Below are 530,558 nucleotides of genomic sequence, written 5' to 3' on the forward strand. Positions count from 1 at the left end.
ATTGTACAGAACATTATAAAATATATTGATTGTGATATCATGTTTCACATTATATGTTTAGTTACAATTTAGTAACTAATGTTAGTAGAATTAAAAATAAAAAGCAATGAAATACATAGTAATTGAATAATTGAAGACAAACTTAATTTTTTATTAATACAACATTTTAAAATTTCAATTTGAATAATATTGGTATTTATTAGTACTAAATTTTGAGTAGGATCTAAGGAGTTTATAATAACTAACTGTGGCCTATTTTACTTGAACTAGTGTAATGATAACCACTAAATTCCAAATACAGTATGTTTACATGCTCTTAGAAAAATTGTGCTTGAAGTTCTCAATGTAATATTTACTAATATCCCCTGTTGCGGCTTTGCCCACACTGTCAAATTTTGCTGAAAATCTCTAGCAAAGACCAAAGGTTATGCCTCCCATCAACTTATTACATGGCCTAAGGTAGAGTATGACCAATTGCTTCATTATGAGCTTGATGAAACATCGTCATTAATTCAATACAATAAGCTTTCTATCTTGGAAAATTTTACCAAGAGGACCATTACAGAGAAAACTGATGTCCACATGATACATTTAATGGCAATTTAAGTGCTGAATGAGCAGTCGCACCACCAGCAAGGAGCATTGCAGCAATACCTGACGATACCAAAATGAGAGCCAAGCTCTGATTGTTCGATTGATAACCCCTATCAATTGAACATATGTGAGAAGTAGATTAATCAAAAAGATTTTCCAGTGCCTCCGAGAGAACTAAAAAAAATTTTTTTTTCCGTCACTATGGATATTGTGAATGATGGAATCATATGCTTGGCACGATTTGGTACTAATTTAGAAAGGTTAATATTTACGTACTCTTGAAGTTGATTTTAAAAGAATTTTGGAACAGTTATATCGTAGAGGTTTCATTATGTTGTTCTCACAAATTGGTGTTGATAAACCGAAATTTATAAATACTTTGACCTCTACTGAAAAATATCTTGGAAGCAGCTCACCATAAGAAAGGAACATGAGAATTTAGTAGCTCACCATCTAGCAGTCCGAATGAGAAATGCAGCATCGTAACGGATTATTTATTATTTACAAGTTTTAATAAATAATTTTTCATTTTAATATAGCTTATGACTCTCTGGATTACATAATGAAGCTACTGTTAAAATTAGGTGGCAGTTAGTTTAGTGGTATTTAAGATTTGGCTAACATAAAACATTTCTTCTGTATAATAGAGATATCTGATTTGAAATCCAAAATTCTATTGTAATGTAATTGTTGGTTTATCGAACCGGTTAACCTATATTCAATTCTTTTCCATTATCCCCCCCCACCCCCCAGCCATCTAAACCTCATTTCCGTTTGTCGGGCTCCCCTCTCAATGTAACTTATTTATTTATTAAACTTGCACAAACATTTTTACATGATATATGATACATTGTAGATAGGCGTGGTTAGATTAAATCAAATTATTGGAAGTATGGATAGAAAATATACTGAATTAAATAAAATTGTAACTTATTATTCAAAAAGCAGCATAATCTTCCAGTATTGCTTGAAATTAGTTTTTATCGTCTATGTTAAATTCACAAAGGTAGCTTCCAAGTAAACTTTTTGCTGTACCACACCTACACTTCATTTTGTTCTTCACTAATCCCCACATTCTTTTGCCTGTTTGTGTTTGTGCTGCTATTAAGAGGATTGATGAAATTTTGAGCGATTGACTATACTAAGATCGTAACTTTTGTTAAAGTTACATATAATGTTGTCTTATCAGACATTATTATGGATTTTGGGGCTATATGTTCTACAGATATTGGCAATAGCGTATTGGCTTTTCTGTCATTCACAGCAAATAGAAAAAACTCATGTGCTTACCAGCAAATTCTTTCTTCTGTATGTATTTTTATTGACCTTTTATGTAAATTGTATCTTATTCTTTATTAATAATTAATTGTATATAAACAGTTTTACCATACGGATTGTTTTTTCTGTTAAGCCATTTTTGTATTTAGCCATCAACATATAAATGTATCTTGTAGGGCATGAAAATTATATTTCTGATAAAAGTAATATTCAAGTTTGATATTTTGGTAGAGAAGAGAGTTCTAATGTTTATTTTGTTCATTTTTTTACATTGTGCCTTGCTTTCTTTATTTTTATTAGGTGGTATACAGGCAAACTGTGCAAGAAATTCAATTTATATTGTAGTTAGACTTCCAGTCATGTCTCTTCTCAGGTAGGGAAATGACCTTCCTATTGTTCTTAAAACTCCATAAATATCCATTTATATCCAGCCACTTCCGTACCGAAATTTCTCTCTTTTTTTTTGTTAACCTCTGGGTTTGCAGTTAAGCATTTCTTTCCGCAGAGGATGAGATGAATTTTTTGTAGCATGTGTGAAAAATACCATGCCTGACCAGGATTTGAACCCAGGACCTCCAGGCGAAAGGCCGAGATGCTACCACTCGTGCCACGGAGGCCGGCTACTGAAATTTATCTTAAATCACAATCACAACGGCTAAGCATCCATCCCCCTAAATTTGTAACCACATCTTTTGTATCAGAAACCTTGCTGAATTTAACCCTTTTTGCAAATTGCTGCCACAAAGGAAATTTCTTTACCCTACCACCAGTGTGAATGCTGGTAAAGTGCATTTGCTTCCATAAATCATTTTTGGCCCATACTACATTAACCACAAAAATATTTAAGTTCAATTAATAAACCACCTAGTACAGAATATTGAGGTAAGACATATCTTACCTTAATTTTTCATGAAAGTACTTTTGCAGGATCCTGCACCCTCAGTCATGATCGAAATAATTACTTATTGTATAACAAAAATCTAAAAATAAGACTACTAAAATGATGAAAATTTCATATTAATTTAAATGAGTGCTGCTATTTGTTGTAGTTTTTATAACGTTTACCTCAAACACTGTCAATGGTTTATCAAATTGAAATTTTGTTTGTATTTCAGAGTGTTACACAAAGAAATGGAGAAGATTTCAGGACAATTTGTACATGTGAAAATAGTGAAAAATGTTTTTATAAATATCTGACCGGAAATGCTTTGTTTTAGAGTTTCAGTTAGTGAAAGATTTCGCCCAGATTTCAGCTCTTTAATAAAAAGAATCCCTACTGTAATTTTTGGAACCCAAATTAAGGAGTAAAGTTGGTATTTCTTATGTAATTTTAGCAGGGAAATAGGATAAAATAGATCTTGAAACTGTAACTCCAGTAGTTTTTAAGATATCTGACGTAAAACACAAAATTCGGTGTCAAAGCATAAGTTTTTTGTTTTAGTTTTGAGTACAATAGCTTTGTTAAATGACTATTAAATGAGGATGATTTAGTAACAAAACTTGTAGAAAATTTAATTCTGAGAAAATTAGTTTAAATAAGCTTTGTTAAATGACTATTAAATGAGGATGATTTAGTAACAAAACTTGTAGAGAATTTAATTCTGAGAAAATTAGTTTAAATAAACTTTGTTAAATAACTATTAAATGAGGATGATTTAGTAACAAAACTTGTAGAGAATTTAATTCTGAGAAAATTAGTTTAAATACAGCCAATAAAAAGAAAATAAAAATTTTAAAATCTGTTTAAATCTGTTGAAGCAAAACTGATGAAAAATGATGGGGGAAAAAAGACGACATATTATTTGTTTTTCCTATGTAAATACTATCACAATCGTTACATTTAATTTTATAAATTCCATAGATTGTTTATTTTATTATTGTTATTAGTTTTGTTTTTTAAATAGTTTATGTGATTTTTAGTTTTGTATGCTGGCTTAAATACTTCCTGATTGTAAGTTTATTAAAACTTATATTTATTAAAACATTATTAAATGTTTTCAATGACAGTGTATAATTACTTAATGTGTATTTTTTCACTCTTTTGTTTCTTATTATGTGTTGATTGTAAGGTAGTTATTTTGTTATTGTGTTTTTATAGTTTTTTTATTAATTAAAGTAATATATCTAATTTAAACTGCTGTACGTTTTATGTAGTTTATTTCATTATTTAACTTTTCTTTGTTTTTATATGTGTATTTGATTGCTCTACTAATATTTGTATATGTGTTAATCTATAAGACCAAGGGCGATTGTTTTTTTATGAGTTGTTATATTATTAGATGTAGGTTTTCTTTATACTGATGTTTTTAGGGTGAAAACACTTTAGTGTTATCATCATCCAGCAGTAAAACATGGTTATCATTTTAAAACACCGTGAATATATGAATAAAATTATTTTATTCATACCTAGTTTAGATCCTTGAAACCATGTATTTAGGTGCAACTGCACTTCCACATGACAATCATTTTTTTATATCACCATCTTTTTCACGATCTTCTGAAATATTTAATCTCATTTCTTGATTATTTTTACCTAATTTACATTTTAGTAGAATACTTACAATTTGCAAAAACTCAACATGTATGTTTTTCTCTTGTAAGTTCCTACCTTGAAATAATGTGGAAGGTAAATCCATATTAAAGCAAGTCAATGATAAGAATGACAACAGGAAAGTGCAGTGGAACAGATAAGATAAGAAACAAATAAACACTATTGGTTTTCAAACTACTATTCATCCTTATCATTTGGTTTCAGATATTAGGTCTTTGTATTTGATTAACCTAGCTTCAAAACCAGCCAAAAATCCATTTTATAAACTTTTCAAGCAAGCAAACAAACTTAAAATTTATGATCAAAAATGATTACTGGTATAAATTTATTTGCTTGCTTAAAAAATTTTTTCACTGGATATTAGTTAAGTCACTTTTAATTAAATAGTACAATTTTTATCTTTAAACTATTTACATAAAATAGAAACTCCATTTTTTTATTTCTGTTTATTATGTGAAGCATGTACCTATACCTCAGAAGTAAACTATTACAAGTAACATTTTTGTAATTTTCCAGGAGAGCCAAAATAAAAATTTAGAAATATTAATTTATTAAATCATAATTATTAATAATTGATGTTTATTTTTGTATTTCATTCATAAAATAGTCACACTTTATATAGATGTATATTTTTTAAGTATCAGCCCATTAATTTGTGGAGAGCACTTAACAACAGTTACCTCTGACTATTTTTTCATGTATACTTGATATACAATAAAATGGCATAACAGAAACAAGTGGTGAAGTTGCAATTTTCATTCGGAATGAGGTGTCAGCTACAAGGATACCACTCGCTACCTTTATTCCTGCCATCGCTGTTAAGGTCTCTCCAAACTCTTGAGTTCATTACTCTAGAACTGTCAAATCTCCTCACGCAAATCCCATCGCCATTATTAATAACAGATGATTTCAATGCTCACCATATTTCTCAGGGCTTAACTTTCTGCTTGTCTCGAGAAAATGTGGTAAACAGGGTGAGACAGGACTTGGACCTTTGTCTACTGAATGATGGGTTACACTCATTCATGTCCTTATCATCTGGTACATTGTCCAACATTGACGACCTCTCTGCCTGCTTGCCAAATTTATTCCCTTGTCTTAATTGTTCTGTTTGTGATGACTTTCATGGCTGTGATCACAGGCCAATTATTATTGCTTTTGGTGTCACCCGTGAAGTGAAAAAAATGCCACAGAGATTGTTGAAAAGGAGGATTGGAACGATTACCATAAAGCCTTCCCTTAATAGTATGGCGGTGGTGCAGTCGTTCTTGATCAACTTTCCTCTTTTGCGTCCATGATACTTAAGAATGCTAATAGTTGTATCCCTTGAACATCGGGAAAATGTAGACATTTTTCTGTACCTTGGTGGAATGTTGATTCCCAAGATGCTATTAGCAAACTTCAGCAGGCACTGCATAAATTTAACCGCAGGCCAACAATTGAACACCTACTCTTGTACCATAAGGTTAAGAATACCCGATGAATACATCACTCGTCATCGGGTATTCTTGGACGCTAGGAGGAAGTATGTGGAAATTGTCTTATGCACTACTCCCACGCCTGCTGTGTGAAAAAAGAAGATCTATGCAATTTGCGGATCACCAACACAATCTATTCGGGCTTATTCATGAGAGAGAACTGCTTTCATCGTCTTCTGTAGTGGCAAATACCTTAGCAACTTCTCTCTGCTTGGTTTCTCTCACTTCATCCTATAGTAACGTATTTCAGCGTTACAAGGTACAGATGGAAGTATTATCGTTAAACTTTGGTGATTCAGTTGGTGAATTAAATGCATCATTGACATTCAAGGAGTTGTTCTCACACACTTAGAAACTCACGTGACACCTCCCCTTGACAATGTTTGTCTCTGTATGCTGTCACACCTTCCTCATTTGGCATCGCAACATCTATTGGGCATTTACAATGATTTGTTCTCACACAAGTTACCACCCTGTCTCCTTGAACAGCATCTTATGCAAAGTAACGGAGAGAATGGTGAACCGCAGACTTACATGGTACTTGGAGAGACATGGCCTTCTATCTTCAGAACAGTGTGGTATCCAAAAAGGATGATCTTCCATTGACCATTTAGTGTCTTTGGAAATAGCTATTCAGAACACTCTCCTACTACTACAGCGCCTCTTTGCTGTCTTCTTTGTTATCAGTAAGGCTTTCAACAGCCTTATTCATCCTCAAAGAATGGGGAGTCAAGGGGAATATGCTTACTTTTATAAGAGGTTTCTTAAATGACTGAACTTTCTGTGCTCGTGCTGGAGATTCTCTCTTGGGTAGCGTCATCTTGAAGAATGGAGAACCTCAGGGAAGTGTGTTAAGTGCCACTTTATTTTCTATAGCCATCAACGGTATTACTACATGTGTGCAGACACCTGTCTCATGTTCTTTATTTGTTGATGATTTTGCTATATACCTTGGTATATATAAATTACCTATTTATAAATACATTGCATCCCATTCAACAACCACAGCTGAGAGACTACTACAGAACACTATATCTCAATTTGAAGCTTGGTCCAAGGTGACCGGCTTCACATTTTCATCTGAGAAATCAAAATCTGTAGTCTTTTCTCGTCTTCAGGACCCCTTTATTCCGCGAGTCTTGTTTGGTATAGGATTATTTTTCGATAGCCAGCTTACGTGGGTCAAACACATCTAAGAATTAAAACAAAGTGTTTCAGACTTTTAGATATGCTACGAGTTCTTAGCAATACCAATTGGGGTGCCGATCAGTTCACATGTGTGTTGCATTTTTACTGTTGCTTAGTTAATTTCAGTTTAGATTATGGATGTGTCACCTACTCTTCAGCGTGTAATACTGTGCTTAAAATGCTGGATTCTGTACATTATGCTTTCCTTCGGCTTGCTACAGGTGCCATTAGATCAAGCCCTGCTGTAAGCATCCTCGTTGACTGCAGTGAGCCATCACTTTGGGATAGATGTGACCAGGTTTTAGCATCTAATTTTGCCTGTCTTAAAGGAAAGCCAAATCACCCAGCTTTTGATACAGTCCTTGGAAATCCTTATCTTCAAAGATATGTAAACCATCCACGTTATACTGCACCTGTGGGTATTTGTACCCAGTGTTTCCTATTCCTTATAAATGTTGACGCACCTTCCATTTTTCTGATTTATCCGTGTTTGTATCCTCCATGGAGAACCAACCTTATTAATTTTATTTTTGACCTCACTATGTATAATAAAGAATCAACTTCACTAGTTTTCTTTCAGCAAATGATTTACCAAATTCTCTCCGAGACGAACCCAGATGTGGTGTTATACACAGATGGGTCGAAACAGCATGATACTGTTGGATGTGTGTTTATTGTTAATGACCAAACTTACATGTTTGGTTTACCCAGTCTTATGAGTGTGTTTACTACTGAACTGTACATTATACATAAGGCTTTAAATATCGTTAACCCCAAATATCATCTTATCCTTATTTGTAGTGACTCTTGTAGTACTCTCCAAGCCTTAGAAAATTTTAATTCCAGACATCCTACCATCACCAAAATCTACAATGCAATCACTGAGTTGAACCATCGTAACACACAAGTGACTTTCTGGTGGATTCTTAGCCATATGGGGATTCTGGGTAATGAATGTGCAGATTCCGCTCCTAAAGATGCATGTAGTCAACCACTCTTCACTACCCATGTTACTACATTTGACCTTATTAACTATGTCAAACAAGCACATCGCACAAGATGGCAAGACAACTGGAGTACCATAGCTGAAAACAAACTTCACTATATCAAAGATACTGTATTGCCATGGGATTCCTTCCACCGGAAAATTCATAGAGAGTTGCGGATAGGACATACAAGAGCTACACACAGATACCTAATGTCAGCAGGAAATGCACCGGTATGAATACGATGCAAGTGCCGCTTGACTGTGTACCACATCTTGTGGATTGCATACGTTATGCGGCTTGCGTTGTAATTTTAAATTGCTCAGCAGTTTTTGTCACATCCTGGGCAATAATAAAGACGTTTTGGACCGGATACTTTTATTTCTCCAATGTATTAATGTTTGACATTTTCTTTATTGTACGGTAGTTGTGTATTTCTGTATTTAACTTTTTAGTTCAAGTTTTTTTTGTGTTAGCTAGTGTTTTAAGTTTAACTTTGTTTTTAAATGTCTAATTTACGTATTTTTTTAAAATTTTTAATGTTGTTGTCTTATTAGATTTTGTATTTTCTTTTTATATTTCTCATTCCTCTTTTCCAGGCGATGATAACGCAAAACTGTTTTTCACCCCCCCCAAAAAAAAAAAAAAAAAATAGAAGTAAAGTAGAAACAAAGAAATGCACATTGGTTTTGTTTTTGTTTTCAGAGGCTATTTACTTTTATAAATATGTTTCTTTAAAAAAAAAGCTATTAAGTAGATTTTAATCATTATTAAAAAAATTTTTTTTTTTAAATCATTCTTAAAAATCAGCTTTTTACCCAAAATTCAACTTAAATTACTATTATTTATTCAAAAAATGTACAAAAAATAAAAAAAATATGCATGTTGTTAAAAAAAATTACTCTAGATAATTACTTGCATCTTTTGAATATGACGAATTTTTATAAAATTCTTGAAAACAAGAAGGTACCTGCTGTAAACTTGTTTGTAAATCACGGTACTTTTTGAAATTAATGAAAAAGGACACTGCTGACTAGATTCAAATGTTCAGGCCATAATCTGCTTCTTCTACATCTTTTAAGATCCACAGTTTTAACATTTTCATCAAATGACCTTTTGTAGTATGAAGTTTCCAGCTCTAAATATCGTTAAATATCGTAATTGGATATGTACTATATCATTTATTAAAAAAGTCTTCATGTTCTGTTATTTGTTTTTGATTTATTAGCAGTGAAGTCAAATTGTTGAAAAGTTGTTTGAGATTTTTTAAATCTTGCACTGTCATGTAAACTTCAACCAGTTCTTTGAATTCACATTGTCGTACAACAATCCCAAGGAATCATCATTGTGGAATTCCCCAATTTTGTTCATTCAGTCACTTAGTCCACGCCATGGCCTTTCAGCAAGAACTTAAGGTTAATAATTTTCAAAGTTGGTTTTGTATGTAAAAGCCATACGTAACATGCAATGATAATAAAATTAAGGCTTTGGCTGTCACAGTTGTCAGACTAAATGGTGAGCTTCTCTGTTTCATTATTTAAATTCTTTTGAGCCTCCTATAAAATGCAAGATGCACTTTCGCAACCCCTACGACTACAAACTGTCTCAAATCACATTGCACAATAACTCTTGCCAGAAGTTGCTTTAAAAATTGTTAAGTTTAATACCCGAAGTTTTCTTAAGTAAATTACTTCAGAGTTTGATAGTAGTGGTGTTAACAGGCATTTCTGTAAGTCCACCATAATACAGATTTTGAGTTACATTCTAGTGATTCAATCTTATCTTATCTTTTTATTTTTTCCAGCATTTAGCTTCCTCCAAGTGCAAAGCATATTTTCTTTGTAAGCTCTATTATTTATTTCGCATAAAATAGATAATTGCATGTGTGTATGTCACAAAGTGTCATTTGTGACAATCACATGTGTCAAATTAAATTCAGTACAGTATTCTGAATTGTACAGCCACTTTTTGCTATCATATTGCCATAAAGATTATTAAGCTTAACAATTGTCAATATGTAATTTGTACATTTTGGTAATTGGTAATTCATTTTCCAGGTACTGACTTACAGACGGATTCCCTATTATAATGACTCAACTATTGAAAAAGATGTATTATCGGCTCTGACTGATTCCCTTACCTTGTTATCTAATTTATTTGAAGGTTTTTTCTTTCCTCTTTGGTCAGTTGTCACTAGTCCAATGTCAGTTTTCTTCTCCACTGCTGTTTTAAGAAATATGTGAAAGATACTTAATGTATTTAGGAAAAAATGTTTGATACACGTGAATTCTATTTATTTTGGTTTCAAAAAAGTTCTTCAAAGTTGAATTTCTCTAAAATTCATCCAGTGTTGTAACAAGTCTTCATTTTACTACTTCTTTGAGAACATTGTTAGCAACAAATCATGTTTTGTAATCATTGTTTTCTTTATGCCAAAAATTCTGAAAAATAGAATTTCTGTCTACATCATACATTTTTTCTGTACACTTCTTTTTACATGAAGTCAAGCATGGTGATTAATTTATTTTGCAGCCACTGTTTTTGATATGTACACTTTTCCAGCATCTTTTCTCTTCTTTTGTATATTGTATTTCCATTGTTCTGATTTTCAGATGCATTTGTGGGTTTATCTTGATTGGTGTTGCCACTTAGAAGTTTCATCAGCCAGGGTTTTCACCCTAGTTGGCAAAACTTTCTTAAAAGCATCTTTTGCACTCTTTATTTCTTTATCCTCCTGTACCTTTTCCCATACATATCCTGCAATAACCTAAGTTTCATATAGATAATAAACTGTCTTATCTTCTTCGGGTAATATTCCTTGTGCCATGTTTTGGAGGGGATATCAATAATCATGCACTATTAGCTGAATCAGTATCAGACAGTGTCAAAATAATGGTATAACTCAAGTTTTACAGACACAAATACACTACACTCATGTTCTAATAAAGTAAAATAAATTGCATTATATTAAATTAAAATAAAATTAGAGTATATAAATAGTAACAGAAACATAAAAATTGAACTGAAGATAAAAGAGTGGTCACATGTTTAAAGATCAATGGTTTTATTAGAACTTGACTAATTATATGGTGACTAGAGTTGTATATAGATATGGCCACGTTGTAAATCGGCACTGATACATGGGATGGGGAATTCAGCAGAATCATGATGAACTTACACAAATACAACGTTTGTTTATTCTTCACTCTATAAGCTAACTGAACACAGTACAGAAACAGTTTACCGCTGAATTAGTTTGTTTCATGAGGAATCATTGTAAAGTCATTTGCAACAGTTTACTTTCTTGTTACATTGCTGTTTACAATACTTTCACAGAATTTATTTTGAGTAAATGAATAGTTAGAGATACAATAATTTACCACTAAAAAATTTGAATTTTATTTACCCAGACAAACTAATAACCTAAAATTTGCAGTTACAATAGTTTACCTCTGGGGTTCAGATATTTTATATTAAATTCAACTGGAAATTTAAAAAAATTATTGTTTGAAATATTTAGGAGTAATGCTGAACAGTTATGGGATATCACTTACTACTCTTTTAATATTACAAGTAATGCTTCACATTTAATACCAATAATTAAAAACAAAGAAATTTTTATATAACAAATTAAATGAGGCTAATTGTTAATGCAAAAGTCACAAATAAATTTTGTGCACTACAAGGCTAAATGCATCCAGTTGGAGCATTGACACCAAAGTTCTTCATCTTTGCCAAATTCTCCATACATGAGACAGAAATCTTTTGAACCAGATGCTTCCCTTTTAAAGTCACCTCCAAGAATGAAATTCATAAGGTTGATATTAAACACATCATCATTAAAGATTAATCCAGGTAAGTCATCTTCTTCAAATGATTTGAAAGAAATGTTCTTCTGGCATTTTTCTTTTGTAGTTGTGAAGGTGGTTTTGTTAGTTGCGAGGTTAAAACCATTTTATTAATCTAACATTTTTGTACTTCAGTTCTACAAGATTCTTCACCCTGCTGTTCCATGTAAGCAAACTTAGAATCAGGAAAACTGATTCCTCAAAGCAAATATTATATTTGCTTGTTTATTTATATTTATTTCTTACTCTTTATTCTCCATCCTTTGCCCTTTTTCTTTCTTTTCTTTTAATTTTTGCTTTTAGCTTTTATATCTTCTGTTTTAATTCTTTAATAGTAGCTGAATTTTCAAGATCTCTTTTACTTCACTAGACAAATGATTTTGAATATTACAACACATTCAGGTGATATAGTCCTAACATCTCCCACTCTGAGAAGAAGAAAGACCAAGTGATTCTAGGTGAGCATTTTCATGTAGACCCATGCCTACAACTAATGGACCATCTGCTGCAGTATCATCCTTTGCAGGCTTCTTTATCTTTTACAACAGGTAGCGATTGTTGTACCTCTGTACACCACTGCTAACTCTTCTTTAAACTTCTCAAGATCGTTGGGATAGATACCTGATGTTACAAATTCAGTTACTAGTGTAATTTTTTCACGTGGATGTGGCCTCGTAAGATTATCACTTTCTTTGTTAAAGGCAACTGTAAAAGGTGATATCAAGAGGTGGGAGAGTGACTAAATTTATGTGATTCTGTTTACAAAGTCTGTATGCAGCTAATGCTGTGTGTGTTTTGTGGTTATCCAAAATGAGAAGAATTGGTCTTTCTATAGTTGGCTTAACAGTGGCAAAAAAATGCTTTAACCATGTTATATATAAATCTTCTGTAATCCATTCATTAGAGCTGCAATGATATATTGAGTTTGGTAGTCCTCCCTTTGCTAAACCAAAGGCCACTTCTTTCTTGGATATATTAACATTGGTGGGATGTATTCACCATTTGCACTCACAGCACAACAAACTGTAATATTCTTTCCACCCACATGGTGGGAACCACTTGGGTGCCCAAGTTTCCAATATTTAACCTGGCTTTTCAAAGGTAGACGCCAGTTTCATAAAAATTGTAAATTTGGGATGTATTAACTTTGTATTTGTCTAGTACTGATGAAATATTGGAAAAAATAAATTTACTTCATCTTCATTGAATACTGATATTCTACTAACTCTTGTTGCTTCTGGTTTTCTGATGCTGATCTTTTTATTTCTTTTTAAATATCCACACAGCCAATCTTGTCTCACTGAGTTGGTAAAATCATTTGGAATTCTATTTTTTCAGCATATTCAAAAACTAGACAGTGAAGTTCAAGCGATGAAATCACATAAAAAAGCTTAGCCATAAATAGGACTTTTTCGGCAATTTCTTTCTCTTGCTCACGAGTAAGAATAGGTTTCTCCCTAGAGAAGGTTTCTTTTTATTACTATTGTTTATTCGATCACTTAGTGTAGCAATGGATTTACTGTAAGCTCTTGATGCCTCTCAGGATTTTTACATTATTCAAAACATCATTAATACAGACAGAGTCATTATTAAACACTGTATTTTGCTAGTTACATTAAAATAATAATTAAAAATAAGAAATTAAATGTTCTGACTATTAAAATTAGATTCCAATTAGGCCTAAGCTAAAAATATGTTTTATTTCAAATAAAAGTATACAAATAATTGAAAATAAAATTCATACGTTGAGAAATAATGGTGTAGAAATTTAAATATTTAACAAAATAAAGAAATTTAAAAAAATAAAATTGCAGTAATAACTGAAAATAAAATTATAAAATTCTGACTATTAAAAAGATCATTTATAAATACACAAAAAATAAGTTAAGTTCAAATAAAATGTATACAGATTTTGTGAAAATCAAACTTTCATGTTAGGAAATACAGTGCAAAAAATATTGTTCTTATCAGTAGCTGAAGAACTCTCGTTAACAGGATTGGCAGCACACTTGACAAGTGACTGTGCATTGTTCTTTGCAGATGAAGTAGGGACAAACCAAACCTATTCTTTTCAATTTTCTATCTTTCTTAGAGTCACAATGGATGCACTGACCTGGTCCTTCATCATTTTCCCTTGGGGTTTGCCTTTCTTCCTCTAGTCGTAACATTTGTCTAATATTTTGATTCAACAGATGAGTAAATTGCGATTGAACACTGTCATGCATCAAATAATTTTGATAAGCTCTCTTGTATGTTGTTTATGAAAAGATTTCAAACCTGTGATGTTTACTATATAAACGAACACACAGTTAGCAGTCGGTGGATGCTTGTTGATATAGAATATGTTGATTTATCCTGATTGACATGTATCTTTGTCAAATTCTAAAAAGTAAGACCGTATGGTTTTTGAACATTACCATAGTGGATTGATATCATCTAAATGATGTAATATTGATAACAGTGAGACCACTTTTGTATTTTTTGCACTTATGACACCAAATACAGTTCACCTGTAAAGGTGAAGAACATAGTTGAATTGATTAGGTGGAGCTTGGTGTTCAAGTGGAATCTCCTTTTTGTTCTTTCTTAGTGTTTCTACTAGTGTTAATCTGTTGACTCTGAGATGTTCAGCCAAAGGAATTGAAGTATACCAGTTATTGGTAGTTAAATTTCAGCAGGTGCCATTATTGGTTCAAGAAGTTTAGATACTACAGGCAATCCTGTATTTTTTACTTTGTACAGCCATTAGGTTGGGTGCCCGCAAAAACTTCCATGTTCATATTATAAACATAATATAAATCTTGAAATGATTCGAATATCCCACCTTTTGTCATATATCCACTCGCTGAAAAGTTGGTCTTGTACTTTTCAATGACATCTTTTCATGTCCCTAATTAGAGTAAGTTTATTATTCTGTGTTTTCTTGGCATACTGTCATCAAATCTAACATTTCTAATGAGAAATTTGAACCGTATTAGATTTTCTGTGTATGAAAAAAGTGACCGGTTCCATCATCCAACTACAAATATTGGTATAATGACTTCAGAAGTCATAATCTGCCGTAAAATAAGTCCAATTATTACTTAAATTTAATGTATTTAAATTTTGTGTAGCTTTTGTTAAAACTAACAAAAAACTGTTTTGATAGAAAATAGGTTAATTGAAATTGCTTGAATGAATGATTAATGTGGACATTTTATCATAAATAAATGTTTTCAATGTTGATAGATTAAAATTCAGTATATGCATTCTTTTTAGTTTATTGTATAATTTTTTTAAACCATTTTATCAGAAAAAAATTACTGATTAATGAGTGTTTCTCAACCTGTGGGGTGCACCTCCCTAGGGGCGTGATAACCCTAAATAGGGAACGTGAGCATATAAAAAAGAAAATATCATTAAAAAAATTTCTTAATTTACTGAAAGGAAAGCAAACCAAAATACATTCTGACATAATAAATAATAAAATACTTATTTACACTGATATAATACACTTATAAATAGGGATTGTATCAGTACTGCACAACGTATTTATAACTTAACTTAGTATTAACTTATCCATACTAAATTAAAAACAAGTTTAATAATTATTAGTGGCTCCTTTGTGTCTGTCTTGCATATTAGAAATATACAGTCTGGGTTTTGTTTCCATATTTAGCTGAGATCTATATTTTGTCTTCAAAGGAGCCACTGCAGAAAATCTGGTTTTGCAAAGGTTGGATATTGAAAATGGTAATAGTATACAAAATTCTCTTGTTTTCAGTTAAGAAAACTCATCATCCATCCCTGCTCAAAATTCAGAGTGATTTATTTCTAAATTGTCCTTTGATTTCACCACTTGCTGTGAAATCTATGAAGATTTCTTCTTCGGCAGTTGAGAGCCCTTCAGGAGTATTTTGAAATGGGTCCCTAACCCACTCGTAACTTCCTACCAAGTTATTGTCAGCAAGAAAATACTTTTTAAAATTCTTTGTCAACATAGCTAAATGATTTTCAATGGTTACAAAAATAGCTTTCACATGTTGTTCTTCAGCCTTGTAAGTTTTAACTTATTCATCCACATTTGCAAACATTTCTAGGTTTTTTGCTTTAAGTTTCTGCTCCATAATTACAATTTTCTACAAAAATCATTAACTCTATCACTCATATCCAACATATGTGTATTTACTCCTTGGGGTTAAAGATTCGAGGTATTTAATTCCTTGAATATGTCAACCAAGTAGCTCAATTCAATCATAATTAAGCCATCTCAAAACTTCTTGGCTTCTGGTCAGTTTTCCTCTTCTATAAAAATGTCAATTTCATCTCTTAATTCGTAAACATGTTGTAAAAATTTTGCATGTGATAACCATCTTGTCTCACAATAAAATAGTAACACTGAATGTACTGCACCCATGTCTTTACAAAGTGGAGAAAAAATTATTGTTTTTAGGGGCTCATTTTTATATAATTTACTACGATTACAACGTCTTTGGAAGCCAGAGCTTCTCTTGGATCATGCAATGTGTCCAGACATGCTGTGGAGATTTTTGTTTCACAAGTAATTATTTGTATACATTGGAATCTTCCAAACATTGAACAAGCACCATCAATGCATATTCTGATGCAATTTTTCCACTCTATGTTTGCCTCGTTTATAAAATCATTTAAGATAGAAAATAATGCGAGTGCTTTTGCTTTGAGTTCTATTGGTTTGCATAAAAGTAGTTCTACTGCTGACATACCATTACAAAATTGAACATAGGTAATGAAATGAGCATCTTTATTGCTATCTGTTGTCTAATCAAGCTGAATTGAAAATAATTTGTCACACAACTTCCTGAAAAGCTGATACTGTACATCTTCAGCAATATCACCAATTCAACAGGCAATAGTATCATTTGATAGAGGTATGGACTGCAGTTTGACAAAATTATCTCCAAACATAGTTTCTACAATATCAATTGCAGCTGGCAAAATAACCTCTTCACCAATGGTGTGAGGCATTTTACATCTGGCTATTTTATATGAAACTTTGTAAAAGGCAAGGAAAGCTTAGTCATTCACAAAGTTTTTAAAAAATTATTTTAGAATTCTCGGGGCTTGTTAACGTACTCACTTTGAAGCGTTTACAAATGTAAGTTTAATGCTGTCTGCTGCCAGACGTTTTGAGCAAATGACACACAGGAGCCTATCTTCTTCAACAAAAAATAGGTACTGGTAAACCCAAAATTTAAGTATTATTGATTTTATCTTCGGAACCACGCTCCTCTGACGTTGATGCTTGACTATCGTTTATTGCTTGCTTACGCCCACTAAAAAATTGATCTATGATTCTGTATAAATCTACCGCCGTGAATTGCAATTAACATGAAAATTACAACATACACATTCACGATAGATTCGATAGCGATAGAAGGATCGATTCGACTGAGTCCAATTGTACAAGGTACAGCATTTACACACGTTTGCGCAGATGTTCCAGAATGTTTGAGACAAATCGGAACTTCTCGCGAAGCCGCAAGAATATTAGATATGGTGGACGTAAGACAGAGAGCAATTGAGAGGTATCAATTCTGGTTTAATCAATGCAGTGGATCGGTGTTGCCAAATATCAATATATTTACTTATTCTTGTTGATTTGTAAGGTTTGTAATTAAGGTCGTAGTGTAGCTTTAGCGTCAAAATACATTATTATTGTATGAGAGGGTGATCGCGATGAAAATTATGATTGAAAATTGGGTCACAAATACTGAAAGGTTGAGAAACGCTGCCTTCCATGAAACTTGCGAAAGAGATTTATATTCGTACATTTTACTGAAAATGTTGTCGTTCATAGATTAATCTGTAACTATTGAATGTTACTTGCTTTTTACATTTATGTTTTATTACTAAATTACTGATTATTTTAACAGAATAAAATTAATTAATGGTAAAAAAAATTTACTATTGTTAGTACACATTTAATTGAAAATAAATGTTTTTAATTTTAAAAAAGATATATAATTATGTTTATAATTTTCCTCTTATTTTTGGAAATATATATTCAGTCGTTTCATTGTGTAAAATCTTCAAGTTTTCATGTTCTGACATTGAACTCATAAATCAACCATCTTCCCTCTCTGGTGAACGTTACCAATTAAACAGATAGGCCGTAGGTTTTGCGACTCGTAAAATGAACAGTAAATTTGCAAAATTTAATTGCAATTCCTAAAAACTAATTTCATATTTTCCCTAGTGCTAAGAATTTTGCTATAACTTTAAAGTACGTAAAAATTAAATAGCTAATACCTTAATTTATCGCCTACAAGAAACTATATTTCTTGTTTGCAGCTATTAAAAAGTACTAAATCCATAGAAATACATTGTTTCATACATTAAATTGAAATCATACAATATATGTATACAGTACATTACTGTACTATATATAATATAGTATATTATTCGCACTTGTGGTTGGTTATAAACATTCAGTATTTTGAGACATATCGGTCTGCAGGCTTTAACTACGGCTGCGTAGCTTATTCGTCCGCATGAGCTACCGCACTTAAGATGCTCTTGTAGTCCATCATTCATTTATCCGTTTGCTACAGATGTGTTTCATTCAAGCCTCGTAGTAAGTCTCCTAGTGGACAGTGGTGAGCCATCTTTGGTAGAGATAAAAGAAATTATCTGATATGTCAATCGCACTACCCCGACGAGGAGTTTTACTCTTTAAGACTTTGGGGGATGGCGTCACCACGGCCCTAGCCTATGCAGCTTTTTTTCCCACTACATACTGAGCTGCTGAACCTTTTACACCATACACATACCCTATGCCACAAACATTACATAGATTACAACATACACACCAACACCTTACACTGTTTCTTCTTACACAAATTCTCAGTGGCGTTGCGACACCTTACGAAATGCAACCGTAATCCAGTGTGAAAACTTATCGTGCCAATGGGTGGATGACTGTACGTAGTGAGTGATCTGTTATAACGCTGGTACTCGTGGAAACTGAATGTCAATTCTAGTTAAAAATTCTTCGGTGGTTGTTTGTCCACTTTGGCTGACAGCCAAAGTCTCTTGTTACCACTGGCTATGTTGTTTTTTTTTTCTTAGGTAGTGATGAAGAAACGAGAAACGTTACAGAGGGGGTGAAATTTTCCTGTGTATGGTTTCTTGTAGTGAGATACAGCAAGGAAGGTAAATCGTTTGGTAAATTTTCTCCCTTTGTGTATTGTAACATCCTGACCCCGTAGGGGAAGACACCCACCATGTGACAATTGCGGTCGTCCCCCGGTCGTCACGCTACCCTTTCCATACCTATCCCTTATGGGCTTTATCGGAGGTCATCCTCAAACCTCGGCAAAACGCTTCTCTCAGCCTTGTTCTTGCCTCAGTCAGAATGCCACCGAAGCGAATGTCACGTGTGACATTCCCATTGGTGTACTACTACCTCTAAAAAAAAAGGACGTTAGTCTCAAACAAGACTGAGTAAACAAAATATGGAAAGGAACTGAAATCGACTACCTACCCGAAGGAAAAAAACCGAGTTCAACACGCAATTACAACAAAACAAACGAAGAACAAAAATTTACAAATGGCGGCATCCTAAATGTCCTCCAGACCTTTCTTTTGCCAAATAGTAATGTATAAAATTGTCAACTATTATCCATTCAGCTTGGTTTCTCCAATTGACACGGAGACCCAGCGCCCACCCGATAACATCGAGCTGACAGATAGTCTCCGTGCGTATCAACTCGTACTTTGAACAAACATACAGAACATGATGTACATCGTACAATTGCCCTCATTGCGGACACTCCTGAGTCCACCAGGCCAAACCTCTGCAGCCTGTCCCGGAAAGCGCCATGCCGAGAAAGATATTGCGTCACGTACTTATTCGGGTGTACCCTAGAGGCGCCCTGTAAACTAATAACATAGGAAACAGATCATGACATGGGATGGGACCTCTTGTCACATCCAATTGGCCTGCCACAAAGCATTACTATATTGTAAATTTCCCAAACTTTGTCAGAAGTTAACTCACCTAACTTATTGGCGACATAACGCAGTTGCCACTCTGACACAATCAAGTCTATCGGTTTCACGCCCACAATCACCAAGATCGCCTTTCATGAAATCGTACGGTTTCTCGTGAAATTGTACGTCAACTGTTAAAAGTATAAGGCGTTGAGCCCTCAACAATATGTCCCGATAACTTTTAAACTTCAGCCTATCCACCCACACAGGAACCGCATATAGCATAATTGCCTCGCAGACGCCCTTATACACTCGTGTAGTGCACTCCAAGCTTTAGAAGATATATCCTGTCATCCTTGATATCTATAACACAATTGCTGAATTAAACAATCGCAACACACGAGTGAGTTTCTGCTGGATCCCTAGCCACGTGGGAATTCCAGGAAATGAATGTGCAGATTCCGCTGCTAAAGGCGCATGGTCAACCATCCTTGGTAGTCAACCTTTCTTCATCACTCGTGTTACGATTTTATTAATTATGTAAAACTCACTCTTCGGACAAATTGTGGCAAGGTGACCGGACTGCTGTAGTGGATAATAAACTCCGGCACATCAAAGATATTGTGTTGCCATGGTATTCCTAGTGTAAAAAGGTTCGTTGAGAGGAAGTGGACCCCTGCCAATTTCAATTAGAACATACTAGAGTCATTCACAGGTATTTCATGTCAACATAAAATGCACCATTGTGGGTAAGACGCAATTACCGCTTAACTGCGCACTATATCCTTGTGGACTGGATATGTTATGCGGCCTTGCGTCGCAATTTGCCCAGAAACATCTGTCCAATCCTGGTCAATGACAAAAAAGAGTTAGATCAAGTGTTGTTATTTCTACAGAGTATAAATATGTTTCATAAAATCTAATATTTACTAAGTTCTAGAATTTGTGTTCTGTGTTTTATTCTTGAGATAAAGTTTTTTTAATTATTTTATTTTATTCATTGTAGTTTAAAACTTGGAACTTTAATTTCTGTTATCGGTGAAGGGGCCCTTTACACCCCTCACGAACTTTGTTAAATTTTATTTGTATTTTAAATTTTATATACGAGGGTTATTTTTTTTTCAAAGGCCGATCGGTCACGAAATTAAAACCACAGTGAGAATAAAAAAAAAAATTATTTGTAACAAGTACTTACATAGTTACGCTATTTCTCTACATAGTTTCACAAAGTGAAACACTGGCTAGGAGACAACTTTGTGAAAAAGCCACAATTCAGAATAAGCGGTGAGGAATGTTGTCATCAGGCATTGTCTTTCTCCATGACAATGCTCAGCCGCACACTGCAGCTGTAACAAAGAAGCTCCTGCAGCGTTTTCGTTGGGAAGTGTTTGATCATCCACCATATAGCCCGGACTTGGCTCCATCCGATTTTCACCTCTTTGCTCACATGTAACGCTGGTTAGGAGGACAACATTTTGGCACTGACATCGAGCTGCAGACCAGCGTAGAAACAAGGCTGAAAATACAGGCGGCTCCGTTCTATGACGAGGGTATTGGAAAGTTGGTACCACGCTACGACAAATGTCTAAATCGAAGTGGCGACTATGTAGAGAAGTAGCGTAACTATGTAAGTACTTGTTACAAAGAAAACATTTTTTATTTTCACTGTGGTTTTAATTTCGTGACCGATCGGACCTTGAAAAAAAATAACCCTCGTATTTTTTTGCTGTTTTTTTTTTTTTTTTTAATTATTTTATTGTTTTCTGACTGATATTTATTAGTTGCAAGTTTTTTGTGATGTTACTCATAGTTTTAAGTTTTTAGTGATATCTGTGTTATTAGGTTTATGTTTTAATTGTTTTTTTTTAATATTTTAATTTTACTCTAGCATTAGCTTTTATTTTTTTCTCTTTATAATATGTTAGTTCTGGGCATGAAAATGTGAAAGCGTTTTTCGCCCTTAAAAAAAAAAGAACAAGTGTGACTATAACACAGTTATTAATATTAATAATATTAATAGATTTATATACTTCATATGAAACTTGAGTAAGTGTCACACTTTTACAAATTTTCGTACTTGCTCTAATATCATCTCTTAATAGCTTAGCATTATGATCATTAGTGAGGTCATAAAACATGAAGCAGTTTCAAAGTATTTTTTATTGTTAGCTTTAAAATATTATAAAATTTGTTTGTGTAATAATTTTTAACTATTCAACTTTTAATATTTTTCTGTAGACTTGAAGTTTATATTCTTAAACCTTGACTTTTCCTTCTTGCATTGTTTTAAATGTATTTATATGCCGGGATATGAACTACCCATGTATGCATTTCCATTACTGTTGAACATATATGTCTTTATGTATACTGTATTTCCTGCAAGGCTAAAATAGCAACGGTCATTAGCACGAGCCAAAAAACAAACAGTGTAAAGGGCGAGTTCAAATTCTGGAGTCGTTCCAACAAACATTGTACTAACTGGTTTATTGTGGCCCAACCAGACATAATGCAGTTTTAACAACGAACCCTAAAACAGTTACAGTGTTTATATTAAAATAAAATGCCATGAAAACAATATGTGTTATGAGGTTACAAAAACTTAAATTTGATCAATAAGAAACAAAGGCATAAAAAATAGTTTTGATTTATAAAAATCACTTTTTGTTTCTATTATTTACTTGCTGCACCATAAATTTGGTTTACTCTCTGATTTTTTTGATAAGCTATTTATTTTTATCAACCAAAAATATTTCTCTTTGCTTTTTTCTAATGATTTAACATGATTATAAAGTGTCATTAATTATACACATAAAGTTGAGAATAAACAATAGCAGAGATTAACAGAGAAACTAGATATATATAAAAACACAAGAAGCAATTTTTTTAAGATCATATTCTTACATAACAGACTGCAAAACCAGTTATAGCTCAGCTGTATACTCTCTGACTATCTTTTTATTATACAGTGTCACTGACAAATTCAGACAATGATGTATACCAGTGAGGGTGATCATTCAAATGTTAATTTGACCCTGGATCAAATTCAGTGATTTATAGATTAGGTTTAATGATTTTTACTTATCTATCCATAAAACTTAATAAACTCTGGTTATTAATTATATACTAAAGGTTATACAAATGAGTGAAGACTTTTTGTAAGTTGGAAATCAATGGTTGATTAATTAGTTAGTTAATTTAGGAAATCAATTAAGTTGATTAATTTTTTCCTAAAAAGTCCTTCATTTCTTATCCAGATTAACAAAAGAAGAATGATAATATAGTAGTTGACATTTTGAATGCATTATTAATATTTTAAAAATACTGTATTGAGTTGAAGAAACTAGAGAGGAAATAAACATATTAATAAAGATGGTATTGAACTTTGTCCCAAAACTTTACAAGGGGTTAATTGAAGATTGATGATGATGATTTCAATGAAATGGTTCTTTTTTTTTCTTCTTAATGTGCTTAATGAGATCTTAATGTGCTCTTTTACAAAGCTTGGCAGTCATCAAGGTTATACACTTTTTTTACTGTTGCTTTTTTACTTTGCTTGAATAGCTAGTCTGATCTAAAGTTCTATACCCAACGTACATGGAACTGACATTCCATATATTTTGTTCATTTGATCTTGTTTTGGATGAAATATAGCAACTGACACATTTGTCCTCACACATTATTTAAAAATATTGCAGTTTTGTAATCTTATATGGTTTCTTATTCCTTTGTATACATTTTATTAGTACCATTCTGTTTTTCCAGAACATTTCAAATATCCTTCGGTAAACAGTCTGGTTAGTGTTTGTAATCACAGTTCTCTTTTTTCTTAGTCGTGGCCATAATAATAATGATAAATTTTAAATATGCTTTTCCCATTTATGATTACAACTATAGCTGTGGGGAGCTCTCTTTACTATGAATAGATAAATTCAAAGTTAAGTGAACATAAAATTACCACAATAAAATAAAAATAGCCTGGTATGTAAATATGAGGATAGCTGTAGAAGTACATTTATTAATTTTTTTTATATCAGACTGCTGATCAAGAACAAACATTAAATTATAATTATTATTCAGTTTTTTGTTGTTGTAGCAGGAATTACTTTTGTGATAGTGAGATCTGTTACCTGGATTACTGCTTTGTAAGGGACTTCCAGATTGAAGATGACTGTTCTTTTATTTTCATTATACACAAATATGATCCAAAGAACTACTTTTATAATAACTATGAACATCTTTCTGAATAAAACTTCAAATCTTCTAATATGCCTTATAATGATTAGAATTTAGTTTTTTCTATTGTAGGGTTTAATATTCAAAAAGTGAATTTTATGCCACATAGCTTAATATTTGGAACATCAGGGCAAACTCTGCTCATCTTTATTTGTTCATTTTTCTTTTAGACAATGAATAAATCTTTAGATGTGTTTAGAGTTGTTCATTAAAAAAAGCATCTGAGAAGGTTTTTAGACATGATTTTATATTCAGTGTTAGAAAGAGATCACATAAATCTTTGTATGTTTAAATATTTATCTGTTGTGATTAACAAACTGTTATCGTGAACATAACAAATTATCTTCCCTTTCTATTGTGAACACATTATATATACTACTTTATTTCACCAGAGAATATTAAATATATATTTTGTATATTAAGTGAGATTAAAAAAAAAGTTATACTTTTCCAAAGTATATTTTTTGTATCCATCCAAGGTAATTTAGATTGTGCAATGCTTCTTCACGGTAGAAAAATAACCAGTTGTGGAGGCCAAGAACTGACCCATCTTTATTTATTTCACCTAGGAAAACATGCTCAAATGCTGATGAAATTTGTTTTGCTGTATCTCTTCTGTAATATGTAAACCATATCCGTTTAAGGAGTTTCTTAAATTTGTTTTTGCTGCCTATGAAAATTCCTAAAAAAAATATGAGAAATTTATTGTATAAAGTACAGTAATATTATTATTTTAAAACTTTCTAGAATACATAAACATAAAATTAAAAATGTGTGTGTGTATATATATATAAATATATATATACACACATATGTATAAATTATAACAAAAAGTTTCACTTCCCTGCACTCATGCACACAAGTAGCAAAGAATATGTAGGCAGCTAATTCAAAATTACTTTCTTATCTCATCCATAACTCTCTTAATCATGCAAATTTTTTCTTTGACTGCATTTTGTATTCTTAAACCACTACTTTAAATAATTAATTGTTTTACTTCAGTGTTCTGCTCTGAAAATGTAGTCCACCAGTTATATGAGAGGTGGATCAAAAAATAAGTTACACTCTTGCCATGTTCTTGAACTGAAAGGGATATTTTAATGTCTTGTGGTGGTAGCACTAGTAGTGTTATTGTTTTCATGCTCCCCCAGCAACAATTCTGCACGACATTCAATACGTGTATAGTGTCATCAATATGGCATGTCCTCTAGAGGTTTCATCCAGCGTAGAAGTGCGTTCAGTAATCCGATTTTTGAGCAAAAAATTACAATTGTTGTGAAATCGCCAAATTGTTGAGGCATACTTTGAGAATGCAATTCTCACAGTATTCTCACAGTATATTCACATCCCATGGTCACAAATGTTCAGAAACGGAAGAACAAATGTGAGTGATGAACTGCGTGCTGGGCTTTCTTCTACTGCAAACATGACGGGTAATGTGGAACACGTGAATGAAATGATCTTGAGTAACCGGCTAAAATTAGAGAGATTGCAAGTGAACTTAACTTCAGTTGTCGTAGTGTGTTTGCGATTATTCACGATCAGCTTGGTAAGATGTGTGCACGATGGGTGTCACATCTGTTGACCAACAATCACAAACATCAACATTTTGCGTCTGCTCTTTCTTTTCTTCAACATTATTCCAGGACTGGTTCACAGTTTTGAAGCAAATCATCACAGGGGATGAGAGCTGGGTGCTTCATTACACTCCTGAGAATAAACGAGCATCACATGAATGAAGACACAAAAATTCACTGCAGCCAAAAAAAGTGAAAACATTGGCCAAATGTTCGAAAGGTTATGCTGACGTTGTTTTTTGATTCTGATGGAGTTGTTTACTGTGCATTTATGCCTCGAGGAGCAACAGTCAATGTTGAATCTTATTGTGAGACTTAAAAAAAATTGCGTAAAGTCATTAAAGATCAAAGACCAGGAAGATTGAGCGATGGGGTCGTTTTTCTTCACAACGCTAATGATGATGAACTGGAGGAAGCGGTTCTTAAATGGTTGAAGGAAATAGAACAACATTTTTATGAGAGTGGTATTGAAAAACTTGTCGCAAGGTATGAAAAGTGTTTAGAAAAACTTGGTGATTATGCCAAAAAATAGATAATATTATGTAGGTTTTTGTTCAATAACAAAAAAATTGTCTTATAAATATGTATTTGTTTCATAGAGGGGGTGTAACTTACTTTCTATTAGTCTCTTGTACTTAGTTTACATTTTATGTGAAAATTTATTGTTTTTTTGACATTTTTATTCAAATTTTAGATATTTAATACAAATATTTAACAAGTTGTTTCCTATGTTGAAACATTTTATTTCAAATTGTAACCTTTTAAAATTAAAAGTCAAACTAAATTTAGCACCTACATAGTTTTTACAAACTTACTTATAGTGAATTTTTGTGAACTCTTTATGTTTTATTAAATCTGGTTCAATTTGTCATTTAAAAATAAGTGAGTATTTTATCTACTACAAAATGACAGAAAGTAGTTTGATGTGTTGTAATTTAATTACTTCTGTACGCATAACTATTTAATAAAAATAAATCATGATGAAATAAAATACTGAATGTCATAGGGTCATTTTTATTTCTTACCTAGTCACAAGAACAATAACTGCATCTGCATTACCTATACTGATTCTTTACTGTCAGAAGATTTCAACAACAATATACCTCAGTCAATGTGAAGGAGAGTATCAGCTTTCCTTAAAACTTTGCAATATTCAAAATGTCTCTGTTTCTAAGAATTTGTTTTTACCAAATAAAAAAACTTGTATAAAAAGTTGCAAAACAAAAGTTTTTGTTAAAAAAAAATTAAGAGTTCTTGATCAAAAGAATTGTCAAATTTAAACAAAAATCCATAATTTTAAGCTCTATATATATATATATATATATATATATATATATATATAATTGTGTACAGTTTATTATAAATTATATTTAATACAACATTGGCATTACTGTTGATATTAAAAAGAAAATTAAGAAAAACAAACATTAAACAGATCTAAGTTTAAATTTTAAACCAACAATTATTAGAGACAGTAAGCAAAAAATACTTAAAACTGTCTAGGGTTTTTATTTCTGCCAGCCTCCGTGGTGCGAGTGGTAGCATCTTGGCATTTCATCCGGAGGTGTCAGATTATATATATATATAAAAAGAAACTCATTTTGCAATTCAGAGTTACAATTATTGTTTTAAGTATGTAATTTTGAAATTTCATTTACTTGATAACTTTTAAATATGTACTTATTTGACAAATATCAGATTCCTTTGGTGGCAATCGCTATAAGGAAAAATATGATGATAAAATTTTGGGTGTGAGAATTTAAACATTTATGATCCCATCTAACTGAAAAGCACAAAAACCTATGGAAAATTCTGAAAGGATGTATCTATGAATATAAGCCTTATTTTGATAAATATATCTTAAATGTACAAGTATGGAAAGTCTGTACATTGTACATTAAAATTTGAATTTTACACAAACATTCCTGTATGTGGGTCATTGATGCCGTTAAATTTTTAACTTAACCAGTCTACGGAATGAAGTATTTATTGCCATTTTAAAATTAAAACTTTTTATAGGGCATGACAGGGACATGAAATTTGATACTACAGTAATATTATATTAGTCAGATTTTTGCGGTCAGTATTGACATTTTAATCATTTGAACTTAACTGTTTTAAAGTCTTATGGTTTGTATTTACAAAATGGATTGCTAAAAACTCATGAAACATAGAAAAAATGTTCATCTCCATAAATTCTATTTATATAAACTTCTATTTAATTTTGGCCTTATTCCAACAGAGGGGTACATTGTTTTTTTTTTTTTTAGATTCTGCTTAATATTTTTAAACCAATTCAGCCATTAAATACCAAATTAGCCCAAAATATTTTTACATATAAGATCTTAACTGTAAGTTTTGGTACCTACAAATAAGTGAGTAAGGGAGTAAGTACCCTATTTCACATTTTATTCGTTTTCTAATGCCTTGTAAACATCAGTTTCTAGAATCATTTACTAAAATTATTATTTAAAATTGATTTCCAATTTTGTTTTCTATTTTATGCTTTATAATTGATTAGATCAATTGTAAGTAATAATAACAGTCATTAATATTTAAAAATTCTATCATTTTTGAAATAAAGTCTGCTGAGAGCAAAGCAGAGAAAAGTAAATGATCATAACTCTTCGGTGAATTGTTTTTCAGTTTAACACAATTTTTCTCAACCAGATGGCATTTTTGTTTGTTTTGCAAATATGCTTAAAGTTTATTTGCAGGAGTTATATTTTTAGACAAAATTACAAGACATTATTGAAAATGTTCTGACCAATGGAGCCAGCATTCAGAGTCTGCCATCATAAAAGAGATAAAGAACACTGGGAAAGTAATTTATTATGTATGAAAGACTGAATGTTTGGCAGATTTTACAGGGGAATATGAAGCAACATTAATTCATAATTTGTTCAACTATCTTTTATTAAAAGTATTCACTACAAATCTTTTAGCGCTGTCTTTTTTTTTAAAGAATCAATTGATAGTAACCACAGTATTGGTTATCAGTGCTACAAAATTCGTCTACCTGGTCCTTGGAGCATCTTGTGATTAGTGAAGTTTTACAGCATTGTGATTCTAGGGTTAAGTATGTAATTTTGAAAGATCATTTACTTGTTAAATGAACGTTAAAGAAAGTAAAGCAAGAATAAATATAATTGTAAAATCTGAGCGTAACATAAAAATAATCAAAGTGAATTTCCATTCTTATGTCATAAATTTAACATTGTGTCAGTCAAATACAAAGAACTGCACATATGATTGTTTGGCAGGCATTGAGGCAAGATTTGATTATGAAGTCATACCGTTATGTGAGTAATTGTTGCAAGCTATAAAACTAACTGAAAAAAATTTTAATTTTCCTGTCACAAGACTATATAACCTGGAGGTTAAGGGAAACTATGACTTTGTTCTATGCCTAGAGGTTAGTGATGAAGGAATATCTCATTTAATTATTAAGGTTAAATTAGAGGACATAGAAAACTTTCATGAAACAATCGAGTGTGAATACCACTCACTCACTGAAATAAAGATCTTTTGTGCTTTCTCTTGTTAAAGTTTTCCTTTTTATGGAAAGCACAGTGATCAGTTGTTCTTATCTGGATATCCTGCAAAAGTTGCTACTTTCTATCTAAATGAAGATTTCAGCAAATACATTTTTAATCAAAGGGGGATGTCACCTCATTGACATGGGAATGTTTCTGCTGCTCCAATCAATTAGCCCCCTTGAGATTTAATGATTTGTAATATTAATTCATGCCTTGATGCTTTATAATTGGTCTTAAAGAAAGTTATGCAACTTCTTTAAAAAGATGTAGTTTATGTGTCAAAACTACACACATAATAGTCTTAAGTCTGGCAAAATAAACAGTCTCGTTATTGCCATGGTCACAATATGCTGGAACAAGTAAAGCAGAAATTTAATTTAGTGTTCATAAAACTAACTGGAAGTTACATAGAGTGCTTTTACATGAGATTCACAAATGTTAAAAGTCATTTTCTTTTTACTAATATTGCATTGTAACACGTTCTGTTAATTATTTTGTAATCATTCTGTATTCAAAAGGTTACTGAGTATAAATCTTGTAATCTCTGGCAGCTGAAATGTTAAATAAAAAGGAATCAATGAAATTCTTCTGAAAAGAGTACATGAAAATTTTAACAGATAGGAGAGTGATAAATTTATTAAGTATAAGAATGAATGAAAGAAGATTATAATTTTATACTTCCAAATATACTTTTAAAAACTTACTTTTATCTATCAAAAATGATTGCGTAAAATTCATAATGTTTGTTTCAAGAACTGAATCCAAAAAGTTAGATTCTTCTTCTTCATCATCATCTTCATCTTCATGAAAGTACGGTCTCTCATGATGTGAATCATCTGGGTAGTATTTATCATATAGTTTGACAAGACTTGTAATAGTTGGATAATCACTGAAAACTTTCTTATCAAGCCAAAGTAATCTACAACAAATAAAAGAATAGGATGAATTAATTATTTGTTAAGATTCCAGGACTGTAAAGGTTGAAAGTTAACTATACTCCTGAAAACAGTATATCCATTCTCAAGAATAACAAGATCCCCCACCAGAATTACAACTGAAAGCAAGGCTAAAATTATTTCTGTACCTTCTTCTCTGAAGAAGACATATTGTAGCAAACCACCATGCTGAGCTCATCAGTTGTTAGTATATGTTTCAACTTTACTTATCACTAGGTTTATTAACCATTTTTTGGCTTGATTAATTTTTTTAAATTATATTTTATCTAAAATAACTATTCATAGGTTGTGATGATAAACTCACTAAATTCTGGATTGAAGAGGATTACAAACTAAAGGTTGTATAAAGTTATATTTTTAACTGAAATAGTTCTCTGGTAGCTGGAAAGTCAAAAATACTGCTTACAGATTGTTTACCATACACGCTTCATGAACAAGGTATTTAACAACTTCCTAATGAGTCATATGGCTTCTTACAAAATAAATCCTTATCAAATATCCTGTAGATTTCCAAATTGCCATATGAATCACTCTCTTAACCCAAAATATTGGCAGTTGTAAGAAAAAACTCTATTTTATGAAAAGAAAAGTTAATGAAATAAGAAGGATGTCTCTTACTTTTTGCAGTTTGCTTTCTATTTAATCATATTTGATTTTCTGACTAATTTCACTAGTAAACCCCAAACCAAAAATATGTTTTCAATCTTTAGATGAAAACAGTTTGAATAAAAGAGTTACTTGGTACCCTTTAATTGAGAGTGTAAACTTTTAAAAAGAGTACTTGATGGTTTATGTTTAAAATGCTTTATTTTCTTCCAAAAGAGCATTTAGTGATGATGGGTGAATTTACTCCATTTTTCAAAAGTTAATTAATTTACCCCACTATAAATCTATAAAATCTCAATTTTTTATGTTTATTGATTTAAAAGTTATTTAACCATTGTAGAACTTTTTGAATATGCATTTTCCAAAATTTACTGATATGAAAACCTAATTTTTAATAAATAATGTTATTCTTTTAATCTTATTTTTTTTAAATATGTTTAATGAAATTTGCAACTCTAAGAAAGACCCATGTAAATTTTTAGATTCATTGTTATATGTAAATGTCTGTCATTGATGATTTTCATCCACATACTTTCCTTTTCCATACATCTCTTACCTTAAACACACGTGGTTTAATTAACCTTAGTGAGATATAAGTATAATGTGGTACTGTTTAGATTGTTCTTTTTTAAAAAATAATACTAATGAACAAGTAAAACTAATGGCTATTTTACTGAGTTATTAATCAAGTACGGCTGTGGAGCGTGGTCTGCTAAGCAACTTGGAGCTGTCTTGCCTTGTTCCCATGTTATCACATGATTACTTAAATCACTTGGTTCCTGTTGAAGAAGATTTTCTGTGAATGACATTAATTCTGTGTCTGAAAGCCAGTTACCTGCAATTCAACCAAAAATATTTTTAATTTAATTTAATTTTTTCAGAAATAGCAATATTAAAACATTGCATGGATCAGAATTTGACATCTATCCATATAATAAATATTTACTCTAATGCCATTTTTTAATATAACATCAAACAGATATGCAATTTTAATTTATCTTTGGTAAAATTGAGATGGAGTATAAATTGAGATTTTTTTGATCTTCGGTACTTAAGAAAAAAAATTTGAAGGATGAGTACTTAGTTGAAGCTAAGTCAGTATTTTGTTATAACAGTGTATTAGTTATAGTATAATAGTAATAGTTAATACTAAATTTCTTTTGATCAGTTTAAAAGTACAATGATCACAGCTCCCTAACTGGATGGTTGAACATCAAATTTTTGTTTTTTAATAAGGAACTTTTAATAGTTCAGATTGAGCTTTAAATGCTGTGACATGAGGAGAGTGACCTTGATATAAAATATTTATATATATTGTAATATACAATACACTGCATATGAAATAATATTATGAATGCCAGCAAAATTCGTTTTTTAAAATGTTGCTTATAGAACCAAATAAACTGTCCAACAAATAAATTTTTCTGTTGATAATATGTTGTATTGACATCTTATTCTATGTGGGGAATTCAGCAGAAATAATGGCTAATATTTAGTTCTAGAAATTTATTTTACTTCCTGCAGATAAAAGTTAACATTATCCAGATTACTAAATCTTAAGAAGGTTTTCTGGAGGAAGATTAGGAGGTCCAGCTTTAATCAGTAGGTGCTTTAGTCATTAGGGTTATTGTGCAATTAACAGACATGAAAACTATGGGTCCCTGAGCCAGACCATAGGCAGAGATTAAGGATGAGGAAAGCAGAGGGTTTGTGAGAAAGGATGATTTGATTTAGAGATGATCAGGATAGTAGCTTAAGTAGATGGAGGTGGTTTTATCTTTAATTACAATCTGTTTATTGTCTGAAAATGACTTAATTAATCTAATTATACCAATAATATATTTTACCGTTATATTTTTTAAACCAAGGTTTTTAATTCATCTAAGGAAATATCATCAATCAAAGATAGCGTCATCACTTCTGTGATTATATTTTCACCAGCACAAAATAAAAATGTATTTATCTATCTTTTTTAATAAAATATGTAACATCCTTTCAATAACATTTAAATACTTAACAACCTTTGGTATTACTTTACTCTAATATTAATGAAACAAAATTCTTTTGTATCACTATCAGAAGTCTAATTTATTCACGATATAAGTTAGATTACTAGCTGCAATTACCATCATTACTAGAAATGCAATACCATCATGTTTTATAATTACGGCAAGAAACATACTAGTATCCTAGAACAAATTGTCTAGGATTGCAAAAAGAAATCTGTAGCTGAGAAAGCCAGATCTCAGTAATTATTAATAACGTACATTTATATTAATGTGTTCAGAAAAGTGAATAGTACTTCAAGTAAACTTAATAATCAAATAATGATTCTTTTAAAATTCTAATTTTTTATAATCTAATTTCTAAGTATTTGCTTCTCCAACTCCTTTATTGTCTGCCTCTGGTTTAAGATAGAAAACAGTTTATTGCAACATCTTTAAACTCAGTATTGATATTTTAGATTATATTAAACTTTTCCATTATGCTAGAGTATTTTTTATAAAATTATAGTACTTTATAAATGATATTATCTTCACTTTGTGAATAATTTTAAGCAAATTGTAACGTTTTATCACCAGTATATAAGTTTAATTTTATCATTGATAAAATATAATTTTATTTATAATTCCATACCAGATCAGACCCATTAATGTTAGGACAAGCCCTAACATTACCAACCTCTTCTGCAAATGAACCTTTATTAATGAATGGTACTTAACAAATTAAATTTTAAACTTACTTATATATACTATGCAAATTTTATATCTTACCAGCTGGAATAATGTAGCTAGGTAATATAATAGTTAAAATAAGTAAACCATACGAACATATAGAGTATAACATGCACAATTATTTAATAATTTTTAAACTATTCTTTTTAAACTCTTTCATTTATAACTGACATATTTTCTTATCATTTATTGATACTTTTTATATTATCAAAAAATAAATCAGTTCATTTATTACTAGTATGTTATTTTATCTTATTATAAATTTGAAATATTTAAATAGTTTTTATTATGTCCATACTGAGTATCTATGTTTCTTTTTCAAAGAATGTATATTTTACATTTTAATCTATTAAACATCACTTAATTTTCTTTCTTAACTCTTGCTTGAGTGGTTTAATAAAGTTCTCTAATTTCTCTGTTCTGTCCTTGTATGTATTTTATCCCGATTTGTTATACCCATTGTTATCTAGCATTATGTTGTTAAATCTTTCCTTTCCTTTAATTTTTGCACCTATACCTACTTCCATTACCATCTGATTTGTAAGATCTTTTGACTCTTTTCTGATAACCATCAAGAAAGTAATATATATTATTACCAGGAATCATATTATATTTAATGCATCATATTATTTTATTATATGTAATCATATTACTAAGATTTTCAAGTTTACAATACTTTATTGAATAGTACATATCTTTATGATGGAGGGCTGTGTCTCATGGAATCTGTTTCAACAAATCAAGACCTTTGTGACATTAGCACCAAATAAACTCTACTGAGAAACCATCCTAGTGTTTTTTTATTGCTTCACTTAATTTTGTAGTTTGGCTAATCTCCATGAGCAAACATGAAGATTACCATTGAGTCTGCTGTAAATTAATTACATTTGACCAGCCATTTTGGAGTCCACAAAATTGTTTATGAACAATGATGATTCACTGTCTGGTAATGTATTTTCCCGGCAGTTATATTTTTAATACTCCTGTAGCCAAGTCATTCATCACTGAAGATCCAAATCTTATTCTTTGAGAAATAATAAAGAAAATCCCCTCACAACCATCTTATGCCTTGGATACGGAAGCATTCCTTTGTCTCCTGCAATAACACCAGAACACCCATTGTTGCATTTGGACCTGGTCAACATGGATATTTTTGATGAGAAAATAAATTCTCTGTCCAAAAAAATTTGTATCATTTTTATTAATGATATTCTTTGTAAAGATTGAAATTAAATACTATTTAGTGTAAATGAATGCTTATAATACATAGAAAAACAAACAATATGAAAGATGTAAAGAAAAATAGTTTCTTGACACCTAGCAGAAAAAATCAGTGGTTTATTTTCTCATTTAACATTATAACCTTCTACCTCTATTGAACCAACTAATTTTAACATTTAACTTTAATTAAAACATCCCTTTTATTGTTTTGCAGCATTTCTGTTGCTTATGATTCATTGACCTCAGTACAGGAATGTTCTATTTTTTTTTTGCCTAATTAAAAATTATTTCTATCTGAATAGAAAATATCTTTAATAGTTCAAATCTTTAATATCTATTTTATCATTTATCTTTATTAAAGACCTTTATCTAAAAACATTAAACTTTAAATGTGAAATTGTTGTCTTTTAATTGCTTTTAGATTGGGATGAATAATTATAAGCTATAAATGATTATTAACAATGAAAAAATTTATCAAATTGAAGTACAATGTCAATAATTAAAATTTCACTTGTAAACAATTTGTCATATGTCTGTAGATAGTAAGCTGATTGTATCTTCTATTTTATAAATAGTGTAGTTTGTATATTGTTTTTTCAATAAAATTAAGATTATTGATTTCAGAGGAATCAGGAAGTACTGGAAAAAATACTACCATTCACATAAAAGTAATTGTAAAACAGCAATTTCTATATTGGACCAGTTGTTTTTCATTTATCAGTTTTCTTGCCCTCTGACAAGAAATGAGGTGTTGAATTTAGTCTTCAAACTCATATTATTATGATAAACATCGATATTGAATAGCATGTCTATTCTGAGTAGCAATTACACACAAATAAAATTGAAATATGTGTTTATATTATGTGACCAGGTGTGTGTATACAAGGGAAAACGGGAGTTATATTCTTTGTAATTCAGCACAATCTAACACCAATTCTTAAAATTTATAACAATTAGATGGGAACTTATATAACTTGAACAGATACTTCTTTGAAATATGGATGAACCTATAACCAACTATCAAATTCCTTTGCTATTTTATGTGATTTGAAAAAATAGTTCATTATTTTGAGATTATTAAAGTAATGGCTTTAATAATAATTGTACAATATATAATTGACAATTTTTGCTTCTTCTGAATATTCTTTTTTTATTTCTAGTTATTTGAAAATGAGAGGGAAGTTTATATTGATCCCAATTTTAAGATCTGTTTAAAAATGCTTCCAAATGCATGCTTTGTGGTACATTAGTTACAATAATTTTCATATAAATAAATATTCATGTTTTTTCTAAAACTCCAGTATTATAGCCTACATAAATACTTCAAAATATCTATCTTAAGTCCTCAAATAACAAGAATATAGTTAACCAATATTTACACGGAGTGTAGAATATGAGAAGTGAATAGTGTGACAGCTGATACACTATCATTGATGTAACAGGGACAGAGGAGTTTTTTCTAATCATAACATAATTAAAATTCTAAAGAACAAAAAATTTCAAACGTGCATCAAATATTTATATACTACCATTCCTGTCATTGCTTCACCTGCGCAATTTGGTTTCCTGTTGTGGTGAGGGAATGTTCAGCCGGTCATGGCTCACTTCACTTAGTCTTCCAATCTAGCCAGGGGGTTCTGTACCAGAACCCTCTGTATTCATTAAACTCATGCTTGTGAGAATAATATTGATAAGTAAAAATTAAACCCTGTTCAACTTATAAAAATTATTAGTGTATAATTCCTTTAGAGCAACAGTATGGTTAGTAAAGGCTCTGAAACTTTGAGTGATCTGAAGATTAGAGGTTTCAAAATGGTTGGCCTCCATCTTAAAAATATAGTAGTAATAGCTGGTTACCCATCCTTTGTACAGGTAAAAGTATAATTTACCTGGTTCTTGGCGTTACCTGACAAAACACCACTAGGAGGTGACCATACTTTGTTTCACATTTTTATATTTAATTACTTTTAGTTTATGTTTTTTAGTCAACAGTAATCAGAAGCATGTGCAGCCAGTCACATTGCACATACAGTAACAATGGCTATATTGGTTGAGCCACAGTGCTGTACACCGTCGCAACCCTTAAAAAAAAAAAAATGGTTAAATACCCTTAAATACTCAAAAATGGTTTTTAGATATTTATCTGAAAATATTTGCAAGCCCAAATCTAGTGAATATTTCATTTAGTATAGTTGGAAACAGGGAACCCACCGGATTAGTCTTCCCAAATCAGCTGATTTGGAAGTCGAGAGTTACAGCGTTCAAGTCCTAGTAAAGCCAGTTATTTTTACATGGATTTGAATACTAGATTGTGGATACCGGTGTTCTTTGGTGATTGGGTTTCAATTAACCACACATCTCAGGAATGGTTGAACTGAGAATGTACAAGACTACACTTCATTTATACTCATACATATCATCCTCTGAAGAATTATCTAAACGGTAGTTACCGGAGGCTAAACAGGAAAAAGAAAAAAAAAGTTGGAAACAGGGAAAATTTGCAATTATTGTTCAAATATTTTTACCTTTCTTCATCCCTTTGAAGGTCAAATTTTGAAAAATCTAGAAATTGGTTTTTAGATATTTACATGAAAATTACACACACTAAAAATCAAATTGATATCTTCATTGTTATTACCCATTGTTACCATTGCTACTATTGTTCATTGTCATTGTTGTTATCTTCATTGTTATTGTGAAAAAAATAGTAAATTTCATTATTTCTCCATTTTAACCCTTTAAACTAAGAATTTCAAAAAATTCTTTCTTAGTGTGCACTTACACCATAAGAAGAACATGTATACAGATTTCATCAATTTATTTTCAGTAGTTTTTGCTAGGTATTGATAAACCAGTCAGCCAGGACAAGTTGCTTTGTACCTACAAAGCAACTTGTCCTGGTAGATAATAATTTGTACCTACAAATTATTTTACTGAAATTAGTCTTTTTAAGATTCATATTATTCCTCTGTACTGTTAAATTATATTAATATAATTTACATAACTTACCTTAATATAAGGTAAGTTATGTCTTATCTCAATATTCTCTGCTAGGTGGTCTATTTAATAGAATTTAAATGTATATATATATATATATATATGTGTGTGTGTATGTATGTGTAAGACGTACTTGTATACTGAAGTACTTGATACGTTTGTGCAATTTTATTGTATTTTTGTTCAAAAAGATGTATTATTTGTCTGCTAGGTAATCATTTATTAATTAAATATATGGATAAATTAAAGGATGTTGGAAAAATGTTTGCTGTAAAAGGAGGATCAGAAAGATTTTGAGGGTCTGCTGTATTTTACCTATATTATTGTACAATCAATGATCTAAATAAAATAAACTTGTTTGGGTAGAAAAAAGTGAATAAATATACTGTATACTTTTGTAATTAAAATATATTATAGTTCAGTAACATTACAGTAGATTATAAAACAAAAAATTATATATTCATAAAAATAATAGTTGTTTATTTCTGTATACAAACACCAGTAATATAGAAAATCCCTTTCTTTGATTCGTTGTAATCAATCCTTCTTCTATTTGATTCATTGTTTTATTATCATAGAAAAAGTTGTTTAAACAAAGTAGAAATAATTCACAACTTGCTATTGGCATTAAGAGGAAAGAATGCAGCTGCCCAAATAACAAAGCAAATCATAAATGCAAAAAAAATTTGACTTTTTGTGTTGTTCCATCTTATAATTTGAATTTTGCATTTTGGCTGATGTTCCATATGATTTGTCTGTAAAATATAAGGAAAATGTTAACATATTTTAAAAAAATACTTGGAATACTGTTACGGAAACTTGTAAGATGAGTTTATTTAGTTTTATATTCAATAATAATATCAGTTATACGCGTATGTAATAACTATATCAGTTATTATATATATTTTTTATTCATTTAAATATTTTTAATTTAATTGAACAAGAAGACAGTCTGTCAACCTTCACCAAATGGCCTGCCAAATATTAATCTGTAATTGGTTGAGTGGAGCTTACATTATATACTTATGAATTACCTCAAAAGTACCCAGGATCTACAAAACATATAACTGAATATTTTGAAATATACTTAAAATAAAATAAAACATTTTTCTTAAGACTGAGGACAAATATTCTACCAAATCTATTTGCTATTTATTAAAAAGAAAACTAGCCACAAAATAAAATCTTACTGTTATCTCTGAAGCCTTGGTCTGAATCATTCACAGTTAACCCATTTATACACCAAATTTTGTTGTTACTTCACTGCAAAGTGTGTTAATTTTACACTTTAATTTTCCCTCTTTTATTTTTTAGTCTAATTTTATATTTTACTACAATGAACATATTTTTGTTATTTAAACATGTAAAGTGTTTGTAATTTTTTAATGTGTTTATTTGAATTATTTTTAATTACTGTTTACTCTTTTACTGAAACTTTTAAAATGTAGCAATAAAGTTATGAGGAGTAATATATGAACCACATAGGGTGGTATAATAATTTCAATTTAGGTAGAATGACAACTGAGAATAGTAAAATCTGAACATCAACTGACAGTCACTATGTTGATAAAGCATATGTTAATATCAAGAAAAAATTTCCATAACAGGGAAAATTTTCAGGTCGACCTGGGACTGTATAAAGCTACACTTCATTTACATTCATACATATCATCCTCATTCATCCTCTGAAGTAATACCTTATGGTGGTTCTGGAGGCTAAACAGAAAAAAATAGATAAAAATCTGATGTGCACCATATGATTTCCTTGTATGCCTATTAAATTTCATATACATATTTTTTGCTGCACTTCATTTAAACTTTTTTCATTTGAAAGTGAGATACAATCCTCCAATTCTTTAATAAAGTGGACAGTAACACAATTGCTGAAATATTAGTTTTTATTAACAGCAAATACAAATATTAATTCAACAATCTTACATGAAATATTAAGATAGAATAAAAGTTCATTTATTACTTGTGTTACTAGATCAGTATTATTCATATCTTCGTGAGTTGCTGATTAACAAAAGTTTTAGATTTCTGCGTGCTGAATAAATAAAAGTTAATAATAATTAAACTATTCAGTTTAGTGAACTTCTGTATACTGGTTACAAATTTCAATTTCAACCTTGGAGTGTAAAATATTCACTTCTTATTATTGGATTATTTGGTGAATAATCAAAAATGAAAAAGAAACAATCATACAGGAAAAAGAAAGATAACATGAAGAAATATATCTCAAAAAAAAGACAAGAAGATGAATATGATGGGAAGAATGTTAAGAACAAGGAGAGAATAAAAATATTAAGACAAGATGATAAATATAAAGAGGAACAAAACATTAAAACCAAAGAAAGAATAAAAAAATTAGAAGAAGATGATAAATATAAAGAGGAAAATTGTTAAAATCAAAGAAAGAATAAAAAGATTAAGAGATGATAGATATAAAGAGGAAGAAAATGTTAAGACCAAGTAAAGAATAAAAAGATTAAGAGAGGATGATGAATATAAAGAGAGAAAATTTGAAAACTAGAGAACATGTACACAAAATAAGATCAGAAGGATTATATCAAAACAAGAAGCGATGATTAAATGAATGGCAACATAAACAAATAAATGAAATGATGATCAACTCCGACTTAGGGAGAATATTGTCCGACAATATCAGAGGAGTAATGAACTAAAAGATAAGAATTTTTTGCAACTTATTAAAGATTGGGCATATATGCCTCAGTGTATATGGTGTTCTTGTGAGGGTCTATTTTTCAGTCACTCTGTAGTTAACGTTAATGTAGATAAAATTAAACAGAAATTCTAGACATTTGAGTTGAAGTTCACTTTTGATTTGTTACTTTCAATTTATTTAAATGAATTTTTATTTAATTTATTTTCCATTCATTTAATTAATTTCTTTTGGATTAATTAATTTTGTTTCAGTATTGTTATTACTCTTATGGCAACCCACATCAGTCAGAGGGAGTGCCTCCACCAGATGAAAAGGGTTTCTCTCCTGTGGTGAGGCAATGATCCACTAGGAAGGAGTCTTCTGGGGTTCAGGTGAGAGAAGTCCTATCAGACAGTAGTAGCAGTGATAGCGGTGATGGAAGAACTTCGGCGCACAGGTTGGTTGTTACCGAAGAGCAAAGGTAGGAAGACGAATGAGAAGATGACTTAAAGGCAGCAGAGGGCTATCGGTCTGATTGTGTTGACAAGCAGGATGTCGAGGAGGACTTTCTGGCTCTTCGGTCTGGTCAGACGATGTCATGGATGATGGGAAGCATCCTTTGAAACCTTTGGGGAAGCGACGGCTCCATGGTAAGAGAGGTCTGCATCTCTTATGGACATCTCATGTATAGAAGAGGTACCAGAAGGAGGGAAGCATACAGGTTGCATGGAAAAGAGCCTTCAATCAAGGAAGAGATGTTTTGTACATAATATGACTCTTTTGCTGCATGAAGTTAGGAAGTTGACTGCACACGACCACTAAAGTTGAGATCAAAGAGTGCTCCGAGCGTATTAACAGTCATGTTCATGTGTTGGAGCAGTTCGCAGATGTTTTGGATGATATATCTGTGGAGCCTCAGGAGAGGTCACCTACTCGGCTGAGCACAGAGGATGAGGCTATGCAAACATATTTTATCATCACTGATATGGCGTCATAGACTCCGAATGGGGGTCTACAACAGGCTCCAACTTGGTCATCAATTGACGAGCTCCGGCATGCGATTGTTGTGGAGTTGTGGAGGCAGACATTGAGCGGTTAGTTCTTAGAGGCTGGTCTCAGGAGGTCTTCCTATCTTCAACTTTAGTGGAGGACACCGCTGAGTTGCCAGAGGATGTCGGGTCTGCTTGGATAATGGACATGGCATTGGAATCGAATACCTGCAACATGCACTGGTGTTCCATAAGGCTTATGGATTCGAGACCTGGTCAGAGCAGGCAAATTGGAGCCGGGTCAGGCCCTTGTGGAGCAGTCCACTTCATGTGATCTATCCAGAGAGGACAATGGATGTAAAATTGATGTGGGCTGAACTGACTATGCTTTACTAGTTGATTCGGGAGTTGGGGACTGACTGCAAAGTGGCCTCCATCATTTGCAGATCTGTACCGCAAATGATGCAAGATAGACAAGATCGACTAGTCTGCTTTTGAGAGAGGCAGGGCGTTAAAACAGGATTCCTGGCAGGGGAACCCTTAGGGTACTCTTGCTAGAGGTATGGCATGTAACACAAAGACTGAGTCCTGGCTACCTGGGTGGGTCCTATTACCCTACCAAGGTAGTTTGAAGCGAAGGCACCCCTCGGAGCTGAGTTTATGTGTAATTGCAGATCCGGCTCCGAGGGACGGGGAGATTACAGGGGAAAACACAAAAAACACAAAATTCTAGAATAATTAAATAAAATTAAACAGAAATTAATCTAGAAAAAAAATAATATGATTCTAAATTATCATTTCAATTAATATTAAATAATCAGATGTTTCACCAAATCTATTACATATACACGTATGTAATAATGCCTGTTAAATTATATATACACATTTTTTAAAAGTACATACAGTTTTACTTCATTAATAACTTATGATTTTTTGATATTTTTTTTATTATTATTATTATTGAATTATTATTTATTGTAAAACTTTTTTTACAACCACGGGAGACTTCATCTCCCTTTTTTAACTTTTTTTTTTTAATTTAAATATATTGATTTATTAATAATTATTAAGCTCTGTAAAAAAAAAATTATGATAAACATTAAATCAATAATAAGAATAAAAATAAAAAAAATGAAAAAATATCAGAAGTTTTTAATGAAATAAAATTTTACGTAGTTTTCATTTTAAAATAAAATTTTATATGTAATTTAATAGGCGTACAAGGAAGTCATGTGTTGTCCACATCAGATTTTTATTTACCATTTCTTATCAATGAATTTTTGAAAAAAAATGTTACAACTTGATGTTGTTGCTAAAACAAACAACTTTATGTTGTTGCTAAAACAGTAGTACATAACATGAAAGTTAAAGATTAGTACAGAGCTAAGAGAGCATAATATGATTTACCTGTCTTCAATGACAGACAGATGAGTAAAATAAAATGTTTAACGTAGCTTACAATAACTCAGACAAAATAGACAAATTAAAAATTAAATCTGAAGTATTAATTATTTTCATAATTGCAGTTTGCTTGGTGAGATATATATCAATATTATATTGTGTTCCTTGATTGGAAGAAATCCATATTCTGTACAATGTTGGCTTTCTTATTCTATAAGAACTAACGAAAAATTGAACAAATAAACAAAATAAAATTCTACTTTATCAATGTTTAATTAGTAACTCAGCAACTGTCATGCTATTTACTTCAGTTGAAATTTCCTGTACTTAAAATGTTTTAAATTTGTCTTGTGGATTACATGTTTAGAAGAAGAAAATAAAACTTTATTAAAAAATAAAGTAAAGAGTTAAGATGTAGTCCTTTTTTAAATGTACAGAATTTCAAACTGTTGTATGAATGAGGTCCTTATCAAATATTGACTCATTGTTGCTGTTAAAGCTTCATTGTATCTTAGTTTAAAACTGTCCCACTTAACCAATGTGTTATTTTCTGAAATTACTTATTCTTCAGTTCTAGATGAAATATTGATGTGTAAAGAGATTCATCATGTTTATTTTAACTTAAAAGAATATCTATTATTTTACAACGTTTATCTTTTGTAGTACATTTTACAGGTTTTTACTTGTTTCAGTTAGTTTTTTTAAACAACAGTTCTTCTTTTTAACTGTTTAGTTGCATATCGCTCTTGGTCATTGAACGATCATGATCCTTCACTTACTCCAATCCCTGATAGCTTCCTTTAGTTCTACCACATTCCTGCTGGTTGTTTCTTCATGGTATCCAGCCAACAGGTTCTTGGTCGGCCTAGTCATCTTCTTCCACTTGTCTTGCCTAATTGTCCATTTCCAAGGTGTTATTTTTCCTCGTGATGTGACCAAACTATGATAGTTGCAGCTTCAGCATCTGGCTTTCTAAGGAAAGAAAGATTAGGTTTTATCTAATTAGATTTTATCTAAAACTTCTTTGTTAGTTATTCTGGCCATCCATGAGATTCTTACCATTTGGCGCCAACTCCTTCAAAGCTCAAAAGTGTTTTTCCTGCAACTGTCAGCCTTCTTGACGGTACATGTTTTATAGCTGTGGGATGCAATAGGAAGATAATTGCAGTGGTTAGCCTTAATTTTGTTTCTATGCTCATGTCCTTGCTTTTCCATATTTTGTTCTTCTCATTCAGGCAGTCCTACCAATTACTAGATGCCTATTAATTTCAGGTGTGTAGTTTCCATTCCAGCAAATGTTTGAGCCAAGAAACTCAAAATCTTCAACCACTTCAATTTTTTCATTCCCAATCCTCATGCTGATGTTATCACTGCAGTCATCATGATCGTCATTTTGTTAAAGTTAGATGAAGCTCTGCCTTTTCATTTTCTTCTTCCATAATCCTGATCAGAGTTTCAAGATCTTACATGCTTTCTTCTGGAAGGGTTATATCATATGTGTATCTCAGGTTGTTAAAAATTCTGCCACCAACAATATTATTGTCAAGATCAGCATTTCTCATATCAAGTTCTTCATTAAAAATTAAAGAGGATAAGATGCAGCCTTTTCTAGTACCTTTTTAATGTTAAACTACTCAGTGTTCCCATATGGAGTGCGGACAGTAACTTCCTGTTTAAGGTCTCTATACCTTAACCAGTACTTAACTTCAAGTCTCTATAGAATTTAATTAGCATAAAAGATGTTAAGATGTTCTAGTATACAATGTTCTTGGAGGCAGTACCATAATGTCTTGATTGGTGACTTCAAATGCCTTGGAATAGTCAATAAAGCATATAAATTTTTTTTTTGTTCGAATTCTCTGGATTTCCCCATAACTCATTGAATCTTTGTGATGGTGGTCTTTTGTGTACATCCCCTTCTGAAAGTGGCCAGGTAGTTCTCTGTTAATGGTCACTGTGAGACACTGTATATTTCCAGTAAAATTTTACTAGTGTGTGGTATTAATGCTTTGTTATGGTAATTTGAGCAATCTTTGGAGTTGCCTTTTTTGAGGAATGGGGATGAAAACTGATTTTTCCCATTCATGCGGCCATATACATACATGTATTCCATATTTTCAGGCAAAGATGGATCATTGATGTAACGGATATTGGTGAGAGTAGCTCTGCTGGTATATCATCAATACCTGGTGCTTTCTGTTTGTGAAGTTGTTTCATTACCCATGCAAATTCTTCTTCTGTAATATCTGGCTCTAGTTTTGTTAGCTCATTTTCTACTACCAGTCAATCTCTCTCTTTTTCTGTTTAGCCTCTGGAACCACCTTCAGAGGATGAATGAGGATGAAGTGTTTAAATGTAAATAAAGTGTAGTCTTGTTCAGTCTCAAGTAGACTATTCCTGAGATGTGTGGTTAATTCCATGATCTAGAATTCAAATCTGTAAAAAATAACTGCCTTTACTAGGATTTGAACCTAAGAACTCTCAACTTCAAATTCAGCTTATTTGCAATGATGAGTTCACCACTAGACCAGCCTGATGGGTACTACAATTCAATCTGTTTTTTTGCTATTATGTAGCTGTTCTGTATATTCCTTCCAGCAGTTATGAACTGCTTGTTGATCAAGTAGTATTTCCTCATTTTTTCCAAGGATTGTCGAAAAGAAAAGCAATGAGGATGAGAGATTTTACTAGCAACAAAATTCATTACTGTCCTTCATTGTATTCTGGGTAGACATGAACTTGTCAGATTGACTTAATAGTTTCTTTAACCTTCTTTAACCCTCTTCTTATTCACAATTGTAATTTTTTTCAGAGAAATTCTTGCTTTGTAGTAAATGAATTAAGTATAACAGAATGGAAACATACAAATTCATAACTTACAAAAAATTACTTCTACCTAGAATATTGAAATTTCTATTGAATCTAACATGAGAATTTGGGGAACAGAGATCAAGGAGGAAGATGGATGTATTTTTTGTTTGTGAAAACAGTAACTTCAGAATCTCTCCTTAATCACTAATGAATTTTAACTATTGTTATTACTAAGTATTCCATTCATTATAAAGTGTGATCATTTCATCATGCACATCATGATACTATAAACTATAATTCCACTATGGACTATAATCCAGAAATACTCACATTTGATTTGATTCATGGCATGTAGTTAAGCACAATTGGTAATGTCTTACAGCAAGTGTTGGAAGTGTTCACCATTTTCAGGAAGGCAAGTGTGAACCCTTTCTATCATATATTTTGACACCCTTAGTAGGAAGTATCACCTAACATTTCTTCCAACAATTTTGTGGTGTTTTTGGATGTATGGCATGTTGCCCTTTCTTGTTGCAGGTAGCATTAGTATTCATCAGGCTTGAGAAGAGCTACAGATTGCATAATTATATCCTGGTATGCTGGACTGTCGAGGATTTTGTAAAAAAAATCAGTTCCCTATTTGTTGCTGAGAAATTGCACACCAATACCTTACCTTCTGTGAGTGGTGCATTGATTTATGTAAGTAAGATGTGGTTTTTGTGTTGACCAATATTTATTCTGACTATTAATGAAATTGTTAAGGTGAAAATAGGCCTCATCACTAAAACACGCATTATTCAGTATGGCCATCCCATCCAATTACTTTCCTTGTGGTTGATAAACCACTGGCAGTACCTTGTTCTTTTAACAGTGTTTGGGAGTTACAGTTCCTGTATGCAATGTACTCGGTAATGCATGTAAAGTTAATTTCTTTGTGACCTTTTGTACACTCCTGTACAATATTCTTGTCTGCAATAATAATTTACACAAACGTTTCCTTGGAGACTGTTCAAATAATGCACAAGGTGTGTGATAAAGTAATTGTACTGTACAAAAGATAATTTTTTTATTTGAAAGTTTACTTTTCAAGTTATTTGTTTTATATTTATTTATTTAAAATTTTAATTGATTTATTTTCTAAAATTATCAAAAAATGATTTAATGTTGCTGTAAATATTTTTTTATCTAATTGGATCACCTCATTTATCCTTTATATTTGGGTTACATGAGATCAAATTGTAATCACTTTTCTAATAGGGTGTGTAATTAAATAATTTTTAGATATATGAATATTTTATTAACATGACAAGCCTAATTAATTACGTCACTTGATGTAGCAATACTTTTTAATTTAATCAAAATATTTTGGTAATCATTTATATTTGCTATAGATTTGAAGTTATATAATCCTTTGTTTTTGAAAAAAAAATACAGTTAAAATAATAAATCATAAAATTTAATGAAGTATAATGGATATATGGTGTAACGTACTGATTATCAATAGTTTAATTGATTTATTATTTTAATAACAAAGCAAAAAAGGATATAATTGGTTTATATTTATTAATTATATTCTTAATTATTGATATTTATTAATTTATTTTCTAATTATATCATTCATATATAACATGTCATTAAAAAATAAACTTTTTTCATTCTTTACTTGATAAACATTTGTCAAAGGTCAATTATTAGAAATTCAATTAATTGTAACAATTTTGTTCATTTTATTTTTTTCAAAAATGTATGTAATTAATTTATTTGAGAAATTTTGTAGATATTATTTTCTTAAACAAGATACAAGTATTGTAAATCAGTTAGTGAAAAATATACATATTATTATTTTTCCTTTTTTCAGATTTCTTTTGTTATTTTAAATTTCTCATTAATTTTTTTTCATTTGTTTATACAATCTGCACAAAAGTGATGAGGAATCCTTTAGATAAGTCCTTCAGTTGATATGTTATTGTGAGTGCAATTGCATGTACGGATACCTGTTCTTTGTTACTACATCATGATTTGCAAAGACTGATTAATTTATTGTTACGTGTAGTACTTATATGTGCTCATTTGTATGTATCTGAATGCAAATTAGATTTACCCAATGCAGTATGTTTGGTTATATTTTTTAGAGTTGTATTAAACTTTATTGAATATTCTTTTATTATAATTTTACTATTCAGTTCATATTAAACATTTTGGTTCTGTCATGCACCACGCTTTTGAGAACAGGGAATGGAATTTCTATGATTGTAATAAAAACTTGACTCTGTGTAATTATGATATGAGAAGACTTTTAAATTACTGAACTTGCTATTAATTTTATATCTTAACAGCTTTACACTTATATTCTACTCCTTATTGACAAATTATTGATGTTTGTAATAGCATCTTTTTTTCTATGCCAGTAAATATGTGTAAAGATGAACATACCTCAACTGTTCTTGCATTAATTAAAAAATATTTCATTAACTTTTGAAAAATATGCTTACTTATACAGAATATTTTTTGGTATTCTCTAGTGCAGCAAGCTTATTTGAGCTGAATTTTGGCCCAAGATCATTTCTTTACTGTTCTCATATCTCCTCGGTGAGTGCTTTATTTTTAATTCTTGGAATGTTGCACTTATAAATCTTAGTAATATTTAGCATTCTGAACAAGAAGTCTCAAGAAGAAGGCAAGATCCTTTTTTTAATCATTTCAAGCTCATTTTTTTTCATCTTTTCTGGAATTAGGCTGGAGCAATTTGATAGGATAGTTACAAAAGATGCTCTTTTTATTACCAACCTATTAGAAGTAATGTGGAATGAAAATTTTGCAGCATGTGAAAAAATGAGATTCAAACTAGAATCTCTGGAAGAAAGTCAGAACTATTACCATTCCACCCTTGGACTTGAAAAAGAAAGACTGTGATGTCAAAATCAAAGTCACTTAATGTGATACTGGCTGCAATACACGAGTGCTAAAACATAGAGTTAAAGAGTTCAACATCCAATGTGTGAGTAGTAATATAACTATTAACATGAGATAAGAACAGTTAGTACCTATATAAAATCCTAGCTCTACCCGCCACGCTTCGCTGTGGCACATTGTGATTGCATGGATGAGAAATGAGAAACAAAACAAAGCATACGTTTCATAGAAGTTTAATTTTGCAATACTTGTGGATATACAATATTTTTTGTTTTTCCACTGTCTGCGTAGATATAAAGGCTATCTGGTTTGCCGACTCGGGAACACGGAACATACAGTTACCCATGTGAGAAGCAATCCGCATCTAAATCTAAACCACACAATTCTAAAGATTGACCTTGAGCTTTATTGATTGTGATTGCAAATACCAATCGAATTGGGAATTGCAATCTTTTAAATTAAAATGGTGTATCGGTCGGGATTATGGTTATTCGAGGAATGAGGACATCTTTACCTTTGAAAGGCCCCGTTAAAATCATTGCTTCCACTACGTTATTCATCAATTTCTTAACTGTAAGTCGCGTGCCGTTGCAGAGTTTTGGCTGATTAATATTCCACAACAGGATAATTGTCATTTTTTGATCGAACCGTTGCTGGAATCAATCTAATGAGGAATGTTTTCCCAGTTCATCCTGGCGCATCCAAGAAGAAGGTCCCCCCCAACTCCGTCATTTATCATTTGCATTATGCGATCATAAATGCCTTTCTGTTCACGCGTTAATTTGGGAATGTTTGATTGGACATATGACTGAAGATCACCAATGTTGTAACTCTGTTCACGGCGTAAATCCACATCAAATGAAGCAATCGCAGCTCGGGTGGGTGCTGGCATTCCCAATTGACTAAGAACTTTATTTGCAATAGCTAAGCACTTGTCTTAAATATTTATCAATGCTTCGTTGTAAATGCCTTCTGTATTCCATGGTCATATTGGTATTTTCTAGGCGTACTCTATGCAAAATATCCTCAGCCATATGCGATCGATATCTTTCCCATAACTCTGTGGGAGATGAAGGGAAGCAAGCGGTCAATATAATTGCGAATAATGCACGAATTTGGTTTGGATGTGCAGTGCTGCACGCGTCATTAATACATATATTCCACTGTTGGTCGTTTTCTAATAAATTCAGAGCTTAGTGAAAGGCGCAGCTCAATTACGATACGATCACATAAAAGTACCCAGATTAAAGTGAATATTTAATTCAGATTGTATAATAATCTGAATCAGATGTAAGTGGATACGGTTTTTTTTTTTTTTTTTGTTAATAAACAATGTAATTGGGAACAGGTATTGTTTCACATGTGACTGCGGTTGTCGTTAGCTAGTATGGCGAGTGTTCCCCTCGCTTCGGGCAGATGGCGCGGTCACTGGTACACAGCTGACCGTTAAAAAAACTGTTTTCTCGCGGTCACGGGTATGTGACTGATGCGAAAAATAGATAAAAACAATCTTTGATGCGGGTTATATATCGTGCTAAAATTTGAGCTCAATCGGTGCAGAAAATTTTGAGTTTTTGAAGCGTACACAAACGAACTTAACATTTTTATATATAAAAGAAGATTTGTTGGCTGCGAAAAAAAGCCCTTAAGTCGTGCGAAAAAACACATTATTTTAAATGCTTACAAAAGCAGAGTAATGCTTACAAATTACAGAATAATCAAACGGCGTTGATTTCAGATGTTAATAAACTGCTAACGTAAGTAGAAGTTGTGCTGCTTCAGTGAACAACGTGATTCTCGAGTATGAATCTACTAATGAATTACGGTCTCCAAAGAAAACAAAACCCCGCAGGTCAATTGAGAAAAAGGTGAGATTTTGATAAAAACGCGATTTGTAAAAAAATTACACGAATTTGAATTATTTAGAAATAGTTTAGTGGTGTATTATGTCCTTTGGAAGAGAATTCGGTTATTGTCTTCGACAACGCTTCTTATCATTAAACGAAAAGAATTCCAGCCGTGGTATAGAAAAACAATGATATCAAAATGTGGCTTAGTTCAAAAGGAATAATTTTTGAAGAGGTTTAAGTTAATGTTCAATTATTGCATAGGGTTTCGCGTATTAAAAGTAATTATAGTCCGTATATAATTGGTTTGACACACAATGCCATATTGGTAAGTCGTGTTTTTATAACGAATATGTTTGCCGGCATCCGTGGCGCGAGTGGTAACGTCTCGGACTTTAATCCGGTGGTTCCGAGTTGGAATCCCGGTCAGGCATGCCATTTTCATACGCTGTAAATCATTCATATCATCGTCTGAAGCAATGCATAACGGTGGTTTCGGAGGTTAGAAAAAACAAAAAAAAACGAATACTTAGTTGTGTGGTTTCAGTGTTACTATTTGTGAATTTTGTTCTTTGCCTTTACATAGCAAAGAACGCTAAATGACCAAAAAACGATTGTTTGGTCATATATATGTAAAAAAATAACCTAACAAAGGATTTTTTGGTCATTATGTAGGGATATTATTTTCTGTATATTTGGTTATTTCGACTTTTTTTGTTTGCATAGTCTTAAGTCTATCTGGGCTATAAAAAAGTTGGGTGTTTTAATTTATTTACTGTAAGTCATCCTTTTTGGTGGCTTTTCTTTTTGTTTTGGTGTTTTTTTTTAATAAAATACAGATATTTTAGCTGTGAAATATAATTCAAAGAAATTTGGTCGTTGTATTTGACAGCGGCCATCTTGCATTGATCTGATTGGTTTTCCCTTGTTTACATTTCCAAATTAAAAATGTACAAATTAAAAATAGATAGATAGATTTATTAAAAATAGATGAAAACAATCTTTGATGCGGGTTATATATCGTGCTAAAATTTGAGCTCAATCGGTGCAGAACATTTTGAGTTTTTGAAGCTGTACACAAACGAACTTCACATTTTTATATATATAGATGATTAGATTAAACAATGGAAATATTTAACTCCTACTACCAAATACCTACTGATTACAAATTAAATGCTTTTAATGTGATATTTCTGTGTATTTAGAATGCTGTGCAATTGTCGTTAAATGAAAACCGATATTACACTGAGTTAAAGAGAGCTCTTCTTTTGGAAATGTAGAGCCATGTTTATATAATGGTTTAACCATTTAATTGTAAGAAAACACTTAGCCTCATTATCCATTATTAATCAAAAGCATTTACCTGATCTGCTAGTTTAGAATAGGGTGTATTTAATATTTAATTCTTTGATCTTAAAAAGACCCAGTCTTTGCTATGAACAAAGAGAAAACTGGCACGGGCTGAATAATCTCTGTATTGTATGTGGTTTTATATGCTGATGTGGATATGTTATATTCTGTTTAATGAAAGGCCACAGAAAATCACTTCCCTCTTTTCTTTTCTCAGTAGAAATGTATGTTGCTCTAGAGAATGGCTGTGCTATTTTGAGAGTGATATATCTCTCATATCAGGTTGTCTATAACTGTTTGGTTTTGTGACCTAACAGAAAGACTGCAGTTAATAAGTTATAATTCCAAGAATCAGGAGACGTTTCTTACATTTACAGTTTAATCTACAGGATTTATCTGATATATTGATCAGTAGAATTTCATAATTTTATTAGTATTATATTTAGGTATTCCATTAATATTTTTTTCTGTGATAAACAATATTGCTTTACATAAACTGTTTTTAAACATTTATTATTATTTTTAATTAAATTGTGTAATTTTCAATTTTTCTGAATTTTGATTGATAATGGGATTATACGTGTTCTAATTGAAGTGAAAGTTAAATTATGATTACATAAAAATTATGTCATAAATAATTTGATTTTTTTTTCTATATGTTATCATAAAGATAAAATATAAATGTTTTAATCATGGAATATTTATTAAAACAAAAAAATAAAAAAATGGATCATTTTTATAATGTAAAACAATATTCTTGTGCATATTGAGGTAAAATTAATTTTAGCATATGCACAGAGATTATTTTAAAGAGTCCACTAATTCTATATTCTATATGTTCCAAAGAATACATAATTTTCAGATTTTTTTAATTTCCTTTTTGAGGAGGCTTTCATAAGTGACTACTAAAATGTTTTTGCTTACATATTACAGACCAATTTGCAAAAGTAAAAATTATGGTAAAGAAATGACAATTATTTGAGTTGCACACAATGGTATCTGAAATAATTAATTGTATTAGTTGAATTAATCACTTATATGTTGCTGAATCTCTTTAAATCTGAAAGCATCTTGTTGCCTTGTAGTCAGCAATTAAAATTTCTGGCAAAAGTTAGGTCCTTTAGTTACATTGTAGTTACTTGTATTTCCCATTGCAACAGTGTTTTTATTTTCTGCTTTTTAGTCACGTAACTATAGGCAAGTGCTGCCAGTCACATCACATATACATTAACAGTGGTAGTGGCTGTGTTGTTTGATCCATTGGGCTGTATGTAGTTGCACCCCTTAAAAAATCAAAATTAAAAATGGTATTTATATATTTATCTGAAGAATATTTGCAAGCACAGATCTACTGAATATCTTGTTTATTACAGCCAGAAATGAGAAAAATTTGTATTTATTACAAATGAATCAATATATGAATGAATATATGAATCAATATATGAATATATGAATGAATGAATATATCAATATATGAACAAATGAATCAATATAGTACAGTTTGACTTATCTTATTACCACTAATTATAGCTATTTCAGCTATGATTTCAATTTCTTTGTTCCCATCACAGTTCATTTTGTATCTGTCTGCTATATCTGGTATTATTACCAGTTACGTTTTTAATGACATCTTTGTTCAACTTTTTTTTATGTTTCACCACTTTCAAGGTCAAATTTCAGGAAATCTATAATACTACAATTTATTTAATTTATTTATATATATATATATATATATATATATATATATATATATATATAAATTTCATTTTAAGTGAATGATATTTCCTATTCTTCATACCTCAAAATGTACAAAAAAAAATTAATTTACCACCCCAATCCCACTGTGTGACTAAAAGTAATACCATATTCTTCAAAAAGTTGGTAAAAATGGACATTTTTTACTTATTTGACAAATGATTATTATCACTTATATAAGGCAGCTCTGGGATTAGGAAAAATCTTCAGACTTTTAATGTACTCATGTACTTATTTGTTTTGTCTTTTTTATTCTTGTAATTTTTTAACAACATTCTTTGGACGTTCATGTTTTGAGACTTTCATATGATTTATTAATCATATCAATTTGAAAAACAATGGAAACCTGCTTTTTGTACTTTGCCAGAAGAATCTTTTTAAAACTACCAACCAAAAAGGTTGGTTTTTTTACTTCTTAACTAAGTTGTAATTGATGTGGGTTGTACTAGTAATTATATCAGCTACAATGACATCATGTGAGAGAAACAAGAGAAACTACACCATATTACATGATTGCTATACACTGCACGGTTTAAGAAAAAAAGCAAGGAATTATTTTTCATTCATAAAGTATAAAAAAATGAATTACATATAATTACTTTTTTAATTTTAATTTTTCACAAATAAAAAGGGGAAAAAGAACTTTCTCTTATGCATTTAATACAAATAGAGAAGGAGTGAGAGGGACTGAGAGTGAGGGGGGAGGAGCATGTTTGTGTTTCAGTGCGAATTTAATGTGTGAATGTATAATATAAAATCTCCATAAAAATGTGTTTATTATAAATAAATCAGTATATGAAAGTAATACTTACAATTTGATTTATCTCATTACCATTGATTATAGCTACTTGAGTTATGGTTTCAATGCCTCTGTTCTCACCACAGTTCATTTTATATCTGTCTGCTACACCTAGTATTATTACCACCTACCTTATTAATGACATCATGATTCAATTGTACAATCTTATCACTTTAATTTTAACATTTTAATTAATTTTCTGATAGACTGCTTAGAAACAAAATAAAATGTTTAATTACTTATTAAAAAGTAAAATAATCTTCTATTCAGTTGAATACATACTTGATTCAAGATAAGTTACTTAATTTAAAAATATATTTTTTACTCTTAGATAAAATTCAAAGTTCCTGATTAGCTTATATGTATAAATACAAATGGCACTAAAAATATTTTGCAAAAAAACTTAATTTTTTATAATTTTTCAAAATAATCTCCACCACACATACACTTCTATATTCTTCGAAACCAATTTTCAAAGAAACCCTGTCATATTTTATTGGAGATCTGGGTACACTCATCATTCCAAGCCCTTAGGAAGTCATCGCAGCTCATAAAATTCCTCCCTTTCAGTCTGTTATTCACTTGGGAGAACAGTGTGAAGTCATATGTTGTGAGGTCAGGACTGTAGGGAGGGTGTTTTATTCCAGCACTGGCCAAATACACAGCGCGGTGATCTGAAGTGTTATCATGGTGAAGAAACCATGTGTCCATCCTTGAGTTTGGTCACAACTTGAGAGCTTCATCAACTTTAGGCTTTACCATTCCTTAGTACACCACTTCCCGGTAACATCTTCTTAGTTTCCAGCACAACTTACTCTAAAACTCGTGTCACCCTAAAAAATACGATTATTCTGTTCTTCACTGATCTGGTTTTTTGAATTGCCATAGGAGGTCTCCTCATCTTTGAACACCCACACTTTGTTCTGAGCTTTAGTCTAGACGTCATAATAGTACAGCAAAGTTTCATCACCTGTCACAGTTCTGTTCACATGGAGAGATTTCCCATTTTCAAATGTTTTCAGTATTTCAGGACACCATAAACATGACTTGCAATCTGATTATTGGTCAAGTTATGTGGCACCCAAAGGGTACAAAGGTTACTAACTTGAAAGTGATCTTGGAAAATAGCATGAACTGCTGATGCATTAATAATGCCTCTTATTTGGTGGTAGGTCGTGCACCTGTTTGCCTCGAGTATCTTTTATATTGCAGCAATTTTTCTCTTAGTTACAGATGAAGACAGTCAACCTGACCTTGAAGTGTCCACAAGGCCAACATTTTTTCTTTCAAACTCTCATTACCATCTAAATGTTGTTATTTGATGAGAACAATCCTCTCCAAGCATAAGGAGTAATTTCCTTTAAATACTGATCAACGTTTAACCCATGTGCAAAATTTAGCACAAAATTCCCAGTATTCAGTTTTCAACCACAAGGACATCACTTCCTCTTTTCACTAGCATAACTAAAAGGCAAATGACACTGACACAGTGACTAGTGTGGCTACAGTGCAAGTTAGGACTAAATACATGCAAACTTGTAACCTGTGATGAGCCTGATGATAAGCCTGTGATGATCTTTCTGCCACATTGCAAAACTTTCCTAGTGTCCTTTGTATTTACTAATTCAGATTTAGTAAAAATATTTTTTACAAATATTTATAAATATATTTTACCATTTATATAGAAAAGATGTCTATTATTGTTCTATTACCAGTAATGGTTTATATTTTGATACAACATTGTTTTGTCTATGTACTTATATCATGTAACATATAGTTTCAGTGAGCCCTGGATTTTGAGATTTGGAGAAGAAAGTTTAAGACCCGTTCTCGAAAAAAATTTTATCTTATTAGCTCATTTTTTTATTGATATCTAGATCTAGATTATTACCTAAGACCTAGATTAAAGGATGTATGTCTTGATCTCATGAGCCCTGCCGTGGTAGCCAGTTCTGCTAATCAAAACAGTAAAATAATCCTTTTTAATTATCTTGTAGGTTTTACCAAATTCTGTTTAAGAAAATAATAATTATACTTCTTTTTGACTATAAAACTGAATACCATCAAATAATAACTATGGATATTCATATTATTGCATTTAAAGGTATCAAAGTTAGTAAATTTTGTTTTCTTCTTCTTTGTATTTCTTTACGTTTTATTACATATTGAAATAATCGAAATGTCCATATATATACGAGAGGTTATCTCTAAAGTTAAGACCGTTTCATTGTAAAGAAATTTATTCTGAAAACTTTATAAATATTCTTAATTTCTCTTAAACTGCATACCTTATACTACTTCTCCATATAATCGCCGCATGAATTAAGACATTTACCGTAGCGATATACCAGCTTCAATACATCCTCGTCATATTCTGCCGCCAGACCATTTAGCTACTGATTAACAGCATTTTTAAGTTCGTTGTCACCCCCGAATTGCGTACCAGTCAAAAATTCTTTCAATCTCCCAAACAAATGGTAATCGGAAGGAGCTAAGTCCGGACTATATGGTGGGTGATCGTAAATTCCCATCCAAATGTTTTCAAAAAATCACTTGTCGGACCCGCAACATGTGAACGTGCATTATCGTGTGTGCAGCAGGACAACGCCGTCGGTCAGTCGCCCACGTCGCCGATTTTGAATGGCGTGCCGTAACTTTCATAGAGTTTCGCAGTAGGCTTCTGCATTTATAGTCGTTCTACGTAGCATGAAATCAATCAGCAGTATGCCAAACCTATCCCAAAAGACTGTGGCGATCAGTTTGCGTCTAAATGCCTGTGGCTTGACCTTTGTTGGTCTGGCTGGTGATTGAGGATGATGCCATTCACTTGACTGCCGTTTTCTCTCTGGCGTGTAATATGAAATCCACGTTTCGTCGCCGGTAACAATCGAACTAAGGAACTAATCACCTTTTTCTGTGTAGCGCGTCAAAAATTCCAGAGCAGATTGATCTCATTCGGATTTTTTTGTGACGTTCCGTTAAGACGTGCGGAAACCTTTCTGAAGCCTAAATGGTCATGAACAATGTGACCAATAACAGCTCTTGAAACATCAGGAAAATGAAGGGCCTGGTCGGAAATCGTTGAGCGACGATCTTTTCTGATTTCATCACCGACGCGTTTCAAGTCCTCGGTGATTATCGAGGGCCTCTCCAAACGTTCTTCATCATGCACATTAATCCTGTTATTTCTAAACCTTTCACACCATTTTCGGACGTTTCTTTCAGTCATTACATTATTACCGTACACAACAACCAACTGCCTATGAATTTCAGCGGACTTAAATTTTTGATAGTTTAAAAAACGTATGACTCCACGTATTTTACATTCGGCTGCAATATCGATTTTCTATTCATTTTATAACGTAATAACTCACACGTAATTGAAGATACTGCAACGCGACAACCTACAGGCAACAATGCAATGTGTACATTACTGGCGTAGCCATGAACGACACAGGTTCGCCAACCTTCAGGAGAGAAATTTCCCAGCGGTCTTTACTTTAGAGGTATCCCTCGTGTATATATCATATATATATTAAAGTAAAATATATACAAAATCATGAATGAATATTTCTCGGTATTCATGAAGCACAAATAGTGATACAGTACATTAAACAATTTTCTTCAGAATATAAATCTTGAAACTCTCCCCTGATGATTGTGAAAGAAACACACTTTAGTGTCATTATGAAGAAGATACCATCCCTGCAGCCTAATTCCCAAAAGACCAGCAGTGTCTTTCACCAGTTCAAATCTCGACTTGTCATGTCAAACTTCAGTGACTACTTATATTCCAATTCACCTTTTTAAGTTAGATGTGTCGGAGGAAGTGGTACATGTAAGCCCTCACCATGAAGCACTGGCCTTATTAATTGGGAAATTCAGATACTGTGTGTGTGGATTTACTACCTACTCCTTTTATCTTTGAAATACAGAAATAACATTTTGACAAATGATCTTGTGGTTCACGCCACACCATTGGCATGGCAAAACTAATGTGCCGATTACCACTAGCCCAGTCTGCAAAGATATTTTACACAGGTCAAACAGCAGATGTGAGAGGCCCCACAGTTTTTATCTTGATCCCCAACTTTTCAACCAAAATATAGTTCTTAACATTTTTTAACTAGTAGAGTTGAAATTTGCCATTGTTCTTTAAATGTCAAATCTCCACACACTTAGCAAAAATAAATTTGGATAAATTATGAAATTCCTTAGGATATTTATCTACTAACACAAACATTTGAAAAAGTAACTGTAAATTACAAAAAAGAATCAAACTACAGTTTGTGTATACACAGCAAACCTTTAAAAAATTACTGGCATGTTAATTTTATGAATCAGAAGACTGTGCTCTATGCTCACATCTCTGAACTATTTTTTTTCATTGCACATTAACATTCCTTAACACAAACAAATGTATCGTTCTTGCTCAAGTATAAAAAATGACAATTTTTGTTTTATTGAGATCTTAAGGATATTTACTGATTAGAAATATAATATTGAAAAAAAAAATAAGTAAATTATTCTTTGAATACATTTTTAATAACTTGTGACAATTGAGTCACTTACAGTACATATGTAAAATTATTTATTATTATTATTATTGTCGCTATTGTTATCATTATTATTATCACTATCATTATTGTCATTATCTTTACATTTTATTACTAAAAAACAAATCTGCCGCTACAGAACAACATGTAGCATTGTATTAAATGCTGTGTTGCAATGCTTGTTGTTTACTTTGTGTTGTCAAGTGTAACACACATGCAAACATAATACCTGGTTAAATCTATAAATTCAGCAACAGAGTATTATTTAACATTGCAACTATAAATAACAAAGCAGAGAAATAACTGTTAGGTAATTGCAGCATACTTCATTTGCATTCAAAAGAAAAACTTGATAAAAAAATAACTTTAGTTCTATAAAGGTTGCTCTTAGTTTCTTTTTTTTATTTTATATTAATAGTTAAAAAAAAAAATGGGCATATGAAGTGTTAATTTTTTGTACAGCTAAACCATATTTCTATTATTGTTATTTTTTATGCTTGTGGACTAGAGTCAGTACTAATGAAATTATATCACTGAACATGATTTATGTTAAATGCCTTCTCTCCTGATTGTCCTGTCAATGTTTAAAGGATTACCTAAGCTCTAATAATGTTGAGAAGAATGACTGACAATATCCATATATTACTGGGGAAAGTAACTAATTTATTTTTAACATAACAGAATGCATATTGAATAGTTTTAAAAAACAATTTAAAAAATTTTTTTAATGTATTTCTCTTTTACCTGTTACAATTTTTTCCAACGTTTTTCGACTAGTACAAGCTGCTGTAAAATAAAATCAGGAGTCTCTTGTAAAAAAAAACAACAAATGTGAATCTAAGGTAAATTATACCATGCCATCACATTCATTCTTTTCATTAAGTTTCTGCTACTCTTAAATTAACAGGTAGTGAATTTCTTATATGTCTGCATGTTATTTTTGTTGTTTTATTAATATTTTTTTTTTTTAATGTTAGCACATAAAAACTTTTTAAAGCTAGTTAATTTTGCTATGCTATGTCATCCATAAGTCAAGTCTATTTTTTATTTAGCATAAACTGAAAGCCCTAACTGGTTATCTCCCTCTTCACCATACTTCACATTCTCCTAGATTTGCAATTTGGTTGGTTATTATATTTTTCTCTTAGGTTCTTTTTATCATCATAAATAATTGGTTGATTTGGGCATTTACCTAAATCTGTTATATAATAATTTTATTATTTTATAATTATTACATATCAAGTGTAAATATTTTTGAATATTTTATCTATACTCCATTAGAAATCTACATTTTGCATTTAAAAAAATTAAATTAAAAATAATCTGATGATCTCAGGTCTTGGCAAACTAATGTAGTTAATAAAAATGGTGAAAGAATTAGAATAGAAATGACTGTAGGAGGCTGATAACTAACAAAGATATTTAGGATGGTAGAATGATCATAAAATATTTGACAAATTTTTTGGGCTTTTTTATATTGTAAAATTTTACACCTTCCATTCAACAATTCTAAGAACAGTCTGATAAACCAGATTAGAAAAAATGATACTATATTAGAGAACAGCAGATAATACTTTAATGAACAGGCCCAAAGGACTGATTGAAAAAGTGATTAGTATTATCATAGTTTGGTAAACTACATAGAAATATAGAATATCTATTAAATATATAGTTTACAATATCTGTAATACTACTTGATAATTCAGTCAGCAAGCTCTTGAATGCTAGTTCAACATCTAAACTATGATGCTTGATGAAGAATGTTTGTAATTTATTTTTATTTATTGTTTTTTTTTTTGCATCAAATTCATTAAATGAATACAACTTATATTTATTTATAAGTGGGTTCTTCCTGAATAATTAACTTTTTTTGAGCAAAATTTGACCTAATACAGTTGTTAAGCTTTGCTTATGGTTTTTAGGGAATTTGATTTGACTTATTATTATTATGTTACTTGAAAAAAAAACTTGAGAAAAAACTAACTTAAAATTATTTCATTAATAATAATTATAACAAAAGCAGATCATGGTCATACCCCCCCCCCCTGCTGAAAACTGTTTGCAGCAGATTACATAACTGTAATCTGTTTATGCCAGCACTGGGCAGAGTGGTCATCCCTTTTCCTGGTTGTGGGTGAGCTGATGTAAGAATTGCTCTGTCGAAGTCTTGCGCTGCTCAGTGTGAGTTAGTCACTTTGGCCCTCAGCAGGGTTGTACCATGGGTACAATCCAAATTTAAACCTATGTGTGAACCTTGGGATGTCAGTATAATGGGTCAAGCAGATCCTGACTCCCCAGTCCTGGTTAAATCTGTGGAAGGCAGCTGGCTGGGGGAACCCAGGCAGAATCAATGATCCGGGGTATGCCCAACCATCTCTCCAACCACACCTTGTGACATCTTGACTGACAAAATTCCATACATGGAAATTTCTACTTCCACATGTACTGTGGCAGAAGGTCGACTTAAAAACCCTCGTCCTGACGAGTCTTTGTCTTTACAAACGAAGTGAAGGAAGAGTGATGAGTTTACTGATACAATAAAAACAGATCGAACTAAGTTTCATCTGAAGAGCAGCATATTTCTGATTGATTCCAAAATATTTAGTGGTCAAGAGGAAAGAAGGGAATTTCTCAAAGATTAGCCATCTCATGATAGCTCGAGCCATCACGGAAGTTGTAGGAGGTCCTATAAAGTTGACAAGAAAGACTGGTATTGGACTATTTGTAGAAACAGTTAATAATTTACAGACATTACGGCGACTGAAAGTGAAGAAGGTGGGAGTCATGGGTACTGAGGTTTTCATTACATGGAACGCTAAATACTCCAAAAGGAGTGGTCGTGTATAGGGACTTACTGAACTACATGGTGGAGGCAATTGTCAAAGAACTTCATGATGAAAGAGTTGTGTCGATGAACACACGACGCAAGAGAAGAAGTTACACTCTTTGCATCGCGTGTATTGACTTTCAGCAAACCAAGTGTCCACAGAGAATGGAATCTACAGATTTCATGGATTGACTGTACATTCGTTTATCCTGACTTTTTTGCAGTGCTTTGGTTGTTTAGTCATAAGGTGAAGGAAAGTGTGGCAAGAATGCTGAAGAAGTCTGAATCTTGTGTGATGTAAGTTAAAGTTAAGATAGAGAAGGCTCTGGAAAGAGAGATTGTTGAACATGTTACTATGGAGCCTCTGAAGGCACAGAGAACTCCAAAAGAGAGGGCAAGCATTTCAGCTGCCCCAAAAATTTCAGCAGGGAGTACATTCAATCTAGACTTGGATGCAATATGCCCTGCTTCATTTGAGCCGCAGTCATCTGAAACATACAATTCCACTCATAAAAATTTCATCTAATTTCCTTCAACCATTTAAGAACCACTCCCTTCCCCTCCCAGGTCTCGCTTAAGAGGGCCAAACAGGTAGTAGTCGCAGCGTGCTAGGTCAGGTCTGTAACTTGGATGAGACCACATTTCCCACTTGAATTTTTGCAGTAACTCCTTTGTCACATGAGCTGAATGAGGAGTAGTGTTGTCGTGAAGAAAAATGAACACATGCAATTTTTTAAAGTCTCACAGTAAGATTCAGCGCTGATTGTTCCTCAGAACATAAATTCACTCTAAACAACTCCCTCAAAATCAAAAAAGATTGTCAGCATAACCTTTTGAAGATGATGATGATGATGATGGTAGTGTAGTGTTGATGGTGACCATCACCACGCTCACACTGGGGATATTTTCACTTTTTTTATCTGCAGCTAATTTTTGTGCCTCCATTCATATGATGCTCGTTCAGTCTCAGGAGTGTAATGAAGCAATCAGCTCTCAATCCCTGTGATGATTTGTTTCAAAAACTGTGGACCAGCCCTGGAATAATGGTGAAGAAAAGAAAGAACAGATGCAAACCGTTGATGTTTGTGGTTGTCGGTCAACAGATGTGGCACCCATCGTGCACACATCTTACGGTAACCAAGCTGATCGTGAATAATCGCAAACACATTACCATAACTGATGATAAGTTCACTTGCAATCTCTGTAATTTTAATGCGCAGATTACTCAAGATCATTTCATTCATGCGTTCAGCATTACCCGTCGTATTTGCAGTTGAAGAACGCCCAGCACGCATACTAGAGGACACGGTATACTGAGAACCCACTACACACATACTGAACTGTCGTACAGAACTGCTGCTGGGGAAGCGTGAAGATAACAACACAACCAGTACTGCCACCACAAGACATTAATATATCCCTTTCAGTTCAAGAACACGATAAGGGTGTAATTTAATTTTTGACCCACCTCCCGTATGTACTCAGTTAAATCATGTTTACAAAAATAAAATATTCTCTGTAACTTTTACTTATACATTTATCAATCTAATTGTTTTATTACAGACTATAAAAACAATTTCTGTTTTGTAGTAGGTTTAAACTTGTTCTTAGTTGATCATGATAATTCAGTATTCTTTTACTACTAAAACTGAATTCTAATGGTCAAAGGTTAGGATTGGTACTCAAACCTTTTTCAAAATAACTGTAATTATAACCTGAAAATTTTAAATTCTAAGTTACTGAATAAAAGAGATGGAAAAAGTTTCATAAACATTTTTACATATATATGAATTTCTTAATTAAGATAGTACTATTTTAAGAGCCACAACATAGGGCAATGACTTCCTGTATTGCACAAACAGACAAGATTTTAACCGTATTACCTTCACAGAAGCCCATATAAAGAAAATATAAATAAATATCTTTTAGCACAGATGTTAAAATGTTGGGGGCAAAATATTTTAAAACATCGCTCAAAATTAATAAAAGTAAAAAAAATTGAATGAACTAATCCATCCAAAGAGATCTATTACAAAACTTTATTATTTTTTAATACCATATTAATTTTAATCATAATTTTCTACAGCTTCTCTTTTTCTACTAAAATAATTTGACCAGGGCATGGATTCTTAAGCATTTTGGAATCCACAAGTTGTATTTTGGATAAGTATATAAACTCAGTGACAAATAGTGTATATCACATGCAAGCTTATGCATAAACCTGTAGTAGTTTAGAAAATAGAATTCTTCTTCTTTCTTTCTAAATTCTAGAATAAATTCTAGAATACTTCTTTCTAAATTTTTTAAGTGATAAAAGACTTTCCTGTCACTTTAGAAAGAATATATTTATAGCTAATTTTAAAACATACAATTAGTGAGAAATAGTGTAAAAAAAGAACTTTGTATATGCTAATGTTTTACACAGTTAAATATAACACAATTTATTTAACAAATAATTATATTTAATATTCTAAAGTATCACAATAATACATATCTATACAAAAACATTTTAACATTATGTACAAAATTAATAATAAAAATAATATAGATTGGTAAACATTAATTCTTAATAGCTACAGTAATCTTTAATGTGAATCCTAATTTAATAAGTATTTATATTATGTATGTATAACAAGACAGTAGTGTATGGTATTTAGTATTAAAACTTTAAAAACAAATGTTAAAATCAGTTTACAGAAGTCATGATAAAATTTTGACAATACTTTACAAAATATTCATATTTATAACGTATATATATATATATATATATATAAATATTATTTTAAGACATTTCTTTTAATACCTTCATTAATTCCTTTAATCTAGTTATAACTATGAGCTGAAGAAATTTATATTAACAGTAAATATAATTGTTATTATCTGGTAAATTGTAAATGTTCAGTTACAGTAGTACATCTAATTCTGATGCTGTTTAATATGTTATATTCTAGGCTGAAAACTGTAAATACTAGATGCATTTTATTCAGATCATCTTTACACAAATTCTTTGATGTAAGATTTGGTTATTTATGCTTTATTTACGCTTCTAGAGTACATTTAATTATGCAAGTATTTTAACTCATGTTCTGCTGTCCTAAATGCTTATTACAATAACACATGATATAAATTAATAGAATTAAAAAAGGTCAAACTTTGACAAAGTTGAATAAAGAACTAACCAAATAACAAATAATCCAAGAGTTCCAATAAAAAATAATGTTTTAACACGATCTGTAGGATTTTGGACTTCTTGTCTCGTTCTTTCTAAATATTCCATATGCATTTTTTGGCAGAGATCTGCCTTGCAACATTGTTGTTCTTTTGTTGTCATATTTACAGTTTGTACTGGAACTTGTGGTACCTGTACTTCTTGCAATTCCACACCACCAATTGTTGATGTTTTATTTTTTTCATCTCCAACAAAGGCTTCATTGTCCATCTTAATACATAAAAACAAACACTAAAATATTATATTTATTAAAACAAGATTGAATTCAACAATTAATTTTACTTTGTATTATTTTTGTGTAGTAATGTGATAAATGTGTATGGTTTTATCTTATCAGATAGTCATTAATAATATGAATTATGAGTATTAATTTCGAGATAACATTGATGTACATTTAAAAATATTTGTTTTTGAAATTTATTACTAGTATTGTTAGCTATTTACAAAACACACACACATACACACACACACACACACACACACACTCACTCTCTCAGGCAAGCATATACATAAAAACTTATGTTTATATGTAATAAAATGTACCATTTATTATGAAAATTCCTTATACTAAGTCTTTTCCACTAAATTATATATTACTAGATTTACTTTATACAGCTTTACAGATGTATATGATTTTGCATAATTTTTATCATTTCTTTATTTATTCGGAACTCATTTTACTGTAATTGTAATGCTTCTGTATATTTAATAGAATTACTGGATGGTAATTTTAAAACACAGTATCATTGTGTTATTCATGCTATGATTAAATCATATTTCTTTACTCATAATTATAAATAAATAACCAATTAAAATTAACGAACAATCCCACACTGCAGCTAATTTTTAATCAATTTTATGAACAAATTTTTTAAAGAATAAAGAAAAACATTCATATTTGAAATGTTATTGGTGAAATCATAGTAATCACATTAGAGAAATCTTTGAGAAGTTTTATGAACATGATACTAAGTTGCATTTTTCATTTATAGACAGACTTTCCACAAGATTCAGGGAGGATAGTAAAATAAATCACTGGAAGTAGATATTAAATTTATGATAATGATGAGAACCACTAGAACCAAAGTATGGGTCGGTGTTAGTCTCAGCCATGAATCTGAATTTAGAATAGGATGGAGCAAAATGACAGCCTTTCTATTACACTGTTTAACTTTATATTGCATTTTGTACTAGTCAAAATAAATTTGAATGGAAATAAATTTTATAAAATTATCCAGACATGTAACTTTGTAAATGACATTATAGTCATTGGTCAGGATATGCTAACGTTATAAGAATTTCACAGGAAAATTGAAGAGGAAAAGTAAAAAGTAGATCTGAAACAAAGTTTACAAAAAAACTTCATAAAAAAAATATATTTATATATTTATCTATCCAAGGTTTACTTTAACTGGGGAGAATAGAATGAGTGAGGAAATAAAACAAAGAATTCAAAAAATGAGTCTATTTTTAGCAACAAAACTTTTAAGAGTAAATTAGTATGCAGACAAATAAAAATGAGAATGATATAAAACTGGCCTGAGGCCAGATGTTTGATATAGTTCAGACACCTGATCAATGGCATGTATTGATAAATCTGTATTTAAGGATTTTTTAAGAAAAGTTTTAATTGAATTTATGCCTTGTAAAGGTGGATAGAAAATGAAGGTTAAGCTTAAATAAGAAGCTGGAGGAACTGCTGAAATATAGTAAAATATATTAATTACAAAGAATAAGCCAGTTACCTTGCTGAAAGGATGGATGATACAATAATGGCCAAAGAAATAATAAAGTAATTTAATAGGAGGATGAAGGATCAAGTTAAAATGGATGATTGAGTGATGCTTTGGGAAACTTGCTAAGGATGGAAATAAGATGATGCAGGAATTTGAAAGTAGATGAGATCACTTAGAGGATTAGCACTGAGGAAGCCAAGATCTAACAAGGATTGTAGAACTAACAGAAAATAAAAATCATGATCTGCACATTTAATGTATTGTTACTGTGTTTAATAATATATTTATTTTTTAGGTAATCTTTCAAGTGATCTTTAATTGTACTCTTAATAAGTTTCAAAGAACTTTATAATTATTTGATTTAGGAAAAATGAAACTATTTGGTGGGTGCAACTGTCCGTTAAATTGTTTTTTTTTTCAAATCATGATACACTCAATTTCACATATGACTTAGCAATTGTAATTCAGTTTTTTACTAATTTCATGAAAATTAGTAAAGTTGTTCAAGAGTTTCAGTATAAACAAATTACCAAATACATCACCCTCTTCTTACTGTTTAGGGAAAAATCTTATTAGATCTAATGGATCTACCTCCTTGTTTTTCATATTTTAAATCTTTGTTATGACATTTTTGTTAGTATCTCTACCAAGAGATGGTGATTTGAAATTTATTTTAGGAAAACAACTGCAATTTATATCCTTATTTAACCACTAGTTTTGCATATATAAAACAAATGGAAAATTTCCAATTTGACCACTCACAAATTGATTATCAAACTAAATTTTTTACCTAATGCTGAAAATTATAAATGTTTGTATACACAAAAAATGTACATGATGTACAATGTTTGTACATCACTTAAACAAAACTAGTATCTTTTACTATTTAAGAAATTATTACAATGTTTTTTGCTTATTTCTGTTTGTTAGTTTTTATTGTAACTTGCTCTTATGGTCATTAGTCACAGAAGGCACTGTGTATGCAGTTACCAATCCAACAGGAAATTTGAGCCCAGTATTATTTGAATTTAATGATCTGTGGTAACTAAGCACTCAGTTATTAGATAAGTGGATTTTGAATTTGATCTTGCCACAGCCTTTTTGTAGTATTACTATAATTTTGTTATGTATGTACATATGTTGGTATCTATTTGACTTCAAATTCAGGAATGATTAAACATATAATTATAAATATGAAGTAATTGTTTTTGTGGTACAGCAATTGATTTTTTGTAATTTTATAAAAAAGTGGATGAAGTATCTGGAGAGATACTGAAGGGACTTGAAGAGCTCTTCTCATTGTTGAGATTTTGAAGAGGGTTGTGAAAATTTTACTTGAATGTACATTTTTCTATCTTGACTGGTTCAACAGATTCACTGTTGGGAATATAGTGTGGAAATTATGTAGCATATGAAAAATACCAAGCCTGACTGGAATTAAACCCAAGATCTTTAGGATGAAAGGCTGAGGTGCTACCACTTTGCTAGGGAGATCATCAATATTAATTTTATTTCTTTATTACTTCAATGAAATTTGTTATATCAAATTCTTTTTAAATAAATCATTATAACAATTGTATTTTTTCAACTTCATCATGGAAGAAAGGTTAAGTCTTAAGCACTGAATAAATGAGAGTAAATTTTTACATTTCTCTCAGTTCTTTCAATATTGGAAATTAAAGAAAAATTCATTTTTTTAAATTATTATAATTTACATCTTCCTAGACCCTTTCAACTGTTTATAAGAGAAAATAATGTATTATTCTATAATTAAATTATATTACAATATTGTAATATATAGAAACCTACATTAGGTTATTTATTTCTTGAATTTAACTGAAATTTGTTTGATTTTTCTGTTGTCTAATTTTAGATTATTCAGATGCTAATTAATTCATATTTCTGGTCTGAACCATGTAGTTAGTCATTTTTTCATATGAAATAAATTTTTATATAAAAGTTTGTTTTATAAAGTTAATTCTAAACCTATTTTATTTATGTGTGTGTTTTGTTTGCAAAACAGGTAAAAAGAAATAACATCAATTTCCTGGATATTAATCATTTGGTCATATTTAAAAATAGCATTCTGCAGTTTTTCTGAACACTCAGAATATTTTTTTTATAAGGATTGTTTCTATCACTGAACTGAAGGCAGGTGTAGTTGAATTTTACAAATAAACTTGTTTTATACTGAGACTTGCTTTTATTCTTTGTTTACTTTATGGTAGTTTGAAATTAAGATTTCATTTATGGAAAAGTTTATTCTTATTTATATAGTTACAGTATATAAAGTTTTAAATTTTAAAGTGTACAGGAAAATTTTTTCAGTTAATAACTTATCACACTTGTTAATTCCACATATATTTTATTTACCAATTAATTTTAACAAACTTAGTTTAATATTGATGTATAAAAATGATCGTTATCAATTTGAATGTTAATAATAGTATGAAAATCCTTTTTAGTAATAGTTTTCTCTTTTTTTTTTAGAAATTCTTATCAACATAACTTAAGTTAATAAGGACAGTGTTTTAACTGTTTTCAACTCTTAATGATTGTGATTTTAAGATTGTTACTGTAATTTCATATCTGTACTCCGACCTTCAACTTAATGAAGTAATTGTTATTTTTATCCACATACCGACATGGTAGCAATTACATTTGGGTAAAACAATAACCTGCATTCTCTGTACAAATGTGTGCGCTTCTGCTTTATGCTATTATATATATTGTTTTATCTGATTGTCATTGTCTTCCTGTTAATGTGATGATTTGATATATACTTGTTTAGGAATTTACTTATATGAACATCACTTTTTATAATACTCAACAACCTATTTAATTAATTTCTGGTAAGTAAAAACTTAACAAACATTAATATTATTTCTTCTGCTTCACATTACCTCACCTAATATCTTATACTAATTAATCATCTATTAACCCATAAAAATCTATTTATAAATTATTTATGATCAATTGAATATATGTATGCATGATTATATATAATTATGTATAAATATATTATAATTTAGGTATGCTTTTCAATACAGAACTAATGGTGCAAGGAAGAAGATCTACCTAAAGAAAAATGTAATAAAAGAAGTACATCACCACAAGGGGTTTAGTTTCTACATTTATTTAAGAAATATTTTTAATGTTTCTCACATATTAAGTATCTAAAGATCAGGCATATTTTTGACAACTCTTCAATAAAATTCCCTCTACCAACTACTCTTAGACTTAGATATGCTAAGCACCTAAAAATTTCTTAATAATTTTCAACTACAGTTCAGTTGAAACGATGAAGCAACTAATCAATAGTGGTTGTAGAACTGGTTTGTGGATGAAAAGTTTTAATCACATAATAAAAAATATCAATAAAGAGTGGACAATGTAATACAGGTATCAAACACAGATCAGCTTTAGAGAAGCAGATCAACAAGCAAGGAAAGTTTTCATTGAGAAAATAAATTTATATCAAATACAAAAAACATCAATGAAATTTAATATTTATATAAAGTATAGCCCCTTGTGATAGTGAAATATAGATAATAGAAAAACACAGAGAGTAAATAAATAAAGAGGTTTGAAATGTGTCATTAGAGAAGGATGTTGAAAATTAAGTGGGTTGAAAAAATTTGAAATAAAGAGATCTTAAGACAAATAGGAGTAGTAGGTAAATAGGTATTTGTAGTAGAATCTTGTAAAGAAACAAATTAGGTTGGTGGACCATGTATTAAAACAACTAATTAATTAATAAATTAGATGATGGAGGGACATGTAGAAGGTAAAAACTGTACAGGAAGACAATTGTACTGATGATTGTACAATTGACAACTGATGCTGAAGGTTGTAATAAATATGCTAATGTTAAATGTTTAGCACTGAATACAAAGGGATGGAGAATAACATCAAACTAATCAACTGAAATATGGTTAAAAAACTTATAAATTCTCTGATGATGAAATATGTTAAAATACCAAAGTATAGAAAATCAACAAAAATGAATTAAACTTATCAGCAAATAATATAAATATTGTAATGGGTACCTTCCAATTAAGAAAAAAGAGGGAGAAAATAAAGAAGAATCTAGAAGGAACTAAATGGTATTCTTTACTTAGAATAAAAGGTGCATTAAATAATTTGCTCTTTGTTATACAGACAAAGGACCTCTTCTTTGTAATACAGACCAAAGCTCCTGTTTGACCAGAAGGATTACTGAATCTGAATAACAACTTATAGAAAAACGTAAGGGCATGGACAATAAAAATTATTACACTTTTACAATTAAAAGGAGGGGTCAGCTACTGGAGGCCAGGAGGTATAATTACTGCCAGGGACCAGCGGGCAGAGTTAGTAAGTTTTGCAAGGCCATGTTCAGCACAGTTGTGATAATAGAGTAATAACAACAAGTTTGTGGTGACCGACATTTGTGTTACGAGTACAAAGACCAAAGAGTGCGTCACTGTCTTGGACAGTGGCTAAATACAATAAGTTTTTCATTGAGTTATTGGTAAACATTAGTGAAAGTGACAGTATTCTATTCATACATAAAGTATAGGGTAGTTCTTTCATAAACAGTAAAACTAATAATATTTGCAGAAAGTGAATTGTGTGAACTTTAGATTTTTTTTATTTTTACCTTATTGTTAATTAATGTTAGTTTCTATCAGTCATTATAACATGTTTAGTAAATTGGACTGTATTTTCATATTTATAATTTATCATTAAATCAATTTTGTCGTTTTATGTGAATTACTATTGTGTATGTTAAATATATTTTTATTCTTTTTTTTAAGTTTTAGAGGCATCAACTACTATGGTAATTAGTCCCTTTCCATATCAAAAAGAAAAAAAGAAGAATTCCGTTTCCCTCCCTGTTAAAAACATAAGCGACGTAGTCAGTAGACTTTCTTGTCATAACAGATCATCCAGAAATAGACCTGTCAAGGGGTATTAAAAAAACACACAAAAGAAACACAACATTACAAGAGTGTAAAGGGCCCTTACCACTTTAAAATCATTTAAAACTAATACTTCAATAAAACATTAAACACTTCAAAAAATCTCAAACCATTTTTAACAAAATGCTGTCAATATGAAAATATATTCACTGTCAAACAAAAGAAATTAAGTACACTAATTTAATTAAGATTTTTCAAAAGTTAAAACAACTTATCTTCATCATTAATTCTATTGCCTAGATTTCCCCTTAGGCCATCCTTTGTTTTTCTGTTTTTTTCTACCCTCCTTTAGGCCTTGATGTCAAATTCCAAAGTACCTGAGGTGTTGGAGATGGAGTCTTCCAATATTCCACAGTAAATTACGGAGGATCTCCTGTTGCCAGCATTAGATGTCACTGGCTCAGATGGTGCGGTCAGCAGTGCATGAGAGTCAAGACTTAATGCACTTCCCTCTAAGCTTGTGGGGTGGCCGAAATGCTCACCCTCTTGTATAAAGGTCTCTGTGCTTTCAGAGGCTCCATTATTGTTTTTCAAAATCTTCCTTTTCCAAAATCTTTACTTCTGGTTTTGTAGGTCCCTGAGTGGGAATTTTTTCAATCTGTACTTTAGCTTCAGTCTTCTTCATTTTGGTTTTGCTTACCTTTGCCTTTTGACTGGTCAAATGTTCATCCTCGTTTGTGTAACAGTTTTTTGTGTAGAGACATCCGCTTCTTTCTCCATCAGCTTTGAATTACTTTCTCTAATTGATTGACTCTTCAATTTGTGATTTATGATACATTTGACCATGCTTGCCAGTGTTGGTGCCAGCTCAGAAATTACATCCTATAGCTTAAAAGGAGCTTCTGAGCATAAGACGGTAAGCTTCGGTGATCTGCTGAGCACAATTTTTCTGGCTTCGAAGTAGCTGACCTTTTGAATGGTCTTTACTTCCTGTATTGCTCCTTCCTCCTTACAGATTGGACAGTTTTGCGATCTAGCAGAATGATGTCCATGTCAGTTACCACAAACCAGCGGATCCTTGCAGGAGTCATCTAGATGTAATGGATCACCACAAGCACAGATCTGTTTCCTAGCACATCTCGCTGCAGTATGTCCAAATTTCTGACATTCGAAACACCCACTGGAGTCAGGATGAAAGGACGAACATCCAGTTTATGAAAGGCAGTCTTAATTTTCTCAGGACACTTAGGTATGATAAATGTTAAAACATGCGATGCAGAGGCTGCAACTTTTTGGCTACGTCGGGTGTTCAAACATTGACATGCTGCAATTCCTTGTTTCCTCAACAGTCTCTTCTTCTGTGCAGTTTAGAAGACCTCTGCACACAAAAACTCCCTTGAAGGTATTTTGTGTACCATGGGGTACAAATTCAATGTCGATGAGTCCTATCTTTGTAGCTTTCAAAAGGATGACAGCAGGTCATTGTCGGTCTCCACAAACAAACCCATAGCTGTCTTCCTGGTCTCTTTTACAGGTCCTTTTGTAACTTCCGTGATCCCATTAGCAACCACAAAAGAACTAACTTTAGAAAAATCCCCTTCTTTTTTCTTTATCATCAAATACTTTAGAATTGGTCCACAGCTCTTAGGTCGAAACTTATTTCGGATGTTCTCCTCTGTCTCACTGAACTTACGCTCTTCCTTATCTTCGCTTACGAAGACAAAAGTTCTCCTAGACGAAAGATGTAGTTGTAGATGCTTGCATAACCTATAATCTCGTCAGTCAATATATCATAAGGTGTAGGCGGAGAGACGATTGGGCGTATCCTGAATCATAGATCCTGCCTGGGTTTCACAGTCAGCCGCCTCCCACAAATTTAACCCGGGCCGAGGAGTCAGGTACTGTCTGAGCCACGATACCGAGATCCCAGGGCTCGCACGTGACAGTAAGGGTTCCGATAACTTTACTCTGAGAACAATCCCTGCCAAGGGCCGAAGTGACTGACTCACACTGAGCGGCGTAAGATTTCAGCAGAGCTAAGCTCACAGCAGCTCAGCTTCAACCCAGCTCCACAACCGAGAAGAGGGATGAACACTCCTCGTTCGTTCTCCGCCCAGCGTCGGCAAAACCAGACCACGGTCATGCCTTCCGCCATCGCTGCAAACAGCGAAATAGAGAAACCAGCTCGAGACCGCCAATCCCGTACTCCATAGGGAAACTCCTGAACAAGATCATTGCTCCGTTGACCGACATAAGTGAAGGAACCGAAGTACCATGTCGTTGCCCGTCTGGGACGTGTGCGTAGATGTATATTGCACGGACATGGGGTTGGCTTTGTCCGGGGCATTATTATTAGTTTTAAGAATAATAAACTGTATTAATAAGAAATTCTTACGTTGTTAGTCTCTAATATCCTAGTCGAACCGCGAATACGCGACAATATTTTGTTAATATCAAAGTTTAGATAATGAATGCAAATGAATTAAATTTATCAACAAAATGTATTTATTATTTCTAGATATGTATTTCAAATAGAAAAAAAATAATTTGATGGTATGGATGGTTTAGTTTTGCCTGGTAGCTTGTAAAATAAGGACAGACAGTTATGAAAAAAAATTGTTCGTAATTTTTTTAAATAACTTTTGTTTCAAATTCTGAAAAAGTAAAATACATTTTAACTAGTTTATTAAACAACAGATTCCTTACAGTTGTTTTTTGGCCTTTAAAAACAGTTTCATTTTGTATACTCCATACTTAAATTCTTATATTTAAGCATTTATATTAACCTTTCTGTGCTTATGATTGCAATGTTACTGTTAGAATTATATGTTAATGAAATCAGTTGCATACACTTACTTTTAACAACATTATTATCTACAGATAAGGACATACTAATAAAGTAGTACAAATCAGCTCTTTTCATGAAAAATAATCAATAAATTCTGTACTGGCAAGTTTTCTTTTTCCAACATAATTACAATCTATGTCTTGTCTTCCTTTAAAATTACTTAACTTTTACTGTCAAACTATATCCTTCAATAATTTAACAATACTCTGGATCTAATTATTTATTCTGTACACTAATATGTCTTTCAACCAAAATGGAGTGCATACACAGTCCTTGTGAAAGTTGATTTGTACCCTATGAAAAATAACTTATTAAAATCAATCCCTGGAAATAAGGTACAATTAATACTTACCATAAAAAAAGGTTATATGGTTATTATGAAAATATTTTTAATTAAAAGGTATTAAAAAATCGATAACCGTATATCGGGATCGACCAGTCAGTATTAATTAATAGTTGCTTGAGAAAACGAGCAGAGTTTGTCTTTTTTAATGAAGACTTATGAAGTACAATTTTTTTCTAAACTTTTTCAGTGACATCCAAGTTAGATTATTGCTAATGACACACTGTCTTTATGAAAAGGATTGCAGTTGCCCTATTCCAGCCTAATTTTATATTCTGTAATTAAGTTTAAAAAAATTGCTCTTGTACAAATTGTGAATTGTTTGTTATTGTACCGGTAGTACTATGATTTCTATTTGCAGTGCCTAAAAACTCTTAAGACTTAAATTCAGAGCTCTCAAATCGGCTTATTTATCCATTATTAGCCTTGATTTATCTACGGTAATGTTCACTCAAAAATTCGTAAGTCGGAGTGCGTAACTACAAAAAAATTTAACTAAAAGAACAACAAATTTTTTTTAGATTTTCGAGGAATCCATATGAAGACACTCGGTCATTCTGGAAAAAGTTTTAACCAAAACGTTCAGTATAAAAAAAATAAAATTATCATGCTAGTAACTATAATTTTTCCGCACATACCGAAAAAATCTTTCGATTTTAAAAGTTAATATTCAGTAGAAATTATGCAAATGTACGAGCAGTATGTAATTTTTTTAAATTTTATTTTCTGTAAGTTTTTATTATGAAGTCAAATAAAATTTAAATTTATCATTCACATTACAAATATGTAACTTATCAAAATTACGTATATATATATATATATATATATACGTGTATATATATATATATATATATATATATATATATATATATATATATATACACACACGAGTATCTATCTACATTCTCTATATTTTACATCCATCAGCCCTAAAATCTGAAAAAAATTCAGATTTTTCTGTTTTACTATTATAAATATTATTACATAATTAGCTACTTTACTAATCTACGGAACTCAATTTTTACTAGTTATTCAGTCAGCCATGTCATTGCTGCCTTTATAATTGTAAGAATTAGGATTTCCTAATAAAAAAGTCAAAACAATATTTAGTTTTATCTTTATTTACAAAAACATTTCTTCGTTGTGTGATTTTCCTTGCAATGAGAGGATTCATATACGTTGTAAATAGTTTTTGTTTTTTTCAAGATATGTATCATAAAATAGTTCTCTCATCATCTAATGTAGCTTTTACTTTATTAATAGCCAAATTTTGTTAAACATATTAATCCTGATTACCTTGTTGCCCCATGACCTCGCTATAAATTCATTATGATGGTTTTAAAATACATACAAGTATATGAGTGCTCTTTTCTAGATCTGCCATGAACACTGTTACACTGTTCTTTTTTTGTCTAACCTATTAAAATGTCTCATTTTCTATGAAAAATATATTATATAAGTGAGTATACTCATTAAAAATACTTATACGGAATGAATAATAAATTTTGTAACATTCCACAGATAGGCTTAATCTCTTTCACTTTGTATATACTGAAATTACAACATAATTTATTTACACGGTAACTTATTCTACTTTCTACTTGTTACTGGAGCGTTATATAATCGAGCAACCGTTTCGTATTATGACGAATAGGACTATTAAACGATTTTCATTTATAAATATAACTACACCTTATTTTAATAAACATCTTGCGATATTTGGTGGTAGTAATCTTAAGCTAAAAATTTACATTTTTAGTTAAATTAAAATACCTGCGTTATTTTAATATTATCTTTATTAGAAGTTGTAATAAATTAAAATAATATCAAAGTAATCTATGAGCAATTTTTTCGTAAATAAAGCATTAGTACTTCAAGCGATTTGGTTATTAAAACATACGAATATATATATATACTTAGGTGAAAACACAAGAAACACAAGTGATTTATAAAAATGGCATTAGTTTTGTTAATAATATAAAGCATACTGGGGTTGGTGAGAAACCCCCAATAACTTACTATTGCGTTAGCAGATTCAAAACATGTATACCAGAAACAAAAATCTTACTTATTCTCAGAATAATTTATTCTAATGAACATGAGTTTCTTCAAACTCATTAAACCTATTAATGTTACACTTTATAGATATACAGGTTTTACTTCAACTTTTTTTTTAATAATATTTTGCCAAGCATTTTGTGTAGTAGAAAGATTTTTTTTGAAGATATAATACAACTAACCGATTCTAATCTGCTTTACGTATACTCTCTTTCAGACAAAGATTGCACTCTGTAAATTCCTAATGAAAACAAAACCCATGTTTAAACTCATACTGTAACTGGAAATAAGTTCATTATTACGGTATTTTTTTTTTTAGTTAAAAGAAATCCTAGTTTAAGATCTCATTAGAAAATTTTGAAAAATATTTCTTCGTAGATCCTTACAACAAAAGAACATAACGTCCTTTTTTCAAGATTTAGATTCATTGGTTTGGCGGATATGTCAGGTGATGGGATTGAGGTTTATATGAATCTACGATCAAGTATTCTACAAAAATGCCATTAAATATATTTAACTAATTTATTTTTAAATTGTTATAAATAATCTCTCTTTAATTTGTTAGTAATATCTGTTGATAATATTATAGGATTAAATTGGAAATGCATTATTTGAATTTATGTGAATAAAACGTTTGTATCTTAGAAATAATTAAAACACTATTTACTTCATGAAAAATAAATCGTATCGTTATTTAGTTGACTTTCAGTTAACGACACGTCTCAGGAGTGGTCGACCGGAATATGTTCCAGACTACATGTTTACCGGTACATTTACGCTTACATTGCAGCTACAACAGGCCTGGCAAGCCAGAAGCAGCAATTGCACTTGCCTGTACACACACTCAGACCCAGCAGTAACAGGAAAACTGGTTGGAGAAATATGTATATATTATTATTTTATTTAAATATAATCTTTTTTTCTTAACAAAACATTTTACATTCATTTTTTCTTATGAAATAAAAAAAATATTGTAATAGTAAAAAACCTGCATTGTTTACGTTTCATGAAACTTAATATTTTTTGTTACCAATCAAATCCTACTTCAGCCAGTTGTATAATCTCACCTTATAGTTATTGGCAACTACTGGGAAATTAGTCTATCTTATCTAATCAATTAGAATGTAATTTCAAACTAATCTTCCGAAAATTACTTATGTATTTTGGTAAAAGAGTAAAATTAAGTTTTCGGGATTACGAAATACAGCTTCCCACCAAAAGAAAAAAATAATAAACACCATAATTATAAATTTTTTCAGCTTTTTTCTCTAAAAATTAGTTACGTTACTATTTCCTGTATAACTCTTTTGCCACTGAAAAAGGCAAAAGAGTTCGCCATGAAACTTTTTATTTTTAGGGAAGCAAAAAGGTTATTGTAATTAAAAATTGAGATTTTAACTTTATTTTGTAGGCAAGGTGAACTCATTTATTTATTTTTTTTATACTTGTAAAAATCTGGAAAACAAAAAATAAAGATAAAATATTCTACATTTACTTTCAGTAGAATTGTGCAATTCCTGACATCTGAAATTTTGTTCACCAGTCATCTGATTCTTCTCATTCCCGTTATTAAAACACAGGCCCGAGATTTAATAGCTAAAATAAATAAACAATCGCAATAAAAGTTATTATTTTCAAGTTACAAACTAACTTTAGTAAATGGTAAAAACGTAAATACTTATTCAAATTGTCATGCTAAATACTCGGACTAGCAAAGGTATATTTTTCATTGAAGATACGTTGAATTCGTTAATAATATTAATAGTAAGAAAAATTAGCGGGAAAGCTAATTCTGACTGTTTTCGTTTAGTTTTTTTTATGCCGAATTAGTCATATGTTGATTACGTTAAATTTTCTTTTAAAGTAAATTTTTATTTCGAGAAAAAATGTAGTTACTGAATTAATCTATTACGAGGAATTTCTTAAAATGCTATAAATTTATTTATACATTAAAAAAAATATGCTGCTTTTAATTACAGTCATAAATATAATGAAATAATTATTTATTTTTTAATGTATAGAAAAAGTTACGTAAAATATAATCTTTAAAACTTATTAAATTTTATGTCTGAACAAAATAATCAATTTAAAAAAAATTACTTAGTACGTTTTAACACTCATATTTACAGTTACAACTAAACGTAATTAATTGATAAATCATTAAATTAAACATACACGATCGCAGCAGGCAGGGTTAGCGTCAACGGGCATGGAAGTATTGTTGTGGCTTCAACAGAACTGATAACAATTAAAAAGCTTGCTCTTTCTTAAAATACAACCGCTAGGGTAAGATAATCAAACATTCCAACCGGATACCGTAGAAAAAAGCTCTCGGTCGTTCGCTCGCTTGTCCAGCCACTAGTTCACTAACAATAATAATGCTAGTATAAAAATAAACGGACCGGTTTGTTACTTGATTCAAGTACAAATGTTGAAGAGACGGAGCTTTCACTTTGCGTAGTTATTATCGGTGCGGTGACGCTGCTTACACAATACACTCGGTGAGCGGCTAGGATACCACTCTTCAACTGTTAGTTGCATTATCCACCGTAGAGGCTACGCAAATCATAAACGCCAGGCGGCCTTTGACCTGGTTTTTTTAATCCTTCACTAATCAAACACATTATATTTATTTTAAACATTGTTTAACGGTTTAATATAGTATAAACCTTGGAAAAATGTTTAGTCTTTCCTATAAATAATAATGCGATTATTCCTGGCAGTATTATGTAAAATTTATTCATAAAATCTTAAACTGCGTTACACGTAATTGTATTATACTCGATCTGATTGATTCGATTAAATCTTCAGACTAAAAATATGTGATAGATAACACAGAATTAAACCCGGGTTCTATTTCATTGATTTTATTTAGTTCCCTTTTCTTAAAAAATAATTAATTTATAATTGATAAACCACTGCTGGATCCAGTAAAACAGTTGTTTGTGGCTGATAAACGTAAAGATAATAAATCGGAATTTCTATACTGTTCAAATTAAATCTCATATGGTATGTAAGAATATGGTTGAGTTGATACAATGCTTACCTTGTTTTGTTACTGTAAAACCTCGCTTTGTATCGTTATTGTGCGTGTATGTAGAGAAAGAATCAGCCGTTGCTGTAAGCTGTCTTCTGCCTGTCCTCAACTGAGTGGAAGTCGGTACACCCAACTTATTAGCAGTCAGTAATGTAAGCAAACTAGCCTGTCCCTCCACGTAATACACACATAATAAATTACTCTCGCGTACAAACAAAAAGTATTAAACGTAAAATAGTTGTTAAATTGTTTCTAAGAATTCGTAATTCTTTATAGGAATTCTCCAACAGGACCTGAATTTTTGTTTACGGCTGAGATTCATAGACTGACCGTGGTCCTGAAATCTTGAGATCAGGTCACTTTGCTCAAGTGAAGCCGAAAGTTCCGGATTATGAATTTAATTTTAATTAATACGTTCCCGTACGTACCTGCTAAATTTCTATGCGAAATTATCACTTTTTATTCATACGTAAAATAACAACGAATTCTGCTTTTGACAATTTATCAATGAACTGACACGTTACACGAGTAATAATATTATCATATGCTGTGACAGCTTCGTGTTTCAACTTTAAAAACTCTTTCATAACATCTGAATTTAAAAAAAGTATTTTTTCGATGAGTTAGGTAAGTAAGCTCTTAATAAATCTAAATTTAAATAAATTTTAACGTATCCATTACAAGTTTCATCGGATTTTATCGAATCAGTTTTCATAATTAACATTAAAGATAGAATTAAAAATCTAATAAATCAGTCATAAGTTAAATTTTTCTAAGATTAATTCTAAAGATAAAAAAAAGTAGTATTATATACTTATCTATATACCTTCGAAGGTCTGTAAGCCTAGTAGATTATCAGATAACCCTACTTCACAGATTAAGTTACGTACTCTGAAAAGATGATAAGCGTAACCTTTTCTTAAACGATTAAAAAATATATACAAATTACTACCTATCCAGCTGTAATATTTATATCTTTAAAAAAATGCTAAATGTTACAGCACTTAATGAGTCTGATTTGTGCCAGTTTAATGCATTACTAATCATGCTTATTATTCATTATAATACAATATTAAAAATGCTCACAATGAATTACTTGATAGTTCTCTCACCTTATAAATTTTTTTATTCGCTGCAAAATATGTCAGGCGGTTAGCTTGGAAATGTTCGCATTTTTTTAGCACCACATTCATAAATGTAAAAAAATTTATTACATTACGCGAGAAACCTTTTAATGATATAATGATTAACTGTATTTATATTTAAACAAAAAAATCGTGATGAAAACTTCAATCCTACCGATATTTGCATTTACTACTACAGTAAATAACTACTACATGTACTGTAGATATAACGATGTATAACTAACAACTAGTCTTATAGTATGACGTGACTGAGATGACAAACTGGAATCATTATTGAAGCTAATATAAGCTGCGACACAGCATATTTGATGTTACTATTAGTAAAAATAATACAATTTGTAAACGTTTCCAAATGTAAAACTATTCAGCATTTTTTTTCCTTATAATAAGTAAAATAGTTTGGTCCTGTTCGATTTATTGTGTAATACAATTAAATGTGGAATGTTTATTTATCTAGAAACAAATGTATATGTATGTATTAAATGTACATGCGTGCGAGTTTGTTAAGTAAAAATCTGAACAACTTGTCTATCTATATATTTATTATCTACGTGAAAAATTATCCATTTTCAATTTTAAGAGTTGGATTAATTTTTACAAATTTTCGGAACGATTTTTCTCTTGAAGGAAGTAATACAATATGGGAATAAAATTTGCAGATCATTTTTTACTGCGGGCGTAAAGGTTACACTTAAAACGGCTTGTATGTTTTTTGTTTCCAGTAATGTTCGCATTATTTAGTTGTAAAAAACCTATGTATTGAATTGAGGGATATATTCTGTACAAAATGGTTTTAAGGTTTTTTTTTAAATGTTTGATCTGGAGATAATGAAAAAATAAAATAACCTGCGTGTGATATAATAATTATGTTGTAGATTTGGTCATTTTTAATTATTGTAAGGTGAAATTTTTTCTTATTACTTATTTAATTTTTCTTTTAAACCGTAGTAGAGCAGGTTGCTTTATATGCTATAAACCTTTATTTTTATTTTTTATGCTTACTTAGTCTTTTATTTGTTAGATGAATGAATGAATTGTTCTGATAACCTGTAGGAGAGAATTTATGCACTTATTTTATTTATTTATGGTTTTTGTGCATTTTCACCTCAATAATAATACGTAATCTCTTAACTGTAAAGTAGCAGAAAGCTTTTTAAGTATCGGTTATTAATTATATCTTCTGTAAAAAGCTGTTAATTTTCTCTCCATATTTCGAAGATAATGGAAGTCATTAGATTCATCTTAACGTGCTTGAGACTTAGAGTACTCCGTTTTTTCTTTCGATCCTGAGAGCATCTTTCATAATTTGTATATTATTTCCTCTTTCTTTTAGCGTTTCAGTCCTACTTTTCTTCTTCTTCTTTTCTTTTATTTTCTCTTTCCGTTCGGACCAAACGGAAAGGGTCTACATCTTCTTTATCAAGGTTTTTCCTTTTTCAAGATTTCTTCTTTAACATTTCCTTGCCCATTAATCTATCTGTTCATTTCATTTACTCATTGTGAACATGACATATGGAACAAATGCCATATTTCTTTTTTTTATTCAATCGGTATTCTTCTGACTGTCAACATTACTTTAAAATTTTTTAAAGTTCCTTTTCCTGATGAATACATTATGACATCCACTTAATTTGTTAGGATCTTAAATAAGGTTAGGTAAAAAGTAATTTTCTACGCTTAAAACGGTGTAAAAATTTGTTTTAGCTTTGTATTCATTAACATTTTTTTTTTTTTTGTAACCTAAATTGTGGATGAAATTACTGTATATATTTCTCTTTTGAACTCCTTCCATTTTGTTGAGCCCACTGAAAAGAATAGTCATAATTAATTTGTAAATAGTACTACAAGTTTAAAAATTCGATGAATCAAGAGGCAGTGCGTAAACTTATTCAGGTTATTTAGGCATGCTCTCCACTCAAATAGAATAAAAAGCCTAAGATTTTCCAACGGGGACAAAAAAGTAATTTTCAAATTAATTCTTTAAAATCGAGTAACGTTTACAAAAGATTCAATTTTTATTAGTGAGCATGATTTTACTTCGTTTTTATGTGATTCACAATTTTATTTTTGGGAGCACATATTATAATGAGATGTAATGAATCAAACGGTGAACAAAATCAGAAGAAAGATTTTATTTGAAAAATGCTGACAACAAAGTTGTTTTACTTTCCTGTCATTGGTTATTTATTCTTACATATTGAAAAAGTAATGACATGAACAAATTCAAAAAATTGATATTTTAATCGATAATTCAGAATATCCTGTTAAATATACGCAATAAATAAAAAGTTAGCTTTTTTCGATTTCTGAGGAAGGGGAAGAACTGAAGGCAAATTATTTTCAAATGGTAAGATAAGATATGCGCGTGTACTGGGCTTAATATAAAATGGGGTTAAGTTTGAAAAATTTTGAGAAAATTGATCCCAAAGAAACTATTTACCTCACCTCCTGGAAATATTGATCCCAGACTTATCAATAATTTGCCTCATATACACGAGTCTCTGAACCAAATTTAATCAAAATCGGTTTATCCAGTCAAAATTTATTAAACTTCAAACACGCCAACACACGCACGTACATCCCCACATTTTTTGTTTTTTGGGGTCCCTGGGTTATGAAACGTCGAGAAATGCAAAATCCCATAATCCATTTTAGGTCTAATATATTCTCCTTCTTGCATCGTACCTCTACAGATATTATGCCAGGAAAGTAAAAATGTTATGTTAATGATACGTTAGGTTAGTTTAGTAGTAGAAAATTCACCCACCGGCTTGGTCTAGTGGTGAGCGCGTCTTCCCAAATCAGCTGATTTGGAAGTTGAGAGTTCCAGCGTTCAGTCCTAGTAAAGTCAGTTATTTTTACACGGATTTGAATAGTAGATGGTAGATACCGATATTCTTTGGTGGTTGGGTTTCAATTAACCACACATCTCAGGAATGGTCGAGACTACTACACTTCAGGAATGGTCGGTACAAGACTACACTTCATTTACACTCGTACACTCATCCTCATTCATTCTCTGAAGTATTATCTGAAAGGTAATTACCGGAGGCTAAACAGAAAAAAGGAAGGATAGTAATAGAAAAGTTATATTGCCGAGAAAATTAATAACATCTGTCATGGCATCATGTTGTTTTTTTTATTATAATTAAGTGTTGCATTTTGAAACTTAGTTAAATTATACATCTCGTTTTATTAACCATTTAGCTTTAAATTTATATATTTTTCTAATTTTGCACTTGAATTTCACAGAATTTCAACCCCCATATGATTCAGGCCTATTCTGAATTTACTTCTTTTTTTAATGTTTTTAATCCAATGGGTTTGAAGTAAAAACTGGTAAAATGATAAATAAAACTTATTGGAAATTGTTTTAAATTAAAGATTAAATTTTTCTGGAAATCAATACTTATTTTGTTACAGACACACTCACATATTCTCAAACTCATATATATATATACTCATTTCGATGTTGAGGAAACATTTTCAAATTAAATACTGTTATTATTACATATTTTTTCCTCAACTATTGCTCCTCAATTAATTTAATATTATAGAAAAATATTATAATAGTATTCTATTATGTAATTTTCTATGAATGTCGTGTCTATAACTATGGCAAATTAGAAGTATTATTTTAATTTCGCAACAGTTTTTGCTTTTGTAATAAGGAGTACTATTTTCTGATATTTTTATATTTATATGATCTAATAATGTTTGTAAGTTATGAAAAAAAATAGTCGGAACTAAATCTTTATTTTAATGTAAAATGTTCTAATAGTTGAACTGATTAAAAGGTGTTAATGAGATTATAATAAAATTATCTACTTCACGTATTAATAAACTGTAGAAAATTTTTTTTTAAGTACCTATTGCATTTAAGTTATCTGGTACTGTTTGGGCCAGCTCAAAAATAATTATAATTTTTATTTCAGCAATTGACAGCTGTAAGTGGTTGTTATGAAGAGACAATATTCAAATTATAAAGGATTACCCTGTTATGTTTATATATGCTCCTTGAATAACCTTAAGACCTTGAATAAATAATTCTAAAAATTAGTTATTCAAGGTCTGTTAATCAGAAAATTTAGATAATAAAAACAGGGTTTTCAATGTCCATAGATTAAAACATGCTCCTCTTTATTTTAAGTTCGTCCAACAATAACTTATTTAATTAAGTTATTGTTGGACGAACTTAAACTGTTACTCTATTCGTTAGTGAACGAAATAAAAACCCAAGAATCACTTTTCGTTCAGATAGAGTAACATGGCGGTAATTCCTCGGAGATAGGCAATTTTTGTGCGCTAATTTAGAATTACCCTCTTGATTAAGCTGTAAACTTTCTTTGTGACACGTTGGGTGGCTTTCAGGATTTTGCTTTTTTCTTCTTTCATTAGTCATTCGTATTTTTGGGATATATGTTTTACATCTACAACGGATGTGCAAAATCACTGATAGGCTAAATAATCATCATTAAGATCTTTTTAATCGACTTAAAAAAAGAGCAGGTTCGACCAGTTATATGTATATAACGTCAAGCTATACTCGTGACGAAAAGAATCTACTTTTTTAATGATTTTAATCTTTGAGGATTTTTTAATTTTGATTTTTTAAATTTTTTAGAGGAAGTTACTCAGATCACACAAGATCTAGCGATCAGGTAAATGATTTCAATGTATTTTCCATTTGTATGTCTCAGTGGCGGCTCGTCGCTAAAATTAGTGGGGTGTTGTTCCAGAAAAGTTTTTTCTGGGTCTTTTCAAGGCCGTGGTTAAAGTTTTCTGTAAAATAAAAGAACCGAAAAAAATGAATCAAATGCTCAAAAACCGTAATCGGTTTAATTGAATAAATAATAAAATGTCAATACAGATAATATTTTTTAGTATTATTAGATAATAGCTTAATAAAATGTCCCCTTAAAAACACTACAGTCCAATGGTGCTTAATTTAAATTTCTATGCACAAATATATAATTAGTTTTTACTAATTACCTTCTCTATCACCCTTCCAACGTGTTTTTGGACAGATTTGGCAATAAAGGAGCCGTTGCTTTCCGCCATCTGATCGCTACTGAATAAACAACTAAGCCTCTTCCATATTCCTTCCACTGACTAAAGTAGTAAAGCGAACGAACAAGGAACGTTCCATACACACGCGGAGTAAAAAAAATTACCTTCCACAGCACGCCAGGATCGGCACTGTGGGAGCGACAGTGTTCTCTCTCCTCGCAGCCTAGTGTGCAGCTTCCTATGTGCGCATGCGCACAACAGACAAACACCACGCCGCTGGAACTGTGATCTTCACAGTTCCATACAATTTTTTATAAATTGGGGGATGGCTACTGACATTAAGCTTAATGATTATATATTGCACAAGTATAAAGAAAAAATGACTTTTATTAAATGTTATCGGTAATATAAAGTGGAAATAGGGGATTCTGCAGTTCCACAGAGCCTGTACGTCATTGGTATATCTTCATCTTTTGAAATTGAAGTAATTTATCATTAATGATAAATAGTCTGAAGTGATTATTTTATACAAAGAATTCTCACGTAAAACTTCAACAAAATTATAAAAAAAATTTATGTAAAAAAATCTTATGTGGACATTACATGACTTCCTTGTACGCCTATTAAATCATACACACAAATTTTTTGCTGCACTCCATTTAAACCTATTTCATTTGAAAGTGAGTCCCCTCCAATTCATTAATAGAGTAAACAATTACACAGTTTTACACAATTGTGTAAAAAAAATTACAAAAAAAAGGAGATGAAGTCGGATTCGAACCGATGTGACTTTCCCTTGTAAAATCTAAATATTTCATTATTAAAATTTTATTTGGCTATAATTCTGGAACCAATGAAAATAAGTATCACTTATTATGATACATCGTTGAAAAAATCCAAATATTTTGAATTTTGGGCTTTTTTGGACACTTTTGATTCAGTCGATTGCAATTAAAAGGGGAGGTGCACAACTAGATGTTACAACAGTTCTAAATCCAAACTTTCAACATATTATGGCTAATAGTTTTTGAGTTATGCGAGATACATACGCACATACGTACGTACAGACGTCACGCCGAAACTAGTCAAAATGGATTCAGGGATGGTCAAAATGAATATTTCAGTTGAAATCTGAAAACCGAAATTTTTCACGATTACAATACTTTACTTCGTACAAGTAAAAATAATAATACATTTTCATGCATTCCACATAGTTATACTCAAGCTCAGTTCTGAATACTTGACATGTTTCTTTATATCTTGTTATTACCAACGAGACTCAAGGTTTACTGGATTTGATTTTTTTTTAAACGGCAAAGCTTTCTTTTTCTGATCAGCCTCCGAAATCACCCTAAGCTATTATTTCAGAGAGTGAATGAGGATGATATGTATAAAAGTAAATGAAGTGTAGTATTGTACAGTCTCAGGTCGACAATTCCTGAGATGTGTGGTTAATAAGCTAACTCACTCACTTTATAAACTAATTGAATACAGTATAGTGAGTCAACATAACCTGCTTCAGCTGACATTTTGTTATCCTTTTAGCTATCCTTTTAGCATACTATATAGTTTTCTAATTTTTTCTTGTACTATACATTTTTATTGTGATTTTGTTAATCTATAGTAGAATAAATTGATGCAGCAGTATTAAATAAATGCATATAGTAATATTATGAGTAAAGTAGTATTTTCTTTTAATTTAATTAATTAGATTTCAACAATTCAAGATTAAACGATTCATAATGCACTCGATACTACAATTGTAATTGCACATATTTATTACTTTATCATAGAAAAATGTTGTAAAAGAATAATACGGCAAATCTTAAGTTATCTCATCAGAAGTCTTATTTTTTTATTTTTAATTAGATATTTTGCCGATCCATTTATGAATCACAATAAATTTAATTAACTGAGCTCATAATAGGCTAAAAAAAATGAAACACTATGCGTTTTATAAAAATAAACAAAATCATTTCGAATCTATTTTTATTTTTTTATTTATACAACGGTAAAACGTCATCATCCAAGTCGCTAAATTCTGAATTTCTCTTGTCGTCGCTTTCACTTTATCATCTTTTAAAGAAATTACAAAAGATTCCTTGTGTTATCAATTATGTACTCCTGACTAATGTATTAATTTACTTTCTTCACTTATTCACATTAGGCTTGCAATGCTATGCGTCCATTTCAGCAAATTTATTTTCTCATGTCTGTTCAATATTGTCAATCCCAAAAGTGAAATTGTGGTTGCCAACATAACCTTTTACTTCAGACCACATCATTGTAATAAGGCTTAAGACTGGGTGGTGTGGGGATAATCATATCACTTCATGTACGTTTCTCTTTGCGAGTTCATCAAACAAATAAAAGTTATATTTTTCTTTGTTTTCTTAATTAAATAGTACAGATGAGATTTTAGCATAGAAGACGAGAATAGTGTCGCGTGTTCGCGGCTTGATCAGGATACTGAGAGACTAACAATTAATAACGTTTATATAAATACGATTTTTTTAATTTAAGAGTATAGAGAATAAGGCAAATCAATAATAATAGAAATAATAATAACTACAACAATAATAATAATAAACGTCAATAATAATAATAATTAATAAATTACATACAAAATAGAATTTCCAACAAAGGTAGGATCTGTTTAAATGTAGTTAAGTCATAAAAACCAGAATTCACTCCCATTGATGAGACACCATAATGACCGCTAATATTAACACCTTTCACAACTAGTATTGTATTAACTACGAGATAAGACAAGTGTAAAGTTCATTTACTGCAAATACCTTTCCTGTTTAAAACAGAACTACTCTAACAATCTATGAATGATTATCCCTTTCTCGGAACAACTTCTATTGTATTTATATCCTCTTGATCTGCAGAACCGGCCACATTCCTTAACTGTTGAAATGTGAGAATTATCGTCCGCGCCCTTACATTTTCCCCTGAATTCCTACTCTGGTCCGCTAACTCCTCATCGAACAACAGCTGTTAGAGATGTGCTATTGATAGTATTACAAAGAAAGATTGTTAAACGGACCTGTTAGTCTGTTAAAAAGGATCCCTTCTGGATTCCTTTCATTGTTATTTTCTCATACTTTCTTAATTGGAAGATATCCGTTACCCAGGTCCGTTACGGTGGTCTTGGTACCAAGACCAGAGAGTGTTGTAACCAAACTCTCATTTATTGTTTTCTTGAATTGTATATAGGTAATGTTATTTTAATGTATTGTGATATGATGGGTTTTCTATAATTATTACAGAATTTTTGGGAAGATTATAACAAATTTTGCTTCAGCCCATTTTAAGGAATTTTCTGAAATCGTAGAGTTGTGTTAGTCACCACCTTTTGCATTTGCTTTACAGATTAGTACAGTGGTCAGAATAAATCCCATTTCTTCTTCACAATTTATTATAATTTATCTATACCATTTAGAAACTGGACTCTATAATCCGTTTAGTTTTTTTTATTTTAGGCACGAATTGAATTTTTGGTAACTAATTTGAGCCCAGATGAATTCATTTATACCTATAACCGTAAAGAGTCGGCGGCTTATCGAAATTAATAAGTCGTAAAATAATTTATTAACTATAATAATATTAAGAATTATTAATGATAAAATAAGTATAGTTAATAAGCTGAAACAGATGCTGAATAGAAATGAATGTAATTTTTTACGGCTTAATCTTAGTGTTAAATGAATGATTTCATTAGTAATAGCATTTCCATTAAAGACGCTAGTAATGTGCAAACATTTTTTTGTTATCGGTGTCATGAACTCATTATCAAACTATTGTACATGTTTATCACAAACGATTTTTGCTTTAATTAGATTCGATTATTTATTATTATACAGAAATTGTTGTTTTTAAAATAAATTTTAAAAGTATATTGTAGTGAATGAAAGATTTTCAATAAATAAATAAAACTAATTCAAATCGATAAATCATAATACACTACATACTAAAATGTCTCGGTATGCTACTCCCCGATTAAAAAAAGAAACTATGCTAACAATTGCTTGGACAGATCAAGGGAAAATTGGTAAAATATTGATCAAAGTAGTTATAGAATCCAGAATTAGTAAATAAAGAAAATAAGTTCAAAAAGAAACCAACAATTTCGACAGTGTTAATGAAAATAATTTGAGCACATATTGGTAACGTTGAATGAAGATGCAGAAAATTCAGTTTTTTTTATAATTAGTAGTCCTATTATTTATTTAAAAACTCATTGAAAGAGTAATAAAAGAAAAATTCTTTTAAAGTTAAAAGAATTTTTCGCCCGCCACGAAAATATTATTTGGTTTACTTTTCATTACACAGAATTTCGTTAAATGTTTTTCCCATTGTAGCTAAATAACGTTAATGAATTTAGCGTACTAACAACAACAAAAACTTTTACAACGAAAAGCTTCAAAATTCTGAATATTTTTAGTTGTTTCTTCAGTTGTGATTTTTAACACAGCTCTAATTCCAATGTTTTCTCTCTTTATTCTCAAAACACAGATAGAATTTTAGATAAATCGTTCGTATCAAGAAGTATAAATCGTTTGAACGAATGAATTGTTCGTGTGCTGCGCGCAGCCGTCCGGCGCACCACCATTGGTCCGCTCGGCGCCAATAGCAGCTAAAATAAAAACGTGTACACATACAACAAACAAAAAAATCGACGCACCATCCTTTTTTATAGACAGTGATGATTTTATTGTAATTCTTTATGTTTAATGTATTTATCTTAACATTGCTTCATGTATTTGTATTAATTAGAGACTTTAGTCATATATATTTTTTGTTATAATTTGTTTTTATATTTATGCTCTGTCCCATAAAGATGTGAATTATGATACTAATCAGAATAAAAGATTTATTTATCTACACATTTATATTTTGTCTGGTTTTACAGGTTGGGTTGCATTAATCAAGGAATAATCATTCAAAAAATATGCCTAAATGTCATTTGTGACTGAATGGATCTACTCTGGGTATTTAATAAATGGATCAACTATTAAGTACTGTATTTTAATTTGGAAAAAAATATGATGTGGACACCGTGTGACTTCCTTGTACGCCTATTAATTACATACACATTTTCTTTAAATGATAAATAGATAACATTTTATTTCATTAAAAATTTCTGATATTTTTTCATAAATTTATTTTTTGTTATTAAATTATTTATTCATCGTAAAGAATTTTTTTACAGTGAGAGATTAATAATTATTAATAAATCAATATATTTAAATTAAAAAAAAGGAGATGAAGTCTGAGTCGAACCGATGTGCCTTCCCCTAAGATCCAAATATTTCATTAATTAAAATTTTATTTGGTTATAACTCTGGAACCAATGAAAATAAGTAACAATTATTGAATATTAAGTAATATATAAGTAAGGAATATATAAGTAACAATTATTTCAACAATATTGTTGAAATGTTCTCAATGAGGGTTTATTACTGCAGTTAAGAAAAAGTCCAAAATCCAATTTGTTTTTGGATTTTGGGCACTTTTGATTCAGTCGATTGCAATCAAAAAGAGAAGTGCGTAAAATCTAACATCTAGTTAGATGTTACAACAGTTCTGAATCCAAAATTTCAACATCCTACGGCTAATCGTTTTTGAGTTATGCGAGATACATACGCACGTACGTACAGACGTCACGCCGAAAATAATCAAAACGAAATCAGAGATGGTCAAAATGGATGTTTCCGTTGAAATCTGGAAACCGACATTTTTCGCGATCACAATACTTCCTTTACTTCGTACAAGGAAGTAAAAATGTCAAAATTATTCTATAAAATAATTTATATTTTAGAAATAAATAAATTAATGAACAAATCCTAAATTTAGATTAAAAATATTTAAAATTATAGATAGTTTCAACAATATTTTGCGCAACTAAATATGCAGTACAGTAGATAAAGAAAAAATATTTTTATTATAAGTAAATAATTTAAGAGAAAGTTTGGAAAGTTTACGTATACAGTCCTACTCACAGGTCCAATAACTGTTGTAACAATTCAGGAAGTAGTGAAACAATATGATTATAGTTTATTACAAGAAAAAACAGATCAATACTCAGATGACAACTTTATTCTAATTGCCGTTTTCTGATTTAGAGTTAAATTCTTTATTTTCTTATACAAAAATTCCCATGGTTTAATTTTTACGTCAGAATTTAAACCCCGATTTCAGCGGGTCGTACAATGGCAAAAAACCTGTCCTAATTTAATAATCCTTGCCCTCAAGAAATAGGAAAAATATCAATTTTTCCTCACCACTATTTCAATTTTTTTTAAATGTTCTTAAAATTAATTTGTTCCTAAATATACCACTCCGATATCTTGTCATCTACTAACTCTTCTTGGAGTAAATCTGCAAATATTTATTTCGTCATCTTTTTCAATCACTGTTTTTTGAAAATCGATTTTTCAAAACTTCATTCAGTTCCTTTAGGTTTCGTGAAATATTTAAGTAGAAGCAGTGTATATAACGTCAGTATTTTAACTCTTTCTGTAGTGAAACAATTTTTATTAAAGGAGGAGTTATACACCTGTTGATAAACACTACTGTCCCAGAAATTTTTATGGCTGCGGCCCATTTAAAGTACCTTTGGTATATGAGGCTAAGATAACGTTGCTTTCTCTGTGAGTAATGATCTTCACTATAAGCCAATCCTTGTAGTAAACAGGATAAAAGTGCCGTCAGTAGAAGTGAATACTACCAACATTTTCGTGGGCTTGGCGTGTGTTGATTTGCAACCGCATATTTGGCTCTGTGAAAAACTCAACAAGAGATCACCACTTTCTCTAGTAAGCCCGGCATCCCGTGCCAGCGAATAACCCATGTCAGGTCTGTAATATAGCTCGTATCAAGTACTTTGCAACCGTTACAGTTCTCAAATTAAATCTACACATAAAAATTAAATTTTGAAATTTGGTTTTGTAGATGTCTTGTATCGGTGAATTTGTTTTTCAGAAATAAAAGAAAATTTTATTTTCTGTTCCAATTCATAAAAATCGATCATTCAATTTTCGAGGAATGAAAAAATACATTTTTTCATTCCTCGAAAACTGAATGAAAAAATATATATTTTTTCATATTATTTTTTATCTTTGGGTAAGTAAATTATTGTTTATTGTCAGTGTACACCAGTATCATCAATATATATAAGTACACTTGTATACACTCCCTATTATTTCTCTTTATATATTTTATCTCTTGATTTTTGAATTTACCTTTTCTTTTGTTATTTATTTTTAACTTTAATTTTCTCTTCGTTCGAAATAGTTATTGATTATTTAAATAATTTTTTTGAAAATCTTATTACGTATTTTGTTTATTTAATTGTTAGTGTTTTTTATGATAGATTTTCATAAAAAAACGGCTTCATCTATCGAAAACTTCCTAAAGTCATGTCTTAGAAATACACAATATTATGAAATTTTATTAATCCCTTTTACATTAATATAAGCGGATGGATAGTCATCTTGAACGTCGAGCTAAATGTGCAGTTATGTCTATTCCTTACTATTCTTTAAAATACGTTTGTAGTATCAATAATTAAATTACGGGGAAAAATAATAAAGTAACAATTTTTAAATTATTTATTATCGTTAACGTCTAATTTAAAATAAACGTGATGACATGGAAAATTGCAGGTGATTTGCTGCTGTTTCTTCAAAGCTAAGTTCAATTTCGCTAAAATGTAGAAAGTGTATAAAATAAAATCCTGTAGAAATACGTAAAGATAGTTCAAATTTTGTTAAGATACTGAGGAAAATGTATGTATCCTTCAACCCTAACGTGAGATAATTGATTCCAGTCAATTGCCAGTTTGTCAGTCAGCTACCTCCTAAATTTAATGAATATTTAATTAATGGTTGAAATTATATAAAATAAATGATGTTATATAGTAACCATTAGAATGCGACAAAAATGGTTATTTAATAATATTATTATTTCATGATTTTAGTCTAATTTTAAAATATTTTCTGAAAATGTAAAATCGAACACTATCTGCTACTTTTCGGTATTTCATGATTCAATTTAATTATATTAATATTGTTATTATTTAATATATTATAAAGAAATACCTTATATAACGAAAATCATTCCGTATAGTATTTAGAAATTTTATTACTTTTATATAATTTATGAGATAAATCATTTCAACCAATTGCTACCGAAATACGATCTGGCACTCTAGTTTTTTACTTTGGCTAACTTATTCCTTAAGATAATGCACATACTACAATTTAGCAAAATATCCATAACTGTATCCTTTCAATGTAATGCAAAAATAGAAGAATAATTTTCATCATTACGTTTTGTCATGGTTAGGCCAGATAAGGAAGGTGAGAAATGAAATAGTTTCACATTGCCTTTTTCACTGAATACATTGGTGTACAAAAAAAAAATTCGGGATTTTAATCTGTTGTAGTATCTTTTTGATGAGAAGTACAACATTGATTTAAGGCTACAATCAAAGAGCAAAACGTGCAGTTTTAGCTGCACGATGGCCGTAGATTGATTCCCTATCTTTCCGATTGACAACGCCAATAGCAAAGATGGCGACTCCTGAATAGAAAGTCTTTTGTGTTTTACAATTTACTAAATGTGAATCTTCAGTTACAATTCAACGTGTATCCCGTAGAAAGTTTAATTATGATCTTCCAGTTGACAATAAGAATCGTCGACGGCATAATCAGTTAGAAACGATCGGATGTCTATCTAAGGGAAAGAGTACGGGACGACAATGGTGTCTCTTTTTTTCTGTTTAACCTCCGGAAACACCGTAAGGTATTACTTCAGAGGATGAATGAGGATGATGTATGAATGTAAATGAAGTGGTCTTGTACAGTCTCAGTCGACCATTCCTGAAATGGGTGATTAATTAAAACCCAACCACCAAAGAACACCGGTATCCATGATCTAGTATTCAAATCCGTATAAAGGTATCTGCGATGACGATTTCACCACTAGACTAACCCGGTAGGTTACGACCAACGGTGTCTGAAGAAAATGTTGAACGTATCAGGCAGTCTTTCTTGGAAGTCCTAAAAAATCTATTAGGAAGGCGAAACGCGAACTAGCAGTACCGGTAATGACAGTGTGGAATATTTCAAGGAAACGCTTACTATGCGTTTTTCTCAATTTCTGGACTGGACAGCATAACCCATTGACAGAGTTTCTTTGCGGAAGCCTCCAAGGTCAAGCCTATCTGACTCCATATGATTTTTTTCCATTGGAGTTTTATAAAGAATTCTCAGTATGTACCACTGCTACTTACTGATCTACCCGATTTCAGGCATGGGATTGAAGCAGCTGTCGCATAAATTCTCCAGACATACTGGTTAAAGTATGGATATAACTCTATTACCTGTTGGATGTGTGCCGCGTAACAAAAATTGATCATTGAACACTTGAAGAGAAACTTCATTTTATTTGTGAATTCATTACTATAAGTTAAAGTTAACAGATATTAAATAGCTTTAAAACCTCAATAGTCTTTTTTAAACAGTCGTACAATTTCATATGCTTAGCAAAAGAAATATAGGCACTAAACAACCCGAAAAATGATACTGTCACTGTCTGTACATGAGTTCAACACATGGACTAGTTTTTCAGTGAACATTATTATTGTTAGAGAAACCGACTCTTACTGGTGTCTCTTATACTTTCGATGCTGTACATGATAGATAGAGCATCACAGATTCGATGCATTCGATGCATCACAGATAGATCAAAGGCTTGGATAGGTAGAGGGTAAAGCAAAAAATGATGTACTGTTTCTTCTGTGACGTAATACCTCTCTTCAATATTTAATAAACGTTTTACTAGTAAACAGACAATGAAATATAGTCAACTAATGCAGTCTTTAGAAAATTTATTCGTCAACTTATATTAGTACTACGAGTACATTGATGCACCGGGCAGCCGCCTATCTATTTGTTAAAAAAATATAATATATAAAGAAATTCAAAAATAAATTTAAAAAAATTAAATTACTAGTAATAAAAAAAAATATTAGTTTTTAAATAAATAATTCTTCCGAAAATTATAAAACGAGTAGTTTATGACATAATAAAAATAAAAACTTCTATTATTATTTCTTCTTTTTTTAAATATATTTACGTTTTTTTTTTTTTAATATATTTTTTCCGCAGTGTCTACTTGTTACGATATGGTTAATTAATTGAAATGGATATTTGAGTTTCAATTTTAAACAAAATTTGTGTAAACAATCTTTGATCGTAATTTTTTTTCCAAAGTTTATTTCAATAACTTTTAAATAGCTGTTTATTTGTATTTTAGGTAATATAAGTAAAATTTGGTTTATATAAATACAGATATAATGTACTTATAAAGGTGTTATTTCTTATGTTTTTGAATAAATAAAAACCTGTTAAAATTGAATTTATTTTACAAAAGAATTTATAAATACTTGTACTTCTTGTAATTATAATAAACTTAAAAATATATCATAAATAGAACTGAATATTTCTTGTTATTTAAATAAATTTGTTTCTTAATTATGTTTAATTTATATATATATATATATATATACATATATACACACACACACACACACATTATATTCATTACTCACTCATCAATATTATTTTATTTACCTCTTTTTTTAAGGTATTTTTTTTTTTACTAATTTGATTTTTAATGGTTAAAATATTACAACTTATTTATAAAATATTATAGTTTTTGTATTAAGAAAATGTAATCCATATTTTCTAATAAACACATGCTTTAATTGACAAGCTATTTTGTAATATTATTATCAATAAATCAATCAGTCATCAATAACAGATTATTAATCAAATTTATTTTCAATTTTTTTTGTACATCACTGTAATTACTTGACCTATTTGTTTTTTATAAGACCACAAAATATCTCCATAACTTGCTGGTAAAACATCTTCCAGTTCTCAAATTCTTTCATGCCTACAAGAATTTCAACTTATGGTTTATTCATTGGGAAGAAGGTTGTATAACAAATCGCGGATATTTTCAACAAAAAATTTTTTAAAATTAAAAACACTTCACCATTTTAAGATTTTGTTATAAATTTGAGTCTGATACAAAAGATTTGATGTGGACACCACATGACTTCCTTGTACGCCTATTATGTTACATATACACATTTTTTTAAAATGAAAAGTACTTAAAATTTTATTTCATTAATACTTCTGATATTTTTTAAAATTTTTTATTGTTATTGTTGAATTATTTTTTATTGTAAAACTTTTTACAAACAGAGGCTAATTATTAACAAATAAATATATTTAAATATAAAAAAAAGTTAAAAAGAAAAAATAGGAAATGAAGTCGGATTCGAACCGGCGTGCCTTCCCCTTGTAACATCAAATATTTTATTAATTAAAATTTTATTTGGCTATAACTCTGGAACCAATGAAAATAAGTACCATTTATTTTACATATCATTTAAAAGCTCTCAATAAGGGCTTATTACTGCAGCTAAGAAAAAACCAAAATCTAATATTTTTTTTGGATTTTGGGCTTCTTTGAACACTTTTGGTCCAGTCGATTGCAATCAAAAGAGGAGGTGCACAACTAGATGTTATAACAGACCTACATCCAAAATTTCAACATCCTACAGCTAATCGTCTTTGAGTTGTGTGAGATACATACGTACGTACAGATGTCACGCCGAAACTAGTCAAAACGGGTTCAGGAATGGTCAAAATGGATATTACCGTTGAAATTTGAAAACCGAAATTTTTCGCGATCACAGTACTTCCTTTACTTCGTAAAAGGAAATAAAAAGAATACTTGTATACATTACAGTTCAGGCTTTACATAAAAAACTAATCCTCAAAAACTGCTCAGAATCACTTAACATTGAAAAATATTCTTCTTATAAACGAAACAAGATATCTCAAATTTCACCGATAAAGAATTATGTTAACGTTTTCAAAAAATAATTTTAATTATATTATTGTTGTTAAGTGCATGAACAGTATTAGTATTATTACTTGAACAATTTCCGCGGCGGAGTGGTAGCGTCACGGCGTTTCATCCGGAGGTCCCGAGTTTGAATCCGTCAGGTGAAGCATTTTTCATACGCTACAAATTCTCCATTATCACATTCATACGCACAAACTTCTTTATAAGCTTCTGTGTGATTAAATCATCAGTAAAAAAATTTAAAAAGATACTAATTAGTTACCTCCTCTATGAATCATGAGACCTTGCCGTTGGTGAGGGGGCTTGAGTGCTCAGGGATACAGAGTAGCTGGACCGAAGGTGCAACCATATCGGAGAGGTATCTGTTGAGAGCCAGACTAAGGAATGATTCCTGAAAGAGGGCAGCAGCTCTTTCAGTAGTTGTTAGGGGCGTGAGTCACAATGACTTAAACGGCCGTATCAACATCACTCAGTCCTCTGAGTACTGCGCAGCTGAAAGCAATGGAAAACTACAGCTGCTTTTTTTCCAAGAAAATGTGGCTCTCTGCATTTTCACATAGCAACAATGGAGGCGCCTTCCTTGGTAAAATATTCCGGAGGTAAAATAGTCCCCCGTTCGGATCTCCGGGTGGGGACTACTAAGGAAGGGGTCACCAGAAAATTAAAAAATAACATTCTACGAGTCGGAGCGTGGAATGTTAGAAGCTTAAAAAAGGTTGGTAGGCTAGAAAATTTAAAAAGGGAAATGGATAGGGTGAATGTGGATATAGTAGGAATTAGTGAGGTTCGGTGGGAAGAGGAAGGCGACTTTTGGTCAGGTGATTTTAGAGTAATTAACTCAGCGTCAAATAATGGGCAGGCAGGAGTAGGTTTCGTGATGAACAAGAAGATAGGGAGGAGAGTGGAGTATTTCAAAACGCATAGCGATAGAATCATTGTAATAAGGATAAAATCAAAACCTAAACCGACAACGATTGTTAACATTTATATGCCTACAAGCGCCCATGATGATGATGAGGTAGAGTGTGTATACGAAGAGATTGATGAAGCAATTAAACACGTAAAGGGAGATGAAAATTTAATAATAGTTGGAGATTGGAATGCAAGCATTGGAAAAGGCAAGGAAGGAAATATAGTGGGTGAATATGGGCTGGGCAAAAGGAATGAAAGAGGGGACCGACTTATAGAATTTTGCACGAAGTATAATTTAGTAATTGCCAACACCCAATTTAAAAATCATAATAGAAGAATATACACTTGGAAAAAGCCAGGCGATACTGGAAGGTATCAGATAGATTATATCATGGTTAAGCAAAGATTTAGAAATCAACTCGTTGACTGCAAAACTTACCCTGGAGCAGACATTGATAGCGACCATAATTTGGTGATAATGAAATGTAGATTGGGGTTTAAAAACCTGAAGAAAAGTTGTCAGATGAATCGGTGGAATTTAGAGAAGCTTGAGGAAGAGGAGGTAAAGAAGATTTTTGAGGAGGACATCGCAAGAGGTCTGAGTAAAAAAGATATGGTAGAAAATGTAGAAGAAGAATGGGAGAATGTTAAAAAGGAAATTCTTAAATCAGCTGAAGCAAACTTAGGCGGAATAAAGAGAACTGGTAGAAAACCTTGGGTTTCAGACGATATATTGCAGCTGATGGATGAACGTAGAAAATATAAGAATGCTAATGATGAAGAAAGTAAAAGGAACTATCGGCAATTAAGAAATGCTATAAATAGGAAATGCAAACTGGCGAAAGAAGAGTGGATTAAAGAAAAGTGTTCAGAAGTGGAAAGAGAAATGAACATTGGTAAAATTGACGGAGCATACAGGAAAGTTAAGGAAAATTTTGGGGTACATAAATTAAAATCTAATAATGTGTTAAACAAAGATGGTACACCAATATATAATACGAAAGGTAAAGTCGATAGATGGGTGGAATATATTGAAGAGTTATACGGAGGAAATGAATTAGAAAATGGTGTTCTACAGGAAGAAGAGGATGAAATGGGAGAAACAATACTGAAATCTGAATTTATGAGAGCATTAAAAGATTTGAATGGCAGAAACGCTCCTGGAATAGACGGAATACCTGTAGAATTACTGCGCAGTGCAGGTGAGGAAGCATAGATTATACAAACTGGTCTGTAATATTTATGAAAAAGGGGAATTTCCGTCAGACTTCAAAAAAAGTGTTATAGTAATGATACCAAAGAAAGCAGGGGCAGATAAATGTGAAGAATACAGAACAATTAGTTTAACTAGTCATGCATCAAAAATCTTAACTAGAATTCTATACAGTAGAATTGAGAGGAGAGTGGAGAAAGTGTTAGGAGAAGACCAATTTGGTTTCAGGAAAAGTATAGGGACAAGGGAAGCAATTTTAGGCCTCAGATCAATAGTAGAAGGAAGATTAAAGAAAAACAAACCAACATACTTGGCGTTTATAGACCTAGAAAAGGCATTCGATAACGTAGACTGGAATAAAATGTTCAGCATTTAAAAAAAATTAGGGTTCAAATACAGAGATAGAAGAACAATTGCTAACATGTACAGGAACCAAACAGCAACAGTAACAATTGAAGAACATAAGAAAGAAGCCGTAATAAGAAAGGGAATCCGACAAGGATGTTCCCTATCTCCGTTACTTTTTAATCTTTACATGGAACTAGCAGTTAATGATGTTAAAGAACAATTTAGATTCGGAGTAACAGTACAAGGTGAAAAGATAAAGATGCTACGATTTGCTGATGATATAGTAATTCTAGCCGAGAGTAAAAAGGATTTAGAAGAAACAATGAACGGCATAGATGAAGTCCTACGCAAGAACTATCGCATGAAAATAAACAAGAACAAAACAAAAGTAATGAAATGTAGTAGAAATAACAAAGATGGACCCCTAAATGTGAAAATAGGAGGAGAAAAGATTATGGAGGTAGAAGAATTTTGTTATTTGGGAAGTAAAATTACTAAAGATGGACGAAGCAGGAGCGATATAAAATGCCGAATAGCACAAGCTAAACGAGCCTTCAGTAAGAAATATAATTTGTTTACATCAAAAATGAATTTAAATGTCAGGAAAAGATTTTTGAAAGTGTATGTTTGGAGTGTCGCTTTATATGGAAGTGAAACTTGGACAATCGGAGTATCTGAGAAGAAAAGATTAGAAGCTTATGAAATGTGGTGCTATAGGAGAATGTTAAAAATCAGATGGGTGGATAAAGTGACAAATGAAGAGGTATTGCGGCAAATAGATGAAGAAAGAAGCATTTGGAAGAATATAGTTAAAAGAAGAGACAGACTTATAGGCCACATACTAAGGCATCCTGGAATAGTCGCTTTAATATTGGAAGGACAGGTAGAAGGGAAAAATTGTGTAGGCAGGCCACGTTTGGAGTATGTAAAACAAATTGTTGGGGATGTAGGATGTAGAGGGTATACTGAAATGAAACGACTAGCACTAGATAGGGAATCTTGGAGAGCTGCATCAAACCAGTCAAATGACTGAAGACAAAAAAAAAAAAAAAAAAAAAAAAACTAATTAGTTGAATTACTCTTATTTGTCTGTTTGAGATGGAAATACTTAAAAATTACTTTATGTTTAAACCTTACGTAAATATTATTTACAGAATTTTATTATAAAGTTAATAGCAGAATGGTAGATTCTATGTCTTTCATTCAGAATATTCTTGCTACCCAGATATATTTTTTAGTAGTTTTGAGCAGATTTACTTCTTGTTTTTTTTTCTTTTTTAGAAAAATAATTTTTACAAAAAAAAGAAATTCGTGATATTAAAAATAATAGCTCTTGTTTAATGTAAATTTTTAAACTCAACAAAGGGAACAGCGATAACAAAAAAGTAATAAAAAAATAAATCGGTGAAGAAAAGTAAATTAACAAACGATAATGTTAGACGTAATCAAGATTCTGAAAATTACTGATGGAATTTATTATCTTTTCTATTTATTACAATAATTTCCGTAAACTAATTTTCCTTGTTCGCTTAAAGCTGTAACTAATCTTCGTTGCAATCATTGTTTATTCATTAAATGACAATATATTTATATTGTCAATTAAAAGAAAATTGCATTAAAAATGTATTGACTGTCCAATTAAACTTGAATATAAATATTTATTTACCCTTAAGGTTAATAAATATCTTTAATTAATAATTTTACTAGTCGTTACTAAATAAATGTATTATTTAATTGCTGCTATTATTTAAAATAGAGTAATTAGTTTTTTTTTTTGTTTTTTTTTCACCTGTTAATATACAGAATATATAAATTATGCATTATATAATAATAATATCGGTGCCTGTCCGATATTTAAAATTGTGACTACTAGCCAAATTGATGTGAAAAACAAATCGTTTTCAACTATAAAAACAGGCACTCAGATATAATTGCTTTTATTTTATTTTATATATATTGTCTAATATTAACTCACTGTAACTCGATTTTTTATTTATTTTTGTTTGTATTGCACTATTTTAATTATCACTATAATCATTGTTATATCTTGTCTTTTTGTCAAAATTACTTTTATTTCAATAGAATAATAGTTATGATGCGTGTTAAATAGTTGTTAAAAGGATATAAAATAAATATATTAACAATGTATAATAGACAAAAAAACAATAAAAATTTAATAGATAATTTATAAATGTAATCTGAAACTGAATTATTAAGTAACTCTTTAATGACATGATTCTTTTATATCTTTTGCTATTGAAATATTTAAAATTTGATTACGATAAGTTAATACGACTACACTCTGTGTAGTCAATGGAATGTGACTTCACAATTTAAGTCTCTTTAATCAGCTAATTAATTTTTTTTGTGGTCTGTAACATCAAGTATAGCTAGCTGATCGATGATGAGGTTAATTCTCACCTGACTGTAGGGTATATTCCTGAATTTGGTCTTCCTCAATACTCTTGGTCTAATGAATAATAAATTTGATTGACCTTTACCAGTCAAATAAATTTTTTATTTTCAAATCCCAGAAACTTATTTAAACTTTTCAACAAGACTCCCAACTTCATCTCATTTTAGACAAAAACTTCTCTCCTCTTCCATCTGCCACCTCGAATACTATGAAATTGTCATTTTACTAATTAATTCTTTTAACTGTTATTCTCTATACTGTTTCCCCCCTTACCGAGTCCATTTGTTACAAGCTAAAATGTTTACCTTGTTATAAAACTTTCTTGTGTGATAATCTTAAAAATACTTATCTTAAAAGAAGTAAAAGAGAAATTATAAGAGATAATGTATTTATAATTTAGAAAATTATAATCCTGATATTGCCATATTAGGCTGTGTATGGTGAATATGTTGGTGACAAGGTTTTTGTAGAACTATTGTTTCAAACATATTGAAAGAATTCAATCTCAATGGAAAAAAAGTTAACCTAATAAAGATGAGGAAAATTCAGTAAAAACTTGTGGACAAAATTAGTAGTTCCAATAAAAATGCTATTCAAAATTCCATATTTTAATTTTTTTAAGTGTATTGTGTGTATAAATATACTCAATGACATCTTAAAAGTTGCAAATGATAGAAAGTTGCCTTAATTTTGTTGGACCATTTATCTTGTTTTAAAAACCCCTAAATATCTGCTTTGTATCTAGAAAGAAGAATAACAACATTAATGAGTTTTTTGTAATGTATTTCTTATGCTGAAACAGAAATGTAATAAAAAATGCTCTTTCACATTATGGTTTTTAGTTATCTTGGTTTAAATATTCCCATTATGTCATTTGTTTCATAATATAAACGATTTATTTTCTTTTGCATTATGTTATAAACATGTCTGATATGATTAAGCTCCATTAAAAGTATAATATCATCCCAACAGCAATTTAACTGAGTCATTCTGGAATAATATCTCTTTCTTTGAAAACATTCAGTCTCTCAGTGCAACTAAAGTCATTGGTTGGTTTAATTTGTGTGCAGTAGTACGTGTTAAATTGTATATTTTATAAACAGAAATAGACTTCATGAAATATTTCACTATGAAAGACCTGTTTTGTTCCTAATATGATATAGAAGGTTAGATTTTAATCTGGGTATTGATTATAATATAATGCTTATGACTGGTGGTTATTCGCTGATTCCGTCAAAAAAAAAACTTAAAAGCAGTACTTCTGCATAATTAAAAAAAGAATCCTTCTATACCAATAACGTGTGCTGTTGGAATGAAACAAGCATATCTTCATATGTCATTAATTTTGAAAGCAGCCAATTACAACGATCACAATGGCGTATTTGCTGTGACCTCAAAGTTATTGGGCTTCTTTTCAGTCTCCAACGTATCTTTACAAAATTAAGCCTGTTCTTATGTTTGTGGGATAAATGTGCAATAAGTGAAGCTTATAAGGTTAAAAAGTGGCCAAAAAGAGACATTTTCACTCCTGGATAGAAAAATTAATAAGTGTGTGTTATTTCAGTCAATCCTCAATGTGTTATTTTGCACCTTTACATATAAAATTGGGGTTGATGAAGAATGTTTTTAAAGTACTGAATAAAGAAGAAGAAGGATTTAAATAAGATAAGTGTTTCCTAAGTTAAGTGAAACCAAATTAAAGGAAGTATTCTTGGATGTCAAATTATTGAAAATTTTTACATAAAGTTGAATAATAGATCTAGCAGCATGAAATCATTTAAAGATATAGTTTTTGATTTTCTTGGAAATAACAAAGTAGGTAATAGAGATCTTTTAACACAAAACCTTTTTTTGAATTAAAAATATTTAGGCTGCTGGATGTCATTAAAAATTCATTTTTTGCATTCCTATGTGGACCGTTTTCCATCAAATTTGAGTACTGTGAGTGATGAGCAAGGAAAACACTTCCACTAGGGAGTATTGTAAATGAAACACCATTACCATAATAGATGGGATAAGTTGAACATGAGTGACTACTGCTGGTTTTTACAAAGACAGATTTCATTAGTAATTCAGATTTCAGATTAATTTCAGTAGTTTCTTTGAAAATTTCTACTATCAAACTGGTTTTACTTTCAAGATCCTTCTAGAATTAGATCAAGTATAATTTAACAGTAAGATTACTGACATATTTTTCATAATTGTGATTTTTTCTTGTTAATGCAAGATAATAATTTAAAGCAGGAAAAAAATTAATGTAATTAACTTTTTTACCTTGGTGAAAAAGTTTTGTTTTGAAGGAAATGGATAACATTTAAAAATATACAGATAATATTGTGTATTATTGGATTAAAATTTGTTGTGAATAATTAGAATTGTTAATCAATTAAATTAAAAGCCTTTATTTTAACAAATATGCGTAAATGAAACCAATCGATATACTTTATTTTTAAAAAATAATAATAACTTATTATACTTTTTAGGAATTATTGTATTAATTTAATTTATCTTTATTTATAATCGATTTATGTATTATTATTATTATTATTGTTGTTGTTGATGTTATTATTATTACTATTATTATATTAATGATTAAAATTTAAGTTGAGTATTAAAATTAATGAGGTATATCAACATTAATAGATGTGGCACTCATCGACTTATCTATTACTGGCTTGGAACTATACAAACTATTCCAAGAAAAAGTTTTAAGAAGATTTTGTCATAAGAGAAGAAAATTTACTAATTTTAGCTGCTAAATCAGAAAGTAAGTTTACATTTTTTAGCTTTTGAATGGATATTGTCAATGTTACAGTGTAGCTGCTAATTTAGTTCTTGAAAAATGTATCATGATCGATTACAGGCTAATACTAAAAGATATTTATTGTTGATCTATGTTTAGTTTTAAATTTTTTTAGGCTTTAGCCTATAATATTAAATTTAAAAAAATCACCTTGAGCAACATTAGTATATGGTTCTGACATTATAGCGACGAAAAACCGTTATTATTTATTTCATTACTAAGTTAACAACATCCAGCAGAATCCAGGCACATTCCGAGCAAGGATTCATTTTTAAATAAAAATTTACAAAAATAAATAAATAAAATAGTTAAGTTATTATAAAAAATCTGCTGTGGTCATCACATGACTTCCTTGTACCCCCATTAAAATTGCAATACACATTTTTATATAAAATTTTATTTCATTAATAACTTCTGATATTTTTTCATATTCTTTTTTTTATTGTTATTATTAGATATTATTTATTGTAATTTTTGAGAGGTTAATAATTATTAATAAATCAATATATTTACATTTAAAAAAAAAAGGAGATGAAATCGGATTTGAACCGATGTCCCTTCCCCTTGTAAGATCCAAATATTTCATTAATTAAAATTTTATTTGGCTATAACTCTAGAACCAATGAAAATAAGTACCACTTATGATAATCGTTGAAAAGCTCTCAATGAGGACTGCACTTAAGAAAAAGTCCAAATCCAATTTTTTTTTAATTTTGGGCTTTTTTGGACACTTTTGGTCAGGTCGATTGCAATCAAAAAAGGAGGTGCACAACTAGATGTTACAACAGTTCTAAATCCAAAATTTTAACATCCTACGGCTAATCGTTTTTGAGTTATGCGTATGCACTTACGTACATACGTACAGACGTCACGCCGAAACTAGTCAAAATGGATTCAGGAATAGTTAAAATGGATATTTCCGTTGAAATCTGAAAACCGAAATTTTTCGCCATCACAATACTTCCTTTATTTCGTACAAGGAAGTAAAAATGTAATTAATATCTGATCAGTTACTTTCGAGTTTTATGTCTTTACTCTGCCAGTAGTTCCATTTATTTTTTTTTTGTTTTTCACTGTTACAAATTACTTTTTCCCTGTTCTGACAAAAAAATTCTCTCAAAATTATACATATTACGGTTTAGTTTTAATACTTGATTAAAAATTATTGTCTAATTTTAGTGTATCTGTGCATACTTCCAGTCAGTTAACTGGCAAAAGTATTTTTTTAACTCTTAAAAATGTACATTTCCCCTGAAAAATGTTCTTATCCATGTCTGTAGGCGATGGTATTAATTTAAATTCGTAATTTTTATAACGATAAGCCATACAAAAGATTTTTAAATAAAAACTTACTTCGAACCGTTTCCAGTTCGCCTTTAAGCCCACCCTTCGATAGTGGATGATCGCAAAGACGACTAAAACATTTTGGGAAATAAGTTTTTTAAAAACATTTCAACTAAACTTTGTAGTTTTGTCAACACAAAAGTTTAAAATTTAAATTAATATCTAAAGTTAGAATTTACCTAAAATTAATAAAGTAGTGTATAAATTTTTCAGAGAATAATACCATTTACTTACAAATTTTTTGTTAAAATTGTTAATTATTTGTTAACTAAATAATACAATTTAATTAATTAATAGTAATTTGACTATTAAAATAAATATTAAATAAAATAAAAACATAAATTAAAATCTGTTGCTACATAATTTTATTACTTATCACAAAAAAAGCTTTAAAATTTAAGTAATATTAAACGTTACAATTGTTGATTTACCCCTCTGAGATCACAGGACTAGAAAAAATGAACAGGTTGTTTTTGTCGTATACTAAAGTACATGACGCTCTCTGTATGCACTAACAACTATAACTAAAATAAGGTACTATCTGCATTAATAAATGAAGGCCATGTGGAGTTAATAGACATGACGTCAGAATTAAACAGGTACACAGCGATATTTTGTATGTGTTTATATCAGCGATGTACGCATTTGAAATAATGTTAAGAATCGTTGTTATTCTTATAGGCCTTTAATACTACCAGATTATTACACATGAGATTCATTATGCAAAAGTCTCTCTGTTTTTCTTCTCTCCTTTCTCACTATAACTTACATGATTTCCGGCTTTAATTCTTTTTATTTATTGCCCAAGGTCACCTACCTAGTCATCTCAATAATAATAAATAAATACCGTAAGATAAAAATAATAATAATTATTATTAATATCTTATTTAACATATAAACTGTAAATAGTACAATAATGTCAAAAAAATTACGTTTTAGTGAATTAGTAGGCACGCGCCAACATCACGTAACACATGGATACTTATGGAATTAGAATGAAGTTTTTTAAAAAAGCATATTATTTTCCATAAAATGACATTTCCTACAACCTATGCATTTCAGTCAGTGATCAGTATTACTGAAAAAAATAATTACTGAATATTTTTTGTGTAAGGCGAAGTAATAACATACCGTTGGGATGTTTAGATAGTGGCATATTATTGGTAGAAGGCAAACAGTAAAAAAAATAACCACAAACATTTTAATCTTAGTTTTTTTATATAAAATAGGTTATGTAGGTCCATAAAGTTACAAAGTAATTGCATTTAACATTTGTAAACAAATAATAGTTGCCGATCTCCATGGCGGAGCAGTACCGTCTCGGTCTTTCATCCGGGGGTCCCGGGTTCGAATCCCAGTCAGGCATAACATTTATCATACGCTACAAAATGTAATTTCCATATTCCTAGGTATAAGCTGCTGTGGTGAATTAATTAAAACAAAAAAAAAATTGATTATCCGTTTAATTTTCGTTAAATTAATGATTAAATAGGATGCAAAATAATCATCCCTTGGGTTTTCTTAGGATATAATAAACACTTACATAATCTAACCTAAAAACTCTTATTAAACTTATTACACTGTAGTTAAAAAAAGGCAGTTAGGTATATTCAGTGTCATAACTAGCGATGTTATAACTAATCAGCATTTAGTTATTCGATAAGAGCTGGGACTCAATTTATAACAACTTTAATTGAAGAAGATTAAAAAAAAGTGACTGGGTTTCAATAATCAATGATGAAGGTAAATGAAGCTGTTTTCGAAGAGATCTTAAAAGTAAAACCTCAAAAATGTGGCAGGGAAGCAGACAGATATAAGCTCTTCAATAAAATAAATAACAAAAGAGATGTGCAGCCGAAACTTGCTAAAACAATTATCATTTGTTCAAAAACGTTTGAAGTATTTTTATGGCAAGTTTTTATAGCTCAGCGTTACGACAAATTTATTGTAATAAAATAAAAATTACTCAATCTAAATAAATATGTATGTTTTTGTTAAATAATTCAGCTGCGTTGTATGATTATATATATATATCGTATGGTTTTACAAGTACCAAAAGTAATTAAACGAAAGTATCCAAAATCAGATGGAAATGTCCAAATTTGACAACCAGTCCAGAAACTCGGAGTCACTTGATGTAAAATTCCCAGATCACCATCAAAAGCTCGAAGTGGGCACTCCGTAACAATATGTTCTATTGTCTGCTCCTCCGCTCCACAGTCATGGTCAGCAGACGGGTGGAAACCTCACCTCTTCAAGGTATAACCACACCTCCCTTGACCCGTCCTAATGCGGTTCAGCCTCGACCAGGTTTGGCACAGTAGTTGGAATCCCTCGATCTTCTTTGTTGGATCTTGAACCAGGTGAGCATTGTTGGGTGGTCGTTCATTCCAGTGTTGTCGCCACTTGGAGGCCACGTCAACAGAATTGATACCTTCTAAATCAGTACAGGGCGGTTTGAGTGACTTTAGCCGAGTTGCTGGTAGATCTTCTAGGGCATCGTACATGGGAGAGTTCTTATGAGAAGTGATCCTCTTGAAGATGTCTACCTTAGCTGCTTTCCTCCTCAGATCTTGCAGAGCAATGTTAGCCAGAACAGGCAACCATTGTACGGGAGTAGATCTAACAGAACCAGTGATAACCCTCATGGCTTCATTGAGCTGCACATCAATCTTTGTTATGTGGGCGCTGTTTTCCCACACAGGAGTGCAATATTCACCAGCCAAATACATAAGAGCGAGTACAACAGAGCATAGAGTATTGGTGTCCACCCCAACTACTTCCGGCAATCTTGCGAAGTAGATTCAGTTTTCAGTGAATTTTCTTAGATAACCTGATGCACTGTTGTTTGAATGTCAAGGACCGATTCAGAATGATTCCCAGATATATTGGATTGTAATTATGGAGCACTTCTTTCGAATGCAGTAACCTCAGTCTAATTTGGGTTAGGCTGAGTCTTCATTTATGGAAGTAATCACTCAATTTCGTCAGATCACATGTCAGTACACTCCCACAGTGCTTAGATCCTTACGTTTGAAGACCAATGCTAGATCGTCCGCATACTGGATTTTCATGGAGATCGTATCTGGCATGTCATGGATACACAGGTTAAACAGAATGAGGGACAGAACTGATCCCTGATCAGTATGATCTATGTGATTAAAAATGTCTAATAAAATAAAAGGTTTTTCTTTTATTAATTTTTATTATGATTATTTAAAAAAAATATATTTTATTACATTATCGAATCATATTAAAGATCTGTTTTTTCTTTTGCTGAACAATGCTATTTTAGCGTAGTCTTATATCTGGATAAAAATTAACCCTCCCTTGGATTGATCGTAAGCCTTCCAACATCTTGGGCTCCCTAGGGTTAATATTCTCCTTTTTAATTCAACAATATTAAAAAGAATAATCAGTTACAGTTATAGAATACCTATACTTCAACATAAATGTTTTGAAATGAAAGCTAAAAAACTGGCTTTTAAGTTCAACGGAAGTATCCTACATCCAAAAATATGTTATGTAAGGTTCGTTCTACGTAATTAAACTGATAGTACTTTCAAGGCATATTATGATATATACACTTAAATTTCTTTTTACACGAAATAAATGCTTGTTTTTCTCGAAGAAGCACATCTGAATAGTCAGGTTTATATGGGTCTCATTTAGAACAGGCAATATAAAACGGCTACAGGAGAGATGATCTTTCTTTAGTTCGAAATTTAGGTCATTTTGAAAAACTACTCTCATTTCCCCTACTCCAAATATACCTGCCAAATTTCGGGTTTTGATTTTGGAATACAAACAGAAATTCATCCTTAATTTCTTTATTCCCTTTTAGAAACCTTGTTGTTTATAAGAAAACCCGGAAATATTTTACAAAGAATGTTGTAAAAGTTTGAAATTCAGCACGACATTCGTGCTGAATTTCAAACTTCACAGCTAGTGTGAAAGACATATGGGAATTTCGGTAACATTTGTTTGCATTTCACTCAATTCTTACTAATGGTTTATAGAGAAATTCTTATTGTTGCTTTTAAATAACTCCAATCATTAAATTTATTAACAATGCTGACATGAAAATTACTGAAACAATCGTATTTTAAAGTGGGTATATACGGTTTAGGTGGTGTTTTAATGGTAATAAAGTTAGACGCGCGGGGTCTTTGATCTTCCGCGGGTAGGCAGTTAGTTTTAGCAGTTCCTGAGGGCCACGTGGTAGAGTTGGGTGTCTGATGTCTTCTTAGAAGACAAATCTTGATTAGGGCGCAATTTACTGATGTGATTGTCTTTCGAGGCATTTACATCAGTGGCATCTCACCGAAGTCGACTGATGACTGTGGAATGTGATCAGTTTGAGGGCATTAAGCCACTAATGGCTATGAACTGAGGGGGTGGTGTGGCAACCAGACATGTCACAAGGCGGGTGTTCTTCTCCCTTGGGGGGAATTGAGATGTTGCTTTTAAATAATAACTGCGTTAATATTCATGTAAAATGTAACAGTTGTATTGCAGAAGATATGAGAGAAACTATGGTTCTCGAAAAATCACTTTTCACCATCATCGGGATAATTAAGAAAAGCTTTTTCTCTTAATTGATAGTTACCTCCTAAGAATAACCTCCCTGTGAAGTTTTGGTTCCATATACATACGGTTTGTACTTGATGTTTGACCTCATCATTGCCAGTTGGAATACTAGATCGTGGATACCGGTTTTCTTTGGTGGTTGGTTTTCAATTAACCACACATCTCAGGAATGGTCGAACTGAGAATGTACAAGACTACACTTCATTTACAGTATTATCTGAATGGTAATTACGGGAGGCTAAACAGGAAAAAGAAAGGGAAGATCGTAATAATTGGAAAATTAGTTAATTTCTGAATGTTAATCGTAAAAAAAGTGCATATTTATTTATTCGTATAAGTTTTACAACGCCGTATGCAGTGGCGGCTCGTAGCTGTAATTAGTGTGGGTGCTCTTCCAGAAAATTTTTTTCTGGGCCTTTTCAAGGCCATGGTTAAAGTTTTCTGTAAAATAAAAGAACCGAGGAAAATGAATCAAATAGAATAGCTGGAAACAGGATAACAATTTAATTCTACACTTTATCACATTCAAGAATATGGTACACGGTTTAACCGAATAAATAATAAAATGTCAATACATATAATATTTTTTAGTATTATTAGATTAGTTAATAAAATATCCGCTTAAAAACACTGTAGTTCAATGGTGCTTAATTTAAATTTCTATGTACACAGAAACAAATACATAATTAGTTTTTACTAAATACCTTCTCTTTCGCCCTTACAGCGTGTTTTTGGACAGATTTGGCAATGACAGAGCCCTTGCCTTCCGCCATCTTCTGATCATTATTGAAAAAAACAACTAAACCACTTTCATATTCCTTCCACCGACTAAACTAGAAAAGGGAACGAACAAGGAACATTCCATACACACGCGGAGTAAGAAAAAAAATTACCTTCCACCAGCACGCCAGGGTCAACACTGAGGGAGCGACAGTGTTCTCTCTCCCTCGAAGCTTTGCGTGCAGCTTCCTATGTGCGCATGCGCGTAACAGCCAAACACCACGCCGCTAGAACTGTGGTGCGCACAGTTTCATACAAAACGTTTTGTATTTTTTCATAAACTGTGGGATGGCTGCTGACATTAAGCTTAAGGATTATATATTGCACAAGTATAAAGAAATATTTAAAGAAAAAAGAACTCGTTATATTACATGTTATTGATAATATCAAGTGGAAATAGGGGTGCTGCAGTTTCACAGTACCTATACGCGAGCCGCCACTGCCCGTATGAAAAAGACGATCCTTACTGGCGAATTAACATAGCTTACGGATAAAAATAAAAAATTATACGTAAATACATTATATCGTTATGGTAGAAATTGAAATAAATATTATTTCCCCTTTTTTTAATATCAATTTCAATTAAACAGACCTCTTTTACTTTCTTGTTTTAAGCTCAGCTAAAGTTGGCAGTTCAGACATTGTCATCTTTCAGGATTTTATATTGTATGTAAGATATTTTTTATACTTATTTACAAAATAGACGCAGTTAATCAATTAGATGATTATGAATCGCTAAAATATATTCACAATACTTGCCTCAATAAGTTTCAAGATTTGTCATAGAGACACCATCCAGTATAACTTGTATATAAAAATCCAGCATAAAAAAAAGGAGTACTATTCTTGAAATAATTAAATAACCTTCTGTCAATATGAATCTCATTTATAGTAAATGTAGATAAATTTTTTTTTTTTTTTTTAATTAGAAAAGTGGACCTCCTCTATGAATCATGAGACCTTGCCGTTGGTGAGGGGGCTTGAGTGCTCAGGGATACAGAGTAGCTGGACCGAAGGTTCAACCATATCGGAGAGGTATCTGTTGAGAGCCAGACTAAGGAATGATTCCTGAAAGAGGGCAGCAGCTCTTTCAGTAGTTGTTAGGGGCGTGAGTCACAATGACTTAAACGGCCATATCAACATCACTTAGTCCTCTGAGTACTGCGCAGCTGAAAGCAATGGAAAACTACAGCTGCTTTTTTTCCAAGAAAATGTGGCTCTCTGCATTTTCATATAGCAAGGATTCCTTGGTAAAATATTCCGAAGGTAAACTAGTCCCCCGTTCGGATCTCTGGGTGGGGACTACTAAGGAAGGGGTCACCAGAAAATTAAAAAATAACATTCTACGAGTCAGAGCGTGGAATGTTAGAAGCTTAAAAAAGGTTGGTAGGCTAGAAAATTTAAAAAGGGAAATGGATAGGATAAATGTGCATGTAGTAGGAATTAGTGAGGTTCGGTGGGAAGAGGAAGGCGACTTTTGGTCAGGTGATTTTAGAGTAATTAACTCAGCTTCAAATAATGGGCAGGCAGGAGTAGGTTTCATAATGAACAAGAAGATAGGGAAGAGAGTAGAGTATTTCAAAATGCATAGCGATAGAATCATTGTAATTAGGATAAAATCAAAACCTAAACCGACAACGATTGTTAATGTCTATATGCCTACAAGCGCTCATGATGATGATGAGGTAGAGTGTGTATACGAAGAGATTGATGAAGCAATTAAACACGTAAAAGTAGATGAAAATTTAATAATAGTTGGAGATTGGAATGCAAGCATTGGAAAAGGCAAGGAAGGAAATATAGTGGGTGAATTCCGGGCTGGACAAAAGGAATGAAAGAGGGGACCAACTTATAAGAGTTTTGCACGAAGTATAATTTAGTAATTGCCAACACCCAATTTAAAAATCATAATAGAAGAATATACACTTGGAAAAAGCCAGGCGATACTGGAAGGTATCAGATAGATTATATCATGGTTAAGCAAAGATTTAGAAATCAACTCGTTGACTGCAAAACTTACCCTGGAGCAGACATTGATAGCGACCATAATTTGGTGATAATGAAATGTAGATTGGGGTTTAAAAACCTGAAGAAAAGGTGTCAGATGAATCGGTGGAATTTAGAGAAGCTGAGGAAGAGGAGGTAAAGAAGATTTTTGAGGAGGACATCGCAAGAGGTCTGAGTAAAAAAGATAAGGTAGAAAATATAGAAGAAGAATGGGAGAATGTTAAAAAGGAAATTCTTAAATCAGCAAAAGCAAACTTAGGCGGAATAAAGAGAACTGCTAGAAAACCTTGGGTTTCAGACGATATATTGCAGCTGATGGATGAACGTAGAAAATATAAGAATGGTAGTGATGAAGAAAGTAAAAGGAACTATCGGCAATTAAGAAATACTATAAACAGGAAGTGCAAACTGGCGAAAGAAGAGTGGATTAAAGAAAAGTGTTCAGAAGTGGAAAGAGAAATGAACATTGGTAAAATAGACGGAGCATACAGGAAAGTTAAGGAAAATTTTGGGGTACATAAATTAAAATCTAATAATGTGTTAAACAAAGACGGTACACCAATATATAATACGAAAGGTAAAGTCGATAGATGGGTGGAATATATTGAAGAGTTATACGGAGGAAATGAATTAGAAAATGGTGTTCTACAGGAAGAAGAGGATGAAATGGGAGAAACAATACTGAAATCTGAATTTATGAGAGCATTAAAAGATTTGAATGGCAGAAACGCTCCTGGAATAGACGGAATACCTGTAGAATTACTGCGCAGTGCAGGTGAGGAAGCATAGATTATACAAACTGGTCTGTAATATTTATGAAAAAGGGGAATTTCCGTCAGACTTCAAAAAAAGTGTTATAGTAATGATACCAAAGAAAGCAGGGGCAGATAAATGTGAAGAATACAGAACAATTAGTTTAACTAGTCATGCATCAAAAATCTTAACTAGAATTCTATACAGTAGAATTGAGAGGAGAGTGGAGAAAGTGTTAGGAGAAGACCAATTTGGTTTCAGGAAAAGTATAGGGACAAGGGAAGCAATTTTAGGCCTCAGATCAATAGTAGAAGGAAGATTAAAGAAAAACAAACCAACATACTTGGCGTTTATAGACCTAGAAAAGGCATTCGATAACGTAGACTGGAATAAAATGTTCAGCATTTAAAAAAAATTAGGGTTCAAATACAGAGATAGAAGAACAATTGCTAACATGTACAGGAACCAAACAGCAACAGTAACAATTGAAGAACATAAGAAAGAAGCCGTAATAAGAAAGGGAATCCGACAAGGATGTTCCCTATCTCCGTTACTTTTTAATCTTTACATGGAACTAGCAGTTAATGATGTTAAAGAACAATTTAGATTCGGAGTAACAGTACAAGGTGAAAAGATAAAGATGCTACGATTTGCTGATGATATAGTAATTCTAGCCGAGAGTAAAAAGGATTTAGAAGAAACAATGAACGGCATAGATGAAGTCCTACGCAAGAACTATCGCATGAAAATAAACAAGAAGAAAACAAAAGTAATGAAATGTAGTAGAAATAACAAAGATGGACCACTGAATGTGAAAATAGGAGGAGAAAAGATTATGGAGGTAGAAGAATTTTGTTATTTGGGAGGTAGAATTACTAAAGATGGACGAAGCAGGAGCGATATAAAATGCCGAATAGCACTAGCTAAACGAGCCTTCAGTAAGAAATATAATTTGTTTACATCAAAAATTAATTTAAATGTCAGGAAAAGATTTTTGAAAGTGTATGTTTGGAGTGTCGCTTTATATGGAAGTGAAACTTGGACGATCGTAGTATCTGAAAAGAAAAGATTAGAAGCTTTTGAAATGTGGTGCTATAGGAGAATGTTAAAAATCAGATGGTTGGATAAAGTGACAAACGAAGAGGTATTGCGGCAAATAGATGAAGAAAGAAGCATTTGGAAAAATATAGTTAAAAGAAGAGACAGACTTATAGGCCACATACTAAGGCATCCTGAAATAGTCGCTTTAATATTGGAAGGACAGGTAGAAGGGAAAAATTGTGTAGGCAGGCCACGTTTGGAATATGTGAAACAAATTGTTAGGGATGTAGGATGTAGAGGGTATACTGAAATGAAACGACTAGCACTACATAGGGAATCTTGGAGAGCTGCATCAAACCAGTCAAATGACTGAAGACAAAAAAAAAAGAAATGTGGAAATTCTGAGAGTATAGATAACATTACTTTTCGGAAAAAAAATGGTTACAAAAAAATTAAATTTCCTCTTCTTAACATAATTCCGCCACAATTTTTTTGTTTTTAACTTAATCATAACTGGAAAGACAAATTCATAAAATTGGTTTTGTCGATATTCAAGAATTATAACTAGCTGATAAATCGATCATCAAGTTCTCGTTGCATCGTTAAGAGTCCTAATTCTTATCGAAGAATAATACAATCCTGTTATTTCCATACATGCACAATATGTATGTATTTACTTTTCCCGGGAGGCCAATAATGCATATAAAAAAAATAAAAGGCTCCAATAGATTCCCACAGGTTATTTGGTTATACATAGCAAAGTATTAGATCTCTTGATCTAATGGAGCACGACTATTTATTTCATCGTGTTCCGATTATGCATCGTAAACACGATTATTTATAACAATTACTATTTGTTTCGTCGACATGTAGGAAAGTCGACCCATTAATAATTTTAAACTGGATGTTCTCGTAAACAGGTAGCAACTTATATAAAGGAAACTATAAATTCCAGTATCACTGAATTAAATGCCTGCAGTGATAAGTTATCTACTTTCTATCGTAAAGACAAACAAAAAGATTTTAATATAAACTTTTAATATAATATAATATCGAGTTCCTTCACATTAATTTTCAATATGCAGTCGAGTACAATACTAGACTAGTGGACTTAAATACCATAAAAAAAGAAAAAGAAAGAACTGTCAACGAAACAGCAGCAGCTAAAATATTCGTCACTATAAGAATTCTGGTCACTCTTGGATTAAAAACGAGAATTACTCGGTACTTCCCCGTCTATCTCTGTAACTCCCCGTTAACGATAATCTGTATTCTCCCGTCAATGATACGAAAGTTAAACATACATCAATATCTAGAGATGATAATTACATACAACATTTCTGCTGACAAATGATTTGCAATTCAATTTATTAATAAAAATCAATCGCTAAAAAAATTAGGAGAAAACGTAATGTAACCTGGTGGTAAGAAAACAAAAAACAAATAACTGTTTTTCACCAAGAAGTGACCTAAAAAAAACAAATAAGATTTTTTTTTCTTTAACTAAAAAATAAAAGTCAGCCTTTTTTATATAAGGTTATACGTTTATAAAAAGCCCATTTATACAAAATATATACAGAACTGAAAGAAAAATCTGAAACGGGAACGCTCCTAGTTAATAAAAGAAAAATGTTAGATTTACTGATGGCATTAATTTTTCAGCTAAAAATTAATTAAACGGAAACATTAAAACGGCATGGATATATTGCTCAGAGAGAAGTTCAGTTAGGAAATATTAAGCAAAAAAAGGTAATGAAATATGATAAAAATGGGATAATGAAGAATTAAATTTATAAACTCTGTTAAAATGAATTAAAAATACCACCTAATAAAAGTATTTCAATTAAAAAATTTTATTGCTTCTCACCCATACTAAATGGTCAACCTGTTCCTCCATACAGTAATACAGATGATTGATGAAAGCTTCTTTCACACTGTGAAAAGCTTTTGTGAAATCTTCCAACATTCTATCTTATACGTTTCCTTAATTGAACCGGTATAGTTGGAAGAAGGGAACAAATTCCATTTTTTTCACTTTTAAGGTTAAGTTGAATTTGAATTCTACCTACATAGATACATGTTTTGATGAAAAAAGGAAACTAATGCTGGGTTCTGGTATGGCAGTAAAACAAACAACAAATAATCGTGAGTTGAAAGAAAGGAACAAATCCAGGAATTCTTTCTTTTAACGGTCACGTTGGCAACTCTGACTGCTAACCCAACAAACAGATCTTCAAACATTTTCTACTTCAAAGTACAAGCAATTTCAAATGTCCAGTAAGGAATCTGGTTATATAGTTGCTTCGCAAACTATTGGCGGTCTTTTAAAGTATTCATTCCGTCTTGTGAAGCCTAAACTTGTAATCATAAATTTAAACTTACCAAACGAACAGGCATATGCAGGTAAAGTTGCTTATTAAAAACCAAAAATGATTGACCTTATGAAAATAGTTCAGTATATCCAAGTAACAACAACAGTTTCACGATTCTTTGACTACTTGACCTGCAATTTCTCATGATGCGGGCTGAAAACAAAGTTTATTTTGATGAACACTCAAAAGTGATAGGCCTAATCTTGGTTTTGGTAATAAACTTGTTATATTAAATCTTATTATGCACTCATTCATACTCATTTATCATAATCTTAGATAAAAAGTGAACTTCTTAAAAAATGTTAAAAACTGAACAAACCGTTTAGGACAATTTTATGTAACAAATTCTTGGTACCAAAGTTGTTAAAGTAAAATTATATAAAACTACACTCCAAATCTGTTTTTCTTTTCAACACCTTTTCTTTGGTGAGTTATAAATAACATAACCAAATAAATTGCATAGCTATTAAGTAGTTTTATGGCTAAACAAACTCAAAATATTTTAAACTGGAAGAAGGGAATAACTCCAACAGATTTAATATTTTATAAAAATAATAGTTATTTGATGTTTGTATAATATTTGTTGTACTAATTACAGATATAATGGTCAAAATAAAGATACATAGTTTGTGCTAGAAAAGAATTTACTCAATAGTACAGTTTTTTGTTTTCCAAAAGTAAAGCTCAATGGAGTTGTTCCCTTGTTCAAATTACCGGTTCAATTCTTCGAGAGAAATTGGCTGTGAGCTATAGATGGTTGATTTTAAATCCCCCCACAGAAAGAAATCAAGGGGATTCAGGTCAGTTAACCTAGTTGGCAATTCAATACTATCATATCTATAGGCCGAGGAACCAATATTGTTGCTTGGTGCCACGGCAGCGACAGCGACAGCAGCATTCGAATCATTCTACTATCCTTTTAGCATAACATTTGCTTCAATACGTAACAGTGAATGGGCCTTCGTAAGATTATAAAACACAATTATATATATATATATATTAATAATGTTCAAAATATTAGCTCACTGAAAGTGAGCATTGAGGATATATATATATATATATATCCTCAATGCTCTTTGAACATTATTAATATATATATATATATATATAAGTTATGTCAAATTTAATTGGCTCACTGAAAAAATGTTAATTAATACCCGACCATTTTCTGCGAAAAAATTATGTTATGCATTTTTCAGAATGGTAAACGTGACAAGAATTACAGAAGCGCTTTTGTGAAGCTGGAAACTGAACAATAGTAGGCCTACACATAAAACGATGTAACACGCAAATCAAGGTGTATTACCTTCATTGAGAACTGCTGTTCTATTTTATTTTCACAGATATTCAAAAGTTAATGCAAGATAACGATTAACTACACTAAATAATGGAATCGGAGATTACAGCAGAAACTAATTATTTTCAAAAGTTAGAACAGAATAAAACTATTTTTATTAAAGAAGGTGAATGCTATCCACTTCGCAAGAAATGTTAGAATTTCCGAATTCAAGAAATGTTAACATTTTTTTTTTCAAAGTCATCAACGTAATAATCAATGTCACTATCCTTTTGTAAAGAAATAATTAATGATTCTATAGTACTGCCAATAAAGTGTTCTTGTTGCATACATTCACTCAGCTTCTGTTTCCTTAATTTTATCACAATACACCTTCCAGTTTTTTTTTTCATTCATGTCGGCCACTTTATTTTCACATAACCTTTTTGATATCAAAAGCTACGTTATGACTTGCTACGTATTCTTTAACCTCTACAGGATTTAAATCCGGGTAGTATAAAGGTAGGCCTCCCGCGATCGGACCCAGAAATGGGTTTGAGAACGCTGGTTCAAACAGATATGGAACGCTATTCACAAATCCGTCCATAAAATTAAAACAAAACTTTAAACTTAGACCCGACATTAAAATAAACACGCCCGATTAACAGAATCATATAGCAGCAAGGGACACTGTCCAAGCTCTGCGATTCGACGGGAGAAATTTGTGAAACTCCCGCCACTTTTGCGTTCCTTAATGGTAGTCGGAGTACAACATCCCCTTTTTTTTCTAAAAGTTTGTCAAACACATAGACAGTAAACGTTTCCCTGTTTGCTTTTACCAGTTCGTACAACTGTCGTTTTAGTAAAGAGGAAGAGTGAGGAACAGAATGCTTCTGTATCATTTCTTCTTTTCTGAATTGAAAAACAGTATTGTGATAGGGTACGATGTGAGAGATTACCACGGAATTATCGGGAAGGTTTAGAATTAACGTCTCTTCTGTCCATTTTAAGTAACTTTTCGCTATCATTTGACGTCTGTAATCGCCACAATTTTAAACTTCCTTGCCAAGTTTGGTATAAAACCTATTTCTCCGTCATGCATTATAATAATTCTGCTGCCTTTTGAATTGTAGTTGAAGATACATTATTCCATACTCTGTTGATTAATATGATTGCATCCAAAACATCTGGATATTTTTTTTTCTTCGAAGCACTGGATAAATAGAGGATAACGCCTTGATCCACAGGTTGTAGTTTTCCTAGTACTGTTTGGACGCGAAAAAAATGTTTGTTTGTGAGGTTTTCCACTCCTAGGTATGCTCGACAGTTATCAACAGCAGTAAACTTTCTTTTCTTTTTTCTCAATTCGCAGTCCCAGTAACAAGTTTCTGCTTCAAAAATTGTGGAAATTATTCACGCCTCTGTATTGGCTAAGTACTTGACCGTTAGTTTTTTGCGTTCTTAAAAAAATAGAGGGTTTCTTGATTTTCCAGTGACCAATATTTTTCTTTTTCAGTTCCAGTCATATTTGAACAGAGAAAAACAATAAGCCTTAATTTTGAATGCGTTCCCCAGACACATTTTCTCATTTAAATGTTTTATCCGGAATTAATTTATAAATTAAGGCCGTTCATCAGCATTAAAAGTCTTCCCATTCATAATCCGATTTTATTAGGGACCATTTTTCACCCAGCACACTGTTAACATCAGAATTATCTACGCTGCTTTCTTCAACGCTAATCTTTGCAATAATAATCGGTTCAGCCAACCGTCGCTACAAACAAACCCTCTGTATCCTTGTTGGTCAGAAAATTTTTCTGCCTGAATTTGTGGGAACGCTTACACTCCTCTTCACTTTCAATGTGAATATATACAGCTATTTATAATTAACAATTGATATTGTGGGGGGAAAACCACTACTGATGGAAGTAAGGAACAATTGTGCCCCTCTACTAACAACTGATTAAAAAAGATACAACTGTCATATATTAGGCGAGTTGATAGAGCTCAAAACAAATAGCTCTTAAGACAAATAATTAAGAAGAATTTTGTAAAGAGATGAACCAGTTCGGTAGGCCAACCAAGCAATAAGACATACAGACTTATTAATTTAGTAACAGAGCTACATTTAAAGGACAACATTATACAGAAAAATAATATTAGAGTACATAAAAAAGATAACCGAGGGTATAGTAAATACGGTGAAATTAAAATAAAAGATAACTAAGACAGAAAATAATGGAGAATGGAATCAAATGATCATTCAAAATAATTTTTTAGTCACGACAGTATTAGTATGTTTTGCACATGGAAAATAATGGAAGCATGAATTTTAATTAATTTGAGCAGACTGACCAAGATTTGCCTACGTCAGAAAAAATATTCATTCAGGTGACGATGTAATGTAAAATAACAACAAAACTGCATATGTTGAAAACAGGCAGCTTCCTGTGTTTTTTCTTCTGGAGGAGACTATGAAAAAGGTCTCAGCTAAAGGTAATATAGTTTGCATGGGAAAGGAAATAAGCTCATTAGTCTGCGCTGATATTATTGAGAGAATACAAGAATGTTGTCTTTTATCAAGTGATAGTCCAAATTAATGAGACACTACTGGTGAATTTAAATGAGAAAGTAAAAGAACAGAAGGAAGGTAGTTGAAAAAGAAACATATAATGAAGAATGTGAATTTTTAATATGAGATAAAAGGTGTTTTTTTGTTTAATATCCAATTAATACAAGAGAATGAAAGTAATGTACAGGAAAAGATATTAATTAATTAAAGATGTAGAAGAGAGAACTTCTGCTCGAGGCATCATCCTGTTTAGGATATACAAAGTCATCTATACCAAACACTTAGTATCAATCTTCTAAATAGCTACAACCTCAGATAGTTAGCCTTACAAAATTTTGACAGTCAGGCTTTTTCAATATTATCAACTGTTATAGGACATCAAGCACTTTCTTATGTTTTAGGGTTTGGCTATATAGCCTCAATCACGATTAGAAAATAGGAACCATTTCCAATTATGCAGGTATATCTTTCTTAATGGTCACAGATTATTCAGTGGAATCTATGATCATAATGGATGTGATTAAATAATATAACAGTTACAATGCAGATACCTTATAAACGTAATTGTTCATCACGTTAACAAGTCTGTGATTTTTAAAAAGAAACTATGCCACAACCTCTTTAGTATGGTCATTTAAGAAAATAAAAGGAAAGGAAAAAATAAAAAAACACAAAGATCATATTTTATAATTTAATTTATCCATAAAACTAATCTGACAAAAAAATATATATATATATGTACTATAATCAGCACACATAAAATGCTGATTAAATAAAAATTACTATAATAATAAAACAGTATAATAAAAATAAAACATGACTGGGCAAATAGATCACTGTTCCTTAATAATTAAAGCGTTAAGTAGTAAACACAATAGGAGGTACTGCACTTATTAATTACTAAAAAGACAAAACATAATAATAAACAAAAAAAGAAAATATACATCACCATATTTATATCATATCTTTCTACTAAGACCAATGCAAATACAATAAATGTATATCTAAAATACTTAAAATACAATTATTATAAATATATTATAATGACTAAATAAAGTTGGAACTGCCAATTACATTAATAAACAAACAAAAAACATAAGAAAAAAATTCAGAAAACCTACCCTGATTAAAATTTAAGAAAAGAAAATTGTATTAAGCCAAGTTTACACATACACAGTTTGTTATTGCCACCATAATGCAATGCTGTCCATTACATACACATAAAATATAATAAGTTACCTTTATATTACTTTTTAATATGATAAGACCATTGGCACAAAAGGCAAAGAAATGGCACAAGTTGGTAGAATTACCATCGTACTGAAATTAAAAAAAAATTTTAATCCAGGAAACTAGTTATGACAAAATAAGGAAGGATCTGAATGTCATATTTTCTATTCATTATCAATAACTTTGAGAATAAGTATTAAAGCAAGCTGTTGAAGATTGCCATGAACTTATAAAATTGTCATGGGTAGGGGAAAATGTAAAATTACATACACAACTGATATATTTATTATTAACTGGAAGAATTAAAAAAGAATTATAGATAATGATGAACTAACTAAATTAAAGAGAAAGGAGGCGAGTTTGAAATAAGAATGTATAATGCGAAGAAAATCATGTAAATTTTAAAACAGTTGGATATATATATAAAAATAGGTACACATATGGGGAAATTTTAAGAGTTGCAGAAATTTATGAAATATGTACACAGAAAATAAAGAGCAAGATAACATGAGAAATTTACATTTTGGAAAAAAAGAAATATAGCGACATACATTCTAGAAAAAAAATTCTTAGTGACAAACAATAACATCACAATATAGAAATGAAAAAAATATTTGCTAAATGTTAGAATTCAGTATGTGGTTGTTACAGAAAGATTTGGAAAATTTTAAGATGTAGCTGTATAGGTACATAAGCAATAAAATGGGCTGACTAAATTATTTATATAGAGGAGTAATAAGTCAAAGGAAATTAAGTGCAATAAGGAAAAGTCAATTTAATAAGACTTATAAAAGGCAATAGAAAAGATGACTGCCAAAAGCACAGAAAGAAAACTTATATTAAGTGATTTTAAAAAAGAAGGGAATTATTACTAAGAAATGATAAGAGAGCTTAGGTCAGAAACATTTTGCTAACAGGAGAAAGCTTAAATAGATCTTTCTTAAACAATTGAAAGTTATAAGTGTATATAAATATATATAATATATATATACAAACAAAAATCACTAATTTAACAAAAACTTATTTTAAACCTTTCAATTTTTTATTTACAAATACTATAATAACCGCATCACTGAATCGCTATTAGCTCACACAAATAATGAGTTGTATTTCCACCTAATCTATAATTTATTTCTTTTATTTTTTTTTTTAATATCTGGAATAGACAAAAAAGTTTTTTTTCTAATTAAAAGAAATAAAATGCCCTCAGAGCACAAAGATAATTAAATAAAAGATATTTAAAACTTACTGATTAAAAGGGTAATGCTGGATTTATTAGTATAATCATAAACATTAAACAATTTCACTGCTCACCCCATTATTTATCAATATAAGAACACAAAAACATGGTGTATGAAATGGTAATTAATTATTAATTACTCTAAATAAAATGGGCAAAACAACTTGATAAACACCTTCAGTTTTTTAGTAGACAAGTGATAATATTCCAAGCTATGTAATTTCATATTTCCAAGGAAATGACTACCAATTTATACAGCAAATAGGAGCCTGAGAAATACCTTTTCAATAAAAATGAAAAAGGAGATTGTAAGAAACTTGATGCAGATCTTCAGACACATAATATTAGATCACTTATTTACAGACTAAAATTGCCCCTTTATTCAGACTCACCTAATGACCCATTTATTTATAATGTTTAATTATTCTCTAAATAACAGGCTAGTGCCCAATTATAATCACTTTATAACAGATGAGTTATGTACCATGAGAAAAATGGCAAGTCTAATTAGGACTGAAATCCAGAACCTTCCAAACAGAGGTAGAATCACTACCAACCTCCGTGTCGTAATATATTATATTTACCACCATGGAAAAGTATAATTTTACTAATGCTGAACATCATGGAATGATGAAAAGAAAATCTATAATGCACTTCACAACACTGGTAATACCTCCATCAATACATGTAACCCTTTATTTGCCTGGAAATTATATAACAGCATTATTTTGGTGCCAAAACAAACTATGTTCATGTAAATGCAGCTTCAAGAAAAAAGAAAGAAAACATATTACACAAATATAACAAGTATATAAATCTTTTAAAATTATTACTATACACAGCAAATATATATAATATATACACACATATTATTATATTAATTTTGTTTTCATTAATAATAAAAACACAGCAAAAACTGTTAAAAACATTAAATAAATACATTAAAATTCCATATATAAGCCACTGGTGCTATTTTTGTACTTTGATATGACAAATAACTGAATACATTTCCACTGGTTTGAAATAAATAATCTATAAAAAAAATAATTAGAAATTATAAAATAAGAAAATTATAACTTTACATACACACAGTAAAACCTATTAAAAAAAATTTATAGCATGCTTTTCAACTGTGTAACTAACTACATGAGCAAAATTCATACAGCAATCCTCTATTTTTAAAAAACTGGACAAATGGTCCAGCTCTCTTTAAAATTATAATTTCATTATTACTCTTTTAAATCCTTATATATGATATAAAAGAATGAAATTCAAATTGTTACAGTATAACTTTTAAGTCTAGTTGGATCTAAAAGTATTTTTGCCCACTGAGAGGGCTGGTTAAGATTATATACACTGTTATATGAAAAGTATTCTACTTAATGTGAATAGAGTGACTACAACTAAAAAAATACATTTTTGAAGGCTATTTATGGTGAAACAAATAAAAATACAAGAAATCAACCTTTTTATAAATATAAATGATTATTCTTAATGTTGAGAAATAAACTTAAAAGTAGTGTCTTGACAACAAAGAAGTATTTAGTTAAGTTTTGAATATAACTACATAATACCAAATTTAAAAAAAATTGTTTTCTGTTAAATTTAATTAGCAGGTGATTTTCCATTAATTAAAACATAGTAACAAATATGAATTTCCAACTTTGTAGAGATTTAAATTAATGCTAACAAGGAAATTAATTTTACATAAAATTTACAATAGGCACAAGAACATTCCTTTTACTTCATTAGCTTTAGCCTTCCTATTACATGCTTAAAGAAAATTATTTAACATCTATCAGTACTAATTTCAGACCTACAAGTCTTCAACATAGTTTAACTGTGCATATGTAAACGTATAAAGATATTTTAAAATTCAGATAGACTAAAGTACAGAATCTTCCAGAAAAACACATTTATTTCAATTTTTCACCAGCTACTTTTGTAAAGTGCAATACAAATACTCTACATAAAACATAAGTATCTACAATGTAATATTCAAATTAATAATTATGCCAACTTGAATAACTAAAATTAAAAAAAAAAAAAATACAACTTTAATTGACTAGGAGTCAGTAAAAAACATTACCAAACAGTAACCAACCCATTTCATCATTCTTATTATAACAGAAAATAAAAAATATGCTGGCATAAATTGTTATATCATCATCTTAGTTTAATAGATTCAAGTGAGGTTATTAAATAAAGTTCAAAATTTTTTGTTAATAAAACATTTCTAAAAGCTTGTACAAAATTATGTGAAATACAAACACCAAAGAAATGAGATTTCTTGAGAAAAAGCAATACTGCATCATAATAGTACATACTCTGGGCAGACTAAATCACTTGTTTTAAAACTGTTACTATTAGATAACTTGACTACAACAAAATAATCTTGACCATTAAAAGATAATTTACTTTGCAATATAAATTGAAAGAACTGAGTCAATTAAAATCATCCCATAAGATAATGAATGTTTTTTTTAATTTATATAGTTTCCAGGTTGTATAGTTGACTTTTTATATGCTCTGTTGAATAAATGCAGCTCAGCTGATTCAATATAAGGGTTAATGGGCACAAAACTATGATACATCTATAGTCTATACCACAATAAACTCATTAAACCTATATTGCAATTTTGCTACCACATTACATGTTTACAAGTGATTCATTTAGTGCTGGGAGCAAATGCTAGCCTACACATTCCAATACTTAAGGTTCTCCATTTTCTCTTCATAGTATAAGTGTTTCTGCCTCTTTGAGAGATTGTATGTGTATTCTACTGAATATAACTGGGATATTCAATTAACCCCACAACTTTTTATAACTTTTTGGTGGGTGTTTAATTTTTTAATACTTTTTCTCTATCAAGTATATAAAACCATATAACTACACATTGGAGTGTATTTAGTAATTCTTTTTTTTCATAGATAAAATAGATATTGTCACTTTTAATCCAGTTCAGTTCCTTAGATGGTTTGATGAGGTAGAACATGAAAATCATGATTTTACTCCTAAATCTAATATTGAAGACTAAGAAATGGACAACATTAAAGTTTATGAGCGGGATACAAATACGGAACTGCAAGATGAAAATATAGATGCTTACACATGAAAGAATTAGCAAACAATATGTGTTATAGAAAGTCAGATAAGAAAACAAAATGCAATAAAAAAAAAATCATCTACTATTTCAACAAGAACCCAAAATATACTGTTAGCTCCAGGTCTTGTTAAGAATGTCATCTATCATAATGAAAAAACCAAATATTGATTTAGAGAAAGTAGGTTCTTTAGACCTTTGTACCTTACAGGAGTACTCAAATCTGAAACTAGAATGTAATGGATATTTGGAAAACAGATGGAATAGAATTGGGTTATATACGCATTTTCCAAGTGCATACAATGCTAGTGAAGAGTTAATAATTGCATTTAGATGTGATTTCAGGCAATATTTACCACTAAAAATCTGCAAAGCATGGGATCAAGGTTTTTGCTCATCAATACTAAAACTACTAATTTGAAAATACATACTGGAAAAGAGCCCAATAGCCTTTAAAAGCTTAGTAACTCTCCATTAGATACTGTGAAGACTTGTGGAATCAGTGAAAAACACCAAAAGAAATATTACAATGGAACAAAGATCTACAAGTATTCCTTTATCATGGATTTACAGAATGAAAGGAGATGGATTGCAGTTCAGATGGATGAAGTAACAGACAATTGTCTAAATACATGAAGGATAACAAGACCACTGCCTGCATAAAATGCAATAAAAAGATATGAACCAAAATATCATATGCACTGTTTGTGTTTGAATAGCAATGATACTAGCGAAAATTTATCTGCTAAGTTTCTTTAAAATAATTGTTAACAATTAAGTGAAATTTGTGTTAATTTTTTGTTCCAGTACAGGACTTTGATCTATATCTTCTATATAATTTTTTGGTCTACATAATACATGCTCTTCCTTTGAAATTATTTTCTTATTAAATTCTTATGTATTGCATCATAATTAAAAAAATAAATGTTTATCATAAATTAATGTAAAGAAAGAATCAACAACATAAAGTACAGAAATATAAGAAGTTATTACATGATATAAGATGTTCAAAATAAGTGTAGCGTAAAAAACCAGTAATAACTCAGTGCCACAAGCTTCCGTACTACCTCACATCACTGAACAAATTTAGATAGTTCTTGAGAGTATTCACAAAGATGAGTTTGAAACTTGCAGGAAGTACTAAAGTGAATAACAGCAAAAATGAAATTATACAGTTGTTATTAGATGGTCTTTGATATAGTTGAAAAGTCAAGCCAAAGGTTTAACTGTGTGTGCCTTCTTTTAAGGCTAAGAAAAGATTAGGTTATGTCAAAAAATGTAAATAATTTATAAATGATAATACCATAAAGATAATAACATTAACATTAAGTAAAAATTAATTTAATTGTCTTATTTCCTGAATTTTTTATTATAAAATTTCACTGTTTTCAGAAAATATCATTGTTTCTGGAAAAAAGAATTTTGTCATAATTTCGTATGTTAAAATTAATACATCTAATAAATCCCATCAAAACCAATCAGAAATAATGTTCAAACTTGTAGATGTTCTGAAATTTTACAGCAATTTCATGAACAAATTAATGGCATCACAAATTATTAAATTTACATTATTTTGATTATATAAAGAAGATAAAAAATTAACTTTTAATATTTATTACTTAGATTGTATAAATGAAGTTTCTGGACAGTAATTTAAAAAACATAAATTTATTACTCAATAAAATATTATGTACTCATCTAAATGTATTTTTTTTCTCAAGTAATTCTGTTAACAGTAACTATTACTAACTAGCAGCTATTTCAGTATAGCTACATAAAATTTAAAAATTTACACAATAGAACTAAAACTCTATATGATGTAGATCAGATTTTTTAAAATGCATAAATAAAATAGGTATGAAACAGAAAAACAGTATAAAATAGATTTCGGTATATATATGCTCTTCTCTTTTTTAATAAAATAATAAAAATTTACAATAACAAAACCTATTCATTTAAGTTTAAATTTAAACTGTAAGAGTATAATGTCATAATGCATAAACTTGAATTTAATTTGGATATAAAAATGTTTGTCATGTTATTTAATTTTCTACATAGCAGATTATGTTTAAGCAGAAAGATTAAGGAGACTACCAAAAATAAAATTGAATGTTAATACTAAAAGACCATATTTTATAAAATATGGGACTACCACTACCACTCAAATCTACCAGAAGGAAGAATTTGAATGTTAATCTAAATACAATCAATTCAAACTAATATGATGCAAATTTTAAAGCACACTGACAAAAACTCAGTGTCATTGAAAAAAGCTATTTTTTTTAAATATTAGACATTATAAACCACCTACAGATATTACAGCAAATTAAACAAATTTAATACTTTCAATAACATGACAAGTGATACTCCAGTTTTTTCCCATTGTCGGAAAATTTTTAATGTTTTTAAGACTATTTGTAAATAATTCAAAATCAGGTCAAGTGACCTCTAATACTGAGTAAACCCATCCAACTCTGTAGACTAAAACAGATTTTTAGAGCAAGTATAAGTCATGCAAGATGCTTCTTTTCAAACACTAATTTTTAATTAATTTTATTAATTGTAATTAGATCAGTAATTGTTCGAGTTTTCATAATATTTAAATTAAGTAATATCTGGACTAAATAAAAGAGATTCTTAGATTTTTAAGTTCTTATAACATTTGATTGATTCGGATCAAAGTATGAATCTGTCATCACTAATATAAAGATCCAAGCTACAAAATTAGTTAAGGAAACTTTATTCTCATTAGTTCTAGCAAATAAATATATTTAAGAGTATATCTAGGTAAAGTAGAAAAAAATGGTCACATTGATGTGTTATTAAAGAATAAGTCGTCAACTGATGAATCTTCTTAAAATTTATTTGAAAACTGGATGGACTCTTTGTAATTGTAAGAATAAAATAACTTCATGATATAAATGACAAAAATTAATGTTATCAAAGATATGAAGGTCATTCAAATATAAACTGGAATTTGGCAGCATGGACTGAGAGAAAGCAGTGAATGTGGTGGGGCACTACAAGTAGTTAACTGGATGTGTGGAAAGGAGCAACTGGCCAGCCGTGTCCTTAGGTCACAGTCCCACATCAGCAGCAGAATATCTGAGCAGAAGGTACCATAGTCCATTGCGCAACAAATTATAATACAATTTCTAGCCAATGAAGGTTTATTGGTGAGAAATTGGATAATTTATTGCGCAATCCCCTGAAACTTTGACTTGACTCCAGGTGCAGTTTGGAGATGCTACTCTGTCAAAAACTCAAGCGTTTGATTGGGCCAAAAAAATTTCAAAGTGACCGTGATGTAGTGGAGAACCAAAGTCATGAACATCATCTGCAGACCAGCATCAATGATGACAACATTCAGGCCATTTGTGACCTTGTGGAAGGTGACCACCACATAACTGAGAAATTGCATCTGAGGTGGGTATAAGTGGTGAGAGTGTGCATACAATGTTATCAGATACATCAATATATAAGCATACATCAATATATAAGCGTACATCAGATACACTGATATACACATTGACTCAGCGAGTTGCGTTCTATATCTTCTCACAGAGGAATGTCCAGAAAGATATCCGTCAGTGGCTTCTTAATTGCTTTGAGAAAGGAGAGGCATTTCTGGACTGTACTGTGACCTGAGATGAAATTGTGTCCATCACTACACTCTGGAAAGCAAGAGAACAAGATTAGAATGGTGGAAAAGTGAAGAGGGGGACACCAATCAAGGCAAAGAAATGCTAGTCAGCAGGAAAAGTTCTGGAAACTGTATTCTGGAACTCAAAAGGTATGCAGCTGATTGATTTCCTGCATAAACAAAGGACAATAAATGCAGCATACTACTGCCAGTTATTGGATGACATCAGTGCTGCTTACTGCAACATGCAGCATCCTCCTTCTCCATGAAAACACATGGCCACATACAGCAGCTCAGACTTGCAATTAATTCCCTAAAATTCACTGGACAACTCTTGAACAGCCACTGTATAGTTCAGACTTGTCACCATGTGATTTCCGCATGTTTGGTTTGCTTAAACATTTATGATGAAATAGGTGCAAAGACAATGGCGCAGTCAAGCATTATGTGTGCAATTGGTTATTGAGGCATCCATCTTGTTTTTTTGATGAGGAGATCAGGAAGCTATCTATCTGGTGCAGAAATTACATTCCTGTTGAAGGAAACTATGCAAAAAATAAGAAATTTATTGGTAATTTTATTTAATATCAAGAAAGTTGAATAGACAAATTCTGGTTTATGTCTGAATAACCCTTGTAATAAGTAGTACTTTACAGATTTTGTTTGCAACTTTTAAAGCCTAAATAAATTTCAGTACAGGTATCCAATGACTTGAACACAAATTTTATGTAGCACGATACATTTTTTCAATACCCTTTTAAAACATATTCAGTCAAGTATTCTGTTAACATATTACATGTATTCATAAACATTTAATATGGCTACAGTGGTCTTGAGTCTTTAGAGTTAGTCTCAGCTTACACAGATTAACAGGAAAAGAATTAATTATAGGCTGAATTGCTGGCTATTCAGCAGTATAACATCATTAACTACTTTTAAAAATTTGAGCTGTGTCCAAAAACAAGTTTCAATCTATATCTGTTGTTTATATAAATAAATTATCGCACTTTGTTCCACCTTTAACACACAGTCTACAAATTAGATCAGTGGTAAAGAATAAATCATTGTTAACTTAATGAAAGATTCAAATTTGAATAAAATCACAAATTACATGTAATTTTAATTTTTTGTAAATGTTAATTTTTTTCTTTTTAAATGTTATTAATGTTAATCAATAAAAATTAAATTATTATAATTCAATTATCCTTGTCAATTTAAAAATTTACTGTAGTTAATTGTGCTTGATTTCCAAGGCCTTAGTTATCAAATGTTTTTTCAATAAATCATGGGATACTTTTATTTAAAGTTAAATATTTTCTGATATTTACAAACAAGCAAAGACAGATTCAGGAAAAAACAATTAAGTTTATTTAAAAATCTGAAACAAAGGTTTAGGAAAATATTTGATTTTTATGCTAACAGCAACACTGTAATTACATTACAGATTATTTTTACCCACACTTTCATACTTGAAATATTTCCAAATATAATCAGTAAATAAACAATATAAATAACCTATTAAGTCTAAATAATTATATATTTTATAATTAATGATATGAATGATGATTATTAGAATACAACATAAAAAGAAGAGGTATACAAATGTTATAATTATATTATAAACATAACTCTACCACAACCTGTAATAAAAGTTTTAATAGTAAGTAATCTTTAAAAATATATAAAAATTCCTTTCTAAATAATTTACACCAAAAACTTACACTTTCGTGCCAGAGATCATTACTGGGCCAAATAACATGCAGAACACAAAACAAAATAAAATAATAAAATAAATGTGAGTATTACAATAAAAAGTTAATACTAATAGTTTGTACTATAAAAACTTAGTGCAAAATAGGGCAGTGCTAATTTAGTTTACATAATCAAAAAAATTTAATGATTTATTACATTATTCACTGCATAAAATATATTTAAAAAAAAGGCTAAATCATAAAAGAATTAAAATTATTAGATAAAATGCATCAAAGGGGATTAAAAATAAGAGCCCACAAGATATTAAACAGATAAAAACAAACAAAAAGCAATCCCAGTGGGCCACCCACAGATCTACAGAAGACTTATTCACAGAGATGTTTAGCTCAAATATCAGACATCTTGACTACTAGACTTCTAATTAAAATTATTAAAATCCAAAATATAATGTTATAAACTGAATAGTTTATTCAACTATTAAAAGTTCATTGAATCCTTTTTAAACTGTATGTTCTTAAAGAGAAACACAGGTTGTTTTACAAATGCACCATTTAAAAAAATAATTTTATATAATTTATTAAAGTTACAACAGTTTTACTTTGATAAATTTTCACCAGCATTATTTATTTTTTAAACAAATTTTTTATTTTTTTTTGTAAAACAATAAAAAAATAACAGGTATATAAAAGAAAAAGAAAAATACAACACAATAGGTTTATAAGATCTAACACAATATGACTGAATCAGCTTTGTAGTTACTACATTGTAGAAATTAACAAAAACCCTTACTGTCAACTTTTGTATGTAATAATGCTGAGTGGCTTTTAACAGCAAACTAATTTCACAGTACTGCATCTAAAAGAAAAAATATTACTAAAGAATAAGGTACTGGACCAAGAAGGGTTATTAAAAGAGGGTTTACAGTTTTAATTTTATTTAATATTGTAAAAGGCTTAGGTGTATGTCAATCGATATAGAATCTATTGCATATTAATATTTTACATCATAGTTCCAGTCATCTCAGTATATGCTACATCACATCAGTATTACAGCAAAAATTTTAATATTTTTTTTATTTTTAGTGGCATCAACAATTAAAGTCATTAGCGACTTATAAGTGTAATGTAAGTGTACCAGTAAAAGTGTAACCTTGAACAAAATTAGGCTAACCATTCCTGAGATGTAAGGTTAATTAAAACCCAACATCAAGACCAGTATCAATGACCTAGTATTGAAATATAAATAAAAGCACCTACCTTTATAAGGTTTTGAACCTAAGAAAACTCTCATTTCAAAATCAGCTGATTTATGACAAGTTAAATTAAAATTCAAGTATTATATATGTCAATTTATTCCACAAATAATCAACAAAGAATTAGATGAAGATTACTTTTAATCTGTTAAAATAATAAAATACAATTATAAATTCCACCAATTAGCCACACCTTAATTTGTTAGTGGTAATTAGCTGTCAGTGGTAGTAAACAATGGCACAAACAATGTATCACAACTGAACAAATACAGAATATTTTACTAATTTTTTACAAATGTATATATAAGTTAATAATTAATTTGCAAGGAATTTAGAGTTGTAGTGATAATTTTTTGTCAACATATGGTTTTCCTAAAACTGTGTATTGATAACAATAATCACCTTTTAGGACATGTATTTTATGACCTCAAAGAACAATATCTTAATTTTACAGTTGTATTGTGAAATAAATTAACTCTAAGGGCACCAGTTAGTGTAAAACTGAGAGAAAGACAATATGACAACCAGGTAAAGATCAAATCAGGAAAAATTTTTTTTGCTTGTTAATAAATGTCTATTGAATGGTATGAGAACTAGGTAATCCATTTAATTTACTATTTATTCCTGCTTATTTATAAACTAAGTTCATAAACACACAATCTCTTTAAAGATTAGTACAATAGCCAATATAGTAAGGATCATGTAAGTAACATATTGAATAATAAAAAGTTGCATGGGAGAGAAAATGAGAAGTACATAATTTTGACATTTCTAAAAGCATGTGTTGGACAGCAGCCTACCCACACTGCCCTCACCAGTACTGATGTATACATGTCAGGACCAGCTACTGGAATATCCAATATCCTTGCAGTAGAGTAAATGTGTATCATTTTTTTAAATAATTTCTTTGAAGTAAAAAATGAAATATCCCTTTGGCATGCATTATATAATGGGGTAGGCAAGGTAGTATTTTTCTTTATATATATAACCTAATAATGTTAACACCAATTCTAATAATTCATTAACATATTGACCAAGGTGATAAAACTTAATATTATATGAAATATAAACCATCAAAACAAAGAAAGTAATTAAACTTACCATATTAACTTCCAATAATTAATTTTCATAGGATCCTGCATCTTCTGTTTGTATTGAATTCTATAAATACATTAATTGCATTCTATAATTAACATTTCAGTTACAGGACAGTAGAATTTGCATATACACTTGTAATAAATTAAAAAATTTTTAATAGAAAACAATTTTAACAAATTATAATATAATATGTTTTAATTAATTTAATATGTTACATAATTCAAGACAAACTGAAGATGAGGTAAGTTTAACTTATCTAATTACTGTGTTTTGGTGGTTTATATTTCATATAGTATAAATATATATGTATATAAAATCTGGATTTGTTGGCTTTTTCTTAGTTCGCTCGCTAAGCATGAAATAAATTAAACAAAATTAATTTTAATGATAAGATGCTGGACCAAATTTTATTATTATAGTTTGAAATACTAGAGATGAGGCCCAGATTCAGAACCATTTACCACATACATCATTTCTTAAAAAACTGAAACATTTTTTTTTTAAAAGATAGTTTTCCAAAACTTTTATCCTACACACTTCATAAAAATTATTTGGAAATTTTACAGCTACTAATTAAAGTGCCAAAAAAATATTCTTCTTAATTAAAGGAGAAAAGCACCCAACTTCATGTCAACTTTTAATTGGTCACCATGCGGTATAAGTACAACTTTTAATACAAAAAATTGCCCTTTTAATTTCATTAACAAGCAAATTTCTTTTGATATTAAATAGTTTCAACCTTTTAATTTCAGGGGTTCAGCAGTATAATAACACTACAGTAGGAAAATGACAATCTGAAACTTTTAGCAAAAACATAAACAGCTTTCAAGATATATTTACTAATACTAATCACATAACACCAGCCAACAATTTCCAATTCCAGAAAACAGCAAGGATGTTAATAAATATTACTAAAAGTATGTAAACCAATAAAAAATAGTAGAACCTCAAGCTGCAGCTAATGCATCTGGATAAATGAAAGATTAGCCAAATGTGATAATTTTCCTTCACAAAAGGCATGACTTTTTTTAACAAATGATATTAACTAAAAGGATAAATTAAATATGAAAAAAACTACAAAGGTGTAGTTTAAACAAACATTAAAGGAGTAAACTGGAAAGAATACTCTACAACAAGAGCTAAGTTTTATACCTTTGTTTCCTGCGTTTTTTAACATTACTCAACTTCACAACAGACTGTACACTCAATTACAGTTGTTCTTTATCAGCATCGGTCACATAATGTTCCTAGTATGGTTTGTTCTTCTCTAATAAGTAATTTATACATGCTCCTATAAGTGTGTGGTTTTTCTTTTTTTTCTATCTTCACCTACAGGTATCTTTTTATGAGTAATCCTTTTAGATTTAGCCTTGATATTTAATTAAATTCATGCAAACAAAAATTACAAATATTTGTAACTTTATATCTTACAAGGAATCACTTTACATTTATAAACAATTTCTTCAACAAAACAAAAAAAAACTTCAAAAGTTTTTGTACAATTTATGAACTTTTATATCAAAGTGTTTTCATAATTCCTTGTATACAAATTGTGATGTAAATAAAAAAATATTCACGGTTTTTATTTTATTACAGTGATGCAATAAAATTGATTAAATTAGGTTTATTTTATGTCTACCTGGACGGTTTATTTTAATAATATGCATATGTAAGTACTTAATATATTTTGTAGTAGTACGTATTTCATCATGGAAAATGTACAAATAAATAATAACAAATATGTATATAAAAAAGAACAACAATAATAAATAAAGAAAACAATAATCTCTTTGCCGTATTTCTTAAGATGTACACAAAACTTACACTTTGATTTTATCCAACTACTTTCTACATATATCATAGTATTATAATGCACCATGTAGAAATTCTTCATTTTCATGGTTTTTATTCTCTCTTACTTTTTCCCTACATAAAATCAAATACAGAACAACTACACACTAATAACAACACACTGTACAAATGTTCTTGCTACCTACATTTGTAACCTTCAATATAACTTTTTTTTTAAATGGGTAACAATTTACTGCAATGCATTTTGTTTTCTTTTTTTAAAATAACAATCCAACTTTATAATAATACAAGAAGTCTAACAATAAAATCATTTACAATAGTTTTTTTTTTTATTTTTATTATTATATTATTTGATCACCACAACCTCAGTCTTGTTTGCAGTACTGCACCCATAAATAAAGTATCAAATATACAATCAAAAAATTACAAGTAAAGTAAATAGGATACTTAAAGCAATAATAAAAAGATATTTACTAATTTAATTAAATAGGTGAATAATAACATAACTAATATTACTATTTTTATTATTATTATCATAGTTCAACCTTATCAAATATTTAATTATATCACCTGCACTGTGGTAGTTGATGTGTGAGCATCATATTACAACACGTTTACTTATTTAAAAAACACTTCACAGCCTCTACATACATACATACAGTAAAAAAAGTAATCAAAATAAGTTGTAGTCGTCATGGTGCGTGTGAAGTATGAGATTATGAAACTGTGATGGCTGATACAGTTACCATTTTAAGTCGCCTTTTCAACCAATGCTACAGATATGGCCAATCTCTGCTGGGGAATAAATTCAGCAGCATTTGGGTTCAACGTACTCTGTAAATATAAAATTTGTTGCAAATAAATAATTGTATACATGAGAATTCAATTCCACAATCTGAACAATATTTAGGAAGTTATGATGTACATTTCCAAAGCTCTGAGATTGTTCTACTATGAAAAAGCACAATTACTAATGGGTCCATGCACATATAAGTAATAGCACATTTATCCAATGGATTCCTTTGTACAGGTAAGTATGTGTTTTTACAACATACTACAATATGATGAAAAAAAGTACAAAAATGCACACAAAAATTATAGAATAGCTTGTAGAATTGTGCTGTATATAAGTGTTTCTACAGAATAAATCTCTGTTTTTTGTAGAATCAATATTGTCTAGCATTAATAAAAACTATTTTTTTGGCAATTCTAACTAAACTGAGTCAGATCATTACCTATAAAAATTTTCCTTCAACAATTATGAGCAATTATAATAATCTATTTACAAATAATACTTTTTAAATTTTGAAAAGTTATTTTTTTACGTAAGCAAATTAAATGAAATACTCAAACAAATATTTTAATTCATCACAAGTAAAAGAATTTGTTTTACTTGTGTATATTTATTCTACACAAATAAAAAATATTTAATTTTATTATCAATGATATCAAGAAACACAGTTTTGATCACTGCTGTAAAATTGTTGCTAAATAGTAGTATAAAGAAAGTAAAGCATTTATACAGTTGAAATCATTGACAATAGAGAAAAAATTATTTGACCATAGATAAATTTTATTTCCTAACAAAACAATTAACATGAGAGCTAGAGTGACACTTGTAAATTAAGCACATTCTCAAACCTACAAGGCTCAGTATAACTATCGTTTATATTTCTCACTCAAACTTTTAGGCTTAAGTCAACTGTAAAAATTACCAAGAGTTGAATTCTTTATCATTTCAAAGCAAGGAAGGTACCAGAGAGAGAGAGAGAGAGAGAGAGAGAGAGAGAGAGAGAGAGAGAGAGAGAGAAAACATTCATCTACCTAACTTCTGTCCAGTTCAAGGCCATCTAACTACCTCAAATATTTATAAAAATATTTATGAAAAAGGAATTACAAGAAAAAGTCAAAGCATAAATGATATGCAAGGAAAGATTTATGGAAAAACTAAAAAGTAAGAATTGGATGGTATCGATTCACTATTAGGAAAAAAATAAAATTTGAAAACATCAGTAAAAGAAAAATAAGTGATGAATGACAAAAATTCATACAAAAATGTGATTTAACAGAAAGAAAAAATTGTATTACAAAAACAGAAAGAAAGAAAAACTAAATTATTTAAAAAATTGGGTGAAAAAGGTAGATGCAGAATATCATTTACAATAAACTTTAAATAACTCAATTCTAAAAATTAAAGTAATTTTTTTTTTTATTTGGAGTCCAGTATTTAAGAAGTACATTATTTTAATAACTGATAAATTATATCTTGTTTTTAGTGAAGAAGAATGTACATGTGTAGCAAAAGGAGTTTTAAATTCAATTAAAGATATATATCATAACTATATGATCACTGTAATATCATCACTAATATATCAGCACAATCTGATCGAATATGTTTCTGAGGGAAAGGGAATTTGTTAATTTATCCTAAAATTCTTTTAGTAAATCTTTCCAATGTCATTTAAGGTTCGTATTAATTAAGTCTTAGTCTTAGTAGAGGCCAAAAACCACCCTTCATGGCAATTGCTACAGACACACCTCCTTACATCTATTCTAAATGCCACTAAGCTTCTTCCATTATCTCTTTATAAAAAAATAATTCAAACTTATACAGAAAACAAAATGTAGATTTACAGACTACAGTAGTACCAATTTTAAAACCAATCAAAAATATCATTCAGGAGATGGAACACAAGAAACTAATTCAATCCAAAACTACCAAACAAATCACTGAACACCAAAATGTTAAAAGAGAGCACTGAAAATTAAAATACAATTGAATTAGAGATCATTTATCATGCAATGAATCTAAACACACAGCTTATTCTCCTGGCTCATAGATTTGTTTTATTATGTGATTATACAGACTGACGGCACGCAATAATCAAAAATTTAATAAAAACTACTTTCTCACTACCATCTGTGAAACATACAAAATTAAAGTTTCCCAATACAACATAAAATGTAATCATAAAAAGTTAGAATGTCAAAAGTATAAGTTTTAAAAAATAAAGAGGTAAAACACAAACTAAAAGATATCAGAAGGTATGTGAAAAAGGAAATCTTTACAAGCATTACTTAGTACTCATAGTTTAAATGTAACGTATTAATACTATTTAAAAATGGAAGAAACAAAAAGAGTAAACACAGTGGTAAAAAATTAAAATAAAGAGGTATAAAAACAAGTAACTTACAATGTAAGATGCAATAAATAAGATCATATTAATGTAAAATGGAAAACAACCAGAGGTGCATCTTAACCAGTTAACAAAAATGAGAGGCAGTTAGGTTAATAGTTTAACGTTTTCCTCAAGATAAAAAATAATAACTAGTAAGAAATAAAATAAGTGTACAATAAAAAAAATATTAAATTACTTTATTTCTCTACATATTTATACATTTTCTCATCAGTCAAATGGTTTTTATGTTTATTATTTTTTTTGTTTAACTTATTATTTTGAATTACCAATATCACAGAAGGGACATTACAATCACAGACAGTTTCAGTAGTACATAAGACGTTCTCAAAAACAAAACAACTCAACTATTATGATTTACATAACATGACTTCACCTGTTTTGCAAGTTCATCATGGTCCTGGACACGAAGACTTTCCATTTCATTGCACAGATCTGCAGGGTTCCTGTAACATGAAATTGCATAGAAGTATTAGATTAGTTTTAGTTGGAAATGACAAGAGCACTGATTAAGTATTAAAATAAATATTAAAAGCATTGAATAAGTTTTTAAATAATTATAATTTTAATAGAATGCAATTCAAATGTTACCGTTAAATGTTGATAAATTTAAAAAATGAAATTAATTTCAGTATGTATATAATTTTCAGTCATTAATGCACTTTCCTTATCATTTCTTTGTAAACCATTAATCATTTGGTTCTTTCTGTATGTTATAGTGCGTTTGCCCTTAAAAAAGAATTCCACCTTTCCACTCAAGTTTTTTAAAGATTTCTCTGCTTTGGTTCAAACCTGTTGTCATTATTTCCATCTTCTGTGGCTTAGCTTCTAGGCTTAATGTGATCGCAGCCAATTTATCTGCCACTTCGTTGCCTGCTACACTAGTGTCCTGGAATCTACTGGAAGTTTATGTTTTTGTTTTGTGAAGCAGGTCATATATTTTCTTAATATAGCAGAAAAAATATTTAGGTCTGGAATGTAGACCCCGAAACCTGAGAGACCTAAATCAGAGAGAGATCAGTCCTAAATGAGCTATCTGTGTAAATAAAGAAAATTTTAAATTTTTATATTTTCTATAGAGCTCTGTCTTAATAATTCAGTGTTCTCTAGCTTTGTTAGTTGGTCTGGAAGCTCAGTGTTGGCATTAGGTCTGGTCCAGGATCCTGGAGGGATAGTATGTGCTGGTGGAATATTCTAAAGATCTGTACTAATTAGTTCCTTCATAAGTGCATCCAAGGAGAAACAAAACAACTGTCTAGTTAACATGTCCTTCTATTAGGTCAAAGTTGTCTCATGGGGTGAGTGTATGGGTATGTGTTTCAGGAATTTTGTCCAAGTTTTACTTTTAATGAACGTCAATGGCTCAATATAGAGTTCGATCTGCATTGCTTCGATGGAAGTAGTCTTGGAGCATTGAAGGCAAGCTTTCATGGCTGCATTTTGCACTGTCTCTACTCTAGTTTATTCAAGTGGGTATCTGCTGCACTCCCACACACCTTGCTGCAGCCATAAGTGATTTTGGGTCTTATATACTGTATGTCCAGTTGTTTCATACTTTCTATGTCACCACCCCCATGATTTACTGTTCACCATTTTCAGATACGTCTACCACGTATCTGTTCCAGCACAGTTTCCACATGTCTCTTCTAGATAAGATTTCATCCATAGTTATACCTAAAATTTTTGAATTGCTATTATAACTCATTTTTATATCGTTTAGTGTTAAGAGTTGGATGGAAATTTTTTAGCTTATATTTTCTTGTAAACACTGTATACTCTGTCTTTGATATCTTGAGTTGCCCCCTGCCAGCCTTTGAACAAACCTTGTCCATGATTCCAGGTCATGCAACATTATGTTGAAAAGAGTTGGACTAAACACTGAACCCTGTGGTACGCCATTATTGATGATGCAGCTTTCAGATGTGTATTGGTTTACTTTTACCTTAGAGCATCTGTTATTCAGAAATGTGTGTAGGAACTGCAATAGTTTGCCTCATATGCCAATTTTTGTTCACTATACTATTAAAGAGGTCGGAGAGACTGTATCAAAGGCAGCTTCATAGTCGATCATTGCACAAATTGTCACTCTTTGTTTGGTAAAACCTGCATAGATTTCTTGTCATTAGTAGAAGGGCAACAATGGTGTCACGTTGTGGTCAAAAACCGAATTGTTTATTGCTAAGAAGTCCATATATCTCCAATTTTCAATTCAGTCTGTTATTTATAACTCTTTCCATCAACTTTCCCAGGTAGGAAGTTAAGGAAATGGGTCTGTAAGCATTTGTATCTATCAAAACTCAAACAACATACGTAAATTCATACTACACATACAACACACATAAATAAAATAAGCTACTACACTATTTTATCCACGGAACATCATTTATTTTAAAAATGAATACAATATAATATACTAGAACTTTACAATACTTTTCTTAACAAATTCATAAAACTTTAGGTAATCATCTTTAAAAATCCCTTTTAACTTTTTTACAATAAATTATCTGTATTTGGTTCAAGTGCATCATTATGATGAGATATAATCAAAAAATGAGATTTTTTTTAATTTACATGCTATGTCCTTTTTGATTAAATTCCCCTTTTTCTCATGGGATGGCAGCAGTGAATAATGTATATCAATATTTTCAGCCTTATTAGACTTAAATTTGATAGTCCAGTAATTAGGATACATTTTATATTCTATTAATACTCACTTTTGGCAAGGTTGTTGATATTAAGGATTTAACCATGATGCAAACTGTTTTAAGAAAGAAGCTATAAATAAGACAAATGGGTTGTATGTTCTAACACATCAACAACCAATGAAAATATTGACAAAATAAAGGAGATTATCATCTAATCACTATCAGAAATTGAAAAATGTGTTAACTTTTATAGGTTATATGAAACAATTTTGACTGAAGTTTTGGGTACGAGATGAAAAGCAGCAAAATTAGTAATAAAACTGCTGAATTTTCAACAAAAGCAACACCACATAAACATCCCAGAAAAATTGTTAGCCAACAATACTGAAAACTCAGAATTACTCTAAAGTATTATAACAGGTAATGAAACATGGGTATATAATTACGATATTGAAACAAAGGTCCAATCAAGCATCTTAATAGAAACTTCCTAAAGAACCACACCTGAAAATATGCCAAGTTCAATCGAATGTTATGGTTAATCTTATTATTTCTTGATTACAATGACATTGTCCATAATGAATTCTTACCACAAGGTTGCACAATCCACAAATAGTATTACTTAGCAGTTTTTTACCATTCACATAAGGCAACCTAAGAAACAACCACAAATCTAGGCAACAACTTTTGAGTTTTGCACCACAATAATGCTTCAGCTCAAACTTCATTTATAATTCATGATTATTTAGGCAAAAGTAACACCATACTGATACTGAAATCTCTGTAATCTACAGCCATATTCATTGCACCCTGTAACTTTTTCTTGTTCCCACTGATAAAGAAAACATTAAACTGACAATCTACTATGATAGAGGAAATAATAAAAAATCTAGTAAAAATAAAAATAAAGTGATCTTACTGCTACATCAAAAAATACTTTCTATAAATGTTTGGAGGATTGGAAGAAATGCTGACATTATGTGTGATGCATCTCTGAGGGGACTACTCGGAAGGAGAAATTATAAATATAGAAGAATAAGTAAATAAATTCTTTTTTGATGTTAATATAAAAACTCGTTACTTTCTAATCAGACCTTGCATAATTCAGTGGTCCAAAATGAAGTTATTTGAAATTTAGTTTTTGATATGTATTTTATTTTTGTATTTTTTTTTGCTCTGTAACAGTGGAAAAAATAAAATACTAGTTTTTTTTTCTATACTACTAGCTCCTACAATTGTTTTGTAAAAAATGTAATGTGACAGAGGTAAAAACATTAACTACTTATTCACAAATCCAAGTCTTGAAAAAGCAGTTCATACTATTTCTTAAGAATTTTATTATGAAAATAAGTTCAGGATTTATCAATCTGCAGTTGAACCAAGAACTAACATATTACATTCTTAGTATACATCATCCTGAACTTCTCACATCACCAGGACTTGATTTTTTTTTTTTAAATTAATCCTATTTGACATTAATTAAATCAAGCAAGATCTAAAATTTTTGACTCTCCGCTGACAATATAAGTCTTAAAACCAATATATATCATGGTCCCCCAAAATTTGTAAGCTATTTTCACCAACTTTCACTGACTATTTTCAGAATTTTCCTTGGAATAACCAGGTACATAGATAGATGAAGTACAACAATATTTTTCCAAACAATGTTCAAAATAGTTTATAAATTATGATTTTTCAACTTGGAAATTCAAAAAAACTGGTGATTGTTTTCTAACATCGTAATACAAAATTAATCTCAATGTAATATGAAAATTTATTTCACAGTAGTATTTTAATATTATTCACAAAAATAATTTGGGATGGGGAATACACCAACCAGCCTTAAAATATTCCTTGGTAAAAATGTTTTTAATTCTCATATCTACTTGATTCTAAAATATTCAACTCGATTCAAAAATTACTTGAAATTTTGAATACTTGTGCACTCCCATAATATACACCTATCACCAGCATGAATACTTACCTATTCATTATGCAAATTAAGATTTTTTATTATAAACATATAATTTTAATTAATGTCTTACCATACATTTACCATAGGAATTTCCTACTAAATAATCTATATTTGTTTTTGAAATTTGTAGCCATGCTTAAAAAAATCCATTGAATCAAACTGATTTCACTTCATTAAGATCTGGCTAGACCTTTACCTAATTCGGTTAAGATATGTTATTGAAAAATAACTGAATAGGATTTGGCTAGAACATTGTCAAATTCAATGAGATTTTAATATGATTAGATTGGATTCAATGGATTTTTTTAACCAGCAAGTGGAACTCTTAAATTTGTAGCATTTATATTAGTAATATAGTGTTCAAAAAGTGACACAACCTTATGGAAGAATGTTTCCTTCTTTTGTTGGAGGTTTAATTGAGGAAAAATGGGTTACACAATGTTGCAGAGAACATTAATTGTCTCCATTACATTATACCAGTTATGCCCAGATCCAAAATGCCTTCACAGAAAATTATGGTATTAATGCACCAAACAAGTTCTCCATCAAGTGGCTGTATAACAAGTTCCAAAAGACAGGGAATGTGGCAGATGCAGCCAAAAGTGGCAGATTGAAAGTGCTAACACCAGAAAAGTTGATCGACGTGCAAGCTGCATATTCCGTTAGTCCCAAGAAGTCTGTGCAATGCCTATCTAGCCAGTCTGGTCTCTTGGTTGGTAGTGCCCACACGGCATTGGGCAAGTGTTTAAAGAAGCATCCTAACAGAATTCATGTTATTCATGAGTTGTTACCCGCTGACAATGGATAGCCTGTGGCTTTCTGTCAGTAGTTCATGTCATCTGTAATGCCAGATGGGGAAGAACTTGACGATTGGTTTTGGTCTGACAAGGCATGGTTCTACTTGATAGATATGTTATGCACAAAAAATTCACCCTTTTGGTATACAGAAAATCTACATCAGCTGCACGAGTCTTCTCTGCTTGGACAAAAAGTGGGCGTTAGGTGTACAATGTCATATAGGTGAATCTTCATGACGTTCTTTCATGGCACAGTGAACTGTGAGCACTACTAATAGATGATGCAACAATCTGTAAACACTATACCTGCATACCAGCTAGAGTACACGTACTTTCAGCAGGACAATGCTACAACTCACATAGCTAACACTATTACTTTCTTGGATAAGTGTTTTCATGGACAACTGATTTTGAAGGAGTTGTGGCTCCCTCGGTCTCCTGATTAATCAATCGCCTCCTGACTTTATCTTGAGGAGATATCTTATGCTGCTTATAAAACTCATCTTCACACCATTCCCAAATTGCAGAGCAAAACTTGATAATATGTCGCTGTAAAAATTCCTTAACATTACTTCATGTTTAAGAGCATGCAATGTTGTATTCAATTATGTGATCATATAATGAAGGCCACTTTCAACAACTATTATAACTTACTTGTTTTCCCATGCGTCACTTTTTGAACACCTGTATACAATAAGGTTACAAATTGAAAAATTGGTTTTTGATGATCAAAAATCACTGAAGAATCCAAATTCGAGCACAAAGCTCAATCACAAATATATACTTTACTACTATACATTTCAAACTTGTAACAAACGTATAATTTACGAAACCAGTTTTTACAAAATTTTGTTTTTTCCAATGATTGAATCCTCTTTAGTGGGGATTATACATAAGTAGTTGTTATTTTTTAGTAATTTTTCTGCCCACATAAATTTTTTTTCAAATTCTCCCTGACATTTTACTAATTTCAACAGATTTCCCTGACTTAAGGTGATTTTTCAAAACTTTCCTTGACTAAATTGAACTTCCCAGACTTTCAAGGCCTGGGGGAACTATGTATGTATGTATGTATGTGTGTGTGTGTGTGCATGCATGGGTAGGTGCGAGTGCATTTTTGCACGCGCACATGTGTAATATTATTAAAAATATATATAAATATTATATTAATCTTTAATAAAATAATCAAATATTTCAAAATTATTCCACAACTTTGGAGTACTAAACTTTGTTATTCTGTCAACTAATGATCTAATAAAAATTAAGTTGTTTACAATAAGCAAACTACAACAGAATCTTGATCTCAATTTTAGGAAATAAAACAAATCAATAAAGAAATCAGTTAAAACAATTTAATCAATAAATCTGTATATAAATGCCTTTAAAGAATAATAGTGTAGACATACATGCACGTACACATATATACACAATAAAATTCTATTTTTAATTACGTTAACTAAATCAAAATAAATGTCTGAATAACAACATATCAAATATATATAGAGTAATAATTATGAGTATCAATTTTTTTTTTTTTTATTAATTATACTGTTTCATTCTTCTATGGATGTGCTTCTGAGTAGTGCCCTCTGCTCACAAACATGTTTATTTGCCCAAATCATTAAGCAAGTGTTTCTTTCATTTGTTTTACTTTACTGCAACTGTTTGAAAGTGCACACACTGTATTTCAATTAAGTTTGATATTTCACTTTCTACGGATGTTTTTAGTGTTAAAAGTTCTATTATCATCTTGTAAGTGTTTTTAATTTAACAACTTTCATTATCAAATTGAATGATCTAAAGTATAAATAATGGGGATGAGCACCATAAACTTAAAATGGAACAGAAAAAGAAAGCTTTAGTCTTATTGATAAAGTTGAATCAACAAATTATATTGTGAATTTTATATATATATATATATATAAAATAGTGAATTATATTTGTAATAATTTAGGCACAAGTAAAAAACATAGAAAACAATTGACGAGACAAAAAAATTAAATTTAAAACTATTCCCCTCAAGTTGAATAAAATAAAAATTTCCTCTTTGCATTTTTAAAAATCACTGTCAATGCTTTATAGATGTAGTTCTCACTGGAGGGTTGAAAACTAACTACAATTAGTATGTCAAGAAGGAGGTGTTAATTCAACATTCAAAAATTACAATATGGGTTCTTTTAGCTAATGATGAATAATTTTCACACTGGAAAATCTGACATCTGATTCATTATCTCAAAGTATATGGTAAAATATCAGCTAATACAGCAGTGGCAAGTGAATCTTCAAAAATTTTTAGAATTACACAAAAAAAGGCCTTTACCTAAATAAGTTATAATATCTATGAATAGAGAGCAAATTTTAAACAATTCTCTAACAAAGTTTAGTCACTACTAGAGAAACTTCAATTTCAAGATTTAAATTAAAGAAAGAATAGCCACTGATATCTGTTCAAAAGCCTAAACACCCTCTTTTCATAATAGCCAAGCCTAAAAAACCAAGTGACCATTCAAGCATTTAAATATCTCTGTTTACTGTGTGATCCAACAGTCTGCTTGGATAGACTCATTCTTCTTTACTAAATGGTTTAACTTTGAATTTGTCCCAAAAGTTGCCACTTGATTAGTCTTAAAATGCCTATAAATGCTATTTTACTTCTTGATAATATTCCAACTCACCTTGAAAATCTATCAAATGAAGAAGAAGTATAAGAATTTTCCTATCACCAAATGTTACTAGTCTGTTCCAACCCACAACCAGGAAGTTATTGAAAGCTTAAATACAAAAGAAAGCTACTATCTGAAAATTAGAATACATCACGTAATGATCCTTAAAAAATATAAACATCAAGGATATCATCTACATACAAGTGAGGGCTAATGAAAAAATGCCTCCCTCTATGTTCACGATGGAGAAAGGTTTGATAAAATGTTATAACATGAGTGAAAGTATACTCAAGATGACTATCCTTTAGAAGCAAATGAGCTCAATTTATAGGTTAATGTGCCCAAATAAGGCAACCAAAAACTACTTAAGGATCTTCAAGAGCTACTATCACAATGCAAGAACCTTGAAGAAAAAGATCTGTAAGAGTGGGTAAACTGAAATATGTGCTTACAAAGAAATCATTAGTGCTATGTCTCAAGAAGGCAATGGCAAAAACAAAGTTAAAAAGTAGATGAAGAAGATGGAAAAGGAAGGAATAGCCAACTTTAAAGGAAAGGGAGCATTGGGGATAGCCTGAAGATACTTGCAGAAAGTAGGAATCATCTGCAACCAATGTAATGTTTATTAAAAACTGGTGTAACTTCACTTTAAAAAAAAATATGGACAGCAAGACAGAAAAACACTCCAGCCTTTTCTCTTAACATTTTAGATTTTTTTTTTTACTGTATTTTATTGTGTCAATACTTTCATAATTTTATATTCAATGAAAAATGTAGTTTTATGTTGTGTCATAAGTAATTTTTTTCATTTACATCAGATCTCTTCTCTTAACAATAACAATTATAAATTACAGAAAAAATTCTATTTTATTGGTCTTTTGTTAAAAAAATAATTAAATAGATATATAGTACTGTCCTCTAATTTCTTTAAGTCTCCTTTTAACAACCTACTATATATTTTCTAATTAACTGGTCGTTTCAATAACACTGAGGATCCAGTACAGGCTGAGCTGGTTATGAGCTAGTCCACTGTAAATATTTTTTAATCATTTAAGCAACATGCATAATTATTAAACTTTGCTATTTAGATAGGAGTCAAGTATTTTCTTAAAACACTGCATATTAAAAATATGCTTCTCCAAATATTTTTTATTATAGTGTTCAGAATCTTAATCTTGAACGGTAGTCTTTTAGGCAAGTTCAAAAAAGAAAGAAGGTACAAAAAGATATTTATTAAAATCTGAAATATTAAAAATTCTAAAGTTATACTACCAGTTGCTTGTTTTGAAAAAATTCATCTGAGATAACTTGTTCATATAATACCTAAAAAGGAAAAATCATGTTTAGATTACTCATGTATTGAAGAGAATCACAGTTTGGCCAAATTTTAACGGTAATTTTACTAACAAGGTTTAAATATAATCAACCTCCGTAATAATATTTTAATACATCAAAGAATAATCTTACATTACCTGATTTACATTCTCCTACAGGTTTTTAATCAACACAAAACAAGAAAGCATGAACTATTATCTTACTTTTCAATTATGTATTTATTACTAATTAATTAATTATCAGTATAATTAATTAAGAAGATAATGCACATCATTTACACACTGTGCCAATTAGATGTGAAGAAATATGTTTCTTACTATGTTGACAAGGATTCTTATAGTCAAACCTCCCTTAACAAGCACCTCTCAGAACAAGTGATTTGCCTAACAACCAAAACAAAATATAAAAAATGAATCCCTTAACAAGTGATGAGGAAACATCATGACATTATATATCCTACCTGCGTCTCGGCTATCAGTCTGGTTTTAGCGCTTGTTCAGCTAGCATCTTATTGTCGCTTGTATTTATACACAATATTATAAATTTTTTTTAGTGCAAAGTTTAAGCATGCTTAAACATTTGTCCCTAAAGAAAATGCTGCAAGAAAAGAGGGGTAAGAGAAGAAAAACACTGCAGAAATCAAATTCCAAATTATTGAGAAGCGAGAATGAGGTGTGAGCGTGGCTGAAGTAGCACACACATAAATTGGTCTAAGTTAATGATTGCACTATCCTCAAAAACAAGGATAAGATTAAGAAGATTGATGCTTTGAAGGGTGTCAAGAATTTCTATGTAATGACCATGTATGTTCAACAATGTTGAAAAATTGCTTCTCAAACGGATCAAAGAGAAGCAAATGCAAGGCGACATTATTAATGAAAACATAATTTGTGAGAAGGTGAACTAATTTTTACTAACACAGCACGGGTGACACATTATCTTTTAACAGATTGGATCAATGAAGTGTTTGATCTGTCTGTAAAAAAAATATCTACTTGAGATGACTCAGCCACTCCATGCTTTACTTGTTACACGTAATGCTCCTGCACATCCTCCAGGCCTAGAAGATAACCGCCTTAAAGAATTTAAATTCATCTAGATCCAGTTCCTACCTCCCAACACTACTTCTTTACTGCAATCCATGGACCAGCAGATCATTTCAAATTTTAAAAAGCTCTACACAAAAGAGTTCAAGTGTTGTTTTGAGGTAACTGAAGGAACCAATCTCACTCTCAGAATTTTGGAGACCAATTTCACATCGTTGCCTGCCTCAAGATGATCGACAAGGCATCAAGAAAATCAATCCTAATTACTGCATGGAGTATAAAAAACCAAAGGAAAAAAAGAACAATAGATAGAACTACCAGAAAAAGCTATACTTACAATGAGCTGTCACTCCATGGTTGAGGAATTATCAGTGCTGGTTGTTGTGATACATTATTGTGATGATTATTTTGGTTATTATAATATGCATAACGTATTTCACGTTCATCTTCTAGCATTGCTTCTATACACTGCTCCATTAATGCTTCTTCTTCTAGCTGTTGCATCACCTTAAAAACAATAAAAATAATTTTGAAAATGAAAGAAAAATGTACAATTTTGGTTACTATTGTCAGATATGATTTAAAATATAGAAATTTCACCTAAATTTAAAAGGCTACTGATAGTCATATGTATCTGTTATTCAGAAAAAAAAAAATTAATTTTTTTTTCTTAACAATAAACTTCAAACAACACACCAAAATAGCAGCAACATCCTAATAAAGTCACTACTTTATATAACCTTTTAAATATGGATTTATCAGTCCATATTTCACTACAAATTGGGTAAAACAATAACAAAACACATCAACTAACAATCCATTATTGATTTCATAATATTTTATTACCATGATGAATCAATCCATGGATCCAAAAAATAGGTTATATTAAGCTTGTTGTTTTTGTACGTTCATGGGTGGCTTTGATTTCCCAAACTTTTCCAAATCGCAGTGCCATTTTTCAATTAAAATTTTTCCATGGTGCCCTATCCTAAGTAAAAACATAACTCAAGTAAGAGATAAAAATAAATAAAACTAGTGTCTTCGTTATTTAACATTTTTTTTTACTTTATTAACATTAAATTAATTATTAATGTGATAGATGAGCATGAAAATCACTGCACATTTTTTCAAATCGTGGAATTAAACTGGACACGACCACCCTCAATTCCTTTTCTACATTGATTTTAGCTCTACACTTGCTTTTTATTACAGCAAACGCTGAAAACCCAGCTTCACACAAATGTTGACTATTAAAATAGAATTAAAATCTGCTGAGGCTTATCAGTTAGAAGGAGATATTCATCTTTTATTGAAATCCAAAATTCTGTCAATTCCATGCTGCCAAATTTTGCTTTCAAATTGTTGCGGCAAGATAACTCTATAAGATTCTCTTCTTCCGCAGAAGTAAATTCAGACGACGCACTAGTGTTAAATGGACCTTAAATTCATGCAAACCTATCAAAATTTTCATTTTGAAAGTATTTCTCAAACTAGATAATTAACTGTGATAAGTGCCCTTCAAACATGGTTTTCATGTCTACAGAAAGTTAAAAATTGCTGCCTGCATTTTCATTCAATTTTCTTTTCCATAGAGTTTTTTAATAAAAGCTGATATTTTTTCTGTTGACTTCACAACGTGCATGTTTTTTCCCTGCAAAGATTCAGGGAATTCAATTTTTAAAAATGTTGCATAAATATGCATTTTATTTTTTTAAAAAGGCAACAAAATCTTCTCCATCTTTGTGTCCTTCCTCTTTAAGGAAATAAAAATTTCTTGCTGCAATTCAAAGGTACGTGATAAAATATTACTACAAGAGAACCACCGTGCACTGTTATAATACAACAAAGATGAGTGTTCAGCTCCCATATCCTCACAGTGTTTTTAAAAAACTTACTTTCAATGGACAAGATTTAATCAAATTTACCACATTCTAACACCTGATTCAGTGCAGGACTCAGATGCTTTTCTATGAATAATGGCAATGGGTCTACAGTGTATTTGATGATTGCTTTGAATAAGTGCCTGTAATTATTCATAGCAGCCAGACATGGAACGAGCTCTATCAGTACAGACACCACACACACTTAGGCCAATTCAAATTATTTTCAGATATGAATGTATCACAAATCTCGAAGAGGTCCTGAGCCTTCACTCATGCAATCATATTTTTATAAAACAGAAAGTTTTCTTTAACTACCCTCTATAAACCATACATAGCATAATATCAAATAAGCATCCTTACTATTACCATCTAGCTGTGTAACATTGTAAATTCTGGCCTAAATTTAAATTAAATTGAATTCGCTTATTTAAATTGGTGAATTTATTTGTATTTTATTTTATTATAAATTATTTTGTTATATGGATTTCTTAATACGTCAACGGACAATATTTTTTTTTTTAAATGTAAAAGTTAAATTAATAGCGGGATGATTCATTAGTAAAATAGAATTAAGAATTTTAAAAATTGAATTTTAAGAAATACGACATCATGTTTGAAAAATGAACAAACGTTGTCTATACAAAGAGTGCTACGTTTGTTTGACAAACTTAACGAACAAAGAGTGTTTGTTATGTTTGATTTGATAATTTGGAGAAATAGTGGTGGGGTTAGACCAGTGAGACCATCGGAAAGCGTCAGTTTTGTGTTTCGATGTGGTTAGTTTAGTGCAGTGAGTATGTTAAAAAAACTTATCAGGAAATTCATAAACTATGATTTGTATAGAATTCAGGTATGAGAATTTAATGTCAAAGGCATTTCCATAAAAACATTTCATGGATTTATCAGGAGATTGCTAATCAGTTGACTTTTTTTTAAAAGAACATTAAAAAATATTATTATTGAAAATGTAACATGTTATAATGACAAATTATGTTTAAAATTATAATTAAAATTAATTTTGGATTGGCCATTTCCTTATTATTATAGTTATTAGTAAGATATTTTGTAAAATTTTGATGTGTACAAGTAGTTACATAATAATGGTTCTACGAACTCAAGTAGACTAGTTATGGGAGTACTGAGTAAAATATGTTTATTGTCATTTTCCTTTATTTTTATAAGTAATGTGTATTATTCATCACTGTTAGTAATATTTTTTTGATTTGTTAAGTAACTGTAATTTTTTTGTTGTAAAACTTGAAAGAGAAGCATAAGCAACATAGTCATAGTGCATTGTTTCACAAATCCCAACAAAAGTATGTTTATTGTTTGTTTATTAAAAGTTTATTCTTTAAAAATCATAAAATTTTGTTTTTTGTGTTATTTAAATTTGATGATTTATACGAAGTTCTGCAATCCAAATTCCACTCCTTTAGTTTTTTTTTCAATTAATTGATTGTTGATATCCTCTGCCATACGTTGTATTCTCAAACTAATTGTGTTACTGGACAAAGGCACTTTTAAAAGCAGCTTTCCAGCACTCACCAATCATGATGTTCACCATACCTACAGCAGCTGGTAGAATAAATTCTTCTGTGATGATATGAGACTTCTTGCATTTTGCGATTCTGTAAGCCATCTTGTACGATGCTAGCAAAGCATTATTTGGTATTGATGCAGTATTAAAAAACCTATATTTTTCTTGTTTCAGTTCTTTTAATTTCCTGGCAAAAAAATCACGAGGTTTGCCAACCATGCTGTGGTGATTAGCTGCTTCTAAATTGTGTTTCAAGTTACTTGGAAGCATTCACTCCACTGTCAAAACTTTCATACACAATACACATTGTGGTCTCTTTTTACCATTAATTTCTGTTGACATAAAACCAAACTCTACATAACAGTCATCGTATTTACGATATTTTCGTTTCTTCATAGTCATGCCACTGGTTGAAGAAATACTTTCTTTATCTGCACTATTACTTTTATTACTGTTCAAAAATCAGTCCATCATTAAAGATACAAAAGCAAAAAATCATGAAACTATTTATCGAAGACAACAAACTATTCTACACAAGATAATTTATATACTGTTTATTGTGAGTTTAATTTCACAAGACTCAGATTATAAACCAACTGACTGAATCGAGCTGACAACGCTTGCTTAAATGCTTTCCACAAAATCTTCCTGAACAGTCCAAATCTGTCATGAACGGTCTACGCACCTCGACTTGTCTAATTGAGAAGGCACAGTGCATTGCCAGCTCATGTTCGCTAGAATATTATGCGCTGGTGATTTTACTTTTATACAGGGTCAAGTAAAATAAAAAACCACACAAAAATATCTAGATATTTTTAGCTTCTGCTTTCTTTTTCATTTAGTTAAGCCATATGTAAATGTCTTGGTTCAATTAATTATAAAACTTTTACAATATTTCATGGCGCCACTGTGAAGAGGCTGCGACATACAGTTTTGGAATCACTGAATTACATTATTAAACAAGCTGGATACGTTAAAAAAAATTATAAACCAATGGGACAGCTTTCAGTCATCCTTAAATCATCTTCAGTGTTGAATTTTAAAATATTATTATTAATGAAGCGATATTTAATGTAAAAAATAATAAAAGAGTAATTTTTGCTTCTGAACAATTCTGCACCTTATCAGACAGTGCAATGAAATTCTGTTTTCTAAGTATTAAAAATATTAAATTAATATAAATTCTACCAACATAACAGTTAAAACGTTTCTATTATGGGTCAATCCATGACAAGTTACCCAATCTAAAATTAAATGGTTGCAGCATGACCATTTTTGATTTTTGTATATTTTATGCATTCATTTGTAAATTTTAACATTTTAATAATTTCATATATGAAGCGTTTAAAACCATCTTTTTTTTTTATTTAAAAAAAAATTGTTTGTATGTGCAAGATTTAATTTTACTATGCCCACATGCCAAGTTTTGCATTTTTCTGGAATTTGCAATATCTCAATTATCTCAGAAACTAATCGATTTAAAAAATTGAAACAAAAACCATTGTAATCTAGCCAAAAATTACTACATATTATGTCATGTATAACATTTTCCTGTCTTGTATATCAGTGCCCTAAAATCAACTCTGAATCAGAACATTTAGAACGCAAAATAATTCAATTTTTGCTTAAGTATTTCATTATGAAGGTAAGGGACATCAATTCTAATATTTATACCCCCTTCTTAATATAGTACTAGAGAACCTATTTATGATTTTTTGAATTCTGACATCTTCTTCCTTTATTTTTGTAAAAGATCAATTGCAGGATTTTTAGAAATGTATAATTTTTGACACTTTATATCTCAGATGGGAAAGATAATAAAAATTCAGAAACTGTTTGGTTTGGGCCTCATATGACTGAAATAAGCTGTAAAAATAACAACATTCATATCCAACTGAGAAGTATGCATAAAAATCATAAAACTGTAAAGTATTTAAGAACTAGATGTTATAATTACAAACAACTAAAATTCTAAGAATTATATTTTTGTTTGGCTAAAGAGTTAATTTGATAAAAGTTCTCATAATGTTAAAAAATAAATCCAAATAAGTCAAGTTAATTCATAAGAAAATATTTGAAAATATACTGTTACAAAGCAATGAAAATGTAAACTTCAAATAACCTTGACATACATTTAATGTTACATAATAAAGTCTATGTATCACAAAAAGTGAATGTAAGACATTCTTTGATGTGACCAGTACAATTTATTCTAACATCAGCGTGAAATCTTATGGACAAACTTTCAGAGATGCAATGATACTGTCCAGTTGCTCTCATCAACTCCAGAGAAATAAGTTAGTGATAGCTCATTGGCTTGATATTAAAAAAACTTAACATTTGAAATTGCATAAATGACTTTGTAGTTGGAACAAAATGGAATTTTATGGCGTCACCTCATGGCAAAAATGCTGTTGATGGCACTGATGTACAATTAAAAGCGAAGTCACCAAGGCCAGTCTATATCACTCATACTCAGATCAAATTTTATCTCAGTACAACTCTGTATCTAAAATATCCATGAGAATAATTTTTTTTTGTAAATACAAAAGAAGTTGAAGAAAATTATGAAAGCATTCTTAAAAAAGATTTGAAAAGACAAAAAAACTGACAAGGCAAGTGCCAGCCAGAGAGCTGGTTCCTATTGAAAGTTTCAATATAAATTATTATCATGCTTGCATTTATGATAACTAGTAATGGTTGAATGTTGTTGATCAGGATGTAGATACTGAGAATATCTTTGTTAAGTTTTTTCCATCCAGCACAACTAAGAACATTTTCTAAATTATCAAATAATGTACAGTGTGGGTAGCTCTAAATAACATTTTAACCCCTTAATGGCTTTTGTTGAACGTCGACAGCCAAGATATTTATCAAATATTCTTCTGTCAACTTACTCATTTCTGGCCTATTTTGAATCGGTTATGGGCAAATCAAGTCACCAAGCGATTGAGCACTCTACTGGCCAATTCTTCTACTAATAACATACAAGTTTCAATTTTGATTTTTCATCATTTGAAATTTCAACAACAAAATCATATATCCCATGTCAAGTAGTTATGAGATTATGACTTCATCGAATGATTTAGTTACTTGTGTTCTGATTGTACCTATGTTTATTGTTGATACTACTATTGATCTATTAAAAATTGTTCAAATGCCATACGATTGTGATTTCAATTTATTAATTAAATCTAGTGATAGTGATTTTGCTAATGACACACTTGATCTTGATGCTGAATCAGAAAACTGAAACTTCATCAAATCACAATGAAATGGACTTTGTACCAACTCATTTCATTGTTTCTATATATAAGAAACAAGTTGAACATTTGATAAATATGTGTATATTTCATTTTTACTGTTTACATAACAAAAAAGGAGGTAAACTTGGCTCATTTGAGTTTCAAGAAGCCTTAGTTGAGGAAATCATAAGATAACATCACAATAAAGACAACCAGCCAAAAAGAAACTGTACACCCAACAAAGAAAATCTTCTGAGACTCATTCAAAAACATTTTCTGGATACTATACCATATAGTAAGTTATGTTTATTTTAAACTTAACTTATGTTATTTCGTAGCTGTAGTAATAAACTAATACTGGTCACATCAAAAAGTGCCTTACTACTTTCACCTTTAGTAATACATAAATTCAATCAGTACAGTTAAATATGTCAAGATCATTTAGAATTTACCTTTTCATTGTCTCGTATCAGCATTTTCAAACATTTTATTATTTAACTTGGGCCTAAATTTATTTTTTAAATTATGACAAGTTTTACCAAATTAATTCTATGGCTAAACAAAAAAGTAATTCTTGGAATTTTAATTGTTTGTAAGTACAAGATCTAATTGTTAAAGGAAGAAATACTTTCCTGTTTTACAATTTTTCAACCATATTTAAACTACAGTACCTCGCTTATCCACTGAATATGAATATTGTAATTTTTACTGTTTATTCCACTAGTTTAGGGCTCAAAGGCTCAAACCAAACAATTTCTGAATTTTGATTCCCTTCCCATCTAAGGGTTCAAAAATCGTACATTTTAAAAAATCCTGCACTTTTTAACTTGTTATAAAAAATAATGGAAGAGGACATTAGACTTCAAAATTCATAAATAGGCTCTCAAGAACTATGTTAAGGAGTATAAATATTAGAATTGATGTCCCTTTCCTTCATAGTGAAATACTTACAATCTCTGACTGGGAGTTGATTTTAGGGTATAAATATACAAGATAGGAAACTGATATGCATAACATGATGATGATGACGATTGAATGTGTAAACGAAGAAATTGACGAAGCAATTAAACGCATAAAAGGAGATGAAAATCTAATAATAGGGAGATTGGAATGCAAGCATTGGAAAAGGCAAGGAAGGAAATATAGTGGGTGAATACGGGGGACCGACTTATAAAGTTTTGCATGAAGTATAATTTAGTAATTGCCAACACCCAGTTTAAAAAACATAATAGAAGAATATACACTTTGAAAAAGTCAGGCGATACTGCGAGGTATCAGATAGATTATATCATAGTTAAAGAAAGATTTAGAAATCATAGACTGCAAAACTTACCCTGGAGCAGACATTGATAGCGACCATAATTTGGTGATAATGAAATGTAGATTGGGGTTTAAAAACCTGAAGAAAAGGTGTCAGATGAATCTGTGGAATTTAGAGAAGCTTGAGGAAGAGGAGGTAAAGAAGATTTTTGAAGAGGACATTGCAAGAGGTCTGAGTAAAAAAGATAAGGTAGAAAATGTAGAAGAATGGGAGAATGTTAAAAAGGAAATTCTTAAATCAGCAGAAGCAAACTTAGGCGGAATAAAGAGAACTGCTAGAAAACCTTGGGTTTCAGACGATATATTGCAGCTGATGGATGAACGTAGAAAATATAAGAATGCTAGTGATGAAGAAAGTAAAAGGAACTATCGACAATTAAGAAATACCATAAACAGGAAGTGCAAACTAGCAAAAGAAGAGTGGATTAAAGAAAAGTGTTCAGAAGAGGAAAGAGAAATGAACATTGGTAAAATAGACGGAGCATACAGGAACGTTAAGGAAAGTTTTGGGGTACATAAATTAAAATCCAACAATGGGTTTAAACAAAGATGGTACACCGATTTATAATACGAAAGATAAAGTTGATAGGCGGGTGGAATATATTGAAGAGTTATACGGAGGAAATGAATTAGAAAATGGTGTTCTACAGGAAGAAGAGGATGAAATGGGAGAAACAATACTGAAATCTGAATTTATGAGAGCATTAAAAGATTTGAATCGCAGAAACGCTCCTGGAATAGACGGCATACCTGTAGAATTACTGCGCAGTGCAGGCGAGGAAGCAATTGATAGATTATACACACTGGTGTGTAATATTTATGGAAAAGGGGAAGTTCCGTCAGACTTCAAAACTTTTTTAGTCATAATACCAAAGAAAGCAAGAGCAGATAAATGAGAAGAATACAGAACAATTAGCTCAACTAGTCATGCATCAAATATCTTAACTAGAATTCTGTACAGAAGAATTGAGAGGAGAGTGGAAGAAGTGTTAAGAGAATACCAATTTGGTTTCAGGAAAGGTGAAGCAATTTCAGGCCTCCAATTAATAGTAGAAAGAAGATTAAAGAAAAAAAACCAACATACTTTGCATTTATAGACCTAGAATAGGCATTCGATAACGTAGACTGGAAATGTTCAGCATTTTAACAAAATTAGGGTTAAAATACAGAGACAGAAGAACAATTGCTAACATTTACAGGAACCAAACAGCAATAGTAATAATTGAAGAACATAAGAAAGAAGCCATAATAAGAAAGGAGTCTGACAAGGATGTTCCCTATCTCAGTTACTTTTTATTCTTTAGCAGTTAATGATGTTAAAGAACAATTTAGATTCGGAGTAACAGTACAAGGTGAAACGATAAAGATGCTACAATTTGCTGATGATTCTCAACTAATTCTAGTTGAGGGTAAAAATGATTTACAAGAAACAATGAATGGCATAGATGAAGTCCTACGCAAGAACTACCGCATGAAAATAAACAAGAACAAAACGAAAGTAATGAAATAATGAAGATGGACCACTGAATGTGAAAATAGGAGAAGAAAAGATTATGAAGGTAGAAGAATTTTGTTATTTGGGAAGTAGAATTACTAAAGATGGACGAAGCAGGAGAGACATAAAATGCCAAATAGCACAGACGAAACGAGCCTTCAGTCAGAAATATAATTTGTTTACATAAAAAATTAATTTAAATGTCAGGAAAAGATTTTTGAAAGTATACGTTTGGAGCATTGCTTTATATGAAAGTTTCACTTCCATATAAAGCACGATGGATGATCGGAGTATCTGAGAAAAGATTAGAATCTTTTGAAATGTGGTGCTATAGGAGAATGTTAGAAATCAAAGGGTGACAAGTGAAGAGGTGTTGCGGTAAATAGATGAAGAAAGAAGCATTTGGAAAAATATAGCTAAAAGAAGAGACTGACTTATAGGCCACACATTAAGGCATCCTGGAATAGTCACTTTAATATTGGAGGGACAGGTAGAAGGAAAAAATTGTGTAGGCAGGCAACGTTTGGAATATGTAAAACAAATTGTTAGGGATGTAGGATTATACTGAAATGAAATGACTAGCACTAGATAGGGAATCTTGGAGAGCTGCATCAAACCAGTCAAATGACTAAAGATAAAAAAAAAAAATACATAACACATTATGAAGTAATTTTTGTGAAGATTGTAATAATGGTTTTTCTTCCTAGTCTCTAAGTCAATTATTTTCAGAGACATTGGAAAAATTACAAATGAAAAAAAAAGAAAAACTTGGCATGCAGGTATTGTAAAATTTAATCTAATTCATACACAAACAATTTTTTTTAAATAACAAAAATGGTTTTGGACTCCTGAAATATGAGAATGAATAATATAAAACAAAAAATTACAAAAATCATCCTATCATTTCATTTTAGATGGGTGATTTGATATGAAATGAAGCTAATGCAGTACAACTAAAATGAACTATTTTGTTCAAGAACTCTTTGGTTCAGTGTATTTGAATTTTCTGTAAATATATGACTTTTTTTTAAATTTTTCTTATATTATCATTTGGTAATTGTTTACAATTAAGGGTCACATTCAATTTCAATGAAATTTGGAACACACCTTATTTAGGACCTGAAGTTATTCATTACAATTGTTATTTTTTGTCAGAAACAACTTTCACCAGGGCTACGTCCTTCTAAAGTTACGTAGTAACCTCACAAAAAATTTTGTAATTCAATACTGCACAAAGGTAAAATACATTATTTTTGAACTAAATAATTTGGCTAGGTTTGTTAATTCAGTTAAAAATGAAATTTGATTCACTTAAGACTAAATTAAGTTAGATTTAAGCTTAAGTGCAAGCTAAGTAAGTTAAGAGCAATATGCATTATTTATGTTGTAAATAATTGTAAGTACAATTTGGTTAGGTTAGTGTAAAATACATTATTTTCAAACTAAATAATTAGTTATGGTTTACAATTATGGACTCAGCTTAAGAAATCCACCAATTTAATACTTAAGGTTAATTAGAAGAGGTTAGCATCAAGCGTTAGGTTATGTTGATATCGTACTGAATTTATAGTTAACTAATTTCTCTTTCTTTTTCTGTTTAGCCTCCACGAATCAAGTAAGGTATTACTTCCGAAGATGAAATAAATTAAGTGTAGTCTTGTACAGTCTCAGGTTGACCATTCCTGAGATGTGTGGTTAATTGAAACTCAACCACCAAAGAACACCAGTATCTACAATCTAGTATCCAAATCCATATAAAAATAACTGCATTTACTAGGCTTTGAACCTTAGAACTCTCGACTTCAAACATTATCTGATTTTGCAATGATGAGTTTAATCACTACACTAACTCGGCGGGTTGCCTAATGTAACGTTAATCTAACTATAGACAACTGAATTTTCACTTAAACAAAGATATTTACTCAGTAAATAATGCATTTTACACTCGTGCAGTGTTGAATTACTAAACCTTTGGTGAGGGTACTATATAGCTTACGGGGGATGAAACTGGACAAGGATTTCTATTGTAACAAATAACTTAGGTCCTAAATAAGGTACGTTCTAAATTTCATCAAAATCAGAGATGAATTCCTAATTTTAAACAATTACCTGACGTAACACTGGATGAAAAATTTCAATTATAATGAATAACTTGGATCTTAAGTAAAGTATATTCCAAATTTCATCAAAATGGGTGGTGAGTACTGAATTGTAACCATTACAAATTGTTAACTATTGTTAATTCTAATTGATATTTTGTAATTTTTAAAAATGAGCTGTTCTACCACATTAATGATTATCTCAATTGTTATTATTTTTTTTTTTTAGTCTATAATGTGTATAGAAAACATTTAAAAATTTTTTACTAGTGTACTTACTAATTGCTAACGATTAAAATGAACTGATATCATTATTTATTACTCCTGTACTATCTGTATAATACAAATGCTCACAAATTGGAGGATTCAACCAATGTGAAATAGTTACTAGAACATTAATGGTCTGAATTTATATTATATATAAGATTATCCCTCATAGCAGTCAATAAATTATTAGCTCCCATCTAAGAGGTTGTATTCTCAAAATTAGTATCCACTATAAAGTACACAAAAATAATTGAATGACTCCAAAAATATTTTTCCCAAACCTAAAAATAAATTTACCTGTTTATCAAATTCCTCTTCATTTTCCATCCACATATACTCAGAGAAATCACCATCAATTGTAGGTGAATCTAAATCATCTTGATGGCCATTATCAGAACCATCTGGAATATATGCACTAATACTTGACTCATGGCTGTAATAGCCATTAGATGAAGTATTTGTTGGGAGCTTCATTTTCATAACAACTTGTAAATTTGACTTCAACTTTATAATATTACGACCTACAAAATAAAATTATTATTAGTTATTTTGTTACTTGACATACTAAAATTCAAATCATTACTTATATAAGTTATCAGAGTTCTTTTTCAAATCTTTGTCAATACATTATGGGAATGCAACTATGCTAATTTTATAGTATATTAAACTATGTTATATCTTATATTAACTCTAAGCTTTAAATTCTTACTTTTTTAGTATGTACCAAATTAAAAAATAAACATTTCAATCAACCAACTACTTTGAGTATGTGTAACATACACTCAAAATTAGTTACCTTCAATTATTTTTAAAATCATATATAAAGCAGTCCATTCTACTCTACAATTGTTCTGTCCATAAAATTCTATAGGACTTATTCCACAGATAAATGCAAGTAGGATTTTCAAACTATTACATGGATGATTATAAACAGAAAACCATGCAGTTACTGTTTATATATTTTAAAGTTATCTGGAATTTTTTCACAAAGTTTTTCAAACTACATTCTTTTTAAAAGATGCTTAAAAAAAACTTAAGGAGGGGCAAAAATAATATGGAAAATTTAAAGGATGAAAAATCTATGTGTGAATATCTTGAGTATTACTTACACATGCACGCACCCGCACGTATATATATATATATATATATAATTATTAAAAAAGCATTAAAATAGTATTAAATTCTCATTATTTCCTCCTTAGGATCTACAGGCTAAATCCCTGAAACTATTATTTATTAAAACCTACCCTAACTTAATATGAATGTAGATGATGACAAACTCAAAATTATTAACAAAACATTAATTATTTCAATTTAGTACAAATAACTAGCTACAAAACGTAGAAACTCCTTAAAATTAAAACATCACAATGCACAAAGATCTAATTCTATAAGTACAATAACTACAAACCAAATAATACTCTCATCTTTAAATTAATTTGATAACCATATTATATAAAATGAATGCACATACATCAGACTAAAATAGTGGATTCACAAACAAGGACTGAAAAGAATTCGTTTTAGCATAGGTAGCAATAAGTTAAAAATTGTAAACTGATTAGCATACACAAATCTCCTTCGGCTGCTTACCATATGCTAATTTAACACAATGAAAATTTTTACTTGTTAACATATAAAATACCCCCGAGTATATGTAGTAAACACTAAATCTAAGTTTTATTGAGTTCATTAAGTTCTTTAACAAAAAAATAATAATCCGGAACAATTTTTTTTATACTGGTTACCTTTACACGACTATGGACTACAGCAAATTCACTCACAGTTACTGCGACGTCATAATTACTTTTTTCAAATGCAAACGCTTAATATTATAAACAAATCGAAATTAAGCAAATAATCTAAATATATATATGTACAAATAAAAAATAAAAGTAAGTAAAAATACGGTATGAAAAAATGTGTTATTCTTCTTTCTTCTAAGGAACCATTTTGTACCAAATTCTGTTCAGTTGGGAAAGGTATGCTAGTCCAAGATATAAAAATAAATATAATCGAAATTACAAACCTTGGGTGTAAATACCACACAATGAAAATTAATATCATACGCACACTTTTATTTAGGTCATGTAAACAAACCCCCAACAAACCTAAATTAACCAGACGCCCTGATGAAGTTCACTAATCACGTATAGTTGCTCTTTAATCAGGGTAGGCAACTTGTTTCGTTGGGCATTTGTAAACAAACAGTGTTGATTTATTGTGTGACTTGCAAATCAGAAAAATATGAAAAAAATTTGTAGTTCATATCCTGATTTTTTTTTAGATGAATCAATATTAAAAGTAGTTATTACCAAAAGTAAGATGATATCGTTAAAAAAATTAATTATCAGAGATAAAGCATATACGTAATGAAGAATCTGTGCGGCGAAATGAAATAAAACCCAAAATGGCAATACGATGAAATTTGTTAATTTAACAGTTATTTAAAGGTAATGAGTATTTTGTCATTTTACGGGATTCAAATTACATATAAAAGTATAAATATTAAAAAGATGTTTGCTGAACAGTTCCAATAAGTTACTGATCAAACAGTTGGTAGTGCATATATACGAAGATTTTTCTTGCAACTACGGTAATATACTGCCGAAGGGAGTAGAAGTGCTGTCAACCACAAAGAAATAAGATTCATTTGCATTTAACCTGCCAGGGGGGAGACCTGTTACCTAACAGTGAACTAGATTAATATAATGAATAAAACATAAGTGTTTTGACTGCCTTCCTCTCTACTTTTTTCGATTTATTTGAACTCTTGCACACGTCAATGTAAGAACCGTTGGATTGCTCTATGCATAACTGTAGAATGACTACATATTTTTTAAAAATATTATGACCTGTGGAGTTACCTATGATCACAAATGAAAAACTATAAACGAAAGGATTCCATTCAGAAAAAGATACAGAAATACATATTAACAAAAATATATATATACATTTACCAAGAATTCAATTTAAGAGTGCAATATAAATGGGAAAATTAAGCGCATGATGGTTATCATTAACTGCCAAAAAAAACACCTAAGAAAAGAGCAGTTAAATGATAAAAATGCAGGAATTGAACAAATTTAGGATTTAAATAATTAGTAGCGTTGCAATTTGTAACTCAGACGTGCTAACTAGTAATAAATTTCATCTCTCAGCATAAAGAAATGGGGTTTAAACATTTTTCCAATACGTGAAGCAGTTCAAAATGTTTTGCAAAAGTCAGGAACCATAGTTGTTCCATGTATTTAGAAAAGGGATATCTAATTAAAATATTTATTTTTGACTATTGCAAGTTAAGTGAATGTAATTAATTATTTCACAGTGTTAGGTTAAATTGGTAGATTAACTTAAGATTTTTGGTACAATCAGAGTATAAAATTAATATAAATGCCCTGTAGAATCTGGAAAACTACTGTGAAGGGGAACTGCATCATCGTAACGAAAATATATTTTATGTATTTCTATATTTAGGAACTGAACCTTTGCTTTTGGCTTTGTTGTAGCCTTTTAAAATAAAAATCTTTTATAAAATATTATAAGATAACATTCACCGCTGGTTGCAGTGTTGAAAACAGCCTAGAATTTAAGCTAGCAAGATCAAATATAGACTAAAAACGCTGCAAGAGTGATTGACGAAGCTTTTAAAAAAAGGAAGTAGATTGAGTTTGGTTTTTTAATAAAGGTTACTATTTCTTTATAATCTTTGTACTTAAATGTAAAGACTACACATATATCATTGCGTATTCTTAATTCGGTAGATCCCGTTAGTGAGGATATTGTACCGGTATCAATAATTAAAGTAAAATTACTTAGTAATAATTACAAGGTATATAGAAAAGTCTCAAAAGAGTTTTTTTAGTCAATTACTAGCTGTTCTATCGAAATATTTTAATTTACGTTAAGAAAAATATTGTTCCTCTTGTAAATACTTCTTAGGTGACGTTTTTAGTGTATTGGTTACCCTGATCGTAGTAGTCATCAGCTGAGTATATTAATTCAGCTGTTTATACCTAGGTCATGAATTTTATAATACGAAATCCGATTGGTTTAAGTTCTGTGACTTGCATGAAGATAACGAATCAAAATTTTACGTCCAAAATTTGTGAACGCTACTTGTTATTTATCACTATAAAATGGCTTCATGACTATTAATTTTAAATGTGCAATTTTGCAAGCTGTTATAGTTTTAATTTAAATGGTTCAGTCACTCCAGTAGTATAGTCATTCATTAGAAGAGCTCATTGTATTTAACATGGAGACGGAAAGTGATGATTGGTCAAATAAACGTTTCGAGAAGTTAGGTTTTAAACCTCAAAAAGAAGACGTGTACAACAAACTTTTGCCATACTCTGAAAGGTTAGATGATGACTCCGTAAATATGCTTAAAGAAGTAAAGGGACATTTAGGGAAATTAATTATATTAAGAGAAATGAGACCTGGCTGTGGTATGTGGGTTGTGAAATTACAAAGGTAAGAAAGCAGTTGAAACTAAGTAGGTTATAGTTTTTAAGTTTGTGTACTGAAGTAAAAATACTTGAATTTTTCAAAACATTGTTATAATTTTTTAATGTATTAGTAAGTATAACTTTGAAACAATAATATTTATAATTTCTAGGCTATGTTGTATTTTGTCATCGACATATACATTCTCAACTGAAACATGTTTGTGTTGAGATTTTTTATAAATTTTATTGGTTTTCAGTTGTAGCTTTTTAAAATATTGTTTAATTTTGTCGTATATTTCCTCAAGTTGTAATATTCCTCTTTTTTGTATGCACTGAGTAATCAAATACACATATTAAATCTATCACTGATGTTTGTTACACTTTTTTTGTTTATCTAAGTTGTCCTTATGATTTAGAAATGTAATGTGTACTATGATAATTTACATTTTTTTTTGTCTTCAGTCATTTGACTGGTTTGATTCAGCTCTCCAAGATTCCCTATCTAGTGCTAGTCGTTTCATTTCAGTATACCCTCTACATCCTACATCCCTAACAATTTGTTTTACATATTCCAAACGTGGCCTGCCTACACAATTTTTTCCTTCTACCTGCCCTTCCAATATTAAAGCGACTATTCCAGGATGCCTTAGTATGTGGCCTATACGTCTGTCTCTTCCTTTAACTATATTTTTCCAAATGCTTCTTTCTTTCTTTTAATTTACATATTTTATTGTAATAACCTAATGTAAATAGTATGTACATCCTACTTTAATATCTGTTTATTTTATAATTTACTATACTCTACTGGTATAGTATTCTATTAGCCACAAGAAAAAAATCTGACTTAAAATTTATTTTAATAAAAAATGTATGAATTAATGAACAGTTTGCATAAAAAGTATTGTACGCAAAGTTAAAGATTTCAACTGTCTGTAAAGACAAAAAGATTATGCAGTACCTGATGCTTTTAAGGAAAGTGAAAGTCTTTTTACAATACCATTGAATACAGTAAATTTAACAACAGAAGTCTTGATTAAACTTCATAAAAGTTTTAATATTAGCCATTAAAGTTATGAAATATTGAAATTTCATTCTGAAGATCAGGGTACTTAGTTTTTGTATAACTTATGTCCTTTGCTGGTCTGGAGTATTATTACAGAATAATGTTGCTATACATTTTAAAAAACTGGCTAAAACACAGTGGATTCATAGCTGGTCTATAGCATCATTATTACGAATTAATGTTATATAATTAAAAAGTCTACTATAAACCTATTACAGCATATTAACTAGTACATTCATTCTACTATAAAACCATTTACAGCACATCTCACCCCTAGTCCTTTTTTTTTTCCTTTTCCTTTCTTACCACAGGAAAAATTTGTGCTCAAAGCTTATTTCAGACCGATTTTTTTTTTTTTATTCTGCTCAGAATGGCTTGCAGATATCCTGGTTTTTCACTTGCATGATTTGACATTGCACTTCCAAAACTATAATTCACCAAAGTACAATTTCACTTCATGATGATTTTTGCAAACCAAATTCCTGGGTAGAATTCTGCAGACTTGTAAAAAAAGTAATGGTTTGTAAAAGTCAGTAGATCACACAGCCTCATTGCATAAATAGATGGAAAGAGGAAGTATATACTGATAGGATTATGTGTACCTTCAATAAAAGTATGTAACTTAAAACTGAAACATCAATATAAGATTGCAGTTAAATGCTTCGTAGCAAGTCGATTACATTACTGGAATTTATAACATTGGAGATAACTAAAGGACAGATTGTGTATTGTCTTGAGTAATTTGTATTTTATCTTCTCATAAGTGATCTACAAATATAAACTGCTTTCTTAAGGGAGGCAAAATAATAGATATCAGTATATCCAAGGGGAGATAATAATGTAATTTACTTGCAGAATCATGTTTGTTATCTTGTATAAAATAAACAATAAAATTGAATTTACTAAATGTCTTTATTTACATAATTCATTTGGACATTTTCTGTTTGTTAATGTAATCTAGTTAAAAAATGTCCAGTTTACTGTAAATATTGAAATCAAAAGATGAAAACTACTTATTTTTGTGAAAAGGGGGTCAAAATAGAAATGTACCGTTTAATTTATGAGTATAACTTTTAAAGAAAGGTTAAAAAAAAATATTAAATATAAATATCTATTAAATTAATTGCAAATTATTATAAAACTGTAAAGAATTTTCAACTTTGTTGTGAAGTCAGAAAGTTGTAATTATCCAGTTTCTATTATAGGATTTAACTTAATGTAATTTTGTTATGCTTGTTTCATGTTATTTCATTAAAAAGGTCTATTTAATCTAATTATTCAGTAAAACTTTTAAATTGTAATTAGGTGTCATGAACATGTATTAATCTAATATCGATCGTACTACTGTTTATTACACAGGCAGCTTTGTACTAAATTGGCTATCTTTTTGCTAAATAATTTTAAAGAATTCTCTCATGTGATATCCATACCAAAAATATGAACACTAGTCCACCCTTGGATTGTGTATTTCTAGTTGACTGCTACATGAATTATTGTTTCTATTCTTGTGAACTAGAAATGTAGCAGCAAGATGTTTGCATATTGAGAAAAGATCATTAGATGATTGCAATCTGTGAGTGAGGAGCAGTCCATTAAGTAATCCAGATAGGCAGCAGTAGTGTCAGAGGAAAACATATCCCTCACATTAGATAAGGAGATAATGACCAAATGTTTCATGCCATTGAGAAGCAGGTAGCTGCATCATAGGTATTACTATATTTTTTGTGTGTACGAGGTGTGTTCAAAAAGTAACTAGAATTTTTGTTTTTTGGAAGAAATTTTATTTATTTGTCTACATTAATATTATCCCCTTCAAAATAGTCCCCAGTAGATATTTTACATTTATGCCAGCGCTTTTTCCACTCCCTGAAACATTTCTGGAACTGGATCTTTGTAGTAGTGTTTAGCTCTTTCAGCTATTCACTTTTTAATCTCATCTATGCTTGTAAAATTATGGCCCTTTAAAGTTCTCTTTATTTTTGGGAATAGGAAAAGTCACATGGGGCCATGTCTGGTGAATATAGTGGCTGGGGTATCATTACAATGTTTGTTTTTGGCTAAACATTAATGAACAAGCAATAAAGTGTGAGCAGGTGCATTATCGTGGTGCAAAAGTCGTGAATTGTTTTGCCACAAATCTGTGGTTTTTTTCGGGTTGCTTCATGCAAATGGCGTTGAACTTGTAGGTAATACTCCTTGTTGATCATTTGAGCTTGTGGAAAGAACTCATGATGCACTATGCTGTTAAAATTGAAGAACACTGTGAGCATAACCTTCACATTCGACCGTACTTGTCAAGCTTTTTTCAGTCTTTGTGATCCAGAATGCCTCCACTGGGACAATTGATCCTTAGCTTCGACCTCATATCTGTAAACCCATATTTCATCATCTGTTACGACACGTTTCAGTAGTTCTGCTTTGTTGTTTACTTCATTTAGCGACTCTTGAGCAGTTTCCATTGGCTGCTGTTTTTGTTCGAAATTCAACAGTTTTGGAACAATTTTGCTATCACACGTTTTGTATCCAAAAACATCTGAAAAAATTTCATGGCATGAGCAAATTGATATCCCAACATCATCAGTGACTTCTCTGATTGTGATTCAGTGATCATTCATAATCATTTCTTTTTTTTCCCAAGTTTTCATTGGTAATTGATGTGCTTGAGCATTCAGGGTATTTGTCATCTTCAACGTCTTCACGATCTTCTTGGAAACACTTATAAAACTCGTAAACCTTTGCTTTACTCATAGCAGATTCACCAAAAGCAACATTTAACATCTTTAAAACATTGCTACACTTTATTTCATTCAAAATTTTAATACAAATTCTGTGATCCATTTATACAAATAAAAAATTGCCGATCGTATCAAAACACATGTTATCCTTTTGACAGCTGAGAACAGACTAAACATCCAATATGGCTAAAAATGTACACATACTTTTCAGACATGTTTACCAATACAAGAATGAAAAAATCCTGAGAATCAGACTAATACAACGTGAAAAATTTCAAAATTCTTGTTACTTTTTGAACACACCTCATATATGTGGAGAGGCAAAAAAAATTATTCCTGATGAGACTGCAGCCCTTTCAATATTTGCTGAAGGCATCAACTTATTAATGCCTAATGACATGAACAGCAAAATTTAAGCTAACCTATTTTAGGCTTGTGAGTTATGCAGCTGAAAGCAATGAAAACCTATAGCTATATTTCCCAAGGAATTGTTTTTCTTCATTCTTCTTTTTTAAATCTCAGTGATTCTTTTCATTTTGTTAAACTATTTTGGTCTGCCAATCAAATTTCTGGATGAGCTGTACTCAAGAGATTGTAAAAAAAAAAAAAAATATGTAAAAACTATGATATTTTTGGATTGGAGCAGGGGATGTTAGAAGTCTGTAATGTTGGCAAGCTTGAAAAATGAAAAGAAAAAGGCGATAATAATAAATAACAATTTAAGATGAAGAGTATGTTATTAAACGACTCAGTGAGAGAATTATTTTAGGTAGTGTACTATATATTCAAATTAACAGCAATGTGTAGAAGACTTGCTAGAACACCGTATGATGATGAGGTTCAAAGCTCAAGACTACAAGTATGCATTTTTTAATGTTAATTTTTCAGTAGAAAATGAAGAGCTGTTAAAAATATATAAAGTTGTATAGGATATAATCAACTTTGTAAAAGGAGAGGTCAGTTTCTTGGCAATAGGAGAATGGAATGTGTAGTAGGAGAGTAATAGGTAGGTTAAAGAAATGAAAGAGGACTAATCTTCCAGACATTTTTACTCACCCCAAACTGGTGACTATAAACACCCTTTTGTAACGTAGTAAAGAAGATGCACATAAGTGAAATTAAGATGTGTGAGAGGACATCATTATAAACAAACAAAACGGATAAAAGGTAGACATCTGAAATAAAATTGTTGACCGTAAAATGTATTCAAGATATTTATTCTAGCCATAATTTAATAATGGCATTGAAATTCAAGAGATTTACTGAAACAAATAGTTACAAACTGACTAAAAGAGGATGATGTGAAGTTAAAATTTGAATAAACTATAGACACAAACCCAGAAGTAATTACAAATATAGATTCATTTGAAAAATAATGGGGAAAGTTAATGCAAGAAATAATGAATCAAAACAAAAGAGATAAAAAAAATTAATAAATAGTGGGTAGGAAATTTAATAATGGATTAACACTGAACGTTAAAAATCACTAAAGTTGGTAAATACAGAAAATTTAATCACTTTGTAAGAAATTAAGTGATAAAATGTATAGCAGCATAAAAAACTGAGAGATTTGAGAGAGGTAGAGAAAAATGTGATTACAGAAAGGTGGAAAATAACAGCGAACCGTTTGATAATGAAGCTAAAGTAAATTAGTATTGGAGGTACAGATGAAAAACTATTGTCAGGGATTGAACAAAAGGGTGTACATGATAGAGGAAAAAGATTATCTGATGAACTGTTAGTGGGAGAGAAAGAGATTGAGAAAGATTTCAGAAGAGACTATATGACTATCTGAATTTGATAGAGAACAAGAATAATGCATTAAAAATTGATTATATACCATCTGTAGTAAAATTTGTCATATTGGAGAAGTATCAAGATTTTATTTTTAAAAAATTCAACATCATAAAAAAGAAAACAGGAGCAGATAAACTATTGAACTTTAAAATTATGAACTGTACTTAAAAATATCTTTTTGTAAAAAAAAAATGCTTTGATAGTTTTTAGTAAGTAGAATGTATGGTAATAGGTGAATTTTATGTAGACAAATTTGGTTTGGCATGGGTATATACAAGGCTACCAATCTAGCACTCGCACTAAGAAGGGTTAAGAAAATTAAGGTCACCTCAACAATTTGGTGAAAGCATTTGATAAGCTAAACTGGAATAAATGTTCAAAATTTTAAGAAAAGTAAAGAGGTGGCAATTATAAAAGAAAGATGAAAAAAAGACAAGACATTCAGAAAGGAGTGAGACAAATATGTGTAGCCTGCTTGCTTTTTTGCTTTCACATAGAAGCAGTACAGGAATTACAGGAAAGATTTGATAGTGGAACCCTTTCCAAGAAGAGGAAATATGATTTATTCATGACAAAAAATGAGAAAAGAAATAATGTATGACACAGATATATTCTTTGAAAATAAACGTATAAAATTTGGGTATAAAAATAGTGTTTAGAGTGTTTTTCTGAAATTAGCTTAAAATTTATTGTTGGTTAATGGATTGTTAATAATTTAGAAACTACAGGCTCTAATATGGTGTATAATATAATTTTTATAGTCTGTACAAAATAATATCGGCTCAAATTCAGATTTTTCCTTTCATTAGAAAAGTTTTAGTGTACAATTTTTTTTTTTTTTTTTGTCTTCAGTCATTTGACTGGTTTGATGCAGCTCTCCAAGATTCCCTATCTAGTGCTAGTCGTTTCATTTCAGTATACCCTCTACATCCTACATCCCTAACAATTTGTTTTACATATTCCAAACGTGGCCTGCCTACACAATTTTTTCCTTCTACCTGTCCTTCCAATATTAAAGCGACTATTCCAGGATGCCTTAGTATGTGGCCTATAAGTCTGTCTCTTCTTTTACTATATTTTTCCAAATGCTTCTTTCTTCATCTGTTTGCCGCAATACCTCTTCATTTGTCACTTTATCCACCCATCTGATTTTTAACATTCTCCTATAGCACCACATTTCATAAGCTTCTAATCTTTTCTTCTCAGATACTCCGATTGTCCAAGTTTTACTTCCATATAAAGCGACACTCCAAACATATACTTTCAAAAATCTTTTCCTAATTAATTTCTTTTTAAATTAATTTTTGATGTAAAGAAATTATATTTCCTACTGAAGGCTCGTTTTGCTTGTGTATTAAATATAAAATATAATATATAATATTAAATATAGTGTACTATATTTAATATTTAAGCATTGGATGAACCATTTTAATATGTCACCTCTTGTTATTTTTTTTAGCAAATATTTATTACACTTGCATATTTTTTGCCTTTTTCACTACTGAATGTTCTGTGAATTCCATAAGTCATAAGAAAAAACTATGCCATTCTCTGTGGTAGAGTGGTAGCATCTCAGCCTTTTATCTGGAGTTTCTGGGTTCAAATCCTGGTCAGGCATGGTATTTTTCATATACATTTTTTCATTCTCAGGGCAAAATGACCAAAACAGTCAGTGCCTGTCATCTCAAAAATAAAGTAATAACTTTGTTTTTATCATGGAAGTACTGCAGAGTGCTTGTCCTTTAAGTAATGTACCCCAGACTTATGCAGAGTAAAATGCTTACCTTCTATGTCAAAAACAGATAATTTGTAGCCTGGATTATCATTTATACTTGCCAATGACTCAGTATGACTAACGCCAATGACTCAGTATTATATCCTGCACCATTCTGTTGTAATTTAATTAACTACTTATTGTTGTTGATGAATTAGAGGTATAACAATGTACAGTTGCTGCCAAGTAACTGCAAGCTTGGAGTGGCGACAATTACTGTCCAACATATCATGCATCATATTTATGCTACTAAGAGAAGACTAATTGTGGTGTGCCAGTGTAATAGTTTAGTAATATAATAGTATAGTAGTGCCAATATAATAGAATAACAGTGACATGTGGGCTGATCATCCAAGCTTGCCGTTTTGAGGTGGCTACTGTACAGACAGGTATACGAATACTAGATATCTGTTGATTTACTGATTATCATTACTTCAGATCCTAAAATAACTTAATAATTGTTTGGTAATGATAATTTGATAATTTGTTTGGTTATGCAGTGTAAGTTTATGTGTTGGAAGTTTGTTTATTTCAGTAATTTATGTCTGACTTTTTTTTGTATTTTTCAAGCTTTATGCCATGCTTACATCTTAATTTATTATTGATTTATGCAGTCAAGTAATAAGTTCTATATCTGTGACTTAGTGAAGTATCTGTTGCAATGAGTTTAAAAATATGCTTATAAGTTATGTATAATTAAACTAATAAACTTTGTTTAAATCTAAACTTAAATTGTTATTTTAACAGGTATATAAGACTCTATGGATTAAAATTCTCTAAAGAAGATCATCTACTTTTCATAAACTTAACATTTGAAGCTCTTACTATACCTTCATTAGAGCCTTATTTGGTGAACAAATTTGCGAGTTTACTTATCCTTTTGTTGAAGTAAGTTAATTTGCATTTGTATAGAAACTTATATGATTATTTTTCATTTCTTTTCATCTTGATGATTTTACTGCGTTTAAAGTATTGACAAATTGTCTCCACTTCTGTCCTTTATAAACCTTTTCTTAAAAATGTTTGTTGTATATTTTTTGTCTATGAACTAAATTTTTTTTTTTACCTTTGGCAAGATATTAGATATATATATTAGTGAAGAAAGTGAAATAGATGAAAAATATATTACTCTTGTGTGGAATTTGAAATAGAAGTTTCTTTTTTCTTAATAGAATTAATGTTACAGAATGAATTACTGTATAAAAAATTCTTTGATCTGTATTAGTTGTAATAGGAACTAAGAATTAGAAGTAGTTATAAATTATCAACAAGTGCTAGGAATTATTATAAATTTTTATAGTGTACTTTTAGTTTCTTCTGTTTTTGGATTGTTTCCTAAAGTGTGTTTTTGATACAAATCTGTTTTAATGTATTCTCCTTATTTCATTTATGGTTTGAAAACGACCTAATTTCAAGGTTACCTTCATTTTGGGCCAACAGTAAGTGAGGCACAACAGTTGACTTGTCTTTCGCCAGATAATATCGGACAAACCCACTGGGTTGGTCTAATAGTGAACGTATCTTCCCAAATCAGCTGATTTGGAAGTCGAGAGTTCCAGCGTTCAAGTCCTAGTAAAGTCAGTTATTTTTACATGGATTTGAATACTAGATTGTGGATGCCGGTGTTCTTTGGTGGTTGGGTTTCAATTAACCACACATCTCAGGAATGGTTGAACTGAGACTGTACAAGTCTACACGTCATTTACATTCATACATATCATCCTCTGAAGTATTATCTGTAAGGTAATTACCAGAGGCTAAACATGAAAAAGAAAGAAAGATAATATCAGACAAGACGTAATGCATATGTTGGTGCATTGTTATGGAGCAACTTCCAGCTCAGGTCTCTTTCTGAATTTAGCATCCCTCAAACCTTGTTAAAACTAAACTTAATGGACCAAGCTTTTTCTTTTCCCCTCAAAAAACCACCATCACCTTCTTGTTTCACCAACTCTTGGAGGCGTTTTTTTGGGGGGCATTCCTTTTCTGATTCACCAGACAATGTCTTGGGTATCAAAACTTTTGTGCCATTAACCCAAATCTCATATTTTGTTATATTTTCAAAAAAATCTTGATTGGCATTGGCACAGTCGAGAAGGTTTTTATTGATATTAACACATCTGTTAATTCTGCTTCTGATCTTCAGTCAGTAAACATGGCATAAATTTGTGGATATGTGGTGCATATTAAGTTTTTTCTATTATAATTATGTGGCATGATCCCATGCCAATGCCTGTTGACATCTCTGTAAATGTCTTGGCAATCTCTGTCAGTTAAATGATCTTAGTTAATCACAGCACAAACTGCATCAAATTATCAAATCATGCCCAAGAAGTTGTTGTCCTATTTCCTTGATCAGTACCCTGTGCAAGGTGATGGAATGAATAATAAATCTTGAGAGTGTGGTACCTTGAGAGAAACTCCCTGATTGCCCCAGAGCAATGTGGTTTCCGCCACAGCAGATCATCTATTGATCACTTAGTTGCCCTGGAAGCTGCTATTCAAAACACCTTCCTACTTCGCCAACACTTGGTGGTATTTTTCGACTTGCAAAAGATATACAACACTGCATGGAGCAGAGGAATCCTAAATACACTTAATGAATGGGTTGTACAAGATAATCTTGCATTTATCAGGGGTTTCCTCAGTAGTAGGTCCTTCCTAGTTCAAGTAGGAATGATGGTATCTGAAAGTTTCACGCTAGAAAATAGAGTTTCTCAGGGAAGTATCCTAAGTGTTACTTTGTTCGCTGTGGCCATAAATAGTATAAAAAACTGTTCAAAAACTGGTTATTTTTTTTATATGTAGATGATTTTTCGGTTTATGTAGCGTGTAAAACGTTAGCTACAGAAAACGCTGCTACAAAACACAATAACATGCTTAGAATCATGGTGTAAATCTACTGCATTCATCTTTTCCCCAGAAAAAACAAAGTGCATTTGCTTTCCTGGGTACGTGTTGACCCTCAACTATATTTACATGGTGAACCAGTTGAAGCATGCACGTGGATTAGATTTTTAGGTATGTCATTTGACCAACAACTAATATAGGTAAAACATTTGAAGAAGCTGAAGGTAAAATGTTTAAAAATGTTACACATGCTGAGAGTTCTGTCTAATTGCCATTGGGGAGCTGATCGTGTATGCATGTTATGGTTCTATCGAGCTCTGGTCCATTCCTGCTTGGACTATGGCTACATAGCTTATTCATTGACGCATGCCACTGTACTAAAGATGCTTAATACTGTCCATCCTGTCACGGGTGCTTTTCACTCAAGCACCATGGTAAGTCCGCTGGTGGACAGTGGTGAGCCATCTCTTTGTAATAGATGGAAACAAATGACATGCTCCTACGTGACTCTCATTGAAGTTCAACCAATTCACCCAACCTTTGATGTGGTATTCTTGAACCAGCATGTTAATTAGTACCAGGAACAGCAGAGATCTACTGCTTTGTTAGGCACATGAGCTCAGTGCCTTTTCTCAGTTCAAAGTATACAATTGCCTCCAGTCCTTACTGTGCCCCTTGTTATTACCTTCCTTGGCAGCCCTCTCATGTTAATTACTACATTAATCTTTGCCAATATAATAAAATGTTGTAAATGCAGTTTGTGCATTTATCTATTTATCATCAAAGACAAATAGAGATATTGTGTATATTCATTTGGGTGATTCCAAATGTTTGATACTAGTTAGTATAGATTTTTTGAGAATTTTCATATTTTTATCATAGAATAAATCTGTGTAAGTGGAATTCAGAAATGTCTTCTCTTTTTTTAATTGGCCACCACATTTAGGAAAAAATAAAATGGCTGCTTTCAAAAGTTACTTTCATCATGTTTTCTTTTTACTACTTTTCAAGTAATGTAGATATAAGTTTCAAATTATTACCATTAACACGTAATTACTATCCAATAAGAAAAAAGGTAATGAAATTGTGTCATGGTCAAGTTGTGTCATGGTGGTAGCATGTGGGCAAAGATTATGAATCAACTCAACATCCCGGGTAAGCAAGCCACATCAGTTGGTCTTGATTTCATATCCAATTTTTCCAGTGTTTCACAATATGTATCACTATGGTTTGTACAGTCTTGAGGCAAGAAGTTCATAAACAAAACTGCTTTTTTGTCCCAGAATACTGTGCATATGATTTTCTGAATGTAAAACATTATCTTGCATTTTGTCTTTCTGGGGAATGAAGTGTGTTGCCATCTCATAGATTGTCATTTCATTTCAAGATTATGTCTGGCACCCATGTCTCATCACCAGTGACTGTTGTTGCCTTGTTCTTTGTAATGAATAAATATTCCAATGTGCTGATTAACCATTTTATTTTGTGATATTCAATAAGCATTGTAGACACCCAGATTGCACATAATTTCTGATAATTTAATATCTTAGAAACAATTTCGTATAGATGTGAATATGAAATGTCTAAAGAAAAGATGGAAAGAGGTGAATAATCCTCCTTAGTTTTGTCACCAAGAGCACACACAAAATCGCTGATAATCAAAGATTATCACCTTCTTACGCATAAACAAACACCTCACAGGCAATTGAACACTACAGCATACTTACCTCACAGGTCACCATTGGACACAGGAGCGGAGTGCCCATGACCTTCTATGCCATGGTGACCCCCACATGTATTGGGAACCTCCTAGGCTCTCAGCCGCATGCCTGTCCGCCCCCGCACCCTCTGACAACCCCATCTTGGTTTACAATCTTCCTCAATAATGCGTAATTTCATCATTACCGCTCTTTCATGTCCAGAAACAGCAGACCAGAATTTTTCACCATACATCATATTCCCTATTAAGTTCCTCTAGTTCGAACATTATGTCTCTTCCAATGGCATCAATCATCTATTCTGTTTCTTTGTTAAAACTGGAATGCCGACTCCTTAATCTCACAGTCAGGGCATCCATCCAAGTAATCCAATTCAAAATGGAATAGATATTCTCTGAATCCCCCACAGCCCATCAGCAACTGAGTTAAATTAAAATCCAGCGAGCCATAGGTTCTTCTGGACCATCTTCCAATATACTTTTTTACTGTATAGGTCCACCTGCCTTTCTCATATCCATCCCATCTTTCTTGCCATGCCCTCATCAACTCCTCTGTGATCGCTGAACTTGCAGAGTCTCTCTTCTCAGTCGGATTCAAGGTACCAAGTTCTTGTAGCCTTCTCCTGTGTGCGATCGCTAAGTTCATGGAAAGCATCCCTGCCGAGACCTCTGCAGTGTCCAGAGAAACAGTTCTGTAGGCTGTTGCAATCTGGAGGTAGCACCTCCTATGTAAAGCCTCAATCCTCCCTCTGTACTTTCTGTACCACACCACATTTGCCAAGATTTCTGCACCACATAGCAGCGTGCTGTATGCGTCTCCTGTAAATAACCACCTCCTCTGCAGTTGCCCCAAGCCCCCCACAGTTAGGTAGAGTTCCTGCTATATAGCCCATGACTCTGCCTTTTCAGCAGCCTCAATGGTGTGCCTTTGAAATCTCAGCCGGGAGTCAATCCATACGCTTAGGTATTTTATTGAATTCCTTGACTCTGTTCTTCCCCCATCCACCTTGACTGTCAAGGTGGTGTATGCTTGGCAGAGAATATAACCATAAACTCTCATTTCTTTGCTGCCAAGCTGAGTCCTGCCTCAGTCATTCAAGTTCCAACAGCAGTGTAGGAGTCCCTGATTTTGCTGGCGGCCTCTCTCCAAGTATCAGCCTCTATGACAAGTGCTATATCATCTGCAAATCCAATTATCATTACATTACGGGGCAGTGGGATGCTAAAAACCTCATAATAAGTAATATTCCAGAGGGCCAGTCCGAGGACTGACCCGTGAGGAACACCTCTGTTGACCGCCCACTCCATAACACCGCCATCCACCTCACACTCGTACCTAAATATTGCGGTATGCGAAATCTCTGCAGTACACACCTGATCATAACATGGGTTACACTATTAAAAATACATTACACACGTCAAGTATTTCCAGGATGCACAGCCGCCCTTTGCAGTATTGGCAACTTGCAATGGTGCTCTCAGCTAACCTTTGTAGTTTTGCCACATCATCTAAAGCAGATCTGCTGGTTTGGAAGCTGCATTGATTGCTATGGAGTCCCCCAGCCTCCTCCATGGCGCAGGCAAGTCATTGTTGAATTATTCTCTCAAATATTTTTGCCAATGTATCAGTCAGTAGGACAGTGGGACTGCCAAATTCCTCCCCAGCTTTGGTATTAAGATGAGGTACTGCTGTCTCCACCTAGCAGGAAAAATGCCCTCACTCAAACATGAATTATATACCCCCTAAGAATATCTCAGTCTCAGCTACAATCACCGTTTTGACAACTGCGTTTGGTAGGCGATCAGTATCAGGTATCTTCTCCAAGAGAAGTCGCTGCATGGCTACCTTAAGTTCCTCCCCTGCGAACATTGGCATTACCCCCACATCCATCTTTTCATGCTCCAGTGCAACATCCCCTACGGAAAAAAGCTCCTCGATTATTCTTGCAACCATTGAGGCATCGCAGGTAACTGGGGACCTTGCTTTCAGTACCTTCTTGACTGGGGGAAACTATATGGTTTCCCCCAGGGTCCTCTATCTCTTGAAGTAAGCACTTCCAAAATTCTTTCTTCCTAACTTTAATCATCCTGGACAGTTCCTTCTTCTTTGCTTTGTATACTGCCATGTATATTAACCTAGCTGAGCTGCAATGCGTTCTCATAGATGCCTGCCTAGCTGATAAGCACTCTCTATGCGCGATTTCAACCATCCACCAGGTAACTGACAGGTGGCCTCTCCTAATATATTTTCTAGGGAGCTGCCTCTCACACGCATCTCACCAATGAGTCAGCTAAACAGTCGGCTTTGTTTTCAGTATTATGTGCCTCGTGTATCATCTGAAAATTCACGCTCTAGACAAAGGCAGTCAAGTTCCTGCCTTTTAACACTCCAGCCTAACAAAGCAGATGTATCACCTTCACTGTATCCTATTTTGGTTATCGCCAAGTGGTTGCTAACGGTATACCCATCCGTCCTGTATTCTAGCTGCCAATGATTAAGTTGCAAAGGCCACATCTATAACTGAGCTAGATGTTCCCCTTCTGTATGTAAATTAACATCCAACGTTCAAGCACACCATATCAAGTTGAGCACTGATCTCCATCAGGAGCCTGCCTCTATTGTCTGTCCTGGCAGACCCAAACTCCCAGGACATCCACCAAGTATTAAAATCACCTGCCAACAAATCCCTTGAAAGAATGGTCAGGATGTCCCTATAACACTCAAAGCTGATGTTGGGTGAGGTAGTAAGAGAAATATGCTCCACCGATCCTCACTCTTGCATAGCACCTCCCTTGGAACACGTCCCGGACGTGTTCATATGTTGGCGACACTGCATTTTCATACAAATTCCTAGTCACATATGCGTCATTCTAGGTGTGCCCGTCAGTTTGTTTACACATGCATTTGTATCTTTGTCTTAGTTCTTGTGTTACAAAAGGTTTTGTAAAACTACTTCGTTGGTGAGACTAACATTAATGTAGAGGTAAGTTTTTCTCCATCTATCAGATGGATATTACTTTTAATGTCGTTTTTACTTAAATATTTTACAGTCTATTTTCTTATTGCATAATATACTGTTTTATTTAGACACATCATACTTGCATTTAGTGTTTAAAAAATCTAATCCAGTTTATTTACTTTATGATTAATTATGTCTATTTTTTTATTACAACTGTTTGTTACAAAAACAGCTTCTCTCAGTGTATTTTTTTTTTCTACATCAAATTTGCCTGGACACGAAAAATATTTGAGATGGTGCAACATGAATCAGATTTTAGTGATGATGATTATGGGTGAGATGACTTTTACATACCTTCTGGTAATCTCTTACTGCACTCTGATTATGATAGTGAATTAGAGATTAACATAGATGTTGCTACGGAATTTGAAGAAGGTCAAGATATAAATGATGGCAATGATGATGATGGCGATAGTGCTACTGATGAGAGGCAGTATGCAAGAATTTTTTATGGAAAGAACAAATGCATGGGTTGATGTTCTGAACTATCAACCTTTTATACAAAAACCCTCCAAAGAAATATTATAAAAATTTTTATTAGGGGAGGCTAATCAACTGGGATCCAATACCAAACCTGAAGAAGTTTGGCGATTGTTTTTACCGATTTGATGCTGAATGAAATAGTTACAAACACAAACAAAAAGCTAGGAGTGATTAGGGGCAAGTTGAAGAATCCAGAATTGGCAAATTATAAAAATACAATTAAAGGTGAAATTGAAGCTCTTCTAGGACTATTAGTTTTATGTTGCATATTTAAGTCTTCTAGAGAAAAGCTGGCATCCCTATTTGCAAGTGGAGGACTTGCACAGGACGTCCAATTTTTCGTTCTACAATGTCAATGAAGAAATATAATACTTTGCTTCTAGCATGTGGTTTGATGATTCAGAAACTTGTGACGAAAGGAAAAAAATTGGTACAGCTGCAGCGATTTCAAAGCTTTTACAAACTTTTATAACAAATTGTCAAGAATTATATTTTGTCAGCGCAATTGCGTGCATTGATGAAAGTTTAATACCATTTAGAGGATGTTGTCAATTTAGAATATATTTGCCAAAAACACCAGTTCGGTACGGAATAAAAGTTGTTTGCTAAACAGATGCCTGTTCATCATACCTTTACAATGCATATGTTTACATGAGAAAGATAGTGACTTTAACAGTTAAAGAAAAGAAATCGTTCCAAAAGCCAATTCAGGCAATTCTATTATGTCTTTTAAAGTGCATATATGTGGGACCAACAGAATTATTATTTGTGATAATTGTTTCTCATCCGTTGAATTATCTCATTAGCTACTAAAGAATAAACTCACATTTTTAGGAATGATGAAAGCCAATAAGAAGGAAATACCAAGGGAGTTCCTGCCAGACAAAAATATGGTATAGGATATCCAGTGTTTATGGATCCTTAAAAAATCTAACTTTATTATCATATCATCTGAAGAAATTGAAAGCTGTAATTGTTATTTCATCATAGCATAAATCACAGTACATGGATGAAAAAAATAACGAGCCAGAGATAATATGTTTTATAATGGGACAAAATCCAGTGTGAACACTTGCTATGAAATGCAGCAACTACTCAGCAAATTGATGGGACTCGCAGATGACCACTGACTGTATTTTATTATCGTATATTTGTAAGCTATGCAGATGTATATGTACTGTTTCTTCATAAATGACAATTGAACTGGTTTGACTTCATGAAAAAGTTAGGAAGAAATCTATTAAAAAAATATTTGAGGAGAAGACTGGCTATTCCTAATTTACCCGACAAAATAAGACAATTGATTTCAAAAATTCTGAAAGATATTCAAGCTGAAGAACCTGCTTATAGTGAACCAAGTGCTTCTAAAATAAGAAGTAATAGACTGGAGAAAAGAAAAAATTGCAGGTACAGTCTGTATATGAAAAATCGTATGACGCAGTGTAAATGTTTAAAGTGCGAACTCCAAACTGTTTGGAATGTTCTAAAAAAAAAATGTAATAAGTGTGTAAATAGTACGTAAGATTTTATAAATATTTAATTTCATTTTGTACATAATTTCGCTACTTATATCCAAGTCAATTACGCCATGTTATTGCAGTTTTAAATGTAGAAGTATTTTTTTAATTTTTTAAATGTTTCTTATTTTTAAGGTATAATTTATCATGTATATTTTAAATGTAAAGAAATGTTTCTTCCCTGAAAATATAATAAAATGGTAAAAACTAAAACTGAAACAGATTTATATTTAGAAAATAATAAAATAATGGTAATTTACAGAAAATTAGTGTTTATCCTTCTGCAAGACATATTACTGTTCACGTGCGTAAACCTGATGTTACCAAGTAAGAGTTAAAATTAATTTTTTTACAAAATTCTTTTTAGTTACCTTATAATAGAAACCAGTTGAAATTAATTAATTTTGTCCAAAAGTTCTTAATGCATGCTGAAGATGACAGCATGGATGTTAAGATTACAGATAATCTCAAAGCTAAATGTTGTATGGGTCAGCTGTCTCAGTTTTATGATAAAATAATAATGGGTTTAATAATTTTTCATAAAAGCAATTCTAAAATGTTTTAGTGTAGATCATTTGGTAGTCAGTGTGTGTCACTGTTTAGTTCAAACAAATGTATGATTTTGGGATCAGAACCAGTGAAAATATACAGTATTGAATCTGTTAAAAAAAAAAATCATTTTTTTTGTTATAATGAGGGAACTTAAGTGTATCAGTAGGTGGAATGACAACACAGTTGTGCATGATTAAATGTAACTGATTGCTTTTGCATTAAATTTTATGTGACTGATATGTTCTTTCTTTTATTTTCATCTTATTTCTTATTTTACATCTTTATTTTCATATGTTTCTGGGCCTTATTATTAATTTCTTATATTTGTATTCAAGTGGAGCGTGCTCTGTATCTCTAATGCAGCTGAAATAATAAAATAGACGGAGATGGTATAGAGCGCCTCTGTACTTCCTTTGAAAGGATTGAAAGTTTGAGGGCAGGCTAGGCAGAAATGCTTTAATGTGCGCAACTTTAATTATGTAATACTTAAGTTCCGCACATTAAAGCAATGGTGTTCTAATTAACTGTCCTTGCCTGATGATCCAGGTACACAGATAGAAAATTAAAGAATCAAATAAAAGTTAATAGATAGAAATAAAAGTTTCAGCTTATTCATTTGAGGACGGTTGCATTAGACCTTAATAAAAATAATTTTATCAGTCGTTTAACGGAAAAGTTAATTTTATTAATATAAAGTTCATACAGATGTAAACATTGATTAAAAAAAACAAATATGTTAAAAGATGAAAATACATAATATAATTATAAAAAACTGAAAAAAAAAAATCCTTCATGGGATACTGTAGACATACATATTCTCTAACGCCTGCGCCTGCAGGGCAATCTGGCCTATTTTAGCCAGTCAATCAGATAACGAAACTGGTATGGTTTTAATTACTTTTCTAACACAGAATCTACAGTTGCGTTTCCACACCACCCATGAGTTAGCAACTTCGGTGCTTTGAGATTTTTTTATTATCGAATGAAACTCTCCCCATTAGGCCTACTATAAAACACACGCCCCTTGTTGTTGTTTACATGCAGCTGCATTAGATCCATATTCAATAAAGCTACAACATCAGAAAACAAGAAATATTCTAATCCATCAATCAGCATCTGGTGTAGCATGTATGTACTGTCTTATGTGCTTTAAAATGGGAGTAACAAAGAATTTTTCTTATATCCTCTTATATTCTGTCTCTATGAATAAGATTAATTCCTCAATTTATTATGTTATTTACTTATGATGTCTGATGTTATATGTTTTACTTAAAATATTTGTTTTAGAATAATCTTATTAAACTATAAATAAGACATTTATAATATTACAAGTTTGTTTCATAATATTTAAATTGTGGGTTTTTTCAGCACAGATTAAAAATAAAGTCTACATTATGTAGCTTTATAATTTCTGGTGTTGTTTCATGTGAAGTATTCCAGAGTGAAAATTTAAAAAAATATTTACTTTTTTGTCTTGTGTTATAATTAGAGGTTTTTATTGTGAAATTTTATTTCTGTAAAAATTCAGTTGTGTTGCATTATTATCAGTAAAGAATTACAATGGTTTATTTTTTTGTACAGAAAAAAAGAACTTATTTCACCAGAAGAATTAACTTTACCATGGCGTCCATTATATGAATTGCGTAAAAAAATTACTACTTATAATCAAACAAGTCTTGGAATGTACAGATACATTTCGTAAGTAAAGTAAATAAGTTTTAAAATCTAAAAATTTATGTATATAATAGTATGCATCAATGTAATTGAGTATTACATTAGATATATGTTGCGTCATTTGTGGGATATCCTACATTTGTCAAACTGTGTATGATTGTTAATTTCATATTGTTTGAGAGTGTTGAATATGTGGCTTTTATATCGTATGCATCAAATTTATTATTTGGGTTGATATCCTTGTGTCATGTTTGTATTTTCTTTAACATGATCATAAAGGTTAATTCTGTTTTATTTAGTGCTTCTATATGTTCTATATTGTTGAATGAATATGTTTCTGGTCAATGTTGTACTTAGTTCAATCATCAGATTTTAATTTGTATGTTTGGGCTTTTGTGTGTATCAATGTGAGTTTCTTTAGTCTAAAATCTTATTTTTATTTTGAAAGCAATGCAATAACCATTTTCTTTCCTGAAAATATTGCCGATTGTGTGAGTTTTGGTTGATGTTTGTTAGCATTACATATTCATTGTTAGTTGGTGTGTTTTTTTATATTGTTACATAATATTAGGTTTTTATATAATATTTTATCTATGATTGTGGGCGCCATTGATATATGGAGATCTTTTTTGTGGTCAGTCAAGATTAGTTGTGTATATTAGGTGTTGTATCACTTTTTTTTTTGAAGCTTTATGTTTATGCTTTATACATTATATGAGGGTCATTTAATAATTAAAGAGACAAATAATAAATAAAAAAATATTGTTTATCAATGAAAATGAAATTAATGCTATTTTTCAACATAATTGTTTGCTACATTTAGGTTCTTGTCCCATCATTTTGTGAGCTTTTTTTTCCAGTAGTAAAAAATTGTTCATCTGATGTCTGAGCCCTTCTTGCACCACATACTTGACCTGTTTATTGTTACTACATAAAAAGTTTTTTGAGAGAACTAAACAAAAAAATTTGATGGTGTGAGATTAAGACTGTAAGGTGTATGTGGCAATATCTCCTGACATTTGAATAACTTCCTGTGACTTTGGAGTGATACATGGGTGGGCGTTATTGTGTAGAATTAATCTTTTGAGAGAGAACTGTATGTTCTTCATTATTTTGGATTTTACAATATTTTCTATCATATCACAATTTGAGTTCTATTGTGATATGATAGAAAATATGTTGATTGATGTTGATTGTTTATTGATTAATATTTATTATTATTCAGTTTATAATAATAATCTGAATAAATTGTTCCCTATAGTCCCAAAACACTTAGCATCACTTTAAATACTGACACGGTTTTGAATTTCTCCTGATTGGTAAACTCAGATGATTCCATTCCATACTCTGATATTTGGATTCTGGCTCAAAATGATGAATCCAAGTTTCATCATAAATTGCTCATATTAAAAAAGCATTAAAAAGAGCATTATCTTCAGTTGGAAAACTGTCTTTTAAGTTCTGTAAATGTGAACGTGAGTTTTGTTATTATTTTTAGTCTACTGCTTCAGAAACTATCTTGAATGTGTTTTGCAGTAATTCTGTTTATCATGGATTATAGAACAGACTCACACAGCAATTTTTAAAATTTTTATTTGTCTGCCTTATGATTAAGATCATCTCATTAATGCAATTTTGCAAAGCATTAGTCAAAACTTCCAATTGGCTTCCATTATGGTGAAAATCAGCTACACTTGATGTTTGATTTACCTATAATAATTTATACGGTTACACGTTTTTCTAAAATACTTTCTAACTTTATTCAGAATATAAAAGTCTCATCAGAGCACACGTTCTTCCACAGTACATGTTTCAAACAGAGCCAAGATTTTGAAATGAACAATTAGGTTATAATAACTGAAATCCTTTTGAAGAGCCGACATTTCCTATGTCAAAGATATCAACTTGAATGACAGACAATTTAAGTTTTTCTATTAAATTGGTTTTCTGCTATTGCCATTTGTCTCATTTTTATTAAACAACTCTCATATGTATGTAATGTGAATAAGGGTGTCAGTGTCGATTAAGTTGGATTTGTATATATTTTGAAGAGTGCGTTTCTATTTTAGATTAGAAAGTTTGAGAAATTATTTTTGTTTTCACAATCTTCAGTTAACTCAGATAGTAATGATGGGAATGTGGGTTATATGACATCACCTTGTGTTGCCTTTGTCCTGCAGTTCGTTATTATCAGCAACAGTGTGATTATAGCGTTTGTTATGCATGTTTATTATTGTGAAGTTTCAAAGTGTAGAAAAATATTTTTGCTAGATGTGGTACAAATGAGTGAATTCAATGGCAAGTTTGGTAGTATTTACTGTACGTGAAACAGTGTTGGATTGTTATTGCTTGTGTTATGATTATTTCAATTATGTTTCTACTAATGTTTTGTTGATTCCTGTTTATGTAATATACTGATACTTTCTTATCATGTTATATTAGTGGAGAGAGAGATTTTGTGATAAGATGCAAGTATAGAATTTTATATATATATTATATATATGTACTCATAATCATTACATTTTACATTTTATTTTATAAATTTCACATCAATTATATATAATGCAGTGTCAGTATGATTGTTAATTTTGAAATATTATATTATATGATTGTTTGTGTTGTATGCCGGTTTAAATTTACTTTTATCATAAATATTAGTTATATTTTCAATAACAATATCAGTGAATAAATATATGTTGTCACTTTTTTGTGTATCATTTCTAGGTATAAGAGTTGTAGTATTATTAATTTTTGAAATTTGTTATTTGTATATATTATCAATTAAGTAAACATTATAACCATTATGTTTAGGAATTTGTTTTATAATATCTATTTCTTAGTTTAATTTACTTTTACTTTTGTTATATTGTATGTAATTAATTGCTCTATTAATAATGTTCAAAAACCTATGTACTAATATGTTTGGATATGTACTAATTTTGTGTGACCACATATGATTTGAATTTTTATGTATTGTAGTTTTATTGGTTGTGGGTTTCTCATATAAAGATTGTATGTATACAATACATAGAAATTCAAATCATGCAGATTTAAATTTTGATCAGGTGAAAAATTTTGGTTTTATAGTTATTATTATAAACGTCTGATATTATATGCAATATATGATGTGATATACAATATTATCTGCTGATGTACTTACTGTAAAGTTCATTTTTGTATTTGTATTGAGATAAATGGTATTTAAATATACAAAATGCTTCAATATTGATAAAATAAATAATGAGGATATTGCACCAATCCATGAAGAACTTCATGCAAGATTTCCTAATTCTTCACTACTGACCTGTCAACATTTGTATAAGCTGAACATAAGATTTGAAAATTCTGGTTTGGTTAGAGATCCCTATCATCAGGCAAGCCTAGAACTTGTTGCACTAGAAAACAAACAACGTGTTGGCAGAGATGTTAGTAAAGAGTTCCCAATTATCAACAAGAAAAACTGTTTTCTTTTGAAAGGGTGAACATATCTAGAATTAGTTTATGAAAAATGTTATGAAGATGTTTTTAATAGAAGGGTGAATGTATGAGAAATTTATTATTCTTTGTAGAGCAGATTTTCTTTTCTGTAGCTCAGTAATATGGTCTGATCAAACTCCTCATATAGTCATTGAAAAGGAATTTGAGGTTCCTAAAGTTTGTATTGGTGGTAGGATCACAAAAGAGGAGTACAGGACCAGACCTTATTTTGTTGACTGGAGTGAAATGTGATCATATATTGTGTATATGTTGTTATTCCTGAGCTATTAAACTATCATGAAATTGTTAATTAATCTTTTGGCAGTGAGATGGAAAGCATCTCCTCACTTTGCTCTTCAAATTAATTATCAAACTAATCATCAATACTAATTCATCAAACTTTTTATAAATGAGTCTGAGGAAGCTAAGGAACATATGAATTGCTAGCATGTTTGTATGATTTGACACCTTGTAGTTTTTCATTCTGGAGAATGATCTAATGGGATTTTCTTCAGACCCAAATGCTCAAATCATGTCTAGTTGTCAATTGAATTGATTTCATAAATTGGGAAAAATGTGTATTTCAATGTTTAAAACTGCCTCAAATGTGTAAGGGGAAAAAGACTACTCCTTGAACCCTTTTTCTGATATCTATTAAACATGTAATAATATTTTTTTTTTAAATTTAACCTAAAAGTTAAATAATAAATTAATTAATAATTAATAATAAAAAAAATAATTTTTTTATTAATTGTTTTCTTATTAAAAATTTGAGGAACTTGATTTTTTGCCCACGCAGTTATGTAGGCATAGTTATATGAGTGACTAAATTTGTGTCCGAGTTATCAGTTTTTTGAATTATTTTGTTTTTGCTTGCTTATACTTTACTATTAAATTTGTACTTGTTAACCTTGTAAAACATTTTTTTTTTGTTTATAGAACTATTTATATTATGGAATTTTTTTTTTTTTAGAATTGAGTAAACTTGCTTACCCTTTGTATGTTTTTCAGTACACATAGGATATGCTTGAATTAGTAATCTTGTTTATTGAAATAAGCTTATGGTTTTATACTTTTTTCAGTAGAAGTTACTCTGGAAAAATGCAATTAAGTTTTAAAATGGATGAAGGATTAAATTTCATTTTTAAAGAGTAATTTTTATTAACAAAAAGAATTTTTGTTCATTAAGCTGACATTAAAAATAGTGTTACAGTTCTTAACTGTTTAAAATAGTTTACTAAATTAGTGTTTTCATTTATTTCTTTCAGGAGTTTAGAGACTACTCTCGATCGACTAGTTCATGAAGCACGCTAGTAAGTTGTAGCATCTAAAAAAAATCATTTTTATATTAATTCTAGTATAGACAGTTACTTTTATATTGATTTGAATACTAGATCGTGGATACTAGTGTTCTTTGGTGGTACATCTCAGGAATGGTCGACCTGAGACTGTACAAGACTACACTTCATTTACATTCATACATATCCTCTGAAATAATACCTTACATTGGTTCCAGAGACTAAAGAGAAAAATATAGGTAATGGGAGACGTTACAGTTACACTGAAAAAAAAAACAAACTAGAAACACTGTGCTAATATATTAATTGAAATTATTTTGAAGGACAGATCAGTTGTAAATTGTTTTGTGAATATGGCTACGTTTTCTTACAGTTTTTTTTTAAATTTTTATACATAATCCGTAGAATTCAATTAGTATAGGAAGTCAAAATGAAAACTTCACCTGAGATACAACTTAATGATTTTATTTCACCATACAACTGTGAAGTTTCTGTACTATTATAAAATAAAATTATCTGCTGAATAAAATCCCTTATTTGTGAAAACCTACTGTTTTTTTAAAATGATATTCATTTTTATGTATTGCTAGCAGCAGTACCTACTTCATAGAATTGTACACATACCCCAACCAACCAACCAACCACCCACACACACACACACACACACACACACACACACACACACACACACACACACACAAATGCGTGCGTGTGGCCAGTTAGACACAAATACAAATTTTAAGTAAGCTTTATTATCTAAAAACCAAGAATTGTGATTCCTTAGTCAAAAATGTTTCCCCAGAGTTGTTTGAAATGTTATTCTTTAATTACTTTCATTAAACATTCGTGTTAGAATGACCTCTGATCATGAAAAACTTGTGTTTATGTTTTCATGGGAGAACATTTTTCCAATTTAAATATCTTAAAAATGTTTTCACCAAAGGAACTACAAACATATAATTTGTTTTTCATAAAATTTCTGTGTGGGAAGCTAATATTTAAAGCCTGCTCTACCAGTTGGTTGGGGTGGGTCTCTACTATCAACCTAAAATTAAATCTGAAATATAATAAGTATGTTTGAACATCAATAATTCTTTTATCAGCCATCATTATGCAGTAGCGTTTGATTAATAACACAGTTTGGCTTGGTGATTCATATGATATTTGGTGCTCTTATGCGTGGAAAACATGTTAAAATCTTTTTAACAATGCTGTTAATGGAATAAACATGGTGATCCCCATTGCAAAATTTCAATGAAAAAGAGACAAATTTCAGTGTTAGAAGAATAATTTAAAGGATATTTGGTAGGGTTTTTTGTGACAACCATCCCATCTCTATACTGGTTTTCTCATGGGTGTGGTTTAATTGCAACATCTACGTACTATCTTGTGACAACTTCATTTATTTAACTTACAATGTTTTTAGTATTTACAATAACCTTTTTGTGTATATAAGAAACTATATTTATATTTTATAAGTTTCTATTAAATTAAAAAGAGATCAAAAAGCTGTGTCAATGCACCTGGATTTTTTTCTATATTTGTGAAAACTTTACTGTCAAAAAACAATAAAGAATCATTACAGAATTCCTAAAAAAAAAGTTTTTTTTTCTTTGTTGCAAATTCTTGTGTGAGTCCAAGACAAATCTTGGGTCAGAAGACATTAGACATTAAAGAAGACAGAAGACATTAGTTACCCAAACCTTCAGTCAGTGATAGCAAATTCTTGTGCGAGACCAAGACAAATCTTGGGTTAGAAGACATTAGACATTAAAGACGTTATTAGACATTAAAGAAGACAGTAGACATTAGTTACCCAAACCTTCAGTCAGTGATAAGTCCTGTACCTCATGAACAAAAAATATCTATTCCTTCATCACCAGATAAATTAGATGATATATGTAATAAATAAATTGTTTGACTGGTTTGTACTAATGAACTGGATGCTGAAAATGATGATTATGATCCTGGAAGTGATTATCATAAGTTTTGGAGCAATCAGAATTAAATTATTTGGACCTTTCTAAAACTTCTGCTGAATCTTCAGGCTCAAGGTTGATGGAAAAACTTTGTTAGCTCCTGGCACTACTTTTTACCGGTTTAGGAACAGAGAAAAAGATATTCAATGCTTTTTTCAAGACAATTCATTAATTTACTGTAATGATATACTTGGACTCAATGTCCAATTGTAGTCAATGAGGAACAATGAGGTCAATGAGGTTTCTGATTGGAGTCTGTTCATTGATTCATCTAAAAGGAATCTTAAGGCAGTTCTGCACAATAGAAGTTAGTACACTTACCAGGGGGGCATTCCATTTATTTGAAAGATTATTATGAAACTCTTGAGTTACTTTCATATAAACTTCAGTTTAAGGATCAAGGTTAGACAATTTATGGAGATTTAATGGTACTTTTTTTGTTACTTTGACAACAGAGCGGATATACTAAATACTCATGTTTTTTGTACGATTGGGATAGTTGTGATAGAAAGCAGTACTATAATAAAAAAGAATGGCTATCAAGGCAAACCTAAAAGTTGGTATGAAAAATATGGAAAGAAAAGTTTAGTTCAGCCAAGGAAAGTTTTCTTCCTCCTTTACTTATAAAAAAGTAAGGTTAATGAAGCAATTTGTGAAGTCATTAAAAAAACACTGAGAGAGTTTCAGGTATCTTTGCAGTCAGTTTGCAGGTTTATCAGAAACAAAGAGGAGGAAGGTCTTTTTGTTGGGCCGGACATAAGGAAGCTTATGAAAGATGAAATCTAAAATGGAGGCAGCAGAAAAACACACTTGCAAAAAGTTTTCAAGGATACAGTTACAAAGTTTTTAGCAAAAAAAGATGAATATTATAAAAATATTGTACAAAACATGTTAGAAAAAAAAATTAGGCTGTAAAATGAAGCTGAAGGTACATTTTCTATTCACGCCTTGATTACTTTCCTGAAAATCTTCGTGCAGTAAGTGAGGAGCAGTGAGAAAGATTCCACTAAGATATGAAAAAGATGGAGAGAAGATACTAAGAAAGATGGAATGTGAGCATAATAGCTGACTGCTGCTGGATGTTAAAAAGGGACAACTCACTGTGAGACCACAGAAGATAAACTACCACTAAGAAAAACTAATAAGACATAGATGGTATTTTACTGAGTGTTTTCATTAGTTTTAATGGTATTTTAAAGTAATTTTATTTTTCATCACTTTTAAATAAAATGTAAATTTAATTTAAAATTTGTTTTTATATATATATATATATATATATTTGTTATTTTGAAGCCTTTTTGCGAAAAACCCTTACATGATGGAAAAAATTGAGGTTAATTTGGAGTGCCCAAAAATACATAAGAATCAGCTGTCAATTTGAAAACAATTTTTCGATAGTTAAAAAATGAAGGCCTATGAATCACTCATATTTTATTAAAGTAGTAACAAAATAGCCTAAAACTTTTAGAAATTCCAACGAAAATGAAAAATGTTTGAAAATAAAATTAATTAAAAACATTTATTGAAACAAGTGGGAAAAAACAAAATGAAAAGCAAATTAATTGGCAAATAAGATACAAAATAGGTATGCGTATTCTAAAAAAGAGAAATATGATTGACAGTAATGGCAAACATAAAATTTATTACTGTCTGTACTCAAATTGTGTGACCACATTTTATACAAAATGCACTGCAACCAAATTTCACTTTGCTGTTAGAATAAGACTTACTATTGTAGTCGTCATCATCTTCTTTGTTGGTAGGCCTCTAGGATTTCTTAGCCTTTTGTCACTAGCTTTTTTAGCTTCACTTATTTGGATTATCAAAAGAAATCTTTTATCGTATCATATTGTTTTTACTACTTTTGTTTCTTGATTGCCTCTGTTCTTTCGTCTGTTTCTTTTGATTCCTTTTTTCTTCAAGCTACTGTTTAATCTCTGAGTCTGTTAAAATAGCAATTCTTCTTTTTCTACAATTCCCAGTGTTTTCTTTGGCTGGAGGAGAAACTGTTGGTTAGGAATACTTTGCATCAACTGATATTCTAACAAGAATTTGGAAACTATAAAACATGGGTACATCGATGGACCTGATACAGCTATACCACTGTCATTTGTTTTGTCTCCAATATCTATTTACATTGGCATTTTTGGTGAATATTGCTTTTCTGTTCTGTTTTTCTGCCAGAACTTGTCAAGTGTTGTGACAAAGGTAGCATTAAATTTATATTCACAAAAATGTCTGTTGAATAAGCAAATCCCAATCCCCATAAATTCTGCTAGAATATTATTACGAGTGAATACAAGAGGGTATGCAACTGAAATAATTGATGGATAAATATCCATGGTCTTTCCAGGATTGTCATCCATGAATCCATTGCTGATTAATGTATTTTTTAAAAGGATCGTAGACTGTCTTGTTGAAGGTTGCAGGACAAACAAAAACACTGCTTTGTTTTGTTTTATCTATTTGGATTATCAAAAGAAATATTTTTGTGTTTTGTATTGTTTTTACTATTATTGTTTCTTTTTATTCTTCTTTCGTCTGTTTTGTTTGATTTCTTGGAGTGGGAGCAGTATGGTGAAAAAGAAAGCATCACTAATCTGTTATTCTGTGCATAAATTAAGGAATTTATTGATTACTTTTTTCACTAAAACAATTTTTTCTGTATTTTACAATAGAAATAAAATGTTTGAGAAATTTTGACAAAATTTTGTCCCATCCACCCACATGGGTTGACATCTTCACAGCAATCATCTAGAAAAGTAGTCTTTAAAATGGATATTCAGGAAAACAAAGATAGGTGGAATTCTGTTACCAGTGCCTGAAATAGTATAGATGACAAAATATCATTACTCTGTTCATACTTTTCGGGTATCTTTTTACACTATCTAGCTAAAGTTAATGTAAAAATTGTTGGCTCGCTCTCTCTCTCTCTCTCTCTCTCTCTCTCTCTCTCTCTATATATATATATATATATATATATATATATATATATATATATATATATTGCAAATAGATGATTTCTGTTTGGTAAGAAGACACATGGAAGTGTGTGTAAAAGTTGCCTACAGAAATACTCATTTAACCTGTGTGAAAATAACACATTTGAATTCACAATTAAGGTATGGTGATGGTTGTCATGAAATTTTTTCATGTGATAACTTAATCCAAGATAAGAGTGACAACTATAACTGGATCACTATTTGTGAAGAAACATTTGATCCCATAAAATGAGAGGACATTATGAATTTTTATGTATATATGTTACCTGGATTGGTATAAATTTGAAGATATAGCTGAATAATTGCTGACTTATACTATAGCTTGTTGATCACCACAAAATCATGAGTACAAAACAATACTTTTTTAAGCCAAAAACACAAAATGTACAATTTGTCAAACATGCTGACATGTACAGTGTCGAGAAGCTGAGCTTCATAGACACACATTGAATCAAGAAATATATCCTAGGTATGTGGTGGCTTCTGGATTGTCAATTGAATGACAATTCTATAATTTGAACGCTTGAAAAAAGAGTGGTTCAAATACCACAATATTTTTATTTTTGTTAGCTGTAAGAACCCAAGAGTGTTATAATTCCTGGGAGGGTACAAATTGTATACAACTGTACCAATTTTTACTGGATTGTGGAAATTGAATATTTTTCTAAAAGGAATAGTTGAATTTTGTAATATTTTTTTTTTTTTCATAATTTGAAGACGTAATACATAAGACGTAAGACATAATTTCAAAACTTGAATCTCTTCAACAGCATTATATTTTTGTTACTTGACCATAAGAATAGAACTCATTTTATAAAATGATTAGGACAATTTAATTTTTATTAATTAGGTTTAGGGCTGAAGTCATGGCAGGCAAGCGGTTTTCATCTTGACCTTATTAATTAGGTTTTGCTTGACTGCAAATACATTCAGCAAAAAAAATTCAGATAACTTAGTATTTCAGTTTTTCTTAATGAAGGATTTTTGATGTTTCTGGGAAAAGGGAATGTGAATCTCTGATACAATGCTATCTTAGTTTTACTGGTATCTGGTAGCATACTCCTTGGAAAAAAAAAACGGTTTGAATATGCTCATATTTATTTTTTTTTTTAGTTCTGAAACTATTCTTGAAAATGAATAGTTTGAATATTATAAAACTGCAATTACCATTTATTGCTAATTGATTGGAGTACATAAGAACACTGTTATCTATTATTTCTGGTATTCCAGCTATAGTTGAGTATTATTTGTTTTTTGTCTTCAGTCATTTGACTGGTTTGATGCAGGTCTCCAAGATTCCCTATCTAGTGCCAGTTTTTTCATTTCGGTTTACCCCCTACATTCAACATCCTACATCCTACATCCTGCATCCCTAACAATTAGTTTTACATACTCCAAATGTTGCCTGCCTGCACAAATTTTTCCTTCAACCTGTCCCTCCAATATTAAAGCGACTATTATCCAGGATGCTCAATATGTGGCCTATAAGTCTGACCCTTCTTTTAACAATATTTTTCCAAATGCTTCTTCATCAATTTGCTGCAACACATCATTTGTTTATCTATCCACCCATCTAATTTTTAACATTCTCCTACAGAAGCACCAAATTTCAAGAGCTTCTAATCTTTACTTTTCAGGCACTCTGATTGTCCAAGTTTCACTTCTACATAAAGCTAAACTCCAAACATATACTTTCAAAAATGTTTTCGTGATGTTTAAATTAATTTTTGATGTAAACAAATTATATTTTTGACTGAAGGCTTGTTTCGCTTGTGCTGTTCAGCATTTTATATCGCTCCTGCTTGTCCATCTTTAGTAATTTTACTTCCCAAATAACCAAATACTTCTACCTCCTTAATTTTTTCTGTTCCTATTTTTATATTCAGTGGTCCATCTCCTCATTACTTACTTTCATTACTTTCATTTTGTTCTTGTTTATTTTCATGCAGTAGTTTTTGCATAGGACTTAATCCATGCCAATCATTGTTTCTTCTAAATCTTTTTTACTTTCAGATAGAATTACTGTATCATCAGCAAATCTTTATCTGTATCGTAGCATCTATATCTTTTTACCTTGTACTCTGTTACTCCAGATCTAAATTGTTGTTTAACATCATTCACTGCTAGTTCTATGTAAAGATTAAAAAGTAACAGGGATAGGAAACATCTTTGTCAGACTCCCTTTTTTTATTATGGCTTCTTTCTTATGTTCTTTAATTATTACTGTTGCTGTTTGGTTCCTGTAAATGTTAATAAATGTTCTTCTATCTCTGTACTTTAACCCTAATTTTTTTAAAATGCTGAAAATTTTATTCCAGTCTATGTTATCGATTGCCTTTTCTAGATTTATAAATGCCAAGTATGTTGGCTTGTTTTTCTTTAATCTTCCTTTTACTATTAATCTGAGCACTATTTAATTGTTTCTCTTGTCCCAGTTCTTTACCTGAAACCAAATTGGTCTTCTCCTAACATTTCTTCCACTCTCTCAATTCTTCTGTTACAGAATTCTAGTTAAGATTTTTGATGCATAATTAGTTAAACTAATTGTTTTGTATTCTTTACATTTATCTGCTCCTGCTTTCTTTGCTATCATGACTATAACACTCTTTTTGAAGTCTGACGGAACTTCCTCTTTTTCGTAAATATTACATACCAGTTTGTATAATCAATCTCTTCCTTACCAGTACTGCGCAGTAATTCTGCAGGTATTCCATCAATTCCAAGAGCCTTTTTGCCTTTCAAATCTTTTTATGCTTTCTTAAATTCATATCTCAGTATTGTTTCTTCCCTTTCATCCTTTTCGACCTCCTCTTCTTCCTTTATAACACCATTTTCTAATTAATTTCCTCCTTATAACTCTTCAGTATATTCCAACGAGCTATTCACCTTTCCTTTTGTGTTATAAATCGGTGTACCTCAGTGTTTGGTTTTAATTTATGTACCAGAAAAATTTTCCTTAACTTTCCTGTATGCCTCATGTATTTTACCAATGATCATTTCTCTTTCCACTTCTGAACACTTTTCTTTAATCCACTCTTCTGTCGCTATTTTGTGCTTTCTGTTTATTGTATTTCTTAATTATTGATACTTCCTTTTACTTTTTCATCACTAGCATATTTATATTTTCTATGTTTATCCATCAGTTGCAATATATCTTCTGATATCCAAGGTTTTCTACCAGTTCTCTTTGTTCCGCCTAAGTTTGCATCTGCTTATTTAAGAATTTCCTTTTTAACATTCTCCCATTCTTCTTCTACATTTTCTACCTTATCATTTTTATTTAGACCTCTTGTGATGTCCTCAAAAATCTTCTTTATTTCCGCTTCCTCAAGCTTCTCTAAATTCCATCAATTCATCTGACATCTTTTCTTCAGGTTTTTAAATCACAATCTACATTTCATTATCACTAAATTATGGCTGATATCAATGTCTGCTCCCGGGTAAGCTTTGCAGTTGACGAGTTGATTTCTAAATCTTTGCTTAACCGTGATGTAGTCTATCTGTTACCTTGCAGTATCACCGGGCTTTTTCTATGTGTATGTTCTATTATGATTTTAAACTGGTGTTGGCAATTACTAAATTATACTTCATGTAAAACTCTTTAAGTTGGTCTCCTCCTTCATTCCTTTTGCCCAGCCCATATTCACCCACAATTTCCTTCCTTGCCTATTCCAGTACTTGCATTCCAATCTCCAACTATTATTAGATTTTCATCCCCTTTTATGTGTTTAATTGGTTCATCAATTTCTTGATATACACACTCTCTACCTCATCATAATCATCATGGGCACTTGTAGGCATAATAGATATTAACAGTCGTTGGCTTAGGTTTTGATTTTATCTTTATTACAATGATTCTGTCGCTATGCATTTTGAAGTTGAGTATTAGACATTTCATTGGATTTTACTAAAGGTTTTAATTAGAAAAATTTTGTTTTTGTATCAGAATCTTTAATTGATTTATATATATTAAATTTATTATTAGATTGTGAATTGTAACTGAAAAGATTGTGAATGTTCCTTTTTATGCTTAGTACAAAAAAGTATTTCATTGATAAACTAAATAGTCCATTTGGTTTATCTCTGAAACACTCCATGTGTTTTTTTACTCTTGTTTATTTAACTATTATAAACTGTGAAGCTGTAGTAAGGTCTTATGAAACTAAATTTTAATGATTAATTATCAGTGAATGCATTTTACTAAACTTTGCTGTTTTTTTTAATTTTTAGTTACTTTAGCCCAACTTCAACACAAGAAATACTGGATGAATTCCGTCCAATGTTGTGCCCATTTGATAATTCAATGATGTGTAACGGTATTGCTTGTCTTGAATGGTTTCTTCCACTAGCTATACCACCTGATCAAACTCATATTGGCTATAAGTTGTGGTTTGATGAGCTGATGAATTTATGGAAGATATGTCATAATGCACCAAGTTGGGAGAAGGTAAATACTTTTTATTCTTTTATATTTTATTTACATATTATCAGTATATATATATATATATATATATTTTTTTTTTTTTGCTTTATGATATCACCACATAAGCTTGAAGCTTATATGTGAGAGTGGAATATGAAAATGGAATATTTATAGTAAGTAGTTAGTAGTTTATTATATGTTCTCTTAGATTTTTTTTTTTGGCAGCTGTACTTTGTTACAAACTTGATAAAATTTTTGGAAACTTTCCTAGAACTTGTTTTTGAAACCTTAAACTCCTTGATTACACTGCGGCTACATCATCAGTATTTTTGTAACTCTTCTTTTAGAGCCAGTGTGAACAGAAGAAATAAGTAAAAGTTAATTTGTCTCAAGTTAGGACATTATAGTTGATACATCTAGACACACTTCTTCGTGTGTTTTTTAATGTAATGTTTAAGAAAATCAAGTCACGTACAACCATAACCAGAACTTGTGAAATTTGGTTTGTGATCTGTTTCTTGAATGCAAAAAAACATTAAACTGGTTGAAATTCACAATCAAATTTCCAATATTTAAGAAGAGAATAAAATGAGTGATTGATTTCATGGTACAAAAATAGGTGCGATTGTTCAAGGAAGCATGCAATAACTTGTACAATGATAAACGAAGCAGGTAAATCACCTTTGATTACCAATGATTTGGTGTGTGCAATTGATTATAATATTAAAGAGAACAGATGATTCACAACATCTCTTTCTTTGCATTTTCTAGAAATTTTACATTTGCTTCCATACAAAATTGTGTCTGAGAAATTGAATGATTGGAAATGTGAATATTTTGAGTGCGTAAGATGCTTATGGAAAATCACAAAATTAGGCGGTTGGGCAGTGCATTGGATTTTTTGACTTTGTACAGAGAACAAAGTGGCAACTTCTTGAGCAGTATAGTCACTGGGGCAAGACATGGCTGTTGCACATAATGCCTGAAACAAAATTTTAATATATGGAATAGCAAGTCATGTCAGAATACATTACCCAAAAAGACAAAATACAAGCCATTGTTTTCATGCAGAATGATGATCCTGTACTCAGTTTTTTGAGACAAAAAAGGAATTTTGCTTGTCAACTTCTTGCCTGGAGGCTGCTCAATCCATAGTGATTCTTATTGTAAAATTTTTAAAAAAGTTTATTCTGTGATCAAGAACTGGCTGGCACCACAGCTTGAATGTTTTTATTTTGTAACTTATTTTCTGGATGACCTATTGCATTTATTTTAAATAAACTGTTTTGTCTGCTTTACATCAGTAACTGACACTGTACACATTCCTCTATTAAGAATACATTTTTCATGAAGTTAAGTTATTTATATATGTTTTTCTTTGAGAAAGAACCTATAAATCTCTAGTTAGAATTGATGATAAATAGCTTATGTAATCACAATTGTATCTTCCATCATATAATTACTGATAAACAAAGATTAAATATATCCTGGGTTTGCTCAGTAAATAATTCATTTAAATGTATAATATCTTCTCTGCTTATGACAGCTTAATTTCTACAGCTGATCATATAAGAATGTGGCTTCAATTCCAAATTGTGATGCAATTAGTGTGAAGTAGAAATGTACACTTTTATGTAACTTGATAATAATAAATAATTTGAAAGCGATACTATTAAAAGTTTTGTAAGAAGTAGGTAATTACTTCCTTGTATGAAGTAAAGGAAGTATTGTGATCGTGAAAAATTTCGGTTTTCAGATTTCAATGGAAATATCCATTTTGACCATCCCTGTATCCATTTTGACTAGTTTCGGCGTGAAGTCTGTACGGTTGTATGTATCTCGCATAACTCAAAAACAATTAGCCGTTGGATGTTGAAATTTTGGATTAGAATCATCCAATTCAAAGCTGAACAATCCCTCCCCTTTTATTGTGCACATCTAGTTGTACACCTCCCTCCCCTTTTGATTGCAATCAACTGAACCAGAAGTGTCCAAAAAAACTCTAAATCCAAAAAATTTGGATTTTGGACTTTTCCTTAACTGCAGTAATATACCCTGATTGAGAGCTTTTCAACGCTATTTCATTAGTGGTATTTATTTTCATTAGTTTCAGAATTATAGCCAAATAAAATTTTAATTAATGAAATATTTGGATCTTACAAGGGGAAGGCACATCAGATCAGACTTTGTCTCCTTTTCCTTTTTTTTAACTTTTTTTTTAATTTAAAAATATTGATTTACGAATAATTATTAACCCGTCTGATTGTAAAAACATTTTTATGATAAATAATAATTCAATAATAACAATAAAAAAAATGAAAAAATATCAGGAGTTATTAATGAAGTAAAATTTTATGTACCGTTCATTTAAAAAAAAGTATTTATGTAATTTAATAGGCATACAAGGAAGTCATATGGTGTCCACATCAGATTTTGTTTTAAATTCTAGTAATGTTTATTGTACATATGAGTTCCTGAAGTAGAATATTGCGTGGTTTTTGTTTTATCTGCTGTGGAGTATTATGTTCATCGACTGGTCTGCATACAGATTTATAATTGTAGTCATATGTTTATAACTTAAAATTTAAGTTTTTTATATGTTGAAAAAAATATCTGTTTTTTCTTCTTTTTTAATATGATTTTAGGAAATTATGTGGTTGATGACTCGTTTAGCTCATTGTAACATTGGTTATATTGACTGGGAGCCTCACATGTCACTAATGTTTACAAGGTTTTTAAGAAGTATGAATTTACCTGTTACATATAAGCAAGTGAATATAATGAAATTATCAAAAATAGAGACTACATCAATTGCAATGTGGATTGTGGCTACTTTGGTATGTATAGTGAACAATTTTTAATCTTTTTTTTTGTATTTTGTTTATGTTCGAAGAACCTTGCAGTATTATTTATTATTGTGTAGTTATATGGTAAATTATAAATTACAATTCTTATAATCCAATCAAAGCAAGATGAGTCCGTTGAAAAGTGCAGCCAAAACAATACATTCATTACATTATATTGTTGTCAACTTCTGCAGCCTTTATCTGTTTAAATCCTTTATCTGTTTAAATCTCTTCACTTGTTGAGTACATTTTCTCTTAAAGAAGAATAATAAAGTTATTAGAGGAGAATTTCATAGTATGAAATAAAAAAAATCTTATAATAATTTGTACTTTCAGATAGTACAATATGAAAATAAAATTATCCAAATTTCTTCTTAATTCTTATAAATTTCATTTTTAATCGTTTTTTCATCAAGGAATGAGGTTAGTTAGACTTGTCCAAGTGAATGCTTCTGATGGACTAAGGTTGTTAATTAAATATCTATGAGTTGTTCTTACTGGAAGACGTGAATCCTATTTTAAGTAAACAATGAATAATTTTACAACTCAGACTGTGTAATCAGTGTTTCTTAATGAATAAATGCTCATTTATTTGTAAGTGTTTCTGTGAGTAATTAATCTGTTTGTAGCTTCATGCCTCCATCACCTCGTTCTTTTAGATGTGTATTATAGGAAAAGTCTAATTGAGAAAAAAAATGGTTAATTATAATCATTTATATCAAGTAATGTATATTTTTTTTAGAATAGAAATACACAATTACATCTATGTATCTAAAAACAAATTATGGAGAAAATTGTTTAAAGTATTTAAACAGTAATTTTATATGTAATCTCAAATAAATTATAGAATATAATTTGTATGATTATCTGCACTTCTCACAGATTTTCTTTAAATTAATTATAACCCACAACAATACCATGGACAAGTAGTCTTAGTACAGAATAAAACTCTTGTCATACATGTGAAGTGTTAATAAGATGTAAATATTTAAAGACAGTCCTTTTTTTTTTATTGACACTATAGTCATACTTTCACAAAGTAAGCTCAGCCGTTGTAGCTATGCTTATTTGTAATGTAGAATCAGAAGACTGCAATGCTTAACAAAATATTATTCGTTAAGAAGTAATCTAAAAGTTACCTTTTCTGATGCATTGAATCAGTAAAACACTAATATTATGAGAAAAATTTAAAACGGGTAGATTTGTTGCACTTACGTGGGTTTTTTTTACTTGTTAGGTGATTGATGGGAAATAGTGTGTTTAGGTTAAAGGTTACATTAGATAAAAAATTTCAGTCTATTAAAGTGAGATCTGAGGCAAAGTGATATCCCAGGCTTCAGTTTAAATAAAAGTTTAATTATATATATAGTTAAATTTTGTAGTTATTTTTCATTTATATATATATATTGCAGATATCAATGTCATGGTAAAAAAATAATGGAAATATTCACATTAAACAAAATAATATGTTGTGGGTATGTTTATTAATTAAGTAAATTAATAAGAATCTTCCAAATGGTTAAAAAGTTTTAGAACTGGAAATTCATTAAAAAAATAAATAAAAAAAGTTTTTTTAATTGATAGTAAGAAAAAACAGCATTCAAATGAACTTAGATATGTAAAATATAGGTCTGCTATATCTACTAGGAGGCTTTATTTCTTTGTATTTGTTGTTTGAAGTCAAAGGATTGATAATTTATCAAACTGTAACCACTTTTGATTGAAGGTGTTGCTTCAGATCTATGAAATCTTCCATATCACTCAAAAAAGTTGAAAGATAACCTGATTAAGCATCTGTTAAAAATTATATTGTTTTTTAAAAATTATTACTCATTTTTTAATTTTAATGAAATTTTTGTTTATTTTTAGGGTGGGGGAAGCAGTACACAAGATCATTTGGATAAATTTATGAAAACTGTTGAATCATACTTTTATCCTGCCAATTTTGGGCGTTGGTTAGGTCGTTTAAAAGATCTTCTTCGTAAACTACCCTACTATTTTATAAACCGTTTACACAGGTATATACTGGTTTTATTTTGTAGTGTTTAGCCAATTTAAATAATAACCTTCATTTATAATTTTTTTTTGAGAAGTTTTTAAGGACATATTTTGTTGTATTGTTAGGGATTAATTTCCATTTCATATTCATGATATCTACTTTTCTCCTTTTCAAAGTATGTGTGATTTCTTAATATTTTTCCTTTCTTTCTGTTTCTGGTTTCTGGAACTTAATGAAGCAAGTAATTTATCAATCCATTCATTCATTAACCTTAAGATAAACTTAACAGTGAAACTAGTTGAGGTGATAAGAGTGCAGTAACCAATTGGAATTTAAAAAAATAAAAATGTATTACAACTATAGAAGTTTACAGTATAACTGACCGAAAAGTTTTTGTGCTATCACTGTTTAAAAGTAGCAATACCAATACCAAACAATAATTTAACAAAAAATAAGTTAAATATTAGCCTTTTTTTTAATTAAGATGTTGCTCATTTAAAGTTTTTCTTAGTAAATAAAAATGTTTTTTAATCATTTCCAAAGTTTGTAAATAGATTTTCTCTTAAAAAGTTTCATTAGAAGGAAAATGTTATATGTATTTTTCATTTATTATTCCACCAATAAAATAGTGTTGGGGAAAATTTCTTCATAATTTTATGCAAATATTAAACAAAGTTTTTATTTTTCAAATAAAATTTTTTAAACCATGTATATGCTGTTTTGATGACTTTTATCATGTTTTTTTTTTGGGGGGGGATTTTTGAGGTAAAACTATAATCCCACGATGTAGGACCAATGCATCCGTTTGTATTCACTGCTACTGCCAACTAATGGTACAGCAAATCCTTGTGGACTGTGTCTGCTGTGTGAAATTGCATCAGAAATTAAATTATGTGCTAACATCTGAAATATTTTAAGGAACAAATGACGATGTTATCTAACGTCGTACTATTTTTTAAGACCATGCATTTGTATTCAGATATTTAATTACTACTTACATTACATGTATTTATGCCATTTGACATGGTAATTTTGTTGTTTTAAGTTAGATTTATAATATTGTATTTAATTTTGGTTTATTTTGCCTGTAGCATACGGCATAGGCACTTTACATCTGCAGTATAATGTTCAAAGAATATTTTTCATTATGATATTGCGTGTTTTAATTGTTAATTTTATTTGTTTTATATTACTGTTATTTAATTTTTAAGTTTGGTTAACTTAATTTAACCAAACTCCTAATTTAATTTCTAATTTAAATTTTCTGTTATAATAGACAATTTAAATTAAATTTAATATAATTTTTTTTTTTGTCTTCAGTCATTTGACTGGTTTGATGCAGCTCTCCAAGATTCCCTTTCTAGTGCTAGTCGTTTCATTTCAGTATACCCTGTACATCCTACATCCCTAACAATTTTACATATTCCAAACGTGGCCTGCCTACACAATTTTTTCCTTCTACCTGTCCTTCCAATATTAAAGCGACTATTTCAGGATGCCTTAGTATGTGGCCTATAAGTCTGTCTCTTCTTTTAACTATATTTTTCCAAATGCTTCTTTCTTCATCTATTTGCCGCCGCAATACCTCTTTGTTTGTCACTTTATCCAACCATCTGATTTTTAACATTCTCCTATAGAACTACATTTCAAAAGCTTCTAATCTTTTCTTCTCAGATACTCCGATTGTCCAAGTTTCTCTTCCATATAAAGCGACACTCCAAACATACACTTTCAAAAATCTTTTCCTGACATTTAAATTAATTTTTGATGTAAACAAATTATATTTCTTACTGAAGGCTCGTTTAGCTAGTGCTATTCGGCATTTTATATCGCTCCTGCTTCGTCCATCTTTAGTAATTCTACCTCCCAAATAACAAAATTCTTCTACCTCCATAATCTTTTCTCCTCCTATTTTCACATTCAGTGGTCCATCTTTGTTATTTCTACTACATTTCATTACTTTTCTTCTTGTTTATTTTCATGCGATAGTTCTTGCGTAGGACTTCATCTATGCCATTCATTGTTTCTTCTAAATCCTTTTTACTCTCGGCTAGAATTACTATATCATCAGCAAATAGTAGCATCTTTATCTTTTCACCTTGTACTGTTACTCCGAATCTAAATTGTTCTTTAACATCATTAACTGCTAGTTCCATGTAAAGATTAAAAAGTAACTGGGATAGGGAACATCCTTGTCGGATTCCCTTTCTTATTACGGTTTCTTTCTTATGTTCTTCAATTGTTACTGTTGCTGTTTGGTTCCTGTACATGTTAGCAATTGTTCTTCTATCTCTGTATTTGAACCCTAATTTTTTTTAAATGCTGAACGTTTTATTCCAGTCTACGTTATCGAATGCCTTTTCTAGGTCTATAAACGCCAAGTATGTTGGTTTGTTTTTCTTTAATCTTCCTTCTACTATTGATCTGAGGCCTAAAATTGCTTCCCTTGTCCCTATACTTTTCCTGAAACCAAATTGGTCTTCTCCTAACACTTTCTCCACTCTCCTCTCAATTCTACTGTATAGAATTCTAGTTAAGATTTTTGATGCATGACTAGTTAAACTAATTGTTCTGTATTCTTCGCATTTATCTGCCCCTGCTTTCTTTGGTATCATTACTATAACACTTTTTTTGAAGTCTGACGGAAATTCCCCTTTTTCATAAATATTACACACCAGTTTGTATAATCTATGCTTCCTCACCTGCACTGCGGAGTAATTCTACAGGTATTCCGTCTATTCCAGGAGCGTTTCTGCCATTCAAATCTTTTAATGCTCTCATAAATTCAGATTTCAGTATTGTTTCTCCCATTTCATCCTCTTCTTCCTGTAGAACACCATTTTCTAATTCATTTCCTCCGTATAACTCTTCAATATATTCCACCCATCTATCGACTTTACCTTTCGTATTATATATTGGTGTACCATCTTTGTTTAACACATTATTAGATTTTAATTTATGTACCCCAAAATTTTCCTTAACTTTCCTGTATGCTCCGTCTATTTTACCAATGTTCATTTCTCATTCCACTTCTGAACACTTTTCTTTAATCCACTCTTCTTTCGCCAGTTTGCACTTCCTGTTTATAGCATTTTTTAATTGCCGATAGTTCCTTTTATTTTCTTCATCACTAGCATTCTTATATTTTCTACGTTCATCCATCAGCTGCAATATATCGTCTGAAAACCAAGGTTTTCTACCAGTTCTCTTTGTTCTGTATAAGTTTGCTTCTGCTGATTTAAGAATTTCCTTTTTAACATTCTCCCATTCTTCTTCTACATTTTCTACCTTATCTTTTTTACTCAGACCTCTTGCGATGTCCTCCTCAAAAATCTTCTTTACCTCCTCTTCCTCAAGCTTCTCTAAATTCCACCGATTCATCTGACACCTTTTCTTCAGGTTTTTAAACCCCAATCTACATTTCATTATCAGCAAATTATGGTCGCTATCAATGTCTGCTCCAGGGTAAGTTTTGCAGTCAACGAGTTGATTTCTAAATCTTTGCTTAACCATGATATAATCTATCTGATACCTTACAGTATCGCCTGGCTTTTTCCAAGTGTATATTCTTCTATTATGATTTTTAAATTGGGTGTTGGCAATTACTAAATTATACTTCATGCAAAACTCTATAAGTCGGTCCCCTTTTCATTCCTTTTGCCCAGACCGTATTCACCCACTATATTTCCTTCCTTGCATTTTCCAATGATTGCATTCCAATCTCCAACTATTATTAAATTTTCATCTCCTTTTACGTGTTTAATTGCTTCATCAATCTCTTCGTATACACACTCTACCTCATCATCATCATGGGCGCTTGTAGGCATATAGACGTTAACAATGGTTGTCGGTTTAGGTTTTGATTTTATCCTTATTACAATGATTTTATCGCTATGCATCTTGAAATACTCCACTCTCCTCCCTATCTTCTTGTTCATAAATTCCTGCTCAAACCTACTCCTGCCTGCCCATCAATTCAAAAACATATCCTGAAATACTGACAGCCATCATCCTAAAAGAAGAAAGCATAAGCAGACACATGCAAAATCTTTTTTTGTAAAACCAGGTAAAATGATCTTCGTTATTATTGTCAGTACATAAGAATTTCATGACAAATTGTATTCTGAACAGCTAAAATTAAAAAAATATTTTACAGATAAATGTAAAAAAATAAAAAAGCAGTAAAACAGCTCTTCAGTAAATCCAAACATATAATCACTGTAAAATATAAACCACAACCAAATCTAGTCACTGTTCCAAAATTCATAAAAAAGATGTAACAATCCATTCAGTAATAAACTATGGAAGTACTCCAGCACCAAAACCTGCGTACATCTCAATTACATTTCATTAACAAGATTTTAAAAAAAATTCATCTATTAAGAAAATCAAAAAATATATTTGTATTTATCATATCATATTTGCCTCTTTTTACAAAAATACTTCTGTATAAATATGTCCCATTTCTGAAACTATCACAATCTTATTACACTTGGAGAAAAAGAACTGAATGAAAACTGAATCAGTAAAAAGACAAACACACTCAACAAGTTTAAAAACTATTAATAACAAAACAAACTTATTTCACTTTCAACAGTAGGACTATTGTCAGTCCTATGGTTTACTTATCCCAGGCTTATTATCATCTTAAATATTCTCCAACACATTGAAATCATAAAAATCATTAATAAAGATAGATGCTCACACAAAATCAACTATTAGCATAGGTAATAGTCACCTAATGTAATAATAATAAGGTAATAAGGTCACCTATATAGGTGACCTTATTCAGGTTACACATATATCACCTATATAGGTGACCTTATTCTCCTACATTTCAGGAGAACTAGATTTTGGAAACAGATTTACAAAAATTTATTAGATTTTGCAAAAAAATTAGGTAGATTTTACAAAAATATAACTTGCCATCAAATTGGAAAAAAAACACAAAAATGTTTTAGGCGCATTCAAAATTTCCAGAAAACATAGCACAACCGATACTCATTCATGATTCATTAGTCTACACAATATAAATTTTAAACATTGAGAATTGTGCTGCAAGACTACTTAACATTTCCTTTTTACGAAAAAGACTTAAAAAAAACTATTATAATAAACACTTTGCTCAACCCATTGCATATAACAGAGGCTAATTTGAATTATAAAAATTTCTTGATGAAAGGCTTAAGTTTTAATATTTTAGAATAAAAACAATGAGAAAAATTACAATGGCAAATTTTTCACTTTCTTACATTAACAACCATACTGAAAAAATATTCCTGAAATTCAAATAAGGTTACAGTATCTTATACAGATACTGACATTATTATCTTATGATATTAAAACATTTTGATAGAAGAAAATGTTCATCATCAAACACAAAATCACATTAACAATCAAGCAAATATAGTTACCTGAGTTCTGCACACCTGACTGCTTGAGCTTAAATAAAATGAAACTTAACTAGAGCTAACTGAAACTTAATTTTTCACAATTGTACAAGGAACATATAAAAGTGCTTCATTCCACCATTCAGTCAACATTTACAAACCACCTCATTGATATGTCATGCATATACAACTATTAAGAGCAAATAATATGAAAATCACATAAATAATAAAAACTAGCCATGCTTAAAAATTAAAACCATACAAACAAAAACTATGTTCTAAAATGATGATGCAGTCTCCTTGAATATGAAAGTATCCTTCCAGATCTAATTCAGAACCTGTGTCACATCTACTAGTACAGTACTTTAACCACTACCAGCAGCAGTCTGAAGAAGTTAGATTGGAAGCGAAAGCTGGCCCAGACTAAGATAATGTTTATATAACTTTTACTTTAAAATATGGTTTACTATATTCGACTTAAAAACTATTTGTGTTTGTTATAATGTTATTACACATTTGTTTTTTTTTTAAGTCAGTAGATAAGCTTGTAACTCGGTACAATTTCATTGGTTGGCACTTTTTCTGTTCTTTTATAAAATCTGTTCGATTTAAATTAAATAACTATAATTAAAAATTTTTTTAATTATTAAAAAAATACTGAGATTGGCTGTGAACATAAAGTTATTCAAACATATGTTGTTACTTTTCTATTACAATACTGCCAATCCAAATTTTGTACTCATATTCGAGCTCAGTATTATAAGTAGCACTTAGGTATTTAGTATCCCATTGTTTTATTATGTAATTCCTTGGCTTTTGATTTCGTAAAATAAAAAATTGGAAAAGTTGAAAATATGAGACTTACATTTTTCAGTTAAGGCAGTGAGTGCTATTTAACAGTGCAAACAGTAGATAATATATGCAGTATTCGTGTTAATTCAGTATGGTTGTTTTGAGGAGAATTGAGAGGAAGGATAAATCACAATATTGAACTGTTAAGGTGCATATATAACAAATGAGATGGGGAAGCTGGATTTATGCACTTCAAAGTGGATCACAATTACAATTTAGTAGATCCTGATACAGCTGCTCACACCCATACAATGAAAGGATGTAGGGGGGTTGCAATAAAAGACGTGGCAGAACAGTGCAACATTTCACAGAAAGTTACTTTGCTGAATTCACATAACATTGTCAAATTGAAAAAATATTCTATGGAATATTGACTGCTATGAAAGGCATCTGTCCACCAGAAGTGAATATCTGATTACTTTGTATAAGTAGTGAAATTTATTTGCCCTCTTATCACATTTTTCATTTTTCTTTATTTGTAGGAATAGAAATGTGTGTGTGCGTGCACATATTATTGATTTATTGAGATATATAGGTATGTGTGTGTGTATATTATTAAATGTAATATATTTAGTTATATAATTTTATATTAAACTAGCTAATACCTGGCATGCATTGCAGTGCTACTCGAAGAAAGAAAGTGTTAGTGTTTCAATTCTGTTTATTGAAGTGCTTTTGGATACATAAAATTTTTGTTTTTCCATCTGGTGCGTACATGAATAAATCAGAAGGTTTTCAGATGTGTGAGCAGGCCACATACAGCTGTCCATGTGAGAAGCATGGATTTTCCAAATTTAGTTCACACACTTGTAGTGATTGTCCCTGTGCTTTGTTGATGGTCATTGCAACTGCAGGTTGCACCAGAAACTGCAAACATTTAAATTTGAATGGCATATCTGTCGGAATCAGTGGGATGCGTGGCAGTAGTACATCTTCTCCTTTAAATATTCCATTTAAAATTGTAGCTTCGATGACATTGTTCATCATCTTTTTCACTGAAAGACTGGTACCGTTGCAAAGTCATGGTGGATTGATGTTTCGGAGAAGAATGATAGGCACACCAATTTTCAATGCTAAAACATGCAGCAGAATGCCTGGCAGATCAAGTGAATTCAAGAATTCAGTTGGGTAATTGACAACTCCGTCTTGGATTAATTACAGTATTGATAAACTTATACATTGTCACTTCACCTGGTAATTCATTTTGAATGCTGCAATTGATGGCATTGACATCATTGTTTTTTGGGTGCTAATACAACACGTGCACTGAGCCACTGATGATTTTTGTAATTCTATGTGATATCTGGGAAAATTTTATGAATCAATTCGTCTGTGGTTGCTGTGATTTTATAAAAGTTTGTTAGCAATGTGATACATTTTGTCAGTTCATCAATTGTCATTTTCCCATTCCCAATAGTCAACAATTGTTTTGCGATATGTTCAGCAGATGAATCATGTTGTAGTTGTACACACATATTGGTCTTCAAAGTCAATTTTTGTACATGTTGCCGTAAAACTGATGATTTGAGATATGCAGTAAGTTCATCAGCGGATGTTGACCGTTGTATAACTGGTAGTTTGTTAAAGATCAGCAGACAATAGAATGAGTGCACCACCAAAGAGCTGTTCATTTCCTCTTAAATCTTTTAGTATTCAATATGCTTCTAATCCTTTTTTGTGCGCCATAGTACATTCATCCCATATGAGTTATAACATGATTTGAGTAATTTACCCATTCCAGAATTTTTGTTGATATTGCATGTTGGTGTCTCAGTGATTTGCATATTCAATGTCAATTTCAGTGCTGAATGTGCTCTTCAGCCACCACCCAATATTTTTTTGGGATTGTATGGTTGCCAAAATAAGTGAAATAAGAAGAGTTTTACCTGTGCCTCCAGGTGCATCTATGAAATACAATCCACCACTTTGGCTTGTAATTACATGCATAATTCTGTCATATGCTGTGCATTTTTCTGGAACCAATTTCAGAAGATTCGTTTGAACAAATGTACCCAGATCGTTGACTTCGAAGTTTGTTTCTTGTTGTAAATCATGATAGAAAAGATAGTTTGCAGATCAATTCGGTGCAGCCATTCCCAATTGTGCCAGTGCTTTGTTAGTAATTGCCAAACATTTGTCTTGAATCAAAACCAATGCTCATTATGTACATTTGATGTGAATTGAATGTCCGGAGTTTGAGTCATTGCACGCAAACGATGTAGGATGTTTTCACTCATGTAGTCTTTGTATTTTTTCCAAAGATATTTAGGATTGGATGGGAAACACATGTCAATATGATAACGCAAATAATGTGCATATTATCTGTGGCTGAATTGTTATTGATGAATCATCAATTGAATTTTCCCAATGTGCAGAGTGTACATGGCTTAATGCGTTGGTCAAATATACGTTGAAACTTTTTTGCTGATGCATTCCATGTGTAGTATGTTGGCACTTCAGAGTAAAGTAGCATCTTTGCAAACATAGCCCCACACAATGAGAAAATACAGTCAATGTTTTTGGCGGTGTTGACAATGCTCTTGCACATGCATTTTTTGTTGTGAAGTACACGCTCAGTCCATTTTCAAGGTGCACTGCTAAATGAACTGTTGGATGTCATTCATGGATTGGAAATGATAAAATACGCCATATTGCTTCATTGCTACTAATGCAGCATCCCAGTTGATGTTGGTCGATTTCATCGATAGATCCAGTTGCATTTCCCACTCCAAAAACTGCCATATCGCTTCCTTTGTTGACATATTTGCAAATGTACTTGATAGATTTCATCGAATTACAATACTCAACATTGATGTGTGCTTTGCATATTTTTGAGACTAACGGTGAATACAGTACAACCCAACGATTATCAACTTCAACATCATTATTTTGTACTTTTAAAGTGATTGATATGCTGCCATCTTCAGTTGATCGTTGATGATAGAGTGGATATTCGTCAAGTAAGTCTGTTGGGTATTGTTTCGTGCATTTCCCATCAGACATGCATGGTGAATTGTTGTTCAGTAAGCCACATGGACTATAAATCATGTTTTTGGTGACAATTTCAAATAAGTCTCAATGTCAACATCTGGTATTTCTGCTGAGATGACTTCATCAATTTGATCTGGTGTGATTTTTTTTAATCAATGAAATCAAAATGTGTGCATGTGGCAATCGTCTTTTTTTCCATTCAGTGGAATACATCCAACAGTGGTCTCTCCAATAACATAATGGTTGACAATTAAATCCATTAAAGACTTCAATTTTGTTTGAACACACGCATGGAAATATCATGACGATCTGATGATGATTGTCCAGTTAACAGAAGTTCTTTTATTTCATCCCACGTAGGATTGCATGTGAATATAATAAACAAATTTGGGTGGCTGTGTACGCGAATATACATTTTTGCATCTTGTGAATATTCATGCAAGTGCTGTGGACTACCTGTAAATGTGGCCTATAGTATGACCAGTTTTCTCAATTTATTGGATTCACATTGCCATCATTAACAACTGTGTCACGTATATTAATGTACTCTTCGGAATACAACTTCGTTGATTTAATTGAATGTAGAGTCGTTCAGTTTCGAGTTTCGCATACATATCGACAATGTATTGATGGAACAGTTGTCAACATTTTAAGCAGTGATTTTCTGCGTTATTACGAATCATCAATCAATATGAATAGTAATTCATGGCACTGACTTTCTTATTCGTTTCCTCATCTGTTTGTGAACTTCTCAATTTGATGTTGAAATGATATCAGTCTTCTCCTTGCCAAAATAAATTTGGATATTGCAATCTGTTGTATGAGTGATGAGTTTCTTAGCCTTGCTGAACATCACCATTTCTGCAATGAAGAATTATATCATGCGAGTTAAATTCTTTGCCAACTGTAACGATTGCCACTTCATCAATTGTTGGTGCATTGTACTATCTTTCATGATGGCTGACAGTTGTTTTGTCTGCTCTAACTACAACTTTGTAGTTAGTAGTTATCAGCTGGCATTTGTTCAAGGGACAGTTCTGAACAATCAAATTAATTCATTGTGTTGATCAAATAGTTTGTAATGCAGCGACAATTTTTCGTTTAGTGCACATATTGAATCAACAACTTTGATCGATTTGTTCATCTGTGTTTCCCATGAAATAAATTTGAAAAAATTTGTAATCTGCATATTGCAGTGGTAGTAGTGATCCTGCAGTATAATGATGTGCTTTGAATGTTATCATGTAATTCTCGTGCATGATATTTGTTGCACCAAACAACGTCATTTGGAAACATGAATTGTAACTTGCAAATGATTGCCAAAAAATGTTTTGATTAGCTTGTGACACCTGATACCAATGTCACTTGATAATGGCTCAGTTGGTGAATGTAATTCTGGCAATTTCACCTTTCCACCTGTGCACATTCCTGGTGTTTCATGACCACTTTTTTTCCTGTTGTTTCTGACCACTTAATATACTAATTTGTTAATTTTTAAATTTTTTACACTTTATTCACTAATGCACTTTCACGGTCCATTTTCTGACCACTTAAAGAAATGTGTCAGAGCTTAGTTACTTTTTTCTGCGAGATCTTCAGGTTGTTTTCTTTTTGCTTAGGTACTTTATTGCTTGCGAGATCTTCCGAACTAAAATAAAAAATTTTGTTATATGTATCTTGTCCACATGAGTAATCTTTTATTTTCTGTATATAGAAGATAAAGAAGAAAGTCTGTTTGTATATTTGTTTGTTTGTAAATACAGTTTTTCAAAATATCATCTCAACCCCAGTGCCACCTAGTGGGTCCAAAATAATTCAGAAACCTTCATGGGCGTGCGTACAACTCACCAAAGTTTCATCGCAATCAGATGAGTGGTATAGGAAGGCATATGGGACAAACAGACAAACAAGCATCCATTTTTATATATATATATCTATACATATATAAATGTAATAGTTTATTTATTACACATGGCTTTTTTTGCATTCTAATCAGAGAACGTTTTAAGAAAAGATCTTGGGAAACACCTGTTCCTGAAGATAAGAAGTTAACAGAAGAAGATATAACTAGGTTTGTGGAGTGTTTAAAACCATCAGTGATGACTGCAATCTTTTCAAAATTGGGAGGTGCTGATGTTGCTCAAGCAATGAATCAGTTAGCTACTTTACGACCAAAATTAATGATACCTCCAGCAATTGAAACGTAAGTTATTAGTGGTTTATGTGATTACCTTAAGTCTCTAAAAATTTTTTTTTTTAAATGCTTTTGGAAACTTTTTAATAGGCTTTATGAAGTTAACCTATTTATTTATTATTTTTATTTATGATATGTTTTCATTGATCTCCTGAATAGCTGTACTAAATTTGTTAACTCAGGAAGTTTCCTGTAGTAATTTCATTTATGTTGTGTAGTTGGATTGGTGTCCTATTATAGTGTTGTTAATACTGTAATCCTGTAAATGAGATACATAAAATTTGTAGTTGTTTTATTTTCTATAAAAAATCATAAATATGTGTAAACAATACTAAAAAATATAAAATTATAATACTTTCATTTTTTTTCAGAGTAATGTAAAGAAAATTCATTGGCAATGAATTATTACTGTTAATGATAATTTCTTTTTAACAATTTTGTGCTAGTATATTACTTCCCCGTCTAGTTAGTGCTACAGCTCTAGAAGGGAAAGTATGCTAATCGGTCTAATTTTGGCATATGCAGTTTTCACCGGATCTTGATGTTTTGACACCTAAGGAACCCAAAAAATTGGATGGAAGTTTTCTGTATGGTAGGGTTTGTATGTACACGTGTTTGATGTTTATCTCTAAATCACCTTATACCTCCAGAACTACTGGATTGGTTTTGACCAGAATTGGTCAGATTACTTCTCTATATGGGGCATTAATGCCATTAAATTTTGAACTTTAAATATCAAGGGGGTGAGGCTGCAGAGCAAGATCACCCTCAGTATCTTGAGATTTTGCCTAATTATGGTCATATTTTTTTTAGGCACATTTGTTAACAATTAAAAAATAACAATATTTGCCAAAAACATATTTGTAACAATCTAAAAATGTTGTAGTCATCTGCTATGTTGTGATATCACAGATGAGCGGTAAAATTAAATAAATGAATAAGTATAGAAAAGTAACTTGGTCTGGCTGGGTCTCAAACTTGATTGCTTGGTTGACTCTGTACCTGGTATTTTAGGCCTCACGGCTTCACCAGTCTGCTGACCATACAAGCAAAATTTGTTCTATGTAAGTTGTGAAATTACATTAGCTAGTGCTGACTGTCACTGGTGGTACTGCCACACCTGTATGAATTAAATATGGTATGCATTCACGCTTTAGTGTTAGAACCATTGAATTAAATAAAAAAATATTTTTACATGAAATAATAAATATTTTAAACTAAGTTTTGTGTGTAAGCCGTGCTTCAGAAACACTCCACAGCTGTAGATTTTCCCAGAATGCAGCTTTAGCCTCGTGACGGAAAAGTCCTAGAACTGTGTCGCTAGCTTTTCTTTTAAATGTTGTTTATTTATGCATCTGTTCACTTAATATATCTGAGAAATTGCTGAACTGATCTGTATGAACGTTTTATTACTACATCTGAGAGATTGCTGAACTGATATGTATGGAAGTTTTTTGTGAATTTTATTTTAAGAATTCTTTTGTAGTGATTTCCATCCTGTGTTTATTAATTTTGGTTTTTTCTTCAGTTAAAATAATCATTGTTTTTGAAAATATTTGTGAAATTTTTCACTCATTTTTATTAATTTGCTAAATGATTTCAAATTACTTTTTAAAGATAATTATTACTTCCTGGTATGAAGTAAAAAAGTATTGTAATTGCAAAAAATTTCAGTTTTCAGATTTCAACAGAAATATCCATTTTGACCATCCCTGAACTCATTTTAACTAGTTTCGGCATGACGTCTGTACATACGTATGTACGTATATATCTCACATAACTCAAAAACGATTAGCTGTATAATGTTGAAATTTTGGATTTAGGACTGTTGTAACATCTAATTGTGCACCTCCCCTTTTGATTGCAATTAACTGGACCAAAAGTGTCCAAAAAAGTTCAAAACCCAAAAAAATCTGGATTTTGGACTTTTTCTTAACTGCAGTAATAAGCCCTCATGAGAGCTTTTCAACAGTATATAAGTGGTATTTATTTTCATTGGTTCCAGAATTATAGCCAAATAAATTTTAATTAATGAAATATTTGGATATTGCAAGGGGAAGGTGCATCGGTTGGAATTCGACTTCATATATATAGATATTTTTCTTAACTTATTTTTTTTAATTTAAATATATTGATTTATTAATAATTATTAACTTCTTTTGTAAAAAAAAATTACAATAAATGATAATTCAATTATAACAATAAAAAAGTATGAAAAAAAATTAGAAGTCATTAGTGGAATAAAATTTTCTGTACTTTTCATTTTAATTCAAAAAAATGTACAGAGGTTAATAATCATATTAATATAATATGATGTGATATATTAATAATATATATTTTTAAATCAATATATTTAAATTAAGAAAAATATATATGTATATGAAGTCAGATTTGAACTATGTCCATGATTACTGATTCGGCATGTTTTTACTTACATATATATATTAACTGATATACAATATGTTGACACAGACACCACAAAAAAATGTCATGCAATGTGGTGTCCACCACAATGCAATTGTGTAACTAACTGTTTCTTTATTAAAGAATTGGAGGATCATATCTCACTTTCAAATGAAATAATTTTAAATGAAGTGCAGCAGAAAATGTGTTTATGTAATTTAATAGGCATACAAGGAAGTTATGTGGTGTTTACATCAGGTTTTTTTTAATGTTATTGAAATTTATGTAAACATTATACCTCGGTGAATGCTTGTCACAGCTTCTACTTGCTGACCTTATTTTAACAAGATGTTTTCTCATATGACGACCACTGGCTTTGGCTGATGGATCCATTCAAATTACTACAAAAGTAAAAATAAAAAAAGTATACTTTTCTTTGTAAACTTCCCACAAAAGAATTAAAATACATTCATATTATTTGATGTTTAAATTTTGTTGAATTTGTAATTTAAAAAAATAGTCATTAAATTCTGGGTAATTTTTTAGTCTATACTGTAGTGAGTGAGTGGGTGTGTGTGTATATATATATATTTTTTTTACTATTTTTTTATCAGTATAGATTTCAAGCTATATATTTATTGTATAAGTAGCTGGAAGTAGTAAAAGCAGTTACTTACTTTTATACGGATTTGAATACTAGATTGTGGATACTGGTGTTCTTTGGTGGTTGGGTTTCAGTTAACCACACATCTCAGGAATGATCAACCTGAAACTGTACAAGACTACAACATCATTTACACCTGTACATATCATCCTCATTCATCCTCTGAAGTAATACCTTATGGTGGTTTCGGAGGTAAACAGGAAAAGAAAAGTAGCTGGAACATAGTGAATTATTACTTTCACAACATTTAGCTCAAAAAGCTGAAGGGATATAATAAGGCATTATGAAGGCATATATTATTATTGTTTGTTTTAATGATAAGATGTAGATTTTTGGGAGGGTAAATCAAATATAAACAGATTTTATTTTTTTTTTTAAATATACTTATTGATAATAAAAGGCAAGTATAATTTATTTTTCTACATAGCTTCCAGCTTTAAAAATACATTTTTCCCAGCAAGAAGGAAGGTTTTTATCGCAGCATCGTAGAGTGAAGCTGGTTGCATTAGGAGGCAATTGCGTACGAATCCCTCCACGAATATCCCTCTCTTCACCTTCAAACTGTTGTCCTCCTACAGCTTCTTTAAGCGGCTCAAACAAATGAAAATCACAGGGCGATAGATTCAGGGTGTAGGAAGGATGATCAAGTTGAGTCCAGTGCATTTCTTCTAGTTTTGAGACTGTTAGAGCTGCAGTATGGGGCCTGGCGTCATGGAGGAGGATGGCCTCTCGAATCAGTTGGTCATGTCTTTAGCGGCGATATGCAGCCCTCACCTCATTTAACACCTCGAGGTAGTAAGCAGCATTGATTGTGCAACTCTCATGCAAAAAATCAATCAGCAAAATGCCTCGCTGGTTGAAAAAGCGGTTGAAAGAACATTGCCAGCTGACAATTGAGTATTGGCTTTCAGTGGGGCTGCCTCTCCTTTTCTCCACCACTCCATACAGGCTTGTTTTGACTGGGAAGTGAGTGTAATAGTGGATCCACATTTCATCGCAGGTGACGACCCAACTGAAAAATGCATCACCTTCTTTCACAGACCTTGCTGTAAGCCTCTGACAGACCTCTAAACGTCTCAACTTCTAATCTGCAGTCAAAAGGCAAAGAACTTATCTGCAACACACTTTATGGAACTGTAGGTCGTTTGTGATGATCACTTGACAGCTCCCATAACTTACTACAACCTGTTCTGCAATTTCAGATACTCTCACCCGTCAATCATCTTCAAGAATGTCTCAAACTGCGTAAATGTTTCCATTTGTAATGGTGGTCCAGGGACGGCGATCATGTTCCTGATTTTCCACTCATTCTTTTCCTTCCTTGAACACATTATGCCAGGCAAACAAATGAGTTCTTGACAATGTTTGGTGGCCAAATTGTGCAGTCAATCTCCAGAAAATTTCCATCGCTTGAACTCATTCACGAGCAAGAAATTTTATAATTATGCATTGTGCAGTGTAGGGGTGCACCTGTTGCTCCGACATCGTAAGCGTTATTGGTTGGGAGTGTGAAATGGCCAGCTCTCCCCACTACTAATGAACCCCCAAGCATACTAGAAGTGCAGGCCCAGTTCTACCAACAGTAGACGCTTGGGAACAAAAATCCCATTTATATTTGATTTACCCTTGTAATTTTATAATTAATTTTTATATTTGTAATCTATGATTTTTGCTTATTCTTAAAGTTTTAGCAATAAAATGAAGAAACTTAAAAATGAGGCCTAAAAACTGACTTAGGTCTGATGATTGGCTATAAAAGTTAGAGATATATTAATTGATTAGAATAGTGATAGGAGGGTTTTGTTTCTGTGGAAAAAATCTTTTCTTACTGAAAAATTAATCTCTCTTGAAGAAAATTCATTTTATTATAAACTAATAACAAACTGAGTTCTTTAGTTCTATAAGCTGGAGGTTTATTTTTTAATAAGATATTTTAATATTTTCTTTATAAGTGACACTTTTTTCTTTGATTTTAGCATGTATACTGCGTTAGACACATTGACTGAGCCTCATAGATATACAGCCGCTATGCATTGTGTTGCTGCAGTTTCAAGGCCTATGGTTGAAGGTAACGATTATCCAGAAGGTCCAAATCATGTTATTCCTCTTTTGTTTGCTATACTGCCAGGAATTGATCCAAATGATTTTCATAAATGTTTTGTTACATTCCAGTTTATCACATCATTTTCAGTAATGATCTCATTTGTTGATTGCTCAAAAGCATCTGAACACTGGAATGATCTTACTCCAGTAAGTTTATATTACTCTTTTATATTATATTTGTTTATTTTTTTTAATATAATTAATATTGTTTTTTTTTGTAATTAATTTATAAATTGCAGAAGCTGTTAGGACATCATCATTATAGTATTATGCATTGTAACTGTTTGTGAAAGTTACAAGAAACATTTTTAGTGTATCATTAAGATTAAGTCAGTACGTGCTTACTCACTCAACTGCAATGAATTAGTGTTAATTTTATATTAATTCAATATTGAATTTTATTGATTCATTGCTAACATTGTGAGCTCAATTGTTTGGTAAGAAATGGAACCAGTTAACAAAAAACAGAAACAAATAGAATTGTGTCAGGTGCTGTTTTTTTCATTTTGTTAAAATTCTGAAAAGGAATCATGTGTATCTTGAAATTATAAAAAAAGTGATGGTATGAAAGAGATAGAAAAGTTAGGTTGCACAGATTTCAATTTTTTGGCTCATGTGACTAGTTTGCAATAAGGTCACTTATTTTAATATGATAAAAGGAATTATATTTTTGTTCAAGAGTAAACCATTTACAACTTGAAGAAAGGGCCATACCGTAAAACCTATTCAAAGAGAAGGAATTATGGATAAGAAAATGCTCCTTCAATCTTAGAGAGGTGGGATAATCAAATTGGAGACAAACTGAAAATGATAGCCCTTGATAATCAGGGCTGATATATTCTTCTGTCCATTGTAATAACATTTATTGTATTTATTTATTTTTAAATCCTTTTTTAAAAAATAACATAAATAGTAAAAGGAACATTTGCTGCAATTTATTTTTTATTTGTTTATATAAAATTATTTTCTGTTATTTACCAGTATTGCTATAATTGACCTGATAGAATAGAGAAACTAAGTATCTTTAACAGTGTGAGGATTCTAATTATCTCTCTAACATCTTTTACTTGCCAAATTGTGTATGCTTGCTTGCAGTGATAGGTATTTTATTAAAAGTGGTATGAATATTTCAAATAAAAGTTTGCAATTTTTATGTCTGAACTTTTTACATTAAATTTTTTAATTTTTACTTCCTTGTATAAAGTAAGAAAGTATTGTAATGGTGAAAATTTTCGGTTTTCAGATTTCAATGGAAATATCCATTTTGACCATTCCTGAATCCATTTTGACTAGTTTCAAAATGGATGTTATGGTATGTACATACGTATGTATCTCACATAACTGAAAAACTATAGCTACAGGATGTTGAAATTTTGGATTTAGGACTGTTGTAACATCTAGTTGTGCACCACCTTCCCTTTTGATTGCAGTCGACTAAACCAAAAGTGTCAAAAAAAGCCCAAAATCCAAAAAAAATGGATTTTGGAGTTTTTCTCAACAGCAGTAATGAGCCGTCATTGAGAGCTTTTTAATGATAAGTGATATTTATTTTCATTGATTCAGAATTATAGCCAAATAAAATTTTTATTAATGAAATATTTTAATCTTACAAGGGAAAGTTTGGATTTTGGAGTTTTTCTTAACAACAGTAATGAGCCGTCATTGAGAGCTTTTCAATGATATACCATAAGTGATACTTATTTTCATTGATTCAGAATTATAGCCAAATAAAATTTTAATTAATGAAATATTTGAATCTTACAAGGGAAATGCACATCGATTGGAATCCAACTTCATACATATATATTTTTTTAACTTTTTTTTTAATTTAAATTTATTGATTTATTAATAATTATTAACCTCCGATTGTAAAAAAAATTTATGATAAATAATACTTAAAAGCAATAAACAAAAACAGTTAAACAGTAAAAAATAAGATTGAAAAAAATCAGAAGGTATTAATGAAATAAAACTTTATGTACTTTTCATTATAAAAAAAATGTGTATATGTAATTTATTAGGTGTATAAGGAATTATGTAGTGTCCACATCAGATTTTTTATAAAAACTTACATCTTTGTAGTAGCTTTTTCGTTACAGTTTTATTTAATTAGATTATAAATATATTTATGTTATAGGAAGAAGAGGTAACATGCAGTGCTACAGCTCAAATGGAAGACTTCTTATTGCAGTTCCTTGATCGATGCTTTCTGCTGATTGAAAGTAGTTCACTGGAAAATACAAGATTAGAGCAGGATTCTGATAAGCGTAGTAAATTAGAAAACATTGCTGAAGGAGCTATTGCTTCTACATGTTTTTCAATTCTTAATCAGACTTCGTTAGCAATTTTTAATGTTAGTATATAAACATTTTTATTATTTTTTTATACTTACTTATTTAGTAATGTTATTGATATAACAAAGTGTGTTGCTGATGTTGTTGTAGCTTTGATTGAAGTAATTAAGATATGATGAAAGGTGTTGAAAATATTTAAAAATGAATATGTTATAATTAAATTAATATTAATATTTCAAGTCTAGTTTTAATTTGATTCAATTAACTATAAATTTAGTTTCTGTAAGTAAACAATTTATGTTTTTCTATGTAATGATACTTTGTTTCTGATTAGTTTTCATAAGTGAAAATTAGATAGGTATTTTACTTACTTTTCTGCATTAAGTGCTATCTATGTACTATATGTATATATTTGATATTATATGAAATAAACCATCAAAACACAGTAATTAGATAAGTTGAACATATTTATTTTCAATAATTGATTGTCCCAGAATACCCCACATCTTCAGTTGGTATTGAATTCTATTTCTACATAAAACATTTATTTTATAATTTGTCAGTTTATGGAAATTGATTTCTGTTTTAAAAGATTTTGAAGTTATTATCAACATATATACAAATTCTGCTGTCCAGTACTGTAATGTAAGTTTAGTTAAACTGCAGTTTAAATTATTATCTCAATATTCTATACTAGGTGGTTTATATTAATAGAATTTAAAACATAATTTAACAGTACAGTGGAATAATATAAATCTTAAATATATATATATATATATATATTTGTTTTTTTTTAGGTTTTCCGGTTACTATATTTGGTGGTTTAGTTGTTTTTGAATATATATGTGTGTGTGTATTTTATATATTATGCATATAGTATACATAGCCATATGTAACCACATATGTGCCGGCTTCTGTGGCACAAGTGGTAGCATCTTGGTCTTTCATCCGGAGGTCCCAGGTTCAAATCCCGGCCAGGCATGACATTTTTCATGCACTACAAAACATTCATCTCATCCTCTGAAGCAATACCTAAAGGTGGCCCTGGAGGTTAAAAAACAACATTAATGTATATAGTATTCCTATTCTGTGTTATATTACATAAGTATTTTATATATATATATATATATTATTTTACTGAAATTAATGCTTTTAAGATTCTCTTATTCCTCTGTATTGTTAAATTGTATTTAAATTCTATTAAATCATAGTACATCTTATTGCGATAAAGATATATCTTATCTTAATTTTTCATGAAAGTACTTTCATGGGATCCTGCATTTTCATTCAAGATTGAAATAATTCTGTTATTTCATGATAAAAATATCAAAATAATGAAAATCATGTGTTAATTTATATGATTGCTGCTATTTGTTTTTATAAGATTTATTTATTTTTTATAAGACTCTCCCTTGACCACTGTCTAATGGTTTATGAAATTGAAATTTTGTTTGTGTTTATATAAAAAATACAAACATAAAATAATTTTATACAAATAAATAATCTGTATAAAATTCAAAAATAATTTTAAAAAAAGCTGGGTAGAAGTTACAAAATTAAATTTAATGATTGATAATGTATTTATGTAAGAAACAAATAGATCCTTTAAAACTAAATTTCTTGAAAATTAAAGAGATTACAAAAATATTAAATTAGATTTATCTAATATGGAAGACCATCTAATAAATAATAAACATTCTATTTCTGATATTAACACAAATTTAAGTGTACCTAAAATTAATTATATTAGAAAAATATTACATATATGTAAAGTATTATTTATATATTCTTGGATTTAATATGGTAAGTTTGGCTTAGCTGTTTATTGTGTTTAATGGTTTAAGTTTCATTTAATATTAAATTTCATTTTATATATATATATAGGGTGTCCCATACAAAACGCAACCCAACCTTATATTGGTAGGTATTGAAATAATAAAAAGGCATGTGTAAATGTAATTTTTATTATTACCATCCATTACCTTACATTTAGAGTAAATGTTGGAAGTGGCCGCCATTTCTTGAATACAAGCTTCAATTCTTTTTACAACGTTTATTGCAACTTTTTTCAAGGTTTGTGGCTGGATATTTAATATAGCTTGTTCAATATTGACTTTCAATTGTTCAAGTGTTCGTGGTTTGTTGCTGTGCTTTGTTTGCTGAAAATCTAAATATTTGGTTTGTTGCTGTAGGCTTTTTCTGTGAGGTAACCCCATAGAAAAAAAACCGCCGCAGTCAAATCTGGAGATCTTGGTGGCCACAAGCCTCGACCAATAACACGATTACCAAAGAATTCCTCAACGAAATCAGAAGTTGAACCTCATAGTGCTATGTCGCACCGTCATGTTGTAGCCAGCAGTGTCTGTCTTCCTCTTCCAAGAGGGCAATGAACTGAAATAAATATCCTGATATCGTTCTGCATTAATGGTGTACTCGAAAAAAATAGGACTGATTATTTTCCTCCGCGATATCGCTCACCACGCGCCCAACTTCTGTGGGTGTAATTGTTTTTAGTGATAAACGTGGGGATTTTCAGCACTCCAAATTCTACTGTTTTGGCTGTTTACGTAGCCATCCAAATGAAACCGTGCTTCATCTGTGAAAAATAACAAATCCATAACATTAATTCCCTCACGCAGAAATCGACGGAACCGTTGATAATATTGTAGCCGTTTTTCTTTGTCGGGCTCAAGAAGTTGATGAACAGTGTGAATACGATAAGGTCGTAATTGTAATTGTTTGGTCACCCGATGAACAGTTGATTTAGACAAATTAATTTCAGCAGACAAACGTCCGATCGATTTATTTGGCGAGGCGAGTAATCGGTCTTTGATTTCAGTGACTGTATCTGTATTCAACACTGACGCAGATCTTTTGTGTTCCTTGTTATTAACAGAACCAGTCTCTCTAAATTTTGAAACCAACCTTAATACTGATGTTTTGTTAGGAGCTGGTTTATCTGGGTACTTATGGCAAAAACAAATCTCGCACTGCAACCACTGATTTCGTACTGAAGTACGACTCAACAATGAAAACACGTTCATCTAGCGAAATTCTCTTGTCTCTAGCAATACACTGAACGTTATGATTGTATTGTTGTTACAATCGGTAATGTTCTACTGCGTCGCCGTGATGTTCAGATGTTCGACGAGTCCATTTCAGTAACGTGTAAGGGAGTAAGTTTGACTTTTGAAATTTGATGGATGAGTGATTGATGGGTTTGCGTTTTATATGGGACATCCTGTATATATATATAGTTTTTGGAGAATTCAAATAATATATTGACTGACTACCGTCAGACGTGCTAAATTAAATTTAATATTTATATATTTATTTGGTACAGTGTAAGATAAGAACAAACACAACATACATGATTGAAGGTGTTTTTAGATTATTGCTATGGTGTATTTTTATTTTTATAAAAGCAAAAGTTTCAGTTGGTGCCCATTATCTTAATTTGTGTCTGCTCCACTGTTATTATAGGATTATAGTCCACTGAGTTTAAAGCATGAACTTATTTTAACTAGACTTAACAATTGAAATCTTAGATGTCTCTAGTTTCATAACTTGAAATATTTACCATAAGAGGAGGATTGTCCTCTTGACCGAAAGTAAATTTATATCTTTAAGGTACATTTTCTATATTAATATTAAGACAAATTAAACAGACTAACAAAAAAAAATTTCTGAAATTACAATTGAATGATTCAAAAAAGGATTCCTTTCTCCATCTTACAGTTTTTTGTGATTTACAAACGGTGGATGAATTTGCAATAAAAGATTTCAGGGAAGATGAAACAAATAAAACTGAATCAATTTTCATATGAATCGTATTTTTTAAATTTGGATTAAGGGTTATGTTCAGAGTGATCTTGTATCTAGAAAAACATAAAAAAGTCAGCTTATTTATAATAAACAGTTCTTTTAAAAATGTTTTTGTAACCTAGAGAAACTAAATTAATTGAAGAATGAATTTTAGCTATGTAACACATTCAAGTGTTATTTCAAGATCTAAAAATCTTCTTTTATCTAATTCTTTTTGAAATTGTGTGTGTGCATGTGTGTGTACACACAGCATTTCATATATATGATAAATATTTTATATTTATATATTATGTGTATGTGTTTTATTACTTATATGTATATATTCAATCACATTTGATTTTTTAATTTCTAGACTGCGGTTCAGAAATTATACTCATTTGTCACCAACAGAATATTAGAAACTAAAGTTGCTGGGCGTTTTATTGCTACTATGTGTGGAGCTTTTTGTCGGGTAAGTATTGAATTACGTTTATCTTTGTTTATATTTATATTTTCCATAGAACAAAGTAAAATATAGATTTTTCCCTTAATTATTTTAACATTTCAATTTCCTCTTAAAGTTGGACCAGCATGTTCAATAGAAAAACACTAGGTTCACGTTTACATTTTATGTATTTACTTCTGCTCATCTTGCTGCAAATTTGATCTTCCATAATTGATGAGAAGCTGATTGAATAACTGGGATTATTTATTATAATGTAACTCCGTTCATGAAAAATGGTGACTTATTTCATCCTTGTCCATTCATAAAATCATTACTGTGCGTCAAGTAATGGCTTAAATAGCTTTGATTAAAAGTAAGAAGTTGAGAATCAACAACTACCAATACACATCATCACCACCACCACCAACTTAAAATTTGTGTCTCGATTTTATAACATTTTATAAAATTGAGAATCTATGTTAAATTTGGGTTTCATCAGAGTAAAAAAACTATATTTACTGTTTCAATATCTAAAGCTGGAGCTCAGTTACAGTTCCTTTTTATGATAAAAATTAGAAATGGATTTTGAAGTATATGAAAAAATGCCAAGCCTGATTATGACTTAAATCTATAACCTTCCAGATAAAAAAAAATGCTTTGTTTTGCTGATTTATGTGGCAAATATGTAAGTTTTTATTTATTAATATCTTATTAATGTTTGAACTGCCTAATAGAATAATAAAACAGAAATCACCACTATGTCTAAACGCTAATAATGAATCTTCATTGTGCACCCAAAAAAACATTTAAAAAAACCTTCAAAAACAATTAATTAAAAGTTTTATACCTAATGGTATTTTGACCCAGAATAGCCATTTCACCATTTATTAAAACTATTTTCACAAGAAACAATATGCAGACAATGCAGCCCTTTTCTGCATTGTCTGTTTGTGATTCTGTGCATTGAATGCAATTTCTGCGTAAGAGTCGATTCTACCAACGTTTTACAATTAAAGAAAGTTTTTTTAATTCTGGCTGTCTGCCTTGTGTATTACTAATTCTGGTTTTTCATAAAACTGTAGTATTGCATCCAGGGTGTCCCGCAAAGAAATGGAGAAACTTTCAGGACATGTTCTCCAGGTGAAAATAATGAAAAAATTTATATAAACTTGCATCTGGAGACTGTTTTCGGGTTGTGGTTAGCGAAAGATTTTGCCTGGAGTTCAGCTCTTCTAACAATAAGAAGCCCTACTGTAATTTTTGGGACCAAAATTAAAGAGTAAATTTGCTCATGTCTATGTAATTTGACCTGGGAAATTTTTAAGATATCAGACTAAAAACACCAAATTTGGTATTGAAAAACAAATTTTGTGTTAGGTTTGTAATATAGCTTTGTTAAATCACTGGTAAATCTGGATGATAAATGTATAACAAAACTTGTAGAAAATTAATATAAATACTACTAATAAAAATGTTTAAAATCAGTTTTTTATTTTTGAAAACAAAGTGTGGCACAGGGCTATGGAAAGAAAATCCTTATCTTATCCGCCTGCAGAAGGTTCAAAATTTGCGGCCAACAGATTACTCCCCACCAGTTAAATTTCTGTTATTGGCATCTAGACCAAGCTGATTAAGCCAGTTTTACAAGAAACTGAGTCTTCAATTCATTAGTAATCATTTATGGAGCAAAGACATGTACTGTGAAAACTAGTTTCCAACATAGATTCCACATTAATGTTTTGTGTGGCATTATTTAAGACAAAATTCTGGAACAATCTATTTTCAATGAAATCCTTGTGGGGATTCATACGCACATTTCTTAAAAAATAATGTGCTGATTTTTTTGGAGGATATACCTTTACAAACTAGATAGCAAATGATTTGCCAGAACAATAGTGCAATGTCACATTTTTCTTTAGTTGCTAGAAATCACTTGATTGTTAGTTTCTTAAACTAGTTTGGTTGTGGTGGACCAATCATTTGGCCATCATGATCACCTGAAAATGCCACTTGATTACTTCATTTGGGGCTATATGAAAACAGTAGTATTCCAACAGAAGTTTAATATTAAAGAAGAGTTACTTATTAAAATACATAATGCTGTTGAATTCAAAAGAAGCTAGTCTGAGATGATATGGAAAGCCAGTGGAGGAAATATTTTATTCGAGCAGGGTGCTATGTACATTGTGAAGGAGGAAATTTTGAACAATTAATGTAAGTGAGGTTTGTTATTCTGTTACCATTTATCATTTCATGTATATCTTTTTCTTTTGCTATTTTAAGAATAATGTGATTTTCTGTCTATTTTTCATCTGTTTTGCTTCAATAAAAAAACAATTTTTAAAAGGTTTTATTGGCGTTATTTACATTAATTTTCTAGAATTAAATTGTCTACAAGTTTTGTTACTAAATCGTCTGCATTTATTAGTCATTCAACAAAGTTATTTTACTACAGCCTAAAAAAACTTGTTTTTCGACACTGAATTTTTTTTTATGTCGGATTTCTTCAAAATTACTGGAGTTCCAGTTCTAGGATCTCTTTTATCCTATTTCCCAACTCAAATTTACATAAGAAACCACCAATTTTACTCCTTAATTTGTGTCCCAAAAATTAGGGCTTCTTTTTGTTAGCTGAAATCTGGGTGAAAGTTTTTACTAGTCATAACACGAAAAAAAGAGTTTCCAGACTTATCTTTATATGAACCTTTATCATTATTTTCACCAATAGAAAATGTACTGAAAGTTTCTCTCTTTCTTTTTGAGACTAGAATATATATATTTTATTTTTATATATATATATATATATATATATATTTTATTTTTATATATATATATATATATATATATATTTTTTATTTTTATATATATATATTCCAAAAGCATAATCAAAATCCAGCAAAATCCAATATACAGAATCAATAAGAGCTCTTACCTTATCTTATTATTTTTCTTTTTTATATATCAAAAGCGCTGTAGAGGAAATTTCTCATCATCAGTTGATTAAAATTAAAATTAATTACACATTATTAAACATTAATAAAACACGGCATAATATTATTACATATTTGATGTAATATATTCAGTCAAATAATTAATTAAAATAATTAAAAAACGTTAAAAGATATGAAATTTTGTTTGTGGCCAGCCACTAAATATAACACTGTACTGTAATACAATATAAACTTTACCTAGTATTAAAAAAAGTTCTGCTACCTATAGCAGCTTTGATAAGCGTATCGTTATCAAATTCTGTCTGCAGATTGATTAAGCTAAATTTCTGTGTATATATATGATATTTTTCTAAAATGTCCAATTTTTTATTTTCTTTTGTGATTTCAATTATTTCCAAATTAGTTTCTAAGTCAGTAATGGAGTGTTTATTCACTATTAGATGGTTCAATCTAGTATGGTATCTTAAATTAGAAGATTGGTATCCTCTTTGAACCAGTTGCACCAAAATTAACAGGACTTCCAAAGATATATAAACCCAGCATCCCAATGTGACCTTTGATTGTTTTTACTTCTGCTCCATATTATATATTTCCAAAATTTTACATAAAATCTTTAGGATAAAAATAAATTTACATTATAGTTATAACATAAACAATTTGTATGAATTTGTAAATAAATTAAAAAAACGTCAGTGAAAACACTAGGATGATAAGTTATGATAAAAGTAACATGTATTCTAGCTTAAAAACAATTCATATAATAAAAAATAAATTAATAAATAATAATGAAGACCTTAAATTTATTGATAACATCATTACTATTGTAAGGAACAGATGTCAACAAAATAACTTTGAATTTTGTAACAAATATTACACACAGGAAAATACCTTGCCTATGGGATTTCCTTTATCAGCTATTATATCAAAAATATATTTACAAGATTTTGAGAGTTAAATTGTTTATGACATCATTCACATACAAGGTTTTATTGTGGATTCATTATTTTGATGATGTTTTTGTCATTTATGATCTGGTCATAAATAAGGAACACCTCATAATGTTGAATAAACTCAGTTCATATCCTAACAATTTAAAATTTACTTTTAAAATAGATATAAATAAAACAATAAATTTTCTAGATGTTAGTATTGAAATTAACAAAAATAATCAAATTATAACTTTGATATGCAGGAAACCTATAGCCAATAAAATAAAAATTCATAAAAAATCAAATCATCTTTGGTCTCATAAAATTAACATATATCCAAATATGATTAATAGAGCCATCCATTATACACAGAATAACAAAGAAAAATTAAACAAACAAATACTACAAAGCAAATTGTAATTAAAAATGGGTATAGTTCTTTGTTAATTGATAACATATTTAAAAAACAAGTATCAAAACTTAATAGTATAACTTTAAAACCAGTACACAATACACAAAAAGTTGATAACATTATATTCATATACTTAAAATATTCATAAACCAATAGTATTGTTGAAAATATAACCAAAGTTTATGAGAAGAATAAATTTAAACCTGCATACAAAACTAACAACCACATAATAAAATATTTAAAAAACAGTAACACTGATTTATATAATTTATGTGGTGTTTATAAAATAAAATGTAATGATTGTGAGAATATTTGTAATAGATAAAACCAGTAGATAGTTCAAAGCCAGATTTTAAACATTTTAGGCATTATAAAAACAAAAAAATTGGGCTTTTCTAATGTTGCGGATCATCTTATAAACAATAAACATTCTATCTCTGATGTTAATACAGTTTGGAAATATTGTAAATGAAAAAAGGCAATATAAATAAAAATTTAGATATTTTAGAAAAATATTATATATATAAATTGTAGACAAAGATTCAATTTGATCAACCTACAGATGGATTATGAGGGAGATCTGCTTATAAAAGATGTAAGGAGGTAGCAGCACTTTTTTAGATATTATTTGGAATACTTATATTAAATAGTATCAGTATTGTATTTGTCTGGCCACATGCATGTTCCCCAATTGACTCCATATGCCTTGTATATGTGTTTGTATTTTAAATCTTTTATTTTTTAACTTTTTAATCTTTTAAATTTTAATCTTTTAATCTTTTTTATGTTTAATATGCAATTATACAAAAAGATTTTTACATACAACTGATGATACGGGATCCTGTGAAAGTACTCTTGTAGAAAAACAACAAAATAAGGTAAGATATTTCTTAATTCTGTACTTGGGTAGATCAAGCTGGTATATATGTATATGTGTATACATTTTAATAACTAATAACGTTTATTAAAATATTGGTAATTTATTTTATGTCCCTATTTTAAGGAAATTGTTCTATGTACAGTTAAATGAATCTGTCTTTACTAATATTGTTTTATATGAAGATTTCTTTGTTTCACTTTATCTATAAGTAATCTATAAAGTATACAAGAGATTCATCAAAATTGATTCATATTTACCCAACTTATTTCAAATAATTAAGTATTGATTTAAGTCAATCAGTAGAATATATACAGTGAAATTATGTGATGAAGTTATAAACTTTAACAAATGATATGAAGTTATAAAATTCACCGTATTATTTTTTACAGTGGGCATTTTTTATGCTGTAAAAAAACAGATGTACTTTAACAGTGACATTCCTGAAATTCAGTTAGCCAGTACCTTTTAATTATTTTACTTCATTATGAACATTGTAGAAAATTGTCATATATTTTTTAGTATTTATTTGCTTAAGCCACTTTGCTTATTTATTTGCTTTATTTGAATTTCCCATGTATATTTTAACAAGGAAGGTAAGATGAATGAAATTGTACTTGAAAAGATATCTGACCCATCCTGAAATTAAATTCTTAGACTACAATATTAGAATTTTTCTGATCATTTATAAATAACAAAAACAATATTGGGCTAAGGACAGAAGTTTATGGGAGGCCATATAACATGGCTTTTCTTTTTCATTTTTTTATTTAATTAGTGTTGTAATTGGCAGTATGAAAGGTAGAATTTCAACCATTGCTATGTTGAACCTTGCTAGCCAAAAGAATGTAATTTTTTAGAGAAGAATCTTTTGACCGAGTCAAATTCTGCAAAAATCTTTGAGTAACTGTAAAGACTATTTCAGAAAAGTAATCTTGTAAGTTTAAATCCTGTAAAAATATTTTGTGCTTCAGTAGTACATAAAAATGTACCAAGAAAGTAAGATATATGGGAATAAGATCTCTGTTGAGTTTTTCTGCTCCTGTGCTAGTTATTTTTTGTATATTTATTGTTTTAAATTTAGTTTTATTTGTTTTGTTTAAAAGAAGAAGCTTTTCATTTCAAATAGTTTTATCTCCTTTTTCTGTTAAAAAAAAAATTGTTTATTCTTTATAGGTGCGTCCTGATGTTACATTGAAATTATTCCTTCCTCACATGTGTGAAAACGTTTTTTCACTAACAGATTCTATTGATATTCTAAAAGAAGAAATATTGGATAATGAGCTCCTTTATAATTTGCTTATTCTCACTGAGGTTTGGTAATACATATTAATTTTTTAATTATAGCTTGAAATATATTTGTATTTCTGTATCTAAGTTGCATTTTAGATTAATTAAAAGTAGGTAATGATTAAAACGTACTTGCATATGATTTATTACAGTTGTGTGATTTGGAAACACAATCTTTGTAGATGTTTTTTGTGCTAACTAGGAAAATTTATGGATTTTAATTTTTTTTTGTTTTCAATCATTTGAATGTATTGATGCAGTTGTCCAAGATTCCTTGTCTAGTGCCAGTCATTTCATTTCAGTATACTCCCTTCATCTTATATCCCTAACAATTTTTTGTAAACATTCCAAACATTGCCTGCCTGCACAATTTTTCCTATCTACATGTCCCCCAAATATCAAAGCAACTATTCCAGGATACCTTAATATGTGGCCTATAAGTCTGTCTCTTCTTTTAACTACTATACTTTTCCAAATGCTCCTTTTTTCATCAATTTTCCACACACCTCTCCATTTGTCACTTTATCCACCCATCTGATTTTTAACATTCTCCTATAGCACCACATTTCAAAAGTTTCTAATCTTTTCTTCTCGGGTAGTCTGATCGTCCAAGTTTCATTTCCATATAAAGCTATGCTCCAAACATATACTTTCAAAAATGTTTTCCTGATGGTTAAATTAATTTTTAATGTAAGAAAATTATATTTTTGACTGAAGGCTCGTTTCGCTTATGCTATTCGGCATCTTATATCGCTTCTGCCTGTCCATCTTTTGTAATTCTACTTCCCAAATAACAAAATTCTTCTACCTCTGTAATCTTTTCTCTTCCTATTTTTATATTCAGTGGTCCATCTCCTCATTACTTACTTTCATTACTTTCATTTTGTTCTTGTTTATTTTCATGCGGTAGTTTTTGCATAGGACTTAATCCATGCTATTCATTGTTTCTTCTAAATCTTTTTTACTCTGTGCTAGAATTACTATATCATCAGCAGATTGTAGCATCTTTATCTTTTCACCTTGCATTATTACTCTGGATGTAAATTATTCTTTAACATCATTAACTGTTAGTTCTATGTAAAGATTAAAAAGTAATTGGCATAGGGAACATCCTTGTCAGACTTTCTTTTTTATTACTGCTTCTTTCTTCGATTATTACTGTTGCAGTTTGGTTCCTGTAAATGTTAGCAATTGTTCTGTCTTTATACTTGAACCCTAAATGTTTTAAAATGCTGAACATTTTATTCCAGTCTACATTATCAAATGCATTTACTAAGTATAAATGACATGTATATGTCAGTTTGTTTTTCTTTAATCTTTTTTTTTACTATTAATCTGAGCGCTAAAATTGCTTCCCTTGTCCCTATGCTTTTCCTGAAACCAAATTGGTCTTCTCCTAATACTTTTTCCACTCTCCTCTTAATTATTCTGTACAGAATTCTAGTTAAGATTTTTGTTGCATGAGTAGTTAAGCTAATTGTTGTGTATTCTTCACATTTATCTGCTCTTGCTTTCTTTGGTATAATGACAATAACACTCTTTTGAAGTTTGATGGAACTTCCCCTTATTCGTAAGTATTACATATCCGTTTGTATAATCTATCTATTGTTTCCTCACCTGCACTGCGTAGTAATTCTGCAGGTATCCCATCAGGAGTCTTTCTGCCATTCAGATCTTTTAATGCTCTATTAAATTCAGATCTCAGAATTTTATCTCTCTTTCATCCTGTTCGACTTCCTCTTCTTCCTCTATTACACCAGTTCTAATTCATTTCCTCTGTATAACTCTTCAATACATTTCATCCACCTATCGATCTTTTCTTTCATATTATAAATCAGTGTATCATTTTTATTTAACACATTAAATTTTAATTTATGAACCACAAAATTCTTGAATTCTCCCTGTACGCTCCATTTATTTTACTAATGATCATTTCTCTTTCCACTTCTGAACACTTTTCTTTAATCCACTCTTTTGCTGATTTGCACTTCCTGGTTATAGTATTTCTTAATTGTCAGTAATTCCTTTTACCTTCTTCATCTCTAGCATTCTTATAATTTCTATGTTCATTCATCAGCTGCAATATATTCTCTGATATCCAAGGTTTTCTACCAGTTCTCTTTGTTTTGCCTAAGTTTACTTCTGTTGATTTAAGATTTTCCTTTGTAACATTCTCCCTTTCTTCTATATTTTTTCCTACCTTAACATTTTTATTCAGACCTCTTGCAATGTCCTCCTCAAAAATCTTCTTTACCTCCTCTTTCTCAAGCTTCTCTAAATTTCACAGATTCATCTGACACTTATTCTTCAGGTTTTTAACTACAATCTATATTTCATTATTACTAAATTATTGTCGCTATCAATGTCTACTCCTGGATATATATGCTTTACAGCCTACGAGTTGGTTTCTAAATCTTTGTTTAACCATGATATAATATATTTGATACCTTTCGTACCACTTTATTAGTGTTAAGAGATTTTAAAATAGATGCAGAAGAAATTGTATAGGCAAAATTTTCGTATTTATGTTAATTTAAATTTTATAATTTAAGTCTTAAATAAAGGATTAACCTATCTACAAAATATATTTTAAAAATTCAAATTAATGATTATTTTTTTCAGCTCTGAGTAAATCTGCATAAGTAAAAAAAAGTGTTAAATGTAATTTTTATTGTTTTGGAATTTCTTAAGTTTTCTTTTGAAATTAAATGTTGAAAAATTGTATGTTTATCTGATTTTATTTTTGAAAAAAAAATGAAAATTTATGCAGTTGACACTTTAAACATCTCATGTCTATACATAAAAATATGTCTTATGTCAAAGCTGAAATTAAATTTAATTAAATTTAAATTAATTTTAAATAATTTCATTTTTTTTTTAATTTTTGTACCATTATTCCTGGTTTGGAATGATTGATTTAATTAGAGAATTATTAAGTCAAGATGATGACAAATATGTGAAAAATTAGTATTATTTTTCTCTCTTGACTTAATGCTTTTTTTGTTCTGGATTTATTTACACACACACACACACACACACACACACACACACACACACACACACACACACACACACACACACACACACACACACACACACACACACACAAACACAAAGAAACACACACAAACACAAAGAAACACACAAACACAAAGAAACACAAACACAAAGAAACACACAAACACAAAGCAACACACACACAAACACAAAGAAACACACACACAAACACAAAGAAACACACACAAACACAAAGAAACACAAACACAAAGAAACACACACACAAACACAAAGCAACACACACACACAAACACAAAGAAACACACACACAAACACAAAGAAACACACACACAAACACAAAGAAACAAACACAAAGAAACAAACACAAAGAAGCACACACACAAACACAAAGAAACACACACACAAACACAAAGAAACACACACACAAGCACAAAGAAACACACACACAAACACAAAGAAACACACACACAAGCACAAAGAAACACACACACAAGCACAAAGAAACACACACACAAACACAAAGAAAAACAAACACAAAGAAACACACACACAAACACACACACACAAACAAACACAACACACACACAAACACAAAGAAACACACACACAAACACAAAGAAACACACACAAACACAAAGAAACACACATACAAACACAAAGAAACACACATACAAACACAAAGAAACACACACAAACACAAAGAAACACACACAAACACAAAGAAACACACATACAAACACAAAGAAACACACATACAAACACAAAGAAACACACACACACACATGCACAAAGAAACACACACACACAAACACAAAGAAACACACACACACAAACACAAAGAAACACACACACACACAAACACAAAGAAACACACACACACAAACACAAAGAAACAAATAAACAAAAACACAGTTTTAAAGAATGTATGAAAAGATTACCCAATATTTGAAAAGATTGTCAAATTTCAGCTCAAGTCATTCTGGAAATATAAATTTTTTTAAATGTGCAGAATGGCAGTTAGACTGGTAAAAAGGCATTTTTGGAACACATTTTAGAAATTTTCATTCTTTTATTGATATTAAGAACTCTCTTATCAAAATATTAGACGACGTTCTTTGTACATTCTGTATGTATTTAAAGGAGATGATTACTGCTCAGTAAATATGCCAGTCTAGATTTCACACTTGCTAAATTGGTGACATACTTCAGTTATATATATTTTTTTAAGTAAATGTTTAATAAACATTTAGAATTAAAATACATAGAATTTATTACCTTTTTACATTATTTGAAGTTGTTTTTAACTTTTGAAATGATGTGATACTCTGTACTTTGAAAATTTTTATTTGTTATTTTGCTTTTTATAGTTATTAAATTGTCATGGAGCTAAAGTTACACCTTACTTACCTTATCTTGAAAAGGTTCTTGATCGGACTTTACATGCTAAGTGCAAGGAGTGTAATTTATACACAAGTAATATTCTGGCATATATTTTTTTATCAATATGTGCAATTTCTCCCACTGAATACTGTATTTCTAGTGCTGGTACAGATGCTCCTATCTCAGAACATTTACCAATCAGGGTAAGTACATTAGTTGTTTATCAAAATGTTTGTTTTTTCTTATTATTTCTAGAACAAAGGTTTTCTTCTGTCATAGATTATTGTAAAAATCATTAACTTTTTTTTTTGTAAAGAATTTAGAAAAATATGTAACAAGAAAATGCTGTTTGTAAATTATAAAAAAATGGAAACTTTTTCTTATCTAGTAAGTGCTGCAGAATTTCGTTGTGACCAATTAATTTCAAAATGGTTATGAAAACATTTCCATTTAACCTCTTTGCCAAAACAAATATACCACATTCCCCAATAAGTTAAATTGAAAACTGTTATTTAAATCATTCATTTACAAAGTGCCTGTAAAGACAATAAAAACTTCATGTTTCAAAGAGATTTCAAACTTTGCTACCTTAGGTCCCTCTCTACTTCTCAGTTATATAATTGAGAAGGTTTGTGTTATATAAACCTCAAATTTATAAATTGTGTAACCATTCTTTTTCAAAAGATTATTCTACTTTCAGAGTTAAGATTTTTTTTTTGTAAATAGTATGATTGTTTTTATCGTTCACACTCTACCTCAACAACAATTTAGTATGTTTTTATTTTCTGTATTGAATAATTAATTTTAAATGAAGAGGAAAAAAATAAATATTTACTGATTTCTATGAAAAATTAAACATTGTGTTTATGTTGTAAAATTCATATTTTCATATTAATATTTTGAACAAAACATAAGCAAACAAGCCTATTGATTCTATTAGTATCAGTCTTTTCTGAATAAATTTCTGCAAGAAGGGAATGATTTTTTGAGGCTCATCGTCATATGTGGTGAGACTTAGCTCCATCATTACACTCCGTAGTCAAGAATGGCAAATAAGGAATGGCGAAGGAAGGATGAGGGCTGCTCATTGAAGGCCAAAACCCGTTTGTCAGACAGAAAAGTTCTTATGATTTTTTTGACTCAAGGGGACTTTTACCCATTGATTTTCTCCACAATCAACGAATGGTAAATGCAACTTACTATTGCTAGCTGCTACAGACAACAAAAGCCACCTACTAAAACAAAAGACAAGGAAGGTATGCTCATCAGAGATGTCATCCTTCTCCATGACACTGCCATACATACTGCCAATGATAGGCTAGTGGCCGCATACTGTGATTTTGAGAAAAATTGGAAAAAATTCACTGGGAAACTTTTGATCACCCTCCCTACAGTCCGGATTTGTCCCCTTATGACTATTTTTTGTTTGTGCTCTTGAAAGAATTGCTTGGAGGGAAACAATGGAAGACATCAATGAGGGCTTGTGCAATTGTTTGACTTGTCCCCGAACTTTTTATAAACAAGGAATATTCAAGCTTCCAAATCGTTGACAAAATTATGTAGATCGTGCAGGAGATTACATCAAGAAGTGAATGAAGGTATGAATTATATATATTATCCAATAAATTTATAAAAAAAAAAAAATACCATTTATATTTGATTCACCATCTTATCTTTAATATAAAAAATTTATTGAAAAATTTCTCCATTTTTGCATTTGTTGTTTTTAATTTAAAATAAGAGAATAAAATTTGTAGAAGCTTGTTGGAAATGTTTTGTTGTTCTCCTGTTGAGTTTAATTTTTTTATGATTTACTCTTGAAATTCATTTTACCAGAAAGAAATTCCAAGTGAAAAAATGAAAGGATATAAAATTTAAAACAAGTATTGCAGGAGCAAGCATAAAAAAATTAACCAAAATTAAAAAAAAAATTAACCTTTTTGTGTTTAGTATTCTCAGATGCATTTATGAGATTAATGTTTATCACTTCTTTGAGTAAGTCCTGGTAGCAGCAATGATAACCATTCTGATGTTGGTACAATAGTGATGCTAGTTGTGTCACTGATATCTAACAGAATGTATTGATGCAAGTATTTCACTATATCACAATATACTATAATTGTAGCATTCCATTTTGTGAGGAGAGTTGATTACAGACATGTACTTATTGTATTAGTTCAATTCATTATGTTTCATATAAAATGCCTATAACCAGTAGAATTATTTTAATATTTTTTCGTTAAGTTAGATAGTTTTAACATGGTGAAAATAATTTTTTGTAGAAATATTTAATTGATCAATACATAAAAATTGTTGTCTTATTTTTCAATGTTATTTATATTTTACAGGCTTGGGGTAAATCTGGAGATATTCATAATTTAAATATATCATGGCATTTTCCTGATGAATATGACCTAAATGAAGTACAAAGACTTATTTCAAAATATCTTCCACCAGAATTAGAAAGATTAGAAAAATATGTTAAGAATGAGATAACACTTACCAGGTACTAATTTTAGATGTTTTTATGATGTAATTTTAATGATTTATTTGCATACTTAACTCTTTTTTTTATAGCAAAGCTGTGTAATTTCCTAGTGGTCATATTGTTTAATGCTATTGATTACAGCATAAGGTATTTTTAATGAAGAATTTAAAATTTAAAAAAAGCAGAATTGAAATTGTTTTTTATATATTGGCGAAAGATCAAACATCCACGCCATAAAATCATTGATTCATCAATGCACAATTCATTTTTAAGATAATACAGTTCACTCATTTTGTTATTAAATAACTCCAATAAGGCCCGTATAAACAGTCAGTTATCTCATGTTTTAGGATTCTGACAGAAATGAAGGTACCCGAAAATTGTCATGTGTTTCTCCCCATGTAATTATGAAAACAAGCTATCTTATACAGCCAATGAGTATGCCAATAATTTTTCAAATAATTCAGTCTAATATTTCCCATATGAAGTAGAAGACCCAAGAAATATATTTGCAACTCTTCCCTCTTAGTTCTTTCCAAGATAATTTAGGTGAATTTGGGGATTTTGAGATTTAGTTTTTTAAATTATTAGCATATAAGTTTGTCTTAAAGTAAGATCAAAAAAATCATCTGCAAATATATTTAAAAAAATCTATAGGCTTAACTTCGTTTGGTTTGTTTTGAAGTACATCAGATTTTCTTTAAGAAATAGTCATCATCCACATAAAAATCATCTTCACTACTATCACACTGTAAAATTGCTTTTAGTTCGTCATTTGTCATAACTTTATGTGCCAAAAAAGTGTTCTCTTTGGTTGTGAAGGACTGCAATTTGATCATCAGCCATTCGTAAAGAATAAGAAACAAAACTCAGATCAAGTACAAATACACGTTCTGTAAAAAAACACAATTAACATGCCATGAAAAGAAACAAAGTTTAACTGTATAACCAAATGACTACAACTGCTATAAACGAAACTTTGCACTGAGCACCTGTACAGCACTATCAGGCTGCAAGATAATAGCCCGTTGGCCACCTTAGAGGTGCCCTTGGCACTGAACATGTTAAGCTATTTATACCATTTGCTTTGCTTTTAGAATACAGAATAGGCGTTTTTCTTCAGTCTAATTTGTGAGTTAATTTTTAATTGCTTATGATGGTAATATTGTAATCAGGTCTGATAACACTTCATTGTGCCCCCAGGAAAAAAATTGGTAGAAGTTATTCATCCTTTCTACTATCTGCTATTTACCCCATTTTCTATCTTCCCATTTGCTATCAGACCTAGAACCTTTTGTTCTAGTCTAGACTATTTGCCAGATATTTCCTCAGTTTTCGTCGTAGAAGTAATGAAGAAAATAAAAGTAATAAAATAAAAAGGTAATAAGGATATTGCAGAATTAAATATATACAAAATATAATGTACTAGAAATTGTAGAATTTTTTTTATTAATAGTAATGAACTATTCCAGTTATTACAGTCAAATAATCATTGTTATTTACTTACACAGCATTTATAAAAATTGTCTAAAATCTCTATAACAAGAAACAGCTGTGTAGTGTTTCATAGTATTCTTCAAAGGAGAAAATGTAAAACAAATCAAAATTACTAATTACAACAGAACTAACTAAATAGAAATAAATTAAATCTCAAGGAAAATCACAGCATACACAATGATATTAACAAATAAATTATGTGCCATATTATAAACAGTTAATTAACTGCAAGGTGACATGTCCCATATTTGCATAATAGTATATTCATTTTGGGGACAGGATACATTACTGTAAACATTGTATGCAGATTTAAAATTCTTCAGGAACTAATCATTTCAGTTATTAATATCATTCCAATTTTAAAATAAGTTTTTGATTAAAATGATAAAGAATCGACAAAATAATGAAGACATCAAAAGCTGACTGGCAGAAGTAGAAAGAGCTTCTGCCAGTCTGCATGCTAGCTGTTTAAGCTAGAACCAGATTGGGGGCTGTATATTAATATTCAAGATTTAATTTATTTGGCTTAGTTGTAGATGGTTGTGTAGAGAATGAAAAACTTTTTGAAGACACACATTAAAATATGGTGAATGAGGCAATTGAGGATATAGCAAATATATTAAATCATTCAATTAATACAAAACAGAATTGACCAGGGAAGGATCAAACTATTCAAATGACTGATGATAAAAAAAGGTGGCTAAATCTACCTTATCCTCATATCTGTTCTCAAAGGATCTGTAGTTTAGTAAGATACTATAATGAAATATTTTAATACATTGGTCATTAAAATTTTTTCTTTCATTAATTAAAAAAATAATAATTTTGAATACATTAGCTTTAATCTGTGTGAATACAGTGTGTTGCTAACTGAATTTAGTGTAGTTAGTAAGGAGCTGTGTTTTTTCAAAAACTTTTAATAAGAATAAATTGTTAATTTTCTATGACATGTTCTTATGCACTTATAATAGCATATTATTTATTAATGATGTAACTAGATAATTGAATGAATTCAATATGCTTGGCTTATTAAGAGTACCAGAGAGTACTCTTTATAAAGTAATTATTATTTAGTAAAAGTAATTATTATTTTTTAAATTGTAATTTATGTAATAATATTAATTTTAAAAAATGTTTGTTTTTATAGGGAAGAATTGCAATGCTCTCTCAGTATTGTGATGGCAGTGTTGAACTGTGGACATCTTTTACCAGATTGGGATGAACCTCCTATTTCTTTGTATGTACAGTAGGTGTTTTAGTGTTATGTTCTTTAACTTTTTTAATTTTATTTTAGTGCATCTTGATTACTCTGTTTTTTGCCTCTTACTGTTTAACACTAAACCATATGTGTTCGCAGAGTAAAGATAAGATGGGACACCAACATTCAGAACACGTCCTTCATTGTTAGTTTTTTTAATTCATAACTAACAATCTTATTTAATAATATTCTGGAAATGTATTTTGACATTGCTCAAAAATACTGTTTGCCTGTAGTTATAAATATTTTTCTTACTTCAGATGATTCTGTTATAAGTTAGTATACATCTGTTGACATAGTATTTTTTCATAGATTGTTAAAAGAGTAGAAGCTCCAGTTTTACTTGACAGGCATTGCAGCAGCCATTAATTCCCTTTTGGTATAAGTTTTGTATAGGTAGAAAACAATGTTCTTGAACATTCCCATAGATCCCACCAAGTCCAATCTTATCTGGTATCAGCATGATGCTGTAGATGGAGGCAGAGTGGCAGCTGATTCAGTTCCCTTGTTACCTCTTCAAAGAAGAAGAGGTTCAGGAACCTCTTCCTACAAGAAGATAGGTTGAAGTAAAAATCAACTGATAGAGAAACTGACTCTGATCGGGCAGTTTACTACTTTGCTCACAATCAGAATTAAATATTAATGAATTTAAATAAAAATTACTATCGTAAAAGAAAACTAGTTAATGAAAACACTTACTTAAAATTTGATAAACCATAATACTGTTACAAATTATATATCATCATTTGTCAGTGGTTCCCAAACTTTTCTGAGTCATGGTGCCTTTTTACAATTAAACCTTTTCCATGGCACCCTACCCTAAGTAAAAGTATGACTACTCATAAGAGGTAAAGATAAGTAAAACTCATGTATCTTCATTATTTAACATCTTTTTTCTTTTTTTTTTACTTTTAACATTAACTTAATAATTATAAATGTCTTGGTTCAATTAATTATGAAGCTTTTACAGTATTTTGCGGCTCCCCAGGGTGCTGTGGTGCACAGTTTGGGAATCACTGTCATACGTTATTAAATTCTAAATGAAAAAAAATACATAAATTCAAAGTCTAAATATAAAAAAAAAAAACAATATAAGTACTGAGAATATAAGTACTTGAGTAACTGTTTAAGTCTATAGTAAAATAAATTAAATTAATATAAACCAAAGTTTGTGTTGGAACAACGTCTTTTTTTTAAGTAGTATTTCAGAAATGTGAATAAACTGCTTTTTCATTTTTAAATAAAACTATCATAATAATAAAAACTGTATTAATATTTTTGCTACGTTTGTAATAGCGTTTCTTTTTATTGTAGCTGTATATTCTAAAATTGTTTTATATTTACTTCATTAGCTACAGTTTCCATTAAACTTGCAAGTCCCCCATAAAGTAAAAAACTTAGCTATGAGGTATGTGTTTAATATCTCTTTAAGTAAATGCAGCGCAGTTGTTGCTGTTTTGCACATGTGGATTAAATAACTACATCTATTGGCTTTTACTATAGACACCATTATGTGATTGTTAGTCTTTGTTAACAGTTTCCTATACTTATGACTATAGTCAGTGTCACTGATTGTGAAATATGTGCTGTAATTTGTTTTTTAAATGCAAGAAATATGAAAGGCCAAAATTCATTGTCACATTAGAAAAGTGTGAAGGGATAATGCTACGTTTGGTGAAATGGTGAGAAAATGGATTAGGGCATTTAAACAGGGCCTTTTAAATGTACATGATGTCGCATGGAGTGGGTGACTCTGTCATTACTGATGACCTGAGCCAAGTTAATGGAAAAGTCTGTGAAAATAGAAGGTTTACAATATCATTACTATATAATGAATTTCCTATAATTTCACACTCTTTGAAACTGTCAGTGTGCTTAAATTATTTGAAGTTGTGCTCATGCTGGGCACCAAACTTACTGACTGAGTTGCATAAAAACAAACGTATTGCCAATGCTTTGAATTTTCTCATGAGATACAGCAATGAAGGTGATCCATTTTTAACTCGAATTGTTACTGGTATTACATGGGTGTCTCACATTACACCGGACAGTTTATGGAATGGAAACATTCATCATCTCCCAAGAAAGTGAAATTCAAGCAAGCATTGCCAAAACGGAAAATCATGTGTACTTTGTTTTTGGATAAGTTTGGTCACTGCTTGTTGATTTTGGGATGAAACGATAAATACCTTTATCTCAGCATTTATTGACTAGCTTAGTCAAGGTCTAACAATAACAGACCTTGACTAAACTGCATTAGGCTATCCAAAACAGAAGATCACACACTCATTGCATCCAAGATCTTATCGTGTCATTTGGCTAGGAACAAATTGATCACCTGTCATATAGTCCATTACTTGCCACTGACTACCACTTGTTCCTGCATTTAAAGCAGTATCTTAACAGTCAGTGCAATGACAACGATGAAAAACAGTCATTCAGCATGGTTATCTTCTCAGGCAGCAGTTTTCTATGAAGCTGGAATGCAGAAACTCACACATCGATCACACAATAAGACAAGTGCGGTAGTGTAGTGTACTTATTAAAAAACATGCCTCTTATTATAAATTTAACAAAAGTAATGACTAAGGAATGTTATTTCTATACTTGCAACAAAGTTTTTTTTTAGTTTCAATTTTATACCACTAGCTCTTTTATTATTGCTTCATATAAATCACTTACTTTTCTATTTTTTTATCAGTTATTTAGATTAGCTTCTCTACTTCATCATCATTTCCAAATTGACTACCACCTTTTTTTTTTGTCTTCAGTTATTTTACTGGTTTAATGCAACTTTCCAAAAGTCCTATTTAGTGCCAGCCGTTTAATGTTAGTACACCCCCTATATCCTACATCCCTAACAATATTTTTTACATATTCCAAATGTTGCCTGCCTGCACAATTTTTCCCATTTACCTGTCCCTCCAGTATCAAGGTGATTATTCCAGGATGCTCTAAGATGTGGCCTGTAAGTCTGTTTCTTCGTTTAGCTATATTTTTCCAAATTCTTTCTTCATCAATTTGCCACAATACCTCTTCATTTGTCAATTTATTCACTCACCTGATTTTTAACATTCTCCTATAGCACTATATTACAAAAGTTTCTAATATTCTTCTCAGGTACTCTGATCATCCAAGTTTCACTTCCATATAAAGCTATGCTCCAAACATATATTTTCAAAAATGCTTTCCTGATGTTTAAATTAATATTTGATGTAAGCAAATTCCTCCTCTATGAATCATGAGACCTTACCGTTGGTGAGGGGGCTTGAGTGCTCAGTGATACAGAGTAGCTGGACCGAAGGTGCAACCATATTGGAGAAGTATCTGTTGAGAGCCAGACTAAGGAATGATTCCTGAAAGAGGGCAGCAGCTCTTTCAGTAGTTGTTAGGGGCATGAGTCAGGAAGACTTAAACGCCATATCAACATCACTCAGTCCTCTGAGTACTGCACAGCTGAAAGCAATGGAAAACTACAACTGCTTTTTTCCAAGAACATGTGGCTCTGCATTTTCATATAGCAATGATAGAGGCGCCTTCCTTAGTAAAATATTCCGGAGGTAAACTAGTCCCCCATTCGGATCTCCGGGGGGGGGGGACTACTAAGGAAGGGGTCACCAGAAAATTAAAAAATAACATTCTACGAGTCGGAGCGTGGAATGTTAGAAGTTTAAAAAATGTTGGTAGGCTAGAAAATTTAAAAAGGGAAATGGATAGGATAAATGTGGATGTAGTAGGAATTAGTGAGGTTCAGTGGGGAGAGGAAAGGTGATTTCGGTCAGGTGATTTTAGCATAATTAACTCAGCTTCAAATAATGGGCAGGCAGGAGTAGGTTTCATAATGAACAAGAAGATAGGGAAGAGAGTAGAGTATTTCAAAACGCATAGCTATAGAATCATTGTAATAAGGATAAAATCAAAACCTAAACAGACAACCATTGTTAACGTTTATATGCCTACAAGCGCCCATGATGATGATGAGGTAGAGTGTGTATACGAAGAGATTAATGAAGCAATTAAACACGTAAAAGGAGATGAAAATTTATTAATAGTTGGAGATTGGAATGCAAGCATTGGAAAAGGCAAGGAAGGAAATATAGTGGGTGAATACAGGCTGGGCAAAAGGAATGAAAGAAGGGACCGACTTATAGAGTTTTGCACGAAGTATAATTTAGTAATTCCCAACACCCAATTTAAAAATCATAATAGAAGAATATACACTTGGAAAAAGCCAGGTGATACTGCAAGGTATCAGATAGATTACATTATGGTTAAGCAAAGATTTAGAAATCAACTCGTTGACTGCAAAACTCACCCTGGAGCAGACATTGATAGCTACCATAATTTGGTGATAATGAAATGTAGATTGGGGTTTAAAAACTTGAAGAAAAGGTGTCACATGAATCGGTGGAATTTAGAGAAGCTTGAGGAAGAGGAGATAAAGAAGGTTTTTGAGAAGGACATCACAAGAGGTCTGAGTAAAAAAGATAAGGTAGAAAATGTAGAAGAAGAATGGGAGAATGTTAAAAAGGAAATTCTTAAATCAGCAGAAGCAAACTTAGGCAGAATAAAGAGAACTGGTAGATAACCTTAGGTTTCAGACGATACATTGCAGCTGATGGATGAACGTAGAAAATATAAGAATGCTAGTGATGAAGAAAGTAAAAGGAACTATGACAATTAAGAAATGCTATAGACAGGAACTGCAAACTAGCGAAAGAAGGGTGGATTAAAGAAAAGTGTTCAGAAGTGGAAAGAGAAATGAAAATTGGTAAAATAGACGGAGCATACAGGAAAGTTAAGGAAAATTTTGGAGTACATAAATTATAATCTAATAATGTGTTAAAGAAAAGTGTTCAGAAGTGGAAAGAGAAATGAAAATTGGTAAAATAGACGGAGCATACAGGAAAGTTAAGGAAAATTTTGGAGTACATAAATTATAATCTAATAATGTGTTAAACAAAGATGGTACACCAATATATAATACGGAAGGTAAAGTCGATAGATGGGTGGAATATAATGAAGAGTTATACGGAGGAAATGAATTAGAAAATGGTGTTATAGAGGAAGAGGAGGATGAAATGGGATCTGAATTTAAGAGAGCATTAAAAGATTTAAATGGCAGAAAGGCTCCAAGGAATAGACGGAATACCTGTAGAATTACTCCGCAGTGCAGGTGAGGAAGCGATTGATAGATTATACAAGCTGGTGTGTAATATTTATGAAAAAGAGAATTTCCGTCAGACTTCAAAAAAAGTGTTATAGTCATGATACTAAAGAAAGAAGGAGCAGATAAATGTGAAGAATACAGGACAATTAGTTTAACTAGTCATGCATCAAAAATCTTAACTAGAATTCTATACAGAAGAATTGAGAGGAGAGTGGAGAAAGTGTTAGAAGACCAATTTGGTTTCAGGAAAAGTATAGGGACAAGGGAAGCAATTTTAGGCCTCAGATTAATAGTAGAAGGAAGATTAAAGAAAAACAAACAAACATACTTGGCGTTTATAGACCTAGAAAAGGCATTTGATAACGTAGACTGGAATAAAATGTTCAGCATTTAAAAAAAATTAGGGTTCAAATACAGAGATAGAAGAACAATTGCTAACATATACAGGAACCAAACAGCAACAGTAATAATTGAAGAACATATGAGAGAAGCCGTAATAAGAAAGGAGTCCGACAAGGATGTTCCCTATCTCAGTTACTTTTTAATCTTTACATGGAACTAGCAGTTAATGATGTTAAAGAACAACTTAGATTCGGAGTAACAGTACAAGGTGAAAAGATAAAGATGCTACTATTTGCTGATGATATAGTAATTCTAGCCGAGAGTAAAAAGGATTTAGAAGAAACAATGAATGGCATAGATGAAGTCCTACGCAAGAACTATCGCATGAAAATAAACAAGAACAAAACAAAAGTAATGAAATGTAGTAGAAATAACAAAGATGGACCAGTGAATGTGAAAATAGGAGGAGAAAAGATTATGAAGGTAGAAGAATTTTGTTATTTGGGAAGTAGAATTACTAAAGATGGACGAAGCAGGAGCGATATAAAATGCCGAATAGCACAAGCGAAACGAGCCTTCAGTCAGAAAAATAATTTGTTTACATCAAAAACTAATTTAAATGTCAGGAAAAAATTTTTGAAAGTATATGTTTGGAGTGTCGCTTTATATGGAAGTGAAGCTTGGACAATTGGAGTATCTGAGAAGAAAAGATTAGAAGCTTTTGAAATGTGGTGCTATAGGAGAATGTTAAAAATCAGATGGGTGGATAAAGTGACAAATGAAGAGGTATTGCGGTAAATAGATGAAGAAAGAAGCATTTGGAAAAATATAGTTAAAAGAAGAGACAGACTTATAGGCCACATACTAAGGCATCCTGTAGTAATAGAATTACTATATCATCAGCAAATTGTAGCATCTTTATCTTTTCACCTTGCACTGTTATTCTGGATCTAAATTATTCTTTAACATTATTAACTGTTAGTTCTATGTAAAGATTAAAAAGTAATGGGCATAGGGAACATCCTTGTCAGACTTTCTTTTTTATTAGTGCTTCTGTCTTATGCTCTTCGATTATTACTGTTGCAGTTTGGTTCCTGTAAATGTTAGCAATTGTTTTGTCTTTATACTTGAACCCTAAATGTTTTAAAATGTTGAAAATTTTATTCCAGTCTACATTATCAAATGCATTTTCAGTATTAAAGTATAAATGCCATGTATGTCAGTTTGTTTTTCTGTAATCTTCCTTCTTCTATTAATCTGAGTACTAAAATTGCTCCCTTGTTCCTATATTTTTCCAGAAACCAAATTGGTCTTCTCCTAACACTTATTCCACCGTCTGTCTTCTCAATTCTGCACAGAATTCTAGTTAAGATTTTCGATGCTTGAATAATTGTTCTCTATTCTTTACATTTTTCTGTTCCTGCTTTCTTTGGTATCATGACAATAACACTATTTTTGAAGTCTGATGGAACTTCCCGTTTTTCATAAATATTACATATTAGTTTGTTCGTATAATCTATCTATTGCTTCCTCACCTGCACTGCGCAGTAATTCTACAGATATCCCGCATATCCCAGGAGCCTTTCTGCCATCCATATCCTTTAAGCTCTATTAAATTCAGATCTCAATATTGCATCTCCCTTTTTATCCTCTTCAATTTGCTCTTCTTCCTCTATAACACCAGTTTCTTATTCATTTCCTCCATATAACTCTTCAATATATTTCACCCACCTATCAATCTTTTCTTTTGTATTATAAATCGCTTTACCATGTTTATTTAACACATTATTAGATTTTAACTTATGTACCACAACATTCTCCTTAATTTTCCTGTATGTTTTGTCTGTTTTATCAGTGATCATTTCTCTTTCCACTTCTGAATACTTTTCTTACACTAATTTGCACTTCGTGTTTATAGTATTTCTTTATTACCGAAAGCCTTCTACCATCTTCATCACTAGCATTCTTATACTTTCTACATTCATCCATCAGCTGCAATATATCCTCTGATGTCCAGGGTTTTGAGTACCACCTAAAATTCTTTTAGCGTAGGTAGTGAGTGAAAAGCACTAGGGGCTAGATCAGGGTTGCTTGGTAGATTCTTGAATATTTGCCTGCCCATATCTAAGTACAGGCAAGTGTTATTATGAAACAAAACATTGATACTAGGTAGTTTGTGTTTTATACAAAGCCAGTTAATGTTTACAGTTAATTAGTGAATTTATTGTTATTCTGCTTTACATGAAATCAGTGGGTAAGAGGCTCCTTTGATCCGAGAGAACATCACCAAACTCTTTCTGTGTGTTCTAGTTTTTTTGACTTTCCTCCATTCTGATAAAATTTCTGAATGATACCTCTGTATTAACTAGAACATTTAATATTTTTATGATCTACAGTAGCTTTCTTATCCATTTTTCATCATCTGCAATTATTTTTAAAAACACATCCCTATAATTTATACAATTCTTTTTGAACATCTTTAAGTCAAAATCAATTCTGAATATTTTTGCAAACAATTTCTTGTAGAAGACAGTTAAAATCTGAAAAGTAAACTGTGTAATATATCTATAGTAAATCATCTATCTTAAGAAATTTCTTCTTTATTTGCTTGTTTCATTTCTTTAATAGAAGGAAAGGGTGTCATGTGAATTATCTTTGTTATGAACGTCTGAGCTTCCGTCATTTAACATATGCATGAATTTTTAGTTTTTATTCATTAATAACCTCATCACTACAGATTTCCCAGTATTTAGCTATAAATTTCTTTTCATGTATTTAAAGTTAGATCACGCTTTGAAAGCCGTATTTGGTAGGTTTTTGTATTTTTTGACATATTTAATTTTTAGGCAGATTGTAATTTATATGTTTAGTCATGAATATCTAGATTGATATAACATAACAAGCAATTTGCATTATTGATGGAAAGTTACCTGGATGAGCATTATGCACTGAGGTTCTCTCCCTTTTGAATGGCCCTTGTACTTCATTAGAGTGAATGGTTTTAATTTTTATATTGTTTTATTTATAATTATATTATTTTTTCTAAATATTAAATTAAAACGAAATAAATAAATAAATATTCATTCATTCCATTTGAATAAACAGGAAATATTACAACTTAGGAAGTACATTACTTGTAACTACATTAAAAAAAAAAAGTACTAATAAATATAGTTAGTTAATGTCTACAATAGTGAAAATTATACTGTATCCTTTAAACCAATATAACAACATATTAACATAAAATTAAAGAATTTGTAATTAAGCATCATAGCCATATATGATACTTATTGATTATTGTCAGTGAAAATAAAATGAAAAGTATTCACTTACTAAAAGCGTAAGTATTTCACTTACGCTTTTAGAGCTGTAATAGTTATTAATAATAATTAATAACATAAAATTACATCACAAGATAAATTTAAGGTAGTGTAAAAACAATTGAAAATCAATTATAGAAAATCAATTGCAGTCGTTTTAAACTGATAAACATAAAACAGAAAAACTAACAGTTTCTTTAAACAAAGATTTTTGTTATATTTATTAAGAGCTTACAAAAATAAAAGAAAGAATTTTTCAAATGTTACTGGTCCCCTTATTACATTTGGAATATAATAAATATAGAAAATAGTCTAGAAATAGGTAATTGTAGTAAACTTGAATATTTATAAAAAATATTTACAAACATAAACAGTCATTTATGAATGAACAGGTAAATTTTAAATATGATAAATTATTTTTATTGGCACAACTGTTTTAAATGTGATTATAACCAACATTTAATTCAATTGATTATAACAACTGTCAGTTTTGCACATAATGATGATGGTAATGTGTTACCTGATGATTTTATGACTGATAATGAATCCATGGATTCAAAAAACTATATAGATTGTTATTTATATTAAGCGTCTTATTTTAGTGTGTTCATTGGTGATTTTTTTTATAGAACATAGACTACATGTCTTAATTTATGTATATGTGTGTGTATACATATATATATTTACTTTTTTTTGTTGAAAAATTCAAATAATTCATTAATATATTGAGCATATACAGATATAATATATTGAACATAATATATATATATATATATATATATATATATATAGTTTAGTTTAATTTAATATTAAATGAAATATAAACTACAAAAATAAAGTAAATTGACAAGTTAAATTTACCATATTAATTCCAATAATCTATTTTTGTGACATCCACATCTTCACTCTCAGTCAGCAATTCGAGAAATTTATAATTCATAAATAAATATGTTTTAATATAATTATAAAATTTAATAACGACTGAAGATGCGGGATCCCATGAAAATTGATTCTTAGAATTAATGTGGTAAGTTTAATTTATCTATTTATTTAGTTTTTTTGTAGTCTATTTCATATATATACAGTGGATTCCAGTTATTAGGACCACCGGTTACTCAAGGCAGCCATTAATTGGGGCATTTTTGTTAAAACAGAAACATATTGGTATAATTCATGTAAAATTACACCGGTTTAACGGTCCAAAATGCCACTTATAAGGCCCACAAGCTCGTTTGTTTTTCTTTTACTTCTAAAATATCACAATTTTATTAGTAATTTAAGTTGCTTGACTGTTACTGATTGTTGTATTGAGGGAGGTAACTCCTTTTTATCACTGGTCTGCACAGAACATAGTGCATGGCGACACAGATGACATGCATGCAGTTATAACAAAGCAAATGTTTTTATTTTCTTCACTATGAGTCCTTTGTTCATTGTGTATGGTGCTGTTGTTATTTTTCCATAATTATTTTTAATCACTTTTGCTTATCATTTTACTTTCATTAATAATTTAATTTTTTTACTCACTTTTATCTTTTTACTTTGAAGTGTTAGTTTAGTTAAAAGTCTGAGTTCATAATTTATCCAATTTGTCACCATGCTGTATAAAGACCTGACATTGACAGAAAGAATTGCTTTGCTGAACAAAATAAAAAATTATCCACCAAACATTAGTCAACATAAACTTGCAGAGCTTCTGGCAGCATCAAAAACTGTAATAGCTCGGATTTTACAGCAAGAAGACTCTTCACAGTGAATGGTGTAACAAATATGAAGGGGAAGGAACTTCTCAAAAAAGAAAACGTGAAGGAAAGGATCCACACGTTGAGAAAACTTTAAATGAATAGTTTTCTATAGTTACTAGTCGAGGAGTAAGTGTCAGTGATCCTATGCTAAAACAAAAAGCAGAAGAACTTGCAAAATAATTAGGACACCATGATTTCAAAGTAACATATGGTTGGTTGTTGTGTTGGAAATGGAGACGTGAAATAAAATTTAAAAAAGCTCATGGTGAAAAGGCAAGCATCGATACTGACTGCCAAATCATGGAAGAGTTCTTAAGTTACTGAAATAAGAAATAAGTTAAATAAGAAATATTCACCCAATGGCATCTAAAACGCAGACGAAGTGGCTCTGTTATATTGCGCTATGCCAGATGCGTCTCTCTGTTAGAAACACATTGCATTGTGTGACTCAAAAAATCAATGGATTGAGTTATTGTTCTTTGTTGCACGAATATTTCTGGCAGAGAAAAATTAAAACTTCTTGTCATTGGTAAAGCAACTAATCCATGATGTTTTAAGTGGTTTGGAATGGAGAGTTCACCTGTACACTACTATTTTAATAAAAAAGCCTGGTTGGCAAGTCTAATTTTTCGTGATTGGTGAGTACTTGGGACGAGTTACAGAAAAGCCTGTTTATTGATAACTGTGCTGCCCATCCTAATGTAGATTTACAAAACATTCAAATTGAGTTTCTGCCACCGAATATAAGTTTAATTCAACCGCTTGACATGAGAATAATAAAAAATTTAAAATTTATTTACCAAAGTAAGCTAATAAGTCACATTTTACAAGAAATTGAGGGAAGTATATTGACTTCCTCAGCTACGGCTAAAGATATAGCTAAAAGATGACTTCCTCGGCTATGGCTAAAGTAAATGTGTAAATTCGATGCAGGCAATTCAGTTTGCAGCTGATAGTTGGAATGAAGTGAAAAGTAGCACTATCAGAAATTGCTTTGCCAAAAGTGGTTTAAAAGTCAATGTTGATGATGATACTGAAACAATCAATGCTGATGACAATGATTACATTTTTTTAAGACTTTTCAAATAGACGAAAAAATACAATGCTATGATGAGAATGAAACAGTTTCATTCTCATCAATGCAATGTTTTTAATTACCTCAAAAAAACATTACTGGTACTCAACAACTGGACGAGATTGAAGAAGATGAAGACAAACCCAATGACAAATGCGTATCTACTCAAGATGCAAAAAAATTCATCGGCGGACCTCAGCAATATTTTATACAAGAAGGCAGTGAAGGAAGCTTGCTAGAAGAATGAGTCTGTGCGAAATTAGGAGAACACCAAGTATTAAAAGGGAGGTGACAAAGCAAAATAAAAATCTTTTTTCAAAACATTTAAACAAATAAGAGACATTAAAGTATTTTTTTTATTTTACTGATCATAAATAGCAATCATTACTGTACTTTGTACATCAATCATTTTGTTTTATTTATGTTGTTTTTTTTTTTTTTAATTATGCAAGATTACAAAAACTATTCAGTAATGCATTGTACCAGAACAGCAGTTCTTTTTAAATGTAATAGGCCTGTTTTTATTTGTAGCTATGTAATGTAAAAGGATAGTAAATAATTTACTGTATTTTATTAGACACGTTTTGTACGGTAGAGTATTTAAATTTTTATTGTGTTGTAATATATAATATTGTTCTTGTAATCTTAATATTAGAAATACAATTCAGAATAGTAAATTGCTAATTCAAGTTTAATAATTAGATTACACCCGTATACCCTATTTGTGCATAGCTCCTCATTTTTCGCTAGTGTCTTTTAGCCACATCTCGAAGTGGTCCGATTATCTAAAATCTACTGTATATACTTATTTTATTTTATTAGATCACCCAAAGTATATAATAAATAAAGTAGGATGACTTACCTTATTCCACTTTAAAATTTAATTGAATAAAAGTTAAAATTCTTAAAATAAAAATATTAAAGGTTTTAAATTTGAAATAAAATGAATAAATGCATGATAAGTTATTATATTTTATGAAGTTTATAATGTGATTTGAGATGAATTATATGCAGCTGATGCAAGTAAATCGTGAATGCGCTCCTAAATATATAGTGGAATAAGGTAAGTCATCCTACTTTATTTATTCTCTACTAATGCAGAGGATTATGATATTTAAAAGAATTGGTTTTAAAAAAGTAAGTATATGATTATAACTTAGTAAAATCAATTTTTTTCATTTTTGTTGCCCTATTCCCTCGGTAATAATTTATTAAAGAAAAGTTAAAGTAAAATTCAGCTATATACCACATTACAGAATCCAATAATGTTTCTTACCTTATCTCATTTCTTCTCATTTGTAATCAAAAGCACTTTCGAGGGTTACCCTCATCATCAGTTGATCATAAAATTAAAAACTTCAAATTACACATTAAAAAATATGTCAAGAAGTTAAAATTATCACGTATAAAGTATAATATATGTAGTCAACAATTAAAATAAAAATTAAACATTCTTAATAATATAAACCATTTTTTAAGAATTTCTAAATCTCTTGTATATGCTTGTGGCTAACCACCACCTACAGTACTGTACTAATATTTTATGAAATTTACTTAAAATTTACAAAAGTGCTGCTATCTACAGAAGTTTTGATAAGAAAATCATCATCAAACTCTTGTCTACAGGTTAATCAAGGTGTGAACTTTTTTCTATATTTGTATATATAATATTTTTCCAAAATGTCCAATCTTTTATCATTATTATATTCTTTTATAATTTCAACTATTCCCAGATTTGTTTCTAAATCAGTAATGGAATGCTTGATTATTTCTGTTTTGATTTTAATTTTTTATTGTTTTTATAATTTCTTGAGATATTTTTTAATGTGTAATTTGAAGGTTTTTAATTTTATGATCAACTGACGATGAGGGTAACCCCCTCAAAAGTGCTTATGATTGCAAATAAGAAGTAATGAGATAAAGTAACAAACATTGGATTACTATGGTGGATAGCTGGATTTTACTTTTATTTTTATTTAATAAAAATTATGTGTATATATATATAATATGTATTTTATTTTTATTTAATAAAAATTATGTGTATATATATATATATATAATATGTTTTATAAGATGTAGATATGTTAATAAGATATTTCATATACATTGAGAAGAGTAATTTTTATATATATATACATATATTTTTTTTTTTCTCTTTTAAACAGGATAGAAAGTTATCAACCACCACTGCATTCTTCTGTAACACTTGGTATAATAGGGAAATTAACGATGCCAGATGGATCAAATGTTAGAAAAACAGTTGTGTTTGCTATTTCATCCCTTCAAGAAAAATTGATGAGCTGTGCAGAAGATGATACAAAATCATTTTTCAGCATTATTAATGTATGGATTTCAATTTATAATTGTTTTTTTAAATGATTGAATATTTCAAAATTTAATGAGTGATAAATATTTATTGTACTATAAGCAAAATAAAAATATTTTGCTAATCTTTACGACTGCCCTACATTGTAGTGAACTCAAAAAATTATTAAATCTAAAAGTCTAAAATCTTATACTATTCTGCAAACATTAAATAATTTTTAAAAAAATATTTAAATCTATTATTTCATGTGAAATGTGTTATTCAGTTAGTCAAAACAGGTTTCATATTATTATAAGCATGTTTTCTGCTTTGAACTTCTCTAATAGGAAAAACCTGTTTTAAATATTGTATTCTTGTTTCAGTACAGCTTGGTGAGAGCTAAATTTTTATTAGTGAACCATAAAAGTTTTGTGAATCAAAGTACATTTTTTCCCTTTTTTTTATTTTTAGTGCATTTTTATTAATTACAAAAAAAACTGGCTATACTTGCACTGAAACTTTGTATTTGGTATGTCATAGTTGCATTGTATTTTTAGTATGAATTGTTCTGATTTATTAGACATTATTTGAAAATATTAAGAAGGATAAATAAAAGAAATTGTATCAATAACTTACTTATTCACATCTGTCATTCAATATTGAATTTTTCCCCTCCAGAGTCCTTGGCTCTGTCATCTTTCTCCTTAACCATTTCCCTCAGACTGCCTGTTTCCTTCCTTTGGTCTCCTTTATTCAGAGTTCCAGTTGTTATAATCTGATGTTGATGTCTGTCAATTGCCGTGAAAGCCTTTCTTGATTTCTTTTTGATAGGGGTTTGGCCTGCAACACCATAGTTAATTAGTGGGACTGCAACTTAAATAATGTGACCTACTTTATAAGTTTCCTCCCATTCATGATCCTTTCATTTATTCACTCACTACTTGAGACACATCAGATAGCCTGATTCCATTAGATAGTATGAAAACTGTGAATGGCATTAAAAGTATGTCAGTTCAGTGGGCTAGTTTCCCATTTGGATTAGGTAGCATATCTTCCACTGAGTTACTTTATTTAGAGCAGGCCACCTCATGTATGTAAATATTTAAATTAAGAGTGGCAAAGCTAAGAATTCTTTTGCTAGATGATTATATTACTGATGTACTACATCTGTGCTTGTCAGTACTGTTTTGCCACAGCCAGAACTCCCCCCTCCTTTAAGTTAGTTCCAGGGTCCCACACCAATAACAACAAGCTTCTTAATTATACATCTCATTGTAATTATGATTTTGAATTAATCGTCAATTGTTTTTTTAAATTGTAAAATTCTTTTTTCAGATTTGGGAATTACTTTTACTTTATACATGTAAATCAAGAGATGAATATGATTTATATTGGAAGAATTTTTTAATCACAAAAAAATTCTTGGAAAATAGATTAGTAAAAGGAAAGAAGCATTTACGTGCTCTGTTAATTGAACGTGCTAAACTTCAGCATTCAAAACGAAAAGCTTATGGCAGTAATTTAGTGACAGAAACTCATCGTCTTATATTTGATAATCTTCTTACTCTTGCTACAAGTCATTACAGTGAGGTAAATTTTCACTTGCTATTGCACGCTTAGATTTCTTTCAAAATTAAAACTAGTATTTTTACAGTTTAGAAGGTAATGTGGTTATTTATAATAATGATATTTTTAGTCCTTTATAAAATATTTCTTTGTTGCAGAAAAAGATATAATTTTTTTTATTAGTAAGTTCTAATAAGTTATTATTATTGCTTATTATTACTTATTCTAATAAGTATTTTATTAGTAATTAAAACTTTCTTAGTAACTATAATCTAAATTGAAGTGATTAGTTTTTTCAACTGTTACATACTAGATTTGCATATAGTTGCTCATATTTATCAGATTATATCAGGAACCCTCTAATGTGAATTTATTCTTTAAATTTTCTTTGTTTGATTAAAGCTTTAGATTTTTTTTGAAAGATATTTGAACAAAATGTCTGAGATAGAACTGTGATATAAGTTTTTATAGCAATAGAATAATGTTAGTGAGTCTTTTTATTTGAGAAAAATCATCTTTGGCTTGTTTCAGGTTCGTGCCAGAGCACAATCCAAACTGTTTGTTGCTGTTGATCATTACCCTTATTCGTACAAGTTATTGGTGCCTAAGTTGGTTGAAAATCTTCAGAAAGATTCAAATAAGCATCATGAATTATTTAAAGTAAGATAGTTATTCATTGATTAAGATAGTTATCCTTGTTCATAATAATATATGAAATTATTTTTTTATGGCTGTTTACTTTGTAAAATAGTCATGTATACATACGTACATGTTTTGATTTTTAGTGATCTATTTTTTCGCGTTTAAAAGATGTTAAAACATAATCTTATGATTAAGGATTAATTTTGGACAGCAATTTTTTATGATAACTGGAAAGCATAGTGGCCAGTGATATAATCCACAGGGGTGGTTAAGTGAGACAATTTTCTGTGTAAAAAGTAGGTTATGCGTATTTACTGAAAGAGTAGTGAAACATGTGTACGACCTCCAAACTGTGAAAAACAACTCGTTAGATTGTTTGAGGTGATTATCGCACAATGTTAGATTATGTGAGCTAATTATCACACAGTGTTAGATTGTGTGAACTAAACACCACACAGAAACCAGTTCCATTAAATAAATATACACATCTGACAGCTTAATGATCATTTAACATTATGAAGATATATTTGATATATTATGAGAGATCCTGAACTCTTGTCACTTTTACATTATAACATTAATAGTATTCATTATCATCATATGATGTTCTGCCTGTTGACAGGACCCTGGCACCACTGCTGTTTCCATCTGGCCTGTTTCTGTCCCACGTCATCCTTTTCATCTCATGATAATCTTTACTGCCCATAATGTCATTTATTAATTTACAACCTCTTCCTTCCTCTTTTTTTTCACCTTCAATGGAAACTTCTACTATATTTATTATTCCTTTTCCCCTAATTATATGCCCAGTTCAGTTTTTCCTTTCCTTTCTTTTTCCAATTTCCCCTTTCCCTTTTCCCTTTCACCTTTTCCCTTTCAAATCTTTTTCCCAGTGTTCATGTTTCACTACTATACAAAAGTATACTCCAAACGTAGCTTTTTATCAATCTGTTCCTCAGGTTCAGATGCTTGTTGCCGCAGAATAGGTTTTTCTTTCTGAAAAAGGGCTCTTCTTTGCTCCTCCAGTTCATTTATTACCATCCCAAGATATGTATCTTTTTACTTGTTCCTTTTGTTTTTACAATATTTTTCCTTTTGCTGTTACAATATTCCATATCTTCCCTCTCATTCAGCTTCATAACTTTTGTTTTCCTCACATTTATTTTCATCCCATATTCCTTCATTCATACTTCCAAAGCTTTTATCATTCCTTGTAATGTCTGACTGTCTTTAGTTACAATCAGCCAGTCGTCAGCAAATCTGACACAATTTATATTTCTTCCACCTATGCTTATTCCTTTTCAGTCATCTAATATTTCTTTCAACATTTCCTTGATATAAAGGTGAACAGTGTTTGTGACAAACAGCAGCTTTGCTGCATCACTCCGCTGCCTAATTTGAACCTATTTCTGAGATTCTCATTTATTTTCACAACTGCTTTTTACTTCATGCACAATTATCTGATCAATCTCCTATCCTGCCAATCAACTCTTCTTTTCTTTCAGAATCTCAAATAACTTTTCTTTTCCACTGTACTCTGTCGAATGCCTTTTTTATTCCTAAAAGAAGCTCAATCCTCTTCCTCTTTCAAAACATCTCCAGTCATTCTTATCAGTCTTACAGTTTTTCTTATTCCTTTTCCTTTCCTGACTCCCAACTGTTCTTCCCCAGCATTCTCCTCAATATTTGTAATCAACCTTCTGTTTATAACTCTGCATTATTTTTGCAACATGTCATATTAATCAGACAGTTCTATATTCAACCTTTTTAGGTATTTGTATCATTGTTATTTTAACAAAATTTTCTGGCCATATTCCAGTGTCATAAATTGTATTGCACATTGAAAGTATTTCATTTACTTTTCTTCATCTTCTACAAAGTGTGTTCAAAAGTAACAAGAATTTTGAAATTTCACAGGTTATATTAGTCCGATTTTCGGGATTTTTTCATTGTTGTATTGGTAAACATGTCTGAAAAGTATGAGGTCTGTTCAAAAAATACATAAACTGTTTGAATTGCTCAGGTCCAGTTGGTTCCAGTCAAATCCTCTTGGCATCGCCATGTTCATACAGATCAGCTGATTACAACGCAGTATTTTTATTGCAAATATCATTATTGGTTGCTTAGCTACGTGGTTGTTTGTGAAGTGTGTTTTTTCATTTGGTGGATTTTAGAATGAGTGACTTGAACGAGCAAAGAGTTGCTGTGAAATTTTGTGTTGAACTCTGAAAATCTGTGAGTGAAACTTTTGATATGCTCAAGATGGCTTACGGCGACATTGCTATAAAGCGTGCGACATGTTTTAAGTGGCATGGACATTTTAAAGATGGTCATCAGTCAATTGAAGACGATGAGCATCCTGGACGTCCTTCCACGTCAACTGATGACACACGTAGACAAAATCAACACCCTGGTTCAGGCAAATCAACATCTGATCTGATCTGATCTGATCTGATCTGATCTGTCAATCATGTTACGAGATTTTGACCAAAAAACTGAAGATGCACCACGTTGCTGCAAAAATTGTTCCACGCTTGATGATAGACAACCAAAAAGCGTATCGCGTCCAGGCTTGTCAAGAATTGCTTGAACGTTCAGAAGAAGATGGAAAGTTCTTGTTGAGGATCATAACAGGTGATGAATCTTGGGTGATTGAAACAAAGGTTCAGTCCCAATGGGTGGGTGAAACATCTCCCAGACCAAAAAATGCTCGCCAAGTTCGTTCCTATGTAAGGTGATGTTGACAGTTTTTTTTGATGCTCAGGGTGTAGTCCACCACGAGTACCTCCCCCAAGGCTCCACAGTGAACCAGACTTACTACACTGAAGTTTTCAAACGTCTGCAGGACGCTATCCGGTGGAAAAGACCAGAAATGTGGAAGAGCTTTTCATCACAACGCTCCAGCCTATTCAGCCCTCAGAACTTGTGAGTTTTTGGCCAAACACTCGATCAATGTTCTTCCCCACCCACCCTACTCACCTGACCCCGGTCTTTGTCACTTCTTGTTCCCCAAACTCTTTGAAAGGAAGAAGATTTGAGACGATTCCCACGATTGAGGCAAATGCGACGAGGGAATTGAAGAACATCACAAAAGAAGCATTCCAGGACTGTTTCCAAAAGTGGAAACACCATAGGGATGCCGTGTGTGTCAGGGAAGAGAGTACTTTGAAGGGACCCAGACAAGTAATTCTAAATAAAGTATATTTTGTTTTATGACGTTAGTCTACATTTTTTTTTAACAGACCTGGTATCTGTACATTTTTGGTCATATTGGAATATTTAATCTGTTGTCAGCTATCAAAAAGATAACCTGTGTGTTGGTATGATCGGCGATTTTTTATTTGTATAAATAATGGATCAGAGAATTTGTATTAAATTTTGCTATAAGAATGGAATAAAGTGTAACAATGTTTTAAAAATGTTAAATGTTGCTTTTGGTGAGTCTGCCATAAGTAAAGAAAGGGTTTATGAGTGGTATAAATGTTTCCAAGAAGGTCATGAAGACGTTGAAGATGACGAGTACCCCGAATGCCCCAGCACGTCAACAACCAATGAAAACATGAAATATGGAAAAAGTGAAAGAAATGATTATGAATGATCACCGAATCACAATCAGAGAAGTCACAGATAAAGTTGGGATATCAATTGGCTTTCGGATGTTTTGGGTATGAAACGTGTGATAGCAAAATTGTTCCAAAATTATTGAATTTCAAACAAAAACAGCGGTGAATGGAAATTGCTCAAGAGTTGCTAAATGAAGTCAATGATGCAGAATTACTAAAACATGTCATAACAGGTGATGAAACATGGGTTTACAGATTTGAGATCGAAACTGAGGCTCAATCTTCCCAGTGGAGGCATTCTGGATCACCAAGACCGAAAAAAACTCAAGTATGGTTGAATGTGAAGGTTATGCTCACAGTGTTCTTCGATTTTAACAGCATAGTGCATCATGAGCTCTTGCCACAAGGTCAAATGATCAATAAGGAGTGTTACCTACAAGTTCAACGCCGTTTGCATGAAGCAATAAAAAAAAAAACCCGGATTTGTGGCTAAACAATTCATGGCTTTTGCACCATGATAATGCGCCTGCTCACACTTCATTGCTTGTTGTTCAATTTTTAGCCAAAAACAACACTGTAATGATACCCCAGCCGCCATATTCGCCACATGGCCCTGTGTGACTTTTTCTATTCCCAAAAATAAAGAGAACCTTAAAGGGCCGTCGTTTTACAATCATAGATGAAAAGTGAATAGCTGAAAGAGCTAAACACTATTCCAAAGATAGAGTTCCAGAAGTGTTTTGGGGATTGGAAAAAGCACTGGCATAAAAAAAAATAAAGCACTGGAAGCCCATTTGTCTTCTTAACAGCATTTCCTGTATGTATTTTCAGCCAAAAAATGATCTAGCTGAAAGCAAGATCCATCTGTTGGTCTTGTCCTAGTACATCTTCTACATTTATAATTCTTAAAAAATGTATTCATAATGAACAAATTCTTCTCTTGGTAAAATTCAACCAAATGCCTCGTCTTTGACTTCATGTTTCCAATCTGAACTGGTCCACTGTTTCCATCTTTGCCTTCTCTCACCCATAAGAAATTCAAAACGCAACCATAAGGTCATGTTAACCATCTTTTGGAGTTCCCGTGGTCCAATTTTGTGTGATTATTTGGAGGAGCAACACACTATTAACAGCCTACATTACTCAGTCATAATTGAGAACAAATTCAATCCTGCATTGAAGAAGAAATTTCCAGGATGTCAGAGGAAAGGTGTGCTTCTTCAAGACAACGCTCAACCTCATATGGCACAACTGATTCTATTGGCAAAGTGGGTCAGGTGTTCCCATCTCATCCTTCTTACAGCCCTGACCTTGCCCCTTTGGATTTTTATCTGTTTGATGCAATGAAAGAAGCTTTGCATGGCAAATTCAGTGACAACAGAGGTAAAGAAAAAAGTACAAAATGGCTTCAAGATCAAGGTAAAGAATTCTTCACTGACGGCTCGTAAAAAAAAGATGATACAAGTGCAGAGAAGTTGGTGGAAAAGTAGAGAAAAGCATTGTATTTATTTAATAAACCATTTTTTTCTGTACAGCTATTTGTTTAATTATTGAATGACCCTCGTGCACCTGAACTGTTACTAGATCTTTTGGTAGCATTCCAATCCTTAACGCCATTACTTTATCATCCAGATAAATTAATTTTTGTACTCTTCTTGCTGTACTATTTTTTACAGCTATTCTACTAATTTTTTTCTCTTTGAATTTCCAAGTAATATAACTTCATCACTTTTCAACTCTCCTTTTCCCTCCCATGTAAGTTCACTTATCCCTACTATATCCATTTTGTTTATTTTTATCTCTTTTCGTTTTTCTCAGATTCTATGTACCTATTCTCACTGCTTTGTCTTTTCTATAACACTCTTGCTACTTTCCACAGAGATCCAAATGGGAAATCATTTTACCTCTGGAATATTTAACAAAAGAACATGTCATCATGCTGCCCGACTAGGAAAAGTAATACAGGGGTATTCCATTGCCTTCTGTATCCTAATGCCATTGACTTCCTAAAGAATTTCTTCCGCCTTTCAGGTTGATTCTCATCCCTGGGGCAATAGAATGCTTCAAACCCCTATCACTCATATGCCCTCCAAAAAGGCTGTTGATACTTATAGAGGCAGAGCTCCTTATCCTGGGAACTGTTTGGTCCCTCATTAACTGCTTGTGTACCAACAAACTTTAATACAATCGTTGCCCCTCTCTTCCACGGTGAGGTGAATTTCAGGATTTTCCCTTCATGAAATCTAAGACCTAATTGGCATTTCTTAGATTCTCTAGTACTTTTAGAGAAGCTTAATAGAATTGTAACACTTAACTTTTGAAATATATTGAATGAAGGTTAAGTAATGACTAATATGAACCTTTTGTTAGCACAAAATAAAGGTAACATTAATAAACAATATTATTTAAAAAATATTATCTAATAGTTATTTTTCAAAAGTACAATTCATTTACACATTACACGATGTCCTTAGCATGAAACTTGGGATCGTCGTGTGATAGACATTTGGCACTGAAAAGATTAAATAATTTCAGTTATACAAACAGTTCATAATATCTATTTGATAATATCTGTTAATCTGTTTGATGTCCCGCTAGTGTGCATCAAACAGATTTAAGATGAAAAAGAAAGTGAAAAAGTTTTAAAAGAACAAAAGTTAGTTAAAATTCAAATTTGTTTCACTGGTCCATTGATGCATCCAATCATCACTGTCGCTAGCTGCTATATGTATATTTCATTCACTGTACAGCTGTGTTTTCCATATTGCAAAATGTTTGCATGGGGCCGCATGTTAATTAAAAATTATTTTAAATATAATTAGTTTATTGTAAATGATTTAATGTTAAAAGTGGCCAGTTAAAACAATAATGGAAAATGCATATTTTGGTTATATTCATTAAAATAGTGTATAAAATTAAATTGTAATTAATTTACTCTGTCTCATACCAATGAAGTTGTTATATTTCTTCATTGAGGTTTTATTTCTTAACATTTCAGTTGTTTGTAGGAGAAGACTTCACTGGTTAGCATAGTTTTCTACTTAATCTACTCATTAGTACTGAATGAATGGTTAAGAAAGAGTCAGTCTGTTGTGTATATTCAGGTTAAAAATATCTTCTTAGTAAAGGCAGTTACTTTTATGCAGATTTGAATACTAGATTGTGGATACTGATGTTCCTTGGTGATTGGGTTTCAATTAACCACACATCTCGGAAATGGTCAACCTAAGACTGTAAGACTCTAAGATTCTACTTCATTTACACTCCTATATATCATCCTCATTCATCCTCTGAAGTATTGAATGGTAATTACTGGTGGCTAAACAGGAAAAAAGGTTAAAAATATCATTGACAGTTATTTACAGAGATTTTTATTTAAAATTATTTTGCAGCTATTTTTTCTGAAAACTTAACTATAAATTTCTGTTATAGGGATCACTGTATGTTTTGTTGGGTCCTAAAAGTAATCCAATAATTTCTCGTCATGATTGGAAGATGTTATTATCATTGTGGCCTGTAATTGTAAAAGCTACACCTTCTGAAAAATTGTCTGTTATTAAATTGCTTGATGCCATTACAGAAGCTGTACATAAACATTTTCCTACAATTACCATCTCTTTAACAGTAAGTTTCTTAATTAATTGAATTGTGTTTGGTTGTTATATATGCTTAAGTTCAGTATGAAAGAATATTTTGTATATGCTTCTTAGGTAAAAGTTTATAAATTTGTACTTTATAAGCTAGAGGTAGAGGTTGTGTAAAAAATGTGAATTTTGCAATATTAATTCATCAAGCAAATATTTTAACTCATTCTAAAACAAAAAAAAAAAAAAAAAACCCTAGGATTGGTTAATATATTGTTCCTGAATTGTAATATTTTTCCATCACAAAATTCATCCTCTGATATAATAAAAGTTTCAGTAACTGTAATTTGGAGTCAGCCTACAGTTACTTAAGAGGATGTATAATTTGTTGATCAGCATAATTAGCTTCGAAAAGATCTAGAAGCACAATTTCCATGTAATTTTAAATTACTTAACTTTTTATGAATTAACAAATAAAATATTACTTTCATTGAAGGAGATATTATTAATTAGCTCAGAAATGGCTTTTCAAAGAAAAATATGGTTTGAAAGTAAGCCTTTTGCATTGTTTAATTATTGTAAGCATTATCAGATTTCTTCATACAGTTTACAAACCTAATATAGTTTTTTTTCCTTAATTTAATTTGTACATCTTATCACTTACCAGATTTAACTATAATTAAAATTATTATAATTTTTATTATGAATATATTAAGATTTATACTGTTGTAATACTTTAATTGTAGATACCTCAACCATTTGTTGATATGGCTAAACACCTTTGGACAACAGTTCCTGCTCCTTCTTTGGAATTACCTTCAGAAGAAGAGGAAAAGAGTGGACTTATTAAGCATAATGTTAAAAGTGAAGAAAATCTTAATTGTTACCTCGACTTGCTTAGTAGAATCAATGATGCTATTGAACAGAAAAATTTGTAAGCATGAATTTTTTTAAATTATTTTACAGAAAGTACATTTAAATATAGAAAATGACTCATGTACTTATGTTTAATGTTAGATCCATACTTGCTAATCTTAAAAGCTAGGAAATGTAGTTTCTATGTTCAATATTTTGTTACCTAAGCATGAAAAAACTTTTAATACAATTTGCTATTTTGTATATATATATATATATATATTATAATCTATTGTGTTTTTCTCTTCATCCAGTATTTTACAAATAATAATTAAATTTATTTCTCCTAGACTGTTCCCATTTGTTCTATATGCTTCTTTCACATTGTCCCTAATAATTTTCTCTAGCTTTATGTTGTTTTATGTACTTATTGTACTTCTTTCTAATTAAGCTTTATGCCTTACTCTTATTCTCAATTCTTATATGGTTGATAATGTTTTTCGATATAACAAAAAAAAATCATTGTTTTTTGTTCTGCCCACTTGATTTTTTTTCTTAGTTTTTGTTCATTATCTTGATTTTTGCATTTTTAGAATAGGTCAATCATACCTAATGAAGTGAAGGGATATTTTTTTTAAAAATATGTATGATTACATATTTGTTGTTATATTGATATTTAATAATTATATCTTTAATGAATGTAATTCAGTGTAGTTATAAAGACAATCGTAAGCTAAATTTGAGACAACCTTTCTAGGCTAAAGCTTCCAGTAAAGTTAAAAATAATTTCTGAAGAATTAATAATTGACCAGTTGAAATAAAGCACTGTTCTGTTAATCTAATTTACTAATTAAGATTCTGTGATTTATTTTTTATAAGTATAAATAATTATAAAGTTTTTATGTTTTAACTAATGTGGGGATTGATAAGCTAGGTAGGTTGTTTAATCTTTAATTATAAACTAACTGGTATATCTTGGATAACTAACTAACTTAGGCGGGTAAACTTATCTTGAAATTACTTATAACAGCTTAAGATTTAACTGTAAATCTCATTGAAGATTATTTATCCAGTTTGGCTGTAAAATTTGATATTAAGAAAAAAATATGTTAAAATAGTAATAAAATTAAGTGAAATTAAAAAATCTTAAATTTAAAATCTGACTATGGCTATAAAATAATCTGAAAAATTAAGTTTCTTTAAAGAAAAGTAAATACCTGATAAACAAAAAGTGAAAACATATATATTAACGTAATAAAAATTACAAAAAAGAATATTAAAAAAAAAGATTCTTGTTTTGGAAAATGATAAAGTTTTGAGTAACATTAAGTCAAATCCTTAATTATTTCACCAGATTAATTTTCATTGCTACTGAATAAACATTTTATAAAAAATGTTTAGTAGTATGTGTGATCCAATGTATAGTAGTAAGTAATACATTATGCAAAAGCCTATAATGATAGCATTGATGCTTGAATGTGAAGTAAGTTAATCTTGCAATCAGCAAGGCTTGTTTATGACAAGCCTTGGTGATTGTTATAAACTTCACTAGAGTGCATTAATGTGGCCATTATAGAGAGTTGCATACTGTATTTCTTCTACAGCTGTGAAAATATTGGGAGTATTAATTTAAATCTGTGATAGAATACATTGTTTACAGAGCATTTTTTAAAAATTTTTCAAAAAGATATTTAATATAATTTCTCCTCTTATTTATTTATTTTTTATATAAAATACTTTAACATACACAGCTCTAGCACATCAGGATTGGTCTTTTGACCCACGTAAATACTATGTATTCTACAATTGTTAAAATTAAATTCATTAAATTATGTTATTGTATGATTGTGTCAATAATCTGCCTTTTATATTGGTTGAAGTAGACCGTGAATTAATTCAAATTACTATTTGTTTTTTCGACAGAGTTCAGTATTTTGATACTAAAATTTTATTTTTTGATTGACTCATCTACGTACCCTTCAGCCACTATTGTAGATTTCCACCTCCTGTGTCCTTGACTCGCTTAAGAGTCAAGATATCCCAGTATTAACTAACCAGAGTTGCAGAGCTTCTTTAAAATAATGTCTTGTGTATGAGTTTGCATCTGGAAGATTCAGATATGTAGCTATTTGCTTACGCATATTTCCAATTTTGTTAATGTCAATATTATGCCCAGTGCATTTTCCTTCTGTGTAATTTAAAAAGAAAACAGAATTGTTACATCCTTAGCATGTAAATTTAAATGTTTGCATTTATTGTAATAATTCCTGGTTGTAGTGAATGATCGTAACATTGTATTGAGTTCAGTAAATAGAAGTGCTGATCCAAGATCCTTTACATCATTAAATTTTATATTGTGCAATTCTTGTCTTCAATAAGATTCCAGTATTCCAAAAATCAGTATTACCTGGAAAAAAATAAATTGTATTGAAATTTTTTATGAAGTTCCCAGATTAAAAAAAATATATGAAATAAATGTAATGAATTAACTAAGTCTCTATTAAGTTAAAAAACGGAAATACAAGGTCTGTAAATAAAGTAATGAGACTAGATTTTTTTTTTTGGCAGCCAAAGTGGCAAACAGTAAAACTACTAGTAAACATATGGTTATATGAACAGTTGATTTATATTAGGTATAATTGTATTAATGTTTTTAGTCTATTATTGCCACATGAGATGTAAATGTAAACAAACTTTTTGTGAAATAAGTTTTTGTTGTGCGTTATAAAAATCAGGTGATAACTATGAGCAACATTATGCAATCAAGTTTTGTGTTAAACTTGGTGAGAATGCTACTGAAACTTTTTCAAAATTGAAAAGGGTGTATGGACATGATACTCTGCCACGAGCCCAAGTTTTTAGGTAGTTTAAAGCATTTTCAGATGGCTGGGAATCAGTTCTGGACGATCCATGCTCTGGAAAACCATAACATCAAAAAGTGTCGACAGTGTTAAGCGAATCAGATACTTGATATGGTACAACCAGCGATTAACTTCAGAATGAATTTTGCAGAACACTTGAATATGAACCATACCACAGTCCATCAAATTTTGACAAATGGATTGGACATGAAAATATTTGTGCAAAATTGGTTCCAAGAAACCTCACTGTTGAGCAAAAAAACAACAGGGTGGAAGTGTGCTGAGATCTTCTAGGGCAAATTGAAACTGATCCTGATTTTCTAAAAAGAAATGTTATTACTGGTGATGAATCTTATGAATCTTACGACCTAGAAATAAAACAGAACAAGAAGTGGCACACTTCAAACTCACCAAGTCCCAAAAAAAGCAAAAATTAGCAAATCAAAACCATTCTAGTTTGTTACTTCGATAGTAATGGCATTGTCCATAAGGAGTTTTTGCCTACAAGACAGACTGTAAATCAATATGTTTACCGAGAAATTGTTTAAAGACTGCAGAAAAGAGTTGCCCGCATGACCACCTCAAACACTTCAAAGGACACCATTTTGGAGCAGTAGAAAACATTTTTAAAAAATGTAACCAACCATCTGAAGGATATTCCAATTTCTGAGTTCAACACTGCTATGAAGAGTGGGAAAATTGTTTGAAGCGTTGCATGGGTTCCAAAGGGAACTATTTCGACGGTGAGTCCATGTATAATTAATTGTAAATAAAAAGTTTCTCTGAACCAGTCTCATTACTTTATAAACCTCATATTACAAAAAAAAGTTCATCAGATTGATTCAAACTTCCATGTCCAATCTTAGTCAACATTGCAAACGAAGTGGTAGTGGTGGTCTGGCACCTTAACCATTCAGATAACTCGACCACTGCCATCTGCTCCATAAAACAAACTTTATATTTTAAAACAATGATAGCAGCCTGCTTAGAAAAATTAAAATTACTAAGTAAATAAGTAAACCATTTATTTACAAGCAGCATGAAATTAAAATATTCCTGTAAAAAATATATTGCACTGAAAATAAGAGACGTATCAAATGTATTAAACCTATTTCAGCTTCATTTAAAATATTACTCATGAAATTTACTTACTATTGTCAAAAGGAACTGGTCATTAGGCACTTCATTTAGAAATTTTTTTTATTTCTTTTGATGAAAATGTTTTGGATTTTTCCTCTTGTGGTCTTCTGATTTTTTTATTTAAAAGCTGTCCGTCAGCTTAGCTTTCTTTTATGTTTGTTGCACATTTCAAATTTAGAGTAGATTTTATCAACTAATGTGTTGATCTCATTTTTTTTAGATATTTCTTCAAAGTTACATTTTCCAAGAATGAGTTTACATTGTTTTCTAATTTATAGTCTATGAACTGACCATATAATTTTTCATAAACTTTTTTTATATCTGTGGCTATAGGTTATTAGTCATAAGTTCTGCCTTTTCTTTAATACCAATCAGTGTTATAGACATTTCTTCCTCAGAATCCAACATAATTTAACAAAGTGTACACAGTGTTATATAGAAATTTAGTTACTTATTTATATACTTTTAAATTAATCTGCTTGCTAACTACTAAATCAGATTAACATCAAAGTAAAAGCTGATACTTTAAACAATGCTTGCTTCTGATTAGTCAGTGGTTAAAAAGAGTAGGATTTTGATTGGTTGAACACCTGAATCGTAATGAAAATCTGTTTCATAATGACCCTCATTGTAATACTGGTTCCAGCCACATAATTCAAATGTTATAATTTTTTCTTTAACTAACTATACCTTGATTTGTTTTTAATTTTATTTTATGCTTATTCTCTAGTCATAATCAGCTTTTGTTTTTGTTAAAACTAAAGTATTAAAATTAAGTAGCCTTCCATATTTGAATTACCGAAGATTTGTTGTCCAAGACCTTTTTACTTTGCATTATTACATAAGTTAAACATTGATTTTTGTATATATTTTCCTGGTTTTGTACTTTTTTTTAATAAAAATGATGTAAAATTGAATTGTGTGTTTTATGCAGTGCAACACATGTGTATACTATAGAGTGGGCATTCAAACAACATATTTTAACAAAGCTTGTATAGTGGGGGCATCTGTGGTGGGGGAAGTAGGCAGTAACCTAGATGTTCTACATATTTGGAAGTTAGTAACCATGCAGCGTTGGACTGGTGAACAGAGAGGTTTTGATGTTACAGTGTATTTAGAAAATGGCTGAAGTTCCATACATGCACAATGCAAATTCCGCCTACATTTTCATCTTCTGCCTTGCGCTCTTGTTCCAAACATAACAGCCATTTTTGTTTGGGCTAACAACTTAAAAACACTGGTCAAGCAAAACAAGAAGAGGTGATAGTGTAAGAACTGTTCGAACACCCAAGAATGTGGAGGCTTTATGAGTAGCTATTATAAGAAGCCCTCGAAGATCTCCCAACCACCACAGCATTGCTCACAGACTTTCAGCTCGAACAATAAGAAGAATTTTGCATGATGACTTACACTTCAGATAGTGCAAGCTTTGAACCCTGGAGATTATCCTATTTACATTTGCTTTTGTGAACACATGTTACAGCTGCTTGAAGATGACCTACAACTCATCCATAATCTATGGATGAGAGGTGAGGCTCATTTCCACCTCAGTGGATGTGTAAATAAACACATCAGCTGCTGCCAACTCTCAAGAAATTCATGAATACCTCTCTGTTTGGCCAAAGTGACAGTCTGGTGTGCGACCTATTCAAATGGATTAATTGGCCTGGATTTTTTTGAGAATAGAATAGCTGCGCAGTTACAATAACATCAGCTTGCTATGTTCAAATACTGGAAACCTCTTCCTCATTCCAGAACTTTCGACAATTTCTGGTAAATGAGAACACTACTCCTAACAAGATGGAACAACTAGTCATACAGCCAGGGTGTCAATGGACCTTCTGAAAGACCTTTACTGAACTGCCTCATCAGTAGGAATGGGGATATTCAGCGGCTTCCATGATCAGCAGACCTGAGCTCTTGTGGTTACTTTTTATGAGAATATTTCAAGTTGAAGATTTTTGAGACTCGTCTAGCAACAACAGAGGACTTAAAAGTTCAGATTGAAGAAGATGCTCGTGCAATAACACCGGTGGTACTACAACGAGTCAATGAGAATTTCAGTATGAGATTCAGGCAATGTGTACAAAATGATGGTTGCCACCTTACTGGAGTGATATTCAAAAAATGAATCTTTTCTGCTTGTATATTAATTTCCATTTGTGTTCTTAAGATTTGTTGCAGTATATGACCAAAAAATATTTCTAAATGTTTTTTAATACCAATAAAAAGTGCAGTTTGATTGCCCCACCAGGTACTTTCCATTTACTGGTTCAGAAACAAGATCTTCAAAAACTTGAACCTATAAAGATTCAGTTATTTTATTAAAAATGTTTAGTTAGTCTAACAGAAGAGTGGGATATACAAAAACACACACATACTCATTACTTACTTTACCCCCTCACCTTTTTCAGAAAAAAAAGAGTATTTAGGTAGACGAGCCTATGAAAAGTAAAATTAGTATGAATGAATCTGCTTATTTTTTGAACAATTTTAGAGTTGTCAGATCCATTTAATTTGTATTGTCACCATCTCATTTTGAGTATTTTGACTGTATATAAACTTTTCATTAAAAAACTTTTTAACAAGTAAAATGTATCTATCATGCCTTTTAACTGACTGGTTAGTTATTTCATGCAGTATAAAATTCAGGTAGGTTTACTGAGTCTGTTTCTTTAGTTTTCAGTAAAAATATTTCATGATTTTTGCTCAGAAAAGCACAATATTTTATATTAATGGATTCAGTCTTGCCTGCTGGTTTTAACATAGATAAACTATATATTTTTATACATGACGTTTTCTAGAGAAACATTTCCTTTCTTAGAAACTATTAAATTCACCATTTATACACTTTATTGTAAAAAAACCATTAAGGCTGAAATTTTACACTTATACTTGGATAAAAAGTTTTTTCCTTTTATCATCACATAACTTTTTTTAATTCAGAGATAAATTTATAAAACTTGTACATGAAATTATTTACCAAAATTTATTTTTTAATGATAATAAATTAGTAAAAAAAGCAGATTATCATGCTGTTACTAATTTTTATAATTTCTAAAATTTGAATATCTTTTTATTACAACAAAACAAAACTCAATTGAGATTCATTTTTTTAAATTACATTATTATGTAACCCTTATAAATATATTCCTTTTTTGTTGAGAACTCGATAACAGACATAATTAGATGTAGAATTTTTTTCCACCTAACAGTAATTTAACTAAAAAAAATTATTCAATTTAATGATACCAGTAAAACATTAATGAACATCTAAATTATTACAATGCTTTTCTTTGATAAACTGCAGTAGACTATACAAGTAATATTAACATAAGTGTTATGCAGCCTAATAATTGTTCGTTTTTCCTAGGATGGCTGATCTGTGCTATAAAAACTTAGGTAAGTAATTCCTACCCAATGAGTGTTTGCCATTTCTTTATGTGTAATCTAATCTTCCAAGGGTCTGCTTTAGTTTTAATTATGCTTATTTTTGTAAAATAACACTGTAACTGCATTATAGTTAATTATCCAATATTTAGATGATTAATGGAACTTGTGATACTGCATTTTATTAAACCTTATTAGGCCTATGAAATTTTGTGCTCATCAGTGGTTATAAAACTTGAAAGCTGAGTAGGTAATTACATTGCTTGTAGGTTAAATTATTGATATTTGCAGTTGTATTATTACACATCTCATCTTGCAAAAATCTTGTAACTCACTAAAATATTGATTTTTTTAGAAACAAAGAATTGGAAAATGTAGGATTTTGCCTCTCATCGCTGAGTTTTAGTTTAGGTCATTTGGAAGTTCATATAATAAAAATTTATGGAGTTTCTTATTAATTGTATTGTTTTCATCCTTTAAGTACTCAGAACTACTAAGAATATTTAACTGAGGTTAATTATCAAATTCTAAGCTGTCTTTTTCTGTTTCCCTTATATTTTCTGAAATAATTTTTATTTACATCAGGTTTAATTCTATGTTTTTACAGTTATAACAGTATTTTATTCAATTATAATTTTTAATTTTTCATTTTAAAAATCACTGATCTATTATTATATATTCAGGCATTGGCGGTACCACACGATGGCATTATGCTTCTTAAGAGATTTGGTTCATCCTGATGTGGCATATCCACCACCTGTTGTCAACAATTTCCTTTATACTTTGATTCACGATTCATTAGATCTTAGAAAGGTTGGTTTTTACATTTATATTTTTATTTTATTTATTTATTTATTTTTTAAAACATTTTATTGTTTTACTTTTTGCTTATATTCTTGTATTTCTTAACATTATTTTGTAATTTTTCCCCTTGACTTCTAAGTAATGTTCAAATTTGAAGCATATTTTTTCTTTCTAATGAAATGTTCTACAACTGCCTGTATTCTGCTGACAGGGAAAATAAATAGCACAAAGGATTACCTTTGATTAATTCTAAACATGTTTTCATGTTGAAATTTGAATTACAATGAATATCTGAACTTGTATACATGATATTCTCAAACTCCTTAGTTCAGTAACAATATATGCTTTTATAGATATACTTTGTTTAATGTATTCTGTAGTTTTGTAGAGGTACAGTAATTTCATTAAAGTTGGAAACTGAAGTAGAGACATTTCACTGATGAATAAACTTCTAAAAAGTAGATTCAAATCATTGTGTTTTTGCAATTGGACATATAAAACAAAACTGCAGATTTGAATTAATTAGTTAAAAATATATGTGGTTGTTTAAAAACTAGTTAAGGTACATAAGTTGATAAAATTGATTTACTACCAAAATTAAATTTGAAAGCCTTTGTCATTAATAGTCGGTTGTTATTATAAGGTTGATTTAAGAAAATAAATAATTTTATCGTTATACATTTATAATTGACTACATTTCATAATATGTATCTTAAACTGACAAGGTAATAAGCATTTTAATTTTAGATGGTCTGAGAATTTTGTATTTTATGTCTTAAAAAAATCAAAAATATACTGAGAATCTGATCTTTTTAATGATATCCAAAACTGTTTTGTCTTTTTCATGGTAGTATTTTTCTGCCTAATGAAAGATGTGGTACTTTTGAATTACTGATATCAACTTCAAATGTGTTGACATTTGTTCCAGTAATCTGAAAGTTTTCTTAATGGTTAAAGTCAGTTGTTCATAGTACCCTTTAAAAGCAGAATTCTGGACCAAATTTCCATGTATTACATATGTAAGTAATCAAGTTTATCATGTTCTTATATATATAATTTATTTATTTACAATATTTCAACTTACCTACCTAACTGGACTTGAATATTTAAATCTGAAAATTTCCACAAAAACCCATTATTGGGATAAAATCTGCCAACATTGTTTTCCTTTTGAATAGAAGAATTCATCTCTTTTAATCGTCAAATATTCATCATCTACTCAAAAATATCCCTTTAAGGGCTCGTGATTTCAACCAGCCTGTTAAGGCCTGGTTGTAGTTTTTCTTCAAGCAGACTGCAGCTACACCTATTCTACATTCATAACATCGTACACTTTACAATATAACCATATTCACTTCATTAACTGTCCATTTTTTGTCCTCAAGTAGATTTTGTGGTGATAATGAACAAGTTCTATGTAATGAGTCTAGAATGAATCCTTTAAGTGAACCTAGTTGTTGGTACCAACCCTAGCTCCAGTAGACGTATGCTCTGCTGGAGCGGTCCTTTATTTTACCATTTTTTTGTGAAAGTACAATTTCAATTAAAATGAATAATATTGCATTGGTTGACAATCTCTTAAAAATATTAAAAGTTATTAAAAAATCCTACTCAAACTTTTCTGAAAACAAAATTTAGAAATTAGATGACGCTTTTTTTTGATGACTAAACTAGTCCATGATTATTGGGCAAGTGATGCACAGAATGAAAATGGTTCAAAAAGATGGCAACATATTAAGAAAATTAAAAGAGAACTTGTCAACATTGATTTGTCATTATCAGAGCCACTTAAGGCTTCTGTGAATCTTCTAAATTAATCAATAAACTGAATTTTGGGGTTACCTTTTTAAAGGTAGAATGTGAAAAAAAGATTTGTCAACTCTTAAAACCAGATTTCTTAAGAATTTACTTAAATGCAGAAGCAGTTTGATAACAAATATTTACTTTGGAGGAGTTATTTTCAATTTCTCTGCAGATCTACATGTAATTCCATTGCGTGGAAGAAACTTAAGATCCATTCGTAGGCCATTAACAGCATCTTATCCAGTACCAATTACAACTGTACAGTATCAGTTACTGCTAGAACGATTGCATCATGTACATGTCACCTGATGATAGTTACCAATATTTTGGAAATTGCTCAGTTTCAGTTCTAGGCTACTACAGTGAATTTCAGAAATACAAATTTTACAATAAATTAATGTTTCACTTTGAATGTTCTATTCACATTTCAAGAATTATATTAAAATTCCTATATGTTTACTGTTAAACTCGCATATGTCATTGCCTAGAAATTACAGTATTTAACTATGCATGATGTGCTATCCTAAATTCTGCATGTAAAAATTTGTTAGACAACAGAATTTTATGTCAAGTTTCTTAATCATATATGAGGTTTTTGTAATTTGTTTATTGAATCTGGGTGAGAAGCTATGCACCTTAAATCTCATTAACAAGTGTTGTATCCAAGCTAATGGAAAGTATAGTGAATTGTAAATTAGTTCGGTATTTTGAGAAAAACTCTTTTATAATACATTGACAATGGAAGATTCTAATGAGTCAAATCTATTAATCATCTTATTGCCTTTGAAGTAGCTGAGTAAAATGCATTTACAGTATGTCAGTGCCTTCTTAATATCTCATTCTTCTTCATAGGCAAATGACTCAGCTTGGTGAAGATGGACATTAAAAGATTGGGATGTAGATAGCAGTATGCTGGATTTCATAGCAGGATTCCTACAAAATTAAAATTTCTATATTTGAATGGGGTACAGCAGTTCTAGATTAGTTACACATGTAGATTAGATATTTAAGAAAACTCAAAATTTAATGTTTAAAAATTGTTTACATTTCCATGTGGTAAGAAAGAGCTGTTTGGGGTTCATATCAAACCTATTTCTAATTTTTATGGATCCTTACTGAAGTCACAATTGGATTATAGTTGAATAGTTTACTTCTGTGGCAGAACAATTGCTGATCGGATGTTGTACCTTGTACGTACATACAGATTTCTTTGATTTGCTTGCTGCTGATGTATCGCAGTCTAGTACTGCAGTAAACATTTTAGTGATAGTAGGGTGAGCCTTCTCTCTGGCAAAGACAAGATCAAGTAATAATTTTTATGCCCCATATAAATGGACAGCTCGGCTTGCATAATATTGTTTATAGGAGTGAGCTTAATTACCGTTTTAGAGGCAAGTGAATAAGATAAAGATTCCCAAGTGAATAGAGTTAAAGCTCATCATGTATTTTCTGGAATGGTTATTAAACTATCTTGTTATATTTTTTTCCCATCAGTGTACTTTTCCATTGTGGATACTTTCACCACTTCATTGTCATTTTCAGCTAACTGGCTATAAGAAAGGTAATAATAAAACTGAACACTTACAGATTTTACACATTAGTCTGCCTCACCAATGCAGTACTGCAGTAATTTAGTAATGCTACTCAGCAATACCTGAAGATAATGGTTAGTGCTTAAAGAAGCACTATCAGATAATTGCAATTATTCACACATCTGTTGCTATCTTTTTTAAGCATTCACAATGCATGTGTTCATTTCTGCTGGGTTTCTAGCCTTGCAATGATTCCAGCCAATGAAAGAGACAATTTCTTAGCCACCACTAAGAAAGCTAACACTTAGCTAACTTTTGAAAATCATTTTATCTGATCTGATTATGTTTGTTTTCTGAAACATCGGTTGAAGGCTGCTTGCAGAATGAGTGATGAGATATTGTTAATACTAAACTTGACTACATTAATTTAAATACATTGGCGCCATGGAGGTGGTCAGCACAATCCAGGCTGAAAACAGGCCAAACAGGGCTTTGAAGTACTGATTCTTTGTCATTTAAATTGGACCATACCAGGTGTGATAATACATGGATTTCTTTTCATCTGATGATGCTTCAATATAAAGTTTGGATAATTGCTGCATAATTGTTCATTTCATTCTCCTTGATTGTGTATCGTATTAGATGGCATTGCATTTAGAGAGCACTAGTTCGTACAGAATTGGCAGTAGTTTGATGAACATTTAAATTCATCATTCTAAATTAAATAAATTTAAATTCTTAAAATCTGTCCTGTCAGAACTTTCTCTTTTCTTTCCAGCCGCTGTTTTCATTTATGGCAGGAGCTGTATTCACTCCTACCTCAATTAATTTTCACACACGTGTGTGTATGTGCATGTGTTTTTTACATATTTGCTATAAGTATTTTGATGTTGGCACCAAATCATGACACTAACTAGGCTTATAGTTTTAGCTGCCTTTTCCTACAGTGTATCATTGAAATAAGTAAGTTAAAAATTATTAAAAAAATATTATTTTGGCAAAATCTCACTTTGTTCTTAATTATGAAAAATTAAATCAGAACACTCATTATAAATTTAAACTAAAGACAGAAGATTAAGTGATAGGTTTTCAAAAAATAATCAGGTTTTTGCTTCTTGAAATAAAATGTTCAAGATCAATTGAAGATGACAGTTAGAAGTAGCAGCAAGCATCATTTGGTGTTGTGTGGCTAATTGAAAAGTTTGCTCTTTTTCCTTTTATGTACTCTATTAATATAATCTCTACAGTTTTTGCAGTTGTAAAAAATTATGTTTGCTGAACAATATGAAATTTGTGAATTTGGAACTATACACAATAGATGAATACAGAATTTATACAAAATTTTATACAATACTTACCTCCTTTGAGAATGGTTGTAAATTGTAAGTTTTGTCATGGTTATCCACATCCATTAGATTTCTTGTGTTTTTCTCTGGGATTTATTTTCTATTGCTTTTCGTATACTGATGCTTGCCAGTCATGATGTTGATTGATGTACTACAAGCCTCTGATGAACAGAAAAATGTGGTACTCCCTCATAAGTTTCATGAAGCAGTTGCTGCTACTATATTTTACAAATGTTGAATGTTCTGTAATTTTTTCATAGAGAAATTAATGAAAACCAGTAAAGAGAAATTTAGTAATCCTTTGATTTGGTTGTTGCATAATTTTCCAAAATTTAATGACTAATGGTAGATGTTCCCTATTAATCAAGATTTTTCTAATATTCATGTAATTACACAAGTAAAAATTGAACAGAGGATTTAGAATCACATATAATTAGGATGAATATGAGATTGTTTACTAATTTTATTAAAATTTTGATTGAAGCTACACTAATGTATTATTTTTTTTTAGATTGCTATAAGATGTACAGTTTATGCTTTAAAACAGCAAAAAAGACCACACAAAAAATATGAAATAGCTGTTGATAAGATGGTAGAAATGAAAAATAATGAAATAAATATATCTGCTGCGCAATGTGTTGGTGATGGATATTTGTGTGATGAGCATGGTAGTGTTATTAATAATAAAGGGTTTGGAGACCGATCAGATAATAAATGGTTACATTATAATTATGCCACTAGACCTCTATCTAAAGAACAATGGGATAAACCTTATTTTCAACACAAACGATATATTGGTTACTACACATGGCCAAAGTAAGTAAAAGAAAGTAAATTTTACCAAATATGTAATTTAGTGTTTTCTGTTCCTTTGTGTATAAAGTATTAAATGATGTAGCTGAAATTGTTGACTGCTGTTCTTAAACCTGAAAAAAGTGAATGCTCTCATGCTTTGTTGTTAATGAGGCAACAAAAAGTTCAGGAACAATGATGTGAAAGTTTGGCAGACTAATTAGGACTTATTTTCCTGCAGTTATTTATCTTGGAAATTACTGTTAAAATATGAATTTAATATAGAAAATCTTGTGACACAATCTATTAGGCCTTTTATGATTGTCAAAATGAGCAATTTATGCACATAAGTTTTTTGTACAGCTTGAATAATTGTCATCTGAGATAATTATATACTTTATATAATTCATCAAACTTATCATAGAAGAAGGTAAAGCTTTAGGCTACATTGAGCTTTTATGTTTTACATGTATTTAATTCTTATTGGTTGGTAAATGACATGCATGTGGAGGACCATACATTAGTATAATCCTTGAGAAACAAAGAATTTTAAATGTTTCTGCATACGACTTTAGTTTGAATTGTTTATCAGTCTGCTATTGAATCCTTAGTACAGTTAAGACAACCAGATCACTAGGAGTTTCTTCCTACGCTTCTGACATATAAGATTTTTTCAAGTGAAGGGATATTCCTTAGGAATTTGTTGCTTTTGGTCAATTAGTTGATTCAAAATAACCCACCGGATTGGTCTATTTGTGAACTCTTCATTGCAAATGAAGAGTTATTGTATTGATTTTAAAGTCGAGAGTTCCAATGTTCAAATCCTAGTAAAGGCAGATACTTTTATACGGATTTGAATGCTAAATCGTGGATGCTGGAGTTCTTTGGTGGTTGGATTTTAATTAACCACACATCTCAGGAATGGTAAACCTGAAACTGGTTTAAGACTACTCTTCATTTACATTCATACATATCATCCTCTGAAGTAATACCTTATGGTGGTTTCGGTGGCTAAACAGAAAAATAGAGTTGATTCAAAATATTTCAGTGGCATTTTCAGATACCTAAGGATTTGAAAGATGGTAAGGATGAAAGCAATTGAGAAGTTGTAGGCAGGGAGGCAAATGAACTTACTCAGTCATAGCTCAGAATGTTACTAAAAAAAGAAATGTGTAGCGAAGGAGGTGATGTTTTAATGCAATTGAAGACATTTCATTCTGTCATAGCTAAGAATATTTTTTTAAAAAATAAACTGCTTGATCGATTTCACTTACGGGGGACATTTAAGGCCCAATAGGATCACTGTAAAATTGCATAATAGATTCATTCTAAAATCACATTGGAAACTTTTTGAATGGGATGGAGACAAAGTTTATGCAAAATTTTGTGAGGTTGCTCAGTTGACTCTAAACCTCTGTGAAAAAAATTATACTTACATTTGCTAACATATTGAAGATTGCTGAATGTAATCATCTGTGTTGGGGAATTTTTTTTCTTTTCCAGGAAAGACTAGTAAGTATGATTATTTTGGATTACATCACCAAAAATTAAAAACACTTCTAATGAAAATGTCTTATATAAAGATTTAACTGAATTTTATAAAGCAGAAGAAAAACTTCTAAAAGAACTCTGAAACCTCAAAGGAAAATAAAAGACATCTGATTGCTTCGAAAGAATTCTTAAGAACTGAATTCAAAAATTCATATTCTGTAAGAATGGGAATGATGTGTCAATTTTCCTTCTGTGTTGAGATTATGCTTATCTTTAGACTTCTGGTGTAATTTATAAAAGGCACTAAGTTTTATGTGCAGATGAGTTTTATGTTATTTAACATAAAAAATAAAATTCATTACATGGCTGAAATGGATTGAGTTTACCAATCCTTAACTAATCTATATCCAAATATTGATTATAGTTTTAAATACTATATTTAGTATAGTTTTACTCTTTCTACATTGCTTTATGAATTCAACTCTTGTTTTTGATTACAATTTACAATTTGGGTAATATATACATTAAATTAGTAAATGAACAGCTCACTTTCAAAATACTGGAACTTTTCTCCCAATTAACTTTTGAACTAATTAGCAGTACCTTCTACTTTTGAAGAAATAAAATTACTTTCTGAAAACATCTACAATTTGTAATAGTAACAAACATGGAAAAATGATGAAATTAAGTTACTTTAAAAAGTTAAGGATATAAATATTGTATTGAAAGTGATTTGTTTATACATAATTTTAAGCATGACTTTTTATCATGATGTGATGTTTGATGAATCTAAAACTTTGTTATCTTTAGTTATGTATGTAAAATTTTATGTATATGTAGTATATACTGAATATTTTTTAGGGTTATGCAAACATATGCAGCATCTAGTGAACAGCCTCCTCTTGATAGGAGACGTATTGAATTAACTGATGAAGAGAAACAAGTGTATGACTTTTTTGTTCAACATAGTAATGTTGAGAAGTTTATAAAATTCCTTTCCCTTGAAGAAAAAAAAGGAAGAGATAAATTTAATGGGTTCCGTTTCATTTTATTTAAGGTAAATTTTTTCCATCCTTATTGTCATTAAAATACTGAAAAAAATGGATTTTTATTTTAATATTTAGAGGAATTACTGAGAAAACAGGAATATTTTCAAGGAAAACAGTAAGAGATAAGAGTTTATGATTACAAAATTTGTGTGAACTGTTGCAGATAAAACATGTTTTCTGTATACAAACTTATACTTTATTATATGTATTAAATATATTCAGTATTCCTGTTATCATATGCATTCAGTACACATGAATATATGGAATAAATGTCTTAATTGCAAAGATAAAGTTCAGAAAGTCTTAATCATTATTTGTGTCTAAATGCTGAAAACAAATATATATCCTTTTGCAAAAATGTTCTTTTATAAAGAAATTTTATTTTTTCAACTCTACTCCTGTCAACTTCTTCGTATCTTGTACAGTTATTTTGCAGCATTTTAAGTGAAGTATTGGTAGTTTTCATTATTCATTAGCTAAGTATCTCTTGTTATTCATGGTTCATAGATTTAAATTATGACAATTTTTTAACACTTAGCCATTCTGAGGATTACTTTTATACAGAGTATCCCATGAAGAAGCTTTCAGGACTTCTACTGCTGAAAATAATGAAAAATGTTCATATAAATGTAGGTCTGGAAATGCTCTGTTTTTGAGTTAAGGCTAGTGAAAGATCTCAACCGGATTTCATTTCTTCTAATAAAAAGAAGCCCTACTGTAATTTTTGGGACCCAAATTAAGGAGTAAAATTGGTTTGGTGGTTTCTTATGTAGTTTAAGCTGGGAAATAGGATAAAACAGGTCCCAGAACTGTAACTCCAATAGTTTTTAAGATATCCTATGTGAAACACTAAATTAAGTGTCAAAAATCAAGTTTTTTTCAGGTTGTAGTACATTAACTTTGTAAATTAACTAATAAATGAGGAAGATTTAGTAACAAAACTTGTAGAGAATTTAATTTGAGATAATTAATGTTAATAAAGCCAATAAAAAGTAAATAAAAACTTTTAAAAATTGCTTTTTACTGAAACAAAACAGAAGAAAGATAGACAGAAGATTGTATTATTTTTTCTGTACCTAACAAATATTATTCTTAAAATAGCAAAACAAAATACATGAAATGATAAATGGTAACAGAATAACAAACCTCATTTACATTAATTGTTTAAAGTTCCATCCTTCACATGTACATAGCATTCTGCCCAAGGTAAAAAATTTCCAGTAGCTTTCCGTATCATCAGAGGATTGTTTCGTATAAATTTAATAGCATTTTATGTTTTAATGAGTAACTCTTCTTTAGTATTAACTTTTTGTTGGTATACTAGTGTTTTCATACGACCCCAATTGAAGTATTATAGTGGTGTTAAGTGAGGCGATCCAGTTTAAGAAGTTACCATTAAAGTGATTTCTAGCTACTAAAAAAAATGCACTTCATCATCGCAGTGGCAAATCATTTGTAATCTAGTTTGTAAAGGTACATCCTCCAAAAAAACCGGCAAATTATTTTTCAAGAAATGCGTGTGCATCACCCGTAAGGTTTTCATTGAAAACAGATGGTCCCAGAATTTTGTCATAAATAATGCCACACCAAGCATTAATGTGAAATCTATATTTGAAATTAGTTTCCACAGTACCATGTAGAATGTCTTTGCTCCAAAAATGACTGTTAATGAATTGAAAACTCCATTTCTCATAAAAGTGGCTTCACCAGTCAATAAAAGTGGCTTCACCAGTGAATAAAAGTGGCTAAACCTTAACAATGTTGTCTAGAAGCCAATGACAGAAGTTTAACACTGGGGGTAATCGTTGGCCACAAATTTTGAATCTTCTGCAGGCAGAAGGGATAAATAAAGATTTTCTTTCTTTAGGATAAATGTAGCATATGAAAAATGCCGTGCCTAACTGGGATTTGAACCCAGAACCTCCAGATGAAAGACCAAGATGCTACCACTCACCACAAAGAGGCCGGCACCTCTGTGGCATGAGTCGTTTAATAAAGCTATTTTACTACAAACAAAAAAAACTTCTTTTTTAACTCTGAATTTTGTGTTTTATGTCAGATATGTTAAAAATTACTGGAGTTACAGTTTTTGAACTTGTTTTATCCCATTTCCCAGCTCAAATTATGTAAGAAACCACTACCAACTTTACTACTTAATTTGTATCCCAAAAATTATATTATAGCTTTGTTTTATTTTGAGAGCTGAAATTCGGGGGAAATCTTTTACTAACCTTAACTGAAACAAAACGTTTCCAGACCTATGTTTATATTAATTTTTTTCATTGTTTTCATCACTAAAATATGTCCTAAAAGTTTGTTCGTGAGACACCTGTATTTCCCTAGTTCTTGAATTTATTTATATACAATGAATTTGAATCAGCTGCATGTATACCAACAAGTAAAACTCATTTTTCTTCATAAAAAATAGTGCTTGGGTTACTGTAATTGGGTGTAAGTTGCAAGGGGGACATAGTTATTTGTCATTTAGTCCCTGAGGTGTGTGTGGTTTTTAGTTTCATCTGAAGATAATAAATTTCACCAGTTTTGTAATGTCTGACATAAAAGTAATTTTATATTGATAGTGTTAAATTTTTTCTACATTCAGGTGCTCTTTAATGAGTTAGTAAAATAAAATAATCGCTACAGCTTATATTTTAAGACTGACATCTAACTGTTAGTATTAGGTGCTAATGTACTCTAGAAGTTTAGTTAGTTACGCTTTTTCCATTTCTACTTTATTTTTATCAGAAATATATGAAAAAATACTTTTTTCAAGAAGCTATATGTAATAATGTTATTTGTGGTTTTACTGATGAATGTGATATAATTATACTTATAATATGAATATACTTATACACATTCTTATATATATTCTTTATATTCTTATATACTTCTAATATAAAAGAAGTTTGATTTTCAACTTTCTAATTATTACCATTAATAAATCAATCCTAATTAACCATATTTACATAATTGTCAGGAAACAACTGAAAACTTTCTGTTACGCTGTTTTGTTCTACATCAGATAGTTATAATCTTATGCCTATTTGACATAAAATGAATCTTTTGTTTGCTAATCGATAAAGCAATAATATAAAATAATAATTGGCTAAAAAACTTAAAACTTAAACTTGCTAATTCTTTGGTTTATTTTTATATTTTTTAATATGATTCATTTAAATCTTTTAATGATGCAAGTAAGGAAACATTTATATTAAAGATATTTTTTCTGAAATTCTTATTTTGCTGTGTATCTTCAATAAAGCTAGAAGTATATGAATTTTCTGGGGAGAATTAGTGAAGAAAATAGTGTTCATAATATATCAAGAATAGATGTAATTTTAGCTTTTTCAGACTAAACCAAAAAAGGAATAAAAAAATTAAATACAGATCTATCAGGGTTTTTCCAGAATTGATAAGATGGTTAAAACTTAACTTAAAACCATACCATCATGACGCAATTGGAAAGTAATTTCATTTTAAGCAATTATGTAAATGTTCTTATTTTTATCATTAGAAACTTAAAATTTGATGAACGTTTCCATTAAAAAAACAAATTTTTCATACACTGTTTTCAAGCAGTTATGCAAACTTATAAAAAAAAATGAGCCATTTCTATTTATTAGAAAAATTATCAGAGATATTGACTCTACCATCAATATATCTATGCTTGTTGCTATAGAGTGAGACTAGCTGCAGCCCTTATTCTGCTAACCTTTTAGCATATTGGTAGGTTGGTTTGGCAATATTGCATAAAACTTGATTGTTTTTGTCTTTTTTTTTTTCAAAACTTATATTATTTAGTGATACGCGTTTATCTGAAATTTTAATTAATTTTTTTTAACTTTTTAAATTTTATAATATATCTTTAATACAGGGTGATTCAGGAGGATAGGGCAATACTTTGACAACTCATTCTAGAGGCTAAAAATAAGAAAGAAGTACATATAAACATAGGTCCGAAAACGCTTTGTTAGTGAGTTATACAGGGTGAAAGATATCGCCTGAGTTTCAGTTCCTCCAGGTAAATTAAGGCTTTCCGAAATTCTGAGAAGGTCGATTAAGGGGCAAATTCAATTGTTTCTTATGGTTTTTGAGCTGGGAAATCAAAAAAATAGGTCCCAGAACTGTATCTCTCTTAGTTTCTGTCCCATGTAAAATGCCAAAAATAGAGTCAAAAAACACATTTTTTTACATTTGACGTACAATGAAGTTGTTAAATTGGCAATAAATCATACATTTTTTAAACATAAATTGTAGAGAATCTAATTATAAGGAGATTGATGTAAATAATGTCAACAGAAGACAAATAAAATTTTAAACATGTCGACTTTTATTAACAACAAAACCGACGAAAACTTAGAAGAAAATGTTACAAAAAAAGAAAACAGATATGTCTAGTACAATAATTTTAGACCTACGAAAAACAAGTTGGCAACACTGATTTTTTCATCACAATTTGTTTAAGCACTACTCATTGTTGTCAGTTAATTGTGGTAATGTGTTAAATAAACCTTTTGCTGATCAATCGTGTTTGCAGTATTACATCGAATTCTTATCATAAAAATTTCAAAATCATTATGAAATTTTCTCTCCCCTGTGTTTTTGTTTCTTGTAATAATCTTTTCTTTTTTTTAACTTTTTCACATTAAGACTTCCATTTGGATTCATTCATTATTGCTATTTTATTTTTGTATAACATTTGAACTTCCTTAATATCAAAAGTTAACATTGTCAAATGTGTCCTTTTTCTATAGACGATATTCTTTCAATAAGATTTAAATTTGTTGATGCAGTAGTAGTCACTGGATGTCATGCCCTTCTTTTAAAATTTTACCTTGCTATGTTTTTACTTACTTTAATTTTATAACTGCAGTTCTACCACATCTGAAAAAAATAGAATAGAATGCTCGTTAACTAGTTTTTCATCTCTTTTCTTGAGAAGGATGTCTGTTTTTTCCCTGCTGCTGCGTTGAAATAAGATTGTTGTTGGTTACAACCACATTTCTTTTGTGTTGATTTGGTGTTAGTTTTTCTTTAGCTCATTTTAAGTAATTTGTTGTTTTCATTTGATCATAATAATCACCACTTTTTGCATTTGATTGGCATATTAATAATTTACAGGATTGATATATCAATAATTAACAGGCTTTCATTTTATATAAAAACTCATATTTCCCTAGTATTAGGCTAATATGTAATTTAGTTTCTCAAACATGGTACTGCTGATATGTTAAATAACATTAACAATAATGAAATCCACCTTAGTAGTGGATTCTGGTTGTATAAATGGATATGACCACTGAAGTATCGTCTGAATTTTTTTCTCAGCTTACATAGGACATGAAAGTAAAGGTGGAATTTACTCTCTCTAGATGAAACTGAAACCCTCTTTTTCAGGTTTTGGCTCAAGGATTGCATTATAGCCACTTTACAATAGATGTTCAAATGGTGTAAAAATTATCTTATGAAGAATGTCTGGTGAGTATTAGGTTTAACTTCATTTTCCTAACCTTATTCATGCTCATCACTCTGCACTTGCCTTATGTAGGTAACTAGGCCTGCTACTACTGCCTTGTGATTGGTCACAAAGTTAAAATTTTTGGTCTGCCTCACCAGTTAATTATATTTACTGCCAAACCATTTGGCATATTCAAGACTTTTCATGTTGTAGTTGGATTCCACTGTACTCTGTGTTCCATGATTCAGTAAGTGCTTTTCAATCATAACAAATTGTGAATATATCACACGTATTCACACAAATCCAATATCCAGACATTTATACCTGTTTCTATTTTAATAACTATAATACGAGTGTCAGTTTCTTTTGGGTTTCTGGTCACATAGGAATTCAAGGTGAAAGGTTTGATGTGATATCAAAAAAGCTTGTACACTTCAGTCCCCCTTCATCAAGCATGTTACCTGTTGTTGTTATGCATGGTTCCTGAAACCTCAGTCAAGGTAGGCTTGGCAGAATGAGTGGTTGAATGCAGTTGACAATACACAATACCACATTAAAGTTATGCATGTCATGAAAGTTATCAGTGCAAGACAGTTATTGTGAAGTGCTCCTTTGTCATTTCTATTCAGGGTAAGGCACCTATTTGGATTAGTGAAACAAACCCAAGGGAATGGTTTTACTCTGGATAATATGCACTGTAACAGTTTTCTGACAGCAAGCAAATGACACGGAGTTCATGTCGTTTGGTTATATTCCAGCATGCTCATTGGATAACTGCTATATAACAGTAACAGCTCATCATGATCTTCTTGACTGTGTACACTATTCGGCAATATGTCATAGATTTAAACTAGCATGTATTGGCAGTATTTTAAGTAATGGTATGATCAAAATTGGTCAACTTCATAGACCCTTAAATCTGCAGGAACTTTTATACTAATTTAATTGGTTAATCAGTGTTTGTAGGAACACCTTACACTCCTACATGGTCATTTGTAATAATAATAAGTGTGTGTATAATTTATTTTATATCTGTAATTATTATTGAATAAAATATTTCTGTATATACTTCTTATTTATATGTATTTTATGTGTATATATCTATTTATATATGTGTGTAATGTTTGTTTCTGTTATGTATTATATACAAATATATATTCTTCTTTATTCTAGTTACTATTTTTAGTTTTTTAGAAAAATAAAAAATAATATATTTTTCTGGTAAGTGGATTTGCAGAGCCGTCTTGATTTGTTATTCTTTGATTGTTGAATTTGCAACTATCCAGTATTGTTTGTTCCATCAAGTCTCTGGTATACTTACAAAATTGATTCTTTGTTATGTCAGACTCTATACACATTTTCTGAAATTTTGTATATAGCTCCATCAGCAGTTTGTTTATACTGCAGCATTTTACTGTTTATAACTTATAGACAGTGATAATCCATCCCATCACCTTAAAAAACTAGCTTGTGGATAAATACTTTGTTGATTTCTTTGAGTTTCTGAATTTATGTTCTGTATATTACTTATACAGTGTTACAAAACTGCAAATTTAGAGTGTAATTTGTAAGGTTTTAGCTGTTTTCTTCCATGCAAGTTCACACACTCCTGCAATAATATGCAGTCTGAGAAGAGTCCATGTATAACAAAGGAATACTTGTAAAGTTCATTATGAACATTAAACCATGTAAGTATTTTCATTAGCCAACATGAATGCTTACATAACATTATCCATAATTTTCCTTTTACTTTTGGACTGATTTATTCTATGACATAATAATATCAGGCAGTGACTTATAATTCCTGGTATAAGTGCTTAATTTATTTATCTTTGATATTTGTCTGCTCATGGAAAGGTTAGAATAATCTCACTGTAATTCAAAAGTAAGGACACTTATAAGTGCAGAAATTGATGATGACTCTTTCATCTTTGTTGGGTATCATGAATGCATTCTAGATTTTTATTTAGAGTAGAAATACCATCATGTGAATTGTACTAAATCTTTCTTTACAGCCTATACTAAAATGTGGGTAATAGGAAGAAAATTTTGGCCTGTAAAATGACTTCTTATGGTCCGTACATCAAGTTTGATGCTGCTATTGGAACTCAACTGTAGATAGGCAGTTGTGTTGCTCATGTAGGGCTAAGTAGTTGATATGTGAATATTCTTTTAGGGACTATAGGTGCATGTTGAAAGTTATGTGCTTTACATGTATGCCTACATGTACAAAAAAAATATTTTATACAAAATCTGAAAGTTATTAACAAAATAAAAAAATTCTTCATCCATTATTTTAATTTCCTTGTTTTATGTTAATTAAATTATTATATGTAATCTTTTATCCAGTTTATTCAAAAAAAAGTTTATAAAGACCTTCTACAGTAAGTTTTTTAATTAATTTTTTTCATAAACGTGTTAATCATTCTGTATCGTAGTGTTTCTCAACCTCAGGGTATTGAGCCAGAAATCATAAATCAACATGTACAAACATTTTAATAACATATCTGGAAAGCTTATATGACAATACTGTTAAAATTAGAACCTCTACCAGAATGCATTTTTGGAATGAAAAATTCAATAAAAAAAACACTTAATCATTTCAGAACCCTAATAAATTCTGTCAATCCCTGCTTTAAAATTCTCCAGATATTGGAGTTTTGAACACAATGTACCATTCAAACATAACTAAAAGATTTTTTTCAAGAACATTGATTTTTCCAGTTTTATTCTCTAGATCAGCATTTCTCAACCTGGGGTCGCAAGGCTAGCCCCTACACCTTTACATGTAAACAATAATGAAATCATTTTGAGAGAAAGCAATCATTTATTATAAACATTTTACTTACATTTATATGTGCACATGTAAAGAAAATAAATTAATGAGATGGTTGCGTTTATTTTTCATTTAAATCTTTCTCCATACATTGATCTATGCTTTCAAGGGATAAAGATGATTTATATTACTTTATAACTGTACTTATGATTATTTATTACTTTATCTATATTTAGTTGTTAACACAACCATAGACAAAAAAAAATTTTCACAGTGGTAAGATGTAGTGAAAAGGATTAATATTTTCAATGCCTCTGTGACTAAATTTCCATATTCACTTTGATGAGCAAACCAAAACGTATCTAAATCTTAAAATGTGAATTGTAGTTGTAACATTTTATCATCATACATTTCAATGAGCTGGTCTTGAATCTCGCCTGGTAATTTAGCAGCTACAACAACATTTTCACAAAATGGATTCAGTACCCATCTCTTTTAGAAATCATTTTTATCTCCTGGGAAATACTCTGCCTACTGAATTTTTAGCTCATGCAAATGCATATTCATGCTATCCAAACTGTGGTGAATAATAGTGTCTTTTTCATTTAAATTTTTCACAATATTATAATAGTAAGTGGGTGGAAACATATTGAAATCTTTGCTTTGAAGTCAAATAACCAGATATCATGCTTCTTAATGAAAGCATGAACTTTGTCTGTCATTAATAGAATGTTTATCATGTCCTTGTAAATTTACAGTCACTTAAATGCAAAAATACATCAGCTAAGTAAACCATCAGCAACATATACTTATTATTTTGAAAAAACATTGAAAATGGCATTTGTTTTGGCATTGATTTGCAAAACATAATATTTTCTTTGATTGATCTGTCCCCATTGCATTCATATCTCACAAATCTTTAGAACTGAGAAATTTTTGCCACATCTGTTGATTCATCAAATTGAATACTAAAGAATTCACTTGCTGAATTATCTAATTCAAACATATCATATGCGTGTTCGAACATGACATTACAACGAATATTATGCAGGCAGACCAAATTACAAGGAGCATTTACACAAGTTAGAACCTGTAAATTGCTCATGTTTGTACACTTCATACATGCACACATACCCATCACTATCAACATAGCTAATTAGTTTTAACTAGATTTCATTGGTTTTGATTTTGGTTGCAAAATATTCACTATGTATTTTTATTTACTTTTTGAGGGGTCGTGGAGCTAAACACGTTGAGGATCTCTGCTGTATCATTTGAGAAAGTTACATGATAGGCCAAATATAATTTTTTTTAATAGATGTTTAGTGATAAAAAATTATTTCAATTACTTTTTATTTACAAACTTTTTTTTTCTAAATGTATCAGATTAAAAGATAAAGAAAGATTTTTTAAATGGTTGGTGAAAAGCATTTAGATATTGAGAAAAATTTATAAACTTTTCATCATCAAAAACGTAAATGAAACCAGAAATATTAATCACACAAAACCAAAAAATTACTGAAAAGCTAATTAATTATTGAAACAAGCTTGTTATCAATTCAACAACAATCACCACAACTAAAATACTTATGACTGTAGATATTTCTGGTGCTAACATTTTTTGCCTTTACATTTAAAGTTATGTACAACATTGGAGTATAAGTGAAAGTTTGTATACTAGTGTATCTCCTATATCATTTGTTCCATACAATTTTCACAGATTTAAATATCATATTAAGTAAAGAGTTTAATGTACTATAACACTTGATTGTTTTATGTGAATTTAGTGTAGTTTATCGGTATGCAATATCATTTAGTATATTTTTCATTTGCAGTACTAAGAAATCCATATCTCTTTAATTAGAGCTTAAAAGCTCTTTTAAAATGTAATTTTCTCTAGTTGTAGGAAGATATTTTTCTTTTTATATGTTGCTCTGTTAGCTTAAAAAATATACTAAGTTTTTTTAATAACATATCTATTAAATATGTATACTATGGTAGGATAGTTGGTGTTTTATTATCTTGAAATTAATCTATCATTAAAGAAAGTTTTTGATCTTTTGGTTTTCATCAGTTTTTTGCATTCGTTTGATTATTACAGAGTATTTTTAGAAATCATGGAGATACATTTCTGGAGCTTTTTAAACCTCATATAAAGAGATTAGTTGAAGATAAACAAGAAAGTAGTCAACGATGTGTTGCAGAAATAATATCTGGTATATATTATTAGCACAATTATTATTCAGAACAATATTATATATTAAGAGATAGTTTAAAGTATTCTGTAATATTTTATTAAAGATTAGTTGTAATTTTATTTCTATAATGTTTTATTAAAGAATGTGAAAAATCCAGATCCTCAACTTTAGTATAACATAACTACTCCGTACATTTTTAATGGAATATGTATTTTTTTAAATTATAGTCATTTTATTGAATTTGTTTTAAGTTCACAATTTCAAATGACTATGGTATTTTTTAATTCATAATAATATACCAACGCTTAGAGTTCTAGAAAAAAATTTCTAATATTGGTTTTTACTAGGATTAAAATAAGATTAGCAATTCATGAGGAGAGCCAAGTTATGTATTAATTGGACACAAGTCAAGAACTAAATATTAGATAGTTAAACAATGGTATTTTTCAATTCATAATAATATACCAACGCCTTAGAGTTCTAGAAAAAAATTTCTAATATTGGTTTTTACTAGGATTAAAATAAGATTAGCAATTCATGAGGAGAGCCAAGTTATGTATTAATTGGACACAAGTCAAGAACTAAATATTAGATAGTTAAACAGAATTTACTTCTACAAAGGTATGTCAGGCGATAAAGTAAACTGACAGAACATAAGGTAATATCATACAAACAGAAATATCTTGTTAATAAATTGCATGGTAAACATTTTTGAAGTGCAGCTTCTAAGAAGTAAAGAAATGAAAACAGAAATAGTTTTATTTTTTATAAAATTGTGGATTTTATTTATGTCCAGGAAGGATGCTGCTTGATGTATGTTATGTTATTAAAAATATTTTTTTAAAAAGCAGACAATGAATATTTTTTACCTTGATTTTTTTACCCTACCAATCTATTTTTACTAGATTTCATCTTCTGAGACTCCCTTTTTAGGTATACATTTTCATTTAACTAATTTTTTACAAAAAGTAAATGAATTTTACTACATATTAATAAGTAACATTATTTTATTTAAGTCAGATCACATTTTGTGTAGGACAGCACAACATAATTTTTAATCTAATATCAGTTTTATATTAACTATTATATTTTGCTGTTACAATTACACACCATTGTACTAATATTTATGTATTTTTACAATAGTGTTGTAATTTTAGATAAGGGTACAATTAGTTATTTTATTTTAATGGTGTAAAACATACACTGATTTTCATATATTTTTTATAAATTGTGCAATGTTACTAATTTACATTTAGTTTATTTTTAAAATGTAATCTAAATTCAGAATTGTTAGATTATCTTTTTTAATAATGATAAAAGATAATTTAAATAATGTTTAAAAAGATTTTATCTCCCTCTTACAATCATGAGACCTTGTCATTGATGAATGAACTTAAGTTTTTCTCAAAAGCACATTTGTGTATGGTAGGTGCTGATGTAAAAGATGACCATTTATAGAAAAAACAGATGAAGGAATGGTTGCTAAAATGAAAAATCACGCTTAAGTTAGTTGGTGATGGTGCAAGATAATAGGTTTATATGACCTGAACGGCAGAGTTATTTAGGTCTTTTAAAAAGTTCTTTGAAATTAGCATTTTCACAGTGTGCATCTGCTTCATCAGATGTATTAAAAACTGTTTAAAAAAATGTTAAATGAGAAAAGAGGAGTTTTACTCCTTAGTCAGATTTAAAATCTGAGAAGAATAAGGATCTATTTCTAGATTCCCAAAGCGTTAATATGGAAGAATCCTTAAAAGAACAAGCAGTAAGTGATAGTTCTGTTTTATTTATTATTGATAATTTAAGTTTTGCTTGTTGTAGGCTTTGAGTACTGCACAGTTCATACCCTAACAATTTCTCTTATTAAATACATCCCTTACTGACATTTAAAGAATGTCGTATTTGTTTGATGGTGACCTCAGAAAATGTAAATAATTTGTTGCAGTTATTCTGTACTTAAGACTTTAGGTTCTTATTATTCAGACCATATAAATTTCTAATCAGTTGTTGCCTTTAACAACTACTGATAGGTGTTTTACTACCTTTCAGATGCTACTCATTTACCTAACCTCAAAATGAATACTCATCTGTTATGGTATCACCTACAGTATAGTTATCGGCTTCACAGATACTCACAAACTCCCTCACTAATAACAAGGTCATAGTTATAATAACAAGGTCAAGGTTATGATTTTTAGAGATGCTCTTGTTAATTAATAACTAGATATTATGTATTTTAACATTTGATCTATAAATCACTTAAATTTGTCTGTCATAACATTTATTTAGAAGAATATTGGCCTGTCCTTTTTTTTTAATTTTACCAAATATAACTAGTTTAAAAAGTATTTATTTTGAATATTCTCAATTAAAATAATGTTTATTTATATAAAGATTATAATTACCAACATTTTACATACTGTTGAAAAATAACAAGTATGTTTATTATTTTTTTCATTGTTTTTTTCCATTTCTGAATAAAAAATGATGAAGTAACAAACTCTAATGTATATTACAATAATTCAAGTATTACTAGATACCTTGCAGATTAGAATTATTTTATTTATCCTTCAAACTTGTGATGTTTCTGTTATTTTTGAATAGGTTGTATAACATCTTAATTTTTCCTTTGAAGAGATCAGAATCTAACATTTTATTTTTCCCTATAAATTTTTTTTTATTTTCTGTATGTAGACATGAATTTTTGATTAATTAAGCTTAGATTTATAATAATTTTTGTTATTATTGATCAATAGGATTGGTGAGAGGATCAAAGCATTGGCCATTTGATAAAGTGGAAAAGTTATGGGACTTTTTAATACCAATAATTCAGAAGGCATTGAGTAATATGACAGAAGAAACTGTTGTGGATTGGGGAATCTGTTTTGCCACCAGCGCTGTAAGATATTAATTTTTTTTTTTTATTAATGCTAAAATGTGATGTTAAACTAACTGCTGGGTTGGTCTAGTGATAAAACTTGTCATAAATCAGTTGATTTCAAAGTCGAGAGTTCTTAGGTTCAAATCCTGATAAAGATAGATGTCTTTATTCAGACTTGAATAATAGATAGTGGGTACCAGTTTCTTTGGTGGTTGGTTTTCAGTTAACCACATGACTCAGGTGTGGTCGGCCTGAGTCTGTACAAGACTACACCTCATTCACATATCATGAATGAGGGATACGGCTGCCTAAGGGAACTGAATTCAGAAAGCTGCATGGGATATCAAGAGACTTCCAGAATTTTCATACAAAAAACAAGTATTAAATTTATTAATAATTTTTTTCAGTGCAATTTTTTGTTATGTAACAGCACAGGTAAAATAATATAAAGGGTATCATGAATTCTTCTTCTGATAAATTTTCTTATATGACCTTATTATTATTTCTTACATTATGATCTTATTATTTATTAAGGCTGTTAACTATAACTGCTTCAAACATTGCTTATGTTGAAGCATAATGCAGACTTAATAGCATAATGTCACACTAGCACTTCTACTCATACAGGTCATCTACCTGAATATGCTAGTATTTTCTATTTGTTACAAAATCATTTAAGCATTACAATAAATCAATTATTTTAAATAAAACCTCCGACAGTGATAAAAAGACTGAACAATTTTCTAATTGGTTTTTAGGTTACATTCTAATTTCTCATTAGGAATTATTTTTCTGATGAATTGTTAGTCATGTGGAGCAAGCCTTGGCAATCCTTTTTAGGAAGTTTTAAAAGTATAAGCTATTAATGAACGTGATTTAATAATACTAATATCTAAAGATGTTTCTTTGATTGTTTATATCCTCAGAATAATGTAAAACACCATTGCTAAAATTTGATTTTACTTTGTTTTATTTACATCAGATTCATGTTTACTTAGTTTTTGTGGATTCCTGTGTCCATGGTTCCATTTTTTTTTTAGATCCACCAAATGTTTATTGCAATGCAGTATCTCTACGTATACTTATTATTATACAAATTTCTTTTAGTAAGGTAATTCTGTATTTAGTTTTTATTATATTGAAATCGTAGAGCCTCTGTATGTTACACTGTTCATTTTTGTTATACAATATGTCTGAGAAATCCCCATTACGTGCAATTTAATGGAATTATATGTTACTACTGTTTTAAAAGTAATGCAGTATTCAGTTCCTAAGAAATAATTTACTACGGTTAGTTTTCCCGCTCTTAAGGATATACAGGACACTTACTTGCTCTTTTATTTCAGTTGCATAGTAATGGTTGATGTGAGCAGATGCAGTTAAAGTGTCAAGTTGGTGACGTGTTTGGGTACAGAAACAACAACACATGGGCCAAGCAATGCCACAAATAATGAATGCTTTAAATAGGATTCGCCTCATAAGGCAACAATGCTTGACGGGAGAAATGTGCATTTGCTTTCAGCGCTGTTAAAAACAAGCTGCTTAATGAATAAAAACATGTATTGCTGTCCACAATTTTAATTTGGCAGTCTCCATTTGAATATATTTGTAAACAAGCAGCCGAACTTAATATTGTTGACCACATACAACAATGCATAATCATATTTAAAACCAGTTGAATATTATCACATTCATTTAATATGAAATGATTTTGGCCAATGTTTGTTAGTGAACTATTGAATGGAAACATTGAACAGTGAGCTGCAGTCTACCATGCTTTGCTAACTCAGTTTCCAAACATATTGTTCTACACAAGTGTTGTTTTCTGATGAATATGCAATTTATCATAGTCATGAGCTAGGAATGAGGTTTTCTGAGCCAAGAAAAATCTTAATTTTGTGCATGAGTTGGAAAACAATCCATAACATGATATGGTTTGGGGTGACATTGTCATAATTGTTTGGATCATAATTTTTTGAAGATAGATGAATGGTAGTGATCTTATTTGCAAACATTAAAAAGATAGTTAAAACTTCAACGGAAAGTATTATGGAACATATCGGGATACAGCAAGATGGGATAGCTTATTTTGATTTTGAGTGCACAATTGCCAGTCCACTAGATTGGCCCTGATTCATAAGTGTCGCCAGCCCTATTGCAACGGCTGCCAGGAACCCCTCTTAACTTACTACACCCAAAAACTCATTGTGGGGAATAATCAAAATTTGTGTATCTCAACGTTGATATTTAACAAAGAAAAATTAAATAACAGTGTGGAGGAAGCCTTTCTAACCATAACTCCAGAGATGCCTTGCAATATGCCAAGGAAGATATGGAAAAACACAGGTATGTGTGTTCATCATGGTGTGTGAACACAGATCCACTGGATTAATAATTTGGAAGTACAAATGTATATACATTTTCAAACAGTGTAAGTGTACAGCAAATATTTAATTATCCAAGGGTACTGTGACTTCTCAAGACATTCTGAATATTCATTTTTTTATTTTATGGACTTCTGTTTTAAGAAAGGGTTTATAAAAGAACAATTGATAAGATGCTAGATAACAAAAAAAGTAGCTGGTTTCAGCATAGAAACTACTCAACAATTTGAGACTGGTTCAGCGAGTGATACTTCAAAAGAGTTTTACTTGTCTTCCTCATAGGTAATAGGTAATAGGTAATATTATAAAGAGAATACAAAACATGAACCAAAATAAAAACTTCAATGATTTTTAGATTATTTCAAGTAGTGGAATTAATTTTTTAAAGAAAAATTACTGTTTTATTTCAAATTAATATAGTGTCAGTATTTTTGATTTAAAATCATATTTACCAGCAGTTTTCATAACAAATGAATATTATTCAATCTTATGAAAACCATTACAAATTTTTATTAAAACTGAAACTTAGTGTTAATGTTTTCAGATTTTCAGAATGGTCTTCATTGCCGTGATAGTAAATATCAAAGAACCTATGCAGTGTTTTTAATCTCCAAGTGTCAGTTACTACAGTGTATGTAATATCTGAAGGTGGGTCAATAGTGCGCTGTGGCATCCCCTCCACTGCTCTTAACATCACTCAGTGACTTCTCCTTACACAAGCAGCCAAAGTAGTGTATTCAAAAAGTCACATCCATTAATTTGCAATGACTTGCTGCACCCTACCCAATTATGATGTTACAATTATAGTAACAAGATGTATTCTGGTAATTTGTTATTACAAATAAAATTATTTATTCCTAATATTTTGTTCAAGATGTATATGAAGTAATTCATTTATTTATTTCTTAAGAGTATGTTTTTTTTTTCAAGTATGTTAAACTAAAGTTTTGCTATAAATAAACAAACAATGACATACAACAGAAGTATGTGAAATGAGTTGTTTATTTTACGCTGTAATGTTACTATTTTCTTTGACATATTGTAGTTATATACCAAAATTATTTCTAAATAGGACATATGCACCAATAAACTAATATTCTTTTGAGTTTTGTAGGCCTACAAAACTACAAAATAAAAACATTAAATTGTACATAAAAATACATAAATAAATAAAGTGTTAACGAAACATGAGGAAAAGTAATATCACAATAGTCATTATTAAATTTATTATAAAAAAAATTTTGAATACTACAGAGATATTAAGTTTTTACTATAATAGAAATAAAATTAATTTATTTAATTAAAACGTTAATTCATACCGTATTTTATAAACTTAAAACATAAAATGATTTCATACAAAATAATTTATATGAAATAGCTCAAATAAACGAATATGGTAGAATAAACTAATAGAAAATAATAATAAATACAAGTTATATTGTTTGGAGGTCTTAGTTTTGTCACAACCAATAGCAAGTGTTCTTCATTCCGGGTTATAGGAGTGGGGTAGAGGAGGCAAGTAGAGGCAGCTTGTAGTGAGGACCCGCGTTTAGATTTTACATACACTGTAACTTCTTTTACTGGTCTATAACTAGTTATCAATTTGCTACATTTACCAAGGCTGGAGCAATTTAAAGTCATGACTCTGTTAATGTTAGGGATGAATGTTAGTGTTTAAATGAAATGTAGTTATTTATTAGGTATTACTCATTTCTAATTTATTACCTTTCAGGAAGGAAGAGATCCTAACAGACATCATTGGATGTTAGAAGTGCTTATGGAAGAACCATTGCGTGATGAATCGTCTTTTCGTGATAGTGGGTAAGCATGTAATTTTTTAATTAAAATAAAAACTTTCCCTTAATATTTAAAAGTACATTGAAAAAAAATTATGAATAAGCACCTATATAATATTTGTAAAATCTTAAGAAAAGGTTTGATAATGTAAAGGAAAATGAATTATTTAAAATTTTAAAGGAAAATTTGTTTAAAATATTGGTTGAAATAATAAAATTCTGTAAAATAATAAATTGAGCAGAAAATTAAAAAATCTCCAATATTGGTTGTGAATAACCTAGAGCAACAAAAGTCTGCTCCATCTTTGTTGCTTTTCAACTAGTGTACAGAAGAAAAAGTAAAGGAATCAGAAGAAAAAAATCTGATGTGCAGTAATAATTCAAGCAGCAGAAAAAAAATGCAATTAAGATTTGCTGTTGACTTCATTCTTTTAATAGAAATTAAAATACCAAAATGTGTCTACTATTCTTGCCTAGATTTTTCTTTGATCCTTGCCAGTAAGAAAAAACCTCTTGACAAAGTCATGCGACATATTATGCAAGCTACCAAACTGTAAGACGTCTGGTTCTAAATCTGGCTGGTCTTTACTTCAGAGTTTATACACCTATTTTCCAGTGCTCCCTTTACCATTGAGGATTCCCCTCTTTCATTGTTCCCTCTTTCAATTGTTTTCTATCAGAAATTCTTATTTTGTGCTGATGTCATTTCCTCTTTTACTTTTTGCAGCACTTCTTCACATTTTCTCTGTGATGTAAGTGGGATGTAAACAAAGTTGCCCCACCACCTCTTACTCTTACATTATCCTGATAATGTCATTTTGTTAGCCTAGAACAGTTTATTTGGTGAAACCTAATTAATAATCCCAATATCTGACAACCACTATCTGCCTACTTCCCTTAAGGCACCTAGTAGCTGAGGAAAGCTTCAAAATATGGATTAGAAGAAGTAGTGAAAAAGAGAATTCTTAATATAAAATGAGAGGAATTAATTTTGAAAATAGAGAATTAAACAGGAGTATTAAAATGCCGTAGAAAAGGTAAGTTGAGTGATAAGAAAATGGTAGTTTTTATTTATTGGGTAGGATAAAGTTATGATATTCCAGTTATCTTATACAGCCTAATTGATTCAGGGTCTGTAGGCTGCTGCATCATTGCTCATACAGCAAATGTAGCTCCATTTGTTACATCCCTATTAGTCATATCCCTGGCTATGTTAATTTGAATCCATCAATGGAATGGTGCCTGGCTCTTGAAATGTTTATCTACCGCCAAATAAAGGAAGAACTAACCACCTTTACCATCCCAACAGTCATTAGAGAGCACAAATAATTTAATTGAAGTAAGAAATAATTTATATTGAAACTGAAACATTATATTTAATGAGGGAGAAAAATTGCATAATTTGAAATGAAGTAAGAAAGACCTTACTGTACAAGAGTACTTGTTTGGTAGATCCTGCAAATGTAAATTTGGAAATTAAAAAGAAATTCTGAAATTTATGGGTTAGAATAACAGTTACTGATATTTATTATTGATAATGGTATAAATTACACCTACTTCATTTTTTTTTTTTTTTTGTATTTGGCAGAAGGTTGTATGCATTGCAAGGTGCTCTTAATCAACAAGAGTGGAGAGTTGCTGAGCTTTTCCATCGTTTACTTAATTATTTAGAACCGCATATCAACCATCCATTCCAGAATGTCAGAGATAGACTAGGAAGGTAAAGAATGATAATTGTATTTATTTACTCTTTTAGTTTATTTACACGTATATGTCTTGTAGAACTTTTTATAAATAAATATTAGTAATTATTACCAAACTTATTATACTGTGCTATTTTATTTTGTGTTAAATTTTCTGAGAACCATACTTTGTTAGAAACTTATTTATTATGCACCTTATAACTACGAAAAAAATATGTTGAACTGTTAGTCCAGATTGATTATTGAGCTTATTAGAGTGTTGATAAAAAAGCGTAAGAAGATTAATGAAAGGAGCCATGTAAAATGCACATACCTTGTAGCCATTTTTTAGAAGCTATAATGCTAAATGAAGTAGATTTGCATTAACCTGAGTTATGGTATGTAGTTTTTTTTTTTTAATTTCATCATAAGTAAAATGAAATTAGCTTTTATCAAAAACAATAAAGTTGAGAATGTAAAAAATTGTAGATAGCCTGAATTCTGCAAAACAAAGGAAATGTATACTGACAGATTCGAAATATAATAATTATACTGTGAGGAAGTGTAATAATTTTACTTTATGCTGTAGTTGTAATTAATAAAGTGTAGGATAAATGTGGCAGGTGCTGTCTTATGTATTGAATTTAATTAATTCAGTTCTAATAATTTGAACTGATATTTTCTCCCTTGAATTTCATAGTAATTAATTTCTTTTAAATTCATGATAATGCAATTTTTTTTTATTTTGAAACAAATTTTTTGCCAAAATATTTAGAATAGCCTGCAAAATATGTTCAAGAAAAAATATTTCTGTAAAGGAATTTCCTGAATATTTTTGTGTGTAATATATAGATAAATACTTCTTATTCAAAAGCTATCATAAATATGTCAGGTAGAATTCTCCAAATGTATATTTGGGAATTAAAAGGAAATTCTTAAATTTATGGCTTAGAATAAGAGTTGTTGATTTATTATTGATGTTGATATAAATTACATTTATTTTCATTGTTTTTTTTTGTGTTTGGCAGAAGGTTGTATTCATTGCAGTGTGCTGCTCTTAATCAAAAAGAGTAGAGAGGTACAAAAGCCATATACTTGCCACCATTTTTACACTTTTGCAGCGTGTTTTTATAATCTTGATAGAAGTGAAAAAAATTAATTGTGAGCTTCTTCACTCAAGACAGTTAACTAATTTTAGATTGATTAATTCATGTAGTTAGTGTAGCAAAAGTTCTTGACAGGGCATGTTTATTTTTCACCTCAGAAAATAAGCATTAATCATCTGTCACCCAGTGTACATAAAATTTCATTATCTAACTTAATTTAATGAAGAACATGATATAAATAGCTTGATGATGTTCTCACTGGCCAATTTGTGGTTTTCAATTGCAGAACCTATAAGCAAGCAGAAATGATATATGCAAAATTGAAGAATTTTTTAATGTGTTGTTAGATAATGACACACACACTATTTCATTCACATATTTAAATGTTTATTAATTTCAAACAAAAGTAAATAAAATTAATTTTTATTAGCTTTAAGATGTCTAATAAATTGTTTTATTGATGTGTTTTATTTCATTTTTCATCTTTTTTTGATGGTTTATTTTTCTGAAATATTTAATTCTTTTATTTTGCATTATTGAAAATATTATTGTTTCATTTAAAACCTAGTTAAAATATGCCACATTTTGATTATTTTCTTTTTAATAAACTTCAATACTCTTACATTTGTATTTATAGTTTATAGTTTAGCTTTTGTCATTTCATTTTATTCACTTCTAAATGAATACCATTTTAACAAAATTTGCAGGTTTATTTGGTCTTCAATGTAATTTAATCTGAAACTGTGTTGAATTTCAAAAAATATGCCCAGAATTAATCCTCTGCACTCCAAAACAGTTTTCTAAAGTGTTCCCACATCTCTTATGACCTACAGTGTATCCACTCGTCATACCAACAATACCACACACCCTCAAACAAATCAGAGCCTACTGACAGAACACCGTGGCTTGCAATGCTGGACCTGGAAGTGCAATAGGTTAATTCTTCCTTCTTGGTCAGAAACTTGTATTTTTCTACCTTTTGTGAATATAATTAGTAAAAATTAGTAAGATTCTTTATAAAATTTTGAAAAAATGGTATCTACTACACCCGACCATTTTGACTTTTTAAGTTGTTTTATAGCCAATATAACTTGCACAGTAAGATGATTGTTTGATAATTCTTTTTTAACTGCGGTTGCTGTTTTGGGATTACAGTATCACAAAGTTTTACATAAACATAAATACTAGATAGTCAACTTTGTTGCACTACTTTTGTAATCTGTTGGTAACAATATATCCTTCCTAACAAATTAGGCAAATGCTACAGCTACAAACAAGTAACTTTTGTTTAATGTTTGGAATGAATGTTTACTTGCCCAATGATTACTCTTCTCTTGTCTTTCTGTGCTTCTCTAGGATGAATGGTATATATTATTTGAAACTTGTTTTCAAATCGTATAATGTTTTCTAAAGCAAATGATTCAGTAAGAGATTCAAAAGTGGGCTAACAGACTGTTATCTGCATCCATAAGTATGAATCATGTAGACTGATATTTAGAAAATTAACTATATTAATTTATCTGTGGGTTTATATTTTTGAATGTGCATTCTTTACTGAAAAAAATATCAATTATTTAAAAAAAAAACAATATCCACCTCTACCAGACCAAAATCCAGACAACAGAACTGTTTTTGTATAACTCAACACAATTCTTTGCCTTACAAAAAAGGCCTTATTATGCTTTGTCACCATTTTTAATAAATTACCAAACCATTTGAAAAATCTTCCCAACAATCTTTTTAAATTACAATTAGAGGATTTTCTTTTACAGAAACTGTTATGGCAATGAATTTATAGATAATACTAATTAAATAATAATTTAAAAAACTGGTTTTTCTCCATAAATTTAGTTTAAATGTATATGTATGTGCTCAAAATAATTTTCAGTAGCTCCTTTTGAATTGTCATTTATTTTGTTGTAATTATTTTATGTTTAATTTATTTACCTTAACATTATTTCATGTGTTTGTGTTTAAATACTTAATTAATATGGACTATAAACTCATATATTTTTTATAACTATAATTTTTTTTATAAAGAAGCATGATCTGTAATTAGTATTAATATGTACTGATTTGAATAAAAGTTTTATTCATTTAGTTTATTTGCTTATTTCTTATTTTTCTGAAAAAAAGTTTTTTTTTGTTAAAGATTTGGAGGAACCCCATTTAACCCTGTTGTCCATAAATGGGGTAGGTTAGATACAGGTTCTGCAAGATGATATATTAGGTACATATATTCCTGCGCACTACCGACTAAACCCCACCCCTAGCTACTCCCTTCCTGATACAGCTGGTGTGCATTTCATCAGGAAGGAGGTAAAATGGCCACACACAATCAAACATCACTCAGAAAGTCTCACACACAAGAACAAGATCACATAAGGCAAAAGTGCACCACACGCAACACAACTTAACAGCAATCACAAACTGCACACACCGCTCGCTACACATTACAAGTCACATCCATCCCCTTAACAACAACACATTCATCAAAACTTACTCAGCATACAACAGCAACACACCAATCACACCATGCACAATCGCATCATAGACATATCCCACAACAACACACATACACACACTCATAAACAGCCACTGACATACAATGTACTTACCACAGGCCACCATTGGACCCATAAGGGGAGTGCCCCCGACCTTATCACACCCAGGCGACCCCCACATGTATGGGGGACCCCCTAGGCATTCCTGTCCTCCCAAACACCCTTTGGCGACACCTTCTTTGCCTGTCCCAGTGGGATTCCTCCTAGGTATAAGCTCCTGCATTACCTTCCTGGCTAACATTGATATGGCCATCCAATTACTTGCACTCTGAAGCATGATTCGTTGCACTTCCTCAGGTGAAAACATATCCTTCTGTCTATAGCATGCAATGCTTCACTCCTATGATCCTTGAATTTGGGACAGCTGAAAAAAAACATGATATGCTGTCTCATCCATACTCTCACAAACCAGACAACATGGGGTGTAGTCAAGTCCAAACCTATAAAGGTACTCTCTAAATCCCTCATGGCCCACCAGAAATTGTGTAAGATAGTAATCCAGTCAGCCATGGGTACACCTGCACCACCCCTCCAGGTCCCTGATCATGCGGTATGTCCATCAACCCCTCTCATTGTTATCCCACCGCCTCTGCCATTCCCTTCTCAAGTCATCCATGATGGAACTATTCAGTTTCCTTTTTTCAGTGGGTGTTAAAGCACCTAGTTCTTTCATCCTCTTCCTACAAAGAATCTCAAGGTCTACTGATAATATTCCTACTAAGACATTCACAGCCTCGTGGGAAACTGTGCGGTACGCTGCTGTGATTCGGACACAGCTCTTTCTTTGTATCGCTTTGAGAGCATTCCTGTATTTACCATATTTGGTGACTCCTCTGCTGGCTGGGTCCCCCATTATTCAGTAGCAAACAGGCTATTAGCCACCTTTTCTGCCTTTTGCCATGTCTTTGTAACATGAGTGCCAAAGCGTAACCTCATATCCACCCATACACCTATCTAGTTTATGCACCCTTTGAAACTACCATCTGACCCTCGAGGACCATTTTCAAAGTTGGTATTCTCTTGGTAGTTATTATAACAACGACCTTAGTCTTGTCTGGGGTCATGGTTAGCCCTGCTTCTGTCATCTAATCTCTAATCGCAGCATAGGACTCCTGTAATCAGGCAACAGACTTCCTCATTGTGCTCGCCTCAACCATGAGGGCAAGGTCATCCGTATACTCTATGACCATGACTCCTGGTGGTAATGGAACTTAGAATACACTGTCATAGGCAATACTCCAAAGGTTCAGTCCAAGGACCGACCCTTGTGGTACTCCCCTATCTATATGCCGTTCAATCAGTCCATCCATTACCTTGCAGATGAGTTTGCAGCCATTGAGATGAGAAAGGATTATCCTTCAAAGGTATAGGGGAGCTCTCCTATTCACCAGCGCAGTCCCGATGGCGCCGTGGGTCATACAATTAAAAGCATTGCGGGCATCCAACGCCACAAGCACACAACTTCTTCTCGTGAGTTATTCTTCTCGCCATCCTCACAACCTCCACCACTGCATCTAAGGCCAACATCCCTCTACGGAATCCAAATTGTTTGTTAGAAAGCCTGCCTGTGTCATCTGTAACTCAATAATATTTGAATGTTATCCAATAATTTGAATATTTATCGGATCCTTGATTCTGAATTAACAAACTTTCACCTTATCTGTGTAACTAGAATTATTCTTTTATTAATTCCTGCCTTATTTCCATAATTTTTTTTTCATGTAATAGATTTTTTTTATCTCCTGTGTATGAGTATAATTTTGGAAACTATTAAGGTTCCTGTTCAATTTTGGAATGTCATAAATCTTAATTGTGTAATTGTTTTTTTATTTATTTTTTTATCTCGTACTATGATTTTATTTAAATTTATAATTGGATATAAGGATCTCTAGTAAGATAATAAACTACATCCCTTATGATTTCATGTTTCCAATTTACCAAAAACATCTCAGGCAGTTTGTAGGAAAAAATAAAAATAAAAACTACAATAAGTAAGGATGAAATTCCACAGACCAAATTTGGTTTAACAAATTATTTTAGAACATCAGGGTTAAATAATATTTTCTTCAATTATTATTATTTTTTTTTAATGGATAACTCATTGCCCAGTGACTCCTTAATCTAACAGTTAAATATTTTCCAGATTGTCAGTATTACTTGCAAGCTGTTGGAACACTTTAAATTGATATATTTGTTCTTAAAAGTTAAATTGATTGGTATTAATCTATATATGGTACTTCCTTTGTCACATTATTAACTTTTTCTTTGTATTTTATAACCAGTTGTGGAATTATCACTTTTCCTCTGTTTTCAATGTGTTGCACTGTGTCCTATACTTCTACACTCTTGTTAGAATAATTTTTCATTCATGCTTGTCTAAAGAGCTGAAATGACATTTCATTAATTTCAGAATTGTCATATCCCAATTATCTTTCATTTTTGTGTTTTTAAGTTTACCCTGAAGAAATTCATTCATAAATTTAATGGCGTTTTCAATGCAGCATTTACTTTAAGAAACCTGACGTTCCTCAGCTCTTAACATTAAATGCTACTTTGTTTCTTCTTAATTTATTATCTTTTTCAGTAATTTTTATTTAAATATTATTATTATATTATTGATTCAGTATTACTGATATGTACTATTTTTTTTTTTCTACAGTATGTTAACAAATATATTTGAAATGGACTTGTGTGTTAATGGTGAAGGAGGTAAAACTAGGTCACCAAAAATAAAAGATTTTGTAGAATCAATTCTGCCTCGTCTAAATATTCTTTATACGGTTTCATTAGAAAGTACTAGTAATTCTCCAGAAAATAGTGAGTACTTTTTATCAGTGGTCTATTATATTTGAGTGTGTTGATAGAATTTTTATGCAACCTTATTTATTTAGGCTTTTGTGTCGCATCATTTATGTATGTATTATTTGTGTATATTTTTACTTTGTAAATATTTTTTTCATAAATGTTTAATCTAGTCCATTTTATAATTTAGTATTTGTGATGATTTTCAATAATGAAATTTAACTTAAGAATGGGTGAATGATTTCAATATTAATTGTAAGAAAAATATTTAATAACAGTATGAGATATCCTGTTGTTGAAATCTCAGATTAATTATATGAAGTAAGAGTTTTTATTGATAATTAGATCTGGAATCCAGCAATTTATCTGTAAACATACGAGGTCTGTTCAGAAAATGACAATTTTTTTTTAATATGTATTATTAATTTTGCAGATTGTTGGTCCTTGTCCCCTTCAAAGTACTGGTAATATGTCTAAAAATGTAAGACATGCTGAGGGTTCTATCTAATAGCTGTTGGGGAGCTGATGTGCATATTGCACATCTACTGAGCTCTAGTCCATTCCCGATTAGACTACAGCTGCATAGCTTTTTCATTAGCGCGGGCCACTGCACTAAAGATGCTCAATGTAGACCATCATTCATTCATCCATCTTCCACAGGTGCTTTTCACTCAAGCCCCGTGGTAAGTCTGCTGGTGGACAATGGTGAGTCATCTCTTTGTTATGAGAGCAAATGACATGCTTCTTTGTGGCTCACATTAAAGTGCAACCATCTTATCCAACCTTTGTTATGGTATTCTCAAACCAGCATGTTAATCAACACCTGGAACAGCCAAGCTCTACTGCTTCTCTAGGCATCAGAGCTTCAGTACCTTTTCTTAGTTCTGAATATACAATTACCTCCAGTCTTTACTGTTGCTTCATGTTATTATCCCCCATAGCAGCCTTCTCTCATTAATTATTGCTTTGATTTTTGTCAGTATAATAAAAATAACACGAATTCCATAATATTATAAATAGCATAAATCCTGATGTTACAGTTAATATGGATGGCTCTAGAAACATTAATTCTGTTCTAGCAGAACATACATGTTTGGTCTTCCCAACATCACCACTATTTTCATTACAGAACTGCATGCCATTAATAAGGCCTTACAAATAATTAGCCCAAAATATCAACATGTTCTTGTTTGCTCAGATTCCATGAGTGCCCTACAGGTGATTAATGACATGTATTCTATGCACCCTGTTCTCTCTGAGATTCATTGTATCATTTTGCAAATGACTAGATACAATACAACAGAGCTTCTTCTGAATTCCCAGCCATATAGAAATAGGCATGCAGATAGTACGTCAAAGGAGAGGCTTGTTTTCAGCCTCCTTTCACCAGTCATGTCGCCTCTTAATGGTCTTGTCTGTTTCCTGAAGAGGATGGTAGGTGCATGATGATTGGCAAAGTGATTGAATGAGTTGCTACCTTGAACAACAAACTTCACGCAATCAAGAACACTATTTCACCATGTTGCTTCTTGTGCAGAAATAACCATCGAGAGGAGGTTATTTTCTGCAGTTTGCGAATAGGGCACATTAAGCCTACTCATGGATATCTGATGACTCAAACAGATGCACCAGTTTGTGCTCGCTGTGACTGTCGACTGACAGTGCACCACATCCTTGTGGATTGTATCCGTTATGTGGCATTGCGTTGCAAGTTTAAACTGCGGGCTAACATTCAAACTATTCGAGGGGATGATGAAATGTTTTTATCTGACGTGGTATGGTTTCTTAGGACCATCCATTTATACTCAATAATTTAAATTACTGCAGTGTGGATCAGTTATTCATGCCAGTTGTCATATAGCAGTTGGAAATTTTAGTATTTTAATTGAGACATAAAATGTTATATATGTTTGTTTACTACAACAAACATGTCTTGGCTAGGCTATGATAATGCTGAAGCATTTTTCGCCCAGAAAAAAAAACAAAAAAATTAAAAGTACTTCCCTTCCCTATTCATGCACTTTTTCCAGCGATGTTTCCACTTGGTGAAGCAATCCTGGAGAGCTTCATTTGAAGTGGTCATTAAGGTCCTTGATGAATTTGCTTTAATATCATCAATAGTCTCTAAACGGCATCCTTTCATCATTGATTCTAATTTAAGAAATAAGAAAAAATCGCAAGGAGCCAGGTCTGGGAGGCTGAGGGAGGACACTCTTCTGATTTTTGGCACAAAACTGACGAATTGATAAAGCTGAGTGTGCAGATGCATTGTTGTGGTGAAGGAACCACATGAGTTTTTGTGCCACTACTCTGGTCTCTTTTTGCAGATGTTTTTCATGTAACCTCTATAAAACACCTTGATAGTATGCATGGTTCACTGTTTCACCTTGAGACAAGAATTCAAAATGCACAATTCCAGTAAAATTGAAAAAAATAGAAAGCATCACTGTAACATTGGATTGAGACTGACGTGCTTTGTTGGGGTGTGAAAATCCTTTGCCAATTCATTTTGATGATTGAATTTTTGTCTAGATGTAGCCATAAACCCAGCTTTTATCTCTCATTGTGATCCTTTGCATGAATGTTTCATCATTATCATCGGCTTGTTCAAGAAGTTGCTGCAACTCAATGCATGTTCAGTTTTTCAGTCAAAATATAATGATATGATCCAATTGAGATTCTAACCTCTTCTGCAAGTTCTCTGACATTCAATCGGTGATTTGCATGCATCAGTTTGTTGATTTTCTAAACTTGGGTGTCAGTTGAAGTTGAAGGCCTTCCTGGTCGAGGGTCATCTTCAATTGACTTTACAATAACTTTTAAATTGTGACAACCATTCACAGCATTCAGTCATGACAATCCAGAGCATCATTTCCAAAAGCTTATTTAAAAGTTGAAACGTTTCTTTGAAATTTTTCCCATTTTATACAAAATTTTACATTATATCGTTGCTCCTGAAAATTGCTACTAACACTTAAACATGTTGTACTCAAATAACAATAACACGATAAGTAAATGAAATATCAACAATCTAACATGTGGTTACAGATGAGGTTATGTAGAACACAATGCTGCCAACTGCATGTCACTAAATATCTCCGTTAACATGTAATTAAAAATGTTCGGTTATTTTCTGAACAGACCTAATTAATTGGTACCTCCATTTCGTAAACATATTATTTTCTTTAAAAAATATTTGGTTCTTCATATACAGAATAAGTGAAGTAATCTATTGTACTTTTGTTATTTATTTAATTAACTTATTTTATTTACCTTTTTTTATATTAGGTAAAATCTTTTGCAGCGGTTATTAAGAAGCACCAACTTACATATTCTGAAAGCAGACTGCTTCCCTGTGTTATTTACTTGTAATTTATTATATACAAATCATCTAAAAACACATCTTTATGGGCTTCCCTATGTAATGATAGTATAGACATGAAACAAATGATCCTTACATATTCCTGGAGGATTTGTGAAGTCATGTGTCATCCATTAACTCCTCACTGCCATACTGCAATCATCAGTCTTTTATTGACTGTCATTACTTGCACCTCTTCATAGTACCTAATTTAATGTATACAGTATCTGCTTTTCCCTTTATAAACCACAGACTACCCAGCTGCTACTTGCTTAAAACTGTAAACTTGTTAAAACTGTAGATATAAGCTTACATATACACTTCATTAGATACTCAATTTTATTATTTGTCTGTAAAAATACTGACAAAATAAATTATTTGTCTAGACAAATTAATAAATACCGATAATAGAAATTATCCGTTTAAAGTTTCTATTTGTTGGGCGTTCAATATTGAAGTCAATTTTGAAGGGCCTGGTTTTGATTCACTGGAAGATGCTTGCTTATTTATAATTTTATCCTACTATTTGAGGGGAAAATGTCATTTTTAAAACTGCTTGCCAGGTTTAAGTGGTTTTTGCTTGTAGCTTGTAAATTATTAATTATAAACCTTTTTATGTTCTTGTCTTTATAGGTTTAGGTTCTGCTTCAAACAAAAATAACATTGTGATAAATGAAAATGTTGAAGGTGTGGAAAGAGAGGCTGCCATCCGTTTACTTAAAACTGGTATGTATTATGCATAGTATGTATATATGTGTGGTAGCGCGCATAGATTACTATAAAAAATTTAAAGTGGTTTTATATAATTATTAGAATTTGTTATGAAGAACATCTTGTAAGCAGTGAACGTTTGACTATAATAAATTAAAAACAGATAATACTTTTAAAATGTTTATTTGGTATTATAGTAAAACTTTATTTTGCTATTTGGTTCCATTTGAACTTTTCCTTATGGTATCATATAAGTTTTTTTCATTATGAAAAATTCTTAATTTTCTGTTTTGTAAAAAAAAAAAATTTTTTTAGTAGGCAGTAATTTTGGAAGCAATGAAGAAGTAAAAAGCGTGTAACAGAGTGGCTGATAAACCTACAGCAGATTTTTGTGAGAGCCTGAGGGTTATGTGGTTGGTGCGTGAATACCTCCCAACCAAATTTTTTAAGTAGTGTTTGAATCGCTAAAGGTGAGTGCAATCATGTATATGAAGAAAAATTATACCACCTGACTATAAACCATGTCTTTTTTTTACAATAGAGTTGGTTGAGTCAAACAGACATGTGAATTTATTGTTGTTCCACTTAGCATAAGTAAGAGGACTTTTGAGAATTTTTTATGGGCAATCAATCAAATAGATTGTTTGTTATTAATTAAAAAACATTGAAGAGAAGCTACAAGAGGACATAACAAGAAACCATAAAGTTTTGTTTATGTACTGTGTAAAACAGATAGAAACAACAATGATTTAAAACAGGACATTAGCACATAAAAATTAGCAGTTAACCAAAATAATGATAAAACTTATATATTAATGTAAACAAATTGTTCTGTTTACGTAACAATTTGACAGTAAAATAAGTATGGTCATACTAATGACCAGAAGTCATTTTAGTCAATGAGTTCTGTTTTGTTGCATTAAAGTGATCATTATTTACATTGATAATCTGTGAAATATGTAATAGATAATGTTCTTAAATTATTTTTTAGATGTTAATATTTTGCTTTTGTACCCTAAGAAGTTTGTATAAATTTAAAGGGTACTTAAATGATTGTATATAAATAATCAAAATAATTTTTTATTTATAATTGTGATTAGATTATAATTTAATTAATGACAGTGATTTTTAAATGCGTAATTTGTTTAATAATTTACCTTTCTCATTTTACAGTGATAAAATGGATAGTTGCTAGTCTGTGTAGGGCTCAGTACAGTTCAATACCTGAATTCCTTTCATTTCTGCCGCTAGTTTGCTTAATGGAAAGGTATGAAAATGACATTGAGGTATCTGCTGTTTGTTCATCATTTTTATCAGCAATGTCCCAGTCTCTTGCATTGGAAGAATGTATGCCTTATGCCCTTGATGCTGTCTTCAAGGTTTGTTACAGTTATATAGTAGCTTAAAAAAGTATTAACTGCATCATTTTCACTATCACTTTAATCAGTTACTTTTTTCTAGTTTAGCATTTTGGTTTATTGTGCTGACATTTATGACCATAACACTTTCATGTGAAATGAATTTTCAAGCTTTCACTTACATGTCATAGAAGTAATATTTATAAAGAAAAGTGTTTCTTTATAAGTTCATAAGTACATTTAAACCAACTTTAAAAAGTTAAATAACTGGGTACGTAACCTTTTGTTTGTTAGTATTGATATAAATTGTTTGTTGTTTTTCAGTTCTACTCTTAAATAGATATAATTACAATTAATACCTGAAGTATGTTCAAAGTAGCTCACAGTCAAAAATGAGATTACAAATGAGACAAACCATACATTTGACACAGCGGTACAGTGATACAAACTTTCACTACAAACTCAAACTTTCACTAACTTTTTTTGCAAGTTAAAGTTTTATTCATGGAAAAATGTCAAAATTGTTGTTTTCTTTAAAACTGAAAATAATAATGGTAAACAGACCGTTAAAAAAATGTTGTGAATAATATTTACAATAAATAAATGTAGTGGACAAACAGTTGAATTATACTGATAACATTAGCAAAAATGAACAAATATTTTCAATTGTAGAAGACATACAAATATTAGAAACCACCAAAAACAAAATTAAATCCACTGCACTTAAAAACGTTTTTATAGAATTAAAAAATATCAATGAAAATACAATTAATGAACCAATAAGATATGACCACCACAATTATTGAACCAGTAAAATAAGTAATTCATTTAAGTTATTGAAATTCATTATATGCAAGTGTCTTGAGTCGATGTTAGCCCAATTTAAGGAACTAATTCAGGACATCAAAATGAACAAAAAAGTTCATAAAGATAGATAAATAAATCTTGCTTCATTTTCCCAATGCCCAATTTTTTTTCATTAAAAATTTATACCTTGAAAATGGATTAAGGTATTTTAATGAAATTTGGTGTGCATGTAACTAACAACATTTTTTATGAAATAAATAAGTTTTAAAATTCCAAAATCCCAGCAATTAACATCTTAATCATTAATAGTTCCATAGTTTTTAACAGACTTTAAAAATAGAAGAGGTTATCAATTTGATAATTTTTTTTAATCAAACTATTATACTTTCAGAGTGCTCCCATATAAATTTTGACTAAATCCAATGATATCTTAGGAAACATACCAAAAAAAACCAAACGGTTTGACACTCTTAGCCACTGACCACTCGCACCAGTACTGTGGCGTTCTGTAGTCTGTTGTTTATATTATCATTGTTAGTCTCTGTTGAAATATATATATATTATAGGTACTAGACACCACTAAAAATTGTGAAATAAAATAATTTATAAAAAATAAAGAATGCATTTAACAAATAATTATATATTTATTTTATTAAAGTAAAAGTATTTACAACAAATAACTTATTTTTAAAGCTGTGTCAGCCAACATAAGTTAAACAAAAAAAAAAAAAAAAAAAAAGTTCTGTCAAAAAAACAAAAAGTATCCAACCACAGACTATGAATAAAGCTTCCACAGTGGGTTTCAATTAGTCTTAGGTAGTCTTCTTGGGACTGCACACTTAACCCAGCAGTCTCTTACAATTATCCTCCCATCAGTCATATACCTATCCAGTCTTGATAGTGCTTACTGTTTTCTATCATTTCGCACAGCTAAACATTTCAAAACCTGAATCTATTGTTTGTTTGGATTATCTATGTAGATATTTCAAGCAGTTTCTTTTCTCTCTCACTCACTCCTGTCTCTTCTTCTCTTCTTGTATTTTAGACAGTAATCCAATATTAGTTTTCCTGTCTGTGACATGAGATTTAATTTTAATATTTTTCTCTTTTTTATTAAATAGTTATGTTTGAATAAAAAAGTAACAAAGTTAATCAGCAATGCAGATGATTGCTGATGACCTTTTCTTTGTTTTTTAGTGTGTGATTTGATCTTACATGAAATATTGTTTATGTTTATAAAGATAATTGTATTTATTCATTAAACTAATTTCATATCAAAAGCTATATTTAAAGTAATCAAAATTCTTTTTACAATCTGTTGTTATTCTTCATAAAAAAAAATTTATTATCCTGGGTGGATATCAGTCAAGTGCTTAATCCACCCAACACCATAAGAGGACTAGCTTTAGGTTGTCTGTGCCTACCTTATCAATTAGTGCTTAACCAACCTAGATAAAGGCTTTTGTTTTTGTTTTTTTTTGTGGTGTATGTAGAAAGAATTTTTATTTGATTCAACTACTAAGTGAAGCTTAACTCTGCTCTAAATCTAGTTTTAATGTTTTTAACATTTTCAAGTCTCTTCACCAATTTTGATGAGATCACCTAAAATGAATTTTTTTAAAATTATTCTTAATTTTTCTTACATGAGTTAATAATAAATTTTTTTCATTTGGTAATTTTTTTCAGTCATTAATATCTTGTGAAAACCACTTTTTTCTATATGCTGATGTTTTACTGATTTATGGCATGTAACATGATTTTTGTTCATTTAAATATTGTTATTAAAATATATAACATTTTTTGCAAACATAGTTTTACTTCTTTGTTTTCTTACTATTTTTTTCTGTACTTAAGTATTATTTTTGCTTAAGTAAAAGAAATATTTTAATAATTATGTTTCAGCAATTGGTGTTTGATAGTTTCATTCTATATTTCTTATTTCTGGATAAAAGTATGTAGCAGATTGTAAAATTTATTGTACTCTTTTATGTAGAACTATTTCATTATTATAATTAAGTTACTTTTGCTATTATCAAAATTTTATTGTTTAAAACTTCTTTCAGACTTCAGAGTACAGTTCATGGTGGGCTCGTGAAACATGCCTTGAATTTCTTCAGGTTTTCATCTTTCATAATATGGCAATACTTGTTAGCAAATCTGTGTGGGTTTCAAAGGTAATATATATTTATTTATTTCTCTACTATTAATAGTTGTTTTCATATATGTATTTATTTTTGTAAAAACTAGATTATAATGCAGTAGATTGTCTTTGTCTCAGACTAAAGCAACAAAATTGGATTTGAAGGCGTGAAGTAGTTTTTAGTGCAGGGATTTGAGAAAAACTGTCATTTAAAATTGACTGCTTCATTAATCTAAGAAAAGAGAACTGGTTGAAAGGCATTTAGTGATAAGAAAATGATTTTCAATTATCTTTTATGCATGAGTTCTGCAAGATATTCATGGTTTGTCTAACTCTTTAGTTTCTACTTATCTATTCAAGTTTCTACTCTTTAGAGTGAATTTTGCTTTACAATAATTCTAAAAATTTAAAGAGCATGTACATATACAAGTGAAACATTGGAATGTCCTAATTTTTATAACATTTTTAAAATTTACCAAAAAGAAATTAAATATTTTTTAATTTGAAAAGAAAGTAAATAAAAAAGTAATTTTAAAGGGCTAGGAATTTGTTCTCTGGGACTTTATTTTTTTTCTTTTTAAATTAGATTATGACATTTAATGTTCTTTTAAAATATATTATTATTTACTTAATATAAAAATAAGTAAACTTATTGTATTAATTCCTAGTCCGATCCTTTTATATGTATTTAAAAAATACATTGAAAAAATTCTCAAAATATTTATTTTACACAAATCAGACCAGAGAAGTCTTCATAAATACCTGATGTTAAACTACTGAATTTCGTTAAACATTAACTGGGGTTCAACTTTATTTCATGGCATTACAGTAGAAGATTGACTAACTGGATAAAGGCTCAGACAGCTGAAGGGTCTTTGAAAATTTTACATATAAAATGATTTTTGTAAAATAAAGACTTAATCATTTAATTGGATCATTTAAATGGAAAACAGGAAGAAAGAAAGTTATTGAACTTATAAAAAAATTACTTTTTTGGATGATATACTAATGGTTGACCAAGATAAAGTATAGTATGTGTTATGTTTTCACCCCCTCTTGCCATCGGGTGCTAAAACCTAGTAGTGGCTAGGGTGCCCATGGCAAACTTTGGTCGCCAGACCAACACACCACTCTACATCACAAGCTGCTCCCTCAAGCACTGTACATAGCTACTTCTAACCATTCTGCACTCATACCTGACCCAAGGCGGTCGCGTCCAGATGGACTCTCTCAATTCTTGTTCAGATGATCATTATTTTAAGTTTTATTTAGTTTATGTTTGCTGTCTTTAATGTTAAGTATAAGTTACAAGTGTTATGTTACAAAATTATTTTAAACTGCCAAGATGGCATACAATTAAACAATCCTTCAGTAATCAACAAGGTGTTGTCTTCATTCATCACTTATGAACACATACAGTCCACCCTCACTCTAAAATCTACCGTAACACTGTTAACAAAGGGCGTCCTGTCGAAGTCACAACAGTACGTTATCATTGATTCTGAAAGTCAAGACTATTGCTGACACATAGTAATATCCTAAACATTGATGTGAAAATAAAATTGTACTTAATGGAGGCTATTCGGAAAGTAACTTCTGATTCATTATTAAAAAATCACCAATTGATTAAGTAGCAGTTTATTATACATCTTATAGATACAACTTTTAACTACTTTTCTATATAATTGCCACCCAAATTAAGACACTTGTCATATCTGTAAACAAGTTTTTGAATATCCTCATCATAAAACTCTGCCAACTGTAAATTAAGCCAAGTAGTAACACAGTTTTTCAGCTCCTTCTCATTTTCAAAATGCTGCATCACTAACCATTTTTACATTTTTGGGAAAACATGATAATTACTAGGAGCCAAATCAAGACTGTATAAAGGATGGTTAAACAATTCCCATTTGAAACTGTTGGTGTTAAGTGCATCCTGCAGTGCATACTGCATGACAATACTCATTTGCACGGATGAGTATTGTCATGAGGAAAATCTATGCCTGAACTCAGCATATCACATCATTTGTTTTGTGTATCCTGTACCAATTTCTTCAATGTCTTGCACTAAGTTTCAGCATTAATTGTTGTGCCTCTTTCTATAAAATCAACCAAGATCACACCTTTACGGTTCCAAAAATACCAATGTCATCAGCTTTTTTGAAGAAAGTGTTTGATAGCTCTTTACAAATTTTCGAGGAGAATTGGTATGCCCTCACTGCATTGATTGAGCTTTTGTTTCCACATTAACAAATATAATCCATGTTTCATCGTGTGTTACTACATGCTAAGGAATTCATACTTCATGGTAACAGTGAAGAAAGGTTAGTGCTGACCACATCCTCTTTTTTGTATGTTCATCAGAAAGAAGCTTAGGTACTCATTGAGACAAGATTTGTGGAAGTCTTAACCTATTGGTTACGATTTTATACAGCACTATTCACATTATATGAGGAAAAAATTTGGATAATTCTGTTATAATGAATTGACAGCTTTCTCAGATTTTCATATCGACACTTGCAACAAGTTGATCTGTGACAATTGAGGCCCAACCACTTCTTTCATTATTGTGAATGTTTGTTTGACCTTCCCGTAACATACGGCACCATTGTCTTACCGCACTGTCACTTATGATATTTGATCCATATACTGCATAAAGTTCACGATGAATTTCAGGAGCTGACAAGTTTTTTGCATGAAGGAAACAGATGGCAGCATGCATTTCAGTCAGCAGGATTTTCTATGTCAGCAGCCATTTTGAACGAGAATCTTACAGAAAAAAACAAGCAAGCGATATTTCCTATAACACTACTAGAACCGCACCCAATTGGGCTATTAATCAAGTGTGCAAAGATAGAATTACTATCCCCACTCCTTTGTGCATTACCAAGGACCAGAAGTTAGTTTCCAAATAGCCCTCACATATATCTTGTTATTTAATTTAGATAATTTTCCTTAACATATTATAAAATTTGATAAGGTTTAAAATGAAGGTAGAGAAAAATGAAGAATATTAAATTAATCTATAAAAATTCAAAAGACAATAAACTTCGAATGATGAAAATTGTTAAAATATTTGTTGAGATTTTTAAGTAGAAAGTTTTAAAAATTAAATAACGTTTTAATTATAATTAATACCATTTGAAGAGAGAAAGCCTAATGTTTAATTTTTTTCTTTTCTCAAGTACAAAAATGTAAAAATTCTAAAAATTTATATATTTGGAAAACTAACTAACATGTGCAAGTGCACAACTTTGTAAAATTTGAAATTTGATCCATGGGTTTAAGAGAGTTAAAAATTTCTAATAGAAACAAAGTATTGTTTGGCTTAATTTTTATTGAAGAAAACATTTACCCTAATATTTCTTGATTGAAGGTTAAAATATTGAAATGAAATCAGAATAGTAGTAAAATTATAAAAAATTAATAACTTTTTATGAAGGATAGAAGCCTGCCAAAATGTTACTTATCCTTTTTTATCATTATTATTTAAAATTAGTTTCAGAATATTGCATAAGTATATAATATTTTACTTAGCTAATACGTCAAACAATATCTGATTGTATTTGCTTCTCAGTGAAGAATGGAATGAATTACTGTCTAGCTTTTTTCTTTGTTTTATTTTGAAATAGTGGTTTGTATGTTTATATGTACCAATAAAAATAATTTAAAATTTTCTTACTAGATGGTAGTATTTTCTCACCATAATAAAATATTACATTATTTTGAAATATCGGTTTGTGTGTTTATATCTATCATTAAAAATAATTTAAAATTCTCTTACCAGTAGCTAGTATTTTCTCCCCATAATAAAACATTACAATTTTATTTTCAGATAACAGATCTTGTGTTACAACTTATGATTGATGAGAAACCTGAAGTTAGAGAAAAAGCAAGTCAAGTTCTAGCTGGACTTATCCATTGTGAAATTATTTCAACTGTAAAGCAGGAACAAATGTTGGTATGGTAACTTGAAATAAAATTGGCATAGCTGTTTTTATCATTCTTTTTTTTTCTTTCAGCAAAACTTTTTAACTTATTCTTTTTTTAATTTTTATTAAATATCTTGAGAGTTCACAGTTAAGATGATTTTATTAAATTTTTTTTAATAAAACCATTTATTGTTAATGAAATTAGCTAGTGATTGTTGCTTGAACATTAAAAAAAGTTTTGTCCATTTGATTTCCCATAAGTGTTAGATCTGCGAGATATAAAAAAGTTAATTAACCTTTTTTTTTTTATCTTGCCTACTCACCATTATCCAATAAAATTAGCATTTTTATAAAACTGATAACTCCTTCAATATTTATAATAGTTATAAAAAAGAGTTTAATTAATCTATATTTAATTTTATTATCATTTTATAGCTTTGATTAAAAGAATATGCAAAAATTTTGCCTCAAAATTAAGTTTTTTATTTTATTAGTCAAGCGTTTGTTATCTGTGAAAGAAGAATTGTGTCTCATATTTGATTCTTATTACAACTAAAGACATGATACATTTGAAGAAAACTAAATAGATTGAAATGTCTTCTTTTTTTCATTGTAGATATTTATTAACCATATGGTTTAACCCTATATTGACGTATAGGGTTTAAACATGTATATGTATATATATATACCCAAAGAATAAATTTTGAGTTGGAAAATAACATTTTTTAAGAGAAATTCATATTTGTAATATGGAAAATAAATGCTTTACAAAAAAATCATTCAGCGACTTAACCACTAATAAAAAGTTGATTATTAGTCATATTTTACTATTAAAAGTAAAATTTTGACCAGAAATATTTTATGTGAGTTTTCTAGTACTAATGAATGTAAGAGTTTAGTTCATTAATATGTTAAGATAAATATATTGAGAATAGTTTGTTTTAATAAATAAATTTAATACCAGTCATTCATTAAATATAATTCATCTCAGAACGTTAGATAGGTCTTGTTTTTCCTCCTATTATGACTACATATCATGAAAGAAAAGCAGTTTTAACTTTTTTTTATTTAATTGTCTTGTTAGTTTACTGAACTCTGCATGCTATAGGATTTTTTTTTACATAATTTTTTTTTTTAATCGTGTGATATTAACTACAAGAGCTAGTTGAGAGAAAGCTTAACTAACTAGAAAATGGGATAGAATTGTACAATTAATTTATTAAGGGTTTTTTGTGATGGTTGTTCATTTGGAATTCACATTATTTGATAGTATTTGGATGTTGTTGTTAATAGCAGATTTTAAAATAAAACTTCCACCAATGTAACTGAAACTTGTTTCAATATTGCCTTCTACAAAATATTTGCTCATAGATAGGTAATTTTCAACTTATGCTGATTTTTAACTATCAATAAAAATAATTTCAAATTTGTATGAGTTTGTTTTTTTAAATGAAAGTAATGAATTTCTACTTTTAACTGCAGTTGTAAAATAGTATTAAAAAAAAGTGTAGAACCAAGTGCTCAGGAATATTTTAATCAATTTTATTAAGTTAAAGTTATTAATAAATTTATATTAATGTTTGTGTCATTTTCCTTTATACAAAAGGAAAATTATTCTTCCCTATTGTGTAGTTGAGTTATGGTATTTTTTTTGTTGCAGAAAGTTTTTAAAAAACAGTGTAAAACTAAGGTGAAATTAGAGAAAAAACAAGTGGTGAATGGTCTTGCTGTAAGGCATGCTGGTGTTTTAGGACTGTGTGCATTTATTAATGCTAGTCCTTATGATGTACCAGACACTGTGCCTCAAATATTTCTATATTTAGGTTTGCACCTTAATGATCCACAACCAATTCCTGTAAGACTGCATGTTTTTTGTATTAATATTATTCATACTATAAAGTAGCATTTATCTTAGTTAATTGATTTATTGACTGTATTGTTATATTATATATGTGTATTTTTAAGATTTAAAAAAAATATATATTTATTGTCTTAGGACTATGGATTTCATTTTTTGTTGCCTTTGAAGCACAACTTGTATGATATGATAAAACACATGAAGTGTGATCAAAAAGTATCTGACTGGCTCATAAAAGTGAAAACACTGGTTTAGTTCAGTGACTTGTCTCCTTCAAAGTAGGTCCCTTCTGATGTAACACACTTACCCCAGCAATTTTCCATTGAAAGCATTTTTCGAAGTCATTTTTAATGAGCACCATGTGTCCATTGTTGCATCTCTTTTCTGTCTTCAAATCTTTAAGTGAAATTATAAGCCAAAAATTGCAGGGAGTCATGTCTGATGTAAGGAAGCTGCTGAAGTTATTTGATCCTGTTCTTTGCCATGAATCTCTGGATAAGTTGCAACGCATGGGCTGGAGTGTTATGATGGATTGTCCAGTTGCTATTTTCCCAAAACTGTGGTCTTTTATGTCAAGCAGCATCTCTTAGCCAATGAAGAGCAGTTTGTAATAATTCTCTTTATTGACAATTTGTCCTTCGGAGCATACTTGTGATGAAATATTCCTTGATAATCTAAAAAGACTGTCAGCATAAGCGAAGGTTATATGTCATGAAAATTCATCGTGAAAATGCTCCAACCTATAATAACAACTTAGGGGATTCTTTGCAAAACACAGAATCAAACAACTTCAGCAGGCTCCTTACACACTAGACATGGCTATCTGTAATTTTTGGCTCTTTCCGAAACTTAAAATTCTGCTTAAAGGAAAGAAATTTGAAGACAGATAAGAGGTCAAAAGATATGCAACCAGAGGGCACTAATAATGACTTGAAAATATACTTCCAACAATAGAAAAAGTATTATATCAGAAGGTGCCTACTTTGAAAGGGACAACTCATTGAACTAAATAGGGTAAGTATTTTTGTTTTTATGAGCCAAAGTCAAATACTTATTGATCACACACTTGATTCACCATTTTAAAAGAAATGTCAGGAAAAAGAAATTAAAATTAATATAAGCTAAATTAATTTTTTTTTTTTTTTAAGTTAATTTTTTTTAGATTAATTTAAGTTAAGCTATATTTTAAATTAAAACTACTTTATCAGAGGTTTAACTCTGGAAAATATATTTATAGCATTTTCACAAATAAGGAAAGTGTGGTTTAAAGCTTCAAGGATAATATATTCCAAAAAAAACATTAAATTTAGTCATGCCCAGGATATTTATAAAATTTCATTAAGATGAAGTTACTGCTTTATAGATTTATTTACAAGTTAGTAATGGTTCTCTAACTTCTCCTTAAAACAATTTATACTTTGACTTTTATTTGGCTAGTTTTGGATTCATTTCCCAGATTGTATTTGGCATTTTTCACCTATGATTTTTATTTTCCCACGTTTTTTAAATATGTATATTTTTTATTTTGGTGATATTGTTTACATATAGTCAGAAATTACTATAATGTAACTCGTTTTAAAAATAAATAAAGGAAATACCAAAATCTTATTGGCAAGCAGACAAAGAATTCACACAAACTTCATCTTGGGTAGTGGGCAATTTCAGAGCATACTATTCTTTACATATATGGGCAGTAAGGTAACCCTAGTTGAAAGATCAAAGATGAAAGTTGAGATCTGCTTCATCCAAGCAAAGGCGGTATTCAACAAAACATGCAAACTTTTCACTGCAAAGAATGTCAGAATGACATTCATAAAAAACTAATAAAGATTTTTCATAGAATGTGTTCTATGGTTGTGAAACTTGGACATTTGGGGAAGCAGAAAAAAGAGTATTAAAACCCTTTGAATTATGGTGCTGCTATAGAATGTTGAAAGCTAGTTGATTGACAAATGTTCAAGTTTTTTAGCGAATGGGATTAGAGAAGCCATGCTTTTTGGAAATAATTAGTAAAGAAAAAGCTGTTTAGATTGTACATATTCTAAGACATATTAGCTTAGTTTTTATTCTAAGCTAAAAAATGCTACAGAATTTGTATTTGCAACAGATAAAAATTGCATGGGCTGCAGGCCCTCCTGAGCTCAAAGCAGACTTAAATTTTAAAAAGTAAAAATAAAAATTTCTTTATTGCTACAAGTAAATATTATCTTAATTTAATCTTTTTGCTTACTAAATACGTCTTTAAATTAAAAAAAATTAATTCTTAAAAAAGCAACTGTTCTAAGCAAAAATTTATATAATATTATGCCAATTTAATATGATAGTTATTGTTTTCTAATTGGTAGTTTCTAATAATTTGCTTAAATTAAATATTCTTGTTGAAAATATTTATAGAACTTAACACTAAAATGTTTATAAAACACTTCAATCAGTAGGAATTACTTTCAATGTATAAAGTTAGTACCTGTGAATAACAAGGTACTCACAGGTATTGTGAGTACCTTGTTGTTACTCACAATTTTAAAAGTGTAACAGTTTTAAAATGATATCTATTTTAATAAACAAACTTCACTTTATTTATGTACTCCAAAAATGTTATTTTGATTTATTAATTAAACAAATTTATTATTGAAATTTTATAAGATAGCAAATTTTCTGCATATTTAAAAATATGTATAATTGTTTTCTACAATTGGAAAAGAAGTATGGCTATGTTTGGCATGGAAATTATTGTTTGAAGCGTCTGCTATCAAAAATGTAATTACATTATTTAAGAAAAAATGTACATACCCCCCTCTCACCTTTTTTTATGTAATATTTATTGATAACTACATAAAAGTTATTATCAGGACTGTTCTATAGCTATAAATTAATTTTATAGCCTGACCTGATTGTAGAAAAACCACAACCTATGAAGAAGTATTTAAAAATGCAATTAAGCTATAAATTAATTTTATAGCCTGACCTGATTGTAGAAAAACCACAACCTGTGAAGAAGTATTTAAAAATGCAATTACAATAATGATAAAAAAGATTTTTTGTAATATAGTCATGAACAATAAGCAGTTTTATTAGGTGATCATCCTACCACACATATTTAGTTTCAATAATTCAAAAATAACAACACTGATACAGTCTGAAATCAGAAATGCAGGATTTTCAACAATCCAAACTATTTTCAATAATGAAATATTCAGTAAAAATTTTAATTCTGCCATAACTGTTTGTGCTGTACAGAGCATGCTCATACTATATTCTTGAGTAGTCTTTTTGAAATTTTATTTAAAAGTTACTGCAAAAAGGTTTGTTTGTAAAAGGTTTATGTCAAGTTTCCAATAACAGTTTTACATTAAATTATTGAACAATTTTTTTTCAGAATACAATATGGAAAACTCTTGGGGATTTTAAACGTACCCATCAAGATAATTGGGTGCAACATAAGTTAAAGTTCACAGAAGAACAGTTATCAGTATTATCGGACCTTATTGTGCCTCCATCATATTATGCATGACAGGTTTGTAATTATTAATTTACTAGCTGTTTTAGTTAATTAATAACATTAAATGACGTTTAATAACTTTCCTTTTTTTATGGTACAATTATTACATTTTTAAATTTGTACTTTTTATGAAATGATGTCTGTCAGTATGAAAACAGGAAATGTCTTGTACATATTTAAAGCAGAATTCCTTAATAAATGTGGTGAAACACTGCATCTTTAAAATTTTTAGTTAATATACTAAGTGTTTATTATTTCTGTAGTGTATAGCATGGCATTTATCTCCCCCCCCCTTCCCAAAATTGACAGACTTTGTACCTAATTGATCACCCCCTTCTTCTTCTTCCTCCCATTTCCTTATCCTCTACTTCTTTGTCTTTAGATGACTGTAATAAGAATTGGGATCAGTCATTGGTGCCCTGTTCCATCTGTAGTTCATGCTAGCCCCTGACAGTAGTTGCCCAGAGCAGCCACTTCTTTATTAATCCTTTCAGTACTATAATATTTTATGTAACTATTCAAAAAATGCTACGAAATTACCCCCAGTGCATGTATAAAGTGCTAGACTAACATTTGACAATTTTGAGTATTTTAGAAAAAAATTCATTAAATTTTTAATTTTCAACTAAATCTCATGATCTTTTTTGTTTTGTTTAAAACTAAGTGTTCTTTAATGTTAGACACTCAAAAATATTATACTACAAATATGTAAAAAAAAATTTATTACCTGAATTTTGTTTAGAAATTTTTTAGTTTGAAGGGATTTTTTTTATATCTGCACATAAGGTTAAAATTTGTGAATGGAGTTGGAAATAAAATTTTGTAGCGTATGAAAAATGCCATGCCTGACTGGGATTCAGAAATTCTAGGTGAAAGACATTACTAGTTTTTAAATCAGTATGTTGAGAAAAAAGATTTCACAAAGATTTTTTTGAAATAAGTCATTTCATATTAACATGTAACTTGTAACATGTAACTTGTTAAATAAAACTGATTTAAAATAATTAGTATCACTCAATAAAGTTAATAACAAAAAAGAGGATAGCACTTTGTATTCATACCTCTTTTGCACTTTGTACATATGTACAAAGTGCTTGCAATTTTTCTTTGTGGTCAATTTTTTTTGTAGTCATTCTTTTGACTACAACAGATACAATCTAAACATAGTTTGACATCATTAGTTTTTTTTTTTTTTATTGTTGTATTTATAAATAGTATCCCCCATCATGGCTTTGCACATACTGAAAACTTTTGCCTAAAATCTCCAGGAAAGACAAAAGTTATTCCTCCCATTAACTTATCACATGATGTAAGAGGCTTCTGAGAGTATGGTCAATCACTTCAACATGAGCTTGATGAGTTATGGTGATTCATCCCATATAATAAGTCTTTTATCTTTGAAAATTTTACCAAGAGGACCATTTTGATGCATAGAGAAAACTGTGTCATAGGGGTTTTCAATATCTTTTTCATCACAAATTGGTGTTGGTAAACTGAAATCACATAAATACTTTTCCCCAAACTTATAACCTTGTCTTCAATTTCAATAAGAATCTCGATTGAAAAATATCTTGGGAGCGGCTCACCATAAGAAAGAAGTGCAGCACCATAATGAATTATTTATTATTTACACGTTTAAATGAATAGTTTTTCATCTTAATATAGCCTCTGACACTTTGGATTACGTAATGAAGCTACTTTTAATATTTGGTACCGATTAGTGTAGCAGTTCCTAAAATTTTTGCTAATGTACTAACAAACGTTTCCTCTTTATATAATAAGATTTAGATGCTGTTCAATAATTTGAAAAAAATATGAACAAATGAACAATAAAATATTTATTGCCTATTGCAGAACCAGTATACCACATTACCTAAGTAATTGAATACAACTGCATTAACATAACTACTATACATAGGTCAAAGAAACAAATTAAAATTGTCTGATATTCAACATTAATTAACAGCTACTGACAGTATATGCTCTTTTTATTAAGTAGACTGAACTATGAAAAAATTATTGTGTGAAATGCACCATAATGTGTCTGCCGCCTAGTGGAGAACCAACATCCTGTTTGAATTTCAATGCCAATATCCCTGCAAATTATCCCATTTGAATTTTTAAAATTGAAAATTGTTTGCGAAGATGTAACACCATTTCTGAATAACCATGATCTGTTAGATTGAGAGTCTACCTGATGTAGCTCTCATCAGGTAGGTAGGTTGAAGGCAAAAGTTAGCCTTCAACCTACTAACAAATACCCTGTTTGAATTTTGAAAATCAGATGATTGTTTGCAGAGATATTATAGGGAGGTGCTCAACCTGGTTTTTTTAGCAGTTGATATTGATGATTGGTCTAGCCTCACACACAGTCCCCAAGGGAAGCCCATTCCTGTTAAACAGTTTTTTTTTTAATTTATGTAATATTATTTTAATTAATGTAAATTTAATTCTACGATGGGGTATTGTAAAGTTTTAATTATTACTAAAAAATAATAGAGATAGAAACTTAATTTTTATTTGTTATTCTTAAGACTTCTCTTCATAGTCACCATCCAGAGTTTTACATTTCTTCCTGCATTTTGTGACCTTGTAGGTCATTGTAGAACTCAGCAGATTGCATCAAAAACCATTGTTCCATTTCTTGAATGACATCATTTGTGTTGTAAAATCTCTGATGTCGCAATGATTTTTTGAGTTCTGGGAATAAGAAAAAGTTTTTTGGGACAGAATAGGGAGAATAAGGCAAGGCAGGTGTGGCAAAATTTCTAAGCGGCATCGCTTTGATTCATTGTTGGCAAGAAGGATGCCTTTGATGATCATAACATTCTGTTCTTCACTTTCTTCACTGTGGCAGTATCATTTGTGAGTGATGACCTTCCACTTCTTGGATCGTCTGTAAGGGACATGTGGCCAGTTTGAAAATTCATTTTCCACCTCCCAACCTCACAATAGTGTCATATAACGGACTACCATTTCTATAAACAGTCATAATTTCATTGTGGATTTGCTGGGCACTGTAACCGCTCAAATGAAGGAACTTAATCTTACTGCAAGCCTCTATCTTCTCCATACTGTGGGTTTACTTCAATGTATGGCTTCCTGAAACCAAACAAATCAACATTAGTAGCTGTAATTTACAAAATTATATACATAAGGATCAATTAATATCCAGATATCTTGGTTATTTCTTAGTAGTAATTAAAATTTTACCCCCCTCATATTTTTTTTTTTTTTTTTTTTGTAATATTATTCATTCATTTCAAATCCAGCTCACATAGTGATAGAGACTCACAGTTTCTCAGTTCATTAATTCAGTTCACTAAAGTTTGTGCTTCAACCCTCAAATCTCCACTACTACATATATATATATATATATATATATAATATAATGTATATATATATAATTTTTTTTTTTGAAATGAAATATAAAATACATTTAAAAACCTTCTCAGTTATGCCAGATATGGGTAAAAAAGTTTGTTGCGATTGATGGAGTAGTTTTTTTTTTGTTTATCCTGAACAAACAAAAATCATCCTCTACCTCTTTATATATCAGTATAGATATAGAGTATATTGAGTTTAACATCAAAAATACTAAACATAACCTTCTTCCAGTACTTGATTATTTTCCTGTCATTTAAATATGTATACAGGATCTGGTCAGATACATCCACTTCCCTCCATATGATTGTTGTAGTCACTTATCATTTTTGGCTTGTCTGTGACTCCCAATTTGTTTTGGAGTGTAATGAAATCTAGACATTCGATTATGTTCAATCAATAATTGAAACCATGCACAAAGATATTAACTGATTTCTTGTGGTTTAGGCAAGTTTTTTGAATCTACCATATGAGAAAAATTTTAAAATAGCTTGGAGTCTTATCATGTTTAAACATCAATCCAAATCAAGGTATATACTGACTGTATGTACTCTGTATACGGAGGTGTATTCAAAAATTACTTGAATTTTGTGTTTGTAATAGTCCGATTCTCAGGATTTTTTCATTGTTGTAGTGATAAACATGTCTGAAAAGTATCTGTTCATCTTTAGCCATATTGGATGTTTAGTCTGTTGTCAGCTGTCAAAACAATAACACATGTTTTGGTATGATTGGCGATTTTTTTATTTATATAAATAATGGATCAGAGAATTTGTATTAAATTTTGCTATAAAAATGGAATAAAGTGTAGCAATGTTTTAAATATTATTTTTGGTGAGTCTTCTATGAGTAAAGCTAGGGTTTACAGTTGGTATAAGCGTTGCATAAAATGGAAGTTGCTCATGAGTCACTAAATGAAATCGGCAACGATGCAGAACTATTGAAACGTGTCATAACAGGTGATGAAACATGGGTTATGGATATGATGTCAACTAAGGCTCAATCATCCCAGTGGAGGCATTCTGGATCACCAAGACCGAAAAAAGCTCAGGTACGGTCGATTTTAACAGCATAGTGCATCATGAGTTCTTGCCACCAGGTCAAGTGATCAATAAGGAGTGACCTACAAGTTCAACACCGTATGCATGAAGCAATCTGAAAAAACACCCGGATTTGTGGCGAAACAATTCATGGCTTTTGCACCACAATAATGCGCCTGCTCACACTTCATTGCTTGTTCTTCAATTTTTAACCAAAAACAACACTGTAATGATATCCCAGCCACCATATTTGCCAGACATGGCCCCGGGTGACTTTTTTCTATTCCCAAAAATAAAGAGAACCTTAAAGGGCCATCGCTTTACAAGCATAGATGAGATTAAAAGTGAATAGCTGACAGAGCTAAACACTTCAAAGACTATGTTCTAGAAGTGTTTCAGGGATTGGAAAAAGCACTGGCATAAGTATATCTAATGGAGACTATTTTGAAGGGGTTAACATTAATGTAGACGAATAAATTTAATTCTTTCCAAAAAACAAAAATTCTTGTTACTTTTTGAACACACCTCGTATATCTTTATACTGACTGTACATACCTTTATTCTGTTTTTAACAGAATATTGCAGGCTTTCTGTTGATCCCCATCTTTATCAAGACAGGTTTTGAGTTCGGGGAGGTAATATTTAACTCGTGGGATTTCATTAAATTGAAAATTATATTTATTTCCTGGATCATTATCTTTGTTTACTTCTGTCCATCCAGTTTATCTTTTGATTCACTGAGATGAATTGCTACTGATTAGTTGCTGTTTATGTGGCTGACTCTTGAGTCTAGGTGGTACTGGAGGGCTTTATGAAATATTTTCATCATATTCAGGATCATCATTTATAAATGTTCTTTGACTAAAATTACCTGATGTTGATGATTGTTGTCTGCTTCAGGATGATAATCAGGATCGTTGTCAGTGTCATCTACATAATCACTTGAATTATCACTACTACTATCAACACTGACAAAACATTACTAATATATTACCTATATATGCTAATGAAGCTCATAACTCACTCTCTCTCTCTCTCCCTCTCTATATATATATATATATATATATATATATATATATGTGTGTGTGTGTGTGTGTGTGTGTGTGTGTGTTTTAAATGAAAAGTAAATGCTTAAACTGCCATAACACAGTAAATAAATAAGTTAAACTTGCCAAATTAATTCCAAGAATCAATTTTCATGGAATCTAGCATCTTCAGTTGGTTTTTAATCTATAAATAACATTTAAAAAACTATTAAATAACATTTTAATTACTATTTATAGGTTAAATACCAATTGAAGATGCCAGCATCCTGCGAAAATCAATTCTTAGAATTAATATGGTAAGTTTAACTATATATTTACTATATTTTAGTGGTATAAATTTCATTTAATATTAAATTTTGTTAGCACAATTGTTAATATGTTAATCAATTATTTGAATTTTCAAGAAAAGAAAAATATATATATATATACACTCACTTATAATTTATATTATTATACCATCTGTCCACAAACAAAGTTTTTAGTAGCCACTTGATTGGGTGCTCAGTCTCCCTAATCCCCACAATATTAAATTTAATTAAAGTATGTTTATATTGCAGGCAGATTAAAAAGTACCCTTATTTATAATTCATATTATATATTGAATCTGCATTAAGTAACTTTTGATTGAATTTTCATGTAATCAAATCATCCATACTTGAAAAAAATATATTCTTATTTGAGGCCATAGTAAAGTAGAAGTTTAGTGTAGCAAAATGCAGCTTATAACAAGACAGTTTTTCTATCCATCATTGATTTTTGATCAAATTTTGGTTGTCACGACTGATATAATTATACTTTCTAATTGATTAATTTAATTTATAGTGTTAATAAAGTAATTAAACAGTTCGTACAGTTCTTAACAATGTGTCCAGAACAATTTATTAAGTACACTTGCAGAAAGGTCTGGAGCAGACATGTAAGAATAATTCAGTCTCAAAGTCATGAAACGACACCTTAACACAATTGGATGCTACATAAGGTAAAGTTGTGGCAACGTAAAAGTAGTGGCAGCTTTGTGCTTTGTCATGATGAAATTGTCCTTTAAAAGAATGAAACAGTTTTCAACATACGGTCATTTTGCAACAGATTTAAAAACACATTTAGTTTAAAACTATAACTATTATAAAAGGCTTTTGGTTAAAACACAGTCATGAACAGTTCCACATTTGATGATGGCTAATTCAAAAACGGGAAAATGTCTTTGTTTGATCATGTATTGAAAATGAATCTATAATCAGGAAGAATTTTAGCATTATGTCTCATCTGTTTTATAATTTACTACAAAACATATTTTTAGATTTTGATGGTGTTTTCATTTAAACTTTTGATTACAAAATTGACTACAAAACAATTTTTGTGATAAAATAGTAGTCATTCCTCTCTTGTAAAATAATTAATGGTAATTAATTATGAATAAATTACTGGTATCTGAACCAATTTCAGTAAGCACTGAACTTTATGTTGTATTTTCTTTCACTCTATGGTATTAAAAAAATATTGTTTAGTTTTAATATTTTTCTGTTTCAGATGGTTACATTTACATTAACATCTGTAAATCAAGAGTTGCTGTTTTTTTAATGTTATTTTAAATTATATGTAAATTAAATTGAATTTCATATTAAAAATTATTCGTTAATTTATTTTTATTTTTTTTATGAAAATAATGTTTACATGTCCTTTAACTTTTACAATGTCAAGAAAACTAATTATAAACATTTTCTTAAAATGTACATTTAACCTACTATGACAACTATTTTTGGACACAAACATTTATATCATATTACATAGTGTAAAATAGCAGCTTATTATAGAATTTTATTAACCCCTTCTTACCAGGTAAATTAATTACTTAGAGTGCTGTATATTGGATAACCCCATGAAAATTGAATAATTAGATTTTTAAGACACAACCACTCATTAAGTTTTCACCCAAAAATGCAGTATGTTCATGAATTTATGATAGTTTTAAGGCAAAAACAAGGACAATTGTTTGACTTGGCTTGAAAAAAAATGACAAGACTTCAAAACTCACTGAACAACAAATTTTTTTTGTTTGTTTATAAGAATTAACCTTATAGTATTTTTTTTTTTTTTTTAACTGATTTTAAGTATGTAAATGGTTTCTTTCTTTTAGGAATAGTTTTTGTAATTATCATTTTTTGTCGTAAAAAAAAAACATTGTGATTGTAGTATAATAATATTACATGCAATTTCAACATGTCTAAAATCTGCTTCTTTTGGATTTTCTGGTGTAGTTTATTATAGTTACATCAGTTTTGAGATTCCAGCAGTAATCTGCCAAATTCTTTAGTTATATATTCTCTGGCAACATGTTTCCATAATGGATACTTCTTGGTGAAATTGTTCTCCATGTTCATCACTCACAGCTTCAAGGTTGAAGGGGAAAATTCAGATGAGAGTCTAAGAAGTGGATCTTTAGTGACATATTATGTCCAAGTGCTTTATAGTTTATTTGAAGTTTTTTATACTTTTTTATGAATCTCAGTTATAAGTTCTTTAGTTATCTGCCTTATGATTTCCAATTAAATTGTATATAACATAAAATTGTCCATGCAGCAATTTCACAGTCATTCAAACTATCTTCAAATTCAGTCTTGATTAGTTTTTTTACTTGCAGTCTCACAAATCTTCCTTTATCTTAGCATCACTTGTAGTACGGAACTTTTTAGTTACAAAGTGAAATCCAGTCTCATCATAATCCATTCCTTTAACAAAATTTTTCATTAAACCTAGCTTCCTCCTCTATGAATCATGAGACCTTGCCGTTGGTGAGGGGGCTTGAGTGCTCAGGGATACAGAGTAGCTGGACCGAAGGTGCAACCATATCGGAGAGGTATCTGTTGAGAGCCAGACTAAGGAATGATTCCTGAAAGAGGGCAGCAGCTCTTTCAGTAGTTGTTAGGGGCGTGAGTCACAATGACTTAAACGGCCATATCAACATCACTCAGTCCTCTGAGTACTGCGCAGCTGAAAGCAATGGAAAACTACAGCTGTTTTTTTTTTCCAAGAAAATGTGGCTCTCTGCATTTTCAAAAGCAATAATGGAGGCGCCTTCCTTGGTAAAATATTCCGGAGGTAAAATAGTCCCCCGTTCGGATCTCCGGGTGGGGACTACTAAGGAAGGGGTCACCAGAAAAGTAAAAAATAACATTCTACGAGTCGGAGCGTGGAATGTTAGAAGCTTAAAAAAGGTTGGTAGGCTAGAGAATTTAAAAAGGGAAATGGATAGAGTAAACGTGGATATAGTAGGAATTAGTGAGGTTCGGTGGGAAGAGGAAGGCGACTTTTGGTCGGGTGACTTTAGAGTAATTAACTCAGCGTCAAATAATGGGCAGGCAGGAGTAGGTTTCGTGATGAACAAGAAAATAGGGAGGAGAGTGGAGTATTTCAAGACGCATAGCGATAGAGTCATTGTAATAAGGATAAATTCAAAACCTAAACCGACAACGATTGTTAACGTCTATATGCCTACAAGCGCCCATGATGATGATGAGATAGAATGTGTATACGAAGAGATTGATGAAGCAATTAAACACGTAAAAGGAGATGAAAATTTAATAATAGTTGGAGATTGGAATGCAAGCATTGGAAAAGGCAAGGAAGGAAATATAGTGGGTGAATACGGGCTGGGCAAAAGGAATGAAAGAGGGGACCGACTTATAGAGTTTTGCACGAAGTATAATTTAGTAATTGCCAACACCCAATTTAAAAATCATAATAGAAGAATATACACTAGGAAAAAGCCAGGCGATACTGCAAGGTATCAGATAGATTATGTCATGGTTAAGCAAAGATTTAGAAATCAACTCGTGGACTGCAAAACTTACCCTGGAGCAGACATTGATAGCGACCATAATTTGGTGATAATGAAATGTAGATTGGGGTTTAAAAACCTGAAGAAAACGTGTCAGATGAATCGGTGGAATTTAGAGAAGCTCGAGGAAGAGGAGGTAAAGAAGATTTTTGAGGAGGACATCGCAAGAGGTCTGAGTAAAAAAGATAAGGTAGAAAATGTAGAAGAAGAATGGGAGAATGTTAAAAAGGAAATTCTTAAATCAGCAGAAGCAAACTTAGGCGGAATAAAGAGAACTGGTAGAAAACCTTGGGTTTCAGACGATATATTGCAGCTGATGGATGAACTTAGAAAATATAAGAATGCTAGTGATGAAGAAAGTAAAAGGAACTATCGGCAATTAAGAAATGCTATAAACAGGAAGTGCAAACTGGCGAAAGAAGAGTGGATTAAAGAAAAGTGTTCAGAAGTGGAAAGAGAAATGAACATTGGTAAAATAGACGGAGCATACAGGAAAGTTAAGGAAAATTTTGGGGTACATAAATTAAAATCTAATAATGTGTTAAACAAAGATGGTACACCTATATATAATACGAAAGGTAAAGTCGATAGATGGGTGGAATATATTGAAGAGTTATACGGAGGAAATGAATTAGAAAATGGTTTTATAGAGGAAGAAGAGGAAGTTGAGGAGGATGAAATGGGAGAAACAATACTGAGATCTGAATTTAAGAGAGCATTAAAAGATTTAAATGGCAGAAAGGCTCCTGGAATAGACGGAATACCTGTAGAATTACTGCGCAGTGCAGGGGAGGAGGCGATTGATAGATTATACAAACTGGTGTGTAATATTTATGAAAAAGGGGAATTTCCGTCAGACTTCAAAAAAAGTGTTATAGTAATGATACCAAAGAAATCAGGGGCAGATAAATGTGAAGAATACAGAACAATTAGTTTAACTAGTCATGCATCAAAAATCTTAACTAGAATTCTATACAGAAGAATTGAGAGGAGAGTGGAGGAAGTGTTAGGAGAAGACCAATTTGGTTTCAGGAAAAGTATAGGGACAAGGGAAGCAATTTTAGGCCTCAGATTAATAGTAGAAGGAAGATTAAAGAAAAACAAACCAACATACTTGGCGTTTATAGACCTAGAAAAGGCATTCGATAACGTAGACTGGAATAAAATGTTCAGCATTTTAAAAAAATTAGGGTTCAAATACAGAGATAGAAGAACAATTGCTAACATGTACAGGAACCAAACAGCAACAGTAGCAATTGAAGAACATAAGAAAGAAGCCATAATAAGAAAGGGAGTCCGACAAGGATGTTCCCTATCTCCGTTACTTTTTAATCTTTACATGGAACTAGCAGTTAATGATGTTAAAGAACAATTTAGATTCGGAGTAACAGTACAAGGTGAAAAGATAAAGATGCTACGATTTGCTGATGATATAGTAATTCTAGCCGAGAATAAAAAGGATTTAGAAGAAACAATGAACGGCATAGATGAAGTCCTACGCAAGAACTATCGCATGAAAATAAACAAGAACAAAACAAAAGTAATGAAATGTAGTAGAAATAACAAAGATGGACCACTGAATGTGAAAATAGGAGGAGAAAAGATTATGGAGGTAGAAGAATTTTGTTATTTGGGAAGTAGAATTACTAAAGATGGACGAAGCAGGAGCGATATAAAATGCCGAATAGCACAAGCTAAACGAGCCTTCAGTAAGAAATATAAGTTGTTTACATCAAAAATTAATTTAAATGTCAGGAAAAGATTTTTGAAAGTGTATGTTTGGAGTGTCGCTTTATATGGAAGTGAAACTTGGACAATCGGAGTATCTGAGAAGAAAAGGTTAGAAGCTTTTGAAATGTGGTGCTATAGGAGAATGTTAAAAATCAGATGGGTGGATAAAGTGACAAATGAGGAGGTATTGCGGCAAATAGATGAAGAAAGAAGCATTTGGAAAAATATACTTAAAAGAAGAGACAGACTTATAGGCCACATACTAAGGCATCCTGGAATAGTCGCTTTAATTTTGGAAGGACAGGTAGAAGGGAAAAATTGTGTAGGCAGGCCACGTTTGGAATATGTAAAACAAATTGTTAGGGATGTAGGATGTAGAGGGTATACTGAAATGAAACGACTAGCACTAGATAGGGAATATTGGAGAGCTGCATCAAACCAGTCAAATGACTGAAGACAAAAAAAAAAAAAAACCTAGCTTAATGTGTAGTGGCAGAAGGTAAATGTTTATCAGTTTTTACTATTGCTGGACTCACAGTGTTCCTGCAGACAGTGTTTCTCTTTTTGACCACTCTTTTTTAACATAATGATTCTCTTATCTCTGCTGTCTCACTCGCACAAGAAATAACAAAATTTAGTATACTAAATTTGTTATATTATTTCCAAACTTGAGAAGGGCTTTCAAACTACACCTTGAGGAATTTATTACAAATTCCATTCATCAGGATGGTGCATATGTCTCAAAGTTTCTAGTAAAGTTTGCAAATCATACAGTAAACTAAGTCCTTGTACTGGAAGAAAAAACATTTAAATTCATACTGTCATGAAAAGCACTTGTTTTAATATTGTGTGGTAAGAGAGTTGATCCTTTCAGATGTAATAAGAGAATTTCTGCTTGATTCTTAAATAAATTTAGATCACAACAAGATCTTTTAATTCTAACTGGTTAATTAAGTATCATTCAATGTTTGTATTTTCTGAAAAGTCTGGATCTCTCCTTTGTTCATTATATGATAAAATTCCCATGTTTTTGGTGGTACTAGAATTTAAAACTGTGGACTGTGAGCCACTGTTCTGATAGCAGAAGGAATATCAGGATATTTAACAGTATGTCTAGTCTTAGCTGTTATCCCTGATATTTCCATTAGATGAAAATAACAATCTGTGAAGTGATCCTTCAGTTCTTTCCAAACCATTAGAATTGCAAATATCATGTGACGAGAATCATTCAACCAACCAGTCAAGAGCGTTAACATTAATTGTAGCAAATATTAGGAGCCCAGGACCTTTTCTGATAACCTATTTTACATCTAAAATATAGTTCATGTGATTTTTTTATCATTGGAATATATTACTATTGTGATGTTTTAATATTACCTCACCACAAATGTTGCAGAAACTGTCTGAATGGTTAATGGAACATTTTTAAAGTTTGCTGCATACACTCGAAGCTCATATTACAAAACTTTAAAGACTTTATTTACACATTAATGCAGTATATGCACTAGCTTTACAGAAAGAATAAAATCACAAATTGGTAGGAAGGAGTAATTACACCACTAATTGTTAAACATATGAAAGCTCACACTTTACTGATGTAGTTGAGATTTTTCTTAGCCATATAATACATTGTTTACAGTATTACATTTCAACACTGAGTCATCAAAACAAAATTCTTATATGCTGCGCAATGAGTGACAATTACATTTAGAAAAAAATATGACATGAAACATGTGTATCACTTTTTGATCGTTTGTAATTACTATATAAATAATATTAATATTTATTTTCATGGCTATTAACAACTTAAATGCTGTAATAAATAAATAAAATATTATACTTGCATTGTTCATGGAAATATACTTGCTGGAAAATAGGAAGAGAATTACAAAAAATATGAGATCGATAGGGAAATTTTGACTTCATATTCGGAATCAGCACCCAGAAATTCATGTCAGTAATTATTGACTATGTAACAAAATCATTGTGGACTAGTGTATTCAGCCCATCATGTAATACCCTCACTACTTTACAGAGACTGATGAATAGTGCTTGGAGAAAGAAATTCACTAGATCTTTAGGTTCATTATACACATAATCATAAGAAACTGGACTGGACAAGTATTGTAAAGCAAAAAATTATCTTTCATTATGAGGAGAAAGATACATTGCTTCTATTATGTAGAGGTTATAAATAACTTTATAAATTAAAAAAAAACCTTTACGCCTGATTATGATCTGATTTCCCCTAAATGTAGAGATTTATTTTTACTTCAGTAATATTTTATAAAGAATATTCAGTCAGAAAATGTACATAATTCAGAAATGCATTTTATGGGTCAAAAAAATTTCATATGAATAAAGTTCAAAAACAAAGTGTTTTCTAGTCACAGTTAGTGAAAATATTGATAAAATATGCTTCATTAGCATGTATAATTAAAGGTTCTGAACACGCTTATATTCTTTTATCAACTTTGATATGGTAAGATTGTATGTTTTATCATAAAAATATTTACACTAACAATTTTACTTTATTTGAATTTATATCATATGTTTAGAAACTGTGATCACATCTTTAAGATAAAAACGTATCATAACTACATTTATTTTAATATAATTTTGAAAACCTAATAATAGTAAATGTTTTAACATTAAATATAATGTTAATGTGGCATCCATACTGTATAAATTTAATTTATATTTTCAGAAACTTTGTATTCTGAATAGAATGATTTCTTACTCATGTTCCATATTGAATTTTGATAGTTTATTTACATGTTTGATTTTAAAATTATGTTGGGTACAATACAATTCTTTACTTTTTTTTCTCTCACTTGTGGTGATGGTACAGATTACAGAACTGTTCCTTCATCCTTAGAAGGTTACTATTTTAGTATTTGCATCTCTGAACTACTAATTTTAAGTGAAGATAAAGGCTTTCTATTGTAGCACCAATTTTTTCTTTAAAGAAAATATCTGATTTGTACTGGTGTTTAGCTTTTTTAACTACTTGCTGAAAAATATGATCTCGCTAGACCATATATACTCTGGAACATGGACTTTTCTTTTTCTGTTTACCATAAGGTATTTCTTCAAAGAATGATATATAATCTCAACATTTGTAATAGTAACATTTATTGTATCAAAGTAAAATTGGTTTTTCCAAACACTTATCCTTAGTAATATGATTGTGCCAGCAAGTTAAATTTGATGGATAATTTAACTTTTTTTGACGGGATAAAATTTTAGTATTGATAAACTAACTGAATTTTATGCACTTTATCTTTGAACTGTTTAGAACAGCCATTCATTGAATAATCAATGAAGTAATTATATCAGTTTCCTGAGAATTAAGTTTTCTATAAATCTGATGCAACTTTTGTTTGTTTATTGGCAATTAAACAAATTTAATTTGTACCAAATCTAAAATGTGTGATTTAGTCTAAATCTTGCAACAGTTTTCTCATAATTACTGGAGGTACAGTTGTGAGACCTAATTTTTTTTTTTAAATCACTATTGGAATTATTTATGTGAAATTATTCTTGTACCGGGTGTCTGAGAATTGTCTAAACAGCTTTTATATTGAGTAAATAATTTACCTACTAAGATACAAGAACGATTGTATGAATTTAGAAACATTAAAACTGAAATTTTTTTTACCTGTAAATCAAAGATATTCAGTGTGTGCACCATTAATAATTCGCAAAATATCCAACTGGTAAATCCATTTAATGTCATATTCGTTATAACATATCCATCGAATGTGTTAAATCCTCTCCTTAAGGTCATCAATATTTACTACACAAGTTTTGTATACATTACCCTTGATGAAATCCCATTGGAAAAATATCCTGTGGTCAAGTTGGTCCATCATATCCAATCCAGCAATTTGGGAATGTGTAGTTGAGGGATTTACACACTAATAAACCCTTGTGTATTGTATCTTGTTGGAATATGATTTTGAGGTGTAACTCTTCAAGCTGAGGGTAAACAAATCCTTCTAATAAGTTCAGATAGATATTCATGTTAACTGCTGTTTCCGCAAAGGAAAAAGGTCCAAAATACCATAATCGTGAAGCAGTCTGCTCCAAATTTAATTTTTGGGCTATCTAATACAGTCAAGTGTAACATGTGGGTCCTCTGAACTCCATATTCGAACTTCTGAATGTTCACTTTTCCAGACAGGAAATGTAGCCTCGTCTGAGAACATAACTTTTTTAAGGTAATAATCGTCATTCTCATAGTAAATTCCTTTCTAGCATGTAATCTTGTGTAAAATTCTGCAGTATTTGTAATTTATAAGGATGTAATTTTAATTGCTTTTTCAAAACATTGTGAATGGTAGATTGCAGAAGATTAAAATCATGCACTGCACTTCGAGTGGACTTCCCAGGCCTGCGAACAAAAGACTGATGAATGATCTCCAGTGTTTCATTCTGATGTTCTAGGCCTGCCTTCACCCTTCTTACGTTCAACGCTGCCAGTTTTCTTTAAATTTTTCACACCTGAACGAATACGTTCTAGAGGGTGGCTCTAAGTTATGTAGAGTTCTAAAATTGCATGAACTTGTGTATCTGATTTTGTTTCAATAAACCATTCTACGCATTGTGGATTCATGCGAATTAAATATGCAATCACAGTGCTTTCTAGTATTGCCGAGGGAAACTTATAGTTGTTTACTGTCGCTTCTATAAAATGTCTTAGTTGAATTTAACCCATCTTTGTGCTTGTAGTTGAATTGACTTTAAAAAGTACAGTGAATTGCTTATCCAGTGAAGAAACAGAAATCTCTGTAAAAGTACGCAAAACAAAAAAGTTCTTACTATTGATAATCTATGAAACTAATTCATTGAAGGTGATTCTTTTAATTGGTCATTGGCAGTTACTCTTTTAATTTCCAGGAGTTAGTCTGAGACAGGAACAATCAGATTGTAAGGGTGAAAATCATTTCCCCATCCTGGACCAAACGTTTGGATACAAACAGCTTAAACTTTGAAAGTGATGTTTTAAAAAATGTATCAAGTTGTGTATGAATACTTAAGTATAAAAATCTTTGCTTCTTTGGAACGGTTTTTCTTTAAATTTTAATAAATTAAAACATAAATTTTAAAATAGCACAGATGGATCTTTGCTGATATAGTCAATCATTGAAAACATTTTGTTATGAAGAAACAGAGATCTCTGTAAATGTACTCAAAACAAAAAAGCAGTTAATGAAAAAAAAATGTAATTGATTAATTAGTTTAAAAACAAACTAGATCTAATTTCTTGTAATGATGAAGCAACAATATGAGTATCCTACATATTTTTTGTATTCTAGATTTTCTATAACCTGAATGTGATTTGCTATCGATTTTCATTGGTTAGTGGTTTCAAATGAATGTTATTGTGATTTTCAAAGTATTTTTAGAAAAATATCTGGAAAAATCTACATTAAAAGACTCCAAATGTAAAAATTAAATTTGTGGATTTAAAAATTTGTTTGAAAAACGTTTTTAATATGCGTATATTTCATATGAATGTATGAAGCCGTAGGAAAAAATAATACATATTTAAAAATATAAAAAACTTCTCATGCTCGATGGTAGTGTCTCTATAGCTTTTACTATACGATTTTATTGGGAAACAGGAATAAAACTAAAAAATAATAGCCAAGATAAAAATAATAAAATCTGCAAAATTTATAAAAATTATAAATTATATTTTATAAATATTATATTTTAAACTTTTAAAAATTAAAATATAATTTATTTAAATAATGAAGTTATGAAAATTTTACCAAATTAAAGGTTATAAAGCAGTTTGATTTTAATTTGTTATCGACTTAAAAAATGTCAAAATTATAATAATGATTAAAAAGTCCATCTTTCCTGCATTTTTATGTGCTGCTTATTTAATTAATTTTTAAATATTAACATTCATTTTTAAGTTTATTAACAACTGTACAAGGCAGACAGTCTCTGTGCAGGACAATATATTTATATCTTTTTTCATACCATTAGATTCATTCAGAAACTATTTTCATAAATAGCAAAAATTCTTTCCACAATTAAAATTTATTCTCATTTTGTTTAATTTCAGATAATAATTTCTTTAAAAATATTTAGGATACTATTCTTTACAATAAAAAATAATGGTGCGTGGGTTTGTTTTTTTGTTTGAAGTGTGTGTTCACATTTGAGTTCATTTGAACTCTGATTAATTGGTTATAAAAGAACAATTTTCCGTTTAATAGAATTCTGTTAAAACCACAATTGTATGATTTGATTAAATCACATAGAAATTAGAAATTAAAGTACAATTTTGATGAACTACTAAAAAAATACAGGCATCAGGTTCTGCGACTTCCTTCTTATCATCCCGATTTAAATCCGATCGGGATGGCATGTCTCTGAAGAGATATATGTTGGTAGTAATAGCAATATTTTTAATGTCAGATATTAAAAGATTAGCAGAAAAAATGAATGAATTGAATAAGAATGATTAGAAACTATATTTCCAACGTGTAAAAAAAGCTGGAACTGATTATAAAAAGATAGAACCGCTAATCGACGAAATAACGGTTAAATTTATCATATATCTAGGCCATTGATTCTCAAATGTTTTCGCCCACCGCCCAGATTAAGAATCAAAAAATTATCTAATGTCCCCAAAATTTTTAAACTTATCATCTGTTAAAAATAATGATTGCAACTGCTGTATTTAAGATGAGCTTTTAAAAACAGCAATTGCAATTGTTGTTTTTAAACGTCTGGTATCCAATTTCTGAGTTGAAACACTCATTTTAAATGATAGCAGTTAAAACATATATTTAATCTCATATTTGGAAGTACTTTTATTAAAATTGCTTTCAAAAAAATTGTAATTTTTTTGTTGACGAATGGCTTTGACGGCACGTGGCGCTTTATGACCTTGTAGTAGCCCTGAGAAGGGCTGTTGTGGATTGGCTTCGACGGTTCGTTGTAATTTATAACCTTATGGTAGCTCTGAGTAGGCTGTTGTCGAATGGCTTCGACGGTTCGTAATTTATAACCTTGTGGTAGCCCTGAAAAGGACAATTTTTTGCGTTAGCTCTGAGAAGAGCTGTTGGGTCCAGAAGGTGGTCTCCGGCGAAGTCGAGTGTTGCGGCCAGTCCATTGAAATGACCGGGCTTCCTCTCAGCTGCAGTTGAGTCCCAACTACAGCGTGGCAGTGGTGGCCCCCAGAGCCCCACAGTTTTGAGTCGGCGTCGGTCATCTTTCGCCGGTGCGGACGAGGCGGTTCTCCCTGAGCGATCCAACGCTGAGTCCGCCGGCCAGGGCGATTGAAGCCTGGGGAGCTGGTGCGGGAAGGTAGCGTCCGCGTCCCGACTCCCTCGGTGGGGATGTTGATCTCTGCCGAGATGTCTCACGTTGAGGCGGCCAGGGAACTTCTTCTATCTTCTTCCATCTTCTTCTTGGTCTTCTCCAGTGGTGGTCGACGATGAATTAAAAATTCACTCTCGTGCATGCTTTTTAATTGGAGCCTGAGAGTGGTGGGTCCGCAGCGCCGCTATGGTGGAGAACTGTGAGGTCATCTGCGCGACGGGAGTGACGCTGTACCAGCGCGTAAGTATACTGTGCTCCCGCTGACATCTGAGCTGCCGATATTAAATTAGACACATGTGGTAAAAAATTATATAATTATATAGATATAATTGTAATTTTTTAAATACTCTTTATTTTCCATATTTATTTGTATTAATACGTTATATCGGGAGGTATTCAGCATTAAAGACAAAGGTGGTCTTTTCTCTTTAAAGTTGAATATTTTGGTTCAGAAAAATCGTAGACATGCAAAAAAAAGATTAAGCTGAAGTCTTAAGCTTTTACACAATTTTAATGCAGTTTACTGAAAAAATTCTTTCCTCCATGTGCTCGATTAAACACGAAGAAAAACTTTAAAATTTTTAAAACTTTTCTTCGCACCGTTTTTTTTTAATTTGATAATTTTTGAAAACTGAAGTATACTTCAAGTCGTGCGAGTCACGAGGGGTACGCTAGATGTTGTACTGGTGTCGGAATACTTACAGCTTGGATGGAGTATCGATGACTTTTTGGTGAAGTTGAGGCGCATTCTGGACGGTCTCCCGGGCATCAGAGTGCTGGTTAGCGTCTCTGGACGCTAACGCTAAGTCTTCCGCCTGGGGTTCACCACTCACTAACCCCAGAGGCGCTGGTCTCGCACACTTCGTTGAAGCAAGGAACCTCTACTTGCTTAACGAGACAGAATAACCGCCGATTTTCTCTTCCGAACTGGGGGAAAATTACATCGATGTCACTTTGGTGACGGGCGATCTGCTAGGTGTACAAGTAGTTGGACTTTCTGACCCGAGGCCAATGTGAGTGTTTATAGGCTTATAACCTATGAGATCGCTTACGATGGCGGTCCAAGAGCAAGAGATTCGGAATGCTATAACCTAGGGAGTCTCAATCAGGACAGGCTGCGGCACGAGTGTGCGGCTGCCTTACACGGGTTGGAATGGCGCATGGAGCTCAGAGAGGAGGTGGAATTGATAGCTGAACAATTCGGCCGGGCCATCAAGACTGGCTGCAAAAGGATCCTACGGCGGCCTCGGCCAATGGACGTGGTAATAGGTAGTAGCCAGTCCGCTGATCGGAGAGTACCTGGAGGCCTGGAGACGGAGAGTACCCATCATGACTGTTGCTTCCGGGGAACAGCCTGTTAAACGCAGGCGGAGACCTGGGAAAAAGTGGTGGTTCTCTGACCTTAGCGTGTTGCGCGTAAGAGTTAGGTCCGCTAAGAGAAGATATCAGTGTCGCCCCGTAACGGGGATTATGGTTGATGACATGCGCGCTGAGGGTCTGCGAATCTACCGGCGCGCTCGTAATGAGTATATTCATGCCATCAAGGAAGCCAAACTCAAATTTTGGCAAGACTTCCTTGCGCGAGTTGCAGCGCAACACCTGGCAGCTCGCAAAGTTATGTTATCGGCCAAAGTCATTGCACGTGCTGTGCAGTGTTCGATGCGGGTTTGGTGGTCGTGATCACACTTTAACATCTGTGGGGACTTACCAGGCGTTCCTGGATACTCTGTTTCCAGATGCTCTGGAGAGTGAAGCAGAAGTCGGCGTTAGGGTGGGTGAGACACCATACCCTGGCGCACGGGATATGGAACCCGTAGATATAGACCGAGGTGGTTTCTCGAATGGCACTGAGAAAGACACGCGGGCTTGACCAACTTGACCCGGATATTTTCTATCATCTGATGTTTGTCATAAGAGAGCCGCTTGGCAGGCTGTTCTCGGATGCCTAAGCTGGGGTTGCTTTCCGACTTGTTGGAAGGTGCTCTTAAAATCAGGAAAGGATCCGAGTGAGGTCAGCAGTTATCCACCCATCAGTCCCTTGCCGGTAATGGGCAAATTGCTTGAAAGGCTGATTGTGGAACAGCTCTGGGAAAATATCGGTATGAACTCACTTCTAAATCGAGATCAGTATGGCTTCATGAAAGGTTGGTACCGAGGATTGCACCTTAAATGCTGTTGCCGAGGTGAAAGGCGCCGACTGTAAATATGATTTGGCAGTTTTTATTGACATAGAGGCAGCGTTTCCTTCCTTGTGTTAGAGTTCTGTCCTCTATGAGTTGAAACGCCGCAATGTTCCCGTAGCCCTGCAGGTCGTAGTACGTAACTACTTATCAGATCGCACGGCTGTATTTAAGGATGCGCACCTAGTTGTAGAGACATCTGTCACCAGGGGAAGCCCACAGGGCTCCGTTCTCGGTCCCTTGCTGTGGAACTTGGAATTCGACGGATTTTTGGGCCTGACATTCCTGCAAGGGGTCACGGTCCAGGCTTTTGCCGATGACTGTCTCCTGTTAGTTCGTGGTAACTCACGACCGCGGCTAGAAGACCGAGCGCAGGCGGCTTAGTCAACCGCAGAGAGCTGGATAGACATTCAAAATTTAACGATTTCTGTGCCCAAGACAAAGTTAATGTCTCAAGTGTGCAAACAAATTATCATACAGTTGTAACCCCCGTATTAAGTGTAAAGGCTGTGTAATCAGCCGAATTCGAGTTCATAAGTACCTAAGTGTTTTGTTTGACGAGAAGTTGCTGCTTAGCAACCACATTAGGCAAGTAGTAGCGGACGCCGTCTCTATGATGCACAAACTTAGGAGGATTGCTTGAAAGGAGTACGGGCTTTCGTGCTATCATTTGTACATGGTGTATCAAGGTGTCTTCGAAAGTATGACCTCTTACGCGGCATCCGTTTGGGCGCATCGGTTGGAAAGAAAGCAAGCACTTATTCTAAATGTAAGGAGTGCCAAGAGCAGAGCCTTAATTGTATGCACTGGTGTTTTAAAAAAACCTCCTACAAAGCTGTCACTGTATTGTGAAAGGCTCTCCCAATCGTTTTAGTGGTGAAAGTTCGGGCAGCCATGTGGAAATTGCGAAAAGGCTGGGAGGCTGAGGTATTTGGGATGCATTTTCGAGCCGGGCCTATTCTGGAGCGGAACGGTGATCTTAATGCACCGTTTCTTAATTTCGAACAGTTGCTCATCTTCCACCTGCGGAGAAGGCTTTACAGCCTCGTGATGGAAGAATGGCAGCAACAATGGCACGCCACGACAAACGGAAGATCCTTGAATAAATTTACACAAAAATTAGGGGAATGGTATGCCTCTCCTTCGTTTTTAAGAGCAACTCCTTCGTTGGAGAGCACGAGTGCTCTCCAACCATGTAAATTTAAAATATTTGTTTTGTATATTTCAAATATTTGTTTTGGTTCCGCCTGGCAGCTGATGAGCTGTGCGTCTGCGGGGAGGTCCAGTCGAACGTACACATGATGTTTGACTGCCCAGCTCTTGGGGGGGAGCTAGAACACAGGCCATCCTGGAAAGTCAAGGGGAAAATTGGCCACTCACAAGCGGCGAGTCAATATGGCGAGAGCCGCATTGTCGGACCGTGTGGGAGTTCCTAGATGCGGTTGCTTTGTTCAATCAACATCAGTAGTTTGCCTAAGGGAAAAGACTCCTACCGCGCTGGTGTAGGAAGCTAACGGAGAGATATAGCTGGCTACCAGCCAGATTAAGGCTCCAAGCGCTTTAATGGTGGACAGGTAATTGCTGGCGTTCAGGTAATTTGCCGGACCACCGTTAGGGATTTCCTTCAGAGGATGAGATGAATGATTTGTAGCGTGTGTGAAAATGCCATACCTGACTGGGATTTGAACCCGGAACCTGCAGATTAAAAATATGCCAAAATTAATTCTTGTTTTTGCAATCTTTATTTATTGAATTATTGACATTATTAGTGCTCTTTTATCTTTCGTATGGACCATCTAAGGATCACGAAGAATAGCATTCAATTTCCTGTCGTTCCAATATTTAATCATACATTCACGGTGATTCTTTGTTCTTTGTAATTCCGAGAAACTTATCAGTAGAAAGATATCTGTTAGTGCCCTTTTATTATTTACGTAATAATGAATTATAACTAATAAAATATGAAAAAGGTAATAGATTAAACGTGCATAAATAAAATTACAATGATTATTTTTGTTGTCCTATTAGATGGATGTAAATGTTTTCAGGTTTGGTAGTAATGCAATCTCGATCTTCTTCAACACAAGCTTTTATTTTCATTATACGCACTATATTTTAATAACTTAAAATAACTAAAGTGTGAGCATCGTGTCACGTCGATTTTTGTCTAGAGTCGAAATAAATCAGCCTTACGAATTATTATTCGATGTTTCGTCAAGAAAATAATCGATATGTTGACATTAGTTGTGGCAGAATGGTTGTAGGTTATGGTCTGTGTTTCTTTTATTTACTAAGAAAGTAAGCGTGTTTACTTCGATAACGTATAATACAAAATGTGGTCATTTTTTTCCAAAGATTCTTCTAAAGACTTTCCGTATGAAGTAGGTGAACCTCTTAAAGATTTTTCTTTTGAAAGTGTGTGGACATTGCACAAAGGGAAGAAAAAAGTAAGTTTTTTGAGTATTTGTTAATTTTCTACCTTACTCATAAGAAGATATTTCCTGTTTAATATATACACTATTTTTAGTGTTTTCATTTTAAACATATACAAACTATTACCTGTAGTGAGAATTTTATTTTTAACAGTATATTTAAAACATATATTTAGAACACTGAAAAATATATTACTAATAATCACAAATTATTGTTAAATTGTCATAAAACTTGAGAAAAACTTTTTTGGCTAGTACTCAGTATTAATCCTACAAACTATGCCTCTGATCTAATTTTTTTCCTTAAATAAAAATCTACTCTATTGTGATATAAAATTAAAAACCATTTGGTAAACAACCGTACATACTTAAGTAGGTAATTCTGTATGGTATTGAAGATTGAACTTGTTGTGAATTGACCTATAGCTTTTGAAATGGCATTGTATTAGAATTTTGATAATTTTATTCTTTGACTTGTTCCTTTATGGAGAGAGTTTAGAAAAATTGAATGATGAAAACAAGAAAGATAAGTTATTATAAGGAGGAAGCCATGTTAGAGATATATTATGAAAAATAACTACAATATGAATGAATGTGATTGTTAGACTGTGCCACACTGACAAATTTTTTGTGTGCTTAACAGAAATGAAATTGTTACGTCAAGATAATTGAGCGTTTTTCTATTTTCATTTTGCAGTTGTATGAGAATGTATTATTCATCATCTAGTGAATGGACTTTTAATATAATAGATGTGTTACTGGGAAGGGAAGTAGCTGGTTCTTACATCATAAAATTTGACCAAGTACAGCTGTCCAGTGTTAATCAGGTTTTATGTAATAATATGCAGTGCTGCTGTACATTATAGTAAACAATAAGATTATGCAAACCTTATTAATGATAAAAGAACCAAATCAGTTTTATTAAAATGCTTTTTCAAATTTGCCAAACACAATCTTCTGAAATAAATGAATTACTCTCCAACATTGCATTGTTCTAAATTAGGTAAATGTTTCCCACCTTCAAAGTTACTGTGATTACTCCTTAAACTCTGATGCCATTATAGCACTCTAACAACATAATTAACAACTACTGACCATCTCTTAGATGCGCATCACAAATCCACGGGGATTTACAAATCTTTTATATTTTACATATACAGAAAACAAAAACTCCCCTTAGTGCTTCAGAAAAAATGCAATGCACTTGAACTTACTGAAAAAGAAAAAAGGCTCAACAGCAGTTTACTGAATGAATAAATACATTTCAAATCCTACTCTATTTGACCAAATCCTAAATACGGGTCTCCTTAACTCCACAAAATGTATTGGCAATATGAACCAGTCAGTGAAGATGGTCACAAAAGTAACTGAAGATTAAAAAAAAACAACATTTAATTGTAAACTGGATCAGTTTTTAAGGTGTAAACTGAATTTGTTTTGTGCTTGTGTTAAAACTATCATCTATTTATTTTATTATATATCTGCTAGTTTCATATGTTTGTAATATCTCCTTTTCTTAATTTTTAGGGAAGTGGTGAAGAAGTTGCTGTATTTGTATTTGATGTAAAAAATGGAAGTGATACTCAGTTTGAAGTTGCAAAAGCTGCTGTAAAGCGACTAAAAACTTTAAGACATCCTAGTATTCTTACTTATTTAGATAGTTTGGAGGTTAGTGAATGTTTTGGCAATTACTTATTTATAAAAACATTATTATTTTCTTTACATTTTATAGATTTAAGCAAGTATCATTACATTTTAACAAAAAAATGATTTTGTTGAGATTAAATTATTGCAGCATTAATTTAAAAGTACACCCTGATCTGCTGCTGGAAAATCACACTTATTATACTTGATTCACTTTAAGAGCTATCCTGTTGTAAACAAAACACGTAGCATTGTAGTCTAGAAAGTTGCACATACGAATTAGATGTTGTGTTGTTTTATGTTTTTATTTGACACTGATTGAATTGAGTTATTTACAAATTAATTATATGGCCAATATGTTTAAAGTTATATCATTGTTGGAAAAAATATGATAGATAATAAAATATATTAGAAATATTGGTGAGGACCAACAAATTGAGTTACCTGGTGCAGTACTGCACTAACACAATTGAACATGGTGCAGTAAAATCTTACTGCAAAAAATAACAGCTAGGGTAGCTCTTAAGCTGAATACGGTATAACTGTTCGACAGTTTATTAGAACCGTTGTCCATTTATTGTCATTTATTATAGAATTAAGACAAAATTGATTATTATTTTATAAAAATTTACTCATATGTAATCATTTTGTTTATATGATTTCAACATTATATGTTTTAATTATTGTGCTATGGAAATAAGTTTGGAATTGAGATATACTTATATATGCACATCCCTGGCCATAAAGTCTCTTTCTATAATATGAAATAAAATTGAATTGTGTGTTAGTATATTTAATATTTTTATACATATACTTTAAATTATATCTGTATGTAGTCCAACATTGTCTGCATACAATTTTATTTATCTTGAAATGTGTTAAGATATTCTCTTCTATACTGAAGGATCAAAGTCGTAAAAATAGTCTCTCACAGGAGTTTTCAGATTATCAACATATCTTAGTTGCTAATGGGAGATTTTTTCTTTGATTATGCCCCAAACGAAGTTGTTAAATGTTGAACAACGAAGTTAAAGTCTGAACATCTGGGTGGCCACTGAATTTCTAGAGCCCCTAGCAACCCATTACTTTTTAAGATATTCACTTAAAAAGTCCCTTACTGACTGACTGAGCATATTGAGCTGAAGCTCCATCATGTAAAATGGCAGTTAATTCCAAATTAGTCAGTCAAAGCTGAGTTATAAAAATAATTATCAAGCATGTAAAGGTGTAAAATTCTGTTAACACTTTCTTCAAAAAAGTATGTTCCTATCAGATGTGTTTCAGATATTGCTGGATATCATTAAATGATATTGCCCATATCATTAAGTATGCTGGGTGGTCTGTGATTTCATAAAAGTGAGCATTTTCTTTATATCAAAAATACAAATTCTGAGACCTATTACTCAGATAAATGGCAAGCTTTTTGATGAAGAAAATGATTTGTGTGATTAAACATTAGTAAAATGTCTTAGAAGAGCTTTGACACAAGTTTCCTTAAAGCCATGACCTGGTCAAAAAAAACATGAGCAGGCTTAAAGGTTTTTAATCCAAGATCTTTTTTCGTCATTTTTGGAAGTGACTTGAATGAGGAGTATTTAGCTGTGAAGACCTCTTTCTGATTGACTTATATCAGAACTATTCAATTGATTTTAAGGATATCAGATCATTTTAAATAGAGGACTGACCTGGTGGAAAAGGCTTCTCACCTTTAGATTGTTATTATTGATGGAACTTCCTTATCAAAACACTGAATGAATATGTCTTTTTATGTCTTCATGGTTTTCATTTACATTTGTATATGCATTCATCCAAGCAGTTACAGCAAGTCTTTCTTCTTTCTTTAACTGAATATTCACTTGTGCCCGTTTTATTAACTTAACAGTTTGTAAATCAAACTACAATATACTTCTAAAAACTATATTTTTAACACATATTAAATATATAAAATTACTTTCTGAAAATCAAATAATTCATCAACATACTGACCACTATGCCAATTAAACTAAAAAAACAACTTAATCACCAAACACCAATTTTTTCTTACTAACACCAATTATCAACTTCTGCAGTATTCCATGAAAGTTGACTATGTGTGGTGTTAGTGTTTTCAAACACTTTCTTACTTGCTTGTTGTAAATTTTGACAGTAAGTCCCATCTTTTAATACTATCACCAAAAAATGTGTAAATATTTTCTACAGTTTTAAAAAAATTCAGAAACTTCAATTCTACTTTTTTTCAGCATCATTTATATATATATATGAGATACACAATGAATGTGCATTAGGTTGATCTTTTTTAAGAAGACCCTGGACTCCGTTATATGCTCCACCATATCCTTGTCCCCTATATTTGCTTAGTTTTATGTTATAGTTTACCATAAAATTTATTGTTTCTTTATATAAACCCGACGCTGATTGATCGTGGATTTCAAAAACCCAACAGATTTTCTCTTATTTCTATTCCAATTGGTTCGTCTCTTTCATATCTAATTATTTGACTGTGTTAGCCTTTTTTTTAGTTATACCTTGTGTTACATTCATTACAATAGTAAAAAAAGGTGCATTTTTGATATCAGATATTTGAATTGTTTTCAAATGTGTTGCAAGGCTATGAATAATTTCATCTTGAATTTGATGACTTAAGTAGTTCCATGTGGTTTTTCTATAACTAACTTCATAACATTATCATATTTTGATAAAAGTTGTACTGGGTCACAAAATTACCATTATATACTTCTTTGAATGTTTCATGATGACCATGAAATGCCAAAGAGTTTTTAGAAAGGGTTAATGTTATGTTAACAAGTCATTCTAAAACTTGGATACAGCAATTGGATTCATATCATATTTGCTATTGTGAATTTTTATCAATTGTTTCATTATTTTTCCATTTTATATATATATATATATATATATATATATATATATATATATATATATATATATATATATAAATAACAACAGTGCATTTGCTGTTTACTTCTTTCATGTAGTGTTATCTTTTTGGAAAGACCTTTCCAATCTCTAATGCCATGTGTTTGACAATTATCATTCCTTTCTTTTAAAAACAACCAACAAGGTTTGCAATATACTACATCCAGTTTAGGAGAATAATACAGCTACATCCTTTTAATTAGTCATATTTCGTTGAAGTTTTATGAAAATTCTTTGAAAAACTGATTGTTTTGCTAGATCTCGTTTAAATGGTCCTTGAGGTCTATTGAATTAGATAATCTAATCATTTTTTTCATATCGTCTGTCAATATTTTATTTTGAAAATTCACAATATCACTTGAAAATGACACATTACTCTCAATTTCAGTAACTAAAATGTGTCTTCCTTCACATTTGAACATCCTGGAATTCCATTTTTGTCTTTATTGTCATTATTATTATTATTGTTCAATCTGTCTTAGTTTGTAGATATGTTTTGGTTTTCTGGCTTTGTTGTAACAGATTTTAGGATTTTTTTTAATTTTGCTACTTTGGATAAGCACTCCTGCTCTCTTAATTTTCTTCTTTTAGTTGCATAGCTAGTATTACTTAATTTCTTTTCTATCTTCACCCCTTAAGATTTATAATTGATCATAACAATGCATATTCATAATAACTACACTGTTGTTGAAATGGAATAAAATGATGCACTAGATACATAAATTTTTTGTTGTAATATTTCATTTCACAATAATTATAATACATATAATTATAAATATTATAATTAATGTAGGTAATAATAATTTTCATATTTTATAAACTTACTTGACACTTTCATAAGAAATAGCTGTTTGCCTATCTCATTCTTACATATAGCCTATAACTATAGAAATCAATAACTATAGCCATTGGCATTGCCAGGGGGACATCTTATAGATTATCTTATCTAAAAGTAACAAAAGAAAATTAAGATGTCGTTACTACAGGGCCGTTTGTAATTCTTCTAGAAGAAAATGAATAGCAAAATTTGTATGAACTTCAACTATTTCACTTTGTGACTAATGGGGGCTCAGTCTGTGCAAAACATGAGCAATAAACTATTTTTTATCAGGCTATTTTTAATTTAATTTAAAATAGGGATAATTTTAACAAAATTTTGGGCCCCTTTAGATGACCCCTTTCAATATGGGTTCCCCACTATGTTGCGAGGTCGTGCAGTATTATAGTTCCACCACTGGGTTAGGCATTTTTACCTTTATGTAGTTTATTTTTTAATAAAAGGTTCAGTTAGTATCTGTTATAATTTTGAATGAATAAATTAATAATCATCAAAGAAATTTTCTGCAATTTTTTTTAGAGTTTTCATTCATTTTTCTGAAACTTCTTACAAATATTCAAAATTGTGATTCTTGTTCTTGACTGCCTTGCAGTTTTTTCATACTAGCTGTAAATGAATTGATATGCATGTATTCATAATTAAGACGTTATAATTATGTAGTTGGTGGTTATCTGCATGCATTGCCATCACGTGCTTCAGTAATTAAAGCTAAAGAATATTTTTCTTGTTAACCAGTTCAAAAGAATTATAATTCATGTTGTCCACAAGTTTATGTTCTCAAGCAGTATAGAATGTACTTTCAAATTTGTGTCAGAGGAGATTTTTCGACATTATTAGCCAAAGCAAGCAATGGCTTACACAAAGTAGCTGACAGACTTAAAGGTTATTCTCCCGTTATGAAATTGTGATGCAGTAATTATGAGTACATTCATTTGTGATTAAGTTTTGTAGACAAATTTGAGAAATAATATGTTAGTATATGTGTAAAAAATGTTGTTAAAAATTGTTTTACATTTTGTGGAGCAGTAATGGTCTTAGGTTTCCCGTGTTAGTATCCTTAATTAGAATTATGTAAAAATTATAGGGTATTTATATATATATATATATATATATATCCATGATTATGTTTACACTCATGAAAAATGTTTCATATTTAGCTTTGCTTACCTTTCTTCAATCTATGTTCTGAAATTAATCTGAGGGATAAAATTGCTTCTGTTCTGATGCTTTTTTGAAACTGAATTGACGTTAATCAGTCATACCTTCTATTTTTCCATAAATTAATTATTAGTAATTTGGAGACATGAGATGTTAATTTTACAGTAGTTCTCTTTTTTAACTGCTTCTGCTCTCTGTCTATGGTAGAAATAATGGCTTTATTGAAATCTGAGAATAATTCTTCAGTTTTACAAGTTTTGCATATGAGTATGCTTTGTCAAATTCAAATATAGTATATAGTCTTCCATGATATCAATTTGTTTTCCTACTCTAGGATCTTATGATAAAAATTTCTCCACTGTATACAGTTGTCATATATTTCAACTACTCATTAGCTATCTTTCTAATAGGTTATTTATCTGAACCTTAGATATTACATTTTGGGTTCTGTATTTCCCCTTCAACTATTTTCCATGTGCTATTTAATTTTACATATGCCAGTACATTTATCTGCAATAATATTTTTATTTTTATACTTTCACTTCATCCTTCAGTTATGGATTTGTTAACAAGTTATGTTTTTTCAGATTTGAACTTCATATCGTTCTTCTTTAGTCTACTCAGTCTCTTTTCATATGAACTTAAATCAACATTTTATTGTTGCTAATTGTAATCAAACAAAATTAGTATTCCTGGGTACATCTCACAGTTCATATTGCAGCTTCAAATTTCTGCCCAAATATTATAAAATCTGTCTTATAAACCTTTGACCATTTGTAGCTTCTTCTTTTATGATTTTTTAAAACAGTGATGGCATTCACTACTTATATGATATAAAAAAATCTGTAATCTATTTCCTCATTAATTTTGTTTTTTACATAGCCATCTACTAACTATTTTCCTTTTTGCCCATCTACTATGAAATCCAATTTTTCATTGCTATTAAATATTGATCTTCTTTTTCATATTTAATTAATCAATTGTCAACTATTTCATATATACTTTCTTTCATCTTTGTTGAAGAGGTTTGGTACATAAAACTTCACAATTATAGATTTAGGTTATGAATCTGTTTTGACTAAACTGGCTGTAATCTGTGGCTTCTTTATTCTTCTTACCATAATTAAGCCAATTGTTTTGTCTTACTACTGTTTTTACCATATCTAGAATTGTCATGTCATCTAGAATATGTTTTTATTGTTGGGGGGTTTGTCAATTTTCCCTTCTCTTTTATTTCCCCTTTTACAGTTGATATTTTTCCCAGAATTCATATATTTTCATTGGTTTTTTTATTATTTTCTTCAATATTTCTCAGTCAAAAGCATGATTTCTAATCATGTTAGCTGTTGGTGATCCATGCGTCTTTTTATTTGGATTACAAACAGTTATCAGTTATGTAATCAGTTTGAGATTCATCTTGTTATGAACATGTTATTTTTCTTTGCAGAACCCTATAAAACCTTTTTCTTTTTCCTTTCTTGTGTGCAATCCATACTTTCTCCCTCCTTTGATTTTCTCCCTGCCATAGCATTCCAGTCTCCTATTATTACTTCATTACAATCTTTATCTTTCTTTTCTATTATCTTATCTATCTGTTTGTATACTATTTCAGTTGTTTCACCTTTATACTGACTAGTTTGCATGTACATTTACACTTGGGTTCATTTTTAACCTGATAGCAATTAACCTGTCAATAGTAAAAATCTTACTTTGGCTTTTCTTTGTTTAGAATGATTCTTACATTATTTCTTTCCTTTTTTCTTTCTTATGTAATATTCTGTGACATCATTGTTACTAACTTAATCTTTTTCTTCCCATCTAACTTTTCTTAATCCAATTATAATCACTCTATTTACGTCCTTCTCTTTTTTTTTAATTTTCCATCATTTAATTGCTGAAGTGTTTTGACATTCCATTTACTTGTTAGTATATATTGCCATTCATTGATATATCCTATGTACACTTCTCATGTGCTTTCTCTAGAGATCAAAATTAGAAGTGATTTTATCCCTTGAAAATGTAACCACCAGCATAGCGCTCAGGATCACTTTTGCATCCTAGTTATACCACCAAGTTCTGAGTTTCATAGATGAGGAAAAAAACATGCACTTGCATTTTACAGTTTTATATGATAATGGATTTTCATGGTTTTCATATTTTTGTGAAGTAACTCTGCAGGCCTGTAGTAGTGTTTTCCTCTTGTAAAATTGTAAAGCTACATATTCCTGAATAAAGTAACTGTATCATTCTTTTATGTAAAAAAAATACATTATTAAAACTCTAATGAGGTTTTTAGAATAAGAACCTTATAAGGTATTTACTATTTATGTATCTTAGGTATTTATGTTATCTTTTCAGTATAATGAAATCTGGAGTACATTGGTAAATTCTAATGTGATAGTATTCACATAAACCCCATTTCCTGTAGAATTATTGGATTTTTTTTTTATACAACTACCTTTATCTCAATGCAATGCAATTTAACTGTAATAGTTACCATTTCAAATATATTAGCCACCTCCTTCTCCCTAAGCAGAGCTACTGTCTAATTTATAATAGTGTAAAAATATGCATCCCATAATTATTTTGGTATGTCAGAATTTCTACAAAGTCCTTGACCATTAAAGTTTATTTGAAATTATTAAGAAACGTATGTTTGTGTTTATTTAATTTTGGAGCTTCAGATGTACTAAATTATGTATGTATCTTCAAAAACAGTTTTGTGATCATTTTAAGTAAACTTCTAATGATGCATCCATGATGAACTTCCAAGGATCACCTGGTTAAAAAGTATTGAATCTTTTGAAATAAAAATAATTTAAATTTTATGAATATGAACGAGATTTTAATGTATAAATCAAATAACATGTACTTAAAGATATTTAATAAGATATAGTTTCACTGTTTGTCATTTCCCTGAACATTCAAATAAATATACTTACACAATTCATTTTTTTTCAGACTGAAAAAATGTTATATCTTGCTACTGAATATGTGGAACCACTTAGTGCTCACTTAGAGACTTGTGCAAATGAAGGCCAACCTAAAGATTTGTATTTGGCATGGGGAATATTTCAAATAACTGTAAGTTTGTAAATTAAGTTTTCTATCTTGTTACAATTGCTTTTTTAAACATTTAATTCTTTCATTAAAAAAAGTTTGTCAGCTTATACTTGTTATTTACGAATGGAGTGATTTGCAACGTATAATTTAAAATACCAAGCAGCTTAATCTGAAAACACTAATTAATGCTTAGTGTTGTAGCAGATTGATTTTTTCAGGCATAAAAAGCAAAACTTTTAATAAAAAGTTAAATAAAAAGATTATATTAGCATTTTACTAGTTCTTTTTCTTTATATACCTAAATTTTAGCCCTTGATCTGACCCTTGTTTCAGTTATGGTTGTAAAAGTAATTAAACAGCTGTCAGTATATATCAACAATTGGTTCAGGTTTAAGATTCTAGCAATGAACTAAATATTGTCTTTATTCTTTTGTGCAAAATTTATCACCATTCTGTTCTGTTAGAAATTCTTTAAATATAAATAGAAGAAAAATAAATACAATTTATTTTTATTTATAAATAAATTTATTTAATATATTACATTTTTATTACAAAATCTATTTCTAATTTTCCATGATTGAATTCTAGTATTAGTAGATTCACGAATGACATTGATAATTATTTCAATTTTGCTCTTTGCACCACAATTATTTTTAGTTTATTTATTTATTTATTTTTTTTAAATTATTCATTATTATATTTAACATAATTCGGATTTTTACTATGATTTACTTGGGACTGTTTAAATGTGCATTTGTTTTTAAGGCATTTTTTTCCCTTTTCTCTTTTTTGCAATATATAAGGCTCTCCTTAATTGCAGTATTGTATTTTCAATAACATGTAACTGCTTGCGTATTTGGCGTTTTTCTAATAACACAGGAAGTTTGTGATGTTCACATATTAGTAGATATAAATTCCAGCATGCATTTTTAACGCTACTGATTTCTAATGTTTGTTTAGCAGCCATGTCTTCAACCTTATTGACAAGTGACTCCCAGTAAAATGAATCACGTTTAGCAGCATCATAACGACGATATAATTCTGTAACTTTGTTTCTTAAATTCATCAATTCTTCTGTCCTGTTCTTAGTTATTTTATATATTTTATCACTTAATTCCTGCATCCTTTCAATTGCTCGTGCTTGCTCATTTGCTAATTCCTCACGTACCATCATCAGTAACTAAATAAGTAATAAAAGAAATTTTTTTTAAATAGTTAATATAAAAAAATATCTTACAAAAACTGTACATTGTTAAAACATGAATAAAGATTTTTTTAATAATACCCATTTATTCCTGCATATATCATGGAGCACACAGCATGAAAGTCAATTCATATTAACTTGACTTTATACGATTGAATCATAAAAAGAATGATAGAATTATTATTTTCCGGCAAGTGGTCTTGCCTTTTATTTGATAGTATTTTGTGATTGATAATGCACTGTGTTCTTGTAAAAAGTATATGTATAAATTTATGATGTGTCAATATTTCAGTTATGTACTCAAACCATCAAATGTAACGATAAGCATCTGTAGCTCTCTTAAGCTTATGTTATGCCATAAAAAAATTAATTTGATACATCATGTACTTTTGTTAATGTGAAGGCAGTGGTCTAATTACATGTATAATTTAATTTGGTTCTCATTAAGATAGATGGTTTTCAGTTTTTTATTGATTCTTATGACATTCTAGAAACTTACTAATATCTAAGTACTGTTTTTTTGATTCAAGGTCTTTGTTTATGTAATAAATGTACATGAAGTTTGTTACACCCATTGATAAACAGGCCATTCCTTGTATCATGTCAGTAAATGTTTTTACTGTAAAGTTAACATAAAAGTCTTATGAGCTAAATTACATTTCTAAACCTATTATTAAGCGCAAGTGTGTAGTTATAAGTGTTAATAAAATATTTTTATAATCTCAGCCCTTTTAGCTGCTAGAAAACAGTTTTATATAATGAATTAAAAGTATAATGTGGCTATGAAAGTATATTGACTTTTATCATTTTTATATATATTTGAAAAGTTTATTTTTACTTACAGCTCACTAAATAGTCGTACTGTAAATTATCCTATGTTTAGTTTGTATTTTTATTAAGATTTAATATGTAGATGGTTAAGTTTTAATCATTTTAAAAAAAGTTACATCATTTAAAAAATTTATTTTTCATGTTGTATAATTATATTATCTTTTAAAGAGAATGAGAAAAAAGTTGATTTTGATCATCTTAAGTATTTTTGTTTCAATAGTTTTGGTTATTTGTTTAAATAGGCTGCTTATTATTCTTTATTCTTTTAAATTTTAAATAAAGTATTACATTTAAGGTATTTAGAAACCACAATTGTATTATTTGCCTATTTAACAGTGCTTATTTAATAAAAAATATTATAAATGATTAATTACACTGATCATAGTTTTGTTTCTTAACATGCGATACATGATTTTAATCTCTTTTTGATGCTGAAAACAAATATGAACTCATTAAAGGATTTTTTTTCCATTTTTCAACAAATAGTTAGCATTTTAAGCTCTTATATTGTATTTTTTTAGCTCATTTTTTATTGTTTAACTTTGTTAACATAATTTGTAATCTATAAATAAACAATACTAGACAAAGAATTACTTTGTTTAACAAGTGTGTCTGGAATTTCTAAACAATCTAAACGTACTGTAAAATATCCTTCATTGCTATCTGCAATCAGGCCTGTACCTCACAGTGAAATTATTCCAGAATCTGAGCCACCTGTGAATGCATGTTTCGAAAACAGCGATGAAGAATCAGGCAGTACTGAAGAAAACTGTGATTTAGACTTTGAATTATCTTCCAATAAGCCACATCTTATATCACAAGGTGATTAAATGACTTGGTTAGGGATTTATATTTATCAAAAAATCAAGCTGAACTGTGAGAATCAAGATTGCAAGTTGGAATTTACCCACGGTAACAAATATCCTTCAATACCACTCGCTTATGGTATTAATTTGAAAGAGACATATGATGTGATGAAAGACGTTCTTGAAAAAATAAATTATAAAAGACATAGCTGGAACATATGTGGTGATTTGAAAGTTATAGCTATTTTGTTAGGCATGCAGTTAGGCTAAAGTACATGTGTTTTCTTTGTGAATGGGACAGCCGAGCTAGGGATAAACATTATGTTACCAAAGAGTGGAAGAAACAAGATATCTTAACTTAAAATGGGAAACATTATAATTCTTATTATTTTAAAAATTATTATATTAAAAATCATTGATTATTGATATTATTATTATTCATGAGCCCTTAGTTGAACCCAAAAAATATTTTTATCTCCTCTCCATATCAAGCTAGGACTAATGAAAAATTTTGTAAAAGCAATGAAGAAGGATAGCCCCAGATTTTTGAACATCAGGCAGAAATTTCAGAATGTAAGTGAAGGAAAAATTAAAGAAGAAATATTTGTTGGTCCTCAAATAAGAGAGCTGGTCAAAGTTGATGTATTTAACTCAATGTTAAATAATGTAGAAAGTGCAGGTTCATTTAAAGACGTTTGCAAAAATTCGACAATTACCATGATATTGTTAATTAACTTCTTACTTCATACAGAGCTATGGGATGTAATATGTCTTTGAAAATACATTTCCTGAATCGCATCTGGATATTTTTCCCAGACAACCTCAGAGACATAAGTGACAAACGCGGTGAATGTTTCCACCAAGACATTTCGGTGATAAAGGGAAATGGAATAATAACATGCTAGCTGATTACTGTTGGACATTAATTCAGGATGTGTCTGAGGCTATTTATAAAAGAAAAGCATCAGCAAAATCATTCTCACAGGTATCCATGTAAAATTATAAATTTTACAGATTTTTACTATATTTTCCCTTAATTTTTTTTTTGAAGCGTAGTTTATTTAAAAGTAAGGGTGATAGAAAAATTGTATTTACAGATCTGTAATGCATGCAAAAAAGCAATTCAAGAAATGGTATCACACTTATAGAAATAATAAAAAAATTTTTTATCTATCAGTACTACTTTCAAATTTGTAGTACTAATTATAACTATTATGTATAACTAATTATGTAGCTTCTTCATTTACCTTGCTTGTGGCACTATTGTTAATGGTGCCCACTTTAAAGTTCAGAAAAAATATTATGTTTAAGCTAGATTGTTTTTTGTTTTAATTAATCATAATTCTTAATTTTCTGTTTAAGCATGTTGGGATGTTGGTTTTTGTATGCTGTATGAGAAATTTACATGTGAATTGTTAATAAAATTTGACTCTGTGCATCCCATTTCATGAGATGATATTGTATAATATATTGAGTAGACTGCATACACCTTCACTATAGAGTAAAGAATATGTAGAAGTACTTGCCACAACAGAATCAATATTTGCAAATCACCTCATAAGAACAAGACTTACATTCGTTAACAGACATTAACTCCAAATTTCCTATTCTTTAGAGTGGATACCATTACTACAATGCCACTAGTAATTTCATTAAAGAAGGAACTGCATAATTAGCTATAAATATATCTTGTATTTGTACTTTATTTTGAAAAAATTGTTTTATCATTTTTTATATTTTTAAAGTGTTGTCATGCCTTATCATGCTGTTCAATAAAACGTTCTTTTATTAATCACTATTGTTACATTTTTTTAACAAATTCCCATTTACCTCATATCTCTCTATAATTTCATGCACACCATTACGAAATGAATCTGGAGAAATTTCTCTTACACTTTCTAAAAAATCAACAAATTTTTTACGAATTTCAATAAATTTTATCATTTCATTTTTTAAATGATTGAATGTCTGTATTGAACTTTCAGCTTGTGTGATTTTTTTATTTAACTCATCTTGAATATCTTTTTCTGATCGTATTTTGTCTAAAAATCTTTCTCTTTTTTCAATATTTTCTTTAACGAATTTATCAAAATATATAAATGTAGCACCTAAATTTAGTTGTTCTCTTTTTATGTCTTCTATTTGTTTATCTCGTTTAGCACGTATTTGCATATATTCTTCTCGTTTTTTTTTTAGCAGTACTCTGGCCAAAGTGTTATTTATTTTTGATTGTATCATATCTTGTATAAGACATTCTTCACTGCGATCCCATTCAGGTTCATTTTTAAAGGAATTTTCTTCACGTACTAATTGTAGGTAATCTCTTGCAGCATTACCTAAATGAGGTTTAATGTTCATTTTTGCCTTTTGGGTTAGGATTTCATGTTTTACATCTGATTTAAATGCAGGGCTTGTTCCATAAGCTTCTCTTGGTTGATTTGAATTAAAATTCTGTGGTTTATTTTTCTGTATGGTGGACTCTTCTAATTCCTCTGCTGATTTTTCATCCATAACATTAACTTCTATGGTACTGTCATTTAGTACAAGATTAGAAGATGAAGCCATTTTGATTGAGATGAAATTTTTAATTTATGTAAATTTTTAATCTTAGATTATAGTAGAATTATTTCATATATTTTACCAGATTGTAAGTAATTTTTTGTATTGGTTATAGAAATAGTAGTAAAGAAATTGCTTACATAAGAAAAGAAAATAATAGTTATTTTTGCTGTAGAGTATAAATAAATAATTTCTTAACAACTATAAGAACAAACATATAAAATTAAGTTCTGTAGATTAATTTAAAGTCAGCTGTTGTCTGTTTACAAACCATATGACAGCTGTTCTGATTGTAGTACTTATTTATGCCACCTATCATTATGTGTTTTGATCATTATGTATTTTATTACCTGTCTTTATTACTTGTGATTTATTTTTAAGTATTTTTTGTGTTTTTTTAAGGAATTTTTTTAGTTGAAATAAAAAATGTTATCTTTTTTAACTTGATTTGATTCCTTGTCTTAGGTAAATGTTTTTTGTTTGAATGTTGGGTATGAAAACCTTTTGAAATATCAGTATTATTTAATATCTATTTTACTTCCACATAAACTGCTAAACGTTTTTAATGAAATGGTAGGGTTTAGGTTTTGTAGATAAAAAATCAGGTACCAAACTTAATTCTACCAATTGTCAGATTTATTTCATATGTATAGTTATATACAAGATATGAAACAAAATTATATACAAAAATTATATGAATTGTTGTATTCTTATTTTATAAAATATTCAATATTTTTGAGTGAATAATATTAAAAAAGTCACTTTTATTTACATTTTGACAAATAAAATTACATTAGAATGGTTTCCAAATCCAGTTAATATGAAGGAAACAATAAAGGAACCTAAAGAAAATCTAAGTAGATAGTATCAGTCCTGGATCAAATAATACTGTTGTTATTTTAACTGAGACTTACAAATGTGTTAGAAAAATTAGTGAACATACTATTATTGAAACATTCAACATGGGGTAAATGACAATAAAAATATATTTAATGAAAGTTATAAAAAGGAGGGTAATAAATTAAAAATTGAGGTAGGAGAACCTCAACATAACATTATTAGACTGAACATTAATAGAAGGAGAATACACAATTTTGTTGATCAGTTAGTTCAATTATGAAGGGTGGATAAAATACAGAAAATACCAAAAGTGGTTTGTGCAAACTTGCACAAGTCAAGAAAGCTCTTATTCAGAAATGAAATCTGGTGGAATCAAATGCAAATTTAATAATGACGATGGTCAATCCTTAAATTTTGAGTGTCATCAGAATTGGCATCCTACACTCATGATCCAGTTTTGTTTGTTATATACGTGAATGATTTTATTTTTTTAATTTTCACTAAAAATTTAGAGGGTGTGGATTATGTCATAAAGCCATAGAATTTGCTGTTGAAATCAATATTTTTGTAATTGCTGTGAAGCTATTTCAGGATTAATTAAAAAAAAGCTAGTTTTGAGATTATCCAGCTTATGTGAAATTAATTTTCTGCACCTTAACAAAGATAAAACTTAAATAAATAGTTCAGCTTAAGTTGTAATAAAAAATTTAACAACTGTTCTCATTAGGTAAAATTAAGATTAAAGTAACTAATAATTTGTAGGCCTGTAAGAGCATAATCAGTTACTATTTCACAAACAGTTATATCAGTTTAATTTTCATTCACCTTTAATATGGCCTTACTATAAACAGGTCTTTTTTTTACAATATAAATTGGAGGAAAGCAGACTTGGGAGAGGGGTGCAGCAGGGATGTTGCATGTTACCAACTCTGTTCAACTGTTATGTAGAAGCAATAATTGAAAAGAGTCTAACTAGTAATAAGGGTGTAAATATTGGAGGAAGGAGGATAGAATGCATTAGGTTCACTAATGACAATACAGTGTCGGCAGAGAGTAAGTACATGATGATTGAAATGTTGAGAAGAGTAAATCAAACCTGCGAGGAATATGGGATGTAGATAAATACAAAGAAGACAAAAAGCAGGATAATTAGCAAATCAACTGAAAGGGCAACAATAAGAATTGGGGAAAATAAAGTTGAGCAAGTGGCATCCTTCAAGTACCTGGGGTGCATCATTAAGGAAGATGTGAAGTGTGATCAGGAAATTAAAGTACAAATTTTGAGGGCAAAGGAAACATTCAGAAAAATGAGAAGAGTGCTATGTAGTAAACTAGATCTGCGACTAAGGAAAAAACTTGTGAAATGTTTTATGTGGAGTGTGGCCCTTTATGGGTCAGAGACATGGACTATTAGGAAGGGAGAGGAGAAAAGATTGGAAGCCTTTGAAATGTAGGTTTGGAAGAGGATGGAAAAGATCAGCTGGACAGAGAGAGTTAAGAATGAGGAGGTGCTTCATAGAGTGGGAGAAGAGAGGGCGATTATTAAAATAAAAAGAAGAAAATGCAGTTGGTTGGAGCATTGGCTGATACGAGACTGCCTGTTGGTGACGGCATTGGAAGGATTTGTGACGGGGAGGAGGAAAGCAAGAGGTCGAAGGCGAATGAAAATGGTATACAATATAAAAAGGGAAGGAAGCTATTATAAAATGAAACGGATGGCATAGAATCAAGCAGAATGGAGGGCGGCTGTGTGAAAATCTGCCTTTGGGCAGAACACTTATTATTATAAATGTGAAGAGGTTTGTAATATGGTATTATAGCTCCACCAAGAATCTTGTGGACTATCATTAGAAAGATTAAAACGTGTAAAAATATCTAGTTTATACATTTTTGACTCCTTAAACTCCAAAAAACAACTACAAACTTTTTATACCTTGCAAGAGAGCCACAATTAAAAATACTAAGGGTGTAATAACTTTACATTGTAATATCCAGCTTTCAGTCTTCTTTGGCAGATCAAGGAATTTATTATTCAGATGTTCAAATTTTTAGTAAGCTACCAGACTGTATAAATCAGATTATAAAAATGTAAAGGCAGTCAACTATTTTAAACATTTTCCAAAAGCATTATTCTTGAAAAATTATTATTTAAAATTCAGCTACAGGCACTTGAATGATAGTTTTGATTAATCTCTGTTGATTTTTTCAGTTATAATTTTGTATTTTATGTGCATTGTGTCCTTAGTTATTGTTATTTTTTGTTTAAAATAAGTTTTGACTGTTTTTATATAAGTAAATCTACCTGATGTGATGTTATAAATAAATAAATTCAGGAATTGGAAATTCTTAAAAATATCTGCAGTGATTGTAAATTTATATGATATGAAGCATATAAAATTTTGTTTTCTTGGCAGAGAAATCAGAAAAACTAAGAATGGAAGCTTGCTATAGTGTTACAGAAAGTTTAAAATTACAGGTGGGTTGGTAGGATACATTTTAAGATAAATTAGAGGAGAGAGAAGTTGAAGAGAATTTCTGTACTCTGATAGTTCAGTTCGTTATAATTTATTAATAGAAATTCATTTGTTTGAAGTATATGCGTACACTTGAATAACTTTTATTTATGATAAGTTAATTTGTGTTTTATAAATACATATTTTGATATGATACAAGATTTGAATAAACAGTCACTTTTAAGAAAAAAAAGAGTGATTTAAGCAAAAAGAGTGATACATCCTAATTCATATAATCATGTGGCTAAATAACTGATTGTCCAGTGTGAAGATTAGTTTGTTTGTATTTTTTAGATTCTTGTTTTTATAGTGTTTGATTTTTTAAGTCTTTTTTTTAATTTTATTTGTTCATTTTTTTCAGAGAGCTCTTAGTTTCCTAAATAATGATTGCAATTTACGACACAATAATGTATGTTTATGGTCAGTTTTTGTTAATTGTGCTGGTGAGTGGAAGCTAGGTGGTGTTGAATATATGGCTGGAGCTACAGAAGGTGCTGGTTTACCAATCAAAATACTTCCTTCCCTTGATAAATATGATCCTCCAGAGAAAGCAGATCTAAATAAACAGAAGCTTATAACAAAATGGTAATTTTTTCTTTGCTGATTAACTGTCTTATTGCTTTGATGATGTATATTTTCTGTTGCTATAAAAGCTTATAAATTCAGCCTGTTCTTGACTATGCTAAATTATTAACTGCTGACTCCTGGTGGTTCTCATTATGCAGATTTTTTTTGCTATTGTCATTCATTGTTATTTTATTAGCTTGACAGATTCCTGAACCAGGAATATACTTTCTGTTCTTTACTCTTTCCTTCACTCAATTTTCTTTTTTTTTCTTTTGTGTAATCTGTACTTTTACCATTAGATGGCATCTCTTTTACTCTCTATGGATCATTACAATTATGGCTTCCTCATTTGAGATCGGTTCCTTTAAATTATGTAATGATCCAGATCCACAGATTAAGTGATTCTATAACTTGTTCAAATACAGATTCTAGTAGTAAGAAGTTAACACATGATGATCAGCAAATCATTGCCCTCATCCATCACTTTTACTGATTTTTTGAATTATTTATATTTTTGTGCATTAAATTATCAAATCAGTAATAATAAATGAAATAATAATACAGTATGTGAAAGTTAATTTTTATTATAAATTGAATATAAATGTACAATGACTTGTTTATACAGTAGTGATTTATGTACAATCAGGGTTACTAGAGAGAGAAGTGAGGAATACAATGGTTTACAGGTACTTTCTTACTGAGTTAAACATCAAAATGTCAAGGCCATTGAACATTGATAAGAAAGAGTGAGAAATAATAAAAAGAAAAAAGTTAATGTATGCTTTCTTATTAAGAAATAATGCATTACATGCACTGCTTGTACACAGCAGGAGATTGGAAATTATAAAATGGTAGTTAAAAAAAAAAATCAAGATTGAAGATATTCTTAGAACCAAAAGGTGCATCTAATTTGTAAAATTCTGTTCACCTAATTTTAAAGTTTTTGGTTGATCATTTATTGTTATTAATATTTATAATCAATAAAATGCAGTTGATATGATTTAATAAGTTATAGATTAAACTAATATATATATATTAACATACATTTTGATTGGTATTTAGGCGTGTCATTCTTCATAATCTACAGAAATTTATATATCCCATTTCTATGCTCGAGCTTTGAGTTGATGTGAATTAATTGTAAAAATGGCAGGATATTCTAATTCTGCAGCAGTTTTACACTGTGCGAAGATCACAACACTGATTGCTTCAATTCTTGGAATCATGAAATTTTTGTTCTGCAATGCTATATTTTCCCTGACTAGCTTGTCTTAAAGAGATTTTAATTTTTTTAATATTAAAGTTCACTTTTAAAATTTTTTGTTACTCTGTGCAGGTACATTAAGTTTTGTTTTGATGAGATGTTTAACATACACAAAGCCAACAATTGTTAGAAAAATAAATTTACAAAGAAAAAATAATGCCTTTAAAAATTATCTTTATTTTGTCAAAGCCATTTATGAAATCGATTAAATCCTAATGTCAGAAGAGGAGCATAGCCGAAACATATTACATTGATCTAAATAATACATACCTACTCAAAATTAAGACTTTTTTCATGCTTCTAGGACACTAATGCTCAAAGAATGAGAATACAGTTTTATTGTGGGGTTCATGTAGTCTCTGTTAAGTTGATAAAAAATTAGAATAATTTTATTGCTTTATAAAAACTTGCTAAATTGAATAAATGATTATTTTATTGTTCATGATCACTAACAAATTCTTTCATTTTATCTTTGTAAATGGTTTATTTAATTGAAACTGACATTTTTACTTTTTTTTTCTATATAATTGAAATTTTTTAAAGTTTTATGTATGAAATTTAATTAATTTTGCAACTAGGTGTTAATTTTCTAAATTTCCAGCTCAAAAATTATTAGCAGATTTTTATTATTTAATCTATTCTAATTTTCATTTTTCAGTTACAATACAGAACAGGTTATAAATTCATTTATTTTTTTTAACCCTAGTGATTGTCTTGATCTAATTAGTTAGGTTGAAGCACTGAAATATAGAAATACTGGATTGTGCACTTGCGTTAGAAATCCGTGCCAACAAAGATAGCTGATTTAGAGGTATATCTCTCTTTGTATACAGTCTGCTCAAAAAGTTTGTGACGATCTCTCTCATCACAAATCGCAAGTTGTCTTTCATAATTCAAGTTATTGTAGAAAGTTTTTATAAACATTTATATGATAAAATGATTAACTCAACATTTATTTAATATTCATAAGCATTGAAATTTTTCTATTAATTAAATAGAATTATGAGATTTTATCACTTAATATTAACTACAATTAAGTTTTATGGAATTACTTTCTGAAGGGACGGTACGTTAGGTACAATGCGCATGCGCTGCACTGTGCAACAACCACACCTCTAAATCTATCTGTCTCACGTTCGTTTTCCGCTCATGTTGGACATAGGCAGTTCCCATTCCAGTATTTCTATATTTCAGTGGGTAGAAGTAAGAGTAACAGATAACAGATATTAATTGCTACTATCCATCCCATTTCCTTGTCATGCCCTCTATGAATTGATTAAATACTCATCCTTTCCTTTTCCTTGATCTTTTTTTCATAAATAATGACTGTAGAAATTGAGTATTAACGTTCTCTTAACAGTTTACATTTTTGGTTGAACTAAAAAATTAAACTTAAATTAAGCAAAGTATTATTTTAGTATATATAGTAGATGGAATTATACTTTTCAGTTCTACAGATATGTGGGGACTAGGCTGTCTTATTTGGGAAGTTTTTAATGGACCACTGCCTAGGCAATCTGCTCTCAAAGATATTCAAAATGTATGTATTCTTTTATTTTATCTAAATATCTTAGTTTTTGTGCTTAAGATTTATTAATTTTTTTTTTGCAGTTAAACTATTAATAAATATTAATTTACTTAAGTTATGCCACATAGCCTGTTATGAGATATAGGATGCTATTAGAAAACTCTATTATAACACAGTCAATAACTGTAGTCATCTGGATTGATAAATAATCTCTATCAAGATTATGGTTGAACTTGTGGACCAGTTTCTATACAGTCAAAATTTGAAACATTGCATGAACAATTTCATATCTATCATGAAATATATAAAATGAAAGTAAAATGTTTACTAAGTAGTCTAAGCTTTTGGCAAACCATATGGGCTAGTCCAAATTACTTGAATCCTAAGACCAACAACTGGGTCAGCATGATGAAACATGCATGAGATAATTATGTATGTTGTGAATGATGTGAGAAATAAGCTTTGACGTGTAAATATTTGATTTAGTGAATCCAGGGGTAGTCATTAGTGTAAAATTATTAATTTTTATGGGTAATGATTGTGATGAATTATCTGATAAAGTATTTTATATAACTGATGATAAATCCATGAATTGAAAAAGCTTTTTCTATTAACTGGTAGGTTTATGTTAAGTTTGCTGTTTTATTGTATTCATAAGTGACTTTTTTGTTAAAAATTATCATAGCAAGAAACTGTACAAATGTTTAATGATACGATGATGGTTTGAAAAGTCCATGCAATAATAAAAGCCACTTAATTTTCAAAGATAATCCTTTTTTTTATTTCTCAACATAGCCTCATTTTAAGCTTATACTTTCATCCAAAGCTGCTTCAATTTGTTAATCTCTTCCAAGTAGTAGGATTGTTCCAACTCTGAAAATTGGTATTTCTTCTTCCATTCATCTCCTCATTTGAATAAAATCTCCTTGCTAGCCATTTTTTTATGTTGGGGAACAAATAGTCTAAAGGAACCAAATCTAGAAAACTGGGGATATGTGTAATGAATCAAAACATTAACTCTATCATTTTTGTGGCTACAACTGAAGAGTGAGCAGATGTAGTATTGTGATGGAAAAGGACTTTTTGTGAGCCAATCATGGACATTTTTCTTGCAGCTTGATTTTCAGATAATCCAATAACAATGCATACTATTTGCCTGTAATCATTGAATCTTTTTCTAAATAGTCAATGAGGATTATCCCTTGCAAATCCCAAGAGACAGTCACCATAATCTTCCCAGCCAAAGGAACAACCTTTGCCTTCTTTGGTGCAGACTCCATCTGGCAACCCATTGTTGTGATGTATTCATATTTCATCTACAGTGATGAAACAATGCTTAAAATCCTGTAGATTTCACTATAACAGCTGCAAATCACTCATGAAATAACTCAGCATGATTTCATTTTTGGTCAACTGTGAGCAGTTTTCACAACCGACATCTTTTTCACATTCACTTGATGCAAAATATTATGCACCGATCAGTTGAGATGACCACACCACTAGCAATTTCATAACCCTTCACTCTCCTATCAACCAATACCATATTGATCAACACATAAAACTCTCTTTCATCCATATCTTAGAAATCACATGTTTTTATTTAAACATATGCCAAACAGAAATTAACTGATCAAGTTGAAACTTAGTGTTTGTTATTCCAAAAGATTCTACTAACTGAAAATTCTCTCGATACGCACCAGTGGTACCAATTTTCACACTTCGCACAGACTTCTCAAACCACCTGTGTATTTATATTATTTTGTTATGTAAATTTTTGACAGTTTGTTTATAAAATGTCATTCCTAAACAAAAAAAATTGTTGTTGCTACTTATTCCTTACTAATGAGAGAGACAAACAAAGGTTTTATCTCATTATAAGACATAATTTTTTTTTTGTAAAACATAACAGTTGTAATACTTGGTGTTTTCATTTATTATAATAAAATCTTCCTTTCTGCTCACTTGCTGGAAACTAATCTTGTTCATGTAATTTTCTTCATATTGGAGTAGCTTTTAGAAATTGAATCTCTGACTAGTCTCACCGGTATAGTGTCCTACTAACTCTCAGTAAATATGTAATGTATCCACTAGCTTCTAAAAGGTTCCAGCATTGAATTAAAATGTAGTAAGAACAGCTACTATGGCATCCAAGAAAGAAAGGATGAAATATGTAGAGAGAAAGTAGGAAAGATTAACCCACCAAGAGATTCCCTTATTGATCCGAGTAATTTATTGTCCTGTCCAATAAATAATAAGCTGCAGATAAATAGACTGTAACAAATCAGCTAGTGAAATCAATTTACAATCTGGGTTGCATTGAATGGATTAAGAAGAAAAATGGATGTTTATAAATTTATACTTAATAATTTGCTGTATTTACATTTATTGATTTATCTATTTTACTTAGTTTATTATTTAAGTATACTAATTGTTATGTTAGAAAGAATTATAATGCAGTATTATTTATAATCATACTAGATTCACTACATGTAATTTTAACATGGTTCCCACAGGCAGAAAAAGTCAGGAAATGTAAACTTAGTCAAGAAAAGTCAGGAATTTTTAGAAAAATATCAGGAAAAGTCTAAAAAAATTCAGAAAATTGCATTTTTGTTACTGAATTAAGTTTAATGATGTTAGTAATTAATAAAGTATTTTTTAAGTAATGCCAAAATATATTTGATATACTTTCCCAGTGTCGGGAAGTGGTAACCCCATCGCCCAGCATATTGCAATTACAGTCATCAAGCAGCCATTAACGTGTCCTGTTCTTACTTACATTCCCTAATTATTTTTTTTTACTAAAGGAGTAATATTCCAAATTGCAGTTAATATTTTCACTGGTGAAATTTTAACAAAAAGTTATCATTGAAAAATTTAAATGTTAATTGTTTTCTTGGAATTTCTCTCAAACCACCTTGAATTTTTTTGTATTTTAGGTAATTAATTGCTTTTAAATGGCATCTAAAAAAACCTTTTATTGAACTGTGGTTAGTTATAAACTTACACCCAGAATTTAGTTGGTTGAGAAGTGGTAGAGATGTGTATCATGCTTTTTATGATGTGTGTAAAATATATTTTGGACTGGGCAATATGGGTCATAAGGCAGTGATTTCTTACAGTAAAGGAATGCAACATAATGAAATAATTAAGATAAGTAATTCTCTGAAAACCTTTTTATCTCCCAGTGGTACTTCAACTCGGCAGAGTAAAACGTTGATCAACAGTTGTATGAACAGTGGTTATAGCACATCAGTGTGTTCTTTGCCTGGATCTTCTGTTCAGAGTAATAGCATTTCAACAGCAAATGATACATTTGAATCCTAAACTTCATTTGCACAAAATGACAACACAATTACTTCTTTTTTCAAAGGTGGCAATTATGTGGGTTTTCAATTTTGTACAAATAAATCATTCTTAAGTTCTTGTGAAGATATTGGTGCAACTTTTAAAATTATGTTTCCCGATAGTTGTATAGCACCAAAATTCCAGCTTAGAGCTATTAAATGCTCTTATGTTATCAATCACGGCCTTGCACCATACTTTGATGGCATTCTGTAAAATCGATGCATTCATGTTTAATTATGTGGTATGCTTTGTTTTTGATAAAGCATTAAATAAAATTGTACAGAGGGATCAAGTGGACTTACTTGTGCAATTTTTTTGGTAGAGAAACATATAAAGTACGAACAAGGTATTATACAAAGTATATTTTTGGAAAGTCCTCTGCTCAACACCTCAGTGGTTTCATAGAAGATATCTTTCCTCTAGATAACAACAAAATATTACAAATATCTATGGGTGGACCAAATGTGAATTTAAATTTTTTTAAAATGTTATGTTCAGTGATCAGCTGAAAGAGAGATGTCCTGAAGGAAAGCGTTTGGTGAATATTGGCATTTGCGGTTTACCTGACAATGGAACCATGAAAACTGGCATTGAATCTGTCAAACAGAATATTCATACCTCTTTAAGAGATCTTTACTTCTTGTTTAATACCCATTGAATGCTCAGCGCAGTGTGCTGAATTTATCTCAGTCACAGGAAATAATAAATTTCCTTTAAAATACTGAATGACTAGATGGTTAGATAATGCGAAATGCTTAGAATGAGCCTTGCCAATTTTGGAAACTTAAAGAAAGTTATTGACAAATTAAAGAAACTTCAATCTAATCTAAGCCATGCACCATTGTTGTTGAGCATTGTAAAAACAAATTCTTAAAAAAATAAAATATGTGTGTACTTTGGAGAGTAAATTGCAGTAGCATAACATTATGAGAGTCAGGAAACTTTGACTAAATTGGTCAGTAAAAGTCAGGAAAAATAAATCTTAAAATTTAGTGGGAACCCTGTTTAAATAAAATGTTTTTGCCTAAAATTACAAACAAAAGATTTTTGCCTTAAATAAAATATTAAAAACACATTCAAAGATACTATTATGACTTTTTTTACATATAATAATATAGTCTATTTTCCTAGAATTATAATAGTGGCTGTAATACATGTTAGTATAATATTTATCATTTTATGTTTTAAATCTCTAAATTTGCCCTAATGTAAAGTTATTTATATCCTGTAGGTTGTATGATGTAGTGCTTGTACCAATATATATTTATATGGTGTATATTTTTAAACAGTAAAATAGAAATAAAAAAAAAGAAAATAAAGTAAATAAGTAAAAAAAAATACTCATTTTTATATGTCGGTTAATATTAATTTTGAATAAAAATATCTTTAAAATTGTTATTATAAAGCAATTTTTATTAACAAATATTAAATGAAATCCATTTAATTTATTTTATTGGTAACTTTTTATTACACATTTAAATTGTAATAATTGTGTCATTATATATATATATATATATATATATATTAAAAAATTTGAAGTTTTTCCAAAAAACTAACAGTTTATTTTTAATTCAATTAATTTTTCCATTAAACTAACAGGATAGAAATGAAAATCATAACTTATAAAACTTGCTATTTACATATGAATCCTATAGACATCCTGGTTAGTTTTAGATATAAAAAAACTATGATGACCATGAACTTTCTGGATGTTATGGGAATATTTTCATGATTTAGTAATTTTTAAATTCTGAATAATATTGTTGATTACAAAGATTTGCATTAAGAACCAGTAAGTTTTAATGTTAAAATCAGTCCTGTAGTTTCATTTGTTTTAAGAGTAAGTGGCAAGAGTGAACATTTTTGCTTTAAGAGATTTGTTTTAGTTACATTTTTTTAATATAACATTATTTTTAAGAGACTTTGGTTGGGATCACATGTAAGTAAAAGGTTTTGTAACATACATATTGAAGGGTTTCTTATCTGACTTAAAACTGTTGTTGGAAAGTCGTTGTATACTTTTATGTTTATTAAATGTAATAAAGTTATTAAGTTGTCATTTTATTTTGTTATTAGATTCCTAAGTCATTAAGTGGGGCTTATTGTGAAATGGTTGGAGCAAATCCAAATAGCAGACCTAATCCAGCTGATTTAATCACCCGGTGTAGAAAAAATGGTGGTTATTTTAAAAATGAATTAGTAGATGCTTTACTGTTTCTTGAGGAAAGCCAAATCAAAGACAAACATGAGAAATCAAGATTCCTGAACAGTTTAACCGCACAGTTGGACCATTTCCCACAACATATCTGTAAGCATAAAGTTTTACCACAGTTGATAACTGCATTTGAGTATGGTGATGCTGGAGCTGCTGTTCTTGCTCCAATGTTTAAGGTAAATATTTGAAGTATGCTTAGGTATTTTTATATCTTATGTAATAAGATTAAAAGTCTTGTTATGTTTTAATTTATTTTAATTCAGTTAAAATATTTATTTTAGTTTTAATTAAATTAACTGATTATTTATAAATTATATAAGGAATTATTATTCATGTCAATAACATAAACAACATCAAAAGTCAGATACAGATTAGGTAAAAAAAAAATAACCATAATACCATTTAGATACAAAAAGTAATTTTTATGAAAATTGTTTACATACATACATATGAACATCATTCTTATCATTGTTCAACATTTTTTTTACCTTCTTTATCCCTTCAAGGTTGAATTTTGAAAAACATTAGAAATTGGTTTTTAGTATTTACATGAAGATTACATATACCAAAAATCAAGTTGCTATCTTCATTTGTTTCTGAGATATACAAAAAATCGCCGGATTTCAAAAAAGAATTCAAAAATCCATTTTATCTCTTTTAACTCAAAAAATTTTTTTTTTTTTTTAATATTCACTTGAATATTGTACACACCAAAAATCAAGTTGATATCTTTATTTGTTATGGAGAAATTAAAAAAAATAGTTAACTTCATTGTTACTCCATTTTAACCCTTTAAACTCAGAATGTTAAAAAATCCTCTTAGTGTGTACTTAGACTGTAAGAACATATAAGCAAATTTCATTAATTTATCTTCAGTAATTTTTTCTAGTATATATATATATATATATAAATATATATATATATATATAAAATAACATGTTGTGAAAAAAACAAAACTTTAACAACATAACTCAATGCCAACTGGAATGACAATCTATGTAATGATAATATATGTAATAATGAAATTAACTATTTTTTTAATTTCTCTGTAACAAATGAAGATATCAACTTGAGATATTCAGTAGATTTGAGCTTGCAAATACTCTTCAGATAAATATCTGAAAACCATTTTTGGTTTGTTTTTTTTTAAATTTCAATTTATTAAAGAGTGTGACAGTGTATGGCGCAGCGGCTCAACCAGCACAGCCACTGCCACTGCCACTGTTATTGTTTGTGTAAGTCAAGACTTGTTGCATCTGCCTCTGGTTAGTTGACTAAAAAAACAAAAAAAAAAACTGACCGCATTGGGAAATGCACGTAACCATATAGTGTGGGTGAAGTCATGACGGGGATGCTAGTGTGTGTCTATATATATATATATATATATATATGTACGAGGTCTGTAAATAAAGTAATGAGACTAGTTTTTCTTGGCAGCCAAAGTGGCAACACTGCAAAGTTACTGGTAAACATATGGTTATATGAACAGCTGATTTATATTAGGTATTAGTATTTTTAGTCTATTGTTGCCACTTGAGACATAAACAAACTTTTCATAAAACAAGTTTTTATTGTGCATTACAGAAATTAATGATAATAATTATGAGCAACATTGTGCAATCAAGTTTTGTGTTAAACTTGGTGAGAATGCTATTGAAACTTTTTCAAAATTGAAAAGGGCATATGGAGATGATGCTCTGTCACTAGTCCAAGTTTTTAGGTAGTTTAAAGCATTTTCAGATGGCTGGGAATCAGTTGCGAACAATCCATGCTCTGAAAGATTGTTAATGTAACGTATATATAATATAAATAATTGTAACATCAAAACTGCCAAATGCAGTCAATAAATGGTAAGAACACTTACCCAACTGGAGTGCTTTCGAAGTTAAATTACCTCATTAGTTAAATTACTTCAGCAGTTAAAATTACAAGATTACACATAAAAAATCAGCACATCACGCTTTGTCATTAGAATAAGTCCTCCCTTATGTACCATGGTGTTATGAGTTGATAATACTTCTTAAACTATTGGTTATGATAACAGTACTATCAATATAAATAAAGAACTATCGTTTTCAGTTTGTTTATTCATTAATTTATGATTACTTAATATACAAATATAATTTTTTTTTTAGTACATCTGTTTCTCTATTATTATTATTATTATTATTATTATTATTATTATTATTATTATTATTATTATTATTATTATTATTATTATTATTATTATTATTATTATTATTATTATTATTATTATTATTATTATTATTATTATTATTATTATTATTATTATTATTATTATTATTATTATTATTATTATTATTATTATTATTATTATTATTATTATTATTATTATTATTATTATTATTATTATTATTATTATTATTATTATTATTATTATTATTATTATTATTATTATTATTATTATTATTATTATTATTATTATTATTATTATTATTATTATTATTATTATTATTATTATTATTATTATTATTATTATTATTATTATTATTATTATTATTATTATTATTATTATTATTATTATTATTATTATTATTATTATTATTATTATTATTATTATTATTATTATTATTATTATTATTATTATTATTATTATTATTATTATTATTATTATTATTATTATTATTATTATTATTATTATTATTATTATTATTATTATTATTATTATTATTATTATTATTATTATTATTATTATTATTATTATTATTATTATTATTATTATTATTATTATTATTATTATTATTATTATTATTATTATTATTATTATTATTATTATTATTATTATTATTATTATTATTATTATTATTATTATTATTATTATTATTATTATTATTATTATTATTATTATTATTATTATTATTATTATTATTATTATTATTATTATTATTATTATTATTATTATTATTATTATTATTATTATTATTATTATTATTATTATTATTATTATTATTATTATTATTATTATTATTATTATTATTATTATTATTATTATTATTATTATTATTATTATTATTATTATTATTATTATTATTATTATTATTATTATTATTATTATTATTATTATTATTATTATTATTATTATTATTATTATTATTATTATTATTATTATTATTATTATTATTATTATTATTATTATTATTATTATTATTATTATTATTATTATTATTATTATTATTATTATTATTATTATTATTATTATTATTATTATTATTGTTATTATTGTTATTATTGTTATTATTGTTATTATTATTATTATTATTATTATTATTATTATTATTATTATTGTTATTATTGTTATTATTATTGTTATTATTATTATTATTATTATTATTATTATTATTATTATTATTATTATTATTATTATTATTATTATTATTATTATTATTATTATTATTATTATTATTATTATTATTATTATTATTATTATTATTATTATTATTATTATTATTATTATTATTATTATTATTATTATTATTATTATTATTATTATTATTATTATTATTATTATTATTATTATTATTATTATTATTATTATTATTATTATTATTATTATTATTATTATTATTATTATTATTATTATTATTATTATTATTATTATTATTATTATTATTATTATTATTATTATTATTATTATTATTATTATTATTATTATTATTATTATTATTATTATTATTATTATTATTATTATTATTATTATTATTATTATTATTATTATTATTATTATTATTATTATTATTATTATTATTATTATTATTATTATTATTATTATTATTATTATTATTATTATTATTATTATTATTATTATTATTATTATTATTATTATTATTATTATTATTATTATTATTATTATTATTATTATTATTATTATTATTATTATTATTATTATTATTATTATTATTATTATTATTATTATTATTATTATTATTATTATTATTATTATTATTATTATTATTATTATTATTATTATTATTATTATTATTATTATTATTATTATTATTATTATTATTATTATTATTATTATTATTATTATTATTATTATTATTATTATTATTATTATTATTATTATTATTATTATTATTATTATTATTATTATTATTATTATTATTATTATTATTATTATTATTATTATTATTATTATTATTATTATTATTATTATTATTATTATTATTATTATTATTATTATTATTATTATTATTATTATTATTATTATTATTATTATTATTATTATTATTATTATTATTATTATTATTATTATTATTATTATTATTATTATTATTATTATTATTATTATTATTATTATTATTATTATTATTATTATTATTATTATTATTATTATTATTATTATTATTATTATTATTATTATTATTATTATTATTATTATTATTATTATTATTATTATTATTATTATTATTATTATTATTATTATTATTATTATTATTATTATTATTATTATTATTATTATTATTATTATTATTATTATTATTATTATTATTATTATTATTATTATTATTATTATTATTATTATTATTATTATTATTATTATTATTATTATTATTATTATTATTATTATTATTATTATTATTATTATTATTATTATTATTATTATTATTATTATTATTATTATTATTATTATTATTATTATTATTATTATTATTATTATTATTATTATTATTATTATTATTATTATTATTATTATTATTATTATTATTATTATTATTATTATTATTATTATTATTATTATTATTATTATTATTATTATTATTATTATTATTATTATTATTATTATTATTATTATTATTATTATTATTATTATTATTATTATTATTATTATTATTATTATTATTATTATTATTATTATTATTATTATTATTATTATTATTATTATTATTATTATTATTATTATTATTATTATTATTATTATTATTATTATTATTATTATTATTATTATTATTATTATTATTATTATTATTATTATTATTATTATTATTATTATTATTATTATTATTATTATTATTATTATTATTATTATTATTATTATTATTATTATTATTATTATTATTATTATTATTATTATTATTATTATTATTATTATTATTATTATTATTATTATTATTATTATTATTATTATTATTATTATTATTATTATTATTATTATTATTATTATTATTATTATTATTATTATTATTATTATTATTATTATTATTATTATTATTATTATTATTATTATTATTATTATTATTATTATTATTATTATTATTATTATTATTATTATTATTATTATTATTATTATTATTATTATTATTATTATTATTATTATTATTATTATTATTATTATTATTATTATTATTATTATTATTATTATTATTATTATTATTATTATTATTATTATTATTATTATTATTATTATTATTATTATTATTATTATTATTATTATTATTATTATTATTATTATTATTATTATTATTATTATTATTATTATTATTATTATTATTATTATTATTATTATTATTATTATTATTATTATTATTATTATTATTATTATTATTATTATTATTATTATTATTATTATTATTATTATTATTATTATTATTATTATTATTATTATTATTATTATTATTATTATTATTATTATTATTATTATTATTATTATTATTATTATTATTATTATTATTATTATTATTATTATTATTATTATTATTATTATTATTATTATTATTATTATTATTATTATTATTATTATTATTATTATTATTATTATTATTATTATTATTATTATTATTATTATTATTATTATTATTATTATTATTATTATTATTATTATTATTATTATTATTATTATTATTATTATTATTATTATTATTATTATTATTATTATTATTATTATTATTATTATTATTATTATTATTATTATTATTATTATTATTATTATTATTATTATTATTATTATTATTATTATTATTATTATTATTATTATTATTATTATTATTATTATTATTATTATTATTATTATTATTATTATTATTATTATTATTATTATTATTATTATTATTATTATTATTATTATTATTATTATTATTATTATTATTATTATTATTATTATTATTATTATTATTATTATTATTATTATTATTATTATTATTATTATTATTATTATTATTATTATTATTATTATTATTATTATTATTATTATTATTATTATTATTATTATTATTATTATTATTATTATTATTATTATTATTATTATTATTATTATTATTATTATTATTATTATTATTATTATTATTATTATTATTATTATTATTATTATTATTATTATTATTATTATTATTATTATTATTATTATTATTATTATTATTATTATTATTATTATTATTATTATTATTATTATTATGTACATCTGTATTATTATATAGATATTATAAATTATTTTATTATATACATCAGTAATTACATGTTTACATTTTATGAGGTGATCAGTAACATTCTAAAACTTATTATTACCTCTTTTATACCATAAAATTCAAGTTGATTATACCTTTGTTATTTTGAAAAATAAACTTTTAATAGGTTTACCTGATTTATAAGAAGTATAAAATTTCTTTTTCCACAGATTAGAGTCATTTCATATCATAATTTATGTAGTAGCTTTTTGTGTTTGAAACAAAATGTTAGTAAGAAAATTATAAATTCAACAGAATAAAAAAATTAATTATTAGTACTAGACTTGTCTTCTGTGTATGCAGTGTACAGTGTTATCACTTTCCACATGGTAATTACTTTTTTGCACCATATGATCAACACACTCCAAGTACCATATTTTATATTTATATTATATTTCATTTTTTTTTTTTTAATAGAACAAATATTAATTTTAAATAACCACAAGAAATATGGGAATCACAAGGCTGAAATGAGCACTTTAAAAAAAGAGTGTTAAAAATTTTTAGGGTGAGATATCCACAGACTACTTTAACAAAGCATTGAAAAAACCTCTGTTTAGTTACAGCTTGATATAAACTAACCCAAGTCAGGTGCCTGAGTTTGAATATTGGGAAATGTAATCACATGTCCTAGTTCAGAATGACATGCTTATAAGTATCATTAGTCTCTCAACATGTTAACAAAATAGTTGATCCAATGTTATAATAATATACATGCATATAATAATATTCTTGCATTCGTCTAATAATAATTATACCTGTATGCATGTAAAAACCTGTTGTAATTAACTTTTTATTACAATTTTTCCTTACCATTCAGTACTTTCATTTCTTGTTTTCTGTTTCCTTTTCTTTGTTTTTACATTTCATGAGAAAATTGCCATTTTATTGATGAATTTCCATTTTCCTAACCATTTAATCTGATAACATTGTTTTCTTATCTTGATTTTCATTTTATAAAGTGCATGTCCTGGTCTTTGTAGTGTTTTCATGAAATTTCAATTTTTTGTAAAAGGTAATCAAGTTTACCTTGTTATATAATTGGTCTTCAAATATTTAAAATAGGTGGTTTTATATAAAATATAAGTTTTGCAGTTTGCTGAGCCACACATTAATTTCTGTTTCTTTTTTAAAATAATTGAATTAATTTTCCCTAGCATTTTCTCTTGTAACTCATGTATGAGTTAACATATCATATTTATCATTGCTTTCTTATAATGTAGATTAAGACATATGTTTATTAGTATGTATTTTATTTTTTTAAAAAGTTGTATTAGTATCAATCAACATGAATATCAGAAATTAATTTTACAAGAGATGTTATTTGAATTTGTTATTATAATTGAAACAGATTGTGTGATGTGATTACAACTTAAAATATTTTTTGCAGACTTTATTTATTTATGAAACCTATTTTTATTTTTTGCTTCAGCTTGGAAGATTGCTGGATGAGGCTGATTACCAAAAGAAAATTGTTCCTTGCGTTGTAAAACTATTTTCATCTAATGATAGAGCTACAAGAAGTAGACTATTACAACAACTGGAACATTTTATTGGTATGTTAACAACTTTGTTTTTTTATTAAGATTCATTTGTTTATCTTTTATATTTGCTTGTGAAAACTCATATCTATAATTTAGCTAACAGAGGTAAAAGTTTGCATAGTCATATTGTTTGAAACTGTATTTTTTTTTGGTTTTTAGATCATTTACAATCGAGTACTGTTAATGATCAAATATTTCCTCAGATCGCCAATGGTTTTCTTGATACTAATCCTACTATTAGAGAGCAGACTGTTAAGGTAATTATGTGTAATATTTAAATATTTTATTCATTTTTTGAATGTTTTAATTTTATATTTAATTCTTGAATAAGTAAAACATTTACTAATCACTGCAATAATAATAATAATACCAAACATGATCTTAATCAACTTTGAAGAAAGCGTTTTATAATCTAGATCAATTTCAGCCCCATTTGCCAGTCTTTAATGCAAATAAAATCATTATCAATTTCTTTTTAATTTTCAGTAAATTCCATCCATTATGATACCATATTTAATTAAACTCTTTTTTTATTTAATAATAAGTGTTGAATTGATTTAAGTCTTAAATGTCCAGTACTAGCAGTGATATTTTATTTAATTTGTTGTTAAATATTATAATGTATGTCAATTAGACATTAATGAAAGTTTTTTTTTTAATCATTGAGTTTTAATTTTTAATAATTAACATTATTAAGATTTTTAGTAGTGGAATTTTACAGAAACATATGCATCTCTTAGAGCAGGTTTTATTACAGAAAAAAAATAATTTTGTAAAGATACAGTCACCATTATTGTTCAAAAGTTTTTTCTTTTGTTCAGCTGTTTTAGAACATTGTTACATTGTAAAAACTACGAAATTATACTGTTAAAACTATCAAAAAAAGAAATTTTTCCACTTCCACATAGCTTACTACATATCACAAAGAAACTACTGAAAGAAAAATGTTACTCTACGCACAGCTTTCAGATGTAACTAAATACAGTATAAAAATTCATAAATTAAACTGAATATAAGTTGAGTAATATAAGACAATATCTTTAATACAATGGAGTGTATTAGTTTATTGCTTTACTCTCTCATTTTGATGTGACTGTGTTGTGTTAGACCTGATGCGTGATCACTTGAGCTATAGAATTTCTATCTCATTATTTACGTGACTCTCACTAATATTGTATTTGTTATACACTTAGTTTCTGTGGTAAACAGATGAATTACTTGTAGGGCTGAATATCACCTTGATTTCATTGGAGTTATGATGATGATGTCCAATAGCATATTTGACTGTGATAAAGTCATGGGAATTGCAGGAGTTACTTGTTTATATTAGAATACCTCTAACCATTACATTTATGGCACCTAACATTTGTATATAGGTTATGAAAACAACAACTATAGGTTATAAAACCCACTTGCTCTAAGTGTGTTCAACCAGTAAAGCTTTAGTAAATCTTGATCTCATATAAAAAACTGATTTTACAAAAATAAATAAAGTAAACCTAATCAGATATAGTTTATTAACATAATACCAATAGATAGCACCCTAGGTAGTACCAATAGATAGATACCAATAGTATGGTGCTATCTGCAGCTTTTACACTGTTTATAGGCCTTAACAGTCTATAAATATTAATATTACCTGTGCTCCTTAAGCAGCATATTTAAAAATTAATAAATGGTGCTTTATTCCTTGTGAATGAATAGAAAATTAATAAACAAATGAATGAGGCATTCAAAAAAAATTAGAATAGTATTGAATTTATAATAAATCAGGAACACTATTTTCATAAAGTACTTTTTTTTTTTTTGTCTTCAGTCATTTGACTGGTTTGATGCAGCTCTCCAAGATTCCCTATCTAGTGCTAGTCGTTTCATTTCAGTATACCCTCTACATCCTACATCCCCAACAATTTGTTTTACATACTCCAAACGTGGCCTGCCTACACAATTTTTCCCTTCTACCTGTCCTTCCAATATTAAAGCGACTATTCCAGGATGCCTTAGTATGTGGCCTATAAGTCTGTCTCTTCTTTTAACTATATTTTTCCAAATGCTTCTTTCTTCATCTATTTCCCGCAATACCTCTTCATTTGTCACTTTATCCAACCATCTGATTTTTAACTCCTATAGCACCACATTTCAAAAGCTTCTAATCTTTTCTTCTCAGATACTCCGATTGTCCAAGTTTCACTTCCATATAAAGCGACACTCCAAACATACACTTTCAAAAATCTTTTCCTGACATTTAAATTCATTTTTGATGTAAACAAATTATATTTCTTACTGAAGGCTCGTTTAGCTTGTGCTATTCGGCATTTTATATCGCTCCTGCTTCGTCCATCTTTAGTAATTTTACTTCCCAAATAACAAAATTCTTCTACCTCCATAATCTTTTCTCCTCCTATTTTCACATTCAGCGGTCCATCTTTGTTATTTCTACTACATTTCATTACTTTTGTTTTGTTCTTGTTTATTTTCATGCGATAGTTCTTGCGTAGGACTTCATCTATGCCGTTCACTGTTTCTTCTAAATCCTTTTTACTCTCGGCTAGAATTACTATATCATCAGCAAATCGTAGCATCTTTATCTTTTCACCTTGTACTGTTACTCCGAATCTAAATTGTTCTTTAACATCATTAACTGCTAGTTCCATGTAAAGATTAAAAAGTAACGGAGATAGGGAACATCCTTGTCGGACTCCCTTTCTTATTAGGGCTTCTTTCTTATGTTCTTCAATTGTTATTGTTGCTGTTTGGTTCCTGTACATGTTAGCAATTGTTCTTCTATCTCTGTATTTGAACCCTAATTTTTTTAAAATGCTGAACATTTTATTCCAGTCTACGTTATCGAAAGCCTTTTCTAGGTCTATAAACGCCAAGTATGTTGGTTTGTTTTTCTTTAATCTTCCTTCTACTATTAATCTGAGGCCTAAAATTGCTTCCCTTGTCCCTATACTTTTCCTGAAACCAAATTGGTCTTCTCCTAACACTTCTTCCACTCTCCTCTCAATTCTTCTGTATAAAATTCTAGTTAAGATTTTTGATGCATGACTAGTTAAACTAATTGTTCTGTATTCTTCACATTTATCTGCCCCTGCTTTCTTTGGTATCATAACTATAACACTTTTTTTGAAGTCTGATGGAAATTCCCCATTTTCATAAATATTACACACCAGTTTGTATAATCTATCAATCGCTTCCTCACCTGCACTGCGCAGTAATTCTACAGGTATTCCGTCTATTCTAGGAGCCTTTCTGCCATTTAAATCTTTTAATGCTCTCTTAAATTCAGATCTCAGTATTGTTTCTCCCATTTCATCCTTCTCAACTTCCTCTTCTTCCTCTATAACACCATTTTCTAATTCATTTCCTCCGTATAACTCTTCAATATATTCCACCCATCTATCGACTTTACCTTTCGTATTATATATTGGTGTACCATCTTTGTTTAACACATTATTAGATTTTAATTTATGTACCCCAAAATTTTCCTTAACTTTCCTGTATGCTCCGTCTATTTTACCAATGTTCATTTCTCTTTCCACTTCTGAACACTTTTCTTTAATCCACTCTTCTTTCACCAGTTTGCACTTCCTGTTTATAGCATTTTTTAATTGCCGATAGTTCCTTTTACTTTCTTCGTCACTAGCATTCTTATATTTTCTACGTTCATCCATCAGCTGCAATATATCGTCTGAAACCCAAGGTTTTCTACCAGTTCTCTTTATTCCGCCTAAGTTTGCTTCTGCTGATTTAAGAATTTCCTTTTTAACATTCTCCCATTCTTCTTCTACATTTTCTACCTTTTCTTTTTTACTCAGACCTCTTGCGATGTCCTCCTCAAAAATCTTCTTTACCTCCTCTTCCTCAAGCTCTCTAAATTCCACCGATTCATCTGACACCTTTTCTTCAGGTTTTTAAACCCCAATCTACATTTCATTATCACCAAATTATGGTCGCTATCAATGTCTGCTCCAGGGTAAGTTTTGCAGTCAACGAGTTGATTTCTAAATCTTTGCTTAACCGTGATATAATCTATCTGATACCTTGCAGTATCGCCTGGCTTTTTCCAAGTGTATATTCTTCTATTATGATTTTTAAATTGGGTGTTGGCAGTTACTAAATTATACTTCGTGCAAAATTCTATAAGTCGGTCCCCTCTTTCATTCCTTTTGCCCAGCCCGTATTCACCCACTATATTTCCTTCCTTGCCTTTTCCAATGCTTGCATTCCAATCTCCAACTATTATTAAATTTTCATCTCCTTTTACATGTTTAATTGCTTCATCAATCTCTTCGTATACACACTCTACCTCATCATCATCATGGGCGCTTGTAGGCATATAGACGTTAACAATCGTTGTCGGTTTAGGTTTTGATTTTATCCTTATTACAATGATTCTATCGCTATGTGTTTTGAAATACTCCACTCTCCTCCCTATCTTCTTGTTCATCATGAAACCTACTCCTGCCTGCCCATTATTTGACTCTGAGTTAATTACTCTAAAATCACCTGACCAAAAGTCGCCTTCCTCTTCCCACCGAACCTCACTAATTCCTACTATATCCACATTTGTCCTACCCATTTCCCTTTTTAAATTTTCTAGCCTACCAACCTTTTTCAAGCTTCTAACATTCCACGCTCCGACTCGTAGAATGTTATTTTTTAATTTTCTGGTGACCCCTTCCTTAGTAGTCCCCACCCGGAGATCCGAACGGGGGACTATTTTACCTCCGGAATATTTTGCCAAGGAAGGCGCCTCCATTATTGCTATGTGAAAATGCAGAGAGCCACATTTTCTTGGAAAAAAAGCAGCTGTAGTTTTCCATTGCTTTCAGCTGCGCAGTACTCAGAGGACTGAGTGATGTTGATACGGCCGTTTAAGTCGTCCTGACTCACGCCCCTAACAACTACTGAAAGAGCTGCTGCCCTCTTTCAGGAATCATTCCTTAGTCTGGCTCTCAACAGATACCTCTCCAATATGGTTGCACCTTCGGTCCAGCTACTCTGTATCCCTGAGCACTCAAGCCCCCTCACCAACGGCAAGGTCTCATGATTCATAGAGGAGGCATAAAGTACAGTCAGTACATATATTAAAACTCAGTCACTTAATTTTAAAACCTGATAAATAAATTATTTATTTATAATTTTTTCCATTATTGTAAGCAATAGTCTATCAATATCTCACTAATTTAATAAAAATATTTTAAGAAATCTTCAGTGAGAAGGTTTTTTGTATTCTTTCGCCATTAGTCTTTTTCTTCAGTGAAAAAAATTGGATAACTAGTTCACATAAAAGATTGGGTATTAAAACAAAATTAATGAAACAATTACAACAAAAAAATCTCAAGGATAAGCTCAAAGTGTAGTTGAAAACATAACAATATTAAAAAATAAATTTTATTGTATTATTTAGGTCATTAATTAACTCTTTGGTGACACATACTATTCTTACTTTTTCATAGTAATATTATCATTTTGCAAACCTGCTGTGTTGCTGCACTATTAACAGACTTTAAGATTGTTGTTTCAGCAAGATACATGATTACTCATTATCCATCTGCCAGTGCCATTCTAATTTTAATGCTACTTTAGGGTTCTCCTTTTTTATTAAAATGATGTCATTTTGCCATAAATGTAACCTTATTTTTAAAAATCAGAATAAAAATTATTTATCATTACAATAAAAATAAATATTTTATATTGTTTGGAACAGAAATATTAATATTTGTTTACTCTTTAATTATTTTTTTGATAAAACTCTCTTTACAATGAATGGATTGTGAAAAGCATATATGTAATATATGCTTAAAAGCATAAATGTAATGAAAATAGAATTACTTCTGTGAATATCTTAGTAAGCCGTAAATTGCAAATCAGCTTTTTAAAATGTTTTTTTTATACAGGAAATTATCTTAAAGAATTTTATATATTTTATTATATATTAACTGTTTAGCAGAATTTGTAACAACCTAAATAAAGTCTACTTACCTGCAGCATAAAAAAGATGATAAAACATAATAAAACTTACTATTATATAAATAATAAAGTTAAAGTTGATAAAGTTACTTAATTAACTGCTATTAATAATATAAGGGCATAGGAAAAAATAACTGAAGTGCAAAATGTACTAATTTAAAAATGATTACCAGTTTGAAATGTACTTTATTTTTAGCCAAAGTTTTTTTAGGAATAGTATTCACCATGTAATTGTATTCATTATCAAGTACATACTTCTTTATGATCTTTGAAACAGATTAAAATGTTTGTAGTATTTTATATTGTGTGCTTTCCATATGAGTGCGGTGGTGTAATACAAGCATTGTTTCTTGACTGAAACATTGATTTGTTGATTTTCACTATTTGTTCCAGTCTTTATTATGTCTTTGATGCATTTAAAGCATCTGAGGTATGAAAAGCAGTAGTCTCTTTAGGGCTGAATATATCAAACTGCGTTTTAGTGGACTGACATACTTACTTAGATTAATTCTTAAGAGTGGTTTTTGGTGATTCAAAAACCATTCATGACTTGGTGACTCATTTCAGGTAATTTACTAACATTTAGGTTTGGTACCTTACATACAGATATTATATGTAAATGAATACTTAATGATAGCCAATTACTTAACTGCAGTATTTAATTTTTTTTCTTTTTGCAGTCAATAATCCATCTTTCACCAAAATTGAATTATAATAATTTAAATGTTGAAGTACTTAGACACTTTGCAAGACTACAAGCTAAAGATGACCAGGTATTTTGCTTTATTTGTTATTAACAACCCATTTAAGTTTTTTAAGTATTATTTTACATTCAGATATCTAAGGGTAAAGTCTATTAATTAAAAATTACAGTATTTATTCTGTAGTTTTAAAATTAAATCCATGCACAGTATTTATTCTGCACTTTAATGCTGATTCAATATACATTAATGTTGAACATCTATTTTCTGAAAACAGTTACTTGATGACATTACACACATAGTTAAGGTTTACATTAGTATTATAGTTTTAGAACAAGTTAATCCATCATGTTTCAATTCATAAAGTTGACACAAGAAAAAACACTAGTAACCACCAATTCTTATTTACAGGTCAGTATGTTTTTAAAACATTTTTTAATTCTGGTAACCTTTACACTAAGATATAAATAAAAAAAACATCTCCGTAAATATTTTGTCTAATCATTGTGCAGTATTAAAGAAAAAAATATGAATAATTTGTTAAAATTATTATAATCTGAACATTATTAAAAATTTATTTATTAAGTGTATTAACTTTCCTGGATAAAGCTAAAAAGTTTATAATGTTTAATTAAAATTAGAGCGATTAAATTATTATAAATTACTATTATTATTATTATTACACGTGGCACCTTATATAGAACCTTGTTGTCCTGAGAAAGGCTGTTTGGAATTTTTCTAGTGATGGCCCTGAAAAGAGCTGTTTGCATGATGATGTAGCCCTGGGAGGGCTATTGAGTCCGGTCGCTAGTCTCCAGCTCTTCGGGTCTCCAGCTCGGCCCATCGGGACGTTGCAGCTCATCGACTGAAATCAGACTGAGCTTTCCCTCAGTGGCAGTTGAATTCCCACTACAGTATTCACTATAGGGATGGCTCCCACAGCCCTGCAGTGTCAGCTTGGCATTGGCCATTTCCTGCCAGTGCAGGCGAGATGGTTCTCCCTGAGCGGGGCTAGTTTGACTCTGCCTTTACTGCTTTGGCATAGCAGGTTTCATGCCAGGCCTGCTGCTCTGGCAGGGATGTTGGCATCTGCTGTGATATTCCACATTGGGCCAACCAAGGGACTTCTTTTTTCTTCTTCTTCTTCTTCTCTGGTGGAGGTCGGCAACAGAATACTTTTGCTGTGCTGTTTGGCTTTTTTGTATAGGTGCCTGTGAGTGGTGGAGCTGCAGCACTGCTGTGGTGGGAAAGTTTAGTGGTCATCTGGCTTGATGGGAGGAATAAGTGCGCAAGCACACAGGTGGACTGCAAGTTCCCCTGACATCTACTGGATAACATCTCGCTCGCCGATATAGTTATTTTATCTTGCCTTTTTATCATTTGATTTAAAATCTACTGAATAAATAGTTATGTTATTTTTATTTATCTTTTCAGGGAGGAATTAGAACAAATACTACTGTTTGTTTAGGAAAAATCGCTCAACATTTACATCCTCAGATTCGGCAGAAAGTTTTAATTTCTGCTTTTATTAGAGCAATGCGTGACCCATTTCCTCCAGCTCGTAGTGCAGGTGATTAATATGTTAATAATTTTGTATATTACGTGCTTCTGATATCCGTTTTATTGATTCGTTTTCTGATCATTTAAACTTATTAGTGTTACAGTATTTAAAAAAGTGTTTCTTATGTCTATTGTGCACAATGACAGACTTATGACTGGCTATAATTTCATTAAATTATATAACTTCAGCTGTTATAACATTCTTTTTCCCATAAAGTTGGGAGAAAATATTGAATAATATCTCATTAGTCAGTACTTTCATTACATTTTTCAGATAGAATAACCAAAGGAGGGTAATTATAAGAATGTGTTGATATTATTATGTTGCAATTAAATTTATTTTATTTACCCTCTAGTTACATAACAGTTTGTAAATGATTCTTAGTACAAGAACTTATGTTCATATAAGCATAGTATTTTATTAGTTATTAAATGGCTGTTTAAAACATTTAAATAATTAAATTTTAATTCATAACATTTATTTCATTCCGTATAACCTGTATTTGTACATTTATTTTTTTTTGTCCTGTGTTATTACCATTTTTTTTTTTTTTACAGTATATTAGAGCCATTTCAGATTTTTATAGCAATCTGTCATAAATGTATTTAATATCTCTATTGTTTAAAACTACTAAAGACTCTTTAACACCCAACTATGAGTTAAACAATATTTCATTCTTAATTTCTCAGTTATTGTCTGAATATATCATAGTGTAGAGTATGAATCATACTCTACATAATATTATTATTAAATAATAATTATGTACACATGCATATTTAATAATAATGTAAATATTATTATTTTATATTTACATTATTATTAAATAATACATATATTAAATAATATTTACATCAATATTATTTATGTATTATTGAATAAATCCACCTGATGCTCTATTTCTTGATGTGAAACTAATTGTGTTGAATATTTTATAAATTTATTATTTTTTCTGAATTGAATTACCTGTAAAAAAAAAAAAAAAACAATTGCAAAACAAATAATGTTAAGTTTGTCAAGTTTGCCTTTTGGGGATGATTTTATGTGACTTTTCTATTGTCAGTCACTGTTGTTTAATGTTAAGTAAAAGTAGAACCTGATATATCAGGGAAAAATATTTTAAAAAGTTTTGCTTGAAAACAAATTATTACAATCTGCTGTCTATTGTTACAGTTAGTAGCAGCAAGTGATATGTTCATAATTTAATAAAATAAGCTTTTTAATAACATTTTTAGAATGTAAAAAATGAAAAAATAATACTTTTTCAGTTATTATTTTTGAAGATTCAACTTTTAGAAGTTAACATCAAATTAAAAACTACTTCCAACACTTAACGACACTTTATTCGGTGTCAATTTTAAACAGTAAGAAATTAAAGATTCAAAAAATGTAATTTTTTAATTTTGTGCTTAAAAAATTTTTAATTTTATATTTCATTTTTACTTAAAATATATTGCCAGTGTTCTTTGGTTGTTGGATTTCAATTAAACACACATCTCAGTAGTAGTCAGCCTGAGTCAGTTCCATATTACATGTTTACTGATACATTTACACTTACATTGTAGTTATGTCAGACCTGGCAAGCGGGTAGTGGTAATGGCATTTGCCTTTATATTCATACCCACAGTAGCTGAAAAATGGTTGAAGAAAACACAACTTGAAAGCCTTATCTATCTATGAAAAATGCTGCCTTTATGAAAAAACTTCTTAGCAAAGATAAAAACCCTGTATTTTGTTACAAATAAGTAAAGGAAACAAAGAAATGATATAAAAATAACTGCTACAAATGTATGCTAAGGCAGTATGAAATGTGAGAATATGGATTAATTCTTTGCCCTAAATTTTCTAACTAATTTCTTGGATTATTACACAAAAATACTTAGAATAAAAGAATTAAATCAGGCTCCCCCCTTATTTATTTGCATCCATGTGTACATCACCCTTGAAAATTCACTATGGTAACATTGGTGAAACTAGAAAGATGAAAAATGTCTTCAGATTGTTATGTGGACAATTTTTCCCTGTCTAAAAAAAATACTTCACATAAATTATTAAAAAAATAATTTACTATGAGATCACTAGACACAAATTTCCTCTGAAACATAGAAAAAAAGAATCATAAAAATCAGTGTGCTTCGTACAGAGTAAGGCTTGTGTGTACTTAGAAAAAGATTATATACATATTAGTTGAATTGAGCCTATCTGAATTGCCTATCTTTTTATGTAATTTAAAAAAAAAAAATAAAAACCTATAATATATATTAGATAAATAAAGCAGTAGTAAATTGAAAGTAGTGATGTGAGGAATCACTAAAAAGGTACACCTCATCTTATGATCAGCTTTTAATAATTTTTCTTAAACATAGTATGAGTGTAACATTTTTATAGTTATTGTATGTTTAATGAAATAAAACTGTTAATGTGTTTTCTTTAATCATTTCTGTTTAGGTTTTGGTTTTTTTGTAAAAATCATATTTCTTTGCTATAAATTATTTATATTATTTTCACATCTATTTAATTGTTTTCATAAATTTAATTTTTATCATGTATAGGAGTTCTGGCATTAGCAGCAACTCAGCAGTATTTCCTTCTGACAGAAGTTGCTGGAAGAGTTTTACCAGCACTTTGTCAGTTGACTGTTGATCCTGAGAAAACTGTACGGGATAATGTTTTTAGAACAATTAAAGGATTCTTAGGAAAGTTAGAAAAAGTTTCAGAAGAACCAACATTAAGAGAATCAATGGAAGCTGATGTTCATGCTGCTACACCAAGTCTATCAAATGCTGCTGCTACATGGGCTGGTTGGGCTGTAACTGCTGTTACTGCTAAATTTTATCGTAGTCAATCTGATACTCCTAAGTCGCAACATCCATCCAAGATACTTACCAAGCCTGCCTCTCTTGGTAAATATTTATTTTACTTTAATTTTTATTTAACTTTATATTCCCCTTTTTGCACGTTGTATAATAAATGTTTCTTCTTACTTTTCTAAATGTTGTAAAGTAGTAAAATTCTAGAAAGGTATTCTTTCTGTATTCTTATTTTAACAATGAGCATTTTTAAGATACTTTCATCATCAGCTTTTTTATTGATTTAAGCCAGTGAAATTCATTAACTTTGATAATATTAAATAGAAACAAAAGTATTGTTGCTGAACATAATAAAATGTTCTGCAAGATAATATTTATGTTTTCCTTAAATTATATTAATGTTTTCTTAACATTATCATTTTCTGATCAAATTTATCTGACATATTTATGAGGTGGTATTTAATAGGTTTGTGCAAAAATAAAAAAAAACAATTTTGGGGAAAAAATCTGTTTTATTTTTCAACATAGTTTCTTTTTAAGTTTTTATACTTAATCCAATGATTTTCAAGTTTTTCAATTGTACCTTGTAGCATGATTTATCCTAGTCTTAAAAATAGGCAGACATTTTGTCAATAACTTCATCATTCTGAGTAAATATCTTTCCAGCAAGCCTCTTCTTCATACTTGGAAGCAGATAATAATCCAAAGGCACTAAGTCTGTTGAGTTGGGAGATGTGGAAGATTTTTATAGAGTAATACCAACAATATCTTTCCAGCAAGCCTCTTCTTCATACTTGGAAGCAGATAATAATCCAAAGGCACTAAGCCTGTTGAGTTGGGAGATGTGGAAGATTTTTATAGAGTAATACCAACAATGTTTGTAAAATAATACAAACAGATTGCATAAGACTGAGTTGGTACATTATCTTGATGTAAAAGAACCTTCTTTTTTGCCAAATTTGTTTTTTTCTTTATTTCGTCATTTAAATGATTCAGCAAAGATGTATTGCCAGTTATTATTTTATCCTTCAATAGAAAGTTAATGAAGATTATACCATGAGTGTCCCAAAAGACATTGGCCAGTCATCATATTTCCTGCTGATACAATTTTTGTTTTTTTTTAAGCAAGTTCTCTGATTACAACCCACTGCTTTGAGTGTTCCTTTTTTCAGGTTGGTTGTGATGTCTGCAAGTTTCATCAGTTGTTATGAAACTATGCAAAAATTCCTCTTGGGGATGTTTCAACATCCCCAAACTCTGCTTAGAATTGTTTACTTGTTCACACATTTGATCATTTGTGAGGAAATACAGTACCCATCTTGTGGATTTTTTACACATATATAAATATTTATTTAAAATATGATCCATTCATTCATTCATTTGAAATGCCCCTTGTCTTAGCAATCTCATGTACCTTCAATCTTCTATTTTCTTTCATTATATGGATTTTTTCAATACTCTGCAGTTGTAATTTCAAAAGGTCAACTGGAACATTCAGTGTCATTTATGTTTTTTAATTATTGCTCTGATAATAACCTTTTTCTCTTTAGCCTCCATAACCATCATAAGGTATTACTTCAGAGGATGAATGAGGATATGTTTGAATGTAAATGAAGTGTAGTCTTGTACAGTCTCAGGTCGATCATTCTTGAGATGTGTGGTTAATTGAAACCCAACCACCTAAGAATGCATGTTATCCACGATCTAGTATTCAAATCCACATAAAAGTAACTGCCTTTACTAGAATTTAAACCTTAGTATTCTTGATTTTGAAATCAGCTGATTTGTGATGACAAGTTCATCACTTGACCAACCCAGCAGGTTCTGATAATAATCAGACCATTGTAAACTGTTCCAATGAATGGAGCTGATTTACCATAATATTTATCCAGACTGGCTTTAGTTTCCTGAGTTTTTGAAACAAGTAATATTTGATCACCACTTGAAATTCTTTTTTATCCAATTTTCACAAATCTTAATAATTCATTGATCCAAACAACTGTCAACATAAGTATGTTTGCATTTACAAATATAGTGTATGATCCCAATAAAATTGCATGAAACTAAGAATGACCTCAGTAATTCACTATGAGCTCCATCTCTTGACTATACAAACTTATCAAACACTCCATATATAATAAACATAAATACATCACTCAGTCATATGTAAAAACATGTTTTACATTATGTTGGTATTACTTATTTGACTTATTCCAATAAATATAACCAGTTATAATTATTGGAATTGTTTATAAAGTTAACTAAACTCAGATAGTTTAACGCATTACTTCCAAACTAGTTCTTTTGACAGGACTCTTCTAATATCTTCTCTCATATCCAGATCATTTTCAGTGTACCTATGCAATACTATATTCTACAAACTAATGTTCTTTAACTTTCTCTTTAGCTGTTTACCATGTTTCTGTGTCATATAGTGCTACATACTATGTAAATATCTCTTGAGAATTTCTAATTACCAGTTCTAAATTTGATAGCTCAGACTTCTTTTCTGAATGAAAACACTTCTATTTTCAGCCTCTCTAATTTTATTTCTTCCTTACTTCATCTACCTTTGTGTTTTACCAGTCTCACAGTTTTTTTATTGTGAGATTTCTGGTAAATTATGTTCTTTTATCGTAATTCCTCATTACCTCTTTTCTGTTAGATTTCATCTATTTTGCTCTACTCTTCTTTTTCAATTTGAGTGTATATCTTAGTGGAATGGAGAGTTGTACCATGCCTTCCCATACAGGAAATTGTTAGTTAAAGAATTGGCTGGACTTTTAGTTGTATGTTAGCAATACTTACATTTATACTGCCTCCTGGCTACCATTCTATTATTGGATTCTAATTAACAATATATCCTAATTTGTCGATCTGGAGGTATAAAAAGCTACTGATTCACATACTACACAAACAAAGTTATACATTTAACAAACCTGTGCTAGATACGAGGTGAATTGCAAAAAGTCAAGTGAATCAATCATTCAAACCGAATTTCTCACTAAGAAAAAATCCACGCCATTCAGTTCTTCTGTATCACAGTATCTGAATATCTATTTTTCACTAATCAAAAATTTTATTTAATTTTATAGTATTAAATATTTTTTCATTATTAAAAGAAAATGCCAAATTTCTTACTAATTTTTTTTTTTGTAATTTAATTTCTTACTCACTTCAGAGATAATTTTTTTAATGGTAGTTATTTTTTTAATTATTTATTTTTTTTATATTTATTTATGGGTCAATTCATTTAAAGTGACCCAAGGGTGGTTACTTACAAATTAAAAAAAAATTTTAACTTACCCACTTGTTTCCTAAATGTTTCAGGACCTTAAAACTATTTTTTTTTTTAATTTTTATTTAAGCAGTTTACTGTAGCAGCCATTTTTGTACGGTGCGCACACCTATTTTTGTGATTATAAGGGTTTAACTAAAAAACTATTGGTTGTGGAAGCATGAAACAAAAAACAATTTATTCATATTTTCTCAAGGTAAAAGATTGGTTCAGTGGTTTATTTACCTATCTCTTTCTTCTTTGTATGAGAAAATTACCAGTAAAGTTGAACATGAAAAACAGTGAAATTTCACTTTTGTTAATTTTTTCAAGAGGCAGGGGGATGGCATAAACAGTTTGAATTATTTTTTTATATGTAGGTATATGTTAGTAGTTTTAACATAAATAATATTAATGGTGATATACATACCCTAAATTTTTATGTATTTAAAAAAAACTTTAAAGTTTTTAAAAAAAATTAGTTTATTAAAAACTATTTTTTTTTTAAATTCAAATTTTGTCTTCAAATAACTGTTATGGGTCTAGTGATAAAAATCTCAAATTTCCACAATGTACAGTACTTTTGTAGATGTTTATGGTAAATAAAAAAGTTTCTTGTGTATTACATAATAAAAAAGTTTTAACCTCTTAAAAATCATAAAAAAACCGGTTATTTGACTATTTTGACTTGGTAAAAAAATGCTCCATGGGGGTTTCTTACCTTCAAGATTGTTAACAGCAATGGAAGAGTGGCTGTCGCCAACGCCCATAAATATTTTCCTTATCATCATAATTAGGCTACAATTAAAATAAACATACATAAAATGTACCATGTGGGTACATGCGTCATGTATATTTATTATGTTTTACTATTATTAAATAAATGTTATGTTTATTATTAATAAATTACCCAGTTATACTGATAACATCTTCCCAAATAAGGATGAAAAAATTTTTTTATTGATAAAAGTACTTTTGTTAGGTACTGTACTACATGATAATTTTTTAGTTTATTACCAATTTTACCAGTAAAATTCACCTTTTAGAAAATTGCTTGAGGCAACCCCAAATGCCAAACCTGCGAATGGCGAGGGATTACTGTACTTATATTAATATATATAAATTATGAAACTATATATTAATCTATATTCTCATAATATATATTATATTATGAGAATATTGATGTAAGATTTTGTTGAACGTGTGTGTATGTATTAAGTTAATCACAGAATAATTTCTTGAGAATTCATTTTTATTATTGTACTTAAGTGGCAGTGTTAAATTTTATAGAGCTTTAATGGAGTTTTTTTTGCAGAGTACTTATTTTGGCTAACCAGTTTGAAAAGCTTCTCATTTAATTCTTCCTAGGTTTCATTCCCAGTAAAAAGTTTGATATATTTCATCATATCATCTGAAATTTAAATACAAAAAAAAACAAAAAAGACTTGACAAATGAAAATTATTGTAAGGTTAAAGGTTGCACGTATTTAAAGTTTTAATATTATTTATGTAACCGTGCATGTCTGTTCAAGTATACATAATACTAAATTATAATTATACTAAAGACATTTTATTTAATATGGTTAGGTTATTAAGTAGAGGATTAATAGCTAATGTTTTAGTGTATTAACAACAGAATGAAAGGTTAGTACATTTTTGTAATGTATAATATAAAATGAAAAAATGATAATGTATAATATGGAAAAATCTAATATGCTTTAAACTTGTGTTTGTCTAATTCCTCTATTTTTATGGGTTTTTAGAGCAGCCATCCAGCAGTAGTTTATCAACAACAACTTCTAGTGTAACATCAATGACATCGCTTGATCAAGAAGGAAGTAAGGGTGCAGATTCTGTTTCTGATTATGATGACAATTGGGAAACAGAAAATTGGGGAGACATGGAGGTAATAAAATTAGATTTGATTTATGAGTTACAATATAAATAGATTATTAAAAGTAAATTTAAATTAAATTATTTGAAATACTTCAAGAAATATTTAAGGATTGGTACTGAAAATAAAGAACAGAAAAGATATCAAATAATAAAGAGAAAATTAGAAGAGAAAAATGATTAAGTTGAATATTTATGTTATAAGATATAAAAAAATCTTTATTTTCATGAATAAGGTATCAAATTCTTCAATGAAATCCTGTCATGTCAAGTAGTACATGCCAAATAAAAAAGTAACCTTGAAATATTATTTATGAAGCCTCTACATTTTGAATTTTTCCATCAAAATTCTTATGGTTTCCTCTTACATTTTTTTTTTCATAATATCTTTCTATTTTTTTATAAACTTGATATCATTTAATAAAAAGTGATTAATGTAGGATTTTCATAGTTGAGCATTTTTCTTAATTTTAGATCACTATTTTTCAGCATTTTAAATATTTTTTAGTAAAAGGTTCTTTGCATCTTCAAACTTATAAAGTTTAAATAATTTGCTTTGCTCCTTACTAAATTAATAGGATTTCAGTTAGGCTAGGTAAATGTGATGAATTCCAGTCATTGTATATTATCTACTATTTTTTTTTTAATAACTCAGAAGAACTTCATATTAATCATATGTGTATTTTTATAGAAAAATAGAGAATCTTAATTTATCTTCAGTAGAGCAGCTTTGGGAAGGCCATTTATTCTCCATTTTGCAGTATATAATAGAAAAAAATAATATAAAAGCAACAGTTTGTTGTATATATTTTTTATTGTTATTATAAATTATGTTAATTTTCAGTAAAATTACATCATTCTTCTATGATATTTTTTGCATGTATTCATTCAGAATGCACTTCAAAAAAAAGGATAAAAATTAAACCCTTTTTGCTGAGTAATTTTTTATTTACATTACAGAAGTTTTTTCTACAAAAAAAGTTTTAACAAAGAAAATGAATAAAAATTGTGTTGTGTATACCTTTCGCTGAAATGATTTAGAATTACGTATGAGTATTCTTTTTCCCATCTTGTGGTGACAGTTTGTACTTTACATGCTATAGATTGATATTAAAACATCATCGAAGCAAGAATTAGAGCAAATAAATGTTAAATAATTTTTAATTTGAAATGCATTTTAAAATTTTTTCATGGTTTCCTTTTGGATAATTTGTAATGTTTGATATCTGGCACCCATCTTTAGAAGAATACCAACTAGTTATACTATAAATTGCTAGTTCAGTGCTTGCTTCACCAAGCAAGCAAACATTGTAAATTCAATGGTACAATTTAAAAAGTTGAAATATCAAATGGGAAAAGGCAATATTGTTTTAATATTGGCAACACCATATTATTTGTGTAGTAGATTCATTTCTGCTGCATTATGTTAATTTTTTTTGTATAAAGTTTGGTGTTAAATATAGTATAATCCTTTTATGCTATAATAAGACTTGCGGTAACTGTACTCATTGATTTACATTTTTAGGCTGGAATTAAGGAATCAACTAGTGGTGAAGTTCGTGGTACAGATGGCTGGGACACTGAAGAATGGGGAAGTTTAGAAGAAGAGCCAGAACCTGTAAGTTAACATTTTTGGCAAATGTATTGATTAAAAAAAAAAAAATCATATTTAAACTACGGTTAAGTAATTTTTATTGTTTAAGAAATAATTATTTCTTTCCTTTTTGATGTTTTCAAAAATTTTTCATTTTTATTTTAGTACTTATTTAACCCTTACATGATGGCTGGTATAAAACAAAATAACCCACCCCCTCTGCTTTTCAGAAGCATTTTGATAAATTTAGTTGAAATTGGTAAAATGCTTTGGTAAACTCTTCTCTGTAGTTTTAATAAACAATCATTACAATTTTATAATCTGCTTATATAGGTTTGATAATGAATTAAACTGCTGAATGAAAGGTTACATTTTTTGACCTATTCAAGTTAAGAAATTTTTTTGAACAATTTTTTTTTTTAATTTTTTTATAATTTTGTATAAAAATTGTATATTTTTTATATTCTGTATGTGTAAATTAATATTGTAAAAAAAAAACAAAATGATATAAACAGCAGGGAATATAAGTTTATATTTCTACATTTAAGTGTGTGCATGAATACATGCGCATACTTAAATGTGTGTATGTGGAATATAAACTTATATTTCTTATTGTTTACATAATTTTCCTGTTATTTTTATGTTTTTTTTTTTCTAACATTTCATGGTCTTTTATTGAGTATGTAAAATTCGTTTGCAGCTGAAATCTACTTGACCTGGAAAATAGTTGATAATTATCCCCTGCTGATTATCAATGAACATGCAAATTGTACATTTTTAAGTGCCTTGGTTTAATTATTTAATTATTAACCTTATATGATAACTTATATTAATTCAGAATTTTTTATCTGTAAAACAACATAAATATGACAAGAAAACTAAAGAGTGGGTGGGTACTTATAGTGTAATGAGAATTTCCTATTCATAGTGATAAACAGATTGAAGTGGTGGTGGGTTTTTAATCATATCATTGATTTAGAAATTTCTGATATTATTAACAAGGAGTTTTCTGGTGATGATAGTGGAATATTTAATGGTCTTATTGTAATATTTGCATTTGAAACCCAGACATTCTTAGTGAATGTTTAAAATATCATTTAGTAAAGAAATATTACTAAAATTTATTATTGTATAGTTTAGTCTTTGTGTGAAAATGTTCCAGAGTATCAAAGTGTATTAGAAATGTTTTATGAGTTATTTACTACTATTTTTTTTGTAATTATCAAATAAATCTGAATTACCAAATTTAAATTTATTCTATTTTTATAAAAAATTGGGCCTGACAAGGAGACTTAGGAAATATGAAGGACAGCAAGGGGTTTAATAGTATTAATAAAAATTTATCCATAAATATGGTATGAAAAACATTGCAAAAGGACAGTTTTTTACTCTACCTGAAGTAATAAAGAACCAAACCTTACATGCTATTACAATATATTTGAAAAGAGTGATAGAGAGGAGTGTATGTTATTTTTCTTTACCAACTTCTTTGGCTTAGTTATAGCATTTTGCTTACAACCAGAAAGTTTTTGTTTCTAATCCTGATCATTTATAATTTTTTGGCATTTGTAATATACAAAGAATTCCCTCTCTCATGGAAACTCTAATTTAACGATAGCCTTGTGAAAGTATACAAGTAAATATTGTAAACCAAATCTTTGAATTAAACTATACAGTTAAAAAATATATGACTGTTAACAATAGCTGGCACATCCACTATATCTTCTGGTCCAGTAGGATTAGCATTTGATCGATTAAGCTCTCCATCTTCCATTTTAAATTGATCTGAGCCAATGATTATTTAAGTGAAATTTTCATGACTTATGTTCATCTTCATCCTTAAATAATATTGTTTTTTTTTTAACTTTTATGTTTTCTTTTGGTTAGGGTGTTTTTCTTTTATGATATAAATAAACTTGTATTTTCATTTGTGGTAACATATGTTTTAGTTGCAGTTATTCCATGAATAAAGTTAGTTATTATAATAATATTATTAATTGACTTTTAACAAACTATTTTTATCTTTATAAAACTTCAGATATATTATTTTTTTCAAATTACATTTTTTTTTACCTTATTTCAGAATCAATAATAAATATTTTAATTTTTCCTAATTGCTATTTATTTCCAGTAGAACTCAAAATGATCATCAGCATTTGAACTCAAATTTATGGATCATTTTTCATGTAGAAATATAAGAAAATGTTAATGTAAGAGGAAAACTTAATAAAAGATAAAACATTAGCACCTGACTCCATGTGAATCATAGTGATTTTTTTTATTCAGATTTCTAGAAATAAAGACATTTTAAAATCACTCAGTTACTGAATTTATTGTTAATAAACAAAACTAATTATTACTACTATTATGAAAAAAATATTAAGCTAAATAGCTTAATCATTTATTATTATTTGTTGATTGCACAGTTTTGTTCTAATGGTATTATTTAAAATATTACAGTCATGATGCAAACGTACTCAAACAAATTTTTTTAAGCTGATAAATTTTTAATGCTTATATGAAAATTCATAAATTATTTGGTTTCATAACACATTTTCCTCATTCTTTACAAGTAGGTTAATTCAGGTCTCCATTTTATTTTTATTGACATCTGATGAGTTTCTTTGCGCGCAGAGAATTCAAAGCATGTACTATTTGGAGATAACATAGACTGATAACAGAAAAATAAAAATGTACTTCATATTAGAGTTGTACAGGAATATTTTTTTTTTTAAATTAGTTTGTTATAACAGTAAATTAGATTTAAAAGTATATAAATTACATTTATCATTTTTACATGAAAGATATTTATGAGACATAAAAAATTAATATATTAGCATCATATCAGAATGGGTTCATAATAGGGTGAATAAATATAAACTGGAATTTTTCTTGTTGTTGTCACATGGTTAATGGAGAGGGATGTGGCTTCTCAGTGTTGTATGTAGGGATGCGTGGAGGGGAACCTACGCTTAGAAAACCTGCTCACTACTTTTTTCTAGTCAGCATCACAATGTCAAAGCAGGAGGTATTATTATTAAATTTCTCATGGCAGAGGGTGTGAAGCCATTCAAAATTTTGAGAAGACTTCAGGCACAGTTCAGGGACAACACATTTAAAAAGACTCAAGTGTATGATTGACATAAGCAGTTTTCAGAAAGACAAGAACTGGTTGAAAATGAAGGTCACCAATGTCACCCAAGGACAATTGCTACTGCTGAAAACATTTTCATGGTTCGTCACCTTATCGAGGACAATCGTCTATTAAAAATTGCAGAAATTGCTTCTGATATTGGAAAAAGCTACAGCAGTGCTCAGAAAATCATTACTGGAAATCTTGGATTAAAAAAAGTGGCAGCATGATGGGTCCCTTGTCTTTTCACCGAAGGTCAGAAACTGTTTCTGCTAGAACTGTGCCAGTGGTTGTTGAGTTGCTACCAAGCTGAAGGAGAATTTCTTTTGCATACAATCATGACCTGCGATGAAACTTGGGTGCATTACACCCCAGAATCGAAACAGTCGAGTATGGAGTAGCAAAAAAGGAAGAAACTGCACCTATTAAAGCAAGAACTTGACTGTTAGCTGCAAAGGTTATGGCCACAGTATTTTTTGATTTCAAAGGAGTTATGCATGTTGATTTTCTCCATGATTGTCATACAGTGAATTCTGCATACTACTATCAATTTTTAGGTGAAGCAAAACTCGCTTATTATCAAAAAAATGTCAATTTCCAATCCAAGATGTCATTCTGCTTCACAACAGTGCTCAGCCCCATAGTGCAACAACTGAAACTCAAGAAAACGTTGCATCCTTATTCTGAACTACACTGGAGCACCCTCCATACAGTTTGGACTTATCGCCCTGCGATTACACTGATAGACAAAAAAATCTTTTTAGTGTTTCTGTAAGTGTGATACCATTTCTTGAATTGTTTTTTTGTCTACATTACAGATCTGCAAATAAAATTTTTCTATCACCTGTAGTTTTAAATAAATTATGCTTCAAAAAAAATTTTAGGAAATATAGTTAAAATCTGTAAAATTTAATTTTGCATGTCCGCCATACCTGTGTTAGAATGATTTTGCTGATGCTTTTCTTTTATAAGTAGCCTCAGGCATATCCCGAATTAATGTCCAACAGTAATTGGCTACCATGTTAGTATTCCATACTAACATGTTTGTGGCTTTCCATCATCAAAATGTCTTGGTGAAAATGTTCACCGTGTTTGTCATTTATGTGTCCGGGAAACAATCCAGATGTGAGTGGAGGAAATGTATTTTCAAAGACATATTACATCCAATAGTTCTGAATGAAGCAAGAAGCTGATTAACAATATCGTGGTAATTGTTGGAATTTTGTTTACCGATAAAGTTTTTGCAGACATCTTTAAATGAAGCCCAAGTTGCACTTTCTACATTATTTAACATTGAATTAAATAAATCATCTTTGACAAATCTCCTATTTGAAGACCAACAAATATTCCTTCTTTAATTTTTCCTTCACTTACATTTGGAAATTTCTGCCTGATGTACAAAAATCCAGGATTATACTTCTTCATTGCTTTTAAAAAATTTTTCATTAGCCCTAGTTTGATATGTAGAGAGGATAAAAATATTTTTTGGGGTTCAACTAAGGGGCCATGAATAATGTTTTTCCCCTTTGGAGCTATGTTTTCTTGTTTTTTCCATTCTTTGGTAACATAATGTTTATCCCTAGCTCCGCTGTCCCATTTTCAAAGAAAACACATGTACTTAGTATAGCCTAATTGCATGCCTAACAAAATAGCTATAACTTTGAAATCACCACATATGTTCCAGCTACTTTTTTTTTATAATTTATTTTTTCAAGAGTGTCTTTCATCACATTGTATGTGTCTTTCAAATTAATGCCATAAACAATTGGTATTGAAGGATATTTGTTACCATTGTGTAGTAGAACCACTTTTAGACTATTCTTGGATGAATCTATGAAAAGGCGCCAATCCTCAGGTTTATGAACGTGTCCTAAGTGCAACAAAAGCTCATCAATATTTGGGCAATAAATCAAATTATTTTCATCAATAAAGTGCTGAAAGTTCTTTTTGTTGGTTTTGAAAGCCCGAAATTTTTGTATTTTTTTTGAAGTAAATTCCAACCTTGCAGTCTTGATCCTAACAGTTCAGTTTGATTTTTTTGATAAATTTAAATCCCTAACCAAGTCATTTAATTCACCTTGTGATATAAGATGTGGCTTATTGGAAGATAAGTAAAATCAAAATCATTGTTGTCTTCTTCAGTACTGCCTGATTCTTCGTTGTTGCTTTCGAAATATACATTAACAGATGGCTCACGAACTGGAATAATTTCACTGTGAGGTACAGGCCTGATTGCAGATTGCAATGAAGGATATTTTACAGTATGTTTCGATTTTTTAGAAATTCCAGACAGACTTGCTAAACAAAAGTAGCAATCGGTTACATGATTCTTTGGTTCACGCCAAACCATAAGTACACCAAATGGCAAAGCCTTCTTTATACCTTTCAGACATCCTCTTAAATATACAGAACAATTAATGCATACTATATCCCACGTCTTATCCTGATCACCAATTTTACATTAAAAGTACAAATGATATACTTTTCTAATTAAAATTGTAATGGTTTTTTCTATTTGATTTTATGGTAAAATCACCACATATATAACAAAAGGCATTCACATCATTTACACAATTTCGAGGCATTATGACACTGCACTGTTAACAAACTTAAGGTATTAATAAGACTGAACAAAATTAATTCATTCCTAAATCCAATGCTTAATACAAATAACACAGCTGTGTTTTCAGCTACATGTTTTGACCTGCACATACATGATTAATCTTGTCCATGAAGGCTCACTCTTCTCCTCTAAAATTAAAATTTTTTTCAAAAATGATGGGTATAGAAAGATTTTTAGTTCATATTCGTTTTCACCATCAAAAAACAGATTAAAATCTTGTATCGCATGTTAGGAAATAAAAATTATGTTTATCAGTGTTATCATTTGTTTGGGCCACTAAAAGAAGCACTTGGAGGACAGAAATTTGAAGACGATGCTGCTGTTGAAGCGTTTGTGTGTAATTGGTTAACCTTCATTTTACGATAGTGGGATCAAAAAAATCCCTATCCGCTGGGGAAAATATGTTTCCAAAAAGAGAAAATTATATAGAAAAATAATATTGTAATCTTTCAATAAATTATAAAACAAAAATTCCAGTTTATATTTGATTCACCCTTGTAGCTATGAATGCTACATGTTTTCCAGCTTGGAAGAAATAAAAATTCCTTCATTGTTTATAATAATATAATAGATTGAACAAAACATGTTCATTAGGTTTTCTAATTAGAATATTAAGAAATGTGTTTGTAATTTGAAATATAACTTCATGAAATGACACACTGAATAAAATTGTTTAATAACTGGTTTTAAAAACTTATTTTTAAATTGTTTTCAAATATCTTGGCAACCATTTTCAGTAATTGGTGCTGCTGTTTAAATGCCAGTATCAGGTGATATTTCTAGTGTTATTTTTAAATTAGGTAGACAAATTAAGAATGCAATTGAAGAGTGTGTACAATTTGAGTTGTGTCTATTCATTTACTATACTGTATGTTTATTGTGTGTTTTTTATGTTTATTTTGTTATAATGTTCAAAACAATTCATTGTGTAAAGACAGTAGCATGAGTCACTGTGGATCATTGCAAAAATGACTGAAAAGTCATTCGATTTCATTACAAAACGTTTAAATTTTAAAATAATATTATCCACAATTATGGACAAAAACGTGGCAAATAGGTTCTTTTAAGACTGTTGCAGATTAGAGGAGATTTATTAATTTTATTGTTTTAAATAACTGTTTGATGTACCAGATGTAGTGCATTACATAAATTTAATGTACCTGAAGTTTCAACCTAAAGCAAGCTTATCTTTCATGTCAAGATCACAGACTATTCATCAAACAAGTTCTTCATTTCAAAAAATATTATGTATCTTCTAACATACTTAATAAAGCTTATATGCATGTAGCTCATTAAATTTCAGTTTTAAGCATTATCATTGTTCAGCAGATAAATTAGTGAATGATTATTTAAAGTAAATTTTCATCGTTTCTTTTTTTGTTCTCTTTTTTCTTTTATTTTTTTATATCTTTCAAAAATTTTTTGTGTTCAACTCCATTTTCTAAGTATGGACCATTGTTTTTGTTTGTAATTTTCAACTTGTTAATAATTTTAATAATAACATACAAATAACTTATTTCTTAAATAATAACATATAAGATTTAGATGATTTAGCATTTATTTTACTTTTGTAGATTTGCTTTTTATTTAATTTGTATATACAAGTGACATATACATGTCACTTGTTTGTATTTGTTGTTTATATGTATAAATTATGTGCATAATGGATAGCTATGTAGGCTAATGTTTGAAAATAATTTTTAGTAGTTTCAATGATGTTGCAATTTTATACAAGACATTTAACTTTTTTATGTTACTGTATTAATAAAGCTAGATGTGAAATTTGTTTTCAGATTTATATTTTATTTAAATAGAATCCCTATGAGAAAGTAATAACATTGGAAGGAACAACTTCATTGGAGTTATTAGAGTTTAATCTAGTTTTTGAATTAGTTTAACTGTAATTCATATTGGTTTCTAGTTATTAGATGTTATAGATCATTAATAGTTTATTTATGAATATATTGTTTCTTTTAAACTTATTTTGTTATATTTGTATTGAATAATTAGTTTAAGTATTTTATTGTTTCAGTGTGGAAATGATTCATGGGACACGGGAGACTTCACCACTGTTGAACCAACTAAAAAACTCACTACCTCAAGTAGCTGGGTAGAGACAAGAGATGAATCTTTTAAAACTCCCCAGGTATTAAAATAAATTGTATTTTTAATTTTAAAACAATTTTCTTTCTTGTTTATTAATTTATGTTACAGCATAACAAGATATGAATTATCTGTTTCTTATGAGTATATGTATGGGACATACTAGCTGGTCTTCAAAAATTCCCAAAATTTACTAAAAAGTCATATGTATGAAAATAATTAATCTAATTTTCCTTAAAGTAAAGGCCTTCAAGCAGATGGATGATTATCAGTCCCAGTGAAATTTTGCAGTTTGTAAATACTGTTGGAAATGATTGTCTGGTTAATCTCTTCAACTTCTGTACCATTTCTTGAAGTTTCTATATCTCATTAAAACTCTACCTTTGAGCTTTATTTTTTTTATCTTGGGAATGAAAAGGTCAGCAGGGAGAATAATGGGTATGGAGAGTCCTGATAAAATGGTAAACTATTCCACCGATCTGTCCTGATGGGTAGATTGTTATTTCTCCTTATCTCCTCTTTTCAGTATTCTTGATTCCTTTTTCTATATTATCAGTTCTTTAGATATAGAGTATCCCTTTTGTTATCTTGTGGGAAGGTTTTCTTGTGGACTGACTTTCCTGACTTGATTAAGATTGTTAAAGTTCCCTATATGTATGTTATATAGTTTTTCTTCCTCGATTATTAGTAGATTTTGCCACAGCATGTAGCATCTGAAGTTCTCACAAAATTCATGCAGAATTCCTGCATAAAAAGCTTAAGCTTCACAAACATCATGAATTCTTTCCCAACAATTTTCATACTTTTTTTCATATTCTTTTTTAATATTTGCGCCATTCACCGATACAAAAAGATTTGAAGGCTAATCATAACATTAGTCATTTTGAAGGATGTTATACCATTTTAGAAATGCTAAATCTCTTATAGTTTGGTTAGTCACACAATCATCATCAAGAGCTTGTTTCAGCATTTAGTCTGTTTCCATTACATTATTCCTAAGTTTGAGAGAGATTTCATACCAATAACTTTGCTCCATCAAATTAGTCATATCAGCAATCATGGAAAATCTTAATCTTAAATTTTTAGAAACACTGAATGTAAAAAGATGTGGTTTTCCTTGACAGTGATAAACAGTAGACTAGTTCCTTAATGTAACTGGAAAAGGCATTTACCAGAACAGTTCTTTATTACTCTATCTTTGAGTAGTAAATTTTAGTCTTGGAATTAGGTGCTTCTCATAATCTAATAATATATTTGTAGATGTTACATATAATCTTATAAGTATACTTTTCAAGATACTTTATCAATTAAATCATGTTTTTAACTTAATTGATTATTTAAGAAGAAAAGTAACTTTGTTATAGCATATAGCTAAACTGGTTAATGCAAATATTTTATCAGTTATGTTTGCTCTTGCAGAGTAAAAATACTCCTAACGTTTTGTGATCACCAGGGTGCTCTGCCTGGAGGAGCCTTGATGCTGTCCTCCAGATGGAAATTGACTTCCATTATATTCTTCCATGGGTAGGTAGTCCTCCTTTAAAATCCACTCTTTTTCCACTACCTTACATTTAAAATTCTCCTTGAACAGAATTAAAAATTTATTATGCAGACTTAATGGTTGTGGTATTAACAACGTACCATCTCCATTCAGGGAAAGTGGAACATAATGGTCGTTAGAACTTAGCCATTATTGTAAACTGAATTTTAATTGTTTTTTCATCAGTTCCTTTAGTTTTTATTCACTTCTTGTACATTTTTATTTTTTCTATTATTATTAGTGCACCAAAACTTAGTTAATGATATTCAATTTATAATTTTGTAAAACAAAAATTTATGTGATCTTTATCATTTAGACTATCAATATGTTCTCTTTGCTGTTTTCACTAGTCTCTCTGCTTATCTTAAGGTTTCTCAGCCTATTCCTTCTCTGTGATTCATGTTTGCTGCTTTCCTGTCATTTCATTCTTCTATCTACTTCTGTCTTCCTTTTCATATAGATTTTGGGAAAGCTTTTTCATAACTTGTTTTATCATTCTTTTTTCCTTAATTCTTGTTATAATAAGTCTTGCTTTTTTCAATTGGATATTCCTGATATAATCTGACACTACCATTTGGACTCGTTCACTAATATTTAAAAACTATCTAACTGTTTGATACAGATGTTGTTTGTTGAATCTCATAGTTTCTGATAGTTAAATTTACACTTTAACAAATAGTTAATCACAAATGTAACATATTAATACTATTTTACTTTTATTCATAATTAAATTGGAAAAAAACTTGTTTTATTTTACTTAGATAAGTGGAGAAACAGATATCATTCCAGAAGAAGATAGAAGTAAATTAACTAGGGAAGAAAAAAGGTTGCAAAGGCAAAAAGAACTGGAAGCTAGAAGAGCACAACGATTATCATCTGGTCCAATGAAATTAGGTGCTAAAAAGCTATAGTAATTCGTTTAAGAATATTATATTAATATTAATAAAAAATCACTTTATGTTACTGCATTTTTTGTACAACATATCACGTAAGTTTTGCTTATGTATATAAGAATTACCATTTTAATAATAATATTATTATTAATATGTCAGTTATGAGATTAACTTACTGTAATTTTTTCATTATTCATAGTTTTATAAACTACTACTATTGTTTTATAGTAATTTAGTCTACTATTCAGTAAATTTTAGAGCCAGCTGAATATGTATATAATGTTGTTTCTCAGTAAAAATGCATGGTAGTAGATGTTTCATTAAAACTAAGAATAAATAAACTATAAAAATAGATTTTGTTTCTAAACAGATGAAACAAGTTTGCAGTTTATTACTGTAGACTTTTTTCTGTTAGTAATATCTACCATGCCATATGACTATTGTTTACGTGTAGAGAGATCTTTAAGGGATAAGGAATATTTTCCACTAGCTCCTATAAATAAGAGAAAAATGAATCAGCACTCAATCAGGTTTATTCATCTGTCACTTGAAGATTCAAAATCCTAGAAGATGAAAAATATTATCTTCAATAATATACTTTAGCTTGTACAGCTGGAATCTTAATTTAGCTGAAAACGATAGGAGTAAACCAGGGAATTTCTACTGTAAATACTAATATTAATTAATCAATAAATTTCTTGTAAGCAATCATCTTAAGTTCATATTAGAATATTCATAGTGTATTTTTATGTACAGTAATCTGTTTTTTAATGTGTTATTAATTAAAGCATTAACAAATTTCATTATAACTTTTTTGAATTCTTAAGTCTATCATGTTTTAATTTTCTTCATGAAATATTTTTCATTTATTTTCTGTCAGATTACAGAAAGAAAAAACATTATTATTTTACTACTATACATAACCTTATGTTATTTATATTCTTAAAATTTGATTTTTAGATACTTTTTTCAGTATCCCTTTTGATGAGTTTCAGTTTATTTCTTTTCAGATTGGAGGTAATGACATCTGCTGTCCGTTATTTTATTTCATTTTATAAATTTTCTTGTATGTGAAATTTTTTTTTAATTTTTGAAACACTACTGAATATTGTGTAGAAGCCATATCCAGTTGTATAAAAGCAAAAACACAGATGCCGAACACCAAAGAAAATAAACAATGAAAACACTTTTCTGTATTTGCACTTTTCTTTGAGAAAAGAGCCTTGATTCTTAAATAAAATTCATAAGAACTCCAAAATCAATATTTTTATTACTTTCACTTTCATAAAGAAATACATTTAATTCCTCATAATGAGTGCAGTCATCTTAAAATGAATATGTCGTGTATTAGATCCTTCATCTCCCAGTAATTTTCGAAAATTCAAAACAATTCTGCAATTGCTAGTGACTCTGCAGATTATTTTTCACTAGCTATTGTTTGCTGAAGTGTAGGCCTTAAAAAACATTGTAAAGTATTCCAAACAGTCTTTCAAATTATTAAAATAGATTATTGAAAACAATTAATTGCCACTAGATTATTGAAAGCAGTTAATTGCCACTCCTCTTCCCTTCTTTAATAATTACTATTGAAATTGAGTCAGTTGCTACCTTGGCTCCAACTGTTTATGTTGTATTTGCCTGTCAAGACAGTTACTTGCTTTTTTATTAAAGCTCAGTATCTTAGCAGCTCTGACTGTCAGACTGCCCAAGTATTCTTTACCTGTCCAGGGAGTTTTTCAAAAGTTCAAAGAGTGGCTGAGTGATTATTGGACAAAGAGGAGCTTCTAATTTTAAAATGTAATCTGTTAACAAGTGACAGTCCTTTAACACTGCTGTTAAGTGGATTGTAAAAATATTGTATGTTCTCCTACTTCATGAAACTCATTGAAGATTTTCTATTACTTTTTAGTAGACGATTTTTTTCTATATTTTTCTCCACTTCCCAGCAATTGTGTTCCTCTATATCATATTTCATAGCAATTAATGGTTATGAATCAGTATCTGTTCTTTAGCAAACAGATTATGTATTAACATGACAATTAATCATGTATTATGTCATTCAATACATGTATCATATATTATATCATTCATTATGTATTAACATAACATAGTATAAAAAAAATAAATATATTTATTGCTTTGTAGCATTTATTAAAATGACAATTGAATTATTAAAATAACAATTAAAAGCACAATTGGGACTTGAAAATAATCTTAGCAGCTTCACTTCAAAGTCATTAACATTTTTCTCCATCTTTGTCTATTTTTATCACTGTTTGTCAAATAGCACAGGGGAAATAGCTGCAGAAATATAATTTGTTTACATCAAAAATTAATTTAAATGTCGGGAAAAGATTTTTGAAAGTATATGTTTGGAGCGTAGCTTTATATGGAAGTGAAACTTGGACGATCGGAGTACCCGGAAAGTAAATATTAGAAGCTTTTGAAATGTGGTGCTATAGGAGAATGTTAAAAATCAGATGAATGGATAAAGTGACAAATGAAGAGGTGTTGCGGAAAATTGATGAAAGAAGCATTTGGAAAAATATAGTTGAAAGAAGTGACAGACTTATAGGCCACATATTAAGGTATCCTGGAGTAGTTGCTTTAATATTGGAGGGAGAGGTAGAAAGGAAAAATTGTGCAGGCAATGTTTGGAGTATGTAAAACAAATTGTTAGGGATGTAGGATGTAAGGGGTATACTGAAATGAAATGACTTGCTCTAGATGGGAATCTTGGAGAGCTGCATCAAATCATTCAAATGACTGAAGACAAAAAAATCACCGTTTGTTGTACATGGATCATATATGCTGATTGTTAATGATGTTTTGATCACTTTGTTGATAAGTTATTTTTTTCCATTATATCTCATTTATTTAAATATTTCAAATACATATGAAACAGGATTATATATTATAGTAAATAACCAGGATATAACAGTTGAAAGGAGAAATTAAAAACTATGAGTAATATTGAACAACAATGTAAACAGCATTCAACCATACAAAAATAATCACCTAGTAAAGCAGATTATAAGAACAATATTATAAACAGGCATAAATATTACAAAAAGTAGTCTGTGAAGATTTCAACAAATTATGGAACAAAAATATTACGACTCATTAGTAATTAAAATCACATATACACAAATACATCACATATTTCTATAAAAAAGAAAATTACATTATCAGTGATATTTATAAACTTACTGGTATCACAAAGATGCAAATAAATAGCTAATCCTTTCAGCATTTCCTGAAACCTTTAAGCCCAATCTCACTTTTGATATGCAGTGGAAAATATTAAATTTCATGATGCATGTTTACTGTGAAGCTGACTCCAAGATTTACTTTGTTAGCTAATTTTCAATGATGATGACTGAGAATGTATCACTTTATTGCTATATTAGCCAGGAACCTTCACATTTAGGTAAAGGAAAAAACCTCACATAAAATGTTTTTTAAATTTGTTTAATTTTAGTGTATGGCTTACGAGCTGTAAATCTATTAACCTCGAATAGCAAGTTGCAATTTTAACTCAAATTAGAATTTGTTCCTATAGTCTTTTTATACATGTGAGAATTATACATATTGTTAAAAAAAGTGATGCAACCTTATGGGAAAATGAGTAAGTTGCAAGTTGTAAGTTGAAAGTGACCTCCACTATGTGATTCACATAATCAAATACAACATTGCATGCTCTTAAACACATGTTAACATTTGTTGAGAAATTGCAGCAACACATCATTTAATTTTGCTCTGTAATTCGGGAACAGTGTTAGGATGAGTTTTGTAAGTGGCATCCTTCAGATATCCTCACAAGAGAAAGTCAGTAGGGGATAAATTAGGAGACTGAGGGGGCCATAATCCCTTCAAAGTCACTTGTTCATGAAAAGAAAGTCATAGTGTTGTTGGCTGTACGAGCTGTAGCACCATCCTGCTGAAACCACATGTACTCCAGCCGGTCTGCAGGTATAATGTTTACAAATTGTTGCACCATCTGTATGCAGTGATCACTGTTCACTGTGCTGTGAGAGAATGTCATAAAGATTTGCCTATGCAACATTGCACAACAAATCTCCACTTTTTTCCCTTGCAGAGGAGACTCGTGCAGTTGATATGGACTTTCCCTAAATGCATGAATTCACAAAATTCGTGCATTTAGTGATCCATCAAAGTGGAACCGTGCCTTGTCAGACCAAAACCAATCATCAAGTTCTTCCCCACCTGGCGTTACAGATGACATGAACCACTACATGACAGAAAATGACATGTTTTCCATTGTCTGCAGGTAACAACTTGTGAACAACACAAATTCTGTATGGTTACATCTTTAAACACTTGTACAATGCCGTGTGGGCACTACCAGTGGAGATACCAGACTGGCTAGATAGGTATTACACAGACTTCTTGGAACTAATAGAATACGCAGCTTGCAAATTTTCTGGGTTTAGCACTTTCAGTCTACCACTTTTGTCTGCATCTGCCACATTCCCCATCTCTTGAAACTTGTTGTATAGATGGACTTGTTTGATGTATCTACTCCATACTTTTCTGTGAAAGTATTCTGGGTCTGGGCATAACTGGTTCATCTAATCTATTGAGAGACAATAAATATTCTGTGCTGCGTTGTGTAACCCATTTTTCCTCAATTTTCCTTACTTAAACCTGCAACAAAAGAAGGTAACATTCTTTCATAAGGTTAGATCACTTTTTGAAAACTCTCTGTATTTATATATCAGATACCATATATGTTTCAGTAAGATGTTTTCAAAGAGAAAGTTTCAGTGTACTATTTTTTAAAGTTGTTATGTTCATCTCTGACCTGGTTAGATAATCAGGATCCATAATTTACAGAAATTACAAAGAGCTTTTGGTACCAGGTTTGAATCTAATAATGATCTGCTTCTTTAAAAGAAAAATAATCACTTTGTTTTGTAAACACAGCATTTGCATGTTTATTAACTAGATTAGAAAGAGGCTGATATCCTTTGCATAAAATCTTTTTATAAACCTACAAATGAAAATATTTCATTGAAGTTGATTTTTTATTAAGTAGTAAAATTGGATTTCATTTTTAAAAAACTTAAACTAATGAAAAGAAAAAGTTTCCAGATTTAAAAACAGAAAAAACATCTCTTCTATCAAGCTGTTGCAGTCTTTTGTTTATATATTGTTATGTTATTTAATTAATTTTTTCATTCATACTATCCTTTTGGCCAATTATAAATTGTTAGTGTGTAAGTCTTAAACCAATGGGCTATCATGCCCAAAGTGTAACTTTGTCATTGCAGCATTCCCTTTTCATTACACCTGCTAGAAAATGATGTTCATTATTTTCTAGTACTATATGTATCTATATTTGAAGGGAATTTGGACTTAGTTTAATAGACACAAAATAAAGGTTATGAGAATAGAAAATGAAAAAGGTATAATAGCAAAATATGGTTAGAAGGAAAGGGATTAGAGCAAGTGAGAACATTTATGTAATTAGAAAGTGTAATCATGAACAATAGGATTTGCAGAAATAATATAATTATGCAGTATGATGATTATGTTGATTTACAGAAGATAATAAATGATTGTAGATCATCATAGTTGTAAAACAATAATAATGGGAGCACAAATGCCAGAATTGGCAATATTCTTCAGGTGGTAGGTAGATTTAGAGAGGAAGTTAAAAATGATAATGGTAAGGTTTTGAGGAGTTTTCCATTTTACAACTTAAAAATTAGCAGTTTGTTCTTTAGGAAACAGGATATAACATGGACAGCTCAGGGTTTTAGGTCTGTGATTGATTACATAATTGTAAATTATCTAAAAGGACAAATTGATGATGCTAGAATGTATAAGGGAGATGATTTATTTATAGTTCTCTACCTGTTGGTGTCTAGAATGAACCTTTGTAAAAGATGGAAGAAAGTTGAAAAGAGTTCACCCACAGCAGAAAATACACAGGCTAAATTTACTGATGAATATGGATAAATATGTTTTGTATCAAAACTCTGTTGCTGGTAAATTACAACAAGGATGTATACAACATGATATTCTCCAAAACTGGGATAACATCTAGGAGTCTGTTCTCCTGTCGACTAATGAAAGTTTAGGTTTAAGAAATAAATTTAGACCTCATAAAGGCTTACAAGTTTCATTATGGATTATGTAAGTATTGAGAAGGAACTATTTGCGTAATAAAGGATCATAATAAAAGTGATGCATTGAAAAAAGGAAAATTTTTGATTGAAATGTTGGCTGATGTTAAAGAGGAAAAAGATATCAACAAATAAGATAGGTTATACAGATTGGAGATAAATACGAGCCATATTCATAAAGTAAGGGGGTATTTGGTTATTAAAAAAAATTAACTCATCAGAAAAGGTTTTTAATTACAGTTTTAGTTTATCTCTTTCATGGCAGTACACATATGTTGTTGTCTCCATCTCCCTCTAGCACGAAGGTAGACATTTAACAACCCATGTCCCGTGAGCCATTGGGTCATCCAAAAATACACCTTCCGTGTTTAAAAACAGAAAAGAAACTTCACTTCTATCAAGCTGTTGCAGGCTTTTATTTATATAATCTTATGTTATTTAATTAATTTTTTCATTCATACTATCCTTTTGGACATATCGGCTAACAGTATTAGCTGATACGTCCATCTGCCAGTGGTGGCCGCATCCCACCTCTCCTGTCATTGATCAAACATCCTGCTCCTGGCAACCGAGACCTCCATACCCTGGTATCTGTCTGCTCGGTCCTCTGCCAGCATATCAATCGGAACCATACCAGATATCACAAGGACAGCCTTAAGCGACACCGATTGATATACCACCGCCACACACAGCACAAGTCTTGTATAAGTGCTGTGTATCTTAGTACAATTACGCTTAACCTTCAGATCTTGAAACCATACCGGAGTTGTGTATAAGATGAACGAGACCACTGTGAACGCTATCAGTCTTATCCTGGAAGCGCTGGGGCCACGACATTCCTCATCAACCTAGAGACTGCCGATGACACCTCTGCTTTCTTGCACATCTCATCAATACGCGCCTTGAACCCCCTCATACAATGCATCCAGACACCAAGATACTTGCTCTCTCCGAGGAGGTCACTTCTATTCCTTCCAATTCAATGGAGATCCTAGGGATCCTCCTTCTTCTCATCATCTGGATCATTTTAGTCTTATGAGGTGCAACCTTGAGCCCTCTACCCTTTAGCCAGTCCACTACCACCACCAGGGCACGGTTGGCCCGGATCTTAACCTCACTAGCATTCACTGTATTGGCAAGGTCATCCACATAGGCAAGTAACTTCATCCATGTCAGGACCTCATCACCCAGGAGGCTGTCATATACCTCATTCCATAATAGGGGGCCCAGAATTGACTCCTTGAATACCCCTTTCTCCATGGTCATGATGACCTCCTCACCCTCTTCAGAGGTTATCAGCATCTCCCTACCTGTAAAGTACTCTTGAATCATTCTGATCAGTTAGGGAGAAACCTTCCTGTACAGTAGTGAGTCCAAAATAGCATTCTAACCAATAATATTGAAAGCATTTTCAACATATACCACAATCAACACTGGTATCGCCTGAGTGTGTGTAGTTTCCGATGTAGTCACCTTAGCAATCTCCAAAACTCTACCTATTGCATCCATAACGGACCGCTACTTCCTGAAACCATGTTGTCTCTCGGATAGTCCACTACACCACTCCAATTCCAGGCCAAGTCTCCTAGCCAGGAGAGCCTCAAAGACCTTTCCAACAGAATATAACTCGAGACTGGATTGACAAAACGTTATTAAATTTTGTACACCACTCTCAGACATTGTATTACATAGTTCCTTGGTTGTCCAAGAGATGGCACTACTTGTATTGACTACAGAAATTTAGTTCAGGAATTTTTCTAACCTACTGTGTATATCCTTTTTGGCTACTTTGCTAATGGTGTCCTGCAAAATCATACAGATATTTTCTGTATTTAACAATGTTCTTTTAAATTTGTTGGTAATAAAACAATTGATTATTGTGATGTAGTGTTTTTTATTTATACCCAGTAATATTTTCATTAGTCTTTCATTTTTGGGATACCACTCTGACATGCTTTTATTCGTTTATTTTTTAATAAGACATGCCACACCTCACTGACCTTTAGCTGTTCCTGAATTCATCTCAGTTGTACAAAATCGCTTATTTTTGTTTCATTCTTTCCAGAAATTCTTGTCTCCAGCAGATAACAGATATTTATTTGCTTTTGCTAATTCATGAGCTAATAAGCATTGGTTTCCTCTTTCCTTTAGTGAATGGATAATCCATGTTCCAAGTTGAAACTTTGATTTGGTAACCTTTGAAGGGGCTGTTGGATGTTTGTTAAGCATAAAACTTGTATAGTTGACACACTGTGCAAATTCACCGAGTTATTACCTTGTATAGGAATCAGTTCAAGTAGTTTTTACGTGTTGCTTGATCAATCAATAACACATTATCTTAACTTCTTACTTCTGAGAAATTTGGAATACATTCCACAATCGGACAAGCCATCCTTAGTAGTGGTTAGAATAATACTTAGATGAAGTACAATACTTATAAAGTAAACTGTTTTCCAATAGCATTTCAAAGTGACCAAAATTACGTAAAAAATTATGAGTATCAACGGATAAATAGTATTTTGAAATTTAATCTATTTACTGCTGGCTTTTGCTTATATAAACCGTAATTCTTATTTAAATCTCTGTAACACACAAATTCTCTCAATTGGGATTATAGCTTTATTGCTTCTTCACATCAAGGACGTATGTCAAGGAAGTTTTAGTATTTCTCAAATAAACCATTATACATTTTTATTTAATCAGAGTATTAAATAAAAATGAGTTCCATCCATTATGTGGAACTCAGTTTAATTATTTCTTTTTGTTTCTTTCACGGCTTATTTAAACATTTGTATGACATCACAGTGGGCTTGAACCACTTTTTAATTCAACTGGCATAAGACCCCTGATTTTTTTTATTGGATATGATAGTTTAACCCTTTAGAAATAATTTCCAAAAAAAATTAAAATCATCTTTTAGTAACATTAAAAAACAATAGTTTTAAAGTTTTTTTAGCATGAATTATGCATATATTATTTTTCATTTCAATTATACTGTACAGTATAAGCTGTTATATTCTAATAACGGGTTTACTATGTAAACCTGTTAATTATTCGAAAATACATTAATTTTTCAATGCAATTAATATAAATACTAATTGTTTAAAACATAAAGAATTCAAATATTGATGTTAATTTTTCCGTAAGTAATATTGCCTGTTGAAAAGTTTTTGCCGAAATACAAAGGATGAGTAATGAAGTGAAGGATTATTCTGGTTATTATTATGGTGTAGACAGCAGTAGAGGATTTTTGAAGGTATGTTTTTACAGAGTGAAGCAAAAGAGGTAATAATGCAAGTGAAGAGCATATATGCAAATTGTCCAAGACCCAAAATTTCAATAAACTGTATATATATCTTGTGTCAAGCAACAGGTCATTATTACATTAATCCAAATTGCTTCTGCTTTGTGAATAATCTTTGTAACTGTTGTAAGGACTATTAAATTTTTTGTAAAATATTAACTTCTTTTTGAAATTGGAGCATGTTTGTTTTCCATCACTAGTAAATTGTGTATCACAACTTTCATTACTTGTCATTTTAGTTTTGTAAACTTATCTTCTAAAAGCAATCTTCAGTAGATGAGATGTCTAAATGTAAAGACGTATATCATAAAATGCATGCATCATTTAAAGTTTTTATATCTGCTAATAACTAGGATATTATTTCGACAATATATAAGGGAACAGAGTGTTTGTAATTAAATATCAATACATCATTTTCTTCAAAATAATGTTTTCTGAATACCTAACAATCTGTTTTTTATATTATTTTAATGATATTTTTCTTTGTTATATGAGTACTATAGATTTGGCATTTTTGTTTTGTTAATGTCCTTCCTTTCATAGTTGATTTTCCACTGCTTACTACTAAGATCCTTAGGAAAGAAATGATGCATTAATAATATAAATGTATTTCTTTTTGTGTTTGTCCACAATGCTGTCATACTGTTATTCATTTTTAAATGCAATAAATAATCAGTTATTAAAATACACTTAAGAAAATCTGAAATATGTAATCTAAAAATATTTAAGAAAAAGCATTGAATAAATACTTAGGATGGTTACTTTTTTCTAATTGGAACAGACAGTAAATGAAAATTAAACTTTACAACAAATCACAATGTCTAAATTGCTCTAATTTGTGCAGTCGATCAAAAGATAATTAAATAGATTATTAAAATAACTAATAAATATAATGGTAGTGTTTGATAATAAAACTACAAACATAAACAATAAACAAGACAATATATTCTAGCCAAAAACTATGTATATTAATTGAGTGAAGTTGTGCAGAATTAATACCTCATACTGATATCATAACAGATCAACAATAGTAGGGGTCTAGAAATAAAACAACACAATTATTATAAAAGCCAGGCCTTGTATTCTGTTGTTCTCAGTTGATGTAAGATACTACTTCAGTAAATGTAACTAAAAATAAGTTGTAATCTGATATTTCCATTTTCTATACAATGTTTTGATAAATGCTAAAAATCTCATTCTTTTTCCAATTATGGAATTGATTTAATTATGGGATTGATTTGTCCCTGGTTCTGTTGGATTTCCTGGTACATATTTTTGCTAGAAAACCATTTTAGGATTTGTAAAATGATGAAGTGAAATATCAGCTGTAAATTTTGTGCTTATATAGACTACTTGAACTTTTTTTTTTAAATATATGTTAGATTCAATTAAAATTTATGTTATATTTTAACTTATAAATATTTCAACTGTTGCTATAACTAGTTATTCTCTTTAACCAGACTTTAATTATTATTTTAACTATATTTATGTATTTTTGCATTTTTATGTTCCAATTTAAAAGATATGTGTTCTTAAAATTATATATTGTATATGAAAAATAATTTTGTGTATTTTCTTGTAGTGTTTAAAAAATCAATATGTTTATTTTTGTTATTTCTGCTGTTCATTTGTATTCATATAAATATGTAAAATAAAACACAACAAACATTCAAGGTGTTATATTATTATTTATATCATTGACCCCTTTGTCACCTTAGACTATAACACTGATTGTAATTTTTTAATTTATTTACTAGATGGTTCAGTCGCCATTCCTGTTTAACCAGAGGGCTCTTCCCCTGGACCCTTGCAGTGTTTAGTACTCTGATGATTGTGAGAATAATACTGATAAATTACAGTTAAAGTATTCAGGCTTTATAGAAAACTGAAAAAGAAACTAAATTACAAAAGACAATAGTAGTAACTATCTTAACTAAAGTACACATACCTTTGATGAAAAAAAATTTTAGTGTGTATTACAAGAGCACCCCATTGCATCCTTTCAGATGACCAAAATCAACTTTGTTCTGAGTGATATCCTCGTACTTAACTACTACAAAAAAATCAACCCTAAAAACTCAGATCTCTTGAGATCTTAACTCTGACAAGATAATGTAGATTTAATGACTATGAGAAATCCAGATAATGTAATAAATTTTTGGTTGCCCATATAGTTTTTAATATCATTTTTCAGTTTCCTTGCTTATTTGTTTCAAAAAATTTCTTCTATGTGTTAGAATATTAATCGATTCTGAAACTCATTAATAGAGATCTAGACAAAACTTTTATGTTTACATTTAACTGTACAACGTTATGCTTATAAACATTCATTCAAATCAGTAGAAACTAAATGATCAAATGAGTAGTAAGAAAAAAAATTACATATGCTGATTATTATGATGTTGAATTATTTTTCTTTGTAGCTAGTTGAGGTTATTAATTGAAATTACCTTAGACTAAATGCATAATTTAATATCTTCTTCTGTGTACAATGGTAGAAATTTGTTCTTTTTCATGATTTCTCAGTATTTGGTCGAATGGAGATTTGCAATCTTTATAGATTGACTGTGACTTTTAAGGTTTAAGTTGCTGTGAAGAAAAATTATTGCGTATAAATATATAATAAGTATAGCAGTAAATGTGGATTTAAAGAATCCTGAAAGGAAAATTACTGTTATCTGTGTATTTGATCTTTATATCATATATAAAGTATGTTATAAAAATAATATCAGGAGTTACAAAAGTTAAACTTTCCATATAAAAGTTAATAGATGTAGGTCTTTTCATATCAGTTAATTTTTGACAACATTGGTTTCATAGATTTGTCTCCTGGGAACATTTGTCACAGAACTTTATTATCACACCTTAGCCTAGGATGTATAAACTACATATACACTGTCAGTTTTCCAATAGTTGACACATAACCTATTTCTATTAACTAAATCTTGCACCATATCTTGGAAGTTTAGAATTGATGGTTTTTGTCATCAAAAGTATTTATTATTTCTTGTATTTGTTGGTGGGGAGGGGGGATGGATGGTCTAAGCTGCCTGCATTAGTCTCAGCTACTTTATGTGGTATACAAATGTTTCATTTCTCATATCACAGATAGCATGTAACTATCACTTATAAAAGTGAAAATGAACTAAATAAGAAGTAATATGTATGAGGTACAAATATTCCAGATCTATTTATAAAAAAAAAATGGGTATGTTAAAAAAAATTAAACAGCAGAAAGTCTTGATACAGTGAAATCATTTTACTTTTTATCATATCAGTTGATGAATATATAATGACTAATGTAAGGTAAATATTTATAATAATATGAATAATTAGAGTGAATATATGCATATGTGCTACATGGAAGAAAAAGTATTTTACAAAGTAAAGTTACTGTTTTTTATGAATTGATTTTAGACATATTATATGCTTCATTCCCTTAATTTTCAGTTTAGATGTTTTTATTTATGTATATTGTTATTTCTTACACTAAACATATTAGAAAATTATGACTCTTTAACATGTAGTATTAGTTATACGAGGCTTGGCTAATAAATTTTGCACACTAGCATGCTACATGGAGACAAAAGGTAGTATCGAATTGGGCGTGGCAGCACATGATAGCTAAAATCCCCCTCTACAAACCTGCAATAATGTGTTGAAATCTGTTTACTGGTTTGTTCTTAGTAGCAGTTAAAATGAAGCCGAGTACGGCCAATATGTCAACACAGTTAAAACAGCGTGCAGAGATCAAATTTTTAACAGCAGAAAATATGAATCCTATGAATATTTTTCATCATTTAAAAGCAGTTTACAGTAGTGAAACTGTAAACTGCTACTAGTATTGTATATAGGTGGGTGTTGAAATTTCATGAGTGTGAAGCTGTTAAAGTGACAATTGAGGACGCACCTCGCAGCAGATGACCAGTTTCTGTAACTGACAAGAAACATCAAAAGGAAGTGGACAGTTAGCTTCAAAGTGACAGACGAATCACCCAGCAATGCATTGTTACTCAGTTAGGCATATCTAAAGAACAACTAGGCCATATTATCAAGCAATTGGGTTACCAAAAAATCTGTGCATGATTGGTACTGTGCAAACTCTCTGATGGCTCTCTGCAAGCTGAAGTTTGAGCCTATTCCACATCCGCCATACTTGCCGGATTTGGCTCCATGCGACTTCCACTTTGTACCTCATCTCAAGAGCGATCTGAAAGGTAATCATTACACCACCAATGATGAGGTGAAGGAAACTGTGGCCACTTGGATCTGAGAAAGGCCACCAGAATTTTTCAGTGACAGAATGCAAATACTTGTCACAATTGGGAATCAGTGTAAACAGGGATCATATTGAAAAATAAATACTGCATTTTGTAGCTAAAGTATTGTACTTTTATTCATTTTTTATTTCATTCCAATATCTCTTTTCATTCCCATGCTATGCATATATGTCCAAAATTTATCAGCCGAGCCTCGTACTATAGGCTCTCACTTGCATAAAACTGCTAATAAAATGAAGCATTTTTATATTAATTTAAATATTCGGGGTATAAAACACTAGTAAAGGTTTCCTTATATTTGCAGATAATTTTGTTACAAAAAAAAAAGTGATTTGGTATAGCATTTATAGATAATAATACTAGCAAGAGAAAAATTTATATTGGTATATAAATTTCAGAATTTTTCCTGTTTCTAAATATTTTCTGAAAGCCAAGATTTCAGTATTGCGGTGGAATAATGAGTGAGGAAGTCCCTTTTGCTTACTGTTGATTATAATGGCCATCACCTTTTTCAGAATGAGTGAGACATCATTTCAGGCTGAAATTATTACCGCGTGGTAATAATTTCTATTACCCCATATTTGACATAAACCTTTTTTATTCTTATAAAAATGGTTCATATGTGTAAGCACAAATAAAATTTAGTTAGTAAAAAAGATTCATGAGAACTACTGTAAATCAAAATTATTAGAAAAACCAATTAAGAATTGTAAAATAAGTTCTGACATTTAAGTTATATTCTTGTAATAGTTGTAATTTCTCATGTAATGTTTATTTTTAAGCATCGTGTATGTTTAAAATTGATTGCAGTTAATATATTTTAATAATATATTATGTTGTACTTTTTTAATAAATAAACAAGTTCTTAGATGGTTATAGTTCTACAACCATGATAAAGGGGGCATGCACTTAAACGAGGTTGTTTTTTTTACTCTAGTCCTTTTTTAATAGAACTTAAGATTTGCAATACTCAAGTATGTATGAAAATATGATTCATTTAGATTATACAGGTGCCATTGTTGGATGAATATTTTTATTTTTGTAGAATATTTTCTATAATATTATTCTTAAGAACCATTGACAAAATACTTTTAAGCTTCCTGTTTAAAGGACATTTGTAAATTATAAAAAAAGTCATGTTTGATTATAAAAAAGTAAAAACTTACTGATTTTTGTAATAAGAGTAAATTTATAAGTTTCAGACAACTCTAAACTGTTTATTCACTCTGCACTCTGAATGGTATGTGAAAGTTTAAAATTACCTTGGAGTCATCCTAGAAATGTATACAGGTATACAGCTTGTTTAGTGTTTTTAGTTTCATGAATAGCAGTCAAATAACACTGTTCAGAGTGGATTCTATGCTCAATTTTCAACACTTCGACTTATGTTCAAAGATCAACCATTATTAATTATTTTCTTGCACTAATACTGATGTGTTGCACCAATATGAAATAGTTGACTTAAGTGGACATATGCAAATAATATTTAATTCTAAAATCTAAGAAGATATGAACAGACAGTTTATTTTTCAGCAAGATGATGTACCACATAACTTCTATTATGAGACTAATTTTTTAATGTATCACCTACAGGCATCTTTGTACATTTAAAAGCATTGAAGACATTTATTTTGTTCTGTCTCTTCCTGCACACATAAATGAGCTGCAGGTTCAATCCACAAATGTTTGTAACCTCAGATACAGACATATGATTCATTGAAATCAAAAATAACTTATAGATGGGAGTTATTGCTATTCAAGGCGTCAACATCATTTGTAAATACTTGCATTAAACTTGAAAATTATGTATATTCAAACATTACTGTATATTTTTGAGCTGGATTCTCTTATTTTACACTATTTACCAGAACAAGAAATGTAAAAGATAATGTATGCAAAATGAATAATTAATACTCAATTGTAATAACATTAGCTTCCAAAAATTAAATTATATATTTTATAAGTACGATTGTTTTTGTAGTTTTTTTTTTTGGTACTTGTATAGCAAACATATAATCCAAATAAATGTTATCTGATTCTGAATGTACACTTGTGTTTATTTCTAAAAACAAAAATTTATTGTCCTTCATGTGATATTTGTCCTCTATACTCCCCATTAGATTTGCCTTTGCTTTACACAGGTTATATTTTTACACACTTATACAGTCATCAAATTGTATAAATTTATTTTTTGACTTTTCCTTTCAAAACATCATGTCACACACACAGTAGCGTGCAAATTAATCCAACAAAAATGTTATTTAATAAGAAGTAACTTTATTTAGAAAAAAATCATACCTGTACAATTTGTGAATATTTAATAATTAATATCCTTTATTCTCAATCACTTCTATATGATTTGGTATCGATTCAACAACTGTACTACACATTCCTTTGATTTCTTCATCATCAAACCATACTGATATTATTGCTTTAATGATGTCATATTTTGTGGATAATTCATTTTTGAGTTGCCCAAATATTTTCAATTGGTTTGAAGTCTGGGTAGTTGCCTGGCCATGAGAGCACTTTAGTTTCATTCTTCAAAAGGTTTGTCCACTTTTATGTCAGTATGGCATGATGCCAAATCTTATTGGAGTACTAAATTGCCTTGTGGGAATTTGTTTTGAAGGTGTCACAACCCTTTCCTTCAAAATCTTAATATATCCCTCATTTTTCAATATATTATCTATTGGAAGTAACGTACAAGGGCCTTCAGATATTAAAAAATCCCAAAACATTTTTTTCTGGGGATGTTTAACTGATTTTTGGATATGAGCCGGTGATGTATTTTCATCTGATGCTTTTCTAACGTATGGAACCCTTTTCCCCTGACCATAAAAATGTGTCTGATCATAGAACATGGCATTTTTCTAGTCTTATTTGGTTCAGTTAACATATGCTTTGGTCCACAAGAACCTTTTTTTGCATATTGCAGGTATTAAAAGCTGCTTTTTAGCTGGCCAACAAGGTTTTTGCCCAGCTGCAAGAAGTCGGTGTCTAACAGTTGTCACTTGTAAATCTGTTCCACTGGCTGCTAATTCTTGATTTAAATCCACAGCAGGTAATTCTGGATGAAGTATACTTTATCTCACTAATATCCAATCCTGTGTTGTAGTTTTTTTTACAGCCACATTTGCCTTTCCTATGAGGTTAAAAGGAACCAGTTTCTTTTTAATTGTTTTAAAATAGCATTCACTCTTCCTAGTCCATTCCACACTCAGAAGTTATTTGTTGTGTCATACTGGTATGTTCAGGAAGAGAAACAATTTTTGAATGCTTTCTTGGAGTTATTTCCATTATTATTAATTCAAGACTTACAGAACGAAAAAATATGAAAAAATGATTTTGTAATAAACAATGAAATAAACTATCAAAAAACACATTTTTATAGCATGAAAATTGCTAAATAACCTCACATTACACAGACAACTGAAAGAATGGGTGTGATCAATCAGTGTAGCTGCAGCATAAAAAATACCCTTATTCGGATTAATTTGCTTACTACTGTACATACACAACAAGATATAAAAATAAGACGCTTACATATAAACCAGATAAATGCATTATCATTTTTTAAAACTCAAAAAAATATTATGTTATTTGAACATTAACTATTTAAAAATATTAGTAGCCTTTTTGTAAGCATATTGATGGTGGTTTTAAGTTAATAGTAAACAATTATAAAAAATCTAATCTTATATGATATAGAATTCCTCAGCAATATTTTCAAAAGTCATAAAATATAAAGATGGACCTCATTTTGAGTTGCTTTTGTTTTAGGGGATTCAGCATCAGGGTACAGTACAATATACAGGGAAAGTTAAATTACTAATTTGCAATACTGCTTCAATATGAGATGACTTATAGTTTTTTTCTTACTCTAGCAGGTCAGATGAAAATGTATTGAGAATGATTTTGTTAGTTGATCAGTTGAAATATGCAGCTGAGTGTAAAATTGTAAAATGATTATTGGCATTGCTATTTGGGAAATGGTTATAATTACAGACTAGAATCATTTAGCTATTGGTAGCAATTGTTTTTTTCCTTTTTTGCGCAGTTGAAAGCAATGGAAAACTACAGCTGCTTTTTTCCAAGAAAATGTAACTCTGCATTTTAATGTAACAAAGATGGAGGCGCCTTCCTTGGTAAAATATTCTGGAGGTAAACTAATCCCCTGTTCGGATCTCTGGGTGGGGATTACTAAGGAAGGGGTTACCAGAAAATTAAAAAATAACATTCTACGAGTCGGAGCGTGGAATGTTAGAAGTCTAAAAAAGGTTGGTAAGTTAGAAAATTTAAAGAGGGAGATGGACAGGATAAATGAAGATGTAGTAGGAATTAGTGAGTTTCAATGGGAAGAGGAAAACGACTTTTGCTTAGATGATTTTAGAATAATTAACTCGGCTTCAAATAATGGGCAGGCATGAGTAAGTTTCATTATGAACAAGAAGATAGGGACGAGAGAAGAGTATTTCAAAATGCATAGCAATAGAATCATTGTAATAAGGATAAAATCAAAACCTAAACCGACAGTGATTGTTATAATGTCTATGCCTACAAGTGTCCATGATGATAGTGAGGTAGAGTGTGTATATGAAGAAATTGAGAAAGTAATTAAACACATAAAAGGGGATGAAAATTTAATAATAGTTGGAGATTGGAATGTAAGCATTGGAAAAGGCAAGGAAGGAAATATAGTGGGTGAATACGGGCTGGGCAAAAGAATGAAAGAGGGGACCGACTTAGAAAGAGAGAGTGTTGCAAGAAATATAATTTATTTATTGCCAACACCCAGTTTAAAAATCATAATAGAAGAATATACACATGGAAAATGCCAGGCGATACTGCAAGGTATCAGATAGATTATATCCCCGACGGGGAGTCTTATTCTTTAAGACTTTGGGGGTTGGCGTCCCCATGGGCCTAGCCTCTGCAGCTATTCTTCCCACTATACAGTGAGCTGCAGAACACTTTACATTATACACATATACTACACCAAGAACACTACATAAATTACAACATACACAATTACACAACAACATCCTACACTGATATTTCTTACATTAACACTCGGTGGTGTTGCGACATCTTACGAAACGCAACCGTAACCCAAGGTGGGAACAAATCGTGCCGATGGGTGAATGGCTCTACGTAGTGAGTCTTAAACGATGTCCTCTGGGCACCAGGGCGAACCCAGTTGTACTTAGCTCTAGCTCCAGTACGCGTGCGCTCTGCTGGAGTGGTCCATTTTTCGCCGGTACTCGTGGGACCAAAATTTCTGATCCTATAATTAATCCCAAGATGGTTGGTGGTCCATCTGAAAAAACCACTAAATTAAGTCTTGCGATGAGACCTCGATCAGCTTTGTCTGACGAGGATAAAAGTCCTATGGAAGAGAACTACAAATCTTTAGACTTGAACCTTAAAAATATTCGATTCATTGTTCTCCGAAATAGTCCGTAAGGTGGCTCCCTCCAAAAGGTTTCACCTTTCCTAATAAATAAAACTGTAACAGGTGCAAGTGGCTCCCCGAAGAACATCAGGAAATTACGCGACGGATCGATTCTGGTTGAAACATTCAACGACGAACAAAGTCGATCAATCTTACGTCTCTGTAATATGGGTGGTATAAATATAAGTGCTGAAAGCCACAAAACTTTAAATACGAGCAGGGGTGTAATTTTTTATCGAGACCTCTTAGATATACATATCAATGAAATAGTTGACGAGCTTTGCCACCAAGATGTTGTTGAAGTGAAACATATTATGAAACGGCAGAACGGAACAGAAGAACCGACACCGTCTCTTACATTAACATTTAATCTCCCTGTTCCACCAGAAAAGATTAAAGTGGGTTACCTCTCGGTTCGGGTACGACCATTCATACCCAACCCACGGCGATGTTTCAGATGCCAAGGTTTTGGTCACACTACAACATCTTGTACAAAAACTGAGATCTGTGCTCGATGTGCTAAAGAAGGTCACAATGACACTAACTGCGAAGAAAGTGAAAAATGCGCAAACTGCAGTGGTCCACATACAGCCCGCTCCCGAGATTGCCCAATCTTTAAAGAAGAAAAGGCAATTCTCAAAATCTGTACGGAGCAAAAGTTATCTTTCCCGGCCGCACGAAGAGAATACAAAAAGTTAAATAATTCACGGAACCTGGTTAAACCAGATGTATCTTTTGCCACCGCTACATCTAAACAAATTCCTACAAATGTTAATAATCAGCAGTGCGGATCCTGCAATGAGCTTAAAAAACTTGTTCAGATGCTTTCTGATCAAGTAGCTTCACTTACAGCCACTATCTCAGAGCTGACAAAGATGAAGAAAACGTCTTTCGTCGCAGTAAGTGAATCCAACAATGTAATACACACGAAAGTTCCTGCTCCCAAAGTCGTACCAGCACGAGTAGCGACTATCACAGCTGGCAGTAAGCCACCTAATAAGCTCCCCGGAAAGGGAACCCACATAACCACCACCTCTGGGATGTTAACTGCAGCATCCCATTCAAATAAATCTCCTCCACCATCACCTCATTTACTGGAGGATATGGTTGAAGAACCACCCGACCCTAGGGCATCGGAGTTCTTTAAAATAAAAAATACAAAAAAGAAAAACCGAATCACGTACAACTAATTTTTATATAATTTCCGAAATTTATTTTTTTATTTTTTTTTTACACTTATGAACATTATTCAGTGGAATGTTAGAGGTATTCGGTCCCGCATTGAAGATATTAGAGTACTAGCGCACACACATGATCCACTAATCATGTGTTTCCAAGAAACTCACCTTCTACAACATGACCGAATTACACTCAGAGGATACTTCTGTGAGAGATACAACTGCCTAGTAGACAGTAGGGAGAGTGGTGGAGTAGCGATTTTCATGAAGAATGGGGTGTCAGCTACAAGAATTCAACTAATCACTGTCATTCCTGCTATTGCAGTAAAGGTCTCTATTCCCTTCAAATTGCATATCTGCAATCTGTATCTCTCACCGAACACTGAGTTCAGTGCTTTAGATGTCTCAAATCTCCTCACACAAATACCATCTCCATCGTTAATAGAGACTTCAATGCCCATCATATTTCCTGGGGCTCAACCTTCTGCTCCACTCGAGGAAATATGATAAACAGATTGAGACAAGATTTTGACCTTTGCCTACTGAATAATGGATCACACACATTCATGTCCTTATCAACTGGTACTGTATCTAACCTTGATCTTTCCATATGCTCACCGAATGTGCTCCCTCATTTTAATTGGTCGGTTTGTGATGACTTTCACGGCAGTGATCATAGACCAATTATTATTGGTTTCGGTGTAGACTGCGAGATTAAAAGAAGGCCACGGAGATGGATTGTTGAAAAGGCAGATTGGAACGGATACCATAAAGCATTCCAATCTTAGTATGACGATGGAGCGAACATCCTCGACCAGTATTCTTCTTTTACGTCCATGATACTTGAGAATGCCAACAGATATATCCCACAAACATCGGGTAATCCTAGACGTCCTTTCGTTCCATGGTGGAACGATGATTGCAAAAATGCTATTAGGAATCGACGGCAGGCACTACGTAAATTTAATCGTAGGCCTACAACAGAACATCTAAATTTATACCGCAGGGCTAGAGCGGTGTGCCGTCGAGTATTCTTGGACGCTAAGAGGAATTCATGGACGAAATACGTGAGCACTATCTCACGCACTACTCCCACGTCTACTGTATGGAAGAAAATTCGTACAATTTTCGGATCACCGAAACAATCTATTCTTGGTCTTATTGATGAAGGAGAACTCCTTTCATCATCCTCGGAAGTGGCAAATAGTCTAGGAAAATCTTTCCGCTCGGTGTCTCTCACCTCATCATATAATAACGATTTTCAACGTTACAAGATACAAATAGAAGTATTATCGTTAAACATTGGTGACTCGGTTGGTGAATTAAACACTCCATTCGTATTTAAAGAATTGTTACATGCACTTAAAAACTCACGGGACACTTCCCCTGGACCGGACAACATTCGCCTATCCATGCTTTCATACCTTCCTAATTCGGCACTACAACAACTTTTGAATATTTTCAACGGTTTATTCTCCGAACAAGTCTTCCCACCCTGCTGGTCAGAAGCATTTATTATACCAGTACTAAAACCTGGTAAAGACCAAACGAACCCCTCAAGCTACCGCCCTATTTCGTTGACAAGGGTTTTGTGTAAAATAATGGAGAGAATGGTAAACCGCAGACTTACATGGTACTTGGAGAAACATGGCTTTCTATCTCCAGAACAGTGTGGTTTTCGACAAGGACGATCTTCTATTGACCATTTAGTGTCACTAGAAACAGCCATACAAAACGCTTTCCTAAATCGGCAGCACCTCGTCGCTATCTTCTTCGATATAAAAAAGGCGTATGACACAGCCTGGCGACGTGGTATTCTTAACACTCTCAAAGAATGGGGAATCAAGGGCAATATGCTTGCTTTTATCCGGGGATTCTTAAATCACCGAACGGCTCGTGTTCGTGTGGATGATTCGCTCTCAGATAGTGTTATCTTGGAGAATGGAGTGCCCCAAGGTAGTGTATTAAGTGCCACCTTATTCTCTGTAGCCATAAACGATATTACCAAATGTGTTCAGGCTCCTGTCTCATGCTCTCTATTTGCTGACGACTTTGCTATCTACATTGCAAGCCGTTCAGCACCTACAGCAGAGAGACTACTGCAGAACACTATATCTCACCTTGAAGCTTGGTCCAGGATTACTGGTTTCACATTTTCATCCGAAAAAAAAAATGTGTAGTTTTTTCTCGGCTACGAAACCCTTCTATTCCGCAAATATTTCTGAACGGAGAGACTATTGCTATCTCTACTTACGTCAGGTTTTAAGGTTTATTTTTTGATAGCCGTCTTACTTGGGTCAAACATTTAAAAGAATTGAAAACAAAATGTTCCAAACTTCTAGATATGATGCGAGTCCTTACTAACACCAACTGGGGAGCCGATAGGTCATGTATGATACGTTTTTACTATTCCTTTGTTCGCTCCCGTTTAGATTATGGTTGTGTCGCCTACTCTTCAGCTCGTCAAACCGTGCTTAAAATGCTGGATAGTGTACATCATGCTTTCCTTCGGCTTGCCACAGGCGCGTTTAGATCAAGTCCTGTCGCAAGCTTACTTGTAGACTGTGGTGAACCATCACTTTGGGATAGACGAGACCAGCTCTTATTATCTTATTTTTCTCGTCTCAGAGGACAGCCAAATCACCCGGTTCTTGACTCGGTCTTTAGAAATCCTAATCTAGGAAAGTATGAGGACCATCCACGTCGTACTGCACCTGTAGGTGTGCGTACCTGGCGTCTGCTGCAGCATATAAATGTTGACACACCGTCATTTTTTCCTATGTATCCTTGCTCATATCCTCCATGGAGAATAAACCTCATAAATTTTAATTTTGACCTGACTACATACAATAAACAATCAACACCATCTATTATCTTTCAGCAAATGTTTCAGTGTGTTCTCTCCAAGATGAAACCAGACGCGGTTGTATACACTGATGGATCGAAACAAAACGATACAGTTGGGTGTGCATTTGTTGTCAATCAGAGAACTTATATGTTTGGTCTACCCGGTATTACGAGTGTGTTTACCGCTTAACTATACGCTATAAATAAGGCTCTAAACATCATTAACCCTAAATATAGAAAAATTCTTATTTGCAGTGACTCGTGTAGTGCTCTCCAAGCCTTAAAAAACTTTTATTCTAAACATCCTATCGTCATTGAAATTTACAACGCAATCGCTGAGTTGAAATATCGCAACACAGAATTAAGTTTTTGCTGGGTCCCTAGCCACGTAGGGATTCCAGGTAATGAACATGCAGATTCCGCTGCCAAAGAAGCATGTAACCAGCCTCCTTTCACCACCCGAGTTGCTACTTCTGATTTCATTAATTATGTAAAACAATTATTAAGAGCAAGGTGGCAAGGTGATTGGACGGCTACCATTTATAATAAACTCCGTCATATTAAAGATTCTGTGTTACCATGGGACTCCTCATACAGAAAACCCCGGCGTGAGGAAGTAGTTCTCTGTCGATTGCGGTTAGGACACACGAGTACTTGTTTACAAGAGGACAACCACCTCTATGCAACTGCCGCGTGACTGTGCGCCACATACTCGTGGACTGCATATGTTATGCGGCATTGCGTCGTAAATTTAAACTACCCAGAAACATCCGTGGTATCTTGTGTAATGATAAAGAGGTTTTAGACCGAATGTTTCTGTTTTTGCGTAGTATAGGGTTAATAGAAAAAATTTAATTACTCTAGTCCTATGTATTGTTTTTGTTATCCGAGTAGCGAGCCTTTTACACTCCCTATCTGAATTTTGTTTTATATATATATATATTCATATTTTGTTGTTTTATTTGGGTTTTTTTTATGTTTAAGTTTTTTAAATTCGTCTGTGATATTAGTTGTAAGATTTTTGTGATATTAGTTGTACGTTTTATCTCTTTTTTTAGTTTTAAGTTTTATTTAGTTTTAATATGATAGTTTTTAACATAGTTTTAAGTTACATGTTAGTGTTTTTGTTATCCGAGAATGGGCCTTTTACACCCATTCCGGATTTTGCTTACTGTGATAGTAGTTTTAAGTTTTAATTACTTTTACTTTTATTTATTTATTTTCCGGGCGATGATAACGATCAATCGTTTTTCGCCTATAATCTAAGATAGATTATAATGGTTAAGCAAAGATTTAGAATACAACTCGTCAAAGCTTACTCTGGAGCAGACATTGATAGCGACCATAATTTACTGATAATGAAATGTAGATTGGTGTTTAAAATTCTGAAGAAAAGGTGTCAGATGAATCGGTGGAATTTAGAGAAGCTTGAGGAAGAGGAGATAAAGAAGATTTTTGAGGAGAACATCGCAAGAAGTCTGAGTAAAAAAGATAAGGTAGAAAATGTAGAAGAATGGGAGAATGTTAAAAAGGAAATTCTTAAATCAGCAGAAGCGACCTTAGGTGGAACAAAGAGAACTGGCAGAAAACCTTGGAATTCAGAGGATATATTGCAGCTGATGGATGAATGTAGAAAATATAAGAATGCTAGTGATGAAGAAAGTAAAAGGAACTATCAACAATTACGAAATACTATAAACAGGAAGTGCAAACTAGCGAAAGAAGAGTGGATTAAAGAAAAGTGTTCAGAAGTGGAAAGAGAAATGACCATGGGTAAAATAGATGGAGCAAACAGGAAAGTTAAGGAAACTTTTGTGGTACATAAATAAAAATTTAATAATGTGTTAAACAAAGATGGTACACCGATTTATACTACGAAAGGAAAAGTCGATAGGTGGGTAGAATATATTGAAGAGTTATACGGAGGAAATGAATTAAAAATGGTGTTATTGAGTAAGAAGAGGAAGTTGAAGAGTATGAAAGGGGAGAAACAATACTGAGATCTGAATTTAAGAGAGCATGGCATAAAGGGTCCTGGAATAGACCTGCAGAATTACTGCGCAGTGCAGGTGAGGAAGCAATTGATACATTATACAAACTGGTGTGTAATATTTACAAAAAAGGGAAAGAATACTTTCCCTTTTCCCAAAGATTTACTTTGGATATGATAAAAACTACAGGAAACAGTTCTGAGACCTGTTTAATTTTATTTTAAAATAAGAAACAATCAAGAAAAATGTGATGTAATAACCCTCTATGTAATGCCTTACAAATTTCACTATGATCCCATTTTATGAAATTTTTTACTATCCGTACTCAATAACAAAGCATTTCCAGACAGAACTTTGTATTGAAATTTTTCCTTATTTCAAGTTCTAGAATCATTTTCCTTTACTCATATGATCTTGTAAATATATATACATAAACAAACTACAGGTACAGTATATGGAAGCATGTACCAAAACCAAAACCCTCTTCAAGAAAGAACTGTTGGTACTTTTAGGTTGACTTTAAAACATACTAAATTTATGAAAATCAATTCAGCTTTTTAGACCGTAAAAGATGATCATTTTTAAATATTGCTTACTGAGAATTATGATTCTACATTATATGATATCCTTTTTATTTTCTTGTTGAAGCTTTTCATATTGCACAGTATTTCATCAACAAAGATTTATAAATATTTTGTTAATATTAACATTTATCTTTTATATATATATATGTATATAAAAATGGAATGTGTTTGTCCCGTATTAGTTCCTATAACATTCATTCATCCAATTACGATAAAACTTTGGTGAGTCATGATGTGTGTGCCCATGAAGGTTTCTGAATTAGTTTGGACCCGCTAGGTGGTGCAGGAGTAAAGATATATCAAAAAATTGTATTTATGGTGCGATTTGGCTCACATTTAGAATATGTATTAGTTATGTGAAAAGAAATATTTTAGCAAAAAATAGACCCACTGGGTGGCGCTGGGGGTTGAGATATCCCAAACATTGTATTTATGATCTGATTTGATTCATATTCAGAATATATATTAGTTACATGAAAAGAAATACTTTTGTGAAAGAGGGGAAGGGGTGAAGATTGGACGACGGAAAGTTAAAATTTTGTGATGTTCAGTTTTTTAATGTTTTATCAAACTTTCATTTGTAATATATATATATATACAGCATTGCCGCGTCAGCTAGTTTTTTTATAAAAATGATTACATCACTAAGATAAATTTAAATGAAATACATACATGAACATTCATGGATTTATGGATTTCTGAATGCATATTTTTATTTGGATCCAGCAGTCCAAAAGAAAAAAATATATATAAAATTGCACCGAATATTTTTTTCATGGCATCTTTGATATTTTATTCAAAAATATTATACAGGATTAACTTTATAATCATTGATTTCAATCTCAGCTATATATTAGTTTAAAATATCTGCAAGAGCTGCTGCCATCTCATCTTCAAAAATTTGTTTGTATTTATTTACATTGAATGCACTAAAAAAAATTACTAAGATAAAAATTAATACCCTAAAAATAAACTTCTTACAAGGTAAGAAATTAAGATAGTTTGTGAAGAAACTGAAGCATGTGGGTAAATAAAAAATAATTTAGTTTAATAACACATTAATCCTGTAAAATTATATTTTATTCTACTGTAATAAGTAAACTAAGAACATTTTATGTACATATTTTTTTTTAATTAATATTACTTTTTATCATATACAATAAATATTTACACTTATAAATGTATATTTACATTTCATCAAATGAACTATCAAGAATACATTTTTAAAATTATAATTAGGAAATAGCATGAACATAAATACATATAAATTAAAAACAATAATAGTTTTTGTTTAATAATGAAATTTGCTTCAATATTAAAAAAACATAAATAAAATAATGTGAAAAAACAATCTAATATTAAACATATTTAAAATAATGAATTAACTACAGAGATGGACTGTTTCAGTAGCAAATAATGTTTCTGTAACATTCAGTATTATATGATGTATACATATTTTTTCAAGTTACAACTGACTTTCAGTTGCTCACACAGCCATTAGTGTGAATTATGCTACAGTTATCTCTCTGGTGTCAGCAGATGTTACTGCTGGCAGTTTTTTTTTTTAACTTACATAGATTAAGAGAGCGATAGAAAAGTGTGTTGGGTTTCTATTCTCTCAGTTTGTTAGTACTTGTGCATTAAATATTTCATAATGTTAACAGACACATTCAGACACAAAATAAACAATACAAAAAAGGAAATTAAACAACATAAACAAAGATTTAGAGAAACCAGTAAATAATACAATGCAGCTTTCAGAATAAACAAATTCAATATAATCACCAAATAAACGTAATGCTTCTGGAATAAAAAACCGAATTACTCAAATTGTAAAATGTTCTGCAATGGTCAAATGGACTGACAAAGATAAATGAGGTCTCAGAAACCCACTATCACTTAAAAGTAACACGGTTAACAATTTCCAATCTATTTCTAATTGATACTAATCACAAATCCATCAACATTAATGACAACCTTCATATTCTGCATATATGCATAAAAATTAAAACTCAGACACTTTTAACTATATTCCAAAAAACACGTCTACTCAACTACGGAAAAAAATTGCTACCAATAATGTAATCAACGAATGATGCTGTTAATTCATGAAAATCCAAATGTTCGAACAAATAGGCTTCTGTTTGTAACATCTGCAGAAGGTAACTTACTGTGAATCGAAACAGCTGTGGTGATTTTTTTAAGAAATGTTTTGAAAATCTAATAACACATTTTATTTATTTTTTTTTATTACCAATAATGTAGTTGTTGCAAAGAAAAAAACAGAGTTAAAATGAACAGAGTTATTGAGATTAAAGAAAAATTAAAGCCACAAAATCCATTGAAAACATCAGGACATATGTTTTAAAAATATATTTATGTTAGTTAACCCTTTAAATGAATTAAATCTTTTGTGCTTAAGTTTTTCCAAACTTACATAAAGTATTGTTTTATTATATGTAGTACCTATCATAAAGAACACCGTATCTTTCTAACAGAGAAAAAAAAATGTTAAGATAAAAATACAGTTACATAATTTATTTTTCTAAAAAGCAAAGTTTAAGTAATAATATTTATCAAACTTAGCTTTGCTATTAATTGTATGGAAGGGGAAGAAGTCTCATCGAACACAGCAAAACATAGAACAAAAATTTAATAAATTTTTATGATCTATGATATCTTAATTTGATTGAATGAATCATCCTATATTTTTTTTATAACATACACGTATCTCTTGTAATGAATATACAGAAAGAATGGCATCATTGGTACACATGTACCAGTTTAGTTAAAGAACGGGAACCTCAGTTCTTGCATCTCATTAATATCCATAGCAAGATTTTAATAAGAACCAGAAATTATTTATATTACCTAACATGAAATTTATTATCTTTACATGAGATGAGCTATAATTTTTGGGGATACATTAATTCTACAAAAATGCCAAAAGATATCTAATCAATTCCTAATTCACAATTAAATTCTTCTTCACTAATTTTTTTCTTTTTGAATTTTTTTATAAGAGCAACATCTTTTAGTAGTTCTTGGATCTCTGTTTCTGACATTTTTCTTTTTTTTCTTTTGGTTTTTTGTTTACCTTCTTCAACCTTCTTTTTTCTGTATCCTTTCTTTTTAAGTCTTCGTTCTTGACGTTCTGCTTTTGTTTGTTTGTTTTTTGACCATGGTATACTGTTAACTCGTTTTATACATTTCGTTTTATTAGGCCATGAACCAGTTTCTTTGTATAATTTTAATTTAGCTTGTCTTGCAACTTCTTTCTGTTTATCCTTGTAGCTTATTGTGTTAAAATCAATCTCATAGGGTGTAAAATCTGAAATACATTTATTTTTCAATTCTGGCATTTTTGGTAGCCTCAGTAAACCAAATCCTTTGGCTAATTTTCCAAAATTAAGATCCTTAACTCGTAAAATAATATTGCATTCATGTTTTCCATAAGCATAAATATATGATACAAATGCCCTGTTTCCTTTGTCAAATACAGCCCTATCTTGTATCTGTAATTTCTGTATATTTTCAATGTAATCATTTTGTTTCACTGGCAAGTGTGTTTTAGGAAGTTCAGAGAGAGCAGTATTCTGATTTCGTTGAATAAAGTCTAGGTAAGATTCTTCACTTGGAAGTAATAGTAAAAGGGCAAATCCATAATTCCCTATCCGTGCAGTACGACCACAACGATGTACAAACTGAGCAGCAGATGAGGGTGGATCATACTGAATTACCCAATCTACTTCAGGAATGTCCACACCACGAGCCATTACATCTGTACATACAAGCAATCCACTTTTTGCAGATCTAAATTGGTCAAACACTTTATACCGAACATCTTTCATTTTTCCATGTATACTATACAGTTTCATTCCAACTAAATTTTTAAGCAATACTGTAAAATATTCAACACATGCACAGGTTGATAAAAATAGCATATACTTTTTACTAAAACCTTCTTTCTTTAAAAAATTTATAAGTGTTTTAAATTTCTGATCAGCTTCTACAATAAGATAGTAATTGCTTAATGTTAGAGGAGTTGATAAAGAAACGCTATCTTGCTGATCGTTTTTTTGTTTAACAGCAATCATAACAGGATTTCTCAGGCCAGCACGTATTAAAATCTCAACTTCTTTGGTTTGAGTGGCTGAAAATAATCCTGTACGTCTTTGACGTGGCAAGTATTGAAATATAGTGTTAAGCGTTTTTTCAAATCCCAAATCAAGCAATCTATCTGCTTCATCTAATACTAAAACTTCTAAAGATTTAACAGCAATTGGCATATTTATTTGATTGCAGGCTAATAAATCTTCAAGGCGACCAGGAGTTCCTATCAAGATATTCGCACCAAATTTCTTAAAGTTTTCTACATCTACTGATAAACTGTTACCTCCAACTGCAAATAAAGAATTAAGTCCAATGTTAATATATTTCAAAAAATGACGTAAAACTTCATAAGTTTGCAATGCCAATTCACGTGTAGGAGAAATAATTATGCCGCCAATTTCATGTTTTTTCCACGGATCAGTTCTCCTTTTCATTATTTCTATCAAAGGTATAAGAAATGCCAGTGTTTTACCACTTCCAGTAACTGCTTCAGTAGCTACATCTTTATTTTTAAGGAATAGCGGAATACAACTAGCTTGGACTGGAGTCATAGACGTAAACCCGAGTGCATTAACAGCATTTAAAATACACGATGAAAGAGGAGGTTGTACTTTGTCCCAATCGGTCTTCATGACTAAAGATAAAACAAATTTTAAAATCACACATAAACACTTCTAAAACACCTAACCTAAATAATTCAAGCGTTTTAACATCACGTTACTTTAGTAAACATAACCTTCAAACACCGTGTTTTGGCATTTGATTTCTGTGCCACATTAAATCAATGATGCTCAATAATATCGAATCAAGAACATAAGAAAACTAGAAATAATTAAATGTATTATTTTTACTTTTCGTTTTATATTGACAGTATGGTTACTCATAAAAATAAACTACTTGAATTAAAATAATCCTGTTACATCCTTGACACTTTTTTTATTGACTCATATGTATTGCTAATTGGCTTTTCACAGGAAAACATTAATTTTAAGTAAAAAAAAAAAAAAATCGTAATTTCCATTTTAAATAGATTAAGATGTAATTTACTTTCCAGTACTAATTAATTCGAACAAATTTTTGTATGTCTTGATAATCAGCTGATTAGCAACTATACATTGCGTAAACACTTAAATTACTGGCAACCTGCTAATAGTTAATTAGTTGAATATGGCGCCCAGAGATGATATGTGGGTAAGACGGTTTGTTGTGTCGGACCCTGTTAAACATAAAAAAGGATTTACGTTGTATAAAATAACTTCAGTGGTGAGTATGTACTACAAAACCACTTTATTGTGTAATTTTTGATATTACAAAACGTGCAAGCATTTGTGTAGATTTTTTTCCGATATTGTAGGTTAATATGTTATGGTAATTAAGTCAAGAATATAACGGCCGCGTATATGAATGTATTTGTGTAAGAGTAAAATCCTGCATTTGGTTGACTTTAAAATTTAGGTTATTGCTTGCACAGAGCTAATATTAACATGTGTTTTGATTATGAATTTATTTTTTTATGTGTAAACTGTGTTGCGCATTGTAATTTTACATTACACATTGATACAATGTTTGATACCTTTATTTTCATTGAATACGATTATTAATATAACTAAACTTTAAGTATTCCATATATTGGAGTTTCTCAACTGGAGGAAAACAGATTCCACAGTAAAATTTTGGAACTTCATCCTAATTTCAGGTCTTATAATATTGGATGTCCTGCCATTATTATAATTACGTTACAAATATTAGCATATTCAGTTTTGTCATTTAAGGTGTTAAACCAGTGTTATATATATATGTATGTACTTCATAAATATTGGTCTTTTTTTAAGTCAATTATATGCTGCCTAAATTCACCTTAAAAGGTTTGAATTAAGTAACTTACCTAATTAACACTATAATCGTATTTTTGATAGTGCTGTTCATGCAGTTTTACAGCACAATAAAAGTGTTGTGTTGATGTTTTAATAATCTTCATTTTATAAAGAAGTAAAAGGATCTGTCTGAATGTTTTTTTTGTATATTTACTGTGTTGGAATTGGGTGCATGTACACTATCTTTGAATATTCTCCAAAATATTTTCCCCCCTATAACAAATTATATTGTTTCTAACATGAAACCTCCAGAATTTATACAGATCTTTAAAAAGGGGTTTCTGCTTAATTTATTATGGAAATTAAATTTTTTACGGATGACCAATAAAAATTTTGTTGTATGAAGTTTTTGGCAAAGTTATTTATTATAAAATTAATTATGTAAAAAAAATCTTCATTTTTTTTTTTATTCACCCTCTGTGTTGGTCAAAATTATCACAAATTTTTTGTAACGTTTTTTAATTACATGCTGTTAATATTTATTAATGGGGGTAATTACCACAGCAGTGCTTGGTTCCACTTAACATTTATTTAAAAGGATGGAAGTACCTATTTTCTAGCTTGCTTAAAAGAACATTAATGAGTAATAATGATTGTATTGATTGAATAATAAATATTTACAAAAAATAAAATAAAATGGCTGTTCCAAATACTACCATCATTTATTGTCACAATCATGGTGTCCAAGTACTTATCTATAAAAGTTCATTCCCGTATTCGTAACATTGTAGTTCATATATTGGTTAAAGTAAAAACTTGCAATTAGGAAGTTAAGTGTATTGATCCATCCAATTAGTAGATTTCTCTCTTGCCAAGGATATGTCATGTCTATTTACTTATTAATAATCAGATTAAGTTGCAAACTTTGGGAAGTGAAAATAAAAGTATCCATAGTTCTCCGATTGGCTCTATCAAAAAGAAATGACCATTTGTTATTTTTCAATGATATTTACATATTCTGAAAATTTATCTCACTAGATAAATTTTCTTATCTATGATATGTAAGTTGTATCCAAATGCCCTTCTTCCTTCTCTATGGATTCTTACAACTAATGTTCAAAATTTTCCGTAACTCTTTGACTGACATCATGCACATGATGTTTATATCATAATATTTATTTATTCTGGAGTCGCCATCAGGAAATCTTCAGGAGTCCCTTCATAATCTGTCCTACGGAAAACTTCTGTGATGTGTTTAACAGTTTGATTTTCACCACACTCACAAAGGAGCGTCGATATTTTACTCCATTTATACAGGAAATAGACCTAACATGCTGAGTTCGTATCTGTTTAGCATTGACCATGTCTTACTTGGCAAGTCAAAATCCAGCGGCTTTTGAGTAATACATGGGATTTGGTTATTCTGCTTTGTGGTCCATTCTTGACCCCAGGCATAAGTTAGGTTAAGTCCTTCCTCTGTGGCAGCAATTGCTTTTTGATAGGTGGCTTTCTAGATTGAAGGTGACCGTGATTGGCATCCTCAATTTCCTCATGTATTGGTAGGTTTCATTGCCCATAATCTTCTTGTACTCTCTTATAAGAGCGTTCATACAGCGCAGGTTTGGGGATGTTATGTAGCTCAATACTGGGAGCCATTCCACAGGAGTAGACCTGATTACCCCGGCAATCATTCTTATAGTGTTATTAAGTTGAGCATCAATTCTATGAACATAAGGGCTGTTAAGCCACATTGGTGCACAATATTCTGCAGCTGAGAAGATGAGGTTCAGAGTCTATGTGCGCAAAGTGGAAGCCGATGGTCCCCACGTTTTTTCACAGAGCTTATGTATAATGTTGTTTCATGCTTTAAATTTCTCTGCAGTTTTCATTTTGGTGCTCAATAAATGAAAGCGTTCTATCAAGTGTCACGCCTAGGTATTTTGGTGTCTTATTGTGAAAGAACCATGTATTCTTGAAACATATTATTACCATGCTCAGTTTACCAGTGGCACACATAGCTGAATATTTACTGTACCTTTAAAGCTGTTGATTTTTTCAAATTGGGGTTATAAAATCCTTGATATGTTACTGTAATAATTTTCTGTAACTGTTACTGTTTTTACATTATTATCTTCAAATAATTATTGGCATATGATTTGAAATGCTGAGACCATGCCATACTTCACTTCGAGTGAATGGGGTGGTCTTTGATTGTTAGTCCAGTATTAATAATTTTAGTTTGTTTATATTCTTGTTAACATAAAATAATATACTAGTGTATTTTTTTTTTACATAAAAAAGTACTTCATCACTCATTTTTTTTAGACATTGGGGTTCACCTGTATCACCTCTGGAAACATGCTGTAAAAATGTAGGCAATTTTTGTCAAGGTGCATGATCACTATTTTCTAAGGGCACAGTTTCAAAGTATTAAAACATCCCTAACAAGATTCTGATGAACCGATTCCTACATATGAATGATATGTTCAGGGATTTGTACACTTCATAGTATTTTGATAAATTTGTCATCAAAAACTGAGCCAGCAGAACAAAATTTTTCAACTCATAAAAAGATTTAGTCATGACTTAATCCATCATGAAAATAAAATGCACTTTGTTTTTATAACATCTACTTTCAGAAAATAACTTGACATATAACATTGTGTTTTACTTCACAATTAAATTTCATTGATGAATTTGACTAGAAATAGTTCTAGTCACATCTGAGCTTTCTTCTTCCTTATCTGTTACATATTAGTCTCACCAGTCTTACTAAAATTCTACCAGAAACAAATGTGTGAGCACTGTGATAGATCTACGTATATTGTTAACTCATTATTTTGACCCTTTTACTTTGCTATGAATAAACTGTTTGTTGAAGGTTGTATTACTGATAAATATCCACTGGAGTATTATAAAAGTAGTAGTAGTATAACTAAAAAAATTGAATTACTGTTGTTATTATATTTTTTTACCTCTTAATTGCTCATTGCAGTTGAGCAGGAATGATCAATTAAATGCTCATTTCACTGTTTGTTTTTTCTACATCTTTCTCTTAGTAACTTTTTTGAATTTGGTTTCTGTCAAAGATTTGTGGTTTTTGGGTATTGAAATATTTAATTTTTTTATTACATAATAAAAAAACAATATACAAAGACACTATTCCATAGCTGCTTCTATTTGTTTTAAAGAATCCTGCCCTTAGAAAATTATAATTCCTTCCATCTTCTTTCCCAATAATGTTTTACTTACTACTTTTAATATTAATTGAATTTGTGATTATTTTTTTTGTTTTAAATTTCTTAGTATTCATGTACCGCCAACAGCTTTTAAAACTAATTGAAAAATCTTATAATTATTAAATTTGTTGTTTTTGAAGGAGCTTGTTCAGCTTATTCAAAAGTTATAACTGCTGGAACAATATATATATATATATATATATATATATATATATATTATCTTTCTTGGTAGCAAATAGTTTTTCTACAATATTTAGAATATTAAGTACAAGCACAAAAGTTAAAAAAAGTAAGCAAATATGACAAAAGTTTTAGAATAAATTAATTTCCCATAATTACATTGATTTAAATGAATGAAATGTATGTTACTGGTTTGTTAATGGTTGATATTGCTTTACCACCTGTGCTGATAACAGTTTGATTTCAGTGCATTAATTCTAGATTATATAATTCTAGATTATATAATTCTAGATTATGTTAAAGTTTAACATAATCAGTTTAAAAACATTATCTTTGGTCTTGAGATCTAATACTGAATTGCTGCCTTGAAATAAAATTATGATTGAATTCTTTGAAAATCTAAACCCGATGAGGCTTATAAGAAATAAAAATTTCACATTACACATTTTTAGAATAACCCTGTAGCAATATGCATTGTTCAATAAAATAAAAAAATTTTCAGTCTGTAAATGGTTGAACAAAAACCTGGACAACATAGATGAACAGATTGGTAAGTGATATAAGTTAACTGTACTGTTTTTAAGTGTGCAAATGAAAGTGGTGTGTAATTTAAAACTGATTATTGAAGCTCAAGCTTTACAATTTATGATGACGCCAGAAAAAATTACTTCAAATTACCAAATAGCCTGAACACTTATTAAAATATCATGCAGAATCAGGTCTTCAAGAGGCCAGTGGCATAGATATAATGACAGTAATGAAATGAAAAGGGGGATACTATTGTAGCTTATTGAATATGCTATACGAAGAACATGTGGAGTGGTAATAAAACTTAATTTTTTCTGACATTACAGTTATTAAAATTTTTTATTGAAGTATGTGATAAATGTGTTGGATAATTTAATAAGCTATTTATTATATATTATTATAAAAATATATTTAAAATTTATTCCACTGTTTTCTCCTCCATAGCCTATTAATATGCTGCTTATATATAAACTAAGCACTTTTTACTTAACTATAGAAGTATTTTATTGGTGACTCATTATAACTTTTAAATTGATTAACTACATTTACATATACGTGAATTACCTTTAATTATTTATAAAAATATTGAATTTAAAAAGAAAAGATGTGTAGAACATTATAAAGCACTTAAAATAAAAATATAAAATGTTAAAAAGCTGCTAAGCATTTCATAAAAAAGCCTATTTTAAAAAAAATGTTTACAATTTACGGTAATAAATGAATGATAAGTGTTTGTGGTGCAGTATTATAAACTGACTATGATCGGATACAGAATACAGAAAAGATACCCACTGGGTTGGTCTAATGGTGAACGGATTTGAGTAAGAGATCGTGGATACTAGTGTTCTTCGGAGGTTGGGTTTCAATTAACACACACATCTCAGAAATGGTCGACTGTTCAACTACACTTTTGTGTCAAATGAAGTGACAGTCTCAAGTCGACCATTACTGAGATGTTTGGTGTAAAATATAAAGTTACCTAAGATCACTTTTTTGGTATTTGGGGGGGGGGGGGGGGTGGAATTATGATGAATTTTTTGTAATATTATTACTAAAAGTTTATTATTTAAATCTTTTATGCTGTTAACAATTTAAATATTCCATGAAAGTTTGAAGAATTCAAAATATTGATATTTTTAAACATTAATCTGCTTCCCCACCCCAAGAAGACATTAAAAGAAAATCAGTTAAAAAATATACAATAAATAAAAAGATAGCTTTTTCAATTTTTGAGGTAAGGGGAATTTTTGGGGCAATCAATTTTCACTAATTTTTGTTTCTAAAAATAAATTTTTTTCAGCATCATGGTAACATTGCGAAAAGCAGCTGTGTTGATTGCAACAAGATTTATTTCTGTTGGATTAATAGAAAAAAAGTTATGCAGGAACAAACATAAAAAAATATAGGTCAAATATAAAAATTTGACCCTCTAGAAAAACCTTCTATATATATAGAAGGTTATATATATATATGTATATATGTGGTGTTAGCCTGTATTTTGATTAATATTCCAAGACTGGCTCAACATAAACGCTTCAGAAAAGTCTCAAAAAATGTATTTATTGGTACCATTAAATTTGAAAAACATTGTAAAACTTAATAGGGTAGTTTTTCACCATTTTGATTTTTTGTATTGTGATCATAAGAAATTGACCTTTAGTACAATGAAAGTAATTAAGTTATTTAAAATTCAAAAGTTTAAAGTCAGATTTAGGAGTGGGAATATTCAAAATTATTTCTAAACAATTTTTGCCTCATATTTGAAAATCCAATCACGAAAAAGTTGAAATTTAGCACAAATATTTGGCTGTATGTATATCCTAGCGTTGGGCTAGGATTAGAGGTGCCTATGACCCATAGGCACCCTATGGGTCAAGATGGCATCATGTTAACCCTTTTTTCCTTTCTTTTCTTGGACCAATTCATTGAAGTAAATAATACTCCAATAAATAAATTTTTAAGCCCCAAAAACAAGGCGAATGAATGGGACCCTTATGTACATCTGATATTAAAGAAGACACAACAAGGAAACTTTTTAATGGTCTTGTGAGACCTGAAAAAATTTTTAATTTTAATTGTTTTTTATTTTCTTTTCCAAGTTGTGGGTGTTGTTAAAAATGTAATATAGAGGTAGCTGCCAAGCTTGGGGCGAATATTTTTACTGAAATTTTTTTTTTAAACAGTTACACTGTAAATTCAGTATAATTTTTATGATAAAAATGTCATTTTATTCACTGGGAACAAACATTATTTGATCTAGATAGTCAAATCAGACAAAAGGTTTACAGAAAATTTTGATATTTTTCACAAACAATTTATAAATATTTTTAAATAATTAAGTCATTAAAATTTAAAACCTCTGAAATATTAGAAATAAAATTGTCAAGGGCAAAGCTGGGGAAGTTATTCAAATCTCTGCCAGGTTTTGTTTTGAGATTAATTGGTCACAAGTATTTTTAAGGCCTACCTCTGGGAATATGCTGTAGAAATTTGTAGGATATGAAAAATTCTAAGACTGCTCGGTAACTGAAATCTGGACTTATACAGATCTGCCAATCCTCCATATTATTATTACATTGGTGGAATGAAAGAGCTTTTATTTACTTATTCTATTTTTTGGTATTAGTATATGAAATACCTTTTTAATACACTATTGCTCTATTGAAAAGTTTGTATTTTTTTGGATGCGAGTTTAGGTTCCATGTTGTTAAATAACTTTTAAACTGCCAAAGATATAGAATATTAAAAATATTTTCTAGTGTAAAAATTAACTTTTGATGTATGGGGTAAATTTACTTCTTTCGGCTTATTTACTTAGCTTCACTTGAAGCCAATCAATATTTCAAATTGGTTTCTCCTTTCCTTTAGTTTTCTGATACAAGATATGCTAATACCAAGGAATGTTTTTATATTAATTTCCTATGTTGTGTTTCTGTTCAAGTTATTTGACAACAAACTACTTTCTTTTCCTATTTAGCCTCCGGTAATTACTGTTCAGATAATACTTCAGAGGAAGAATGAGGATGATTTGTATGAGTGTAAATGAAGTGTAGTCTTGTACAGTCTCAGTTCGACCATTCCTGAGATGTGTGGTCAATTGAAACCCAGCCACCAAAGAACACCAGTTTCTATGATCTAGTATAAAATCCGTGTAAAAATAACTGACTTTACTAGGACAACAATCTACTACTGCCTATATATAAATTACATTTTATACCTCACACTAACCATAGGTAGTAAATGAAAACATTCAGATAGGATGTACTGGACTTTTTTGACATATGACTTATTTTATTTTGTGTTGAAAAAATATAGTAACCATCAGTTTTCTCTGGTTTTTTTTCCAAACAAGACCTTCAAAATGAGTTGTTGCCTGATGATAGTTTATGTATGAAAATGTTGAGCACTCCTCAAAGGATACTTCGGGATTAAGTGTAAATTTATTTATTATGTCAAAAGATATAAATAAACATAAAATTTTAATTTTTTAAAGTTTATAAATTTAAAAGAAATTTATCTATTATGTGAATTTTTCTACATGTTTTGCACACTATAAATAGTCTCTACTGTATTTGATTTTGATGTGGCAGTATTAAAAAGGTATACTATTGTTTTGCACATGAATGTTTTGCTAGGAATGTAATTATTTGGATCTGTTGAATCAGAAGTTAATCTACTGGCTGGCTCTAGAAATCATTGATTTTGTAAATTATTGATGCTGGATAAGAACTTTCATGGGATATGTTTTTATTAGTTTATATTAAATCCATTTTTCTATAGTTCGAAAAATTTAGTGTGTGCGTTTGTTCAGATAGACTGAATTTATATGGTACCTTCAAATTTTGACATCATTGAAATAATTATTCTTGTTATCCCCAACACTTAGTTATCATTTAATTTACATTGTAATTATGAGTATTTTGTTGTTTTAAGTATGGTGGTGTGGTATAAGGAAAACAAGTCATTTTGGTTATCATTGTTACAACACTAATTATAAACGATAAAGTATTAAAAAATTTTATCTTAATGAATCATGAATAAATAAGAGAATAATTGCTTACATGTTATGTTGCAATAGTTGTGTATTAACAAAAATACATATTGTATGTATTATTTTTAAACTATTCATTTAAATTAACAAAATTAGAATTTTATTTACTTTATGTTCTTTCTAAACTTTATTATCTTATTTTATTTGTTACATCATCTGTTAAGCTATTTTTATCCATTAATTTTTACCCATTTAGCCAAAATCCTTCAGGAAAAGGGTTAATGTTTTTGGATGTTTTGTTTGTCCCCAGTAACTCTAGAATGTTGGTAGAAGTTTTATAAAAAATAATATGAAATGACTATTCTCACTTATCAACACTGGTATTGCGATGATTTGCAAAGTAAAAACTTACATGGTTAATATCAATGTCTTCATATTGAAAAACCAAAATTTGTTAAAACTCATCTAGTAAGTTATCAAATAAAATTTCATAAAAACTGGATATTATACATTCATAACAATATCACAATTGAAAAATGGTTATAAAAGTTAAAAATAATTTTTACCATTTTATAAATAATTTTTAATATTTATTAACCTAGTTAATATTAGGACTTATGTTGTACTGAATATTACAGTTCTACAATGAAACTGAATAAATAAAGTCAAAATTAAAATAAAATACAAACTGGAACTGTTGATCATCAAAATTGATTAACTACAGTATATACAATAATTATTCTACAAAGTTAACACATAAAAAGTAGTAGCTGCGAAGAGAATCACAGAGTCCCATCCAAAGGTAGTTGCAGAGGTGGTGACTGTAAATGAGGGCTAATGTTTGATTGTTTTCCCAACATCTGTACTGGCCAACATTTTGAATAGAAAATTTGTTACGTGGAGGTTGTTTCACTTAATAACAAAAATGATTTTATAAGAATCTGAACAATGTCTTTGCTCATAACTACATTAGAAATACATGAAATGCAAAAGGTCAAGTTAAAGCAGGACTAAATACCACTTGTTTATGAAAATAACTAAAACCAATTTTAATATTATTTATTGAATCTGTAAATAAGAATAATGTATTTTTTAAATTTGAGTCACTTGAAAGTATTTAAAGAAATTATTCTAAACTTGTGCTGGAAAAAAAACAGTAGAATAATGGATGTATAAGGGTGATTCAATAATTAAACAGTCAAACATTTTTAGTGAAGGAAATGCTTAATGCAGGCAATTTAAACTTTTGTAAGTGTTGGTTGGCAACCTTGCGAAGAGTGTTGGTCAGTTTTTCAATTAATATTTATGTTAACATAACCTCTAAAGTCAGATTTGATGGCGTGTTTGCTTGAAGAAAGTACTTTTAAGAAGACCCATGACTTACTGCTGAAAAGTGTTGAGTATGTGTTGGCACAACTCATTCCATCATTCAAAACAAACTGAATTGCTATAAGACTTGTGCAAGGTGGGTTCCCAGAGAGCTTACCATTCATTACAAAGCCGAGAGATTTTGCATTTGCACCGAACTCAAAAATCATTTTAATAATGAAGGTAACGCATTTTTGGACAGGATTTTAACCTGTGATGAAACTTGGATACATAATTTTGAGCTGGAATCCATGCATCAAAACATGCAGTGAAAATTCCATGAATTGCCTGTCCGTAAGAAATTCAAAATGCAACCATTGGCTGGTATGGTCATGGTAACCACCTTTGGAGTGCCCATGGTCCGATTTTCGGTGATTACTTGGAAAAGCAATGCTCTATCAACAACCTGTACTACTCAGCCATGATTGAGAACAAAGTCAAGCCCAAGCCCATATTGAAGAGGAAATGTCCAGGATGGCAGAGGAGAGGTGTGCTTCTTCTTCAAGACAATGCTCGACCTTATACGGCAGAACTGATGCTGGAAACTATTGGCAAAGAAGGTTGGGAGCTCTTATCTCATCCTCCTTTCAGCCTTGACCTTGCCGCTTTGGATTTTTATCTCTTAGGTCCAATGAAAGTTTTGCATGGCATTAAGTTCAATGACAAGGAAGAGGTAAAAAAAAAGTACAAAATTGGCTTCAAGATCAAGGTAAAGAATTCTTCGGTGAGGGGATAAGAAGACTCGTAAAAAGATGGGACATGTGCAGAGAAGTTGGTGGGGATTATGTGGAAAAGTATACAAAAAAATTGTATTTATTTAATAAACCATTTTTTGCTGTACAGCTATTTGTCTGTTTAATTATTGAATGACCCTTGTATAAATTAATTATAAATATGGTTTGAATATAGATTTTACAGCATTTAAAAATCTTTGAGTGGTCATTAATAAGGTAATAAGCTTTTTATCTATTTCATATGAGTAAATTGTTATGTGCTGATAGAAAAAAATCTATAGTTTTTTATTCCCATCAAGGTTCTTATTGTATTTTATTCTTAATATTTCATCCATCTCATCTTATTAAAAATAAGTGCAAAGGATACCTGAGGTTGTGATAATAAAAAAAAATTATTATGCTTTTCCTTATAATACAGTGTTCAAAAAGTGGCACAGCCTTATGGGAAAATTAGTAAGTTACAGTAGTTATTGAAACTGGCCTCCATTTTGCGATTCACATAGTTGAATATGACATTGCATGCTCTTAAACACATGTAACGTTTGTTGAGGAATTGCAGTGACACATTGTTCACTTTCACTCTGCAATTTGCAACTATGTGAGGATGAATTTTGTAAGCAGCATCCGTAAGGTATCCCTACAAGGAAACATCAGGAGGGGATAAATCAGGAGACTGAGGGGGCCACAATCCTTTGAAGTCACTTGTCAATGAAAACATTGGTCCAAAAAAGTCATAGTGTTGTTGGCTGTATGAGCCGTAGCACATGTACTCTAGCTGGTCTGCAGGTATAGTGTTTACAGATTATTGCACATCTGTATGCATCACTCACTGTTCACTGTGCCATGAAATAATGTCATGCAGATTCACTTACATGACATTGCCCATCAAACACCCTTTTTTGTCTTGAATTCTGAGCATTCACAAATCTATCAAGGTGGAACCATGCCTTGTCAGGCTAAAACCAAACATCTAGTTCTTCCCCATCTGGCATTACAGATGACATGAACCACTGCCAGAAAACTATGGGTCAATCCATTTGAAGTGACCCAGGGGTGCTTGCTTGACCAATTAAAAAAAAAACTGAAACTTACCTGCTTCTTTCCTAAATGTTTCAGGACCTTAAAACTATTATTTTTTTAAATCTTTTATTTAAGCAGTCTACCTGTGGCGGTCATTTTTGTTATGGTTTGCTCACCTATTTTAGTGATTATAAGGGTTTAACTAAAAAGCTATTGGTCCTGGAAGGATCAAACAAAAAGCAATTTATTCATGTTTTTCAAGATAAAAGATTGGTCCAGTGGTTTATTTACCTATCTTTCTTCTTTGTACGAGAAAATTACCAGTAAAGTTGAACTTGAAAAACAGTGAAATTTCACTTTTGTTAATATTTTCAAGAGGCAGGGATGGCATAAACAGTTTGAATTATTTTTTTATATGTAGATATATGTTAGTAGTTTTACCATAAATAATATTAATGGTGATATACTTACCCCTAAAATTTTATGAATTTTTGAAAACTAATCTTTTTTTAAAAATTCAAATTTTGGATTCAAATAACTCTGATGGAGCTGGTGATAAACATTTCAAATTTGCATAACTTGCAGTGTTTTTGTAGATGTTTATGTCAAATAAAAAGGTTTCTTGTGTATTGTACTAATAAAAAGTTATAACCTCTTAAAAATCATGAAAAACTTGTTAAAAGTGATACCATTTTGACTTACTAAATAAGTGTTCAAAGGGGGTTTCATGTTTTCTTGGCACTTTAATATTTTTATACTTATTACTGAAGTTTAAATAGCCTTGTTGGAACCATTTAACTGCAGTGTTCATGTTATAACAGGCACTTGAAGTCATTTGCAGTCGTCGTCAGAATTCATGTTGCAATATGCCCATTTATGCTTGTTGCATCATTTAGCTTTGCAGTTACAGACTAGTCAGCCTGACATTAGGCAGTGATCTGTTCACATCTTTACCAAGTGTCTCAAATTTCATCCTTTGTTTGGAAGTTTTAAATAATTAAGTTTTACTTAATAACATTATATTTGCAAATTTTAAAATGAGTTAAATGAAGAGTGTCACTCTTCATTTACAGTGTCATAAAGCAGTAATGGTGGAGTGCCAAAAGAACTCATTAAAATTTATGAATTTAGTGATGAAAACCAACAACTTATTTTTTTTACGCGTTAATTCAGATGTCACTAGTGTTTGTATATATGAAAAAAAGTCTTTGACAAAATTCAGTCTCTTGTATGAACAGTTCTGTTGTGACCTTTGGAGAACTCATAAAAAATCAGTTAAGAAAAACTTAAGACAAATGACATTAGAGGAAGCTCTTAACACATTTTTCCAAATTTAAATTTAGTTCCTGAAATGTCTTTTTGTGTTTACTGTTTCAAAAGTATTTTTTCTAGCAGAACAAAAAAATATATGAATGCCAAGACTAAAAGCAATACATTGACCAACATCACAATTACTGCAATAACTGCATCATTTATTAAATTATGAACAATTGGATGCTGCTTGTAGCATTTTGGGTGTATCACTCCATCAAAATTGAAAAAATTAAACATGATCAAAGGCCATCAGCATTAAAATTTAAAATAAATAAGGTATCTGAAAAATTAAAAAAGAATCTTGAATAGGATTTAGTAACGTCACAATTAAAAAAAAATTGTGTTATTTTATGAAGATGACAATAATAGCAGGTTGTGTCCTGGTAAAAAGGATTGTGTTAAAGACTCTATTGCTTGTATGTATGACAATCAGTGGTGGATAGAAGTGGTAGATATTAGCCTCCAAAATTACAATGTGCAGGTTCATTTTTTCCACCCAGCTGGACCACGTACATCATTTCAAAAGTCTCAACAAGACAAAGTGTGGGGTACCGATCTGCAAAGAGTCCTGAGAAAGTTGACATCACTTGAACTAACTACAGTGACGGTTCCTTCTTACATAATTTCAAGAGAATTATGAAAAGAGACATCACAGCTGTTTAACCACACTAAATAATAAATTTTCATTGCAACAAAAGCAGGTTATTTCATTAAAGAATATAAAAATTTTACTTATAATTTGTTTTTTCTTCGGTAGTGCTTACAAAAATAAACCAATATAAAAATAAAAATGAATACTTGAAAAATGTTGTAGGCTACTCATTGAAATCTCAGTTTGGGTAAGTTTTACAAACATTTATGAATCGAAATTGTATAAAGTTACAGGTACTGGTTAATTTATCATTAAATTATGACCTATCATTAATAACATTGATAGACAAAAAAAATTTTTTTAATGTTTCTTTAAGTGTGATACCATTTCTTGAATTGCTTTTTGCGTACATTACAGATCTGTAAATACAATATTTTATCACTCTTGTCTGTTTACCTAATTTGTTTACATTTTGACAAAATATAATAAATATTCTCCCTTCAATTATAAATAAATTATTTTACCATTAAACATTATCTGGCGAATCTATTCAGATTAGAATCCATAAAACTATATTAAAATAGTTAATAAAAAAACTGACATTCTTCTTATAATTTTAATAATTAAGATTGTAAAACTTATTGAACTTAAAGAAGAAAATATTAATTTATTATATTATTGAAATATATTTACATATTTAAAACATTACAAAAACTAGTTGCAGGATGAATTACATGAATACTAATTATTTAAGCTATTAATAAATTTATTGGTAGTATATAATTTCATTTGTGTATTTTAATGCATATTAAATTTATAAAATATAATTTTAAAAAACTATCTAAAAAATATTGAAAAATCAACTTGAACATCATAGGGGCTAAATATAAAAACATATGTAAAATATTTAAAGTGCAAAGAAGACAAGAAATCCCCTTATTTAGTGAGTCAACATGGTATCACTTTTAACAGGTTTTTCATGATTTTTAAGAGGTTATAACTTTTTTATTAGTACAATCACAAAAAAACCTTTTTATTTGCCATTAACATCTACAAAAACACTGCAAGTTACGCAAATTTGAAATTTTTTATCACCAGCTCCATCAGAGTTATTTGAAGCCAAAATTTGAATTTTGAAAAAAGATTAGTTTTCAAAAATTCATAAAATTTTAGGGGTAAGTATATCACCATTAATATTATTTATGTTAAAACTACTAACATATACCTACATATAAAAAAATAATTCAAACTGTGAATGCCATCCCTGCCTCTTGAAAAAATTAACAAAAGTGAAATTTCACCGTTTTTCATGTTCAACTTTACTGGTAATTTTCTCATACAAAGAAGAAAGATAGGTAAATAAACTACTGGACCAATCTTTTATCTTGAGAAAGCATGAATAAATTGCCTTTTGTTTCATACTTCTAGGACCAATAGCTTTTTAGTTAAACCCTTATAATCACAAAAATAGGTGTGCTCACCGTAACAGAAATGGCCACCACAGGTAAACTGCTTAAATAAAAAATTAGTTTTAAGGTCCTGAAACATATTGAAAACAAGTGGGTAAGTTTCAGTTTTTTTTTAATTAGTCAAGCAACCAGCTTATGTTTTTTTGGGTCACTTCAAATGGATGGATCCGTGCGCATTTTCCAGTGTCTGCAGATAACAACTTGTGAACAACACGAATTCTGTACAGATGCATTTTTAAACTCTTATACAATGCTGTGTGGGGTCTACCAATAGAGAAACCAGACTAGCTAGATAGGTGTTGACAGACTTTTAGGACTAACAGAATATGCAGCTTTGCATATCGATCAGCTTTCCTGTTTTTAGCACTTTTTGTTCTACCAATTTTGGCAGCATCTACCACATTCTTATCAGAACTTGCTGTAGAACTGCTTGATGGAGGACTTGCTTGGTGCGTTCACACCATACTTTTATCTGAAGGCATTCTGGGACAGGGCATAATTGGCACATCTAACATATTGGGAGACAATAAATATTTCTGCTGCATTGTGTAACCATTTTTTTCTCAATTAAACCTGCAACAAAAGAAGGAAACATTCTACTACCATAAGGTTGTGTCACTTTTTGAACAACCTGTATTTCATGACTATTTGTGTTGTATACTGATAATATGAGGTTGGACATGCTACAGATGTATTATAACAAAGAAGATGAAATTGTGGGTGAAATTATAAACATTATCTGTAATTGCATTTTTTCTTATTTTTTATATGTGTTTATCATATTTCATTATTTTTAATAAACTTTTAAGTGTTATCATTTGTTTTTTGTTCTGATATGACGAAAAATACCTTAGAATACCAACTGCTTTAATACATAAATCAAAATTTTTATCCACTTTTAGATTTCATTGAGAAATTCTTTATCAGATCAATTTTTTTTCCTGAAAGTAACTTCAGTTTCCTAAAAAATAAATATCAGGTAGTGTAAGGTCAGGAAAGTAATGGAAATTGGAAGTATTCATGAATTTTCCAATTGATCTATCAGTTTTCTTACATGTCACCATAAATTGGCTTAGAATTACAGATATACAGTCACCGCCAAGTAACTGCGAGCTTGGAGTGGTGACGATTACTACCCAACGTAAGTTGCATCATGTTTATGCTACTAAGAGATTACTGATGATGGTGTACCAGTGTTTCAGAGAACAGTATTAAAACAGTGATGTGCAGGCTGATCATCCAAGCTTGCTGTTACGTGGCAGCTACTGTACATTTTCACTCTTGAGAGGTGTCAGTAAAAGTATTTGAACTAGCTAGAATATTATGTTGAAAGAAATAACTTTAATTGTAGTATGAATTTTATTGTGGTATTAATTAAAATGAAATTGTGTTTTTATTTCAAATGTACCATATTTAATAAACTGCTCTCTTAAAATTATCTGTGTTCGTTTAAAATTGATGAGATTCCTTAATAAATAAAAGTAATTAATTCAACAACTTGCGATCAGTTTCTTATTATAAATGTCTTATATTTTATCTTATCCTGTCACAACAGGTTCATTCCCTGTTTTTGGAGTATACTATTATAAATGTGACTTAAAATTATGTTAAAAAAAAAAATTGGCTGGCCTACCAAATATTTGGGAAGTTGAATCCAAAATAACTGTTTACATCTACATACATACAAGGGTGATCAACTCAATATGGCCACAATTGGGATTTCAGAGACTATAAGTTTTATAAAAAACTTTAAATGGGGAGCCTTCCCTAGATTTTCCCTACATTAAAAATACAGCATTTCCATTTTTGAGATCTTTGCCCTTTTTCCAATATGGCATCCAGCTTCATTATTTGAAATGAACATCTCATATCCTAATCTCATCTCTGCTTTTTAGCCAATTAAGCTTAAAAGCATGAGGTTTCCATTTGAAATAATGAATAGGGCCACTGCCATATTGGAAGAAGGGTGAAGATTTCAAAAATGGTAATACTGTATTTTAATGTGGGGAAATATCTAGGGAAACTTCCCCATTTAGTTTCAAATAAAACTCTCTCTTTCTCTCTCCCATCTGTCCTCTGCCTGTGCTTCTGTCTCTCTCTCTGTGTGTGTGTGTGTGTGTATGTGCACATGCGCATGTTATTTTTTAATGATATGTAAATCGTAATATTCTGTTTCAACTATCAGTAGTCAATCAATCAAATTACTCTTACTTTTATTTTTTGCTAACATTGTAATCAAAATGTATTTTAACTGATTATGAAATTATCATTTGTATTTGTAATAATAACACAAGTCATTATAGCAAATCTTTTAACAGTATAAACTTGTGTTAATTTAACACTTGTGAAATTAAAAATTTCCATTCATAGTTTCTGTTTTTTGATAAACAGTGAAACTTGATAAGAAAAACTATTTTTTATTAAAATTGTAACCAATCTAAAAAATGTTTCTAATATTGTGGATCTTAAATCAGACTTCATTTTTGTGTACTGTTGGGAAATCTATCAAGCTGTTCTTTGTATAACTTCTTATGATCTAGCTCTGCTTTGTACTAACAATGTTTTGTCTGAAGAATTTGTAAAAATGATGTTCTAGCTAGACATTTCTTTAATAAACCTGATAGTAAGTTTATGTAGTAAAAAATTATAATTTTATTCCTACTAACTTAGAATAAGATGTTACCAACTTCCTTATCTGTTTACTCATTGGGACTATTTGAATTGTTTAGGTACTTTATGTCTTAAAAAGATTTTCAAAATGTCTAGAAATGTCATTCTTAGAGAAAAAACCAAATGGAAAATGTTACTTCATAAAAAGGAAAAAAGAAGGTGCATAAAAATATATTGTATAAGGATTATTAAGGAATGTATTTAAAAAAAGCTTGTTGTTAATGAACATTTTATTTTTAGGTATTTCCCAAAAAACATCCTGAGGCAGTTACAAAAATTGTTGTCTGGAAAAGATACAATGATTTCAAAAAACTTCATAAAGAACTTAAACTTAAATATCAAAAACTGCAGTTACCTGACAAATTTCCACCATTTGTTAAAGCAAAATTTTTTAAGAGGTAAGATTCATTTGATAACAGTAATAGCCAATTTTGTTGTTAAATAATAATAAATATTTTTGTTTATATAAAGAATTAAACTGATGTTAAATAGCATTTACAAAGTTAATTTTTCTTTTAATTTGTACTTATATGTATTTCTGTTTTTAAGTATGTGATTACCTGTATTTCTGATAAGCTGTTATCAGAACTGCTTATGGCATTAAATTAAAAAAAAAAAGTATAATTTATTTTTACGTATGGACTTCAATTTATCGGATGTTTAACTTCTTTGTTTACAGCAAACTGTAACTTAATTGCTTTCAGTTTAGAATGATGGTTTGACTGAATGAGTAATGTTATTTTTGTTTACTAAGTAATGAATTATGAATTAGTTTTATTTTATTTGTTTTGTACTCTTTCATTTATTTGATGTAAATTAGATGAATTAACATAGAGCAGTAATGTATAATTTTGTGGTCAGTTGTGTCAGTATTATTAGCCAAATTAAAAATTTTTGAAAAAATAGATTAAAAATTCTGAATATTATTTTCCATTAATCATGCTATTAGTATGTTCTAGCTCTTGGTTGTTTTCTAGTTTGTCATTTAATAATTGTAAACCTACTTGCTGTAGTATCAACTCTGAAATGTTCATGTTTACATGTACAAATAATTTTTCCCGTTTATAACCATAAATATTAATAATATTTAACCATTAATTAATAAACCGTATTTTATTTTCCCACAGTCTTTTATAAAAGAATGTTGCTTCTCATACATTTATATTTTTATCATATGAGTCATGGTTGTTTTTGTAAAGGTATTATTTTTAATTTATTGCTTTAACATGGTTTAGGAACAAAGTAATATATTTTATTCATCTCAATCTTTCTGGATTGTAATTAAAATTCTCATTCAAATTTATTTACCTATTTTTTTTTTTTGTATTTCTTTCATTTTTAGTCATCCTGCTCACAGGTCTTTCTTATCTTCTTTCAAATAAAACTTATGTTTTTTGTATCCCTTCCGTCTTTCACCTTTTGTGTATGGACCTTAACTTCTCAATCTCACTTATTCTACTTTTAGCATCTTGATATCATTTCTTTTACATATCTATTTCTCTCTCATGCATAGTCCCCCCTCTCTTTCCTTATGTATTTTTAATATTAAATTAAACAAGTGATTAATTATAAGCTTCAGCTGTATTTTTTATTGTTGATTGTAGAATATAGTACACATCACTTGAAATTTTCTTGGTACGTCATCTCTGCAACTGGATGGAATCGTGTTAATTATGGGATCAGTTAATATTTTTACACAAAAGATTCTACATATGGATTGTACTATATACAGTGTTCTAGAAAGTTTAGGGACAGACCTAAAAAAAAACTTTTGAAAGAAAGTGGTTTTAATGATACAAAATAGGAAAATTATGTAATCTTTTTACAGTACATGGTTAACCAGTTAGTAGGCCCTCCCTTAGCTTTGTAGCAGTCCTTCATTCTCTTTGGTACGGAGTCGATAAGCTTCAAACACTCATATTTGGTAATGTTCTGCCAAATCTGCATCAACAATAAACTTCAGCTCAGTCTTATTCTTAGGCTTTTGTGACTAGACATTGAGCTATCATATCTCTGAGAAGTTATATGCCTCCAAGCCTCTAACCTGCCAAGTCAAGCCTTACTGTAAATTTTGTGTTGCTTTTTAGTCCGATAATTTAGCAAGGGTTTGCAGAGTGCAGAAAAAGAGTTCATACCTACTTCCCGAAGCTTTGAACATACAGTAGACACATAAATATTGAGATTTTTGTCATCTTCCTTCATAACAGACAATAAGTCACTACAACTTGGATTTTAGTATTTATGATTTAAAATTAAAAACTTTCGATCCTGATGAGGCGAGGTTTTACGCAGCCTGCCACTTTGCAGAGCTTCAATGATGTTGTTGCTTAAAATGTTTCACTGTGTTCTCAACACATGTTTTAGACACATTAAGTTTAAATGCTATTGATCAGTATGAGTTACCCCACTCGTGCAAACCAATAATTTGCCACTTAGTATCATACAATCTCACATTTCTGCAGAATTTACTTTCACAAAACAGTAAAAAGTGTGGAGAGGTTATAAACAGTGGTCTGAGACAACAACAAGGTCATGAGAGAATTGGTGTATAGCCAATCCGTCACAAACAAGACATGGAGAAAACAGCTATGCAGTCAGTTATTGTGGAATGAGAATGCCCAATTTTGCCATCGAATTTCCTGAAAAAATAATTTGAGAGGCAACCAAATGAGTAGGGACTTTTTGTCTCCAGGTTGTATTATTATTTTATTATCACTAATGTCATAATAAAACTGGAGTAAAAATTTCATAGCTGTAGGACTAACATTTTTTGAGAAGAAAAATTTTAATCTGAAAAACTTGGTTTTTTAGCCCTGTTTTAAAAATGAAAAAAAATTATCTCCAAAAGTATTAGAGCTAGAGCAGTGAAATTTTTACTGAAAACCCATTATTAGGGTGCCAAATAACATCATTGACTGAAATGCAGTTAGTTTAATGTTAGAAATGGATTTGATGAAATGTAGGCTTATCCCTAAACTTTATGGCAACACTAGATTTCATATTTGATTTTTAGTTAATTTATTGGTTATTTTTCTATTTGTTTTAGATTTGAAGATGATGTAATTGAGGAACGTCGGCAAGCAGCTTTAGTTTTATTAGAATTTGTTGCGCAACATTCTTCACTTTTTACTTCAGATGTTTTTGTTAAATTTTTTCAGGTAAATAATTTCACTAAAAAATATTGATTCACATCGTATTTTGTAGTTCAGATCAATATTTGTTTGAGAATTTTCCGTGTTTACATCCACTTGCTATTGGTTTATTACAACTGATAAAATTCAACTGGAGTAAAGTGATGAATAGGTTGCATATAACAGTATTTCTTATTGCTGTTAACCATTCATGCATTTTTAATGCTATCTTACTTCATATAAATAGTACTAAAAATAAATAAATAGACTATATTATTTACTGCAATTTTATGTAAGCTTTTCTATTCTATTACTTATAAATTTGAATTGTGTTAGTAAGATAATTATAATTCTACATTTGTTCTTTCTCATAAACAGTAATGATTTTTAAAATTTGCAATTTTTAAAGTATTTAACAGATATAAATCCATGTATTTATCTTTATTAGAAATACTGTGTTAATTCCTGACTAATTCAACATATTTTACTTAATTAAACAGCAATATTTATTTATTGATAAAATTCACTAAAAATATTTTACTAGTTGTTTTGTGTTTATTCTGTTAATATAAAATAAAGATAGGCATTAAACTTTCAAAAAAGATAAAATATATGTTTTATAGAAACTAATTGTTAATGTTCATATTTACTGATTTTACTGACACCCAATTGATTAATTGGTCTGTACTATATTCTGGAAGTCTGCAGATATTTAGTTCAGTTTTCTTTATTTGAAGTTTATAGGGAGCTCCATTGATTGTTTATGTAGTGAGCAATGATTGTCATGAGGTAATTAGGTATCAGTACTTTGTTACCTCTCTTAATTGTCTGGCCAGAATGTGCTGTAAATTAGAATCCAACAATAATATTATAGGTAGTTAAGACATCAGTAAGCCTTTAGCATCAAAGTATAGCTGATTTAACTAGGTCTCAAACAGTTATTCTATGCAGAGGAAAGCAAATGGCGTTAACTGCACCACTCTTGATACAAACTCAATTTCTTATAAAAACCTCTAATACTGATAGTAAGTGATACTTTTCACCAGTGATAAATTTATTTACCAATATTTTATATTAATTCTTAAAACTATCTGCTAATTTTACATTTAAGTTTCAATAAATAAAGTGTATATTTCAGTGAATATTTTTTAATCAGTAAATGCTGCAATTATGTGAAAATTTTATATAAACTCTACTGAATTTTTTAAAATATTTATAGATTATGTAATTTATCTTAATTAATTTTTCATGTACAATATAATTGTTATTTATGTTGTTCTGTTAATTTATTTCAATTTCCAGAAATATTTGTTAATTTTTAGCTACTTAGCTTAAGTTGATGCTAGCTTTGCTCTCTACATCAGATGAAGCTAATGAATCCTCTATGCAATATTGGTTGTGTTAGTAGAATTGTGGGGAACCTTGGATTACTGTACATTCATCAAAAATTTATCAGCTATGCTGATTGAGAAAAATAGTAAAAGCCTATGCACAGTAGCGTAAAGTTGAAATTTGTTTAATTTCAGTTAAAGAAACATATTCCATGATTTTCCTTCTTTTCTAAAACTTTTATGTCATTATCAGTACTTTTTTGTTCATAGTTTTATATTCACTCCTGTTTTGAAGTACACTTCCGAATTGGATATGAGATGAGAGATTATTTGCCGGACTAAGCAAAACAAACAGTATAATTTAAAAAAGTTTCAGGTGTTTTAATATTCCAGATGTGAAGCAGTTTTTGTTATAAAAAAACTCATTCAAATAATGCTAATTTCTAATTTTTCTCTTTGTTCAACTGTGATCCATAAATAAACAGAAGCAAATAAGGAGTATTTTAAAATTAGATTCATTGTTTTTTGGAGTACAGTGTTAGTAATAATTTAAAAGAAAGTACCTGAAGTATATAATCAAAATGTATTTTTGTGTGCGTTTTCCCTATTAGCTTTCGTAATCTGGAAATAACAAGTCGGCAAGTTAATGCCAGGATGGCAAGCTGGATTCTAGATCAGTTTGTCTCTTATTCAGTTCCTTGCAAGGTTTTTATTTTTTCACCTGCTGTTTCATCTATCCCATCGTCTTGTTAAGGTCTGTTTAAACAAGGTCACATTAATAAAATTCAGTATTCTATCCCAACCAAGGAGAGTTGTGTATAATTTTATTGTAACAATTTTTAAAGCCTTTTTTGTATTATTCTTTCATAATAGTATTGAATATCACTGAAAGAAAATTTACTTTTGCAATAATATTTTTTCAGTGTGGTTATTCGGTAAATAGTACAACTGGTTCCATTGAGAAAATAGAGCCTTGTCAGAATGGAATTTTTCAACCATTTCCTGTTGACAGTTCTTGGTCTCCAACATTTCAGTAAGTCAAATTAATGAATTTTTCTTATCTGTTGGATGAATCTTTGTACTTTTATTTTACAGAAGTTATTGTAGAGAAAAACTGTTCATTCAATGACAATGAAACTTTTTGAGGGTAAAGTTGGCTACCTTGGCAACACAATCAGCTGTTTGATCATAATTAATCTAAATATAACTTCTTTTGTTGATTTTAAAATGTCAGCTCCGCTTGAAATATGTATGCCGAAAGAGCAGCGTTCAGTGGTAAGATTTTTGCTGTCAGAAGTTATGAAACCGGCTGAAATTTACTCAGAAATGTTGAAACAGTATGGTAAAACCAACAGTAACATATATAAGTGGGTGGAACAGTTTAATTCGGCCAGAACATGTGTGACTGATCTCCATCACTCTGGAAGACCAGTTGAAGCTTTGACTACTGCACTTCAAAATTGCACAAAAGATCTTATTCACGAAGACAAGTGGGTCAAAATTTTCCAAATTGCTCCACATGCTCCAACAGAAAGTGAGTCTCATGATAAGGCAAAAACATCAGGGTGCTCCCTCAAAAGGTGTGATTCTCTTTGTTCAGCGTATTTCTACTAAGAGTAGTTCGCATCCTGCTAGTTCTAAGTTTGGCCGCTTGGTTGGAGAGTGCTTACTCAACACTCGGCTGCGGGATGTGCTAGCGGCAAGTCGTTGCTCGAACAGAGTTAACCTTTCCATGATTCCGAATGATAGGCGTTCGGAATATTATGCTTTAATATGTACTTGTGTGTTACCTTTATTAATTCATTTATTCAGCCATATTATGTGTGTTAATAGTAATAAGTGTTTTATGTTAATATAATAAGATTTTTCAGCAATTAAACTGATGTGTTCATGTTTGGGCTTGGTTCAAAATGTATGCTTTGAGGTAAAGACTGATTGCAGCTGCAATCAATTTTAATTTTAATTTCCAATAAAAATTAAAATCTTTTACTGGTTGACTTTTTGTAAAGATAATTTTAAACAATTAAAATACATGTTTTTTTGTGTTTTTTTTTTTATTTCTCTTGTCATCATAAAATTTAGTTAATTTTCAATATTTTTTTTATTTTTCTTTGATATATGATCAGTTTTGTTATAAATAATTGTGTATGCGTGTGCGTGTGTAGTATTTTATAAATAAATAAATAAAAACAGTAAACTAATTCATCTGTTAATATCACTAATTTTTACATTCAAAGATGTCATGCTGTATTTATACTAAATTTAAGAAACAGAGCTTGGTTTTTATATACTTTGTATATTTATTTGTTTGTAAATATAAATAAAACATTATTTACAACGCATTATTTTTGGTAAAAGACATTAGTAAAAGATTAAGACTATTGCTAGTATACAAGTTAATGATGTGGTCTGAATTGCAACATAAAAACATTAAAAAATCTCAGAAACAAATATTGTTTGTTTGTTTCACCACCTAAGCTTTCGAACGGCACGGATGTTGTCAGCTGTGAGACTTTACCTTGGGCGTCGATCGTGATCTCATTTTCTACACTTTCTTTGACCACCCTTAAATTGTCTGGCCCTTGTATATATTCGGTTCTGGGACAGTGTAGCATCCCCAAACGGTACCTTTAAACGAGAGTTAAAATTTCCGCGGATTTAACACCTTTATATGTTGTGCAACAGATGACGGAACTTCTTGATCACACATGACTGTACTGATGACAGAATAGAACAAAGTAGCTAACCAAGCTGGTTCCCTGTCTGTAACACGCTAAACATTAACCTTCTTTAATTAACATTAAATATACAAATTATGTACAGTACTTGGGAGGAATAGTAAGCTTTCAACTTTTTAGTGTTTCTTTTTTTATTTTTTTTATCAGAGCTCATATTAAAGATTAAAATGGGTGGGACACTAACCATAAAGTACAAAAAAGAACCTGTTAACCTTCATTTACAAGCTAAGCATGTAAATAAAAATTTGTTATTTACTATGTTTTTGGTTAATTATGTACAACTTATTCCTTTTATTGCATTTATTCACAACCTTCCATCTTAAAAAAATTAACTTCAAAGTAATCTGTTTAGAATTAAATATTCATTTTGCTCAGTAAACCTGTAAAAAAAAATATTTAATAACTTTTTCACATTTTAAACTTATTTAAATATGTAATATTATTTAAAAAGTTATGTTGCAAAAAAAAAAAAAATATATATATATATATATATACAAATGAAAAATGGCATAAATATCTATATATTTACACTAGCATCCCCTGTTGCTGCTTTGCCCATGTTTGAAACAGAATTTCAATGCATTACTTGCATTTCATGTTGCAGTCAATTTTTTTTATTTTATGTTTTTTAGTGTTGTAACCAGAGGCAGATGCAGCCACTGCATTACACAGTGCTGGTGGCTGTGTTGATTGAGCTGCTGCACCGCACACCATCACACCCCTTAAAAAATCAATATTCAAAAAACGTTGAAAATGGTTTTTAAATATATAGCTGAAGAATATTTGCAAGCCAAAAACAAAAGTAGATCATCTCCAATACATCTTCACTCATGTTGTATGATTACTTGCATTTTTTGCTGTGGTCAGAGGATATTTAGCCAGTCATAGCTTGATTCACTTGTCCTTCATGTCTAGAGGGCTCTGTCCCTTGGATCCTGCTGTGTTCATTAAACTCATGCTTATGAGAATAATAATGATAAATAAAAATTAAATCTGTTCAATTTATAAAAAATATCAGTATATTGTAATTTCTTCAGAGCAACGGTTTGGTCAGAACAAGACCTAAAACTTTGAGTGATCTAAGAATGTGGTTTCCAAAACAGTCAGTCTCCATCTTAAAAATATTAGTTACAGCTGGTTACAAAATATATTTTGTTCGGTTATTAGTGTTACTGGACAAACATCACTAGGAGATGACTGTACTTCGTTTCTCTTCTTTTCTTTTTAACTTTTGAATTACTTTTATTTTGTGTTTTTTAGTCAAGTAACTGGAGGCAGTTGCAGCCAGTTGCATCACACATAAAGTAACAATGGCTGTATTGGTTGAGCCACCGTGCTGTACACTGTTGCACCCCTTAAAAAATCAAAATTAAAAACCCAAAAATGGTTTTTAAAAGATTTTTATCTGAAGAGTATTTGCAAACTTAAACCAAGTGAATATCTTTGTTAGTATAGTTGGAACTGGGAAAATTTGCAATCATTTTTCAAATGTTTTTTACCCTTCTCCCCTTTAAAGGTCGAATTAAAAAAAAATCTAGAAATTGGTTTTTAGATATTTACATGAAAATTACACACACCAAAATCAAGTTTGTATTTTCATTTGTTATAGAGAAATTAAAAATATAGTAAATTTCATTGTTACTCCATTTTAACCCTTTAAACTCAGAATTTCAAAAAATCCTTTCTTATTATGCGCTTACACCTTAAGAAGAACTGGTGTATAAATTTTCATCAATTTATCTTCAGTAGTTTTTGGTGGGTGTTGATAAATTAGTCAGTCAGGACAAGTTGCTTTATTGGTACAGAAGATTAGTGCTCAATTATAACTATGGTACACCCTCAGTTCACATCTTTTAATATTGATGGTGATGGTAGATTTTTAAATACAGTTTTTCAATCTCAAGTTATAAAAAACATTCATCTTATTCTAAATTGGGTTTACAATATAAGTATTAACATTTAAAAATAATTACTATATTATATAAATGTAGAAATATTATTTACAGGGTATATAACTTATATATGTTTTAGGAAAAGAGAAAATTTGGATCCCATTCCTATTATAAGTTCTGAAGATGATGTAACAAGTTTTACAACTGATACTGATTCTGCCATAAGCTCTCCTTTACAAGTTAGTAATGTAAAATATTATTTTTGTAGCTATGTTGTTAGTTTTAATCATTCAGGTTATAAATAATTTTCTGCTTTGGTATTATAATTTTTTATTTAAGGTATTAAAATTGATATTTATATCTTAATTTAATCACTGAACATGTCATTAGTTTGATAGTCAGTAATTACACAAAATATTTTGTTTAAATAATTGCATGTAAATTTAGTTAAATATATAATGAAATGTTTTTAATATTAATGTCTTAAGCAGACATACCTTTAATTGCTCTGACAATACTTTTTTAGTCACCAGTACTTTGTCAGTGTCAGTTTGTCATACTTTTAATTGTTCTGAACTTTTTGTATTATTTATATAGATGTCTTCCTCTATGAATCATGAGACCTTGCCAATGGTGAGGGAGCTTGAGTGCTCAGTGATACAGAGTAGCTGGACTAAAGGTGCAACCACATTGGAGAGGTACCTGTTGAGAGCCAGACTAAGGAATGATTCCTGAAAGAGGGCAGCAGCTCTCAGTAGTTGTTAAGGGCGTAGGTCAGGAGGACTTAAACGGTCATATCAACATCACTCAATCTTCTGAGTTCTGCGCAGCTGAAAGCAATGGAAAACTACAGCTGCTTTTTTCTAAGAAATTGTAACTGTATTTTATTGTAACAAAGATGGAGGCGCCTTCCTTGGTAAAATATTCCGGTGGTAAACTAGTCCCCTGTTCGGATCTCCAGGTGGGAACTACTAAGGAAGGTGTCACCAGAAAATTAAAAAATAACATTCTATGAGTCGGAGCGTGGAATGTTAGAAGTCTAAAAGGTTGGTAGGTTAGAAAATTTAAAGAAGGAAATAAATGGATAGATTAAATATAGAAGTAGTAGGAATTAGCGAGGTTCGGTGGGAAGAAGAAAACAACTTTTGTTCACGTGATTTTGTAATGAACAAGAAGATAGAGAAGACAGTAGAGTATTTCAAAATGTATAGCGATAGAATCATTGTAATAAGGATAAAATCAAAACCTATGCTGACGATTATTAATGTCTATATGCCTGCAAGTGCCCATGATAATGGTGAGGTAGAGTGTGTATATGAAGAAATTGATGAAGTAATTAAACACATAAAAAGAGATGAAAATTTAATAATGATTGGGAGATTGGAATGCAAGCATTGAAAAAGGCAAGGAAGGAAATATTGTGGGTGAATATGGGCTGGGCAAAAGGAGTGAAAGAGGGGACCGACTTACATAGTTTTGTATGAAGTATAATTTAGTAATTGCCAACACCCAATTTAAAAATCATAATAGAAGAATATACACATGGAAAAAGCCACGTGATACTGCAAGGTATCAGATAGATTATATCGTGGTTAAGCAAAGATTTAGAAATCAACTTATCAGCTGCAAAGCTTTCCCTGGAGCAGATTGATAGTGACCTTAATTTAATGATAATGAAATGTACATTGGGGTTTAAAAACCTGAAGAAAAAGTGTCAGTTGAATCGTTGGAATTTAGAGAAACTTGATGAAGAGGAGGTAAAGAAGATTTTTGAGGAGGATATAGCAAGAGATATGAGTAAAAGAGATAAGGTAGAAAATGTAGAAGAATGGGAGAATGTTAAAAAGGAAATTCTTAAATCAGCAGAAGCGAACTTAGGCGGAACAAAGAGAACGGGTGGAAAACCTTGGATGTCAGAGGACATATTGCAGCTGATGGATGAATGTAGAAAATATAAGAATGCTAGTGATGAAAAAAGTAAAAGGAATTATTGACAATTAAGAAATACTATAAACAGTAAGTGAAATCTAGCAAAATAAGAGTGGATTAAAGAAAAGTGTTTAGAAGTGGAAAGAGAAATGAACATTGGTAAAATAGACGGAGCATACAGGAAAGTTAAGGAAAATGTTTTGGTACATAAATAAAAATTTAGCAATGTGTTAATCAAAGATGGTACACCAATTTATAATACAAAAGGAAAGGTCGACAGGTGGGTGGAATATATTGAAGAGTTATACAGAGGAAATGAATTGGAAAATGGTGTTATAGAGGAAAAAGAGGAAGTCAAAGAGAATGAAAGGGGAGAAACAGTACTGAGATCTGAATTTAAGAGAACATTAAAAGATTTGAATGGCAGAAAGGCTCCTGGAATAGACGTAATACCTGCAGAATTACTGTGCAGTGCAGGTGAGGAAGCAACAGACAGATATTATACAAACTGGTGTGTAATATTTATAAAAAAAGTGGTTGCATCAGACTCCAAAAAGAGTGTTATAGTCATGATACCAAAGAAAGCAGGAGCAGATAAATGTGAAGAATACAGAACAATTAGCTTAACTAGTCATGCATCAAAAGTCTTAACTAGAACTCTTTACGTAAGAATTGAGAGAAGAGTGGAAGAAGTTTTAGAAGACCAATTTGGTTTCAGGAAAAGTATAGGGACAAGGGAAACAATTTTAGTGCTGAGATTAATAGTAGAAGGAAGATTAATCCAAAATAAACCAACATACTTGGCATTTATAGACCTAGAAAAGGCATTTAATAACGTAGACTGGAATAAAATGTTCAGCATATTAAAAAAATTAGGATTCAAATATAAGATAGAAGAACAGTTGCTAACATTTACATGAACCAAATAGCACCATAATAATTGAAGAACATAAGAAAGAATCTGTAATAAAAACGGGAGTCTGAAAAGAATGTTTCCTATCCCCGCTACTTTTTAATCTTTACATAGAACTAGCAGTTAATTGTGCAATTAATTTGTGTACTCGTGGAGTATGTGTTTATTAGTGACTATGTTATTAATTTATTGATCAATGTTAAAGAACAATTTAAATCCAGAGTAACAGTACAAGGTGAAAAGATAAAGATGCTATGATTTGCTGATTATATAGTAAGTCTAGCTGAGAGTAAAAAAGATTTAGAAGAAACAATGAACGGCATGGATGAAGTCCTATGAAAACTACCGCATGAAAATAAACAAGAACTAAACGAAACTAATGAAATGTAGTAGAAACAATATGACCATTGAATTTAAAAGTAGGAAGAAAAAAGATTATGGAAGTAGAAGAATTTTGTTATTTGGGAAGTAGAATTACTAAAGATGGATGAAGCTGGAGCAATATAAAATGCCAAATAGCACAGGGGAAACAAGCCTTCAGTCAGAAATATAATTTGTTTATATCAAAAATTAATTTAAATCTCAGTAAAACAATTTTGTAAGTATATGTTTGGAGCGTAGCTTTATATGGAAGTGAAACTTTGGACGATCGGAAGAAAAGATAGAAGCTTTTGAAGTGTGGTTCTCTAAGAGAATGTTAAAAATCAGATGGGTGGATAAGTGACAAATGAAGAGATGTTGCAGTAAATCGACGAAGAAAGAAGCATTTGGAAAAATATAGATAAAAGAAAAGACAGATTTATAGGCCACATATTAAGGCAACCTGGGGTAGTTGCTTTAATATTGGAAGGACAGGTAGGGGAAAAAATTGTGCAAGCAGGCAACATTTGGAATTGTAAAATAAATTGTTACGGATGTAGGAGGTAGGGGTATACTAGATAGGGAATCTTGGAGAGCTGCATCAAACCAGTCAAATGACTGAAGACAAAAAATAAATAAATGTTTGTCACCATTAATCATTTCTTGATTATATAATTGCTTATAAAATATAGCAATATTTTATTTTTAATATGATTTTAGGTAAAAGATATAATGCAAAAAGAAAACTATTATTATGTAAACCTATATGAGTTATTATTATAAAAAATCTATGTATGGTTATGATGAGTATGGCAAAATTAAATATTAATAAAAATTTGAAATTGTTTATTTTTTGTTGTACATATTCTTTTCATTTCATTTGTATTTATAATTTTATCAATTTACTGATACAACTTAGTTTCATTAAACTATTGTGTGATAAACTTTGTATTTGAAAATCATTTGAGGTCATCATAAATTTTTGATTTCCAGAGTTTTAATTTTGTTCACCATCTTAAGATAAAATCTCCCGTAAAAAAATACATTACAAAGTTATATAACCAAATTTTTCACTAATAAAGCAAGTAATGCATAACATACTAAGCTAAATACAACTTTTTTTACTTAAAAACAACTTATGTAAAAAATAGAAGGCAAAAAGTGCACACTAATGAAAAAAAATCAATAATTTTAAATAAGAGGGCTGTCAACTTGAATTTTTTTTTAAATTCTCATCCTTAGTTTTGCATGATTATGAAAAAACATAAACCAGAAACAAGAACGATCATGAAGGATGAAAGTAACTACTTATATTAAGTTCAATTTTCTTTTATTAGTGAAATTATAGACTGTCTGAAAAATGACTATACATTTTCTAAAATGTGTTGCATGACTCACTGTGTTCTTACAAAAGCCCATCCATCTCATTTTTTTTCTTTTTATATTTATTTTCCCCAACTTTTTTGATGTTAAGTGTGTAAGATTGAACAGGAATTTTACAGCTAGATAATTGTTTTTAAAAATTCCATGGGTTGATTGGTATTTATACATCAGATAATGAACTGTGAAATTGTTTGAATAGAACCATTTCCATCTCATGAATTTAAATTGTAAGCCTCAATTGATTGTGGTATTTCATTGTTTAAACACATGGTTAAATGATAAAAATATTTTTCCAACTTTTTTTACTTAAGAACCAAAATGTTTGATTTAGATCTATACATCATGTTAAAACAGTCAATATTTCATCTTTAAAATCCTGAGTAAAAGAGAAAACGTTTTAAATATTTTTTGGTAGTGGTGGTTCAAATTCAATAATTATCTTTTCTAACACTGATTGTTGTGTAATGGTAATTTTTGAAATTAAAACTAAAAATGTGTTGTCAATTTTTCTGATTTGACTCAAATCCTGAAAACAATTTCATTTTCAAAGCAGGTGGGAATCCAGTGGCTAATATCTGCTTCTTATTAGTTTTAAATATTTCCTGTTGTCATTGATTTCTGTCGTCATTGTATTAGTGCTGTAATATGGTAGGCATTGTGTTCTTGTAAAATTATAATAATACCATGTTAGTGAATGTTCATGTGACATTGTTGCAATTCAGAATTTATTTTTTACAAATGCAAGAAGTTACAAAAAAATGTCACTATTCGATAGTTAATCTTGACTTGACCTAAAGTAAAAACACTAGTAGTACATTTAAAAACAAATCGTTCTTCATTTTGAAATCTACACTCATTTACAATAAAAAACATCAAATCAAGTTGTTTTCAACAAAATTGTGTAAATATTTTTACGATTTTACAAATGTAAGAAGTTAAAAAAAGTCACTAATTGATGGTCAATTTTGACTTGGCCTTGAAACACCTATTTGTCATTTGAAAAATACAGGTGTTAAATTCTGGATTTTCCTTAAATGTTGGTAAAGAGAGAGAGACATTAATTTCACCTGAAAAAATACAATAAAACATTATGTTTGGTGAAGATTTCCATGCAATCATTTCTATGAAGATACATGCTGTTGTTGAAGATGACGTCTGTAGTGGTGACTTGTATGCTATCATTCCACTACACCCATTCAGAGCAGTTTTTGCGCATGATCTGAAAATGCATAGTGTTTACCAACACAATTCAAAAAATGTTACCAGCACCGATTGTGTTAGCATAATGTAATATCTCTGAAGCACCCACATAACCTCTTGGTATGAATTTTATTTATTTCCTCAGTTGATATCAACTCTAAAAGGAAGGTTATTTTCAACATGCTGATATCTTCATTATTAGGGTGATGAAGCAATAGAAAGAGGCTTCTAAGAATGGGTTCCAGAAATGTATCAAAAACTTTATGAATGGGTTGTCAAAACTAAACTGCTTTGAAGAAAATGTAATTAAACCTTCTTTAGTATACACTGTCATCTTAAAATAAATGTTGTCTGGGAGTTTCTGAAAATACCTTATTATAGTTATAAATAATCATACCTTGAGTGAATTGTGAACTTCTTTTCATTGATAATTTTTGTTTTAGAGTAGTGTGGATTTCTCATGGCCAGTTGTTGATGGTGACAGTTCAGATAAAGAGCATCATGTAAAGAATAGATTTGATTTTACCGTAACTGGACATGATATACAAGAGACTGCTAATAAACGAGGTAATAAATAATTTTTGTCATTCTTAAATTATCTTTTACTGTTATATTTGTTTTTTGAAGTCAGTGAAATGTAATGAGTTTTAAATAATTTCATTCACACAATACACTTTGTAGAATTAGGTGATCGATCTTTCATTGATTATTAGATAGATGAAGGTCCTTCTGTATTTGCTGTTACTCTTTAAAAAGGTAAACATTCAGTTCACTATCAGAATTTCAAACAAAATATAAAAAACAGTGCTACAGAGTAAAAATGCACGTTAAACTACAATGTATTGTATGTAACAAATATGAAATTGGATCAATCAGATGAATATTTAACCTCTGTTACAAAAAAATACTTAAAAAGGATTACACACAAAAATGAAATCCATTTTTACAAATTACTTACTGTAAATTAGTTTTAAAAAGTTATTAAACTTCTCAAACTGACCTCTGTATGGATGTGGTTGATTCTTGCCATACTTCTGCACTGTTCTGTTAGCTTCCCACTTATACGTTCCATGTTACTTCTCAGGTGAATGTTACATCATGTTTTTTATCTATGGTATTTAAGATAAAAACCTATACAATGCCTTAAATATTTACATTTATCTTATGAAAGAGTGGAGTAATGAGAGTTATGTAAGTTTATGTATGTGCTTGGTATTTAGTAGTGAGTTCTACTTTGTGGTGTCTAAGTGACATGAGTATGTTGAGTAATCTATGTATCATGGTTCTCAAAGTATAAGTTTTTTGAGATTGGTATTTAAGGTGTTGTGAGTAAGTGTCTGTCATTGTTGTTTCTCTGTCCACATATAAATTTTTTTTTGTGTTTGGCCAACTTAGAACCATGTGAACATATCTCTTTCTTTTGGACATTTTCTTTCATGAACTCCTCCTTAGTTCTTCATTCTTTCACTTTGTTTTTGCCTTCTCTCTTCTGACCACATGTTGGTTTCTTTTTTCTCCTTTTCTTGGAAACCCTTGAGTTCTTGAATTTTTTGATTGTTGTTCTACCTTGTACAATTTCTTTTAGACGTAATAGTATTTAAAATTCTTAAGAATCAGTACCTACTACTATTTCTGTCCATTGATTTTTGTTCCTTTTATTGTAAATTTGGTTGAAGGTTTGTGAGCTTGTTATCCATCATTCTTATAAAGTGGCCAAAAAATTTGGTTCTTCATTTTCTGATGGAATCTTGACATTTTCTCAGTTTCATTATATTTGTAAAGATTTTTTTTATTACTTCTGAGTTTTTATTTGTTTTCATCTACTTTTAATGAACTATGCTGTCTTCCTGTTTTCTTTACTTACTGTAAAAGAATCCGTATGTCTGTCCCTTTTACTTTAGTAGTAGAGTTATTCATGATATGTTAACAGGGTATGCTGTTTTAGTGACCCAGGCTAGACAGATGGCAAGGATAAGAATGCAGCTATTTCCTTTTTGAATGGCATTAGTATGATATTATAATAAACATTACATTGAATCAAATTATTACTACTTCATAGAAATAAGCTTTTTTTAACTTTAAAATTCATACCTGGTACAGCAACACAATCTGTAAACAGGATGTTATCCAAGACACAGAACTACACAAAGTTTCTTATGGATCTTCATTATTAAATATCACTGTGGATGTGTCACAGTAATGTAATCATATTCAAATGTGTTATTTATACTAATAATTTTCTATTAATATTTTTAAAATATTGAAATGTTTTTTATTCAATAAAATAATACCTATCTAACATAATAATTTAATCATAAAACTAGGTGATTAATCTATCATTATTGCATTGATTTTGTTTTATGGTATTATTTTTTAGTCTGTTCTATATAAAAATATTGTCATTTGTTTTCAGATATCCAAAAAAAAACATGTGAATCTTTAACAAAACCTGGGAAATCTAACTATAAAGTAGTTCCTCACTATAAGGTAATATTTCACTATAATTTCATTTTAAATGTAATTAAATTAAAAATATACTGTAATATGAAATTGAATTATGAATATTAGGATAGGGTGAAAAGTTTAGGCCTGGATAAGAAAACAACATTTTTCTGGGTACATTTTGGTTTAAGTCACCATTAAAATCTGAAGACTTAGGTCTGCATAACTTAACCCAGCGTTTCACGAGAGCACTTTTGCCAGTTCATTGCATCAGTTTATCAACTCCTTAAAATAACCATCTACGGTGGCAATGACTTCATTATTGGTGAAAATTCTCTTCCCTTCAAGCCATTTTTTTTGGGTTAGGAAACAAGTGATAGTCACTGGGAGCCAGATCTGGTGAATATGGAGGTTGTTGGAGCAGTTTGAACCATAGTTTTTTGATTTTTACCATTACAGTGACTGAAGTGTGAGCTGGGATATTGTCTTGATGGGAAAGCACTTTTTCTCCAAATGGCTGTCATTTTTCCTTAATTTCATTGCTGAGATGCTGCAATAGGGTCACATAATATTCACCATGTATTGTTTTACCCTTTTTAAGATAATTATTGAAAATTATTCCACAATAAAAAATCTCAAAAAAAATATTTCATCGGCATGAAAATTTACAGGTCTTACACAGAGTATTAGTGTACTTAATTTATCAATGGCATTGCATGATTCCAGTCTTCGTTAGTTTACTATAGAAGTTTCAAGTTGCTGCATCACTTTTATAGTATTTACAGTCCATCAGATTGGAAAGTTAGGGTATTTTTTTTTGTAAAATGAAAAAATTGGAAATTTGTGCAGTGATTATAAATACTTTTTTCTGAAAGGCTAAGTTCAAAGGAAACTAAAGAAGAGCTTGATACAACATTGGAAGACTTTTCTCCTTCAAATACAACAGTTAAATGCTGCGTCCCAGAGTTTAAAATGGGTCAAACATACATTAGCAATAAACCACACAGTGGATGCCTGTAGGAAGTGACTACTCTAGAAATAATTGAAAGAGTGCATAAAATCACTTTGACAGATCGATGATTCTCAGTGAACAAGTTAGTAGAGTCTCTAGGCATGTAACAGAACACATGTGCAATATTTTGTAGGAACATTTGGGCATGAACAAGCTGTGCACTGGATAAGTGCCATGTTTGCTCACATTCGACCAAAAACAATGCGGAGAAAGCATTTCAGGCGATTGTCTCAAGCACTATCTGTACTAATCCAGAGGAATTTTTACATAGATTTGTGACAGTTGATTAAATTGATTTGGCTCCCAGTGACTATCACTTGTTTCCTAACCTAAAAAAATTTTCTTGGAAGGAAGAGATTGACTGATAAACATTTACTGTTCAAATTTACTAATTAAATTGTTAAAAAGGAAAGAAATTATGTACCTTTGTTAGTAATGTGGTATTTTAAAAAATAAGTTTCTAAATATATATATTTTACAATAGAAATACAATTAATCGATGGATGAAGCATTTTGCTTGATGAAAATCCATATATACAAAAGAAAAAAAAAAAAAAAAATAACTTTTTTAGATACAATTTATTTTTAAAAAGAACTCTGAACAATTACAGTAGCTTTTCTTTTCAGACAAGAAGTAAAGAAGTACCTTTATCTGTCTTATGGAAACCTATAGATGATCTGCAGTATTTTAAAGTTCTTGGAGTTTATGCAAAAGTGATGCTTGTTATAGATACTAGAGATGATTCCTTACATGTTGTTAAGGTAAATTTATTGTATTCTAATTTTTTTAAATTAATAAATCATTGAACATTTCATAAAATCATCAAATTGAAATTTTCTTATTTTTAAAATATGTTTTTTTTATTAATATAATTTAAGAAAAAGAGTTGTACAGAAATATCCTTAAACAGGAACTAAACAATAGAATATCTGTATTTAATCAAACAAATGTTAAATCAATACAGATAAAAATGCTTTGATGATTTATAAGATCAGGTAGACATTTTTCAATATTTGCATCTTTTTTCAGTTGCTCTGATGCTAAGGTCTTAATTTAAAGATTTAATAATAGCGAAATTGTCTCCTGTATTACTTCATCCAGCTCTAAATTTATGACACATTTTGAGAGTCTTTTTTGCCATTCATCTTTTGTTACTTCTTATAGTTGATAATTCATCAAACATAAGGTTCCATAGAACCGGATCCAATACCGAGCTTTGGGGAACCTCACTCGAAACTCTAAATTGAAGCTTATTAGCCCCAGTACAGTAAATAAGAACTCTATCCTGTAGATAACGTTGGATCAACCTTCTTAAGTAAATTGGAATATTACAATCCCTCATCACTCCAAAAATGACCTCCCAACTGGGGGAGTTAGATGTATTGTGCACATCAATTAGCACCACTACAGGAATGCGACATATCTGTGATGTACCCTCAACCGATGCATTTACTAGTCTCATCACTTCTTCACTGCGTCAGTTGTCGATCTCCCCAATCGAAACCCATACTGACATTGAGAAAACGCTCCTTTTTCTTCACTAAATATTCTTAACGTGGTCTCAATCATTCTTTCTAATAACTTGCATAAATGATTAGTTATGCAAATGGACCTTTGGAGCATTCGGCTTCTTAATTAACGCTAGTCAAGAAGCTTTCCAAGAAGCAGGAATATAATCTCCTCTCAACATGTGGTTCATAATTTCGAGTATGGTTGTCGGGATCTTCTCAACCAGTATCCAGACGACCTTAACTGCTATGCCATCTGGACCTGGGCTCTTGTGAAGTTTCATTTTTTCCTTGCTGTCTTCAGTTTTTCCATAGTAAAAAGGGGGATATCGTCTGCCACTAGTTCTGCTCCGACCGGCTCAGTTTGCACTGGGAAAAGTGTCTCTACATATTCCCTTACTTTTTCCTCAGATATGACCAGGAGTCTGTGACCAAATCTTCTAGTCACCAGTTGATATCCCCTTCAACGTGGGTCTGTATCAATGTTCTGGCACAGTTCAGTCCAGCAGCTTGACTAGGCCTTTTTGATCTCCGTCGTATATGTTGTTCTAGCCTCAACATATTCTTTCTTAGCATTTTCTTTTCTAAGCTGGCAGTTTTGTCTGTTGCCCATTGGGAGGCCCTCTTAGCAGCCCAGACTTTTTTCGTAGTATTGCTAAATCTGGTCCTCACCAAAATGTATGTCTTTGGTCAGGTACTTACATTGTTACAACTACTCCAACCATAGTCTCAACAATTACTTCCATTGATTCCTCCGGATCCATTACATTGGTAAATCTTCTACCAATAACCTCGGTGAATCAGATACAATCCCTTTTAGAGGTTACGACCCTTCCAGGTTTAACTAACTTAGGTTCAGGTGTCAAGTCAAAGGAAATCATAAAATGGTCATAGAGGCTTTCCTCCTTTGATACCTTCCAATTACAAACTGTTGGCGCATATTCTTCGGTAATAAAAGCTAGGATTAATGAATTGGATTCCCCACAGCAAAAAGTTGGCTCATCGTTATTAACACATATAAGATCCCATGCGTTAATTTTTTCAGCCATGTAATGTCCTCTAATATTATGGACAGTGCCTGCAAACTCTGGTGATTTAGCATTAAAGCTCCCAGTAATATCACTTTTTTCCTCCTAAATTTCAATATCTGTTCTCCCAGCTCTTCCAGGAAGTCTATAAAGCTCTCAGTGTCTATTAGGAGAGTGATACACAGCAAAAATTACTGTATCACCCAAGTCATCCGTACAAAGCCGTCTCCGCTACCACTAGTGCCTACTGGGGTCCCTGCAGAGGGAAGACTGACCGCCACTGCAACCGTTTCATCTTTGATCCATTCAGGTCCATCTACTACAGAGAAATTTGGTTCGGCCACTATAACAATTACAATTTTCGGCAACTATCATTTGTAACTCTACCTCCCAGCACACGTCATGTGACCATCTACTACGATTAGTATTTATCTATAAAATTTTCATTTGGAGGGTACACATTTCCCAGTCCAGTGTCCCTCCAAACCCTCATATTGCACAAGTAATGGGATCCTTGCACTGTGCACTCCTATGGACCACCGGCTTACCACAATTGAGGCATAAGTGTGTTCTATCTTAACCATTACACGTCGCAATGACGTGGCTTTTCTATTGAATTAGAAGTAACTCAGAATCTCATCTTCACCTAATAAGCAATCAGCCTGAAATTAACAGCATTTGTTGGTTAAGTAATACAGCCTCCAGATAGGAATCATTTTTTTTTATTGTTAATTCATCATATAAGCTTGAAGCTTGTGCTATAGAATTCCATAGCAAATGAAAAATGCTGAACCTGAATGAAATTAAAAAATTTTTTTTAATAATTTTATAATTTAATTAAGAAGCAAATATAGATTTCCAATCTTTTTTTAACTACAGCACTGTAGTCAAAATATCTTAAAGAGTTTTAGGAAGTCTCATCCAACAATCGTTTCTGAGTAACCTATGGGATGAAGTGATTATTTAGCATTAAATAGTGATTATTAAGCACTTTAAGGTTTTTCTTGGGATGTGATTTTACTGTGTTTTTCAAGTTTACTGTTGAAGCCATACTTCATTTTTTTTTTTACAGAATCTAAATAAACCTAACTTATGTTATTCTTATGTATATTTAAACAGATTTATATTGATGTGTGTAAAATTTATTTTTAACTTTGTTTGTCAAATAAAGATACATACATACAGTATAAACAAAACAATACATCAGGTTTACTGATAACTCTACATATAATTTACGTTCATATTGAATAAACTTAACTTAAAGTATCAAAATCAGTTTAACATTATTTCGTACCCAAATTTTTTAAATAGTGTTTATTTATTCCACATTATGTTGGAGCCACACTTCTTTTAAAATTGATAGAATATTCTGTCAAATAACTTTTGGCTCACTATTAATACTGATGATCAGAGAAATTGTCTGTTGTCAAAAATTGCCAAGAACTGGTTATAAAATAAGTCTCTTAGTCACAGATTTAAAAATATATCTATTAAAAAGGAATTAGATTATTGGGAAATTGATAATAATGGAGAAAATTTACTGATGAATAGCAATAGAAAATTAATAACTAATAATCTTTAAGAATTTGTAATTTATTAAAAATCTTTTTCTACTGTAAGTACATTAACTGATATTTTATTGTTGTAGTCAAAATAGAATGATGATCCATGAATTTTTCTTTAAGTTAAAGTACTTCTGTTAATTGAAACATTGGAAAAAACACAATTGTATGATCAAAATGTTCTTAAAACCTAGCATATTGTTTTTCTTCTTTGAATGTTCATTTACTGTAAAAGGATATTTCATTAGCATTAAATCTAAACAAACTGAATATTCACCCTTCTCCATTAATTTAGCAATCATGTCACAGTAGATATTTGATAGCTGATGTCTTCACTTACCACCACCATATCTAGTATTTTAATGTTGTGAAACAACGTTTACCTAAATCAATCAAATCACTCTTTATTACAAAAAATGCTTCCTCAATTTCACATTGTTGCTGCTTTAACTTCTGAAGTATAGAGAATGCATTTGCAGAAATAGCTACCTGATTTGTACATTACAAACTGTGTGCATCTCATAGTGATTGAATTATTGTGTTAAAATTTGTTTTTACTTTCTGTATGAAATTTTTTTAAATTATTTCTTTCAGCAACATTTTTGTAATTCCTAAATAAACATAAAGTAATACTGTACTTAAATATAAAATAATAGCTGAACACTGCACAATTTAACACAATTATAACAACATAGATTTTCAACTAAAATGTCAATATTAATATAATAAGAAAGGTTCACTAAGCAGATGAAGGAAGATAATAAAAAGAGCTGTTATTGTATTATTGTGCAAGGATACAGAAATAGTCATCTGGTAGATATACTTATATCCTTTTTTGTGCAATCCGTTTACAATTTATTTTTAGTAATTAAAGGAAGTTGGATCAGGGTTACAGATTTACTGCAACCCCCCCCCCCCCCACCATCCCACTCCTTTTGGGTCAGGATCTGTGTATAAAAGGCAGGTATTTACTGCATGGTGGCCAGTGCTGAAAGAAGGCATTGAATGATTTATATTGGTTCATAATCTGATATTATGTTTGACTTAAATACAGAATACTGTAAACAATCTTATTCAACTCTTGGTTTCATTTTAATTTTGTAAAGACAGGTAAAAATACTCTTTTGCAGTATTTCATGATTATTGGTTATTTATTTCATTTTGTATTTTTAATCTCTGTATCTACTGATGATGACTGTTTAGTAGTCCTGGGCGATGATAATACAAAAGTGTTTTTCACCCAGAAAAAGATGTTTAATAGTCAAAATTCACATTTAGTATTATATTTTTATTTGGTTGTAAATGGTTTTTAAATGTTTTCTATTTATAAATAACTTGATTTTCAGATTTAATCTTAACTGGAAATTTAATTTAAACTTATTACAGGCTCTTCAGAAAACACCATGTCCTATTTTTAAAAAACAAAGTACTATATTTCCTCGCCAGATTCCATATATGGTAGAGCTACATGGTATATTTGAGACAAGTACTGCTATTTATTTAGTTGTTGAACATATAAGGTAATTCAAGTTTACTTGTGTAATTAAAATTTTAATAATTTGATTTATTTATTATTAATATTGTCTGTATCTGTGATACATTTATATTGATAAAAGTGCCTGTAATTTTAAATTATACATATTTTATTTCAATAGAAACATATTTAATATACTGATGCAGAACAGCAGAATATGACTAAAAACGCCCACAGTTTTATTTGCAGTGAAATTGAATAAAGGCCTGATGATATTTTGATTCAGCCACTATTAGCATATTTATTTTTTATTTTTTTAATTTCATTTAATCTTGCCTGTAAAACTTAAGTTAATTGTCTGTATTTGCTGACAAGTACTTATAAATGCAATTGCATAGGTTGCTAGTAGCTTGTGGTGAAACCACTGATTTTATTTTTATGGATTTATTGATTTTAAGTCTGTTCCATATTGATATACAAAAAAAAAATTGGGTGAAATGAAACTGAAAAATAAATTGTTATTTAGAGGGCTGTTTTCACATTTTACTAAAACATAAAATAATGTTCATTATTTTAAATTATATTATCTTCATATGGTATATGATTATGACAATGTTCTTGGTGAGTATGTTTAACTCATGATAATTTTCTTGAAATATTTGAATTACACAAGGATATGCATCAGTACTGATTGTACTAATTGTCTACCTAAAAATAGTCTTCTCTTTGGTTGATACATCTTCCCTATGACACTTCTGTTGCTTTAAAAGATTCTTGGAAAGTTTTTTGCAGTTAGGTGTAGTCCTACTTCTGAACTTTCTTGTGTTTCTTATGTCATCAAACATATTTCTTTCAAGTAGTTACAACTTTCAAAATAAAAAAAAGTCTTCAGGTGAAAGATTAAAGAAATATGTATTGTAAAGAAGCAAAGATAAGTTGATTTTGTTTAAAATCTGTAAGAATAACTGCAGCAGTGCATTGTTATGGTGAAAGAATCATAAGTTGTTCAGATACTCTTCAGATAAACCTTTAGATTATAATTCAGTTTATCTTTTTTGAGCAGAAAATGTTTTTTTTTTTTTTAAACGCATTCCCCTGAATGTAAAAAAGAAACAACTATTAGATATTAGATCTGATCTGTCAAGTAACATGAAGGTTTGATGATCTGTTGTAATGATTATCCTAGGCTTAGCTGGAGCACAAAGCATTAGAGTTTTCCTGTCAGGATATCATCACGTGAACAATTTAAATGCTTCAAGCTTCTGTGCATTCTTAGGTAATCAAATGTTAATTAATGTTAAATTAAAATGGAGGAATTAGTTCAATTGGTGTTTGATAAATTCATTTTTTTTATGGACATTCCGAAAAGGTTGTAATAAATTAACTTCTTTTAAATCTTTAAGATCAACTATTTTTAAATGCTTCATGACATTGGATACTGCTTAAAAATGAATTATCATAACCTTGTTGCATCATTCAATCCATGTCTGCAATAGTATTACCTTGTTTTGATGTTGATATAAAATTTAATGTTTGTATGCTTTTTGTTAAAATCATCAATCCTAAAAATGTAAAACATACAGGCATTATAGTGGCACAGATCAGTAATTAATGTGAATAGTCTGAGAGTGAACAAGATTCACTCAAAGTTAATTCTTATGATATGAAATTATTTTGCTTGTTTCATCAATAATTTTTATATTATTTATGTTGCAGTAGTGGAAAATTATGGGATTATGCTACACCATATTTTCCCAACAATTTACCCAAGTCTTCTGGTGGAAATACTAATCGACAAGAATTAAAAAATATTGATTATTATGGTGATGATGATGATGATGATGATACTGGAGGAGGAAAAGGTAGAAAATCATCATCTTCAAATTGTTCCATCAGCACTAACCTGACTACAACTCTAAACTGTTCACAGTCATCATTGTCAAGTGAAAATGAGAACAGTTACCTTGAATTAATTAGGGAGTATACTTCCGGTGAAAGATTAAATTTTAATTCCAGTCCTAAAAAGAAAAATAACAATGAAAACAGTAATGTTAATAATAGTTTAAGTAGTGAAAATATTCCGGCAGAAAATTTATATGAAAAAATTTTAAATTATTCAAAAAGTGAAGGTTCTTTAAATGTTTGTGATGATGATCTTGTTTGTAATTTTTCATCAGATATTACCTTATTTAATTTAGTTGCTGAACGATTAGAAAGTGGTAGAACTTGTTATGATTTAATTAAAAAGTGGAAAAATTTGGATGAATTCAACGAATGTGATTTATCAAATAGTGTTAAAGTAGAAACAAAATTGAATAAGTCTATAAAGGTTGATGAATCATCAAGCAAAAATGATATTGTTGTTAATAAAAGTAATAGTATGAATAAATTATCCATTAATAAAAGTAGAGATAATCTAATAAGTGATATTCCTGATGTTCAGATTGATAATTTAGTGGAAAATGCTAGAAAATTATTACAGTCTGTTGATGAAACATTATTAAAAAGTGATAGTTTAGTTAGTAGATTAGATGTATGTGTTAAAAGTGATGATGTGATTGATGACATTATGAAAAATTCAAGATATTTGTCTAATGATAGTGATTTTAGTAAAAGATTTATAAATAGAATTTCAACTAATAATCTAATTAGTAGAAATAGTATACTTTTAAAAACTGAGGAAGTTGATGGAAATTCATCTAGTCCAGATTCTAGAATTTCTAAGTCACCTGCACATTCACTTTGCCGATACGACACAACAAAACTTCATCCACCATCTCCATATTCAAGAGTAAGTAATAAAATCATTTTTAAAAAAATAGTTTTGATTAACTTACTTTCCTTGTATAAATTATATGCAAATAAAATAAACAGTACCAGTATTAAGTATTTCATTATTATTTCAAGTAATAATATTATTATACAAACAATCTGTTATTTATTTATCTTAAGATTATAACTTAGTCCAATCTCCAAAATACAATTTTGATCAAATCAGCTGAATTATTGTAGGTTGTTTAGATTATTGTAAAAACTATTTGCATAGATAGGGATGGAGCAAGTTTTTAAAATATAGCCACTTTTTCAGGGCTAATGCTCATTATTATTCCATAAAACTATATATATATATGTATAGCTTTATAGAATAAAAGAGATGCTCAATTTAATCGATTTACAACAGGCTTGCATTCGGTTTAGCAATTAATTTGCTGGATTCTAGATCTTCTGGTCTTGGGTTTGATTCCTGGTAATTATTCCATCCTTCTGATCTCATCAAAATAAGTATGTGGAGATTGTTTGAGGTGTAATAGTAATAAATAAACAATAAGCAGAAGTGTTTGATAAAAATGGGGCAAAATAGGATGGAAACTTAGAAAAAGTAATTGTTTGTAATTGAAAAAAAAAAGATTTTGTTAAAGTAACAAAATTCAGTTATTCCCTGAATAGACCTCTTATGAAACTCACAAAATGCTGTATGAGCAGTTCTAGTTTGTTCTTTCCATGCTGTGGAAAACTGGGAATAAATATATACGTAGTACTGAACAAAAAACACATGTCCAGAAATAACAATTTTTTTTTACAAATCTCTACAAATCTCTAAGGTAAACTATATGAATGGAAAAAATTGGTCAATTTTTGGTACTGGGCTGTTTCACAACTGACTGTGAGCCATATTATAGTTTAGCAATTACTTTTTCCAGTTTCAGAATGATAATTTTTGAGTCATTAATAACAATCCTCAGCAATATGCAGTATATACCACAATTTTGCTCCAGCAAATAGATATCAAACTCAGTTAAACAGTATCTTAAAAGATTTAAATCTAGGACCTCCAGCATTGCAAACTAAATAATTATTGTTAATATGTGACAGTTATGATATTTATCTCCCATTTTATGAGGTGAATGATTTTACAGAACAACTGGCCAATAAACAGTCTTGATGTCAGTATTTTTTTAATTTTTATTTATCTTTTACCCTTTCAAGATATGATTATTATTTTTAGAATTAATTTCTGAAAATAAGCTATAAAGTTCATGTTTGAACAAAGACGTAGCTATGTTTTATAGTTTTGAATCTTAATGAATCATATAAAAACATACTTTAATGTGTCTACCTAAACTTTCAATGAAAAGGAGGTAGAGAATTATTTTATTTTAAAAAATCTTATTTTTGTAATATGATGTTTTGACTTTTTTTGTTTTTTTTTTATTAATTTTTTTATAATAAGTAAATGATTTCATATTTTGTCTTGTATCGAAAATTTCATTTTAAAAAATTTGACATATCAGACAAAGACTAATTTTTTTCGGTTACTTTAAGTATATTTTACATAATTTGTTCATACATTTTATTTTCTTGCTTTATTATTTCCTTATACTTTTTTTTGTTTATATTTATAAATTTACTTTTGTTTTATTAAAACTAACAGTTCAATGTTCTTATTGTCAGTATCACAAATAAAGTAAAAATATTTTAACTTTTGTTATTTACCTCAAAACTTAATCTGTATGAAATTTGATACACAAAATAAAAGATGGTATCAGAATGTTCTTGGGTATCCTATGTTCACCTGCTCAGTCTAGAGGTATAACTTTATAACTTGTTACGCATCTGTTGTTATAACGTGTTATTACGCATCTGTGTTAACCAATAAATTTGCACAATGAACCTGCATAAAACTTTCTTTCATTAAAAAGTTGGTAACTTGTCTTCTGAGATTTATAATGATTTGTGAGACTTTTAAAGAAGAAGATTGATTTGGTTGAACACAAGTTTTTCAATGGTATGCTCATTTAGATGCCACTAGAATGTCACTTGAAGACTGATCGTTTCAGGAAGTATTCCTCATGCAAAACATCAGAAAATGTGGAGAAAATCTGGGAACTCATTCATAAGGACTGTTGCCGAACAAAACTTGAATTTTATGGACCTACTTTCATCTCTAAGGTTACAATTGAAAATGAAGTTCAGTTTTCAGCTATAATCTGGAGATAAAGTTACCTGATGAAGGTGGGGCAGGTCAGAAGCATAACAAAATGCATGTTAATCATATTTTTAAATCATGGAAAGAACAAACTAGAACTGCTCATACAGCATTTAATTTCTGCAGCATTTTGTGAGTTTAATAAGAGGTCTGTTCAGGTAGTAACCGAACATTTTTAATTATGTGTCAACAAAGATATTTAGGAATGTGCAATTGACAGCATTGTGTTCTGCATAACCTCCACTTTAATCATATGTTCTTGGACTGTTGATATCTTGCCAGTTTTTTGTTATTGTTATTTGAATGTAACATATTTTAGTGTTAGTAGCGATTTTTGTAATGTACATTTTTTGGGAGCAACAATACAACATAAAATTTTGCATGAAACTAGGGGAAGATATTTTATTTCTTGAAGTGTTAGAGTGAATCTTCTGACTCTTATTTGGAGGTTTTGAAATTCTTGAGCAAATAGGTGTAAAAAAATGCCAGAATTGTAAGAAAATAATATTGGTTGTTACATGATGACTATATATTCATGCACATTCCTCAAAATGATGTATTTTTTGACAAATAACTTACCCTCTGTACCTTCTGGATATAGCATTCTATGTTATTGCTTGGTTTCCTGTACTAAAATTGAAGCTGAAAGACCGCCAATTCATCCCCACAAAAGACACAAAGAAAAGAATCTCGGGCAATGTTCAACAGTCTTTAGAAAAGAAATTTCATTGACACTTTTGAAGGGTGAAAGAAGCACTGTAATCTATGTTTATACTTACAAGAAGACTATTTTGAAGGGGATAGTGGACATTTGTGAAAAATCAAATTAATTTTTTTAGCGTAGTCCAGGAAATTTCTGATATCACCTCTAGGGTTGGGTAGTTTGAATTGTTTATAAGCTAACTATTTTCTAAAGAACAAATTTAGCTAAAAATATATCCTGGGCAATAGCACACAAACCATGATAAAATGAAAGTCCATTATGAAATTTAATAAAACGACTGAAAGATAATGAATTATTTTAGCCAAAATGATCTACAAACTTCCTTTTTTTTCTAAATAATAATAATTAACTTAAATGCATAGTTTCATTAGCTTCCTTATTTCATTGTCAGGTCCATCATTTGTGTCTTGAATCGGTTAAAGGCAAAAGTAGTAATCACTTGGTGTAAGATCCAGACTGTAGGGTGACTGGTGAAAACTTTCCCAATAGAATAGTTCAAGCTAGTGTGTAAGATCAAGCTTTATCGTACAAAAGTGCAATCACACTGATAACAAGTGATCTCTTCTGTTTTGAATGGTATATCTACATTTCAGTAGGTTTTTACGTTGCACTTCAACATTAATAGTTCTATGTTCCAGAACGTGATCAGAAAGATGCCTTTCTTAACCCAAAAAATTTGATGTGGACAATACACATGACTTCCTTGTACATCTACTAAATTACATTTACACATTTTTTGAAATGAAAAGTATATAAAATTTTATTATATTAACAATTTTTGTTTTTTTTCATATTTCCTTTTTTTGTTATTGAATTATTATTTATTGTAAAAATATTTTTACAATCGAAGGTTAATAATTATTAATAAATCAATATATTTAAATTAAAACAAAAAGGAGGTGAAGTTGGATTTGAACCGATGTGCCTTCCCCTTGTAAGATTTTATTTGGCTAAAATTTTATTTGGTTTCTGGAACTAATGAAAATAAGTACTACCTATGATATATTGTTGATAAGCTCTCAATGAGGGCTTATTACTGCAGTTAAGAAAAGTCCAAAATCCAAATTTTGTGGACACTTTTGGTCTAGCCAATTGCAGTCAGAAGGGGAGGTGCACAACTAGATATAACAACAGTCCTAAATCCAAAATTTCAACATTCTACGGATAATAGTTTTTGAGTTATGTGAGATACATACATATATATGTACAGACGTCATGCCGAAACTAGTCAAAGTGGATTCCGGGATGGTCAAAATGGATATTTCTGTTGAAATACGGAAACCATAATTTTTTGTGATCACAATACTTTCTTTTTACTTCATACAAGGAAGTAAAAGTAATGGTTGAAGGTGCTTGGTTAAAAGCTTATTTACTTTTGGAGATGAATGTAGGAATTGCATTAACATAACTCTACAAACATCATTGCATTTACTTGGTTCAACACAATTTTGACTACATTTGTAAAGGAAATCCAAGTTCCTTCCCCAGTGATGGTGATTGGCCTGTCACCTTCATTTTCAAAACTGAGAAATTTTGGGCCAAAATCAGATATTTCTGCTTGTGTGTATCCATTAACAGTTTCAGTACACTTTTGCACAGTTTTTGTAATTAAGGTTCTTTACTACATTTTAAGTTACTGAATGTAAAATGTTTCAAAATTGGGTAGATAATTCTGCAATAGTTAATCGCCAATTGTTATCAACTTCCGCATTCAGTTCTTCCATTAATTCATTTTTTCACTACTGTTGGACCCTATTATACCATACTACTATTACTTTATGTACTTTTATTACTTTTACTTTAGTAGCATACCATACTACTATTGGACCACTATTCATCATGAACCTTCCATAGTCAAATGATACCACTGGCTAAATATACTATCATTCATAGCTTTAGGTCTGTAAACCTCACTCTGTTGTCTGAATTTCAACAGTACTGTTTTTGCTGACAAATATATATAACACTATAAATTTTACAGTTGGCAGGATTATTCGTCATAGCTCACATAAATTGTTCACAAAATCGTATAGTTGACTTGACCATTTTCCATATTAAAACATATTGAAACAAAATGCATATGCAGTCCTGATTTGTTACCACAGTCAGTGATAATTTCTTATAATGTCTTACTTAAAAAAACATTCCTCATATTGCATTCCAGCCATGAGTTCATAAATTGAGTTTCAGTAAATTGTAGTATTAATGTTTATAATCATGTCACTGACCATGCCATGTTCGAAAGGGCTCTTTAAGGATATTAACTTAAGAAACTGACTAAAGACCTTATTTATAATATTGTGCTGTATTTTGTATTTTTAACAGAAAAATGCATTTAATTGTTAAATAGAATAACAGAATATAGAAGTACTGAAAATATTGTGTAAATTCATAAATCTTATCATATCAAAATAATCTTATGTAGAAAAAAAAATTAGTTTATATTACTGTTTTAAATCAGCAATAAAAGTAATGTATTTCAAATCCATACCATAATGAAGTACATCCAATACACCTGTGAAGAATCTGTACTGGGATTGTGCAGTGATTCAACATTTCTGATATTTTGAATCTTCATGTGATACTTTTCCTTTTTGAATAACAGTTGAATTACATTTGTACAGATGTTGTATTTCATCTAAGTAGTTTTGTAATGTGGAAAAGCATTGTAGACTTCAGCCAATGCTCGTGAACAGATTGTTGATTGAATTTTCTGTTTCAAAAGATTTTAACAATTTGCTAGTTTTTTTTTTATTGAATTACTTTGGTATTGTTTTTTTTTTAACTGCTTTGGATTTCTTATATTGTTCCCTCTTGTATGTGTAAATTCATCATCAATAAGACCTTCATTCATCAATTGTTTCAAATGACTTTCTAAAAGCTCATGCATATCTTTCTTATATATCTGCAAATTCTGTCGATTTCCTAATACCGCTATAGTTTTTATTACTTCAATTTCAGTAGTTCTTACACAGTTAATAAAATTTTGGCTCAACTTTTTTTCATGCACTTTTTATCTGAATATGTGACTTAAACCCCATGAGACCGCAATATTTTCGAAAGTTTGATAAATGTCAAATCTTTTTCTAAAATTCTCTCAGGGTAACATAATTGTCTATTCCTAATGTATAATCTCTTATTTCTGTTGCTTTAAATCCTGCCTAATATATTTTATTTAATACTATTCTTTTCAGTGAATAATAAAATAAATATTCTTTCACCCTGTTCATATCCGCAGATATCGGTAAGTAAAAAACCTCTGTTAAAATTTTAGACAAGTTTTTTCATATGCATGCTTAATGGCCTAAAGAGTGGGGAACAAAGTTTTGTACTTTGACATGAGCTCCCCACTCTAGGTCATTTATCACACATATGAAAAAATTGGCAAAATCATCAAATTTTTAATTTGAAGCTATGATTTTCACATAATCTTATATCATCATCAAACCTTGTTGTCAAATCCATTCTTAGATACTGTCCTAAAATTATTTTTTACACTTTAGTGCGTTTAATTTAAGAGTGGTTAAAAAAATTTTTTACATAATTTTTATTTTCTACTTTTTAGTGCATTTAATAAAGAGTGGTTTTTAAAAAGTTTTTTATATATTTATTTTCTACTTGTTAGTCTTCATAAGTTTATGCTTTACAGATGCGCTAGTGCACAGGTTTGAGCGCTTTTTCAAAGTTTTCATGCTTCCAATTTCCAGTACCAGAAACAAGAGTATAGGCAGCTTTAAAAGTTCATATATCTTAAAATATTACTTCTATATACTCATGAACACTTCACACATCACAAATCTTAGGTCTCAAGACAAATATTAAAATTTCTCATGCATTCAAGTTGTGAACCAGTCAGTAATGTTGTCACTCAATACACCAGGGGAAATTCCAAATTTTTCTAACTCCAGCCATAATTTAACAAAAGTCTCAATTTTTTTCACTCTGTGTGCAGTCGCGTCTAGTACTGTCAGCAGCAAAATTACTTTTTCGATATTCTTTGTACTTTTTTGATGTTTTTTTGTACACTTTTAAAAGGTGATTTTGATTTATAATCTACGCAGGGAAAATGTGTACTTCTCACTTATGATTGAATTGGAGTAATGACTTTTATTTACTAGCTCATAAGTAACATGAATCATCAACCATAAATTTTGAATGTAACAATTAAATGAAATTTGAATTCTTGCCTCAGCCGTAGAAAAAATACTGACTGTCACAAATATGTATAATTCTTTCAGTAAGAAAATATGCATGTAAACGAGGTTGCATAAGTACAAGGAGCATTTTTTTCACTAATTAATGTATCTTAGCAACTTGAAAATGTTGCTAAAATTTGTTGTCATCAGGAGTAAACCTGAATGCAAAGTTTCAGAGCGAATGCATAAGCAGAAATGCTTCAAAATTTGACTGAAAGGTTCTGTACCATGAATCTCACATACATAGTCCAAGATCGAGTTAATATAAGATTGGTAAAAACATGAAGTTTTTTATTAATGGTAGCATAAATTATATTTAAATAATAAAAAGAAATTGTCTTATATGTATAATAAGCAAGTCATGATGATGTAGGAATGGCAATGTGACTTAATTAAACTAACATTGAAGTGATCACTAAGTAATCACAATTAGTTTTGCACATATCAGTTTGGTGGATTTTATACAATTATTTATTACGGTTTGATTATAAAATTATGCTTTTAATTAAAACATGGTGTATAAAATTCTCAAGGTTAATACCATATCAGAAAATAATAAAAATAGTTTGCGCTATTATCAATTTCATTTTATTATGTTTTCCATTAAGATAAATCGAGAAGTGTTCTAGTCAAAGGACATCATAGTGTCTGTTTATTTAAAATAGATCACTCTACATTCTTTTTTGGAAAAATTTGTATTTACTTTTAGTTACAAGAACTTGCGCATGTCATGAACATTCTCATAGAGCTTCATTTTTATAAGTTTCTTCAGTACTCCCCTCATAAGAAAAAAATCTGATGTAAACACCATATGACTTCCATGTATGCCTATTAAATTACATATATACATTTTTCTAAAATGAAAAGTACATAAAATTTTATTTCATTAATAACTTCTGATAATTTTTCATTTTTTCTATTGTTATTATTTATTGTAAAAATATTTTTACAATCAGAGGTTAATAATTAATTATTAATAAATCAATGTATTTAAATTAAAACAAAAAGGAGATGTAGTCGAGTTTGAACCAATTTGCCTTCCTCCTTGTAAGATCCAAACATTTTATTAATTATAATTTTATTTGGCTATAACTCTGGAACCAATGAAAATAAGTACCACTTATGATATATCGTTGAAAAGCTTTCAATGAGGGCTTTTTACTGCAGATAAGAAAAAGTTTAAAATATACATTTTTTGGACACTTAGTCCAGCTAATTGCAATCAAAAGGGGAGGTGCACAACTAGATGTTAACAACAGTCCTAATCCAAAATTTCAACATCCTACGGCTAATTGTTTTTGAATTATGCGAGATACATATGTACAGACGTCATGCTGAAACTAGTCAGAATGGATATTTCCGTTGAAATCTGAAAACTGAGATTTTTCGCGATCATAATACTTCCTTTACTATGTACAAGGAAATAAAAAGCAGTAACTCCAGTCAGCTATACATTTGTACAGTCAGTGTCTTGAGATTTGTACATTTAAAATCATAGAAAGTCATTTTTCAAAAACCAAAACGTTACCACATAAAATAACAGTTAAAGCATAAATAAAACTTGTCATTTATTAATTGTAAGTCAATTTTATTGCTAGTTATTTTCAAAAATTGTAAAAAATACAAATTGTGTTACTGCTTCCTTTTTTATTATTACTGCTGGAGTAACGTGTATTATTATTATTATTATTCAAACACAAGTAAAATAATAGTATCTCCAAGAATTAACACAATAATTAAAAAGGAGACCAAAATATTCTTTAATTAATTAAAATAATCAACATAAAGATAAACTTAAATCCAAAAATCTTAATTTCTTTGAATTAAAAAAAGGAAGAAAAAACATAAACAGATAACTTTTCTAATACAAAAATGTTTAACCATTTAATAATTGTAATTTCATATAAACATAATTTTTCATAATTTTCCAAACTAAGCGCAAATAATTTAACACAAAAATGTATTACTTAACTCATCTTGCTTCTTCTGTACGGTTTTTTTATAAAACTGAGAACAATTAACTAACAACATTAATCAGCCAATTTTATTAACTTAATGTGAAATAGAAATTTTAAAAAAATAATCATTAAAGTGTTAGTTGTTAAGTGTTTGTTAACCAGAAAACTTTAGAAACTGAATGCAATTACACAATGAAATAACTCATTAAATCAAGATTAGTTTTTAAAATTGTTATGCTGGGTTTAAGTATTCTTCATTAAATTTCACTCATAATTATCTGATCAGGTATGTTGGCTGAAGATGGTAAATTAATCCAAAAATGTTTTTGTGCTTCAGCATAAGTGGAACCAGTTTGGATATAATGTCATCTTTCTTATCTTATTTAATACCTGGGTCATGGCTTTGTTTTTGAAAAAGTGGAAATTTTTTATGTTTTACTATATTTGCCTGTTAAAATTAAGCTCTTTTGTCTCACCATTAAAACTTCTTTGAATTTTAATGTAAAATGTCCTTTACAGGTCGTGAATCATTTTAGACAGATATGGCTTGGGATTACATTTGTTTATTTTATACGTAGATTAGAGATCACACCATTCACTAAAATGTGATGCTTCCATAACTTTAATAGTAGGAGGCTTTACTTTTTTGAATTTCAATATATATAATAAAATCTTGAAAGTCATAAACGTACTTGGATTTTTTCATTGACTGAGCAACTATGTGGTGAAATGTGAACGCAGACATGAAGGTATGACCCACAGAAAGGAAGTTAAGTGACAGTGAATCTGCTGCAATTTCATTAGAATTTGTAATATATCACATTTATAATATATAATTTATTATATATTTATTTTAACAATAAATGTTAAGAGACCAGTTCTTTTCTGTGCTGCGCTGTTATCAAGCCATTTATTAATATTTTTTTACAGTGGTGTAAGGGGAAAGCATGCATAAAATTTATGATATTTTCTTTTTTTCAGCATGCTATTCTGCCTCATGTCATACTACAGCTAAGGGTTCTTTTTTTTGTTGTTTCCACTCTCCTAAGGGAACAAAGCTCTCATTGAATGTAATTATTTTCTTTGTGAATATATAACTTTTAACAGTTTCAGTTCTAGGCAACATTACTTTCTGCAAGTCAGCTGATACATACACCAAATCATGCATGGATTGATTAAGTTTAATATGACTTTTGCATCACTTCAAGCAAGTTTAGCTTTTAGTAGATGTGTTTTTTATTGCAACACAGTAAACAGTCATAAAATGTTTGTAGTGGGCTGAGATCTATAATTTATATACTTTGTTAAGTTTTATGAGCTTATAATATGGTGGATCAGGTTGTTTGTACATTTTACAATATTCTCATTCTTTGTGGTCCACCTTTGTAAAAGAAATATTTAATTAATCAACAACATGTAGATATGAGTCACATGAACAATTAACATCAGGGTGATTTTGTACGAAGTTATTCTACTTGTCAGTTACTGTAATTTCTGAAGCAAGTATCATCAATTGGGAGCATGCTCCCGTCTATAGTGTTAGGCATGGGTTAAACTTTTCAACATGTCTTTCAATTAATTGTTTGTCAATTTTATTAACGCAGCTTTTTTCCCTCTTATATCAGTAGGTGGTGTAATACTACAGTTTTCATCATCATTACTTGTTTTAATTGCATTGAAGAGAGGTATGTCATTCTTTTCAGAAAATCCAAGAGTTGTTAACATAAAATGCTTGCACACATCTTTTTTTTCTCCCCTGTTATTTGTAAAGAAGTATCTCAGTTTTTGCATTTTCTTTGGACTATTTTCACCTTGGCTTCTTTGAACTTTATTGACATTAACACAAGTCCGAATAAATAATCACCTTTCTCTGTTGCTCAGATTCCAAAAATTTACATTAATATGTTTTCTTCTATCTGGGATTTTTTCCAAACATTTCTTCCTACAAGTATTAAGACAAGGAGATCTCATTGCATATTTACTCTGTCTTTTCTCATCACTATTTTTTCCTTACTTTCTGCCATAAAAGATTTAGGTTTCCCGTGATGAGCTTCACCTTTTTAAGTTAGTTTTGTTAGAGCATTTTGACAAAGAAAAAGAGTACCAGAAATATTAGGCTCGCTATTAAATGTTACTGAACATTCTTTTTTTACTTACTATTACAGTATTTTCAGTAATATTAATGAATGCAATTCCATCAAAATTTACACTTTGATTAGATTAAATATATACAGTGAGATTGTTAGTACTTACTATAGTTATATTAGCTATCTGCGTAGGTTGCAAACATGCATTATCAATATCAGATTTATAATTTCCTGAAATTTAGGCAACATTACCAGAATTATTGCATTCAACAAGAGCTTCTAAGCTATTATTTTCCTCATCATGACACAAAAAACTATCTGAATTTTTGCATCAGTAATCATATTATCCCACAGAACATATCAGTTTCTTTCATCGCTCGTTTACTTTTAACACAGCTAATGTTCAGTGTAGCACAATTTTTATTTGGAAAAGAATTGCTTATTAATAAAAAGTTACTATCATTTGAAGCTACTTTGGTAACTTTATTAGAAACATTTTTAAGCATCTGTTCAGGTTTATTAAAGCCATTAATCTGAGTACCAGTATTACATTTCTTATTTTGAAAATAAAAACCTAACCTACAGCCTTCAGCATCACTTTGTTTTAAAATATTTTCATTAGTAAAATTGCTGTCACTGGAAATTGTGTTTTCTTTATATCTTTCTACAAATAATTTGAAAATCTGTTTGGAATATGAAGGAACACGTTTAGCCTTTCATTTAACACTACCATTAACGCATTCCATTTCAGATACTATATATGACAAACTTATAAAAAACAGATTTTTAAAACCATGAAATGAGTTACCAGAAACCTATGTAGCCAATTAACTTCACAAAATTATAACTAAATATAAAAAGAAAAGTGAATCATTTCAAAAACAAACTGCGACACAATGCTTTTTAACAGCTGTTTGCAATGTTGTATGAGACATATGATCTTACTGTGGAAAGCAGCAAGTACAATGACATTAGTTTGAAAAGAAAAAAACCATATCTCTGGATCATAATTAACTTATCAGTATCTCCGTAACTTCTTGGTGGATTTATTGTGTTTTGTAGGAAAAGACAATTTTCAGTTACGCTTGGAGATTGTTTTTTATTTCCATATAGAATGGAGATATGCATTTTTGGCAACATATTTAGAATCAGCATATCCTTTACATGAAGGATTAAAATTTAACTTTTCTTTGCTTAATATTAAAGTTACTGCTTTTTTCCTTATGACGACAGGGTAGCATGTATCATTTCTAATAAAAATATTAATAGGAGGCATACTGATTTCTGATATGCAGCAATCATTTAATAATCTGGTAAGGATTTTCATAAATATAAAATTCAGTTTTGATGCATATTTTCTGATTTATAGGCCTTAAAGGAAGAATATCTCTCATATTCATTTCTAACCCTATTTTCTCAAATTCTGACTTGTAACTTAACAAATTTAACCCAGCACTTATCTTATGGAAGTTTTTTCTGATTGGTTTTCAATAATAATTGTGATATCACATTTTTATAATGGTACTTTAAAGTTGTGAAATATCCATAATTTACAGGAAGCAATATCAGGAAAATAAGACTTGAGAATTTCATGTTTAGTCAGAAAATCTTGACCTTTGACGAGTGGGAGAGAACATTCTCATGATTTAGTTTCCAGTTGTGTAATTTCCATGGATCTGGTTTTTTCAGCAAATGGCGCCACAAAAATTAAAGAGAACTTCTTGATAATGTCTTATCGAAATTATCGTGAAAATTCATTTTTTTAACGTACAACTTCATGGTATAAATATAAACTGTAAGCTTCATTTTGGTTCTGCTCCTCACCTGTCTTGCTTTCTTTTGGCTATTAGAGTTCAGAGAGTTCATCTATAATAACTAAGCCTTGGTTTCTAGGTTGTTTTCAACCAACTTTCATCACTGATATGCTCTTAAGAGAAAGTCAGAATCATTATAGGCAGGTTTCTGTCCTTTAATATGAAATGGTCCTGTTCAATTTCAAAGTCACACTGCTTGCAGTAAGTATAAAAAAAAATCACACATATATACAGCTCTGGTAATTTAAAATCTGATCTACATAAACTTCCAGCTGCTTCCAAAGAAAAACAATGTGTGGTGCTTTTTGAACAGACCTTATGTGTCTGTTTTCTTACAGGTTTGAATATTTCTTCTCTTCCAAACAATTTTATGCCACATAATCCATTTCTTTTTATATTTTTGGTTTCATAATCTTGATGTCAACCAGCAACCTTCTTACAGTTTCTTATTTAAAGCCACCTTCCTTCTATTCAAGCCACCAGAACATTACTTCTTTGAAGTATGTTATGTGTTAATCCAGTTTCATTTCCTTTTATTGTTTCTTCCTGTAATTTTCTGCTACCTCTGTTTGCTAAATTTTCCACAACATATTTTCTAATTTTGTTTTGTTTTATTTTTTTATTTTCCTTTTGTCTCATGACCAAAAAATGCTTCCACATAATCCTTCTTAAAAAAAAAATCACTTGTTATTTGTAAGTTATCAGTGCTCTAAGTAGCAGCAAAGCAAAATTTCTATGTGTTTTATTAGTTGACTAGTTTTCTTGGGATGATCAAATTGATTTCATTTACAACAAAATTGAACCCTCTACTGCTTTGCTTTAAAATGTCTTAATGAAACACTATCCTTGTCATCATTATTAAATATTTATTATGAATCCGTATGTTCCAAACTAAATTATAATCTCATCTCTTGGTGCTTTGTCAGAATAAGTTTTTAAATATAAAGATGGGCTGCCAGATGATTGTTTGGTGCCTGTAAGTATGAATGATGTAGACCAATATTTTGTGTTGCGTCCCTTATTGTAGGTGGTGGAGTTTGATTTACTTCTGCGGCTGAGGTTGCCCAGCGGGTGTCGCATCATGGCGTATGCTGACGTTGGGCTCCTGCTGACCGAAGGAGGTTTGCAGAGGGGGGTTGAATTCTGAGCTACTCCAGCATGCAGGATATTTGAGCTATGGGGTCATCAACATAAGATGATGTTTAACCTGGAAAAGACCACAATGATGCCCCTCAAAAGCCGTTTGACTTTGATGCGGTGAGTCCGTGTTTCAGTGTCAGGCCAATGTATTAGATATGTTCAGGTTCAAAATACCTTGGGGTGTTTTTTGATGAGAAATTGCAGTTTAAGAAGCACCTTCAATACGTTGTGGGGAAGGCTTGTAATGCCTTCTTCAGAATTCCACGTTTGGTCAATCCTGATTGGGGCCTTAATTTTAAGACTATAGTGTCTTGTATAAGGCCGTCTGGAAAGCAATTATGCTATATGCAGTGCCTGTTTGGGCAGACAGGTGAAAATTTAAAAGCAGTCGGGAAATTTTGTTATGGGCTCAATGTCTTATATTGCTAACAGTAATGGGTGGTTACCATACAATTTCACGAGAGGCAAGCTTGGTGATCACATGTGTGAAATTGATAGACTTAATTGCATTTGAAAGGCAACAGGATTATGTTGTAAAGAAGTCAGGTGAATTGACTTCTGAGAAAATGAAGGAGATACAGCAGTATGGTGTTGCCCTGTGGCAGGCCAGATGGGATGAGACAGAGTGTGGGCATTATATGCATGATCTTTTCTGTAATGTTGATTTGTGGGACAAATCCCCAAGAGTGTCTCTTGAGTGCACCCAAACAAGTATGTGACACAATTTCTTTCAGAGCAAGATTTTTTTTGGGACAGACTACAAAAATTCAGCCTGGCGTACTGTGGTATGTGTCTGCAATGCAGATTATTGGACAATGCTTATCGTGTGATATGATGTGCTAGGTATGACTTAATGGACACAGAGGCCATTTGTCGGCTTGATATTATCGGGTTGACACTTTATCTCCGTGTTAATTGGTTAAAAGCTGGGCCGAATGGGTGATCACAGAAAGTTTTATTACATATTTGGTGAAAGGAAGTATCACTGAAGGGATGTGATGTTCCACTTGGACTTTCCTTCTCTGTGTTTATGTTTGGTTTTAATTTTTTTTGGGGGGGTTTTCTAAACTGTTGTTGTTTTTGTTTCTGTTTGGTTATAAATTTGTTTGTTTTTCGTTATTAAAAGTAGTAGTGCTCATTAGTGCAAGGCTGTTTTTAAAGTGTATAGTTTTGAAATTAAAAATAAGTACACTATTCTTAACAATTTTATTTTTACGTGAAAGCTTGTATTTTAATTTAGTTTTCTATATAATTGCAATCAATATTAAGGCACTTGTCATATTGTGCAACCAGCTTTTGAACACCATCGTCATAGAAGTCTGCCGCCTGACTTAATTACCAACAGTGCTTTGATGGTCACTTTGATACTATCATCGTTGATAATATAAGCATTTGGTCACAATTTCATAGACAGCATTTCTTGAAACTTGAGGAAATTCTTCAGATAGTGAAGAAATCGTAAAGTGTCTGTTCTCTCTTACTTCTTCGTCGACTTTCTGCACCAAATCTTCAGTAATGACAGAAGGTCGTCCATTCTGTTGCTCATCATGAACGTTCTGGTGGCCATCTTTAAAACCTCTAACCCATTTTCATTCCATTCCATCGCTCATAATGTTTTCTCCATACATTTCACTGATCTGACAATGAATTTCAGCCACTTTCACGCCTTTAGCATTAAGAAAACGAATCACACTACGTGTTTCACAGTTGGCGGGATTTTGGATCAGCGGAGGCATTTTAAATACTCACAAACGAACGTAAACACAGTCGAATATGTCCATAATGACGTCTGTGGCTTGCCAACAGATGCAGGTACACAGTGCGCATGTGTGGATTGCCGATCACAGCGTAGCAGCGGTGGAATTTCAAAACAATACTTACTTTAAAAATGTGCCTCATATGTAAGTACTGTTTTTATTATTAAAAGATTTATTTATTTATTAAGCATGAAATGGGTTTCTTAACTAACAAGAATTTTAAAAGAAAATTGTAAAAAATAAGCTGGTAAGAACTTGGTAGAAACCATATTACATTCATTGTTGATAAACAGTATCCCTAATGAAAAGTAGATGAGCATAATATGTAGTAGATGTTGCAAAATATTTCGAAAAAGCTGTTAGAGAGTGAAAGATATGAGTAATCATCCTAATCAAAAATTGATAGTTCAGATGTTGATGTAACATTCATAAATATCAGGATTTAATTAAATAATAGGAAGACATGTGAATGTTAATTTTTATGTTTTTCTCAACTGTTTTATTATTTTATTATTATTAATATTTTTTATTTGATTAATTGAATGGTGTTTGAATTTTAGGCCAGTTCACCAGTAAGTAGTGTAAGTACCGATGGTGAAGCGCAGTGGTGGAAACAGGAAATTGAAGGAAATGGTCTTAAAGAAGAAACAGTGAAAAAGTGGGCAGCTCAGTTACTTATTGCTATAAATGCTTTACATAATGTTGGAATAATATGCAGGTTAGTTCCTTATATAATTAGGAAGATAGTAGTGGTAATAATGAAAACAGATATTTGTCATTTTTAATAGTTAATTCATTAGTATTTTGTAGAATATTTAATTAAAAACAACTGTTTAATTCTTATCACTTTTTAATTTAATTTAATTTTATGTTATTTATTAAGCGTTCCTGAAATAAGAAATGTTTGGTTTTGATAAATTCATACTACCCTGAGCAATCAGCTTTTCTTACTAATTATTCAGATATTTTTTATCTTCCTTTTTTTCAGAGATTTAAATCCAGATAATATTCTAGTACATGATGGATCTATTCGACTGACTTATTTTTGTCAATTTGCTGGTGTCGAGCCTCCAGTTGATTATAAAGCTGTTAAAAAGTTGTATTGTGCTCCAGAAGTATCGTCAATATTTCCTATTACTGAATCAGCTGATTGGTGGAGCTATGGAGCTATATTATATGAACTTATTACTGGCCAGGTCTGTATCATTGAAAACTGAGTTTTTAGAATATTTATTGATTGAGTCCTGTTTTTATTGCTTCTGTTAGTTGATTGAAGTTTTCTACTTCTCATGTTATTTCCCCATGACAATCTTACATTCTTCATGCTGCAGAGTGAAGTATGAAGTATGCTGTACTTGTATGGAGGTGTAATAATAATCCTCCACCTGAAATTATTTTATGTGTTGATTGTTGTGTCAGCATCTGGTTTTACTCCTTAATGTATACATTGTGCCTTTTATTATTATTTCTTCATTTAAAATGTTTGTTAGGTTATTATACTTACAAATGTATTTGTTTCTGTGTCTGTAAATATATATATATATATGTCGGTGAACCATTGAGTCTAAATACAGCAAATATTGAATTATGGTTAAAACTCATGTATAGAATTCAGTGGTTTGTAAGGTGTTAAATTTTAAAGGTGATTGAAAAGTGTATTTATTGTAATATTAGTAGTTGATTAATACTGTCCTTCATTTTTCCATAAATTTCCACAATTCCTTTTTTCATGTTCTACTGTTTCTTCTCGCATCTCTTAACCAAAATTTCTTCCCCAATTCATGTTCAAACCAGTTCTTTCTCACACTTATTGTATTTACTTTCTTTTATGTTAAATTTATTTAATACTATCTTATTTTTAATAAATGTTGTATTACTAATTTACATAAGGCATATTGATGCACTTTCCTACTGAGTTGAGACAGTTGAGAATACATCAATTGTATTATAAAATGCTATTAAGATTGGCCAAATTTTGCAAGACATATCTTGGAAACTAAACATAGATATGATCCTGATAAATTTATGGAAGTATTAGATTATTCCAATAATTTTTATAACACTAGTAATATTAAGAAATTGCATGTAATTATTAATTAATGAACAGATTCGATTCGTGATGATATTTTATATAAGCAAGTGATGAACAACAATTGTTAGGTTGGCCAGTTTGACTACTTTCCCCACTCCACAAAAATCATAACAGGGACATACTTACAAAACAAACATTATTTTTACTTTATTGACATTTAGTTGTTGTGACTTTGTTGTGATTTTACTTACAAATTTTATTTATAGTTTATTTTTTAATATTAATTTATAAGAATAATTATCCTCCTGAAGATGGCTAAATAGCTGGAAATTTTAGAGAAAATATACTAATTGGTTGGTAAGGTGATTTCAGTATTATAATTTATCAAAGATGCCATGTTTACAAAATCAATTTTTTCAGTTTTCATATTCTTATCTGAATTGCGAAAAATTTATTTACTACTGTATATTCTAAGATAAGTACCAGGTAAAAATTTTTGTTATTAATTTTTTTGTTGGTAGTGTGACATACGAGCTGGTATCTACTACCAAGGTTAGGGGATGTGGTAGACATACAATCAACATCTATCATACAATGATGGAATTATTTAAAATTCACTTCAGCTACTCAGATGTATAGAAAAGTTGCTTACTAAACATTTTTACTTTTGCTTAATGAAAATATTATAAAGATTAAAATACATAAAAACAAAATTTACAAATAATAAGAAAATTCTAGGAAAGCCATCTTTAGTAATTAATAGATAAATAAATATTTACAATTAAAACATATCAAAAAGCAGCTTGCCAAGCAAAACAGAACATTTAAATTTTGCAAATTTAGTTCATTTGAGAATCACATTAAATTTAATTTAAAAGTAGTAATGTAAGCAGCAGTTCAATAAGTTATCATTCAGTGGTTAATAGGCAATGATCCTAATTCTTTAAATTAATTTAATTTTTTATTTGGTGTTCAATAAAAATAGTAAACTACTTTCTTAGATGAAATGTGAAACCAAAAATAATGTTATTTTTTTATGTATGAAGTCAGAATGCAGTGTGCATAAAAAAATTAATCAAATTAGTAGGACAAAGGAAAACAGAGGTTTGTGGTGATGTATAGAAAAAAACCCAGCAAGAATCGTTAAGGTCATTAAATGCAGTCCTGCTGCAATCAAATGTCATCCTAAAACTGTTATTGCACAAAGCAAAAGCTGCAGAATCTGTATTTGTCCATCCATCCATTCATGTTGGTGATGAAGGAATTCAATTAACTAAATTGTTTAGCATTAATGTACAAACAAATTACGTTTCTTTGATTGTTTGTTATTGTAACCTTAGTGAATAAATATTTTTTTTAAAAATCCAAAAGTGCTAGGGTGAAATTCAACAAAATATTTATTTATATTTTAAATGTTCAATTAAATATAAAAATATTCTGGTGTTTTATTTTAGAGCTTAATATCATGTCATCCTGGTGGAATACATTGCCATACAATTCTCTACGTTCCAGAAGGTGTATCCATTGAATCGCAGTCACTTCTAAAAGGGGTGAGGTTATATTTCGATCAGAAAACTTTTTTTACTTAATTTTTTCGTACTCTAGGAATTTTTTTAATTTTTTTGTACCCTAGGAATAATAACATTGCATGTTGCTTCTTAGTGTTAGCAATTTATTTTTTACGTAGGAAGTGTTAACTTCCTAAAGCAATTATAAGAAAATTACATAAGGCATTTTTAAGAAGTTATACGTATAAAACAGTTTTGATCAAGGTACTGGTATAAATTGTTAGTGTTTCCTGAAGATGGTGGCCACCATTCTCTATAAAACAGCTACCGAATAACATTCTTCAGCTGAAGCAGGTTTGTGGAGTGATGTTTAAAAGCCAATGCCTTGAGGTAACGCCATAAAAAAAATCACAGGGCAATAAATCAAGCAAGTGTACCACCCATGGGATGTCATCCTCGGATCAAGATGAGCCGTTTAGGGAGCATTACCCTCAAAGTTGTCATCAAAGCTCTGGCTGTGTGGGCCATGACACCATTCTGTTGGAATCTGACATTTCCTAGTTGCATTTCTTCAAGAGATGATTTGAAAAAGTTTTGAATTGTCTCCACATACTACTGTGAATTAACAGCATGGTAGTCTTTCTCAAAAAAGTAAGAGCCAATCTCCAAATCTTAACAACTCACACCATATAGTCTCAACTTATCACTGTGAAGTGGTCTTTCATGGAGCTTCCTAAGATTGTTACCACTCCAATATTCTGCTTGTTGACACATCCAGATATGTGAAAGTGTGCCTCATTAGTAAAAAAAAACAAGTTGATGAAGGGAAGTTGAACAAGTTTTGCACTCTGTTATTCGGTTCTGGAAAACGCACAGTGACAATTCTTACACACCAAAAATCTTTGATATAAATGAAGATGTTCATGAAGAATTTGATGCATTGAACGATTAGATATTCCTAAGTTGACTGCATGTTTGTGAGTAGATCATCTTGAAGATTTTAAAATCAACTGTCTAACTAACTCCACTGGGGATTTTTTCACTATACTCCTGGTTGTCATGAAGCTCTCTATCCACAAAACAATCAATTTCTGGTTAGAACTTCAGCTGAATTCCAAAGTGAGTGCGGAACACATGCTGCATCACCAGGTAGGAATAGTTTTTTGACTGCAAATGCACACTGCGCACTTGTCCACCTCAGGTTTTCTACACAGGAGTTCTGGACAAAACGTTTGCAACTGCTGTGTTCACTAAGCTCATCGCCACTTTTCTATGAACTGTCCTCACTTCAAAATATTCCTTCAAAAAAGGGAGTTTCTGCACCACCACCCTGTAATAAAACGTATAAATTTATTTCCATTTATCTAGTGCAAGCTTTGTGAATGGAGAATGCTGATCTAGTAGGCAGACAAACAGATATGCCATAAAGTCTTGAGGTAATGCAACTGAAGTAGGTACATCTTTTAACTAGAAATATATATTTTGTATTTTATGAAATATTTTTTGTTTCAACCTGTTTATTTTTACAAAAAATATAACATTATTTACTACAATTTTATATATAAAAAATAGTAAGATTTAATAAAATTATACATATATATATATATATATATATATATATATATATATATATATAATTTTATTATTAAATCATGTTTCATATTCTCCTGTGGAATCTTTGTATAGGTATATCAAACTACATTAACTTTTCTGTATTGGTTATAAAAATTGTTAGTTTAAAAAATTTAATTACATTATCCCAAATGTATAGGTTGATAATTTCATAGGAATAGATATGATTCATTGTTATCAATTATTTTATCAATCATTTAGTTACTTACAATACATAAGTGTTATACATGCAGTCAATAAAAACCATACACTAACCATGTGTTATTTTCATATTTATGCATTACAATATAAGTAATGTACTACATAATAGTGAGTGGTATTAAATAAACCATCAAAAAGAAATTTCCAGATTTCTGTATTAAAACATGCTGTTATCATTTATGTTTAGGAATTCAGTCAAACAAATACTAATGTTACGATGCGCAGAATTTAAGAGTAAACTTCTTTCTTTTTTTTTAAGAGTAATTTAACTTTGTATCATTAAGTTAGTTACATGTGTAATGCATTTACCTTCTTTTTTTTACTCTTTTTATTACTGTACAGAATGTATTGAAATTTGAGGGCCACAAGAGCACGTACACATTTATTAACTAACATACTCAGAACACAATTTAAGCAAAGTATTGCTTGACAGCATTTGCTCCTGATGACATTTAAATTTATACCTGAAGACAAATACTTTTAAACATAATTGTATATTTTATTTAAAATTTATTTCAAAAGAAGCCTTGTTATTGTGTCAATTAAATATTGGATCTCTACATGAGAAATTTGCATATTTTATTATGTTCCTAGTTCCATCATTACTGATGATAAAATTTAAGAAAATTTTTGTTACATAATTTTAGCCTTTCAGTTGAAAAGGGCTTGCATGTAAATTTAGGAGTTAACCTTACTGGAACAGTTTCGACTTTGAAAATTTAAAAGTGAAGACTAAGATTACAAACAATAATATCTCGTAAATTATTTAGAAATTATAAAACATCAATCCAAATGAAATTACTTATAAAATGAAATGGCGTAGCAAAATAATGTAACCTAAAATTTATTGAACCCCTCCCATTAAAGCAGCATAATAATTTTATCAATTATATCAGGGTAATTTTTATGACAAATTCATGTTTGATTCAATCTAGATATAATCCAAATTTTGATAATCTAATTTTAATAAAACTTTATTCCTGTAATAATTTTGCTTTATATTTTTTATTGTAACTTTACAAGGCATCTCAGAAAGTTGTAATCTGCAACTTTTTTAAATTTTTCTTTTGGTAAATAGATTTAAATGTTCTTTCATGTTACTTAGCTATTCTACAAACTGTTATATGTTTGCCTTCTTTTGCCATTTTTTCTCCAGAATTCATAGCTGGGAAATAAATTAATCCCAGAATTTATAGCTAGATTAAGATTTCCAATCTTATTCAGTGCTTTTTAATAATTTATTTTTTAGATAAGTATATACCTATTTTGAAAAGATACTTGACACTATTTTTCAACATAGTCACTCTCTTGGTTGATTTATTTGTCTAGGCACAAATTCTATTGACCAAAACTGTGTTAATAAAAGAAGGTAAATTTTGGTACATTCATTTTTGCACTTATTATTTTCGCAGGATCCTTCCACATCATGGATGGATATTGTGATTTTATCTCAGAACTGTAATAGAATGTGTTTATTTCATCCACAATAAATTTCTGTTTCAAGAATTCATTATCAAATTTCTGTTTCAAGAATTCATTATCTTCTTTGAACTAGAGAAAGTGATTAAGAGTTCTTCTGCTGCTCTGTCAGTAGCCAAGGAACTCACCTGATGCATATTTTTTAATCTAAATTGGTGCTACTCCTTTGGCTTACAAAAGCCAAATTATAGATTGCAACTCTTATATTTATAGACAAATAAAAATCATCATAATTAAACTACCAGAAACAAAAAGGAATACTGAGGATTGATTGATAAATTCACTCTATCTAGAGAACAATATCTCAATTAAGTATTTTCTAAGAATCGCCTTCCTGTATGAAGTACATCAGCACATCAATCAGGGAAAACGTGTTTTCTGACTACCCTCACATGATAGCCCAATTCTTCTTCATCAACTTTATTCAAACTAGTCTTCCAAAATAAATAGTGATTTTTTTTTCTTTATGATAAAGACTTTGACCAAATTAATCAAAAGCATGGATTAACAGGGTCCAGATCAGTGTAATCTAACACAGTTTACTATAAGAGTGAAATGCATTGTAATTCCATTACATTTTGGGTTTTTTCTGTATGATTTTCAGTTTGACTGTTTATCTTTAGTCTCACCCTGTCTGATTCTATTGCAGTCCTATTTTCTAACAGAAAGCTACCTCTAATTAATTTTGCATCTAGTGAAGTCAACAGAAGTATACTGATATAATCATGTAAATTTGTTGATAACATGTATATGTACATATCTAATATTAATTATTTTTTCAGCTACTTCAGTTTAATCCTTCTGAAAGACTTTGTTCTGGAACTGCTGGAGTTGAAGAGATCAAATGCCATCCATTTTTTATGGGCATTGACTGGAAAAAAGTCTATGAGGATGGTTTGCCAATAATTAAATAGGAATATGTATTTTAATTTTAAAATAACAGTTACCAGATCAGTATTCTTTTTATTTTTATGTTGCATCTATAATTTATTGTAATGCTTTGTTGTTAGTATTTCAATTTTAATTAATATCTGCTGTAGTAATTTTATGCTCAAATAAGAAAATAATAGCATTGTATTAGAGTCGATGAAGTGTATTTTTCCAGTTTAGCAAATAATTATTACTTCAGTAAGAAAGTACTACTATTACATTGTAATATTCAATCCTGTATTCTTACCTCAGAATGCTTCAGCCTTTTTTTTTATTAAAAAATAGTGCTCACTTTAGATACAGAAATGTGTAAAATTTTATTTAAGTAGTTTTCTGTAATTTTGAATATTATCCATATTTATTGAAATAGTTCTTTAAAAAGAATATCCAGTCATATTGATATTCTCAAATTAAGTTATTAATTTTATATTACACTAAATATACACCATTTTGTACTACTCATACTACAACTATAACTACTGAAAAATCTTAAAAACTTTGTACCAAGGAAATGTAAAATCTCATTTGAAAAATAAGTAAAATGTCAAACGTTCAACAGTAGTTAATTTCACACAAGGATAATGGGTAGTAATGGAGCGTAAGTATTTCATCAGTTCATCTCCGAAAAGGAAGGAATTTTTGACCTGTTATTTTTTTTTTTTAATTTAGTTATAGCCAAGTAATCATTATACTAATATGAATATCACATTTTTGCTTATTTCTGTTGGCATAGTCATGTCTTTATTGCATTAATCTACAGATTTATAACAATCTGAAAAAAATATCTCAACATTCCATACCACTAAATAACTAATTAATTGCAGGTTGTTATAGTGTATATAATTAATGTGATGAGCACATGTTTTTACTACACTGTTTAGACTGGCTGGAGATTAAAATTTCTTTAAATTAGATTTGAAAAACCTTGAGTAAAGAAAGATAAGTAAGAATTAATTCAAATTAAATTTAAGTGTTAGAAAAGACTAAACATTAATTAGCCAATAAGACAGTTTTATTTGACAAATGAATGTTCATTTTATCATTTTTATTCCAAGTAGCACTTTCTGTAAAAATAGAACACAACTTAAATAGTTTTCAAATGTTTATCTAGATGCTAGCTTTAGTATCTTTCTCTCTAAGACCCCCTCAGGATTTGAACATTTCCTGTTTCTTATGATTCACCACTTATTGATTTTCATTAAATGAAATTTGTATCCAGCAAATTCTTTGATTTTAGGAAATCCCTGAAAGAAGGGTTCTGTAATATAGTGTGTATTTAGCTTGTCAGAAAGCATTTCATTGTCATCGTATCACTTACATTTAAATCTTGATAGACCTCTTTATTGTATTCCTGCGGTGTTTAGAGTACTTCAGATGTATTTAAAATAATATATTTACTATAAAAGTTATAACAGTTAGCTGTTAATTTAAATAAAATAATTTTAATTCAAAAGAATTGAAATTCTAACAAAATATTTTTTATGTTAATGACTTTCTTTCAAAGTGTTTTACTACTTATTTTATATGTATGCAACATCTAAAAACGTCAGTCAGGCAAAAGATCTCAATTGTTATTACCCATCAAATCATAAAGAATTCAAAAGAAAATTCATTCAAAGAACATTCATAAAGAAAATAAATTATGAATTTCGGACAAATAATATTTGTTTTTGTATTTTTCATATCTTTTGCTGTAATATTAAACTCTTTAACTACATGCCACATATGAAGGATGGTGTAAAATTATTTAATATTGCATATTGTGAATATAAATTACAGGAAAGAACAATCCTAAGATGTTATCACATCTATGGTTGACATTTTTTGCTAATATTGATTGAATAAATGTAATTATAATTACTTCTTTATTAATGGAAGTTATTAAATTATTAAAAAAAATTAATCAGTGTGGCTTATATTTACAATAATATGATTATTATTGATAGTTAATGACCAACCAACACAGTCATCACTTAAAATTAAAAAATATATATTGATAGGAAATCTTTTTTTTTTAATTTTTTATTATACTCTGTAGTTTGTACCCTATGGATTACTCTGTGATCAAAAAATGTTTGAAAGTTATGTTTAAAATTTGTTAGTTATATTATAATTTTATTAAAATTCAAATACTATACTTGTTGCTGTAGGATTTACTGTAAAACAAAATATAGTAATGTAGTGGTTTTATTTTAACTTCATGAATATGTATTATTTGTTTTTTATTTATATATTACTTTTAACTTCTTCATGAATATATATTAGTTTTATTTTTTATTTTTATTTATATATTATTGCTTTCTTATTAAATATAAAATTGAGCAGTTAGTTTTCTCCAGCTATAAACATAACTTACAATGTTATTGTTTACTAATTTTTTTAATTTCTACTGTTAAGGTTATGAAATATTTTTTACTATTGGCTTTCTTTTTTAACATAATTTGTCTGTTTACATTTTGACAAAATATAATAAATATATTCTCCCTTCAATTGTAAATAAATTATTTTACCATTAAATATTTTCTAATGGTTCCATTCAGAATAGAATCTATAAAACGATATTATAATCGTTAATAAAAAACCGACATTCTTATAATTTTAATAGGTTAAAATTATAAAAATGATTAGACTTAAGGTAGAAAATATTAATTTATTATATTATTGAAATATATTTACATATTAAAACATTACAAAAACTAGTTGAAGGGTGAATTACATGAATACTAATTATTTAAGCTATTAATAAATTTATTGGTAGTTTATAATTTCATTTGGGTATTTTAATGCATATTACATTTTAAAATAACACTGATAAATAAAAAAAAAATTTAATGTTTGTCTAAGTATGATACCATTTCTTGAATTGCTTTTTGCGTATGTTACAGATTTGTAAATATAATTTTTCTATCACCCTTAGTTTTAAATAAATTACACTTCAAAAAAAATTAAGGGATAATACAGTTAAAATTTATAAATTTGCATGGCCATACCTGTGTTAGAATGATTTTGCTGATGCTTTTTTCTTTTATAAATAGCCTCAGGCACATCCTGAATTAATGTCCAACAGTAATCGGCTAGCATATTAGTATTCCATTTCCCTTTATAGCAACTTTCCATCACCGAAATGTCTTGGTGGAAATATTCACTGTGATCGTCACACATCTTCGAGGTTGTCTGGGAAAAAATTCAGATGTGAGTGGAGGAAATGTATTTCTAAAGACATATTACATCCCATAGCTCTTTATGAAGTAAGAAGTTGATTATCGTGGTAATTGTCGGATTTTTCTTTGCCAAGAAAAGTTTTACAAACGTCTTTAAATGAAGCCAAGCTGGACTTTCTACATTATTTAACATTGAGTTAAATACATCATCTATGACCAAATCTCTTATTTGAGGACCAACAAATATTCCTTCTTTTATTTTCTCTTCACTTACATTTGGAAATTTCTGCCTGATGTATAGAAATCTGAGACTATCCTTCTTCATTGCTTTTACAAAATTTTTCATTAGTCCTAGCTTGATATGGAGAGGGGGTAAAAATATTTTTTTGGGTTCTACTTAGGGCTCATGAATAATGTTTATCCCTAGCTCAGCTGTCTTGATTCGCAAAGAAAACACATGTAGTTAGTATAGCCTAACTGTATGCCTAACAATATAGCTATAACTTTCAAATCTCCACATATGTTTCAGCTGTTTTTTATAATTTATTTTTTCAAGAACATCTTTCATTACATCATATGTCTCTTTCAAAGTAATACCATAAGCGATTGGTATTGAAGGATATTTGTTACTGTTATACAGTAGAAACGGTAAACTATACTTTGACAAATCTATGAAAAGGCGCCAGTCCTCAGGTTTATGAACTTGTCCTAAGTGCAACATAAGCTCATCATTATTTGTGCAATAAGTCAAATTATTTTCATTAATAAAGTACTGAGAAAGTTCTTTTTGTTGGCTTCAAAAGCCTGAAATTTTTGCATTTTTTTAAAGTAAATTTCAACCTTGCTGTCTTGATCCTAACAGTTCAGTTTGATTTTTTTTATAAATTTAAATCCCTAACCAGTTAAATTAACCTTGTGATATAAGATGTGGTTGATTGGAAGATAATTCAAAATCAAAATCATTGTTGTCTTCAGTGCTGCCTGATGTTTCAAAAGCAGCGGCTTTCGAAACATGCATACACAGGTGGCTCAGGAACTGGAATAATTTCACTGTGAGGTACAGGCCTGATTGCAGATTGCAATAAAGGATATTTTACAGTATGTTGAGATTTTTTAGAAATTCCAGACACTAGTTAAACAAAAGTAACAATTGGTTAAATGATCCATTGGTTTGCCATAGGTACACCAAATGGCAAATCCTTCTGCATACCTTTCAGCCATCCTTTTAAATATACAGAACAATTAGTGCATACTATATGAGAAGCCCATGTCTTATCCTGATCACCAATTTTACATTAAAAGTACAAATGATATGCTTTTCTAATTAAAGGTGTAATGTTTTTTTCTATTTGATTTTATGATAAACTTACCACATGCATAACAAAAGGCATCCACATCATTTACACAATTTCGAGGCATTATGACACTGCACTGTTAACAGACTTAAGACAGCAGTAAGACTGAACAAAATTAATTTATTCCTAAATCCAGTGTTTAATGCAGACAACACAGCTGTGTTTTCAGCTACATGTTTTGACTTGCACAGACATGATTATTAATCTTGTCCATGAAGGCTCACTCTTCAGAATTAGATATGATGTCATAATATGTGACTATGATATGATTTAATTCTTTTTCTAGTATTGTTTATAGCTTACAAATTATGTTAACAAAGTTAGACAATAAAAAATGAGCTAACAAAATACTATATAGGAGCTTAAAATGCTAACTATATGTTGAAAAATGAAAAAAAATCCTTTAATTGAAATTAAACAATTTTTCAAAAATGGTGGTTCATAGAAAAATTATGAGTTCACATTCGTTTTCAGCATCAAAAAACAAATTAAAATCATGTATTGTATGTTAGGAAACAAAAATTATGTTTATCAGTGTAGTTTTGTACAATGTTCTAATTTTAAGATAAATTAAGTTTTCTGTGTTTTTATAATTCTTTTGTTAATTTCTCTTATAGGAGCTTTATTGTCCCATGAAGTACAACAATATATCATTATACAATGCGTTCAGAAAGTTGCTGTGCACTGGAATTATGGAAGTGTAGTGATGAAACTTTCTTAATTATTACTTTGTAGTTTTATTTCATAGAAACAGTTATTACAATAATTGGAATAATTTATAAAAAGTGCTGAAAATTACCTCCTCAAATACAACATTGCACACATTTCAGTTTGTTTTCTTTAACAAGTTTTCTTTAACATGTTGTTTGCTTTAACCAGCTGGTGTACTAAAATGTCTTGTATGTATGCCATTATTGTGGTTTTTAGTTCATCAATCGTGTGTAATCTGTTGCGATACACTGCTTCTGTATGATGCGCTGCCTTCCATAGAAAGTAATCTTAGGGAATCAGATTGGGTGGTCGTACAGGCCACAAACCCCTTTAAATGGTTCCTTTGCCAAAGACATTTCGTAAAAACGTCATGGATCTTTAACTGTGTATCTATGGTGCTGTTTTGTTGAAACCAACTATTATTAATTTTCACTTTTGTTAACTGACTAATGAAGTTTGTGAAATCAGCACAATAACAATCACTGTTACTGTATTTCCAAGAAAGATTGGACCCACAATGCGCATTCTACTTGCCTGACCCAGATATCAATTTTCGCTTCGTGTAAAGATTGTTCATGTAATTAATTTATGGCGGTTGGTTAGTTTTGATAAATAGTTGAACTGCATTGCGGTGAGGAGTATTTGGAAATTTTTTAGAAAACTTGTGCTTACTAAATCAGTGTACTTGTCCACTATATACTGTATGTGCTTCACTTGTATACTTTGTCTTCACGAAAGACGTGTTTAACAAGAAAAATGTGTTCCTCTACCGAAAGAAGCACTAACGTTTCTCGCAACTATTGATTGCAATAAATGAAACAAAGCACATTCAGTCACAACTCAACAACTGTCTTTTTGTTTTATTACTGACCAACACCCAACGAAACCACAGGGCAACCAACCTAATGCTGAAAGAACAGAATTTACCATATAATTCTAAATATACTGTACAGTGACTTTCAAAATGCAATGTAGATTAATAAACAAAATGTTATAGATTTACATCTTTAGGTAGTTGTGAAATAGTTTGAATTTGGTCTAATTTTTATCTTTTCTCATGAAAATGTTCTTTTGGTTTACTAGAATGCTGTTGTTAAAAGCTAACCATAAGAAAGTATTTGGCATGACAACCAAAAGACAAAAAAGACTTGTTTTATGGAAGTGTGTGTCACCTGATTCAGGAATTGGTATGGCATGTTAATGTGATGCTCATGCACTGATGTAGTGAAGTAATTTTCTAGTCGGGGAGACAGCTGACTCATTTAACTTCCTGCTGGTATTAACAAAGTTTTATTGCTGTTTTTATATTAATTATATCTATATTAGCATTAAATTTTAAAAAAATAATAGTTACTTTTTCTAATTTCTGCATGTCTTTGGGCATTAGTATAGATTTAATGTTGGATTTTCAACATATTTGGGCTAGTAAGTATTTTAAATTTATATAAATATGAATTCTGAAAGCATTTAGGCATTTCTCTGAAATGGATATAGACTTATGTAAAAGTGGTGATTTAAAATAATTTTAAAAATTAGACTAAGTGCACAAGTTGTACATTAAGGAAAAAACAATGAAAGCCTTTCATTAACTTTTTATCAGCAACTTAATAGAAAGAGAAAATAAAGCCTTAACTAAATAAGGATTCCGCATAGAAAAAACTATATACCACATATGATGAACACAGTCAAATCCACAGTTTTATCTGGTCACATATATATTTTCATCTTAATTATTGATATGTGGATGGTATTAACTTCAGTAATAGGGGAGTTATTCCTAGTCATTAGGAATAATGAGAGTTACTCCCGATAATAACTTTCATTATGTTCACAACATGACAATAATAATGCTATTCACACTGCCTACAACAGATGAATATTTGTGAATCGAATAAAATCTTCCATGTCTAAAATTTGGTTCTGTTTGTCATACATCAAAGAAATTTTTTTGATTTAGCTAGATTTAGATGTTTGAAAACCTTAGGGGAAATCTGCTTTAATGAGAATCAGATCCTAAAACCCATTTTGTTACATTTTTTAAAATGTGTTTAATATGCATATCTGCATGTTATGTAGATGGATTTAATATTAAGATTTTACTGGTTGTACTATTTAAGTTACTTGGAAAATCATATTAATCTTGGGTTTATTTTTGTTAAAGCATTATCATGTAATATAGAAAATAAAAACTTTGATAAGAAAGTATAATAAGATTTTATAACTGCATACTAATAAAAACATGTTTTTCAGTTTTTAATTTTCTTGTTTAATAAAAAAAAAAATTTTCGGTGTGTTTTATTAAAAGAGAAAACCGTCCATCATTGTTTTATGTCATATATATATATATAAAATAATCATAGTGAAATAATTTTTTGTGTAAATAATGAGCAGATTATTATTTGTTTTAATGAGTTAAGTAGGTAAGTAATTTTTACTGAATTATATTTAAACATAAATTGAATCAGTTATTATGAGAAAGTCATGGTTATCAAATTTTCAGTAAAACAAAAAAATTTTATTTGAAAAACAGCAGGTTTGCAGGTTTCCACATTTGGCCATATTATCACTTATTACTCTTTACAAATTTAGTTTCTGGCACACTTTTTAGCAATTTTTGCACCAACAATTTTCTTTGTTGACTCATGATGTTTTTAATTAATAACTGAAATAGGTGAAAATAAAATTCTAAACACTTTATTTTTGAGGATGTATGTATGAATTTTATTACATAATTAATTTTTTACTGTTTGTTACAAATATTTACAAAAAATTCAAGTTTAAAATTACAAGTTATAAAGTTAAATTCCAAAAATATATCCATAATAAGTAAGTTACAATAAAAATGTTAATATTTTCATCATCTCTTTCTTGTGAGACCACTCAAAAATGTTTATATAGAAAGAAATATATTTTTCTCGTATGTGCTTTTCTAATTTTTATACCCTCAATTTTTTTTTTATTTATTTAGAGGACACTGGTCCGGGTGTGTTCTAATAGTTGGAAGAGCTATTACAACATCTGATTTCAATACTTTAAAAGTGTTTTTCTGCAGTTCATCTATGTGAAAATAAATAACTAAAACACCAGAATGATCTTTGTTGTACACACATATTATATTGTGACATAGAAAAAATTTTTTCTTTTTTATTTCTGGAAACATCCTTGTCCTGAGTTTCAATACTCATTACAGTTGCCTTATGAATTCTATTCCACCATTTTTTGAAATCCAATACCATGTCATTATTTTCCATGTAAAAAAAAGAAAATTTGTTTTGAAAGCTTGAATAATGAGGGATATATACTGTAATGGCACATATATACTATCAACTGTTTTTAATTACTCCAAATTGTCAGTCACATGGCAAAAAATAATATCCTTGAACTGCAAAGTGATGAAAAATTTTATCAAATCTTTTTAAACCTGCACGGGTTAACAAATATCGAACTACAACATTGTTACAATTCTGTCCAGGGCAACCATCTGAAAATATATGCATTTCTTTTATGCCTTGTCAGAATAGTTTTCAGTAAAATATTTATGTAGGAAACTACATATCTCACTAACACCTATTTTGGCTGCTCCTTTATGATAAACTACAAAGTAAGACTTTTCAGTTTTGAAGTCAAAAATACAAAAAATTTATCCAAAATTGGTGAAGATAAAACCGTTCTTGCACAGGTATGCAAGAAAGTAACTAGTTTTGCATATAATCAATGCAAATTCCTTCATCATTATTTTCTTTGTAACAATTTTGAATATTTTTCAATTTACTGTAAAACATTTTACTTCTATTGTGAATAATTTCTCTTCTACAATAACTCTCTTAGCAACATCATTCAAATTTTAAGTTTAGCTTTGAACTGTTCATACTCAGAACACACATCCTTTTCGGGTCGCCGAAACATGTAAAAAAAGTTTTCATGAAAATATTTTAAATAGAATGTGTAAGATATTGGAAAATCAGGGTTTTTTGTGTGTACATGGAATACACCATTTTAACGTTTAAACATGAATCTGAATACTTATGCTTCTGTTTGCATATTTGTGATCCTTTTACTTCAAAAGATTCTATGTGTCCTTGTATTTTAGATATAATATTCCCCTTTATAGATTGGGACCTACTTCCTACACGTTTTCCTCTTTTTTCTTTAGGAATTTCATCTCAGTTCAAAAGTTCAGCTAGCCTTCTCAGTCTTCTGTCACTTTTCATACCATGCATACTAATAAATGATTTCTTACATACTATTATTCTGGTACCTCAAATTTCTAGTCAATACTAATATTAAATTTTCTGCTCATGAGATTTTCAGTTCTTGCCCTTTTGGTATGAAGTTTGACAATTTCTATCAGATCCTGTACAAATATTTCTCTTCTATCTACCTCATCAATTTAAGCAAAACATTTGAGAGAACATCTGAAACAAAAATAATAAAAATGTAATAATAGTAATAAAATTTAGGCAGTGAATTCAACAACAAAAAAAGCAATAACATGACTTCAGTAAAAAGATCATAGAAAAAGTAAAGCCATCTGAAGAGATATGTGCAGAATAACAGAGTAGATGTCGGTGACTGTTTCAAAACATGCCTATGTTCAGTAATGTTGAAAATTAACCTAACTTTATTATAACTGTACTACAGATTTTGATCACTTTGATCTTTTAACAGATATGAAAATATCTGAATAAAATCGTAGGTATATGTGAAACTAAAGTTAGTTGAATAAATAATATTTCAGTAGGTATAAATAGTAAAAATTATTAAAATTGACTTACTTGCAATCATCTCCAATGGTGGTTTCTGATATATCTTTCCATCATATCCTATATATTTCTTGCCAGACAGTCTTGCCTTTTTAATGTTCTGCTTATATTCCATTGGATTTTTTATACCTTTACAATTCTTCATTTCAGTATTTACACAATTTTCATCACTCATTTTTAATAAGTTATAGAACATGAATCTAAGCAAACTACCATAAACTTCAGACAAGACAGAAGAAAACAGCTGGTCACTGCAGTTTATTTTGAAAATTCAATTGTTGTTTATTGAAGATGTTCTCATAATAACTACAGTTCTTATAATGTCCCTCCTGCCTGCATAGCTTATTGACTGAAGACCTTCTCATGCAATATGGATGCATCTTAATATGTAGAATAAGAATCTATCATTAACTCTATTTATCAAAAAATGTGACTGATGACTTTTTCATAATAACCGATTCAGTTAAATATTTACAAAAAAGACTTTGTCAAAAAGAATCTGTTACTTGTACTCATGGCATAAATTACATTGTATTTTATTAAAAATTTATGTTTAATTTATAGAAGTGCAATATCATAAAATGTGAAAAAATTTACTCTTGAAGTAATAATATGATTTATTGTTATTCTGTCATTAAAGTCTTAAAATGTACACAACTACAGATGAAACCTGTAAGTGAGGCAAAGCCATATGCTTAATTTGCTTTCATATGTATAATTTTTACTGAATTATTGACGATTATAACTTTTGAACTTCTGAAACTAAAGCTGAAGGGTCCTAGTAAAGAAGGGTATGGAGAGTTCTTTCCATGTAAGAAGGTATTTTTAGAAACTTTTACATACCACTCAAAATGGGAATTTTTTTTAAATTAAAAAAGATATTTGTTTGTAACTTATTTTTCCCCATATACAGTAGTTCAAATTTTCAATATAGGTATATTTTTCTTCATTTTAAGTTGTAAAATATTAAATATTTAAACTCACGATCTGTTATGCTGTCACCAACTGAGTCTAATATCTGTATTCCTTTAATTTGAATTTTCTTTACCTGAACTCTGCAAAGCATGGCCCAGAAAGAATAATATTAAGGTAACTTTAACACAAAGTCAAACAAAAAAGAATCTGTCAGCTAAGTTTACTCATGTTGTTCCTAATTTTTTATTACTCATAATTTTTACCAAAAATAAATATAATTATATAAAGTTGTTTTAAAGATGTAAATTACCAGTTAATATGTTAGTCTTCCTCTTAGAATGTTAAATTGTTCATTTTTTGAAACAAAATTAAATATTTAATGTAAGCCTGTTAATAATTTAATAACACACACACAAAAGAAAATTAACCACGCTAGGTGTGGCGTCAACAACTATAGCTTCAGCCTCTCATCTGTTCACTTCACTCAGGGATATTTACATTAGCACAACATTCATGATGATTTCTTTCATAAACTGATCAAAGATGTTAAATTTATGTCCGCCTCAAGGTGCACTGCAAACTGTACACCATATCAGGTGAAAAAGCATATATGTTCCTTCGTTTCAACTTGTGTAGTTTCTAATTAGAATTGTTTTTTTAGCTTAATTTGCAAACTTGTCATTATAACAACACATTTTTTCTGTGCTCTCTGTAATGAGCTTTATAAATTTGTGTAGATTTTTAAGAAGTATTGTATCAAAGTTCTGTCTGAAATTTTATGTATTACAAAGCAGTTTGAAAATGCTATGTAGTCTTAGATTAGATTAGCAAAAAACTTCATTCCATTTTGGTTTTTGATCATCAAAATTAAACCTGTTATAATAATATTTTATGTGAATGTGAATATCTGTCAAGTATTACGCTGTTATAAACTAGCTTTGCTTACAGTGCAGATTTTTGAAAAAAAAATAAAAAAACATCAGTAATCAATTATGGAGATTTTTTCAAGACTATATTAAGAGTTTACATGCACTATAAAAAAATCTTTACATAATTTCATAAAATTGAAAATTACTGCCACATAATTCTTTAATTTGTCTAAAATATATTTCTTTATTGTGAATTTAAGAAGGTTAGAATTATAGTTTTTTAGTTTTACAGGAAAATAAGTTTTTATTGTTTAGTTGATTTTATTTTTTTTGTTTTACCCCGGTACATTTACAGTTACACTCCAGTTACAATGACCAATTGTTGATGTGACTATAAATAAAACAAAAAGTTCAAAAAAACAAAAAAACCGCCTATTATGAACATTCTGATGTAACTAAGAAATAAGATTACATTAGCTACTGTCATGTATTTTTATCTAAATGTATGTATGATTTACCAGATTTTTTTTTCAAGTAACTCATTGGAAAGAAAGTAGCAATATTAATTATAATTGTAGTTATATGATTATTTGTGACTAGATATGTTTCTCTTATAAGTTAGACTGCCAATATATTTCTTGAGAAAACAATAATAAATTAATTTAAAAAATATTTATTCTCCCCAGTTTTATCATCAGACAAGAATTTTTTTTTTTGATAGACAGCTAGATGTTTTGTATTATTATTCGTAGTTTTAATTGAATAACGTAGATATATATACATATCTATACACTGCAATTATTTTATTTGTAGTTAATCTGTTAATAATATTTTCCTTTATAAAGAAATAACTCTGTTAAGGTAGCTATTAAGTATATATATATATATATACAGGTACAGCTTTAAAATAATTTATATATTTATTTAAAACATAGGGAAAGATGCAACTTTATATAGAAATATATTTATCTATGTTACATTATTGTATGTTTTATTTTTATTTAATATATTTCTGAAATGTTTGTTTTTAAATTGTGTCAATTTTCTCCTAATTCCAAACATGTATTCCTTAAGCTCTCTGAAAATAGCAGTTTATATTCTAATCATAGTATACTCCAAGAGAGCATTATGCACCCGTGTTAATAAGATTCTGTAATATTTTGAATTTTTTTAATAAATTCATCCATCAGCAACTTGCTTCTTAAAATGTCTAAGTATTTTCTTAGATATATTTTGCTAGTTTTCATGAAATAAAAAACTGAAAAGACTAGATTGCAGCTTTCGTTGTAATACTTATTTTCCATACTTTGGCTGATAAAATCTCTTGGCAGTTATTTTACAGGTTTTTAATAACATTCAAGATTGTTTTGTGATTGTTATCTATACTGGATTCATCAGATGATGGCAGCTGACTATTGATATACTGTTAGTGAACCAATATGCATTTTTTTATTCATTTTAGATAGGTTCCTTGTAATAAATAATACTACTTCTGAAAAGAGTATGTATTTCAGTTACGTTGTTTGAAATATTTAAAAAAAAAACAGTCATCAGGTAGATATTGTCATAGAGAGTTTTAATTGAAATTTTTATTCAATTTGTTACTTGCTGTGTGCAATATTTCCATGTTTTAATATGAAACATGTTTTTTGGAGCTTGCATACCTCAGTTATTTTAATCAATGGTCAGTTTTTGGCAACAATAATTAAGTCAGTTTGTTGTTAGTTGATTATATTGCTCCATTTATAATATGTACAATTCACGATCCTGCTAAGTGTGAAGTATGTGTAGTAATCAGATCTTTGATGGCAAAAAAAAGCAATCCTATGGCTGAAATTCACAGGCAAATTTATGACATCTATACAGCAGTGATACTAAAGTAATACGGTGGTGCTGTTTATTTTGAAAAAGGTGAATGAACGTTCATTCACCTTGAACGTTCAAGATGAAGAATATAGCAGCCAGCCATTGGTGAAAATAGATGATTTAATTGAAAAAGCTGCTGGATATTTAAGAAAACCTGTGTGCTTCACTATGTCACAATTCTCTGATGTTTCGTGGTCTTTGATTTATGAAGTTTTGACTGAAAAATTGGGCTATAAAAATTTGCATGCTAGATGGGTGCCAAAGTTGTTTACTAACTTGCACAAGGAAAAATATCTTGATTCAATGCATGAATTTTTGTGGTGTTACAAAAATGGTAATGATTTTTTTTATTGCATTGTTATTGAAAATGAAACCTGGATTTCTTATTCAGATGTCAAGACAGCAGCAGTCAATCTTGACTAAAGTTTTTTGGAATTAAAAGGTTGTCTTGTTTGTTGAATTTAATGATTGCAGAACTAGTGTGAATCCGAAAACATTAAAAAATCTTAGAAGAGCTATAAAATACAGTGATGTGGGGACGCTATTCCACAGGATTTTGTTTTTGTACAATCCTTGGCATACATGGAAAATCAGACATTGAGCCAATTGGAAAAATTTTGTTGAAAACTATTCCCTATCATCCACTGTATAGCCCTAACATAGCTCCCAGTGATTGTTTTCTTTTTCTTCACTGTAAATAGTGTCTTGTGTCACAGATGTTTGACAAATTGAAAAATGGCATTTCTGTATGGTTGGCGGCAGAATTGAAGTAGCTAATGAAAGTTACGAAAAATGTGTTGAAGTTAAAAAACAAATATGTAGAAAAGAAATAAATGTAATTATTATCTGTAAGTAATAAAGTTTGTTCATATTTTTCAGTTTTTATTTCAAAATAGATCTTACTATAAAAACGCATCTCATGAAATTATTGGTTGGGTTGTGATTAGTAAACACCCATTGTTTTGTGATGCTCCAAGACTCAAGTTCAATTATATTAGAAACTCGAATATCCATTTATCATAAGGGTTCATTTTATTGGGCAATCAATAAAATGTAACATCAATTTTGAAATTGTAACTGGATCTATAAGCCTTTTACAGTCCAATATGCCATTTCATTGTTGTGGTACAGTTATTAACATTTTTCAGTAATATTTCTGAGACCAACACTGCTTGACCCTTAATTTTTTTTTAAATTCATATATTGTGGCCATGTCAGAAAAATGTTTATTAAAGAGGAAGTAAAATGTACATTAAAATTGTATAATTATTATACAATATATTTTTAGTAAAAAAAATTACTAAATTTTTTTTTTAAATTCTATCTTATACCGGTTTATCATACATTAAAATAAACAAATGATTATGGTTTTTCTATTTTAATTCATATTAATAATTTAAATGTATTTATTATATTTACAACCAAATACATAAATATACATTGCAAGAAAACTATTTGCACACATATTTTTCAGCTTTAGGCAGAAATGTATGATAAAACGAGCAAAGATATTACATGCATATTCTAACAAAAAAATTTATTAAGTTATCCTTTAGAATAAGATCCAAAATGTTAATACTGAGATGATGAGAATCATAGAGATTTTTTAATGTGGTTTGAAATTGCAGATGTCAAAATTATGGACTGAATGTTCTAAATGAAATTCACTCTGATTAAAAAAAAAACAAAAGAAAAAGTTAATAAATGTAAAACATTAATTAGTACATGTAGTAAATGTCAAATGTGAATGTAAGTCCCAGAGAGAAGTAAACATTAAATCTGAGCTTTGATCAGTAAATTTTAATGCTGGCGTGAATCTTCTAACCAAAAGTGAATTGCAGATTTTGATCACAAAGGAAATGCATTAACATTGATCCCAGTTAATTTAAACTGGGATCTAATGACAACAGAGTAAATTCAAATTATAAGAAAAGTTTACAAATATGTTTAGCAGGAACTGTAAACATAACACCATTTATAAAAATCATTTAAAGAATTCAGGGAACGGTACCCCACATTGAAATAAAGAAAACTTTATTATTAACATATGTCTGGAAATGCTTAATTTACCAGCTACCTGCCATTTTGTATTTTTAACATAAAAGTTTATTTCTCAGGAATAGTTAATTGTATCAAGGGTTAATGCTAGGATACCTAGAGGTTTACTTGTATAAACCTGATCATCCATTTCAAAATGGCGGCAGCCTTGTAAACTTTTTAATTGTTAATATCTTTGCAACTGCTGGTTTATTTAGACGTTATTTACCACATACCAATTTAGAATTGGCTGATATGCATTTAATGTATGGTCCTACATGTTGCATAATGATTACTTCCATTTTATGAAAGAATATCAAGAATAGATCACATGCAACCAGTAGATTCATCTCAGTGTAAGGCTCCATCTGACACATTTTATTTGCCCCATCACGCAGTATTTCGTGAATCTTCCATCACTAACAAAACCAGACTACTATTTGACGTTATTGCAAAAACATCAAACGGCCGATCACTCATTTCAATTCTTGCTACAAGTCCAGTAGTGCAACAAGATTTAGTTTCAATTATAATTCGTTTTAGAACTCCTACCTACGTGCTATCAGGAGATATTCGAAAAATGTATCGATAAATTCGCATTAATCTTAAAAATTTCCCATTGCAAAGAATCCTCTGGTATGATAATAATAACAACTCATCAATCATTCCATACAGCTTAGAAACAGTTACAGTTTAGCACCTTCAAGTTTTCTAGCTACGAGATGTTTGATCGAAATTTCTAATCAAAATGAAACCTCCTTTCC

At 30.1% G+C, this 530,558-nt stretch overlaps 7 protein-coding genes, 1 long non-coding RNA gene and 1 pseudogene across 15 annotated transcripts; 4 read left to right on the forward strand and 5 right to left on the reverse strand.

Moving 5' to 3' along the window:
* Positions 1 to 22,017: 22,017 nt before the first annotated feature.
* On the reverse strand, positions 22,018 to 33,668 carry LOC142324530 (endoribonuclease Arlr-like). Its single transcript, XM_075365364.1, has 5 exons — positions 33,562 to 33,668; positions 31,481 to 31,622; positions 29,930 to 30,144; positions 24,556 to 24,791; positions 22,018 to 22,403 (listed from the first exon to the last, which is right to left on the reverse strand). Exons 1-5 carry the CDS (start codon positions 33,632 to 33,634, stop codon positions 22,173 to 22,175), a joined length of 897 nt encoding a protein of 298 aa, XP_075221479.1. The 5' UTR covers positions 33,635 to 33,668; the 3' UTR covers positions 22,018 to 22,172.
* A 30,440-nt stretch (positions 33,669 to 64,108) lies between these two features.
* On the reverse strand, positions 64,109 to 107,504 carry LOC142325371 (uncharacterized). 5 transcript variants are annotated; one of them, XM_075367064.1, is made up of 2 exons: positions 80,921 to 81,106; positions 64,109 to 65,092 (listed from the first exon to the last, which is right to left on the reverse strand). In XM_075367064.1, the coding sequence occupies exons 1-2, from the start codon at positions 80,999 to 81,001 to the stop codon at positions 64,790 to 64,792; spliced, it is 384 nt and encodes a 127-aa protein (XP_075223179.1). In that variant the 5' UTR covers positions 81,002 to 81,106; the 3' UTR covers positions 64,109 to 64,789. The 5 variants fall into 5 exon arrangements, with proteins under 5 accessions (XP_075223179.1, XP_075223180.1, XP_075223182.1 ...); XM_075367065.1 differs by lacking the exon at positions 80,921 to 81,106 and adding an exon at positions 78,947 to 79,265 and having other exon boundaries at positions 64,112 to 65,092; XM_075367067.1 differs by lacking the exon at positions 80,921 to 81,106 and adding an exon at positions 107,372 to 107,477 and having other exon boundaries at positions 64,113 to 65,092.
* On the forward strand, positions 69,296 to 91,052 carry LOC142325373 (uncharacterized). The gene is made up of 3 exons (XR_012756520.1): positions 69,296 to 69,470; positions 77,470 to 77,655; positions 90,882 to 91,052. It is a non-coding gene; the product is annotated as an uncharacterized LOC142325373 (long non-coding RNA).
* A 22,321-nt stretch (positions 107,505 to 129,825) lies between the features above and the next one.
* Positions 129,826 to 165,131, reverse strand: Paip2 (polyA-binding protein interacting protein 2). The gene is made up of 5 exons (XM_075367069.1): positions 164,971 to 165,131; positions 163,239 to 163,462; positions 151,433 to 151,602; positions 141,011 to 141,080; positions 129,826 to 138,271 (listed from the first exon to the last, which is right to left on the reverse strand). Exons 2-5 carry the CDS (start codon positions 163,419 to 163,421, stop codon positions 138,188 to 138,190), a joined length of 507 nt encoding a protein of 168 aa, XP_075223184.1. The 5' UTR covers positions 163,422 to 163,462; positions 164,971 to 165,131; the 3' UTR covers positions 129,826 to 138,187.
* A 1,857-nt stretch (positions 165,132 to 166,988) lies between these two features.
* Positions 166,989 to 335,639, forward strand: LOC142325375 (proteasome activator complex subunit 4A-like). Of its 3 annotated transcripts, none has more exons than XM_075367071.1 (35): positions 166,989 to 167,417; positions 175,509 to 175,649; positions 186,482 to 186,598; positions 191,320 to 191,364; positions 200,561 to 200,777; positions 203,399 to 203,590; positions 205,469 to 205,617; positions 216,828 to 217,034; positions 222,069 to 222,342; positions 224,333 to 224,548; positions 228,667 to 228,765; positions 235,084 to 235,221; positions 239,583 to 239,798; positions 241,944 to 242,101; positions 244,728 to 244,826; positions 258,656 to 258,833; positions 260,131 to 260,385; positions 260,893 to 261,021; positions 267,999 to 268,190; positions 268,897 to 269,084; positions 277,080 to 277,209; positions 282,393 to 282,697; positions 285,026 to 285,221; positions 295,552 to 295,666; positions 298,405 to 298,547; positions 302,646 to 302,734; positions 304,298 to 304,429; positions 310,721 to 310,878; positions 314,858 to 314,950; positions 316,109 to 316,314; positions 319,164 to 319,274; positions 323,076 to 323,201; positions 324,833 to 325,027; positions 328,407 to 328,544; positions 335,527 to 335,639. In XM_075367071.1, the coding sequence occupies exons 1-34, from the start codon at positions 167,200 to 167,202 to the stop codon at positions 328,539 to 328,541; spliced, it is 5,562 nt and encodes a 1,853-aa protein (XP_075223186.1). In that variant the 5' UTR covers positions 166,989 to 167,199; the 3' UTR covers positions 328,542 to 328,544; positions 335,527 to 335,639. The 3 variants fall into 3 exon arrangements, with proteins under 3 accessions (XP_075223186.1, XP_075223187.1, XP_075223188.1); XM_075367072.1 differs by lacking the exon at positions 335,527 to 335,639 and adding an exon at positions 334,237 to 334,295; XM_075367073.1 differs by having other exon boundaries at positions 166,990 to 167,417; positions 244,728 to 244,817.
* Positions 335,640 to 351,236: 15,597 nt separating this feature from the next.
* On the forward strand, positions 351,237 to 426,074 carry yata (N-terminal kinase-like protein yata). 2 transcript variants are annotated; one of them, XR_012756521.1, is made up of 16 exons: positions 351,237 to 351,539; positions 353,052 to 353,192; positions 361,060 to 361,182; positions 370,276 to 370,499; positions 373,195 to 373,285; positions 378,698 to 379,012; positions 386,730 to 386,853; positions 387,001 to 387,098; positions 393,501 to 393,593; positions 394,956 to 395,091; positions 397,632 to 397,982; positions 402,930 to 403,072; positions 404,585 to 404,677; positions 412,442 to 412,555; positions 414,814 to 415,040; positions 415,956 to 426,074. XR_012756521.1 is itself a non-coding variant. In XM_075367074.1 (16 exons), exons 1-16 carry the CDS (start codon positions 351,426 to 351,428, stop codon positions 415,964 to 415,966), a joined length of 2,304 nt encoding a protein of 767 aa, XP_075223189.1. In that variant the 5' UTR covers positions 351,237 to 351,425; the 3' UTR covers positions 415,967 to 426,074. The 2 variants fall into 2 exon arrangements, 1 of the variants encoding a protein (XP_075223189.1); XM_075367074.1 differs by having other exon boundaries at positions 414,814 to 414,946.
* Positions 426,075 to 441,946: 15,872 nt separating this feature from the next.
* On the reverse strand, positions 441,947 to 445,787 carry LOC142325377 (ATP-dependent RNA helicase DDX55). Its single transcript, XM_075367075.1, has one exon. The coding sequence runs from the start codon at positions 445,479 to 445,481 to the stop codon at positions 443,691 to 443,693; it is 1,791 nt and encodes a 596-aa protein (XP_075223190.1). The 5' UTR covers positions 445,482 to 445,787; the 3' UTR covers positions 441,947 to 443,690.
* Positions 445,788 to 445,975: 188 nt separating this feature from the next.
* Positions 445,976 to 515,825, forward strand: LOC142325378 (ribosomal protein S6 kinase delta-1). Its single transcript, XM_075367076.1, has 14 exons — positions 445,976 to 446,112; positions 464,009 to 464,166; positions 466,815 to 466,926; positions 469,154 to 469,263; positions 473,000 to 473,099; positions 479,089 to 479,212; positions 481,059 to 481,132; positions 482,727 to 482,861; positions 487,585 to 487,718; positions 489,389 to 490,463; positions 506,896 to 507,053; positions 507,324 to 507,531; positions 509,822 to 509,917; positions 513,970 to 515,825. The coding sequence occupies exons 1-14, from the start codon at positions 446,017 to 446,019 to the stop codon at positions 514,099 to 514,101; spliced, it is 2,712 nt and encodes a 903-aa protein (XP_075223191.1). The 5' UTR covers positions 445,976 to 446,016; the 3' UTR covers positions 514,102 to 515,825.
* Positions 495,221 to 501,508, reverse strand: LOC142324639 (uncharacterized; annotated as a pseudogene).
* Positions 515,826 to 530,558: the final 14,733 nt, after the last annotated feature.

Source organism: Lycorma delicatula, chromosome 5 (genome assembly GCF_047948215.1).
Source record: "Lycorma delicatula isolate Av1 chromosome 5, ASM4794821v1, whole genome shotgun sequence".
In the NCBI taxonomy this organism is placed as follows: Eukaryota; Metazoa; Arthropoda; class Insecta; order Hemiptera; family Fulgoridae; genus Lycorma; species Lycorma delicatula.

Coding starts and splice junctions, on each gene's coding strand:
- LOC142324530 (XM_075365364.1), bottom strand. CDS start 33,634: ATGTTATACTCTATATGTTCGTATGGTTTACTTATTTTAACTATTATA. Junction 31,623..33,561: donor TAGCTACATTATTCCAGCTG/GTAAGATATAAA, acceptor GTTGAATTGCAG/GTAACTGGCTTTCAGACACA. Junction 22,404..24,555: donor AAAAAATATACTTTGGAAAA/GTATAACTTTTT, acceptor TAACTGTTTTAG/GGTTCGTTGTTAAAACTGCA.
- LOC142325371 (XM_075367064.1), bottom strand. CDS start 81,001: ATGAATGTGGTGCTAAAAAAATGCGAACATTTCCAAGCTAACCGCCTG. Junction 65,093..80,920: donor CGAATAAAAAAATTTATAAG/GTGAGAGAACTA, acceptor TTATGTATTAAG/ATGGACAATGAAGCCTTTGT.
- LOC142325378 (XM_075367076.1), top strand. CDS start 446,017: ATGGCGCCCAGAGATGATATGTGGGTAAGACGGTTTGTTGTGTCGGAC. Junction 464,167..466,814: donor AAAGCAAAATTTTTTAAGAG/GTAAGATTCATT, acceptor TATTTGTTTTAG/ATTTGAAGATGATGTAATTG. Junction 507,532..509,821: donor ATGAACTTATTACTGGCCAG/GTCTGTATCATT, acceptor GTTTTATTTTAG/AGCTTAATATCATGTCATCC.
- LOC142325375 (XM_075367071.1), top strand. CDS start 167,200: ATGGAGACGGAAAGTGATGATTGGTCAAATAAACGTTTCGAGAAGTTA. Junction 269,085..277,079: donor GCTATTGAACAGAAAAATTT/GTAAGCATGAAT, acceptor TTATATATTCAG/GCATTGGCGGTACCACACGA. Junction 295,667..298,404: donor TGTTGCAGAAATAATATCTG/GTATATATTATT, acceptor ATTGATCAATAG/GATTGGTGAGAGGATCAAAG.
- LOC142325377 (XM_075367075.1), bottom strand. CDS start 445,481: ATGAAGACCGATTGGGACAAAGTACAACCTCCTCTTTCATCGTGTATT.
- Paip2 (XM_075367069.1), bottom strand. CDS start 163,421: ATGAAAATGAAGCTCCCAACAAATACTTCATCTAATGGCTATTACAGC. Junction 141,081..151,432: donor CCATGGAGTGACAGCTCATT/GTAAGTATAGCT, acceptor TTCATGTTACAG/GAACCCTGCAGATCTGTGCA. Junction 138,272..141,010: donor ATGATGAACTTGCAAAACAG/GTGAAGTCATGT, acceptor TTATATTTACAG/AGTACGTTGAACCCAAATGC.
- yata (XM_075367074.1), top strand. CDS start 351,426: ATGTGGTCATTTTTTTCCAAAGATTCTTCTAAAGACTTTCCGTATGAA. Junction 351,540..353,051: donor TGCACAAAGGGAAGAAAAAA/GTAAGTTTTTTG, acceptor CTTAATTTTTAG/GGAAGTGGTGAAGAAGTTGC. Junction 373,286..378,697: donor CTCTCAAAGATATTCAAAAT/GTATGTATTCTT, acceptor TTTTGTTATTAG/ATTCCTAAGTCATTAAGTGG.